This window comes from Artibeus jamaicensis, unplaced genomic scaffold (assembly GCF_021234435.1).
Source record: "Artibeus jamaicensis isolate MK-2021 breed Jamaican fruit bat unplaced genomic scaffold, CSHL_Jam_final contig_867, whole genome shotgun sequence".
NCBI lineage: Eukaryota > Metazoa > Chordata > Mammalia > Chiroptera > Phyllostomidae > Artibeus > Artibeus jamaicensis.
This window is the reverse complement of record NW_026521995.1, coordinates 7,054,879-7,588,124: the sequence shown is the minus strand read 5'-3', so window position 1 is coordinate 7,588,124 and position 533,246 is coordinate 7,054,879. Positions and strand designations below refer to the sequence as shown.

General features: G+C 39.2%; 6 protein-coding genes and 5 pseudogenes across 25 annotated transcripts; 3 read left to right on the top strand and 8 right to left on the bottom strand.

The window, feature by feature from the left end:
* Positions 1 to 14,056: 14,056 nt before the first annotated feature.
* Positions 14,057 to 63,046, bottom strand: ACBD5 (acyl-CoA binding domain containing 5). Of its 4 annotated transcripts, XM_053654733.1 has the most exons (14): positions 62,678 to 63,046; positions 62,339 to 62,504; positions 58,713 to 58,833; positions 56,494 to 56,566; positions 52,214 to 52,328; positions 52,082 to 52,114; positions 43,897 to 44,031; positions 42,371 to 42,574; positions 41,030 to 41,136; positions 35,453 to 35,720; positions 32,490 to 32,689; positions 25,464 to 25,508; positions 25,045 to 25,154; positions 15,837 to 15,936 (listed from the first exon to the last, which is right to left on the bottom strand). In XM_053654733.1, exons 1-14 carry the CDS (start codon positions 62,690 to 62,692, stop codon positions 15,924 to 15,926), a joined length of 1,605 nt encoding a protein of 534 aa, XP_053510708.1. In that variant the 5' UTR covers positions 62,693 to 63,046; the 3' UTR covers positions 15,837 to 15,923. The 4 variants fall into 4 exon arrangements, with proteins under 4 accessions (XP_053510707.1, XP_053510708.1, XP_053510705.1 ...); XM_053654730.1 differs by lacking the exon at positions 52,082 to 52,114 and having other exon boundaries at positions 62,678 to 63,044; XM_053654731.1 differs by lacking the exons at positions 25,464 to 25,508; positions 52,082 to 52,114 and having other exon boundaries at positions 62,678 to 63,044.
* LOC119050157 (G-rich sequence factor 1-like) lies at positions 46,596 to 49,779 on the bottom strand (annotated as a pseudogene).
* A 24,722-nt stretch (positions 63,047 to 87,768) lies between the features above and the next one.
* Positions 87,769 to 209,884, top strand: ABI1 (abl interactor 1). 10 transcript variants are annotated; one of them, XM_037146332.2, is made up of 12 exons: positions 87,769 to 88,046; positions 138,932 to 139,099; positions 173,340 to 173,516; positions 187,702 to 187,716; positions 188,411 to 188,511; positions 190,155 to 190,295; positions 192,971 to 193,071; positions 193,977 to 194,057; positions 198,127 to 198,303; positions 201,540 to 201,626; positions 205,136 to 205,321; positions 208,258 to 209,884. In XM_037146332.2, the coding sequence occupies exons 1-12, from the start codon at positions 87,930 to 87,932 to the stop codon at positions 208,431 to 208,433; spliced, it is 1,527 nt and encodes a 508-aa protein (XP_037002227.2). In that variant the 5' UTR covers positions 87,769 to 87,929; the 3' UTR covers positions 208,434 to 209,884. The 10 variants fall into 10 exon arrangements, with proteins under 10 accessions (XP_037002227.2, XP_053510760.1, XP_037002220.2 ...); XM_053654786.1 differs by lacking the exon at positions 87,769 to 88,046 and adding an exon at positions 88,589 to 88,658; XM_053654785.1 differs by lacking the exon at positions 187,702 to 187,716.
* On the bottom strand, positions 105,475 to 105,844 carry LOC128625790 (60S ribosomal protein L31-like; annotated as a pseudogene).
* On the bottom strand, positions 132,908 to 133,358 carry LOC128628614 (probable ribosome biogenesis protein RLP24; annotated as a pseudogene).
* Positions 209,885 to 209,918: 34 nt separating the features above from the next.
* Positions 209,919 to 250,161, bottom strand: PDSS1 (decaprenyl diphosphate synthase subunit 1). 2 transcript variants are annotated; one of them, XM_037146334.2, is made up of 11 exons: positions 249,989 to 250,161; positions 244,326 to 244,390; positions 243,736 to 243,856; positions 241,108 to 241,238; positions 235,190 to 235,331; positions 232,340 to 232,451; positions 232,140 to 232,249; positions 221,652 to 221,732; positions 221,444 to 221,557; positions 215,979 to 216,059; positions 209,919 to 210,586 (listed from the first exon to the last, which is right to left on the bottom strand). In XM_037146334.2, the coding sequence occupies exons 1-11, from the start codon at positions 250,115 to 250,117 to the stop codon at positions 210,446 to 210,448; spliced, it is 1,227 nt and encodes a 408-aa protein (XP_037002229.2). In that variant the 5' UTR covers positions 250,118 to 250,161; the 3' UTR covers positions 209,919 to 210,445. The 2 variants fall into 2 exon arrangements, with proteins under 2 accessions (XP_037002229.2, XP_037002230.2); XM_037146335.2 differs by lacking the exon at positions 249,989 to 250,161 and adding an exon at positions 249,892 to 249,976.
* Positions 250,162 to 250,216: 55 nt separating this feature from the next.
* Positions 250,217 to 334,972, top strand: LOC119050158 (protein adenylyltransferase SelO-like). Of its 6 annotated transcripts, XR_008389614.1 has the most exons (24): positions 250,217 to 250,863; positions 256,333 to 256,451; positions 257,057 to 257,185; positions 262,749 to 262,813; positions 262,895 to 262,951; positions 263,037 to 263,135; positions 263,312 to 263,379; positions 267,028 to 267,115; positions 281,521 to 281,590; positions 282,366 to 282,438; positions 285,169 to 285,252; positions 285,924 to 286,053; positions 292,253 to 292,297; positions 292,632 to 292,713; positions 292,814 to 292,906; positions 296,013 to 296,092; positions 297,354 to 297,397; positions 298,807 to 298,886; positions 318,952 to 319,197; positions 320,171 to 320,305; positions 320,905 to 321,035; positions 323,352 to 323,463; positions 331,840 to 331,968; positions 334,648 to 334,972. XR_008389614.1 is itself a non-coding variant. In XM_053654784.1 (19 exons), exons 1-19 carry the CDS (start codon positions 250,617 to 250,619, stop codon positions 309,771 to 309,773), a joined length of 1,695 nt encoding a protein of 564 aa, XP_053510759.1. In that variant the 5' UTR covers positions 250,217 to 250,616; the 3' UTR covers positions 309,774 to 313,976. The 6 variants fall into 6 exon arrangements, 4 of the variants coding, with proteins under 4 accessions (XP_053510759.1, XP_037002213.2, XP_037002214.2 ...); XR_008389615.1 differs by lacking the exons at positions 320,171 to 320,305; positions 320,905 to 321,035; positions 323,352 to 323,463; positions 331,840 to 331,968; positions 334,648 to 334,972 and adding an exon at positions 309,732 to 313,909 and having other exon boundaries at positions 318,952 to 319,040; XM_053654784.1 differs by lacking the exons at positions 318,952 to 319,197; positions 320,171 to 320,305; positions 320,905 to 321,035; ... (1 more) ...; positions 331,840 to 331,968; positions 334,648 to 334,972 and adding an exon at positions 309,732 to 313,976.
* APBB1IP (amyloid beta precursor protein binding family B member 1 interacting protein) lies at positions 304,793 to 395,196 on the bottom strand. Its single transcript, XM_053654783.1, has 14 exons — positions 395,112 to 395,196; positions 354,431 to 354,502; positions 353,311 to 353,398; positions 351,440 to 351,732; positions 348,186 to 348,263; positions 342,207 to 342,366; positions 338,985 to 339,106; positions 329,150 to 329,236; positions 326,575 to 326,718; positions 323,024 to 323,134; positions 315,005 to 315,103; positions 313,971 to 314,085; positions 308,604 to 308,707; positions 304,793 to 305,626 (listed from the first exon to the last, which is right to left on the bottom strand). The coding sequence occupies exons 2-14, from the start codon at positions 354,500 to 354,502 to the stop codon at positions 305,120 to 305,122; spliced, it is 1,980 nt and encodes a 659-aa protein (XP_053510758.1). The 5' UTR covers positions 395,112 to 395,196; the 3' UTR covers positions 304,793 to 305,119.
* On the bottom strand, positions 381,508 to 383,542 carry LOC119050163 (60S ribosomal protein L23a-like; annotated as a pseudogene).
* Positions 395,197 to 455,972: 60,776 nt separating the features above from the next.
* Positions 455,973 to 532,370, bottom strand: GAD2 (glutamate decarboxylase 2). Of its 2 annotated transcripts, XM_037146323.2 has the most exons (16): positions 532,241 to 532,370; positions 531,461 to 531,520; positions 531,125 to 531,274; positions 529,908 to 530,141; positions 525,275 to 525,365; positions 524,616 to 524,728; positions 520,554 to 520,669; positions 507,275 to 507,354; positions 486,820 to 486,874; positions 485,287 to 485,403; positions 483,079 to 483,143; positions 477,384 to 477,462; positions 474,514 to 474,663; positions 468,522 to 468,629; positions 467,882 to 467,971; positions 455,973 to 458,984 (listed from the first exon to the last, which is right to left on the bottom strand). In XM_037146323.2, the coding sequence occupies exons 1-16, from the start codon at positions 532,314 to 532,316 to the stop codon at positions 458,811 to 458,813; spliced, it is 1,758 nt and encodes a 585-aa protein (XP_037002218.2). In that variant the 5' UTR covers positions 532,317 to 532,370; the 3' UTR covers positions 455,973 to 458,810. The 2 variants fall into 2 exon arrangements, with proteins under 2 accessions (XP_037002218.2, XP_037002219.2); XM_037146324.2 differs by lacking the exon at positions 531,125 to 531,274.
* On the top strand, positions 490,316 to 492,135 carry LOC119050160 (fidgetin-like protein 1; annotated as a pseudogene).
* Positions 532,371 to 533,246: the final 876 nt, after the last annotated feature.

Here is a 533,246-nt window from a genome sequence, read left to right as displayed (position 1 = left end):
TAATTATGCTATATAATTGAATCCAAGGTTTAATATTTTTACTGAGCTTGTTTTAGTAATAAGTACTTCAATTTAATGTTCCTTATAGTCACTTCTTCTAATAAAGTATTTTAAATAAGTTATTAAAACTTTGTTTAATATATATTAAATCTTTCCCTAAGGTAAAAACATAGGATAATTTATTGTTCTTATATGGCATATGTATATTTTTTATCCTCACCCAAGGACACTTTTCTTCATTTTGCTTTTTTAGAGAGAGAAACATTAATGCGAGAGAAGCTTTGCTTGGTTGCCTTCAAACACACCCAGACTGGGGATCAGGAATTGTACATGTCTGAACTGGGGGGTCGCTCTCATTTGTACCCGGACTGGAGATGAACCTGCAACCTAGATGTGCTCCCACCAGGAATCAAACCCACAACCCTTCAGTTACTGGATGATGCTCTAACCACTGAACCACACCGGCCAGGGTTCTTTTATAATATTTTTAAGTAGTAGGAAGAATAGTGGCTGTGGGATCAAGCACAAAAAGTCTAAGCTACTGCTCTACCCCATAAAAATTTAAAATAACAATAGGATTTAAAAATAAATAACATGGATCAAATCATTTCCTTATTAGAATTGCCCAAGATCCCAGTACTATCAAGTACTTGAAACATTACTGAATAATTGGGAAAACGTACAGGGACCCTATTCCCAAGGCAAGTGCCCACGCCATTCAGTGGAAGTTTGCAGTCACAGACCTAGCATGTGCAGCCATTGTCACCTGGAACTGTGCATGCTACAGTGGTGTTTACAGGGAACAAGTGATTGATTATCTAAACTTAAACCCTTAATACACCTGTCAAGGTGTGGGTTCAGAAACTGGTTAAGGAAAAACCTGAGGCTTCCAGTCAACGTGGCTGAGTGGGTGACCTCAGTACTTTCATACTCCCAAACTACATCAAAATTAACAACTAAACTAAACAACCATCATTGAGAACACCTGAAGTCTAACTAAACAGAGGTCATAACTAAGGATATCCAGAAGCCACATCTGAGACTGGTAGGAGGAATAGGCAAATCACACACCCACATGTAGCAGTTAAAAACAGGAAGGGAGCCCTAGCCAGTGTGGCTCAGTTGGTTGGAGCACTGTTCCATATACTGAACAGTCACGGGTTCAATTCCCGGTCTGATCACATGGCTGGGTTGTAGGTCTGGTCCCCAGTCAGGGTGCCTACAAGAGGCAACCAACTGATGGATGTTTCTCTCACATCAATGTTTCTCTCTCTCTCTCTCCCTTCCTGCCTTTCTATAAAACAATGAAGGAATGCCCTTGGGTGAGAGAAAAAAGGGATATTTCTGCTGCAGATGTTCATGATGAGCCTCCCAGTCTCATCTCCATACTAGGATCTCCATGGCAGAGCCTCGGTGCCAAGAAGTCCCTATAACTTCTGGCTGTGGAAACCAGTAGACATTGTGGCTCAGTGAGATGGAGGGTGCCTGGAGAGCCAGGAATTCCTCTGAAAGGGACCGTGCATGGACTTACTCAGACTCACCTGAGCTCTAGCCCTGGGGCAAAAGCTTGAAAGGCTGCAGGGACATATGGGAGGAACTAAACTGTCTGGCTTCAAGGCGAGGGCTCCAGGTGCAGCTTTCTCCCAGACAAGTGCTGGCAGAGGCCACTGTTCCTTTGTGAGCTCTACCCCTGACAGTCCCAGAGCCATTTCTGAGTCTCCGTCTACCTAGCTAACGCTGTTTGTCCTGCCTTGGTGATTCCCTAATCCAACCCCATGTGTGGATTACTCAAGGTGATTCCAGTGGCATTTCCATACAAACTGCCTGTCTTGGCTCATGCTCAGACTCTTACTCAAAGGTACACAAACCCCAGACAAGCAACAACTGGCCTCAGCCCTGTACCTATTGCTAAACAGCCCCAAGCCTAGAATTAACGGCAGTTAGCCTTGGTTCGCAGCTTGGCTCTCCCAGACACCTCTGAGCCTAGACCAAGTGGCAGCAATCTGTAGCTCACTTTGTAGCTCAGGTCATTTGACCCAGACAGGGCACAGGCAGTGGTTGACCTTGGTCTATACCTCCTAGGAAGCCCCTGAGCCCGAGTGTGCCCAGAGGACAGCTTCAGATTACACCAGAATGCCACCTAACCTCCTCAACTAGCAACATATTCAAAGGGCTAACTCAGCTGGCACCAGAGCCCTGCTGAAGTGAGTCCTGGTCTATGGGGTGCAAAGGTCTGTTGGTTGCTGCATAGCAACTCTTCCACTGTAACCACCACAGGTCCTTGCAGACAAATTTCCTGTGAGTCAGTGCCTTCCAATGGTGTGCTAACAGAAATCAAGGCTCAACTACAACAGATGGGTACACACAGTGCGCAAAGAAGGGGTGCACCTGGGGTGCCCCACACAGGTGACCAGGGAGGCTGCTCCACTCAGGTGACCAGGGAGGCTCCATAGGACACCTACTGCATAAGGCCACTCTACTAAGCCTGGGAGATGTAGCAGCTTTACTGACTACATAGAAAAAAACACAGGGAGGCAGTTAAAATGGGGAGTCAAACATGTTCCAAATGAAAGAAAAGGACTAATCTCCAGAAAAAGAACTAAACAAAATAGACTTAATTTACCCGATGCAGAGTTAAAAACACTGGTTATAAGGATACTCAATGAACTTAGAGGAAGAATAGATGAACTCAATGAGAACTTCAAGAAAGAGGAAACAAAAATGGAGATTTTTTAAAAAGCCAGTCAGAAATGAAGAATATAATAACCAAAATGAAGAATGCACTAGAAGGAATCAACACATTGGATGGAGCACAGGATCAAACTGATGATTTGGAAGACATGGTAGAATAAAACTCCCAACCAGAATAGCAAAAGGAAAAAAGCATCCAAAAACAATGAAGACAGTTTAAGGGGCCTCTGGGATGACATCAAACATACCAACATTTGCATCATATAAGTGTTGGAAGAAAAAGAGAACAAAGATTGAAAATTTGGGAGCAATAAATGAAGGAAAGTTCCCCAACTTGGTGAAAGTCATAGACACACAAGTTCAGAAAGTGCAGAGAATCCCAAACAAGATCAACCCAAAGAGGCCCACAGCAAGACACATTGTAATTAAAATGCCAAAGGTTAAAGACAAAGAGAATCTTAAAAGCAGCGAGAGAAAATCAGTTGGTTACCTACAAAGAGCTCCTATAATACTGTCAGCTGATTTATCAATAGAAACTTTGCAGGCCAGACAGGTTTGGCAAAAAATACTCAATGTGATGAAAACCAAGAACCTACAAACAAGATTACTTAACTCAGCAAGGCTATCTTTTAGAATCAAAGGACAGATAAACAGCTTCCCAGATAAAGAAAAGCTAAAGGAGTTCATCACCACCAATCTAGTACTACAAGAAATGTTAAAGGGTATTTTTTGTTTTTTCTTTAATGATTTTATTTATTTATTTCTAGAGGGGAAGGAAGGAAGAAAGAGGGAACATTGATCCACACCTCCACTAAATGTTCAACAAATAAAAATAAACATGTTTGAAGAGGTACCTTGGTGTACTTTTGTCAGAATTAAGATTCATGCATAGCAAACACAAAAGGTTAAGTGATCACTATTTGAATCCTAAGTACCCTGCTAATTAGAGTATTTGTCTTAATTTTGGATTTGAGAAATTGTCACTATATAAAACCTTGCCATTATTCTCCAATCCATCTTGAAGTACATTCAGGCATAATCACTTTGCCAGAAAGGACCACCTTAATCTTAGCCAAATACAAACATACTTAGAGTCCAAAAGTTTGTGCAAACATACAATGTTTGCACCAAGTCTCATTTTAATTAATACCAAGCCAGTTCGGATGTGTCATTATTATACCTGTGGGCAGGGTGATTTTTGAAGGAAGGAAATTGAATAGTAAGCTATTCAATTCGCCCTGAACCAGCCAACCTGAATTCAAGATGTATTTTTGAGATAGAATCGATGGGATGAGGTGGGTGAGAGAATGGGAAGAACCAAGTTTGACACCTAGTCTCTGAGTTGAGCAGCTGGGTCAATTTTGCTACACCCTGTAATGGAGTGAGGGACAGGATTGGTTAACACATTAAGTCTGACACATCTGCAAGACATCCAAATAATTCAAGAAACCAGTTAGACTTCTAGGTAAAAAATGGTAGATTGAATAAATGCAGGCTTCTTTCTTGAAACATGGCTAAAAAGGACAGAGTTGTTTTTTGTTGTTGTTGTTTTGCTTTTCTGGGTAGAGTTTGTGTGTGTGTGTTTAAAGCATACATCAACATGGAGGTTTTATATGTCTAGAAATTTTCTTACATTCTTCCCACAAAAAGTGGAGTTGAATTCCCTTTCTCTGGATTACGGGCCACCTTAGTAACTTGTTTGTAATGAAGAAAGTGGTGAAAGTGGCCCTGCATGGATTCCAAGGCTAGGTTAGAAAGGGCAACATAGCTTCTGCTGGGCTCTCTCTTTGGGACACGCACCTTGGGAGTCTGAGCTAAAGACACGCTGCTGAAAACAGTTTATTTATATATGGAAAAGCACATATAAATAGAAATATCTCCCTGGCTGGTGTCACTCAATGGATTGAGTGCTGCCCTGCAAACTGAAAGGTCACAGGTTGAATTCCTGGTCAGGACACATGCCTGGGTTGTGAGACTGGCTCCCAGTTGGGTGTGCAAGAGGCAATCCACCAATGTTTCTCTCACACATTGATGTTTATCTCCCTCCCTCCCTCCGCCCTCCCCACCGCTCTAAAAACAAATAAACAAAATATTTTTTTAAAATACCCACAGAACCCCGGTTGCATTGGCCTCCAGTTGTTTGCATCTTCACAGAAGCAACTGCCAAATGAGTGAGTACACACTCATGATTCTAGCCCCAATCCTGAGTCAACTCAAATAATGTGGAGCCCTGCCGTGCCCTGTGCAAATAAATTCTGGACCCACACGATCCATGAGCACGATAAATGGCTATTTATGCCACTGACTTTTGGGGTAATTTGTTATCTAGCCACAGTAACTGAAACACACAGAAGTACAAAGAGAATAGGAAAGGACACAGCAAAATAAATGGATGAGTTAGTAAAAAACGTGGGAAACAATTCTCAATGAGTCTGGAGAGAACCAAATGTCAATCCAACGTACCCTACAAAATACCTCAAAAAGGCTCAGTCAGGAGTGGGTACCAGGAACATCTCAAAGTAAGAATGAAAGCAAATAGTTATAATTACAGGCATATGGCCCTGGCTGGGTAGCTTGATTGGAATGTCATCATGATACACCAAGGTTACAGGTTCAGTCGCACGTATAAAAATCAACTAATGAATGCATAAATAAGTAGAACAACACATCAATGTTTTTGTTTCTCTTTCTTCCTCCCTCTCTCTAAAAATCAATGAAAATTAAAAATAGTTACAGACAAACCTCAGAGAAATTGTGGGTTCATTTCCAGACTATTGCAATGAAGCAAGTATCACAATAAAGCAAGTCACATAAATGTTTTGGTTTTCCAGTACATATAGAAGTTATGTTTACACTATATGCAGACACCTGAATTAAAAAATAGTATGTACTAAAAAATGCTAACCGTCTTTTGAGCCTGTTGGGAAAATGGCACAAATACACCTTCTTGATGCAGGGCTGCCACAAACCTTCAGTTTGAAAAAACTGCAGTATCTGCAAAGCACAATAATGCAATACAATAAAATGAGCTATGCCTGTGGTTGAATTCCATTTAAGAAGCAGGTCCCTAGATCTCCCCAACTACACACACCCTCCGACTGTCCCTCCCGACTCTTGCCAAATACAGGTTTTCTCTGTCTGGGGTAAAGTGGGAACGCTGAGCACACCTGGTGGTGGGAAGATTCTGCAGATCTTCCCTTTGCCCCTCCAGACCACCTCCCCACTTCTGCAGCCTGCTGTGTCCTCGGAAGCTGACCTGTGTCGACTACCAACAGACTCCCCTGTACTCTGGCTTCCAGTTTCACTTGGCTACTGAAGAGTATCACCAAGAGACCCAAGGGAAGAAAGAGGGTGGTTAGAAATACTGATTCCCATACTTTCCTCCCTGTGAGTCTTGGTAGGCTGCCTGCCTCCCTTGACCAAAGGTGTCAGCTCCCAAAGGGAGACCCTTTCCATGAGTCCCAGCCTGTCTCTGGCATATGACGATGGTCCTTCCCCTCATCACTGGAAATCTACGGGGTGGGAACAGAAACCTACTGCTACTGCCTCTCTAGGCATTTATTATAGGTACTGTGGGTAACTGTCACCCCCAAATTCATATAGGGAAGTCCTAACCTCCCCCCAGTAACTCAGAACATTTTTGGAGACAAGGTCCTTAAAGAGGTAAATAAATTAAATAAGGCCACAGGGTGGGCCCTAATCCAATACCACTGGTGTCCTTATGAGAAAAGGAAATTAGGACACAGAGAGGTGCAGAGAGACGACCACGTGAAGCTGGGGAGAAGGTGGCCACGAAGAAGCCAAGCAGAGAGGTCTAAAAGAAGTCAACCCTGTTGCTCTGGCCAGTGTGGCTCGGTCGGTGGGGCATCATCTCACAGAGCAAGGGGGAACTGGTTTGGTTCCCAGTGGGAGCACTTGTCTGGGAGGCAGGTCCAGTCCCTGTTTGGGGTGCATGCGGGAAGCAGCCCATCACTGTTTCTCTGCCTCTCTTTCTCCCTCCCTTGTCTTCTCTCTAAAAATAAATAAATAAATACATATATAGATTTTTTCATTCAACCCTGTCAATGTTTTGATCTTGGACTTCGGGTCTCTAGAACTGTGGTAAAATAATTTTTGTTGTTTAAGCTGCCCAGTTTATGGTACCCTGCCATGGCGGCCCGAGCAAACTAATGAAGTACTAAACTGTTCTTTGTGGTTTCCTTCCACCCTGCTCATTCCTTCATTAACAGGCACTTTATTAACCTCTGCAACATATCCAAATGAGTTGGCCATTTCAGTCTGACTGATAAGGTAACAGCATTAAAATGGCCTTAAGTGAATGAATGTACACTGAATGCTAAGACTCCCAGTCGTTTAACTGCTATCCCTCAGTCAGCTCTAAGAATGCTAACAGCAAGGATTTAATCCTCCAAGACTCGCAGAGCATTTTCTGAGGAATTTAACCATCCAAGAGTTCTTTAAACATATCCAAAGATGTGACATGGAAGGCTCATGTAGAAAGCCCTTCGCTGAAGCTTACCACTCCTAAACCCCACACGGAGCCTGCCAGCAGCTTTAGTCCGTCACTGGTAAATATGAGCAGACGGTCAAGGATTACTGGACACTGAGGAAAGTCTCTAGGAATATATGGACCAAAACAATCTGAGGAAAAAAGCACCTTGAGGGAAACAAAGTCTATGCACCAGAAAACAAACAAACAAACAAAAAACCACACACCAAACAAAAGAACAAAATAAAACCTTAAAAGTATTATATCGTTCATATATCCAGAAAGAAAAGATATTGCATATAGTATAGCGTGGTACAGTACAGTCAAGAATAGAATATTCAGGAAATGTTTAAAAAATTCTTAAAAATATGATAGAACTGAGAACTATATATAAAGGTTTGAAGTCAAAAAACCTCCCACAAAATAGAATAAATGTCTGAGATAGAAAATAGGAGAGAAAAGATAAATTTCAACGCGTTCAGGTTCAACACCAAGTAATAGGAGCTTCAGACAGAAGGCACAGAGAAATGGAAAAGAAATTATTAATAAAATCACAAAGAACATGTTCAGCACTGAAGGAAATAAATTTGCACACTGAAAGAGCCAAACGTCAGCACAAAAAGAGAACCACACAGGGCTAGATGGGATTGTAGTTCCCAGTCCACTCCACACCCTTTGTCATGTAACAGTGCAGTGTTCCCACTAGAGTAGCTGCTACAAACTTTCTGTTCCATTGATCTTGGACCGGTCATCTAACCTTTGGTCAATGGAAGGTCAGTAGACACCATGCGTGCTGGATTCACGTAGGAAGAGGAGACACGTGGAGCAGAGCTGTACTTAAGTCACAGCCTACAGCTTTGACAAAGCTGAGCCCAGCAGAGGAGCAGCCTACCCAGGGATCCAGGAGCAAGGAAAAAGTGCCAGTAAACCATTGGGTTTTAAGGTCATTTGCAGCAAATATTTTCCTATACTTACACTGAAATTTTAGACACTGGGGCAAAGAGAGGATCCTATAAGCATCCAATGAGGAAGAAAAAAAGACTGGTGCGAAATAATAGGAATATGTACATATTTATATATATACATATATATATATGTATATTATTGTAGGAATATACATATGTGTATATTCCTATGTATATATTCCTATTTCACACCAGTGAAATAATAGGAATACACACACACACACACACACACACACACACACACACACACACGTCTCCAGTTCCTGCTACAGAGCTCCTAAAATTCCTAATTTCCTAAGTGATAAAGAACATTCAGGACATCTTTTGGTCTAATATTTGGTCTTTGGTTCCAGTTACTGATACAAGGCTCCTAGATCCCTTGAAATTTCCTAGGTGATAGCAATGTCCTTTGTTCTAAGGTGGTGACTCTGGGTGAGCTCCTGGATGGGGCCAGTCACCAGAAAGACCAAGCCACGATTAGAAGCTTGGAATTTTCAGCCCCACTCCTCCATTCTCCAGAAAGGAGAGAGACTGGAAATGGAGTTTATGTCTGATCATGCCTACATGACGAAGCCTCCATAAAAATCCCAATCATACAGAGTGTGAAGAGCCTCCAAGCTGGTAAACATGTGGAGGTGCTGGCAGAGTGGTGCACACGCTGGGCCTGGAAGCTCCGCACCCCTTCCCACATGCCTGGCCCTACACAGCTCTTCCATCTGAGTGTTCTGTGTCCTTTATCATATATTTTTTAATATTTTATTTATTTATTTTTCGAGAGAGGGGAAGGGAAGGAGAAAGAGTAGGAGAGAAATATCAATGTATGGTTGCCTCTCATGCATCCCCTGCTGGGAACTGGCCTGCAACCCAGGCATGTGCCCTGACTGGGAATTGAACCGCGATACTCTGGTTCGCAGGCCCGCGCTCAATCCACTGAGCTACGCCAGCCAGGGCTATCATATTTTTTATAGTAGCCTGGTAAGCAGCAAGTGTTCCTGAGACTCCTGAGCCACTCTAGCAAATTAATGCAACTCAAGGAGAGCATTGTGGGAACCTCCAATTTGTAGACAGTTGGGGAAAAGCACAGGTGAGAATCCGGACTTGTAATTGGTATCTGAAGTTAGGTAGGAGGGTGGGACTGAGCCCTTAACCTGCGGGGTCTGATCCCTACCTAGCTCAGTGCCAGAATTTATTTAAACTCTTGAACACCCAGTTGATGTCACAGAATTGCTTACTGGTGTGAGGAAAAATCCACACAGCTGGTGTCTGAAGTGTTGTGAGTATGAGTAGTGTGAGAATACAGGGAAAACACAGGAGGAAGATTTGAGTTTTTCCTACACAATTGGTTTTTAGAAAGAAGCGTTCTTAACAGTTACAACTGCAAACAAAAAGCCAACAGAACAACATTCTCAAACTTCTGGAAGAAAAAATAAAGACATTTTTACACATGCAAAGTCCTTAAAGACTTCCCTCCTGTGCACCCTTACTCAAAAAGACACTGGAAACAACAATAAAAAGCTGTGCAGGAAAGGGAAATGATCAAAGGTTAATAACTTGCTCAGCTGTGAAGTCTTTGCATGGCCTCAACAACGTGGACCCCGAGTACAGATCTAACCATAATTATAATACAAATGTGTTAGGAGACCTTTCTCCATGGCTCTCTTAGGTTTCTGCACATCCTGAGTGAGGCACTGGCTGCTCTTCATTCTGGGCCATCTTTTCAAGGATGCTTATATAGTGAACAGCCTTGGAAGACAGAAATGGTATCTCCTTTTGCATAAATCCAGGATACTTACTAGTATGATATAGATAAGGTTTCTCTCTGGAGTAAAATTTAGTCTTGCTAATTTCCCACCGTACGAGATTCAGGTTCCTAAAGTCAAGGTCCCTCTCCTGGAAGGTATGTGCAGGTGTCATCTGGCTTCTTGGCATCACCCTGTGGGAACTGGGTATGGGAACACCAGTAAAGATGCTGATACCCTAGCTATCAATGTTGTTATGTGGAACAACTCTCCTTCCTTCTACTGGCCTCCATACACCTGTGGCAGGCAAACTTCTTAGCTTGAATGCAGCATAAAATCTTAGACCCTCCACAGTTTTTGACAAACTGCCTTTCAAAGGCGGGGACATGAACAGGATACACATGAGTAGTGACTGTCAAAGAAGGAAAAAGAACTACATCTTCAATTTTGGCAGAGAGAAGGTAAATAGATAATGCCTAAGACAGAAAGATCAAAAGTAGCAGTTCAAACATACTCATTTTATTTGAGCCCTGGAGGCAAGTAACAGAATAGTTAGCCAAAAGTGATCAAAGTAGTTGCCTCTGGGGAGGAAAAATGTGGCAAAGTCCTTGAGGAAAGGGAGAATACCCAGAGGATGAGTGGAAGAGACAGGCTCTTCTTTAAAAAAAAAAAAAAATCCTGTACTTTGCACCAACACTGCCAGTGTCTACCTCTGCAAAAGGGATTTAGATTTTCATGTCTTCTTGCTCTGCTTCTGTAAAAGCACTGACAGTGAAATAGCTGAAATTATTATTATTACCATCACAATAGCTATCAGTCACACAGTACTTACTACATCCGGAGCACTGCTCTCTGTATTTTAGATGTATTAACCCTATGACATATTATTCAAATTTTACAGATGGGGAAACTTAAACAAAAAGGGACTTTCCCTTGATAGCACAGAATTCGAACCTAGACAGTCTGGCTCCAGAGCCTGTACTCAGTCCTGAGAATCAAGAGCTACTTACACTACTCAGGACTCTGGTAACAAGTGTCAGAAACCTAACCCAAACTACCTTAAAAAAACAGAAATTTCTTGTGTTGGCTTGTACTCAAGTTGGTTAGAGCATCGTCCCATACACCATGGTTAGATCTATGGTCAGGGCACATACAAGAAACAACCAATGAATGTACAAATAAGCATAACAACTAATCAATGTCTCTCTCTCCCCACCTTCCTCTTTCCAAAAATCAATTAAAAAAATAGAACTTTCTTAACCCACCTAAACAAACTGTATAAAGAAAAAAATACAGAAAGGGGTAATGATTCAGAGTTAAATGAATTAAGGCACTTGAACTCACTGTTTCTGACTTGTCTAAGTTCCTAGGTCTAGATGTTGGCCTTATTAGCTAAGGTTCCTCCAAGTGGCAGGATATATGGCCTTAGAACCTCTAGGGTAATCAACTAACAGGCTATAATTCAAAAAGAAAGACCGCGACAATGAGATACCACTACACACCTATAGAATGGCTAAAATCCAGAACACTGGCACCACCAAATGCTGACAAAGATGTGGAACAACAGGAACTCTCGTTCACTACTGGTGGGAAAACAAAATGGAATAGCCACTTTGGAAGACTGTTTCTTACAAAACTAAAAATAACTTTAGTTTTGTTACTATATGGGTCCTGCAATCATGCTCTTTGCCATTTACCCGAATGAGCTGAAAAAGTATGACCTCAGAAAAATCTACACATGGACATTTATAACAGCTTTATTCATAATTGCTAAAATTCGGAAGCAACCAAGATATCTTTCAATAGGTGATCTTTCACTATACAATGAAACATTAGTCAGTGCTAAAGGAAATGAGCTGTTTAACTCTGAAGTCAGCATATTATAGAGCATGGGCCAAATCTGGCCCCCTGCTTGTTTTGTAAATAAAGTTTTACTAAAACACAAGCATAAAAAAACATAAAAAGAAATTAGCTATAAAGCCATGAAATTACAAGGAGAAACCTTAAATGCATATTGCCAAGTGAAAGGAGCCAATCTGGAATACCTTAAATAAAAATGGAAATTTCTGTATGAAAGGGGTCTGTATGGCTATACTCTATATGATTCCAACTACGTAACATTTTTGGAAAAGGAAATGCTCGCTCTCAGCTCCATGAAATGAATTCAGACAAAAACTCTGCCTCACTGATGGTCGCATGCTCAGCCCAAGAGCCATCCTTGTGGTTAGTCAGAGCGGGACACGCACTGGCCAGGTCTGGGTCACATGCCCATTACTGGGCCTTGGGGCAGGGCAGGAATGGGCACAGCGGGGTGTTCCATTTAGCTCCATGTAGTTCCATTCCTCCCCAGAATCACCTGACTGGAGTAGGGGAGGAAAAGCTCTCCAAGGGGAGGAAGGAACAGAAAAGAGCAGTGCTCTCATCAGAAGCAGGAGAAAGGGGTGCTAGGCAGAAAAAAAACCAAACACAAAAACCCAATAGCTACACCCTCACCTATATTATGTATAAGTTTAACAGATTTTTTGTCTTTAAGAAGGGAAAGGAAATTTTCATTTTCCAGTTTATAAAATGTGGTACAGCTGGGAAAAAGGATTAATGGAGAGAAACTCAGTGAGAAAACAAGGGTTGAGAAGCAGGGGGAAAAGACCAAGAAAGAAGAGAACAAGGGGGCATTAAAAGCCAAAAAATGTGGTCTTTCCTACCATGTATGGGCAAAATTAAATTTATACATTTTATTATTTATTTTTAATTTGTTTTTTATCCTCACTGGAGAACATTTTTACATTGCTTTCATAGAGGAAGGGAGTGAAACACTGATGTGAGAGAGAAGCACTGATCAGTTGCCTCTCATATGCACCCAGACCAGGATCGAACCTGCGATCTTTCGTTATGGGATCATGCTCCCATTTTTTGGTTATGGGACAATGCTCCAACCGACTGAGCTACATCGGTCAGGGCCATTCTTTTTTTTTGGGGGGGGGGTTATTTACTTGTTTTTAGAGAGAGGGGGAGGGGAGAGAGAGGGAGAAACTTCAATATGCAGTTGCCTCTCACGTGCCACTCATCTGGGACCCAGCCCACAACCCAAGCATGTGCCCTGACCAGGAATCAAACCAGTGACTCCTTGGTTCACAGGCCAGTACTCAATCCACTGAGCCACACCAGCCAGGGTACTATTCTTAATTAAATTTTTTTTAAGTTATTGATAGAAAGAGAAACATTGATTTTAGAGAGGAAGGAAGAGGGCGAGAGAAACATCAATTATTGTTCCATTTATTTATGCATTCATTGGTTGCTTCTTTCATGTGCCCTGGCCAGAGATTGAACTCGCAACCTTGGCATATCGGGGCACTGTAACCAGCTGAGCTCTCCAGCTAGGACCTAATTTTATTCTTTAAATAATATTTTTATAGAGAAAGACATAGCCAGTGAGATGGGAGGAGGGTCCTGTGTGAGACTTCCAAGAAGTTACAGTTCCCTGATAAGGATCTTTGCGCCTGCCTGGAATGTAAACCTTAGACCTAGCATACAGCAGCCATCTAGCAAGACTGAAGACAAAAGCCACATACTAAAGAAGGTAGAACAGAAAGACAGAAGGAATCCCACGGCATTGCGGAAGCACCTTACCAGCCCTACATGTCCTACCTCCAGGCTCCTTGGATATGAGAAAAAATACAAACCTTACTTGGTCAAACCACACAGTTAGTTTTCTATTACATGTAGCAGAATACTAATATCTTAAATGATGCAAATAACTAACATCACTTTTATCACTATATATACAAGTTATATATCTGTATTAAAAACACAAACCCTCTCACCATTTCCCACCTAGGAATACCTGTATGTATCTAAGACATCTGAGTAAGGAGGCACTGAATGGCTGTGGGAAGCTGTCTATTTGATATAAGAACTGAAACCGATTTTTTGACTGGCTCGGTAACATTCTCAACTAAATGACTGAGTTAATCTTTATCCCAATTTCTGATTTCTATAAAATTACATGCAATAGCATGGCTTTATTTTGAGAGTATGATTCCTTTCTATGAATTTCTACTATGCTCATTTAATCATTATACATATAATCAGTGCACTTCTAACAGTAACAAATCATAAAACCATATCATCTTCATTAACCTTTAATTTTTAATTTAGGTTTACAATAAAGAAATCGAAAAGAAATATAGATCATTAAAAAAAATACCATAGTTGTCAATTTAAAATTTTAAATGAGGTTCATGTTAAACAAAGCCAAAACACTATATATCCTATAATTACATCTTTAATTGTATATACAAGAACTGTGTGCAAAGTGCTTTTCAAACTATAAAATAAGACTTTGGAATAGGATACAAATAGTTCACCTTTAGAGTTAGTAAGCGCCAACTGCTCATAACAAATCACCACTGCTTCCATTCTTCTTTTTCTTTTTTATTTAACTGCTTACATTCTTAATTTGCATTTTATTCCTTCATATACTAAGAGAAAAGCCACCCTTTTCTGATATTAATTTTTGATATTTTAAGCTGACAATCTAATTTTTTTAAATAATCCCTGATCCACAGGTCTAAACTCTATTTTTTTCCTAAATGGAGGAGTTTTTAAAAACCAATTTCAGTACATCCCCCTAGACAGACACATTTTAATCAAGATGGGATTTAAAAATGAAAAAGATCAAGTTACATGAAAGAAAAAATGTAGAAAAAAGAGTCTTGGGAAAAGCAAAATGTTTCTTAACTTTTTTCTTCAGGCAAATGAAGAACCATCTCCATATAAGAGATGGATCACTCTCTCTGTTGTGGCAAACACTCCGAACACGTGATGCTAAACCAAATGTCACACAAACCCAAAATGCTTAAAACATTCGTTACTAAATCTTTGAACCAGAGATATCTTTAAAGTACAAAGTACACCTAAATGAGCAGGTACACAGGAAAAATAATTCCAAACAAAGCCTTCAAGGATCTAAATTACAGTTTTCCTTTTAGTTTAAACGTGAGAGGTGTGGGAAAGAAACTTAAATTTACATTAGTTGGGTATGCCTTATTCAAAAGGAAGCACATATCCTGCTAGCTTGCAAATCCTTTTAATATCCCCGTGAAATAGGTATCTCGCAAATATTATACCCCAAAGGGAAGTCTGAGGCACTAAGAGGTTAGGAGTCCAGTCTGTGTAGTTCGCCAGTTGCAGAAAAGTAATTTTCATGTGTGTCCTTTTTGACCTTTGTAAAAACAGTGTAAGTTTTTCATTTTGTATTTCAAAGCACCCGATGAAGCAGAAACAAGATATCCTCAGTTAAAGACAAATGATTACAAAGGGGTAAATGTATAGGATTGAATAAAAATCTTATTAATGATCTGCAGGCTCAGAACAAACTTTCAAACCTACTTTAAGCCCATTCTTCATCTTTTTCATCAGCAGGTTATATGTCTAGTCTGAATCATTCGTAAAAACTAAGCCTCAGATATACGGCTCTAGTTTATAATAATATTGCTTGAATGCTAAAGTCAGAGCTGTGAACACCCAACAAAGATTATAGATATCTTCCACTCCCAGGCATGTTAACTTAAGTGACTAAGGAATGCAGTCAATTTAACTTCACTTGAAATTCACTCCTATTTTGCATTCTTTCTCCTATTTAATTTACAAAATGAAAAATGCCCAGTTATAAATCTGATCTCATTATCACAACTGTACCTAAGCAGCTTATTTTTCTCTATGGGAGAAAATCAGGTAAACGTGTTACCAAACAATAATTAATAATTTAATGTCCTTCAAGTTCCAGGGTAGGAGGAATCTATGTACGCTACCTACAACCTAGTTGAGATTGATTATTCAAGTATCAGTAATATTAGTCCTTAAAATGTTATCATTTGTGTAGTGCAAAATACATATGTATATATGTACACAAAACAAACTACTGGACAACAAAAAGAAACGTAATCATCACAAACTAGGATTTTCCTGTGAGCTCCACAATCCATTTCATTCCAAGGTCATCCAAGCCCAGTGGTCTTCTGGAGTAAAATGCCATTTTCTTCAGTTCAGTTTTCTTTAAAAAGAAAGCAAAAACCAATCACCTATGAATAAAAATGCAACCTCATTGTGAAATATACCCCATGCCATAGAACTGTCTAACATAATCATAACATTCAAATTCAAAATAATGCCGTGAAATTACAAATGATCCCTATGAAATCATGTCACTTATAGCTTTATAGGAAAGATCTATCTAATGCTGGTGCTGACATTATCAAAACAGTTTTCACTAAGTCTTGTAAATATACATTCTTCCTCTCATAGCTTCTAAATTCTCATCCTTTTCTAGTTGGCTATTATTACACAATTCAGATTTTTTAGAACTATTTCATAATTTTATCAGAATGGAAAAACTATGAAACAAAAAATCTTTTATTAAGAAACAAGAAATCTTAATAAAACTACAAAATGTTGATAGATGTATAATTTGGACTTTTAAAAACAATTTTATTTATATTTTAGAGAAAGGGGAAGGGAGAGAGAAAGACGGGGAGAGAAACATCAATGTGTGAGAGAAACATGGATTGGCTGCCTCTTGCATGCCTCTAGCTGGGGACGTGGACCACAACCCTGGCATGTGTGCCAACCAGAAATGGAAACAGTAGCCTTTCAGTTTGCAGTCTGGTGCTCAGCCCACTAAGCCACACCAGCCAGGTATGGACTATTCATTTAATCAACATATTTTATGTATCTGATAGTTTCCAGACACTGTGCATGTACTGAGGTTTTAAACATAAATAAGGCAGGCTCTCAGTCCTGAAAAGACCTCTTGGTTTAGTTGAGGGGGATGAGGAGACATAAAAACCAACAATTCAGATACGTATACAGTGACGGTTTTAATGATAGCAGAGTGAATGAGCTATCAGAGAAGGGAGGGCTTGTTAGCACAAGACACAATAATCACATGTGATCTGAGTTCTGGGAAAAGTTTCCCCAGCTGTAAAATTATACCCTCACCAGCCATGAAGATGCCCAAATGGTTGAAACTGCCTCAGTGCAGATTTATTCCTCTCTTCTTTGTAACTACTCTTGTGCAACCCCTTTTGCAGCAGTGCTATTTTAAATAATGGGGTCATTCTTTATGCTGTATAGAAATCTTCTCAGGTACACCTCCTTGGCAGGAGTGACATTTTAAATAAACAGGTCAATTTTCATGTAACTAATGGCTTATACCAGGGGTGTCAAACTCATTTTCACCTGGGGCCACATCAGCCTCACAGTTGCCTAAAAAGGGCCAGATGTAATTTTAGGACTGTATAGATGTAACTACTCCTTTAACAGTTAAACAAGAGCTTGGTGCTGCCTCTAGGAAGAAACAAGGTGCCAGGGTGGATAAAACGCGGTGGAGGGCCAGATTCGTCTGGCAAGCCTTGTGTTTGCCACGTGTGGTTTACACCATATGATCTCACTTATATGCGAAATCTAATGAACAAAATAAACTGACAAACCAGATAAAAACAGAGGCATGGACATGTGGAACACACTGACAGCTGTCAGAGGGGAATGGAAGAGGGGCTGGATGAAAGAAGGTGAAGGGGTTAGCAAAGAACAGGTATGCAGGACCCACAGACACGGACCACAGGGTGGTGGTCTGAACAGAGGCTGGGTGGAGGTGGGAAAGCGGGGTAAAATGGGGGCATCTGTAATAGTATCAACAATAAAAAAAAGTTAAAAAAAGAAAGGAAAACAGGCCCCTGGAGGAATAAAACTGCAGGTGGTTCTAACCGCCTGAGTGAGGTTTTAACAGGATGTTACTAGAAGGTGCCTTGAACAGTAAGCAAAATTTATCAAGAACCCATGTGATGCAGATAACTACGCAAAGTCCTTTACAGATTTATACAACTTGGGTCTATGAACACTAATCTTCTACATTATTCCCTCAAAACAGGGAACCACTGGGTTGGCCAAAAAGCTTGTTTGGTATTTTCCATAAGAAAGCTCTAGTAGTGCTCAGTTGTCTTTAACTTAATTTGGAAAAAATTATTACATTGTATTGTGACACTGTCATGTCATCATGCATTTAAAAAAACGTATCAAAATTGGTTAATTTTTTGTAGACATTTTAATATTGAAGATGGAGGAAGACACCCAACATTTTCAGCAAAGTATGCTTTATCGTTATAAGAAAGGTAAAAACATGCCCTGGCTGGTGTAGCTCAATGGAGTGAGCTCGGGCCTGCAAACTGGACAATTGCAGTTCGATTCCTAGTCGGGGCACATGCCTGGGTTGCAGGCCAGTTCCCAGTGGGGGACACACGAGAGGCAAGCACACATTGATATTTCTCTCCCTCTCTCCTTCCCTTCCCCTCTAAAGATAAATAAATAAAATTTAAAAAAAAAAGGAAGGTAAAAACGCAACTGAAATGCAAAAAAGATTGTGCAGTATATGGAGAAGGTGCTGTAACTAACTGAACGTGTCAAAACTGAACGTGTCAAAACTGACTTGTGAAGTTTAGATTTCTCAATGGATGATGCTCCGTCAGGCAGACCAGCTGAAGTTGACAGTGATCAAATCAAAACCTTAACTGAAAACAATCGAAGTTACATCATGTGGGGAGATAGCTGACATACTCAAAATATCCAAATCAATAAAGTTAATGGTGAAAATGAAAAATGTGTCCTTTTTTTCCTAAGATTTTATTTATTTATCTTTAGAGGGGAAGGGAAGGAGAGAAGGAGAGAAATATCAATGTACGGTTGTCTCTCGTGGGTCCCCCACTGGGAACTGGCCTGCAACCCAGGCATGTGCGCTGACCGGGAATCAAACCGCAGTCCTCTGGTTCACAGGTCTGTGCTCAATACACTGACCTACACCAGCCAGGAAAAAATGTGTCTTTTATTTTACAGAAAAAAACATATGGACTTTTTGGCCAACCCAACAGAATATAAATAAATCACTATCACTATTTTCAGAACTTTAGAATGTTTTTCAGCCTCTTAATAAGATCTGTGTCTTAAAATTAAGAACAAACTGACAGTGATCAGGGGGGAGATGGGAGGGGATAATGGGGGGAAAGGGTGAAGTGTTTTCAGGAACAACCATAAAGGACACAATGACAAAAACAAGCAGGGGGAGGGATCAGCGGACGGAGGTGGACATGGTTGGGGGAGGGGGAGGGGTGGAGGCAAGAGGCAGAAAACTGTACTTAAACAATAATAAAAATTTTTTTAATTACTAAATGGACAGGTGAATGAATGAATAAATCATTAAGTCATAAAAAATACAAATAAGATCTGTCTCTCCTTTAAAAAAATTAACTCACAAAATATAGGGTATGTTGTGATAAGGAAATAAAAATTACAGAAAACAACAAATAAGGGAATAGGAATACAATTCTGCCTTTGCCCTAGTCTGCTGAACTCTATACTCTGGCTGTACTGCTGAAATTCTTTCCCGTCCTCAAAAGTGTGGGCCTGCCTTTTTTAGGCCAGTACCATCTACTCCAGGCTCCATTTGAAGTATGTTTCTCCTCAGATCATCCCCTCCAATTTTTAATGATTATCTCTCTACTAAAAGCTCAGTATTTCCAAGGAAACGGTATGACAGCAAATTTATTAATCTAGGCAGACTGGTAAAGAAAGTAATCAGAAAAAGTAATACATTAAGAGTAGCCTTTTAACCCTGGCTGGGTAGCCCATTTGGTTAGAGCGTCATCCTGATCCACCAAGGTTGCAGGTTCGATCCCTGGTCAGAGCACATACAAGAATCAACCAATGAACACATAAATAAGTGGAACAACAAATCGATGTTTCTGTTTCTCTCTTTCTCCCCTCCCTTCCTCCCTGTCTTTAAAATCATTTTTTTAAAAAAGAGAGTTGTCTTTTGACTTTTACAGGTCTGTTTTCAATATTTAACTCATGGATAATTTTAATAGTAGTACCATAAGGTTAGGTAACTGGGGAGAGGTGGCGGTGTAGGAGACTCTTCAGGGCCTATTTTTGAACAGCTCTGCAGGTGTTGTTCTTCAGATCACATACAGAAAGAATTTTTTAATCCACTGCAGAGTGATGTGAGAAATCTTTTACTTTTAAATTTACATTCTTCTATATTAAAAAAAATCAAGCAATGGACCTTAAGTATTACTTTTAATGTTGAAAAAGTTTTTTAAAGCTTACCACAAATAGCCACTTAGTTACATATGTATAAGACTATCTCAGTGTGTCTGTTTGGGTCAAGATGCATACTTATTAGATGAAATGAAAGCTTTTCCATGTCATGGCACTTCAGTTTGCCATCCTGCCCAGAGTGGGCATTCAACCGTGTCCTCAGCATGTATTTACTGAAAGCCTACTACCTGCCACTCACTGCACTAGGGGATGATGTCCAGGAGTCTCTACTGTGAGTAGGGCAAATTCTCTCCTGCCCATACATTTCCCATCCTCACTGAACTTCTAGCTCTTTCGCTACATCTCTAACAGACCTATCTCCTCTAAACTATACACGCTGTTCTCTAACCTTCTTCCTTTAACACTAGATTCAAAACTGTTAAACCCTGACAGGTTAAATCCTGCCTAAATCCCTTCAAAGCCAAACTTATCTCCAAGTCAAATATAGCTCCTCTCTCTAACCCCAGTTAATCTGTTACATATATAAGCAAACAATAAATAAAAACACTATGTCTCATCCAAATGTAGTTGTGCATTGCTAGTAACGTGCAATTTGAAAGAACTATACACCTAACATACACTGGAAAACTTGATAATGATGCAATAATAAAAAATTAAAAACAGGAGAGAATTTCTTCATTCAGAGACATCTATAAACAATGGAAAGATACTTAGGAGAAATGGTATATATTTCTATTAGTAAGGAACAGTTAAAAAATAATAATTTTAGGCCCTGACCAGTGTGGCTCAGTTGGTTGGATGGGGGTGTGTATGGGATGCAGGGATGACTGTTTTTCTTTCACATCAATGTTTCTCTCCCTCTCCTTCTCCCTTGCTTCCCCCTCACTGTAAAAATAATAGAATATTTTAAAAAATATAAATAAACGGCACTTCCGCCAAGATGGAGTTGTAAGTGGAAGCACTGCACCTTCTCGCACAACTAAGTTTAAAAACAACAAAGTTTTAGCAACAAAAACACAGCCAAAGCACAGAAAATTGAACTATACAGAAGTCTGACAACAACGAACCCTTCACCCAAACTGGTAAGAGGGGCAGAGCCAGCAGCAGAGCGGGGTCGGGCAGGAAAGATCCACCGAACCAACCCGGGCATGCCGCCCAGGTGCGCCAGCAGCCGTGGGCGGATCCCAGGTGTGGAGAAGCAGGCGGACCCACTGAGGGCTCATCACAGTCACACATTCGAGTGCAGATAAACCGGTGAAGGAGCGAGCAGTGAGACGGACAGCGCAGGCCCCAACAGCAGGAAGCGGCAGAGGGGACCCCCATTGCCCCTCTCTGACCCCACCCCCACATACAGCATCACAACCCAGCGACCTGGGTGGCCCCACCCTGGTGAACGACTAAGGCTCCGCTCCTCATACCTAACAGGCACAAACAGATCAAAACATGGCTCGACAACAACTCAGAGCCCCAGAGCCCATAAATCTAAGCAATGAAGAAATAGCCAAATTTTCAGATGCATAGTTCAAAACACTGGTGATCAGGATGCTCACAGAACTGGTTGATTTTAGTCACAAATTAGAGGAACATATGAAGGCTAAACTAATTAAAATGAATGGAAATACACGGGAAACCAATAGTAATATAAAAGAAACTGGGACTGCAATCAAAGGAGTGGACCAGAAGGAAGAAAAAAATGACCAAACAGAAAAGGATGAAGAAACAAGAATTCAAAAAAATGAGGAGAGGCTTAGGAACCTTCAGGACATCTTTAAATGTTCCAACATCCGAATTATAGGGGTACCAGAAGGGGAAGAGGAAGAGCAACAAGTAGAAAACTTATTTGAACAAATAATAAAGGAGAACTTCCCCAATCTAGCAAAGGAAATAGACTTCCAGGAAATCCAGGAAGCTCAGAGAGTCCCAAAGAAGTTGGACCCAAGAAGGAACACACCAAGGCACATCATAATTACATTTGCCAAGATTAATATGAAGGAGAGAATCCTTGAAGCAGCAAGACATAAGGGGACAGTCACTTACAAAGGAATTCCCATCAGACTGTCAGCAGATTTCTCAAAAGAGACCCTACAGGCAAGAAGGGGCTGGAAAGAAGTATTCCAAGTCATGAAATCCAAAGACCTACAACCAAGATTACTCTGTCCAGCAAAACTTTCATTTAGAATGGAAGGGCAGATAAAGTGCTTCTCAGATAAGATCAAATTCAAGGAGTTCATCATCACCAAGCCCTTATTATATGAAATGTTAAAGGGACTTATCGAAGAAAAAGAAGATAAAGATGAACGGTGAAAGGACAGTAAACTCACAGTTATTAACAACCACACCTAAAACAAAAGCAAACTAAAAGGACAGCTAGATCAGGAGCAGAACCATAGAAATGAAGATCACATGGAGGGTTAGCAACAGGGGAGTGGGAGGAGAAGGGGGGAGAAGGTACAGAAAATAAGTAGCATAGACGGTAGGTAGAAAATAGTTAGGGGGAGGGCAAGAATAGTATGGGAAATATAGAATCTAAAGAACTTGAGACACGTGGTCATAAACTACAGGGGGGGAATGGTGGGGGAGGGGGTATGCAAGGTGGAGGGGAATGAAGGGGGGGAATAGAACAACGGTAATGGCATAATCAATAAAATATATTTAAAAATATATAAATAAATGAATAATTTTAGAATAATTGCTGGTGACTGCTAAAGCAAAGTATACTTTGTCTTTTCAGTCTTTTCTTTCTTAATCTTCACCCAAGTATATACCTTTTATTATTATTATTATTATTAGTAGTAGTAGTAGTAGTAGTAGTATTGATTTTAGAGAGAAAGGAAGGGGAAGAGACAGAAAGAGAAAAACAATGATGTGAGAGAAACATTGATCGGTTGCCTCCTACACACACTCTGACCAGGGATCAAACCCACAACCTAAGTATGTGCCCTGACTGGGAACCGAACCTGCAACCTTTTGGTTACGCAATGACACTACAACCGAGTCATCTGGCCAGGGCTGTTTATTTAGTCTTTAATAAAGTGACTAGATGCTTCAACCTTAGGCATAAATTGTTAACCAAAGTTAAGCTTTAGGTTTTGTTGTATGCCCATTTCTCTACCCTCCAATTCCCCACTTTCTACATAAGACACATAAAAGGGAACTTTAATATGCATTGCAAAATATATAAACACCTGGTGATAGTGCCACTGTTCCCTGCAGCTTAAATTACTACAAGTTACATTTACTACGGGTTGAAAAAAGGCCTGGTTCTTTTTTCTTCCTGTTATCAGGGACATCACAATTTAAAATGCTGTACAGCACGAAGCCTAACCATTGTAGGAGAAATGTGAAATGTGCGAAAAAAGAAAAGAAAGAATTTAAAATAGGGTCTATACCTTAACAGCTGAAATGACACATGCACAAGAGGACTAGGAAGGGAGGAAATAATATTGAGAAAGCAAATTATGCTTCTGAAACCCTACTAAAATTTTTTTAAGTGAGCAGGTATATTCTAACACATGAATACATCAGAAACTTATTCAGTCCACTTATAAACATAAAGCAGAAAACAAGGAAGACTAAAACAATTCACCCAATGCCACAAGCATTTCAGTCTCTCTACTATGAACTATTCTAACTGGAGCATTAGCACTACTGTGCTGATAATCCCTTCTACATCAGAGAAGAGCAAGTGTTTGGTTTTTGCTTTGTTATCAAATGTAATAATTAGAATCTTGGGTTCTTTGGTAGCAGAACAACAAACCTGGTTATTTAAACCTGAACAAATTTAAAAACGTGTTTTTACTACACATAGTTAAGAGGGCACTTAAAAAACCTTACTATCAAATACCCTATTTCTTTCCCCCATCTGTTGTCACTTAATGGGAAATGGTACAAAGTACAAAAACACCATCAGTGAGGCTGTCCATCAGGGAGGTAAACAACTGTCTATGGGCCCATCCATGTAAAGTAATTCAGTTTATATAGTGCCCAAAAAAGTGCTTTAAAGATTTTCTTAAACCCAAAGAGTTTTGGCTTCAGGCATTCTTAACCTAGACAATCTCAGAGCACTTGCAAGAATTGCATTCTATTATTCTCAGACTTATTTGAGTTACCTCCTAGTATCCCAATTGAAATTTCTGGCACCCAAATAAGAATAATCCCTATTTCTAGAGATAGTCAATGACCAGGCTGAACATTTTCTGAAATGTCGATGTCTATAGGGACGTTAGACAGCACACACACATTATTTATTTATTTATTTAACCTAGCCTCTGTCCTTTTTTTAAAAAGATTGAACATATTCACTTTTAGAGAGAAAGGGAAGAGAGGGAGAAAAACATCAATGTGTGAGATACATCAATCGGTTGCCTCTCGCACGCCCCCTACTGGGGGCCTGGCCCACAACCCAGGCATGTGCCCTGACCAGGAATCACACAAGCAAGTCTGGTTCGCAGGCTGGCACTCAACCCACTCAGCCACACCAGCCAGGGCATAGCCATTATCCTTTTCATTAGCAAAGGGCCTAAAATAAACATCAGACTTTAAGAACATTGTTTCCTCATGAACTATAAAACTAAGCCTATAATAATTTTCTTATTGTTGCTTACATCAAAGGTGTACAAATCCACCAGATGCGCTCAAGAAAAAAAGTTTTAAGTCTAACAAAAAATTAGACACCCACCAGATATCATTTCCAAGGTAATTTCAGCCTTGGTATCAGTACAGAATATTCAGCATGACAATATATCTATGAAATTGACCTATCCTTTTTTAAAAGATGTTATATATTCATTAATTTTTTAAAGGGAGGGGGAGGGAGGAAGAAAGAGAGGAAGAAAAATATTGATAGGTTGCATCTGCATGCACCACGACCAGGAACCAAACCTCCAACCCAGGCATGTGTCCTGATGGGGAATCCAACTGGCAACCTTTTGCTTTGTGGGATGACACCCAAGCCACTCTGGTTAGGGCCAGACCTATCCTTTTAACTGCAGCTGAAAGCTCTGTCTATTGTAAGAATTTATACACCACTTGAATTATAAAACTATAGTATTACCTTCTCCTTCTTTGATAATATAAATACACCAACCACTGGGCAATAAAAGGCCATATGATAGCAAAGGTTAATGCACCAGGAGACATCTCGAAGGGCCACCAAGATGATTTCTAAGAAAATAAAGTAGACTAGTCACTAATCTATTACATATTGTATGCATAAACTTAAAAACAATTCATAATTTAAAAATATATAATTAATAAATCAATCTGTTAGAGAGAAGATCTGCATTTCAGAGCACAATTTAATAAACAGACTTTCAGGAGTACTTCAGACTTACATAAACACAAATATCCATCCTTTTAAGTTCAAAGTTCCAAAGGGTAGAATTCATTTGGAATTCTTTAAGGGTCTCATATAATCTAAACTGATTCTAACTTTTGAAACCATGGTACTTAGATTTAAAAAAGATTTCTTACCTGTGAGGAAGGCTGACTACTAGTCTGTAATGTTGATGATTTTGCCTATAAGTACAAATGAAAGTGATTTAGCTTTGATGAATGAAAAAAAATACAGTAATTTTTCAATTTTCTATCTTAAAAGCAAAACTGAAATATTAGTTTATTCTTTTTCTGTTAATTATGTTTTATCCATATGGATGAAATGACAAGGTTCCTAAAATTACTAGCCAAATAAATACCTTTGACATTTTATATTTTATAGTTCAAATATTAGAAAATTATCAAAATAAAACTTCAAATGTACTTAAACCATTACTTCTTTTACATTCTTATTAAATTACCTAATCAACTGTTCTCATTAATTTTTTAAAAAATGCTATTTATTGAGAGGTAAATAAAACTTTAGGGGGGAAGAGTGAGAGAGAGACACCGATTTATTCTTCCACTTATTTATGCATTCATTGGGTGTTTCTTGTATGTGCCCTGACTGGACAGGGAACCCACAACCTTGGCGTATTGGAGCTATACTCTAACCAATTAAGCTACTACTGGCCAGGGCTCTCATTGATTCTCTAATTTCCATACAAACTACCAATTTACAAACACACTTCAGAACTACAGTCTTCTTTATTAGGAAAAATTATAGAGATTATATAAATAATATCCAAAGATCTGTTTTGGAAATCCATAAGTTATAGCAGAAGAGGTATTTCTTTTTAAATATTTTATTTATTTATTTTTAGAGAGTGGGAAGAAGAGAGAAAGAGAGGGAGAGAAACATCAACGTATGGTTGCCTCTCGAGGGCCCACTACCAGGCACCTGGCCTGCAACCCAGGTATGTGCCCTGAATGGGAGTTGAACTGGTGACCCTTTGGTTCGCAGCCCAGCACTCAGTCCACTGAGCCACACCAGCCAGGGCAGAAGAGGTATTTATTGATAGATATGAGAAATAAAGTATTTATGTTGCAGGTTTTGATTTTTTCCCCAGTATTTAGGTATAACTGACAGGTAAAATTGCACATATTTAAAATATACAACTTGAAGATTTGATATATGCATACATTATGAAATGATTACCATAATCAAGTTAATTAAGACCTCATATAGTTACCTTTGAGGAAAGAGTATTATAGGTTTCTTAATGAGAAGTATATACTAAGGAGAAAATTTTGAAACTAATTTAGGAAACTGAGCTCATCCCAAACACATTTCCTTATGCTAGATGTCAGCAATTCATTATTCCAGTTTCTACATTTATTATAGCTCCAGAGAAATGGTGTGAGGATTAGTGAGCTCATTCAATGATTAATTCCATAAATATTTACTGAGCATCCATTATGTACCAGTCACTATTCTACGCAAAGAACAAAAATGACAAAAACCACTGCCCTGATGAAGCTTATACTGTAATGAAAGGCTATAGATAGTAATAAACAAATCAGTAAAATACATGTCAGGTAGTGATAAATGCCATAAAGAAAAATAAAACAGGAAGGGGAGATGAGACATGTTGGAGGTTGGAAAGCTTAGAAGCAAGAGTGGCCAGGAAGGCTTTGCTGACAATTGTAAGCTAGTGGCTAACTTCCCTACAGAGAGAACAGCAAGCGCAAAGATCTGGGGTGGGAGGGAGCCTGCTGGCAAGTGTGTGTGGCCCAGTATGACTATACCTTAGAGGCAAAACTAATTTCCTTGGAATATTGCATTAATCCTTCAGACCATTCAGGTATTAAGGAAATTACAGTTACAGTAAACTCAAGTTGCAAGTGCAGAAAGAATCTAGACAAGGTAAGTATTTTTATGATGTTACTTATAATGGTACCTTGCATGCATAATAATATCTAACAAGAGATTTACCTTAATGGCACTTCCCCAGACTTAATGAAATAAAGGGTATATTTACAAAATTGGGCTCCCAGGAATCTGATGACTTATCTGAGGTTCCATTATTCACTGTGATTCAGAAACTTGAGGTGAACAAATCCCAATGTAATGACACAACTACTCTTCATTAAAGCAGCAACTACTAACACCTACTACAATAAAATCATAACTAATAAATGCAACTACAAGGTCTGTCCAGAAAGTATCCAGCTGGATACTGTGAAAAATAGGCACATTTATTGAAGAAGATACAAGAAACATTGTAGATAGGACAATGATGCCTCAGTCCCCTTCAAAGTAGGAACCTTGGGACCTCACACAGTTCTCCATTCTATCTTCTTGAATCTCATCAACAGTGTGAAATCTCTTCCCTTTTTAAGGTGATTCTACTTTTGGGAAAAGCCAGATGTCACAGAGCACCAAATCTGGGTTGTAGGGGAGCTGAGTCACCAGGGTGATTTGATGTTTCAACAAAAAATTCTGCACAAGACATGATGCATGAGCAGGCACATTGTCAAGATAAAGCTGCGAATCGCCAGTTTGCCCATAGCTGCAGCCATTTTCATCATATTGCATAGAAATATGCAAAAAAATACATTGAGGTGGTACTCCTCATAAATCGTTTGGGCTGAAGGAGTGTACTTGTGATGGACAACACCTTCCCAATCAAAAAACACTGTTAACATGGTCTTCATCTTGCTGTGACTTTGTCATGTCTTCTTTGGGGGTAGACAACCAGGTGACTTCCATTGGGAGAACTGGGCCTTCGTTCCCGGATCCTAGCTGTACACCCACAATTCATAATCTCTGGTTATAACCTTCTTGAGAATATCTGGTTCATTAGCAGCAGTTTGAATTGAGTCATTAACAACTGTAACATGATGTTCCTTCTGCTCTAGTAGCAGAAGTCACAGAATGAATTTTACCACAACACGTTTATGCCAAGATCCTGCATCAAAATCTTGGACACAGTAGTTGTAGAATCTGTAGATCAGCTTCTAGTTCTCACACTGTCAGTTGTCAATCTTTGTTGATTGCAGCTCATACACATTCAACATTCTCAGGTGGTCTGCTTGTTGCAGACCTTCCAGAGCATGGATCACTTCCATCAGATTCTGAACCACCTTTGAAGAATTTGTGCCACACCATTATTTATGCTGCACTCATATCATCCTGGAAAGCTTTTTTTTTCATCCTGGAAAGCTTTCTGAATCATCCAAATAGTTTCTGCAGAGGAGTGTTCAACCTTAAAGCAAAATCTGATGCAGATTTGTTGCTCTATTAGTGCAATCATTTTGAATGCGACAGCCACACAGGACACATGTTCACTCAACAGCATCTACTGCCCCCATCGACTAGTACAGGGAAGTTGTCATTGTTCACACATGCGTATTCCAGTCCACTCTCCTTGGCTGCCAGGTTACACAGATGTTGCACAAATCATTCTCTTTATATCAACATGGGCTGGACTTTTTCCAGACAGACCTCTGCTTATAAATAATTTTTTTTCTAAGTAATAAATGGTCTGGAAAGGCAAATTAAGATTCCCAAAGACACTTGTTTACACTTAAGAAGTAACCAAAAATACTTATATAATTAGCATTATGATTTTTGGCTTTATTGATATTTATTCATATATGCTGTTAAAGAAAAAATTCAATGACACTTGTAAGACTTTATTCAAGGGAGCAGGGTCTATTGCTATAAATATAGGGACCACTGCAGTGGGGGAGAAAGATTAAATTCAAGTTTCAATGTAGCAGGGACAAGTGGGAATTTATATTCAAAAAGTAGGGTGGTAATCAACAGATGGAAAATTACTCAGAGGAAACATCAGGGGTAAGGGAGATTCTAGCTAAACCAACCTAACAGGATTCTTGCTAAAGACAAGCCAAGGTGATCTCATCACCTGGGTGATGTTTGGAAGATAAAGAACCTGTTCAGATACTGAAGGCAAGCAGTTCTGGTTAAACTGACTAAGCAGGGTTCTTGCAAAAACAATTTTACAAGGAACAAGTGAATAAATGGGCCTAAGAGATGGTTCTCGGGCCTGACTAAAGTTTGGTCAAGCAACAAATCTTTGTTAATATCAACGAGCTTCTATGTAGCTTTCAAATATTTAGAAATTCTACTAGTATTCTATTGGTAGATTAAAATAAAGATTACTAAATTTTCTGGAAAATCATTTTGAAGAGAAAAATATCTCATATAATAGTAGCCATTACAAAGAAAATATGAAGACAAAGAATTATTTGTTAGGTCCTCCCTAAGGCTGTGAACCTCCTGAGGGAAGAAACCCTGCTGTTTTACCAGCATTGCTGTCATCACCCCTTCAGGTATGTTTCAGGCACTGTACTAAACACTCTATTTTATCCTCTGAACAAGCTTACGAGGTAGGCATTAATATTTTCTTTTTACAGATAAGAAAAATGAAGTACAGAGAGGTTAAATAACCCAACCCAACATCACAGTGGAGAGCTAAAATTTGAACTTAGGTAGTTTTCTTTAAGGTCAACCACACCGTGCTCTCTCTCTTTCCACTTTTGTGTCTGTTACCTAGACAAGTATCTGATCTGTGGCTATTCAACAAATATTTATTGAGTGAATGAATCTACGGAACTATTTTACAAAATAGTAATATAGTTCAGACAGCTTACTGTGTGCAAAATACGTTGCATAAGAATCAGGAACTGACTTACAGACCTGGCTCTGCCTCTAATTAACATGTGCTCCTGTACTGCAGCTTCTTCATCTGCTGGACCAAAATACTAGAACTGAAACAAGTTTTCTTCAGTTCTATAATTTACTGCTATACTATCATCAATTGATTTTTTACTTATGCAAACCAATTATGCAAATTTTATTCACACACACGAACTATGCAAACTTTAAGGGAAAAGTCCTTAGTGTGTCAGAATCTTTTTAAATTTCGTTTTTTGTAAGACAAGAGTGGAAAAAAATCTCCTAAAAAAAGACCAAAAGAATTTTTAGGAGAATTTAAAAGCCACTGAAGACATTAAATACATATAAAATATTATTTTTTTAAATCACAGATGAAGAAAATACAGACTATCATAACAACGATGTTCAATAAATTAACCAGTGAGGTTGCCCACATGGGTTAGCTTTTTGCTTCCTTTAACAATTCTGTTTTAATATAGGGATAGTTTGATGGGATCATGGGCCTAAACTTCTCAAGGTAATAAGCAATAGCAGAATCTTTTTATTAATGAAAGATGCAAATAGAATGGTTTGATATCAACAATCTACAGCTACCTGGACAAACAAGATGATGTCATTTGTTTAAGGCACTACTCTTAACCTCTTTGTCATTATAGAATCTTGCTGAGAATCTGCAGATGGCAAAGAACCCTCTCTTTTCAAAAATGCAAAACCATACAGAAATTTGCATATTATTTTAGGGTCTTCAAAGCCTCACAAATGACTAGAGATTCCTAATCTGAATGATCAGAAAATGTACTTGAGAGTCACTGAAATAAATATAATTGAGAAGCCTTGTGATAATCTGAATAAGTTAGGTAAAAGGTAAGATATTCACAAAGGTTGTTTGGAGAGCATACAGTATTAGTTTCTTTACATAAATCTATATTTAATGTGTTCATCTTGTAATGGAAGTACATCTTCTCTGATTAACTCCTATAAGTTCTTCTTAACATCTGGTAGAGCAAGATACTTTGATGCTGCACCATGTTTAAAGCTAGGTGAGACATCATAGCTGCCTCCCTCTCCAACCAACGTTACTCAATGAAGAACAATTCAGGGGACAAATGGGACACATCGCTTAGTAGCTACTTGAAAGCTCTGCAGCTGAGTCGAGGGATTATCACAGCCCAATCAAAACTGTGAAACAAGCCCTTGCTGGTGTAGCTCAGTGGACTGAGCATGGGCTGTAAACCAAAGGGTCACCAGTTCAATTCCCAGTCAGGGCACATGCCTGGGCCCGCAAAGGGGGCCATGTGAGAGGCAATCACACATTGATGGTTCTCTCCTCTTTCTCCCTCCCTTCCCCCGCCTCTTAAAACAAATAAATAAAATTTAAAACAAAAAACTAACAAACAAAACTGTGAACCAAGGTGAATTGTCCCTTCCTATGAATCCTTTTCCTTTTGTTTTAGTACCTCCTCCATACTCAGCTGCCTAGCTTTTGTTCAGTACAACAGCATTATGCCATAGCAGAAAGGGCACTGCCCTAGAATATAGTACATCTGGGTTCTGCCTGAGTTTCTTCAACTGTCTACTTGTACTGCCTTTTTAAAGATTTAATGCCTTTAACATTCCAGGGTCAAATAATAGCAAAGGTCAAACTATAACTCCACACTACTCTTTAGCTTCAAAGTTTTGATCCTAAAACTAATTTACACTCAAGGATCAGTAACTTAACACATTAACTCTACAGCATTTTAAAAAGAAGTCAAGATAAAAAACAATGTTTACTACAAAAGAATGACTCTTTGTTTGTTTTGCTTTATTTTTTTAATATATTTTATTGATTATGCCATTACAGTTCTATTTCCCCCCTTCATTCCCCTCCACCCTGCACACCCCTTCCCCCACCATTCCCCGCGTTTAGTTTATAACCACGTGTCTCAAGTTCTTTAGATTCTATATTTCCCCTACTATTCTTGCCCTCCCCCCTATTTTCTACCTACCGTTTATGCTTATTTTCTGTACCTTCTCCCCCCTTCTCCTCCTCCCATTCCTCTGTAGCTAACCCTCCATGTAATCTTCATTTCTATGTTTCCACTCCTGATCTAGCTGTCCTCTTCGTTTGCTTTTGTTTTAGGTGTGGTTCTTAATAACTGTGAGTTTGCTGTCCTTTCACTGTTATGATGAACTCTAGGGCACTGGATATCTTTATTAGTTCCTTAAATTAAACTATTTGAGAGGTCTTATTCTTCTAATATCAAGCAACCTACTCCTTCCTCCAAAATGGAACAGCTAATTTTACACTAAATATTTTCTGTTCTTTTAACTGGAATTTAGCATCCGGGTCACTCTTGAGTAATATTTTGAAAAATAGGTCCTATTAATTTTTTTAAAAACAATTAAAATACATTGGTTTCTGTAAATCTGATCAATACAGATTATACACTATTTTAAAGGATCAACAAGTAGAGGATAAGACAAATTCGGAAGCTTACCTGTGAAGCCGTCAGTGTTTCCAGTTTATGAAGTCTCTGCAGGACATTCTGCATGTCCTCCTGCAGTCGCATGAGCACGAGAGCAATCTGCTCATTGAGGCTGCCTCTTGCCCCTCTGTCTGAACCCCAGCGTTCCCCATCACCTCCACTTCCCACTTGCCGACCCTTGGTTCCTTCGCTCAACTGTTGCGTCCTATGCCCTAATTTAAGAGAGCAAAATAAGTTAGTTGTAAATTATTTCTATAAAAGTAGAAATGGTGTGTTTTATTCATTTTCATTTTTTTTTGCAATCTAAATCTCCACAATGGAGTAGAAGCAATCAGGAACTACACAAAATAAATTATTGAGATCAAAGAGTATATATGTACACTTCTATTCCTATGATATATTCTTGGATTTTTTCCTAAGGTTTTATAATGTACTTAACATACTATTACATGACTAAATATGTATAATTCACAAATAATATTCAGTGTGCATTCTCAAAAATTCTTTACTAAAAGGTAACAAGATTGAAAAAATTTGAAGACTTTCTTTAGAGTATTAAAATCTACACTATCCCTCTGGCTGGTGTGGCTCAGTGAATTGAGTGCTGGCCTGCAAACCAAAGGTTTGCCAGTTTAATTCCCAATCAGGGCACATGGCTACATTGCAGGCAGGGTCCCCAGTGGGGGCATGCGAGAGGCAACCACATATTGATGTTTTCCTCCCTCCCTTCTCCTCTCTCTAAAAATAAATAAAATCTTTAAAAAATAAAATCCATACTAAATAGCTTTCTTTTCTTATTTTAAATCTTCCTGTTACTTTTGTAAGCCTTCCAAATAGTTTTAAAAATGTTTTCCTTATAGACATATTGAAATCTCATTACTTTTAAATTTTGTTGTATATCCATCCATTCTTTTTTTACACATAAATTATACATGATTTTGTATCCTACTTTTAAAAAGTACTATAAACATTGACCTTGTTTAATTGTACTTGAACAATTAAAATAAATTTAAAAAACAAATTAAAAAATATTTATCTACACCACTAAATTTTATTTCAAAAACAATGAAGTGGCTGCATAAATTCCTTAGTAAGACATGAAGCAATTTACTCAATTACTTTATCCACTTGTTGATAGTTAGGATAATTCCAAATGTTTGTGATTACATACAACATTGAAATGGATGTCACTGTATACAAATTCTTATGCAAATTTCTGCTGATTTCTTTAGGATCAACAGATCCGAAGAAGAATTACTGGGTCAAAAGGTTAACAACTTTGTGGAAGTTTTTCATGAGGGTTGCCAAGTTATTTTTCTTTTTGTTTTTAAGATTTTATTTATTTTTATACAGAGGGTAAGGGAAGGAGAAAGAGAGGGAAACATCAATGTGTGGTTGCTTCTCGTGTACCCCCTACTGGGGACCTGGCCTGCAACCCAGGCATGTGCCCTGACTGGGAATCGAACCAGCAATCCTTTGGTTTGCAGGCCGGTGCTCAACCCACTGAGCCACACCAGCCAAGGTGCCAAGTTATTTTTCAAAAAGGCTGACACAGTTCTATCTGCAGTATATAAAAGGTTCTACCTCTTTACTGTATGGATGCAGAAATGAAATATTTTAAGTTTTTACATTTGCTAATGTAATGGGTAATTTGTGTTTGTTTTGTTCTAAACCATAAACAGAAAATTACCTACCTCATTGCCCTGCAGCATCCTGGAACCCTATAACAGCAGCATTCCCAAAGCCATGTGTTCATTTATTTTATGGATTTTTTCAACCACATCCATAGATAATCCTTTAACTTTTTATGACCTCATGAAGTTAAACAGGGATTTTCTTTTTGGGGGGGGATATTTCTATATATTGAGAAATGATCACCATAGTAAGTCTAGTTAACATCTGTCACCAGACACAGATTTTTTTTCTTATGATAGAACTTTTAGGACCTATTGTCTTTAGTAACTCTCAAATATACAGTAAAATATCATTAACTGTAGCCACAGTGTTGTACATTACATCTCCATGACTACTTATTTTATAATTACGAGTTTGTACTTTTTGAGTACCTTCACCTATTTCACTCACCTCAAGACCCCTGCCTCTTTCTGCCTGTGGGAACCACCAATCTGTTCCCTGTATTTTTTTTTTTAGATTCTACATCAGTGAGATCATATGGCATTTGTCTTTCCATTAATTCTTTTTTTTACAATATCTATTCATTTCTTACTACAATTATAAATTATTTACTTTTCTTCCCCACTCAACTTCTATTACTTCATCACATTACTACTCTTAATGTTTACCTTTGAATTGTTAAATGTTCTTTTATCTCTATTACATAATTTTTCAACTTTAAATAATGTCTTTTGACCTAAGTGGGAAAATGTGAAAAAAAGCAAAAAAAGTTCTAACTTTTACCAAAAGTAAGTAAAGTAAGCATCAGCACAGTTGGAGCAACTGGTAAGTGATTGTTCAAGACAGTAATAAAATACAAAGTTGGCTACTTCAAAAAAATTGCATAAAATATGTAAAAATAGAAATGTTTTCCCCTACTCCTTTTGAGAACATACTATTATGACCTGTAGAATCAGAAAAGATAACTAGACATAAAGAAAAATGGTCAGACGTTACATACAGAGAATTTTTACACTCCCTTCGTAGACTGACAGTTTTAGTGGCTCTCCTATCTAGAACTTCCCATTTCACTAATTAGTTTATAAAGACAGTCAACAAAAACAAAAAAGAGCCCTGACCGGCGTGGCTCAGTTGGTTGGGCATTCTCCTGCACGTGAAAGGTCACCTGGGTCAATTCCCAGTTGGGCCACATGCCTGGGTTGTGAGTTCCATCCCCAGATTGGGGAGTACGAGAGGCAACCTATTGATGTTTCTCTCTCACATCAATGTTTCTCTCCCTCTTTCTCCCTCCCTTTCCCTCTCTAAAAACAATAAATAAAAATCTTAAAAGTAATACATACCTCTCCCTCTTCTGACATTAGATAATTCCTCACTTTCCGCACTGCGTTTCTCACGGTGCGGCGCTCCACTGTTACTTCTGCCATCTTCTCCTCCATGTTTCACTTCCCCTTTTCCTTCGACCGCTACCATCCGCATCTCCCCAATGTTGCCATTTCCAGGAGAACTTTGAACATCTCCAGGAAAACCAGGATTTTCCAAGGGCTTATTGGGATCGCCACCCAAGTAATATTGACATGATCCACTGTTTGATGTAAAGCTATCTAAAGACTATAAATGTAAAACGGGTAGTTAAAAGCTATAAACACAAATTATACACCACAAAGTTTTCTTGCTAATAGATTTATTACTGTTTTTATAAAATGTTTTTTCATGTTATTATAAATATTATTTTTCAAAAAATTTTTCTTCAACTCATATTCTGCCTCCTATATGTAGGGGGGAAATGAGACACAAATGAACTGTCCATGAGCCAAGAATTGAGATGTTATGCCAGTGAATTGTTCTCATGGGTCATTCATCCATCCAAGAAACATTTAAATGTGCTACTTTTATCCTAGTTACTATGTTAAACTCTAAAGATAAATATGAAAAAAGAAAAAGTATCTGTATGCCAGAGGCTTCTAGTTTTAGCAAAGGACAGAAAATTATTACAACACAGTTTGGTAAGTGTTATGAAAAGAATGTACATAGCCCTGGCTGGTGTAGCTCAGTGGATTGAGCGCGGGCCTCCGAACCAGACAATCGCAGTTCGATTCCCAGTCAGGGCACATGCCTGGGTTGCAGGCCGGTTCCCAGCAGGGGACGCACGAAAGGCAACCATACATTGATGTTTCTCTCCCCCTCTCTCCTTCCCTTCTCCTCTAATGATAAATAAATAAAATCTTAAAAAAAAAAAAAAGGATGTACAAAGGGTACTATAGGAGCTCACAGGTGAAGTGTCTAATTCATATTGGAGTTGGGTAGAGGCTTGGTCAAGACAGCCTTCCTGGAAGAAATGATATGAACTAAACTTGAAGAATAGATTATTATAAGCCAATTCAAAGACATGGTAATGATGACAGCACATACCAATAAAGTAGTAGTGAGATAGAGGATGATTTGAGAACTTTTGAGATTATACAGTCTATAGGACTTGAAGACTGAATGTTTAGAGTAATGAAAATGACTAGATGATTTTGTGATACTCATCAAGATAGAAAATAATAAGATAAGGTGGTTTCAGTGGACAAACAGAGAAAATGGTAGTGTTATAAATAAGAAAAAAGTTGAGGTTCCTAGGCAAGATGTCTAATAGAGCAGCCAGAATTCAGGAGAGATATAGGTTGGAGATATCACTTTGAGTCATTAGCATGTAAATGATAGTTGAAACCAAGGTAGTAATAATTAGGGATAGATACCAAATTTAAGGGGTCAAACAAGAGGAAGAGAAACTCACAGAGGAAAGCTAAGGGGAGGGAGGGAGGGAAGAGAAGGAAAGAGAAGAAAGATAGAAAAACCATTAAAAATAGTGTAATGGAAGCCAAGGAAATAAATATTTTGAAGGAGAGAGTGGCAATGTTGTTTAATGATACTTAAGTGAGATAGGAAATCCTTTGATCCGTTCGAATGAGCAACAAAGGCATGTTGGCAAGTATCTGAAGTGAATCAAGACTATGAATGAACATGACCAAAAGAAAGGTTGGCCATAAAGGGATGGAGGGCATCAGATGGTTTAGAAAGTATTTTGTTTTAAAGATGGAAGGAATATGAATAGCTTGAGAAGAAAGCACCAGAAGAGGGACAATAGCTGGGAACAGCCTAGAGGGTGTAAAAAATGAACATCTCCAAAGAGGTGGGAGTAAATAAGATACACATTAGAGAAACTGGCTTTAGATGGGAAGAAGGTCTTCCATTGAGGTGGGAAGAAAGGTAGCAAGGTCTGAATGGGTATAGCTTACAGTAAGTCAAAGAAGTAAGTGTCCAGGTGTAATGTTGAAGGAGTAACAACCTAACAGTGTCTATCTTCTCTGTGAAAGAGTAAACGAAATTATTTGATGAAAGGAAGGAAAGGTGAAATAGGACTAACAAGTATCAATCCCCTACTCACATCACCTATTCTGGTAGGACTCTAGCTTCTTATGCTTTAGATGCTACTCAAAGTGTAGCATCACCAGCAGCATCAGCACCAACTGAAAGCTACTTAGAAATGGAAATGCAAGGGTTCTACCCCAGACCTACCAAATGACAAACTGTGGGGTTCAGGCCCCAAAATCTGTGCTATAAGAAGCTCCCCATTAAAGTTTGAGAAGGAGAATAGATAGATAGATAAGGAGAATGTATAAAACAAAGGGGAAGAAAAAAATACCTAAAGTGTTTCTCTCTCTTATCCTTTTACCTTAGACTTCTAACTCACCTGTGTACTGCTATGTACTGCTATGCTGGTTTGAAAATGATATCAGAAATATATGTATGTATATATAAAACACTTCATATCTCCAAGTCTTTACTTCATTTTCAGAACAGTACTTCCAAACTATTATCTGTTCCATTGAGTGGTTATTCTAGAACATGGTTTGCTTTCAGCTTCTGCAAAGCACTAAATACTAATAATTTGATCTTTCAAAATCTCAACCTTTTAGGAAGGAATCAGTAAGTTACTTAATTTATTTAAACAGGACCGAGAAAATAAAAACTGTGAAATAAAAAAACTGACTTTCTCTTCAGCAATATTTTGTTTAGTGAGATGAGGCCCTTGAAAGCATGAGCCTGTCTATCGCCTCAGAAATTTAGTAAAACCACTGGGATACATACAGTGCTTTCAGACCATGAGCCCTCTGGAAAGGGCAGAAACCAAGAAAATATTACATAAAACAAGGTCAAACCATTACTGTATTCAAAAACCACTACCAAGATCCTGAAAATAAAATTATAAAAATAATTTATTACAGATTATCTATCATAAAAAATTATAGATAAATATAGTATTATTTCAGATTGAGCTTAGATTAACAACAGATCAGGCACTAAAACAAGATTTTAATTACACTAGCAGATTGGCTAATACCTCAATGGATAAAGAGCAGTTGAAGCTTGAGGAAAAAATAAATAATGACTCTTTAGAACATATTATTCTATAAGTCATAAGAAAGTACAGCAAAAGGAACTCATTATGAAGTGATAACTGACTTACAGAGCAATAATAATTATGGTGCAACTGTATATAGAACATAATTAAATTCAACATGCTCATGGAAGAAGGAAAAATAAGTAAGAAAAAAACATTACAGAGGCAACATAAGTTAGAAAATACAAGAGAAGGATAAAGAAATATTCCACAGCTCTGGCTGGTGTGGCTCAATGGATTGAGCACTGGCCTGCGAATACAAAAGAGTTGCTGGTTCGATTCCCAGTCAGGGCACATGCCTGGGTTGCAGGCCAGATCCCCAGTAGGGGGGGCTCAAGAGAGGCAACCACACATTGATGTTTCTTTCCCTCTCTTTCTCCCTCCTTTCCCCTCTCTAAAAATAAATAAATAAAATCTTTCAATTAAAAAAAAGAAATATTCCAAAGAAAACTATAATGCTCATTTTTAAACTTTTTATCAAGGAAAATCTCAAACCAACTAGAGCACCAATCACTGTTTCAACAATCACCACTGCAGGGACACTCTTGCTTTATTTCGCCCATGATCCGATGCCTATCCCCAGTGATTTATCCTGGAACAAATCCTAAACATCACATCATCAGCCTAAACACTTTATTGCAACAAGATAAGTATATCAAGAAGTTTAAAAGTATCACCCTGGCTGGTATGGCTCAGTGGACTGAGCGCTGGCCTGCGAACCAAACGGTCGCTGGTTTCATTCCCAGTCAGGGCATGTGCCTGGGTTGTGGGCCAGGTCCTCAGTGGGGGGTCGTGTGAGAGGCAAGCACACATTGATGTTTCTCTCCCTCTTTTTCTCCCTGCCTTCCCCTCTCTGAAAATAAATAAATAAAATCTTAAAAAAAAAAAGAACTATCCCTTAAAAACAAAATTTAAAGCATCATTTACTCTGTGTGTGTATTTCAGATAGGGAACATGCTTAACTGTTAAATTCAAGAGGAAATTATAAAAATTTTTAAAGTAGTTTTATAAGCAGAGATAAATGAAAAAAGGAAAATGTTCGAATCATAATCAGCAAACAATAAATGAATGTGATATCTGTTCTCCACAAAAAGAACTTGGACAAACCTCTTGATTCTCAAGGACTCCAAAACTAATCATAGAGATTAAATATAGTTTAGAAAAACCCACCTGGAAAATTTGCAGGTGACAACCTATAATTAACCTAGACTTAGGATGGGTAATGTGGTGGGGCTGTAGTCTATCTAAGCCAATTTCCTTAAAGAAGGACATCTGAATTGGGGTTTACAGGATGTACAGGAGTTAACTCCGAGTATGGGGCAATGAATGGTCAATTACATTCCAGCAAAATGAATGCAAAGATGCTGGTGTTGGAGGAGAGGAGGGGAAAGGACTTGACATATTAGAGGAGCAGAGAGAAGGCCAAGGTGGGTATGAGCAAAGCCCAAACAAGAGAGTGGTGTGAACAGAGGCCCAAAAGGTAAATAGGAACCAGCTCAGGCCCCATGACAAACTTTAGTCCATCAGCTGATGTTCAGAGAAAATAGGAGCAAACCTACAATCTAGTAGTCAGATATTTACTGAGATTAATCTCAAACTGTCCTTTTTCACCCACTTTCCCCAATCAAATCTTTTTAAAAGGAAATCTGAATTTATCACTACATTTTTCACTAATTTGAGCTCATTCTAAATTTGGACTTCTTACCATTATTCTGTGCTAGCTATTTGTGTTCGACCTTAGTGAAAAAGTATTTTGTTCCTGTGTTTTTAAATTTCAAAAAGCTAAGAATTAAATGTAGTTGCATTAGGAAGATTTTTTAGAAAGGAAAACAGGAAAAGAAAAAGTTAAAATCATTGCTGCAGGAAGGCAAAAAATAAATAATTTTCTATAAGACACACTGAACTGTGTTAGAACAAGGGTAGGGAATAGTGGGGGAAGGATTTAAAACCACCAAACAAAAATACAGCTGTCAAAACCACCCTAGCCATTATCAGAAAAAGTGGTCAAAGAGGAAAATTCATGTACTTTTAACATTTTTTTAAATGTTAGTTTCCAATACTGAATCTTAATTAACTAAAATTTTAAAAAGTATTTCAACTCAAAATTTCAGTTGAACATATTAAAGTCAAGGTGAAAAACAGATCTTTTTGACAATTATTCAATTTCCTTAAAATGTTAATCAATATTTTAAACATAGGGACTAACATTAAGGAATTTACACTCTGCCTCTCCATCCCATCTCTCTCAGAATATTGACAAATATTATGAATTTTAATATTTAAATTTTGACTATCAGGAATTAAATATACTTTCTAATTCATAATTAATTTAAAATACAAGTATTTAAACATTTTAAAGATATGTTTTCAAAGTGATGAACAGCATGTACATCTGGTATTAATATGTTATGTATCAAATTCTGATATACCACTCTGAAAACTTACCAATTTTTAAGAAATATATAATTTTTACCTCTTCTTGTCCAAGTTGCTCCATAGAATCACAGTAAACTTCACTATCTGAATCACTTGTCAAGTGCTGAATTCCTGAAATATCTTCAACATGATCATCATTTGTATCTAAACGTGAATAAATGCCCAGGTAGAATAATTATTCTCTAGCTGAAGAAAAAATGCATTTATTCTGTTTTCAAAATTTATTAGTTATATATTATTTTCATACTAAGAGAAAAATTTGATTTACCAAGCCACACCTTTTTCTTTTAATTTACCAAAACTTTAAATTTAGTTGATAATTTTTACTTGAAAAGATATCAAAGTATTTTATTGTGGAACTATTGAAAGACACTGTCCAGATCAAACCTTACAGAACTCAGTAACTTTTAAGAGGAAACTGAATAGCATCTAGGAAGTCTAAATTTTGAGGCAACTATTACGAGTTTGGTTGTAACCCTTAGAAAGTATGTTTCTTGGTTTCTTGGTTGAATTGCAATAATGTTAATAATTCACCGCATACATATTACATATTCACCCCTAGGGCCCTAAGATACAAAAAGAGTATAACCTACCCTGATGATTAGAGAACAAAGGTATCATAGAATCGGGGATTTAAGTTTTAAAAAATCAGGAATAAAAATTGAAATTTCAAAAAAAATTTTTAAATGACATTTTGAAACAATTAAAAAATCTCATTAGCCCCGGCTGGTGTAGTTCAGTGGAATGAGCGCAGGCCTGCGAACCACACAATCGGGGTTCGATTCCCAGTCAGGGCACATGCCTGGGTTGCAGGCCGGTTCCCTGCAGGCCAGTTCCCAGCAGGGGATGCACGAAAGGCAACCATACATTGATTTTTCTCTCCCTCTCTCCTTCCCTTCCCCTCTAAAGATAAATAAATAAAATCTTTAAAAAAAAAAATCTCATTAAAAACATAAATGCCCTGGCCCTAATTCACTGTCTTTCAATGCTATTAAAGCCTTATAAAATTAATAAATCCTTAGATACTACTGAAGAAAAGATTTAAAACTCCACATTGATCCTAATAATCTGAAATTATTAAAAGAATATCTTATTTAAAAAAAAAAGAATATCTTATTCAGCCCTGGCTCTGTGGACTGAGTGCTGGCCTGAGAACCAAAGGGTTATAGGTTCGATTCCCAGTCAGGGTACATGCCAGGGTTGCTGGCCAAGTCAGGTCCCCAGTAGGGGGTGCACGAGAGGCAACCAAACATTGATGTTTCTCTCCCTCTTTCTCCCTCCCTTACTCTCTGTCTAAAATAAATAAATAAAATCTTTTTTTAAAGAATGTTTTATTCATAGGAAAGAGGCTGGAAAAATAATTATTCTGGGAGAATACCTTGGTGAATGCAGACAGCAGGTTTTCCAGTTTGCTCCAAGTTTTGATGTACAGGTACGCCTTCCTCAGTGCTTGTGCCACTCAGGGAAGACCTGGCATGGACAGCATTCTGCACATTCTGAACAACGCTGTCTTTATCACAGCCCTTATTGACAATGACTTCCAAATTCTTATGCTCTGTGGATTTCTTCATCATTTTCTTATCTTTTATGTGAAAATGGAGAGCCATAAAAGTTCTCATTAGATCAACCTTTGTATATAGTCTCATATCAAGTAGTCATTTCTTCAACCTACCATAATCACTTTGAAGGGTTTCCTACTTGAATCAGAGATCCAACCCTACTTGGATGGGGTGCTCCTAAAAAAAGGGTGTTTTATATACTGAGTTTCACACAAACTGTGTTGTTTCAAAACTGCTTTAGTTCTCTGTGAGTTTTCTAGACCCCCTTTAAAAGATAAGCTCTCAAGGTCTTCACACTCTCTCAGCATAGGCAAAATGCTCTATTAGACACGGCAGAACAAAAAGGTATATATACTCAATAAAAAAAATCCTTCAAAGAAGGCATTGTCATACCTTAATGAAACAGAAAGGCATAATTAGGTTGTGCAGCTTGTTCTAGGACCTTTCTGCCTCCCCTTTCTAAAACAGTCTCCCCTCGTCCATCAGTAGATGAATGCATGAAACAACTATGGGACATTTACACAATGGAATACTACTCAGTCATAAAAAAGAAGAAAATATTACCCTTTGCAACAGCATGGATGGACCTGGAGAACATTATAATAACTGAAATAAGCCAGTCAGAAAAAGACAAATAGCATACAATGCTACCCATATGTGTACTTTAACGAACTGGACTAACAAGCAAAATAGAAACAGACTCATAGATAGAGAGCAGGCTGATGGTTCTGGGGAGGGGGTCAAGAGGGTGGAGAGATCAAGCAAAAATGGAAAAGGACTCATGGACATGGGCAACAATGTAGTGATTACAGGGGGGAGGGGTGTATAAGGTGGATAAATGGTAATGGGGAAAAATACAATAAAAAGTAAAAATAAATAAATAAAACAGTCTTCCCAAGAATCACTGGTACTCTTACTGATAAGGACGCCCTAATGCAGGCCCCCCAATTCCAATGTTCCCTCTTCATTAGAACTTCTGCATATGTCCTGTTCTCTGGGTTCCACTCTATCCTTGACGAGAGATTGGTTGCCCTCTATCTTGGTAACATATGCATATTCATATTGGAAATAACATATTAGATGAATATGTTCTTAATGCAGCATTTCAGGCATTACATTTGGAAGAGCCACATATTCTTGCTAGCCTTCAGTGGACTTGTATTACATCTATGCATAAGGAAGGCTTTCCCTAATTCTGTAGGCCTTTTGGTCCACAACAAACCTGGTTACAGGGTCAACAATCCACATCCTACCACTCCCATACAAGGTCAAATTAGCCCAAACATTTCCATATCCTTTTATCTTGTTTAATTGTAAAATTATTATCCCATCATCCATAGGTTACCATTATCACTTCGTTCTGCTCCTTTCACTTCTTCTTGGGCCTCTTCTTCCTCAGACTCAGCTCCACTATCACTGCTTTCAGCTTTACCATTAACAGTTTTGGCATTTGGAGGAGAAGTTAGAACATTACCAAGATCTAAAATATGAAAACAAGCATTTAATCTCTAATGATATAATATACAATAACACTGTTATTTACAAGTAACTAATAAAATAATTTTGAAGTAAACAGATACTGATATATAATTATAATATTCTTTTCTTTGGTTATAAATAATAAACCAATCTTAAAACCTTTCTGAAAAGGCAAAGGATAAATTATTTTTAAGTTAACATCAATCAAAATAGTACAGCTATAGCCCTGACTGGTGTGGCTCAGTGGAATGAGTGTTGGCCTAGGAACCAAAAGGCTACAGGTCTGATTCCCAGTCAGGGCACATGCCTGGGTTGCGGGCCAGGTCCCCAGTAGGGAGCGTGTAAGAGGCAACTACACATTGATGTTTCTCTCCCTCTCTTTCTCCCTCCCTTCCCTTTCTCTAAAAATACATAAACAAAATCATAACAAAAAAGTTTTGAAAGAAATTCTAGTTTAAAAAAATAGTAAAGCTACAGATGAATGATCTTTACACATGGTAAGAGACAGCTGCTATATGCAAACACACTGAAAACATAAATATATTCTTTTTCACCTTAACAACAATCATATCAATATTATAGTTGGATTACATTAAAAATTTTTTCATTTTATTACCTTTGGGACTTCAGGTGCACAACTTATTTCTTTTCTTTTGCACAATTCATTATGTCTTTATAAACAAGCTTTTCAAAAAAAAGTATCAGTTAATGTGATCAATCATTTAAAAAGGCAAATTTTATGCCCTAGCTGGTATAGCTCAGTGGATTGAGTGCGGGCCTGCAAACCAAAGGATCACAGTTCAACTCCCAGCCAGGGCACATGCCTGGGTTGCAGGCCAGTTCCCAGCAGGGGACATATGAGAGGCAACCATACATTGATATTTCTCTCCCTTTCTCCTTCCCTTCCCTTCTAAAGATAAATAAATAAATAAGATCTTTTAATTAAAAAAATAAAAATAAAAAGGCAAATTTTAACTGATGTCACTCCAATAAATTTAATTAAAAATAAAATAAATAAAAAGTCAGATGGTCCTATTGCCCAAAGTCACATCTTGAAAGTAAACACCAGAGCTTCTCAAATGCTAATATGCATAGTAATCACTCAAGATCTAGCTAAAAGGCAGATTCTGAGTCAGTAAGTGTGGGCTGATATAAGATTTTGTATGTGATGCCAATGCTGTTGGTTACTGGACCTCATTCTAAGATACAGGGAATTACATTCCCATCAACTCTTTAACACACTAAAGACCTCTTAAGTGGTTACTGACAAAAACAGCAGTCTTCTTCCACAAACTGTTGGGCTTTATTTTCACTTATACAAATGCACTTTGGATGCTTCCCTGCATCACAAAAAACATTAAATTTCAAAATCTCCACACATCTTAATAGTCAGACCTATATTCCTTTCCCTTTTTAATTTTTATTGAATTTATCAGGGGACATCGATTAATAAAATTGTATTTCAAGTGTACAATTATATACATCTGTATATACATCATCTGTATATTGTATTGTGTGTTCACCACCCAAAGTCAAATCTCCTTCTGTCATCACTTATCCCTCCCTCCTTTACCCTCTTCTAACCTCCCCCACCCTCCTTCCCTCTGGTAGTCACCCTACCATTACGTGTCTATGACCTGTTGTTCGCTTAATCTGGTTACATGTTTCACCCAGGCCCCCTCCTTAACAATTGACAATCTGTTCTCTGTATCTATGTATCTGTTTACCTTTTGTTTGCTTATTTTGTTCACTAGGTTCCACATACAAGTGAATCATATGGTATTTGTCTTTCTCTGACTGGCTTATTTGAGTTAGCATAATACTCTCCAGGTCCATCCATGCTACTGCAAAAGTAAGATTTCCTCCTTTTTTTACAGCCAAGTAGTACTCCACTGTGTAAATGTACCACTGTTTTTTTTTATCCACTCATATATTGATGGGCACTTGGACTACTTCCAAATCATGGCATGTAAATAACACTGGTATAAATATAGGTGTTCATATGTTCTTTCAAACCAGTGTTTCCAAGTTCTTCTGATATATTCCCAGAAGTAGAATCGCTGGGTCCAGACCTATTCCTTTTTTTCTTTTTATAATAAGCTAAACTGTTATATTAACATTAAAGCTAAGGGTACTACCACAACATGACAAAAGTACAGCCTTATCCATAAACCCTTCACACATATACGTTAAATGCTATTTTTATTTAAGCAAGGTATCCCTACTTGTTCTAAAATATGGGATATGCTATTTCACTGAAAAAGCAAATGGGGGGATTTATAATTTTTTCCTATCTAGAGCTGATTTAAATTCCAGTGAGGACATTGATTTATATATTTTCCTATTTAGAGCTGGTTTAAATTTCAGTGAGGACATTAATGTCCTTACCAGTAGGGACTGTTTTGATATGTCACGTTAGTTTTAAGACTAACACTCTTAATGTTCACCCAAAATCAAAACAGGTGTAGGGAGGATGTACTCAGACAACTTTTAAGTTGAGACTAGAATTCCCTCCTAAAGCATACAGGTACTAATGGTAAATGCCAGTAGCACAGGCTTAAAAAGGCAAAACATTTCTAAAGATATGATACCGACAAATAGCTGTCATGTACACTCACTAAGCTGTGGTATTTAATTTTTGTTTTGAATCTTTTTTTAAAGTCCTACCTGTGGGGGGGGATCCGCCCACAGGCCTCCTCTCACCCCACTGTCAAAGATGAGAATAAGTCTACCAAGACATGACCTACTAGGGGAGGAAAGGTGGCTGATCTCTCAAAGGAGAAGGGCCAAGAGCCTTTTCCTCAATGGGCTTTTATGGGGTTCATTTTACATAGGAATACAGGTAAAGCTCATTAATCATTGTCAGGCAGTAAGAATCAAACAATAGATAGTATACAAAGAACTATGAGGACTTATTCTGAGTCAGGGTCTGTTAGCTAAGGGGCTACAAAACTTTGAGAAAGAAGCTCATTTCCTGCTCAGACTCTTATCATTTGATTGAGAGCATTCCTAGCAAAGCAGGTTTCACAGGATTTTATGTATTCTTTCTTAGGCCTGATCACCCCAGGGAACTCGCCCTTTCCAGCACAGGGCTGCACCACCCTCTGTCATTGTTTCAGACTTAAGTCAGGCAGGGGAACTAAGGCAGCCAAGAAATTAGGAGACTTCTTGCAGACAGAATCAGGACTCAAGCTATGTCAAAGCCAAGGGGTGAGGGTCCATCACCCCTTTTTTCTATAGTCCCCTAAGTCCTTCCCTGGGGGCCCCCATGATTGAGCCTGTCTTAGGTCATCCCTCCCTTGAGGAATCTTACCCATCACCGACTAACTGATCATGCACTGGGTCCAGGCAGGATGAAGTAAAAGGGGCTGAGGCAGCACCCCTGCCAGGGATATAAGCTTTGTCTCCTCAGTGGCTTATGGTTCAAAGGTCACCCACTCAGCCTTAGCCATGGGCAAGTTGGGGGGGGGGGCGGTTTACAGCTTCTGAAACCAGAGGGGCAGTTCATAATACCTACTCCTAAGTCATCAAATATACCTAAAATTATAACTACTCTCCAAGCCATAATGGTTCAAAGGTCTGAAATCTTTCCTTGCTTTTGGGTATGTTTAGTTAAAAGAAATCAGTATTTTATTGCATAGAAAGTTTTAGATCAGAGCTCTCAAACAAATCATTTTCAAAATGGGAGAAAAATTTTAAAGGACAGTGCTGAATGAAAACATGCAGTCCTAACATTGGATAACATATTCTCTATGAAAAAAAATTATTTAATCATAAAATAAAGACCATATTTTTAAATCAGATCCTATTCTAAACAAGTTTAAGCCAAATATAAATTTATAGTTTATTTAACCCCAAACTTAATCTTTCCTTTTACTTTCTAAGCAGTCCACTATGGAATTTTTTTCTTGTAAGCAATTAACCTCAAACCCCAAAATCCTTTCTCTAGCAATTGCTGCTAAAAAACTGGAACTTTATATCCCATTTCCAAGAAACATATGCAGATGAAATGCTTCTTGCTTCATCCTTATTATCTGGAGTCCCTGGAAGTCTTATTTCCCCTTTGGACATGAATTCAGGAACAATTCAATATACTGATGGTAACTTGGAACTGACCCTTGAGCATAGCTGCAACTGCATCTTTATGGCATCAAAGTGCACATCAGCTGTTCCAGTTGCCTTCCTACTAGGACTATATTCCAGGGTAACTCTAATAGGCTGGAGTGGAGCAAAGAAGTTTACATGTCCTGGACACTGGCTTGGAAGAGCAATCTTCTCATGTGAACAAAATGTAGTGAAGATATAATTCCAAAATCAACAACTCTGCAAGCTTTTCTGACATCTTCTTAGGCAATTCTATTTCCTCACTTTCAAAAACGGTAATGTGTCAAAAACCCTCATTTACTTCATGTTCTTCAAAGACCTCTTATGGCTCAGTTATAAACTTGGCATTAGGAGACACCATTTTCTTTTCCTTTTGAGAACCAACATGTGTTCAAACTTCATTCCTTCTGCTCAGCAATATCTCTTCTTTTACCAACCAAAATATCAGTTACCAATTTCTTCCCTGTGTTTCAGTAGGGCTTGGTTGCCCATTTATGGTTCTTCAAACTTCAAATAGAGTTCTCCTGCTTTTCTTTTCCCTCTCTAGTCCATCACAAAGGTAGTATCTACTATATTCAGTCCTGCAAAGAAATCTACAACATTTTTCTCATTGCAACTATAAGGAAGTCCTCTCAAACAAACTCCACGATCATTTATCACAGGTAAAGATTTGAATTAAGGTCGCATTAAGGCATCCACATCTTTATTGTTTATCTCATATACTTCCACATACTGTTGCCCCATGTACAAGCAATGCTTTTCTAAGGCTTTCTGAACATCCCGCTGACTTTATTCCAATTAAGGCATCACTTTTTGGTTTCCCATCTCTACTTAAGAAGAAGTGAATTTCATTCTCACCATTTGCAGATTCTGCAGTCTGAAAAAAAGCTAAGCACATCTTTCTGCAGTGCATGGTAATCGTTGAACTCAAATAAGATGAACATCATCCACTTCCTCTACTAACTTGGATGGAGCCAGTTCATGCTCAGGAAGAGGTGGAAGATCTTCCACAAAGAACAAAAACACCCCCCAATCACTGAATCTTCAACGAAACTAAGTAAGTAACAGGGAAGCCCCCAAAACTAGTCATCAAATGGATGAACGTCAAAAACTACTTGACAACAGCAAAAAAGAGCATCACAACAGTCCTGTGATGAGAGTTGTAGAAAGCACAGAGAATTACTGAGTGTTACTTCACATCCAAAAATTACTTAATGCAACACACCATATTCACAGACTAAAGGACAAAACCTACATGATTACTGCAACAGAAGCAGAAAAGGCATTTGACAAAATCTACCACTGTCATGATAATAATGCTGGAGAAATTAATATAAGAGAATTTCCTCAATCTGACAAACAAAATAAAGAAAACTCACAACTAGCATCTATACTTAACATAAAAAGACTGAATTTTGTGCTCCCAAGATAAGAAATAAGACAGAGATATCTGCTTTTGCCATCTCTTTTTAATATTGTACTAGAAGTTCTAGCCAGAGCAGTAATGCAAGAAAAAAAACAGAGAGCTTTCAGACTGGAAAGAAACAAGTAAAATAACCTCTTTTTGCAGATGACATTCTCTTCTATTTAGAAAGTCCTAAGAAATCTACAGAAACTATTAGAACTAGTAAACAGTTTGGTGATGTTGCAGGATACAAGGTCAATACATAAAAATCAATTGTATGTCTATAAGCTAACAATAAACAACCCAAAATAAAACTAGAAAACAATTCAAACTACAAAAGCCCCCAAAAGAATAAAATACTTAAGAACACATTAGACAAAAAAGGTACAAGAATTATACACTGCAAATGACAAAACAGTGTTGCAAGGAATTAAAGATCTAAACAAATGAACTAGAAGGCAATAATGTTGATATGACAGTAATTCCCCAAATGAGCTATAATTCACTGCAATTCCTACCAAAATCCCAGCAGGCACTTTTGCCAAGAATTGGCAAAGTGATTCTAGAATTCATATGAAATGCAAGGGATCAAGAATAGTCTAAACAATCTTTAAAAAGAACAATGTTGGACAGCCCATACCTCCTACTTTCAAAGCTTACTATGTGTGTATATTCTGAAAAAGCCCATGTGAAAAAGACACAGCTACTCTACTGGGTCTAAGTGGCTATTTTGAACAATTTGCTTTGTTTAAAAAAAAAAAGTAAACATTGCAAACTGTCCTGAAATGTGGCAATATTTTATAAAATTGCGAACACCTATCAAATACCCATACCCTTTGGTCCAGCAATTAGTTTTAATATTATTTCTTATGATACTCTTCCACGTATTAAAATGACATTTGCACATGGTCAATTTCAGTAGCATTTGTTGAAGATCAGAAGAGGAAACAATCTAAATGTACATTAGAATGGTACAGATTAAATAAATACATTATGCTACATGTCCATGTCCCTTACTACCCTTGGATTCAGGTATGATTCAAAATCCAGAATGTTCTAATTTTGCAAAGGTCATATACTATATATGCTGTAGGCATATACAGAGTCTAGGCAGCTCTGGCTAAAACAAAAATTTATAATATTTTTCAGCAAAACATATAAATACATAGGATAAAGACTTAAAATACCTTTGTGTCATTCTAGGTCAGGGTTTGCCCTTCAATTAGTTGCCCCTCAACATGTCAGGGTAAGTTTTACTGTCAAATAAGTTATTAAAAAAACCAAATTTTGGTTTATCAAGTGTTTTGAATTTTTAATTATACCTAAGCATTTGTAAACCTGAATCTTTTTTTTAAATTATTATTATTCACATTCCCTTGCTTTTATAATTGGTTGTTTAAACATCTGCCTCTGGTCAGTAGGCTGGACACTACTAAAGCAGGTCTAGACTTATGCCCCTTTGCATCCTAAAAACATACTTTAAACAGAGAAGTATGAATACTTCATACAGCATTCTTTCTGAAGTGAACAAGTATGTTAAGGAAGACTATCTGGTAACATCTGACTCCTCTAGGCAAATCAGATGTGCAAGGTACGGTGCAGAATTATGCCCAGTCAGCAATCACAGTAGTGATGGCAGACACGAACTGCAGACCTTATGGCAGGACAGAATGATTACTGCTCAGAAACACTGTAATTTCCATCAATTAGCAAAAGATGCCTTAAAATAGCGATAACAAGAAAAAAGGGAGGATACCATATATATTACTATATGTATAGTTTTTCACTTAAAATGTTCACTCTCATGTTCATTTCACTCTGCTTTCTAAAAAAAATTTAAAGAGCAAATGTTTAAAGTTAATACCAACAAATCTACATATTACTCAACTCCTGCTAGTATGTAAAAGATACACCTTTCAATTCTTCAGAGAACAAAAAAAGAATTCTAAAAAGAAAAACCAAACTAAGTGAATTTACTTTTGTTTTAGATTGCTAAGCTACAGTTAAACCATATTGTAAACATAGCACTTTAAAATTACTAAAGCCCTGGCAGGGTGGGTCAGTTGGTTGGAGCGTTGTCCTGTACACCAAAAGGTTGTGGGTTCGATACCAGGTCAGGGCACATATGGGAGGCAACCGGATGTTCCTCTCTTATATCGATATGGATGTCTTTCTCTCTCTCTCCCCCTTCCTCTCTCTCTAAAAATCAATAAACATATCCTCCAGTGAGGATTAAAAAAAAATAATAATATTAGCTAGAAAATAATTTCAGTCATGGCATTGTTGATAAAATGCAAAAGCAAATTAGAAAATATAATCCACCAAAATAAAACTGTAATTTTGTTATAATTTTATACATGCTAAGTGAACCACTTATCATGTATCAATAACTTAAGGGTTTATAATATTTTAGAACTTTATGTAATACATTTGCTTGAATTAAAACTCTTGAGTGACAAGCTTGTAAGTTACATAAATTTGTGTACAATTTTTTGGTATATAAATTTTAAACACAATTTTAAATGGATTTCATTATTCCTACCTTCTAAGTATTTAGAGATTTTCTCCAGTCGGACTGGCATGTGAGAGTAAAAAAAAAAATTAAGACATATAACTATTAATGTAAGTGTAATGTATAAGTTGCTGAGTTAAAAACAAGGTAAAATAGTCCCACCTGAAGTTAAATCCGAACTTCTGCCACTCTTTTTGTCCTCTACAATTTCATAAAATGGTCCTATGACATGGAGCAATTCTTCAACTTTTTCTGTCATTGGCATGGTTTCAAGAATCTGAAGTCAAAAGAAACAAATATTGTGAAATCACAAACTATTAATCTGATTTAAATTACTATAAAATCATATAACATTTACAATTTATGTATTGATAAATGAGATGTGAGGTTCCTTTACAGACTCCCAAAGTATTTGTATTAATACATACTTAACACATATAACCTCCTAGAAAAGTTTCAAGTATATCAAAGATTCAAAGTGTCCCCATTTTAAAAACTATTTCACAACCTGGCTGGTGTAGCTCAGTGGATTGAGCGCAGGCCTGCGAAGCATACGATCACGGTTCAATTCCCAGTCAGGGCACATGCCTGGGTTGCAGGCCAGTTCCCCGCAGGGGACAGTTTCCAGCAGGGGACGCACCAGAAGCAACCATACATTGATGTTTCTCTCCCTCTCTCCTTCCCTTCCCCTCTAAAGAAAAATGAATAAAATCTTAAAAAAAAAAACCTATTTCACATAAGTTTCATGTAAAACTTTGCACAATGATCTATGAAATGTGCATTCAAAACAAAGGGCACTAGGCCATGGCCAGGTAGCTCAGTTGGTTAGAGCATTCTCCCGATACGCCAAGGTTGTGGGTTCAATTTTTAGTCGGGGCACATACAAGAATCAACCAATGAATGCATAAATAAGTGGAACAACAAGTGGGTCTCTCTCCCTCTCTCTCTATCTAACCAATAAATAAAAATAAAATAAAAGACAACCTAAGAGTACCAATGTTAAATAAAATAAAAAACTGTTGGGGTAGTATAAAATTGTTTGTTCTTTAATTATGGTATCGTTTCTAAAAGTAGGAAATAATAAGCACTTTCAGACATCTTTATAACTGTGGGCCAATATATAATCATCAAATTAAAAGAGCAAGGTATATTAACTGAAAAGGATTCAAATAAATAGCCATCGATTGGTAACTGATATCAAAGCAATATTCCAAAAGAGAAGCTATAAATTGCTTCAAGTGAAAAGGTATGTATGTACAGGAAAAAAAACACAGTATACATAAGTTTCAGTACCATCTGCAGTTTTCGGCATCAACTAGGGGTACTTGAACATACACTGAACTCTCTCTAAGCTCAAAAGACATAACACACATTATTCAAGTATTGGCTGATTTTCTGGAAATCCCCCTATGATAGCCTGTAAAATTGTACAGAAAACAGAATTTTATATTTCCCTTTGACTATAAATCAAAATCAACTATGTATAGAAACATGGATTATTCATGCCAAACTACATTATTCTATCCTTCAAAGCTAAAATTCTATTACATTATTTTAAAATAATTTTTTATTCCAGCAACTTTTTTGGTGATATTTCACTGAACAGTTTAAAATTATGAAAAGCAATTTTCTATAAATTATCTATTACAACATATAAATAAAATTAATAAGGTTCCTTAAAATCCTAAACACGAAGGCATGCAATGAGATGTATACTAAAAGAATAATTCTAAAGAGCAACAGGTCAGCCCTGCCTGGTGTAGCTCAGTGGATTGAGCATGGGCCTGCAAAGCAAAAGGTTGCTGGTTCGATTCCCAGTCTAGGGCACATGCCTGGGTTGTGGGCCTGGTCCCCAGTAGGGAGCCTCTGAGAGGCAATCATACATTGATGTTTCTCTCCCTGTCTTTCTCCTTCCCTTCCCCTCTCTCTAAAAATAAATAAATAAAATCTTTAAATAAAGATAAAAAACAAAAAAACTTAAAAAAATTTTTAAAGAGCAACAGTTCAGTGATTTGTGCACTATATTTAAGAATATAATTCAACAATTGCTTCAGTTAGTAAATTATTGTCAGTTTTTGTTATAAGGGGACGGTCACCTACAAAGGAGTTCCCATCAGACTGTCGGCTGATTTCTCAAAAGAGACCTTACAAGCAAGAAGGGGCTGGAAAGAAGTATTCCAAGTCATGAAATGCAAAGACCTATATCAAAGATTGCTCTATCCAGCAAAACTTTCATTTAGAATGGAAGGGCAGATAAAACGCTTCTCAGATAAGGTCAAGTTCAAGGAGTTCATCATCACCAAGCCCTTATTATATGAAATGTTAAAGGGACTTATCTAAGGAAAAGAAGATTAAAAAATATGAACAGTGGAAGGACAACAAACTCACAGTTATTAACAACCACACCTAAAACAAAAGCAAACTAAGTAGAAAGCTAGATCAGGAGTGGAAACAGAAATGAAGATCTCATGGAGGGTTAGCAACAGGGGAGTGGGAGAAGGAGAAGGGGGGAGAAGGTACAGAGAATAAGTTGCACAGACGATGGAGAGAAAATAGACAGGGGGAGGGCAAGAGTAGTATGGGAAATGTAGAAGCTAAAGAACTTATGACACATGGACATGAACTAAAGGGGAGAAATGTGGGGGTAGGGAGTGTGCAGGGTAGAGGGGAATGAAGGGGAAATGGGACAACTGTAGTGGCATAATCAATAAAATATATTAAAAAAATAAAAAATAAAAAGTCTCTAATTCAATTATGAAACCTTTGGTGTGATGTACTACCCTACACAATTATTTGAAAGGATGTATTTTATCTACTGATGTTCACAAAGCTAAACTCTGAAAATAACTGAAAACACTAATCAGATTTTCAATCTGCATTATTTAATATTTTAGTTGATCTATAAATTTTCCTACAAAATGTATTATATTCACAGTATGAAATGAAAATCTTAAAGTCTCAGTAAAAATATATAGTATATTCTTTTTTTTTTCATTTGAAAGAGACAGAGAGAAACATCAACTTGCTGTTCACCCACTCATACATTCATTGGTTGATTCTTGTATGTGCTCTGACTAGACTGCACCCGAAACCTTGGTGTATTGAGACAGTGATCTAAGCAGCTGAGCTACCTGGCCAGAGAAGTTGGTGTCTTCTTTTAATTAAAGAAGCAGTTGCAGAAATCTATAGGCACAGTGGAAGCATTTTAAGACAGCTAAAAGGCAGAAGTACAGTTTTAATCTTTCTTGGGGAAAAAAAAGTGGAACACATTGTTTCACCCCTACTCCCACTTTAATGGTTATACTATGTATTAATAAAACTCAGTATGAAAAATGAGTACATTTTACCTAATGTGTCAATTCAGCTTTACATTACTGAGGTGTGTCCTAAAAATTATAATGATATTTAAGGTAAAAAGGAATAGTTATCAAACCAAAAAGGCTGTAGATTTTCTTTCTCTGCTTCTGAAAGGCTCCTTTGTTGTTGTGTTACTGATATAGTTAACAGCCAAAAGAACCAAACTCCGCCCTGTTCTAAACAAAGTCAACTAAAAATATTGTGAGAATGTAACAAAGGGCACAATTTTGAGCAATGTATATGTGATTACACAAAATAAAAACTATTTTGAATCTACTAAATTGAAATTACTACACAGATTAATACTGTCAAAACACACAGCAAAAAAACTATTCTTTTTATAATTTTATGTTCAAAGACAATTTACTTAAGATGATAAACAGACCTAGATTTCACATCTTCTCATCCATCTCCAACATAAAAATGGTCCTTTATAAAATGGCACTAAGTCTATCTTTTAAGTCTGTGATTTCTTCATACCTCTGCTCCTCTAAACAATGCCCTGAACAGACTTAAAAGAGCTAGTTAATAAGGGATGCACTTTTTAGTTATTACCAGAGAAACTAAAAGCATCTTTATTCTGTTTCTAGGATCTTTACATGGACAGAAAAATGCTTGTTACTGAGGAATAGGGATGGTAATATCTCAATTTATGAGTCAAAAGGTGTGTGAGACCATCGCTGGCAGTCTTGTTAACTAGTTCTCCTAAATAAAAAAATTCCAAAGCAGAATGCTTTCAAGATAGTCCAGGTACTTTTTAGATTCCTGAGTAAGGAATGTCAATATTTTGAAATTTCATATTTATACACTTTCTGTAAAAGTGAACTTATACGGAAAGACAGGTAAGAGGGAAAAAAAGAACAAAATGTCATGTCATCCCAATATTAATAAGGAAAAATACTTACCTTAAGATGATCTCTGATGACAGATAAAGCCCTAATAAATTCAATAATCTAGATTCTATCTTTTAGTATATTACAATCTCCTCGTTCCTTAAAACAAAGCAACTAATTTGCCTAATAACCAAATTAAATTAGAGTCATTCTGAATATTTTTAATTTTCTTCTATAAATTATTTTTCTTACCTTTTTCATTTCTTCAACATATGCAATCATGGCTTCCTCTTTGGTCATATCACCCAGGGAACTCCAAGCTTCCCTAGAAATGAAAATATCCACATAACAACAGATACCTAATTTTCTTTTTAAAAATAATTTATATTTTTCTATTACATTGATGTATAATACTTTATTAGTTTCAGGTGTACAACCTAGTGATTAGACATGTATGTAACTCACAAAGTGATTATCCTGATAAGTCTAGTACCCATCTGACACCACACATAGTTATTACAATTGACTATGTTCTCTATGCTGCACTTTACAACCCCACAACTATTTTGTAACCACCAATTTAAAAGACACCTGTTTTTTTTTCCCTGGCTGCTGTGGCTCAGTTAGTTGGAGCATCTTCCTCTAAGTGGAAGGTTGCGGGTAAAAATCTCAGTCAGGGCAGATCCCTGGGTTGCAGGCCAGGCCCCGGGCTGGAGGTGTGGGAGATACAACCAAAGTTTCTCTCACAAATAGATGTTTCTCTTCCTCTTTTTGTCCCTCCCTTCTCCTCTCTCTAAAAAAATATAATAAATAAAATTCTTAAAAGCAATGAAGAAATCTCCTTGGGTGAGGATTAATAATAAAATAAAATAAAATAAATAGAAGACACCTGAGCCCTGGCTGGTGTGGCTCAGAAGACTGAGTGCTGGCCTGTGAACCAAAGGGTTCGCTGGTTCGATTCCCAGTCAGGGCACATGCCTCAGTTGCAGGCCAGGTCCCTGGAGGGGGATGCAGTGAGAGGCAATGATACATTGATGTTTCTCTCCCTCTCTTTAAAAAAGAAAAAAAGAAACACCTGATTTTCGAGTGCTCAGAATACAATTTATAGTTGATCGTATAGGACCATAAATTTTAAATGAGCTCTAACATTTAAAGCCATATTATACTTCCAAAGGATGTCTTTAAATGTACCACCTTAAACAAAAAAAGGCACAGAAAATAAACTGTCAATTAAAAAATATTTTAAATTAATAAGTATATCAGCCCCTATAGACTATGGATATAGATATTACATAGACTATAAACTATTCATAAATATTTGCTAAGAACTCTTTAAAGGTTTTCATATCATTAAAAAGAACAATGACAGAAATAAGTATTTTAGAAGCCTCTACGTGAACTGTCACAGCTGTGTTTTCAACAATCAGAAGTTTTGTTTACAATTGTCCATTAATTTAGATAAGAATTTAACTTACACATTTGAAAGATGGAAACCATTTCTTACTTCTAAAAAAATAAAAGCATAAGGAACAGGAAAATTTTAAACCCCTAGATAATGAGAACAGCCCTTTAAAACTTTTGCCTAAAATGAAAATCATTCTTTTTATGTTTTTTTTCCCAAAAGCAGTTTAACTCCACCAAAGATCAATTCTGAGGGAAAATGGTAAATAAATAATTTTTCTTACAGCAGATTAGGTAACATGTTGCTATTATACTTAACCTATTATTTTAAGACTATTCATGAAGCTCTCATAGAAAAGTAGATAATTAAGAATCCTCAAAAGAGTTTAAGGACTTCCAATTCAGGGAGAAGAAACTTAGCCACAAAAATGTGGGTGCTTCACTAATTAGCATACTCTATTCATGTAGAACAGTCTAGTCAGACATTTTGTTAGATGTTTGTCATGTCCTCCAGAGTATTAAAAACATCAGTCAATTGGAAAAATGGCAAAGGTATCCCTAGATATATTATGATTCTTTTGAGTATATTAAAAATCAAATTTTTATTCAGGTGTAGTAGGACAGGAGTGATGGCTTAAATAAAATGTTAGAATGACAGCACCTGAGTCATGTTCCTAGCTACTTTTTATCTTAAAATCTCAAAGCAAACAATGCCACTTGACAAGCAAAAGTCATTCCTTTTCATGTCAGGTCAAAGAGGCAGCCGAGTTTGTTTTGTTCCTCTGACTTTGTTTGGGACTTGGTCTTGGGCAAAATAAAAAAAGAAAAACTCCATAAAAAGAAAGACTTAATGAAAATGCTTGATTATGTCTGATGCAACTACCCCTTGTGTTTTTTGCTTTCCTCTCTTCCCTAAGACTTTCCTATTTGTGTGAAAGTGGGTTAAGACCACATGGAGGATAAAAATTGTATCCTGTACTTAGAACACTTTATGAATAGGAAAATATATAACCACATAAATAACAATCATTACAATAAAATTTCCTTCACACTTTTCTACATAGAATTACCATTTGTATCTTCCTATAGGATCCCAGAATGCAGGTCTTGATAGTTTACAGGGTCCTTCAGTTGCCTGCTTATAGAAGCTGTAGAACTTGAGCATCATTTCATTTGTTGGCTGGAATGAACCTTTTGGAAACAAATATTAAATAAAGATGGCTTGAAGAATACAATTGATACTCTAAGTCTGCAAAGTCGCTCATCTATACAAACTGTGATTTTTAATATTTCATTAATAGTTCAAATAATGATTTATTTCTATCCTACAGAAACAAATGTTATGGCTCTGTTAGTTGCTTTACTCTTTCAATTTAAAAAAGAAACTCTGAGATTTTACACTTCAAAAACAAAGCCTAACACAATTCAATAAATAAAAAAAAGAACAAACATGCCATAGGTGTAACCAAAATAACTGGCAAATGTCATTTAAAAACACAAATATTAAAATACATAATAACTGTATTATGCAACTGTAATAAGGTATTTTTTATCCAAAGATTGTAACAAACCAAAAATGACTAGCATAAATGAAAAAGTTGTATGTATACTTTGTTTAATAAAATTGCAACAGTAAGAAATTCAACTCCAAAAGAAAGAAAGAAAGGAAAGAAAAGAGAAATTTAACTCCTCTTGGCCAAATTTCAATTTTTCAATGGCTAAGGAACTTTGGCTAAAGCCAACCAGAGAGTACTGTGGTTGAAAAAGAATTAATCCAAGATAAAATAGATTTCTCACTCCCTACCTCTGTAATTTTGGACCCATTAATTTCTTTAAAAATCAGCTTTCATATATGTTTCTTAATATTTATAACCTCTATGTTTAAAATTTTCAAATTGTATAAACAAGTGCAATACTCAATAACAGGGCAAAATTGGACTATATTTTATAAGTACTTGACTAAGTAAATATGAAACCCTTATAGCATATAATAGTTTATAACTATGGCCCATAAAAATTATATTATAGGAAAAATATAAATATAGAATGAGAAAATTTTCATGATCTACTATAAAATAAGAAAGAATGAGCAGTTTAAAAACAATCTATGCAGTACAATCCATTTTTGCAAAGCAAGTATTTATATACATAAAAAGTATAGTAGAAGAAAACACATTAAATACTTAAAAAATCTTTCTATATAGTAGGCATACATATTATTTTATTTTCCTTTTCCCTTGTTTTAAAAATATTTACTTTCAGCCCTGGCCAGGTGGCTCAGTTGCCTGGAGCATCACCCTGTGCACCAAAAGGATGTGGGTTCAATTCCAGTCAGGGCACATGCCTAGGTTGTGCATTCAAACACTGACGGGGTGTCTACGGAATGCAAGTGATTGATATTTCTCTCTCCCTTCTCTCTCTAAAACCAATAAATATATCCTTGGGTGACAATTTTTTAAAATTTTACTTTCAGTGTATATTACTTTTACACCAATAATTATAAAAATAAAAACTGTAAAATGTATTTTTAAAACTTTATATATTACATAATAAACAGAAAACATGTAGTAATCAAAAGCTAGTAGTATATAAACATGAAAACTACAGCTTAGACAAGACAAGAGTGAGTGTTTCAGGTTTGGCCAAGAATAAATAATTAATTCCAAAACCACACTAATAAATATCCATATAACATATGCTCATTTAGGAGTATCTATTAGATATACTATTTCAATGATATAGTCCTTCTTTATATAGAAAGGGAAAAAATGAAAATACTACAGTTAAGTATGGTTACCTATTTAAGTAACACAAATCTAAATTTAAAACATCTAAAGCCTCATTTCATAATATTTTCATGAAGTTAATACAAAATTTGAAAGTCTATTAGTTAAGGTGGATGATATATGCTTTAGAATAGATTAGAGCAAAAATGAAAACATATATTGAAATGTAGTCTTATTAAGACACTGGATTAAAGTATAATCTCTGTCCTCAAAGTGCTCATACATAATAAATTTGATATATGGGCTTAAAATTTTTATCTAAGAATTTAAATTTCTGAAAGCCAAGAGAATATCAAACATAGATGCTACAGGATTCATTATAACCTCAGGCCTTAAATACAGATTAAGCAAAAACGGAAAAAAAAAACCCCTCCAAGATCTCACTCTTTACAAAACAGTTCTGGGCATACTAAACAGCTTAAATGTAAAGTAAAAATATTACTAATTCATTATAACAATACTTCTGCCTCAATGTCAATTTAGTTTCAGGGAATAACAGTGTTCTGAACATTGTCCAACACAGGTGCCACTTGGCAGGGCATCCTCACTTTGCAATACTGGACAGTGTTATGTAATAGAAACTTTATTTACAGTTGCATGGTTTCTTAAAAAGTGATATGTAGTTTTAAAAAAAGATGAAAAAGAAAGTAAAAAACAAAAATAGTAAGTGATAATGTAATGTCAACATAGGTAGTAAGTACACTAGAGACATCAAGTCTAGCTTCATCAATTTTCAAAAATATATAAAACATGTAGTTTAGTAGAAAGGATAAAGGTACGACTTCCACAAAACTCTTAAGAATCATGCGTTTCTAATAACTCTTTTAACTGTGCGTTTTAAAAACTGAACACCAAATAAATTCCTATATTTCTTTACATTTTATTTACTCTTATCTTTCAATCCCATGTCCTCCTCCAATTCTATGTTTGAAGATTACAAAGAGAATACTATTTTGTGTATGTTTCCAATTTTTTGAATCTATGCCTAATTTTTATTAGTATTGAATATTCAATATGTAGCCAAATGATTAAAATAGAGAACATAATATTAAATACTACAGTTATACACTAATGTTGTATTCAGTTAGTATCACACTCTGGCACAATAATAGTACTTAAAAGCATCATTTAAAATACAGGCTTAGTTTTTCATACATTGTAGGAGGATATGAAGTGAAAAATAAAAATCCCCCTCTCCAAGCTTCTCCACAGGAAAAAAAAATTGAATAATGGTCGTAAACTTCCCAACATTGGTCAAAGACATAAAATTATAAATTCAAAAAGTACTGCAAACCCCAAAGAGAATAGATATGAAGAAAACCATATTTAGTCACATCCTAGTCAAACTGCAGAAAATCAAAGGTAAAGAGAAAAATCTTAAGTAACTACAGAAATTATACAAAAGAACAACTCAAATGACTTTCCTGCTAGGTGTAATATTAGTATAAAAAAGAGAAACTAGTACAATAGCAAAATCAGTAGTAAATATATACACTTATTAAAATAAATCGCTTTTAAAATAAATGTAGTCGATCTTTCTTTTCTCTCCCTTCATATCAAAAGTTTTTACGAGGCTTAAATAACACATTTTTTGAGTATGCAGCACCAGGCATCCCCATGCCAGTTGTTTTTTAACGCACCCCAAACCGCAGTCATTAAGAAACAAGACTTTGGTTTTCAACAACATAAAGTACTTAAAATCTGGATAACATATTTGTCTCAGGCTTGAAAGATCAGCAGGGAATTAAACCACATTCGATGCCTCGCTTTAGTTACACTCCCTTTAGACGCAGAAAAGAAGTAGGTTAAATAAGCAAGAGTAGAAGAAGAAGGTTAAAGGATATAAAGGTTCTTAAAGTGGGGCCTTAGGCCTCTGCAGGTTTCTTCAACGGGAGCCCCAGGGCACGTACCGTTTTTTGGCAAACTCTGGATCACCTTCACCGCCGCCTCAAACCTGGTTTCATGCACGGATCTCTTGTCCGCCATCTCCAGCCGCCAACGCCAGTCTCGGTCCCAAGGTCTGTTGACTGGAATCAGGAAGCAGCAACACCAGCTTTCCCAAGAGCCTGAATGAAACTAGAACACGGAGCGCAGCCGCGGATCAACATGCCCAAAGGGAGGAGGCCCAGGAGCGCAACTGGTCAGTCCCCCTGCCCTATCCAGGCCACTGAGACCTGGGTGGCCCGGCTCCTTCCTCCTCCCGGGGGCGTGACCAAGCCGGGAAGCCGGCCCGCGAAGACAGAACTCACCGACAGGAAGACCATCTCTAGCAATCGGCGCTGGGGCTCCGGCCACCGGTGGTCGCGAAGCCGTTCTCCCACCCGCTGAATCCTTGCAGAGCAGACACACCTCCCATCGCGGCCGGGTCTCTCTGTCCCTCCTGAACTCCCTGCAGCCCCGCCCCAGAACCACCCGAGGACCCACTCGCTGCCCGTGCCGCCGCTGCGCAGCAAACTCCACCCACCCGCCTGGCGGCCGAGGAGTTAACAAAAACTACGAGGCGGTGTCCTGAGAAGGGCCAGAGAAGGGGGAAAAGAAGAGATGGACGCGCGGAGGACCCGGTGCTCAAGACTGGACCGCTGTGTCCGCACCAGCGCAACGCGCTTGGGACGCGGGTTGCTTCCCCGGGGCCCAAAGCAGCGCGCGTCGATACCGCCGGCAAAAAAAAAAAAAAAAAAAAAAAGGGGGGGTACTCTGGTCACCAGCGCCTGCCCTCTGTTACGTTAAGGTTAGAGAAAGGTGATGGGACATAAGCAAAGGGCTTTAGATTGGTAGAGGATTGATGGGAACCTTAAACCTGCCATTTAAGTTCTGCGACCTAGGCTAAGTTAACAGCCTTTCCATTGACAATCTTTAGACCACCCCAAGGGTAGATGAAAGGACTTAGGTACGCTGGATGGTGTTTCACAGTGTTTGGTTCGCAAGACTTCGATACCTTTAGCCGCTCGAGACAAAGACACCCAAGCAACAACCAAAGGAAGGAGAGGGGAGGTCTCTCGCTACTAGTCTGGCCGGGGAAGGAAGGCACCTTACCCTGCACCACCTCTAACTCCGAGTCGCTGAGAGCGGAGCCCAGCTCAGCTCCATCCCCATGTAATAGGCGACAGGGAGTGGAGGAGGGGCGAATGAGGAATCTGTATGATCGCCTATTCTATGAAGGGGTACCCTGAACTTTCATCTTTTCAGCACAAAGTCCGGCTTCTTAAGGCCTCTAGGAGCGCCCCCAGGCCTACTGTGGGGTAACTGATGTGGATCGTGGGGTTGGAATCCTGCGGTTCTGAAACCCTAGAATCGCTAGGTCATTTTTGTCAGTTCTGGTTGGGTTAGGAGGGTAACTAATACAAATCTAGGCACAGACTATAATTATTCTTCTCTCAGAGCCGCAGTGCCGGCTTTTACCTCGGTATTGCCCCTCAAGGCCTGTCCTGTACTGTCCCTGATGCCCACCCTTTGCTCTGCCCCCGAGGACTTGTGGGAAATGTAGTCCCTCCGACTAGGCGTTTCCGGACACCTCCTGCGGGCGCTCCTACCACCTGATCCAGTTGGGTTTGGTCCCGGTTGCCCCAGAGCAGTAGTGGCGGAAATCCCTCCTTTTTACTTCGCCCCAGTCAATGCAAATTCGAAGTACTACATCTGCTTCAGCCAGGTGGACACGTAGTGTTGTCTGTTAAGGGGTGTCTTGGAGTGGCCGGGCTTGAGTCAGAAATTTGGGTTCTAATTTCTTGCTTTCTAACTTTGAGATTAAGTATAACAGAGTGCCGTCGGATAGTAACTATGGCTTACTTAGTGCAGGGTATTTGCCAAGCGAGTAAGACAAACAAATGAGTAAGACAAACAAATGAGAAAACAGATTATGTTAGCTGGTTTGCCAAAGGCCCTACAAATTAGTAGTAGAACTAGGAGCCAATCAACTTTCCCACCATAAAAAAAAAAATATATATATATATATATTTTTTTTTTTTTTTAATCTTGGACTTTAAACAGAACACCAGAGCGTGACTAATTTAAATTTTTCTAATTTACTCCAACTAGGAAGACTGTGTTTAATATCTACTGCTTCTTCTACTCTTTCCTTTTTCTTATACATTGTTATCATTTCCAATCTACTCGGTCATGCATACTTTTAAAAGGGCTTGGGTATTTATTTCTAACCTAGGTGTTCATTTTGACTTTATTAAGCTTCTGTAATAAGCTGACTTACAGTATGTTGGTCTTAAGGTAATAATGAATAAGAATTTCCAGCTGATGATTTCTGTTGAATTTCCATTTGCTGGTAGTATGAATGTCCAGTCAAGGAGATTAGCATTAGAAGAAAGAAAATTGAGGTTATTCATGTTTACCATTAGGTATTTAAAAAGCAGCTCTTTTCATATAACTGTGCTGTTTTAGATGTGGTAACTTCTGCTAAAATGTAATGGTGAATATGGATTGAATCATAACCCAAAGTGACTTTCAAATATGAGCTAAAATATATGGAGTCCTAGCCAGTGTGGCTCGGTAGTTTGGCTATTGTTCTGTGAACCAAAAGGTAACTGGTTGGATTCCTGGATAGGGCACAAGTCTGGATTGCAGGTTGGTTCCCTGGGTTGGGTGCAAAGAAGGCAACCAATCTGTTTCTCTCTCACATCATGTTTCTCTTCCTCCCTCCCTTCCCCCTCTCATAAAAAAAAATTAAAAATATAGGGGCCCTGGCTGGTGTGGCTCAATGGATTGAGCACCAGCCTGCAAACAAAAGGGTCACCAGTTTGATTCCCAGTCAGGGCACATGCTTGGGTTGCAGGTAGGCCCCCAGAGGAGGGGCACTGGAGAGGCAACTGCACATGGATGTTGCATCTCGCATCATGTTTCTCTCCTGCTCTTCCTCCCCCCTTTCCTTCCCTAAAAATAAATAAATAAAATCTAAAAAAAGAAAAAAAAATATATGGAACACAGAAAAAGTAAAATAAAGAGGCATTTAATAAAATAAAGTATGTGGGATACTAATGTCTTTCCGTACTTTCAGTACATTGCCTAATATGAAGCATTTTTATTGAGATATAATTGACATATACCATTATATTAGTTTCAGGCATACAGCATAATGATTCAATATTTGTACATACTGCAAGATGATCACCACAATTAGTAATGCATTTTTACTAAGAATAGGCCCACTTCTTACACATGACCATAAGAAAGGTAAAATAGGCCCCGGCTGGTGTGGCTTAGTGGTTTGAGTGCTGACCTGGGAACCAAAGGGTTGGGGGCATTTGAGAGGCAACCACACACTGATGTTTCTCTCCCTCTCTTCCTCCCTTCTCTCTCTAAAAATAAAATAAATAAAATCTTCAAAAAAAAAAAAAAAGAAAGGTAAAATAGGATATTTACAAGGCTTAAGAAATACAATGGGATAAATTGGAGTCTTTATCCAATTGGAGACTCTTTAAGAAGGAGTCTTTCAGGTGCTCTTTCTTTATAAACATTTAAAAAATCCTGCTATGTCCTGGGTGATGTAATTGACACCGAGCGTACAAAACCTCTCAGGGAACTCACAAGTGTGGCAAATAGATGTGTAATATAATAATTACAATATAATGCAAATTTGTTAAAACTGAAGGATATAAAAAGTGCTATAATGTGTGTACCAAAAGACAACTACAAAAATGCTCATAACAGTCCTGACAGGGGTGGCTCAGTTGATTGGGTAATGTCCTGCAAAGCGAATTGTCACCGTTTTGATACCTGGTCAGGGCACATGCCTGGTTTCAGGTTTGTCCCAGGTCCAGGCACATACCAGAGGCAACCAATTGATATTTCTCTCTCACATTGATGTTTTTCTCTCTCTCGCTTTTTTCCCTCTCTCTAAAAACAAATAAAATCATTTTTAAAAATGGCCTTTGTATACTACACCCTCCACTTCAGTTCACATAGAGGTTTCCCATTAAACAAATAAAATAAAATACCACACCATATATAATAAGCAACAAGTTTGTTCAGGTGATGGGATGATAGATATGAAGAAACACAGGACAAGATATTGGATAAAAAACTGGCTAAAGGTTTTATATGCTATGCAAAGGAGTTTGTACTTTGTTCATAAATCTATAGATTATATATTTTTGTATCACCTACAATATGATCTGGAAAGCAGAACCACTCACTGTGAATCCCATAAGAGATATGGTATAAGAGATTAATTATAGGGATTAGACTTCATATATTTTAGAGAGCTTATAAAGAGTCCTCTAAGAGGCTATTGACTCTGTGTGGAGGGGAGCCTAAAATTGCTATAGGTCAGCATGACTTATACTTGGAACTGGTACGAAATAAAGAGGAGTAAACACAAACTGAAACCCCTAAAGGCAAACTAGAACTAATGAGGACAAATTGAATCCTACCTTATCTCACCCTCTCCAAGCTCAATGACGTGCATAACCTTCAGAACAAAATGGTACCATTCTCCCTGGAGATGAACTCATGCCTGACCTAAGACTCAGAGAAGCTCTGGGTCAAGTTGATACTCTGTCTGGTATCATTCACAGCTGCTTCACTTTTTCTTCCAAATCTCACATTAATTCTTATGGCCAAGCCTAAAGTAGAACAATACAGGGAAGAGAATTCTGGGAGATACAACTCTAGCTTCTCTAACAATGGTGACCTAATACAATTTACCACTTTTACTGTAATTGTTGTTTTCAGAGTGGCCAAAGTTTATTCCAAGAATATATACCAAAGTAAACATTTAAAAATCTACTAACATAGATAAAAAAAGAAAATGAAACAAAAAAACCTTGGCAGTTATTCGGAAATACAACCTGTTATGAACTGAATGTTGGTGTTCTCAAAATTCTTAGGTTGAAGCCTTAACCTTCAATATGACTGTACATGGACACCTACGGTAAAGGTAAAATGAAGCCATAAGGGTTGGACCCTAATTTAGTAGGGTTGGTACCTTTTTAAGAAGAGCTCTTTCTCTTAACTATGTGAGGGCACAGCAAGAAGGCAGTGATCCGCCAGCCAAATAGAGAGCTGTTGCCAGAATCGTCTGCCTAGAAAAATAACATTGGAATAAATATAAGAAAAATATAAATATATAATAAATATTAAACATATATTGGAATTAATATAAGAGTTCAAGAAGGTGAATAAGATAAGCATATAAAACCTGTACTTTTCTATTAGAATATAGAAATAAAAATAGCAAGCCCAGGTAGATTAAAGACTTAAACAGAAAAAGTGAAACTGCAAGCTTTTATCTTTTGTTTTCTTATTTTTTTAATTCATTTTATTATTATTTTTAATCCTCACCTAAGGATATACTCATTGATCTTTTAGACAGAGAGAGGAAAGGAGAGAGAGGAACACCGATTTGAGAGAGAAACATAAATCGATGTTTCCCTGTATGCGTCCTACTGAGGATCGGTTCCACAACTGAGGTACCACGCTGTGGTGTGTGGGACGATGCTCCAGCCAACTTTGCTGGGCTCTTTGCTTTCTTTTAAAACTACAAACAATTAGACGATAAGAAAGTCTTAGTTAATACAAGACAAAAAATATGACTAAGGTATTGGCATCAGGAAATAAAAAATAATATTCATTATTTGTAGATGTTATCCACATAGAAAATTTAGAACCCACAATTATCACAACTAAGAAAGGGTTCAATGGCTTGTCAAACATTAGATCAGTCAATAGTGATGTTTTAAAGTATAAATAATAAATTAGATAATGTAATCAGAAAATCATATTTACCTTAGCAAAAATTCCATTAGAAACCAATAAAAGACATATAATACCTTAAAGGAGAAAAACCATAAAATTTATATCAATGTGCATAAAAGACCTGAATAAATGGACAAATGATAGTTATATCCACAATATAAAGACAAAAATTCTTTCCAAATTATTCCATAAATACAATATAGCTCCAATTGTAATTCTCACAGGACTCTGAGGAACTTTATATACTAACTCTAAAAAACCTTGCAGAAAGGCCCAGAACAGGCAAGATGAATCCAAAAAGAACGTGAAGGAAAGTTATAATTAGGGTGGGCTAACTGCTCTCAACATCTAGCAGAGGTTTAGCACAATAACATTTATCTTTAACGCATGTCACAGGGCAATACTAGTTGGTGGAAGAAGAACAAGGCGGGGTGGGGGGGCAACAGCCGGTAAACTCTGTTCCATTTAGTCATCCAGGAATGCAGGAGTGGATCCATCGTTCTGTAGGGCCTCAGAGTCTTCCATTGGATCCACTGCATCCAGCCATTAGAAGGGGTTAGAGAGAAGGCATCGAAAATGTCAAAGGATATTTTTAGGAGTCAGATCTGGAAGTGGCAAATACCACTTTCCACCAACATTTCATTAGTCCTGCTTAACTTCAAGCAACACTGAAAAATTTTAGTCTAAATGTGTAGAGGAGAAAAAAAAACTGGACTTGGTGAGTAAATAGCAATCTCTACCACAAAGAACTGGTCCTGAAAAATAGTACACTTAACAATCAGTAGTAATTAGACATTGACGAAGGAAAAACTATTTAGTGGGACCAATTGGAGAACCCAGAGATAGGCAGGCATTAAAAATCAGTGGAGAATTTGCCCTGACCGGTGTAGCTCAGTGGATTGAGCATGGGCCTGTGAACCGGAAAATCATGGTTCAATTCCCAGCCAGGGCACATGCCTGGATTGCAGGCCAGGTCCCAGCAGGGGATGCAGGAGAGGCAACCATACATTGACATTTCTCTTCCTCTCTCCTTCCCTTTCTCTCTAAAGATAAATAAATAAATAATCTTAAAAAAATTAGTGGAGAATTAATGCCCACTCACTATGTTGTACTCCTGGAATTGCTATAATATTCTATGTCAACTATAATTTTAAAATGAATTTAAAAAATTGTGGAGAAAGGATGAAATGTATAATGAATAGTCAATGTAAAAATGCATTTTTAAAATCAGAAGAAAAAGCCCTGGCTGGTGTAGCTCAGTGGATTGAGTGCCAGCCTGTGAACAGAAAAGTCACCAGTTTGATGCTCAGTCAGGGCACATGCCTGGGCTGCAGACCAGGTCCCTAGTTGGGGACACACAAGTAACAAATACACACTGATGTTTCTCTCCCTCTTTCTCCCTTCCTTCCCTGTTCTCTAAAAATAAATAAAATCTTTTTGAAAATCAGAAGAAATATATAGCTACTGTATTGCACCACTCCTGAGGGTACCATTCATGTTATCATCCATATGAATTGGTGTCCCCTGAAGCTGTGCAGCACAAGGATCTTGTTCATGGTTGCATGTTAAGGAGAGATTCACTTAACAAACCCCAAGAATTGAATCGCAAAAAGAAAATATGGGTACATGTCCTAGCTTAGGCTGCAATAACTACATACCGTGGACTGAGTAGCTTAAACAACAGACATTTATTTCTCAGAATTCTAGAGTCTGGGAAGGCCAAGCCCAGGGCGCCAGCATGGTGGGGTTTTCGGTGAAGGCACTGTCCACAGCTTGCCGGTGGCTGCCTTTTTGCTGTATCCTCACATATCCTTTTCCTCTGTGTGATGCATGTTCATTGTCTTCGCCTTCATCTTTTTATAAGGGCACACTAATTCCATCATGACCTAATCTATTTTATTTATTTATTTATTTATTTATTTATTTATTTATTTATTTATTTATTTAATCCTCACCTGAGGATATTGAATTTAGAGAGAAGTGAGGTGAGAGAAACATTGATATGAAAGAGAAACATTGATGTGAAAGAGAAACATCAATTGGTTGCCTTTCATAGAGCCAAGACCAGGGATTGAACCCATTATCCAGGTACGTGCTCTCACCAGTAATTGAACCTGCAATCTTTTGGTGCATGGGACAATGCTCCAACCAACTAAGCCGCTTGGCCAGCACCCTCTAGACCTAACCCAATTACCTCCCAAAGAGGTTAGGTAGCTGCTAATGTCCTAAGAACTGAAATTGACCAACATTAGCTTCGCTTTTTCATTACATCTTTTCCAGGAAGTTGCCAGTAGACTGGAGTTCCAAGATAGTTGCATCAGGCAGATTCTGCCAGTGCAATTGTTGTCTAGGTTGGGAAATAGATTCCTACTGTGCCATCTCCCCAGGACTCTCTCCTGAACACTCACTTTTCAACACTCACTATTGTGCTAGATAGTTTATGATTAATCTCATTTATTATTTTCAAGACAAGAATTTCTATAATTGCACAGTATAGGGAACCGATCCACTTGGTGTGGCAAATGTAGCCCAGCCCTATCGAAAAACTGTCAGTCATGTGTCAGCAACACAGAAAGCCAAATCCACCAATGGGCTTTCCCGTGGAAACCAGGCCTGCATTGAGGCTTGTTCTTGCTAAAACTCCCTCACCCTGGATTGAAGCAGAAAATGCTTACTGCATATATTTTAAAAATATATTTTACTGATTATGCCATTACAGTTGTCCCATTTCCCCCCCTTCATTCCCCTCTACCCTGCACACCCCCTCCCACCCACATCCCCCCCTTTACTTCATGGCCATGTGTCCTAAGGTCTTTAGCTTTTACATTTCCCACACTGCTCTTGCCCTCTCCCTATTTTCTCCCCACCGTCTAAGCTACTTATTCTCTGTACCTTCTCCCCCCTTCTCCTTCTCCCACTCCCCTGTTGCTAACCTTCCATGTGACCTCAATTTCTGTGGCTCCACTCCTGTTTTAGGTGTCCACTTAGTTTGCTTTTGTTTTAGGTGTGGTTGTTAATAACTGTCAGTTTGCTGTCTTTTTACTGTACATGTTTTTTATCTCCTTTTTCCTAGGTAAGTCTCTTTAACATTTCATATGATAAGGGCTTGGTGATGATGAACTCCTTTAACTTGACCTTATCTGAGAAGCACTTTATCTGCCCTTCCATTCTAAATGGAAGCTTTGCTGGATAGAGCAATCTTACATGTAGGTCCTTGCATTTCATGACTTGGAATACTTCTTTCCAGCCCCTTCTTGCCTATAAGGACTCTTTTGAGATATCACCTGACAGTTTCATGGGAACTCCTTTGTAGGTGACTGTCCCCTTATTTCTTGCTGCTTCCAGAATTTTCTCCTTTATTTTAATCTTGTCTAATGTAATTATGATGTGCCTTGGTATGTTCATCTTTGGGTCCAACTTGTTGGGGACTCTCTGAGCTTCCTGGACTTCCTGGAAGTCTATTTCCTTTGCCAGATTGGGGAAGTTCTCCTTTATTATTTGTTCAAATAAATTTTCCACTTGTTGCTCTTCCTCTCCCCCTTTCAGTACCCCTATAATTTGGATGTTGGAACGTTTAAAGATGTCCTGGAGGATCGTAAGCCTCTCCTCATTTTTTTGAATTCTTGTTTCTTCATTTTTTTTTCTGTTTGGTTGTTTTCTTCCTTCTGGTCCACTCCCTTGATTTGAGTCCCAGTTTCTTTCCCATCATTATTGGTTCCCTGAGCATTTTCCTTCATTTCACTTCGTGTAGCCTTCATTTTTTCATCTAATTTGAGACCAAAATCAACCAGTTCTGTGAGCATCCTGATCACCAGTGTTTTGAACTGTACATCTGATAGGTTGGCTATCTCTTAGTGACTTAAAAGTATTGGCTCTGGGGCTTTGATTTGTTCTTCTGATTGAGCTATTTTTGGTCAGGTTGCACCTGTTCTGTATGAGTGGCGGAGCCTTAGGTGTTCATTAGGGTGGTTCAACCCTCTTCGCTGGGTTGTGATGCTGTATGTGGGGGCGGGATCAGAGAGGGAGCAATGGCGCTTGTTCTACGCTCTCTTGAATTTCAGTCCCCTCTGCCACTTCCCACAAGCTGGCACCATTTCAATCAGTGCTTTTAGGCTTTATTTCCCATCGCTGGGGCCCTGGGTTGCGCAGTCTGTCTTGCTGCCCATTTTTGACTAGTTTATCTGCGGGCGAAAGTGTGTCCATGGTCAACCTCATGCCGAATGCTGCCTGCACTCCCAGGTCTGCCTGCCACTGCCTTTTCCTGCTGTGATCCCCTCTCCACTGGCCGCCAACTCCGCCCCTCTTATGGTCTGGTTAAATGATTATCAGACTTCCGTACAGTTGAATTTTGTCTGTTCTGGTTGTGTTTTTGTTTCTAAGTCTTTGTTGTCCTTAATTTTGGTTGTGCGAGGAGGCACAATATTTCCACCTATGCCTCCATCTTGCCTGGAAGTTACTGTATATCTTTAAAGTAATTTCCTGAAGTCTGTGCTAATTCTCCCAAAGACAGAGTGTAACCAGACCAATCACTCTTATTGTTCCCTTACATTTACAACATTTTTCCTTGTTAATCTGTAAGAATTAATCAGTAACATCCTTTCCTTTGTTATCTGTAAAAAGTAGTCACCTAAAGCAAACCTGAGCATAATGAATGAGAACCTTCTTTGATATATGCTATTAGAAAGCCAATAAAAGCCTGTCCAGGCAAGGGTCGAGGTGTTCTCTCTCTCTCAGAGAGTGGCTGTGACGTCCTTTTTTCTCCACAGGACTTCTGTCGTCCATGTGAATTTGTTTGTTGCATCCACACCACCGTGGACACTGCTGGCTGGAGTCCACAACAGCCCAGCATCTCATATCTGGTGTATAGTCAAGCCTAGATATAAAACTAATGATGGGAGTTGCTTCCAGAGCAGTGGAGTAGAGACCTTCAAAGACCTGCTCCTCCATAAAAACATCAAGAACACTGACAAAAATTGCAAATAATCACTTTTCCCCCAAACTCTGGAAATTAATCAAAGACTTTCACCAATCGAGAAGCATTGATTCAAGAAAAACAACTGAATCTCAGTTAGAATAGCAATATTTGTGGGTTTTTAAAAAAAGATTTTATTTATTTTTATTTTTAGACAGAGGGGAAGGGAGGGAGAAAGAGAGACAGAAACATCAGTGTGTGGTTGCCTCTCATGTGGCCCCCACTGGGGACCTGGCCCACAACCCAGGCATGTGCCCTGGCTGGGAATCGAACTGGTGACCCTTTGGTTCACAGGCTGTGCTCAATCCACTGAGCTACACCAGCCAGGACAATTTGCAGTAATTTTAACTTACCCTATTTTCATTCCTCTTTCCTTTTCTCTGAAGGGGGAACTCAAGAATTAAAGGTTTTAGCTTCATTGCTTATCAGGCTTTTGGCTAAAGATCAAGTGAAGATTTTAGCTTCAGTCATAGTTAATAGGCTTAAGTGATTAATACAGGCATAAAGCTGTTGTTTCAGAAACTGAAACATATGACCACATGACTCCAGGGGCTCCACAAGCAATTCAACCTTGTTCTCTAGGGGTCAGCAAGCAATGGAAGTGGTATCTGAGCCATTGTGTTCCAAGGAGGGGACCCCAGTGACACAGATAAATAATTGATCAACAGATAAAAAAGTAGTACTAGGAAAATTGCCCCAGACTGCAATTCTTATCCAATTTACCATTTTCCCAAAACCATTCCCCACCCTTTCTTCTTATAAAAAGGATTGGCTCCAGATGAGAGGTGAAGATGATTTCTGAGTGTATGCAACCTGCCATCTTCTTAGATTGCTGGCATCTGAATAAAGAGTCCACAAAGATTTAATCCTTGTCTCTACTTATTGGTTCTGGTAGTGACAGGCAGCATAAATGCCAACTTTTCTAATTTCAGCTCTAAAGTAAGCCTTGAAAAGAAACTGCTTGGAAATCATGGAAAGCTTTGAAAAAAAAAACTGCTTGGCTATGAAAAGCAATATCTTAGCACCCACTCGAAGGGACAGAACAGTTTCAGAGTGCCAAAACAAGTCCCATCTCTAAAGAATATCATTATTTGACCTTGCTGGAAACTCCCTGGAAAAGCCCTATTTTTAAGACTTTTCTTTTTTTTTTCTAAATTAAATTTATTGGGGTGACCTAAGTCACCCCAATAAACTATATAAGTTTCAGGGGTACAATTCTTTTTTTCTTTTATTAATTTTAGAGCAAGGGGAAGAGAGGGAGAAACATTGATATGAGAGAGAAACATCTATTGGTTGCCTTTTGCATGTACCCCAACTGGGGTCCAAAATTGCAACCCAGACACATGCCCTGACCAGGAATAGAACCCATGACCTTCTGGTTTGCAAGATAACAACCAATCAACTGAACCACACATGCCAGGGCAGGTGTATGATTCTATAATACATCGTCAGTATATTATAGTGTATGCACACCAGCTAAGTCTAGTCTCCTTTCATCACCGTACAGGGTAGGGCAAAAGTAGGTTTACAGTTGTTCATGTGGGTAATAATACAATAAATAATAATACAAGAATAAAAATTATTTTACATGCTCACAACTGTAAACCTACTTTTGTCCTACACCAAGGCTGTCAAACTTATCTTCACTGGGGGACACATCAGCTCACAGTTGCCTTCAAAGGGCCAAATGTAAATTTAGGACGGTATAAATGCAACTACTCCTTAATTAGGGGCCAGGAGCTCTACATCTGGCCCTTTGAAGGCAACCATGAGGCTGATGTGACCCCTGGTGAAAATGAGTTTGACACCCCTGTCCTACACTATGTGTATATTGATCCCCTTTACCCTTTCCATCTTCCCCCATGATACAGATAGATCTGACCAGATCACTGGGGAGGAGTGAGAGAGGGCCCTTAGGAGGAGGTTGCCTGAGGCAGTGGGAAATAAGCTAGTGCTGCACATTACAGATCTTCCTACCTTGGGCAGAGACTCAGAGGGTGGGAGAAGGGGTGTGCAAATCTGCGCATCTATGACGAGATTGGCTGAGAAACTGGATGCCTCCAGAGCCCAGCCAAAAGATTTAAACCGAAGGAGGACAGAGACTTGCTCTCTTGCTCTTTCCTCTGGGATGCCTGGATGATTGTGCTGTAGCCTCCTGCATTTGCCAAAGGACAGCATTTTTAAATGAGAGGAGGACTAGTCTGGCGAGGCAGAGAGTGGCAGGGTTATTTTTCTGTGGGCGTTCTAGAGGGGATGGTCTCTGAGACAGAAGCCTGCATTTATTCCAAAATTGTGTAGCTTTTGTATGTTAGGTAGTTTCAGTTTGTGAAATAATCTTATAGAAATACGATAATTAAAAAATAATGGGGGAATGATAGGGAGACTCAAGAGTTAAAGATTTTAGGCTTCGCTGCTAGGCTTAAGTGACTAATGAATGTGGAAAGCTGTTATTCCAAAATTGGGTAGTTTTTGAATAAAGACTCCTTTCCTTTTTCGCCAAACATCTGCCTCTGGAATTTTACTTAGAAGGTGGAGGCAAGCAGCAGGGCCCCACTCCATGTTCAGTAATACCCCACCCCCCTTTTCCCTTGGGTAAGCATCATACTGTTGTTTGGAGTTTGTTTGTTTCTGACTTGACTCAGAACTCACTTAGTGTCAATTGTCTTATCCTCAGGGCATTTATCAAACCAATCAGTTATAACTGTTTACCATTATAGCGGCTGTGGTGGCAATAACTGTTGGGGCAAGTAAAAACCTAAATCAAAAACCTAAAAGGAAAATCTGGAGAATGAGATGTCCAAAGAGAGCTTTGAAAGCAGCAACATATTTTTGGAAATCTGGAAGGCCTCACATGTATGCAGCTTTGTGCACATGCCCAGGAGACACTGAGACGTCCCTATTGCCTTACCTCTGGCTGCACTGAAGGCCAAGGCAGAGCCGTAAACTGCCTGTTAGAGAATTGGTGGGATGCCCCGGCACACACACAGCTTCAGCAAAGGGTAGGATAGTCCTTGACTGAAAGAATAAAGGAATAAAGGAATCTCTGTCCTATTATTTGCTGACTGTTAAAGTAACTTGGTAGGTATTTAGTGGTTACACATGACAAAGAACACAGATATCACAGAAATAGCACAGAAAAGCTCTTATACTAATAAATAAACGAAAAGAGACAAAAACCAGCAGCAGTAAACCCTGGGGAGGATAGGGAGAAATCTGATTTCCAGAGTTGCCACTTGTGTTAATTAAAATGTCCTGTTTCCAACAACAACAACAAAATAATGAGACTTGCAAATAACCAGGAAAGTGTGGATCATATTAAGAAAAAAGAATCATCAATAGAAACTGTCCCAGGGGAAGTCCAGACATTGGACTTGTGGGATTTTATCCCCTATTTAAGCCTTAGCCAGATGCTGAGTAACCTGCACACTTAGACGTGGTAGACCTGGACAGTACCCAGTCCATACGTGTATGTACTGCAAAAATATTCCCAGTTGTAGTGGACACCTGCCACTATTGTTTTCTTTGATTATCTACTCTTTCTGGAAATTTTCCACACCAATCTCAAGGTGGTTCAAGCATTTATGCTAGTGTTGTTTGTACATGTCTCCACTACCATGCCATGCTTGGGAAGAAGAGCCAATTCAAGTTGGACTGATGAGATTTTCTCTTTAAAGAATATGAATTTGAAGTTGAGAGATTTCGGACTCAGCATCTTGAGTGATGAAGATGAAAAACTTGGGAGTCAAATTTGCCATGCTCTCTCTACCATTTAGAGAGGGTAGCCAAACAAACAAACAAACAAACAAACAAGCAAAACGATCCAAACTTTTTCGGCAAAGGAACAAGACACTAAAAGAGAATATTGCCTTGGTTTCTGCTGGCCTAACAGATGATTTGTGCTAGTACTTTTTTAGGACTCAATGCATTTGTTTCAGAGATCTATAAGTAAGCCTGAGTTATCATAATATAGTCCTCTTTTTCTTCTTTTCCTCATTTTTCTTGTTTTCTTATGTATCTTGATTTATTTTCTGTAACTCCTAATAAAAGAAATACTAACTTTACATAGATTGTCATTTGTCTTTAGAACTTTTAAATATTATTTTGTTCAGTTGTATTAGTCAGGAAAAGAGAAATTACTGTAGAATTTGCCAACAGTAAGAGGGTTATAAAACTGTTAGAAGGCTTGGAGGGACACAGTTCAGGGATGGGCCATCTCGCACCCTCAGTTTATCACCAGGTGGAAAGAATGAGATACTTGTTATTGCTGGCAAGGCCAACAGCTCCAGAGACCGGTCTGATTATCACAGACACCTACAGCGTCCTACTGAAGTTGAGAAAGGGAAGTGGACAAGGATGTGTTGATTCAGCAGCTTTCAAAATTAACAAGTGATTAATTCATTCAAACCATAGTGGAAATATTGCAGTTTATGAAAAAGAGAAAAAATACATGTGGTTTCACTTAAAGGCTATATTTTTCCCCGAGGACTACAGGCACCTTGCATTTTTAGCCATTGCTAATTTTAAATAAATTAATGATAATAGTTTGCTCTACACAAAAATAACTCTGGCGTTCTGTGTTGGTTTGGCTTAATGTGTATAAGAAAGAATTTTTCCTCCTGTGTTAAATGAATAACGATCAGACCTGCCTGAAAACTGGCCTGTGGGTCTAGCCTGCTATCCAAATATCATGACCCTCCACCATCGATTATGGTGGAGAGTCAAAATTTAAAGGAGAGTTCATGATTTATTTTGTCCCCTTAACTCCTGTTGTCTTATGTGGAGCTTGCTAAACTGTTCAACAGAGTGTTCTATTAACCCTCCCCTTTTTCCCCCTGGGAATTCTTGGATGGTATTGAGTCTGAGGCTCATTAAGTATATAGCATCACTCCTTGTTTCAGATGACAAAATAAACAATTGTGTGCCAAGACAGTCTAAATTATGATTTTTTGCTGGCACATATCTTAAGCCCTCTGAAGTAAGGTGTTTATGATAGTCAGCAATCTTCTTTCAAAGTGAAACACATGAGATCTCAGTTTCTACCCATGCATATGTGCCGGGTTTGCACTTACAAACTTTTTTATGACCAAATTGATTAGCTTAACGAGACATCCATGAAATGAATGTACAAGGTCTGATTTTCAGCTTGAGCCCAAGGAGTACATCATTAAGTTTTATAGAAACACTGATATTAGTCTGTTGGGATTTCTTTGAAAGGCATTTCATTATAATTTATTTGAACAAAACCTATACGAAAATACTAAGTCAATAAACAGCATAAGAGTACACAATGATGGAGAAAAGTTGGACTCTGAAATGTTAGTATGGTGCTCATAATTTAATTTACCTGCAATTCTTTATTTTGGGAAGGGTTATCTTTTTTTTTTAATACTTAATCAAGGACTTGCTTATTCATTTTAGAGAAGAGGGAAGGGAGGTGGAGTGGGGAAGAGAGAGAGAGAGAGAGAGAGATAGCAATGCAAGAGAGAAACATTGGTTGCCTCTCCTGCACGTGCAGACTGGGGACTGAACCCGCAACCTAGACATGTACCCTGACCAGAATCAACCTGTGACTTTTCGGTTTACAGGACAATGCTCCAAGCAACTGAGCCACATGGGTCTTGGTAAGGGGGTATTATCTTTTTAAATGCTTTCTTGTTCATCATGAGTTTGTGGTTGTAAAAAAAACCCCTCAACACTCCATTTCTTAAAAAATATAATATAATTCACATATATCATTATATTAGTTTTTTCAGGTTTACAACATAATGATTGCAATTCTTAATGTTACCTTGTGACCATTTGGTCATCTTTATTACTTGGAAAATCATGTTATCTCCTGTCTTTTGGCATTGTATTTTTTTTTCATTATATGTCAAAGGACACAGAAATACATGTTTTTTTTTTTCACATCAAAGGAATTTTCTAGAGCCTGTAGTTTTTTGGTGTTAACTTCAGTTAGATATAATTAACTTATATCTAAGTTAATATAATTAAATATATTATTTTATTAATATAAATCCATTATATAATATAAATGGGTTTATATTAACTGAAGTTAATATAATTATCAGTTAGATATAACTAACTTATATCTAAGATATATCCAACTTCAGTTAGATATAACTTCAGTTAGTTACAATTAAAACCTACAGATTTTGAACGTGCAATTCCAAGAGCTTTGACAAACGTATCTAATCATGTAATTCCCACTACAATCATGATATATAACATTTCCATTACCATTAAAAGTTTACTTATATAGGCCCCGGTTTAGTAGATCATTTAGTTAGATCATTGTCCTGATACTCCAAGGTTGTGGGTTTGATCCCTGGTCAGGACACATAGAAGAATTGACCAGTGGATGCATAGATAAGTGGAACAACAAGGCAATATTTCTGTCTCCGTCTAAAATCAATACATAAAAGTTTACTTCTGTCTCTTTGGAAGTCACACCCTGATTCCCATTCTGGCCTCTGGCAAAGTCTGATCTGATTTCTATCACTTTAGTTTTGCCTTTTCTAAAATGTTATATAAATGGAATCATACAGAATACATATTTTTGTGTGTCTGTCTTCTTTCACTATGCATAATGCTTTTATGATCCATTCTTGTTTGTTGTATGTGCCTTCATTTTGTTCCTTTTTAGTGCTCAGTAATATTCCATTGTGTGGGTATATTATAATTAGCTTATCCACATGGACATATGGTTCTCTTCAGGTTTTGGATGTTTGAGAGAATTGTTTTTAAGTCTTCCATATGTTTTAATTTTTCTTGAGTTAATATCCAGGAGTGAAATTATAAAAACTGAAGATTGGTACTTTTTCCCTTTAAAAGAAACGATATATCTGTCCTCTAAAGTGGCCTTACCATTTTGCATTTCCACCAGTGCTGTATGAGAGTTGCAGTTGCTCCACATTATTGACAGCATTAGTATTATCAATCTTTTAAATTTTAGTTTAGTGGTATCTTATTGAGGTTTAAATTTCTATTTACTTAATGACTAATGTAATTGAGCTTTTTTGTGTGTTTATTGGTCATTTTATATTTTCTTTGGTGAAGCGTCTGTTCAAATTTTTTGGTCTTTTTTGAAAATGGATTTATTTATCATCCTATCATAGAGTTGTAAGAGTTCTTTACATACTATAGATACAACTTCCATATTAGAAAAAACTTTTGCAAATATCTTTGGTTTGCATCTTCATTTTTAAAAATTATGTCTTTTGAGGAGCAAATGTTTTTAATTTTTCCAATGATTTTATTTATTTATTTTTAGAGAGAGGGAAAGGGAGGGAGAAAGAGAGGGAGAGAAATATCAATGTGCAAGAGAAATGTAGATAGGCTGCCTCTTGCATGCCCCGAACTGGGGATTCAGCTTGCAACCCAGGAAAGTGATCTGAGCAGACATCAAACTAGTGACCTTCTCACTTGCAGGACAAGGTCCAGGCCACTGAGCCACACCAGTCAGGGCTAATTTTTGGAATATAATTTATCATTTTTATTTCATTTTTCATGTTTTAATGTACTTTTAAAATATATTTTTTATTTTATTGATTATGCCATTACATTTGTTCTATTTCCCCCCTTCATTCCCCTCCACCCTGCACACCCCTCCTCCACCATTCCCCCCTTTAGTTCATGAACATGTGTCTCAAGTTCTTTAGATCTATATTTCCCCTACTATTCTTACCCTCCCCCCTATCTATTTTCTATCTGCTGTCTATGCTACTTATTTTCTGTACCTTCTCCCCCCTTCTCCTTCTCCCACTCCCCTGTTGCTAACCCTCCATGAGATCTTCATTTCTATGGTTCACTCCTGATCTAGCTGTCCTCTTAATTTGCTTTTGTTTTAGGTGTGGTTGTTAATAACTGTGAGTTTGCTATCCTTTCACTGTTCATCTTTTTTATCTTCTTTTCTTAGGTAAGTCCCTTTAACATTTCATATAATAAGGGCTTGGTGATGATGAACTTCTTGAATTTGATCTTATCTGAGAAGCACTTTAACTGTCCTTCCGTTTTAAATGGAAGTTTTGCTGGATAGAGCAATCTTGGTTGTAGGTCTTTGGTTTTCATGACTTGGAATACTTCTTTCCGGCCCCTTCTTGCTTGTAAGGTCTCTTTTGAGAAATCTGCTGACAGTCTGATGGGAACTCCTCTGTAGGTGACTGTCCCCTTATCTCTTGCTGCTTCTAGGATTCTCTCCTTCATTTGAATCTTGGCTAATGTAATGATGATGTGCCTTGGTGTGTTCCTTCTTGGGTCCACCTTCCCTGGGACTCTGTGCTTCCTGGATTTCCTGGAAGTCTATTACCTTTGCCAGATTGGGGAAGTTCTCCTTTATTATTTGTTCAAGTAAGTTTTCCACTCGTGGGTGTTCCTCTTCCACTTCTGGTACCCCTATAATTCGGATGTTGGAACGTTTAAAGATGTCCTGGAGGTTCCTAAGTCTCTCCTCATTTTTTTGAATTCTTGTTTCTTCATCCTTTTCTGTTTGGTCACTTTTATCCTCCTTCTGGTCCACTCCTTTGATTTGAGTCCCAGTTTCCTTTCCGTTACTACTGGGTTCCTGTGTATTTCCCTTCATTTCAATTAGTTTAGCTTCCATATGTTCCTCTAATTTGTGACCAAAATCAACCAGTTCTGTGAGCATCCTGATCACCAGTGTATTGAACTGTGCATCTGAAAGTTTGGCTATCTCTTCATCGCTTAGATTTATGGGCTCTGGGGCTCTGAGTTGTTGTTGAGCCATGTTTTGATCTGTTTGTGCCGGTTAGGTGTGAGGAGCGGAGTCTTAGTTGTTCACCAGGGTGGGGCCATCCAGTTCCCTGGGTTGTGATGCTGTATGTGGGGGCGGGGTCAGAGAGAGAGCGGTGGCAGTCCTCTCTGCTCACCCGGTCCACCTTACGACTTGCCCCTGCCTGTTTATCTGCATGCAAATGCGAGACCTCAGACAGCCAGCCGCACTGCGCCTTTCCGTAGCTACCCAGCACCTGGGATCCATGCCCTGGCTGCTTGCCCGCTGCCTGGGTCAGGGGATCGTTTTTGCCCGACCCACTTTGCTGCTGGCTTCGCCCCTCTCACCAGTTTAGCTAAGCGGTCCATTATTTTCGGACTTGTATTGTTCAATTTTCTGTGGTTTGGTTGTGTTTATTGTTGTTAAAACTTTATTGTTTTTAGATTTGTTTGTGCGAGGAAGCAAAGTGTTTCCACCTATGCCTCCATCTTGGGAAAGTTCTCCCCTCATGTTTTAATGTACTTTTTAGTTTTTACTTACTCCAAGTGCACTAGGATTTTTATCTTAAGTTTTATTATAGAAATGTTATTGTGTTATCTCTTTTATTTAGGTCTGTGACCCATTTCAATCTCGAATTAAAATAACTTCTAGAAAATATTTTGAAATTCACATCACTGCACAAATAAGGAACATTAACTAGTACACAAATTTGTCCGTACTCACTTCCTCCAAATCAATTAAACCGAAGGAGGTACAGGTAGAATTGCTATTTATTATTCAACTGAGTTCCTTCTGGAAGTATGAAAATTTCTTAGTGTTCAGTATTGTAATTTAGGTAATGTTCTCATTTTCATTTTTAATATTGGTTATTTGTGCATTTGTTAATTTTATTGTTCAAAAAATTTACATAAACTTTTCTTTGCGTTTTGGTCTCTGGCAGGAGTGTGTGAAAATCTTCCATTTGTGAAAAAAATAAAGAAAATACGCCCTGGCTGGTGTAGCTCAGTGGATTGAGGGCGGGTATCGCGGTTCGATTTCCAGTCAGGGCACATGCCTGGGTTGCAGGCCAGTTCCCAGCAGGGGACACACAAGAGGCAACCATACATTGATATTTCTCTCCCTCTCTTTCCCTTCCTCTCTAAAGATAAATAAAATTTAAAAAAAAAAAAGAAAAAATCTTCCATTTATGATTGTTGCTATGTCAATTTTTCTTTGTAACTGTTTGATTTATGTATTGGCTGGCTGTGATTTCCTGTTTATCCTTTGTAATGTCTTTTTGGCCTTGACATAATTACTTTGACATTATTATTGCTATAATAGTGTTGATCATAAACCAATAGCCAGATATTTTTCTAGCAAAATGGGTTTATTTGGGAGCAACAAAGAATTGCAATTTGGAAAAGGTGATCTAATGGTGAACCACGTTCAAGTCCCCAGAAACAAAGGAGCTGAAAGTTTTTTAGAGAAGAGGAAATTAGGAGAGCTATTATAAACAGAGTTCTTGTTCTGTTCTGCAATCCACTTAGACCTTGACCTTCTTGCCTCCTGACTTCATATTAAATGAGGTTTTTGTCTATTAATATTTACAGCAGTTTTCTTTAGATTGATATTTGCTTGGTAAGTATTTTCCCATCCCTTTATTTTAATAAGGTTTTGTTTTATAGGTGTCTCTTGTAAGCATAGCTGGATGTTTTCCTTTTAAAATACCATATGAAGCCCTGGCTAGTGTAGCTCGGTGGATAGAGTTCTTACTGGCCTTCAAACCAAAGGGTCACTGGTTCGCTTCCTACTCAGGGCATATTCCTGGCCTGCAGGCTGGGTGCCTGGGTGGGGACATGCGAGAGGCAACCACACATAGATGTTTCTCTCCCTCCTTATCCCACTCTCTAAAAATAAATAAATAAATAAATAAATAAATAAATAAATAAATAAATAAAACAAAAAAAACATATGAGGAATCTCAGATATGTATTTTACTTGAAAAAATTATTTTATTAAGTCATAGGTAATCAAATTCACCAATGCATTTCACTTTTATTTTCTTTTATTCCACACTTTGCTTCTGCTTTAATAAAAAAGATTATATTTATTTATGTTTAGAGAGAGGGAAAGGGAAGGAGAAAGAGAGGGAGGGGAACACAGATGTGTGAGAGAAATATCAATCAGTTGGCTCTTGCATGCCCCCAGCTGGATACCTGGCCTGCGTGGGACCCAGGAATGGAACTGATGACCCTTCAGTATGTGGGAGGACACATAACACGCTGTGACACCAGTTAGGGCTGTGCTTTAAATTTTTAAAACTTAATTGTTATTATAATTTTTAAAGATTTTATTTATTTATTTTTAGAGAGCAGGGAAGGGAGAAAGAGAGGGAGAGAATTATTGTGTGGTTTGCCTCTTGTGTGCCCCCTGCTGGAGACCTGGCACACAATCCAGGCATGTGTCCTGACTGGGAATGGAAGGAGCAATCCTGTGGTTTGCAGGCTGGCACTCAATCTACTCATCCACACCAGCCAGGGCAGGGCTCTGCTTTTTTTAATTGAAGGTTTCTGGGTGGTAAACTTTCCTCTATGTCTGAACTATAGGTATATCATCCTTGGAATGACATTTATCTGGGTTAAATTCTAGGCTGAGAGAGTTATTTTCCCTCAACGCTCTCAGGATATAAGTTCCTAATCTTTTGGTGTTTATGGTTGTTGTTTACAGCTCTATTAATTGTCATCCTTTTGTAGAAAAATCTGTTTGTTCTCTCTGGTAGTTTTTATGATTTTTTTTCATTCTAGCTTTGATAGTCTAATAACCAGTTATTTTATTAATTCATTTAAATTTACTTTGATGTTTAACTATACTGAACTTTGCATTTAGATGTTTTTATCTTTCACTAAATAAAGACTCACTGAATCATATTAATTTTATTGCAGGATTTTACTGACTTTGTTTCATTGTTTTTTGACATCTATTGTAGAGGAAATGGTCGACTTGGTATTTTTTCCATCGAAGATAACATGTTTTTTCTTTTTAATAGAAGTTTCCTTCATTTTTATCTTTAAAGTTCAACATATTTGCCAATATGTGTAAGTTTTGTTCTTGATTCTTTTGTTGATTTTTTCCTCCTTATAAATGAGGCTTTAAAAAAGATTATTTTTTCTTTACTCATTTTTAAATCAAAGTATAACACACATATGGTAAATTGTGTAAAGCAAGTGATGATTTTTAATTTATATATGCACACCTACAACCACTGACCAGATAGAGTATTCCTACAGCATAAATGTCTAATCACTATTTTTACATATGGAGTTATTATCATATGTCAACTGTAATTGAATAAAATATTATTTTTTAATGATTTTATTTATTTATTTTCAGAGAGAGGAAGGGAGGGAGAAAGAGAGGAAGAGAAACATCGATGTGCCAGAGAAAAATCAATCAGTTGCCTCTCACATGTCTCCAACTGGGGACCTGGCCCATAACCCAGGTGTGTGCCCTGACTGGGAATTGAACCAGCAATCTTTTGGTTCACAGGCCAGTGCTCAATCCACTGAGTCACACCAGCCAGGGCAAAAAATAATAAAAAAAAAGATATTCCTCATGCCCCTGAAGATTTCCTGATGTTGCTTCCCAATGTATTCATTACAACATTTGACTACTACTCTGAATTTTTGTCATCGTTGATTACTTATGCGCTTTTTTGAACTTCATAGAAATGGAATCAATTATATTGTATGTACTCTTTTATGTCTGCCTAATTTTAGTTAATAAAACAGCCTTCACCCATGAAAGTGCATCTAGCAGTGGATTTACTCATGTTGTTGCACATATCAATAGTTTATTACTTTTGTTGCCATGTAATAGTCTATCATATAAATATACTACTATTTACTTATCCTTTCTGTAGTTGATAGGCTTTTGGGTTTCCATTTTTTGACTATAATGAACAAAGATGCTATGAGCATTTTTGTACATACCCTTTTGTGGATATATACATACATAGGTGTGAATTGCTGCCTTAAGGATGTATGTATTTAGCTTTAATAGGTGTTGCCAAACCAAATAGGTACTTCCAAAGTGATTAAGCCCTTTTATACTTGTATACTCGCACATGCACCACACTGTGTGTGTGTATGCTAGATGCAGTACATTCTTGTCAGTGCTAGATGTTGTTGGTCTTTTTTGGGGTGTGGTGTGAAGTGTCTGACTTCTTTCACTTAGTAAAATGCATTTGTGACTCACCCATGACTTTGTGTTTACATATAGTTCATTATGTTTGATTGCTGAATAGTACTCTATTGTTTGGATGTACCAGTTTGTTTATCAAGTTGTAGGGCATATTAGTTGTTCCCAGCTTTTAGTGATTATGAATAAAGTTATTATAAACATTCATATAATGCTTTTTAAATGAACATAGATGTAAATTTTTATTTCTCTCGGTAAACATTTAGGAGTAGGATATTAGGTTTTATATTAGGTATATGTTCGGCTTTGTTTTCCAGAAACTTAAACTGTTTTCCAGTTGGCTGTAGCAGTTTGTAGCCAGTAATGCATTTGAGTCAGTTACTTTACATTTTCACTAGCCCTTGCTGTGGTAGGGATTTTTAATTTTAGGTATTCTAATGGGGCGTGCAGTGTAGTCTTTTTAATTTTACACTGCATCCTTAGAATGTACTGTTATTTGCATTTCCTTGATGACTAATGAGTGCCTTTTCATATATTTATTGGCTTCTTGTGAAGTGCAATTGTCTTCTTTTGTCCATTTTTTAATTGGACTGTCTATCTTTTTATTGACTTGGAGGAATTTCTTTTAAAATATATATTCTGGAATGAGTCCTCTGTCAAGTGTACCCATTGTGGCTTATCTTTTTACTTTCTTAATAGTGTCTTTTAATGAACAGAGGGCTTTAATTTTAGTGGTGGCTATAGCAAGTTGGCTAATGGACTTCCAAAGATGTCCATGTGCTAATTCCTGGAAACTGTGAGTATATTACCTTACATGGCAAAAAGGACGTTGCAAATGTAGTCAAGTTAAGGATCTTGAGATGGGGAAATTATTCTGGATTATCTAGGTGAAACCTATGCATTCATGGGGTCCTTATAGTAGGAACGGATGGTGGTCAGAGTCAGAGAGAAAGCAACTTGATGACAGAAACAGAGTCAGAGAATTTTGAAGATGGCTCTGCTAATGTCTTGAAGATGGAAGGGGCCATGAACCAAGGAATGCATGTAGGCTCTACAAGCTGAAGATGGCAAGGAAATGCATTCTCCTCAGAGGCTCCAGAAGCAACAATGCCCTCTTGACACCTTAATTTTACCCAAATGAGCTTTGTGATCTCCAGATATATAAGATAAAAATTTAGTTTTGTCGCTAAATTTGTTACAGTGATAGCAAAAAATGGCTTATCTTTCATTTTTTACAATAAAAATCAATTTATCAATTTTCCCGTTTTTTTGTTAGTACTTATTGTATCCTAGTTAAAAAACTTTTGCCTACCCCAAGCTCGTGAAATTACTGTATGTTTTCTTGCATAAGCTTATTACTTTACCTCTTATATTTAGACCTATGATAGATCCTGATTACATTTTGGAGTACGATGTGAAGTAAGTTCCACGTTCAAAGTTCTGCCAGGTTTCACAGCCTCCTCAGGAACGGTTTTATTCCCTGGAATCGTCCCGTGGTTCCTTTTCTAGAGTTTCTAGGAAACAACGTACTTAAACCACACCCCCGGTCCACCTTTTATTACGCTCCGCTTGGGTTTGTCATTGGAGGCTCTCTAGACGCATGCGCTGTTGACCGGAAGCAGGCATGTGAGAAACTACAATTCCCAGAAGACCATGCCAAAGGGGGGAAAAAAAATCTTGTGGTGGGGGAGGAGAGAAATGGATTGAAGGCTCGCGAGAGAACGAGGTTGGGGCGCCTGCGCGAAGTGGGTGGAGGGGGGTGCAGAGAGTGAGAAGGAAGAGAAGGAGGTGCCGTCCCACAATACCAGGCGGGAGGGCGGGTAGGCGGTTTGTATCCGGGCTGTGAGGTGCTCGGAACCTCCGCGGACCTTGCAGCTTCTGTGTCTTTAACGCGAGAGGAAGCGATGCGGAGGGGTGGAAAATGGCAGAGCTGCAGATGTTACTAGAGGAGGAGATCCCGTCTGGCAAGAGGGCGCTGATAGAGAGTTACCAGAACCTGACCCGGGTGGCGGACTACTGTGAAAACAACTACATACAGGTGAGGAGCAAGGCGCGCGGGTGGGCGCTGGGCCGACGACCCGCCGCTGGCCACCCGAGTGACCAGCCCACTGGGCGGGGTGGGGAACTGCCTTAACCTCAGCGGCCGCCACAGTCCCAACCAGGGACAGAGCAAGTGGCCAGGCTCAGGGAGTCGAGCTGCGTTACAGGAAGTGGCTGTGGTGGTTGAAACCGATAGAAGGGGAGAGAGAAAATGGGCGAGGGAGTCGCAGCCCGGAATCCCCCTGCGGGCTCGGCGCCTCGTGCCCCGCTGCCCCTCAGCCTGCAGTTCGCTGGGCTTCTGTCCGGAGACTCAGTTGCTTCTCGGTTCGGAGAGGGGTCTAGGACCGAAGAGAGAGGGGAGAGGAAAGGGCAGGGACGAGGCATAGGGAGAAGCAGCAGAAGAGAGAGGAAAAGCGGGGCGTGTGTCGGGGGAGGATGGGGTGGGGGCGATTATGTCAGTTCAACCCAGAGGGTGTGTCTTTTATTTATTTATTTAAAAAATTTGTCATGAGTCACATTACACAGACCTCCCCAAGGCAGAGGAGGAAGCGAGTGGGGAGTGAGGAAAGGCGTCTCGGAGAAGTTAATCTCAAAATTCCTTTAATTGAAGGTTTGTTATATCTGCCTGCCGGTCCGTTTTCAAGTCGGGTTTTTTCCCCTTATCATCATTTTCACTTCCGTCGCACCTAAATGTATGTCTAGAGGTTGTTAGGACTATCGTCGTTATAAAACTCAAATGATTTAACTACTTTAAAAATCTTATTAAAGACTTTAAAAATGTCTTTAATACTCTCTTTCCCCAAGTTCTTAAACTGTTGGTTTCATAAGTAACTTAAAATACAATGGTGTGCTCGCCGGTTGCTTATTTTCTGAAGGTTCTCTCTTTGCCACTTAAGTGGATGCATAGAATTTGATTTCAGATTGATTAGCGATCATGTAGTCTTAGAACCATAACTAAAATATGTTCTTGTAGATTTACTAGAAAAATTTTGGCAGATAATTGTTTTTATTTTAATGATCGAAAGTGAGTTACAGTGTGGTAGTTTGTAGATCTTTGCGTAAACCGGCAGTTTGCAGAAGCAAAAAAAGTAGCAGAGTCCCTTTTATCAATATAAAGGCACCAGAAATTTGCTTGATGGTGATAAGGCATGACTATGTTTTGAAAGACTAGGGTTATTGCAATTCAGAACTAAAAGTATTTACAGAAAGCCTCCCATGTGATTATCATTTTTAAGAACCAATAGTTTCTGGGTTGGCAAATGCTTTTCCTCCTTATTTTTAGAAGGCGAGTCTGTTTTCAGAATATTTTGAATATTTCTCAATTTCCATATTAGTAACATTGTATCTTCAGTAGCACTACTAGGAATTTATCTCATGAATTTTTTCAAGCTTTTACTTTAGGAATTTTACTGATAAACTTGTTGAATGCCTGCCACATCTACTGTATTTCTTGTTTTTACAAACTTAATGTTTAGCCTTTTAAAAATACTCTTAAGTCCAGTAGAAGTGTGGTCGTAGTTTTGAAATAGAAAAGTGACCTTATAGTTTATTGATACTACAAATATACAAGTTTTATTCAACTTCCTGAAGGTTTTAAGGGTTTTGAAGATCAAAAAGATTGATTGCAGAAAGTTAAATTGCCTCCATTCCAGAAGTCATTTCTTTATAGAAATCAGCACTTAAGTACTTAACAAAGGGTGGCTTCTTTTTGTTTTGCATGTTGGAAAACCTGACAAATAATATGGTGTGGTAACTACTAAGTATTGGCAAATGCAAACATGTTTTAACCTGTCTGGTGACTATGTCCTTTTCAGGTAATTGTCTGCTATGAGGCTTCTCACTCACTCACTCACTCACTCACTCACTCACTCACTCATCTTTTTCCTTTTCCTTTCCTGCTATCATCCTGTAACTTTGAAGCACTTTTAGACTTATGGGTAATATCCCCAAATAAGTCATGATAATCCTCATGTAGTCTCTTACTTTTAAACATGTTAGTACCATTAGTACTGTGGTGCCAAGAGCCACTATTGGTGGCTCCATTTTTTTTTGGTGGTCCTAAACTTGACACCAGTCAGGTATTCTGATTTTAGTGGGGTAAAAATATGTTTGTCTTAGTAGCCTTTTATCTGTCTATCTATCTATCTATCTATCTTGATTGATTGATTGATTGATTGATTGTAGTAAGAGAGAGGGAGGGAGAGACAGAGAAAGAGACACATCGATTTGTTCCACTTATCCACACATTCATTGGTTGATTCTTGTATTTGTTCTGACTGGAGATGGAACCCACAGCCTTGGTATATGGGGATGAATCTCCAAACTGAGCTACCTGGTCACGTATCATAGAAGCAGCTTTTAAACTTTTGGACTGTATGATGCACTAGGTGCCTTCCTGAGGCTCAGACAGGCTTAGATGATGATGAAGGCTTTGTGGAAGTTGTGGTAGCTGACTTTGTGATGTGTTGGGCTGCTAACCATGATGCAATGAATAGGGAACCAAGAATGCTAGAAGTACCCATTTGAATGTCTTTTGAGATCTTTCTGTATCCCTTCTATGCCCCTTACTGGGTTATAATCAACACTTTACATAAATATGTCTCCTCTTAGGGAAAAGAGGAGACATATTTTTCAGAGTATAAGACGCACCCCCCCCCCATAATGGTTGTTAACGCTGCTGTTGAGTTCTGTTTACATTCATGTTGGTGAAATATTATGTTCTTTATATTATTAAATATTTTACATTTTTTGTTTGAAAGTTTTTTTCCTATTTTCCTCTAAAACCTAGGTGCATCTTATGGTCCAAAAAATATGGTAGTTGTGTTTTTTATACGCAAGGCGAGTTAAGTTACTGCATGGGTGATTTTTATCCTGAGACTTCAGTTTTCATTTTGTTTGTTTTCCTACAGTTTGGAAGTACAGTCCTGTTAGGCTAAGGTGTTGACAAGTTGACACGTTCTTTTGGCTGTAATGCAGTTGAGTCCTTAAGTACTTCATTAGCTCTTTGGGTCCTTTTGAGTTTAATTATCAAATTGTATTATTAGTCCTAGCTGGGTGGTTCAGTTGGTTGCAGCATTGTCCCACACACTGAAAGGTTGCTGGTTCTATCCCATTTGGGGCACACACATAGGTTGCAGGTTTGATCCCCAGTTGGTGCATGTGTGGGGAGGCAATCAATCAATGTTATGGATGTTTCTCTCACATCAGTGTTTCTGACTCTGTCCTGTTTTCTCTAAAATCAGTAAACACATCCTTGGGTGAGGATTTAAAAATATTAAAACTGTATCGATGGCAAAACTCCAAAAAGTATACTTTCTTAAACATGACAAGATTTTTGAAATTGTTATGAGGAAATAATATTTAAAATAGAAAGTGCTTTTTATATAAAGAAAAATCTTTACCTTTTTTTATCTTTTGGTTGATTTGACCAGTTTGAATTTTTTTTTAGTAGTTTATGTCAAGGACAGTTGCTATTTAACTTGAACACACTCGTTCATCTAGCCAGTTCTCTTTGCTCTATTTTAGGGTCCACAGTGCCTTTATCATGGGAACTATTTTGGGGAGTAGGAAGCGAGCAAAGCTAAAAGGAGTAGAAACTGCTTAAGAAAGATTTCTGTGCAAATTGCTAGGTTGGGTAAGGACAGAAAAGTCTTCCATATAGCTAAACTTTTTAATTTAATTAAAAAATTTGGCCTGGCATTTCCCCAATAGGAGCTTTATTTGGGTTAACAAGTATATTCTTGTTATACCGTATAAAGGGGATCTCATAAGTGGGTTAGTTTATTTAGCTTGTTTTCTTCCTCCTGTGATGCTAACTTATGCTCATTTGCTGATTATGCCCATTAATCCTGGAGGACAGGTAATTTTTGTGTAGGAGCACTTTGGGATAGGTAAAAGCTAACATTTCTGGTACTGTACAGTTTATGCCAGTTTATAAATGAAATCAGTTATCATGTTCATTCATTCATCTGTTTATTTATCATGAGCAATTAAAGGTTCAGAGACATTAAATACCCTTAAAGTTCTGTATCTCATGAGAGGATAATGCTTGGAATCAAATCCAGATTTTCTGATTCTATATTCTAAGTTCTATTTAATGAATACTGAGTAGGGTGCTTACTGTAGGATAGGGGATAAAGAAAGATAGTGTGAAGAGGGGAATAGGGAAGAGAAGAGGGTGATACATAGTAATTGCTTATGTGGATTGAGCATATGCTTTGTTACAGTCTCTGCAGGTCGATTTGTATCAGCATTACTCCTTATAAAAACTCTCCATGATAAGCAATATTCTCTTCAGATCAGTAAGTTAGGATTCAAAAAAGTTAAATGAGTTTTGTTTGATCATATACTTAGCAATTAGCAGTCAGGATTTCTGCCCAGCTTGGACATGCACCACCAGTTCCATGCTGTGCTCTTCCTGTCATACTGTCTAGCTGTGAATTTATCTAGAACTCAGACTAGTTTAGAGATGTCATGGAATAAGTAGACTCTTTTTTAAAAAAAGATTTTATTCATTTATTTTTAGACAGAGGTAAAGGGATGTAGAAAGAGTGGGAGAGAAAATACAATGCATAGTTGCCTCTCATGTGCCTCCTACTGGGGACCTGGCCTGCAACCCAGGCATGTGCCCTAGACTGGGATTTGAACTGGCAACCCTATGATTCACAGGCTGGCACTCAACCACTGAGCCACTCCAGCCAGGATGGAATAAGTAGATTCTTGTTGAGCATGCCTGGGAACCTAACTATTTTACCATTTTTTCTTCTAAGTTCCAAGTTGCAAATATAAAAACCAATGTTTGTTATTTGGGGATGATAGCTTTGGCACTTGAAGTGTTGAATTATAGGAGTCATAGGCTAGTTTTTCACTGAACTCAGAGCTTTTTCCTTTTGTGCATCATTGCCTGCTTTTTTTAAAATTCTGATTCACCTTTGCAATTGTGGTAAGAAAACTTATAATAGAATTAGTAGAAGTTAAAACAATGTTTTGAAACATTTTGATTTTTACACAAACCAGATTCAGCTAAAGATAGTCAGAATGATAGAGGAGATTAGGACCGATTGGAAATGGTAGAATTTTTATACTTGCACTTTGAAGTGAGGAAAAGAGTGGCTAGTAAAATTAGACATACAGGTTGGAAATCTAATGAATTAAACATGGTTTTAGTAATATGCAGCATGGTGACTATAGTTAATTATACTGTACTGTATATTTGAAAGTTGCTAAGAAAGTGGATATTAAAGGTTCTTACTATAAGAAAAAAATTGTAGCTGTTGTGATGGATGTTGACTAGAGTTATTGTGATCGTTTGCAGTATATATGCATATGAAATCATTATGTTGTATACCTGAAACACCTGGGAATATTAGTATGCCAATACAAAAATGAAACAAGACAGGATTTTGGATACTTTTATGGAAATCCTCAGGTTAGTTGTTAGGTTGACCAGTAGTCACAACCTGCTTATTAATGCTGCTGTCAAGCAGTCAGGATCTGACCTTGAATATTGGGTCTTAAGAATATTATGTCAACTACTAATAATACTCTCAAGAATATAGGATATTCTTTGGGGCTGTATGTCATTTGAAGTTTGTATTAAAGTTAATTAAAAGAGAATTTGTATTAAAACGATTTTTCTTTTGTAACTTTAATACTTATAAGAGCTTTACATGTAGTACTTTGATCTAGTCCTGGTATGTTTAGAGCCTCAGTTTTAGCAAGTTTGTGTCATTTGGAGAGGTTCTTTTTAGAAAATTGTTGAAATAATCTCTTAGTGTAAGGACACTTTTCTAGTTCTTGTGTGTTTCTGTTTTCTCAAGTTGATTATGACAACTGAGGAATGCTAATATTCCTTGTAGTGGGAAAGAAGTATTTGGACAGTTGGCCATTTAGAATAACCTATTTATCTTGGGTGAAATTATGTTAAAGGAATTAGATACTTGTGAGTGAACAGACAAGAACATATGAGCTAGAAAGGAAGAGTGTTAATATTGGCAGCAGATGTTGAATCAAACAGCAGATTATGTAGGTGTAATTCTGTAAGAATAGTGCTGATATGAAAAGTAATGTAAAAATTATTAAATGCTAATTTGGCATTTAAAAGTTTGAATTTGGGGAGCTGTATGTGTTTCTAATGTTTGTGTTGATTTTAATTTTTATTGATGTTATAGTTTGATTTTAAAAGGAGTAATAATCAAAACCTAAAAGTACAAACTTTATAGACCTTAATATTTAATAAGACACTATACTGAAAAACAAGGGAAAAGATTTTTGCCCTGGCCAGTGTGGCTTAGTTGGTTGAACCACCCATGGAGTGGAAGGTCATGATTCGATTCCCTGTCAGGCTGCGTGCCTGGGTTGTGGCCTGGTACCAAATGATGTTTCTCTCCCTTCCTTTCTAAGGGATTTTCAAAAAAGTAAAGCATTGAGAAGAAGAGAAACTTGCAAAATGGCAATTACTGGATTTTGTTTTTAAATGTATGGGTGTTTTTTAATTTTTATTTTTTTAATCCTTACCATAAGACATGTTTATTGATTTTGGAGAGAGTGGGAGGCAGGGATTGAGAGAGGAAGAGAAACATTGATTGAAGAGAAACATTGATCTGTACCCTGACCCACCGGGGACTAAACCCCCGACCTAGGCATGTGCCCTGACTGGGCACATGGTGACCTTTTGGCTTATAGGATGATGCTCCAACTAACTTTGAGTCACACTGGCCAGTGAATTTTCTTCTTAAAAGAAATAGCTGATCTGATTATTTTAACATCAAACATTAATTGCTTAGAAAGGAGACTTGAAGTGTTTAGTATTACCACTCTGTCAACCCAATTAATTACAGTTGACCTTGGCTCTGCTAACTTTATCCATTCACAAATGAAATTTTCTCAGAAATAGTTGGTAGTGAACTAATGCTTGTGAAGAAAACCTGAAAGCAAAACAAAATATCCTAAGGAAAATAATGTGTATTTGTTAGCAAGTAGATTCTAATTTTGATATGCATCATAGTGTAGCAAGTTCAGCAGATGTTTGTGGAATTGATTTATGTTGATTAAAGAATATTGGTAGGACCATCTCAAGTGTAGCTGAAGTACAAGGAAACTGATTTTAAGTCTTTATTTTACTAATGACTAGCATAGTAGTTAATAATTCATCATAGAAAATTCCAAACATATTCAGAAATGGAGAGGATAATGAACCCCTGTATTTTTTTAAAATTGTGTCTTGTTTTCCCCTTTTGCCTCCTCTCTACCCAGTAACCCCTAATCCCCCAGGCAGTTCTCCCCACCATTGTTCATGTCCATGGGTCATGAGTATTAGTCTTTTGGCTACTCCATTTCCTATACTGTACTTTACATTTCGATGGCTATTCTTTAACTCCCTATTTGTACTTCTTAATCCCCTCACCGCTTCACCCATTCCTCTACAACTCCCTCTCATTAGGCAACCATCAAAATGCTCTCTATATCCGTGATTCTGTTTCTGTTCTTGTTTGCTTAGTTTTTTTTTTAGATTGAATTGTTGACTTTGTATTTTTTGCCATTTTATTGTTCATAGTGTTGATCATCTTATTCTTAAATAAGTTCCTTTAACATTTCATATAAAGATGGTTTGGTGATGATGAACTCCTTTAGTTTTTTCTTGTCTGGGAAGCTCTTATCTGCTCTTCAATTCTAAACTATAGCTTTACTGGGTAGAGCATTCTTGGCTCTAGGTCTCTGCTCTTCATGACTTTGAATATTTCTAGCCTGCAAAGTTTCTTTTGAGAAATCAGCTGTCTTACAGGAACTCCCCTGTAGGTAACTACTCTTCTCTTGCTGCTTTTTAAGATTCTCTCTGTCTTCAACCTTTGGCATTTTAATTATGAGTATCTTTGAGTGGGCCTCTTGTGTCCATCTTGTTTGGGACTCTCTGTGCTTCCTGGACTTGCATGTCTACTTCCTTCACCAAATTGGAAAGTTTTCTAATTCATTGTTACCCCTGTGATGGAAATGTTGAACCCCTTTAAGTTGTCCAGAGGTTTTTATGCTATCCTCATTTTTTTGGATTCTTTTTTTCTTCTTGTTCTGCATGTTTTTTTGCTTTCTTATGTTCCATATTACTGATTTGATTCTGAGCTTCACCCACTCTACTGTTGTTTCACTGGAAATTGCTTTGTATTTCAATCAGTGTATCCTTTGTTTCTGATTCTTTTTCTGGAGTTGTGATTTGTTCTTTCATTTGGGCCGTGTTTCTTTGTTTCTTGTTTTGGTAGGCTCCCTGTGTTTGTTTCTATGTATTAGGTAGAGCTACTTTGACTCCATGTCTTGGTAGTGTGGTCTAATATAGTAGGTGTCTTGTAGGGTCCAGTGGCATAGCCTCCCCTGTCACCCAAGCTGGATACTCAAGGTGGGCCATTCATGTGGGCTGAGAACACCCTCCTCTTGTAGTTGAGCCTTGGTTGCTATTGGCAGATTAATGGGAGGGAGTTACCCAGGCCGGTCAGCTGCAAGGATTGGCAGTGACCACTTACTACTAGTCTGTTCCTTCCTAAAGGATCAGTTGCGCAGGGACAGGGTAGTGGTGGTCCAGCATGGTCTGTAACTGTTCACTGTGTGTGCATTTCCCAGGTGGTGCAGGCCAAGATCAGCCCCCACCTGTGTTTTGCCCAGGACCACCCTGCCTGAGCTATAAAGGTATCTGAGATGGCTGCCTTTTGTGCTGGGCTTGGAGATTCCCAGGTGAAGCCAAGCTGTGAATTTAAGTTGGCTGCTGCTAGTACAAGGCCTGGGATTCACTGAGGCCAGCTGTTGCTTGTTTGAGAGGATTTAGGATGTTGTGAAAAATGAGTCAAGGCTAGTCATTCATATGAAAAAGCAGCTTAGGTGGGCTTGTAAATTGGGTGGGTGGAGTCTCGGGATCTCCTGTGAGGGATCAAACAGTGTTACCCAGATTGATGGAGTCTCAGATATGGCGCTGTCTTGCTGGCTCAGTGTGCGGAGGGTTTAGCAAAGAGATAATGGCCTCTCATTGCCTTGATGTGAGATTCTTCATTTTCTCCCTGTGTACCTTTGGTGCCTTTCAAACTGTTGCCCCAGTGCTGGAGATCAGAGGGAGTGAGTCTGGGTTTGTGAGTTCATGTGTGGGTTCTTGAAGAGGAACTGCTTGGGGCTCAAGTTTCTTTCACCAATTCAATCCCTGCTAATTTTTGCAGCCAGAAGTTGTGGGGACTTACATTCTTGGCACTGGAACTGTGCCGGAGGGCCTGGTATGGGTGTGGGACTTCTCACTCCTGAGATATGCCTCCTGAGTTTCTGTTCAGCACGTGTGGGTGAGGGACCAGCCCATTCTGTGTCTGTGTCCCTCCTACCAATCTGGGTGAATGTGATTTCATTAGTCCTGTAGTTGTCGGACTAACATTCAGCTTGATTTCTGATACTTTTAAGTGATGGCTCTATGTTTTAGTTGTAATTTTGATATGGTTGTGAGAAGAGGCCAGCCATGTCTGCTTATGCTTCCATCTTGACCGGAAGCGGAACCCCCATTTATTTATCACCCAGTTTTAACAATTATTTACTTATAGCCTATCTCCTTTCATCAGTATTTCTTTTCTGTCTCCCTACCATTATTTTAAAGCTCATCTTTGACATACCATTGCATCCATAAATATTTTAGTACATATCTCTAAAAGATGGAGGCTTATTAAACCTACTGCATAACTTCTATATGTGGGGGGAAAAGATAATGAATTTTATCATAATTGTGGCCAAAAAGAATAGAAAGCTTTAAAGCACTTAATGTATTTTCATCATTAAAAAAAATTATTGATTTGAGAGAGAAAGACAGAGAAACAGAGAAAAAGAAAGAGAAAGGGAAACATTGACCTGTTGTTCCATTGTATTTATGCATTCATTGATTGCTTCTTGTATGTGACCTTAACTGGGATTGAACCCATAACCTTGGTATCTTAGAATGATGTGCTGACCAACTAAGTTGCCTGGCCAGGGCTAAACAGTCAATATATTTTTAATTTACTGCTAACATTGTTAGTGATTCCTGCCGCTGCCACAGGTTGATTAGAATATAGCTGTATTGTTTGCTTTATGATGACTTAAAAATTTGAATTACAATTTATCTAATATAAAACCTACCATTTTAGAGAGTACAGTTCAGTATTATTTAATATATTCACAGTGTTGCGTGACCACCACATTGGTCTAATTCCAAAACATTTTTATCACTCCTCTAAAAAAAAAAACCCATCCATTACTCATTTCACTTCCATCCCTGTCCCCTAGCACCCGAAATCCACCATTTGCTTTCTGTCTCTATGAATTTATCTGTTCTCTGTTTCATGTAAATGGAATCGTAGACTATGTGGCCTTTTTGTCTGGCTTTTTTCACTTATATTAAGCATATTCTACTGTATGTATGTACCACAATTTATCCATTCATTTGTTGATGGTTCTGGTGGGTTTCTGTCTTTTTAGCTATTGCGAATAGTACTGTGTAAATGTTCATGTACTGTGTTTGAGTGCCTGTTTTCAGTTCTTTTGCGTATGCACAGCTAGGACTGGTTCATAATGGAATTCTGTTGTGACGAATATAATTATCTGTTGCTGTACTGCAGTGTAATGAGTGAATTCCAGACATAGACTCAGGTTTTTGTATGAATTGATAGAAATTAAGGTGTGGAGCTTAATTTTTTGCTTTATATGTAAATGTAATGTGCCCCCTGATTACCAGAGTAATATAAAATATGGTAATTGAATAAGTATTAAACTTTTTAGAAGCATATATAGCTTAGTGCAAGTTTCTTGTAATATCACTACTACCTACAGCATATGAAGAATGTGTCTCAATTTTATGCTGTATAGTTAGTAAACTCATATTGTTTATACTAAGGCAGAAAGTATTTTAGTCATAGTGTATTGTATTTATTTTTATTTTATTTTTTAAGATTTTATTTATTTTTAGAGAGGGGGAAGGAAGGGGGACAGAGAAGGAGAGAAACATTGATTGGTTGCTTTTTTTATGCTCCTGAGTGGAGATTGAACCCGCAAGTCAGGCATGTGCCCTGACTGGGAGTTGAACCCACAATTTTTAGCTTTGTAGGACGATGCCCAGCTGAGTCAAACCCGTGAGGGCAGTCACAGTGTATTTTAAAAACTAAAAACAAACAAACACCCTAACAGTTTAGTGAGATTATCTAATAACCCAATCAAATTTGAATTATATCATTTAGAGGTTAAGTGAAACACACTATACAAGATGTGGAAGTTGGTATCTTAACTGCTTTGTGTGTGTGTGTGTGTGTGTGTGTTTTAGTTGTCGTTCAAGTATAGTTCAAAATCTCCATTTTCCTACCACCACTTCCTCCCCAGCCCATGCCTACCCCCTACCTTCAATCCTTCCCCCCTACAATCAGTTCTCCCCCCCTCCTTTGGCTTTGCTCAACTGGTTTTTATTTCAGCTTTAACTATTATTTATTTTCAATATATTTTATTGACTATGCTATTACAGTTATCCCATAATCCTCCTTTTATTCTCCTCTGACCTGCACACCCACGCCACCCACATTCCACCCCTTTAGTTCATGTGCATGTGTTGTACCTATAAATTCTTTGGCCTCTCCATTTCCTATATTATTATTAACCTCCCCTTGTCTACTTTGTACCTACCAGTTATGCTTCCTCTTCCCTATACCTTTCCTCCCTTCTTTCTTCTCCCCTTCCCTGCTGATAACCCTTTGTGTGGTCTCCATTTCTGTGATTCTGTTCCTGTTCTAGTTGTATGTGTAGTTTTTGTTTACTTTTCCAGGTTCAGTCATTGATAGTTGTGAGCTTGTTGTTATTTTATTGTTCATAGTTTTGATCATCTTCTTTTTCTTGGATAAGTCCCTTTAACATTTCATGTAATAAGGGCTTGGTGATGATGAACTGCTCTTCCATTCTAAAGTATAGCTTTGCTGGATAGAGTAATCTTGGATGTAGGTCCTTGTCTTTCATGACTTTGAATACTTCTTTCTAGCCCCTTCTTGACTGCAAGATTTCTTTTGAGGAATCAGCTGATAGTCTTATGGACATTCCTTTGTAGGTAACTTTCTCCCTTCCTCTTGCTGCTTTTAGGATTCTCTCTTTATATTTAATCTTGGGTAACTTAATGATGATGTGCCTTGGTGTGTTCCTCTTTGGGTCCAACTTCTTTGGGACTCTGAGCTTCCTAGACTTCCTGGAAGTCTATTCCCTTTGCCAGATTGGGGAAGTTTTTCTTCATTATTTTTTCAAATAAGTTTTCAATTTTTTGCCATTGTTCTCCTTCTGGCACCCCTACGATTCAGATATAGGAATGTTTCAGGTTGTCCTAGAGGTTCCTGAGTCTCTTTTCACTTTTTTGAATTCTTGTTCCTCAATTTTGTGCTGGTTGGGTGTTTATTTTTTCCTTTTGTTCCAAATTGTTGGTTTGAGTCCTGGTTTCCTTCCCTTGACTGTTGGTTCCCTGAATATTTTGCTTTATTTCAATTTTGGGTATCTTTCATTTGTTTTTTCATTTTTTAACCAAGTTCAGTCAGTTCTGTGAGCTTTTTGATTACCAGGGGTTTACATTCTCCATCAGATACATTGGCTGTCTCTTCCTCATCACTTAGCTCTCTTTTTGGAGTTTTGCTCTGTTCTTTCATTTGGCCCACATTTCTTTGTCTCTGCTCATGGTTAAGTTGTAAAGGGGTGGGACCTTAGGTATTCACCAGGGTAGGGTAACGCTCTTTGCTGTGTTGTGGTGCTGTCTGTGGGGAGGGGTCAGAGAGGGAACAATGCAGCTTGCTTGCTTGGCTCTAGCCTCACTGACCAGCAAACTCTAGTGTGAGAAAGAGTTTCTCCCACTGTGGCAATCACCCCTATAGTCCACAGTCAGCTCTGAGTCTCAGCGTCTTCTTCAGCCAGCCCTGACTGCTTGGTCTGCCGCCTTGCTGAGGTTTTTGTCAGCTGGCCCCGCCTGGTGGTCCGCTGCCTTGTGGTGCGTTATTGGTCTGGTTGTTCTGGTTGACTTTTTCTTTAATTCCATGGTTGTTGGAGTTCTATGCACTTTGGTTTTTCTGGCACTTCTGGTTGTGCTAGGAAGGGAAGGGTTTCTATCTATGCCTCCATCTTGGCCATAACTTGCCACGTCCTGAAATTTTTTAAAAGTATTCCAGTAGATTGTAGTACATGGGTGGGAGGATATCAAGAGTACTGTTTTTTTATATTCATTGAAAATTTTGTGTTTGATCTCAGACATGCTGAACACTAAATTCAAGGTTTGGTATGAAAAAGATTTATAAAATATCTCATTGATAATTGTTTATATTAATTGCATTTGAGATAATACTTTGGATATATTAGGTTAAATAAAAATATTATTAGAGTTTAAAATCAAAGGGTACTATAGTGACATGTTGAGTAGGAGATAATGATTAGACAACCAAACAGATAGGCCAGATAGTCGTTCTGCAGTTTAGGGAAGAATCAAAGTTGGAAATCAATGTTTAGGAGTCATCACAGAGTAGATTAGTACTGTCTAATAGAAATATGTGAGGCACATATGTAATTTAAAAATTTCCCAATAGATTAAGAAAGTATGAAGACACAGTTTGAAATTAATTTTAATAATGTAATGTATTTAAACCAGTGCATTCAAAGTATAATTACTTCAATAAGTAATCAGCATAAATAATTAGTGGACTGTTTTACATTTTTTTTTGTACCTACTCTTTGGACTCTGATGTATATTTTATTTTATCATTGACTTACTTTCAGTGATTTTTATTTATTTTTAGAGAGTGGGGGAAAGGGTGGGAGAAAAAGGGAGAGAAACATCAATGTGTGGTTGCCTCTCACATGCCCTCCACTGGGGACCTGGCCTGCAAACCAGGCATGTGCCCCGACTGGGAATTGAACCAGTGACCCTTTTGTTTGCAGGCCCGGTGCTCAATCCATTGAGCCACGATGTTGTAGACTGCTTTACCTGATTTTAGGAATTGTATCTCTACCCCTTGTGGCTACTGGAGAGAGATGACCTTTGGAATGCCAGACACAGGAGACAAAGCCTGTCTCTGGTAGCAAACACTGCCTCAGTTCCTCTCCCTGCCCCCAGAACTTGGTCAGAAGTCAATGACGGGTAAGACCCCTCACAGCGGGGGGCAACCTAAGCCAGACTCGATCACTTGGGAGGCCTTCATGGAAGGACTGGGGGGGGGCTGTAATAAGGAGCAGTGGACTCTTGCGTGCCCCCCCCCTTTGTCAAAGCCTGAGTCCCCATGTTCTCTGGGAGAAGCACTTCCTGACTCTAATCCCCCTAAGCCTGAATACCTGTTGGGGAGAAGTGCAGCTCCTTGCCTTGCTAGAGCGTGTCCTGGGGAGCAATCTGGCATCACAAAGACTTGTTGATTAACCTGTGAAATCTGCTCTGCTAAGAGTGCTTTCATTCATATGATAAGGGTCCAAGAGGAAATGAGTTTGTCTCCCAAAGTTTCTGCAACTCTCTTCCTGACAGACACTGACTTAGATCTCTTTGTAATGTTATCTACTGTTTGATCCTTGTCGCCCTGTATTCCTGTGTATTACAACCCAATAAAAGGCTATGGAAGAGGGTGCTCAGGGCCTTTTTCTCCTTGGAGAAACTGGCCGCTGCTGGCCTTTGTCTCCCCTGAGAAACTGGCCACAGCTAACTCCTCCATCCCCAAACAGATCTCAGCATGTCTTGGCTATATTTACTCATTCACGTGTGTCGGTGGCACTGGGGGGACTCTCGAAGTAGTCGCCCCCACATCATACCAGCCAGGGCATATTTTATACTTATAGTACATCTCAGTTGGTTTGGGGATAGTAAAGAACTGGGAGGATTAATGGATGAAAAGTTCCGTGATAACAAAGGATAGTAGGAAATTAGGTAGTAAAGTAAGTCAACTACAGAGATAGAAGGTGGCATTTTGAGATTTTTGAAATCTAGATTTTTGGAAATGGTGTAATTCTATGGCAATTTTGACTGGTAAAAAAAAGTGGAAAGCAATTCTTTAAGTTCAGGGGGTGAATTGACTGAAGGGCAAAAGTTTTGGGTGAATTAGGTGAGTGAATGTTGACATCATTAAGAATAATGAATGGTAGGAATAGTGAACTAGTACGTTAGATGTGAGAGTCCTTGGAGAAGGAGGGAATGGTAAAGATATTGGTTGATGACAGTAATAAGGAGGTTACATTTGTTGAGACCTCTTCCCTGTCCCACCAGGTCAGTTTATACCATGTTAAAGGCTCCCATAGAATCCTGTATATTTCCTCTGTAACACTCACTGCACCTGTTTGACATGTGATGCTGGTCTCTAAGAAAGCAGGTCTAGTTTGGTCTTGTTTATTCCTGTATCTCCAGTGCCTTCCTGTGTCTGGTACATAAAGCTCTCAAAAGTTATAGAGACTGGAAACTTGATTCTCTGTTCCTCATTGTGTGTGTGTATATATACCCATGCACATACATACATATATATTATATATATATATTTTTTTAGAGAGAAGAAAGTGGGGAGAGAAACATTTGTTTTCCACCTATTTATGTATTCATTGGTTGTTTCTTTGTATGTCCTGATGGGGATTGAACCCACAACCTTGGTGTATTGGAATGACACTGTAATCCTCTGAGCCTACCTGGCCAGGGCCTCGTTCTGTATTTTAACCAGCCTTTAATTCTCTTTTATCGTCTATAGAAGGACACGTTTTAACTAGATTATGTCCAAAGTGACAATTATGATAGTTTTTAGTGGAGTTTGTTTCTGCTCTAAAACTTCTGTTTTTATTAGTTCTTCAGTTTCCTCTAAAAAATGTTTTTGCTTTACTTGTATATATTCCTTTCATTTTGTTGTTAGCAAATGTTACGTGTAAATGTTTACTTTTTTTGTAATTAAGACATCAAGACATTGAATAAATAGGTGTAGGAAATGATTTAATTCAAATTGTTATGAATTATGATTCCTCCTAAATATTCTTAAAATCTTTATATTAAAATCAGTTTTTCTAAGTGTACTGAAGAGACAAGATATAGGCGAGGGTGTGTGAAAATAGACTATCTGTGTCTTTATCCCTTGAGTAATTTTCTATAATACAGCTTAGCGGGACTGAAGCTTATGATCTCAGTATTCTTTTTGTTTGCTTAAAAAGTATTGATGCCAGAGAGCTTTTCTTTATGTAGTTTATATCTATCAGTATTAACTGTCAAAAATTAAAATGGAGGCCCTGGCTGGTGTGGCTCAGTGGATTGAGTGGGGGCCTGCGAACCACGTGATTGCCGTCTGATTCCCAGTCAGGGCACATGCCTGGGTTGCAGGCCAGTTCCCGGGAGGGAACTCTAGAGGCAACCACACATTGATGTTTCTCTCCTTCTCTCCTTCCCTTCCTCTCTAAAGATAAATAAATAAAATCTTAAAAAAAAATTAAAATTGAGAAGTTTAAAATATTAATTCATTTAAAATAACATGTAATGTTTTAGCATAAATAATACATTTTTTTTAAGAAATACCACAGTTTTCCATAACAAAAAAAAGTTTAATGAGAGTGGCATTGTTTTACATTATTAAAAATTTCTTTAGTGACTGGCTTATAGTAGAAATCTAGATTATCGTATCTACTTCTGCATTCAGTATTTTGTGACAATTTTTATTTTGGATGAAGTATATGAAAACTAGCTTCATCCAGTTATGTATTTGGAAAGAAAAGAGTATTTTTATAACCTGTGGATTAAATTGTGGATAATTTCTTTGATACTATCTCAAAACTCAGCAGATAGTAGTTTCTTAAAGATTAGGTGCAATGAAACTATCATTGAACATTTTATACTCCAGTATATTAAAAGTTTTTGCATAGGTCGTTCAGAAAATATTCGTTGACTGAGTGATGCAGTTCTTCTGAATGTTGGCACATTTTCTTATATGATAGACAAAGAATCACATTTGTTCACATCACCACAGACGTTATGAGGTGAATCTTTAAGTATTGAAAAGCTTCCAAGCTCACATTGATGGATACCAGTTTCCTAAAATCTAATTTTTTTGAAAGCTCTAATTTTACTCTTGGCAACAAATATTTCCAGTTATTTTCTTTGGAGTGATAGGTTCACTTCATTCATTTTTAGGAACGTGTCTGCCAAATACCCAATCTGAATAATCATAGTTTGTCAATTGTTGTTTGAAGTAACAATGAAGTCGTTTTTTTGAAGTTCCATGGTGAAGTGGCTTATTTAGCTTGCAGATAAATTGCACAAATGCTTTTTCCTAAAGACAGCCATTGTACTTTGAATGCAACTACAGTACTTGATATGGACTTCCTCTTTAGTCACACAGAATATTAAAAGTCATCCTAAGGGTCAAGATTTAATAAAATTAAGAATATTATTTTTCAGCAGTGTTATAACTTTATTTGACGATCAGCACTTAGTCCTCGTCCACATTAACTGTTTGTATATTTCTGAAAGTGGTGATAGGTACATAGGTGATATATGTATAGAGCATGTTTGGTGAATCTTCATCTTCATTATGTTTATTGGACAACTGCACCTGGTAATGGTATGCGACATTCTTTATTCCTTAGGCCCAGGCAACGTTGAGTGTGGTATCAGTGTGTACATCTGGAGTTTCCGTCTTCTTCATGGCAGATTTCTGGATCTGTTTGAGTGACTGAGTGGCATGCTTCTTGAAACCCACTCTGTGGATGCGCCTGTGAATGTTGATAGTGTTTGCTCTGGTCGCTACTCATTGATGGCAGAACTGCCCTCTTCTTACCACCCTTCTTTTTGGGAGCCATCGTGCTGGGCCCAAATTGGAAAGCTCATTAAGAACATTTTTAAGTGAAGCTGGCTTTTTCCCGTGAATGGTTGGCAGTAAAGAACACAATGACTGCTAGTATAGTTGGTGATACTCCCTTGATTTATGCTAGTAATTTAGTCAACTTGGCTTTTGAATCATCAGTGCAAATGTCAACACAGTAAAGAAGGCAAGTGCAAGACGAAATATAGTAGAAAAATTAAAAGAAGTCAATCTATTTTTACAGATGCAAAGAACATTTCAAGAAAACTTAGAACAGTTAACATAGTATGATATGCTTCAATAAGAAGTTAGTTGGAGCCCCAAAATAAAAATCTGGAATCTAAACTCTTCAAAATGAAAACTTCTGGAGATTGTAGTAAAATAGAATTGGAAAATCTAAGCAACTCCACTTAGAGGAATTAGAAGGTAGAAAGTCATTGGTAAATAAACTAAAAAGACTAATGTGAGGCTAGCAGAGGTCAGCACTGAACTTCTCCTGCAGAAATAGCAGAACATGTCTTCAGTCAGCATTCTTCATACAAGACCAGAACTGGAGAGATACCTTGAGTAGGAAATCTTAATAGTTTTATGCTCAGTAGAAATTTGGCTCCATGACAAAACTTGATGATTCCTATCTCAAGGCCACGAACTCAAATATCAGTGTGGAGACTTATTTAATCAGATGTTGCTGACTCAATTCAAATACTGTAGAACTTATCCTATAGCATCAGTTGGTCAGTCAAATTCTTACCAAAATCTGCTTTTGAAAATGTCATGAGAATATGCATAGATTTTGCACAGAAAAATACATAATCTGAAACAAATTTATTTAATGGACTGTTTATGTAACATTTTAATTGTTTACCACTAAACACATGACGTAAAATTTTTATTAAAGGAAAATATTTTTAGATAAATAAAAAAAAAGATGGCAAATAGCTGGTATTATTATGAAAATAGTTTGACTTTTGGACCTCCTGAAGGGAACTTAGGGATCTTCAGCATTCTTAAGGACATACTTAGAGAAACTTTGGTATGATTGGTTTAGTAGACTTAGTGCCTTCCTTTTGTGGTACTAATAGGAGTTTGAATTCCAAATACGATTTTATAGCAGTATGCATCTCTGGCTAAAGTAGCTTGAGTAGTACCTCATAAAAATTTTAAGTTCCTTGTGTAAGTCTTTTCTTAGCATAGCACATACCATATTAATTGTTTTTAACAATATTCTGGGTCTTTATATTGCTCTGTATATTTCACCTCTTAGTAGCTCTAATTTTGAAATATATGTTTTCTCCAAATTCCACCCATGCCAAAATTTTATAATTTGACTAAATTTATTTGGTTAATGGGAAGTTGTACGAATTATATAAATTTGTGAAGTAGTGTGAAATACGAATTTTAAAGTGGTGTAGAAATTATTTAACTTATTTCTAATTTGAGTATGTTCCAAATTTGATTTGAAGAAATCTTACAGGACCTGAAGTTGGAACCATAGAAGTTCCATCAGAAATGCTCAGTAAAAGGAAATATGTATAATAATATGTAACGTACTTCACAATATGACAATGTATTAGATTGTCATATTGTAAATGAGCAGACAGAGGCCTGTTCACCTGGTGCCTTGGTGTATAACTCAACAATTAGTATTGGAAGAAAAAATTTTATTTACAATACTCTAACCTTGAGGGTGCTGAGAGTACTTATGTTTGGAGACCTGTTCTTCCCTGAGACCCAGCACTTCCCTTGCTCCCCAAAAGGCTGAAAGTGAAAGTCAAGCCCAGTAGTTCCCTATATGCTTATCTGTGCTTAAGCTGGCTGTGCAAACAGTTGTGCAGTAGCTCTCTCTTTCAGGATCTAGTGTGTGTTGTTATCAGCTTCCATGTAATAGTCCAGGAAAGCATGTCCCGTGGTTCACTGGATCATGGTGAAGTCCAGGAAAGGAACAAATCCTGAGAGAGTGGCCTTTCCATATGTCCTGTGTCCTAAGAGTGAGCATTTTTCAAGATAGTCCTTGATGGCTTCTGAGTCATCTAGAGCATGTACAACCAGAGCAGTAGCATGCTGCTCTTTCCCTTACTATACCAGGCTGCATGGCTGAATTCTGATTATACATACTCTGCCTACCTGCTACATCATGGCTCCTTCTCCTCCACTCACTCCACCTGCATGGCTCCTGTCTCACTACTGATAGCATGGCTGAATTTCTCCATCTTGCAGACCACCTTTTTAACTAGACCAGCACAGCTGCTACCTACTCTCTCAGCCCTCATGGCAGATCAGCCTCTCCCTCTCTGCCTAGTTGCTACATCATGGCTCTCCATAGCAGATTAGCCTCCTTTTGCCCACCTTAAGTTTAAATCCTGACCGGGAGCTTCCTATATGACTGCCTATGTGTCTTCTCCCACAGTGAGCTTCATTTGCCAGTTTCCCATATCCTTTACATTCTTTGGCTGCCACCTTTAGTCAGGGCAAGCTTAGCTCAGTGATGCAGGGGGAATGCCTTCCTGCCTTAGGCCTCTGCCTCTCAAGCAGGCCCTAGGAGTCACCATATATTCTGAAAGTCCTGTATACAACCTTTGCCCCTGGGTGGTAGCACAGTTATTATCTAGCTACCAGCTTGCCACTTTTATGAGAAGTATCCTAACTGCCATTCGGTCTGCTCTCCGGAGCCCCCAACCTAAGGCTATGAGGGTTTCCTAGGGATCTCTCTCTCTCTCTGTACCCCATTTCATTTTGTTCAGTTATTCAGCATCTTTTTACTGCCTATTATGTGCCAGATTGTGTTTTGTGAATCAGATATAATCTCTGCTTCCCTCACTAATGGTAAAGATCGCATACTAGAATACATTTTATCTAGGGAAGTACATGTTTTTTATGGAACAGACCCGGAGTGGGGGACAAGATACTGTTACCAGTGGGCCCCACCTCCTGAGGTACCCCTGTACTTTTTGTCCTGGCCCCTGCCAGGGCATTGGAGTCATGGCTCTCAATACCAGAGTTTTGTGAAAAGGAAAGGAACTATCTATTTAAAAGTTATACAGACAGAGAGAGTAACGACTTAATGCCTTTGTTAAAATCCCAAAGTCCCTTAAAACCCCCACAAACACACTTAGTTCTTCCTTTCCCCGCTTTGTCCAGTCAGGTACCATATCTTAGGGAAAAAAAAATAGAAGTCTGTGGTTCAGCTAGTCCCCAGTTCTCCCCAGTAATCCTTGGTTGGCAGGACTCTTGGGATTCCTAGCACCATTGGCTGTGTTGCCACGATTTCTGCGTCGTACCTTCTTGTGGCCCACCAGCAAGAGTCCTTTCACTCCTTTCCTTCCCTGCAAGGTCTTGCATTGCCACGTCCCTAATCCTGCATTGTCTCTCCTTCTTCCTAAGCTGTATAGCAAAGGGAGCCCCCAAACCGCATGGTTCCAACCCATGGCTGCATCGCCTGGGTTTAAACCCCAGGGCAAATCTTCCTCTGAAATCCCATTTCTGCAGTTGGCTGTGCCTGCTTGCATTCCTGTGTTTTTTCCAGCCTTTCTAAGTCCAGGCAGGTGTGGCCCTGTGGCATGGAGCCAACCATCTCCAAGCTTTCATGCAGGTGTTGTGACCAGATGGAGTTGCCTCCCAGTTATGTCATGGGTGGAAGTCACTCCCGTCTCCCTGGCTCAAAGCATGGTCACAGCTACTTAACATATTTATGAAACTAACCAGCTGTTGTAAATAATGTTAAATAACCATTTTTATATATTAGGAAGCTGGCCCAGCTGCTAACATGCAAAATAACTCTCAGTGGCCCTGCTCCATGTGTCCCATAGCCCAGTTCAAACTTGTGGAGGTGAGGACATCCATATATTTTTAATATTTCCTGTATACCCAGAGTTCTAGACCCTGTTACAAATCCCTCTTTGGGGGCGGGGGGCTCTGGCCGCACCCAGTTACATATTGACATAGGGTATATATCAGGTGCCTCCAGTTAGATTGGTGTGTCAAAGAACTGAGGGGGACCAAAGTTTAGCCACCCCAAAACATGTCTTGTGATACTGATTTTAAGCTGGTTATTAAGAAAGAGCAAACTCAGAAAGAAACTTTTGACCCTCTCCTTTTACCTGCCTAAAGGAATTCAGATAGAAAAACCTGCTTAATGGAAAGGACCATCATCACCTTAGCATCATAATATGAACTAAATTTGACAGGGAGATGTCTAGCAAAGCCTGTTTGTTGAACTTCTTTCTGTGTCCCATTGTTTCTGAGTGGCCCAGCAAGAATTTGTTCACCCTTTCTCATCTATCTGTAAATTACCTGCTTTCCTTTTGAAATCCCAGGCCCCTGCCTCCTCCTTCTTTGTCCAAAATGGTATATAAACCTCAACTGTCCAATGTGTCTTTGAATCTCATTTTTATGGAACTCCTGCATGTAAATCCATAATAAATTTGGACATATTCTCTTATTAATTTGCCTCATATTAATTTGATTAGCAGCTCAGCTAGAAAAACTTAGAAGGTAGAAAGAAAATTATTTTTTGCCTCCCTATAGAAGTGGGAGTTGAGATCTGAAGGGTGAATATATGTTAACCAAGACATTTCAGAGAAAGGAAAAACAGTGTCCTTAGCGGAGGGAACAGGAACATTATGTGTGTAGGCCCAAAGGTGAGTAAAAGCACAGTGATTTTAAACAAGTTAATAGACCTCTGTGCATTAGAGCATAGTCAACAAAGAGGGGATAGTCATTTGTGAGGAGTCAGGTGGGGACCAGATCAAAAAAGACTTTATAGCTGATAAGGATATTGACCTTTTTTTCTGAGGCTGATAAGAAGACATTGAAAATTTTAAGCAGTGGGTTACATTATCATTTTTACTTTCTGAGAAGATTATTCCTGTTTAGAGGGGAGAACAGATTGGAAGTGGGTTTCACAATGCATTGGAGGGAGCTCCAGAAGAGATTGGGCGGAAGCCAGCCTAGATGTGATAGTAGGAAATGGTGAATTATCTAACATCTCTGGTGCCTGGAGTCATTATGGCCTAGGCTGTTGGCTACCTGTTTTTATTTTCTTTTTAAAAATATTTTATTTATTTATCTTTAGAGGGGAAGGGAAGGAGAGAGGGAGAGAAATATCAGTGTATGGTTGCCTTTCGTGCGTCCCCTGCTGGGAACTGGCCTGCAACCAAGGCATGTGCCCTGACTGGGATTCGAACCGTGATTGTCTGGTTCGCAGGCCCACCCTCAATCCACTGAGCTACACCAGCCAGGGCCCTGTTTTTTTCTAGAAAGAAGTATTTGAGGCTATATGGATGAGTTGGAAGTAATTCAACAAGTAGTTTTTTCATAGTCAACAATTAGCTATTAATTGCCTGTTGAAAGTTTGTAGTGTCATGATGTCTGTGTTATATGTAATATAATAGTTATATATACAGCATTGAGTGATAGATTGGAAAGCCTTAAATTTAGGGAAGAGAAAATTAGTATATAGTACTTATATTTAAATGAGGAAATGTTCTGTATAGTAGGAAATAATTGTCATTTTTGAAAGATTTTTAATTTTAGTTTTGGCAATCAGTACCATTTTGCTTATGGAAAGGAGAAAAGAGTCAAGCATAATTTTTTTTAAGCATGTAGGTAGTTAATACACTCCTATAAAAGATTCAGTAGTACCTTTATCTTAAGAGCAAATCCTATGATTCCCTCCTTTCTTCTCTCTATATTCCTACTCATACCTTCCCCAAAACTGTTTTTAAGTTTCTTTCGTATCCTTTCACTTTTTGCACCAAGGATAAAGTGCTTTAGGAAGATTCACCTGGCATTGTGGCAGGATGGATTTGTGAAGGGACAAAGTGACCAGTTAGAGGACTGTTATATCTGTCCAGATATAAAGAGTATTTCTGGAATTGATATAGGTATAGTTAAGATTGAAAACTGAAGGAAGAGATGCAAGTGAGAATGACTTCACCAAGTAAGCCTTGGTGAAGGAAATAAGGGTAGATAGAGAAAGGAAGAATTTATAGATGACTTATTTAACTTGTAGCTCTTCTCCTCCAACATAAAGCTAATACGTCCACAGGAGGTAATTTGTAGTCTAAAAAGTGAATCTAGAGACCCTTTCTTTTTCAGCCTTTTTTAGTACACAGTTGGTTCTGACACTTTCTACTCCTCCACAATTGAATTGATTGGCAGAACAGTGGGTTGGAAAATAGGAAGGAGCCTTGATTGTTACTTGACTGTGGGTGAAGTGGGGAGAGGGAGGAAAGGAAAGGGGACACCAAGGTCTCTGACTATATACTATTGGGGCATGAGATTGAGGCGCAGTTTTCTCCTTCTGATATTTCATTTTGGTGTCCCGTTATAACTTACTATGTTATGGGCCTTGACATATTTAGACACTTAGAATCTTTTTATAAATACTTTCAAAATATAGGTGACTTATATGTGGATTGAGAACTGTCTCTTTTGAGAAGGAACTTCTAGAGAAAATTCTGAGGAACAGTGCTCTGTTTGGGGTTTTCAGGGAAGGCTTCTCATAGAGTGAATTTAGCTGAGTCATGAGTTTAAAGAGTTAAGAGGAAGGGGGGCTTGGGAGGGAAGGGTAATAGGTAGTAGGAACAGCATGTGTACTAAGGCATGTTTGAGAGAACTACAAGAAGTTTGCTTTTGATAATGTCAGATGCAAGAGAGGGTAGTGGAGATGAGGTCTCATTGAAAAAGACATGGTGGGGCAAAAGGAGGTTTACAGTTTTTATGGAAAATAATAATAATACAAGAGTAAACTATGTTTTTTGCATACTCACAACTGTAAACCTCCTTTTGCCCCACCCACCCTGTGCACCCAAACTGCTTTATTAAACTGTGAAAAACCAGTTCAGTGTTTCCCACGTTTGAAAACAGAAAAACCATGATTTAAATTTAACATTGGTAAGGTGAAATTGTACTTTTGCTATGTCATAATATGTATTCTGTTCTTTTGTCTAGATGTATTTGGCATAATCAACAGAGACCATTGAGTAAGTGGGTAAATACAGGGGAAGTGAATTAGAGGCCTGAATAAATCACTTTTGTATGAAGTGTCATAACTTGGGGACCATTTGCATTAGTAGATTTATTATTAATATTTATTAATAGCTTGTGAAATGTAGAGCCACTCGTCTCAAATTCAGTTGTGCATTTCTTTTACTCATCCTTATTCTCCATCCTCTTAAAAAAAAGGAGGGGGAGGCAGCATGGTAACCTCTATATGAAAATCCTGCCATTACTAGGGTTTTTATTTTGTTATGTTTTGTTTCTGAGTGAAAAAGTGGGGTTTTGTGAGAAGAGTAAATCATATCTTTACATCACTGAGAATAATTGGATTAAAAGATTCCTTTTATAGTCAGACAGAAGTCTTAGAAAAAAGTTGGCTTCCACCAAGATGTTTTAAGTTCATGGCTACTATAAATTATATAATTAACTTTTTTTTTTAAAAATCTTTGTGCATTCATGGAGATCAGAGCGAAATTCATGGCTTCAGTTTATTACATAGTACTCTTATTTTTGTGAAAGACTGTATATTAATGTCTTGCCTTTATTTTTTACAGTGGATATCATGATTTTTATCTTGTGTGTTTTGTTTTATTGTATATACTTTTATACTGATACAGTAATAGCTAAATGGCCCTACACTAGACCAATGTAATTGTAATATTTTTAGGGGGGAAGTGAGGGTTAGGTATGGTTCAGGGCTCTGGAATTTTCTCTTAATGCTCACCAGGGGGACACATTGTGTTTGGAATCACTGTTTGAAACATGAGTGGGCAGATGTTTTAAGCAAAGGACCAGATAATACCTATTTTAGGCTTTGCAGTCCATATGGTCTGTCACAATGACTTAGCTCTGACATTGTAGTCAGGAAGCTGTACATTTTTTATTAGTTTAGCTTTGTAATATAGTTCAAAATCAGGAAGTGTGATGTATTCACATTTGTTCTTCCCCAAAATTGCTTTGCCTATTTGGCATCTTTGTGGTTCCATGCAAAATTTAGGATTTTTTTTCCTATCTGAAGAATGCCATTGGAATTTTGATAGGTATTGCACTGTCTATTGATGGCTTTGGGTAATATGGACATTTAAACAATATTAATTTTTTAATCTATTAACATGGGATAGCTTTCCATTTATTTGTGTTTTAAATTTCTTTCACCAACGTCTAATAATACTTTTCACAGCATAGATTTATTTACCTAGATATATTCTTATATACTTTATTGTTTCTGATGCTATTGTATGGTTTAAATACAAATACAGTATTAAAATTGTATTTTATTACTTTTGATGTACTTTATTTGTATGCCATTAACAGGATTTTAAAAACAATTTCAGATACTTCATTGTTAGTGTGTAGAAATGCAACTGATTTCTGTGTGCTGATTTTGTATCTTACAAGTTTACTGAGTTCTCTCATTCTAACATTTTTTTGGTGGAGTCTTTAGAATTTTATATATAGACCATCTGATCTGCAAAGAGACTGTTTTACTGCTTGCTTTCTGATTTGGATGCTTTTTATTTAATTTTCCTGCATAATTGCTCTGACTAGAACTTCCCAGTACTCCGTAGAATAGGGGTGGTTAGAATGTGCACTCTTGTCTTATTCCCATTCTTAGGGGAGAAGCTTTCAACTTTTCACCTTAGAGCATGTTGTTAGTGTGATAGATAGATGATCTTTATTATGTTGAAGTACATTTCTTTTATACCCAGTTTGTTGACAGTTTTTTCATGAAAGGATGTTGAATTTTGTCAAATGCTTTCTCTGCATTCTATTGAGACGATGATATGATTTTTATATTTAATTCTATTAAAGTGTACCATCACAATCATTGATTTGTGTGTGTTGAACCATCATCATTGCATCCCAGGAATAAAATCCTACTTGATTATGATGTATGATTTTTTAAATTGATATTTTTTTAAGCAAGAGAGAGGAGAGAGAGAGAGAGATTTGTTTTCCCACTTATTACTGCATTCATTGGTTGCTGCTTATTTGTGCCCTGACTCGAGATTGAACCTGCAGTGTTGGTGAATGAGGACAATGCTCTGACCAACTGAGCTACCCAGCCAGGGCCAAGCTTTTATTGTGCTGTTGAATTCAGTTTACTAATATGTTGTGAAATGTTGTATGTATATTGCATGTATGTCTATAGTTTTCTGGTACTTCTTATTTGGCTTTGGTATAAGGATAATGCTGGCCTTGTGAAATAAGTTTGGCAATGTTTCTCCCAGTTGAGTCTGAGAAAGGTTTGCATTAATTCTTCTTTCAATGTTTGGTAGAATTCACCAGGTAAACCGTCTTGTAATGACTTTTTTTCCTTGGGACATTACTGATTACTGATTTGATCTCCTTATTATTGGTGTGTTCAGATTTTCTAGTTCTTCATGATTCAGGCTTGGTAGGTTGTATGTTTCTAGGAATTTTATTGATTTCTTGTAGGTTTCCAGTTTTCCTCCTGTTATTGATATCTAGTTTTATACTATTATGGTCAGAAAAGATCCTTGGTATGATTTTTTAAAATTTATTTTTCAGTTACAGTTTACATTCAGTATTACTCTGTATTAGTGTCAGGGGTACAGCAAAGTGGTTATAAAATCATGTGCTTTGTAGATTGGTCTCCCCACTGCTTCAGTTATCCAGCTGGCCCTATATTTATCTTGATATTATTGACTATATTTTCTATTATGTAATCCTTTTCTCCGTGGCTATTCTGTAACTACCAATTTGTATTGCTTAATCCCTTCCCCCATTTTTTAAAATCCTCACCTGAGAACATGCATATGGGTTTTAAAGAGAGTGGAAGGGAGGGAGAAAGAAAGGGAGAGAAACACTGATATGAGAGAAGTATCAATTGGTTGCTTCTTGCATGTGCCCTGACAGAGGACTAAACCTGCAAACCTAGGCATGTACCTGACCCAGAATTGAACCTTTGATTTTTTGGTTTACCGGGTGATGCTCCAATCAACTGAGCCACACCGGCCAGGGCTGCCTTCACCTTTTTCATCCAGTTCCCCCAACTCCCCTCCCCTCTGACAACTGTGAGTCTTGTTCTCTATATTTGAGTCTTTTTCTATTTTTCTTTTTTTTTTTTTCCATTTTGTTCATTAGAGTCCAGATATAAGTGAAATCATATGGTATTTGTCTTTCTCTGTCTTATTCTTTGGTATAATTTCAGTATTACACAGGATGGAGCAAAAGTAGGTTTACAGTTTGTATGGAAAAATAATACAATAGTTACTAAAGAATAATACCAGAATAAACTCTGTAACATAGGATTTGTCCTGGAGAATGATCTGTGTGTGCTTGAGAGGAATGTGTTGCTAGTTGGAATATATTTATCTTTCCTTTTCAGCGAAAAGAACCCCTTTCAGCATTTCCCATAATGAGGGTCTAATGGTGACAAACGTCCTCAGTTTTTCTTTCTTGGAAAAGTCTTTACCTTTTCTTCTTCCTTCCCTCCCTCCCTTCCTCAGAGAAACAAAGACATTGATTTGTTGTTTCACTTATTTATGTATTCATTGGTTGATTCTTGTATGTGCCCTGACCAGGGATCAATGCTCTAACCAACAGAACTACCTGGCTAGAGCCTTTATTCTTCATTTCTGGAAAACTTTGCAGGATAAAGTATTCCTGTCTGGCAGTTTTTTCTTTCAGCAGTTTGAGTATATCCTGCCACTCTCTGAGCAGTAAGGTTTCTGCTGAGAAATCTGTTGATAGCCTTATGAGGATTCCCTTGTAGGTGACAAGTTTCTCTTGTCTTGCTATTTTTTAAGATTCTCTTTTTGTCTTTGAATTTTGACAGTTTCCTTATAATGTGACTTGGAGACCATTGCTTTGACTTTAATGTGTTTGAGAACCTGTGGGCTTCGTGAACTTGGATGTCCTACTTTCATCCCAGATTTGGGAAGTTCTCTGCTATTATTTTTTAAAATAAACTTTTTGTTCTCTTCTCCCTCTCCTTTTGTGGGATTCTAATAATTAACACATTTTCTTTTTATGATGTCCCAAAATCATATTGGCTTTTTTCCTACTGTTTTTAATTTTCATTTTTATTGTTCAATTACAGTTGTTCCCATTTTTCTTCCATTACTGTCCCCCGCCCTACCTACCGCCCTCTCACATATCACATTCAGTCCTCCCTTCCTCCCTGTTGTCTTTGTCCATGTGTTTTTTCATACTTTTTCTTTGTTCTTCTGTAACTGGGTAATTTCAAAGTTCCTATTTTATGCTTCAGATTCCTTCATCTGTTGATATGTGCTGCTGTTGATGGTCTCTGTTGAATTCTTTATTTCATTCATTTCTGTTTAATTATTTATTATGATTTTGTCTGTATTGTTTTTATTGGTTTCATTGTTATCTTTCTCTTTCCTTGTAGTTCATCAAGCTTCCTTGAAACAGCTATTGGAATTGTTTATTGGGTTGGTTTTTTTGTGCGTGCTTAAATCTGGTGGTTTTATTTTTTTTAAGTATATTTGATTGATCATACTGTTATAGTTGTCCCATTGTTTTTTTCTCCCCTTTGTCCCCCTCCACCCTGTACCTGCATTTTGTCCAGGATTTACCCTGTTTAGTTCATGTCCATGGGTTGTACATACACTTTCGTTGGCTTCCTCATTTCCTATACTTGTTTTAACCTCCCCCTGTCAATTTTGTACCTACCAATTATACTTATTCCCTGTACCTCCCCCCCCCATTCTTCCGCCTCCCTGCTGATTACCCTTCATGTGATCTCCATTTCTGTGATTCTTTTCCTGTTCTAGTTGTTTGCGTAGTTTTTGTTTTTTTAGGTTCACTTGTTGATAATTGTGAGTGAGTTTGTTGTCATTTTACTGTTCATAGTTTTTTTATCTTCTTTTTCTTAGATAAGTCCCTTTACCATTTCATGTAATAAGGGCTTGGTGATGATGAACTCCTTTAACTTGACCTTGTCTGAGAAGCACTTTATCTGCCCTTCCATTCTAAATGATAGCTTTGCTGGATAGAGTAATCTCGGGGGTAGGTCCTTGCCTTTCATGACTTGGAATACTTCTTTCTAGCCCCTCTTGCTTGTAAGGCTTCTTTTGAGAAATGAAGTGATAGTCTTATGGGAACTCCTTTGCAGGCATCTGTCTCCTTTTCTCTTCTCCTTATCTTTCATCTTGGGTAATATAATTATGATTTGCTTTGGTATTTGCTTCCTTGGGTCCAAATTCTTTGGGACTGTCTGAGCTTCCTGGACTTCCTGAAAGTCTGTTTCCTTTGCCAGATTGGGGAAATTCTCCTTATTTTTTCAAATAAGTTTTCAATTTCTTGTTCTTCCTCTTCTCCTTTTGGCACCTCTATGATCTGGATATGGGAACATTTAAAGTTCTCCCAGAGGTTCTTAAGCCTCTCCTCATTTTTTTGAATTCTTATTTCTTCATTCTGTTCCAGCTGAATGTTTATTTCTTCCTTTTGTTCCAAATCATTGGTTTGTGTCTGATTTCCTTCCCTTAATTGTTGGTTCCCTGTATATTTTTATTTCACTTTGTATAGCCATCACTTCTTCCTTTATTTCATGACCATACTCAATCATTTCTCTGAGCATCCTGATTACTAGTTTTTTGAACTCTGCATCTGATAGGTTGGCTCTCTCCTCATCGCTTAGTTCTTTTCCTGGAGTTTTGATTTGTTCTTTCATATGGGCCATATTTCTTTGGATGCACCTGTTAACGTTGTAAGGGGCAGAGCCGTAGGTATTGGCTGGGGCAGGGCAACCCACTTCACCGTATTGCAGTGCTCTATGTTGGGGAGGGGTCAGAGACCAGTGTCACTTGCTTTGCTTTCACTCCACTTTCAGTCACTTCACCCACTACCCACATGCAAATTGTGGAATTGTGCCATCAAGGTTCTGTTCTGATTTCCAGGTGCGTGGGCTCCTTGTGTACATTCTAGGACCCCGTGGGCCCCTCCAGTGGACACTCCTGCTGTGGAAACCACCTCAAGTTTTTACAGCCACAGGTTTTTGAGGCTTTATTTTTCTGTACTGGAACCCTGTGTTGTGTGGTCTGTCTCACTTCCCTATTGTACTTCCCGGTTCATCTGCACATGAATGTGGGACCGCTTGGTTCACCAACTACTGCCTTGCTGCATGTCCTCTCTGTCCCAGCTGCCCATCTCTGCCCCTCCTACCAATCTAGATGAATGTTTTTTTCTTTAACTCCTTGGTTGTTGAACTTCCATACAGTCTGGTTTTCTGGCAGTTCTGATTGGTTTTTGTTTTTAAACTGGTTATTATCCTTCTTTTGTTTGTGCAAGGAAGCAAAGCATATCTACCCATGCCTCCAAGTTGGCCAGAAGTCCCTATTGCGTGAATTGAAGAATTCCCATGCCTTTGGGTGTTGGTTATTGGAAAATTATTGTGAGCCTTTGATGGTTTTTATGTTTCCTTGAATTTTCATGTTACTTTTATTCTGTGTTGCTGTCTTTCACATTCAGGTAGTAGTTACTTCCTTCAGTTCCTTATTGATTGAGTTCATGTGAGAAATAGCTTCTGTAAGCTCTGCTAGGGATTTAGAAACTTTTTCAGGTCTTATGAACATATGCCTGTTCCATATGTTTCTTTTCTTGCTCCTCCTTGTGGCAGAATTCTTAAGTTTGTGTGTCTTTTCTCTATCTGCAAAGCACCGGGCTGGTTGCTAACAGCCTCCTCTTTGCTTTCCCAAGGGTGGGCCTTACAATCCCAAGTTTGTGGTCTCTCTCAGGCCTGCAGATTTAGGCCGATTTCCATGCATGCTCACTGGCCTTTTGCAAAAAGCTCACTCATCCTAGGAGCCAGCCCTGAAGTTGGGATGTGTGTGGGTCAGGTATGTGAAGCACTGGCAGTGCCTGTGGGCCAGTTTGGGGGAATCTCCAGGCAGAACGTGCCTAGCAGCTTGTGGCCCAGGCTTTTTAATGAAGTTTTTGACCTACTTAGTAAGATCCACAACCTTTTGATATGTTCATTTGGAGGTTTAAGTGCAGGTAGGTCTCTTAGCTGCTCACTACTTGGTATTTCTGGATGGGGCAAGAGAGAAATAGGCTTCTTTGGCAGTGTGTCACAAAGCTGGGGGAGTGAGGCACTCCCTCACACACTCTCACATTACCTCTGGGAGATATTATAGTCTGAGAAGAGCTTTCTTGGCACTGAGCTGTGCTGTCTTGTAGGAGGGATAAACATGATTAAAATCAAAATGTTATCTTATCCTTTCCAGTCCATAGTAGCTTAGATTTTTTTGCTCCAGTGGTGGGTTGGAACTTACCCACTAGACTCCTGGACTTCCCCAAAGGTTCTCTTGTCTGTGGGTGATTATCTAAATTAGTGTTCTATGGGAGCTCCTGGACTATAGCTGCAAGGGACTGGAGCCATTTCATGGGCCACTTCAGGATCCACATGTAGGACCAATGTCAGTATGTCTATCACCTAATATACAAGTGAGTGAGAGTCCTCCCAGATCCCTTAGTATTTGGTGCTGGTGTCATAAGCAAAGCCAAATGAGGCTGTAGCTGAGTCCTCTGGTGTGGAGCTGGTTCAGACTTTGTAGCCAAAGAGTACTGTTGAGTCAGTGCCTGGGTGCAGGCCTGTCTCTGTAAAACAGCTCTTCTTGATTTTGGACTCCACCAAGGTTTCGAAACCCCACAGGTCCCACAGAGGCACTTGTGTCTGTGGATGGATGCCACATTGTTGTTGAAGGTGGATTCGATGAAGGGTGTCTTTGGCAATCTTGCTGACGTTACCTTTTCATATAAACTTCAGAATCATTTTGCTGATATTTACAAAATAACTTGGTGGGATTTTTATTGGGATTACATTGAATTATAGATCAATTTGGGAAGAAGTAACATCTTGGCAATAGGGAGTCTTTCTATCCATAACCATGGAATATCTCTCCTTTCATTTAATTGTTTATTTTGTTCATCAGAGTTTTGTGGTACTCCTTGTATAGGTTTTGTGTATATTTTGTTGGTTTTCTTTTTAATGCTTTTATATACCTTTAATTGGTATTGGATTTCTTCTTGGTTGAATTATTGGTTTGGATTCTGTATATAATAATTTATAAATAAAATATTTTCCTTTTTTGTCTCTTCCTATGTTATAACTGATGTGTACGAAGAGAATATTTATTTGTTTATATGTCAGCTTTTTATTTGAAATAGGTATGAGAATGACTATATATTGGATTATTTTTAGAATAGCTGTAATTTAATAATTTAGTTGATTTCAGTAAAGATGTCACAATTCATTTTCATACTTTTATTATTCTTTTACTTTCATGTAACAGGTTAAGAAATTAGGGTAAATGTAGTTTGTCAGATAGTATCATACTAGTTCTGATTTTTGGTTTTGAAAATATGGCTAATAAATCTCAGAACGGAGACAAACAAGACTAATTCTGTAAGACTGTATTGTAAGCTGGTCTAAATGAGAAAATAGTGGTAGGACAAAGTACTTTCGTTGGTATTTATAGGACCCCCCTTTTTTAAAAGCAGAAGTACTTTGTTTTTAAATCAGTTAATTAAGGGTGGGCTGATTGTGATGATATTAACAACCACCTTACCTAGCAGTTTGTGAAATTATGCATTATACTACATTCTCTTAAATTAATTTCCTTGCAAAGTCACATCTATTTCGGTATGGATAAAAGGTATAAATTTGTTACTTTGATGAGGAATACTGTAGAAAAGTGTTAAATGTTTCATTTTTTAAAAAAATATTTTATTTCTTATTAGAGGAAGGGAGGGAGAGAAAACATTAGTGTGTGGTTGCCTCTTGTGTGTCCCAAACTGGGGACCTCGCTCTCAACCCAGGCATGTGCCCTGACTGGGAATTGAACTGGCGACCCTTTGGTTGGCAGGGCAGTGCTCAATCCAGGGCTAAATGTTTAGTTTTTGTTTCATTTATAGAACCCATGCATAGAGCATTAATTGTTTTATAGATCAAAAACATTCTCAGCTCTCCTGAGAAAGCTTTCTCTAGTCTCTCTTCCTTCCAGTTAATTAAAATTCATGTGGTACACATAACAAACCTTACTAAACGCTTACCTACCATATGTTTCCTAGTTTCCTTGCAACAATTTACCACATTCAGGAGCCCAAATCCCCCTTTCCTTTGGTCACTTCTCTCCAATTTGTTACCCTTGGTTAAGATGGTATAGAAACCTCAAAGTATAATCACCTTTTTGAGTTACTCAAGTTTTCCCACATATATATGTGTTGCATTCATAAATAAAACTTTTTTCATCCTGTTAAAAAACGTTTATGTGGTACAGAAATTAGTTAATGAATGATGACTTGGAGTGGTAAAGTATTATCTTAGAGAATATACTTTAGAAATTCCACTCTGACACATTATAACTATACCTTGCTCAAATTTAGGATTATAGACGGGGATGCAGTGTGGCATAGTGGAATATCGTGGCCTTTGGAGACACAATGGCCCTATTGTGTTTCTCAGCCATGTTACTTTGGGCAAGTTACTTAACCTCACCAAATTTTTTTTCCTTAGTGTCAAAGTGGGAATATTTAACATAAAGATGCCTTTCTTGTGTGTGGTAGAGAGCACATACTAAAACAGATTCCTGTCTCCACTCTTGCCTCCTCTGTATTTTTCCAGTCCATTTCATAAAACTGCAGCTGAAGTGATCTTTCTGGAGCCAAAAACCAGCCATTCCTCTTCTTCCTGAAAATCATTCAGTGGCCCAGGAAGTCCAGATTCCTTAAGGGCTTATCAAATTTCTCTAATCTTGTGGTCTGTTTCCCCTTTGGGCCTGCTGACTACTTAAGCTTGTTCACCTCCAAAGCTAATGTTCATTTCATTATGCTTTGAACCCTGTCTTTTGCTCTTTGTCCTTTACTTTCCTTACCCCCAAGCTGCTTTTGTTCTTTAGAACATTATGTGAAATAAAATTTGTGTTGCTTGAGTGCATATGATAAGATTAAGAGCATTGTAAAGATCATTGGACTAGAATTCAGATCTGAGTTCTAGTCCTAGCTTCTTCATTTACTAGTTTGGGTATCCTTGGGCAAATTAGTATGCCTGAGCTTGACACCTTTATCTGTGAAACCAAGATGTTTGCTTAGTTTTCTATGTGAATGTGTTTTGAAAACTAAGTAGTTATGCATACTGTTAAAAAATATTACTGTCGCCCTGGCTGGTGTAGCTCAGTGGATTGAGCACGGGCCTGTGAACCAGAGGATCACGGTTCGATTCCCAGTCAGGGCACATGCCTGGGTTGCTGGCAGGTTCCCTGCAGGCCAGTTCCCTGCAGGGGATACACTAGAGGCAACCATACATTGATGTTTCTCTCCCTTTCTCCTTCCCCTCTAAAGATAGACAGATAAATAAATAAATAAATGAATGAATAAATAAATAAATAAAATCTTTAAAAAGAAATATATTACTATCAAGATTTTATTTTGGGTATTTGTAAGAAGGCTGTATTAATGTTTGAGAAGAAAGATTAAGCTGTGGTTTGAATTATGTGTCCCCCATTTATATGTTGAGACCCTAACCTTCCATGTGACTGTATTGGAGATAGGGCCTTTCAGGAGGTGATTAAGGGGTAAATGAGGTCTAGGGTAGATTCCAGGTCCCTTAGAACTGATGTCCTTATAAAAGAGGGATCATAGATTAGTTGGTCTCTCTTTACAATGTGAGGAGGATACAGGAAGGTGTTCATGTGCAAGCCAGAAAGTGAACTCTCATAAGACACAACCCCAATCTTGAATTTTCTAGCCTGTAGAACTGTAAGAAAATAATTTTCTGTTATTTAAAACTTTATGATATTTTATTATGAACAGACTAATACAGATCGAAATATAATTGCCATGTGGGAAAGGCAAACTAGACTGATTTCTCAGATGACATTTTAAGGAGTAACACAGTCAGCTGTAAATTAGTAACTAGTTTAGAAAAAAAATAGCCTTTGTAATTTACAAGTTATTCCATGACTAGGGAGTATAACTATAAATTGTTACTTCTAAGTTTAATGAAGACTTTTTTTTGAGACTTATTTTCCCTCTTCCCCATGTAAAATTAAACTATTTAGGGTACATTTTTGGTTATAGGTAATAAAAATCAATTAGGTTTAAATACTAGAGAACATCATTTTATATTACCAGACATTTCAAGGTAAGATTGTCTTAAGGTTGGCTAATTCTTTAGCTCAGTGTCATCAGGATTCAAGTTCTGTTTTCCTCTTCATATTTGAAGTGTGATAGTAAGGTATCATTAGCTTATTCTTAGTCTTTTGGTGTCTGCAAGTTGATTGTAGTTACATGTTTACTTGAAAATGTCACAGAATGAAAGCACAGAATGATTATAATAAATGAAAATCATTATTATAATCTAACTGCTAATGTGCTGATGTATCTGGTGAGTCAGTTTGTATAGGTATTTATATCAAACAAAATTAGGACACACTATATATACAGATACATATTCTCTTTTCCTGTTAAGATTATATCGATAGAATTTGTGTAGTTAAAATAATCATTTTTCTGATTATTGAAGTAATCATTGAAAAAATTAGATATACAAAAATACAAATAATATTAAATCACCCATATTTTACTACAGATAACTGCTAATATATTCATAAATTTTCTACTTTGTCTTTGTGTTCATATGCACAATTATTAGAAAGTACACAATCATTTTATAACCTGCTTTTATTATCGAATATTTTTAAAGTATAGTATGTTATTACAGTCTCAGTTTCTCTCCCTCTGCCACACTCCACCTGGTATCCACTTCTCTCCAGCAGTATCACCCCTCCTACTGGTACCTCTCTTCCCTCCAGGAATTCCGCTGTTAGTTCATGCCCATGGGTTGTGCATGTAAGTTCTTTGGCTTCTCCATTTCCTATAATATTCTTAATACCCCCCTATTTTTATCTACCAATTATGCTTTTTAATACTTGCACCTTTTCCTCCATTTCTCCCTTCCCCTCCCAGCCAATATTCCTCCAAATGATCTCCATACCTATGATTCTGTTCCAGTTCTGGTTGTTTGCTTTTTTTTGGTTTGTTTTAGTTGTTGATACTTTTGTGTTGCTTTTTTATGTTCATAGTTTTTATTTTCTTCTTTTTGTTAAATAAATCCCTTTAACATTTTATGTAATAATGGCTTGGTAATGATGAACTCTTTTAGCTTTACCTTGTCTGGGAAGCACTTTATCGGTCCTTCTAGGTGATAGATTTGCTATATAGGGTAATCTAGGTTGTAGGTCCTTGTTTTTCATCACTTTGAATACTTCTTGCTAGTTCCTTTTTGCCTGCAAAATTTCTTTTGAGAAATCAGCTGATAGTCTTATGGGAACTCCTTTGTAGGTAACTGTCTGCCTTTCTTTTGCTGCTTTTAAGATTCTCTCTTTATCTTTAAACTTTGGCACTTTAATTATAATGTACCTTGGTGTGCCCCTTTTTTGGGGTCCCACTTGTTTGAGAATCTCTATGCTTCTTGGAGTTCTATGTTTATTTCCCTCACCAAATTATGGAAGTTTTTGTTCATTATTTTTTCAAATAAGATTTTAGTTTCTTGTTCTTCCTTTTCTACTTCTGGCATCCCTATGATTCAGGTGTTGGCATGTTTGGAGATGTTCCAGTGTCTATACTGTTCTTGTTTTATTCTGAATTCTTGTTTCTTCTTTCTGTACTGGTTGAATGATTCTTTCTTAATGTTCCAGATTATTGGCTTGAATCCCAGTTTCCTTCCCTATACTGTTGGTTCTCTGTATACTTTTCTTTATTTCACTTAGCATAACCTTCATCATTTCTTTCTTTTGTGTTGTTGCTGTACTAAATGAGTTCTTTGAGCATTCCGATCACCAGTGTTTTGAACTCTGCATCTGGTAGATTGATTATCTCCATTCCATTTAGTTCTTTTTCTGGGGTTTTGTTCTGTACTTTCATTTGGACCATATTTCTTTGTCTTCTCAATTTGGCAGTCTCCCTGTGTTTGTTTCTGTGTATTAGAGCTGCTTTGACTCCCTATTAAAGGCACCTGTAAATTGTGTAGGGTGGAGTCTTGGGTAAGACTCCCCACCAGGGTGGGGCAACACATTTCATTGCTTTGTAGCTGTGTGCCTCTGTGTGAGGGGAGGGCATGGAGAGATGACTGTGCTCCTGGGTGTTTGCCTGGCACTTGCCCCATTTCCAGTCACTTCACCCACTTCCTGTGTGTGACTGGAGCCCCTTTAGCTTTTGTCCTGGTGTTGAATCCCAGAGTGGGTGGGTTTATGTACATTTTAAGATGATGCCCTTTAAGTGGTGTTTCCTGAAAATCAGGCTGTTTTTTCTGCTGCCCTAAACCCCACTGGTTTTTACAGCCAGAAGTTATGTGGATTTATCTTCCGGTGCTAGAACCTTCGGCTATGCTGTCTGGCCTGGGGCTGGGAATGCTTGCTCCCAAAGTATCTCTTCTGATTTTTTAAAAAAGATTTTATTTATTTATTTTTAGAGAGAGGGCAAGGGCGGGAGAAAGAGAGGGAGAGAAACATCCATGTGTGGTTGCCTCTTGAGTGAGCACCCTCCATTGGGGACCTTGCCCGCAACCCAGGATTGTGCCCTAGACTGGGAATTGAACTGGTAACCCTTTCATTTGCCAGGTCTCCCTTTTGAATTTTATGCACCACATGTGAATGTGGGATTGTCTGTACCCATTCTGCTGCCACCTCCTCTCCACACCACTCTGTGTCTCCGTGCCTCTCCACCTTGTCTCTGTGACTCCACCCCTCCTACCCATCGTGATGAACGTGACTTCTTTAGATCCTTGGCAGTTGGACTGCCATACAGTTTGATTTTCTGACAGTTTTGGGTGTTACTTGTTTTGAGGCTTAGTTGTAACTCTTTTTGTTGTTGCATGAAGAGGTGAAGCATATCTGTCTATGCCTCCATCTTGACTGAGAGTTACTGAATATTTTATGTACCTTTTTTTGTGGCTCATACTCTTATTTGCTTCTTCACTCTCATCCTACACCTGTGGCCTTATGAGGAGTTCCAGTTGAATGAGGCAGGAAAAACTTAGTCCTTGTTAGTTCTGCATCATATGCTGGTATCATCAAATTTTTTTGGCACCTTCTAGTAAAATTAAGAAAGCAACAGCATCAGCCCTGGCTGGTGTGGCTTAGTGGATTGAGTACTGGCTTATAAGCCAAAAGGTTGCTGATTCAATTCCTGGTCAGGACACATGCTTGGTTTGTGGGCCTAGTCCCCTGGATGGGGGCTGATGGAAGAGTCTCTCACACATTAGTGTTTCTTTCCCTTTCTTCTCCCCCACTTCCCCTCTCTCTAAAAATAAATAAATAAATAAAACCTAAAAATATTTTAAAAAAAGCACCAGCATCAAAATGTGCAACATTGGTGTCAGCAGCTTGGAAGACAATCGTGGAAATAATTGTGGGGGCTTTTTTATAAAATATCCTTACCTGAAGGTCTATTTATTGATTTCAGAGAGAGAGAGAAAGGTGGGTAAGGGAGAGAAGAGAGAGACTCATTGATGTGAAATATTTGGCATATACCTGCGACCTAGGTATGTGCCTGACAGGGAATGGAACCCACATCCTTGTGGTATTCATTGTGATGCCTCAACCCGCTGAGCCACCTGCCTAGGACTCGTGATTAAATCTTTATTGGTATGACTTGATTGGTATACCAGCCCCCACTGTGTTATTCAGGCCTTGACTCACCATTTCTATCTGATGCCTCAGAGACTCCATTAGGCCTGGAAGTGGCATCCATTTCTGCTATCGCCCCCTTAACAATACTTAGTTATATGACCAAGCAGTTAGGGAAGCAGGGAAATAAAGTGTAATTTTATGTTCTGGAGGAAGGGAGAATACATTTTAATGCAAAGCTAACAGTCTGTCCTCCTCTTATGTAAGACAAAACAAAAGTGTGCAGTTTGCAGCAAGTACACTGAAAACAAGAAAACAGGTGAAACTCTAGAATACAACGGATGACTGAAAATTACCCAGTCTCACTTAAGATTGAACTGTCACGTTTGGTAAGCAATCTAAGAATAGGTGGTTGTTCCATAGCCTCATAAAGAGCATCTGCAAAAAACCCTTCATTTGATGTTTTAATGATAAAAGATTAAATGTATTTCCTCTAATGTAAGGAACAACTACTTCTGTTCAACATTGTACTGAAGTTTCTAGCCTGTGCAGTAGAGCAAGGTAAAGAAACAAGGCATTACAGATTAGAAAGAAAGAAGTAAAATTGTCTTTATTTAAAAACAACATAACTTTTTAGGGAAGACTGCTGTATTTGATTTAGCTATTGATTGTCTCTGTAGACTATCCAAAGGAATCTTACAGAAAAGCGACTATAGTTAGTGAGTTTAGCAGTGTTGTAGAATTGAGAGGTCAGTGTTCAAAAGTCAGTTCTGTATGCTTACAGTGAATAATTGGCAGTTGAAATGATAGAAACAATCCCCTTATGATACAATGAAAAAGTATGAAATATACAGGTATAAACTTTATGAAGCATATGTAACCAGCATGTGGAATTTAAAAACTTTGCTAAGGAAATTTAAAGAAGACCTGAATAATAGGAGAGAGTTATTGGGTTCATGGATTGGAACAGTTAACATCGTTAAGATGCAAGTTTTCCCCAAGTTGATGATGTATAAATTTAATAAAGTCTCAGTCAAAATTTCATCAGGCTCTTTTGTGGAAATTAACAAGCTGATTCTAAAATTTATATGAAAGTTCAAAAGACTTTGAATATCCAAAACAATCTTGAAAAAGAAAAAAACATTTGGGGAACTTGTAGTACCTGATTTAAAAACTTACAAAAGTTATAGTAGTCAATACAGTATAGTACTAGATGAGGCTCAAGAGATGTATCAATAGCTTTGACAAACGTGACTCAGTGAGTTGGGTGCCGTCCTATGAACTGAAGTATCACTGGCGGATTCTGGTCAGGGCACGTGCCTAGATGGCAGGCCAGGTCCCCTGGTTGGGGTTGTGCTAGAGGTGAACTGATCAATGCTTTTCTTTTTCCCTTCCCCCCTTTCCTTCCCTTTCCCTTTTTCTAAAAATAAAGTAAAACTTAAAAAATAGTAAAAAAGGGGGGGCCTATACCAATAGAACCCAAAGGTGTGTAGAAGTACCCCCCATACTCGTGCAATCAATTGATTGTTGAGTAAAGTGTCAAGATAATTCATTGAAGAAAAGAAAATACATATGATGGAGGAATAATTGTATATCTATATGCAATGAAAGAATTTGACCATTATCCTAACTCATACCATGTGTGATAAATTAATATAAAACACATCATCAATGTTAATGCAAGAACAAAAATTATAAAACTTCTAGAAGAAAACATGAGAGAAAAATTTTAGTGGCCTTGATTACTAAGTTTGGCAAATATTTAAAAAAATAAGACATAAAAATTATTAAATATAAAATAAAAATTGATAAATTAGACTTCATCTATAGAAAAACATTTTATTTTCAAAGACTTTGAAAATCATGAAATGACAAGCTACAGACTGTGAAATATTTGCAAGTCTATTGGACAAGAGACTTGTATAAGGAACTCAGTAAGAAGGCAAACAGCGTAGTTAAAAAATGGGTGGAAGATTTGAACACTTTATCAAAGAAGAATTGGATGGTACATAAGTCCTTTAAAAGAGGCTCAATATCATGATTTGATGGGGAAACGGAAATGAAAACCACAATGAGATATCACTGTATACTTACTAGAATGGTTAAAATTAAAACGACTGACCATACCAAGTGTTGCCAAGGATGTGGAGAAAGTAGAACTTGCCTACATCGCTGGTGGGAATGCCACATGGTACCACTACTTTGGAAAATAGTTTGGCAGTTTCTTACAATGTTAAACATACAGTACTTAACATGAATGTAGCAGTTCCACTCCAAGATACTTAACCTAGGTATTGCCCAAGAGAATTGAAAACATATTCCTACACAGACTTAGACTAAACATGTTCATAGCAACATTATTCATGAGTTATTCATGAAATATTTGGGTAGTCCCAAATTGGAAGCAACCCAAATATTTATTAGCTAGTAAGTGGATAAGCAAATTGTGGTAAAACCATACAGTGGAATACCACTTAGCAATAAGGATGAATTTCAAGAGCAATATGAAGTAAAAGAAGCCAGACACAGGAGACTATATACTTTTGATTCAATTTATAGGACACTCTAGAAAAGGCAAAACTGTAGTGTAGAAAGGTAATCAGTGGTTTTCCAGGGTCAAGAGAATGGGGAGGGAGTTGACTCTTAAGGACATGAGGTAAAACTTCTTTATCATGATTCTGCTGGTGGTTACACTACTGTATACATTTGTTAAAACACATTGAGTTGCATACTTAAATTTTCTTTTTAAGTATTAAGTATAGGTTTTTCTTTAAATATATCTTCTACTTGAGTAGTACATGTGGGTGAAGTTATTTTCTCCCAAGTAATTGATACTTCATACCTTTTTTAATACCTTGAAGTAATAAATATGTACGCATTTACTATAGATATGATTTTATGTACAAATAATGTGTAAATATTCTACCCATAATTTTAATTTTGCAAAACAGCTTTTTAAAAGAAAAGCACATCGTAGATTTTAAAAGGCTTTGTATTCCTCTGCCTCTAAATTATTGTTGAGCTTGTTTTACTAGGAATCTCATGTTAGAATTTTCTCAAAAGTGGGTATTCTAGAGCAAAGTGCCATTTCAGAAACAGACCACTCAACTCTCACCTCCAATGTCCATTGCCTATCCAAGCAGTTAAACTAGGTCAAAATAGTTTAGACTTCAATATATGAGGCCATTATGTTCTTCTAAGATATAAATAAACTAAAACCCGAAATACTGAAATCAAAAGATATTAGTACTTGAGGCTAATTATCATACAGATTGTTGTATCCTTCTTTCTTTTTTTTTAATTTTTATTTTATTGATTATGCCATTACAGTTGTTCTATTTCCCGCCCTTCATTCCCCTTCACCCTGCACCCCCCACCCCTGCCATTCCCCTCCTTTAGTTTATGACAACGTGTCTCAAGTTCTTTAGATTTTATATTTCCCATACTATTCTTGCCCTCCCCCTATCTATTTTCTACCTACCATATATGCTACTTATTTTCTGTACCTTTTCCCCCCTTCTCCTCCTCCCACTCCCCTGTTGCTAACCCTCCATGAGATCTTCATTTCTATGGTTCTGCTCCTGATTTAGCTGTCCTCTTTGTTTGCTTGTGTTTTAGGTGTGGTTGTTAATAACTGTGAGTTTGCTGTCCTTTCACTGTTCATATTTTCTACTTTTTCTTAGATAAGTCCCTTTAACATTTCATATAATAAAGGCTTGGTGATGATGAACTCCTTGAATTTGATCTTATCTGAGAAGCACTTTATCTGCCCTTCCATTCTAAATGAAAGTTTTGCTGGATAGAGCAATCTTGGTTGTAGGTCTTTGGATTTCATGACTTGGAATACCTCTTTCCAGCCCCTTCTTGCCTGTAAGGTCTCTTTTGGGAAATCAGCTTACAGTCTGATGGGAGCTCCTTTGTAGGTGACTGTCCTCTTATGTCTTGCTGCTTCTAGGATTCTCTCCTTCATTTTAATCTTGTCTAATGTAATGATGATGTGCCTTGGTGTGCTTCTTCTTGGGTCCAACTTCTTTGGGACTCTCTGAGCTTCCTGGATTTCCTGGAAGTTTATTTCCTTTGCCAGATTGGGGAAATTCTCCTTTATTATTTGTTCACATAAGTTTTCCACTGGTGGCTGTTCCTTTCCCCTTTCTGGTACCCCTATAATTTGGATGTTGGAGTGTTTAAAGATGTCCTGGAGGTTCCTAAGACTCTCCTCATTTTTTTGAATTCTTGCTTCTTCATTCTTTTCTGTTTGGCCATTATTTGCTTTCTTCTGGTCCACTCCATTGATTTGAGTCCCAGTTTCCTTTTCATCCCTATGTGTTTCCTGTGCAATTCCCTTCATTTCAATTAGTTTAGCCTTCAAATGTTCCTCTAATTTGTGACTAAAATCAACTATTTCTGTGAGCATCCTGATCACCAGTGTTTGAACTGTGCATCTGAAAGTTTTGCTATTTCTTCATTGCCTTAGAGTTATGGGCTCTGGGGCTTTGAGATCTTCTTGAGCCATTTTTGGTCTGTTCCCAACTGTTAAGTATGAAGAGCGGAGCCTTAGGGGTGGGGCGTTGTGACGCTGTATGTGGGGGCGGGGTCAGAGCTGGGAAATGGCAGTCCTCTCTGCTCCCTCCTGTCGCTGGGACCCGCTCGGTCCTGTCTCACTGCCCACTCCCTCGCCAGTCTATCTGCGCAGGAATGTGCCAACACAGTCAACCCACCACCCTGCGCTGTCTCCGGATCCGCCAGTTGCTCACTGGGTAGCTCACTGGGTCCACCCTTTGCAACCCCACGCGTGGGATCCGTGCGCCTAAGTCCGTCTGACCAAGTTTTCCTGTGCAACCCTGCTCGGCCAGCTGCTGGTTTCCCCCCTCTAACGGTCAGGCTGAAGCATTCATTGTTATCAGACTTTCGAAAAGTTCAATTTTCTGTGTTCTGGCTGTGATTTCTGTTGCTAATATTTTGTTGTCTCTAAACTTGGTTGTGTGAGAAAGCAAGGCGTCTCCATGTATGCTTCCATCTTGGCGGAAGTCTCTCCTTCTTTCTATAACGTCAATAAAGGGGATATTTTTACTGCAAAGAAAAAATTTTTATATCACTAGCCATAAATTTTTGCCGTTAGTTATCACAGAAGTGCTTCCTAGTGTCATAATCCACGTGGCATAATCATTTTATGTCCACAATTTGCTTCTGTATTTACAGAATTTTCATGAGTACATCTATTAGTGAAGATTTAATTTCATTAATGTACTAGGTGGTAAGATACCACCTAGTATCTGTAATATCTGATGTTTTGTAGACAGCAATATAGAAGAGATATATTTTTAGTCACCTTTCTACTTGAGTCACTTTATGTAAAAAATAAATCAATAACTTAGACGTTCTAAGTCTCTAAAGCAGATTTTCCAGTGCACTCGTAGAAATGGGTAGACAGTAAGATCGTCAGAAACAACTTACATGTCTATATCCTCTTGTAATTTCTGTACTATTTTTGCCTTCCAGCTGCTTCTCTTAGCATGCAAAAATGGCCTGGATGAGATAAATGTTTTGCTTGACTTCTCTGATGTCCTGAGCTTTCTGTAGTTCTTTATTTTTCTCCAACCTGTTCATTATAAATTTAGTTTGATGTTTCTGTTTGATCTCTTTGACTCTTCATTGTATCAGCTCATCAACCATTTCATTCCCTACCTTTCACTGGTATTTGACAAGTTCATTTCTGCGTTTCTCAAATTCAGATGAATCATCCAATGTTAGCTGCTTTACAGAATGCTTTACTCCACCTGACCTTGCAAGGATTGTGTTTCTTTGTGAAGTTTTTATGACACTTGGATTTACAAAACTGGAACACCTTACATTCATGGACAAACATACAATGGCTGGGTAAATGGGCCCCAAACACTTCATGATACATTGAACTTACATGGAAACCCATCACCCACCCAAACACACCAAGCTTGAAAGGAAGCCATACTTAAATTTCTTGTATTTTATATATTTCATACTTTAATAAAGCTGCCTTCTCCCTTCCCGAAATGAGGTGGTCCTTAGCCTCCTCCAAAACTGGCCAGTGACTTTTAGTTTTTATTTTTTTAATATTGTTACAGATTATGTATCATTCTATTATAATTATCCTCATTGATGTTTGCATTGTCCCATCATTGGCCTATATAGCAGCTTATTGCAGTTATTTACTGAGTCCTTTTGACCTGATCCTAGAGTAGTCCTTGTTCCTTCCACATTCTTTGTGATATACATGTTCCATGTGTATTTTGTACATCTTTTGTCTTAGACTTGTAGCCATCTAGGAGTCTGGATTCATTAGTTTGGACAGTAATATGACAGATTACAATTTGAATAATTAGGAGTACTGCATAGCTGCTAGGCAGTCATTGTTTTTAGATCTCTTATTTCCTCTTTCCCTCTCTGGCTTTACTAAGGTATAATTGACAAAACTATAAGATATTTAAAGTCTACATCATGATAATTTGATGTAAGCATACATTGTAAAAGGATTTGTCCCATTTAGTTAACACATTCGTCACCTCACATATTTATCTTTCCTTTTTTGGTGAAAATATTTAAGTTTTACTCTCTCGGCAAATTTCAGTTATATAATACAATGTTATCAGCTATAGTCACCACGTTTTGTACATTTAGGCCTTTTTGTTGGACAGAACTAGTATATTGATTATGATATGAAAAAATACAAATTGGGTTCAAACTGATGCTTTCAGTTTAAATCCAGAACTACAGTTTTTTTTATTAACTTTGTCTTACATCAGAATTTCTTTTGAACCATGCCAAAAATCCCAGTTCTCAATGACAAAACATAATGAATGACTTCCTTTATCCCATACTACACAAACAACAGTCTCAGGATAAAAATTCCAAAACTACCATCAGGAGTACAGTGATTGAAAACAGTTTCGGGTTTTTTTTTCCTCTCTTTCAATTATTATTATTTAAAAAATTTTTAAAAGATTTTATTTATTTATATTTAGAGGGGAAGGGAAGGAGAGAGGGAGAGAAATATCAATGTATGGTTGCCTCTCATGTGTCCTCTGATGGGAACTGGCCTGCAACCCAGGCATGTGCCCTGAATGGGAATCGAACCGCTCCTTTGATTCCCAGGCCTGCACTCAATCCACTGAGCTACACCAGCCAGGGCTCTTTCAATTATTTTTGTCCTAAGGATTAAATCCCATTATGAGTGTACAATCAAATTCCTGTGCTTTGAAGTCACTTTTAGAATGTTTCCTCTCTGGTTAAGCCACCAATTGGATGCATAGTTAGGCTTGTTGATTAATTATATATTTAATTTTGGGGAATTACTTTTCAAATTTTTATTTTGTTTCATAATTGTATAAATTATTTACACAGTTCTGAAACAAATCTACTAAACAAGTAATGCTTAAAGAATTTTATCCATGTTCCTTCCAACTTAAGCCCTCACTCTTATATAATTAAAAATGGAAGTAGTAGTGTATTCTTTTTTCTCGAAGAATATAAGCATATATTTTTCTGTCTGTCCCCCTTTCCAGTTAAATAGTTAGCATTCTGTAAACATCTTTTTTCATCTTGTTTTTTCACCTTAGCAATATTCTGCAGATCATGATATAGTGGTAATAATGATATTTCTCACCATTATTTAGTATAGTAGTCCCCCTTATCCATGGGAGAAACGCTTCAAACCCCCAGTGGATACCTGAAACTGGGGATAGTACTGAACCATATAAGCACTATATTTTTTCTGTACTACATTTATACCTATGATAAAGCTTATAAATTAGTTATAGTAAGATACTAATAATAATTAATAAAATAGAACAATTTAACAATACAGTGTAATAATAGTTATGGCAATATGATCTCTGTTCATGTCTTCCACCCACAAATTTAATGCCTTTTCTATCTTAACTAAGTACTTACCATGTACTGTGGCCATAAATTTTGCAGTTTGAGGTGCTATAGCAAAACTAACATGAATTTCTTTATCCTTCTTGACAGTTTTATAGATAGAAAAAAAATCATTCTTACCATAGATCTTAGCAGCCTTAGCATAGAAATTTTTTTTCTTACTAGGTCAATAACTTTCTACCTTTTCACTTAAAGGAAGCATTTTATGGCTTCTCTTTGGCATATCTGAATTGCCAGCATCACTATTGTGCTTTGGGTCCATTAGTAAGTAAAATAAGGGTTACTTGAACACAAGCAGTGCTTGTGAACTGTTAGATCTCTATTCTATTTCTCTCCCCATTGATTCTTGGCCTTTCTCCATTTTTATTTTATTTTTTTAAAACAAATCTTTATTTAAAAATATTTTATTTATTTATCTTTAGAGGGGAAGGGAAGGAGAGATGGAGAGAAATATCAGTGTATGGTTGCCTCTCATGCGTCCTCCGCTGGGAATTGGCCTGCAACCCAGGCATGTGCCCTGACTGAGAATGGAACCCCAAATCCTTTGGTTTGCAGGCCGGCACTGAATCCACTGACCTATACCAGCCAGGGCTCACTTTTAGATTATTAATGATATTTACCCTTTGTGATATAAGTTGCTGCTTCTCCGACCCTCATAGTTTATTACTTGTCTTTGAACTTCACTTTGAGCTTTGCTTTTTTTAAAAAATTTTAAAAATATAGTTTATTGATTATGCCATTACAGTTGTCCTATTTCCTCCCTCCATTCCCCTCCACCCTGCACACCTCCTCCCCCACCATTCCCCCCTTTTGTTTATGTCCACGTGTCTCAAGTTCTTTAGATTCTATATTTCCCATACTATTTTTTGCTCTTCTCCCTATTTTCTACCTACCTTGTATGCTACTTATTTTCTGTACCTTATCCCCCCTTCTCCTCCCACTCCCCTGTTGCTAACCCTCCATGTGATCTTCATTTCTATGGTTCTGCTCCTGATCTAGCTGTCCTCTTTGTTTGCTTGTGTTTTAGGTGTGGTTGTTAATAACTTTGAGTTTACTGTTCATATTTTTTATCTTCTTTTTCTTCGATAAGTCCCTTTAACATTTCATATAATAAGGGCTTGGTGATGATGAACTCCTTGAATTTGATCTTATCTGAGAAGCACTTTATCTGCCCTTCCATTCTAAATGAAAGTTTTGCTGGACAGAGTAATCTTGGTTGTAGGTCTTTGGGTTTCATGACTTGGAATACTTCTTTCCAGCCCCTTCTTGCCTGTAAGGTCTCTTTTGAGAAATCAGCTTACAGTCTGATGGGAGCTCCTTTGTAGGTGACTGTCCTCTTATGTCTTGCTGCTTCTAGGATTCTCTCCTTCATTTTAATCTTGGCTAATGCAATTATGATGTGCCTTGGTGTGTTCCTTCTTGGGTCCAACTTCTTTGGGACTCTCTGAGCTTCCTGGAAGTCTATTTCCCTTGCCAGATTGGGGAAGTTCTCCTTTATTATTTGTTCAAGTAAGTTTTCCACTTGTCGCTCTTCTTCTTCCCCCTTTGGTACCCCTATAATTCAGATATTGGAATGTTTAAAGATGTCCTGAGGGTTCCTAAGCCTCTTCTCATTTTTTTGAATTCTTGTTTCTTCATCCTTTTCTGTTTGGCCATTTTCTTCTTCCTTCTGGTCCACTCCCTTGATTTGAGTCCCAGTTTCCTTTCCATTACTATTGGTGTCCTGTATATTTCCCTTCATTTCAATAGCTTAGCCTTTATGTGTTCCTCTAATTTGTGAGTAAAATCAACCAGTTTTGTGAGCATCCTGATCACCAGTGTTTTGAACTGTGCATCTGATAGGTTGTCTATTTCTTGGTCACTTAGAGTTATTGGCTCTGGAGCTTTGAGTTCTTCTTGAGCCATAATGATTTGGTATGTTCGCGCCTGTTAGCTATAAGGGGCAGAGCTGTAGGTGTTCACCATGGCAGGGCAACTCAGTCACTAGGTTGTGATGCTGTATTTGGGGGCGGGGTCAAAGAGGGCAAAGGCGGACCCCTCTGCTGTGTCCCACCACTGGGGCGTGCACTGTCCACCTCACCGCTCGCTCCTTCGCCTGGTTTATCTGCTCGGGAATGTGTGACTGTGGTCAGCCTGCCGCCTTGTGCCCTCACCAGGTCTGCCCATCACAACCCCACACCTGGGGTCTGCCAACCGCAGTCCAAGCGTCTGGGTCGGTCTGGCTGAGTTTTCCTGCACAACCCCGCTCTGCCAATCGCTGGCTCTGCCCCTCTTACCGGTCTGGCTGAACGGTTCGTTGTTGTTGGACTTCCATTTTGTTCAATTTTCTGTGTTTTGGTTGTGTTTTTTTTTTTACTAAGCTTTGCTTTGAACTTTGCTCACCACCTTACTCTGAGTTAGGTATAGGAGTTTGGGAAGAATGGGTGAGTAGAGGATTGGGTCGTAAGATTAACAGTAGTTTTTGTGGAGATGAGACTCTTGATCATAATGGATAGCAGGAAGGTAGGATTTCTGATGGTAATTAATGTAAACAGGAATAAAAGGTAGAATGAATTTAGACTGTATCATTGTTAGTGGGTGTTAGGATTTTTTTTAACATTAGGTAAGTAGAACCTTGGGATGTAATCAGATGATGAGTCAAAGTTAGTTCAAGAAAAGAATGAAAGGGAAGCAAAATAGAGAAGTTTTAGTACTTACAGGTTCTGGAGGAGGTATACAGTATTCCTTGAGGATATACACATGGGGAGGTTAGTGCAGAGTAAGCACAGAGTGTCAGCAGCAGGACCTGGGGCAAATGCCTTCAGTTAGGCTCTGTGAGTGGAGTGCTTTGGGGTTCCTAGGCTAAGGCTGGACTGGTCAGTTCAAACCAAAAAGAGCAGGTTTTTGATAATCTCCGGTGGTGATGGGGTCTTATCTAAGGGGAACTAAAGGGGAGGCAAAAGAGACTATTTATCACAAAGGGCCTGGAGGGGAGAGTCATATCAAGAACATGTTTATTTATTGCACTAGTTGGAAGCTTCAAGACAGTGTTGAATGAGTAGTGAAAGTGGACATTTTTGTCTAGATCCCATTTTAGTGGAAAGCATTCAGTCTTTAACTCTTGAGGGCTCTTATCTAGGTATGTGCTTGCTGGAGGAGCTAGGGTCAGTTCAAGAGCCCTGCAGGCCCGTTAGACACAGAAAATAGTTACCAAGGCAGCAATATTATGAACTCGTTAGGCTAAAATCTCAACAGTGTTTTGGCAGCTTGGGCTACCATCAGGTCCTAAAGATGTAATGCAAGAAATTGATGATTATGGGGCTTTAAGCAACTTGGCACCAAGTATTACAGTGTGCCTCTGATGTCAGTTGCTTGGTGGCTTCTTTAGTGGACCTCAGGGGATGGCTACTCAGGAGGAAGTCGTTCACATCTGGCTGATAGGGATTTCTGCCATAGCTTTGCAGGTTCATGAGACTGTCAGATTGGTCTGATAAATTTTCTGATTGAGTTTGGTTTTTCTATAGAATAGGTGTTTAATTAATGTTAACTTAATTAAGTATTGGTTGTTTTTTTTATTTCAGGCTACAGACAAGAGAAAAGCTTTAGAAGAGACCAAAGCCTACACAACCCAGTCCCTAGCTAGTGTTGCTTATCAAATAAATGCATTGGCCAACAATGTACTCCAATTGCTGGACATCCAAGCCTCTCAGCTTCGGAGAATGGAATCTTCCATCAATCACATCTCCCAGGTAACAGCTTGTAAACAGCTTTAAATTCACATTTAAGCAACTGGCAGCATTTGTCAAAGGAGTAGATAGCCTGGATATATGGATTCCTTATTCATCTTCTTACTGATTGACTATAGTTATTACTACTTGCAGCTTTAGCTTTGAGTTCAGTATAAGCCTACATTTTAACCATTTTTAAATAAGTGTATAGGTTAGGGGCATTAATTATAGTCACATTGTTGTGCAGCCATCACCACTTACTCTGTTCCTCCTTTAAGACTTGCTTGAAGTAAAATAAGTTGCATACTTAATTGTATGCATATAGTTTTGTAAAATTTGATACGTACATTATCTATGACCATCAATACCTTCCAGATGATAAACATCCTCCCAAAATTTCCTCATACTCCTGCCCTGGAACCCGCAAACCAGAGGGTCACCAGTTCGATTCCCATTCAGGGTACATGCCTGGGTTGTGGTCCAGGTCCTTGGTACAGGGTGTAGAGGCAATCGATTGATCAAATTAATTGATGTTTCTCACATAGGTATTTCTCCCCCCCTCTCCCTCCCTTCCTCTCTCTCTAAAAATAAATAAAATCTTAAAAGAATAAAAACAAAAAAATAAAAATAAAGATTTTATTTATTTACTTTTAGAGAGAGAGAAAGGAAGGAGAGAGGGAGAGGAACATCATTATGTGGTTGCCTCTCACACGCCCCCCTGCCTGTGACCCAGCCTACAACCCAGGCATGTGCCCTCACTGGGAATTGAATCCACAGAGCTTTGGTTTGCAGGTTGGCACTCAGTCCACTGAGCCACACCAGCCAGGGCTAAATAAAACCTTAAAAAAATTTTTTTTCTTATACTCCTTTGTTATCTCTCTTTTCCATTCCCTGTTCTCAGGTTTTCTGTCACTATGGAATAGTTTATATTTTCAAAAATCTTATATGAATGGTATATACTATTTTTTGTCTGGCTACTTTTTTTTTCTTTTTCTTTTTTTAAAACATGATTGGGCAAGGTTTTTTTGAGAAATGCAAAGATAGATTTTTCTAATAGTGAACAGCCAGTGTAATTCACTTACTGACATTGTTATCATTTTTTGTTCTGGCTACTTTCAATCAGCATAGTTATTTTGAGATTTATCCATGTGGTATGTAAAAATGGCTCACTCCTTTTTATTGCTGAAAACTGTTCTGTTCCACATTTTTGTTTATCCACACGTTGATGGACATCTGGATTGTTTTCAGGTTTTGTCTATTATAAATGAAACTGAACATTTGTATAATGGTCTTTTGTTTTTATTTCTCTTGTGTAAATTAAGTACCATTGAATGAAATGGCTGTAGATGTCTGTTTAACATTATAACCAAATTTATAGCCAAATTGTTTTCCAAAATAATTGTATGATTTTACTTCCCCACCTGCAATAATGAGAGTTCTAGTTGCTTCACATTCTCACCAGCACTTGCAGTGGTCAGTTTTAATTTTAGCCATTTTAATAGGTGTGTGGTAATGTCTTACTGTGGTTTTAATTTCCCTTCCCTACTGATTAATGATGTTGAACACTTTTCATAAAGTGGCTTCACTTTAGATTTCAGTATTTAAGCCTTGCATATCTTTGTCAGATTTATCCCAAAGTATATGCATTTTTTCAACGTCTTTCTACACCTTTATTCATGTGCCCAGAAACTAACACATGTAGGATTTATTTCATATAAGAACAGAATCATATACTTTAATTTACAATTTGATTTTTCCATGGAAAAGTACATATGTGCATCCCATCAGAACAAGACATAGCTCATACACATACTTTTATTTATTTATTTTATTGTCATTCAATTACAGTTTTCCCCCTGTTGCTGTCCCCTGTCTTGTCCAACCCCCACTCCCAAAGAGATTCCCAGTCCACTGTCCTTGTCCATGGGTCCTTTGTTCATGTTCCTTGACTTGACCCTTCTTTCCCCCATTATTCTCCTGTTCCCACCCTTCTGGTCACTCTCAGTTTGTTCTTTATTTCCGTATCTCTTCCTTTTTTGCTTATTTTTTGTTTTGTTGATTAGGTTCCACATACAGGTGAGATCACATGTTATTTGTCTTTCACTGTGTGGCGTATTTTCACTTAGCATAATACTCTCCAGTTTCATCCATGCTGTCATGAAGGGTAGGAGTTCTTTCTTCTTTTTTTCTGCTGCATAGTATGCCATTGTGTAAATGTATCAGTTTTTTGATCCAGTCATTCATTGATGGGCACGTAAGGTGTTTCCAGCATTTAGCTATTGTAAGTGTATGCATTTTTTTATATTATTTTTATAATCTCAGCTTGATTATTGCATGTTTAAATGTACAGAAATACAATTGATGTTGATATACTTTGTGTCCTTGTTAAAGTCATTAATAGTTGTAGTTACTGTGTAGACTCATTGGATTTTATATTGTACATAGAAGATCATGTTTATAAAAAATGTTTCACTTCTTTCCCTTTCTATTTTTCTTGCATTTTCTTTTTATTTTTTGCCTTACTGAGCTAGTTTGAAGCTTCAAGACAATGTTGAATGTGAGTAGTGAAAGTGGACATCTTTGTCTTGTTCCTATTGTAGTGGAAAGCTTTCAATCTTTTACTATGATTATAGTCTATATAGATTTTTTAGAAATATGCTTCAGGCAGAAGTTGCTTTCTAGTGCTAGTTTGCTGAGTTTTTATCAGATATGGGTAATGGGTTTTGTCATATACTTTCTGTGTTTGTTGAAATAATCATGTATATATTTTTTGGTCTGTTAATATGGTAAATTACGTTTTTTTTTAAATGTTAACTGGCTTTGCTTTCCTGGGGCAAACTCTGCTTGGTTGTGATGTGTTATCCACTTCATAGATTGTTAGTCTTACTTTGCTAGTTTTGTTAATAACTTTTGCTTCTATGTTCCAGAGAGTTACTGGTCTATAGTTTTCTTGTAATGCCTGGTTTTAGTGTCAGTGTAAATCTGGTCTTATAGAATATATCGGACAGTATTTCTTCATCTTCAATTTTGTGGGAAAGTGTGTGTGGAATTGGTATTTGTTCTTTAAATATTTGACGGAATTCACCAGTGAAGCCATCTGGAGCTAGAGTATTCTTGGTAGGGAGGTTTTTAACTATATATTTAATTACTTCTGTAGATACAGAGCTATTCTATTTATCTGTTTCCTGTTGAGTGAGCTGTGTGTTCTTCCAGGATTATTTGGCCATTTCACTGAAGTTATATTTATTTGCATAAAGCTGTTAATAACATTCTCTTACTATTTTAATAACTATAGAAGCTGTAGCGATATCACATGACTAATTTTTGATCTTGGTAAGTGGTGTCTTCTCTCTCTTTAACTGACCAGTATGGTTAGTTTGTCTAAAAAAACCTCTCAGCTTCTGGTTTCATTAATCTTCTGTGTTGTTTTCTGTTTTCTATTGTGTTGATTTTCATTCTGCTCTTAATTATTTCTTTTTGTTTCCTTATGTCAAGATTAATTTACTCTTTTAAAAAATATTTATTTATTTTTAGAGAGAGGGGAAGTGAAGGAGAAAGAGTGGGAGAGAAACATCAATGAGTGGTTGCCTCTCATGTGTCTCTTACTGGAGACCTGGCCTGCAACCCAGGCATGTGCCTTGACTGGGAATCAAACTGCGACCCTTTGGTTCGCAGCCCGCGCTCAATCCACTGAGCTACACCAGCCAGGGCCTAAATCTAATAATTTTTTTTTACCTCATCCTTGTTGCTTATATTTGTAGCACATAACAAATTTGTCATGTTTACTTACTTAGTGCCTGTACCTTCTCTTAGAGGTAAATTTAGTGATGACCGGAACCTCATCTATTTTGTGCATTATTGTATCCCTATCTCATGAGGTGTGGCAAGGACTAGATCCTTAAATCTTTGAATTATCATTGTAGTACTTTTGAAAATCTGATCTATTTGAAATCCTTTGCAAATAGGACAGAGGTATCAGTGTTGTTTTGAGGAAGTTCCCCATTTCAAAGCACAATGAATATATCCTAGTGTAAATTTTGAATTACCAGTAATTTGGTTCAGAATCTTAAATAGATAACTTAATGTGGTCGTTAACAACAGTATTTTGCTTGCCTCATCCCTGAAAAAGTCTGAATGTGGAGAAATTTTTAAAAAGTCTGAAGTGGTTAGAACTTATGTATTGCAAATGTTTGCATTCTCTGTACTCTCACTCTGGCATGCAGTTCTTGTGAAATGACCAGGCAAGAGTTATTCAATCAAGAAATAAGAAAATTGACTTAAAACGCATATTAAAAAATACCCCAAAACGTCTGTGTTCATTAGTTTTATTAAAAAGCCACACCCACTTCTATCAGGTGATGTATCAATCCTTGAAGTTTGCCTTCAGGATAAAGGCTACATTGTTAGCATGGTGTTGATGCAAGGATGATCTTGTCTCACCTCGCCTCTCTCACTTCATTCCTTTGCCTTTCTTGCTTCATATTCTGTGGTTCAAACATCCTAATGCACTTACTGTTCTAGAAGTGTACCTATAGTGGCTGGTTGCCTTGCTTATTAGAATGTCTGTCTACCCTATTTCCTTTGCCTGGCTAACTTCTGCTCATTCTTTAGGCTTCAGCTTAACTGTTCCTGCTCATGAAGACCTTTTCCTTGGTCCCAGAAGGTCAGGTTTAATCTTTCCTAGTACTTCTGTGCGTACTTCTACATGACAGACAACTTATCTTTGACCTTCCTGATGTACTGTCGCCTCCCTGGCCTTTACTCTGGGGGGCTTACCTCTATGGATTGTGTCAATGGGCATCTTTGACTTCTGGCTTCAGATTGAGTGCAGCCAGTGTGGAACATAGGCAGATCAGAAGTGGTGAGGAAGGTAAGCTAAGAATATTTATTTCCCTGGCTTCTTTCCTTGGGTTGGCTATGTCCCAAGACAAGTTACTACTCCCCTCAAGGTGGCCTTCTCTATGTGACTTTCCCTTCCAAATTCCCATAGTCTCTTATGCCCCCATTTTATTTGGGATTTGAAGGTACTGCTCTTGCTGCTAACACTAGTTCCTGTACCTTCCATTGTGCTCTGGTACCTCTCACCATTCCCTTGGGTTTAGTTCCTTTTATACAAATAAGATTTTTTTATCTGTTCAATTCAAATATTTTATCAGTTTCTGAGTAGAAGTCTAATATTGACCCTCCATATATTATTTCTGATATTGCTTTCTCTTTACTCAGTAGCTGTCTGTTTTTGCCTTTGTACTCGCATAAGTAAATAGGAGGCTCAGTTGAAGTTCTAAAGCACCCTTTAGGCAGGGCAGTGTTGCTTTTGTTTATATTTTATATGGAGATTCTGTGTAAGAGTTGACTTGAAATTAGGGTTGAATAACAAAAAAGGCTTGCAAATCAGTGACTGCAAGGGAAGAAATCTTAAAACCTTTTAAATGGCATTTATGGCTCTTTAAAGGCCTGATGTCTACCTTTATTTTTAGTTACATCCCTTAACTGTTAACCCTTTTGGACTTTTAAATTCCAGGATTTAATAAATGCTGTCTGCCATGGCAGTGCCTTGGCATATATTCTTTTTTTTTTTTTTTTTAAGAGAGGGAGAGAAACGTCAGTGTGTGGTTGCCTCTTACACCCTCCTAACTGGGGACTTGACCCGCACCCAGGCATGTGCCCTGTCTGGGAATTGAACTGGCAGCCCTGTGGTTTTCAGGCTGGCACTCAGTCCACTGAGCCACACCAGCCATGGCCTTATAGGCATGTCTCACCTAGCTAACTCTCCCATTCATGCTTGAGGTCTTAAGCATAAATTGTACTTATGAACAGTTTTTCCCTAATGCCCCCTTTTGTCCTGTGTCTCATTTGTATACATATTATTAGGGTTCTTTATCAACTGTTTTTACAACATCCTATACTTTTGCTTCATAGCATTTATTATTATATTTATATAGTTATTTGTCCTATCATTCAATATCTGACTTCCATAGGTGTGTGTTGTGATTATGGCTATATTCCCAGTACCTAGCATGTACACATCCATTTATTCAAAATATAAGAAGGAAGAATGTTGGGGTGGAAGGTCAAGAAGCTCTTTAGAGGACTGCAATTCAGAGAATTTAGGGCCCTTCAAATTTATCACTATTTAATTTGAATGGGGCCATCCTTTTTTAATTTAAATTCATGAAAAAAATCTATATATCCTCTTTTTAGAGAAATTTTATTTAGTCGTGTTCTTCCCTAGAACATTTATTACTAAATACTTCTGAATCAGGAAACATAAAAATAAGTCCTGTTCTTATTTTTGTGACTCAGTAATAAAGATGACTTAAAACATTTGGGGGGGCAATTTTAAACTTAAAGAAAAGTTGCAAGTACAGGACACAGAACTTTTTGTTCTGTTTGAAGCATTTGAGAATAACTTGCTGTTATGATGCCTCATTATCCCTGAATACTTTGGTGTGTATTTTCTAGACACAAGTACATTCTACTGCATAAGCATAGTACAGTCATCAAAATCAGGTAATTACCCCTGGCCAGTGTGGCTCAGATGGTTGGAGCATTGTCTCATAACTAAAGGGTTGTGGTTTTGATTTCTGGTAGGGCACATGCAGAGGTTGTGTGTTCCTCCCCTATTCAGGGTGCATACAAGAAGGCGACTGATCAATGTTTACCTCATATTGATATTTCTCTCTCGCTCGCTCTCCCTGTTCCTCCCTCCCTCTCTTCCTCCTTCTCTCATTTCCTCCCTTCCTCTCTGTATTCCTCTCTCTCTTTATCAGGGGTGTCCAACCTTATGGCCACACTGGAAGAAAAGTTGTCTTGGGCCACACATTAAGTAAACAAACAGTGAACACTGATGAGCAAAAAAAAAAAAAAAATGTTTTAAGTAGTAAATTTATGATTTTGTGTTGGGCCATATTCATAGCTATCCTGGGCTGCATGGGACCCATGGGCCATGGCCGTGGGTTGAACATCCTTGCAAAGCAATGAAAAAATGTCCTCTGGTGAGGATTAAAAAAAATCAGGTAATTAACATTGATACCATCTAATCCTCAAACTTTTAAAAAATGTAACAGTTTTTCCAAAAAGTCTTATATAGGAAAAGGATTCAGTGCAGAGGCATTTCGTTACCGTGTCTCCTTAGCTTTCTTCAATCTGCAACAGATTCTCAGTTTTTCCCTGATTTTACCTTGATACTTTTGTAAATTATAGGCCAGTTAATTTGTAGAATGTCTATCAGTGTTGGTATGTTTATTGTTTCCTCATGAGGCAATAATAGATTACTATTTAAAAGCCATCCCATTGTCTTCATTTTTTTGAAAAAACCTTGTCTGTTGTTTACATTTTAAATCTTTTTCTAAGTGTTTTTAGTTTTGGGGATTGTATATTCATAATAATCTCTAAATAAAGATAGAAGAAATCTGTAAAGACACTTCCATGTATTTCAATATCCCTAAAAGTACTTCGTAAAAGACCAGTAAAATTTATTGTCATAGGAATTTTTATTTCAACTAATCAGAAGTAATGGATTTTGCTGTATTTTGTTATTTAGATTATTAATGATTTAAAAACTCTTTGGTTTGGATTACAAGTGGTACTTGAGAAGTATAAATAAATAAGTGACATATTTAAGTATATTTAATTAAGTGACATAAATAATGACATAAATAAGTATATTTAATTATGGCAGATCTTATTTCCAAAATAATCTGCTTGGTTAAAAACAAATTGTATACATTTTTAGCTCTCAGTTTTATCTGTGAAATAATTTGAAAATCCAAATGAAGGAAGTTAGAATCACTTTTCTAAGCTTGTTTTTAGATGTTTTCTTCCCTTTGAATTGGTTCTTTTCCAGCCACCTGCAGTATTATATGTTCACTTGCATGAGTTCATTTTTTCTGTAACCGCACCCCTCCACTCCCCAACCCCAAGCTTGACATGTAAGTAGCTTCTTTAATACTTTTGGTTTGTTCTTTTTGAAGAGCAAAGTGTAAATTACTAAACCTTCAGTGAGTATTTGTATTCATTCAAAAATATTTAAAATAAGATACAGCATTATATGCTACATATTAATATATAGAGTATATTGTTTCCATTTTTTTACTTTCAACTTTTTTCGGTTTTTAAAGATTTGTGTCTTCTAGGCATAACTGGATTAAAAAAAACTGTGCTATTTCTATACCATTTAATTGGTATAGTTCCTGCATTTACTCTTAATGTAGTTATTGGTATATTTGGATTCAAATGAACCACCAGTATATTGTACCTTTTGTCATGTTCTATCTTTCTTCTCTTTTCTTTTTTCTGATTAACTTTGTTTTGAATTAACATTCTTGGAGGCCTTATTATGTGTATGTATGCTGCTTCTTACTTAATGGTGCATTGTTTCCTTATTTGTTTATAAATTTTGATTGTAAACTCGTCTTAAGATCTCATCTTTGAGATCTCTGTGCAGCCTAAATAGAATACCATTAATAAGATGAACTGAAGATATTAATATATCCCCAGACAGTTTTGTTTTGCCAGGTTACGTATAATACTAGGGATGACCTTCAGTCTAGGAGTACTTAGAACTTTGAACCTGAAAACTTCACGTAAACATCTTAACTTTCTAGGACAGGTGCTGCTTCTCCCTCTATCCCTGTGTGTCTGTGTATGCATGTATGTATATATATGGATGTATTAGTTTCCTATAGCTACTATAACAAATCACCACAAATTTAGTGGCTGAAAAACCACAACTTTATTAGCTTATGGTTCTGAAGGCCAGAAGTCTGAAGTGGGTTTCCCTGAGCCAAAATTAAGGTGTACGCAGGGCTGTGTTCTAGAGGCCTCCTACATTTTTTGGCTGGTGACCTCTTTCTCCATCCCCAAGCCAGAAATAACATCACTCTGATCAGCACTAATTGCTGCCTTCTTTCTCTTATAAAGACCCTTATGATTACATAAGCCCACCTCAATAATCTCAAATAATCCGTCCATCTCAAGATCTTCAATCACCTGCATGTGAGTTCTGCCTTCCCACTTTCAGCAAGCTGAGGCTTTATATTTTGTTCCCATTTGGTATAGAAGCCCAAGCCTCTAGAGAGTAGCTTCTTTTATGTTTTGTGCCCTGGGTTTTAGTTTTCTTTCTACTTTCTCTAAATTTTCTTTAATATTCGATTATAAATTTTAAAAAGATGGCTGTCATAGTCTACCAGGCATGTTTAGGTAGTTTGCAGTGAGACAGTTTCCAGGTTATCTAATCTACCATATTGCCCCACTTGGCATTCCTTACATTAGCAGAGTGCTAATGAGTTTTAGTAAGACATAAACTCTGACACTTTTTTCTCTTATACTTTAAAATGCTTTAATTAGTTTATTACATCATATTTTATTGATTATGCTATTAAAATTGTCCCAGTTTTCCCTCTTTGCCCCTCCTCACCCAGAACCACCCACTACTTCAGGCAGTGCTCATACTGTCATTCATGTTCATGGGTCTTGCCTATAAGTTCTTTGGCTACTCAATTTCCTATTCTGTACTTTACATCCCCGTGGTTTATCTGTAACTACTTATTTGTAGTTCTTAATCCCCTCACCTCTTAATCCACTTCCTCAAACCCCCCTCCCATCTGGTAACCATCAAAATGCTGTCCATATCCATGATTCTGTCTCCGTTCTTCTTGTTTCAATAGTTTTTTAAATTGAGTTGTTGATAGGTATGTATTTATTGTTCATAGTTTTGATCTTCTTTTTCTTAAATAAGTCCCTTTAACATTTCATATAGTAATGGTTTTGTGATGACGAGCTCCTTTAGTTTTTTTTCTTGTCCAGGAAGCTCTTTACCTGCCTTTCAATTCCAGATGATAGCTTTGCTGGGAAGAGCAGTCTTGGCTGTGGGTCCCTGCTTTTCATGACTTTGGATATTTCTTGCTAATCCCTTCTAGCCTGCAGTTTCTTTTGAGAAATCAGTTGACAGTCTTATAAAAACTGTAGCTCACTAACTTCTTTTCTCTTACTGCTTTTAAGATTCTGTCTTTGTCTTTAACCTTTGACATTTTAATTATGATGTGACTTGGTGTGGGCCACTTTATGTCCATCTTGTTAGGGACTCTCTGTGCCACCTGGACTGGTATGTTGTTCCCTTAACAAAATTAGGGAAATTTTCTTTTTATTATTTTTCAAACAGATTTCCTGTTTCTTGCCTTTTCTTTTCTTCTGGCACCGTAAGATGTGAATGTTTGAGTGTTTGAAGTTGTCCCAGAGGCTCCTTATACTGTCCTTGGGGTTTTTCTTTTCTTTTCTTTTTTTTTTTTTTTCCATTCTTTCTTTTCTTGTTGTTCTGGATGGTTTTTTGCTTTTTTACGTTCCAAATTAGTGATTTTATTCTTGGCTTCATCCACTTTACTGTTGACTCTCTACTTGTTTTTTATTTTAATTAGTGAGTCCTTCATTTCTAACTGAATCTCTTTTATGCTCTTGAGGTCCTCACTAAATTCCTTGAGTATCCTTATAACCAGTGTTTTGAACTCTGCATCTGAGAGATTGCTTATCTTCATTTTGTTTAGCTCTTTTTCTGGAGTTTTGTTTTCTTCTTTCCTTTGTGTCATATTTCTTTGGCAGCTGCTCTTTGTTTCTCTGTATAAGGTAAAGCTGCTATGACTCCCTGTCTTGGTAGCATGATCTAATGTAGCAGGTATCATGTAGGGTCCAATAGCACAGCCTCCTCATCCCCCAAGCTGGGTATTGAGGTGTGCCCTCTGTGTAGACTGTGTATACCCTCCTTTTGTAATTGAGCCTTGATGCTGTTGGCAGGTGAATGGGAAGAATTTACCCAGGCAGTCAGCTGAAAGGACTGGATGGGACCACTGACCACCAACCTCCACCCTCTGTGGAGGATGAGCTGTGTGGGGGCAGAGTGGGGGTGCTCTGATGTGGTCTGTAGCTGTCCATTGGTTGCTCAGGTTTTGAGGTTTCCCAGGTGGTGCAGGCTATGGTCAGCTCTCACCAGTGTCCTGCCCAGGGCCACCCTACCTGAGTTACGGAGCAGTCTGAGATGGCTGCTACTTGTGCTGGGCTTGGCTTGAAGGTTCTCAGGTAAACCAAGCTGTGAACCCTCTGCTGCTAGTGCTGGGCCTGGGGCAACTTAGTAAGTGGCTCAGGGTCTGGGGTCTGGGGGTTTGCTGAGGTTGGCTGTTGCTTGTTTGAGAGGATTTGGGAAAGTCTGAAGCTTGAGCTGAGACAAGCATTCATATGGAAAAGACACTGTTAATAGTTTGGGTGGGTGGGTCTGTGAGTGGTTGAGGTGGAGCTTCAGGGAATCACCAGGGCTGGGCAAACAATGTTAGCCAGGTTGATGGAGTTTCAGGTATGGCACCTGCCTGCTGGCTCTGTTGGAGGGTTCAGAAAAGGAACAGTGGCCTCTGCACACTGTTCTGTTTGGGAGACAGGTGTCTCCCAGCTCTCACCCTGATGCCAGACACCTTAGTTCCTCCCTGTATGCCACTGGTGCCTTTCAAGCTGTTACCCTGGTGCTGGAGCTCAGAGGTAATGAATCAGAGTAAACTTGTGGGCAGGTGCTTTTAAGAGGAAAGGTTTGGGAACCAAGCAGTTTCTTCCACTGACTTAGTACCTGCTGGTTTTTGTAGCCAGAAGTTATGGGGCCTTATCTATGTAGCACTGGAACCCACGGTTGGGGGACCTGGTGTGGATTTGGGACCCCTTCCTCTTGAGATAGCCCTCCCAAAAGTTTATCCACCACATGTGAGTGTGGAACCAGCTCTTCCCTGCCAGTCTGCACGAATGTGGTTTCTTTAATTTCATAGATGTCAGACTTCCATTCAGTTTAATTTCTGATGGTTCTTAGTCGCTGATGGTTCTGTAGCTGTAATTTTTATTTGGTTGTGAGAGGAGACTAGTCATGTTTACCTACACCTTCATCTTGACTGGAAGTCCTCTAAAATGCTTTTTATTTAGCTTCAGTTAAAAAACAAATCTCAAGGAATCTCATTTTTGAAAAATCTTGTCAGTTAACTGTGATTAAAATCTTTTTCTCTATTTGAACACTCTCATTTACTTTTTTCTTTTCTTTTTAAAAATTTTATTGATTATGCCATTACCGTTGTTCTATTCCCCCCTTCATTCCCCTCCACCCTGCACACCCCTCCCCCACCATTCCCCCCTTTAGATTATGACAACGTGTCTCAAGTTCTTTAGATTCTATATTTCCCATACTATTCTTGCCTCCCCTATCTATATTCTACCTACTATCTCTGCTACTTATTTACTGTACCTTCTCCCCCCTTTTCCTCCTCCCACTCCCCTGTTGCTAACCCTCCATATGATCTTCATTTCTGTGGTTCTGCTCCTGATCTAGCTGTCCTTTTAGTTTGCTTTTGTTTTAGGTGTGGTTGTTAATAACTGTGAGTTTGCTGTCCTTTCACTGTTCATCTTTATCTTCTTTTTCTTCAATAAGTCCCTTTAACATTTCATATAATAAGGGCTTGGGGATGATGAACTCCTTGAATTTGATCTTATCTGAGAAGCACTTTATCTGCCCTTCCATTCTAAATGAAAGTTTTGCTGGACAGAGTAATCTTGGTTGTAGGTCTTTGGATTTCATGACTTGGAATACTTCTTTCCAGCCCCTTCTTGCCTGTAGGGTCTCTTTTGAGAAATCTGCTGACAGTCTGGTGGGAATTCCTTTGTAGGTGACTGTCCTCTTATGTCTTGCTGCTTCTAGGATTCTCTCCTTCATTTTAATCTTGGCAAATGTAATGATGATGTGCCTTGGTGTGTTCCTTCTTGGGTCCAACTTCTTTGGGACTCTCTGAGCTTCCTGGATTTCCTGGAAGTTTATTGCCTTTACCAGATTATCAAAAAATCTTTTTTCTGTAATCTGACCTAGCCTGTTTGGTTTACCTTGATTCTGCTATTCATCCAGACAAAGAATCTCTTACCACATCCTGCCTACCTTCTTTATTGTCTGGTCAGGTGGTTCTCTTTCAGAGAACCTCCAAGCCAAGCCCAGCACTAGTAGCAGCCATCTCAGACTGCTCCATAACTTAGGTAGGGTGGCCCTGGGCAGGACACTGGTGAGAGCTGACCATAGCCTGCACCACCTGGGAAACCTCAAAACCTGAGCAACCAATGGACAGCTACAGACCACATCAGAGCACCCCCACTCTGCCCCCACACAGCTCATCCTCCACATAGGGTGGAGGTTGGTGGTCAGTGGTCCCAGCCAGTCCTTTTACCTGACTGGCCTGGGTAAATTTTAAACAGAAATTAAAAGGAAATTTTAATTTCTGTTTAAAATTTTTATTTTCTGTTTTTCTTATTGTCTTATTTGAGCTCAAGGCATGTAGATATTATTCTGTACCCAGATGTTATCATTGAGCATCATTTTATAATTTCCTTCCTTCCTTTGATAATATGTGAATGTTGTTAAAAGCCAGTCAGATACTACCTAAGGGGTTATAATGAAAAGCCAAGTTCTGTATCATCCCTTTTTGTAATGGGTCTTTCTCTGTAGAGCACTTACATAGTGAGTACTGTATAGTAGGCATTTCATACATGTGAATACCTGTGAATTAATTCATCCTCAGACAACCCCATTTTACAGATAAAGAAACTAATCCACCAAGAGGTTATGGGACTTGTCAGGATCATACAGCTGTTAAATGACATTATTTGAATCAGGCCATCTGGTTTAGAATCTGCATATCAGAATGCTGTACTGCCCTTACTTTTAGACTAAAATAATTTTTCCTCAGATCTTTAAAGACAATAGTCATTTCTTCTGGCTTCCAGTATTGTCATTGTGATGTCTGACGTATGTCTCTGATTCTTGATCCTTTATGTGCAACTTGTCTTTTTGTGCCTAAAGACCTTTGGAATTTTCTTGAGGGGCAGTATTTTGGAACTTCACAGGGATATAAACTTGTTACTGGTCTTTTAAAAGTACATTGTTTGGCCCTTTCAATCTAGTTTTATACTACTGTAGTTTTGGCATATAGTGTTATTTGTTTGATAATTTATTTTTCACTGTATTCTGTTTTTTCTAGATGTTTTATTCAGATATTAGACCTCTAATATTTTAATGTTGTTTACCTTCTTAGTTTATATCTCTTTGGGAGACTTACTAAGTTTTCTTGTTCCTACTTTTCAGAAGCTGAATTCTTATTTATTGATCATTTATCTTTCATTATTCTGCATATGTTTTTTAAAAAAAATTCTCTAGTCTCTGCAAAATCTATTTTTAAAGGTTTTTATTTTCTATTTTGTTTTAGATGCCCCCTCTTCATGTTGTTATGAATTGTTGCCTCAGATAATTTAGTGATCCCAAATTTTTAATAGGTAGGAGTCTTTATTTTGCCATTTTATTTCTATAGTGGAGAATGTTCTGATTTCTTTCATGAGAACTGTGTTTATGAGGGCATTTTGAGAACATGGTGAGTGGAAGGACTGGGAGGGAACGACACTGTTTAGTATCTGCACAATAATTCTGCAACTTTTAATTCTGTTCTTCATTTTTTTAAAAAGGCAGTTTTATTGCAGTAAGTTCACAGACCATATAATTCACTGACTTAAAGTGTACAATTCAGTGGCTTTTTGTATATTCACAGTTATGCATCTGCCACCATTATCAAGTTTAAAATGTTATCATTACCCCAAAAAGAAACCTCATATATGCCTTTGCTCTTAATCCTCAATCCTTACATCCTTTCTCCACCCTGCCCTAAGCAACTAGTAATCAACTTTTTGCCTCTGGATATTGTCTGTTCTGGATATTTTTTATATTAATGCAGTATATGGCCCTTTGTGATGGTTTTTGTCACTTAGAATGGTGTTTTCAAGTTCATCCATCATTTAGAATGCAGCAGTATTTACACCTTTATTGACATTATCTTTTCTATGGATATATCACATTTTACTTCTCTGTTTATCAGTTAATAGACATTTGTGTTGTCTCCACTTTTTAGCTATTATCAGTAATGATGCTATGAACGTTTGTGTGCAGGTTTCTGTGTGGACATATATTTTCAGTTATATACTTAGGATCACATGGTGGCTCAGTGTTTAACCACTGAAGGAACTGCGCATTGTTTTCCCAAGGAGCTGCACCATTTTGCACTTCCACCCTCGGTCTCTGAGGGTATCAGTTTCTCCACAGCCTTGCAAACTTACTTACTTAATTCCCTCCCTCCCTCCCTCCCTCCCTCCCTCCCTCCCTCCCTCCCTCCCTCCCTCCCTCCCAATCAATAAATGAATGAAATGTATTCCATTCATTTATTGATTCTTTTTCTCACTTCTGTAGTCTGTAGAACCTGTCACTTCCAAATTCTGAACCTTTTAAGAAAGGATTTTTTTTTTTGCTTTAAAAAATTTTATTTAAATACAGTTTACAGTACTGTATTAGCTTCAGATGTACAATCTAGTGATTTGACATTCATATCCCTTACAAAATGATAGTCACAGTAAATCTAGTAATAATATGTCATCATGTAAAGTTACTACACAGGTTTCTTTTTTTTTTTTTTTTTTTTAATTTTTTTATTGATTATGCCATTACATTTGCTCTATTCCCCCCTCCCCTCCCCCCCCACCCGCATACCCCCTCCCCCACCATTTCCCCCCTTTAGTTCATGAACATGTGTCTCAAATTCTTTAGACTCTGTATTTCCCCTACTATTCTTACCCTCCCCCCTATCTATTTTCTATCTACTGTTTGTACTACTTATTTTCTGTACCTTCTCCCCCCTTCCCCTCCTCCCACTCCCCTGTTGCTAACCCTCCATGTGGTCTTCATTTCTATGGTTCTGCTCCTGATCTAGCTATCCTCTTAGTTTGCTTTTGTTTTAGGTGTGGTTCTTAATAACTGTGAGTTTGCTGTCCTTTCACTGTTCATCTTTTTTATCTTCTTTTTCTTAGGTAAGTCCCTTTAACATTTCATATAGTAAGGGCTTGGTGATGATGAACTCCTTGAATTTGGTCTTATCTGAGAAGCACTTTATCTGTCCTTCCATTCTAAATGAAAGTTTTGCTGGATAGAGCAATCTTGGATGTAGGTCTTTGGATTTCATGATTTGGAATACCTCTGTCCAGCCCCTTCTTGCCTGTAAGGTCTCTTTTGAGAAATCAGCTGACAGTCTGATGGGAACTCCTTTGTAGGTGACTGTCCCCTTAGCTCTTGCTGCTTCTAGGATTCTCTCCTTCATTTTAATCTTGGCTAATGTAATGATGATGTGCCTTGGTGTGTTCCTTCTTGGGTCCAACTTCTTTGGGACTCTCTGAGCTTCCTGGATTTCTCGGAAGTCTATTTCCTTTGCCATCTTGGGGAAATTCTCCTTTATTATTTGTTCAAATAATTTTTCAACTGGTGGTTGTGCCTTTCCCCCTTCTGGTACCCCTATAATTCGGATGTTGGAACGTTTAAAGATGTCCTGGAGGTTCCTAATCTTCTCCTCATTTTTCTGAATTCTTATTTCTTCATTCCTTTCTGTTTTATCATTTTTTTCTTCTGTCTGGTCCTCTCCCTTGATGTGAGTCCCAATTTTCTTTCCAATACTATTGGTATCTTTTGTATCAGCATTCATTTCAATTAATTTAGCTTCCATATGTTTCTCTAATTTGTGACTAAAATCCACCAGCTCTGTAAGGATCTTTATAACCAGTGTTTTGAACTGCGCATCTGAAAGACTGGCTATTTCTTCATCACTTAGGTCTATCGGTTCTGGGGCTCTGAGTTGTTCTAGAGCCATTTTTGGTTTATTCGTGCTGTTAAGTGAGCGGAGCGAAGCCTTAGTTGTTTACCAGGAGGGGCGACCCAGGTCGCTGGTTTGTGACGCTGTGTGTGGGGGCGGGGTCAGAGAGGGAGCGATGGCGTTCCTCTCCGCTAGCCCAGAGCATCCAGTCACTCACACAAACGCCTCGGGCTTGCTTATCCGATCCTAATTTTGCGAGCCTGCTGCACCGCGCGCGGGTTTCCCTTCTCACTGGTTTCTCCGCACGTAAATGCGCGCGACCGACTGACCCACCGCGCCTCTTCCCTGTGCGCTCCGCAGCCAGCTCGCTGGCGATCAGCCCTCGGTTGCCTGCGCGCACCGCGCACCGCCCCGGGAATTTTTTCTTGCTAACCTGCTCCGCTTCTGGTCTCGCTCCTTGTGCCGTTCCAGCCGAGTATCTAGTTGTCCTTTGGACTCCGTATTGTTGATTTTCCGTGTGGCTTGGTTGTGACTGCTGTTAAAAATAGTTGTTCTTAGATTTGGTTGTGCACAGAGGCGAGGTGGACCCTCCACCTACTTCTCCATCTTGGCGGAAGTCCTCCCACAGGTTTCTTAATTATATTCCCTGTGCTGTACATTACATCTCCATGATTTATTTACTTTATAACTACAAGTTTGTACTTCTTAATCCCCTTCACCTATTTTGTCCCCATCCACACCCCATATTTTTATTTCAGGATAAATTGTCTGACAGTCCGCAGGGTTCTAGCTTCTCTTCTGGTTAGTTAATATCCCCAAATGTGGTCATTACTTGTAAGAAGAATTATAGGACCAAAACATACTCCTCTGATAAATGTGAAAGAAATGAGGCTCAGAAAGGGCTGCTTTTGAGTACAGTCCAAATCCTTTCAAAGTGTTGGATCTGACTTATTGACAACATTGATTTCCACTCCTTGTTTCATATTAATATAGTTATGACATCTTAAATGAATTAAGTAACAATTCTTAATTTCTGAGATTGCTTATATGAGTTGTATTTATTATTGGCTATAAGCTTTAACTGGCTTATTATCATACAGTAAACTCAGACTTAAACACTTGAATATTGACTGGGTAACAGAATAATATAATAAAAATATGATAACATAATAAAAGCTACTGTTTTTTCTCTGCATGCAAGGCACTGTTTAAAAATATTTTTTGTATATAAACTTAATTTTCATAATAACGATGTGGGGTTGATATAAATTTTTCTTTTAAAATCTCATCTGTATGGTAAGAAAAGTGAGGGCATAGAATGGTTAAGTAACTTGCCCAAGGTCTCCCAGCTGGCAAATGGTAGTCTTTGAAATCTCTGCAGTCTGGTTCCTGAGCCTGTGCTCTTAATCATTAGAGTATGATGCCTGACATTTTGACCGAATTTTAAATACATTATCTTTTTAGAAAGGGAGAGATACTCGTAAAATATTAAAGCCAAAGTTAATTCTTAGAAAGGAGTAGTAGGTTGGGAAATAAGTACAACTTATGACCTGATACTTACAAGATAAATTGGGATTTTACGTTCTCTTAAAAGTTTATATTTGCCTTAGAACCAATTTGGATTAAAGAAATGATTATTATCATTAAATTGAGCATGTTTTTTTTTTGAGATTGATGTATAGTTATCATGTGGAGTGTTCTATAGTATGTCTTACATTCTTTTTTGCATATTTCATATTTTATTCAACTATGTATTATATCTAATTTTACTATGGTTTTCATTTAAAACAAAATGATTTTTAGTTTAAAAAACAATGCACTGATCACATTTTATAACCTTTTTCATTTTATAACATTATACAGGTATTTTTAATATACATTTTTGTGTTCAGGATGATGGCAAATAAGATTAATGTACAGTACATGAGGAAGGAAAATGTTTTAGGCTTATTTATTTATTTATTTATAAAATTTTCACTCAAAGACACGCTTACTGATTTTGAGGGGAAAGGAGGGAGAAAGAGAGAGGGAGAGAAACATTGATGCCAGAGAGAATACCTATCAGTTCTCTCTCATTTGTCCCCCTACTGGGGACTGAGCCTGCATCCTAGCCATGTTCCTTCACCAGGGATCTAATCCATGACCTTTTGGTTTACATGAGACACTCCAACCAACTGAGCCATGCTGGACAGAGCATTTTGAGCATATTTAGAAGCAATAGCAATGTGTGTAGAAAACAAGAAAAATGGAATAAAAAATTTCAAAGTAGTACAAAATAGGTCTACGGTTTGTAACAAAAATGTCTTTGCATAGTTCCTCCCAATGCCCCATTAATGACTAAGGTAAGACAGTGGTTTTAGAAAATAATGCTTCAAAATGCTACATAGGATTACTACTGTTTGCATAGTTTGATCAGAGTAACTGCATTCTGAGTCGAACAAAACCTAGAGGAAATATACCAAACAACTCGAAAATAATTTGTTTAAAATTCATTGCACATTTTACTCAGTTGTTTGAAAAGTAAAGTATATTTACAAAATATTTCTTAGTCAAATTATGAAGTGAATGTGTATGTCTAAGTAACACGTCTTGATACAGACCGTTCAAGGACACAACACACAAGTGATTTTTTTAAAAAGGTTTTTTAAGCCCTGGTCAGATAGTTCAGTTGGTTAGAGTGTTGTCCACTATGCCAAGGCTGTGGATTTGATCCCTGGTCAGGGCATGTACAAGAAACAACCAATAAATGCATATATTGGATATATAAATGGAACAACAAATTAATGTTTCTCTCATGTCAATCAATAAAAAATACTTATAAAAAGATTTTTAGTGCTCCTTCACAAGGAAGTAAATGTGATCTACTCAGATGGATTTATAAAATGTTACACAAAATGGGAGCACATTCCACACCTGGAGCTTGTGTGCCAGCCCTTGAACTTAAGGAAAATGCTTGCATAGTGACCAGTGCTTAATGACCGGTGCTCTGATCCTCAGGTTGGGGAGCAAGGGCCATTTTATAGGCCCCCTGGAGTACTACTTATTTAGCTGTAAGGCACCCAGTAGAAGTCTTGCAGGACTCCACTGTGAGGTTAAATGCCAGTTGCTAAAGCACCAAGCATACCCTTCCATCTACTCTCAGCAAGACTTGACTCACTTACTGGTACTGATGTCTTCAACTGGTATCATGAATTACCAAGGATCCAGAAAGCCACCAGCTCCTTTTGAAGTGAACCTGAAGGGTGGAAAGGCACTATTTCATAATATTTCACTACCTTACATCGTGCGATGACCTGACTCAGCACAGCATCTGTTGTAAATGTCAAAGCTAACCTCAGCATGTTACAGTTATTCTGAACCAAGAAATTTGAGAGTTGGAATGTTAAGAACAGCTTGTAAAGATATGCAAGAACTCTATAGAGTGCTTTGGTCAACATAGCCCATGTATTTCTCTGATGCCCAGTACTTTTCAAACTCTCCCAAGTAAGAAGTGTTACCAAGCCACCATATCTCTGGCAATTACTAGACCAGTTTTAAATCTCAGTATCAGAATTCTACATGCTGTTTTTTTTTTTCAGTGTTTACCACTAAACTGTTGTGCATGGTGTTTTTCAACTTTCACTGAGTCAAGTGTGTTCATTGTCTGACTTACTGGAGATAATGAAGACTTTTATGCTAACTGAATTAAAATTTTTATTTGTTCTGAATAGTTCACTTCTTACAATGTACAAATTCTTCATCTGTTTATCTTTTAACATGTTTTATAACACAGGTAGTACAAGTGTATCTTATATTGTTAAGCAAGAAAAGGCAGAAAAATGCCATTGGGTGTTACTAAAAAAAAATTGAGTATGGGCCAAAGTATTAGTGACAGATCTAGTTTTTCCCTGGATTAAATATTTCAGAATAATTCTGATGCAAGTGTTTTATGTTTTCCACCAGAGTCTTATTTTGAAGCTCATCTTTTCTAAATAGAACTATTTTATAGTGTGTATATAGGTCATTCTGAATCAAGTTAACTTCACAGTTGATTGGGACCTTGTTTCAAGCTTATTGAACAAAGCTCTGTAACTCAGAATTTTGGGCATAGGGCCATTTCCAGAGCCTGGTCCAAATAAGCAGTAACAGACAAAGATTGTCTCATTCTTGGCTGAAGGCTTTCTCTGTTTGGCTTGTCTTAGGACTCTTACACTTTTTCTACCCGTTTTATACTCCTCTCCTTTTTCTATTTAGGGCTGAGCGTTTAAATTTTTATTCTGTAGTTATTCTTTCAGCAAACATTTATTGTGCTTTTTAACTTGTTTATAAGGTTCTTTGTTTGAAACCTATACTTCTCTCTACTGGCAGAGGTAGTTGTGAGGTTAGTCAGCCTTGCAATGTGATGTTATAGAAAATATGTGTATTATTAAGTAGTTTTGCTATGTCGTACTTCTTTACTGCCTGCCTTTCTGTCTTTTGATAATAGGATTTTTTTGAGGATCTTTAGAAGAAGAATGTTTTTGTTTTTCCTCTAACTGGTAAGAGAAAGGAAAGGTTAATTAAAATTGTATTTCTGTACAATAGTTTTAAATAATCATATCTTAAAAGATAACTTTAAAATCTTGTGTATTATGAAATTTAACTTTTTATTTTAACATTTGCTTTAAAAATACTTTTCTTTCTGAATAGAATCACTTGGAATATTTTAGTCATTTCTTCAGAAACTTTGCTTTCCACAGAATTTGTTTCATCTATTCAATTCCTAATCTCATATCATAAAGGGCTGCTTGGTCCTTAAGAAAATATGAAATTTGGTTTTTCAATTTCCTTTGCCTTTCTTTAATAACTCTTAAGAGTAGAGTTCACTTTATTTTTATTCATGCTATTTTAAATTTTTTTCTAGTCTCTGAGCAGGTGGTGTATTTTCAGGCCTCTGTGGCTCTGTTTATGCTGTTCCCTTTGCTTGACTTTTTCTCTGCCCCTTTTCTTCCTTTCCTCTTTTTGGCGTGCCAAATATGTGTGGCTAAAAGTGAGGTTTCTTTTTGGTTGGAGTCTTTTGATGTTGCTTCATGGGGATTAATTATTTTTTTCCTCTGTGCTTTGTACTTCATGTGCAATTGAGGACCTTTGAAAATTATCTTACACTTAATACATTCAAAAGAATAAATATAATGTATGTTATAAAATTTGTAATAATAAAACAAACATCTGTGAATCTGCCACCAAAGTTAACTAGAAAATGATCAATTCCATACCCTCAAGGGAGTGTTTTATTCCCTTCCCCTTTTAAAAAGTTTTATCCAAATATAACCAAAGACACTGAAATGCAGAACAGGCTGACAGGGACCAGAGGGGAGAGAGGAGAGAACTTCAGGGGAAAAGGGGAAGGATTCACAGGAACAAGTATAAAGGACACATGGACCACAACTAAGGTGGGATGGTGGAAATGGGAGGGAGATGAAGAGCACTAGTGGGGGGGTGGGCTGGGATGGGAGTAAAAGACAGAAAACTGTACTTGAACAATAATTAAATAAATTTTTAAAAGTCTATCTCATATATGGGTATCCCGAAATAATTATTGTTTAATCTTGTTTGTATTTGGGTTTAATAAAAATAGATTCGTGCTGAATATAGTCTGGCATGGTTTACTTTTTTTTATTCAACATTATGTAAGATTTATCTATATTTCATACATAGTTCATTCATAGTAGTTCACTTTTTCTCATTAATGTGTAATATTTCAGTTATGAACATGTCACTTACTTGCATTTACATTTAATGGTTCTAAAATTGTTTTTTCCCCTATGGTATTAGGTAGGGGTCCATTTTCAGAGTGGCAAACTAGTCACCCTTTTTAGATAATGCATTTCTTCCCGATGTGCCATCATTGTAAGATATCAAGTTTGTTTGAGGTCTCTCTTCTGTTGAATTTGTTCCATTTATTTAACCCGTGTAAGAACCCTACTGTCTTATTTATTATAGCTTTATAATAAATGTCAGTGGGCAAGACCTCCGCCCCTTTCTAATTTCTTTTTTATCCATATCTAGGCCATTCTTTCCCCTTTGCCCTTCCATGTATGTTTTGAAACTATGAAAAATCCTGCTGAAGTTTTTATTGGGAAGCATTGTAGATCATTTTGAGAACATTTGACATCAGATACTACATTGGATGGGAGTGGGGTCATGAGTAGCTGGGGGTATGTTTGTACCTAGCTTTGAAGACCACATAATTATTTTTTCTCAGGTTAATCTTTCAAACTCCGATTTCATTGTTTCCTTATTTCTTTATTTATAATTGGATGGGGATAGAGTCTACTATTTTATTTTTGATTATCTTATGTTCCCTGTTTTCGTTATTCTTGTTCACAACTCTTTTGTGAACAAGATATTATTTGTACTTGTTATATTGAATCCTTCAAAAACAGTTTTTTAGGTTTGTTATACTAGCTTTGGATTCTGCCTCGTATATTATCCAAATTCAAAGGCCTTATTTGTTCTGCATTAGGTTACTGCAATTATATTTTGTTACCAGCCCATGCAGTACAATTCCTTTTATTTGCTAAAATTGCAATGCAAAATATTAGTTAACAATAAAAAATTACTTAAAAATATGAATACTTCATTAAAAGATTATGAACACTGCATAATTTCAAAATTGGACAAAAAGTTGTTAAACTACTGATTTCATTGTTTTTTGATGTTTGGGCACTAAACAGAAACACTGTCCTATATTAAACTTAGTTCTTAGCCCTGGCTGGTGTAGCTCAGTGGATTGAACGCAGGCCTGGGAACCAAACAACCATAGTTCGATTCCCAGTCAGGGCACATTCCTGGGTTGCAGGCCAGTTCCCAGCAGGGGACACACAAGAAGCAACCATACATTCATATTTTTCTCCCTCTTTCCTTCCCTTCCCCTCCCCTCCCCTCTAAAGATAAATAAATAAAATCTTTTTTAAAAAAACTTAGTTCTTGGATTTTGTGAGCATTGAATTATGTATAAGGTCTTCAGGAATACACTCATGTCTAAAAGGTGATCCCCCTTAACATGTTCATTCTACCCACACTTCCAAATTCATCTCATATACATTCTTTTTTTACTTTATTACTCTACTTCTGGTACTGGTGAATCTTCAGGCATAATCTTCATGTATCAGATTTTGTTCTTGATTTTCTGTCTTTAGTTTGTCCTACTGACATCCACATCTATAATATCTGCTTTCTTCTTTCAAGTGAATTTTAGCCTTTATGTCATATTTACTTAGGATTTACTGAGTTTCAAGCTTTCAGAACCTTACTGCTTATTAGATTGGCTTTGAGGAGTCATCCAAAATGCTATTATTGCTAGTGGCAAAACTGGAGATTTAAACATAATCCACATTTATTGTCTTTCTTTTTTAATTTATTTTTTTAAAAATATATTTTATTGATTATGCTATTACAGATGTCCCATTCCCCCCTTCACTCCATTCCACCCTGTACACCCCCTCCCCCTTTAGTTTATGTCTGTGTGTCATAAGTTCTTTAGCTTCTACATTTCCCATGCTATTCTTACCCTCCCCCTGTCTATATTCTACCTACCATCTATGCTACTTATTCTCTGTACCTTTTCCCCCTCTCTCCTTCTCCTGTTTCCAACCCTCCATGTGATCTCCTTTTTTATGGTTTTGTTCCTGTTCTAGTTGTTTACTTAGTTTGCTTTTGTTTTAGGTGTGGTTGTTAGTAACTGTGAGTTTGCTGTATTTTTAATGTTCATCTTTTTTATCTTCTTTTTCTTCGATAAGTCCCTTTAACATTTCATATAATAAGGGCTTGGTGATGATGAACTCCTTGAATTTGATCTTATCTGAGAAGCACTTTATCCGCCCTTCCATTCTAAATGAAAGCTTTGCTGGATAGAGCAATCTTGGATGTAGGTCTTTGGATTTCATGACTTGGAATACTTCTTTCCAGCCCCTTCTTGCCTGTAAGGTCTCTTTTGAGAAATCAGCTGACAGTCTGATGGGAAGTCTTTTGTAGGTGACTGTCCCCTTATCTCTTGCTGCTTCTAGAATTCTCTCCATTTTAATCTTGGGTGATGTAATGATGATGTGCCTTGGTGTGTTCCTCCTTGGGTCCAACTTGTTTGGGACTCTGAACTTCTTGGACTTCCTGGAAGTCTAGTTTCCTTTGCCAGATTGGGAAAGTTCCCCCTTATTATTTGTTCAAATAAGTTTTCCACTTGTTGCTCTTCCTCTTCTGGTACCTATATAATTCGGATGTTGGAACATTTAAAGATGTCCTGGAGGTTCCTAAGCCTCTCCTCTTTTTTTTTTTTTTGAATGCTTGTTCCTTCATTCTTTTCTGATTTGATGTTTCGTTCTTCCTTCTGGTCCACTTCATTGATTTGAGTTCCAGTTTCCTTCCCATCACTATTGGTTCCCTGTGCATTTACCTTCATTTCATTTAGTGTAGCCTTTATTTTTTCTAAGTCGAGACCAAATTCAACCAATTATGTGAGCATCCTGATCACCAGCTTTTTGAACTGTGCATCTGATAGGTTGGCTGTCTCTTGGTCGCTTAAAAGTATTGGCTGTGGGGCTTCAATCTGTTCTTCCATTTGAGCCTTTTTTTTTTTTTTTTTTTTTTGGAGGGTGGTCTGGTGATGCCCGTTACATAGTGAGGGGCAGAGCCTTATGTTTTCACCAGGATGGGGCAACCCAGTTGCTGGGTTGTGCTGCTGTATGTGGGGGCAGCTTCAGAGAGGGAACAGTGGTGCTTGCTCTGTTCTCCCTTGGATTTTAGTCCCTTCTGCTGCTTCCCACAAGCAAATTGGGCCATTCTGGTGCTGGTTCCCTGGGTGGATGGACTTGCGTACGTTCTAGGACCCTGTGGGTCTCTCCAGTGAACTCTCCTGTGAGGCTGGGAGTTTGTCCTGGCGTGTTAACCTCCACAAGTGTTTTCAATTGGTGCTTTTAGGCTTTATTTCCCGTCGCTGGGGCCCTGGGTTGCATGGTCTGTCTCACTGCCTATTCTTGTCTGGTTTATCTGCACGTGAATGTGTGACAGTGGTTAGTCAACCGCCTTGCTTGCCTCACTGGGTCTGCTCATTGCCTCCCTGTGCCTGGGATCTGCTAGCCACGACCTGCATGCCCGGGTCCACCAGCCATCACTGTTTCCTGCCACAACCCCTCTCCCCTGCCTGTCGACTCTGCCCCTCTTACCAGTCTGGATGAATTGTTGTCGGACTTTCGTACAGTTCATTTTTCTGTCAGTTCTGGTTGTTTTTTTTGTTTCTATATTTTGTCCTTAATTTTGGTTGTGGGAAGAGGCACACTGTGTCTGCCTACGCCTCCATCTTGCCCTAATTTTATTTTTTAAAATAAAAATTATATCAATTTCATGTGTACTCTATCCTGATTTGATGTAAATTACATAGTGAAATAACTAGTCAAGCTAATTAACATATCTTCTTACATAGTTATCTTTTTTCTAGTGATAAGACCACGTGAAACTTATTCTCTTAGCAAATCTGCTGTGTTCAATATAGTATTAACCATCATACTGTACGTTAGATCTCTAGACTTGACTTTGTCGCCTTTGTCCAACATCTTTCCATTTGTCCCACCCCCTGATTCTGGTAACCACCTTCTACTCTACTTCTGTGTGTTCAAACTTTTTTAGATTTTCCTTGTCCCACACCTCTCCACCGCTGGTAACCATCTTTCACTCTTGTCCTGTGTGTTCTAGTTCTTTAAATTCTATGTATAAGGGAGATCATGCAGATTTTTTTCTGTGTCTGGCTTCGTTCACTTACTGTAATGTCCTCCAAGTTCTACATTTATTATATTTGTTTTTTTAAAAAATATCTTCACCCAAGGACATGTTTACTGATTTTTGTAGAGTGGGAGTTTAGGAGGTGGGGGGGTGGGAAGACACACACACACACACAAGCGTCAGTGTGAGAGAGCAGTATAGATTGGTATGTGGCTTGACCAGGGATCAAACCCTCAACCTACATATGTACCCAGACCAGGGATTTGCAACCTTTTGGTGTTTGGGATTGTTAGCCTGTAAAGTTCGGCTGCTTGTACTGTGATATATAACCTGAAGATTTGTGTTGAAGGAAAAAGATTTTTATTAACAGGGTTCCATTTTGGAGGAGTCTGACAGCACTTCTACTCCGAGCCCTTTTCTCTCATGAGACCTAGAACTTCTCTTGCTTCCTAAAAGATTAAAAGCCAAAATCACACCTATAAGTTTCCATTTTCTTGTCTGTCCTTTTGGAACTTAAGCTGGCCCTTACTGGAATGTGCACTCATAGATTTCAGAGTTGCCATCTTTTTGCAGGAGCTCTCTCTTTCAAGATCTGAGGTGCGTTTCTCTCAATCTCCATGTGCCCTGCTGCACTGGATCATAGTGTCCCAGAGGCTGGAGCCTGGTGAGGCATGCATCCCAGCCAGGGACCCTGCCTCCAGCACCAGGCTTCCAACCATGCGGGGCCTAAGCCCCTGATGGGCCTGGCATCTGCTGGACCCATGAGTGCACCTGTCCACGTGCAGAGTGAGGGATAGAGACCCAAAGCCGAGAGAGTGAGCTTTTCTCCACCTTATGTTTTAAAACTCTTCTCACTCCGGAAGCCAGTGGGAGTGTCCAGGTTACCAACCAGTGAAGGCTCTTGTTGGCCGTATTTGCCTTTGCCCCAACTACTGCCAAGTAAGAGGCTATCTCCTCTTGTAGCTTCTCCCTCTTGGGAAGGCACACTGCCTGGTTGTCAGGGTAACGCATACTGGCTCATTTACAGTTGATAGCTGCCTTTGTTATGCAGTCTGCTTTAAGCACTGTGCCTTCAGTTTAGTTGGCTCCTCCCTATTGGAGAAGGCAGGGTGCTTTTAATTTGCAGTCTTGGCAGCTCTTCTTGCCCCTCTTTCTTGGCAGGAGGGAAAGAGGCCTCAGTACTGTTTTAGGGGGGATCCCCTGCTTTCCAGGGATCTTAGGTTTGACCTGTCCCAGTATAGAATGATTCCCCAACCAGCTGAGCCACATGGTCATGACCACATTGATTTTTTTTCTTTCTTTTTTAAAGTCATTGTTTTAAAACTGTATTTATTTTTTAGAGAGAGAGAAAGGAGGGAGAAAGAAGAAGAGAAAGAGCAGTTGCTGCCTCTTGTATCCGCTGACTAGTGCTGAACTCACAGCGTAGGCATGTGCCCTGATTGGGAATCAAACTGGTAACCTTTCAACTTTGTGGGAAGATACTCAACCAATTGAGCCACACCAGTCAGGGCAGCATTCATTATATTTGTAATGCACGGTGTGATGTGTCCATGTTTTTGTTTTAACATTGAGAAAGATTTTACCTTAATAGTGGGTTGGAGATCAGATAGTTTGAAATAAGATTCAGACTTGGTTAATATTTTTATACTTTAGTATCAAGCAATATTATGGGTTTTAATAGTATCCTATCCCCATTTTTTAAAAGTAAAACAAAATCTTAGTTGAAAAGCTTGTATAAAACCTTACGACTAGTAAGTGAAAGTGCCTAGGTTTTCTGATATCGCGTGTGTGTGTGTGTGTGTGTGTGTGTGTGTGTGTGTGTGTGTAACCAGTGGTTTTCTTTCAGCTGTGCTTTGTAGGTCCAGGGGTTGCTACAGGGTAATCACTTGGGCCTTCTAGTCCGTCTCACTGGTAATTCTTAAATTCTATTTCCAGTACATTAGAATTGAAAATTAATTTTCTTTATATTAAACTGCTTCTTTTGCAATTTAAAGATGAAGAAGAAAGTGTGAAAGGGAATTGAAGTATGTGAAGGAATTGTCTCCCTGAGAACATTAACTTTGTCTTGGTGAACATATGCATACTATGGTTATACAAATGTTCCAAGCTTGTTCCCCTCCTCCTACCTGCTTTATTCATACTCTGCCATATAGAGAGTTGTGCATTGCCGGATGGATTGTGATTTGGACTTTCATGATTCCTAATTGGGAGACTGGAGAGGGAGTACACTCAGAGAAAAATTTTCAAGTAATTTGAGATAGTGCCCTGAATAGTTCTGCAATGTGTGAGGGAAGTAGAAAGGGTGAAAAAAGGTGACTTTTAAGGATAATTGTGGACACAGTGATAGATGAGAAGAATATGGAACAAACTTCAGCCATTTTGAGTTTCTTTTACTGTGAAGACTGAGAACCATGTGGGATGTTCTTTTAAATGGATTTAAGCAGTTGAGATGTCTAAATTGTTTTCATTTTGTTTTCTCAAGTATACTGTTTTTTTAAAAAATTAAATTTATTGGGGTAACATTGTCACAGGTAGACACAGGTAACCAGGTTCTTGGTGATTGTGGACAAAGAATTGAACCAAACACAATTTATAGCAGAAAGAGAGAGAGCAGATTTATTAAGCGAGTACACTCCACAGAACATGGGAGCAGGCCTACTCCAGGCAGAGATTGACCTCTGGGGCTGGAGGGATTCTATTCTTACAGGGTGGATCATTCCTGGCTAGTTTTGGTGGGCTTTCATTACATATGTACAAGTAGTTATATTACTTTAAAGCTGCTGTTTATGTGGTCTCCCATGATTTTCCTTGATTGGCCACCAGAGAAGGAGGTCACACAGTGTTAATTTATTATAACAACATTATAATGAAGCAGGGGTCATGTACCATTTTCTGCACAGGTGCATTCATGAGTCACCATGATTCAGCACTTTTCCAGAAATTGGGGACAACTGATCTTAGAACAGGGTCTGTGTCCTGTATGGATGTCCTTTATCTTAGCCCTGGGGCACCTCCTGAGTTTCTTCCTTCCTATCTCTTGCTTCAACATCAGTTAAAAAGATTATATGAGTTTCAAGTGTATAATTCCAGGATATTTTATGTCCATCTAGCATTGTTTCCACAATCGAAAGTCAAATCTTCTTTCATCACCATATATATGACCCCTTTTAACCATTACTATCCTCTGGTAACTACCATACTGTTTTCTGTGCCTGTGAGTTTTTGTTTGTTTTTCCTATTTGTTTGTTTTTGTTTTCAGTTTTATATCACACATATGAGTAAAATCATATGGTTCTTAATTTTTCTTAAAGAAAAATTTAAGGCTGACTTCACTTACAATTTTATTCTCAGCGTTCATCCATGTTGTCACAAATGACAGTATTTCATCTTTTATGCTTGAGTAGTATTCCATTGTATGTATGGATCACATCTTTACCTGATCATCTGTTGAAGGACACTGCTGTTGTTTTCATGTCTTGGGCTCTGTGAATAATGCTGCAGTGAACGTAGGGGTGCATATACTTTTGAACTGTTTTTCTAGAGATCACCATGGTTACACAATGATGATCAGGTTGAAAGAGCCTAGACTGGGTGCAGATGGATCAATTAGACTGCTGTTGCAATAACCAGGTTGAGCGATTATAGTAAACTGACTGGAATTAAAGTAATGGAAGTAGAAGGAAACAGATTTTATTATGTATGTATGTATTTTCTTTTTTTAAGAGGTATAATAATAGACATATAACATGCGTTAGTTACAGGTGTACAACATAATGATTTAATATTTGCATATATTGTGAAGTGATCACCACAATAAGTCTAGTTAACATCTGTTCCATATATAATTATAAAATTTCTTGTGATGAGAACTTTTAAAATTTACCCTCTTAGCACCTTTCAAATATGCCATATGGTGTTATTGAATTAATAATTGCTCTGTTGTACATTATATCCTCATAATTTACTTATTTTATAACGAAGTTTTTGCCTTTTGACTCCCTTAACCCCTTTCAACCAGCCCTTCCTTTCTGGCAACCACCAACCTGTTCTCTCTGTTTATGAGCTTATTTTTGTCCTTGTTGTTATTTGGTTTTTTTTAGGTTCTGCATATAAGTAATATCACACAGTATTTGTCTTTCTGTCTGACTTACTTCGCTTAGCATAATGCCCTCAATGTCCATATATGTGGTGTTACACATGGCAAGATTTTTTTTTATGGCTGAATACTATTCCATTGTATGTGTTTCTTCATCCATTCATCTTTTGATGGACAGTTAGGTTGTTTCCATATCTTGGCTGTTGTAAATAGTGCTTCAGTGAACATGGGGGGGGGTGCGTATATATTTTTTTGAATTAGGTTTTATTTTTTTTTCTGATAAATACCCAGAGGTGCGTATCTTACAGAGCCGTAAAATACTGAGATCCTCCCCTCCCTAGAGTGATCTAATATACTCAGGTTTGCTTGGTCCTTTATTCCCTTTGGAGACTGGGGGAGCGCCACCAAACCCCCATTCATCTTTCTCTTAAAAGCAGCTAGGTTGGGATGTAGGGAGGGGTTGGGAGAGAGCTGTTCTACACCAATAAACAAGGTACATTGACTTCCATGTTAAGTGGCCCAGTGCTGATCAACCAAATAAACCCATGTTGTTTTTGGTCTACCTAAAGTCTTGTATTCTGCAGCAAGGTCATTATTACTGACATCATCCATTTTTGTTTGGGGACACCTTTATTCAACATCTACAGCCACATTGCTTTCTGATGCAGCCATGGGTTTGTACATTTTGGCTGACTTGGGCTTGATTGCAGTGGTATAATTATTTTTAGGAATATACCTAACTTGGCTATTTGTTGCTGTATTGTCAGAGTGCCATTTCTTAAATTCTTACTTGATTTCAACATAAGGATTTAGGGTAGCTTTCTAAGGCAGACAGGGCTGATAGCAAGAATTATCTAGATTTCTTTGGGTGAGTTTCTCATTCTTCAGTGAATTACCTTCATCATCGTGGTCAACCCACTTCAGTATACCGAATTTGTCTCAGAAATTTCTGCAAGGGGGCCACAGTTCTTCTATAGTAGACAAGACCCACTGCCAGAAAATACTGATGCCTTTTACTCATTCAGTGGATTGAATATTGACAAGATAGACTGAAGGAGGGGCTGAGCAATAAGATAGACAGCTCTTGCCTTTCTCTTTAACAAGCCTATGTGCCCTACCCCAAATCTCCCAAACTAGCCCAAATTCTAAAGATTCTTATGATTCTGATCACAGCGGCTGCACTTTTCCTCCGTTCACAGCCAGTGTAGACATGGTTCTTTGTAGGGGAAAGAAGTTTATGTGCTCTGTTCTCTCTCTACCAGACAAATCTTAGTACTAGTTGCTCACAGGGTAGACCTGAGCAACTACAGAGACTTGACAGTGAGTGGGGCATTATTCAGACTGGGGTCTTTGAACCTACTTACTGGTCCTCGGCCTGAAACTACCCCCTCTGTTCAGCCTCATTATAGGTAATAAAATGGAGGACCATTTATTCATTGCTTGGTTGACCATATAGGTTGGTGAACACATTGACTTACAGTTCCCATGGACTTCTCTCAGTTTCTGTTAACTAGTTTCTCATTCTTTTTCTCTGTCAGATTTCATCCTCATTGTCAAAACTGTCAAAAATTGTGAAGGGTTTGAGATTTCACCCTTCCTACAAACTCACCAGTTAGCCTGCCACAATGTCATGGATACTATTGGGACTATCTCATGGGATACACATAAGACTCTTGGACTTCATTATTTGTGGCAGTAGCAGTAATCAGAGTGTCAGCATTTATGCCAGTTAACCAGACCCAATTTTTATAGAATTCTGCAAAGAGAGCTGAGTGATGCTACACTCTGGATTGGATGTATTAAAAGAAAGTAACTCCTAGCTCTGGGGACCAGATCTTTTGTAACAGGGCAGTAGGCCTTTCTTACCTTTGCCCTGGAGGATAACATTCTCTTTATTATACTGGACAAGAAATAAACCTGCATTTTTCTTTCCCGGGTGACACTGTATGTTCTAAGACTGTTTGTATGTAAATATCCAGAGTAAAACGAATCAAGCATCTTCTTTTGCAAGATGTGCAAAAGTGCTAAATACCCAAGGAGAGTTGTCCTTCTGTATCTTGTTTTGGAGTTGGGAAAATATTTTTGATTACAGGTTCTTTCCCAATTAGTTTTTAAAATTCTGATGAAATAGAATCTTAACTGAGCATTAGTATTGAAACTTTTTTCTTTCCTGACACTACCCTTTACCCCCTTTCCTCAGTTCAGTTCACATCCTTGCTCTTTTTCACCTAGACTACCATCATTGCCTAGCTGGTCTCCCTGGCTTGTTCTGTCTATCCTTGACGCCCGTGCCAGAGGATAGACAGGTCTGATTATGTCATTCAATTTAAATTTGTTATTGGTTCCCCATTACTATTAGGGCACAGTTTAAATTGTTGAGCAGTTTTGTAATTGCATCTTGTGTGCTAACTACTGTCATGTTCTTAAATGTTATCAGGTAAATTAAAAAAAATTTTAAGCCATAAAAGCTAGTATTAGGTAGGCTGTGTGACCTGTGCTCTTATCTTTTCTCTTATACTGTTTGTTGTCTGTGACAAGCAGGTCTTTCTTCCTTGAATTATTTCCATATTTGCCTTTTCTATTCATTCTTAAAAACCTACCTCCTCTATAGCCCTGGCTGGTGTGGCTCAGTGGATTTAGGACCAGCCTCCCAGCCAAAGGGTTGATGGTTCCAGTCCTAGCCTAGGGCACACGTCTGGGTTGTGGGCCAGGTCCTTAGTAGGGGGCATGCGAGAGCAACCACACCTTGATATTTAACTCCCTTCCCCCCCTTCCCTTTCTCTTCTGTTTATAAATAAATAAGTAAGTAAGTAAGTAAATAAATAAATCTTTAAAAAAGAAATAAAAACCTCTACCCACTCTATAAAGTCTTTATGTGAACCCATCTCAGTCTAGTTTGGTATCTTGCTCTGAACACCTTTAATTTCTAATAACTGTGCGTGGGTCACTATTGCACTTAATCTCATTGTGTTCTAATTATTGATTTTTTATTTTCTGGTCTGCATTCTCAATCCATAAAGTGTAAGCTACTTAGAGCGTGATCCCCCGCCCTTCCCACAAATACCAAATCTTTAGGGGAAAAAATTGCTTTGGGATCAAATATATTAATTTAGTTTCTACTTTAAAAATTATTTATTTATTTATTTTTAAAATAAAGATTTTATTTATTTATTTTTAGAGATGAAAGGAAGGAGAGAGGGAGAGAAATATCAATGTATGGTTGCCTCTCGTGAGTCCCCTGCTGGGAACTGACCTGCAACCCAGGCATGTGCCCTGACTGGGAATCGAACCGCGTTCGGGTGGTTCGCAGGCCCACGCTCAATCCACTGAGGTACACCAGCCAGGGCAAAAAATATTTATTTTTTAGAGAGGGGAAGGGAGGGAGAAAGAGGGGGAGAGAAACATCAACGTGTGGTTGCCTCTCATGTGCCCATTACTGGGGACTTGGTCCACAATCCAGGCATGTGCCCTAACTGGGAGTTGAACCAGTGACCCTTTGGTTCGCAGGCCAGCGCTCAACCACTGAGCCCCACCAGCCAGGGCTAGTTTCTACTTTTAATTACTCTTAAGATATTCCCTGTTTTGAGACTTGAGGATATTGATTTGCTTAATTTTGAAAGGAAAGATATAGTATTCACTGGAAAATAGACATGCAGTACAGTCACATGGTCAAATCTATATATAATCCATTGTATATGGACATCATTATTTACTATGCCTGATAATTTCTTACATTGTTTATATTAAAATATAGACGGTGGACATTCATAAAGAGAAAGTGGCTCGAAGAGAGATTGGTATTTTGACAACAAACAAGAATACATCAAGAACTCACAAGATAATAGCACCTGCAAATATGGAGCGACCTGTAAGGTATATTCGGAAACCTATTGACTATACAGTTTTGGATGATGTGGGCCACGGTGTCAAGGTAAGCATTCTTATGTTACATTAACCTAACATAACTTACTTATCTAGTAAATATTTTGGGTAGCAAAATGCTTATAAAGATAATTTCTTCAAGAATTAATATGTTTTATTGGCTACTAACTAGCATTACAGTTTTCACAGAACATTTATGTAATCTGTATTATACCAAACTTGGGGCAGAAATTTACCTGTTGAATAGGCTATATTTAGGAAGCTATTAAAACTTGAAATGATTATTCAGTAATTGAACCATTTGAATCCTAGGCTAACATTGCAGTGTGAATACCATGTCTTGCTTTCACTACTGAATAAATATTTAAAAATAAAAAATTTACATGCTTTTCAGAACTGGCTTAGAATATAATGTATAAATACTTTAAACTTTTATTTCTAAATATGTGTATATATTAGTGTGTCTGTGTGGATGTAATTCTAGTAACCTAGAAGAAATAAAATTTATGCAGTTTTCTTCTGTGTACTACCCCTTATCTCCTCTGCCTCAATAAGCTTGTAGGAAGGGGATTATTCGCTGCTTATGCCCATTTCCTAGCGTGGCAGAATTAACTGCTCATGAAAGATACTTAGAGCCTGTCACTGTTTTTGTGTTTATGGAAGCATTGGGAAAGTCATGAATTCTTTAGTCAACTCTGCTCAGGATAAACAACTTCTGAAATTTGACAGTACCTTTCCTGGAGGACCAATTTGTGATTTTATTCCTGGTCTTCAGAATATTTATAATCGTTTTTAGGAGTCAGCTAGAATCTTGAAGCTTTTCTTAGCTGTTTGATCTGACTAGTGCTATTGCTGGATCTGTTGCATTCTGAGTTGTCTAGGGTTCTTGGTCAAGAAGCCTTCATTCTACCCTTCTCTGACAATTAGACTCTCCCCTTTGCTGTCATGCTTAGGAATTGTATGTAAAGTTGTATGTAAAGCAAGTGTTGAGGAGGGTGTTTGTTTCTTGTGCTTTTACCCAGGGATGTGGCGAGGGTTATGTAAGAGCTTAAATTCAAACTTAATTTATTTTAGACTATATTGATCTATAGGATTTGGATTATGAGAATGTAGAATAACTTTTTTTGTATTATGTGCCTTTGGATTAAAAATGATGTATATACCTTGCACATGTGTATGTGTATATATGCTCACCTACTCATTTACTTATTCATTCATTTGTTCTTACTATTTCCTCTTTTGCCTACTCTTGATTTTTTTTTCTGCCAGAGAAATACACGCTCATGAAAAAACTTCTGTCACTATCTCACCAGTGAATATCCTTTACTGTCTTTTCACTTCTAACTGTACATAGTACTTATCAGAGTGTAAAAAGAAAACTCATTTCACAATGAAATTTTGGGTGAGAATGCTCAATTATTTCATCATATATGTATAAATGGGAAGTGTAATTGTTACCAAACAGCACTTGGCATCCTGCAGCTGGCTGTCACACTCTAGACAAAAATTCCAGAGGCAAAGGTTTAGTGCTAAAGGAAAGGAGTCTTTATTCACAAAAGCAGTCACTTAAGCCTATCAAGTCACAGCTTTGACCACTTAAACCTATCAGTTAAGGCTAAACTCTAACACCTGGGTTCTCCTATCATTCTACTTGTTTGTTTTTATCTTCTATTCGGTTAGTTTATAAAGAAACAATATAGGATACAAAAGCTGCACAATTTTGGAACAGTGGCAGGCTTCTGCCTCAGAGGTCTTTCCCTCTAGAACACTCAGTGAAGAATAATACTGCCACCCTCTACCAGGCCATCCTGACCCTGCAGTGGGCCGAGTTCCTTCCCATTCAAAATACCATCCACTGGGAAATTCTATCACCTAGGCATCCTCAAGGAAAGGAGCCGAGGGCCAGAGGCAGCCAGTCCCATCCTAGACTGTTTACCATTGCCTCAGCAAAAAACTCCTACAGCCCCTCCCTATATCTCCCCAGTGATCTGCTCAGATCTCTGTCGTAAACACAACATGATATACTGAAAATATGCAGATGTGAGTTTTGGCGGTCTACTTTTTGTAAAATAGATAGTTTAGGCTCAGCATATTTTTAAAGTTTGAAAAATTGTTGTAAAAATATAATCACTAAATTTACCATTTAAGCATTTTAAGTGTACAGTTCTGTGGCATTAAGTACATTCACATTGTTATTCAGGCTGTTTTAATATGTATTTTTTGCTTTTTAAAATTATAGTTGTCATACCATATTTTACTAGTTTCAGGTGTATACCCAAATGACCAAACCTTATATAACTCAATAAATCTTGTATCCATTTGATACAATACATAGTTATTACAATATTATAGACTGTATTCCTTATGCTGTACTTTATATCTTCATGGTTATTCTGTGACTATCAGTTTGTACTTCTTAACCCCTTCACCTTTTTCACCCATCCCCCCAATCCTCTTTTGTATCTGTTGGGCAACCATCAAAATGTTCTTTGTATCTGTGAGTCTCTTTCTGTTCTTCTTGTTCATTAATTTTGTTTTTTTTAATTTAATTGTTGATATATATTTATTGCCATTTTATAGTTCATATTTTTTAATATGTTTTCTTCTTCTTTTACTTAAAGAAGACCCTTTAACATTTCATGTAATACTGGTTTGGTAATGGTGAACTTCTTTAGTTCACCAATGGCTTTTTTTTTGTCTTGGAAGCTCCTTATATGTCCTTAAATTTCTTACCTTTATCACTTTAAATATTTTTTGCTAGTGCCTTCAGGCTTGCAAAGTTTCTGTTGAGAAGTCAGATGAGTGTTATGGGAGTTCCCTTGTAGGAAACTAACTGCTTTCTCTTCTTTTAAGATTGTCTTTAACTTTTGGCATTTTAACTATGATGTGTTTTGGTTTGTGCCTCTTTGGGTTTATCTTGTTTGGGACTCTCTGCCCTTCTTGGACTTGTATGTTGTATTTCCTTCACCAGATTAGGGAGGTATTCTGTCACTTTCTCAAGTGGATTTTTAATTTCTTGCTTGTTCTCTTCTCCTTCTGGCACCCCCATGGTGGGAATGTTGGTATTTTTGGAGTTGTCCAAAAAGTTCCTTACACTATTCTCATTTTTTTTTTTTTGATTCTTTTTCTTGTTGTTTTGACTGGGTGTTTTTTGCTTCTTTATATTCCAAATTAATGTTTTGATCCTTGGCTTCATCTATTCTGTTGATTCCCTGTAAGTTTTTTCTTTTCAGTTATTGTATCCTTCATATCTGACTGATTCTTTTTTTGTGGTTTTCATGCCTTTTTTTAAATAAAGATTTTATTTATCTATCTTTAGAGGGGAAAGGAAGGAGAGAGGGAGAGAAGTATCAATGTATGTTTGCCTCAAATGTGTCCCCCTGCTGGGAACTGGCCTGCAACCCAGGCATGTGCCCTGACTGGAAATCAAACCATGGTTGTTTGGTTCCCAGGCTCTCGCTCAATCCACTGAGCTACACCAGCCAGGGCTCATGCCCTTTTTTTATGCTGATGAGGTTCTAATTTTGTCTACTTTTTCCTTAAGTTCATTGAACATACTTCGAACCAGTGTTTTGAACTCTGCATCTGGTAGATTGCTTGTCCCCATTTAGTTCTCTTTCTAAACTTTTGTTCTGTTCTTTTATTTGGGGCATGTTTCTTTGTCTCCTTATTTTTTGGCATCCTCCCTGTGTTTGTTCTTATGTATTAGGTAGAGCTGCTACACCTCTCTATCTTGGTAGAGTGGCTGAATGTAGTAGTTGTTCTGTAGGGTCCAGTGTTACAGCCTCCCTGTTTACCTGAGCAGGGCATTTTAGGTATGCCTCTTGTGTGGGCTGTGTACACCTTCCTCTTGCAGTTGAGCCTTGATTGCTGTTGGCATGTCAGTGGGAGGGATTTCTTTTTTTCTTAATGCATTATACTTTCTTTTTTTAAAGAAAATTTTATTTATTTATTTTAGACATATGGAGAGAGAGGGAGAGAAATAAATATCAATATGTGGTTGCTACACGTGTTCCCTCTACTGGGAACCTGGCATGCAACCCAGGCATGTGTCGTAGACTGGAAATTGAACTGGCAACCCTTTGGTTCGTAGGCTGGCATTCAGTCAACTGATTCATACCAGTCGGGGTGGTGGGAGGGATTTCTAACATCCCAGGTAGATCAGCTGTAGACTGGCTGCTACCACCATGGAGGATCAGCTATGCAGGGACCAAAAGCACAGAGCAGGACTTACTTCACTGGGGCTCTGGTTCCCGCTGAGTCTGCCCCTTGAGTGTGTTGCTTGTGGAGCTGGTAGGGTGGTTTGAACGTGGTCTGAAACTTTCCATTGGGTATGTTGGTTCCGGGGCCTCTTGGTAGGTATAGGCCAATGTTAGTCACCACTCACATTCTACCCAGAGCCACCTGGTCTGAGCTACAAAGCATTCTGCTGGTGGCCGCTACTTGTCCTGGTGTTGGAGGTGCCCAAGAGAGGTCAGTCTGTTAACCAAGAACAGCTGCTGCTATCATGGGGCTGGGGCCACTTAGAGATGAGGGTCACACTGAAGCCAGATGATACTTATTTTGGGAATGTAGGAAAGTCTTAAGCATGAGCCAAGAAGGACCATTTGTATGGAAAAGCCACTGGAAATAGCTTGGGTGGGCTAGCAAGTTGGGTTGGGCGGGGTCTTGGAATCACCAGGGCAGGGCTAACAGTGTTAGGCTGATGGTGTCTCAGATATGGCACCCCTCTGCCAGTTCTGTGTGGGAGAGGGCTCAGAAAAGGAACAGTGGCATCTGCCAGCATTTCTGTCTGGGAGAACCAGCTCTTGGCGCTGATGCCAGACAATTCAGTTCCTCCCCGTGTGGCCCTGGTGCCTTTCAAGCTGCTGCCCGAGTGCTGGAGCTCAGAGGGAGTGAGTCTGAGTGTGCCTGTGTGGGCCCTTTAAGAGGAGCGCCTCAGAACCAGCAGTGCTCTGTCTCAGCTACAGTCTCCACTGTTTTTTTTTTTTTTTTTTTTTTTTACGGCCAGAAGGCTGACAGAAGGACTTCTCTTCCTGGCACTGGAACCCTGAGTTTGGGTGCCTTATGTGGGGGTGCAACCCCTTACTCCTCTGGTAGGACCTCCGCAACCAAGATATTCCTCCTGGTTTTTAAAAGCCACATGTGGTGTGGGACCAGCCTATTCTGTGTCTCTGCTCTGCCTACCAGTTTGTATGTGGCTTCTGTTTTATATTCTTAGTTGTAGGACTTCCATTCAAGAGGTTCTGAATGATGGTTGTTCTGTAGTGGAGTTGGAATTTTGATGTTGTGGGAGGATGCCAGTACTACATTTACCTATGCTGCCGTCTTGATTGGAAGCCTTAGAATTTATTGTCGACTGGGTTAGGAGGATGGGTGCTCTGTCAGAATAGTGTATCTTAGAAGCTGTTATGTGGTGTATTTGTCCATATTTTGTTTGTGTGTTATACTACTGCAAATACAATAATTTGCCTCAATAGTCTCATTGCTGCTTCATTTCTCCTGCTTTCTGACTTTTTATAAAAGATTATTGCTGGCTTAATTGAATAGTATATCTTCAAGGATAATAATGTTAGTCAAGTTTAATTTATAAATCCAGGTGTGAAATATGGCTAGGTAGAATTCCACACAAAAATGAGCAATATCATTCTAAACAAAAATTAAAGAATATCAAAGTTCTCATAGTTTTTAGAAATAGTATAGCTAAGAAAAAGTACTTGTATATTCTTGTTTTGGATGATATCTTTAATACTATCTTTTATCATTACCTGAAAAATGGGGGATATATATTTAGAACACATTATGGGAAGATCTTGAAACCCTAAAAATTTAAGTTTGTTTAAAAAAATTAAGTTTCTACAACTTGACTTTTTAAAAGTAGTATAGTACTAGTAGTTATGCCTTAGAATTGTACATATTATTTCATATTGTTCATACATGTACATATGTTCATATTATTTCATATGTATATATATTTTAAGATGTAGACTAGCCATGTTTCATTGAATAGCCTTTAAGATCAAAGTAGCTTGTTTTCAGTTTTGAATTTTGGACAGAGCAGTTCAGAAAAAAACTTAGAACTAAACTTATAACTTCCTGCAGGTGTGGCCTGCTCAGATTTGGATTTATAAATTATGAACAAGAGGGTTTCTGGACTCTTTATTCCATAGTAAAAATCTGGCTAAGCTGTTACTGTGCATATTGATTTTGTTCTTAGATGCTGAGGTGTTAGGTCTTTTTCTGAATTTGAAGCAACTGTTATTTTTATTTTAATATTTGCAGTTTACCATATTTTAAAATATAGTATTGTTCAAATAATGAATACTCATACTTGGGTACTTTTATCCATTAGTCTAAGGTTTTGTTCACTTATGTGTTAAAGTAAACTTACATGTGATGTGTTATGTTTTTTATTTATTTTTATTGTTGACACTATTTTAGATGTCTTCATCCCCATCCCCTAGCTTTTGCCCATCTCCACCCTGCCCCCGGCTCCCTTTTCTTATGGCCATGACCATGATGTTGTCTGTGTCTGTGGGTTATGCATGTATGTTCTTTGGCTAGTCCTTTCACCTTCTTTCATCGAGCCTCTCTCCCCCAACACTCCTTCCCTCTTCCAGCTGTCAGTCTGTTCCATGTATCCATGCCTGTTTCTATTTTGTTCATAAGTTTAAATTGTTCATTAGATTCCACATACAAGTGAGATCATTTGGTATTTGTCTCTCTCTGACTGGCTTGTTTCGCTATTGCAAAAGGTACAAATTCCTTCTTTTTTTAAATGGCTGTGTAATATTCTGTTGTGGAATGTACTACAGCTTTTTTATCCACTCATCTACTGATGTGTACTTGGACTATTTTTAGATTTTGGCTATTGTAAATAATGCTGCTATGAACATATGGCTTCATATTTTTTAATCAGGTGAATAATTAGCAAATATGTTATTCCATACAGTAGCTTTTTAAAAAAATTTCGTTGACATTTCTTTTCCTGAGCACAGGCTTTTTAGTTTGATGTGGTCCCATTTGTATATATATTTTTTGTTTCACATGTCCTAGGAAACAAATTGGAAAAAATAATGTTATTAGTGATGCCTGAGATTTTAATTACTTGTGTTTTCTTACATGATTTTTTGTGGTTTATGACCTACATTTAAGTCTTTTATCCAGTGTATTTTTCTGGATGGTAGAAGTTGATGGTCTAGTTTCTTTTTTTTTTTTTGCATGTACTTGTCCAATTTTTCCAACACCATTTATTGAAGAGACTACCTAAAGACTCCATTGTACTGTCTTGCCTCCTTTGTCAAATGTTAATCGACCATATAGGTATAGGTTGATTTCTGGGTTCTTTGTTCTGTTCCTTTGATCTATATGCCTGTTCTTTTATCAGGACCAAGCTGTTTTGATTATAATGGCATTGTAGCATAGTTTGATATCAGGTGTTGTGATACCTTCAACTTTCTCAAGATTGCTGAGGTTCTTTGGGATGTTATTTGGTTTCATATAAATTTGTGGATATTTGTTCTAGATCTGTGAAATAATGCCATTGCTATTTTAGTAGGGATTGCATTGAATCTATATATGTCCTTTGATAGTGTAGATATTTTTATATTAGTTATTCCAATTCATAAACACGGTATATGCTTCCAGAAAGTGGAAGCTTATATCTTATAAGCTTGTATCTTGTTCAATTTTTTGAGTTTCTGTAGTTTTCTGAGTACAGGTGTTTTACCTCCTTGGTTAAATTTATTCGTAGGTACCTTATTTTTTTGTTGCGATGGTAAGTGGGATTGTTTACTTAGCCTTTCTTTCTGATAGTTCATTATTGATGTGTAAAAATGGTTTTATTTTTTGAGTATTGACTTTGTATCCTTCTGCTTTGCCATTTCATTTATTAGGTCTAAGTAGGTTTTTTGTGGTCTTTAGGTTTTTTTATGTATAGTATCATTTCATTTGCAAATAATGAGTTTTACTTCCTTCTGATTTCTATGCCTTTTATTTCTTCTTTTTGTATGATTGCTGTGGCTAAGACTTTTAGTACTAAGTTTAATAGGAGTGGTAAAAGTGGACATTTCTGTCTTGTCCTGATCTTAAGGGAAATACTTTTAATATTTGCTCATTGAGTTTGACATTGATTGTGGATTTGTCATATATGGCCTTTATTATGTTGAGGTATGTTCCTCTGTTCCCACTTTGCTGAGAGTTTATAGCATAAAGGGGGGGGGTTGGAGTTTATCAAATGTATTTTCATCATCTGTTGATAGGATCATGTGATTTTTGGTTTTCATTTTGTTTATGTGATATAGATCATGTTATTAATTTGTGGATTTGGTACCAATATTGCATCCATGGAATAAATCCCACTTGATTATGGTATGTGATTTTTTAAATGTATTGCTGCACTTGGTTTGCTAACATTTGAGGATTTTAGCACCTAAGTTCATTAGTAGTCTTAGCCTATACTTTTCTCTTTTTGTTGTGTCTTTATCTGGTTTTGGAATTAGGATAATGCTGGCCTCATCAAATAAGCTTGGAAGTTTTCCTTCAATTGAAAAATTTTGAAATTGAGAGGGAGAGGTATTAGTTTTTCTCTGAATGTTTGGTAAAATTCACCTGTGAAGCAATGCAGTCCAAGACTTATGTACTGGGAGTTTTTTGATTACTGCTTCAATTATAGTAGTTATCGTCTGTTTAGATTCTCTGATTCTTCCTGATTCAGTTTTGGAACACGGTGTGTTTCTAGAAATTTATCTGTTTTTTCCAGATAGTCCAATTTGTTGGCATATACTTGTTTATAATATTCTCTTATAATTCTTTATATTTGCTATTAGTTGTTAATTACCTTTTTTTTTTTTCTCCTTGATGAGTCTGGTTAAATATTTATTGGTCTTGTTTATCTTTTCTAAGAACCGGCTTTTGGGTGCATTTATTTTTTTTCTTCTATTTTTCTGCTCTATTTTGTATTTCCGCTTTGATCTTTATTATTTCCTTCCTTCTGCCCACTTTGGGCTTGCTATGTATTTTTTCCTTTCTTTTTAAAATTTTTTATTTAAAAAATTTTTTTATTTTTATTTTATTGATTATGCCATTACATTTGTTCTATTCCCCCCTTCATTCCCCTCCACCGTGCATCTCCCCACCCCCACCATTACCCCCTTTAGTTTATGACCATGTGTCTCAAGTTCTTTAGATTCTATATTTCTCATAGTATTCTTGCCCCGCCCCTATTTTCTACCTACCATCTATGCTACTTATTTTCTGTACCTTCTCCCCCCTTCTCCTTCTCCCACTCTCCTGTTGCTAACCCTCCATGAGATCTTCATTTCTGTGTTTCCGCTTCTGATCTAGCTGTCCTCTTTGTTTGCTTTTGTTTTAGGTGTGGTTGTTAATAACTGTGAGTTTGCTGCCCTTTCACTGTTCATCTTTTTTATCTTCTTTTTCTTAGGTAAGTCCCTTTAACATTTCATATAATAAGGGCTTGGTGATGATGAACTCCTTGAACTTGATCTTATCTGAGAAGCGTTTTATCTGCCCTTCCATTCTAAATGAAAGTTTTGCTGGACAGAGTAATCTTGGTTGTAGGTCTTTGGATTTCATGACTTGGAATACTTCTTTCCAGCCCCTTCTTGCCTGTAAGGTCTCTTTTGAGAAATCAGCTGACAGTCTGATGGGAACTCCTTTGTAGGTGACTGTCCCCTTATCTCTTGCTGCTTCTAGGATTCTCTCCTTCATTTTAGTCTTGGCTAATGTAATTATGATGTGCCTTGGTGTGTTCCTTCTTGGGTTCAACTTCTTTGGGACTCTCTGAGTTTCCTGGATTTCCTGGAAGTCTATTTTCTTTGTCAGAATGGGGAAGTACTCCTTTATTATTTGTTCAAATAAGTTTTGCACTGGTGGCTGTTCCTTTCCCCCTTCTGGTACCCCTATAATTCGGATGTTGGAGCGTTTAAAAATGTCCTGGAGGTTCCTAAGTCTCTCCTCATTTTTTTGAATTCTTGCTTCTTCATATTTTCTTGTTTGGTCATTTTTTCCTTCCTTCTGGTTCACTGTCTTGATTTGAGTCCCAGTTTCCTGTTCATCACTATTGGTTTCCTGTGCAATTCCCTTCATTTCAATTAGTTTAGCCTTCATATGTTCCTCTAATTTGTGACTGAAATCAACCAGTTCTATGAGCATCCTGATCACCAGTGTTTTGAACTGTGCATCTGAAAGTTTTGCTATTTCTTCATTGCTTAGAGTTATGGGCTCTGGGGCTTTGAGATCTTCTTGAGCCATTTTTAGTCTGTTCGCACCCGTTAAGTCTGAGGAGCAGAGCCTTAGGGGTGGGGTGGGGCCACCAGGGCCGGGTTGCTGGGTTGTGATGCTGTATGTGGGGGCGGGGTCAGAGGGGGGAAATGGTGTCCCCCTCTCCTACTTCCTGCCACTGGGTGAGGAACGGAGCCTTAGGTTTTCACCAGGGCAGGGCCACTCAGGTCACTGAGTTGTGACGCTGTATGTGGGGCGGAGTCAGAGTGGGGAAATGGCAGCCTCCCTCTGCTGCCTCCTGCTGCTGGGTCCTACTCGGTCTGGTCTCACTGCCCACTCCCTCGCCAGTCTATCTGCACAGGAATGTGCCACCACAGTCAACCTGCTGCCTTGCATCCTTGCTGGGTCTGCCGGTCACTCCTGTTCCCTGGGTCGCTCACTGGGTCTGCTCTTTGCAACCCCACGCCTGGGTTCTGCGCATGAGTCTGTCTGACTGAGTTTTCCTGTGCAACCCCGCTCCGCCAGCTGCTGGCTTTGCCCCTCTTACCAGTCAGGCTGAACAATTCATTGTTATCAGACTTCTGAAAAGTTCAATTTTCTGTGTTCTGGCTGTGTTTTCTGTTGCTAATATTTTGTTGTCTCTAAACTTGGTTGTGTGAGCAAGCAAGGCGTCTCCACCTATGCCTCCATCTTGGCGGAAGTCTTCCTTTTTTTTTAAAAAAAAAACCAGGTCATTTAGTTGTAGATTTGGATTATTTATTTGAGATTTTTCTCTTTTTCTGAGGTCGACCTGTAATGCTATGGATTTCCCTCTTGCTGTTACTGCATAGGCACTCACTGGGAGTAGGTCTGCCTCAGACCAGCCTTAGTGTGTGGTTCTTTATTTTGTGTAGGAAAGATTTACAACATGAGTCCAGGTAATTTTGAGAAAATGTTTGTTTAATATACATGTCTCAGTTTTCCCATTCTACTTGCCCAGGAATTTACCTGGCTTTTTACTATCCTGTTTCATTAGGACTTCTTTCACTGTGTCCCATAGATTTGTGCTGGTGTGTCTCATTATCATTTGTTTCAAGGTAACTTGATTTCTTTGTTAAACCCCATTGTTTAGTAACATGTTATTCAGCCTCTATGACTTTGTGTCTTTTTAAGTTATTTTTCTTGTGGTTGATTTGTAGTTTCATCCTATTATAGCCAGAGAAGATAGCTTGATATGTTTTTACTCTTCTTAAATTTATTGAGTTTTACTTTGTGTCCTAACATGTGGTTTGTCCGAGAACATGATCCATGTGCACTTGAAAAGAATGTGTAGTTTGCTGCCTTGGGGTGAATTTCTCAAAAAATATCATTTAAATTCATTTGACCTAGTTTGTCATTTAGGGCCACTGTTTTCTTGTTGATTTTCTGCCTGGTAGATCTATCCATTGATGTCAATGGATGGTAAAATCCCCTACTATGACTGTGTTACTGTCAGTCTTTTTTTTTATGCCCATCAAGATTTGCTTTACATACTTAGATATCCCTATATAGGCTGCATAAATGTTTACCAGAATTACATCCTCTTGCTGGATTGTCCTGTTAGTCATTATGTGCTATCTTTTTTGTCTTTACTATTGTCAGTTATAAGTCTTTGTACCTCAGATCTTTTTTCATTTTCATGGAATATTTTTTTCCATCCTTTTACTTATAGTGTATGTGTATCTTTATTTCTGAGGTGGTTCTCTTGTAGATAGCATATATATGTGGGTCTTGCTTTCTTTTCCATTCAGCTACCATATGTCTTTTTTTTTTTTTTTTTTTTTTTAATTTTCACCCAAGGACATGTTTACAGATTTTAGAGAGAGGGGAAGGGAGGGAGACAGAGAAAGAGAAACATTGGTGTAAGAGAAACATCGATGTGACAGAAACATGTATCAGTTGTATCCGGACTGGGTTCTGAACTCGCAACCTAGGCATGTGCCTTGACCTGGAATTGAGCCCATGACCTTGTGGAGCCCATGACCCTCCAACCAATAGCAACACTGGCCAGGGTTACCTACCCTATGTCTTTTGATAGAAGCAGTCTAGCCATTTACATTAAAGTGATCATTGATAGGTGTACTTACTGCCATTTTATTCTTTTAACTGTACCTCTTTTTTGTTGTTTTTTTCTGTTTTGTTGTTCTTCTTCCACTTCTTATAAAGCAGTCATTGTAATATTTCTTGTAATACCTGTTTGTTCTAACAGACTCTTTTATCTTTTTCTTATCTGGGAAGCTCTTTCTTTCCTTGGGTAAAGTAGTCTTGGTTGTAGGTCCTTGCTTTTTACCACTTTGAATATTTTATGCCAATCTCTTCTGGCCTGAAATATTCCGGTTGAGAAATCAGCTTAATAGTCTTATGGGAGCTCCCTTGCAGGAAGCTGCTTTTAAGATTCTTTATCTTTAATTTTTGCCATTTTTTGTTATGATGTGTCTTTGTGTGGGCCTCTGCGGGTTAATCTTGTTAGGTTATCTATGCTTCCTGGTCTTATTGGACTTTTTCTTCATCGGGTTAGGGGAGTTTTCATTATTTCTTCTATTTAGGTTCTCAATTTTCTTCTTTTGGTACCCCTATGATGTGGATATTTATACCCTTCATGTTTTCCCAAGATTCCTTAAACTTTCCTCATTAAAATTTTTTTTTCTTTTTGGTGCTCTGATTGGGTGGGTTTTTTTTCTACTTTGTCTTCCAGTCGCTGATTTGATCCTCTGCTTCATCCACCCTACTTTTTATTCCTTTCAGTGTATTCTTTTTATTTAATTATATTTTTTCTATTATCATTTACCTTCCAGTATATTTTTGATGTTAGATATGGTATTCTTCATATTCCACTAGTTTTTTTACCCATGGTTTCTATGTCCTTTTTCGTGCTCTTTTAGTTCTAAATTCCTTAAGCATTCTTATAACCATTACTTTGAAATCCATATCTGAGAAATTGTTTGCCTCCATCTCATTTAGCTCTTTTTCTGGAGATTTCTCCTGTTCTTTCATTTGAGGCTTGTTTCTTTGTCTTCTGATTTTGGTTGCCTCTTTGTGTTTGTTTTTATGTATTAGATAAATCTGCAATGACTCCCAGTGTTTGTGAGGTGGCCTCATGTAGTAGGTATCCTGTGGGACCCAGTGGTGTAGTCTCCCTGATCTCCTAAGCTGGGTAGTGTAGGAATGTCCCTTGTGTGGGTTATTTGGGGCCTCCTGTTTAATTGAGCCTTGATTGCTCTTGTCTGTCCATGGGTGGGATTGATTCTCAGGCTGGCTGACAGTGAGGCTCAAGTCCAACCATGGTGTGTGAGCTGCAGTGCAGATGCAGTTTCTTTGTGGCTTCTTCTGTAAATCCTTGGTAATAAGACTCCTCTTTAGCTAGTCTTAGGTGGTTATTCTGGTGATTGTAAATGTAAGATCCACCTACTTTACCACCGCCTTTAAAGTCCCCACTTAATACTTTTTAAGAAAAATCTTTTCTGAATTTTCTAGGATAATTCCTACCCTTTCATCAAATTTTTATCTCCTATCACCTGATTGTTCAAAGAATCACTTCCTTAATTGTATGATGATATAGTGTAGACTCAAACTGGATTTTGCTTTCCCATTTCCACTCTACCTGTTCTAATTCCTAATTTGATGGGAAGGCTTTTATCAGCATTTGTTTTTAAATCAAAGTTTATCATCTGTGATTCAGTTGGATTAGTTCCATAGGTAACTACAGAATAAAGAAATGATTGGGCCTGCGTGAGATTGGCATAAATAAATGGTTATTTCTTTATGAATATATTGTTTTGAAAAATATGATACATGTGAATATTTCCCAGTCGATTATGGATATCATTTTCTTTACAAAATATTTGGAGTAATATCTAAGTAAAAGCTTATTAACATGAATTGAGTAACTGTAAATATAAACCTGTCCTATTAGATATAAGGTATTTAGAATTAATTTCTACTTTCCCCCCCTTTTTTTTTTTGCCAACGTAAAGTGGCTAAAAGCCAAGGTAAGAGATACTACTTATCATTTGATCCACAGTTTTACCTCTATGTTGATAGAGGCTGCAGAACCACTAAAATTTGAAACTCTTCTTATGTCTGTCTGCTTTTTCCCCATAGGATTTATATAGATTAAATATACTCAAACTCAGTACAAATCAGCTACATTTAGCTTGGATGTGTTAATATATCAAAGATATATTGACATCTGCATTTATATAGGAACATTAATTTTGCTAACATTTATTGCTTTGCTTATTTTCTGATAGTTGCCTTGCTTTTATCGACTTACAGTTAGGAGGGTTCCCAGATGTCACATATGACTTTGTTACTAGGATAAAGATATTTTTCAGGTTAATATTTTAGCAAGTTGACATTGAGATCTGGAGTTTATATTCATGTACACAATTCAAAAATTTTGGGAAACTTACTGTTTGGATAGAGATACATTTTATCTCAGTGAACATTTAATAATAAAATAATATGTAAAACCTGTATTTTGTCATAAACTAGAATGAATTAGAAAAGCCAAGTGCAAAAGGATTCTTAACTTTTAAAATGTAGAAGCAAAGTCTGTTGTAAACACTGTCTGGGAATCCTTACTTCACTTCCTGATATTAAAAAAACAATAATACATGGTGTCAAAACACAAGAGAACAATTTGGTATAAAAATAAAAGCTGTTTTTTTGTGTGCATTTTAGCATGGGAATAATCAGCCTGCAAGAACTGGCACACTGTCAAGAACAAATCCTCCTACTCAGAAACCACCAAGTCCTCCCATGTCAGGCCGGGGAACATTGGGGTAAGCATTCAAGTACATTTTACAAGAAAATTCATATGCTAAAGGAAGAGATGTTTCTGTGTTTAGGTAAATGTATGGATTCTTGCTATGGCACCTACTCAGTATGAAACTAGCTTTTATAGTTCATTTTGTTTCTTTTTTTTTCTTTTCTTTTTTAACAGAATCTGAAATGCATCTACTTGTTTTTCAGTATTCTCTATAGGAGTCTGTACTAGACATTCTTTGTGTAGGTAGAAAAGAGCACTATTTATCTTTTAATTCATTAAAAAATACAAAATTATTTATTTCAACTGAAATTACCAGTGTATTCTGTGGTGCTTTCACATGTATTTACAATATTTATATTGGAGAACTTTGAGTAAGTGGTCTGTTTTGTGTAGTTTGGCTTGGTAACCTGCAACTTTTCTGTTTCCCCTAATACATTCTATCTAAGACTTAGGGGTTCTTTACCTAGAATACTTCTAACTGTGCTTGTGCTTATAATCTTAGGGCCCTTCATACTTGAGTAGCTTTGTGGGAAGGCCAGTTGGAGAAGCAAGAAAGATAACAGTTGGCTTCTTCCTTCTCAGTTCTGAAAGCAATAAAAATACTGAATAATTGGCAAGCCATTTCTGAAAGATTGTTCACCTTAACATAGGAATAATATATTAGAGCTTTTTCTAGTGGAGGGCTGGGGATTCATTATTTTATAGTAATAGGGATCAACAGTAAACTTTTTTTATACACTTAATTTTTCTCTTTTTTAAAAAAGATTTTATTTATCTTTAGAGGGGAAAGGGAGAGAGGGAGAGAAATATTAATGTATGGTTGCGTCTCGTGTGTCCCCTGCTGGGAACTGGCCTGCAACCCAGGCATGTGCCCTGACTGGGTTTCTTTTCATTTTATAAGCCCCTTGCCCCTGTAAAAACATATGAAAGTATTAAATATAAAAATTAAAATCATTTATTGAGAAATTAAGCATTACATCTAGGATCATTGAGCATTACATCTAGGATCAGCATGTATTGTACTTGCCCGTTGTCCATATATTTCCATATTGAGGCAGCAGGAAATTGCAGAGGAGATATTTAGTTTCCCTAATGGATAATAGGACAGTGGCTTGTGGGTGACTGAGCTGGGAGTTTGATATTACTGAGTATTTCAAAAATTATAACCATTAATTTTAGAAATAGGGTTAGAACTTTATTTTTGAAAATTATTTCTTCATTTTCAGAGAGAGGGGAAGGGAGGGAGAAGGAGTTGGAGAGAAGCATCAATGTGTGAGAGAAACTTTGCTCTGTTGTCTCTTGAACGTCCCTAACTGGGGACCTGGCCTGCAGTCCAGGCATGTGCCCTTACCAGGAATCGAACCAGTAATCTTTTGATTCTCAGGGTGGCGCTTAATCCACTGAGCCATACTAGTCAGGACAGAAATAGGGTAGAACTTTTAAATTACCTTTTCTATACTTTTCCTCAGAAAAGGTAACAAATTTTAGTATTTGCATAAAGTAAGAAAATTCATGTACTCCATCTAAGAATAGTTGTAAACTTTATATTATTCTTTTTAAACTTGTAGTTGGTTACAAAGGGACAATCACAAATTTGGGGCGGCAATGCCATTTTATCTTTCTTATTCATTATTCCTTTCTCTAATGCTTCTTTAGACGGAATACTCCTTACAAAACCCTGGAACCTGTTAAACCCCCAACAGTTCCTAATGACTACATGACAAGTCCTGCTAGACTTGGAAGTCAGCATAGCCCAGGCAGGACAGCTTCTTTAAATCAGAGACCAAGGACACACAGGTAATCATTCAAGTTGAGTCTTTGAACATTTGAGAGTGGGGTTACTAACTGTACACAGACTATACTGTTGCTAAGTAAAGTACTGTAATGTTCACGCAGTGTGTAAAAGTTGGGGTAATAATATTGCATATGTTTCTGTTAAAGTTTCTGATTTTTAGATTTTTAAATATAACTTATACTATAAGCAGATGGCTACTGTTTCTTCCTTTTGTCAGAGGCAGAGATGTATATTTGGATATAGGCTCAAGAATGTTTTTTGAGACAGTCTTTAAAGATCAAGGTAACTACTCTTAAAAATTTTTGGATAAGATGTTAAATATCAGAAATTATACAACATGATTTAAATTTTTAAGAGGTTGAAAGAAAGAAGACCTAGCTTAGATCTGAGGAAGAATTAATTAAAGAGATTTGATATACTCTAGAATATATTATTGTATAAATTGTCTTTAGAAGTTCTAGAAATCAGTTACCCGGTAGATTTTTAGAAACTTGGTGGTGGAACATAACATACATTTAGAAAAGTATACACTTTATTAAGTACATGACTTAATGGACTAATACCAATGGAACACACTCATATAACCGTTACCCAGGTCAGAAAATGAAACATTACCATCACACCCGTAAGTCTCCCTCAGGCCCTTTCCCAATTGTTACCTGTATCCTCTTCCCACAATAGTAGCCACTCCATTTTGGGGTCTGTTTATGAAATTATACAAATTTATTGTATAATTTAATTTGTTTTTCTTCAATTGTACCTCACTTAATAAATTGAGTAAGAACCTCTCCTTACCTTGACTTTTGGGTTGGTATATTAGAGTTGGAACTGAGCAGAATTATTTTTGGGGTTTCAACTAAATAGGGTATCAGGCTCTTAGATGCTATGTAGTTCGTATTTGTTGTTGTTGCTGCTGTTAGTAATTAAATTCTTATATTGATATCTACAGTTCTGTGAGGACCAAATGGTCTTTTTTTTAATGTTTGTTACTGAATTACTGCATTAAAGCATGATTTTTCTCTTTAGTTTAATTATATGCATTGACTAATTATTAAGAGTTGTTTAATTAGATACTAGGGATATACCAGTAAGATACAGTTCTTTTTTTCAGAAGCTCATTTTGTTAGAACACAGATCAACAAACTTGTATAAAGGGCTACATTGTCAATATTTTAAGGTTTGTGGGCCATGTGGTCTGTGTCGCAATTGTTCAGTTTCCCATCATAGCATAAATGCAGCTACCGACAATAACTAAATGAATGAGTAATTTTTTTAAGGTTTTATTTATTTACTTAGAGTGGAAGGAAGGGAGAAAGATAAAGAGAGAAAGATCAATATGCAAGAGATACATCAATTGGTTGCCTCTTGCACTCCCCCTACTGGGGAACCTGGCCCACAACCCCTGGGAATTGAACCTGCGACCTTTTGGTTTGCAGGCTGTTGCTGAGCCACACCAGCGAGGGCTAATTGAATAATATTTTATTTATGGTAGTGAAATTTGACTTTTATATAATTTTAATTTGTCATAAAATATTATTCCTCTTGATTTTTTCAACTACTTAAAAATCCAAAAAATATTCTTAGCTTATAGGTCATAAAAAAGCAGATCATGAGTCAGATTTCTCTTGTGCTATAATTTGCCAATGCCCAAGTTAGAGAAAAGCCAGTAATTGTAGAAGAGGATAATAAGTACAGAAATATTCATGTCTGTTATGTATTGGTGGCACAAAGCAAGAGCACCTGTCTTGAAGGAGTTAAGGGAGGCCTGTACACTGAAGCTATTTTTTGGAATGTAAACAGCTTTCTCTATTTCTTTCATTAACATATGGCAATGTAATTATAGAATGATCACATTGGAGAAAAAATTTTATCTAGGCAGTGCAAGTCTTTGCTCTGTTGTGTTTTTTCTGATCCTGTTAAGCGAATAATACTGATTTTAGCATATATATGAAAACTAAGGCTATACATGCACACATGTACATTTACATAGATGTACAACATGTACACATTACTTACTAAGCACAACTGTATAGTGTGAGGTCTTATACCTAAGGGATAGGAAATCCATAGTAATTCAAATAGTAGGGGATTAAAGTTTAACAGTAATGAGTGACTATTCTAGAATGCCTTGCACTGAAACTTCACTACTGCTTTTTTGTTATTATTTTGCTCATTTTCCAGAAAATTTCCTGTTTTATCACCAGCCTTTGAGATGAGTGGAGGTTTTTATACCAATTCCAGACTAAAACTGGTTACCTCGTATTTAACTTTTATACCATCTTGTCCATTTTCTTTTGTTTTTTAATGTCTTATGTTCCCATTCTCAGCTGTAAGCTCCATGACAACATGGCTCTTGTCTGCCTTATTCACTGCTGTTCATAGCAGGTTTTAAATAAATCATTATTTCTTAGGTTATTAAGGTTATTCATTTCTTAATAGGGTAATCTCTTCTGATAGTTCTGGGTGTTATGTTAAGATTTATTGGTTTCGAATAGATGTGTAGAATGAGAAACACAGAACCACCTCAAGTATTAGGATTAAAATTTGCATTTAACAGTTTTAAAAATTTCTTTGTATATATATCATTAAAGGGAATGGTTAGTGGTTTTGAGTTGATTAATTTTTTTGGATAAATCACTAGAATTGCTTTTCAAACATTTTTTTCTTTTCTTTGCAGTGGAAGTAGTGGGGGAAGTGGAAGTCGAGAAAATAGTGGAAGCAGCAGTATTGGCATTCCCATTGCCGTGCCTACACCTTCACCACCCACTATTGGACCAGGTATATTATTTATCAGTCTATTTTAATATGCGGTAGTATTTATGAGTTTGATTATGGAAGCCTGAAATAATTTAGCTATTAAATAAAATTACTTATTAAATTTATGTGATTGTTGCTAGAACACAAACACCAACACCAAATTTAAAAACATTTTCAGGTTGGTATTCACATAGTCTGTTTATTTTTTAAACCAGCTATTTCTCCTTACAGATGAAACATTGAATAGCTTTATCAAGTAACCTTTTGGCCATTTTGCTTTAGAAATATTTGTCTTGGGCATAGTCAAGAATTATGTTTATTATTTTAAGAGCAAACTAATATTGTTGATACTGCAACTAAAGAATTAGTGTCTATAAGGTGAATTATGTATTACTGAGTTCTGATGTTACCTTGTAGGCTAGTATCTCAACTTGTGTTAGTTTGTTCTGTGACTTTACTATATTTATGTACGATATTCAATACTTATTTCAGTAAAATACCATGAGTATTAAATGGGGTTATAAAGGGAAAGTCCTTTTACATATTAGATTATATAAAAATTTAAGAAATCATTGTAGAGCATTAAATGAGTCCCTCGATTCTTCGTAAATGAAATGAAGACTTTGTAGTGTTAAAAACAAGAATGACAATCAGTACTGATAGGGAATGGTTTAACTTCTCAAGGATGTTGTTGAAAAGAGAAAAAGCTACTCACAAAAACAGGCATATTTCATAGTCAATGTAGATGTGAATTCAGTGACCTCTTTACCTAGTAAAATTCTTATGTATTTGAACATGCTTTACATATGGCTGTCTCTTTCTCTTTTTTTTTTTCCTTCTTTCCAAAACATTGTACTTTCTTACTGTTTCAGAATGTTTAGTTCTCTTTCTTGCACTCTGACCTGAATTATAAACTATTTTATTAGAAAACATTTCTGTCCCTCCTCCTTCTGGAGCTCCACCAGCACCACCTCTTCCACCACTTCTCCCAGGGAACACTGTGATAGGTGAGATTGCATAACCATTGGAGTGATTTAACTTACTTTGCATAATTTATAATAAACTCCTCTGTTAGACTGCTAGCTTTTATAGTTATTAGGTTGTCAGCGATAATACAAAGTGTTAAATCTAATTTACACTAATTTCTTCTGGTGAAAGGCCTCTGAAGTTACACAGAAAACAAATACAACTTTTTCTGTAATATGAAATGTTTCTGTGCTTAATTTGTGACCAATTTAATGTGATTTGTATTTGTTTAGATTTTTCTAGGAAAATTATAGCAGTGATTGTTCAAAAAATTTTTTTAATTAGTAACCTTTTTAAAAAATGAAAGTTGATTTGGAACTCCCTGGTATATACAACAGTCAAAGTATTAGAGTGGAGGTGGGGGACAGGAGGGGAAACATGGAAAGGACAGTGATGTGTGGTGTGGGGTGCTTTGAGGCTTTCCTGTGGGTCACAATTTGAAAAACTGATATAGCCCAGTACTTAGGGCATCTGAAGATGCGTTGAAACATATTTTTCAGTAAAATACATTTAAATTTTACCCAAGTTGAGGGTGACTTAATTGAGCATATAAGGAATTCCAAATACAGACCAAATACAGACTCCATATAAAAAAAAACCATTCCGCCTAGAAATATACAATATCAATAACTGAATAGAAATGGATAATGAGTTGTTTCAAATAATGAGAGCTGGGTTTCATTAGTGTGAAATAAAGCCATCTTACGACATTAGCAACATCTTTTCATAACATTTTCACTTATACTCAAAGGAAAAGGGGAAAAGGAGGTAGTTAAAAGACCCTAATAATAGAAATTGTTGACAGAGTGCCTGTGTGAAAAAAAATTCCCTCAACCTAATTGATAATCAGGAAAATGGAAATTAAAACCAAAATAACATACTATTTTTCACCCAACAAATAGTTAAAAATAAAGAAGTCTCCTAGTACCAGATGTTGTTGATGGTGGTGTAGTAACAAGAAAGTACAGTATTTTGCCATGTATAATGCCACATTTTTGGCCCAATTTTTGAGGGAAAAATAAGGATGCAAATTATATGTGGGTATAATGAGTGTATACCAGGGGTATAATAGTGGCTATTATCTGTGTATAATGCCCACTAAAACATTGATGTGTATTATACATGGCAGAATAAGGTACATACTGGTTGGAGTTTATTAGTTGATATACTCACTTTGGAAATAATTTGTTAGCTAGTCAAGTTGAATGGGTTTCTACCTTAGATGTATCCATTTCATTTCTAGATATTTATTCTAGAGTACTGGTTCTGAAAATATGGTTATGGGACTTCTAAGGGTTGCCAGTATCCTTTCATGGAGTTTCTGAGGTTTATTTGCCTTTTTCATTCTCATCCTTGTACTGTAGAATTTTCCAGAGGCTGTATGATATATGATGAAATCATTGCTTTGACAGCTAATGGAATGTATATTTGAGTATTTGTGTGTTTTAAAGCTATATCAGTTTTAATTTCTATTACTTATTATTATAACCTACCTCAACAAAAGCTTTTAGACATTCTTTAATTTTAAAGAGTGAACCTTAAGAACATTATGTTTAAAAGTGACCTAGAGCAGTAGCCTTTAGAATATGATCCCCCCCTCACCCAGAACAAGATTGTCACCATGGTAGAGAAAATAGTTAGAAATGTGAATTCTCAGGTCCCATTCTAGACTTAGTCAGAAACTCTTGAGGACTGGAGCCCAGCAGTCTGTATTACCACCACCTCTCCAGGGGAAGTTCTGATCAACACTGAAGTCTGAGAACTACTGTTCTAGAAAAGGTCGTATTTAGGAACATTCAGAGTAGTAGTATTAATAATAGCAAAATTCTGGATGTAACTGAAATGTCTGATAGTAGAATGGATAAATTGTGATATGTTTATATGTAAATATAGCAACAAAAGTGAATGATATATTGATGTGCTTATGAACATGGATGAATCTTAAAAAAGTAATAGCAAAAGAAATAGGAAGCTAACAGAACATAATAATTTTATCATAAATATTTATAAATTTGCAAATCTCTGTATTTAAGATTATATATCTGTAATTTTTTTTAAAAAGCTATATATAGTAAAGAAAGAATGTTTAACACTTACCTTTTAGAGTTTGGGATCCAGAAAGGGACTTACAGGAAACTTCAGTGATACTGGTAGTATTTTATCTCTTGCAGCAGGAAATTTATCTTATTTTTTAAAAATTATATATATTTACATAAATTATATGCAGTCATTACATATCATTGTATATTAGCATATAACCATATGCATACATGTATATGTATAATATATAATATATAAAATATATATCGATTATATATCCTTCGGTATTATTTATTTTATAAAATATTAAAACAAATTCTAAAATAGACATAACTTGGAACTTCTGAATAGTTAATTTTGGATTTTAAATCACCAAGAAGAATAATTTGGATTTTATATACTTTTTATACAGGCCAGAGAAATATATAAAAGTCATTTTAGAGAGATTTGTATTTAAAATGGTTATAGGGTTACTTTAGCTTTTTAGAAAACCTAGCTGTCCAAAGTTATTCATGAAAACTTTTGAATAGACTATTATTTTTAAAATGTCTTTTTATTTAGAAAGTAAGCATGTGGATGATTCAAATAGTGACTGCCTATGGCTCGGGAGCTCCAAAATGTTAACTATTAGCACTTCTTTTAATGAACAACCTCTGCTGTACGGTTTTATCTAACAACTTTTATGACCTCTAGGGGAGGTTAAATCAGACAACTTGAATGAAAATAAACTAGGATGCTGTCTTGTTACTGAGTCATGGTTACATGTTTGAATTGGGCATAGATGATATTATTAATCCCAAAGTAACCTTTGGAAAGTATAATTAACTTTAGAGGCTTTGAACTTTATTAACCTTTTTAGTATTAAATTTCCAAAATGTTGATGAAGATGACATTGAATAAAATTTTGTGTTATTAATACTTTAGACAGTGTAGGTATGCATGATAATTTTTTTAAAAGATTGCTTTGAGTATAGTATGGAAAGAAAGCCTTAAGGTATGGAGAAAGAGAATGGATTTTTTCCCACGAAGCTACCTTAAAATGTCCATATTTTACAGAATCTAAAATTTTTTCCAGTTTTGTTAGTACAGAAATTTAAGTGATACGGAAAAGTATATGTTATTCTTAAAGCTTGCAGATACACAAGAAGTCTGACATTATATGTAAGAGCTTTGAAACTAGAAGTTGTACTTAAAAATGATTCTACTATTATATGTATTGATAACTGCTAATACAGTAAACATTCAAATAAATATAGTACAATATATGGAAAATATGTTTAGATGTTTAAAATTTATCATTTAACCTGGATTTGGCTGGATAGTTTTTTTTTTTAATTCTCACCCTAAGATATGTTCATTGATTTGTAGAGAGAGAGGGAGAAAGAGAGAGAAACATCAATTGGTTGCCTCCTGTATGTGCTCTGAGGATTGAGCCTGCAACCTAGGTATATTCCCTGACTGGGAATTGAACCTGCAACCTTTTGGTGTGTGGGACGGTGCCCCAACCAACTGAGCCACCTGGCCAGGGCTGGATAGATTCTTATATTGTGCTTCTGAAGATTTGGCAGTGGAAAGGAAGAAGTTTGTAAACCAGATATTAATATATTCACATTTAAAAACTGATGCTTTTCACTTCAGACTATCTTTCGGAACTTATTTTGTTGGAGAGACATAATTTACGTATCAAAGCTATGTATTCTAAAGTGATACAGAAAAATTTATATATAATACTAGCAAAGTACTTGGGATTTTGTTAAAATTAAAAGTCTTGAGAAGGTTATTTTTGCAGATTTCCACACAGTATCTGTTTTTCCTTCTGTTTGTAATTTCAGAGATAGAGATATTTGTATTTTTCTCTTTGTATTCTTTGCTTTTCTCTTTATTTTGTGCTGTGGGCTTTAAAAATAATAAATATTTCTGACTGAGAGTCCCCCTCTCTTCGTTCTCCTGTCAGAGGTGATATACTGTGCTCAAATTCTTTGTTGGTTGCCTTTGACTAATGCTTTTCAGCGGCTCCGGGCTCAGCTCCTGGTTCCCAGTATGGCACAATGACCAGGCAGATTTCTCGGCACAACTCTACCACTTCCTCGACATCTTCTGGTGGATACAGACGAACTCCCTCTGTGACTGCTCAGTTTTCCGCTCAGCCTCATGTTAATGGAGGTCCACTTTATTCTCAGAATTCAAGTAAGCTTGTGCTTTGCAGGCATACAGCATCAGTGGAGCTCCTTTTGAAGGAAATTATTTGAAACTTATTTTTGCCAGTGATAGACAACAATTGAAACCATGCTATTTGATATCTATTTTTGCTTTAAGAAGTTGTTTCTTGAATCATACTGTATTAAAAATAATTGCTTATCACTTTCAGGTAATTTAAGTTTAGTGTACTTACTAAAATTTAATACTTTAAATAAGATATTTTTTATTCTAAATAGAACTAGAAAAGAAAAAACACTGAAATTAATTAAACTGAATTAATTTTTATTGGCATGTTTGAGGCTGTTCAATAACAGTAAAATTTTAAGCACCTTTGAATGTTTTTCTTTAAAGTAACATAAAATTGCTGGCTATCACTTTTTAAGCTTGTTAACCTATACTGAAATGAGTTCAGAATCATTAAAAAAGTTAGTGTTGTTTGCTTATTCTGTCTCTGAATAATTATAACAGTGGGGAGAATTTTTTAAAATTTCTTCTTGTTCACCTCAAATTGCACATCTCAACACTAACTGCAACTGATGTTTAAAAGCTATTAAGACTAGAAAAATAGTTTGGGCATATAATGTTTGGAAATTTGAATTGCTTGTGGTAGTCATTAATTTCACCTTCCATATCAAGATGCTTAACCCAAAAAGGAACAACAGATAAACAGATCTGAAATGAGTTCATTTTCCAGTGTTTGTTACTGGCTTACAGGGTGATCACTGGGACTAGACTGAAACACACTTTCCTCACAGAGCTTTTGTGCCTACTTTCTAGAGATGCATGTTTTATTAGTTGACTTTAAAAACACTGAATAAAATTGGTAGTTACAAAATAGTCATGGTGATATAAAATAGTACAGAATAGGGAATATAGTCAGTAATATTGTAATAACTGTACATGGTGTCAGATGGTTACTAGATTTATCGGGGTGACCACTTCGTAAGTTATCGTGGGGTTGTAAACCTAAAACTAATATAATACCATATTCATATGTTAATTGTAATTTAAAAATAAAGCATTAAAAGAAAGAAAAACCCTGAATACTCGATGTTTACGTAAGAAGTTGGTTTAAGTTCTTTTTTATTTATAATACATGTTCTGGACATGTATTTTAAAGCACAGCGATGGGAAAGATTTTTTTTTTGTTTAAATTCTAGAGTTAAAGATTAATTGTATTGTGGCAAAAAAGAAAAACCTTCTAAGGCTTGAAAACCACTTTAGCAGAAATGTTAGAATTCACAAATAATCCCCCAAATTATACAACCTTTTTCTAGACTAAAATGGTTCATCCAAACAGACTTTACCAGGTAGGATCTTACCTTACATTTTTCCTGGTCTCCTTTGGTAGTGAAAAGTAGCTAGGGTCATACTGTTCCACAGATTATCTGCTTATTAGTTTTATGAACTTTTTTCATATTATGCTACATTTTTAGACCCCATCTTTATGTTTATTTTTTTCTTTTCTTCACTTGGACATTTAATTTACTCTGCAAATAAGATTTTTGGTGACTCTTCACCTAATCCATGATTGTGTAATTATATTTGAACAGTACTTGGGTGGGTTGATTATTGACAGACAAGACATTTTCATTACTGAATGTCTCTTTTGGATATTGTAAAGCAAGTTTAGTTTCAAGATTTTCAAACATACTATTATATGTTGTCAAATTAATTGCCTTCAATCTGAGTTACTGTTGGTGTTGTAATAGTATGTAAATGTTTTTAGTGTTTTGATGTGCATATTTCCTTTTCTGTCTAAATGTGGTGGTGATAAAGATGAGTATCTTTACAGCAAAGCTTTACTTTTTCTTTACTTACTAACCAGCATGGCTAGTTACTAAGTGGTGTTTCTAGAAAAATTTTTTCATGTTTGTGGGAGATTTTTAAAATGAAAAACTGTAGCATTTTAAAAAGCTGTCTATATACAAAGTATCAGAATGAACAAAGACCAGTGTCATAGTGAAGTGAATGCTGTTTTTAGACATACAATGAATTAATTCCTTTAAATTATTGAGTCTTTGAACACTGAACCTCTAAATTTTTATGCTTACCCACAAAATTTTAAAATTAGATTAATTGAAGCAATCCTTCAATTACACCAATCTTGGGAACCAATAAATTGTTTCTCCATCAGTTTAGTGTTGTTAACATTGTGTGATTACTAGTAAACTGGATTTTGCGATCCATTCCCAATTGACTCTATTGAGCAATCTTTGGCAGTTACTGTCTTGTTAAAATGAACAGAGTGGTAAGCATATATATTTACTTTTAGTTTATTAACAGTTTTTCAATACATTTTCTGCACATGTGAGCATTTGATATTTCTTATAAATAATGTCCTCTACACAAAGAAGTTGAAATATGTTTCTAGCTACTCAGTGGTAGAAATTACTTAAATGCAAGTAATTACATATTTTAAACTATTGTTAAATCAGGTTTCCTTTATCAGAACAGTGATAAAAAGAAAGAAGGTAACTTTTGAGATACCTTACTCCCTAAAACTCACAAACACCTAACATGATATGTGGAGCGCTCCTATTTCCTAGTAAATTTAGGAGTGCTGTCTTTAAAATTCTCAATTTAAAGAGTAATAATAACCTTGTTTTATGAACAAGGGTTTTTTCCTGGAAAGCTGTGTGTGTAAATTTTTATGTATGTGTGTTTGTGTATATATGTAAGGTAAGAACTGTTCTTAAAGGAAACCTGTGAGAATGTAGTTATTTATATGGAACAATAGCTACTGCATAACATATTTGTTTTATCAGTATTTATTTGGGTTCTAACTTATAACATTACCCTAATGGTAGACCACCCTGTTAGGTTATAGAAATATGGTAAAGATACGGTATCCTAGAAACCTCTATCAGTATTTCACTGTTAACTATTTTTGTAAGCCTTAGAATTTGAAATTTTCATTGCATGAAAGTCAATGTGAGGGTAAATTGAAATCTTCCCCAATCAATAAAACATTAGGATTAAATTATTATTTTTTTTAATAAAATTAACCAACTGGCTAATAAGCACAACTAGCTGTAGATTTTCTTATGTGTAATGAACTTGAAGGTTCTGCAGGTTTTTGTTTTGTTTTTGTTTTGTTTCATTTGCAGACTGTTCTTTGCATACTTATGTTTGTGGTCCTTGTAACTGACTTCTGCTTTTTGTTTGTTTCCTTTTCTTTCCTTTATCTGTTTTACTTCCCCATACTCTGTTGTTGCTATCAGTTTCTATTGCTCCACCTCCTCCCCCTATGCCTCAGTTGACTCCACAGATACCTCTCACAGGCTTCGTGGCCAGGGTGCAGGAAAACAGTAAGTTTGGAAAAACTTAGCTATCAAAGGGTAGAGGCTCTCTCCTTATAGCATGCATGGCTGATGAGTCATCGTTTTCCTTACTCTTGTTGAGAAGCTAATCTTACCTTGAAAACAGGTGCAGATATGTTATTGAAACTGAAGAGCACGGTCTTCAGTTTTTTCTCTTGTGCATGATTACTGACCTATATAAATTTCAAAACTGCAACTTTAGGTATTTACATGATCTAAAACGTGAAATCTGATCTTTGCAGACTCTTACGGAAAGGATAATCGAACACAAAAATTTAAGTTGTATGGTAAATACTAGCTTTCAATAATTATTAGGGGTATTAGAAAGAAAACATTTTGTGTTTAGTTTTCCCCAAATTCATCAAGCTATAGATTGTTACACTGTGAGATTAATTTTATTATATAATTGGGACAGGTTTTCTTTTTTTTTTTCTTTAGTTGCAAGAAGTTTTTTGAAAAAGCTTTGTAGCCTCAGATTTGGATGCATGAATAATTTTTTAATCTACATAAAGATTCATTGTTAAAATAAGAATGAACCTCCAAGAATAAATAAATTATATCACGTTCTCTATCCATATAAGTGATGGTCATTATAGAGCCCTCTTCTTGTTTTGGCTAGCTACATGCAGGTGCATGCAAATCTGTCATCTTTTTAAGGACTTCTGTGAAGGAAAATCAGAGAGTTTTGAAAGTTATTTTAAATATACAAATTTAATTAGGATACAGAGTTTATATTGTTAACTGATTACTTTGAGGTTCTGGAAGATGTGTATTCCTAGTTACATGATCATAGCGAATGTTAATTTGGCAAAATGAAGAATACTACAATTTATTATTTGGGACCACACCACGCAAATAAATCTCAGAATGGTTTGAACAAATATGTAACCCACCTGATCAACCAATCTTTCAGGAGAATACATTGTAGCAAATTCTATTCAGCTTTCGCTGACCTTGTGTTGCATGACCTATTTCCTCCATTCTTCCAGTTAAATATTTGTTAATTTAGTATTACATGTTGTCTTTTGGGGAGTAATACACATGGTCTAAGACAAAGTACCTACCTGAAAGAAATATATAATTTAATGGACTTTTTATAGAACACTGTAGTTTCAAAATATTAAAGTTTCTGAGTGTAAACCAACCTAATTTGTTTGAAAGCTCTGTGTTTAAACATACAAAAATAAGTGAATCTTATTTTTAAAACTAAGTGAATAAGGGTAAATTGTTGGTCTTTAAGTCTGTAAGAGTTTAAAACCTAAACCAGTTAAACCTTTTGAACTACCTTACAGCCAGGAATTTTTAGAAACTGTTTAAAAATAATCATTTAGTTGGTCCAGAGCTTATTGACAAGCTCTTTGGTAAATTTAAATAGAAATTCAAGAGTTAAATGTACATGAAGACATGCCTGGTTTTTGCTAACGAGGTGCACGGTGCTAGTTTAGTTCCTTTCACCAAACATAAACTTGAGCCAGTCAGTTATTCTTTCTGTGCTGCAGAATGTCCAGTTTTATTTGCCATCTGTTTTCTTTGAAAGCATGTTAGGAAGGATGGTGAGAAACTTCAGTATCATCAATGTCTTAAATGTTATATAAAGTACAAATTATTTTGTGTTCTCTTAAATATTTAGTTGCTTAACTATTGAGTTCCACCAATTCAAAGTTGGTGATAATGAATGCATGTAACAGTTAACATACTAATAAGTATATTTCAGTTGAAGATATGTTTAGGGTTGATATCTGAAAGCATTTTTGAACTAACACAGGATGCTAGGTAAAGTATTATGCATAGATAATTGGATTGACCAGACTCCTGCCCCTGTGTATATATAGTTTGAAGATAAGCCATGTAGATTCACAGTAGTTGGACATAAAGATAATTGAGTGAAAACATTAAACTAGTAAGTTATGCATAAATCAAGCGTAAATGCAATTGAGGGATTTAAGGCAAACCATAATGTACACATTAATCTAAATTAAGAACATAAGCTGTGGCTCTTTGATGTCAGCATGGATTTGTACCCATTTTCTTCTCCTCTCAATAATAATGGAAAGCTTTTAAGGTTATTAATGGGCAAAAATAAAATAGACCCAAACATTTAATAGAAGAATAATTTTTAAACCTATCAGAATGAACATTATCACACAGGACTTGTTTTCTAATAGCCTTTGCGTTCTTCAGCAGGATAAAATAGAAATTCACAGAATTGAAGTGGAAACAGGGCCATCATCTGCAGATGTTTTAAATCTTGATCCCTTGGTTATATTCTCAGCACATTATTCCAAATAGGGTAGAGTAAACTTCAAAACCTGTATTACACGACAGATAATGACTGCTTCTTTTGGTCATATACAAAAGGCCTTAGAAATTGGCATTTGAGTTAGTATATTCGTATTCTAAACTTATTCCCTGAAGATACATGTAATTCCCATATTAATTTGTATCAGACACTTTTGTGTGTCTTTAAGAATTAATTGTGTTCCAGTTTTGAATTGCTTAATGTTGGGAGCATTTGTTGCCTGGTGTCATAATAGTTCAGTGAACCGAGTTCTAGCCATTTACACTTTTGATTATTTAAATCACACACAGACACATACCATAACCATCTAGAATTGAAGTATGAGTTGTTTTTATTTTTGCATGATATAAGTTACTTTATGTGTATTTGTTTGTTTTAATTACCTTACCACAATACTTTATTTTTAAAATCTTTGTTGTGGACATATTCTCAGAATGGATCTTTAGGCTATAGTCTTGCCCTCATGTTGTGCTTATATTTTACTAGCAATAAGACAAAAATCTTAACCTGCTATATCTGCATTATAAATGTTGATTATGAATACAACCATTTTTTAAAATACTCATTGAGATTTTCTACTAGTTTGGAATTTTAATTTTAATTTTCTCATAAAATTTACATAGAAGAATAGAAAACCTATATGTAGAAGCAGACCTAATACCAACTTTTCTTTTTTTCTCCATTAAAACAAATAAAATTAAATATCTACCCTCTGGACACTTATTTCTGGGGAACTAAAGATTTTAAAAACTAAAATCAAGAACGTGAATGTATACAATGAATGGTTATCAAACTCTTAGTGCAATGTTATAATATTTATTGTCATCCAAATAAGAAAAGTGATATAAGGCTTATTTAAGGAGCTAGGCTAACTAAAGAGTAACATTTATCCTGACCTGAGTCTTGGAATAAGGAAACCTCTTTACTGCTATAATTCTTATAAAAAGAGATACTGTCTCCTAACCTCCTGCATTTGTTAATTTGTAGTACTTCCTAATGCTTTCATTTTTTAGCTCATTTTATTATAGGAAATTATTTTTAAGAGTAATGGAAGCTTTAACACACCAAGCTTTTATTTCTAATCATTGCATGTTTTATTATAGTGCATGCTGTATATTAATTAGAGCTTTCTTAAATTATTTTATGAATTTCCATTTACTCTAGTTCCTGATTCAAATTAATTATTTGATTTTTTCAGTTGCTGATAGTCCAACTCCACCACCACCACCTCCACCAGATGACATTCCCATCTTTGATGACTCTCCACCTCCGCCACCACCCCCTCCTGTGGATTATGAAGATGAGGAGGCTGCAGTAGTTCAGTATAATGATCCGTATGCAGATGGGGATCCTGCTTGGGCCCCCAAGAATTATATTGAGAAAGGTAAGGTACAATTATCTTTGAATTAGGGTAAAGGAAAATAACCTAATTACAGGATTTAGAGCTATAAAGAACATCTAATCTAGTGTTTCTCAACCTTTTGAATGATTTTACCAGTCAAGATGGTTTAGTTAAACCTTGTTTCCTATACATTTTCAGTATAAAGAGAGGATTCTTAATATTCTAAATGAAAAGTATAATGTTAGATAAGCTTTTTCAGATGAGAGTGCTTCTAGCTGGATTTGCAGACAGTGCTTCTGTCTGCATTTTATAAATGAAACAACTAAGACACAAAAAAGGAGCGAAATGATTTACTCATCATGTAATTAGTAAAGATTTAAAACAGGATTTCTAAGCTCTTATAATAAAATAGAAACCTTTCATAGCTAAATATTTTAAAATCTATGGGGATTATCATGAGAAAAAGTCTCACTTAAGGTTTTCAGTTAGTTGATCATATAACAAAAGAGAAAGTAATCATTAGATTTTTATTTTATGAAGTTACATATATGTATAATTCTGACATCCAAATATACCTAACTTGCCTGACAATCATGATAATTATTTATTAAGAAATAGTGGGTGGGAAACAAATCCTGTTTTTAGAGCGTTTGCCTTTTTTCATACAGTTATGTGCTATTTAAAAGTCTGTATTTGTGTAGAGTTCTGAAAGATGCTTATAATTTAGGTGATCACATTTGATTGCATTTGAAATGTATTCCCTTTCATTGGCTGTATTGGATTAACTGACCTTAAGCAAGTAGCAGTAACCCTTGAGACTTACCCTGTTCTCTCCTGCCCTAGTTTTGAATACGTAACTAAAAGTAAATATGTTGTTTTCCTTTTTTGTATTTTTAAACAGTAAATATTCTGTATGTTGTTTGGGAAGTCATTAATATTGTACTTTACATTTAGATTCTCATGTACATTCAAATACACATATGTTGTGGTTATTATGAGGATGATAAACTTGAGTAGTCTCTTATTCTGATTACAGTTGGTAACTCAGGATGAATAAAAAATATCTTCACAGTTTGAAATGATGAGTCTTAAAATGAGGGGTCATCACATTTTTTGAGGGGGAGAACAGCCAGATAAATACTTTAAAATTTTCGAGATATAATGGACATAACATATTAGTCTCAGGTGTACAACCTAATGGTTCAGTATTTGTGTATATTGCAAAATGAAATGTTTAAAACTTTGCCAGCCACGTAGTGTCTTTTCATCACTGCTCCACGCCACTGTTAATAGCACAAAATCAGCCATAGACAGTAATGAAAAAGTGGATGTGGCTGTATTACAATAAAACTTTATTTACAAAAGCAGTGACTTAGATTTGGCCATGGGCCATTGTTTGCAGACCCCTATTCTAAACCAAAAACTTATATTTAGTAGTTTTCTAACGAGGCACATGGTTTCTACTATTCTTACTCATATACATCTATGAATCCTGGACAGGAAAATGGATATCAAATTGTTAATGGTCAGATGCTCAACAGTAAGAGTTACTGAGAGAATATGTGCATTGGGGGAGGGGAGGTTTCATTTACAAAGGGGACTTGGAAAACTGAAACATTATTAATTGAGCTTGGTATGTTTACCAGCTTCTGTGTAAGTGGAAACAAGAATAAGAGGAAGTAAAATTTTTATTCTGCTGAAAGACTTTGAGGATGTCAGGCCTTTGTCACCATTAGTTTAAAAGTCTGTAACACTCAAAATTAATTCATTGTGACTGAATACAAAGAAATTATGTTATCAAAGTTAAACCAGAAATAACAAGTATCAACTGACAAATTAATAATTAGTAGTTGACTTATTATTGTATTATTTTCCTTACTATGTCTAGCAATCAGTTCTCTTGTTTTTTTAGACAAAAATAATAGCAGGATAATAATTTAATATTATTTATTTATGTTTTAGGATTTTTTAAGATGACTTTACATGTCGTCGAGCTTGTAATCACAATACTATGATCCTGCCGCTGCAGCGTTAAAATGGGAGTGGGCTTGTTGAGTTTACTTAATACAGCATTTTATATAAAGGGGGGAAAAGACTGCCTATTTTAATTTAGCAAATGATTTTACTAAATTCTAGCAAATTTAATTTACTAAATGCTATCAATTAATATTTTAGGTCTCTTCTTATTATAATTCCCTAGTTCCAAATAATTATGGGGAATAGCTATCTTTCATAGGGGAAAAGTTCCAGAACATCTTAAATGTCTTAAGAACTCTGTTGAAAGAAAAACTACATGAAGCAAATCAATGAAATAAATCCGTATCACATACCATTTCCATTTACTAGAAAATTACATATAATTTCACAATTCTTATGCTACAAAGGCAGGATGAAGGGATAAATTCATGAACTAGTAGTTTAGAAAACTAGTAATTTTTCAGTGTCTTTCTACAACACTGCAAAGAGTATTTTAAACTCTGATTATAATCAGGTACTACAGAATTGTAAATAGTTAAATCTTAGTTATTTCTCCTGTTGACCTTCAAAGTATGTAAATATTTTATAACATAATTTTAAATGTAACCCCATATTACATGAATATTTTTCTTGGGTGAGTAGATGATGTTTATCTCCAGATATGTGTATTTTCAAATTAGATAGCTGGTTTACTGATTGGCCATGCAGCTTTGCTCAATAGTTATTTTGAAAAATGATGTTCTGCACATGGTGGCACTTAAGATATTTGGACAAAATAATTGAACTATCTAATAAATCCTAAAATTCAGAGATCTTCCCTAAATAGATTGGTAGAGCACTATTGATTTCTCTAGTTTACCTGGTGATGTTAAGAGTTAAGATTATTCATAAAAATAGTTGGTTTTGTTATACTATAGATTTAATTGTCATTACATTTTAAAATTCAATTAAATGTTAGATACAGTGCACTCACTTGTTATTTCAAATCTTTTTCTCCATAGTTGTGGCAATATATGATTATACAAAAGATAAGGATGATGAGCTATCATTCATGGAGGGTGCAATCATTTATGTAATAAAGAAGAATGATGATGGCTGGTATGAAGGAGTCTGCAACCGAGTGACTGGTCTGTTTCCTGGGAACTATGTTGAATCAATCATGCACTATACTGATTAATTTTTTTTTTTGCTTTTAAAGTAGATACTTATTAATACTCAGTTATAACGTGGGACTGTTAAATGGTTAACAAGATTGTTTTAAAATGTGCCCATATTTTCAGAACATGCTGTTTTATTGGTATAATTGAATGTCTACCTGTAAGCATAAATCTTTTGAGGCAGTTTGTGTATTGCTAAACAGCAATTTATACAAGATGCTGTCCACAACTGATTATGCTTATATATTTACTTACACAATGTTAACTTTATGACCAGCTTAAATATTCTGGGGATGTGGGGTATATATAATATTTAACAAATCGTGATTCAGATTGTACCATTACATGTTTCAGTGCAGCATGGTTACTAATGCTATGTCAGACTAATATTAAAATCAGAAACTTAAATGCTGGTGCTGGTCATACATTTTGTTTAGACTTCCTCATTTTTGAAATATAACTATATTTGTTCAAAGCATGCATACAAATTTCTGTATTGAAATATACTTTAAAAATCCAAGATGCTTCCAATTTGTGTAATATTTTCTTGGGAGTACTTGTACTTAGATATCTTGAAATGAATTGAGTCCCTAAGGTTTCCATGTGAAACAAAACAAACAAAAAATGGGTTACCTGTAATGTCATTTGTACCTGAGTTTTCTAATGAGTGAATTTGCATTATAAATTTTTTCCATTCATAAATACATAAGTGAACCAAAGGTTTTTGTCCTTTCTTTCATTGATTTACTTTTAAGAAAAATTAATAAAAGATACTGATTTATTGCAGAATTATGGTTCTATTTTCTCAATATATAAACTTGGAAAAAATTTTAGCCTTAACCTGTTCCAACATCAAATGTGATTTTTGCAGATTTAAAATCTGAGGTTATGTACAAGTAAATCTACTTTTAATTGCTTTTCTAAAGTAACTTTTCAGAACTAAGAAAATGTGTAACAGTCTACACATTCTGTAGGTAAAATTCTTAAGGATTGCTGTTATCAGTTTTCCAGTGGACTGCTGTTCAGTGAAGGGAAATTATAAGTATCTTTTACATACTTGCAGAAGCAGATGCAATTGGTTTTTGAATAGGCACTATTTAATCCATTCCTGGCACTAGCAACATAAAATTTTTAAAAATTAATTGGGGAAAAGGTGGGTCATATATTAACCAGTGAACAGCGATATACATGACCAACAGATTTGTATTGTCTTAATTGGAATGCAACACATGCACTTTCTGTCTCGTCTTAATATCAGGGAGGTTTAGAGGGATATTTTCTTTTGTGTATAAATCTGTATTGCTTAGGATATTAGAGCACTCAACTGTGGGTTTCTGTGTATTGAGCAATTGTTTGGATTTCAAATTACAGTTATGTACTGGGTGTTACAGACTTACAACAATATAGTAAATGGTAAGATTAGTGCACAACATTTGTTTCTGAGAATTAAAGACCATTGCTATCAAATCAATGTGACTGCTGCATATGCATTTTGCCTTGTTAATTTTAAACATGATTTCGTATCATTAGTGATCAGCTAAGCTACTGTTTTCATTTTTTTTCAGTTTTGTATATAACTCATCTAAATTTTATGTACAGTCTTTTATAATAAACCATTCTCCTATATGAAGTTTTGGATATGGTTAAAATCTAATTCTGTCTAAAATGTAGACTTCACAGTTCTTTCACATTTACTCCTATGGTAAAACAAGATGAACGGTTTGAATTTTAACGTTGATTATTTATTTGTGTAATGGCTTTACATGTGAATATTAACAGTGTAAACAATATCACATATAACCATCAAGATACTTCAATTAGAATTCACAGGACTAGAATGACAGTTTGAAATGATTTAATTATTTTAAAACTTTTCTGAAAAAAACTAACAATAAAAAGAAATGCCCATCATTAAGGTTGAAATGATTTTTAAAAATGATTTTTGGTTATCTGCACACAAAGCAAAGTATATTCCACAAAATTCTTTAGGCACAGTCTGGTAAAATAGCTGCCAGAAATAATAGAAAGCCTGTCATTTATCTCTTGTGAGTACAGTTTCTGAGAGTTGTATGAGGGCATCTCTTTCTGGGGATGGTCGAAGTTTACTGATCTCTCTTATTGCTTCGTGGCAGTACCGCTGGGCGAGGTAGGTCGTCTGTTGCACACCATCACTCTATGAGATACAGAAAAAAACAGAACAGATGCATTTTACCTACTGGATCAACTCTTAAATTCATTACAATGAATTAAAACCTATTTTTGAGGTTAGATTAGTTAATAGCCAAACTGTTTCTAAAGTTTTCTCTTCAACTCATGGTTCTAGCTTGCTCGGCCTACTTCTTTTAGGCCCTTTTTTTTCAAACTAAAACAAATTTTTACTCTATTAGCATGGAAAGCAACTAACTTATTCATATTGAGTACATATCTATTTTTTATTGCTGTTGAAGGACTTTTCTGCCCCCCACCCCTCTGCACCACCCCAGCGATCCCCACCTCCCTCCCGTTTCCACCCCTCTCATTACTGTCCATGTGTCCTTTATAATTGTTCCTGTAAGTAGCAATGTATTTTTGATTAAAAAATTTTAAGGTTCTATGCACATAAAAATATGTATATAATAACTTTCCCCTTTTTATTTAATTTATTGGTGTGACACTTGTTTACAAAATTATATGGGTTTTAGGTGCACAATTTCACAACATACCGTCTATACACTGTATTGTGTGTTCACCACCCCAAGTCAGATCTCCTTCCATATGCAATAAATTTTTAAATGAGAAATATCTAAAGTGAAAGTTTTAAAAAGAACATATCCATATTTAAAATGTACAGAAGAGCCGATGATGAAAATCAAGTTCTCTTTTTCCAAAGGCACCACCTTTTTTACACATTGGTATTTTATTTCTTAGTTACCAATTTTAGTTACTATCTATTGCCTTCCTCCTATGATCCAAATTTGAATATACAGGGTAGGGCAGAAGTAGATTTACAGTTGTGAGTATGCCAGTTTATTCTTCTGCTATTAATTATCATATTTTTCCCATATGAACAACTGGAAACCTTCTTTTGCACTGCCCTCTATTACCACCTTTAGGTCTTCTATTGATTACATTTCCCATCATGTAGCATCACCTTCTGACCTTGAGTAGATGAGGAAACCAGTGCTTCTATTTTGTTTTAAAAAATATATTGTATTGATTATGCTATTATAGTTATCCCATTTTTTTCTCCTTTATTCCTCTCCACCCTGTACCCCACTCCCACCAGCATTCCCCCACCTTAGTTCATGTCCATGGGTTGTACATTTAAGTTCTTTGGCTTATCCATTTCTCATATGATTCCTTACCTTCCCTGGTCTGTTTTGTACCTACCATTTATGCTTCTTATTCCCTGTACCTTTTTCTACTCTCTCCCATGTCCCTCTCCTCGCTGATAACCTTGCATGTGATCTCTATTTCTGTGAATCTGTTCCTCCTGTTCCAGTTGTTTGCTTAGTTCATTTTTAGGTTCAGTGCTTGATAGTTGTGAGTTGTGGTCATTTTACTATACATATTTTTAATCTTTTTCTTAGACAAATCCCTTTAACATTTCATATAATAAGGGCTTGGTGATGATGAATTCTTTTAACTTGACCTTATCTGGGAATCACTTTATCTGCCCTTGTATTCTAAAGGACAGCTTTGCTGGATAGAGTAATCTTGGGTATAGGTCCCTGTCTTTCATGACTTTGAATACTTCTTTCCAGCCCCTTCTTGCCTGCAAGATTTCTTTTGAGAAATCAGCTTATAGTCTTATGGGAACTCGTTTGTAGGTAACTGTCTCCTTTTTCTCTTGCTTCTTTTAAGATTCTCTCCTTATCTTTCATATTGGGTAATGTAATTATGATGTGCCTTGGTGTTTGCTTCCTTGGGTCCAACTTCTTTGGGACTCTGAGCTTCCTGGAATTATATTTCCTTTATAGATTAGGGAAGTTCTGAATTTTTTCAGTAAGTTTTCCATTTCTTGCTCTTGTTCTCCTTCTGGTACCCCTATGATTTGGATGTTGGAATGTTTGAAGTTGTCCTGGAGGTTCCTAAACCTCTCTTCATTTTTTGAATTCTTGTTTCTTCATTCTGTTCCAGTTTAATGTTTATTTCTTCCTTCTGCTCCAAACCATTGATTTGAGTCTCAGTTTCCTTTTCTTCACTATTGGTTCCCTGTATATTTTCCTTTATTTCACTTTTCATAGCCTTTACTTCTTCCTTTATTTTGCAACCATACTCAACCATTTCTGTAGCATTCTGATTACCAGTGTTTTGAACTGTGCATCTGATAGGTTGGCTGTCTCTTCATCGCTTAGCTATATTTTTTCTGGAGCTTTGATCTGGTCTTTCATTTGGGACATCTTTTTTTGGTCTCAGTGCATCTGTTACCTAGTAAGGGGCAGAGCCTTAGGTATTTCCCAAGGTGAGACAACCCACATGCTGTGTTGTGGCACTGTATGGTGGGGGTTTCTGGGAAGGAACAGTGCACTTGCTCGGCTCTTGGTCGGCTTTCAGTCACTTCCTCTGCTACCCACAAGCAAATTGGGCCCTTCTGGTGCTGATTCCCAGGTGGGTGGGTTTGTATACATTTTAGGACCCTGTGGCTCTCTCCAACAGACACTTGTCTCTTCAACCCCCACAGGTTTTTTTCAGTCAGAGGTTTTGAGGCTTTATTTCCCCACACTGGAACCCTGGGTTGCACAGTATATATTGCTTCCCAGTTGTTCCTCTCAGTTTATCCGCAGGCAAATGTGGAACTGCCCAGTCTGCCAGCTACCACCTAGCCAAGAGTGCTCTCCAGCCCAGCTGCCCATCTCTGGCCCTCCTACCAGTCTGGATGAATGTTTCTTTTCTAACTCCTTGGTTGTTGGGGTTTCCTGGCCGTTCTGCTTATTTTTTGTCTGTAAATTTATTGTTGTCCTTCATTTGTGTGAAGAGGCAAAGTGTATCTACCTACATCTCCATCTTGGCTGGAAGTCTCTCTCTGCTTTGAACTGTGCATAACACTATAGTCAGGTTTGCGTTTGAGTCTGTAACCGTGTTTTTATGTTGGTTCTTTCTAAAAGCTGAACACTAATAAAGTATCATTTCCCATAATGTAAAAATGTTTACTATATGATCAAGTCAATAACTTTATTTCCTTCTCCATAATTCCAAGTTCACGATGCTTCTGTCATTATTCCGTGTTAGGAGTAGAGTATTCCTAACGTTATGAAAGGCCTCTGATTTTCTATATTCTACCAACTAACACAAAATAGGACGTGTTTTAGTTTGCTGTGCCTTACTGTTCTACATTCTATTTCTGAATGTAAATGCCTCCTTTTCTTCCTTTTTGGAAAAGGTGCTCCTGATTCCTAACATTTCTAATGGCTTAATCATTCCATTTGTTACTTGTTTTTAGCTCTTTTACAAATGTCACTGCAGGATGAGTTTTTTATTGAATTCTTGGTTTCAGTACCTACATCTTCCTCCTTGTTGGGGTTTACATTCTTTTGCTGAAATCGCAAATAATTTATTCAGAAAATGTGTATTGGAAGCCAACATTTTGGTCTTTAAGTGTGATAGTGACTTTTGCTTTCAGAGTCATTGGACTGGATATAGAATTATAGGTTTGAAATGTTTCCTCATCATTTGGAGGCCCTTGCTCGCTGCCTTCTGGTTTTGTTACATGATTTTACTGATGGTCTTAGGAGCTTTTTCTCATTATCTTCCCTTGCTGTTTACATTTTGGAAGATTTTCTCAATTCCATGTTCCAACTCTTAGGAGTTAGTTTTCCAGTCATTTGAAATTTGAGTTTGTTCCTTTTCATTGTTTAAGGGTAATATCCTGTTCTTGTTTTTTGAGTGCAGTTATTTTTGAATCCCCCTAATTATAGTTTTCCTCTTTATTTGTTCATCTTTTTATTCAGCAAACTTTAATCAACTATTTAATAGTCCTACTAAATAAATCCTACTTGTCCATTCATATTTAATGAGGAAATAGGGATTAGGAGGCTCTGTGGGCGGAAAGGGAGCTAGAACTGAGGTCTATGGAGAATTTGTTTAGTGCTATTTGTTGGTTTTTTTTTCCTTAAGTGCATTTATGTCTAGGCTTGCCGGACTTTAGTGTTTTGCATAAGAGCTACAATTAATTTCTCCCTTCAGTCCCACTTTTCTCTTTAGCCTTCAGTCTGTACTATTACTTCTGAAGCCAAAACCTCTCCCAGCATAGCAACTTACCAGCTAACGGGCCCCCTCTCATACTGAGTTTTTTTCTACCTGAGGACATGCATTATTGATTTTAGAGGAAGGGGGCAATGGGGCGGGGTGGGGAGAGAAACATTAATCGGCTGCCCCCTGTACATGCCCCGACGAGGAATGGAACCCACAGTGTTTCGGCACACAGGGCCAAGCTCCAACCACCCGAGCCACCCACCCGGCCAGGGCTTATGTTAAGGTTTTTACTGGTACTCCCAAACGGCCTTCCAAAAAGGTGGTGACCCATAGCAAGTTATGATGCTTAACAGTATACAGAGTTTAAAAAGAACTGTATCCTTGGAGGGCTTTTGCTTTTTAGAAATCTTTAAAAATCTGAAAAGTATTTGGAATTCTCTCAAGCAGTGGACTAACTATAAATCTCAGACCATATTTACTTATAAAAATTGTTTGCTCCATCTCATTAACTATATCGATTGGTTTCAAGTGACTTTAGACTGGGATATCCTTAAAAACAGCTCATTCTCAAAAGATACCAAAACTGAAAACATACCAAAAAATCTGGCTTCAACAGAAAAGCTCTGAGGATACATGGCAAAATATTTGAACTAAGCTTATAGCTCCGAAGGTTAAATAGTTTAGTTTGCCTACGTTGGTTTAATTTTTAAAGGTTTTTTACTCCTCACCTAAAAATATGTTTACTGATTTTAGAAGGAGAAACATCTGTGTGAGAGAGAAGCATCGATAAGTTGCCTCCCGTACATGCTCCAGATGGGGATTGAACGTGCAACCTAGGCACATGCCCTGACTGGAAACTGAACCTGTGGCCTTTCTGGTATTGGGACAACACTCCAACCAACTCAGCTGCCTGGCCAGGGCATAACATTTCTGTAGTTAGACCTTTATGGCACTTAGGATGGAGTAGGAAAAGACCAATTTTGAATACCTTGGTGTTCTAGTCTATCCATGCAGCAAGGGTGAGGGCTTGGACCAGGGCGGAGGCAAGTCTGTGTGACTTGGGAGCATCGTCGTGCTGTACTGATGGATGTGGGAAGACTGGTTCCAAACCTGTGAGGCTCAACCCTGACTGCATGTTAGAATCACTTGGGTAGCTTTCAAAATATGTTAATGTCTAATTCCTACCCAAGGCCAATGAAGCTAGAATTATTAGAAAAAATTGTAGAAGAAAAATGAATTATACAAGTTTTTCCTTTTTAGTTTTTGTCAAATCAAGAAGTGACTAAACTTGGTCTCGTAGCTAGAATTTAATGTTACTGTTATTTGGGTAAAAAAAACACTTTTCCACATTGTACCTGCTGTTGCCTTTTTTCTTTTTAAAATAATCTTACCTGTAGTACATACTGTCGAGCTCTGTCCACATCTCCTGGCAAACTGAACCGTCTCATTATCATAGCATTCATTTCTGGGAACTAACCACAAAGAAAGAAGATCTGTTTATTGCTCCCGGCAGAATCAAGTGGTCTGGTATTAGTTTGTAACAACGGGGGGGAAGGTGATCACAAGATGCAGGGGAGCAGTAAATTATGGCAATGAAAAGGAACAGAACTAAGACATCCATTTTCCATGCCCGGGGACTGGGCTGGCGCAGTGTTCGTAACGATGTTCTGTTCTATCGTTGGTCCAATATTGAGTAGGAAAGAGAAGGAATAAGGTACATCTGTAAAGTCTCCTCACTTTTTTAATGGTTCTTGAAGTTTGAATTGCACCAGTCACCACAGACTTGTTGGGCCTTCCCCCCAAGTCTTTAATTCAGTGGGGGTGGGCCTGAGGTTACGTTGCTAACAAGTTTCCAGATGATGCTGATTCTGGTGGTGTCTCCTGTCATTTTGAGAACCACTGGCTGAGGATGAGGGTGGCAATTAGGAATTCTACTTTTAGTACTAAATTGAGTGACTTAAAAGCTATTGAGGTTTCTGAGCAGCAGGCACTATAAGCAGGGCTCTGCCTTAGCAGCTCCTGGAGTGGACTGGATTAAAGCAGTGGTATCCAATACTGAGTGTACACTGGAACCCCTCAGTGGGGGGTTATAACAGAGTCATTTGGATCTGCTCCCAAAGACTGATTATGTTGGCTTGGGGTTTGGCACCAACGTCAGGATTTAAAAACTTCCTACATGTTTTATTGTGCAGCCAAGGTTGAAAACCATTGAATTAGAGGAGAGAGGTAGAAACACTGGTTAGGTTACTGCAGTAAATTATAAAGAAGAACACAGTTAAACTGATGGTAATAAGAGGAAAAAACAGAATAGGCACAAAAGGCACTGAGGGGACAAATCTGTTCTATGATACTTAGCAACAATGTAGGGGAATTGTTGCAACTGCCAGAATTAGGAAACCAGGACACCAAGTCACTTGTTTTCTAGATGTGAGCTCCAGTGTTGGTGCTCCTTGATCTCTCGGTTCAGAGCCGCCTCATCTGTGTCATGGAGGAGCTGAACTACAGGACTTCAAATCCGGTAGCTCCACCAGCACAAGGTAAGATGATGTGTTTGGGTTTGGACACGTCAATGCTTACAGCAGTTGCCAGCTTTTCCCTGGCGGCGAGCCTGATGGGTGAAATGAGTTGTTACCCTGCAACCCCCACCACGGCATTAGTAATCCCAGAACTAAAAATAGGACACACAGACAGACCTCAACCAGATGATGGCAGATGAAGAATTAAGAATGTTCCTTTCAGAGCAAAGTATGTGTCAGAACATGCTCATAATACTTAAAAGAGCCAGCAACTGGTTAGTTCTTAATGAAAACCAGTAATATGCTTTAGTTACTGGTGTTTTAAGAATCAAATAACTTAAGGTTTACAGAAAACAAATCAGGGAAGCTCAAATCAGTCAATGTTGGTGAAAAAAAATTAACCACAAAATTTAACAGTGGGTAAAAGGCACTGGTCTTAGTTTATTAATACCACATCCTAAGACTGGATTTCTAAAAGGTTGTATCCTCTAAGCTGATGTGACAATGTCCTGGGCATCGGTGCCATCATCTCGTTTACAGCTATGAGCTTTTTCTGCAGTACCGAGTGTGGTAAAATGTGCAGATTGGATGGGTTTTTTTTTATTCCTTTTACTATAAAAAGCATTGCGAAAGCAGAATTTGAAAAAAATTTGCATTGAGTCTGAATATCTCCATCCTTTGAAGCATGTACAGTGTTCAGCTTTACTATGCAAACAGCAGACTCTTCCCCTCAACACTCCTCTGTCCAGTCCCTTCATGTGTATGTAGAGAAGAAATGGGAAACATAACAGGAAGGACAGTCGCCTTCCTACAGATTTTGTAAGAAGTAAGTTTCTCAGTCTCTATTTTTAAGAGTAGGAAAATCAGCTATGGATGAATCAGATTCTGCCTCTGTGAAACCTAAACTATACCATAAACTAAACTCTAAGGTGATCAGTACATTGGAATGAGCTTAAACAAAACTTGAGTAACTCCTAAGTCACAATACCAGAAGCCTGTGCAGCTGGTGCAGGGGCTGGTGATGTTGATGGCATTTGGAAGTACAGCTACAGGCTGGCATTTAGCTCTGGTTGACTTAGCAAATAAAGACAAGAACCAGAAGGAAGGAAAAGATCTCTTAAAGGATATTTGAGAATGCACTAATGTAGTTTCTCTCTCTCTCTCTCTCTCTCTCTCTCTCTCTCACACACACACACACACAACACTTCCATTCTGTTTCTGAAGATTTCAAAATCCGAGATCTATATTCTTGTTAAAGTTTAACATGAAGTTTTTGTTCTTAAAGAAAACATGTACAAGTATATGGAAGGACGTTGTCATCACTGGGACCTCTCTAAAAATGCCACAACTTTTCTTAAACACTCTGTACCAGCTGTTGTCAAGAAACCCCTTCAGAGATGTCAAAAACAGTGAATTCCAGAGAGGAAGTTTCTATCAAGTTGCTAGGTCCAACAAATGCGAAGTTCTTAATGCTATGTCAACAAGGAAAAGCTGTTCCCCAAGGCTGATTTTCTTGGTCCAGTGAGACTTGGTGTTCACAAATGGAAAAGTTCAAGACATGGGTTTTTCTAATCTGCAAACAAAGCCCACCTGCCTATGGAAAAAGAGTATAGACGCCTTATGACTAAGCCCTCCACTAAACGGGTAGGTTAATCACAAATAACGAAAGCTGACATGGAGCCACTTTGGTGAGTGTCATCTGTGCTTTTTGAGTGCCAGCAGACCAGTCCCTCCTCTGGGAAGACCTACTGGGGACCAGACAAGCTCCTCAGGTACTAGGTTTTCTAGCGGTGGTAGTAATACTACATTGTATACTAAAATGAGTACTGGTCTTAGAAGACTTGGAGTGTGTAATTGCTTGCTGTGCCATTTACCATGTGTTAAATTTTGGCCAACTTTGAGAATTGCTTTCTTATTTGTAGAATGGACATTATACCTTCAACGAAAAAGGATTTGTGAGACTAGAGATAATGTATAAAGAATCCTTTGCAAACTATGAAAACAATGCATTTTCATTACATGGAGATACTGCACATTCTATGTTATTGTTGGAACTTGTTTTACCCTAAACAAATTTCTGGCCTTTTTTGACAGTGTTATCCTCAGAGCCTACACTTGATGTTTTGTTTGAGAACAAGTTATGAATACATATTTGACTAACTTTTGGCCCATGTGTCACGAGAAAGAATAATCAGTCTACTTAGCAAACAGGTCCTGTCCAGAGTCACTTCCTGCTCTGCGTCCTCATTCTGTGTTCCCTTTTCTAAGGCTTCAATGCGTCTTTCAGCTCCTTCTCCCATTGCCTAATGGGCAGATGGGAACAGTGCTGTCTGGTGAGGGTGAGTGTGCGCCTCGTGACGCTGGGTTTCCCCAGTAAAACACACAGAAGATGTGGGTTGGGGCACTGTAAGCTTTGTTCCTTCTCCTTGTTCCCTTTAAAATAGTATTTTTCAATTTTTTGCAGATTACTGACAAATTGATAATGTAGGAATGGTCCAGTTGCCAATGGACTTTGTCCTACTATATCTGAAGGCACAATTAGCCATTACTCTTCTCTGCAGAAGAAAGCTAATTTATTCCTTTTGAAATATGTTCATAGTGAAACACAATTAGAAGGGACATCGTTCTCAGTTACCTTAAGGTTTAAGTAGGACTCGGCTGTGAACTTAGTACCATGGAGCTCATGACAATTATTTATTATAACTGAGATTTCTTTTCAGTAGACTGTAAACTTCTTTAGGAAAGGCTTGTTCCTTAGTCATCTTGGTAACCTCAGAGCCTCATCTTTAGTGAGCTGGCAGAACCTCAGGGCTCTCAGTCCATCTTTTGTTCTTTACAGATATTTACTAACCAGGGACTGAGCAGCAGATCAGTTTTTCTTGTATAGATGGTAGCTGATGACCAATCTTTCTAATCTTGGGCGAGCTTTTACATGGCTCACGAATCCTGCTTTTTTGGTGGGTTAATGGTAAATAAAATGTTCCTCACTCATGCTTTAATGTACACAAGGGAATTTTATAAATTTTTGTCAGAACTTGGCATGTGTATTAACATTCTTGAATTCTGGGCTGGCGAGTGACTCAACAGAAGAAAAGACCCATTTATTGCACCTTCACTTCTCACCTAGGCCTCAAAATGCTGAGGATGGAGCCGGGTAATGAGGTCATATGTCTCCACAAAACGCTCCCACATCTCACAGCCCTCAGTCCTCAGCTGACTGCTGTCCACCACTGTGTTGCCCATGGTAACCTGGCCCAGCCCCTGGCCAAGCCAGCATCCTCCTCTGAGAAGAGCTGACCTGGTTATGGCTCTACTAGATAGTGGAAAACAGATGATCTCTCCTTTTTCGGTCAGAAACTGATCAAGAGCAAGGTCACTGGTTTCTCAAATATCCAAATGGAAATAGTTCTATGGAAGACATGATTTATCTTGGTACATTCTGAGGAATAGAGGCAAAATCTCTGAAAGACTAAAAGCTACTAAAATTTTAGACCGAAGAGCTAATTTTTAATTTCATGGCATGATGACGAACATCTTACTGCTTTGCTAAATAATGAATTAAATAGTACTAATACGAAATCTATGAAAAAGATGTCCAAATACCAGCCAATGTCCCACTTACTCCAATGACCCTTGGCACAGCCAAGGCAATGTGGCCGGGTCCCAGAGCCGCTCTGAACCGTCTGCCTTCAGCCGGCGTCTCTGAGGTTCCTGAGCTTTGCACCCATGTGGAGAACACGGAGGCAATTTTACCTGCTTCCTGAATTTGACAGCCCCTCAATCTGGAGAAAGAAGGAACTATGTGGTTCTAGCAGTGCATTCCACTGACTTCTTGACATTTTGAGGCAGTGGCTGAGGCTCTCTGAGAGCGGCAAACAGTTCCATTAAACTTCTAGAACTGGAGAATTTCTCAGAATTTCTTAGCTTGGAGGCCCTTCCTGTGCCTTTTTAAGGGGTTCTGAGGCATACCCAAAGTCCAGTCCTATAATCAAGATGTGGAAACCACCTGGTCAGTGTGCCAAATACATGGAAAAAATGATACTACCTTAAATGCAGGCAGCACTTAATTTTCAATGTATCTCAATGAATACTCAGTTAACCTCACAACAACCCTAGCAGGAAGGTTGTAATCTTCTCAGTATTACAAATAAGAAAACAGATAAAATTTAGAGGTAAGATACCTGGCCCCAAAACCTCAGTCACAGAGTCAGGATCAAATCTAGATCTGAGGTCTCTAACCTGACTGCTCCTTATCTACACCTTCCCATCAGCTGTGCCTGGAAGATAAGGTTCTGCAGGGCTACACAGCAGTGTGTCAGAGGGACTTTTGTAAAACCTACCTGCTGACAAGCAAATAAGACAGGGCCAGTGGCTAATCCGAGCTTCAGATCAGCTGATGTTGGTTTGCCCATCTGGTCAGAACTGGAGGTGAAGTCCAATACATCATCTATGAGCTAATGAAAGGACAAAAGGAATGTTGTAAGCACCACCATCCCAACATCACGGGCACCCTTCCCACTGTACCAACAGGCCATAAAGCAGACCAACCTGAAAAGCTATTCCCACATTTTTTCCATATTGATAGGCAATCTCATGTACCATGGGGTCAGGGCATCCTAGGACAGAAACCTGAAACAGAAAGAGGATTCTCAGATAAGCAGCTAGCACTGCGTGGATGGAATCACATCTGTTCCCTTAAGAGGCAGTGAGGCTAGACTGATTACGTACAACCAGGAGATACTGCTATCGGGAAGCCAAACTTGCACAAGTATAGCAGATCCTTGAACAACGTGGGACCATGGGTGCTGACCCCCAGGCAGTCCAACACACACACACACACACACACACACACACACACACACACACACACACGCTTTAACTCTCCTAAAACTTGACTAATAGTCTACTATTGACCAAAGCCTTACCAATAATGTAAACAGACAACTGACACATATTTTACATGTTATATGTACTATACTGTATTTTTATAATAAAGCTAGAGAAAAGTGGTAAGAAAATCATAAGGAAAATACATTTTCAGTATTTACTGAAAAAAATCTGCATATAAGTGACCTGTACAGTTCAAACCTGTGCTACTCACGGGTCAGCTGTACCTGTGTCTTTAATGAAGGATTTCAGTCTCAGATTGTTTTCTTAAATTCTAAGAAAACTATCTAGTTCCTCCCTTCTTTCACAGGATAAGCCCTTTCCCACTGCTTAGGAAAAACCAAGTTACCCCAGACCAGTTCTGCTGGCTGGCTTTTTGATATGCGAGAGACTCCATTATGTGAAATGCTAGCTTCTAGCAGTTGACAGTTGTCCCAATGCTTTATTTGTTATTTTTCTTGTTGATGTAGCCTTTATTTTAGGGAAAGACATCTACTATAATCATACACACGATGCTGTCATATATGAATTTCCCCATCTGTAGTCCTTTTAATGTTTTTAGTGATTTCACTTACTTTTGAAATGCAGTTATTTCTTTTTTTTGAAATGCAGTTATTTCTTGATATGTCTGTAATAGCCTCAAGCTTCAGACCTATAGTTATTTCATTATCAAAGGATCTCCACTTGTCTTAGTTTCCTCTTTATTTCTTTTTTTCCTTTCCAGTGGGGGAGATATAAGACTTTTAACTAAGTCGTTCTTAAAACTCAAAAAAGTTTTTAAAAAATAAATAAAATAAAGCCAAAAGCTAGCTGGCACTGGCCCCGTGAGTGCAGTCCCTGCTGCTCTGCTAAGGAGGCCCAGACATGTTTTTTAGGAAACAAATGACAGTAACAACCAAAACGGGGAGGGAGAGACTTCTGCCCCAGTGGAGAGGAAGCATCTATATGGATCCTCCCCGAGAAAGCCAGATGGGGCTCTTAAGTCCTCTTTCTGTAACGGGTCACTGATGATAACCCTGTCCCCTGACTTCGGTCCCTCTCTCTGTGGTCCTATTAGAATTAGAATTTGGACCCAAACTGTCTGGCTCCAGAGACTGTTCTCTTCCTTTGTTATGCTGCTTCTCGTGGGCAACAAATGGAAGCTTCATTTTGGAAGGGTTCAAGTAATGTGTCCATGTAAGGGTAGAGCTGTTGAGGTCTGCATTGCCTGCTTGCAGCTCACATATGGTGGCCGACCCACAGCCAAGCTACTTCTTAGTGGGCAGCTTCTGCCTTACAGGCTATGAAGGGACATTTCTGCTCAGATTTTGACTACTGCAGTGTACAGATCACTCCTCATTCCCACTCCCCAACCCAAGTAAGGACTGTCTGGATCTGTTCTATCCAACTAGGAAATCAGAAACAATGTAAAATCAGATAGGAAGTGTGCTGACGTGAAAGGAACGTGGCTTGTTCTTGGCACCAGAGGAGAGATGCTGCATGTCCTTATGGAAGTGGGTGGAATGATCAAGTAAAAAAGTGGAGCTTGGCAAGCTGTGCTGTCGGGGGCAGGCCCACAACCAGGCCACGGTGTGCACATGAGCGTCTTTCCGGGGAGGACCAAACCTCCTGTAAGATTCTCATAAGCCTTGTCTCAAAAAGATTAGGAGGGCCACAGCAATTGATATTTATCAAGCATCTCTGTCTCTGAAGTGTATGTTTGTGCCACTGTAAGTTAGGATATATTCCGATAGATACATATACGTATTGTAGTCTTATTTATAAAAACTGTGGAGATTACTGGAGCTCCACCATTACATAAAAAATATCAAAACAGGTTGTTGTCAAAAACAACTGAAAATATTGGGAGAAAACATATGCAACATAATACCACAGATAAAAAGCTAATATTATTAATATGTGAAGAGCTCTTTAAAACTGAGGTGGGGGAAAGACCAAACACCCATCAGAAAATGTGCAAAAGACATCAACTGACAATTCACAAAAATTAAAGATATAAAAATGGCTCTTAAGCATCTGAAAAGATGTTCGACTTCACCCAGAAAGGAGAGAGATGCAAATTAACACTCCACTGCAATACCACTTCTCATCTGTCATCAGACTGGCAGAAACTGACATCTTACGACACGTTCCCTGTCCCTGAGGCTGACTGACTGGAAGCAGGCAAGAGATTCTCACCAACTGCTGGTAGGAAGGCACAGTGGTGCAACCTTTGTGGAGGGAACTTTTCTCAAAACAACATCTATAAATACCTCGAAATGTACCCTGAAGGTACACCTCTAGCAATACAAAAACACATTTACAGAAGGTCAATCATTGTAGTTGTAATATTTGTAATTGTGAACTACTGGAAACCTTAATGCCTGAGTGGCTGAGTGAATCATGGGAAGTCCACACAATGGGATACGATGTAGCTTTTTGAAAAATGAGGAAGATTCTACAAATCAGCATGGAATCATTTCCACAATATATTGTTAGCTGAAGAAAGCAACGTGAAAAAGCAAAACAGCAAAAAAGTGGTATAACATACTAGTTTTTGTTGCAAGAAAGAAGGGGAAATACATACATGCACCTGCTCATTTGTGTAAAAAGAACCATAAACTGATGAGACTGGTTTCTTACAGGGTGGGTGGAACCGATGGGGAGTGGGAATGGGGTAGAGGGGAGGGGAGGAAGTGCACTTCCAGAGACTTCTGGGGCTATGTTAACGTTTCACACTCAAAACAATGGTAACCTCAAAACCAAAAAAAACCAACCAAACAAACAAAAAAAACCAAAATGGAAAGAATGGGAGGGAACCCTTAACATAGAATAATAAAAGCACTTAACTAAATTTCAAATAATAACCGTACTGAAACAGGGGAGAAAGATAACACTGAACGCAGAATTTTGATTATATTATCATCAGGATAAAGAAACTAAACACTGAACTCTGGCTACTCAGTTTGTTTTCAAAGAAATGCTTAAGCTCCTGTGGTAGATACTAGGGTTGAGTGAAATAACTGTATTGTGGAGCATGGGAGCCAGTTTTCTTAACGTTGGGGAAGGGAGCTGCACTCTGGAAAGACAGAATGCTGGGATAAATCATGCATGAATGCTGAGGTGTCTAATGGCTTTGGAGCAATCACTATGCTACCTTCATGGTTTTGAATAAATGTAGGTGAATATTGAAAAAGGTACACACGTATCCACACACGTGTTATACAGACATGTATTTCCTGCTCTGTCCACTGGGAGTGCTTAGCCCCCAGATCTTAGTTTCTAAGTACAATTTTCCACCAAAAGGCACCAGGGGTTGGAGGAATGATGGGTCCCAGTGCTGGGACAGACAGGATGAGGGAAGCGCTGAAAGGAGGGTAGGGAGATGTTAGCTGGACACAGGAACCAGCTTAAAGGACCTTCCCTGCTGGCTGAGTATGGGACAATTGAGCACTAAAACATACAAATAACAAACTACTATAATCCAAAGAATAAAATAACAATCCAAGAGTCCATATAGGCAAAATGTTCCTCAAGATAAAATACCAACTCAAATGTAAGAATGTGATGTGGAGGAATAATGGAATTATTCCATTAGAATGGGAGGGAACCCACTCATTCCACTCATGGGAGGAAAATATTTGACAGCTAGCCTAGTAATAACTGCCTCAAGGAAGAATTATAAATAGATGCTAAAACCAGAGACTGGGAGTTTGAACTTGAAAGTGAAGAAACATGGCAGGCATCACCCTACTCAAGTGACCAAAGCAGGATAAGTGTTCCAGAATAAAAGGGACTAAAAGATTTATGACAAACAAATGCATCATTAGAATGTGTACTAGACCTTGGACCTAGTTGTTTCCATGTGTTATGACAGTATTAGGAGAACTGGCAAATCTGAATCAGGTCTGTTTGTACATTAGATAACAGTATCATAGCCAAAAAGTAGAGCGTTCTACAGATATGACCACCTAAATATCTGTAGTGGGAAACTGTATCTTTGAAAACAAAATAATAGGAAGACAGCTCACTAACTCCAGGCCACATGCACCCACATACACTCAGGAAGAAAAGGGGGAAAACAAATGCAGAATTACTGTATACAGTTCTTGGTTCAAATCCAATCTCAGCCCCTGTCAGACAGAATAACACTGGACGGGCCACCAGACCTCTCAGGTCTTACTCCCATTAGACTCTCTGGTGAACGAGCTGTGTACTTCACTGGGAAGCCACAGGAGGTATTTGGCATCACTATGTATATAAATAAATAGCCAATCATCTAACATTGCTTCTATTTTAATACCAAGTGTCACAAAACAATCCTAGACAGCCCTCTCTTAGATTTTAATACTATTCCTAATTCCTGGCCAAGACAAAGGTGTAGGTAGATACACTTTGCCTCCTACCACAACCAAAAGAAGGACAACAAATTTAAAAACAAAAAATAACCAGAACTGCCAGAAAATCGAACTGTATGGAAGTCCAACAACCAAGGAGTTAGAAAGAGACATCCAGACTAGCAGGAGGGGCAGAGACTGGCAGCCAGGAAACTGGCTCTTCTCAAAGAGAAGACTCTCATCAAGGCAGTGGCTGGCAAACTGGGTGGTCCCACATCTGCATATGGATAAACTGGGAGTAACAACTAGGGAGCAAGACGGACTACTCAACCTAGGGTTCCAACACGGGGGAACAGCCTCAAAACCTCTGACTGTAAAACCTGTTGGGGTTGAGACAGTGGGAGAAACTCCCAGCCTCACAGGGAACTTTGGTGGAGAGACCCACAGGGTCCTAGAATATTCACAAAACCACCCACCTGGGAATCAGCACCAGAAGGGCCCAATTTGCCTGTGAGTAGTGAGGGAAGTGGCTGAAAGCCAGCTGAGAGCCAAGCAAGTGGCATTGTTCCCTTTCGGACCCCTTCCCCACACATAGCACTACGATGCAGCAACGTGGGTTGCCCCACCCTGGAGAATACCTAAAGCTCTACCCCTCACTATGTAACAGGCATGCCAAAACAACAACAAAAATGGCCCAAGTGAAATAACAGATCAAAGCTCCAGAAAAATAACTAAGTGGTGAAGAGAGAGCCAACCTATCAGATGCACAGTTCAAAACACTAGTAATCAGGATGCTCACAGAAATGGTTGAGTATGGTCGAAAAATAGAAGAAAAAGTAAAGGCTATGCAAAGTGAAATAAAGGAAAACGTACAGGGAACCAACAGTGAAGGGAAGGAAACTGGGACTCAAATCAATGGTTTGAAACAGAAGGAAGAAACAGACATTCAACCAGAAGAGAATGAAGAAACAAGAATTCAGAAAAAATGAGAGTCTTAGGAACCTCTAGGACAACTTTAAGTGTCACAACATCTGAATCATAGGGGTGCTAGAAGAAGAGAAAGAGCAAGAAGTTGAAAACTTATTTGAAAAAATAATGGAGAACTTCCCTAATCTGGCAAAGGAAATAGACTTCCAGGAAGTCCCAGAAGCTCAGAGTCCCAAAGAAGTTGGACCCAAGGAAGCAGATACCAAGGCACATCATAATTACATTACCCAAGATGAAAGATAAGGAGAAAATCTTAAAAGCAGCAAGAGACAAGGAGACAGTTACCTACAAAGGAGTTCTCATTAGACTATCATTAGACTAGCTGATTTCTCAAAAAGCAATCTTTCAGGCAAGAAGGGGCTAGAAAGAAGTATTCCAAGTCATGAAAGGCAGGGACCTACATCCAAGAATACTCTATCCAGCAAAGCTATCCTTTAGAATGGAAGGGCAGATAAAGTGCTTCTCAGATAAGGTCAAGTTAAAGTAGTTCATCGGCACCGAGCCCTTATTATATGAAATGTTAAAGGGACTTATCTAAGAAAAAAAGATGATCATCAAAAGATGATCATTTTACTGTTCATTTTACTATGAACAGTAAAATGACAAGAAACTTACAACTATCAACAACAGACCCTAAAACAACAAAAACAAACTAAGAAAATTAGAACAAGAATAGAATCACAGAAATGGAGATCACAGGGTGTGTTATCAGTAGGGAGCGGGTGGGAGGAGAAAGGAGGAAATGGTACAGGGAATAAAAGGCATGAATAGACAGGTTCAAAACAGAGGTACAAAACAGACAGCGGGAGGTTAAGAATACATGGTAAATGGATAAGCCAAAGAATTTATATGTACGACATGAACTAAGGTGGGAGGAATGCTGGTGGGAGGGAGGGTGGAGGGTTAGAATAAAGGGGAGAAAAATAATGGGACAACTGTAATAGCATAATCAATAAAATTATTTTAAAAAGGTATGAATACTATTTCTAATAAAATACAATGAATGGTTAAAAACAGGATGGCAGAAATGATGTCCTTAGTAGAATGAACTATAAGCTGCTAAATTTCCTTCTATTTTACAACATCATGGAATTTCATTAGATCTTCTGCAATAATCTGATGTTTAAATTCTCTATCCCCTCCTTTTGGCATCTCTGATTTGTCTTGCATGTATTCTTTGGGAGCCCATGTATATTTGCATTTTAAATACCTGGCTACATAAAAATAGCAATTTTGAAAACATAACAACTCTAGAATACTTCTCCCCATAGGCACTTAAATATAGAAACTTTCACCCAAAATTAAGGAGTAAATCCCGTGTAAGTGGGCAGATCCGGGATGATGCCAGCATGCCTCCTAGTGGACAGCACAAGACATTTCATTTTTAATTGGGCCAAGCCATGTTAACATCCATATCCACTGTCTACTTGCTAATCTACTTGCTAATCTGCAAAAAACAAGGTGCTTTTTATAAAACAATACACGTGCTACAGTGTCTTCGACTTCCCAAGCAAAGAACGCTGACCACAATTAAGCCTTTCTTTGATGACTTGGGCTCATCTCCTTGATGCCTTCAAAGGATTCGAGCACGGAGTGCATTACTTCCTGTCCTGGCCCCAAGTGGGGCTGCTGCTATGTGCATTTGGGAGGACGTGTGCTGTGTGTGGACAACGACTCTTTGTGTTTCTAGTTCCAACAGCCTCTCTACCTGGTAGTGCTTCTCACTGTTGCTCCAACTGAGGAGTTTCACTGAATACACTATGATGCCTTATGAGGATGGATCTTGATCCTCACAGAAATTTTGGCCATCAAACAATGGAGCACCTTTATGATGCCCACTTTATTATATTTATTTTTAATCCTTACCCAAGGATACGTTTACTGACTTAAAAGAGAGAGGAAGGGTCAGTCAGAGAGAGAGAGAGAGAAAGACACATCTAACCCACATCCTTTTGGTGTATGAGATGACGCTCCAACCAACAAGGGCATGGCACCCATTTTACTTTAAAATTGTATTTTGTTTATGCTATTACAGTTGTCCCAATTTCCCATGGCCCCTCCCCACTTCCTTAGGCAATCCCCACACTGTTGTCCAAGTCCATGGATCATGTGCACATATATATATGTGTATGTGTGTGTATATATACACTCTACTCCCTATGCTGTACTTTACATCCCCATGATTGTTCTGTAACTTAAAATTTGTACTTCTTAATCCCTTCACTTCTTTTTGCCCAACCTCTGACCCCTCCCGTTGGGCAACCATCAAATGATTCTCTGTATCTATGATTCTGTCTCTGTTCTGCTTGTTTTTTTAGACTCAATTTTTGATGGATATGTATTTATTGCCATTTTATCATTCACCAACTTGATCTTTTAAAGAAGACCCTTTAACACTTCATATAATACTGGTTTGGTGGCGATGAATTCTAGCTTTACCTTGTCTGGGAAGCTCTTTATTTATCCTTAGATTCTAAATAATAGCTTTGCTGGGTACAGTATTGTTGGTTGTAGGTCCTTGCTTTTTATCACTTTGAATATTGCTTCACACTCCCTTCTAGCCTGCAAAATTTTTGAGAAATCAGCTCCGTCTTATGGGAATATTCTGGTAGGTAACTGAATTTTCTCTTGCTGCTTTTAAGATTCTTTTGTATCTAATGTTCAGCATTTTAATTATGTGTCTTAGTGTGGGCCTCTTTGGATTCATCTTGTTTGAAACTCTGTGGTTCCTGGACTTGTATGTCTATTTCCTTCACCAAGCTAGGGAAGTTTTTTGTCATTATTTTTTCAAGTAGGGTTGCAGTTTCTTGCTGTCTTTCCTCATTCCCACACCCCCATGATGCAAAGGTTGGTACTGTTAAAGTTGCCCCAGAGTCTCCTTCCACTATCCTCATTTTTTTGGATTCTTCTTTTCTTTCTGCTGTTGATTGGTTGTTTTGACTTACTTATATTCCAAATTCTGATTTGATTCATCCATTGTACTGTTGATTCACTGTCAATTGTTCTTTATTTCAGTGCTTTACTTTCTGACTTGTCCTTTTTTATGCTGTTGAGGTCTTCACTGTTTATTTAGTGTCCTTATAACCAATGTTTTAAACTCTGCATCTAGTATATTGCTTATCTCCATTTTGTTTATTTTTCTAGAATTGTTTTCTTTTTTCATTTGGGCCATGTTTGTTTGTCTCTTCATTTTGGCTGCCTTCCTGTGTTTTGTTTCTGTGTCAGATAGAGCTGCTCCATCTCCCAGGCTTGGTAGAGTGGCCAATATAGTAGATGCCCTGTGGTGCAGCCTCCTCTATTACCCAAGCTCAGCACTGCAGGTGCACCTACTGCATAGGCTGTGTACATCTTCCTGTGGTAGCTGAGCCTTGATTGCCATTGGTATGTCCAAGGTCAGCCACCACCTGTCTTCTGTCTGGGGTCACAGAGAAAAAGCTACAAAGTAACCTGCAGATGGCTGCTACACGTGCTAGGCTTAGAGGTACCCAGGCAATGCCAAGCTGTGAACCAAGGCTGGCTGCCATGGTGCCCATTTTAAACAGGTCATCCTTTTACTTGGCATTTCAGTGTCTATCAAATTTTAACTGGTCTCTCTTTAAAAAAAAATTTGCAATTTCTTGGAAAAAATAGCCTTTTCAATAAAGACAAAAGTGGCTGAAATTGTGGCCAGCATGTTCTACATAATTCATAGTCCTTAGGGTTTAAATGGGTCTCATTTAGGAAGAAAGTGTCCTCATTCTTTTCTGGTTCACAATTACCCATTTCTTCACACTTTTCCAAATAGAGACACTATGGGCAAGGGATTTTTATTTACCCGAGAGGTGCGAGGAAAAGCTCTTTAACTGTAACTGTGTTAAGAGTGTGTCATGATAGCCCTGGCTGTGTGGCTCAGTTGGTTGGAGCATAACCAAAAAGTTGGGGGTTCGATACCTCATCTGGCACATACAGGAGGCAACCAATCTCCCACACTGATGTTTCTCTTTCCCTTCCTCTCTCTAAAAGCAATGAAAAAAATGTCCTCTGGTGAGGATTAAAGAGTACATTGTGACAGCAATCGACATTTGCCCCTTACAGGTTTTCTTTCTTGTTGCTTTAATTACAGAGGACTATTATTTGCCCAGATTTCATCTGTTACATCTGTTAGGCTGAGACAGGCTATAGGGATAATTTCACGGACAGAACCCTTATTTATGGGGTAGCACAATACCATACATTTTAGTCTACCGATTAAAGATAATGCTGAGTTTTTTAAAAAAAGAAAAGTATGTGGAGAATAGTGGGAAGGCTACGGAGAATGCCGAGGGGAAAAAGTTACGGTTCACAATTTATATCCTGAAGGAAATGGCTTGTCTATATTTCATGTAAAAGATGATGGAAGGAACTGCTGCTCCTACAAAAGGAGACAGCAGTAGGACAATCCAATACTTCAGTTACACATTTTCTCCTGAATAAATATTATATTTAAGAACACAGCACTTCATAACTTTTTAAAGGTAAAAATGCCAGAAAGTGTGTGGGACAACAATCATGAGAAGAATTATTCATAAGTTATCCAATAGGTAACATAGTTTGGAAATTAGATTTAGAAAATTTGAAAGCTTATTTTGAATAAACTCTTGGGGGGAATGATGAAAAGTGAATGTCAGCATAGCAAAAGAACACAGAAATATGAAAACTATAGTAGTGCCCCCCTGTTTGGGGATTAATTCTTTTCTCAATGACCTCTTGGTGTTTTGGTTATTATTTTAAAAGTTCTTTAGTGATTTTTTTTCTAGGAGCATTAGATTCCAAGAAATAGCTGTGAGGCTTTTTTTTTAAAACTTGAAAAAAGACAGAACGTACATACTGCTTTACAACTGTTGGCTATCAGACTGGCGGTCTTCTTAAAGGTCTTTTCAAGGTAGTGTGCAAATCTTTCGTTTTCATTCTCTTTTGATCCAAGCTGAAGAAATTCACCTATAAAGAAGGAAAAGGGTCATTTGAGACACGGTCTTATTGCCTGGCTAACTCTAAATTGGAATAAAAAAAAAGTTAGAATTAACCTACCACGCACCAGATCTTCAATAACCTGGGTTAAAATAGATATAACAGTTGTATTTCCAATTCGTGCTAGAGCTATAGATGCTACCGAAAGAATGAAATCTCCAGCAAGAACAGCCTAGGGAAAAAAAAAAAACTTTTAGAGAAAAGTCTCAGAACAATGATGCCAACAATGAAGTTGACTTGGATGTATTCCCTTCTTTTTGCACAGAAGGATTTTGTAAATCTCAGTAGCAGATTTGGGACACTGTTTGACTTGCACTGGCTCTCAGAGCTTACCCAGCCTAGCTCTCCACTTCAGCGATGGCCCTGGGCCCCACCAAGAGGCAGCTGCCTTCAGTTCAGTTGTGCTGGACCATTCACTCCTCCCTGAAACCATCTTCTTGTGCTTATGCAGTTACGGCTTCTTTTGCCCCCAAAGTCCTTCCCTTACTTCATCTAGTGCTCCTTTGCATAATTAGCTCAGATGCCACCTCCAGGAAGTCCACTCAGGTCCCCTCAGTCTGATTAGATTCCTCTCTTCTCTGGGAGCAGAGCATGAGTCATACAATGCTGTCTGCACACTTTCCCTCAATCAGTTATTTCCTACTGACTGAACTCCTCCAAGGCTCAGACTGGGAATTATCCCAGAGAGGACTTAGCCTGCCCCATTGCAAGGCACACTTCACACTTTTCTCAATGACAACTAAACCAAGGAATCTGGGCAATACTCTCTGCAATATGTTACACTGTCTCTCATTCCTACACACAATCTTTTTCTTTCACTTAACACTACATATTTTTCCAATTTTCTTTAGATTGTGAGTAAATGTCCATACTGTATTTGTAATTAATTATAAAGTAGACACAATTGAATTATATGCTATAATCAAATACATTAACTTGCACACTGAAAGATATGCCTAAGTGTTATGTTACAGAGTAACTAGCTATAAATGCTTAAGTTCATAGAAATTTTAATTCATAGAATTTTTAAAACACATTTTAAGTTTATATTGTGTTGGTTCTCTAGTATCTGAAATTAGTGATGTTCACTATGTTTATTAATCAGCATTTTATAATTATGACCCGTGTACACATAGAGACCCATCCATCTATATTTCATCATTAGTAACAGAGGGCTCAGGTCTCTAAGCTTTTACCTCTTTCCTCTTCTAGCCGTGGGGATCCTAGATGCCGAAAGTTCCAGCAGATGGAATTGAAGCCCCTAGACTGGGGCTGGGTGAAGTGAGGGGTTAAAGGAAGGCGGGCCTGGTGACCCTGGCAGGGTCATGGGGGCTCACAGAGGAGTTCCTATATGAATAGGGTTTTCCTGAAATTGATAGCGTAGTAGCTTTTCTTTTTATTACGGAATTTTAGAGAGAGAGGAAGGGCGGGGGAAAGAGGGGCAGAGAGTGGGAGAGAGAAACACCGATTTGTTGTTCCACTTACTTATGCACTCACTGGTTGTTTCTTGTACGTGCCCTGACAGGGGATCAAATCCACAACCTTGGTGTATGGGGGCAATGCTCTAACCAACCGAGCTACTCAGCCAGCTCTGATATAGTAGTTCTGAGAGGCAGAAAAGGGGAGAAGACTGGCAGGTGGCCCTGTACAGGGCAGGGTAGAGCGGTCTCACACCTCAAAGAGGCAGAGGGCGGTGGGAAAGACATTCTTTTCAACCACACTCAGAAAGAAGCCCCCCAAAGTAGAGGCAGTCACAGAGCGGAGTGGTCAGGGAGAAGACCTTAATTTGTTCTCCTCATCCTGCTCGTCTAAGAGCTCAAATAAGGCTTTAGGACAGGCCCTGACCACAGCTAGCTAGCAAACTGCAAACACATCATAAAGTTACCTATGACTTTTCTAAAACAAAAGTCTACCCTCTCTTTATCAGTGTTCTGAGGAATGGAATTCTGTCACTGCAATACAAAACCTTTTCTGTAAAATTTGAAAAAAAAACCTTACAAGTGAAATGGAAGGACTCAATTACACAACAAAGCCAAGGATATTAAGGCAAAAGTAGCATGTGAAGATAACGATGAACATATATTTCTTCTTTTAATAAGGCCCATTAGAGGACAGCAGGGCCCAGGCATGGTCGACATGTGAGCAAGGGGAAAGTGAGGCGAGGAAAGCTTTGACACGAGTGTTTTGTTTGTGCTGCGGCCTGTGAGGGTGGCACGTGTGCCGGGAGGCAGCTACTCCCAGGAGGCCCGCGCATCTTCACTTTTATTTGTGCAACTGCATCCCATTCTTCAACCGTGATTTAATGTCCTCAAATAAAATGCTCCACTTTGCACACCCTTTTGAAGAAATGCTAATAAAATAATATAGAAATATGCTTTAAAATATACAGTATATGAACCAATCCCAATTATAGAGCCTCTATATCAAAAGGTAAAGTTTTCTTCGTTAAAGAATACCTCTAGTACATATTTTTCAATTTGTTATTTTAAAACTTTTATTTACTTAAGTTTTAAAAAAGTTTTATAACATGCTTACATATTGCAGTCAATACATTGTACTTCTGGGCTCAAATTATTCAGACCCTAACTGAATCTGAATAATTTGAGCCCAGAAGTACAATGTGTGATTCTACATGAAATATAACTTTTGGAAAACTACAGAAATTTTTACCCTTATAATCAAAAGGTATTCTATAGAAAACAGAGAATAACCAGAAATATTATTTATTTTTCTATGGTATTATATCTATCATCAGATATCTGTATAAATATAAGACATGAATACTATTTTGAAAGTTGGAAGACCACATTTGAGGAAGCATAATTTTTTAATGAGACAAAACTGAAAAATAAATGTAATCGAAAGAGAATGTGATTTCATAAGAAAGATAAAACAAAGAAAAAAACATACCTTTTTTTCACCCCAGATTTTATTAACTGTGTGTTTTCCTCTCCGAGAACTCGCATCATCAATAACATCGTCGTGAACCAGACTAGCTGTGTGGATCATTTCTGCAATTAAGGCTACGGTGCGCTGGCTGGCTTGCACGTCTCTAGTTAACAGAAAGTAATGCTTTTTAACAGAGATGCCGCCTACAACCTTCTCGGCAATCATCTTGTGAAAACTGGACAGCGGATCTAGGACAAAGAATTTTATTTCTCTAAGAGAAACCGTAGAAAAATTCTGGCTTCCCTACAGAGACATTTCTATCACTAGGATTACATTTTGTTTTATGCTAAGATTATGTTTTATGGACAACACATTAATTAAGAGATAGAATTTGTATGGTTAACAACAAAAAGAGAAAAACACCAGAGGTATCTGGCCATTAGGCTTCAGAAGCATCTTTCTGTCTTATACTAGTGGTCTTGGTCAGGTGTCAAGTTTGCAATTAGGTTACAATTAAATTCCAGGGGTAGATTGGGAAGACAGATGAGAGGCATTCTAAAAAAGTGTTATTAGAGAACCTGCAGTCACTATGTTCAAAATTTTTCACGCTCTTAACTGTTTAGCAAGAAGACCTCGATAACCAAGAGAGAGTTTTGGTTGAAACTTTCTTCTGATTTATATTTAAACTTTACATTAGAAATTTCTACTTTCATTTCCCAGATTTAAACCAACTACAGGATAAACACTCTCAAGAAGATACGCAGACATTGAGTTTTACAGGTCAAAGGGAATGGCCCCCAGTTCCTTTTTAATCCTCATTATCACCATCATCATCTATGAGGACTTTTAAAAATTGAATTTCAAGAAAATCAAACTGTGGTAGTAGTCCACTGAGTTCTTTGAATCCAGAACATATGCCCGACTCAAACACGTTAACCAAATGCTTCACTTACTTTAATAGCTTACTTTTCAAATATCATTAAGACAACTCTTAAACGGGAGAAAAGTGAGAGGGATACTAAAATATGACTTTTTCTTGAAAAACCTAATGTGAACAGATGTAAAAGATACAAGTGCTCATTCTGATTCCTGAGACCCAGCAGAAAGCAATGAAAAATGAAGTGTAGCTACATTAAAGATGCTGGACTTACCTACAAACACTAAATCAGCATGAAAACATCTCCTGATCTTGCTCTAACCTAAGATTTTAGAACTAAGTCTCAGAACCTTACAATAGCTTTTAGTTCAGAAATCAATTGTATGTAAAGTGCTGCTCATTATTTATTGATATGTTACAATCATAACAATTCTAAGTACTTCTAGATCACAACACATTCTTTCAAGAGGGAAAGAGTAAAGGAAAGAGGGTAGGGACAAGTCTTCATATAAAACCACTCTCTTAAATGACAGAATGGAGGTTGGGGCGGCTTCTACGAGCCTCTTCTGAATCTCTTGGTGAGACCCCCACAGAGGCTATAGTGGGAAGCTTGACCTTCACTATTTTTCAGAAATATTTACTGGGCCCTATCTTATTTGAATTGAATGTACAGGAAAAGAAACAGACTTTTACAGTTGTTTTTTTTTTTTTTTAAATATAAAGGCTGTTTTTTAGAATATTTCTCAGTTGGATTTTGGTCTAATAAAATATATACTTCCTACTGGTTAGTTGTGGAACTTACCTTAAAAAAATTGTTAAAGCCTCTAGCCTGTCTCCTGCATTCCTACACTGGGTACCACTTCCACGACCACAAACTACATCAGCGGATAGGGTTTCCTCACTGAGACACTAGGGGTTTTGTGAAGATACTAAAACAGCAAAAATATCTTTAAATATTTTAAAATTTCACAGACACTGTGAATATATGAAAATGCCATTTTGCATGGCTGAATTCTTGACAGATGAGAAAAAGGTTCTTGCTTAGAATGTCATCTGGCATTGTGATCCAGTCCCTATGCAGAACATTGCAGTTTAGATACTTTATAATTTTATCTAATGGACTTTTCCCCACACAGTTAGGACTTAATGTGTGTCAGCTTGTATCTGAAAAACACTGCCACTGCTTCTCCAGAGCACAGTGGGGCAGATAACCGAAGTCTACAGACGACAGAAAAATCTCACACGATCTTTAAGACGAACTCTCTAAAGTGCCAACTGAGTCGTGCCTTCAAGAAGCTGGGCACCATTTCTACTTCCTGCTGTGAAATAGCCACCACGCCCTCCCAGCTTCCTAGAGAGGTGCTAAGAAAAGCCAGGCACGCGAGACAGCGTGAGAAGAGGGGGCCTTGCATCCTGCAGGCTGGCTGGGTCCTCTGTACATCACACCTGCAAGAGCATGGTGTGATTCACACCCTCAGCACATTTGTCTTTTTTTCACTAGATGTAAAGACAAGGCTTTTATGATGAATAATCTGAAGCGTAGATAAAAAAAGATGTAATAATATAATGACCTGCCTCATACACTTCAGCCAACTTACATGTGATTTAAAAAAATACTTTTTCTCCCTGTTCATACTAATACATAATGTGAAGTCTGAAACAAATTACAAGGAAACTCCCAGTGAGGATAAACTGTCTATAAAAAAACCAAACCGTGACAATATATTACGTGGTTTGGAATAAAGGAGATAAGCAAATGTATTTTAAAAGTTCAAAAATCTCACTTTAACAATGGAGACAGAGAGACTTCTATTCCCAAATCTGGAAGTTATATATGAACAAAGTTCTCATGTGGTATACAGAAGGCTCTATTTCTACTTCAAATGTTCTTCTGTTTATCTCTCCTGACAATTCAAAAAATAAGTGCTTCGCTTTGCTTGTTGGAACTCTGACAAACTCAGTGTTTCTTACATGCCTATCCCTGGTGCACCTCGTTGGAACCAATATTCTTTAAAATGCAGACTGAGTTTCAGACACAGTGAATCAGAACTTCTAATGGTGGGGCTCAGGAATCCGCATTTTTAAAATGCATGCCAGGTGATTCTGATGCACAAAGGTTGGGGAACACGGCTCTGTTTGGTGGGAGCATTCATTTAATTTACTGCAAGTCAAATGGAAGCTTTTCTTAAAAAGGGCTCTGGTACAGGCTCAGCCTTTGCTGGCCTACTGCTGCACCAGCTATAAAGGGTGGGAGAACGGAATGAGAGTCTGTCCTCTCCTAAAGGTGACCTGAAAGTTGGGGACATCAGTTCAGAGGTCTTGTGCTGAGGACCCTCCCAAGTGTCTTCACAGCCCAAGAGCAGAGTGGCTCACCTGCTCTGAGAAACACAATCGTGGTGGGGGGAGACCCTTCTTTCCTCTTATCCTCCGCATCTGTATGAGTTTGGAACTCATCTTTCAAAGGGTGAGTTTGAAAGAATGCGAACAGAACTTCATCAGTTTCGTTCTGAAGAAAACTCATTAAAATGCACACAAGCCCTGCTTGGGTGGCTCACCTGGTTGGAGTGTGTCCCTTACACCAAAAGTTGCAGGTCTGATCCCCATTTGGGGTGCATACAGGAGGCAACCCACCTATGTTTCCCTATCATACTGATCTTTCTTTCTCTTTCTCCCTTCCTTCCTCTGAAATCAACAAATCTAAATTCTTAGGGTGAGAATTAAAAAAAATGCAAATGAAGTCTCTGTCTTTATACAATCCTCAGGACGCGAATCGCATTTCCCTATTGCTTCCTGATAAAAGTCCACATTTTGTTTTCAGTATGCTGAACAATACATCCATACAGACTCAAATAGATTTTACCTTTATATGCAACTGAACAGACTTGTTACGAACTTGGGTCCAACTTGGGTCCCTGAAGTACCGAGGGTGGAACGTGTTCTTCCTCACCTTCTGCTCTGCTCTGCCAAAGCCATACTGTCCTCAGTCTTTCTCAACAAGCAGAACCACACCCGACCCAGATTTTCAGAAGCTCCCCCTCCCCCTTTCTTGCTTTAAGTGGCATGTAACTAACAGCTAGATATTTAGCTCATTAGCCTGATCCAAAGGGTCCTTAGGGAGGGGCCTTAGGAGGGCCCTTATTCTCAAGAACCTGGGTCTTGGAGAGGAACGCAGCTGGGATACTGTACTACTCCCTGCTCTGATAATCGATGGGGAGAACGACACTGCAGCAAAACATTTCCGGAAAGGGCAGTCTTGGACTTATTTTTTGAACTAGCAATGCTTTTTCTGTGCTATAGTCTGCCATGTTTTCTGCGATAAGTTTATACAGGGCAGTAAAGCAAACTGAAAACCCTCTCACCCACTGGGACAACAGCTGACAAGAGTCAGAGTGGTGTGGAACATTTTCCTTTCCGTGTTATGTTTGAGGGCAACCAACTGTATTATGTACCAATCAAAGAAACTTAAAATGTAAACATCCTCCCTAGAGGAGTTGTTCTCAACCAAGGATGACTCTGTTCCCCAGGGGACGTTTGGGGATGTCTGGAGGCCTTTTTGGTTGACATCACCTGGGGGGAAGGGCACTAATGGCATCTAGTGGGTAGAGGGCAGGGTGCCGCTATGTCCCCTGTCAGTGCACACGACAACCCCACCCAGCACAAACAATGGCGTGGCCCAAAATGTCCGTCGTGCCCACACCGAGAAACCCTGCTCTAGACCACATGAATGTACTCAGGTTTGGTTCAGAGGGAGAATTTGTGCTGCTGTGCCTTCTAAGTGGATTGGAAATGAGTATGATAATGGTTAAAAAGTCACTGCCAGAGATTTCACTGCTTGTCCAAACTATACTGGGAGCTCTTTGAAAGTCTCAGGTGATTGGGAGGTGCCCCTAGTGCGGTGCTGTGTTGGACCGAGGAGGGGATGCAGCAGCAGGAAGTAGAGGGGAGCGCACACTCAGAAACATCTGACGCTCACGCTGACAGCATCCTTGAATTTAGTGCCGACAAAGGCATTCCTTACGATGCTATCAACTGACAAAAGGAAATAGAACACAAATGTTCGACACTAGGGAAATGTGTAAGTACGTTATGGTCTACTGGAATTTCCATCAATAGATCACATGATATAAAAATAACTATGAGGACACGCCAGCAACATGGTAAACACTTTAAACAAAGCAGAACTCAAAAATTATTTATAAATGACTTGAGTACAAGAGGGGAGGGGTAGAGGCAATGGCAAAGATAGCTGGCTACATGAGGCAATATGGGTATATCCTCTTTCCTTTTAGGATTTCTTTTAATATTAAACATTGCAGTTGCTTTAGTATTTTAAAATTTTAAATGTATTTGCCCTGGTTAGTGTGGCTCAGTGGACTGAGCACTGGCCTGTGAACCGAAAGGTCACGGTTCGATTCCTAGTCAGGGCACATGCCTGGGTTGCCAGCCAGGTGCCCAGCTGGAAGCACGCAGGATGAAATTGATCGATGTTTCTCTAGCACATCACTGTTTCTCTCCCTCTCTTTCCCTCTCTCTAAAAATAAATAAATAACATCTTTAAAAAAATTTAAATATATTCAAAACTCAAAAATTGAGGGTCCTAGTCAAAATACTTTTTTAATAAAAGATTTCCCTTTGTCACATTTCCTGAAGTCACGGGAAGGCAGGCACTGACGGGTGAGGTGCCCAGAACTATGGCAAAGTATATCACTTTATAACCACTCACCTTTGGACTACCAGGCCCATGTGGAAAAGAACTACATGTGTGCCTACATCCTGGTAGCCTTTACTTTTGAATCAGAAAACTGCATTTGGCTTTTAGACTTCTTTCTACAATGCCTATTTGCAGCTGAAGTTGTTCTTCCATGGACATGAAAAAGGTAGAAAAGGAAGGTGTCCAGACCAGATTCCAGAATGGCCTTAGTGACTCCAAGTCAGAAGCTACTCATCACAAAGTGAATTCTTAGCTAATGCTATCTAAGCACAGACAGGAAGTTATTGGTAGCCTCAGGAAGGAGGACCTGCCAAATATGATATAATAGAGGAGTGAAAGTAAATGACTCACTGGGAGTTATTATGGTGAATGTTACACGCTCGGGCCATTAGCACCACGATAACTGGTCGAAAGGCTTTTCCTTTTCCATCAAAGTAGTATTCAGCCATTTCCTTAAGTTCTATTGGAGATATGAGTAGTTCCTGAAATAAAGTTTCTCTGGGTTAATATGGCATCATAGTTGAATAGAAAAGCAACAAGATTTCCTTTTCAAAACTTGGACTTGATTTCAGTGTATTCATTTTAATTGGGAAAGTCAACACTCAGTTGAAAAAGGTTCCTATGTGGCGTGGTGAAAAACCTGGCTGCCGTATAACTGAGCCGCCCCAGCGGCTCCCAAAAACAGCAGGTCGGGGAGGAAAGCTCGAGGAGGCACAGCTTGGAAGATGGAGGGGAGGGAACAAAGACAGGAGTTTGGGAGCCTGTGAGGCAGGAGGGCAGGCTGTTCTGGGTGGGGAGGCAAAGCTGCACCTGGAGTAGTGGAGTGGGGTGGGTGGCGTTGGTGAGACGCAGCAGGACTAAGCTCATAAAGGAAGTGTAGGACGTGATTTGTCTGATGGCCAGGAGCTTACAAATGAGTTGAGGAGGCAACACTGTTTTATTTAAAAAATAAATATTCAGTGAATAATGCAGTTGTAACTTGAGTACTATACATTGAGTATTACACTGTAAGTTCAAAGTGAGAGCAGTGTGGACTAGAAAGACCCAACATTTCACAGGGGAGATAAGCTTTAATCTGGTATTAAAGGATAAGCAGGGCTTTGATTTGTGAAGAGGATGATCAGCCTTCAGGCACGGAGATGGGTTTTGTTTTACCTGCTATTCAAGGACTTGCTAGAATGAATCAGAGCTGACCCCTTAGCAGTAGGAGCTAAGAATGTACCTTGAGGACCTCCCTAGCAGTGAAGGAGAAAACCATACCTCGGGTCAGTCATTAATTTACTCAATTACCAACTCGGCTGCCAAGCACCGTAGTAAGTGCAGAGGCTATAAAGATAAATGGGACAGCCCTTGCCGATAAGGAGCTCAGAGTCTAGATGGGGAGAAGTAATAAGACAATAAACTGCAATAAAACACAACAGTGTGGCAGGTGCTGTTACCCTAGGCTCACACGGGAGGCACCTCTGGCTCAGGCTGAATGAGGTGGGCAGACAGCAAGGCTGACGGCCACGGAAATGAGGGCGGCCTAACCTAAAGCAGTGCGACTGAAGGCAAGACACAGACCAGGGCATGAGGAGGGGAAAGAGAGGGATGAGTGGAGGGTCCTTCTGGGGCTCCTGGGAAAAATAGGAGAAAAGACAATGAGTAGGAGAGATTCAGAAATGTTAAGTTTGAGGTAGTTACAGCCAGTTAATGGAGCTGCCAGTGGGCAGTCAGGTTGATTGATTTGATTTCCGAGTGATGATTCAATCTGGAACAGAGACATTATTAGAGTGCCATTAAGTATGAAAATGGATAAGCTGAGGACACGGCGGAGGGACCAACAGAACCCCAGGGAATGGCAAAACTAAAGGGGGTGTGGTGGAGGGGACAGAGAGGAACCCAGGACACAGACTGAAGGGTGAAGAATCAGAATAAGGGAAGTACAGGAAGCCACGGGGAGGGTTTCATGGAGTGGTCAACAGTATCCAATGTTAAAAGAAGTAAAGGAAGATAAAACTGAAGTGTCCACTGGGTTTATTAGAAGGGATCATCGAAGACCTAGGCAAAGGCAGGTTCAGAGAAGAGGCTGGAAGAAAGGCACAGTGTGATGGCAGAGTGAATGTGAAGGGGCAAAACAGACGGAGGTGGGGCATTCTGTGACGGAAGGGAAGTGGTGGGACACCGGGCCACGGGACAGTCCTTTAAAAGATGGACATGAACAAACTGGAATACCTAAAAGGTACAGGACAGGGACAGGAAGAGCGAGAGTCAGCAGATAAAGAACAGGCCACTGTGGGCGCAGTTCCAAGGCACTGGGGATGGAGCTTCACTAGTGGTAAAGGGGCCATTCTGGACAGGAAGAGGCATTTACTTCATGTAGACGGGCACTGGTGAGCTTGCCCATGGCAACAGAGCAAGCATGGAGGGGGTTCCACCTCGCGGTGTCCACTTGGCCTATGAAACAGGAAGTGGGGCTGCTGTGGACACAGCCAGGTGGGGTGGAGGCTGGAGGAGGAGGGAACCTCGGAAGGGGAAGGAAGCTGACAGAGGCGTGTACACATTTCTGGGCACCGTTTCAGAATTCTAGTGAGGTTGGGAACCACTGAAGCTTTTGGGGAGAAAAGCATCTGATAAAGAAAGCCCTATCTGGGGCGGTCAGGCACTGACATGCGGGATTAGATAAAGAAGACCAGAGCAGGAGTCACGCAGGCTCCTCTTTCAGTCGTGTGGGGCAGGCGATGCAACTGAAGAGAACACGTTCGCTAACCCACCAGACAGGCAGGTGCTGCTGTACCACTGCTTCAGTTGCCCACCTCTGCGACAACCTCTTTCTGGATGGTAACATGTTTCGTCCTCCATACGGCCCTATTGCTGTTGCTCAAGTTCTGAAATGGGACATTTGTGAGTCAAGTTTTTGTACCTATCAGAAACCTACATTGTGCTTTCATTAATTCTAAAACCTCAGTGTTACTACACAGCATTGTGAAAGCATCTTACCTTTCTAATGTCCTCATACAGGCCTTTCAAGTACCTCCTCCCAAGTGTGAAAGGATCGGTGTATTTCTCACCACTCCAAGTTTTACTACAACAGCATGCGGCCGATGTGGTGTGATGGGGCCTGGGACAAGCACAAATGTACAAAATGTAAACTTGAGTGCTATCATACATTTCTGAAGAATTATATACACACATGCATATACAGACACAAACAGTAGTCAGATGACAGAGCCATACTCGCTGGGAATTAAGCATTAATCCAAAAGGGTCCATATAATTTAGAAAAACACAGAGAATTCTGTTCTTGCTAAATAACCGTAGTTTAAACATTACCAGTTTATTTTTATAACCAGGGACTCAAGAACCACAAAATCCAAAGGAAGACTAAGCCATGTTTATTGTGTTCTGACTTAAGTGTAATTATACCCCCATATTTTGTGAAAAGACAGAGATTGCACAGAGCAGATATGATAGCACTTACTTAAAACAACATATTCAATCTGCTGGACTAGCCCACCTCAATTTAGAATAGACATTTGCTGGCAATATGACTAATAATTGTGGAGTTGCAATACAGCTTAGAAACTTACCGTGATATACTGTACATATTTGAACAGGCAGATGTTAAACTCTTCACAAGATAAAAATAGGGTATCTAGAAAATGAAGGTATTAAAATATTTGTGAGAATATTCATTAAGAACTTATTACACTCGATAAATAAAAACTCCCATAGAAAAGATGGTTACCGGAGGGGAGGAGAGAAGGGGAAATGGGTGAAAAAGGTGAAGGAATCAAGAAGTCGATTGGTTGTTAGACGACAGTCCTGGGCACGGGGAATATAGTCAATAATAGTGCGCTAACTACGTACGGTGCCAGGCGGGCACTGGAAACACCGGGGGGACACTTTGTAACGTACTTTATTGTCTAACCACTGTGCTGTACACCTGAAACTAATGCAAAACAATACTGAATGTAAACTGTGATTGAAAAATAAAATGTATTAAAAAGCAAAAAATAAAAATAAATAAAAACTCCCATAATTCATAATAAATATAATTGTGATCCTTTAGTTGTCTGTTATAGGTAGATTGTAAACTTTAGAAAAATGATAACAAGTTTCTCTTCCTTATTATAAAAGTAATATTTGTCATTATAGAACATGTAAATAAAACAAAAACCATCTATAATCTATCCCAGCCTCCAAACAAAGCTGGTTTCCCTATTTATACCTATCTTTGCATTTCTGAAAGGTAGTTTTAAAACAATTTCCTTCTATTAAACTAAGGTTAGCCAGAGAATAGTAAAGATCAGTGTCTTTCACATTCTTTTAAATTCTTACATTGACTTAAAACTAAGAATAATCAAGATTCCAAAAGCATCAGCCCAGATGATGAAAAGCAAAAAAGATTTCAGTGCTAAAGAGGGAATTTATTCTCTCTTTACTACACAAACAGTGTCTATTGTAAGTTATTGTTCCTAAACTACTTGGAAATGCTACTATTTTATATTTTATTTTATTATTATTTTATTATATTATTATTTTACTTTATTTTATTTATCAGTTTTGGAAATGCTACTTCTTGATATGTAATGGCATACAACCAAACAACAGCAGCACATTCTGATATGAACTTAATCTGAGGTCAAGAACAGAACTTCCAGCAGAGATGGTGATGACAAATGTTAGTTCCAACAATTATTGAGCACTACCATGGTCAGGAATACTGCCAATCTCAAGGAATTCAGGGTCACAGTTATTTCAAAAATTATTAATCTAATGTGGTAATGGCTCTTATTTCAAGAAAGCATTTTGACAAAAGGGTAAATTTAGCACAAGAAAATAAAACTAATTCATTCTATTAGTAATAAATATTACAATGTGCTTTGACACTATTTGACCCTCACAACTACTTGCTTTATATATAAACAGAGAACTTGAAGTTGAGAGGTCAAGTCTGAGAACTGGTATACAGCTGCTCCTCAACTTACGGTGGGGTTATGTCTCAATAAACCCATTGTAAGTTGAAAATATCATAGACTGAAAAGGTAACATTTAATACACCTAACCCTACTGAACACCAGAGCTTAGCATAGCTGGTACTGAATGCATATGACTTTGCACCACTGTAAAATTGAAAAATCTTAAGTTGAGCCATCATAATTCAGGGACATCTATGCAGATGTCTACAACATAGTACAGTCATATGCTGCGTAACATTTTGGTCAATGACGGGCTTCATATCTGATGGTGGTATTATAAAATTATAATGAAGCTGAAAAATTTCTATTGCCTACTCATATTGTAGCACAACACATCACTCACGTTTGTGATGATGGTGGTATAAACAAACCTACTGTACTGTCAGTCACATAAAATATAGCACATAGTAGGCTGTACTTTCTAGGTTTGTGTAATCATACTCTATGATATTCACATGACAATATCACCTAACAGTGCATTTCTAAGAACATGCCCCAGTCATTAAGTGGCACATGCCTGCATATTGAAGGCGAGCAGAGTTTACCAGCCCAAAATATTGCCTCTTTGGGAGAATGAATATTTTTTAGAATCAAAGACTTGAGAGGTGTTGGGAGCTGCCCTGCCTGGTTTCAGAAGCTGTAACCACCCCACTCCCCTCATGGCTAAGGCTGAGGCTGAGTAAAGAGACCTTGGGACCAGAAGCCAATGAGAAGACAAAGCTTATCTCCTTGGCAGGGGTGCCGCCTCTGCCCCCTTTCACTTCACCCTGCTTGGCCCCAGGTGGATGACTGGTTAGCCAATGACAGGTAAGATTCCTCAAAGGAGGGATGACCTAAGACAGGCATGGTTGTGCAGGGGCCCTCAGGGAAGGATTGTGGAGGGTATAGAAAAAGGGGGTGATGGATCCTCACCCCTCAGCTTTGACTTAGCCTGAGTTCTCAAGCGGCTTGTGAGAAGTCTCCTAATCTCTTGGCTGCCTTACTCCCCCTGCCTCCCTTATCCCTTAAGTCTGAAATAATGCCTTAAGCCCGAAACAATGCCGGAGTTGGGTGTAGCCCTGTGCTGGAAAGGGCAGGTTCCCCAGGGCAATCAGGCCTAAGAAAGAATGCATAAAATCCTGTGAAACCTGCTTTGTTAAGAATACCCTCAATTTAAATAAGAGTCCAAGCCTGAAATGAGTTTGTTTCCCCAGTTTTATGGCCCTTTAGCTATCTGACCCTGACTCAGAGAGGAAATATCAGAAGAAAAAAATGTGATTCCCACTAGAAATTTATGTACAGACACACAGATACATTGCAGAAGATAGGCTTTGAAAGCATATAAATCAGGGCACTAAAAATAGTTATTCTGGAGCAATTAGGATTAGGTTTCCTTTGTTTCATTCCTTTTTTGCTTATATTTTCTGATTTTTCTCTAGTGAACAGGTATTGCTTTGGACATATTAAAATGACAATAAGGTTTGACTTTGCCAGGCACGCAAGGCCAAGGAAGATGGTCTGAGTTCTATTCTTTGCACCACAGCATTATATATTCATTAAACCAATAGGCACATTTATGGTGTCCCAGGCAATTACAATAACCCAGGAATAAAATCCTAACCTTCGTTTGATCTTACCATTATATGACACTTAACCTTTTTGTCAGTATTTCATGGGTAATCATTTCATATGAATTCAGTATTCTAATATTTATTCGGTATGAGACCTAATCTTTAACCTGGTATTATTTTTGATAATACCTACTCCTAGAGAGATTGATTTAGAGGGTATGTGTAAAGCTCTGAGCTCAGAGCTTAATACTCTGCATACCTTTAATATAGTATCTATGCGATCAAGCTATATTTCTGCTTTAGGACTATCTTAGGGCAAAGCTTTCCATCGTAGTGTTAGAGATATTCAAAAGAGCATTACGGTAGCCCCTCCTTATCTGTGGGGGATACATCTTGGATACCTGAAACTGTAAATAACAAACCCTATATATGTTATGTTTTTCATATATATATATCTTTACATAAAGGAAACACGTTACAGCTTCTCCTTGGCATATCTGAATTGCCAGCATCACTACTCCTGTATGTTGGGGTCACTACTAAGTGAAATAAGGGTTACTTCAACACAAGCACTGCAATACCATGGCAGTCTCACTGGGAGGTGAGCTCAGCGACTAATGGGTGGGGATACACAGCAGGGATATGCTGCAGGAAGGATTCACTCCAGGTGGGACAAAGCAGGACTGTGCGAGATTTGGTCATACTATTCCAAACAGTGCACAATTTAAAATTTATGAAGCGCTTATTTCTGGACTTTTTTTCTTTTTAGTATTTTTGGACCATGGTTGAGCACAGGTAACTGAAACTGGAACACAAAACTGTGGAAAAGGGGGGACTGGAGCTGAGTCATGCAGTGTGCCAACATTAGCACGAGCCAAAAGCAATTATCCAATTCTGATTTTTTTCCCTGTGATTCCATCACTACTCTCCTGAAAGCCAACCTTGCCTCCTATGAATTTACTTTTTCAAAAAAGAGAAAATGCAGAATAAGAATCAAAAGACATACTGACAAGTTATTTGGCTAGATGTCATGCACACTGGTTTTGCTTGATTACAAGGCTTATTAACACTATCAAAGGAGAAGTTGGGAGAATGTACCTGCATCAGGAAGTAGCAGAGCAGTGTTAGAGAGCTGGAGGTGGTTTTTTTATTGTTGCTTTGTGTCTCCAAGGCTAACCCTATCAGGCCCTGAGAGACCTGAACTAGCCAAAACACAAGCCTGAGGCAGACAGCAGAAGGCTATAGTGTACTACTTTACAGTGAAGGACACCATGGACACACAAACCAGAAACACAAGGCAGTGGCAACCTCAGTGCAGTCCCTCCCATGGTCCCAAAGGTGCATCCTCTCCAAAGCAGCCTATTGCAAAGAAAGTTGCTTGGAGGGCATGGAATTACAAAGAGTCAAAGAAAATAAGTATCCAGTGGCATTACATGAGGGATGCATCCATTCTCCAAATGATATCCTCATCTGTGGTCCTAGAAACTTTTGGAGTCTGGTTAGGATGCTACTTAAATGAATCCCAGCCAAGTCCTGAGGCTCTTTGCCCCTATTCTTTCTCCCTTTACTGTCGAGTCTATCTGCTAGCCCAGCTGCCACTTCAAATGTCCATTTTGGATAAGTTGTGATATGTATCCACTATAGTGCAAAGTAGACACACATGTACTACCTATTTCATATTGGTAAATAATGTTTGATGGGTATATGGGAATTTAAAGTATACCAAATCTGACTGAAACACAAAAACCCTAAATTCAAATAAACTTAAAAAAAAAGTAAGCCTTGAGAATAAGAATTGAACACATACAATTACTATGTGACTAGAGAGTCTGTGAAAAGAACAGTGAATCCATAGACTCTGGGCAGTTACGCTAAAGAGCATGGGCCTAAGGCAGGTTGAGAATCACTACAAAGTGCAGAAAGGACTCATAGTGACATAGAAACATGTCAATTTACAAGGGCTAAACTGACAGAAAAGGGAGAAAAATGAAGTTGGATCCACAGGCATCAGGAGAATCAAAGAACCATTGTCAGTGCTTGAGATTCGGACTCCAATTCAAGAAGTCAAAGGTCAAATGACAGATAACCCTATCTTGGCAAGATAACCCTACTTGCCAACCTCAGGGCTTTTCTCCTTCAAATGCCCTTGCACCCGGCCCAGGTAATCTCTCCCTCCGAAGCAGCTACAAATAGTATCAGCCCCATATCCTCCAGAAGACCTTTACCACCTATCGAGGCCATTAGGGAGACCACCTGGATCCTCTGTATCCCTTGAGGGCTCAGAGCACCTTAGTTCTAAGATCTGATCTTCCGAAACCCGAACCGTGAAACTCTAAAGGAAGGAGCTGCAGACGGTCCCCAGTCTTGACTTTATCCGTACCCCATTAGACAATCTGACCACTCGTCCTCCGTTCCCCCGAGACTTGGCTCCTCACGCCGCCCTTCCCAATTCCCAAAATATCCCTGGTCCCCAGAACCCCGTTCTGCAATTCCGCGTGGGACGCCCCTGCTTTAGGTAGACTGACGCTGGGCGCCCACCCCTCCGCGCCCCACCTGGCGGCTGGAATCCATCCCGGCACCAGCCAGCCCGGGGGCCCATCCCAGCACCGCCCGGCGACCCCTACCCGGCACAGGTGCCGCTCGCGCCCATTCATTCCTCCGCGCGGCTGTCATTGCGCTGTGACCTCTGCGCCCGCCTCGACGCCCGCTTCCCGGCCTCACCTGCGCGCGGGCAGAGGCGGTGGAGCGCTGCCCGCATGGCCCCGTGTGACTGGGGGAGCCGGGCCCGGGGCTCCGCGTCGCGGGCCTCCAAGAGTAGCCGCGCCGCCACCGCCACCAGCACGAGGTCATGGTGCAAGTCTGAAAGCCGCGGCGGGCGGCAGCCCCGCCCAGGGACTGAAGGCCCTCCTCCGGGACCCGGAGCCGGAAACCTGTCACAGGAAGAGCTTCTGTCCCGCCCGGTGCGCCTCTTTTCGTTCCTTCCCCAGGGGTTGGGCCGCCAGCGCTCTCCAGCGGCGGCCACGCGGGACCTGGGCACCATTCTGCGCCTGGGCACCAGTCTGCGCGGGAGTCGGCGAGGACCTCCGGGCTGTCGGCGCAAGTTGTGGACCTAGGGGTGCGCGGCGGCGGCTGGGCCCTTCCTCCGCTAGCGGTATTCTGGCCGGGGAGAAAGTAGCCGTGACTTTCCACTTGGCGAGCCGTCTCTCCCGATTCCTCCCTGTGGTTCTCCGGGAGCCAGTAACTCCAACAGGGCAAAATGTACCCTCGGGTGACCGGCTGTTAGAAAGAAGTGCCACAGTGCGCCAGACTTCCACTCAACGACTTCTGTCCTACATATTTAGGCAGAAATATGACTCAAAGCATTGGGTTCCCGTTTTGTTGCTTAACCCAGAGGGTACACATTCCACGGCTGCTTCTCTTGTGTGTGACCTACCAACCTGTTATCTGCTCCTTATTACAACTTTGCTCTGAAGGAAGTGCCAGCCTTTTGCACCTTTTCAGTAACAAGTCAAACCAGGAGCAGGGCTATTGTGAAGCTGAAGCTAGATTAGCCTCGTCTCTCGACTTTTGGACCCTCTCCTCTGAAAACCTTATAGGTATATGGTGGCATAATTGGCTGTCTTGCGCACATCTGGATGTGTGAGTCCCATGCGTGGGTGTACTGACCTGTGGGAGATTGTTTAATATTTAGTAACATTGAACCTACTTGTAGCCAGCCCAGGGGTTACTGGAGATTGTACAGGATTAGTACCCGATGTGAGTTAGAAAGACCTTTCCTTAATTCTAAAGCCAGATCTCTTCCCATGAGAGGGCGTATTTATAACACATCCGTGATAGAATTAATCATTCCACACATGCATACAAACACAGAGCCAATGAGAGAAAGTGTAAGCTTTAGGGAAAAAACTTATTCTGTCCTCAAAAAATTCGCTATGAGGAAATAGGCCAGCAAAAAGGCAACTGCAATTCTCTGATTTTTAAAAAAATATTTATTTATTTTTAGAGAGGGTAAGGGAGGTAGGGGAGAGATACATCAATGTGTAGTTGCCTCTCGCCTGCCCTCTACTGGGGACCTGGCCCTGCAACCCAGGCATGTGCCCTGACTGGGAATAGAACCTGCGATCCTTTGGTTTGCAGGCTGGCACTCAATCCACTGAGCCATGACAGCCAGGGCTGGGGATTTTTGTTTTTGTTTTTCTGTTCTTGTAAACCAAACTTTTTGCATCAGAGTGTAAGTATCTATGTAGGTGAGCACCTGTCATGTTTATCTTGAAACTTGTTTTTTACTGAGTAAAAGTATAGAACAAAGAAATTTCTTAATCTAATTTTACGAGTCCCTGACCCCACAAACTTGGATATTATGTGGAAAAAAAAACAAAAACAAAACTCAAGTGCTTTACAAATGAAGTTTATTAATACACACCTCTCTGGCTTATCTTGATAAAGCTTTATGTATTAAGAAATACTCAACAGGTAGAATTTGCAAAGTAGAGTGTAGCGGTTAACACTTCTACTTGCAACTACTTGCAATTTTATTACTTGGATACTATCATTTGTCCCTTTTTACAGATCAGGAAGCTGAGATAGAGGAATTAAGTGTCTTGCCCAAGCTCACATAGTTGGCAGATACAACACAATTCTATCAGGTCATTTTTATTTAGAAATTGTTTCCCCAGATTAAATCAAAATACCTGGTTCTTAAAAAGATGTGATATGGCAGGCTAAATAGTGAGGGCAGATAAAATTCATGGAGGCTTCTAACATGGTATGGCTAAACTGATGCACAATAACCCATCAGTAGGACGTGGAGAATACCAGCTAATAGTGCTTGCCCCAGTAGACGAAGCATGAATCTAGGAAGTTAAAAAACAGTCTGAGCTGTGTAAGTAACTGCCCAACAACTCCCTTTGCACAGGCTCACGATGGCCTTTTCGACTGCACATATGCAAACGAAACAACCAGTACTGACTGATAAAAATGGAATAAGTGTAATTGAAAGCATTTTCGAAATCGTTATTTTGGTGTCAAGGACTTGCCTACACTTTAAGACATTTTCTTTCCTTGATGATACTGTTCAAAACATTATGGTAGGACCAGGTTTTACAGATTGTATACATAATACTATATACTTAACCATGTCTTGGTTAATAGTCCTGCATAAAGGCATCTCATCCTGAGGTTATGAGAAATGAGTAATGAATTATCAAGGTAACTGTGAAGAACATTTATTAAGACGAGGTTCAAACATAATTGCACTGAAAGGTTAGCAGTTTGGGGAGATTTCATATTCTTAGGAGAAAGAGTTCTAAAGAACTTTGGAATTACTGGTTTCTCTGAGATGGTAAATTAAAGGGTTAATGTACATTTAGAATTTTTGCTGGTGATTAGTGTAAGACTGATTAATTGGTTAAACCATAACAAGGGTGAGGGTTGGGTCCTCTGAAGCAGTTAGCCTTTTTTGTTCCTTGGCTAGTGCTAATAAGGTAGCCAGTGATCAGCTACCTTGCCAAAATGTGAATCACTACAAAATCGTAAGTATTAATGGAAATTATATACTGCCTATGCTCTACCAAGGTGTTAGAGCATCACTGAAGAAAGAAAATATGTTAATTAAATAATGGTTTATTTCCACACAGAAGCTGTCCTAAAAGAGAAGAAAATATACTGTTGGGTCTTCTAATCATATCATCGGGTTTTCTGTGGTGGATACTAAAATCTGTTTTTGCTGACCACTTTTTTTATGATGCTGCCTTATTCACCATGTTCTTAGGGGAACTAAAAGGGTTAAAGGTGGTCCACATTTGCTTGTTTTTATACTAACATGAGGAAGATACAAGATTACTCTTATTTCTGTTATAATTGACTTTCAGTTCACTGTGGCTTCAGTGGGATGAGTTGTTCTAAATAGCTGAGCAAATCGTCCTCATCTCACCTTTCTCTACTAATTCAAAAGATAATTTTTATTATATAGGGAATGCTTACATTACTTTGGGCAGTTTCTGTACCTTTTGTTGAGTTCTATTAATCTTTGCCTTTATTTTTGGAGTGACAGTATTTTTAGCTGTTGTATTCTTATAATTTTCAGTGTGGTAAGGAAATTCCCATTTATCCTATTTTAAAGAGTCTTTATTTTTCCAGATTTATACTATAAGTTTATATGTTTCTTCAAAAAAATTCTGCTAGGAGACTTCCGCCAAGATGGAGGCATAGGTGGAGACGCTGTGCTTTCTCGCACAACCAAGTTTAGAGACAACAAAATATTAGCAACAGAAACAGCCAGAACACAGAAAATTGAACTTTTCAGAAGTCTGATAACAACAAATTCTTCAGCCTGACCAGTAAGAGGGGTGGAGCGGGGTTGCGCAGGAAAACTCAGTCAGACGGACTCAGGCCTGGGAATCCCAGGCTTGGGGTTGCAATGGGCGGGCCCAGTGAGTGATCCAGTGAGTGACCCAGTGAGCAATCTGTGGACCCAGCGAGGGCGCAGGGCAATAGGTTGACTGTGGTCCCGCATTCGTGCGCAGATAGACCAGCAAGGGAGTGGGTGGTGAGATAGGACCTAGCGGGCCCCAGTGGCAATAGGCAGCAGAGGGGGCCGCCATTTCCCCGCTCTGACCCTGCCCCCACATACAGCATCACAAGCCTGTGACCTGGGTGGCCCTGCCCTGGTGAACACCTAGGACTCTGCCCCTCATACTTAACAGGCGTGAACAGACCAAAAATGGCTCAAGAAGATCTCAAAGCCCCAGAGCCCATAAATCTAAGCAATGAAGAAATAGCAAAACTTTCAGATGCACAGGCCAAAACACTGGTGATCAGGATGCTCACAGAACTGGTTGATTTGAGTCACAAATTAGAGGAACATATGAAGGCTAAACTAATTGAAATGAATGGAAATGCACAGGAAACCAATAGTGATGGAAAGGAAACTGGGACTCAAACCAAGGGAGTGAACCAGAAGGAAGAAAAAAATGGCCAAACGAAAATATGAAGAAACAAGAATTCAAAAAAATGAGGAGAGACTTAGGAGCCTCCAGGACATCTTTAAATGATCCAACATCCGAATTATGGGGGTACCAGAAGGGGAAGAGGAACAGCCACGAGTGGAAAACTTATTTGAACAAATAATAAAGGAGAATTTCCCCAATCTGGCAAAGGCAATAGACTTCCAGGAAATCCAGGAAGCTCAGAGAGTCCCAAAGAAGTTGGACCCAAGAAGGAACACACCAAGGCACATCATAATTACATTAGCCAAGATTAAAATGAAGGAGAGAATCCTAGAAGCAGCAAGAGATAAGGGGACAGTCACCTACAAAGGAGTTCCCATCAGACTATCAGCTGATTTCTCAAAAGAGACCTTACAGGCAAGAAGGGGCTGGAAAGAGGTATTCCAAGTCATGAAATCCAAAGACCTACAACCAAGATTACTCTATCTAGCAAAACTTTCATTATAATGGAAGGACAGATAAAGTGCTTCTCAGATAAGATCAAATTCAAGGAGTTTATCATCACCAAACTCTTATTATATGAAATGTTAAAGGGACTTATCTAAAGAAAGAAGATAAAAAATATGAACAGTGAAAGGACAGCAAACTCACATTTACTAATAACCACACCTAAAACAAAAGCAAACTAAAAGGACAGCTAGATCAGGAGTGGAAACAGAAATGAAGATCTCATGGAGGGTTAGCAACAGGGGAGTGGGATGAGGAGAAGAAGGGGGGAGAAGGTATAGAAAATAAGTAGCATAGACAGTAGGTAGAAAATAGATGGGGGGGGCAAGAATAGTAGGGGAAATATAGAATCTAAAGAACTTGAGACACATGGTCATGGACTAAAGAGGAGGAATGGGGGGTTGGGGGTGCAGGGTGGAGGGGAATGAAGGGGGGAATAGAACAAGTCTAATGGCATAGTCAATAAAATTAAATTTAAAAAATAAATACTAGGTTTTTGATTGGATTTCCATTATGCTTATTAAATAATTTGATGACACTGTCATCTTGACAACATGGTATCATCTATTCAGTGACATAAGCTTTTGTGTCCTTTTGTCCTGTAGTTTTAGTAATACATATATCTTTTCTTTTTTTAAATTGCTTTAGATTAGGAAAAGCAATTAACCTTAGGTTTTAAGAATTGTACTTAAAAGTAAATACGTTCTGTGGATCTAAAGCATGTTCAAGCTCTCTTTTTTTTTCTCTACATTAAAAAAAAAATTTCTCACCTGAGGTATATGTTTCAAGAGAAGGGAGGGAGGAGAAAGAGAAAGAGAGGGAGAGAAAGAAACATTTATGTGACAGAGAAACATCCATCAGTTGCCTCCCTTATGTGCCCCAACCTGGGATTGAACCCAAAACCTGGGTATGTGCCCCGACCAGAGTCCAATTCCACAACCTTTCAGCGTATGGGGCAATGCTCCAACCAACTGAGCAACCCAGCTGGTGCCCTCTACAGCTTTTTAAATCAAGTGCATGTACTTTAGTGCCTGGACTTTATGAACAATACTTTATCTCCTTAGATGCAATTTTTAGAGGCTGTGGCAAATGTTTTGGAGTTTCTGGTGGAATTGGAAGTTTCTTTGTACTTTTAGTAAAACATCTATGTATATATTTGTTTCCTTCAGTTATGATTTTTCTGAAAGGCAGGAAGAATGTGATTAAGTGCCTAATATGTTTTGGTTGGATTCCACTGAATTGGCTAGTACTAATTCTAATAATTCTATTACTGTAATGTGGCTCATCTCCATTTTATTTATATATTTTTATTTATAACTATGCTGTACATCTTATTGATCTGCCATGCACGAAAACCTTTGAAGACAGGTATGTGTCTTGTTTTAAAGTTTTACATCTCCCATCTTGGACAGTTCCATGCCTGTACTACATGAATATTCCGTAGATATGTTTGCAAATGACCAACTAGACCACAATAACAAAGTGTGAAGAAAATGGTGTTTTAAGTTGATTTTCATAAAGAACCATAGCATTTCTAAAGAATATTAATGCTGTAAATGCAACAAATGAGAACATTAAGAAGGTTGTGTTTTTGCTTTTTGTTTTTATCAGCTGTGTTGCCAATTGATCCTGCTAAAGAAAATTATGTTCGTAAAGTGAAAAATTGTATTTTTTCGATTGCCTTGCCTACTCCTTTTAAATCAAGAGTACATCTTGTAGCAGTTTCAAAGGTTAGGCTTTATTTTTCTTTATAACACAAATACTTAACTGACTATAACTTTTGGCTAAAAAGATATCAATATTCTTTTCAGAGTTAAATTGTTAGTCTGTTGATAAGTGACTATCTTTGTGCTCAAAATTCAGCCACTTGGAGAATGTCATTCTTAGAAACCACTTTTTGATACTTATTCCTAGAGCCCAGTTCTCAGGTTCATCTTAAAGTTATCTTACAAGGAAGGGGTAAATGAGGTAAGTTCTTAGAAATGGACTCCAATAACAAATTCTAAATTGTTTTTTCATGGTATAAATGAATTTGGGCTAAAAATAGGACATTTACGTGTTCTATCTCCTTTAAAGAATATGTGTAGGAAAAATATTCTTTATGCATCACAAGAAATACATAAAAGTTTTAGAATCATCTAATAGAAATAATTTTCCCAAATAACAAATAATCATAGAACATATGGTACCTCTCTTATGAAAAAGTATTACTGTATTTCTGGAAGAGGTTTATTTTTTTAATTTTTTCTTTCTTACATTAAGTCTCTTTTCTCAAAAACTCTTAAAGATTACTTAAGTTTAAGTTTGTAAGGAAGTGTTTTTTTTCCTGCCTCAGGAAGTTTTAGAAGACATTTTGGACCTTGATTTGTCTGTCTCAGAAACAGAGGATTTTATCCAGCTTGTAAGTGGTGAAAAGATAGTATTTGGATCCATCCCACTGGCTCACAGATATGGTGGCCACCAGGTAAGAGTAGCGTCAGATGCGTTGCTTCACTTATGAAACATAAACAGATGGTGGAAATGTAGTCTTATTAGAGAAGATATTTTGCCTTAATCTCTCCAATATTAGAGTACTGAGACTTCAGCAAAATGTTTCTATCATTCCACAGGCCAGTGCTCAACCCACTGAGCCACATCAGCCAGTGCTCTTCAACGAAACGTTTCTGGAGATTTAGGCAAAATCAAGTAGCACATGAGTTAATGTAAAAACTTCAGAAGGACAAATAGATTATAATTTTGCCAGGATAGCTGTAGTGCAAAGTTTTAGAACTACTAGAAATTAAGTCAGGATTAGTGGGGGGTGTTATATATGCCGAAGCAATTAAAAAGCACCTTCTGGAAATAAAGCAAGGTGTTGAAGCAAGTTCAGGTGTGGAATGTGACTAAAGAGAGAGAGAGAGAGAAGGAACACAGGGCTAATTGTTGCAATTCCAGCGACTTTTCTGAGAGCTAGAGAAGATTATTAGCACTGGCTGTTTGGGGACTGGTTTGGTCAGGAATAGTTTTTAGGACAAAATAGCCAAGTATAATAAGGTTGGAGTAACGATTAAATTAAGAAATATGTGCAAAGTGCTTTCATGATAGCTGTTACAATGATTAGTATCGTAGCCCTGGTTGTTGTGGAAGTTAACTCCTTTCAGATTTTTATTGCTTCCATTTTTCCATTTCCTAAGAAGCAAAAGTAACAGACGCTAAGAAGCTAAACTAACATAAACTACGAAGCAAAGTGACAAGACCATTCGAATTGCAAAGGACTCTGTCAGTCACCGAGGACGAATGTGAACCTCAGTGTCTTGATCTGTCATATGCAAGGGCTGCGCAGGGTCGTTCCAGCAGCTGTGAGAAGTACTGTGGGAAAGAAATCTGCTTAATTTTATTTGCCACACCATTTTCCAAACACTTTTTACTGTAGAGATGTGTGATTGTTTTGTTCTTAAGAAATAACTATCAACATTTTGCTGAACTACATTTCTCAGTTTAGAAACTTCTGGGTTTTTTTTTCTAGCTCCTAAATACAGGATTCCATGGTTTAAACAGCCCTTCCCATATAGGGTGAATTTATCAATTAGCATTTTATACCAGTACTCATATGTGCTGTTAAAGGACAAATGCAAACCTTAAGTCCTGCAGAGTTTTGTTAAGAAATTCTTGTTTTTTTAAATAGATTAAATCTTTGTTGTATTTTTTCCAATTACCTTTTTGTCCCCTTGGGCCTCCCTCTCCCCAGCATTTCCACACTGTTGTCCATGTCCATGAGTCCTTTTTCCTTTTTGCTCAATCCCTCCACCCACTGCCCTCCCCTGCCCTCCACTAGCTGTCATCTTGCTCCCCATCTGTGAGTTGTCCACATCTTCCTGCTTAGTTTACTTTGTTCATTAGATTCCACATATGAGTGAAATCATATGGTATTTGTTTTTCTTTGGCTGGGTTATTTTACTTAGTGTAATGTTTGTTCTTCAGATTTAGCCATACTGTCGCAAAAGGTAAAATTTTCTTCTTTTTTTACCTCCAAGTAGTATTCCATTGTGTAAATGTCCCATAGTTGTTTTATCCACTTATCTACTGATGGACACTTGGGCTGTTTCCATACTTAGTGATTGTAAATAATGCTGCAGTGAACATAGGGGAGCTTATGTTTTTTTAAATCAGTGTTTTAGGTTCCTTCAAATATATTCCCAGAAGTGGGATCACTAGGTCAGTAGGCAGATCCATTTTTAATTTTTGGAGATATCTCCATACTGCTTTCCACAGTGGCTGCACCAGTCTGCATTCCCACCAACAGTGCACTAAGGTTCCCTTTTCTCCACATCCTCAACAGCACTTGTTGTTTGTTGGTTTATTGATAATAGCCATTCTGACAGGTGTGAGATGGAATCTCACTGTGGTTTTAATTTGCATTTCTCTGATGAGCAACATTGAGCATCTTCTCATGTTTATTGGCCAAATGTATGTCCTTTTTGGAGAAGTGTCTTTTCAGGTTCTTTCTCATGTTTTAATTGGGTTTTGGGGGTTTTTTGGTGTTGAGTTTTGTAAGTACTTTGCAAATTTTGGATATTAACTCTTTATCAGATGTATCAAAAAATATGTTTTCCCATTTCATAAGTTGCCTTTTTATTTTGTTGATGATTTCCTTAGTTGTGCAAAAACTTTTTTAGTCTTATGTAGTCCCATTTGTTTATTTTTTGTTTGTTTGTTTCCCTTGCCTGGGGAAATATATCCAATAAAAAATTGCTACAAGCAATGTCTGAGATTTTGCTGCCTATGTTTTCTTCTAGGATTTATGGTTTCAGGTCTAACATTTAAGTCTTTTATCCATTTTGAATTTATTCTTATGTGTGGTGTAAGAAGGTGGTCTAGTTTTATTTTTCTGCACTTATCTCTCCAGTTTTCTTAACACCATTTATCAAATAAACTATCTTTAGCCCATTGTAGGTGCTTGCTTCCTCTGTCGAATATTAATTGACTGTGAAGGTGTGGGTTTATTTCTGGGCTCTCTTTTCTGTCCCATTGATCTATATGTCTGTTTTTATACCAGTACCAGGCTGTTTTGGATACTATGACCTTATAGTACAGTTTGATATTAGGTAGCATGATTCCCCCAACTTTGTTTTTTTTTCTCAAGATTGCTATTGCTATGTGGGGCCTTTTGTGGTTCCATATAAATTTTTGAAATATTTGTTCTAGTTCTGTGAAATGTTACATTGGAATCTTGATTGGAATTGTGTTGAATCTATAGATTGCTTTGGGTGGTCTGGACATTTTAATGCTGTTAATTCTTCCTACACACGAACACGGTGTATGCTTCCACCTTTTTTGCTTCTTCAATTACTTTTTTCGGTGTCTTATAATTTTCTGAGTAAGGTCTTTGACATCCTTGGTTAGTTTATTCCAAGGTATTTTATTCTTTTTGAAGTAATTGTGAATGGAATTGTTTTTTTGATTTCCCCTTCTGTTAGTTTGTTATTGGCATGTAAAAATGCAATTGACTTCTGGACATCAATTTTATATTCTACTACTTTGCTGAATTTATTTATCAGTTCTAGTAGTTTCTTGGTGGAATCTTGAGTATTCTATGTTCAGTATCATGTCATCTGTGAATAAAGACAGTTTTACTATTTCCTTTCCAATTTGAATGCCTTTTATTTCTTCTTCTTGTCTGATTGCTGTGGCTAGGACTTCCAGCACTACATTGGATAAGAAAGGTGAATGTGGACATCCCTGTCTTGTTCCTGATCTTAAGGATAATGCTTGTAGTTTTTGCCCATTGACTATGATGCTGGCAGTGGGTTTGACCTTTATTGTGTTTAGGTATGTTCCCTCTATTCCCACTCTGCTGAGAGTTTTTAATCATAAATTGGTGCTAGATTTTATCAAATGATTTTTCTTCATCTATTGATACAATCATGAGGTTATTGTCCTTCATTTTGTTTATGTGTTGAATCATATTTATTAATTTGTGAACATTGTACTTGGGATAAATCCCATTATATCATGATATATGATCTTTTTGATACATTGCTATATTTGGCTTGCTAATATTTTGTTGAGGATTTTAGCATCTGTGTTCATCAGAGATATTGGCCTATAATTTTCTTTCTTTGTAGTTTCTTTATCTTGTTTTGGAATTAGGATAATTCTGGTCTCAAAAATGGGTTTGGGAGTCTTCCCTTGAATTTAATGAAATAGTTTGAGAAGCAGAGGTGTAGTTCTTTTTGGATGTTTGATAAAATTCCCTTGTGAATCTACCCAGTGTAGGGCTTTTGTTTGTTGGGAGTTTTTTGATTACTGCTTCAATTTCACTAGGTGTAATTTGTCTGTTCAGATTCTCTGAGTCTTCCCGATTTAGTTTTGGAAGACTGTATGCTTTAGGAATTTATCCTTTCATCCAGATTGTCCAGTTTGTTGGCATATAGTTGTTCATAATATTTTCTTGTAGTCCTTTGTATTTCTTTGGTGTCAGTTGTTATTTCTCCTCTTTCTTATTTTATTTATTTGAGTCCATTCTCTTTTTTTCTTGATGAGTCTGGTTAAAGTTTTGTTAATCTTGTTTATATTTGCAAAGATCCAGCTCTTGGATTCATTGATTTTTTTAGACTCATTTATTTCCACTCCGATCTTTATTATTTCCTTCCTTCTACTCACTTTGGGCTTTGCTTGTTTTTCTTTTTCAAGTTCCTCTAAGTGTAAAGTCTGATTGTTTATTTGAGATTTTTCTTGTTTTTTCGAGATAGGACTGTAATGCTATCAATTTTCCTCTTAGGATTACTTTCCCTATGTCCCACATTTTCCTCATTTTCATTTGTATCAAGGTATCTTTTGATTTCTTCCTTGATCTTACTGATTATCCACTCATTGTTTAATAACTTGTTATTTAGCTACCATGTCTTTGCATGTTTTTCAGTGTTCTTCTTGTGATTGACTTCTAGTTTCATAGTGTTGTGGTCAGAGAAGATGCTTGATATGATTTCAGTCTTTTAAAATTTACTGAGACTTGTTTTGTGTCCTAACATGTGGTCTATCTTAGGAAACATTCCATGTACCCTTGAAAAATATGTATATTCTGCATTGAAGTGAAGTGCTCTGAAGATACCAAATAAGTCCATTGTTCCACAGCTGTTTCTAGAACTCCTTTTAAATGCTAGGAGCTATCATGGTGAATGAGACCTGTTCCCTTCACTCAAATTGCTGATACTTTGGGGGGAGTGGATAGATAAGTAAGCAAATTCTTATAACATCAGCTGTGATAGGAGTAAGTGTAGGAGTTAAGGGAATTGATAGGACCTCTCTCCTAGTCCCAGAAGTTTAGAGAAAACTTTCTGGTGGACACACCATCTATATGGAGGATGGAATGACATGTAACTTAACAAATAATTGTTGGCAATATTATTAATTACCATATTTTGAGCACTTGAAAATGTCAAACATGGTACAAAGCATTTTGCATATATGTATCAGCATTCATTCTTACAACAATCTGGCAAAGGTTATTCCATTTTACAGAAATGAGAGATCAGTCTCAGCAGAATAAGTAACCCAAACAAATTTCTGAAGCTAGTAAGTGCCGTAGCACAAACGGGAATTGAACAAGCACAAATTTTAATGGAAAAGTTTGGAAACAGTTAACTATACAAGTTCAAAAGTGATTTTTGGGGGGCACAGGTGTGTTCCCGATTTAATATTGCATATGTATAATAAGGGAAATACTGGAAATTTTTCTACTAATAAATTGTCCTTAATTCATATTCTGGAATTAAATAGATCACTTTTAGTTTTCTACACCTAACAAACTTGAGCTCAGCTATAAGAAGAAATTAATTTATGTCTTAAATGTATATTTTTAAAATGAATTTCACTTATGTTTTATTGATTGAATTTTATTTTCACCTTTATTGGAGTTTCTGATTATTATAATTCCCAAAATGCAATACCCCATTCTCAATTTTGATGAAAGAACCTTGGCTATAAAGTTACTATAAAAGCTAATAAGGATTAATAAACACGACTAATTTTTCCTTTTTCCCTTCTAGTTTGGGATATGGGCAGATCAGCTTGGGGATGGAAGAGCCCACCTTATTGGAGTTTACATGAATAGGTACCACATGTTTTCTTGTAGAATAGCTTTTCTGCTAAATGTTAACATGAATCTCCTAATACTTAGGTTTTTTTTTTTAAGGCACGGTGAGAAGTGGGAGCTTCAATTAAAAGGCTCAGGAAAGACCCCATATTCCCGGTATAGTTTTTTGTTTGTTTACTTATTTTAATTAAAATTGATACCGTCTTTACCATTGAAAATCTTTTCATCTTATTTTTCCTAGAAATGGCGATGGCAGAGCTGTGCTTCGCTCCTCGGTGAGAGAGTTTTTGTGCAGTGAGGCGATGCACTATCTTGGAATTCCAAGCAGCAGAGCTGCCAGGTAGCTCCTCCTCCCTTGAAGCTCCCTTTCAGGACTGGATCCTATTATCTCCAGAATCGTGTCAGTAAATTGATCAGATAAGTTTCTGCTTGCAGTTTCTAATAGTTTTAGGTGTTTCTGAGAGTTTGCTTGCAGTTAAAATGTAACTTTAATTGTTCGATTCTCTTCTATTCCAGTCTGGTTGTGAGTGATGATGAAGTATGGAGAGACCAATTCTACAATGGAAACATTGTGAGAGAACGAGGTAATAACCATTTTTAGATTTTATATAAAGTTAGGCTAAGTACATACTTTTAAAAAATTGTTTATTTATTGACTTTAGAGAGAGAGGAAGTGGGGGACAGAGAGAGAGACATTGATTTGTAATTCCACTTATTTATGCATTCATTGGTTGATTCTTCTATGTGCCCCAACTGGGGATTGAACCCACAACCTTGGTGTATCAGGACAACACACTCTGACCAACTGAGCTACACAGCCAGGTCCTAAATTCTTTTTTATTTTTATTTCTTACTGTTTTATTGAATTTATTGGTGTGATATTGGTTAATACAATTCTATAGGTTTCATGTTTACAATTCTGTAATACATCATCTGTATATTGTATTATGTGTTCATCACCCCAAGTCAAGTCTCCCTCCATCACCATTTATCCCCCTTTACCCTCCTCTACCTCCCCCAACCTCTCTTTCCCTCTGGTAGTCACCATACTGTCGTGTGTGTCTTTGAGGTTTTTTTCACTTAGTCCTTTCACCTTTTTCACCCGGACCCGCAAGCCTCCTCTCTTCTGTTCTGTTCTCTATCAGTAAATCTGTCTGTCTTTATTAGTTTATTTTGTTCATTGGATCATATGGTACTTTTCTCTCTATGGACTGGCTTATTTTACTCAGCATAATGCTGTCCAGGTCCATCCATGCTATATCGCATCAGGTAAGATTTCTCTATTTTTTATGGCCAGAAGTATTTCACTGTGTAAATGTACCACAGCTCTTTTTATCCACTCGTCTACTGATGGGCACCTGGGCTACGTCCGCATCTAGGTCACGGTGAATAGTGCTGCAGGGAAAACAGGGACACAAAACTAAGTTCTTAAAGAACAACAGATATAATGGGACATCTTTTTGGTCTTCTTAACAAATGACCTCTGGTTCTTCCAGCTATTTCAGTGTTATGATACTATCATAAATTCCCTTCCTCACATCCTTACATTACTAATTCATCTATTTCAAACAGCAAACATCTGGGAAGTGAACGAAAGTTGTTGATGGACAGTTGACAAAATGTTAACAAAGCCAGTACGCAGAAGTTCACGCACCTTCCTCCCAGGAGAGCGCAGTGACCTTTCTTCAGAGCCTGGTTGTTCTTACTTCAAGTTTACTTCCAATAAGTTCAATTAACTTTTTCCTCAGCCTGTAGTAGGTTAGAAATAAAACAAACCTAGAAAGGGAATGAGAAAGTGTACTGTAGAACAGCAAAAAGGGAGAGAGGGAGAAATTCGGCTCTAAGTCTCTGGGGAAGTAGGGGACCTGAAAATCGATAAGAAACATATGAAACTGCTTAGAAAAGCAGAGCTATCAAGCACTGCTGACAACTAACATGCTTAATTGGATCACTGTTTCACAGGGCAGCATTTTTACTGAGGGTCATAGCGATTCACCAGAGGGCTTTTTCATGTTCTTATACTTAGTGCATAGTATGTTTGGATAAGATTTTCATAAAAAACAATCTATTTCTAAAGTTTTCATGCTTAAAGGAAATAAGGGTTTTTTTTTTTTTTTCCCCTGGCATCTCTCTTTGCTCTTAATTTCATCTGGGTAACATGGATCTATTGTACACAAGCCTATAACAACCATTTAGGTCTTTTTGTTTTTGGTGGTTGGAAGTGAGAGTCTAACCATGGACTGTTCATGTGATGGATCCAACACTACTTGTTCTGTGGCTGTAACTTATATATATTGTTAATCTGAATTCCAAACCAGAATCAAATGCCCCCAAGTGTTTCTCCTTTTGAAGGCATTACTATAGTTTTCACATCTAAACATTCACATACATACAGGTATTTCAGTTGTGCTTTTATCCTGATACCTGCCCAGCAGCCCAGTGGTACAGTGAGAAAAGTACTGGACAGACAAAAAGAATATGTGAAACCTAAGGTTGGTTCTGTGGGAAGTGACTTGTGACTTGGGCAAGTCACATTTCGTCCCTGTTTCTCCATCTAAAATGAGACGGTTGGATTACGTGATACCTTTTGTGTCTTTCATTGCTAACATTCAGTGATTTCATGGCTATGCATTAAGTAAACATTAGAATAACTTATTGAGCTCTTTTGTTTTTTTCTAAGTGACTGCATGTTTATTGCTCAAAGAGCCACATCAAAGTAAATGTCTTGGTTAATATTGTGAATTAATCCTGATTATATGGTAATTCAGTTAACCAAGAAAATACTAATTGGCTCTTTTCTGGGCCTTCCATTGTATTCAACTCTAGGGAGTCCAGGAATAAATAGTAAGTATATATCATTGTCCTGATCTCAAGAAATTCAGTCTTCACTTCCGGTCAAGATGGAGGAGTAGGTAAACACACCTCTCCTCCCTGCACAACTATAGCAAAAATACAGCTACATACAAATCAAACATCACCCAGAATTTTCAGGAAATCGAGCTGTGTGGACATTCAACAACCAAGGATTTAAAGAAGCCACATTCATCCAGACAAGTAGGAGGGTCAGAAACTGCATCCTCTTTAATGGCCTGCAACAGACTCAGGACTCGCACAGACCCATACCTGCTGGGATTCAGGGCAACACCTGGAAGGGCACCAGTGGCATATGGGGAGAAAGTGAAGTGTGAGTGGGGAGACAGCTTCTCCCAGGCAAAGCTGCGGAGGCCAGGCAGTGGCATTGTTCTTCCCCACACAGAGCAACAGAGCTGTGACATGGGTTGCCCTGCTCTGGTGACTGTCTAAGAATAGGAAAGAATTCAGTGTGGGGAGAAGAGGCAGTGGGGCCTGTGGAGCAGGGGAGACTAGCACAAAGGCCCAGAGGCAGCAGGGAGTCTGTTGAAGAGAGTGGGAGCACTTGGAATAGACTGCATCTTCAGATCAAATGCATGTAAATACAGCATTCCTTATAGAAAAGAAACACAAATGCTGTTTATTAATTGTTACTATTGTCTATAATCAAACAGAAGGCTAGCAATAGAAGGCAACAAACACAAAATGCATAGATTCACTTTATTTCTCCAGTATATTCATAAGTTAGAACATATGTAAACATTTAGTAACTGAAGTTAATTTTCAGTTAGTTGCACACATGAAAGGTACTTGCAGGGACTATGCCATAGAGACAATTCCTAATTCACTGATTCAGGAAGAGGTACAGGGAAAAGGCCACAGTTGAGGAGACAGTGGGACTGCGATGTTCCGAGCCTCCTGATGGAACTGAGCAGCCTTTAGCTGGGTCGGAGCCTCTTATGTTTCTGAGAGTGTTGTGGTTCCTAACATTCTAACACGCCGGCTTAGAGAAATAGAGAAAATTCCTTGATCCTTTCAAGGGTATAAAGTAGTTATATTTTCCAGTAAATTCAGATACTGAATTCTTTTTTATTAATTTTATTTTAAGAAAAGCATACTAGGCCCTGGCCAGGTGACTCAGTTGGTTGGAGTGTCATCTTACAGGCCAGAAGATTGCAGATTTGACCCCTGGTCAGGTTCATACGGAGGCAACTGACTGATGTTTCTCTCTTACATTGTTTTTTTCCTCTCTCCCTTCCTCTCTCTGTAAAATCAGTAAAAACATATCCTCAAATAAGGATTAAAAGAGGAAGAAGGAAAGCATTTTAGGCTGTTTCCACAGTTTGAAATACTTTGTGCTGAAATAAATATTTCTTTTGCAGGTGCAGTAGTACTGCGTGTTGCAAAATCATGGTTTAGAATCGGATCATTAGAAATTTTGGCTCATTATGGTGAACTGGATTTACTAAGGTTAGAAAATGACATTTTTTTAAATGGTACAGGACAATTGAAAAATATTTATGTGCTGGGAAGCTAAAATATTCTTGGTTTTCTTATAAGTAAAACCCAAAATTTAAATTAATAAATACTTTAAACACTTGTTATATGTCTAACATCATGTGAGTTTTCTAAGAGGAAAAAGAGAAGTATAGGGTCCAGCAAAGAATTTATTGTCTAGTACGCGGCCCAGCTGCGGCTGAGGGCCTCTGTACCGCTCAGGGACCTGGTTGGAAGTGACTCAGGCTCCATGTTTCTGCACCTGGAGTGGTCCGGCCTCTTTGCCGCTCAGGGACCTTGTTGGAAGTGACTCGGGCTCCCCGTTTCTGCACCTGGAGTGGTCCGGCCTCTGTACCACTCAGGGACCCGGTTGGAAGTGACTCGGGCTCCCCGTTTCTGCACCTGGAGTGGTCCGGCCTCTGTACCGCTCAGGGACCCGGTTGGAAGTGACTCGGGCTCCCCGTTTCTGCACCTGGAGTGGTCCGGCCTCTGTACCACTCAGGGACCCGGTTGGAAGTGACTCGGGCTCCCCGTTTCTGCACCTGGACTGGTCCAAAGCTCTCCTTCCAGTGTCTGGGATTCCCAGCCTGTGTCCTTTGCCTCCCGTCTCTTCTTTCCTGGACTCTAGTTCTCACGTGTGTTATGCCTGTTTCACACTGGGTTTACCCAGATGTGAAAGTCACTCCCATCAACAGGATGCAAAAACAAACACACACTAGACTAAATTTACACAAAGCAGGTAGAAACAGAGTGCATCTTACTGAAGATTTCCGAGGGAAGAGACAGAAAGGTTTGCTTCAAAAGAGCAAATGCAACACGTTCTTCCCTTTGTGTCCTGCCGTCCCGCCCCCACCATCCTCTGCTGCCCTGGTGCCTGAGGTGTCTGCACTCACGAAATGCCACCCTCTTCAAGCCAGTTTAGTGGGGTATTTCTTCAAACAAAAACATTTCTTCCTTTTAGAAGGATACTGCTTCCATTTGTTAAGCTAACACAGCCATTAGAAATATATGTATAAACAAAAAATTACCTTAAACAAACTAGAGTCATTTGGAATATCGATCCTATATTGTAGTTACCAGTTTAGTAAATCCAGATTCCTAATCTGTGAGAATACAGGGATTAAGGAAATGAAAGAAATGAATGACCAGAGTAGATAAGTTATTACATTTGACATGACAATTCTCTGAGTCTTTTTTAATGTAACTTATTTACTTTTAATATACTTTATTTTTCAATTACAGTTGGTGTACAATATTATATTTGTTTCAGGTAGTTAACCTAGTAATTAGACATTTATATAACTTATAAAGTGATCACCCCAACAAATCTAGTACCCACCAAGCATCATACATAGCTATTGCAATATTATCCCATGTTCCTATGCTGTATTTGCATTCCCATGGCTATACTGCAGCTACCAATTTGTACTTCTTAATCCCCTCACCTTTATCAACCATCCTCCTAACTCCTCTCTCATCTGGCAACCATGAAAATGTCTGTATCTGTGAGTCTGGTTCTGGTCTGCTTGTTTGCTTATTTTGTTTCTTAGATTTCACACATAAGAGAAATCATATGGCATTTGTCTTTCTCTGTCTGACTTATTTCAGGCAACACAATATGCTCTAGGTCCATCCATGTTGTTGAAGATGGAAAGATTTTGTTCTTTTTTATTGCTGAGCCATATTTTGTTGTATATATGCACCATTTCTTCTTTATCCATTCATCTACTGATGAACACTAAATTGCTTCCATATCTTGGTTATTGTAAATAATGCTGCAATGAACATATGGATGTATGCATATGTCTTTTTGATTTAGTATTTTGGGTTTCTTCAGGTAAATTCCCAGACATGGAATTGCTGGGTTCTTCATTGTCTCTTGTTATGGCCTTTGTTTTAATGTCTATTTTGTCTGGTATAACTATTGCTAACACAGCTTTTCTTTTTTTCATTTCCTTTTTCATGAAATGTCTTTTTCTATTTCTTTACTTCCAGTCTGTGTGTATTTTTTAATGTATTTTATTGATTATTCCATTACAGTTGTTCTATTTCCCCCTTCATTCCCCTCCACCCTCACACCCCCTCCCCCACCATTTCCCCCTTTTAGTTTATGACCATGTGTCTCAAGTTCCTTAGATTCTATATTTCCCCTACTATTCTTGCCCTCCCCCCTATTTTCTACCTACCATCTATGCTACTTATTTTCTGTACCTTCTCCCCCCTTCTCCTTCTCCCACTCCCCTGTTGCTAATCCTCCATGTGATCTTCATTTCTATGGTTCTGCTCCTGATCTAGCTGTCCTCTTAGTTTGCTTTTGTTTTAGGTGTGGTTGTTAATAACTGTGAGTTTGCTGTCCTTTCACTGTTCATCTTTTTTATCTTCTTTTTCTTAGGTAAGTCCCTTTCACATTTCATATAATAAGGGCTTGGTGATGATGAGCTCCTTGAATTTGATTTTATCTGAGAAGCACTTTATCTGCCCTTTCATTCTAAATGAAAGCTTTGCTGGATAGATCAATCTTGGATGTAGGTCTTTGGATTTCATGGCTTGGAATACTTCTTTCCAGCCCCTTCTTGCCTGTAAGGTCTCTTGAGAAATCAGCTGACAGACTGATGGGAACTCCTTTGTAGGTGACTGTCCCCTTATCTCTTGCTGCTTCTAGGATTCTCTCCTTCATTTAATCTTGGCTAATGTAATGATGATGTGCCTTGGTGTGTTCCTTCTTGGGTCCAACTTCTTTGGGACTCTCTGAGCTTCCTGGACTTCCTGGAAATCTATTTCCTTTGCCAGAATGGGGAAGTTCTCTTTTATTATTTGTTCAAATAAGTTTTCCACTTGTGGCTGTTCCTCTTCCCCTTCTGGTACCCCTATAATTCGGATGTTGGAATGTTTAAAGATGTCCTGAAGGTTCTTAAGCCTCTCCTCATTTTTTTGAATTCTCGTTTCTTCATCCTTTTCTGTTTGGTCATTTTTTTTCCTCCTTCTTGTCCACTCCTTTGATTTGAGTCCCAGTTTCCTTCCCATTACTATTGGTTTCCTGTGCATTTCCCTTCATTTCAATTAGTTTAGCCTTCATATGTTCCTCTAATTTGTGACTAAAATCCACCAGTTTTGTGAGCATCCTGATCACCAGTGTTTTGAACTGTGCATCTGAAAGTTTGGCTATTTCTTTTTTTTTTTTTTTTTTTTTTATTTTTTTATTTTTTTTATTTAGTTACTTTTCAAGTACATTTTTTTTTTCCCTCCCCCCCCCCCCGCCCGGTCTCCCCCCTCCCTCCCATTCCCCCCCCCCCCAGTCCTCAACTCTGTGTCTTTCATACTTGTTCCTCAAAATCCCTCCCCCCTTTTTCCCCTCAAGTTCCCTTCCCTCTCCCCTCTGGTCGCTGCCCACTTGTTCTCTATTTCAGCGTCTTTGTTTTTATTCTGTTTGCTTGTTTGTTTTATTCTTTAGCTTCCTGTCAAAGGTGAGATCATATGGTATTTGTCCTTCAATGCCTGGCCTATTTCACTCAGCATAATGCTTTCCAGTTCCATCCATGTTGTTGCAAAAGGTAGTAGCTCCTTCTTTCTCTCTGCTGCATAAAATTCCATGGTGTATATGTACCACAATTTTTGGATCCATTCATTTACTGATGGGCACCTAGGTTGCTTCCAACTCTTGGCTATTGTAAATTGTGCTGCTATGAACATTGTGGTGCATAGGTTCTTTGAAATTGATGTTTTAGGATTCTTGGGGTATAATCCTAGCAGTGGAATTGCTGGGTCAAAAGGCAGGTCAATTTTTATTTTTCTGAGAAAATTCCATACTGTTTTCCATAATGGTTGTACCAGTCTACAATCCCACCAACAGTGAACTAAGGACCCCTTTTCCCCACAACCTCTCCAACATTTGTTGTTTGTTGCTTTGTTTATGATAGCCATCCTGACTGGTGTAAAGTGGTATCTCATTGTGGTTTTAATTTGCATCTCTCTGATAGCTAACGATATTGAGCATCTCTTCATGTGTCTCTGAATGTTCTGTATGTCCTCCTTGGAGAAGTGTTTGTTCAAGTCCTTTTCCCATTTTTTAATTGGGTTGGGTGTCTTCTTAGAGTGGAGTCGTGTAAGTTCTTTGTATATTTTGGAGATTAAACCTTTGTCTGAGGTATCATTGGCAAATATGTTTTCCCATACAGTTGGTTGTCTTTTTAATTTAATACTGTTTTCTTTAGCCATGCAGAAGCTTTTTATTTTGATGAGATCCCATTTGTTTATTCTTTCCTTTATATTCCTTGCTCTAGGGCACATATCCATAAAAATGTTGCTGCGTGGAATATCTGAGATTTTCTTGCCAATGTTCTCCTCTAGGACTTTAATGGTGTCATGGCTTATATTTAAGTCTTTTATCCACCTTGAATTTATTTTGGTGTATGGTGTAAGTTGGTGCTCAAGTTTCATTTTTTTGCACGTAGCTGTCCAGTTCTCCCAACACCATTTGCTGAAGAGGCTATCTTTACTCCATTTTATGTTACTGCCCCCTTTGTCGAATATTAATTGACTGTAGAGGGTTGGGTTGATTTCTGGGCTCTCTGTTCTGTTCCATTGGTCTATGTGCCTGTTTTTATGCCAGTACCAGGCTGTTTTGATTACAGTGGCCTTGTAATACAGTTTGATATCAGGTATTGTGATCCCTCCTACTTTGTTCTTCTTTCTCAAAAGAGCAGCTGCTATTCGGGCTCGTTTATGATTCCATATAAATTTTTGAAGTGTTTGTTCTATGTCTGTGAAATACGCCATTGGTACTTTAATAGGTATTGCATTGAATCTGTATATTGCTTTGGGTAGTATGGACATTTTGATGATGTTAATTCTTCCAATCCATGAACAAGGTATATGTTTCCATTTGTTTGTGTCTTCCTTGATTTCTTTCTTCAGTGCTGTGTAGTTTTCTGCATACAGGTCTTTTACCTCTTTGGTTAGGTTTATTCCCAGATATTTTATTTTTCTTTTTGCTATATCGAATGGGATTTTTTCCTTGATTTCCGCTTCTGCTGATTCATTGTTTGTATACAAAAATGCCTTTGATTTCTGGATATTGACTTTGTATCCTGCTGTTTTGCCAAACTCATTAATTAGTTTGAGCAGTTTTTGGGTAGAGTCTATAGGATTTTCCATGTACACTATCTTGTCATCTGCAAACAGTGACAATTTTGTTTCCTCCTTTCCTATTTGGATGCCTTTTATTTCCTTTTCTTGCCTGATCGCTGTGGCCAAAACTTCTAATACTATATTGAATAGGAGTGGTGAAAGTGGACATCCTTGTCTTGTTCCTGATCTTAGTGGAAAAGCTTTTAGTTTTTGTCCATTGAGTATGATATTGGCTGTAGGTTTCTCATAAATGGCCTTTATTATATTGAGGAATGTTCCCTCTATTCCCATTTTGCTGAGTGTTTTTATCATAAATGGGTGTTGTACCTTATCGAAAGCTTTTTCTGCGTCTATTGATATGATCATGTGGTTTTTGTCTTTGCTTTTGTTTATGTGATGAATTACATTTACTGTTTTGCGAATGTTGAACCATCCTTGCATCCCTGGGATGAATCCCACTTGGTCAGGGTGTATAATCTTTTGGATATATTGTTGGATGCGATTTGCTAATATTTTGTTGAGGATTTTAGCGTCTATGTTCATCAGCGATATTGGCCTGTAGTTTTCTTTCTTTGTTGTATCTCTATCTGGTTTTGGAATTAGGATGATGCTGGCTTCATAAAAGGAGTTAGGGGAGTTTTCCATCCTTTTGGATTTTTTGGAATAGTCTGTGAAGAATGGGGGTTAGGTCTTCTTTAAATGCTTTGTAGAATTCTCCTGTGAATCCATCTGGTCCAGGGCTTTTGTGTGATGGGAGTTTTTTGATTACTGCTTCAATTTCTTTTGCTGTTATTGGTCTATTCAGGTGTTCTACTTCTTTTTCATTGAGTTTTGGGAGATTATATTTTTCTAGAAATGTGTCCATTTCCCCTAGGTTCTCAAATTTCTTGGCATACAGTTCTTCATAGTAATTTCTTACAATCCTCTCTATTTCTGTGGTATCAGTTGTAATCTCTCCTCTTTCATTTCTGATTGTGTTTATTTGTGTCCGTTCCCTTCTTTTCTTGATGAGCCTACTTAAAGGCTTGTCTATTTTGTTTATTTTTTCAAAGAACCAACTCCTGGATTCATTGATCTTTAGAATTGTACTTTTAGTCTCTATGTCATTTAGTTCTGCTCTGATCTTAGTTATTTCCTTCCTTCTACTTGCTTTGGGCTGTTTTTGTTGTTGTTCCTCGAGTTCTTGCAGGCGTAGAGTAAGTTCATTTGTTTGAAATGTTTCTGTTTTCTTAAGGTAGGCCTGTATTGCTATAAACTTCCCTCTCAGGACTGCCTTGGCTGTATCCCATAAGTTTTGGGTTGTTGTGAGATCATTTTCATTTGTTTCCAGAAACTTTTTGATTTCTTCCCTAATTTCATTCTTGACCCATTCATTGTTTAATAGCATACTGTTCAGTCTCCATGATTTTGGGTGTTTTGGGTTTTTTCCTTTGGGGTTGGTTTCCAGTTTCAGTCCCTTATGGTCAGAGAAAATGCTTGGTATGATTTCAATATTCTTGAATTTGTTGAGGCTTGTTTTGTGCCCTATCATGTGATCTATCTTTGAGAATGTCCCATGTGCATTTGAAAAGAATGTGTATTTAGCTTCTTTGGGGTGAAGAGCTCTGTATATATCAGTTAGGTCCATTTCATCAAGGGTGTTGTTTAATGCCACAATGTCTTTGTTGATATTTTGTTTGGAAGATCTGTCCATTTTTGATAGTGGGGTGTTAAAATCCCCCACTATAATTGTGTTGCTGTCTATATCTTTCTTGAATTCCTCTAAGATTTTCCTTATATATTTTGGTGCTCCTATGTTGGGTGCATATATATTTATGATGTTAATGTCTTCTTGGTGGATTTTTCCCTTGAGTATTATGAAGTGACCTTCTGGGTCACTCTTAATGGCTCTTTTTTTGAAGTCTATTTTGTCTGATATGAGAATTGCTACCCCGGCTTTTTTTTCTTGTCCGTTTGCTTGGAAAATTTGTTTCCAGCCTTTGATTTTTAGTCTGTGATGGTCTTTTGTCCTGAGGTGGGTCTCTTGTAGGCAGCATATGTGTGGATCATACTTTCTTATCCATGACGCTATTCTGTGTCTTTTGATTGGAGCATTTAATCCATTTACATTTAAGGTTATTATTGATAGGTACTTATTCATTGCCATTTTTGTATCTGTGCTCCTCTCTGTCTGTCTCTTTTCCTTCCTTTCCTTAGAGCAGACCTTTTAGTATTTCTTGTAGAACTGGCTTGGTGGCAGCAAATTCTTTTAGACTTCTTTTGTCTTGGAAGCTCTTTATTTGGCCTTCTATCTTGATTGAGAGCCTTGCTGGGTAAAGTAGCCTTGGTTGTAGGCCTCTGGTTCTCATTACTTGGAATATTTCTTGCCAATCTCTTCTTGCTTGGAGTGTTTCCATTGAGAAGTCAGTGGCTAACCTTATTGGGATGCCCTTGTATGTTATTTCTTTTTTCTCCCTTGCTGCCTTTAAGATTCTCTCTTTGTCTTGGAAGTTTGCCATTTTAATGATGATGTGTCTTGAAGTGGGCCTCTTTGGGTTCCTCTTGAATGGGACTCTGTGAGATTCCTGGATTTGTGTGACTTTTTCTTTTGTCAAATTAGGGAAATTTTCTCTCTTTACTCTTTCAAATATGTTTTCTATCCCTTGTTCTTCTTCTTCTCCTTCTGGTATTCCTATTATTCGGATATTATTACGTTTCATATTGTCTTGCATTTCTCTTAATCTCTCTTCATTCTTTCTGAGCCTCTTTTCCCTTTCCTGTTCTTTCTGTGAGATGCTTTCTACTTTGTCCTCCAATTCACTAATCCGATCTTCTGTTTCATCCACCCTATTTTTAATGCTTTCCACTGTGTTTTTTAATTCAGAAATTGTATTCTTCATTTCCTCTTGGCCCTTGCTAATAATTTCCATTTCCTTTTTCATGTTGATATAGTTCACAGTGAGATCATTGTAACTTCCCTGTAGTTTCTGGTAGCTGATTGTGAGCTCTTTGAACTTCCTGACCACCAGTGCTTTGAATTCAGTATCTGATAGTTGACTTGCCTCTGTTTCATCTAACATTCTTTCTGAGGATTCCTCCTTTCCTTTCATTTGGGGATTGTTTCTTTGTCTTCCCATTGTTTGTGAGACTCTTCTTGTTAGCCTCAGCTTCTTAGATTAATCTGTTTTGACACCCTGGGTTTATGGTATGAACTTGTGGTGGAATGCCTGTGAATTTCAATGGTGCAGCCTCTTTTGGTTATCCTGTTGTTCTCTGCTTCCACCTACTCAAATATGCAGCAACTTGTGGCTTCTCTCCTACAACAATGTGCAATTTGTCTCTCTGATTCTACTATTGGGAGGCCTCTTCTATGGGTCCAGCTCTGGTCTTTTTATATTTTCAAGTTGATTGTGACTCTTGTGGGTAAAAGAAATGATAAGGAAAGAAATAAAAGGAAGAGAGAAAAAATGGTAGGGGAATGGAATAAATAGCAGTAAGTTTAGAAAGAAAAGAAAAAGAAATAAAACAGAAAATCCGGGAAAAGAGGACAAAAGTATGGAAAGATGAAACAGTAATAAAGTTTAAAAGAAATAACAGATTACTTTAAAAAAAGCAAAAAGATAAAGAAAAGGAATGGAGAGGGGAGAAAGGTAAATAAAAAAAGAAAGACTAAAAATAAAATAAAGAAAAAAAAAAGCACCAAAATAATCTCTCAAACACAGCCTCAGAAAAAGGAATGTCTCTTGTTGGCTTCAAACTAGCCAAACCGGTTGTAGCAGGATCTCCCTGTGTGCTGGGATGCCGGCGCAAGTGCGCGCATCAGCCGGGCTACCAGCTTGGGGTGTGGGCGCCTGTGCACCCGCCGCGCGCACTGGCCAGGCTACCGGATTGGGGTGTGGGTGCCTGCGCACTTGCCGGGCACACTCCCGGGCTGTCCGGGACTGTGCAACCAGCGCCTCCCGGGACCGCGCCGGGCCCGGGCACTTCCCGGGTCCGCGCCGGTCCGCGCCGGCCCGGGCACGGGTCCGCGCCGGTCTGCGCCGGTCCCGCGCACTTCCCGGGACCGCGCCGGCCCTAGCACTTCCCGACCCTAGTGGCGTCAGCCTAGAGTTCTCTGCGCCCCCGCTCGCGCGGGAAACCGTCTGGCGCTTCTAGGACCAGTAGCCCCGGCTCAAAGAACCCTGCGCCAGTGCGCGCCAGAGACCAGCTATGGGTGCAAGCAGGAAACCGTCAGGGAGCGTCCTTGTCCTGCGGCGCCTCTCCTGACTCTCTGTGCCCGCGAACTCGTCCTTCTGGGACTGGCGCAACCGGCAGCGGGCTTCCCGGTCCCCTGGTGTTGGCTCAGAGGCCTCCGCTTCCAACAGACCTTCTGGGACCCGGAGTAACCGGCAGGGCGCTTCCCATTCGTGTGGCTAGTCCCCAAAAGCCTCCACTTTCCCCTTGGCTCCCTGCAAGGTCGGATAGGAAACAAGCCAATCTGCCTTGGCAAGAGAACACCTCAGTCCACTTTCAATAAAACAAAACAAAACTTTCCGGACATCCTGTCTCTCATTCCTGCTCAGTCCCCAACCAAACCCGTGAGGCTAATGCGTCTCTGGATTCCTCCCAGGCTTGCAATCCCAGAGTCTGCAGTTAAACCGGGCTCTATGTCTTTGTACCCCTCCCCAAAAATGCAAGCCGGCAAGCAAACGGGTCTCTGCCTGGTGTTATCCAGTTTTGCTTATACAGGATGAAGGGGGAGCTGCTGGCCCACGCTGGTGGCCACTGGAGCCGCTGGGTGCCCAAGCACCTGTGGTAGACCTCTCTGGTGTTGGTCTCAGACCGATGGTTCTGGACCCCGGCTGTAGATGCAGCACCCGGGCCACCTGGCCTGGGGCGCCAGCTCCCGCCGCTTCTTTGTCTTTACTCTGGACCCCAAAGCCCCACTGACCTGCCGCTTTCTGGTGTTTCAGCGTCCAACAGAGTCTCTGTTCTTTCACCTTCACAAATGCTGGATAACTGATGGATTAGTGCGCTGCTTTTCTATAGATCTGCCATGATTTTCACCCACGAGTGCGGGAGCCAGAATCCGCTCCCTCTTACTCCGACGCCATCTTCCAAGACTCTCCGGCTATTTCTTCATTGCTTAGATTTATTGGCTCTGGGACTCTGAGTTGTACTTGAGCCATGTTTTGATCTGTTCCTGCATCTTATGTAGGAGGAGCGGAGCCTCAGATGTTCACCAGGGCGGGGCCACCCAGGTCGCTGGTTTGTGACGCTGTATGTGGGGGCGGGGTCAGAGAGGGACAATGGCGGTCCCCTCTGCTGCTTCCCGCCAGTGGGGTCTGCACCGTCCGTCTCACTGCTTGCTCCTTCACCAGTTTATCTTTGCAGGAATGTGTGACCACGGTCAGCCCTCAGTGGGTCTGCCCGCTCCTCCACACCTGGGATCCACCCACACTGCTGGTGCTCCTGGGTCTCACGCCCAGGTGGGTCTGGTGGATCTTTCCTGCCTGACCCCGCTCTGCTGCTGGTTCTGCTGCTGGCTCTGCCACTCTTACCAGTTTGGCTGAAGGGTTTGTTGTTGTCAGACTTCTGTGTAGTTCAATTTTCTGTGGTTTGGCTGCATTTTTGTTGCTAAAATTTTGTTGTTTTTAAACTTGGTTGTATGAGAAGGTACAGTGTGTCCACCTACGCCTCCATCTTGGTGGAAGTCCTCGTATTTTTTGATCTGAAGTGAGTCTTTTATAGATAGCATGTATAAGGGTCTTGTTTTCTTATCCATTCAGCCATGCTATGTTTTTTGATTGAAGCATTTAATCTGTTTGCATTTAAAGTAATTGTTAGATATGTATTTATTGCCACTTTATTACTCATAATTTTGATTTTTTTCCTTCTTCTTAAAGAAGACCCTTTAACATTTCTTGTAATACTGGTTTGGTGGTGTTGAACTTCATTAGCTTTCTCCTGTCTGGAAATCTGTCCTTGGATTCTAAATGATAGCGTTGCTAGGTAGAGTAATTATGGTTGTAGTTCCTTCCTTTGTCACTTTGAATTTCTTGCCAGTCCCTTCTGGCCTACAAAGTTTCTGTTGATAAATCAGCTAACGGTCTTATGGGAGCTCCCTGTAGGTAATCACCTGCTTTTCTCTCACCGCTTTTAAGATTCTCTCTTTGTGTTTAACTTTTAGACTTTTAATTATGATAGAGTCTTGGTGTATGCCCCTTTGACTTCATCTTCTTTGGGACTCTCTGTGCTTCCTGGACTTGTATGTTTATTTCCTTTGCTAGGAAAGGGATACAAGATATACAAGGAAAGGGATGTTTTCTGTCATTTTTTCAAATGGGTTTTCAGTTCTTTGCTATGTCTCTTCTCCTTCCAGCACCGTGATGTGAAAGCTGTCCCAGGGCTCCTTAAACTATTCTGTCCTTATTTTTGGATATATATTGTTTTCTTTTTTGCTGTTCTGATTGTTTTCTGCTACCTTCTCTTCCAAATCACTGATTTGATTTTCTGCTTCATCTTTTCTATTGTTGATTCCCTGTAATATATTCTTTATTTCAGTTATAATATTCTTCATTTCTGACTCTTTTTTATGTTTCCTATCTCTTTGTTGAAGTTCTCACTAAATTCATGTACTCTTTCCCTAAGTTCATTGAGTATCCTTATAACCAGTATTTTAAACCTTGCATCTGGTAGGTTGCTTGTCTTCATTTTATTTCGTTCTTTCTCTGGAGTTTTGTTCTGTTCTGTCACTTGGGTCTTGTTTCTTTGTCTCCTCATTTTGATTGTTTCCCTGTGTTTGTTTCTATGTATTAGGTAGAGCTGCTATGTCTCCCAGTCTTGGTAGAGTGACCTTATGTAGTAGGTGCCCTGTTGGACCTTGTGTTGCAGTCTTCCTGGTCACTTGAGCTGGGCATTCCAGGTGCACCTCACTGTGTGGGCTGTGTGAATTCTCTTGTTGCAGGTGAGCCTTTGTTGCTGTTAGTACATTAATGGGAGGGATTTACACCCAGGCAAGTTGGCTGTCAGGACTTTGAGTAACAGCCAACTATAGTCGGCTGGTGTTTCTGTGCAGGGACTGACCTCACAGTGGAGGTGTTTCTGTGCAGGGACTAACCTCACAGTGTAGAACTTGCTTCAGTAGTGCTGTGGTGCCCACAGGGTCTGCCCATTCAGGGTGTCTCTTATAGAGGTGGTTGGGTGATGCTCTGGCATGTTCTCCATGGGATGTGCTGTCTCAGGGACCTCCCAGGAAGTTTAAGCTAAGATGAGCCACTATCTTTGCCCTGCCCAGGGCCACAGAACATAAGCTACAGAGTGGACTGTGGGTGGCTGCTAGTTATGCTGGGCTTAGAAATGCCTGGGAGCAGCCAAACTTTGCACTGAGACCAGCTGCTGCTAGTCCCGGGCCTGGCACTGAGTAAGAGGTGTGGGGCATATCTTAGGTCAGATGGCTGAGGCCAGATGCTTTTTGTTTGGCGTTTGTGAACCTTTGAAAGATTTTAGGAAAGGCTACAGCATGAACCAGGATAGGCTGTTTGTATGGAAAAGCCACTGGAAACGGCCTGGGTGTGCCTGAAATTTGGGTGGGACAGGGTCTCAGGGTAGGGTGAATAGTGTTAGCAAGGCTGATGGAGACTCAGATATAGTGCCTGCCTGCTGGCTCTGTTGGGGGCAGTGGGAGCTCAGCAAAGGAACAATGACCTCTGTTAGCACTTCTGTCTGGGAGAAAGCTGCCCTTCCAGCTCTTCCCTCAAAGCCAGACAATTCAGTTCCATCTTGTATGTCTCTGGTGCCTTTCAAGTGCTGCCCCAGTGCTGAGTGAATAAGTCCAAGTAAGTCAGTGCATGGGCCCTTTAGTGCAAGTGAGTAATGCCTGGGACTCCAGAAGCCCTCAGTCTCACGTGGCCTCAATCTCTGCAAGTTTTCACAGCTGGAAGTTTGGGGACTTCTCTTCACGGCACTGGAAACTTGGGCTTGCGGGACACAGTGTGGGTCTGGAACCCCTCTCTCCTCAGTGGGGACCTTGGCACCTGAGATAGCCCTCCTGATTTTTAAGCGCCATACATGCATGAAGGAGCAACACATTCCTCATCTCTACCTCTCCTACCAGGACTTCTGTTCAGCTAGATTTCAGGCAGTTCTGAATGATGGGTTGTTCTGTTGTAATTTCGATGTGGCTGTGGGAGGTTCTGAGTACTGCATTTACCTAGACCACCTTTTTACCAGAAGCATCTCTGTGTCTTACTTTAGCAAATGTTGGCTGAGTACATGGCTGTCTCGGCTCGTTGAGGGAGTTGTCTACTCTTACTGGGCATTTTTTTCTAACTTCCCATTTGTTTTTTGGGTCACTTCTGTTTGGTTTCACCATGTCACTGAAATTGTTCCATCTGGTGGTCCTGCTTCAGTTATATGTCACTTCTCTCTCTGACATTGATTTATATTGGTAACCTCTTCATCCTTAAAGTACCTCCACCGGCTAACATGACTGTATATACCTTTTTGTTCCCTAAATGCCTGAAACAATTCTTGACACACCAGCACTTATTCAAGTTATTAAATTGTTAAGTTATCCAAAAATGCCTATGTACAATTCTAATCCACTCCTGTTGTTTTGCTTGGGTTTTAATAATTCTCAAATCATATCTACAATCTCCAGTTTTTCATTTGGATCCTCTTATGCAATGCAATAACAAAAGTATTTAGGTGACTAGAACAGTCAATTAAAATTGGGAATAAAAAACATAATACCTACATAAGTTATTTTAACTTTAAATATTGGCCAGATTTTTCTCATCTCATTTATAAAACTTGTGTGACCTTCACACATAGTCATTCCCTCCTCTCTTGTTTTATACTTTTTATATACCTCTATTATTGCATGTATTGTGCTGTAATGTCATTATCTTTAATGTGTTCTTTTTACCTAATCAAGTATGTGCTTTGAGGGCTGTGTCTGAGCCTTGTCATCCTTCTTCCTCGCACTTGCACAGGGCGTGGCACACAGTAGGTGCAGTAGGTGCTCCACAGATGTTTATTGAACTAATGCGAATTTATGACATAATAAGATGGAATCGAATATGCCCTTAGAAACACATTTCCAGTTTTGATTGGTATTGAGGAAATATTTTTCCAGTGCTGTTTTGTACATTCTTATTTTAATGTAAAAACTTTTAAGTGTGAATCTGATGAGTTCATGAATGGCAAGGGTGGATTTAGATGGTTGGATATTTGATACTGGATATTGGATATTTTGAGGAACACTGATGCTGTCTCCTTTTAATCTCCAGGACATTATTAGATTTCATCATACGGGAACACTTCCCCTCAGTAGATGTCAAAGAACCTAATAGATATGTGGTAAGTTTTTAAGGAGGGAGGGTAGTACTCTGTTTTCTCTCATTGGCCTGCCAACATTAGTGGTTATAACTTAGGACTTTAAGAAACTACATTTAGGAAATGAAATGTAGAGCACCATGAACATTTTATTAGAGGAAAGTAAAATGAACCACTTCATACACAAGGCATAGATAAGAAAGTTGTCTCGTTTGAAGGTTATCTAGAAAAAAAGAACAGTTGCTACTGCATCCTGACTGTATACATTGTTTTTTTGAGCAGTATTTATAAGTTGGTCACATGTATTCTTTTCTCATCTGTCAGATACATAGATATTTCTATAGTTGTAGTTCTAAAACAAACATAGTACATAATAGGAAAATATGATTTCTATTCTAGTTGTGATTTTTTTATCTTCATAACCAGTTTTCATTCTTTTAACAGAGAAGAGAATCCCATTGTTTTTATTGGTGATTCATTTCAAAGTTTAGCAACTCACTTTGCTTACTTCCCTGTGCTGAATTCCCTGTGCTAAATTTAACTTCCCTGTGCTGAATTCTGATACCTTTTCTTTTTCTTATTGGACACAGAGAAAGTTTGGTCATATTACTGTGTCTGAGCCTTTTATATATTGTTTCTGGGTGAATAACTTTATGTTCTTCTATATATAATTTCTATTCCTTCAGTCATCTGTTGGCCCACCTTTGAATTCTTTCTGTGTTCTCCTTGTGACTTACCAGAAGATCCTAAAAGAGTATACATTACTGAAAATCTGAAAATTTTTTAAATTTTATTTTAGAGATTTTTTTCCATTGTGGTATCCAAGACGGCACAACTTATTGCCTTGTGGATGTCTGTTGGTTTTGCTCACGGTGAGTTATCTATTGGTGTTTCACTCTTCTAATGAGAAAGTAGAATTAATCTGTTGAGGCGGAAGATTTCTTTCTTTTTTTTTTTTAAATTTTATTTAGTTATTTTTCAAGTACAGTTTTTTGTCTATTTTTCCCATCCCAGCCTCCCCCGCCCCTTGCTCCCCACCTCCCTCCCATTTCCACCCCCCCCTTAGTTCTCGTCCCTGTGTCCTTCCTATTTGTTCCTCCAAATCCCTCCCCCTTTTTCCCCTTAACTTCCCTTCCTTCTCCCCTCTGGTCATTATCCCCTTGTTCTCTATTTCAGTGCCTTTGTTTTTTTTTTTTTCTGCTTGCTTGTTTGTTTTGTTGTTTAGCTTCCTGTTAAAGGTGAGATCATATGGTATTTGTCTTTCAGCACCTGGCCTATTTCACTCAGCATAATGCTTTCCAGTTCCATCCATGTTGTTGCAAAGGGTAGTTGCTCCTTCTTTCTCTCTGCAGCATAGAATTCCATTATGTATATGTACCACAATTTTTGGATCCATTCATTTACTGATGGGCACCTAGGTTGCTTCCAACTCTTGGCTATTGTAAATTGTGCTGCTATGAACATTGTGGTGCACAGGTTCTTTGATATTGATGTTTTAGGATTCTTAGGATATAATCCCAGCAGTGGAATTGCTGGGTCAAAAGGCAGGTCGATTTTTATTTTTCTGAGAAAATTCCATACTGTTTTCCATAATGGTTGTACCAGTCTGCAATCCCACCAACAGTGAACTAAGGACCCCTTTTCCCCACACCCTCTCCAACATTTGTTGTTTGTTGCTTTGTTTATGATAGCCATCCTGACTGGTGTAAAGTGGTATCTCATTGTGGTTTTAATTTGCATCTCTCTGATAGCTAACAATATTGAGCATCTCTTCATGTGTCTCTGAATGTTCTGTATGTCCTCCTTGGAGAAGTGTCTGTGCAAGTCCTTTTCCCATTTTTTAATTGGGTTGGGTGTCTTCTTAGAGTGGAGTCGTGTAAGTTCTTTGTATATTTTGGAGATTAAACCTTTGTCTGAGGTATCATTGGCAAATATGTTTTCCCATACAGTTGGTTGTCTTGCTAATTTAATACTGTTTTCTTTAGCCATGCAGAAGCTTTTTATTTTGATGAGATCCCATTTGTTTATTCTTTCCTTTACATTCCTTACTCTAGGGGACATATCAGTAAAGAAGTTGCTGCGTGAAATATCTGAGATTTTCTTGCCAATGTTCACCTCTAGGACTTTAATGGTGTCACGGCTTACATTTAAGTCTTTTATCCACCTTGAATTTATTTTGGTGTATGGTGTAAGTCTGTGCTCAAGTTTCATTTTTTTTGCACGTAGCTGTCCAGTTCTCCCAACACCATTTGTTGAAGAGGCTATCTTTACTCCATTTTATGTTACTGCCCCCAGATTTCTTTTTTTATATATTTCAAACTATTCCTGCCAATGAGCTTCTTAACATTTATAATATATGAATTTATTTTTAGCAACAGAGAAACAATTTTCTCATGTTTAAAATGGTTTTGAATTGAACAGCATACACAAAATAGAAAAAGGATATCCTGTGGGTATAAATTTAGATCTCTTTAAAGGTATTTTTAAAATCTTAATTATGAAAGCATTACGTGCTTCTGTTAAAGAATTTAAAATATACAGAAGTGATTTGAGTTCCATTCTCCAGGATAATCATTATTAACCATTTCATATCAAGTTTTCTAGACTTAATTTGGTGATATTCATATGTCTCCTATAAAAATAGCAGGGCTGGCTTTTGTATGCTTGAAGCCATTCACTACTGTGTGGGGCTGCATTGGAAGGAATATCTGCCTCAACTAGGAACAACTGAAAAGCAAGTTCTGTATGTACCACAGTCTCTAGATAAATGCCAAAGGGGGATTCCACATTGCAAAACTCCTTGAAATCTGCCTTAATTACCACATACTCTTCTGTATCTCACTTGGGGTTGGGTGGGAACAGGGTAGGTGTTTCGAAGTTTTTGCTGTTATGAACCGTGCTGCGGTGACCACCGTGCAACTACATCTCTCTGTTCTCAAAGGTGAGTTTTTGAGGATGAACTCCTAAAAGTGGAGTGGCTGGGTTAGTGTTTCTACATTTAGCATTTTGATAAACAGGGTCATCATGCTCTGAAAAACATTGAAACTCTCTAACTGAATATCATGCCACCGTGCCCACATAGCCTGTGTTAGGCTGGGGTAGTCACGGCTTCCTCCTACCCCACACTCTGCCGCACCCTTGATCCCCTCACCTAAGAGGTCACTTTTACCCCCACCCCTCCCCACTGCCAGTGCTCTGCAACTCAAGACTGTCATGGAGTACACACCATATTTTCCCCTTTTCTGAGCCTTTGAGAGTTTTATTCCTTTACTAGTCTCAATTCTATTCCAAATAACATTTTTTAAACAAGTGTTAGAAATTGAGGATAAATAAGAGAAAGTTTCATTTCTTGGTCCTTTTGTTCCCGAAGTATTTGAAATCTTTGGGAAGGGGGAATATAAAACAAAAAGCTAAATTTAATTTTAAAATACAAATATTAAGCTATTTGTCTTCATCAGTTAAACTTTTGATCGATAATCTCATTTTGTTTTGTTTCCAAAACAACTGTGTTCCATGATCTTTCCTATTCTGAATAATTTTGTACAATTAAAATATACTTTATTATTTTATTATCATGTTTTTGAAATTTTTAAAAATTTCAGGTGTTTGTAATACTGATAACTTCAGTTTGTTATCCATTACAATCGACTATGGTCCATTTGGTTTTATGGAGGCCTATAACCCAGGTGTGTATGATTTATGTGTATGTATTTAAATGTGCCTTGTTTTACAGGTTTATTTTAGACAAACTTATAGATAATACAGTGATGGGGTAGTACAAGAATTGGGATTATTTATAGAATGGTCACTTTCTGTGGTACTCAATCTTCCAGGTGCCATAGGGGTACGATGATGAATTCTTTGTGATGGCTTTTCTTAGGGAATTACATATTAGAGAAGATGACATGAAGGATGGCAGGGAATACACTGTGAGACTTGGGCCTGATGTCTGGCATCCGACCCTAATGGCTATATGCCCTTGGACAAGTTTCTTAACCTCTCACTTATTAACCTGCAAAGTGCAGGTAACAGTAATATAATACTTAAGACTAGAAGGGTCAGAGCAGACTTTGTGGACGACGTGCTGCTTTGGAGTTTGACCTGCATATGCGATAACCTGGAAGTTCTTGTAGGTTAGCAGTGCATTCATTTATTAGGAAAATACTCATATTGTAAAATATTTTCATGTGCATTGGCATTAACTACTTATATTACTTTTGAGTGAAATGTTTAATATCAGAAAGATTTTATCTAATAAACATAAATTTATTAAGTTTAAACACAAACTTAAAAGTGAAGAAAAAAGCTATTCACTATAATTATCCTCATTGTATAAGGATCGTATTTTTTTAAACAGATTTTGTACCTAACACATCTGATGATGAAAGAAGATATAAAATAGGAAACCAGGCCAATATTGGGATGTTTAATTTAAATAAGTTGTTACAAGCTATAAACCCATTACTGGATCCTGGGCAAAAGCAGCTGTGAGTAAATCCTAAATATACCAATGTATTTGTATGATGATCGGTTTTTGAAAAGCAAGAAAATGACATTTTATTTTTTATTTTATTCTTCTACGGAAACAAGGGGTTTAATACAGGCTTCAAGCTTACATAGGTGTATGACAGGCTGGGAGGGGAGGGTTTGGAAGGGAGGCACCAGGAATCAGAGGAACTGCCCTAAGCATTTGCACTTAAAGTGTGGGCACTGTTGACAAGTTGGAGCTTCCTGAGAAACCTTGAGAATCCCTGCATATCTATTTGCTACGGTGGGTCTGAAGATTGTCACGGGGCAAGGTCTTTGGAAGTCACATCCTCAGCAGACCTGATGCCAAGCACCTAACTTGTGCCCAGATTGGTCAGCAGGGCCAGTAGTCTCAGAAGCCTGAGCTGGCTGTGGAGTGGGGGGATTGAGGAAAAGCTGGAGTCCAGCAGGCACCTTAGCATCTTTGTTTCTGGCTACCCTGAGCGGCAGAGTATTGGCCTCCATTTCTCTCTGCTTCCCGAGTTCATTTAGCTGGCAAACATAATCCTGAAAGAATGTAGGGAAAGGAGTTTCTGTGAAATTCTCAAATCTGGCGGGAGCCATGGTACAGTCCAGGAAAGCCACTTGGTCCCGGATTTATTCATAGATCTTCTTAGCTGCTTTATCTTATGGAGAAAGGCTATTTTGGAAGTTAAAGCATTCTTTTGGTCAGGATACATTGTACAAAAATTTTTTTCGATTCATGCTCTTTGTTAAACAAAAACATTATCTAAGTCTAAAATATGTTGTGATTTTTTTTGTATCTTTTTTCGAAAGAAAAGGAAATGCAAAAACCCGAAGCCAAAGACGGAAACTTTGAGTTTACCACTAACTACCGTGTTACCTTTTCAGCAAATGGAATTGTTTTTTGCTATTGAGGGAGGAGAGCAAACTGGGTGGGTGGTTGCAACTCTTGACCCTAAGCGAATCCCTTCCTCAGCTGGGCTTCAGGTCTCAGTCTCACAGCTGTGCCGTAGGCTGTCAGTGGTGTGGACTCTGCTGCCTCCCCCAGTCTAGAATCTGCCCTCAGGCCCAAAACCAGCACCTCAACTTTCCTTTGGGAATTCATCTCACCTTTTTCCTGTCCAATCATTTCTAAAGGGCTGACCCCACATCTAGTTAGTCCTGTCCTCTGGGTGCTGTGATGGGTTCAAGGATGAGAATGTGACTAAGCCTGGCCAAAGGAATTAAAAAATTTTTTTGTTTATCTTTAGAGGGGAAGGGAAGGAGAGAGGGAGAGAAATACCAATGTATGGTTGCCTCTCGTGCATCCCCTGCTGGAAACTGGCCTGCAACCCAGGCATGTGCCCTGACTGGGAATTGAACCTCGATTCTTTGGTTCACAGGCCTGCGCTCAATCCACTGAGCTACACCAGACAGGACCAGGCCAAAAGAATTTTTGGATATTTTTATCTTTATTTGTTTTTTTATATAATGTTTTATATTAGTTTCTCATGCACAGAATAGTGGTTATACAATCATATGCCTTACAAAATGTTCCCCCTGATATTTTCAGTATCCAACTGTCATTTTTAAGCTGTGACTTTTCATGGAACCCAAGGAAAGGAGAACCGCTGCCCCGCAGAGTGGTTGGTGAGGGGGTGGCAGCCCGGAGTTGCCAGAGGTGCATGATGCAGGCAGAGAGGCGGTGCCTGTGACTGGCATCACCCAAAGGCACTTAGCAGGGTTGGAGAAGGACCACATCCCACTGCGAGAGTGTGAGAACCTGGCTCTGCCGGGTCCAAACGCCTCTTAAACTTGCTTCTTGCAAGTATTAATTTATTTTTACAATTTTAAAAAGTATTAATTTATTTTACTTCAGTAAGTGTGTCTAGTTTCTAGCAATCAAAAGAGTCCCAGCTGACACATCGGAATCAAGAATCTGAGACTCTCTCCAGTATGGTGTTCTTACTGGGAGGGGAAAAGTGGCATTTTAAAAACCAGCCTATTGAGACTTTTGTTCAAGATGGAGGCATAGATAAACATGGCTTGCCTCCTTGCACAACCACAGGAAAATTACAACTAGACTATAAAATAAATATCATGCAGAATCATCGGAAAATTGAGCTGTGTGGAAGTCTGACAACCAAGGAAATAAAGAAGTCACATTCATCCAGACAGGTAGGAGGGTTGGAGATGTACAGATGCAGAACGGGTGCTTGTACACCCATGTGTGCTGGATAAAAACTGGGAGGGATGCTTTGGGAGCAAGGGATTCTAGCTCCACGCCAGACCACCCAGCCCAGGGTTACACACCCAGAAGGTAAGCCCACATAACTTCTTGCAGTAAACCAGTAGGGGTTGCGGCAGCAGAAGAAACTGTAGGATTCTCAGGAGTCTCCTCTTAAAAGGCTGTTAACAGACTTTGGACTTAAACATACTCACTCCCTTTGGGATCCAGCACAGGGGCAGCAGCTAGAAAGGCACAGTGTGGGCATATGGGGAGAAATGGGGAGTGTCTGAAATCAGGACAAGTGCTGGAGGACAGTTTTCTTGCGGACAAAACCCCAGAGACCAGGCAGCAACATTGTCCCCTTTCTGAGCCCTCCCCTACTCAGAGCCACAGAGTAGTGACACCATATCTGAGACTCCATCAACCTGGTTCACATGGGTTGCCCCACCCTGGCCATTACCTAAGGCTCCCCCCATCCAGCTTACTGGTGCACTTTTCCCCTATAAACCATGATACCATGAGGGAGTCAAAGCAGCTCTACCTAATATATAGGAGCAAACACAGGGAAGCTGCCAAAATGAGACAAAGAAATATGACCCAAATGAAATAACAGAATAAAACTCCAGAAAAAGAAACAAAATGGAGATAAGCAACCTATCAGATGCAGAGTTCAAAACACTGGTTATTAGGATGCTTAAGGAACCCATTTGGTACTTCAACAGCATAAAAAAGACCCAGGAAGAAATGAAGGTTATACTAAGTGAAAAAAATGTACAGGGAACCAGTAGTAGAATGAAAGAAGCCGAGAACCAAATTGATGATTGGAACATAAGGAAGAAAAAAACATTCAGTCAGAACACCAAGAATCAAAAAAAACAAAGATAGGTTAAGGAGCCTCTGGTACAACTGCTGGAAGGAGAAGAGTAAGCAAGAAATTGAAAACTTATTTGAAAAAAGTAATGAAAGAAAATCTTCCTAATTTGGTGAAGGAAATAGACATATAAGTCCAGGAAGCACAGAGAGTCTCAAACAAGAGGGACACAAAGAGGACCACACCAAGACACATCGCAATTAAAAAGCCAAAGATTAAAGATAAAGAGAATCAAGAGCAGCAAGAGAAAAGCAGATATTACTTAAAAAGAAATTCCGTAAGATTGTCAGCTGATTTCTTAAAAGAAACTTTGCAGGCTAGGAGGGAGTGGCAAGAAGTATTCAAAGTGATGAAAAGTAAGGACCTGCATCCTAGATTACTCTCTCCAGCAAAGCTATCATTTAGAATGGAAGGGCAGATAAAGTGCTTCCCAGACAAGATAAAGCTAAAGGAGTTCATCATCACCAAGCCATTATTCTATAAAATTTCAAGGGGTCTTACGATAAAGAAGAGCAAAACTATTAACAATTAAAATGGTAATACATTCGCAAGTATCAACAACTGAATAAAAAAAAACTAAACTAAGCAAACATAAGCAAACAATCAGAACAGAAACAGAATCATAGATGTAGAGATTATTTGGAGGATTATCCGTTGGAATGTGGAAGGGGGAGAATGGGAAAAAAGGTGCAGAGATTAAGAAGTACAAGTTGGTAGGTACAGAATAAGGAGGGGGATGTTAAGAACAGTATAGGAAATGGAAAAGCCAAAGAACTTATGTAAATGACTTAGACACATGTACTTATATCCATAGTCATGGACATGAACTAAGGGGGAGGATTGTCAGAGAGAATGAGGGCTACTGGAAGGAGGGGGGCAAATGGGGAAAAACCGGAACAATTGTAACAGCAAAATCAATAAAATATGTTTTAAAAACCCAGGTTATTATTTAGCCTTTAATAATGACAGCATTTCAAACTACAGGTATTTCTCTATCATAGTTTTGGCTTTTCTCATAGTTAAGAGGATAAGTTGTTATACTATTTATTGTTTTTTAGATGTAAAATTTCTGTTTATTTCTTCTTTGATCCAAGTGTTATGTACCACTGTTTATTCATTGCTAAATTGTTGGACTTACTATATCCATTGTTTTGTGTAAAGAATGTGGTAAAGTCTCCTACTGAAAGTGCCTGAAGGTTTCTCTTTGGTGGAGCTGTGCTCTACTCAGGAGGGAGGGCCCGAGGCCTGGCTCTGACTTGCGTTTTCCAGGACCCAGGCCCTGGGCCTGGGATTGTGTTAAGACTTCTGTCGATCTAACCACTGGACATTGAACTTCTTGAAGGCAGGGACCACGTTTTATTCATTCCTGTGTCCATTATATTTTCCAGGAGATAAAAAAACCTATTTCTCTTCACACTTTCCTTTCTCCCCCCAAATCTAAAATTTACCGTTTCCAGTACAAGATCCCAAATGGAAGACAAGGCATATAGTGACTTTATTAATCCCATGTAGCAAATAAAACATCATTACAATTAAGATTAAAAAGTTCTATGTCCCCTATATGGTTTTCTTAATTAATTTAAAACTATATTGATGATACAGTCACGTAGTTCAAAATCAAAGTCATATAAAATGATGTTCATTAAGCAGTCTTCATCCCACCCTTTCTCCATTAATTTTTTTCTCCCTTTTACCCTGTAGAGTTCATTCATTCATTCAACAAAGATTTATTGAGGTACTTGGTATGTGCCAGACACTGTTCTTAGTGCTAAGGGGATAACAGTGATTGAGACAGCACAATAAGTGTGACTTCTTAGTGCTTACTTCTGGTCAGAGACCAGAATAAGGTATATAGCTTACTCTTTTAATAAACAAGTTATATAACATAGAAGGGGATAAGTACTCTGGAGAAAAATAAAGCACTGGGTAGGGAATGCAGGGAGGGAGAGAAGGAGGGCGTGTAGTTTTAAAAGGATGGTCAGCAAAGAACTTGAGCAAACACTTGAAGGAGTCACAGGAGCCGATATCCGGGGGAAGAGAACTACAGGCAAGTGGGTAGCCTGTGCAAAGGCCCTGAGGTGGGAGTGTGTGGGGGGCGTTTAAGGAAAGGCCAGATGGTTGCAGCAGAATGAGCAAGGGGAAGTATTGTAGGAGATGAGGTCAGGAAGGTAAAAGGAATGTGTTGAGTTTGTACAATTGACTATGAATTTAAGACAGTTAAGAAATAAAAACTTCATTGTTCAAAGATGGGTTTGTGGTTAAAAATGCTTTAATTCTTATATTTATATAAAATATCTCACTGTTCATACTTACAGGCAAGTAAAATATTATTTTGTTGTGTGAGCTATATATAATACATTATATTGGGTCTAAGATGATGTTTAAAATACACCCAAAAGTTATATAACTTTCTGGTATATTAACATTTATCTTATAAGCTAATTATATATAGTGATGTTTCAGGAATGACCTGATATGATTTGCACTGTATCCAAACCTTTGAGACAGTAAAGTTGTGTTGATAGTGTTTTCTAAGATATGATACATAATTAAATCATTAAACCAGAATCAGTAGCACATACTCTAATAATTTTTTTAATTTTTAGAAAAATTTTATTGTATTTTTTCTATTACCACTTAAACTCCTTATGCCCCCCCTCACCCCTATAGTCACCACACTGTTGTCCTTGTCCATGAGTCCCTTTTCATTTCTGCCCCATCCCTCCACCCCCAGAGCTGTCATCCTGCTCTCTACCTATGTCTGTAGTTCAGTTTGTTCATTAGATTCCACACATATGTTAAATCATATGGTATTTGTCTTTCTTTGACTGGCTTATTTCACTCAGCATAATGTTCTGGAGGTCCATCCGTACTATTACAAAGGGTAAAATTTTCTTTGTTTTTATGGCTGAGTAATATGGATTGAGCACGGGCGTACAGATCAAAGGATTGCAGTTCGATTCCCAGTCAGGGCACATGCCTGGGTTGCTGGCCAGTTCCCTGCAGGGGACACATGAGAGGCAACCATACATTGATATTTCTCTCCCTTTCTCCTTCCCTTCCCCTCTAAAGATAAAATCAAGGTTTAACTCTTCTTCCTTTTTTCTTCCCATAGCGCTGCTCAGATTCTTGAGGGGTATCCTGTTCTTTATTATAGAAGGTTAGTTCTTTTTAAAAAAAAATTAAAAATTTAAAAAAGATTTTATTTTATTTATTTTTATAGAGAAGGGGAGGGAGGGAGGGAAACATCAGTGTGTGGATGCCTCTCTTGTGCTTCCAGCTGGGACCTGGTCCAAAACCCAGGCATGTGCCCTGACCCGGAAGTGAACCAGTGACCCTTTGGTTCGTAGGCTGGCACTCAGTCCACTGAGCCACACTAGCCAGGGCAGGTTTGTTCTTTTTGAATACAGATGTTAAAGCGTCCTGGTGGGTTTGAGGACAGTTCTTAAAATAGTGAGAATTTTAATGACAAATGTTGACATTTCTTTTCTTAGATTTAGAGAATTGTTCAAAGCCAAATTGGGATTACTTGGAGAAACAAAGGGTGATGATGATTTAATTGCATTGCTCTTACACGTGAGTTTATCATTTTACCTTTTTTTCTGATTAACATTTGAATTACTAATCAGTATCTTCTCAAAGAACTGAGGTTGATAAATATACTTATTTCCATTAGCTTATGGAAGAGACAGAAGCTGATTTTACGATGACATTTCGACAGCTCAGTGAGATTACTCAAAGCCAGTTACAGGAGCTCAGCATTCCTCAGGTATTAGTTTGTAGCATTTGGCTTTTTTCTTAATTTCACTTTCTTTTTATAATAGGTTTGTTGAGGTATAATTTATATACCATAAAGTTTCACTCACCTTCAATATATAATTTAGTGATTTTTAAGTAATTTACAGATTTGTACAGTTATCACAATTCAGTTCTGGAACAATTCCATCATGCTAGGTCCTCTGTGCCCTTTTGAGTCCATCTCTATTTTTGCTCCCAGCCCCAAGCAACTAGTAATTTATTTTCTATCTCTCAAGGTTTGCACTTTCTAGACATTTCCTATAAGCTGGAATTGCACGACATGTGGTCTTTTGCATCTGGCCTCTTCACTTAGCACATTTTGAGGTCCGTTCACACTGTGACCTGCATCAGCAGTGCTTTCCTCTGTGTTTCTGAGCGGTGCTCCTTCCTGCGGCTGCACCACGCTTTGCCGACCCTTCACCAGTCGATGGACGTTGGGTCATTTCCACGTCTTGGCTGTTGTGAGCAAATACTGACTCTGAACATGTATAGACAAGTTTTTGTGTGAACATGTGTTTCATTTTTCTTGTGTATATTCTAGGAGTGGAACTGCTGGATGGTTTAGTAAATTTATGTTTAATTTTTTAAGAAGCCACCAAACTATTTCCAAAGTGCCTGCACTTAATTCACTTTTGAGGATATGTGTTGCGTTTTTATTTTATTTATAATATAATGACTATATTACATATGGACTAATATGGGTATTGGCAGTAGAGTTCTACTTATAGATTTTTAGAAATACAGATCTATTTTTAAGGTCTCATTCTTCTGTATTGCAGTGATTGTTTTTATCCCATTGTGATTAATACCTAGCCTTATTTTTTTCAATGAAGAACATTATCTTTCATAATATTCTCTATATAATGTCATTTTTTCAGTTTTTAACAAATTCAAATTTATTTATACACTCATTCAAGTATTGAGGACTCACAGTTATTGACAGCTTATTCTGGGACAGGAATTATAGTAAATGCTTCACAAAATAATGAAAATTTATTATTGATATAACAATTATAGGTAACATTTATTGAGTTCTTATTACATTCGAGGCACCATTGTAAGATTTTATATGTATAATCTGTCGCATTACATATGCGGTAGATAATACTGTGATCTCTCTTTTACTGATAAAGAAACTAAGGCACAGAGAGTTTACTTAACTAGCAGCAGGTCACACAGCTAGTGAAAGTCTGGCTGGACTCAAACACAGGCAGCTTTCTCCAGAGTTCGTGCTCCTGGTTCCTTAGCTCTGCTGCATCTTTCTTGTGTAAGAAAAGGATGGAGCCCTTCTTCTCTCAGTCCCTTGATCTGGTCAGTCACCAAATGAAAGGTAGCCTGGGCTACGTCATAAGGCCGGGAAAGAGAGTCCGGCGGAATATGTCCATAGGTTTTCCAGTCATTTTCACTGTGCTTAGGAGGCGGGGTGCTGTAGTGACTGGAGAGAGAGGCCCTGGAAGCAGATTGGGTGCTTCAGATCTGGTTCCCCCAAGACAGGCCGTGTGAGCCTGTACAGGTTACCTGCTTTCTCTAACCCTCCCTTGTTTCATAGGTGAGACGGGGTTAATGGTAATACCTATCTCATGTGTGCTCAGTAATTGTTAACTGTCAGAACAGATTCCAGACTTCTGTGTTTGCAGCGTGATCTCCTCCTGGGGTGTGAAAGAAGGGTGCCATTGTCGAAACTGCACTACCAAGAGGCTTCAGCTCTTACCACTTATTTACAATTATTTTCACAAAAATAGCTGTTAATGTAGGAAATGATAATTAAACTAATGTTCTTTGAAAAAGATGCATAACAAGTGATTCTGTAAAGGTGGTGTGGATCACACTAATTAAAAGAAAAATTATTTTTCTCATGGGCACGGATAGCCTTAAATTATATTTCTAGTAGTTATTTGAAAAAAAAATCTCTACCTATACAGTAGGAAATATGGAAGAACATTAGCCAGTAAGAATCTTGGATGTAATTGACAAAATTAATGATTCATTCATCTATCAACATTATTTAATTAGTGGTAATCACTATCATTTAATGTGTAAAAAACTGAAAGTAATGTTAAAATGACTTTTTCAAGTTTTTGACAGATATTAATACTTAAATTACTAAGCATTTTAAGTACTTAATTATTTAACATTTATTTGGAATATTTAATTGAGATCATTATACCTTAATTATTTCAGTACTAAATTTCTGTGCCTTTTCAATATGAAACCTTTACAACCCCCTGACTAGTAGGTGGAGTTAATTGCTTATTCTTTTGTGTTCCCTTATTCTTTTATATTTCTATAATATATATTTTATAAATATGCGTATTTCTAAAATGACATTGAATATTTTTACCCTTAAATATACACTTTCCTTAAATTCAGGGACCATGTCTTATTTTTATATCCTTCTCTCCTAATAAAGTGCCTAACAGTAGTTGACCTTGCATAAATATTTATTTAATGAATAGATAATGAAATAAAAGTTACTTGCAAATTAAGTTTTTGAAAGTAAATTACTTTAAGGGAGTTCCCTATTTACTTATTTTTGTAAAGACTTTATTTATTTACTTTTAGAGAGAGAGAGAAGGAGGGAGAAAGAAAGGGAGAGAAACAGCAGTGTATGAGAGATACATGGATCGTGTTGCCTCTCGTACGCCCCCAGCTGGGCACCTGGCCACAACCCAGGCATGTGCCCTGACTGGGAATCAAACCAGCAACCTTTTGGTTTGCAGGCCGACGCTCAATACACTGAGCCACACCAGGCAGGGCAGTTCCCTATTTAAAGGAGGACTTTTGGTTATACAAGTATTCATGTGTATGTAATCTCTATTGATAAGAACTGTGTATATATTTTTATTTCTCTTAAATCATTCCATTACATGGATTTCCATGAATTAGAATTTAGAGTTGAATGTTATATAAAGAAAAGGGAAATATTATTCCTTTTTAGTATTACTTCTACTCAAAATAGTAAACTTTAAAAAATCTGGATACGAATTATTAAAGAATATAATTGAAAGGAACATGGAGTTAAAACAAACTGAACAAATATTACTAGACTAAGCACTGTATTACTGTATTTCATTTAGCAATTCTGGGCACTGAAGATGATTTCAAAGCATAAACTCTTTCCTGTCTGGGTGTCTCAGTACCTCTTGAGACTGAAGAGGTAAGTTAATCTAATAATTTACGAAAAAGCTTGTGATGTGTTACTTTAACATAGTCAGTTCATCAGATCCCTTCCTTCCTTTCTGTTCTCCCATTTCCTTTTACTCCCACATACTTTGCACTAGGTGAGGTGTCTTAGTAACCGCTCACCCATGGAGAGGGCACCTGTCTGTCCACCTCGACTCTCCAACAACACAGTTCCCCTGTCTCTCAAGCTCTGAAGCTGGAGAAGGGTTCCTCGGGCTTTCTTACAATGTTTACTTACTGGTTCATGTTATACAACTTAAGAAGTGACTTTGTTTGATAACCTAAAATGAATTAGAAGCAACAAACATGACAGAGTAAAGGAACGGTAAAATAGAGGGCGCTGAAGAGAGAGACAGAAAAACCGCAGGACACACAGGAGCAAACACCCCTTCACAGTTTAGCGGCCACTGAGGGCTCTTTATAGAGATGACTCTGAGTAATCAAAGAAAAGTCGAAATATTTTCAGAAGACTAAGTTTAAGATAAGGAAATTTATGTCATTTTTATAAATTTATTTCTTAAATTTCTATTTACTGAGAGAGGGAGACATTGTTTTTTATAAATTCATTTCTTAAAATTTTTATAAATTTATTTCTTAAATTTTTATTTATTGAGAGAGGGAGAGAGACATCGATTAGTTGTTCCACTGATTTACGCATTCATGTGTCGGTTCTGACTGGGAATCAAATCCCCAACCTTTGTGTGTTGGGACGATGCTCTAACAAACTGAGCTGCCTGAGCAGAGCCTTGACTATTTTTGACAAAAATATTTTTTGATTTGTACAAATAAAAGAAGGTTTGGTATTATCTAAAATAACTAAACAAGGTAGTATTTTACATATTATTTGATCGACTCAGTATTTTCTTATTTTTAAAGACTTTATTTATTTCTAGAGATGGGGAGGGCAGGAGAAGAGAGAGAGAGAAACACTGATGTGTGGTTGCCTCTTGTGTGAGCCCCCGACCGGGGACCTGGCCAACCACCCGGCACGTGCCCTCGACCAGCAATCAAACCAGCGACCCTTTCATTCGCAGGCGGTCATCATTCAGTCCACTGAGCAATACCAGCCAGGGCTCACCTTGGCATTTTCTGTATTCCTTTCAGACACTGATTCACTGTGATTTCAAAGTGTTTTTTGTTAATATTTGTCTTGTGAAATAATTCCTACCCTTTTGAAAAAATATATAATTTGGGGAGTCAGGAGATGATTTTGTCTTTTGTTTATTCATTTTTAGTAATATGAATGATTCAGATTCCAAAAGAAGAGAAAGAATGACAAGTGAGTGATCATTTTGATTTTATTTAACTTTGAATAATCACATAAAAGCAACATTTTTGAAAACCAGAAGTAACTACTTGAGGGAACTGAGTTGTTTTTTTTTAAATTAAATTAATTTAAAAGTTAAAAAAATTAAAGACTGGTGACCAAGATGTAGGTGTAGGTAGATACCTTTTGTCTCCCTCCACAACTAAAAGAAGGACAACAAACTTAAAAACAAAAAACAACCAGAACTGCAAGGAAAATTTTTTTAAACTAGAAGAATTCTAGATGGATAAATTTTCCTTGAGGTGAAGTGTCACCTATGAGCTTTTCTAATTTTACTTTTTTATACATTTACTTCTAGTCTTTTATTTTTTTGTATGTATTGATTAGAAGAACATGTGATATAATTTTAGATCTCATTTTCACTAAAATAATTTTAGATCTTATTTTCACTAAAAATAAATTAAGCAGTTTTTCTTGCTGCTTCATTCTTTATAATGTAACATTTTTACTGGCTGCATAATAATACTTTCTTGAAAGGATATATTGTGTTTTACTTTACCATTTCCCTATTATTAAGTATTTAAGTTGTTTCTAGTTTTCCTTAATAATATGAACAGTATTTTTAATGTTTGAGTTTGTTCCTATAGACTCTATTTTCAGATAATTAGAATGACTGAGTTTTTATATTTTTAGATTATCTCTCATATTTTGTCAGATCTTTAAAACCAACTTGAAGTGCAATTTGTTCCTTTCATTCAAATAGCTCAGACAACTGTGGTTGAGAATCACAAAACGGTGATTTCTGGAGGCTTCTAGAATTTCTCTTATGCCACCCAGCTGATGTTTTGGAAAAGTCTCATCTCAAATAAAGACACAATTCCTGGAATTTTTCTAAATGTGCTATTGTTACAATACTTTTCAATATAAAGAAATGCATGGTTACTATAAAAATATAAATGTAGAAAGGGTTTTGTCTGTAGGTAAGCTTTCTCATATGCTCTTGGCCACGTCAGCATTAAGCAGTGCTGCTGAGTCAGACCTTAGTTCTGTGAGTGAAGATGGTAAAAGCAGCAACTTTCCCCTCTCCACTTAGAAGAAAGGGCCTAGTTGAGATGAATTCACTACTTTCTCCATGTTTTATAAAAGGCTTAGCGGACTGATCATAGTGAAAAAGACAAACTGGTGATGAAATATGGAAAAGAAAAACAACATTGCTCATGTGCTCAGTTTCTTCTGTTCCGTAAGGCAGTAAATACTGCACATCGTTTACAGACAGTCGGCATGGACCGCTGCTGCCTATTGCTTCTCACTTGAGCATCCAGCAAAGTTCTTGAAGATTTCTAATTTCAGCTGTGATTTCACGCAGCCTCTGCTGACCTGTAATTTATAGTTTCAGTGGGTGCTTTTCCCTCTTGTTTAAGCTGCCAACCCTAGATACGTGCTGAAGAACTGGATGGCGGAGTCTGCAGTGCAGAAAGCAGAGAGCAATGACTTTTCAGAGGTACGGTGGTTGGCTTTTCTGCATTTATTTTTATTGGTTTTAAATATGTCACATTTTAAACACACTGATTTTGTTTGCAGACATGCAAAATTAGACCACTGCTAGCACCAGCTTTGGAATTTTCATTGCCTGGTTTCATATTTATTTTATTTTTAAATTATTTATTTATTTAAAAATATTTTATTTATTTTTAGAGGGGAAGGGAAGGAGAGAGGGAAAGAAATATCAATGTATGGTTGCTTCTGGTGCATCCCCTGCTGGGAACTGGCCTGTAACCCAGACATGTGCCCTGACGGGGAATGCCTGGTCTCATATTTATTTTACTTAGGGATATGCACATATATTGTAAAAGTAACAAAATGAATAAAGATGACAAACATCAACTTCTAACAGTGGCAACTGCAAGAAGGAAATTTGAGTCAGGGAAGGATACTTGGTTCCAACTATATCGGAAGTATTTTATTTCTGAAGCTGAATGGAGGCTACACAGAAGTTCATTATGTAATTCTGCATACCTTCCTCTATGCCTCAGTATCACAGTTAATTGTTTGAAAATGCATTGCATATAATCTGGTTTTTGGGTTGGAGTGGCCCGGGCACTCATGCGGTCCCTCGTCTGTCCCGCACTGGAGCAGGCAGTGTTGACTGGCACAGCCCTTTGACTCCCGAAACTGGCTGCAGCCTCAGAAGCACGCTCATCAAATGGGGAGTCACTACTTAGGCCGTCAGAGTTGGCGTGAGAGAGAGACTTGGCTATTTCTCATTTGGGACGTGCAGTCATTTTTTTATTTCAGTAGTTTTCTTAGCCTGACAACTCTAGGTTCGCATTTTAGAACATAAAATATTCTTACGTGTAATCTTTTTATGGTGTTCAGGAAAAACAGAGAAGGGAGATGACTGAGCATTTATTTTTAGGTAAAGCTGTCTAAGCTGAGGAAACTTAACGTCGCTTAATAAGTCGTTCTGTTGGCTTGTTTCTCCTTTCTCCCCCTCCCTTTTGTTTCTTCCCTCTTTTCTTCCCTTCCTCAAAGCTGTACTTGAGTAATGATGCAGTGTCCACTGTGTGGGGAGGTGTCTTCCTATACTCAAATAAATATTCAGAATCACCAGACTATTACAGGCTGCTCTCAGCCCCATTCTACTCAGAAAGATACAGGTTGACACCTGGCTCATAAGAAGGGCAATGTCAGGTTCCTCGCTGGCAGGAGTTCTTGCAGCAGTTCGCAGCAGCAGGACGCATACGTGAAAGCTCAGGTCCCTGGAGATGAGAGCCACCCTGGGAAGATGCAGGGGCAGCCCTGGTTTAAACGCTTAATGTTCCAAATCTTGGCAGTTGCAAATAATGCTACAGTGAACATAGTGGTGCATATATTCTTTCAAATTAGTATTTTGGGTTTCTTTGGATATACTCCTAGAAGTGGAATCACTGGGTCAAATGGCAGTTCTATTTTTAATTTTTTGAGGTCAGTGGCTGCACCAATGTGCATTCCCAACAGTGCATGAGGGCACACTGGTAGCCAAGATTGGGAAGCAGCCCGAGTGCCCATCAATAGATGAGTGGATAAAACTAAGGTGCATTTACACAATGGACTACTGCTCAGCTGTAAAAAAGGAAACCTCACCTTTTGCAACAGCATACATAGATGGACCTGGAGATTATTATGCTAAGTGAAACAAAACAGTGAGAGAAAGACAAATGCTATATGATCTCACTTACATGTGGATTCTAATGAACAAAATAAACAAAATAGAAACAGACTCATAGATATAGAGAACAGACTGACTGCTTTCAGAGGGATTGGGGAGCTGGGTGAAAAAGGTGAAGGAATTAACCAAAAAAAAAAAAAAAATCCCTCACAGACACAGATAACAGCATGGTGATTACCAGAGGGAGAGAGAGCAGGTAGGGGGAGGTAGAGAAGGGTAAAGGGCGATAAACAGACATGGAAGGAGACTTGACTTGGAGTGGTGGACTCACGATACAAGATACAAATGATGTGTTATAAAATTGTACATTTGAAACCTATATAATTTTATGAACCAGTGTCACCCCAGTAGATTCAATAAAATTTTAAAAATAAAAAAGGTTTATGTTACACAGAGACCAGTATCTCTTGGAATAAGGCCATCAGTATAGTTCCCAATATTCTTATTAGAGACCTGCCTCAAGAGTCACCACGTAAAGAAAGCCCTAAGCAATTCTGTCAGATATTTACAGTTTTCGAAGCCCAGACGCTATTTTTCAGTCAGAAGCAGTGTTGTATGGTGACGCAGTCGACATACCACGTCATCAGGTTACCAGGCAGCACACCTGGAACGTTAACTAAGGGTTACATTCTCATGCAGGAAAGGGAGAAGATTTGGTTAAGCCTTTTACACAAAACCGTTCGCATACGCAACTTGTGTTTACCTTCTTGCTTCAAATGTTTCTTGAGAATCCACTCTATGTGAGGCACTGTGGAGAAGTATAAAAACTGATTCAGGGAGCTTTTAAACTGCTGGGTCTAAAACTGACTTTAAACTTTAATTAAAGATTCTTTACAGAAAGTACCTGGGGAGAAGTTAGGAGGGGCTCGAAAATTGATGATGATGCAGTGTTTCTATTTAAAATATTAGTATATAGTAATATACTCTATTTGAGTTCTTGGCTTTACTTTCTTACTTTAGATAATCATCCACCTTTTTCTATCAGAACTAGGCATTTTCTTAGTAATATCTAAGGAAGTAATAAAACCATGGGAAAATATTTGAGATCTGGTTGACATATAACACTATATTAGTTTCAGGCATGCAACATGATTCAGTACTTGTACATATTGCAAAATGATCAGCACAATAAGTCTGGTTAGTATCTATCACCATACATGGTTATAAAATCGTTATTTTCCCTTGGGTTGAGGACTTTATGATTTATTCTCTTAGCAACTTTCAAATATGCAGTGCAGTGTTATTAACTGCAGTCAGTATGCTGCACCTCACATCCCCATGACTTAATTATTTTATAACTGGGTGAAAGTACACATTTTGATCCTAGAATTATTGTTTCAAGAGATATGTTCTTTGATGCTTCAGTTTATCACCACAGGGCAAAATTACAAATGAGGGCACAGCATAAGTTGGAATCCATGCCCTTGATTTAGAAAGATTGCAAATTATTGACATTGTTTTATTTTTGTAGATGTTTTGGAAAATTACAATCCTCATACTGCTGTGAATTTTAATATCAGGGCGTAGATGTAGCCTTCGTGACACTGTACACACTCACTCTCCCATGGTAGCACAAAACTAGTACTTGAAGAACTTTCTGTGGAACAGTAGGAATTTTAAGTAACAACTATAGTTGAAGTATTAATAAAATATAAAGTGCTTAAGCATTTTCAAAAAAATCTAAAACTCAGCTTATTGTTTTAGAAATGTAGAAAATTAATAAGTGTCCGAGGAAGGAACTCTGTATTTATCTACTTAAATTATTTACCAGGTCCGTCTTCTTCAGCAAGTTCTCCGGCGCCCTTTCCAGAAGCACCCCGCAGCTGAGAGAGCAGGCTACTCCTCACCTACACCCTCTTGGGCTAGAGATCTCAGAGTTAGCTGCTCATCTTAATTTGGAAAAAATAAATTAAAGAATACTTCTATCATTGAATTCAACACAGAATAATCAATTTGATAAATTCTTAATGACCATCTACATTTTGGTGACAATTCTGAATTTCATAATAATGATTCTATAAAAAAAATTCTCAACCAAATAAACTGAACCTGTTCTTCGAAACATCTTTGTGATAATTTTTATGCTAATTAATAACTTTAATGGAACGATAAGAGTTTTTTGGTAAGCTGTGAGTTATTCTCAACAAGTAAAAAATTTTGATAATGTTTTATAATGAATTTGTAAGTATTCATCTAATACTTATTATGTGCCCAGTACTTTGGAGCACATCTAATGAGTATACTAGCTTAATTGTACTCTTAGAGCTGGGTTTTTTTTGGGGGGGGGTCTATAATACTACTTCTCAAACCTTTACCAAAGTCAAGAGCATAGTTTAATGAACCTCGTTTACCTTTTATTCAGCCAGCTTATTAATTATCAGTGCATGACCAATCTTGCTACGTCTAGACCACTACACACTTCTTAATGTTCCTAGTATTTTAAAGAAATTTGCAGACATCATTTCATTTAATTTACAATATTTCTGTATGCATCTCCAAACATTACTGATTTAAAGTACATACACACTATGTCATTATCACCTTAAGAGAATCAACTCCCTAATGCATGAAATCAAATAGCCAGTTTTCAGTTTTTTTTCCTATTGTTTTATAGCATCACCATCATTATTATTTTATAGTTGCTTATTTGAATTCGGATCCCAATAAAGATTGTCCATTATAATTAGATGATAAATCTTTTAAGTTTCTTTTGATACCTGCCTTTGAGCCACTTACATCTTTTTTTCTTGTAATTTTTTGTTTTCTTTGGGTTGCAGAAACCAGATAGTTCATCCTCTAGTGTTTCCCGGTCTGCATTTTGCTGATTGCATTTCTGTGGTCTTGTTTAACATGTTGCTGCATCCCCTGTATTTCTGTCAATCTAGAGCCTGATTCAGATGCAGATCTGATTTCTTTGCTGGAAATACTTGCCATCAGGATACAAGTGCTGTGAACGTCCCCCAGGTCTCTGTGTGTAATCTCACTGGTCACTGACACTCATCACCTTGGCCCACCGGTTCAGTGAGGCTGCAATTGATTACAGTCTAATCGTATCACTCATTTGTCAGGACCCTTCTAAAAAAGAAACCTTCCTGTTATTTATTATTTGGTCATCCTGACATATAGAAAGGCAGACTTGTGAGTGGGCTTCCAAGCATGGTCTAAAGACAAGCAGTGGTCTTGTTTATGTTAGTGTCAGTACGAACTCTTGAATTTAAGTGTATTTTATGTCTTATACCATTGCATTTATTATCCTTACTGACTAACAAAGTGTCCTGCATTTGGCCAGTGAGGTTTTATTCATATTGGCTCCTTCTGACACAATCCTAGAAGTCTTTGGTAACTACCTTGTTTTCTGGTGTGGTAAGATGTTCCAGGTTCATCCTGTATATTTCTTACCTTAGCCCTGGAATTAATTACTAGCAAAGTGAAAAAAGAAGTATACTTGATGTGCTAAAAAAGGAAAGAAAATGGAATCATATAAAATGCTCACTTAAAACCGCAAAAGGCAGAGAAAGAGTGGAAGATGAATACAGGAACAAAGAACAAGGGCAACTGGTACAACACAGTCACAAGGACGGTGCCTGACCGTACCAGCCATCACCTTAGACATCGAGGGTCTAAACACAGCAATTAAAAGACAGAAATTATCAGAGGGGATCAAACCCAGTAATTTTTATAGTTTTCCCCTGTAAAGGAAGGGTGTGTTGTAGAGAGAAGTTGGGAGACCCGGCTGCGATCCAGCTCTGTAGGATCTCGGTTAAGCATGTCCGCAGGCTTATTTCTTTTCTAAGTTAGGAACAAGCTTGAAGTGACTGTTTTGGGGTCCTCGTTGACGCCCATGGCAACCACATCTCCCCCTTTCCCTTCCCGGTGCCCAGGCCCTGTGCTCTGAGTGCTCTTGATCCGGGTGATGGGCCCCAGGATCTCCTTGGTCAAGTTCCAGCTACAAATGATGTGACGAATGACCTACTCCTGCTGGGGCCAAAGAGGCTCACTTTTGGAAACATTTTCCTCTTTGATTTTTCTGAGAATTCTGAAAGTCATGAAGATGAAGGTGAAAAATAGATGGAAAATCAATAAGACTTTAGAAGGTGCAGGATTTTGAAAGCTGTTTTCAAAATATCAAGTATATTATAAAAAGTTAATATTGCCCTAGGTTTATACAGCTATTTCTAGAAATGCCATCTTCAGGAAGAAAAATTTTAAACTTTTATTAATTCGATGCTTCTGAACATCATAAAATAAATGAACATAAAATATCATTTTGGTTAGCTTGGAAGGTGAGAGAAATTCCGTGGATGTGCACATCACAGCAAAAGTATGTACTTTAGACAGATACTGTAAATTCCGTGTTAGCTTAATGGTTATAAATGTACTTGAGCAACAGTGAAACGTTTTACATTTCTAGTCTGCACACTTTATATTTTATCTGAAATGCCCAACACATCACGAAAATAAAGTAGCAGAAATGCACTCGAGGGTAGGAACGATGGCACCTATCACACAGACATCGGACGTTTCCCTTAGGACACGTCGCCTCTTTTCTTCTGCAGAGCTTTCATCAGATCCGACATGAAATCCTGCTCCGCGCCTGCTCCCGCGCCGGGTGGTCCCGGGTTCTCCTGCCTCTTTGGGGGAATCGGAGGCCTTTTGGCAACAACGCGGGGTGGCCTCTCGGATTCGGATTCGGGGGCGAGGGTGGGTGGGGGTGGAGGAGGGGGCGGTAATGACCCTGCATCCCCAGCAAACAAAGGGGGAGGAGGAGGCACGAAGTCTGGTGGCCCTTCGTTAAAATCCGGGGGTGGTGGTGGCAGCTCTTCGTCTCCCATGGGTGGGGGCGGCGGGGGCGGTGGCAGAAAGTCATCGGGTGGGGCTGGAAAGCCCATGCCCTTGGCCTTGGGGGGTATCACTGGGCTGCCACTGCTGTCTGAGGACCGTCGCACGGGAGGGGGCGGTGGCAGGCTGGACTTCGGAGGGTGATGGGCCCTGGGCGGGCCTGCGTCCTGGTTAGCAGGGACTGGCTTCTTGTCCTTCAACAACAAAGCAACAACAGCATTAGTCTTGGCACACAGCCCCCGTGGGATGACATTTCCGTTAACGTGTGAGTTCTAGGCAGTGTAGCTCCGCCGGGAGCCCTGAGACTGCAAGGCTCTTCCTGAGCTTATCTTTGTTCCGGGGCCGGAGAACCACTCAAAAGGCCTTCAACACTAATACACGGAGCACTGGTCTACCATGTGTCCTCTAAACGGAAGACAGCCCTATTCAAGCAGTTGCATATTATGTTTAGACTGTGTGTGTATCGCCTCAGAATCTCTGTTACCTTTAACAGAGCTTTAGTGGGATAGAGTTTAGCTAGTGGAAATGTTGCTTGAGGAACTCAAAATGGAAGTGAACTGGCTCTCCTGGAATTCCCACGTAGCCCTGGTTCCCAAGGAAAGCCCCCGGAGCGACAGGCATATCCAACAACATTTCTCTTGGTTTGTGTTGAGCTGGCTGTGAAACTTAGTTGTCAAGAGCAGGTGTCTGCTTGCGCTGGTACCACACCCTCACTGGCAGAGAGGTGGTTAAGGAGCGTCCCCAAACCCTCCCCAAATCTCAAATGCCTTACTGTGATTAGCACCAAGAAGGTGGAAGGGAAAAAGAAAACCAGAGTGGTTTTCTCTGGGCTACAGGCAACCTTTGTGCAAGCCACAGCGTAAGGGCCGTCTGTCCTGCCTGAGTGCCTCCCTGCTTGCACGGGGAGCAAAGGTGCTTTTCCCCAGCACCTCTGGTGGCTCCTGGGGGAGGCCCACAATGCGCTGTGTGCTCTCTGACAAAACAGCTTCAGGGGAGGTGGTGGGTGGGTGGAACAGTCGTGAGGATTGGCCATTTCTTAGCTATACGAAAGCCAGCTGGCTAGTTGTAATCATCTATGTCTCAAGGTTATGATGAGATCAAATGAGATAAATGTAAGTGGTTCCAAAGAGGAAAAGCTTGTGTTACTGGTAGAAAACAGAAAACCAAACTTGGCCAAAGGTCAACAAAAGTGTAGTTCTTCTGCCAACAGTAGAATAGATCATAATAAATTATATTTATATAATGCAAATTCCCGGCAGCCGAATTGAATCCCTCTTTTTTACTGAAAGTTATTATTGAAACTTACATTTTATGAGGTTTCCATTTTATTTTTCTTTGCCTAATAACTTCTTCCCACTAAAGATTCCATTTAGAAGATTTTTTTCCTCTATGAAAGTGCCTTATGATAAAGTTTCTATTTTATTTAGTTTATTTGCTTAACATATGCTAATTTACTGGTGATATATTTAAAAAAATTTTGTGAACAGGCAGTTGGGGAATAGGTATTCACACATAGTTAAATGATTTCTATTCTGGAATCCTTTTGATCGCTCTCAGCATTTTAAAATGTGTGTCTTCATCTGGCATCACAGAAATCATGAAAATAATAAAGCATGATGAGAGTGCCAGAAACACAAATTTTTTTCAAAATCATTTTTTTCTTTTATTGATTTGAGGAGAGGGGAAGGGAGGGAGAAAGACAAGGAGAGAAACACTGATGTGAGAGAGAAACATCGACTGAACCTGCAACCCAGGTACAGGCTCTGATGGGGAATTGAACCAGCGACATTTCTATCTGCAGGATGACACCCACCGGACTGAGCCACACCAACCAGGGCAGAAACACAACTGTTAATAGTTTACGGTGGTTTCCAAAAATTATAAGACATTCAACAAATATAAGACTTAGCTGTTTCCACCACTGGCTGATGGACGAAATGAAAGATGGAAATGAAGTGAAAAATTTCCGAAGGTACAATTATTTAAGGTTGTTTTGAACCACACATGGAAAATATTCAAGGAAACTTGTGGAGTAAACTGAAATGTTACCAATTGGGTTAGTAACTAAATTATAGCTATTAGTTTCAGGTGGTGTGGCCCAGTAGATTGAGTGCGGCCTGCAAACCAAAGGGTCACCGGTTCCATTCCCAGTCAGGGCTCATGCCTAGGTTGTGGGCCAGGTACCCAGTAGGGGGTGTGAGAGAGGCAACCAATCTGTTTCTCTCCCTCTCTTTACCCCTCCTTTCCCCTCTCTCTCAAAATAAATAACATCTTAAAAAAATAAATTATAGCTTTTAGCTATAGATTTTATTTTATTTTTTTAAATTTATTTATTTTTCGAGAGAGGGGAAGGGAAGGAGAAAGAGTCGGAGAGAAATATCAATGTATGGTTGCCTCTTATGCATCCCCTGCTGGGAACTAGCCTGCAACCCAGGCATGTGCCCTGACTGGGAATCGAACCACGATCCTCTGGTTCACAGGCCCGTGCTCAATCCACTGAGCTACACCAGCCAGGGCTTTTAGCTATAGATCTGAGATAGATTTAAGTGAATCTTCATTAATCTCTTCTACCAAGAAAGGAGTTACAGAGAATGTTATACCAATTTAGCTATGATTTTAAAATGTGTTTTCTTCTCCATCACCCTAAAGATGTATGGAGAACATGAACAGAAAATATAAAATGCACATTTGATAGTGGAATCCTTTTAGCAGTGGTCCTCTAATCTGGTTCTGTGGCTCAGTGAGCATTTACTGTAGGGCTTCTGACTAACTGTTGCTCTGATTTGTTTAAAAAAAAGATAAGTAGAGATCCCAAGGGCTTCAAACTCAGAGCCACTTTCAGAGTGCTAAACCCACTTGACCAAACCAATGAAATCACTCCAGTCCAACACAATCAATGAAGCTAAATTGTAAATAGTTACCAATCTTCAGAATTAAACATCTTACATTTTCCCAAAGTGGTGTGATAACAGTTGGTTTTAACTTTCCATTCTAGCCTGTGTAATTTTAAGAAGATAAAAGCAATGACCTAAATGAAGTAAGAGTGACTGAGTTGCTGGAACCGTGCTTGCCCTTTTTACAAGAGCAGTTACTAGAGCGCTGCTAACGGTTTAGCACATGGGTTTGCAGGTGAGAGTCTGATAGGGCTGCGTCGGTTACCGTCTGGCCTACCTTAGTGGTGTCCACGTGTCCCTGGGCTTCTTGGAGGACAGCGCTCACGTGGTGTGCGGCCTGGGGAATCTGACCGTTGGCCTGGGCGGGGCCTGTTTTAAGTCCTGAGAGGGAGGAAGAGAGACAAGAAGTGGGGACACTTCAACATTCTTGGAAGTTCATCAGAGAATACAAAGCAGTTTCTCCAGTGCAAAAGGAACGGACTCCTGGGCACAGTATGGTTAACTGGGGGCTTTATGAAAAATTTGAGACTTGTTATGTCCGGACTTTGTGAGGTTCAGCAAATGGTTCAGGAAAGTGGATGCTTTATACAGGCTACATACGAAATCTGGATTAACTGAGGGGTTAGAGAATAGTATGATTTGTTCTCAAACAGTTTTTGGTCATTGGAGGGTAAACCTTGAAACCTCTTTAAAAAATTCCTGTTGTTGAAATACATTTGGTTTCATACCCTGCTGTGTACAGGAACAACTAACGTTATCCTCAGCACAAACTACTTTGGGCACAAAAATAGTAGAGAGATTTGAGCAAAATGTGCAACTTTCACCAAAATGCAGTCCCTGTCCCCCTCTGCTATTCTTAACCCACAAGGTTTGTGAAGGGCCGATCCCAGCACTCAACCTGGCAAATCAGAAGGTGGCATCATCTTGGGTAAAGCCAGATGGCTTAGGAATGGGCATGAAACAGAGCCCTTCCCGGGGCCTTTTCAGAGATAGGAATCTTTGAACTAAGATTTTTGCTGTGTGAAAAACTAAGCCTGGAGAGTCAGTGGCAGTCCTTGCCACCTCATGGGGACAGTGCCTACGAAAGAAACAAGGTCTTGATGAAATCCTGTAGTGCCCTTGGATCCTGTAGTGCCCTTGGATTTCCCTGACCTTGGACTTGCCAGTTTTGTGTGTTAATAAATCTCTCCCCCTCATTTTTTTGTTGCCTAAACTATATTGACTTAGATATCTGTTATTTGCTTTATAGAGTCCTGATTAAAAATAGTTGCTAAAGTCATTTAATAAGTACTAAAAAAGCCTCCACAGCTGTTGCCTAATATGGAAAAAGACTGTCATTTATCAAGAATCAATTACTTGTTGTTAAGCACTCTGGGTGTAGAACAATGCCTCTGTGTTTTTCCAGTTAGGTGACCAGAGCAAAAACATGTGGATCCCATGCAGTTGATGCCTCCCAGCCAGTGACCTTGCTGGTGCCCGTGGTATGTTTCTCCAGGGCTCTGGCTCAACTGTGTAAGGAAGAGGGGACCAGAAAAGAGGAAGGGGAGGAGGTAGGCAGAAAGGGATTCCCGATTCCCAGAGAAAAGGAGCCAGCTAAAGCTGGGGAGGCATCAGACAGAAGGTACCCGCGCTTACTGCCTCCAGTCCACTCGAGTGATTCCACAGCATGTTCTCCCCAGATGTGGCTAGTGCCAGCCCTCAGCCTCGGTCCTTGTTCTGAGCTACCCTCCGTGGTTCTGAGGCCCAGGGGATCACTTGCCTGTGAGGGAAGCCCACTCTGCAGGCCAGTGACTGAGGGAGGCAGTTGTTGGGTAAAGAGGGGGGTTCCCTGACTAGTGCTCCAAACAGGGTGAGGTTCAAGTAAGTGCAGTCAGCTAGTGAGTCCTCTGACCCTTGGGAACATTTTTAAAACACTATTCTTGAAGTTCACCTTCACAGCTTTTCGTGGGAGGAGGGGGTGTTGGAAGGAGCACATAGTTGATTTGTACTAGGCCCTTTGGATTGACATGAGTCCCTAAAACATTCTCTGAGGGCCCTACTGATTTTGTGTGATGAGTTGAGGTGAAGAAAGAGGCTTCGATAACAGTGTTTGGCAAGAACTGAACTTTAAAAGACGGTGTCATTTCAAACAGGTCTTTGGTGCTGAGATGCAATCACGGTCATCATGTGTGCATATGTGTGTGTCTACTGAGAAGAATGAACTTCACCTTCTATTTGAAAGTGGCTTTACTTCCTTCTAAACTCATCTTCAGTTTCTTCCATGCTGGTCAGTAATGTAGAACTTAAAGCCCTATACAGCCAGCATTGATGGCAATCAATTGTAAGAATAAGCTAGAAAATTTAAATTCTAAGAATAAGAGAAAGTTTAAATTGAGGACTTTTTCCTGTTTAGATGCTCACAGAAGCATTGTATTAATAAGCAGGATGGCTCCCAGTATGGTTTATTTTTGAAATCTCAGCTATATTCTCGGATTCTATAGCAGCACCGACATGGGTCAATTTACCATCAACTAAAGGATATTCCATTGTGTACAAGATCCACCTTTTAAATCAATGGAAATCTCATCTGAGTGATACAATCATATTCTTCAGAAATTGGTTTTAAGAAATCATCTAGAAGGAACGGAACTACCATCAGTGTGCGTTTAGTATTAGTGACAACAACTACGTTAGTTTACTTAATCTTCAGAGACACTCTATAAGGGATACATCATTTGTGGTCCCAGCCATCTTCGAATTCCAGCTGAGCATTTATTACCTGCAAGGCATTGCACTCGGTGCTGGGGAAACCACTATGTACAGTACATAATGGTCTCTGACCTCATGATTTCCATCAGAATCTAAGTGAATAATCAATCACAAAGGACAATTTGAGACCTGAGGAATGTAGGGATATAGCGTCTGTAAAATCTCTGAACAAGGCTGGTGCTGGGGGCTTTGCAGAACTGGGAAAAAGCAAATGGTACATGTGGTATGAACAGGAAGAGAAGAGTGGAGAAAGAGGTGAGAGAGATGGCAAACCCATATTATGCAGCTAAAGATTTTAGACTTTATCTCAGAGCTGCCTTTGTTAGGAGGTAAGAGTGGCCTCGGCCAGGATGGGTGCGCATGCAGCAAGTTGTTGGGTTTCGTGGTGGGAAGTAAAAAGAGGCCTCTTTTGATGGTTCCATTTTCTCTGATGAGAGTAAAGGAGTTGCAGGTTGGAAGTGTGAGGAGTGTGAAGAACATGTAAAACATTTAGGGAAACTAGAAGATTTTGTTGACCGGAGCATGTCTCTTCAACGTCACTGACATTTGGGACTAGAAAATTCTTTGTGTGTGAGTTGTCTTAGGCCTTGTAGGACAGGCAGCATCCCTGCCCTCCACCCATTAGATGACACTAGCATCCCCCAAGAGTGGTAGCCGAAATGTCCTCAGACATTGCCAATGTTCTCTGGGGGTCAGAGCCCAGAGAAACCGCCTAGAGAAGCATAGTAAGATGGGCAGGCAGTGTTAGCGCCCATTTGTGGCTGATGTCCACAAGTCTGTGGTGGACTCAGTGTCTATCGCATGCGGAGCCCTCTAGGAGGAAAGGCTGTCTCAGGCCCTGTCCCCACCCAGAGACGTCTTGCTCCTCCTGCCCCCGTGTTCTCACCCTCTGCATTTACTAGGTTAACAGTGGGCAGCAACTCTGTGGGTCAAAGACAGCCATTTTCTCTCCTCCTTTCTTCATCCCATCCACCTTCGTTGCTCGCTTCTCTTCTTCCTCTTTTTCTTTAAATGACTGGTGTTGCAGTGCCTCCGACTTACTGAGACTTAGGGAGGAGGGACGTCCATTCCAGGCTTTGAGTTTAAACCACAAGCCCTAGTTCATTCTTCCAGAGAACCTTGAGTGAGGAATTACGTTCACTAGCCCAGCTAATCAAAATGCAGAATTCTACTTTTGTGTTCCCGGAGCATGTAACTCTTTTTCGTGGGAACTTGCCTAGGAGGGACGCCTGTAGTTGGACACGGGACCTGCGGGGCCTATCCTAACAGCATCTCCTAACATCCCAGATACCCCGTGACCGCTGACATAAGCCCACAGTGGGCAGACCTAAGGCCCTGGCAGGGAGACTACTCCACCTCCATCCCAAGCAGGACTTGGGTGCAAGTCAAAAGTGGAATAAATTCAACTCTGAGAGAACCACCCGGTGCTGGCATCAGACTCTGCAGGTTTGAGGGCTCGGCTTCCACAAGGGCTCAGACTCACAGTCACACGAACTTCTGACCAGCTCTCTACAAGTTCAGGGGTTCCCTCAGGTCAGTCGTTCACTAGCAGGACTCATGGCACTCAGGAAAGTGCGCATTTACAATCACAGTTTCATTATAAAGAATACACTCAGGGCAAGGCCTGGGAGGGTCCGACAGGGAGCCCCCAGGCCCTCACCCTGCGGAGTCAGGGCCCAGCCCCTCCCGCCACATCAGTACGTCCGCCAACCAGGAAGCGCCCCCCAGTGTCAGTGTCTGGAGTTTCCAGTGGGGCTTCATCACATCTGCACAACTGACTTAATCACTGGCCACGTGACCAAGGTCAATAAAGCCCATCCTGGCTCCCAGTCAACCTTTTATTTACTAACTCTCCACCTAGTCACTGTATTGCAGGCTTGTGAACCCAGGAGCACAATGTGGAACACACAGAAATGGTTTTTGTCCTTTGGAGACTTAGAGTCTGGTGGAGAATGTAGGCAATGAACAAACTGATGAATACCTAAAATTACTAATTATGACAAAGGCTCTGCAGAAAACAATTTGGCCAAACACTTCCAGGACATGCAACGTGCACGGAATAGCCAGACTGGACACATGTGATAAAAGTATCTTCACAGTCAAGTCGACCTCACAGCAGCTTCCACAATTTCAAGCTCGTTTTACCCTCTGAAGCAGCAAAGACTGTACATAAATGCTGGCCTTCGCTGTGACCACCCTTTAACACTGGGAACGATGACCAGACTCTTCTGCCAAAAAAGGTTGGTTCCAGTGTTTTCCACCATTATTTGTCATAAAGATAAATGTGTTAGGATTACAACTCAGCCACGGAGGAGATACTAGATCTAGTCTCTCCCAGCTTCGGTTTTCTCACTGGTGGCGTGGGGGGAATAATGGATACTGTGCAGGGCTGTTGTAAGAACCAGAAACCATGCAACGTGGCACATAGTACCTACTTCATCCCTCAGTGTCCTGTTCTCCTTAGAAATACAAATGAGTAGCTGTCACACTACTTCTAAAATGTGACGTCCAGGATTGGGTACAAGGCTCTAGCCATGACGTCAATGGGACAAAACATCAGGGAATGATTTTGTCCTTGGTGTCGGCAGTGTGCCAGGGAGTGACAAAGCTTTGGACAAATACAACATTTATACTCTGGTGAGACACTCCTACCAGCTAAACTGGTGGCCAGCATCTTATCTACAAGCATATCGTGAAAAAGGGTCAAAGTTTGCTAAAAGTCACTTATAAAGACATGGATGCAAGTGTATACATCTGTAGATCTTGAGCCTGACCGTCAGAAGGGAAATGTATTCTGCCCTGTCTACGGAGTTCTGCTCGCATAGAACACATTGGGTAAGTTTGAACATGAGCTTGGAGCTTGAACCAGTGTCAGGATTTCTGCTCTGCGTGGTACCTGTAGAAGGCGGAGCTGGGGTGGCTGCGTTGACAGTGCCCAGGGTTGTCCACCGCGAGGCCAGCCCGGCCCTGGCCACGGCCCGCTGGTAGTTATCATACAGAGTCTTTCCATACTAGGGAGAAAACACAAGAGAGGCAAGAAGAAAGTCATCTGTTTTTCCTGGATTCTGCACTCAACTGCAATAGACATGTTGAGAGGAAAAAAAGTACTTCCTGCTCCTCTTTTTACTCTTGTTCTGAGTTGTTTTTTAAATGCAGTTGACCTTGAACAATATAGGTTTGAATTGTGTGGATCTACTTATATACGGATTTTTTTGTGTTTTTTCTTCCTTATGATTTTCTTAATACCAGTTTTTTGTCTAGCTTTATTGTAAGAATACAGTATATAATGCTTATAACATATAAAACATGTGTTAATTGGCTGCTTATGTTATTGGTAATTTCAGTCCATAGGTAGGCTGTTGGTAAGGTTTCTGGGGAGACAGAATTTATATTCAAGATTTCTGACTGTGCCTGGTTGGCGCTTCTAGCCCCTGGGTTGTTTAAGGGTCAGTGGTATCAGTATTTCAATAACAAATCCACAGATGGCTTCTTCATGTGTTAAATAATTTTCCAGATTAGCAGAGACAGTTCATACTTTTACCTAGACATTAAAGGAGAGCTTTAGCCATGTAATTCTGGTTCCATATATCTTTATATAATTCTACTCCTCGTGCATGTAATCACACCTCATGTTTCTTAATTACACACGACATTTGCAGTGCTCTCCACAAGTTATTAAATATCTGGAGAGTCTCATGTGAAAGTAAATCCTTGATTCTCAGGTCACTGGAGTGTTTCTATCCCTCTTACCTACTTAAATAACCCAACAGGCAAATAAACAAGATAATGTCGGTGGCATCAACCCACTAATGTCACTGGCCTGTGAACTATGAGTCAAGTGTTTCACAGGAACACAAAGACTGGACCCAGGCAGGAAGCCAGTCGGCAAACTCAGATGCAGGAGAAGCTGGAGTCCACACACTCGCTCACCTTTGCGATCCTTATCCCCGTAACCCACTGGCTTAGCGCTCTTCTGTCGTCGCAGCAGAGGTACTTGATGTACTGGGACTCCTTCTGAATTTGGGGGTGCTGGAAAAAGTTATTTCGGAGACCCTTAGTGAACTGTCCATTAGTGCCTCTCAGAAAGATTTTTTAGAACTTTGAATTTATTGGTGTGACATTGGTTAATAAAATTACAAAGGTTTCAGGTGTATAATTCTATAACATTTCGAAAAAATGTTAAAACTTTGACAATGTATCTGATTTCCTGAGATGGTGGCAAAAATTATTGGGAGTGATTTTAGGATTAGGAAAAGAGATAATTTCAAAATGGACTAAGTTTGGAAAGGATCGAAGAAATCTGGGGCTTCTTCCTATATTATCAATAATAATTCCCATTTCTGCTTTTTCAACTTTTGCAAACTTTCACATCTGTTGCGTTCTGATCCCCATAAGAAATCTGAGCCATTTCTCCAGATGGCTCAGATTGGGGAATTTACCTGATGTAATTCTTATGTCACAAAATTAGTAGTGTTTTTGTGACTCCCAGTCCATCCTGGGTGATTTCTGCTACCAGGAATTATCCTTCCTTAACTGTCATCTCCTACCCAAATGGGCCATTTTGGCCTGGAGAAGGAACAATTCTGTCCAGTCTCAAGTGGCCCTGACTTTGGGTGTTGCACCAGGAATCATCCAGGCTTCCTTGGAGCTCACGGTCAGTGAGAACAGTGATGTGGGCAGACACGAAGGGAAAGAGAGACACAGGTCCCTGGTTCTACATGAATCCTTGCTGTCTTTGTCATTTCTGTTTTATGTCTTTGATGGCCTGTGTGCTCCATGAGGGTGGGAATCACGTCGCATTCACTGCCGAGGACCCTAGAGCTTAACACTTGGCCTGGTATGTGGTCGTTATTCCAGTCCAGAGGTGGAAGTCATTGTTAAAAGAAACAAGGAAGTGCAAGAATTCCTGTTCAGCCAGAAGTCTTATAGCCATAGGCAAGGTGTGGGCAACCAAAGCTAGGTTCTAAGATGTATGCTGTGTGCATTTTCCTGGGGCACTGTAGTTTTTCATTTAGCTTTGTGATGTAGAAAATAATGTTTGTGCACAACCACTTTGTGTGTGTGTGTGCACACGCATGCTACCACTTTTTGCTTCCTCCTCCAGCTCTCAGAGGAGTTCATTAATCCTGCTATCGGGTAAGCATGGAATTGCTGGTGGTGCTGCAGGTGAGATGGGATGCCAGAGAACCGGAAGCCACCTCCCGTGGGCAGGAAGCGGGCAAAGCTGCCCGCTTCTCCCCTCAGGGTATTGCGCAGACCTCCCCACTTCACTTTTGCTTTTGGCTTAATCACTGACTTTCCGGGAAATGGCTATTTTCAAAGTTGACCTAAGCCAAGGGCATTGTGCCTTGAACTTCAGTTTGAATCTGAGAGGCAGCATTCGCACTGGTCACCTTGCTGGTTTACCTAATGATGCAGCAGCGAGAGTCAGTGAGTTGCTGTCTGCGCCCAGAACGGACAAGACCCACAGGGACTCCGTGAGATTGATGAGAGGTCAGTAGTTTTTGGTTTTACCAATGAGAAAACTGAGGCTCAGAGAAGTTACTGTGTATTTTACTCCATGGTCCTCTAGAACCTTGGGATCTCTTGTCCCACCCCCTGGAATTTATGCATTTATATCAAGCTCTTAAGCCAAAATTCCAGACTCTAAAGACACCTCAGAAATATTCAGAAATTGTAAAGAATTCCTGCTTTAGGCCTTTGAGCCATTTGAAAAAAAGTCTAACCTTATACTTTTAGCTTTATATAAATGGGTCGCTTTATGGACATCCCTCGGCCCTTAGAATTTGTGTCAGCGTCACTGGAAGAACATTGAATTTCTATTTATTTAGGTACAACAGGTCCCCTCAAGAGCTCAAAGTTAGGCTCCCTAATGTTGCCTGTAGTTTTCCATTCTGGCCGGCAGATGGCAGCAAACACCTTTGAATGGGTTTTGAATGTGTAACAACTTGGGGTTCAATGCTCCCTCATTAAACTGAACAGTAGATTTTATTTGTATAAATGTTACTCCAAATAAGCATCCTCTTTGGAGTTCCTTAAAATTGAAACTGTCGCTCAACTCAGATAATGTGGCCCAATAGAAAAAAAGGATTTGTTAACACTAATTAATCAGGTCAGTCATATTGATGAAAAATACACTAAGCTGAGGATTTATTCCCTGAATGGATTGTGACATTCCACCAATGCCTTAAGTACTCTCTTCAACCACAAAACTCACAAAACCAAACCAAAGCCTTCTTTCCGCACCAGAAACACAATTCCCCAACTTACAACAACCTTCTTGTTCTGTCATATAAGAGGGGTGAACGCGGACCTTTTCAGCAATGGAATATTTATAATGGTTCTTAGGAAGCAGCGCTTTTTTTTTTTCCTGAGAAGGTAAAAAACTTGACATTGTTCCCTTGGCCTTGCTATCTTAAAAGTCTGGGGTTTTTCTTTCTTTCTCGGGTGCCTGTCCCGGGAGAGCCAGGTCCCAGGAGCAGACTGCAACCGGCCTGTGCTCCCAGCGAACCGCACAAGGCTATGGCCTGTGTAGAGGTGTCCACTTAACCAGCACCATAAACACTCTCATCCAAGTAGGTGACATGCAGCCCTTCCCTTAAACATATGGCTTTGGAGCCTAAAACAGAGGCAAGGCCTCTTGACCTTTAATTCTGACAGTGGCTCCTGCAATGATGAGGAGGTGGGTGTACTGATCTTGCTTCATTTTCTCCAACATTTGTGGGGCGAGTCTCGCTGATTGCCTTAGACCACATGTGTACTACGAACATATACAGCAGAATTCAGCATCAGATGAGCTTGAAGGCCTCTTGCAATCCTCAGATTTAATGGTTCTAAGATGAACTACCGTGGGCGCCAGGCTCCTTCCCAGGTACCAGGGCATCTTAAAGCAAGTCCCTGTGCTGGTCCTCCAGTCACATCTGGGAACCGGGCCAAGGGGATGCTGCCTGACCAAGCCTCTTGTTGAAAAGACATTTGCAAAGCGGTTTAAGGGGAAAAAAACCCTGCTGGTTCAGTACCACTTGGCAGACTCTTCTGCAATCGGGTTGATTGTTCCTGACCAGAAAAAGAGAGAAGCTCAGAGCAGAACCCGGAGGTGGGGCAACTGCAGAATGTTACTGTTAAAAGGGAACTTCCAGGCCCCTAAACTTACAAATGAGGAAACCGAGGGCAGGGAGGGTAAACTACACGTCCACGTCCAAGGAGAGAGGCAGAGCCTGAACTAGAACTGAGGCCCCACACATTCAACACATACCTCTGGGTCCTGGGAAGTATGCCAGCCCCTGAGTAAATACGGATGATGAGTAAGAGAGGCTTACTCATAAGTAGGAAGGGGCCCCCGGGGTTGTTGCTGGGTGGGGGGATACATGTAAACAAATATATGATTACTTAATGACATGGTAAATTTCATAGTGTAAGTTTGAAAGTGACGGCAGAGAAAGGCTCTTTGGAAGAAGTGATGGAATGTTACAATGCGTCTGAGGAACACCTAGAAAGTCTGTGTGGCTAAGGCCTGTTAATGAGCTCAACAGAAGTCAGAGTCCAGGGCCTTGTGTCGAACTTGCCTCTGGACTTGACCTCTAAGCAGTGGGTCCAGCAGACACGTTAAAACAGCAGAGTAATACAGATGGAGCTGCTGGCTCTGTGGAAGGTGGACTGGAGTGAGGAGCAAGAACAGACAAAGAAAAGAGGCTGGATGAGAGAGGTCTCTGACGGAAAATCAGAACTTGATGATGGATTGGACGAGAGAGAAAAGAGAAGAGGCTTCAGGGTTGATTTCTCTATTTCTAGCTCGGAGGAGTAGGTGGGTATTATGGGTTTAATTGTGTTCCCTCCAAAGATATGCTGAAGCCTGAAATAGAATCTTTGTTGATTAGTGTCCTTGCAGGAAGAGCAAAAGCACAGACACGGACAGAAGAGGGCCAGGCGATGCTAGGGGCTGAGAGCAGTGCGGCGCCGCTGTGGCCCAGGAATGCCAGGAAAGGCTGCAAACTGTCAGAAGCTGGGAGGCAGCCACTGCACGGATTTTTCCCTCAGGGCCCTTCAGAAGGAACCAGCCCTGCTAGGGTCTGGATTTTGAACTTCTGGCTGCCTGAACTGTGAGAGAATACATTTCTGTTTTTGTAAGTCACCCAGTTTGTTGTACTTGGTTACAGCAGGCACCAGACACTAATCTAGTGGGTGATGGTACCCTTGGTCTTGAGAGGCCCTGCGGGATGGAGTGGGTGAGGGGAGGTTACAGTCACAGGGCCAGGACTGAAATTCCAGTCCTGGTAGAGCCCTCGGTGGCCTGTCGTGACCTGTGAGCTCATACGGAACAAAAACCTTCTGGGCTGGATGTACTAGTAGGCATGTGTCCATCATGCAGTCTCCTAACATGCCTCTCCATAGTATGAATTCCTTTTGAAAGGTGTGTATGTATTCTTTGTATTTTGTAAATCTGCTTATACTAATGAAATATTCACATATCAAGAATTTTTCAAAATTTGTATTTTTTTCTTTTTTTGGAGAGAGAGGAACGGGTTTTTTTTTTTTGCTAGTGGACAGAAAGGGAAATAAGTGACCAACATGTTCATAAACAAATTAAGTTCTCCAAACCATAATAGAGCCTTATACTCAGCAACTTAATAAAAATTCTCAATATTTTGGGAAGGAAATGATAAACATGCAAATGCGCAAGATAAGCAGTGTGTCTGCTCATGAAGAGATTGGCTTGGAGACAGAACTGCTCATTGTCCTGAGAAAAAAGAAAATAGGTGTCCTGCTGGGGTCCCCTGGCCTTTGTTGGCTCCTCCACCCACGGTGCCTGCTGGCTTCTCCTCTCTGAGCTTCTCCCTCGGTGGGGAGGCCCCAACTCTCTCCTGAAGACACGGGCCTTGGATAGTTCCAGTCCAGCGTCCTGGGTCCCGGCATTGCCATTCATTCTCAGTGACACCCAGGACAACCTGTGTCCCAGTCTTACAAGTCAGCTCAAGCTATGACTCTAGGACCCAGTCCCAAGTGTGTGAGTCAGCACCAGAGACTGACCCCGTTCACTGTGTCTAAAGTCCCTTTTTAGGGACTTCAGTGTCTGGAGTCTCGTCTTTCTCTTGCCAGACATCCCTGCTCCAGCCTCTGGCCCCAGCCCTGGGGTTGGGGCCCCTGCTCCTTCTGACAACTTTCTTCCAGTTTGTCCACTTGGAAGGCTATTTCATCATCAGCTGACCGTCACCGCAGTGCTGATGTTCACAGGTAGGAGACTTTCTAATGCTCTGAGTGCAGAAGCTGACTGTGCTGAGGAAGAATGAAGAATCCTGGGCCCCACCCACAAAACGTTCTGATTCGGTGGGTCGAGGGCCCTGGCACCTGTATTTCTAACAGGCCTCCCCTGACTGCGATTCAGCCAGTTTGCTGACTGGCATTTCGAAATGGCTCTTCCTATCATAGGCTCTTTCCAGACCCTTCTCCCTGCTTGAGAGATGTGAGCAGAGTTTCAGGGATAAAAGTGCCTGGAAATGAGGCCTCCAACTGGGTAGTTTCTCGAGGTCCCGAGATTCCAAACGAGAGCTGTGGCGTCAGATAGGAACATCAGAGATAGGTTCAAAGGCATGAGCAGTGGGGCGCAGTGAGTAAGAGAAGATACTCCGTGCCTAGTAAACGGAGTGTGCGAGAGTGGCGGCCTCTGAGCCAGCACCTGGCTTCTCATTCTGGCTCAGGCTTCTCATCTGTGAACTCTCACCTCACAAGGTTGATAGAAGGATTAAATGCGTTAACCTAGTACAGTCTTAAAACATGCATTCTAGATGCTATATAAGTGTTTGCCATGATTCTCATTACCCTTTTTATGTCAGGAACAGGAAAGGAGGTGCAGGAACCTGAAGTCCGTGGGGCTTCTCTTCACCTTGTCTTCCTTATGACCCCCGATCCCAGCCGGCCCCCACCTCAGAGGGCCTGTTCTCGTTCCTGGGATGGTCCCCTCCAGGTAATTGTTGTTCACTATTTTACTCGCATCTTTTGGTCTAAGGTCAGTCCCTCAGAGAGTCATTCGGTGACCACCTCATCCACAGAATTGCTGGCCCCCGTCCTGGCACATCCACCCCCTACCCTGCTTCACACCCACAGCTTCATTGAGGACCCGGGATAATGCACCCTGACATCACATTACTTTTTTTTTCTTATTGCCTTTTCCCTGTCACTGAAAGTAACCTCCATGAGGTCACGGGTTAGCATGTATCTGGTTCCCTTCTGTATTCCCAGCACATGGGGCAGTGCTTAATAGGTAGCTGGCACTGGAAAAAGAATGAATGAATGAATGAATCTTGCTCTCTCTCGTCCCCCAGTCCCTTTGCAGCCATTGTCCTGGGACCACTCTGTCCAGGGCAGGCTTCTCAGCTGCCCACTGCTGACGTGTACGGGCAGCCACTCCTTCTTTGTGGGGTTGCCTTGCACACCGCAGGGTAATTTGGCAGAGTCATTTGGCCTCTGCTTATCAGATGTAAGCAGTAACAGCCCCGCCCTGGTCGTGACAAACAAAAATGTCTCTAGATGTTGCTAAAGGTCGCCTGGGGGTCAGAATGGCCCTGGTAGAGAAATTCTGAGGGGTGTCAGGCTGATTCAGCTAGTACAGTGGTGATGGTCGTTATTATCTGTATTGAAAGTTGGATGCCGAGTAATGACAAAGAGGACTATGAATGTCTCATTGAAAACTGCACGTTATCCTGGGGCCTCAATGAAGCCAATCACTTCAACCAATTATTTGGTGATGATAATGATGATAACGAATAATAAATAGGAGTAAATGTGCAGGGAAAGGTCACTTAGAAGTCAAAATTATTAAATAAGATTTAGGCCAATGATTGTATTTGACTAAAAAAAAAACCCCAAAACTATCCAGAAAGAAGTTTTTCCCCTGTTTTTTAAAATATTTTCTCTATTTTTCTAGGAAATCTTGTCAATTTCCTAATTTCTAAACACTTCTTACAATGGAGTAGAAGTCCAATAAATAAAGAACTGAAAATTGTATTCAGCATTATCAAAGTTGTTTGAGTGTTGTACATGAAATTTGTTTAAAACGTGGAGCTTTCATTTTCATAAGTGATGAAGAAGCCCAGGCAGATTCATTTTATTTTTTTTTCTTTTTCTTTTTTTAATTGTAATTATTAGGGTGACATTGGTTAATAAAGTTATATAGGTTTCAGGTGTACGATTCCATGACGCATCATCTGTATTTTGTATTGTGTTTTCAACACCCGGAGTCAAGTCCCCTTCCATCACCACTTTTCCCCCTTCTACCAGCAGCGCCCACTCCCTTCCCCTCTGGTAATCACCTTGCTGTCAGACATATTCACTGTAAAGCTTTAGATTCAACAAATAATCCAAACTGTTTTATGGTACATTTATGCAATGGAATTCTATGCAGCAGAAAGAAAGAAGGAGGAGCTCCTACCCTTTGCAACAGCATGGATGGAACTGGAAAGCATTATGCTGAGTGAAATAGGCCAGGTGTTGAAAGACAAATACCATATGATCTCATCTTTAACAGGAAGCCAAACAACAAAACAAACAAGCAAGCAGAATATAACCAAAGACACTGAAATAGAGAACAGGCTGACAGGGACCAGAGGGAAGAGGGGAGGGAATTTCAGGGGAAAAGGAGAAGGATTCACAGGAACAAGTATAAAGGACACATGGACAACAACTAAGGGGGGTGAGAATGGGAGGGAGGTGGGGAGCACTGGTGGGGTGGGCTGGGATGGGAGTAAAAGACAGAAAACTGTACTTGAACAATAATTAAATTAAAAAAAAATAATCCAAACTGGTAGAAAAGTTTCCTCATCTCCTATTTTGGCTTAAAATAAAAAGCTTACTATATTATACTTGAGATTAACTATATAACATTTAACATTTTTTCCTTAAAAGGAAATATTAACTAAAATTGCTTACAGCTATAAAGAACTTCTCACACCATACCTTTAGAACAAAGCAGTAGTCAGTGGGTGCTTTGTACTTCATTTTACACTGAATCCCATAGTAAATGTTGACATTTTCAAACTGTATAAAGCATGCCAGGTCTCTAGATGTCTGAAAGAGAAAAAAAAATAACCTCAACACAGCTGACAGTTAATAGTTTCTCCAAAGTTGTTCTTGAGGGTACGACCAAGGATGACATTTCAGTAGAAAAATAATGAATTTTATGCAATTTATTGAAGCATCTACCATGTTTAGTTTTCCAAAAGCCAAGCCAGTGTCTTAAGAGGTGAAAGAATTCACCCAAGATAAAAAACCCCGCATGTCACAGGCTGGGAAGTGGCGTGAACATTCCGCTCCGTTCTGGTACCTGCACGTGGACTCCCAGGCTCAGAGCTAATTGGCTGACTTTGAGACATCGTTGTTGATACAGTCAAGACAAGGTGAGCGCCACCTCTTAAATAGTGAAACATTTCCTCCCGAGATTGATAAAATCCATCAGAAATTTCATTCTGACTTTTGCCACTCTAAGTCAGTGATGGATTTCATGACTGAACATTAAGAAAAAGATGTCCCCTTCAGGAGGAACAATGAGAGGTAAATCTGATGTTCAGTAAATTAGCACACACGTCATGCATTTATTTCTTCAGGAGGAAGAAAGGTTCCTTTCAGCTTTCTCTGTGAGGGCTGATGGTGTTGCTATGGAAACAGAAACCTCTCCTCCATGTATAACATGCATTGTGAAGACTGCAACCTCTAATCTACATATTTGGTTACACTTCAATTAGAAATTTGTTCTCCCCCCATCGCATTGCATAACTCTCTACCTAGTTAGTGAACAAAGAGTGAAGGGCAGAATTGCTTCATCTTAGCACACAATTATTTCTTTATTTATGGTTGTTCGATTTTTTTGTATGATGTTTTCTTCTGGATTTTCAAAGTTTTAACTTTTTAATTAGAAAAGTAAAATATATTAATCATTATTTAAAGAACAATTCACATATACATATATAATAAAGTGATAATCTTCCTTTTTCACTGTTTTTTCTAATTCCATTCTTTCCTCCATGAGTACTATTGTTAATAGTTCAGTAGTGCCCTTCCAAATGGTTTTGGGGAAGCATTTATATACATATGTGTATACATACCCACATACACACATACATACTTACACATATACAATTTAAAAATATGAATGAGTCTTTACTATAAATACTGTTTCATACCAATTTACATTCTAACCTCCGTGCCAGAGTGCCCATTTTTCTAATCCACTCCTGCTGAAATTTGGATGTTATCAATATTGTTAATTTTATCAATCTCATGGGAGGAAATATTTCACTATTGAATTTACATTTCCCTGATTTTAATGAGATAGAGAAACTTTAAAAATATTTGGTGGCTACTATATTTGTTTTTTGTCAATTCTCATTAAATAAGCTTTGCTGGGCTTTTTTAAGAGCATGTTTATCCTTTTCTCATTAATTTGCTGAAGTCTTTCTGTTTTATGGATATTTGTACTTGGTTGTACCAGCTGCTGTCTGGCTCTATAGCATGCCTTCAATTTCCTGTTTGGATCTGTGGCCACGAGAGAAAAACAACTTCATACAGTCAAATCTGTCAATTTTCTCCTTATAATTTTGAGCTATTTTAATCTTGATTAAGAAGTCTTCCCCACCCCCACATTATGAAAGTATTAATTTATATTTTCTAAGATTTTTATGTTCCCCTTCTTAAGTATGTTTCATCTAGAATTTCATCTGGAACCTGGTGTAAAAGACAGGGAACTATTTTTTCAAGTGGACATACGTTTCCGTCAATGCTATTGGTTGAAACCAGATTCTCTCCGCACTGCTGTAAAATACTTTCTTCAGTTCCCTTACATCACATGGCTCTCTGTTCATCTGCCATGTTTGTCTCCACCTCTCCTGCTCTCATCTAATGTGTTTTGGAGGAGGAGTTCTACTTCGGAGTTCTTTGTAATTTGGGGGCTGTGATCTTTCTGGTTAATTTTAGAATCTGTCACTTCAAGTCAAAAGAATACAATTGAAAATTTTCTTGGGATTGATTATATAGAAAATTGGGGGGAAGAATTAATATCTTTTCATCTAGTAACACATTACATTTCCATTTATTCAGTTATTTCACTTCCTTTATTAAATTTTATATTTTATGCCATATAAATCTTCAACATTTCTTGTTGATTATTAGGTATTTTGTATTTTTTTCCTATTATTCATAGAACCTTTTGCATTATATTTTAATTAGCATATTGTTTGTGTAAATGAGAAGAATTTGTTATTTGGTAAATTATTTGGTCCTAACAGTGTTTCAGTTGAGTGTCTTATATTGTGAATTAAGAGAATTTTTACCTCTTTCTTTCCAATAATTATATTTCTTAATCTTTTTCTTGACTTTCTGGTTAATTCCTCCATTCTAGTGTTAACAGCCATGAGAGAAATTACCCTTGTCCTATTCCAGTGCAAACACTTCTAATTTTATCACTAAGTGTGCTGTTTGTGGTAGATTTATTTGGGTCTCATTTATATGTAAATGCCAAAGCTATAACATTTCTAAAATAAAACAAATTATTCGAGGGCCCACTGTTATGTCCCCAGCCTGGGACTGGGCTGGAGGTGCCATAGGTGGAACAGTATTAGCTCCAAGGTTGAGACTAGTAGCAGTAGCTGCCCTGGGCCGAGCATCACCCAGAAGGCCTCCCCTGTGTCCCCATAGCAGAGTCTTCAAACAGGTTCTGGGAGCAGACCTGGATATTCGGCATGGCTTCATCAGCATGGGACTGTGGGTTGAGCCTGTTAGAAGAGGCTGCAATCTGTAAATACCCCATTTGGTGTGCAGTGAAGGCAACATATCTCGGCCTACCCCAGATATACGTGAGATTCTAAAGTTTTAAAAAGGTAAACAAAAGATAGAAATGCCCTGAGCCTCAAAGAAAGGTCTTTGAAAAAGCTAATGGTCAGAATGAGAGTTAAAGTTATCTCTAAGAACTTATTGTTTGCTTATAGATTTGAGGCACTAACCCTAAACTACCAAGTAGAAGTTAAATGATGTCTAAAGTCCTTTGCTAAATTCGATGAGAAAGTGCAGATAGTAACCTTAGAGAACAGCTTACCTGTTCAAAGGACACGGTCTAAGATCTAACTGAAGATCTATCAAGACTTCTCCTACCTTTGTGATTCCAATTATGGAAGTTTTGCTATAATGACTACTGAACAAAAGCATAAATACAGGGGGGAAAGTCCTTAGGAATAAAAACATAAAGTAACAAATTAATCTCTAGAAAAATGCTTTGGCCATAACTTTTGAAACCTGACATAAAAATAGATAAAATTCTTCAACTTCAAGAGAGAGCTATGGGAAAAATTACAGAAGGATTTCTGGAAACTCTGTCCCAACAGAGAATGTATTTGTATAAAATTGTAACAATATCATTCTCACAACAAAAAGACTCTACTTAAACTGCCACCTGAGGACTTCTTTAGTTTCACTTTCATGAAAGTTTTTTTTTTTTGCTAGTATTTTTTCTTTCTGACCTTAGTCTTCCCTTTAGGTACGTAATAAATTCCAGAAGCTCGTAAGAGAAAATAGCGCCTTTTCCAGGATTTTTTTCCATCCTCCTTCAAATAAAGGGCTCCTTCAAGCTCTGGCACAATGACGGATGTTCCGCAGAAACTTTCCTGAAATTGAGATTTTAATTATATGAACACATAAAAGATAAAACACATTTTGCTCACCTTTAAACAAACTGGCAAACTAGACTTTAAGCTAGAGCTCATTTTTGTCTACAGTCTGATTGAAAGCATAAGTTTTTTGTTGCATGCTGTTTGTCTAAAGAAAGAGAGAATCCTTGGTGCCTCAGAGTCCTGGCTCCTGAGGTAGACTTCAAGGCTTCCTGACCACCTGAGGCAAGGCTCTCGACCTCGGTTTCCTTACCTGCAAAAATGGAGTAATAATAGCCCCACCTGCATGAGGGAGTGTGTGAGTATGATTTCGGCGTATTGTTAGAATAAGTATTAAAGGCTATTACTGTTATAAGTTGGTAAGTAAAAAAATTATTACTTTTCCTGTAAGCAAAAGATTACTATTTCATTGCTAAGGAATCGAAATATGTAATTCGGTAGTAAAATATGTATAAGTTAGCAACTTTTCATGGGATGGCTTTCCTATCAAAGGAAGCAATCATTAACACTGGTATCTGAAAGGATGGTACAGAAATGTAGATTTTCAGATGTCGAAACTTGCATAGATTTATAAATCTTTAAAAAAAATTTAAACATTATATTTATTCATTCTCAGAGAGAGGGGGAGAGAGAGGGAAAGAAACATCAATCAGTTGCCTCTCACACACCCCCAACTGGGGACCTGCCCTGCAACCCAGGCATGTGCCCTGACTGGGATTGAACTGGCGACTTTTTGGTTTGTGGGACGACACCTAATCCACGGAGCCACGCCAGTCAGGGCAGATTTATAATTTTTAGTACATTTCTTTTAAAAGGCAAGGTAGTAAAATTTCATATCATTCCATCTTCCAGTTCAAATGCTCAAAACTTGTTTTTTGCTTTCTATTTTATAGCTCTCAATCTGCTTTCATTGAGTCTCATAAAGGTAGAATAACTTTTACTTTTGCATCCTTCGAGTTCATTTATATGTAGTGGAACTGGGATACATTTTTTTGTTGTTGTTGTTAACATTTCCCCCAGTTTTCTCCAGATGTAGCTAGTATTGCATGTCTTGTCAATATCTCTTAAATCTAATCAGACTTTTTGGCCAAATTAGAAAGCTGGATAGTGCTGATTTTTCATACCACGACAAGCGTTTAAACCACTGCTGCAGCCCTGTGACAAGAACTCTTCGGGCAACTGTGTGAATGAAGGCGTGATCAGTCCCTGCCTTTCAGCAGCTGATGCGCAGGCACTGCAGACGGTGGCTGTGTGGGACCGCCCACAGCCCTCCCAGCCTGTCAGTCTCCTCACTGCCTGGTACTCGGGCTCAGGACCTGAATCTCCTTGCCGCTGGGGACACCCGGTGCCTTATTCTCCTCAGCTCAACCTGGAGTCTGTTGGGCAAATGCAGAAAGAATGTCCCCGTTTCCACTGTTGGGTCTCCCTGGGAAATGTCCACTGTGATCCTGGTCCCAGGACGCAGACTTGTAACGTGTTTTCAGGACCTTGGGCGTGGCAGCAAGGCTCTGGCGCCTGACGCCTTGGTACAGAGCTGGAGGGCCTGGAGGGAGTAGAAACATGTGCGGGAACCTGGGAAGGACCCTGGTGAGTGGGGGCTGGCACCCTGCAGCGTCTGCGAATTGACTTTGAGTGGGAATGCGGGCCCAGGCAGCACAGGTCTCCTGTTTTATCAGGAGAAACCCCACATCTACTGACTTGGAAAAAGGTCGTGAAGGGCAAAGAAAACCTGCCTGGGGCTCCACTGTGCCTGCCCAGCGGTGACCGAGGTCTGGCAGCCTCCTGTGTTACATACTGACACTGGTAGCGTAGCTGCGGTGTGAAACTCATCAGGAGTTTCAAAACATCACCCACTCAGTGAACTTCTGGAAGACAGCCCTACGGTGATAGCCACAGACATCTGGACAGTGACTGACACGCTCAGCTTCCACCACCCCCTGGATCTCTGTAATAATTCAGGAAGATTCCAGAAACCACGGTTCTTGGACAGTAACACAGGGACGTCACAGGCGTAGCCAGCCTCGTCTCAGGTCTCTGCTTCCCACTGCACCTGGCTGCTGGGGGAGCGCCTGAGGCTTCACTGCACAGCAGAGCTGGAAATCCTGACATCTGACTTGTGTGGGGCGCTTCAGAAATGAACCGTAATGAATGTTAGGAGATGAATTTTATGCAGATTCATAAACCTTTTAGTCAAGAATTACAAATCCAACTTCATGAAGAGTGAAATATATTGTCTACCACCATACCTTTAAACGGCTGACTCAGAAGACCAATTTAATTATCTAAATAGCTGTACTTCAGTAATAATGTGATTTTAAAACCCAAGTTAAAATTTCAGTGTGTCTCAGAACCACCCATTGTTCTAAGATGCAAACAACTTAAAAATAGCGTCCTCCTCTTTTCTTCTATTCTGCAAAGTTAAACTTACCTCAAGTAAGCATTCCTTGTTCTTAGCATTCATTTTCTCATTTATGTCCTTGCTTTCTTTTTTTCCTTTGTTATCCAAGTAAAAATTCTAAATAAAATATTAAAAGATCGATTCGTTAGTCCCCATCACCATGCCGGCCTGCCGGGAAGTCACCATCTCCCTGGAGAGAGAAGAGGTACCTGTAGGAACAGCTGGGAACCACCCCGTGTGCTATCTGTGACCAAGTGCCTAACCAGGGCATCCTGAGTGCTGCCTAGGGCACAACCAGGCAGAAGTAACACGGCTTCTTCCTCCCATAGTGCACCATCAACAAGGAAACAAACATCAGACTGAAAGCACTAGCAAAGATGACACGGCATCATTTGACTATTAAATTCCATGGCCTAGAACACGAGGCAAATGCTGGACTCCTGGAGGCCCTACTGCACTGGGAAGAGCTGGGGGCCGGGGTGAAGCTGGAGCCTGTGTCCCACAGCCAGGAGGGAACCCATTCTGGCTGGAGATGCCACGTAGGAGTCTGCGGCCTGTACAGTAGGGGTTCTGCTTATTAAGAGAAGCTTGAAGTCTGGATTTTTATGCATGTTGGCAAATAATTTTAATTTTAACAAACTGTGGGTCAAGCACAACACAGACTGTGAGGCGTGGCAATTCTTCAGGACAGACAGAAGTAGAAAGGGCATTTCCCGAGAGGGACCCAGCCTAACCAGGCAGCAAAGGCCAAGGTTACAGGCACTCAAAGGTGGGCGTGTGCTCTCTAAGCAGAGTTTGTATAAATCTAAGTATCATATTTCGTCAGTTCTGAATATCAATGAGGTGGCTGAAACTAAATGTTACATGCAAATGTTTTAAAAAAACTGTGAGCATCCCAGGGTTAAATTTTACATCACTTTTACAGTTGCAGTATCAATGTTCCCAGTGATTATGTCATAGTTGAGGATTTTGAAGTCAAAATGTAGGGCTGTGTAAAATGAAAAATGTGAGAAAACTAGAACACATATCTGTGGAGAAGAGTGAAGAAATTAAGGGCCCTCCTGAATATCGACACGAATGTGTATTTGCACCATTGGAAGGTTTTTCTGTGTGGGACCCCTGGACCACACCGATGCTCTGGAAAACTCGTGGTGCTGAGGTCCCAACACACCGAACTGAAACCTCTGGGTCAGGGCCCGGAATTCTGCATTCCAGCATTCTTTCTGGATGATTGTTATTCATATTTGAGAACGTGTATACTGGACAGAGAGTTAGGAAGCAAACTGCAGGCAACCAAAATTTGCAGAATTAAGATATCTCCTAAAAATAGAATATATAAAAATGGTGACTTGCTAACTTAAACAGAGAGAAAAAGTCAAGTACAATTCCTTTGATAATTCTTACTGAATTATTTTTTAATGGGTGTTTAAGACTTTTAACTTTTACTTGTTATTTGGAAGGATAGTATATTGTGAATTAATATAGGGTGATTTCATATAGGGTTCAGATACTTTTTTTTCCTTTGTTTTCATCCACAGACATTTTTTTCATTGCTTTTAGAGAGAGGGGGAAGGAGAGAGGAAGGGAGTGAGCAAAACATCGATGTGAGAAAGAAGCATTGATTGGTTGCCTCCCATAAGCGCCCATACTGGGGACTAAATGCACCCAGATCCGGGATTAAACTCACAACCTAGGTATGTGCCCTGACTGGGAATCAAACCTGCAATCTTTCAGTTATGGGATGACCCTCCAACCAACTGAGCCATACTGGCCAGGGCTCAGAAACTATTTTAACTTTCCGAGTTTGGCCTGAAGACTATGCCTAGCCATAATAGATAACACATAATGCCTGCCAGAACTCTACTCTAAGGCCTTACAGGTACACTTTCATTTCATCCATTCAAGAACCTCACAACATAGGTATAATTGCTATTTCATAGATCAGGACACAGAAGGATTAAGCAATTTACCCAAGGCCAGTCAGTGCCAGAGCTTTGAGTTTTTCATAATTCTCCTCAGCCCTAAATTAATTCCACAGGAGAGAACCCAGCACTACAGTGTGGATGTACTTAATGCCACTGAGCACACTTAAAAATGGTTACAATGGTAAATGCTATGCTATGTGTATCTTTGCCACAGTAAAAAAAATGAGATGACCTAGTCCTAAGAGAGACTGCAGAGGGGACCTCTAGCAAGCACAGCTTGCTGGGGAGTCTGGAAACATGAATCACGATGAGCGGAAAGATGGCAAGGGGACACCAGGAAGATTCCGCGGCACATGCTTTTCATCCTCATCCTGGAAAAGGAGAGTATGTGTCACTCTCCTTGGGGACCGGTGAGGGTCCTTCTCAGCTGTGAAGGGCCCCATTTTATGAGTCAGGATCTGCAGCCGTGCCTTTCTCTGAGACCCCTCTCTTTCTGAACTTCTGAATAACTGCTTTCCCCTTCAGAGTGACGGTGCTGCACTGTGTGTTTGTTCCAATGAAAATGCAGGAACACAAAGTAAATCTGAGCTGAAAGGACCGATTGCCCTTCGGCCAGAGCTCCTGTCTGTCATGTGGTCAGCCAGCTCACTGTGAGCTGCTCCGTAGCGAGCAGCAGAACTCGGAAGTTAATTTATCTGTGGCAAAAGAAACCGTGGGCAATCTGAGTTGAGTAATAAGAGAAGCTTAAAATGGGAAATGAGACTTTCAGTCACAGCTTGATCCTTTTTCTTATAGCTTCTGAAAATGCAAGATTTGGGACAGCTGGGTAGGAAAAAACAGCAAATACACGACTTATTTAAATACCACCTTCTTGGAATAAAGAGTGAATCAAGCCAATAGTTACCAGTCCAAGAATAAATATTTGTGAGTATCCTTTACATGAAAACATCTCTGTTCTTAAGAAGCTTTCTATCATATTGAGAAGGTAAACATTTAAATAGACAGTAGCTAGTTGGACAGATGACTATATACTGGGTGGGGAAAAAGTTAGCTTTACAGTTGTGAGTATGCCAAACAGTTTATCCCTGTGTTTTTATTGATTTATTATTGTATTATTTATTATTATTAACCTACTTTTGCCCCCACCCCCGTATGTATTTATAGATGGGGGAGCTACAGGAGGTACTCCGTAAATTCAAAATGAGCCAAGTTCTGTAGGTTTTCAGAGAGGAAGAAATCACTGTGGGCCAAGATGATCGAGAAAGACTTCACAGGGGAGGTCAACATCTGAACTAGATCCTGAAAGATGTTCAACATTCAGATAGGAAAAAGGGAATAAGGAGAGCATCTGAGGCAGGAAGGAAAGCATGTATGAAGGCCCAGAAGTGGTTCAATATTGGGTATCTTTGGACCACCAGTGAACAGCTGGCCTGGCTAGAGCTGGGGGTTAACATAGCACACCTGAAGAAGACCAGACCACCACACCTGATTCTTCTCTTCCTCCCTGGGATAGAACGCACCTGCGGCCTGTGTTCAGGTGACTATGCAGTCTTCCCCCTAGAATGGGAAGTGCTTATTTCCTTGTCCCACTCACACTGGGTTCGGCCCTGTGGCTTGCTTTGGCCAGCAGCATGGGGGTGGTGGTTGGGGGGACAGTGCATACAGCGCATCAACTGTGAGCAAGAATTTGAGAGGCAGTGGTATGTTTCCACTCAATCTCCTGACCTCTTGCCATTCACTATGAGAAGACTGTGTCACAAGTGGCTGCTGGGCTGAGAACAGTAAGGGGGATGTGGAGCTACCTGAATCTGACTCATAATCTGGAGCCAAGGACGGCTGACCTGCAGACACAGGAGTGAGGAAATGTCTGCTGCTATAAGCACTGGGATCCCGAGGTTATTTTATACAACAGTCTAATCCACACGCCCACTCTAGCTGGTAAAAGGACCTATCCACCGAAGCCAAGGGCAGACTTTCCTTTAAAACAATAGCCCATCCTGGGGACCACAGATGTGATCACTACATGACTTTTCCTCCAGCTGGGCCTGGTCCTGGGAGGTAAAGATGAACCCTGGAGGGAGGGGGAGGTTGGAAAGGAATGGGGGAGAGACACCATGAGGTAAGGTTCTCACCCAAAGGTGGCACCCTTCTACACCTGAGGGGAAGAATGAAGCTGCGTTTCTCATTTCTCTCTTGGCTCCTCACTCAAGCAGCCAATGGTAAACCACAACCACCACTGAATTTCAGTTAAGAAACGGACCCAGTGAAGGAATGGAAATTGCCAAAAATATCAATAGTAATTATTGTCAGAGTGTGGGATTATGGATGATGCAAATTTCCTCTCTCATTTTCCAACTTTTTAAAAACAATAAATTGATATTACTTTAAAATATATTTTATTTATTTATTTTTAGAGAGAGGGGACAGGAAGGAGATAGAGAAGGAGAGAAACATCAATGTGTGGTTGCCTCTCATGTGTCCCCCACTGGGGACTTGGCCTGCAATCCAGGCATGTATCCTGACTGGGAATCGAACCAGTCACCCTTTGCTTCACAGGCCCATGCTCAATCCACTGAGCTATACCAGCCAGGGCTGATACTACTTTTGAAGCCAGAAAAATAAAAGATGTTATTAAAAGAAATAAAAAGTTATACATTAAGTAAGCAACCTTATATTAGTCAACTTAACCAATACCTTCTCTGAAAAACAGATTCTTCTAGCTTCTAGCAAGAAGAATGACTAACGTGAATACTGAGTCCCTTTCCTGCTCCACGCACAGTCTTTAGAACTCTTCTGGTTTCAGGCAACCTCACTGGTCTTTGCATAGTAGGACTACATGCAGCACAACTAGGAAAGCAAAACCCCTTAGGTGACAGGAGACTTCCATTTGAACACCCGGCTCTTACTTGGGAGGACCTGTGACTACTGTCGACCAGGAGGAACTTTCCTGATGACAACCAGATTGAGAAATGGAGCTGCTTCTTGAATAACATCGCTTTCTATTAGGATAGTGAGAGTCTACTGCCCCAACACGCTTTACCCAACTGGGGCCGCGCCGCCTGGGTAAGAGGGGCCCCTGTTTTAATACCTCGCTTTAGAGGGTCTCTGTTCTGACCCTCAGCCAGCTACTCCCTCTTGCTGTGAACCTAAAACTGCTCTAAAATATAAAACATATTTTATTTATTTTTTTTAAACATATTTTAAAAACCCTTATTTATGTACTTTTTAAATGGATACTGGTGGGAATCAAATTGCCATAGGACTGTGGCTAGTTTCATTGGATAGCTTTTAAAATGTCAAAATTTATAATAAGCTGCACATTGCCTTATTTGCATTTATTTAAACTTGTGTTGCTTGGAAGTGCAGAGTGAGGAGTTTCTTGGTTTGGCGGACTAACACTGGACATCCAAAGGGATATCCAACCCCCAAAGCAGCAGCCAATGATGTGTATCTGTGGAGAATGTCACACAGAAAGTGAAATAAGATCCAGGGATCCATCAGATGCAGAGAATGTGGATAAAGAATAATGTATAAGAAAAGAACTAAAAGATTGGTGCTTTAAAAAAAATCCTCACTGGAGGACATTTTTTCATTGCTTTTTAGAGAGAGACACGGGGAGAGTGAGATCAATGTGAGGGAGAAGCACCGGCTGGATGCCTGGACTGCGTCTGGACTGGGGATCGTGCACCCCAACCCGGGATTCTATGAGCCTGACTGTGGACCAAGCCCGCAACCCAGGCATGTGCTCCAACTGGAAACTGAACTCACAGCCCTTTGGTTGTGGGACGATGCTCCAACCAGCTGAGCCACACTGGCCAGGGCAGGATTGGTGGTTTTTGATGCTCGATGAAATGTGGAGTCCAAAGGAATATCTTTGTTTGTATTTGGATATGTGGCTAATGTTGTATAGCTTTTGATTAGTGTACTTATCTTTATGAATACAACTATACATACATTGCTTCATTTAAAAAAACCATATTGTATTTAGGTATCCACTAATTTTTATATAAAGAAATTATTTTTTTTCTCAAAAAAATTGTGTTGAAGAATTGTGTATGTCAACATACAAATGTGTGAGGTAGTCCATAGTTTTTCAAACTTCTGGGGGGTATCAGCGCAGGAGTTTGAGGTCTGTTCATAGAAGCAGCCCCCACCTGAAGTCTCTATGTGGGAAGAGACGAGTGAGCAGCATCTCAGGGTCCACAGATTTGCAGAACTGGTTTCTTCCCACGAATTTATTATAGATGACTGAATTTCGGAGGGGAGCAAAGCACTTTACTCCTCATAACTTCACAGGGTAGCAAGCAGTTCATATGCTGGATTTGCCCTGCATGGAGGGAAGTGCGGCAGTAACACCGCCGTCCAAACGGAGAAGCTGAGTTCCGGTGTTGTCAGACAGCAGGCCGAGGCCCCGCAGTCGGCGGGCGACACCTGAGACCCGGGTGAGCAATGTGACTTTTCCACTCATCGTGGAAATGGTGCCTCGTGTGTGTGCCCGCCTCGGCTCATCTCTGACGTCCACAAATCTGAACTGACTTGTGTCTGAGTGTAGAGCCCAAAGCCTCTTTGTATTCATTTTACTGTCTCCTCATCAGACCTATGCCTGAGGTAAGTAATTTGTAAAAGACTTCTCTTAAATATTAAAGATCCAGTATTGCAATTTTAAACATGAAATTTTATATAGTTTTGTGGAATTTAGTAATTTTCCAGAGAACAGATACTCTGGGCCTGGTAAGTACTTTCTCAGTCAAGCTGTGAATGCGAATCCATTTTTCATACAGCAAACAGGCTATGGGTAGGCTAAGAACACTGACCTTGGCATTGTGAGTGCAGATGTCAAGGACAAAGTTAGAATTGGATCTCTCAAGCACTTGAGGGACCTACGTATGCAGACCTATGAGGATATGCACCCTTGTTCCCTTAAGGGCACAGAGGATGTAAAGCAAGGTGACTGGTGACAGCACAGGGTTCTGCAGGAACAGTGGCCTGGGCCATGCCTTTGCATGTACTTTTATACAGAGAGTAGAATAATAATTTGGCAGATGGCAGGAAATCCAATGAATAGTACCTTTGAGTACTACTGGTGGCTTCAGAATGTTCCATCATATCATAGCCTTCTGCAGATACTGCTCACTGATCATCTCTATGTCTAAGTCATTTTTCTGCGAGAACAAAGCCCTAATCCTACAGAAAAAAAACATATCCACAGAGGCACACAGAGTGGGGCTGAGGGCCAACCTTAGACGCTGCCTGTTGGCAGGTGCTGATTGCAGAACAATCTTGCATAATCCAGGATGAGTGAAGAGGAAAGGCCAACATGTTTATGACAGAATCTTGCAGTGCCTTATGGGAAATAGCATGTGAATGACTTTACAGACAACATATCTATACAACTAATGAACTTCAGGATTCAGAAGAAAATTGTAGGACATTTTTATCTTCTGAAGATGGAGGTAGGGTAGACAGGAGAGAGTTTCTGAAGGAAGTTTCTCATGCTAACAAACCTGGAAAACGTCCACAGTCTGCCCTCTCACCTTAAGGACAGCGCGCTGAAGTATCATCCATGCAGAGTACTCGTCAGAAGACAGACTATTTAACCAAACAACGAAGAAATAGAGACACTTAAAATCAGTCTCTTCAATTTTGGTCTTCACGTTTGATTGTAAATTAGGAGAATCTACTCACTTAGTTTTAAGTAAGTAGATTATTATCCAGAAGAATTCAGGAAGATTTTGGTCTGACCCTATCATGCGGCAGATTGCAGTTAGACCAATGCTCCACAAAAATAGCTAAAAAAGTTGGGGGAAAATCTCTCTGAAGGCTTTGGAGAGCCACAGAAGCAACCAGGACTCAAAGGGCCAAGGTCCAAGAGAGAAAAAAAGTGGAAAGAGGTGTCTGGACCTTCTTGGAGCCCTGTTGCCCCTCAGGGCATCTGTAGGTTCTTCACTGGCAATAGGAAAGTTCAACTTAAAACCACAGGAGACCACCACATACCCACAAAAAACAGCCCAAAACAAAAACCAAACCAAACCAAACCTGACAACACCAAGGGCCGACCAGCATCTGGAGCACCAGGAATTCTCATACAATGCTAGTGGGAGGGCAAGTCACAGGGTCACTTTGGAAAACAGCTTGGCACCATTTCCTAAAGCTAAATGTATGCCTAAGCTGTGATTTGGCAATTGCACTCATACGTCTACATGCAAGAGAAAGTCTACATATATTCAACAAAGACACATGCAATAATGTTCCCAACAGCATTATTTGTTAAAGCCTCAAACTGGAAACAAATCAAATGTTCATCAATAATACAATGAATAAACATATTTTGGTACAGTCACACAATGGAATACTAAACTTCAGGAAAAAAGAATAAATTTCTACTACATGCAACAACACAAATGAAAGTTGGATAAAAAAAGCTAAACACAAATGACACTATGACATTTTATATAAAATTTAAAAAGAGGGTAAGAGATGATAGAGGTCAGAATGGTGATTACCTTTGTAATGGGGTTAATGGCTGGGAAGGGGCAGGGAGGCTATAGGAGCAGCATTAATGCTCTACATCTGATATGGGTGGTAACTGAGTGGGGTGCTTAGTTGGTACAGATTCACAGGCATAGTTATGTTTTGTGCATTAATTCAGTAGACACTGCAGCAGGTGCAGCTGTCCTCTAATACCTGTTCTCCTCTTCCTCTTCTCATTTAACAGTACTATAGTCACGTTATACAACTCCTGGGCCCTGTCCTTACAGACTCGGTGTGGAGGAGCTGTGCAAGTGGCAGCTCCGAAAGTAGCTTCCCATTTTAGCGGTGCGTGTAGTTGTTCAGATAGAGGCCACATTGCTCAGCTTTCCTTGTAGCTCAAGGTCAACATGAAACTAAGTTCTGGTCAGTGGCGTATGAACAAAGTGAAAGGGTCATTTGCAGGTCTTTCCACTAAGAAGTCTGGTTGTGCACTCCCCTCCCACGGACCGGAGAGTGGCCAGGTGGACCCACAGATGAAAGCCACTTGTTGAGGATGGCAGAACCATCCTACTAGTTGTCCAGTCTGGACTGGTGTGTGAGAAAGAAATGAGCATCTACCTTAGATGGCTCCCTAACAAAGTTAGGCTTTAAAGCATGGGATTCAAGGTAGCTGTGGTTTGAAAACTTCGTACTTTGATTGTTCGATATTTGTCACAAACAAGTGTTTATTGCTCTGTTGTAAGTCTGCCACCATACAACCCAGAGAAGATTCTAGAGAAAAGCACAGTGTAAGGAAAAGTGCATTTTCTCAAGAGGAACCTGCTCTGGAGAATCCTTTAATTGTGACTCTAGTAAATGAGACTTGTATTTTTAGCTTATAAAATATAAAGGTGTCTGACATTCTTTGACTTTCCTAAAAAGACTTGACCTTCACGTATCACAGTTGGCTGGAGGCCACAGTGGGAAGGCCTCCATTTCTGTGACACCCTTGGATACATTAACTTGAAGGAAGTTTTCAAATATGGAGAACAATGCTTTTTATTATGTAGAGTGTAAAATAAAGCACAGGAAGTTGTGCCTTTTCCAGGAGCTCTTTTTGTGGTCTCAGAGTCAATAAGTACCAAATATAAACAACAAAGAACATCAAAATATGAAGTGCTAATGACTCAGAGTGCATCAAAGGAGACTGGATTAATGGAGCCAAAGAGAAATATGGACCCAAAAGAAGGATTAGTCAAGAGGTTGATATGCTTTGGGTTGTGAATCAAAAGAAACAAAACGGGTTCTTTTCTTTCTGGATGTTTCAAGGGGCTCTTAGCTTACATATGGCCTAAGAGCTGAGTGAGTATTTCTTTGAAAGGAAGACACTTGTGACATTTTGTGAGCTCATGAATGACGTGGCTAGTCCACAGGTGGCGTTAAAAACCCTCCATACTTTATATGGCTTAACAGTATCCAAGTTATCTCACCTGGGGGTTTTTAAATACAGCATATTTTTCCTCTTTCTTCAAAAATACCACTTTGTTTTCTGTGTCTCTTGTCCAGTCTGATAAGACCTCAACAACATTTTCATGGTCTTCAAAAAACCTTTCTGATGAAACAAGAAAAACAAGCCACTTTGAGTTAAGCCCAGTGCCTTCTACTTCACGCAGGTTTTCAGAAACTCCTCATTCTCACACAATGTCACACTGTAACATTCCCGTAATATTTATTCTTCAGTGTCAGATCTTCAACTTATTTTCCATAAAAAAAACATGGCAGATGGACCTACACTACAGTGATAATGGTCGGCCATGGCATTTTTCTCCTATTGGTATTTTTTACTGTAAATAGTTCCAGGGAAAGGTAAACACCTTATCTGTATGGAAGGCAATTAGGCAATAATTGGTTTAAACAAATATGAATGAAATTGTGATAAGCACTCTAAAACATCACTCCTTAAACTCTAATAACAGTATATGAATATTGGAACCAAAGCTAAACATAAAGGAAGGCTTTCATGTTTCTGTTTGACTCAGAGTTGAAGAAAACTTCACCTGTTTCTTTCAGTATAGGCCATTTCCTCCCCCCAAAAATTTTCACCGAAACTTCTGAAACAGGCAATCCTACATTCCACCTAGCTCTCCCGGGAGACAATTGTTCTGTGAGTGGTATTAAGAATGAACAATAATAGTATTTCTTCCATTGTTCCTTTCTTTTTTAAAAATATATTTTATTGATTATGCTATTACCGTTGTCCCATTTTTCCCCCCTCATTCCCCTCCACCCTGTGTAACCCCTCCCACCTACATTCCCCCCCTGTACTTCATGTCCATGTGTCATAAGTTCTTTAGCTTCTACATTTCCCATACTATTCTTACCCTCCCCCTGGCTATTTTCTACCTACCATCTATGTTACTTATTCTCTGCACCTTTTCTGCCTCTCTCCTCCTCCCACTCCCCTGTTGCTAACCCTCCATGTGATCTCCATTTCTGTGGTTCTGTTCCTGTTCTAGTTGTTTGCTTAGTTTGCTTTTGTTTTAGGTGTGGTGGTTAATAATTGTGAGTTTGCTGTTTTTTTACTGTTCATGCTTTTTATCTTGTTTTTCTTAGATAAGTCCCTTTAACATTTGATATAACAAGGGCTTGCTGATGATAAACTCTTTGAACTTGACCTTATCTGAGAAGCACTTTATCTGCCCTTCCATTCTAAATGAAAGCTTTGCTGGATAGAGCAATCTTGGATGTAGGTTCTTGCCTTTCATGACTTGGAATACTTCTTTCCAGCCCCTTCTTGCCTGTAAGGTCTCTTTTGAGAAATCAGCTGACAGTCTGATGGGAACTCCTCTGTAGGTGACTGTCCCCTTATCTCTTTCTTGCTGCTTCTAGAATTCTCTCCTTCATTTTAATCTTGGCTAATATGATTATGATGTGCCTTGGTGTGTTCCTTCTTGTGTCCAACTTCTTTGGGACTCTCTGAGTTTCCTGGATTTCCTGGAAGTCTATTTCCTTTGCCAGATTGGAGAAATTACCCTTTATTATTTGTTCAAATAAGTTTTTCACTTGTGGCTGTTCCTCTTCCCCTTCTGGTACCCATATAATTTGGATGTTGGAACATTTAAAGATGTCCTGAAGGTTCCTAAGCCTCTCCTCCTTTTTTTGAATTCTTGTTTCTTCATTCTTTTCTGTTTGGTCATTTTTTTCCTCCTTCTGGTCCACTCCACTGATTTGAGTCCCAGTTTTCTTCCCATCGCTACTGGTTCCTTGTGCATTTTCCTTCATTTCCCTTAGTGTAGCCTTCATTTTTTTCATCTAATTTGTGACCAAAATCAACCAGTTCTGTGAGCATCCTGATCACCAGTGCTTTGAACTGTGCATCTGATAGGTTGGCTATCTCTTTGTCGCTTAAAAGTATTGGCTCTGGGGCTTCAATCTGTTCTTCTGTTTGAGCCATTTTTTTCTGGCGGGGGGGGGGGTCTGGTTGTGCCTGTTACATAGTGAGGGGTGGAGCCTCAGGTGTTCACCAGGGCGGGGCAACACACTTGCTGGGTTGTGATGCTGTATGTGGGGGCGGGGTCAGAGAGGAAACAATGGCACTTGCTCTACTCTTTCTCAGATTTCAGTCTTTTATGCTGCTTCCCACAAGCAAATTGGGACCTTCTGGTGCTGGTTCCTGAGTGGGTGGGCTTGTGTATGTTCTAGGACCCTGTGGGTCTCTCCAGTGAAATCTCCTGTGAGGCTTGGAGTCTCTCCCTGTGCCTCAACCCCCACAAGTCTTTTCAATCAGTGCTTTTAGGCTTTATTTCCCATCGATGGGGCCTTGGGTTGAGCAGCCTGTCTCGCTCCCCATTTTTGTGTGATTTATCTGAGTGCGGATATGTGACTGCAGTCAGCCAGTTGCCTTGCCTGCTTCACTGGGTCTGCTTGTTGTCACTCTGAGCCTGGGGTCTGCCAGCAGCCACCTGCACGCCAGGGTCCACCAGCCACTGCTTTTTTCTGCCGCGACCCCTCTCCGCTGGCCGCCGACTCCTCCCCTCTTACAGGTCTGGATGAATGGTTGTCGGACTTCCGTACAGTTCAATTTTCTGTCAGTTCTGGTTTTTTTGTTTCTAAATTTTTGTTGTCATTAATTTTGTTTGTATGAGGAGTCACAGTATGTCTGCCTACGCCTCCATCTTGGCTGGAAGTCCTGCTTTTTTCTTTTCTTTCTTTCTTTTTTCTAGATCAATTTCTATCAACAGTACTCTGCTCATTGGGGCAGAGCCTCTTGAACTAGACGAAGTATCAGACGTTAGGCAGGCGGGAGGGAGAAAGGGGAAATGGACACTGATGTGGGGCAGAGTTACGTACAGTTTAAAAAAGCAAATTCTCAAGAGACATTAGTTGACAGATACCCAGGCCCTCCCACCATCTGCTCAGCTTACTAAGCATGCAGTAAGAAGTATCATCCTGTCACTTTCTTTCCCTGAGGAACCACTAGAGAAATGACAACAGTAATGTGTGCATTCCCCAAGGTCTAGCCACCTGCTCTGATCCGAGTCTCTTCCCCACAAAGAGATGAAGAGGCAGAACTGAATCTGACAGAAGGGAAGTGATGTATGGGAAGTCTTGATGGCCTTGAACCAAATTCTTGTGAATAATAGACCAAAACCCATAATAAAGCAAACCCACAGGTTTTTGGAGTACAGCCAATAGCTGGGGATGGGACTTACCAATTTGTAGTTCTGGGTATATTTCATAAAGACACCAGTCTATATTGCAGTCACAATGGGTTTTCTCAAAAAGATTGTCTAGAACATCTCGGGCCAACTGCCGCTCATCCAGCATCAGCGACTTCGTGCTGTTATCATTCATGTGCACCTTGACAACCAGCTGGGGACAAAGCCACAGAGCAACCACTAAATTTCAGCGACTGAAGAAGGCCACCTTCTTAAGATTTCAAAGTTGCTATTATTTCTGCTCATTTAGGTAAGACTATGTCCCACCAATGAATTCAGTGTGAACTCGCACTCTGAGCACTTGTTTAAGGGGCTAGGAATACAGAGGTGGAGAAACCAACTTACAAAAAAGAGAAACATACAATAGACAAAGCCCTTGCCCAGGCTTCAGAGGTTTTGCATTCTGGTGAGGGAGGCAGAGGACAAACAGAATCAAAGAGGTGCCAACATCCTGTTTTCCTGACATCTGTCTGTTACTTACTCAGGTTCATCCTGGAGGCCAGAGGCGCTTTGTGACTGAAAGCCACAGCTGTATCTTTGTAATAAATTCTTCTCTTTTGCTTAGCTGGAGTTAGGTCCCTTTTCATGCAACCCAAGAGTTTTAAGACACAGGAAAGACTAAGTTGGTTAGCCTATGATTCTTTGAAGATAGGGAGTGCACAGCGATGAGACATCACCACGGAGCCTTGCTGGGAGCCAGGCTGTACCATAGCAGAACGCAGGTGAGATTAGAGGTACATTAAGTGAAATAAGGTAGTCTGAGAAAGAAGCCATTATCGAAGAATGCAGGCAAAATTAGTGATCTAACTGACTTTTGGCACTGAGTTCACAGTCAGATTGGTAGTTATTCCGAATCTAGAGCGTTTGGTGGGAGCAGCATTTATTCATCTCCAATAAAGACATAGGATTTCTTGGATTTTCCCCAGACAACTCATAAAGTTATTTAAATTTCTGATCCTCAGGGGAGACCCTGATTCTGATGCATTACAACAAAATTAGATGATGAAGTAATGCAGCTAGAGTTTGGGTTTTCTTTGACATATGTGTATTTTTAATTACAGTAGTTTGCTATTTACGAGTGCTGCAGGTGGTTTATAATGGTGGTGAATATCCAGTCTTCAAAAGCAACAGTGGAAATGTGCCTGCTAAACTGATCCTACCTAATTAAGTGGGAATTAGTCTAGTTAGCCCCCAGCGAAGTCAGGGTCTGTCTTTGAAGGCTGCCAGTGGGGGAAGGGGGTGCTCCCATCCTCCTTCCAGACAGCCACTGCCCGACTTCCTGTCTGCGGTGCCCGGAACTACTCCCCACGCAACCAGCAGAGAAACCCTGGAAACAAGACCATTAACCAGAACCATCTGATACTCTTGCTTCAATTTCTACTCTAATTTGAAAAGAGAAGTATGAAATGGCTAAGGACAAGTTCTGCCTCTTCTGTTTGCCCACAGTTGGTCATGTGATTTACAAATGAGACATATCATTGTCTAGAACATGATCAGATGGACTGAGAAGACAGGCCAAACAACGGGTAACATTTTTCCTCCCCCAAACTTTGGGTAATATCTGGAGCAGCTGGGAAACTGCCCCTGAGGTCCCGCTTCCACCTAATCTGATTGTTAGAACTTGATACTGTTAACAGAGAGAAGGCGGAGTTCCTGTGGCTTGTTATGCAGAGTTGCTGACAGCAACCAAAGGTGTGGGTGGTGATAAAATCTGGGTTAGGCTCCAGCAAGGACCACAAATTGAAGCTTCCTGCAGTGCCTCGTGTTCTCTAGAGTCAAAATGTAGAAATCGGGGCAGTAAAAGTGCAGTGTCCGCTCCTGGGGCCAAATTCAGGCTTGCCCGAGAACACTCTACGCCCCTCCCACCCCCTGCTGAGAAAAACTGCAGGATAGTTGCTTTTTTTCCTGTTTGTTTTTTGATGTATTTAAAATGATAGCTCCAATGTCTAAGATACATTCATCTGACCTGAGAATTGAGGACTGAGAGTTGCATGGAAAAACAAATATTCTTCAAATAGCAGTCTTTACCAGGGTTATTTTCTCTAGAAGGCATATCTGCTGCTCTCTGCTAAGAATTATTGTTATAAAGCAGCAATTTTCAACCTTGTTTTTTTTTTAATCTCAGGGCACACATAAACTAATTACTAAAATTTTGCAGCACACCAAAAAAAATATATATTTTTTGCTGATCTGGCAAAAATTTATAGGTATAATTTTGATTCATTCACACAGGATGGTGACTATTATGTTGACTGTTGTCATCTTTTTATTTGACAGTGTAAGGGAAGAGATGTCAGTGCCCCGACTAAACAGTCGGGTACTGCGTGTTGTAAAAGTTCTTGCCATTTACTGGTTGAAAATAACTACTATAGAATAGTTCTAGGAAACTTGTCCTAGGAAACACTGCCAATATTAGGTTTTAGAAGAGTAACTTGTCATGATGGCAAAATTAATGATGTTTGACCACATTTCATTCTTACTTAGGAATTCTTAAGGAAATAAAACATGTTGGTTGTTTCTTTTGTTTTTATGTGGAGAAAAACCCCACATAATTTGACCTAGATGAAAGGTGTATTTTTTGCAGAAATTGCAAATAAAATTGAATCCACATGTAGTTATGAATGTCCAGAATTGCAAAACTTAGAAAATAAGAAAATCAAGAAGGCTGGTGACTTTCAGCGAGAAGGAACCATATTTATTACTTCACAGCCTCTATCACATTTGCAAGTTGACGAGTATCTGCATCAACACGGAACATGCTAATGCTAACTCGCAGTTATGTGATTCAACAAGAGAAGCACTTGTCACATATACACTATGTGACATCGGGTAAAACGATTCAAGAATAAAAAAGCTCCCTTTTTCTAATCCATTACAGCAGCGATTTTCAACTGGTGTTTAAAACCTGCAAAACCTGACTATTTTGTCAGGTGCGCTGACCTCTTTTCCTTTAGATTGTCAAGTAAAAAAATGGTAACAGCCAACACAGCAATAGCCATCCTGTGTGACTGAATCAAAATTTTTTGTCAGGAAAAAAATATAGTTTTGGTGTGCTGCAGAATTTTAGTTATTAGTTAAAGTGTACCACAAGGTTGAATATCACTGCATTACAGGAAAGATGTAATAGTTTTTTATAATGTCTTCTTGTTCTTTTGTAAGCTATTAAATACAAGAATACCTTGGCTCTGAATCATTTGCCATATTTTTCTTCTATAATAAAATTTACAGATGGAATTGTTCTCCTGAGATACAGAACTTTAAAACAAACAAACAAACAAACAAACAAACAAACATAATTAGTGCCTGAATCTGATGGGGCTTCCAGTTCTCAAAGCTTTGTCCTACAAGATGAGTCTATAATTCATGGTCCAGAAAGATGTCAACACCTACAGAATACTGGGGGCCAAGGGCCCCTTTCATGTAATTTGTTTTCCCTCCTGTAAAGGCACAGTGTAGATTATGTGTGAGTACATATTCATCACTTTATTATTGTATGAGTATGTCACTTTATTTTCTTAATGTTCTACGGCACACAAAGGCTTCTGTTTTAAGACAAACATTTAGAGCTTCAGAAATCAGCACAGATATAACACCTGGCTTTTAAATTTTCCTTTCTCATTGTTCAGACTGACTTTTCTGTTTTACATCTTCTTTGTTGAATCAGGGCAAGTTGTGATTTATGTTTGCTGTTACAATTCACCTCAACTAGATTCTGGCCATGGTCCCTCCTTTCTCATGCACGGCAGGAAACAGCTGCTCCCTCCTCCTTGTTTTAACCTCCAGCTGAAGCAAACAGACTGAATATGTTAGTGGTTCTCCGTTTTTCATCTAAGAATCAACTTCTCTTTTCATTTCCCCTCTGAAAATATATCCAACGTAGCTCTCATTTTATAAACAATCAGAGGTTCGCTTGGGCTTCTTCCTGCTTTATTTTCTTTTTGGCATTTACCTCCTCCACTAGAATTCACCTCTCCACAAGCAGGGACCTCACCTGACTTGCTCACCTCTTTGTCTCCCTTTGTCTCACCTCTTTGTCTCCCTTTGTCTCCCTACACCTGTTCCAGGAGGTGGGGATGCATCAGTGAGGAAAACACAGCCTTTCTGGAGGAGCGTCTATGGGGGTAAGGAGGAGTTGTAGGTAGGCACAAATATGATAAAGACAGGCAGATAGTGTGTTGCAAGGTGACAAGTACTGAGGGGAAAAAGGACATTGGGAAGGGCAGGAAGTTTTGGGAAGTGTGTGATGTCAGCTAGGAAAGGCCTCACTGGGCAGGCCTAGAGCAGGGACACAGAAGAGCCACTGGAACCTGGGGGACAGCTTTCTAGGCAGCTAGGCCAGGTGTAGTTAGAATATTTCAGGAGCAGCTGTGAGAGCAGACAGCTAGAAGGGGGTGAGTGAGGGAGAGAGTGGTAGGAGAGAGACAGCAGTCAGGTCAGAGGGGGCTTTAGGCCATTGTGAGTTATGCCACTGGAGACTTTGGAGTAAGATGAGAGGACGGGAACTGGGGACACGAGGGAAGGCTGGTCTTAAAGTAACAGGAAAGATTACGGACTCTATGTCTCAGGTGCAAGCAGGCGGTCAGTAAGTGCAATGGGCAGGAACAAACAGCATTAGGTGAGAGAATGTGGACGAGGAGAGAGTTGTTGGAGCCTTTAAGAGAGGACAAGGTAGAAATCGTTTCCTAGGTTATTAGGTGAGTGACTGGACTGGCAATGCTCAGGCAGCACTGAGGGCCCAGGCTGAGGAGGAGAGCTGGAGAGCTGAATGGGACCAGGGTGTCACAGAGTAAGTACAAGGGGAGGAAGGGCCAGGCAGCCAAAGATACAGAATTTCAATTACTGATCATGGGATTTTTTAAAAAAGATTTTATTTTTAGAGCGAGGGGAAGGGAGGGAGAAAGGAAAAGAAACATAGCTCTGTTTCCTCCTGTACTCCCCCAACTGGGGACCTGACCCACAAACCAGCCGCACCAGCCAAGGCCTGATCACAGAATTTATTCACATTTAGAGAACAGGGAAGAATAACGGTAAGGAAGTTCATGCATGTTTGGAGTGAATGGAACCGGGCTGATCTGGAAAGTCCTAGATGAACCTTGAAAGTCTGGATTCAGGGATATTTTATGGAATATTTGTTGAATATCAGTCAACCTGTATCAAACACCTTTATTTAAAGGACTATGAACATAAAGTCTAAGGCTTTATATCAAAAGAATGATTCACCCAATTATAAATGAAAAACTCTTAATGAGTCCCAGAAATAGTATATGCTTCACAGGTTGAAATAAGACAAAGACTGTTTCACCTTTCTTTTAATTAATCAATGAACTATTATTAACTTTAATTAGGTATATGCTTCTACTAAAGTTAAATACAGGTGTTTCTGTTATAGTATAGTATAGTTCTGAAAAACCTACGTTCTCCAAAAACGCATGAGAAAATTACAGGCTTATTAGCAAAATAGGTTGGGGCAGGTCTCTCAAACCTATATGAGTTTGAAACCAGAGTACTAGCCAATCAACATGTGCTCCACGAAAAGATAACTTGGACTTCCAGGGCGGGCAGTGAGGCTGGAGGCTGCCTCCAGGAATATGCCAAAGGCATGAAAGCAATCATGGAGATGGAAGCAGGGCCAATGGAAGCTGTGTTCTGACCCAATTAAGGCAGGCCCGGAAGGGACACCACCTGCTGTTAGCTAACAGCAGAGCTGGAGCAGAGGGCTCCCTGAGTGTCAGGGAGCCCCGGGTATAGATACTTGAAAACTTCCACATTTATACTAGCATAAGTCTCTTATTTATCAATTACAAATGCACTAACTGGTAGCATAGAAGGACTGTTTATCTAATTTATTTTTGTCCTTAAATTTAAAACATTACAATTATTTGGAAAGCATCATTGAAATTTTATTATTTAATAATTAAATATAGTAAAATGTCATTGATTTAATTTCCCCATGCAAAAATGATTCATATTTACCTTCTTGACCTTGGCCTCTTTCAGTTTTTCCAATGCCAGCTTAATTTTATCAGCCTTTGCCTGGGCTTCTTCTTCTTCCTGTAAAATGGCAGGGTGTTCAACACAGTCCATTAAGAATACCAGCCAGTAAGTACCTGTGGCATCACTAGTGTCTTAGTCACTTTATGTTAGCAAGGGCTGTATTGTAGGGCACCAAATTTCACATGACTGATTTTCAGAATTCAATGACCATAACAGAAACTTCCAGCCCAGAAATATAGGAGGCCGTCATCATCCTTTATATTTAGAAATAGCACCTTCAATGATGAAATGATGACACTAACAGAACTTCACATATTTGATCCACAAAAATCTCTGCTTCGCTCAAAACTGGGCTCCAACTTGAGGGATCTACCAGAGGATCTCAGAGGTTTGAGAACTTCCAGAAATTATATGTGGGTTTTTTACATTTTAAATTTTATGTTATTTATTTTTAGATGGAGGGGAAGGGAGGGAGAAAGAGAGGGAAAGAAACATCAATGTGTGGTTGCCTCTCATATATGCCTCCTACCAGGGACCTGGCCCGCAACCCGGGCAAGTGCCCTGACCGGAAATCCAACTGGTGACCCTTTGACTCGCACTCAATCTACTCAGCCACACCAGTCAGGGTTATATGTATTTTTTTGCTTGTTTTTTTTTTTTTTTACCATTTTAAGTGCACAAGTTCAATGCATTAAATACATTCACATTGTTGTGTAGCCATCACCATCTCCAGCACTCTCTTCACACGAGGTACTTAGAGTAGTTAAATTCATAGAGACAGAAAGTAGAATAGTAGTTGCTAGGGGCTTCAGGAAAGCAGGGAATAGGAAGTTGTCATTTAATAAGTATAGAGTTTTGGTTTTGCAAGTTGAAATTATATGCATGGTGTTAGATCAATATGCACTTTTCTGGGATTCCTAGTTTTCATTAGATTTCTAAAGGAGTCCTTATTTTCCCCAAAGTTAAGACTTGGACTCAAACTTCAACAAAAAACTTCAGCAAAAAACACTGACAACCACACATGAGCAGGCAGAAAAGAGAATTAAATATTTTATAAGCCCCAAACGCTTTGATTTTTGCAAGTTAATATTCCTGAGATTTTTGCAAGTTATTATTCCTTAATAATCCTGAGACTAGAATTATTAAGGCTCCCCCACATATATTTATAATGATGAGGAAATGAGCTGTTCTGGTTACATTCTAATTCTTCTAATATCTTCTCACACCAGTGGTTCTTAAATTTTTTTGAGCTATGAACCCTTTTTAGGAATACATGTATGTTGCAAGAGATGAAGCTCAGAAAGCTTCACACATGCATTTAACTTTGCATGTACTTCCATGGAACCATGGCTGCCTTGACATCTTCGCGAACCCTCTAGGAAGGGCCTCTGCCTGTTAGGATGGCTATTGCCAAAAACATTAGTGATAACAAGTGTTGGTGAGGATATGGAGAAAAGGGGGACCCTTGTGTACTGTTGGTGGGAGGGGAATTACTGCAGCCACTATAAAAACAGTATAGAGGTTTCTTAAAAAATTAAAAATAAAACTACCACATGATCCAGCTATTTCACTTCTGGATATATATCCAAAGGAGATAAAATCACTGTTTTGAAGTGATCTGCACTTTCATGTTCATCGCAGCATTAGTCACAAGAGCCAAAAACTTGGGAACAACCTAAGTGTTCACTGATGGCTGAATAAATAAAGAAAACATGTATATATTTATAAAAAATAAGTGTATATACATACACACACAATAGAATATTATTTAGCCATAAGGAAGAAGAAAGTCCTGGCACTTATAACCATATGGATAAACTCTGAGGACATTATATGAAGTGAAATAAATCAGACAGAGGAAGATAAATACTGTACGGTCTCCCTTATATGTGGAATCTAAAAAGCTGAACTCACAGACACAGAGAGTAGCATGGTAGCTGCCAGGGAGTAGGGGATGAAGGAGACAGGGAGTGTTGGTCAAAGGGCACCAACTTCTACTTAGAAGGTAGATGAGTTTGGGGGCTCTGACGTCCAGCGTAGTGGCTGGAGTAAAATATACTGTATTACATACTTGAAAGTTGCTAAAAGAGTAAATGGAAATGTTCTCACCACATATACTCAAAAAAGGTGACGATGTGGAGTGATAGAGGTATTAACTAACCTCAATGTGGTAATCATTTCACAATGCATATATGTACCAAATCATCACGTTGTAGACCTTAACCTTATAGAATGTCACTCATAGCTCAATAAAATGGAAACAAAGAGCCTCTGCCTACATGGATCACTGATTTTTCATTGATTTCCTAGAATAAATATATAATCAAGCAATGAATATGATTTTAATATTCATTCATTCAAAAGGCACTGCAGGAACTTCTAGGGTCCCTAGGACCGTATTTATGAAATACCAACCATAGTTACCCAGCTCAACAAGTGTGGAGGCCACCAGAAATGGAGTGAAATTCTCACTCTAAAATATTCATAAAGTGGCTCACTCTAAGAAAAAATCTTAAAAGTTATTTTTTTTACTTTTATGAGAGACATGCTATAAGTCGATGTCCCAAATAATGTCCATATCAACTTTCTAGTTGTTTTCTCAGTGTGTGCAAATGTATGACTATTAAGCCCTGACTACCTGCCTACCCCATAGCACTTCTCCACCTACAACATTACAAGTGATTTGTAGATGTATCTTTGCCCTATTGAACAGGGCTGACCAGTTCAGCAAAAGTCCATTTAGTTCATTTTAGAAACATGTAAGAAATGCCTTCTATACTTCATGTGCTCAGCTTGCATCAGGGACTCAGAAATGTATAAATCAGTTCCATAGTTCATACCATGTTAATAAAACATTAACCTCCAAAGTTGACTATTATCAGGAAATACTGCATATAAATATAGATTTTAGCTAGACTATAGGGATTCCTTATTGTGGCCTTAATAGGTTCTTTATATACACCTATGAGTCTTTTGTTTTAATATATAATCATTATATTTTTTCCATTACCATTTAGTCCCCTTACACTTTCCTCCTCCCAGCAATCACCACCCTGTCTTATTTATTTTCGGAGGACTCTACCTTTGCAATGAATATACTTTGTATCCTTGTTTCTTAGAATCTCAGAGCTTTTGGAGCACAAATTTATGAACATAACTCTCACTCTGAAGAAGGCTGAAGATGATGGGTAAAGAGGTCAAGGGTCCTGCCATCTCTGGCCCCACGCACATACCTGAGAGAGAGGTTCAGGAGGTGGCGGTGGTGGAGGAAGGTCTAACACAGGATCCTCTGGTGGAGGTGGTAAATCACCCTCACACTGGCTCACACTGATTGCAGCAGCGTTTGCTCCATAACCAACAGAGGCTGCACCACTGGAATTTGCTATGTCCAGAGGTGCTGAATGCTGCTGGCTCTGAGAAGACTCTTTCTGTGCCTGGATTGTCCTCTGCTCAGCTTCACTTATATCTGCTACAAGCTCTGCCATGAGAGCATCTAAATCTTGGTCTTCCAGTGCATTTAAGGATTCTGGTAGAGAAAAATCACATTAATAATCAAAACAAAGACTTGTGCCTGGAAAAACTGACAAAAAGGTCACTTTAAGAGTAATTTGAGTACTGGTTGCCATGGGGATGGGGAAATAGGGAGAGGCTGGTAAAAGGGTACAAACTTTCAGTTAAAAGTGAATGAGGTCTGAGGATCTAATGGTGCTCATGGGTGACGACACTGTAGGGTAGAACTAAAACTTGCAGGCAAAGTAGAACTTAACTCTTCTTATAAAAAATAGAAAAGAATACATATATTGGTGTGGAGTGTGGAGAGGCAAATCCTCATTGCTCATATGTAGACGTATATGCTATCTCTTAATGTCATAATTTTACAAAAGTGTATTGCTTTTCTGAAACTTCATGAATGTTACCCCTGCAAAAGTGATTCATAGTTTGCCTTCTTTCATTCAGTGTTATGATGGAAGTGGTAGATAACGATAATACATTTATATGGCAAGTAATAGAAAAGAGGATAGAAAAAAAGAAAATTGAAAGAGGTGTATTATAATTTGTTGAGATACTGGCATTGGCACCTATGCATTTATTGAAAAATTACTGAAAAAAAAAGCAGAAACAAAGAAACCCAGTGAGTGTCAGGAATAAAACTTGGAACTCTGGATTTCTACAATTGCATTTTTGTATTACTTTGTTTTCCATTCTTTTGGTAGGGACTGCCAGTCTTTGGAAAATCTTTTTCAAGCGTTGCAATGAATTCTCATTCATTTGGAAGGGATTACTTCAAGATTCATTGTAATTTGAATAGCACATGGGCTAAAGATTTCCTTTGCATTAAATAAGAAGAGAGGTTTTTTTAAAAAAAAAATCTCATTCAAGAAGAGGAAGGGAGAGAGAGAGAGAGAGAGAGAAAGAGAGGGAGATGAGAGATGAGAAAAAAACATCAATCAGTTGCCTGCTGTTTGCATCCTGACTGGGGATCAAACCTGCAACCTAGGTATGTGCTCTGGCTTAGAATTGAACCTGCATCCTTTTGGTGTATGGGACAACATTCCAACCAACTGAGCCACCAGGTCAAGAAGAGATATTTTTATTAATAAAAATAACGTGTTGATCTCAGGGAGAATAAAAAATGTCAAATAGAGCAATATATCATATTATATATTAGTTATACATAGAAACTAAAATATATTTTAATTATATTTGGAACATCCACTCATATATATCAATCATTATGAAATGAACAGTTCAACATTATCCTTGAAGAAATATTTGTTTATTAATATTTTCTTAGTCTACTGTACCCCATTACTCTAAAAGCTCAGAAATAAGAAATTCTCTTTACTTCTTAAAAAACACAAGATGGTTTTGAGACTACACAAATGCAAGACAGTGTTCCTCTTCATTACGAGCGACATTATCTTCTTGCACTCTCATTTCAATCCAGATACAAAAAAATGCAATCTTAAATCCAGGGCTATAAAAATTATACTTATCATAATGTTTAGGTTCTTTAGATTTTGTTTTCAAATTGTAGTTTTACACTGATTTTAGTCATTGTAATGATTTTAAATTACTTTAGGAAAGAAATTTCAATACTTACCATTTAAATCCTTAAAACCCACACTGTAGTTAAATTCAGCTCTGGGAGGTTTGGGGTCCGAAGGAGGAAGCATGTCGACTCCTAAACTCTGTGGAAACAGATCCCCGCCCCCCACAGTTAGTCACAACACCAACACTTTTGCAGTAATTTAGCCATTAAGTCAAAAGTCATTTACTCCTTACATAGTTTTTCTCTCAATTTAGAAATGACATTCCTATTTGAAAATGTTTTATGTGATTTTTTTCCCTACAAAAGAATACAACTTAAAAATGATTCTAGAAAGTACATCTTGAAATGAAACAGGTCAGCTAATAATGATGAGAATGAGAAAATTATTACAAACAACAGAAAAAGTTTCCTGTAATGATGCATTTGTGACATCTACACTACACAGTATTCTTTACAAACATGCACAATCCTGCATTTGTTTTGTAGAAAAGCTTAAGATCCTTACCTGATTGAGGAATGCTGGGTTATTTGTATTTCAGCACTTGATGCAGGAAGTGAGGAGCTAACATCTATGAGGACACTACAAGCCACACTAGCAACCTGGGTCAGGGGTTCTCAAGTCCACAGCCTCTGGGCCCCACTCAGCCTGCCAGCGACTGACCTCTGAGTTAACCTGGTCTTTCTCAGACCTGCAGCCTAGGGTGGCTGTCATGCTACCTTGAGGGAATGAAGGTCTTACAGTGTAAAGAGGCCACTGAAACTCCCTTTTCGCCCTTTAAAATTTAGCATTTCCTCAAAAAGTGGCCAAGAATATTTACTGAAGATCATGCAGTTTTCTTATCTAGCCTTCCTATAGGGGTAACTACATGAGAAATTGTTCAGTGAGGTGGCTGTGGGAGGACTTCCCTTGGGAAGGTTGCTCTGTTGGCTAAATCATGGTGAGCATGAGAACGGCCATGACCGGATGTGTGCGTGACCAGCATAGTCAGTTAACTGAACCTGGGCGTAATCAGGAGGAGAGCTCCATTCTTTTCCCCAGCACTGCTGCAGGAACATCAGCAATATATAATATTGTCAATGCCTAGTTTTTAAAAGACAGCTCTTTTCACATCAAAATTAAAATTGGTAGCCCCATGTTTTTTTAATTTGAAAGTTAGAAAGGGGGGTTTACCTGGGTCAAGAGATCCATCTCTCCCAGCAGATTGCTGAACATTTGGTCTATATCATCATTTGACTCACCCATCTGAAAAAGAAAGAATCCCAGATGTAAACAGTCCAATAAAAGCCTGACCTCTGGAGACCTGTAGCACCCCTTATTCTTTCTCCAAGTGTCCCATCCACAGAGAAGGCAAGAAGAGAAGGCCTATGGAGAGGAAGGTTCATTTCACTCTGAAATTCCATGATGGATTCATCTCCAATTTGCTTGGTCCAAGATTGAACCAAACCCTGGGAAATGGCCTCAGAGTGACAATTAGACTTTGTTGCTGCAGACTAAAATGGTCTCTTTGGGGCCAAATGTGCAAAGTGGACATTGTTCAAGAATTCACCTCGCTGAAGGACAACCTTATTAGAAGAGGAGAAAGCTTCATGTAGGTGGTTATGAAGGAGAGAGACATGGAACTTCACCTCCACTTATAAATTCAAACTGACACATGTCAGGACCTGGTAAGTGTCTCTACCAAATGATTCTCTGAAATAGCAGCTTTTGGTGCATTTATTTGGAAGTAGTGGAATGATAAACACTTAGGACTAAAATGGTGACACAATCAAGTGATGAGACAGAAATACATCATGCTGTGTCCCACAGAAGAACCTTTCTTCACCTAGGACAAGGGAAGCGGTTGCTGTAGGGAAGTGCTTCCATACAGTGTTTCCAAACACCTGTGAGGTGCAGCTGGTTGCATCCTGCCTGACATTTTCTGTGAGGCTGGATTAGGAGACTAAAAGACATGATTACTAGGCGTCCTTCAAATACTAATTAGTAGTATGCTTTTTAGCAAAGGGAATTAACTACAATACTTCACCTGTAAGATGAGGAGTTTGTTGGAGATAATTTCTAAGGGTCCAAAATGCTCTAAAACATTAGAAGATTAATGCTAATTACAGTTCAAGCTAATAAGTCTAGTAAGAGTAGAGAATCAGCATGTAATATTTAAGTGTGCGTATCGGTGTGTTTGTGTTTTAATCATTTCATATATTAAATATATACAAAACTAGAGAAAATAATATCATGATCTTCATGTACCCAATATCCAGATTTAACAACGATCAACACACAGCTGATCTTTTAAATTTAATCATTGTATCTGTATCTTCTCCTAATAATTATTTTGAGACAAATATTATTTTTCCATAAATATTTCAGTATGTAGCTCAAAAGGGCCTTCCTTCCTCTCCTTCTTTTTCTTTTTTCTTTCTTTCCTTTCTTTCTCTCTTTCTTTCTCTCTCTCTCTCCTCTATTCCTCCCTCCTTCCCTTTCTCTCTCTCTCTCTCTCTCTTTCTTTTTACCATAACCATACTATCATCCCTATGATGATTGTTAATTTTCCAGAACACCCTATCTGGCTTCCAGTGGAGGAGGCACCCTGCAGGAACATGGGTGACTACAAAACTAGCCTGGCCAGAAAAGGGCCAGGAAAAGGACTCTAGTTAAAATGCAAGAGGCCTATGATACCATGTCATAAGTACATTCCTAAGGAGCAGACACACCTGAAAGAATCAGGTGTGCATACACATAGGACAGGGAGGAATCCAAGGAAGTCATTCAACAAATGCTCAGGGTCCTATCACACAAGGTAGGCAGGTGAGCACCCAGGTATGAAAGTAACAGCAAGGCAGAAACTGCCAGCGTGAGTCTACGTGAGGAGGTCTAAGGGGTCAGCGAGGACTCGCACAAAGCGTCAGTGAAGAAACACAGAAGCTGTTCATGCTTTTTTTTATGTGGATTGTTGGGCTTGGGGTTTATTGCAGTCAGAAGAAGGAAAAAGAACTGCAGGTGTGGAGGGGAGTCAAAGCTGGATTCATTCCCAGGCGTTTTATCCCCTCCCAGGTGCTTAGAAAATATCTGTATCATACCCTCCTTTCTTCAAATTACCTACACAGTGGAGGAAAGAAAGTATATCAGTAAACAAAGTACCCAGGGCTTCATAAACAATCTGCTCAAGAAATGATTATGGTATTCCATTCATTGTTTTAATAAGAGGAAATTAACAGAATAAACAATAAAATTTCAGAACAACCCATTTATTTTCATTAAAATATTATGTAGCACAGCAATGGCACAAAAATAGATGAATCCTTCAGATGAATTATTAGTAAGAGGTAAAGTTGACAGTTTTCGTGTTAATATTTAAATTTTTAAAAAGAGGTTATTTATTTATTTTTAGAGAAAGAAGGGAGGGAGAGAAACATAAATGTGTGGTTGCCTCTCACGTGTCCCCTACTGCAACTCAGGCATGTGCCCTGACTGGGAATTGAAAAGGTGACCCTTTGGTTTGCAAGCCTGCACTCAATCCACTGAGCTACAACCAGGGCACATTAAAAAAATTTTAATAACAGCAAAGTAATCCAGTCAAAGTGGAAAAAACAGATTCATGTTTTGACCTAAAAACTGCCAGCCAATCTTACAATAAACTCACAGGAACCAAAGACAATGCTAGTAAGAAGAATCCTGCTATTGATGTTTCATCTTATATCAGTAAATTTGGAAAAGCACTAAAATGATGAAGAATAGAGTCTGAAAGGAATCATGATATCCATGACTCAGAAAGACCCACTGAGCCCAAAGACTGTGGTTCTCAGCCTGTGCATGCCTCTGACACAGAACGGGTTAAGGATGTGTCAGAATGAGTCATGCATCTAGGATGGAAATAACGCAAAACAGTACATTCTCATAACTTCTGCTGAAACTCTTCCTAGATTCATCTGTAAAAATCTTTCCCCCTGCCCTTTCATTCCTTTACCCCAGAATCTGTTGACATGAAAACACTAAAAGCAGCCAGCATCAAATATGTACTGTAAATTGAGTCATCAGTGAGTCTGCTACTGAATGAACCACAACTTAAAGTAGTTGCTTCCCTGGTGAAAATAACAATACACTCATTTGAGCTAAGGGGTATTAATAACATATATTCATAAATTTGTATTAATGTAAATATAATCATTTTACCAACTTATCATTTTACAAAACTTACAAACTTTCTTGCCCTGCAAGAAAACCTTCTTTTTTGGAATGAACAGAACAAAGGCACACAAACATTCATAATGTACATGCACATGCACAAGCATGAGAAAATAGAGATGTGTCTATTTGTATATGTGGTATTCTCCAAAGTCAAAATCGAAATGAAAGTGAGAGAGCAAGAGAGAGAACACCCAGCCGCGAGGGCTGGAAGTGTTATTCGGGTTAACGGCAGGGTGGAGCAGCCTTGGTGAAGTAACAGATTGCAAAACAAGCAATGTGCACATCATGTTCGGCGGAATTAACATCTTTTTGTGAGTATGTCATTTCTGAGTTTCTTTTGTGTCCGGGGAAGAACAACAAACTGTTGAGTAAAGGAAAAAACTAGAATAGTACTTTATCAGGTAGATTTGTCGGGTGTTTTTTTGGAAGGGTGGTAAGAATTGTATAGGGGAGAGGCTGAAATCCTGCTTAAGATTCCCTGAATTTCCAAGGGAATTTCCCCAATGCTGAATACTTCCCTAAGGCTCAAATTTCTAAGTCTCAGTTTTTATCCTCAGATAGTTTCTCTTTTCCATGTATATAAATTTCATATATAAACTTCATATATACACATTTAAAAATCTCTCCCTAGCAAAAAATGATATGTATGTTAGATGGTGGGTGTGTAAGCTAAACCTGTTGTGATCATTTCACAATACATGCATGTATCATATTATGTTGTATGCAAACTTATACTGTTAATTGTATCTCAATAAAGCTGGAAAAATCTATTCTAAGTACTCTGATACACATGAGCAACAGCATATTTTTTATGTCTATGGCGAAGTAACCTCCTGTATGTAATTCAGTTTGGCTGCAGGTGCCACTGCCATTTGGGTTAGAAATTTCAGAATTTTAGACCTAGATCAGGATGGCACCGATTCAATATGTAATAGGCATTTTCATTACTATTTGCCCTCTGGTGCATTCCCCTCCCATGTGCCCTAATTTGGCTAATTGTCATTATTTACTTATTGGTCCAATTAGAAACCTTGGCATAATCCTTGACTCCTCCCATTTACTCATCCCTCATCAGCTCCTCCAGCCTCCGGCCTCCAGCCTCCCAGATGCCCCCCCCTCAAGCCTCACCACCATCATGGGAAACGGAAATACAAATGTGAAGGTGTCATCCTCCTGTTTAAAAACCTTCCATGACTGATCAAGATGAAGCAGAAAGAGTTTAGGTCTTAGCATATCTTTCAAGTCCTTCATAACTGACCACAACCTACTTTTCAGGATTCAATTCATGCCATTCATAGTCCCTGACGCTGTCTGAACAGGCTTCAACAAACTCTCTTTGTCTTTGTATATGCTATCCCATTGAAATAACATCCTCTTCTGTCTACGTCTCCCTCATAAAATTCTATTTATCATTCAACATCCAGTTCTTGTGTCAGTACTTCAACAGTGTCTTCAAAATCAGTAGAGAGATTTGTCAGCTATTGCCTCTGGGAACCATATCAATAAATCTGGGTCCCAGCAACAACATTGATAACAAATTTAACCCCTCTAGGCTTGTTCCCTTGTCTATAACATGATGAGAATCATATACAATTTACAGGATTGTCATGACATTTAAACAAAATATCATATGGACCTTGGTGTTTATATACTCAACAATAGCATTTACCAGACTGAATCATGCTCTTTTTGTTGTCATGTTAGAATCTCTTTCCAGACTGGGAGCTGTTATTTAGTAAGATCAGATCTTGTTCATCTTTGTGTTAGAAAATGCTAAGTAACCTCGGAAACTAATAGGAAAAAAGTGAGCTAGAGTTCAGGCCTCACGCTGCATAGAGAGCTAGCACCCCACCTCGCGCGCCCCGGCCGTGGACCCTGCCGCGGACCCTGCTGCACCGCACTCGGAGGCCTGACACTGCGTTCCAGGGCCGGACAGTCCCTGCAAGTCTCCAAACTCCATGTTTCCTGTAACTATCAGAGCAGTCAGACAGAAAGTCTGTTTCTAAGCTGCTATCTAGGTTTATGAACTTCACTCACTTTTTGCAGTGCTCTCCAAGTAAGTAAATACTGATATTTACACAAATACATTTTGTTGGTAAATACAAGATTTCACTGAAGCTCATATGTATTTAGCCTTGAATCAGTTTTCAAACCCAAAATATTTTGAACAAAATCTAATAGCTACCTGGCTTGAGTGACATTATCAATGACTTTCCTTCTTAGCTGATTCAATCTAAAGTCAGTTATTATTTCAAGTAGTCGGTTCATTAACCATTATTTAATATATAAAAACAATTATGTCTTCTACCTTAACTATTCCTTTATTCATATCATTTATCTAATTAATTCCAACCCCATAAACATAGATTTATATATTAGTTTAGAACAGCTTCATGATACAGCAATATATCAGGTTATCTTTGTCAGTTTAATATATAATTTATAATATGCATTTTGGTATTTACTTAGATTTTTATGTCTCTTCCTTGTATTGGGCTCAAATTAGAGAATAAATTATGTGAGGCCTATCTGGAAAAAGTCCAGCCATTGTTAATATAAAAAGAAAGGTTTGAGCAACATCAACGTAACCAGGCAGTCAAGGAGAGTGGACTGGAATACGCATGTATGAACAATGATGACTTCACTGTACTAGTCAGTGGGTGCAGTAGACACTGTTGAGTGAGCATGTGTACTGTGTGGCCATTGCATTCAAAGTGACTGAGTGAGTACAGCAACGAATCTACACCAGATTTTGTGTTAAGCTTGAACATTCCTACATGGAACCTATTCAGAAGGCTGCAGCTATGAACAACTGGTGATTGGCAGCTTTATCATGACAACAGTGCTCATGCATCACATCTCATGAAGGATTTTTGGTGAAACATCAAATCACCCAGGTGACTAAGCCCCCTTACAGCTCAGATTTTGTGCCCTGTGACTTCTGGCTTCTCCTCAAACTAAAATCACCTTTGAAAGGGAAGAGATTTCAGACCATTGATGAAACTCAGGAAAATATGATGGGCAGCTGATGGAGACTGGGAGAATTGTGTGAGGTCACCAGGTGCCTACTCCGAAGGGGACTGAGGCATCATTGTCCTAAGTACATTGTTTCTTGTATCTTGTATCTTCTTCAAGAAATGTCTCTATTTTTCTCATTGCATGGCTGGATACCTGCTGGACAGACCTTGTATGTGCCTGTGTGTGTATTTGCTGATACCAGATTTTTAAAAAATGTGGTTAGATTTATTTATTTTATTTTTAATGTAACTGCAGTTTCCAAATTCTCTTGAAGGTGTATATTTGATTACAGTTAGAATGTTGGGAAAACACGTTATTTATTTTCAAAGATTTATTTATTTATTTATTTATTTATTTATTTATTTATTTCTAGAGGGAGGTGAAAGGAGGGAAGAGAGGGAGAGAAACATTGATGTGAAAGGGAAACATTCATTTGTTGCCTCTTGAACATGCCATGACTGGAGATTGAACCCACAACTCACTCATGTGCCCTGACTGGGAATTGAACTGGTGACCTTTTGATTTGTAGGCCAGCATCCAACCAACTAAATCACACTGGTCAGGGCAACAGATTATTTACTAATATATATATTTTTTATTTATTATTTTTTTTGTTTTTTTTAAATTTACTTTTTTTATTGATTATGCCGTTACAGTTGTTCTATTCCCCCCTTCATTCCCCTCCACCCTACCCCCCATCCCCACCATTACCCCCCTTTAGTTTATGACCATGTGTCTCAAGTCCTTTAGATTCTAATTTTCCCATACTATTCTTGCCCCCCCATCTCTTTTCTATCTACTGTCTATGCTACTTATTTTCTGTACCTTCTCCCCCCTTCTCCTCCTCCCACTCCCCTGTTGCTAACCCTTCTTGATATCTTCATTTCTATGTTTCCACTCCTGATCTAGCTGTCCTTTTAGTTTGCTTTTGTTTTAGGTGTGATTGTTAGTAACTGTGAGTTTGCTGTCCTTTCACTGTTCATGTTTTTTTAACTTCTTTTTCTTAGATAAGTCCCTTTAACATTTCATATAATAAGGGCTTGGTGATGATGAACTCTTTGAACTTGACCTTATCTGAGAAGCACTTTATCTGCCCTTCCATTCTAAATGAAAGCTTTGCTGTATAGAGCAATGTTGGGTGCAGGTCCTTGCCTTTCATGACTTGGAATACTTCTTTCCAGCCCCTTCTTGCCTGTAGGGTCTCTTTTGAGAAATCAGCTGACAGTCTGATGGGAACTCCTTTGTAGGTAACTGTCTCCTTTCTTCTTGATGCTTCTAGAATTCTCTCCTTCATTTTAATCTTGGCTAATGTAATGATGATGTGCCTTGGTGTGTTCCTCCTTGGGTCCAACTTGTTTGGGACTCTGTGAGCTTCCTGGACTTCCCGGAAGTCTATTTCCTTTGCCAGATTGGGGAAGTTCTCCTTTATTATTTGTTCAAATAAGTTTTCCACTTGTTGCTCTTCCTCTTCCTTTTCTAGTACCCCCTATAATTCGGATGTTGGAACGTTTAAAGATGTCCTAGAGGTTTCTAGGCCTCTCCTCATGTTTTTGAATTCTCGTTTCTTCCTTCTTTTCTGTTTGGTTGCCTCTTTCTTCTTTTTGGTCCACTCCATTGATTTGAGTCCTAGTTTTCTTCCCATCACTATTGTATTCCTGTGCATTTTCCTTCATTTCCCTTAGTGTAGCCTTCATTTTTTCATCTAATTTCAACCATTTCATCAACTTCAACCAATTCTGTGAGCATCCTGATCACCAGTGCTTTGAACTGTGCATCTGATAGGTTGTCTATCTCTTGGTCACTTAAAAGTATTGGTTCTGGGGCTTCGATCTGTTCTTCTGTTTGAGCCATTTTTTTTTTTTTGGTCTGGTTGAGCCCGTTACGTATGAGGGGTGGAGCCTTAGGTGTTCACCAGGGTGGGGCCACCAAGTTGCTGGGTTGTGGTGCTGTATGTAGGGGCAGGGGGCAGAGAGGGAACAATGGCGCTTGCTCTGCTCTCAGACGAATCTCAGTCACCTCCACTGCTTCCCCCAAACAAATTGGGCCTTTCTGAAGCTGATTCCTGGTGGGTAGGCTTGTGTACATTCTATGACCCTGTGGGTCTCTCCAATGAAATCTCCTGTGAGGCTGGGTGTCTCTCCCTGTGCCTCAACCCCACAGGTGTTTTCAATTGGTGTTTTGAGGCTTTATTTCCCGGTGCTGGGACTCTGGGTTGCAAGGTCTGTCTTGCTCTCCTGTTTGCGTTTTATATGCTCACAAATGTAGGACCGCCCAACCCTCTGGCTACCTTGTGCACAGTGCCTGGCTTATCAATCCGCTGCCTTGCTGGGTCTGCCCATTGCCATCTCGCGCCCAGGGTCTGCCAGGCCCCATATTGCATGCCTGGGGTGCCTTGCTCACCCTGGTGCCACTGCTTTTTGTGTCTTGATCCCTCTCCGCTCGGCAGCCCAACTTTTCCCTTCCTACCCATATGGATGAACGTGTCTATCTTTTAACTCCTTGGTTGTCCAACTTCCACACAGTTCAATTTTCTGTCAGTTCTGGTTGTTATTTTGTTTTTAAATTGTTGTTGTCCTTATTTTGGCTGTGAGAGGAGGGACAGTGTGTCCACCTATGCCTCCATCTTGGCTGGAAGTCAGTATTGCCTATGTTTTCTTCTAGGATTTTTATGGATTTGAGTTTTACGTTTAGTTCCTTAATCCATTTTGAGTTTATTCTTGTGTATAATGTAAGAAGGTAGTCTAGTTTCATTTTATTTGCATGTATCTGCCTAATTTTCCCAAAACCATTTATTGAACCATGTACTGATATTTAAATTTGTTTAAATTTAAATAATATTAAAAATGAACACACAGATGAACATGTTTAAATACTGCTCTCTTATATATGTTACATTTCCTTGTTATAAGCTACATTTTGAACATAATATTAGATTAAGGGTTTATTTAATGCCTATAAAACTGAAAGATTTATTCATAAACATAAAAGTTTCTATATTAAATAAAATAGGTAATAATAAACTTGTAAGAATTTTCCATAGAACAAAATACAATTAAGAAGACTGCTTTTCATACAGATTTTATAAAGTGCATCTAACAACTTCATAAAATCAAAAGGTTAATATTTTTCTGTCATTATTATCAATTCTTCATTATACAGAAATGATAGATTCAGTGGCAGCCAGCATCAATGCTATAAAGAGCTTCATGTTATTCCAAGTTTTATAAGGAGTTTGTTTGTTAAAAGTCTGCTTTCTTGTGGTGCCCAACTAGGATGTTATGAACTCATGGCAGTCTAATTGGCATCGTTATAAAGCTCATTTTTCAGCTGTGCTTTTATGCATAATCTTTACTTGGATTGAGGTATTGAGTGAGAATTAAAAACAAGAATACTTTTTAGTAAGAAATTTAAAGGACACAACATGAAAATTATAAAAATGACTTTCTGAGACAAGTACCATATGATTATACTTATGTGTGGAATTTAATGAACAAAATAAACTAACATACAGAACAGAAACAGGCTCACTGATACAGAGAACAGACTGACAGCTGTTACAGGGGAGGGGTGTCGGGAGGCTGAGTGAGAAAGGAGAAGGGATTACACACACACACATACACACAACACACAAAACCTACCTCATAGACACAGACGACAGTATGGTGATTACCAGAGGGAAGGGGGTGGGGGTAGGTAGAAGAGAGTAAAGGGGGAATAAGTGCTGATGGAATGAGATTAGACTTGGGGTGGTGAACACACAGTACAATATACAGATGATGTATTATAGAATCGTACACTTGAAACCTATATAATTCTATTAACCAATGTCACCCCAATACATATAATAAAAATTTAAAAAAAGAAAATACTGGTAAAATATTTAAAGAATGATTTTCTGATCAATAAAATGACCATTCAGTTAAGTTCAGACATGTTAGAATTGATCTTCAAAATTCTAGCAGAACAGTTGCTACCTATCTACCAAGGAGAAAGGAGCCTTCTGTTGCTTCTGAGAATGGCTGTAGGTTGAGAGAGAGCTCTTCCCATTTCCTCTCTCTGCCTGATAAGAAAAATAATAACTCACTATTGGGTGTTCTCACTCTGTGCCAGGTCCTGTCCTTGTGCTTTACATGGATTTTTGATTAAATCTATTTTTACCACCACCCAAGATAGGACAATTTTATTTCCCTAATCTTACAGATGAGGAAACTAAGGTACCCAGAGATTAAGGAACTTGCTTCAAGTTATGCAATTTAAGTCAGTCAGCAAATATTTATTGATCCCAGATACTATTTTAGGCCTAAACAAAGTTCTGGAAGATTTTTTTCTGTGGGTTTTCCCCAACTGTATTTTTCTTCAACAGTGTGCCAAGGATGAACTATCTAAGAGACCTTATCTACATACCATATGCCTTTCCATGTTAAAAAGTATTAAATCAAAATGTTTGCATTGTTGCACTGAGATTGTTCATTTCTTCACCCTATATCCTATCATGTATTTCTTAGTGCAGGTGAACAGTGTTTAGAGCCCATAGCTAGATTGCCAGAGCTAAACTATAGCTAGAAGGAGATAAAAGGTGTACAATCTGGGACTCTGTTGGTATCAATTTGCTTTCGAATTTTTATTTTTTTAAATTAAAAAATAGTCATGTTTACTTTTCCAAGGAGAAAAATCAGTTCACATAGTACAACTACAGATACAAAAGAAGAGAAAAATTTTAAAAATTTATTCATGATAGGAGTCATACATAGTATGAACTATGTTGTGCAGAATCCAGATGATGACAAATGCTGGTGGAAACTATGAAGTGGCAAGAGTACAGTATGATTGGAAAACACTGGCAATATTGGATTTCACCCGATTCCTTCTGTGTAGTTTTTTTTCAAAATGCAGTGAAGGCACTTATCAAGAGGAAGTGGTTCACAGAACAGCACAGCACATGGTTAAATGTTCTTGCAATGTTTTGGGGGAGGGGGAACCTAAGCCTCTGTGTAACATAAAACAGGAAACAGAAGCATCTCTGAACTTACACAAAATATCAAATCATACTCAACAAAGAACTAGGATGAAGAAATCTCTTGCATCAACTTAACTGGCTTGGTTTGGTACACCTGAGACAAGTGAAAATGTTAAGAAACAGACCAACAAAGAATTTATTAAATTAATAGGATAATCCCTATGGTCACACAAACAATTCAGACCAACACAACTGTTGCAAAGGAAATTCATGGGGACACCACAGATGTGTATGTGTACGGTAATGCAAAAAGGACGGCCCGAACAATAGGGTTCTTTGTTAAGCAATATTGTGATGCAAAAGTTAGATGTAAAAACATTTTAAAATAAAAAAGTAATCATAAAATAACATGATTTATTTCAATAATTTAAAAACCGCTAAGGGGCTGCTTTGAAAAGCCTTAGGATTTTTCACTGTGTAGAAATGGTCACATATACACACAGGACTTGAAATGGGTTCCATATTTTTTAAAGTATAATTTTATTTTTAAGTTCACTTATTTCCCAATTGCTTTGCTTTCGAAAGAATGCAGGGTGCAGTGGGGCAGAGGAACACACTCTGCTAAGTCAAACTCTGGGGTAGGTGAAAAGTGACATGGCTGTAAAAGACTCAAAAATGTTCGACAGGACTAAGTAAACAGCATGTGACATAAGGGACACAGACATCAGCTCGTGTGATCACAATACTCTCACTTTCATCTCTCCAGATGGCTTTTCCATATCTCTGGGAGACAAGTTGTAGACTAGTTACATTTGGATATACAAGGTTGAGAAAGATGAGATTTTGAGTTCCCTTTTTATTTTTTTGAGCAACTACATCAGCAATTGGGAAATGCTTTTGTATTTAGGATCTACTATGACATGAAACTGGAGTGACAATGTAATTTAGGGTTTTCTGAAGAGATGAAAAGAGAAAATATTATTCACTTATTTATAAATAAAAACTGTAGACATTAATTTTCATACATAAACACTTTTTCTGACTCGCCTCTATAGTCTCTTGAGTTTACCCCGCTGTGGCTGAATATTTGTGTCTCCACCCACCTCAAATTCCTAATTGAAACCCCAATCGTCTACATGATAGTATTTGCAGACGGAGACTTTGGGGGTTCATTAGGTCATGAGGGTGGAGCCCTACTATTGGGATTAGTGCCCTTGTGTTAGAAGAGACATGAGACAACTTGATCTGCTCTCTCTTCCCACCATGTGAACACAGAAGAAGACAGCCTTCTGCAAACCGGGTGGTGCTTGCCAGACCCAGGATCTGCCTGAGCCTGGATCTTGGACTCTTTACAGATTCCAGAACCATGAGAAATACATATTTGTTGTTTATAACATCGAATCTATGGTATTTATAACTAAGACATTGCCCCATTGGACTTTTGTTTCCACCATGCCACCAAACTGTGTCAAGATTACCAATGACCTTCATGTTGCTAATTCAATGGTTTATTCTTAGCATCTTAAACAGCATTTAACATCATGCATAGATCCCTCTGTACTGGAAATACTTTGTTCATTTGGCTTCCATGAAAGCTTTCTCTCCTGCTTTTCCTCCTAACAGAAGCCAACTGACTTTGAAGCGTCAGGGCTCCTCACTTATAGGCCTCTTCTAAGACTGCTTTTCTTCTCTGGCACCCAGCAGCAGCCTGGAACACTGTTCTCCTACCAGGAGATAAACCTGGCAGGGGTCCCGGGGCTTGGAGTGAGGCTGGTGGGCTAGTACCACCTCCATTACACCTGGAGTCCAGCAAAGGCTGGATCCATAGTAGACCTCACAGACTGTGGACCCCATCTTTTGCTCCAGGGAGAAGATCTGAAGGAGACACTGGTGTGCTCTGCTCCTTGCATGGGGTCACCTTGACCCAGGCTTCATTCTAGCCACCTTATATCACCCTCAGGACCAGCCTAGCTATTGGGAGAGAGCAGGAACTGAAGGTTGTGTGGTCCTGGCTGAGCCACACCAGCTACTTTCTGGGCCACGGGGAGCCATGGGGTGTCATGCCACATCTAGTAGGAGTAGATGCTCCAGCTCCTGAGGTCTTGCTCCTGGCAAGGAGCTCAGTGTAAGAAACCGCAGAGGAAGTCACAGATGAAGCCTTATCAGAAAGAGCTGTGACACTCAAGTCAACTATTTCTTTAAAAAATATTTTATTTATTTATTTTTTTCAAGAGAAGGAAGGGAGAAAGAGAGGGAGAGAAAGGTCCATGTGTGAGAAAGACATTGATTGGTTGCTTCTCGCAGACTCTCAACTGGCCAGCCTGGCCCACAACCCAGGCATGTGCCCTGAACTAGGAATCGAACTGTTGACCTTTGGGTTCACAGGCCAATCCACAGTGCTCAATCCACTGAGCCACACCAGCCAGGGCTGAAGTCGACTATTTCTGAACTATCAATTATAAAATTAATTTTGAGCGCTGTGCCAGAGGAAAAACTAAATTATGTTCTTTTTTCATAGGAAATTGTATTTCAAATTCATCCTAATACGGAGAGTTGATGAAAGAATATGCAGCCAAAAATGTGGAAGAAAACATATCAGGCAGGTTCCTTGTCATCTTCCTGATCTGCCAGTTTTCCTCCCGGGCTCCATCTATATTTCCTCCCTAGGCGATCTCAAGCTTTAAATACCACACGTATGCTGCCAGCTCTAAGAGTGCATCCCTAACCCAACTTCTCACTTCACACATTCAGCTGTTACTTAGCACCACTCTGCTCCTGCCTCTCTGATTTTATCTCCTTTAACTCTGCTCACCTGGGCTTCCCAGCTGTGCCTTAACACTGTCAGCATGCACTTGCACGTGGTTTTCTCTTTGTCTGAAACACCTGTTCCCCACTTCCCCAGACGGCTTGCTCTCTCACTGCCTTCAGGTCTTTGCTTATATGTTCTCTTATTACTGAGGCCTTCCCTGACCTATTTCAAAATCAGCTCTTTCCCACAACCCGTTTTCCCTGTTTATATTCTATCGTCACTTAACAACTTAGACCGTAAGCCCCACAGACAGGAGTTTGACAGTTTTGTTTACTGCTGGATTCCCAGAAAGTAGAGCAATGTAGATAGATGATAGACACTGAGTGGATGGATGAATAAAAAACATAAAATGCAATATAGTCACCTAAACTTCCCAAGGCCAGGGGACAACTTTGTATTCCAAGTGCTGAGCATGGTGTCTGCCTTGGTCATGGAAGACCTTCAAAAGTATTTGAGTACTTTTGTATTTCAAATAAATGGATGCATTAGCAGAGAACCAGAGGAGAAATGAAGAGAGAAAAAAACAAATTTTAAAAAAGAAAATGATTCTACAACCTCTGCAGTGTAGGGTGACAAGAATAAACATGGATGGTGACACCAATGGGTGAAAGACAGCTGGGGAAAGATGTTCACTCAAAGTCTCACCCCCACTCTGCTGAGTCAGGGTCCCGGGTAGCTGACAGATGAGAGGGTTGAATACAACCCAAAATGGTCAACAGAGCTCAGAGGTGAACAGTATATGACGCAGAATAACATACCTTCCTTTCAAAGGGAATATCTTTAAATGGAAAAACCCAGCAAGCACACTTTAACCAGGATCAAACATGGAATCATCACCGATGAGACATTCTGACATCATGTGCCCCTGATGCGACAGACCAGGGACCTGGCATCACCTCTGTGCCACCGCTGCCAACATGTGCGGCCTGAGCCTGGCTAGTAAAGAGGGATCAACGTGGAAATTCCAAAGTGAGGAAAGTGAACAAAATAACAGGTCCAGATTCTTTTTTAAAAAAAAAGACATTTTGGGGATAATTTGGAAAATTTGACTATAGACTGTAAATCAGAAAAAATATATTAAATTAATTAAACTTCCTGAGTGTGATCATTGTATTTTGGTTGTAAAAGAGAACGCCTGTTCTTAACAGATAAGTGGTGAAAAAGTAGAGCAAATGTGATAAAATATAAATAGTAAATCTGGGTGAAGGCAATATTAGAGTCCATTGAGCTATTCTGACTTTTGTTGTTGTTGAAGTTCTGAAATCTCAAAATGAAAACTTGAGGGGTGAAAAAACAGTCTTTTGAGTCGGACAGACCTGAGTTTAAAAAAGCAAAGCAAAACAAAAAAGAAAGAGGAAGAAGGGAGAATGAAAAGTAAAGGCAGGCAAAGACAACATAAAAAAACTCATCCTGTGCACTGCTGATATGTTATCTCATCTAATTCTCATAAAAACCATGTAAGGTTCACATCTAGGCATGACCTTGAGATCCACCCTTGTCAAAGAAGAGAAAAGCATATGCCTGGGTCTGGACATCTTATTTGACAAACAAGTTGAAATGGAAATTTTCTGGTAATCATAAGATTTTGATTGCTGATTTTTAAAAAAATTGGTTTTCTCTCTCCTCCCAGACTCTGAGCTGAAAGTAGGAAAGGATAAAGAGAAGGAGGCTGAAACACTTTGGCTTTAATTTTTCATTTTGTTTTGGCAGTGAAGACCAGTGTGTTCTGGTGCAAGAAGATTTCCCTGTATGACTGCTAAAATTCTTAAATATCCAAGCATGGGGATATTAGTGTCAAATGGCTTTTTAACTTCTGTGAATGCAAGGAGCATATCTACTAAAGATTCTAAAGAATTAACAGTCACGATCTTGGCCATCACTGGAGTAATGAGAACAAGGCATGTCCACTGAGGCTTGGGAATTGGCACTAGGTAGAACACATAATCCAGGTTTTGCTCAGAAAGCATAGTCACCCAGGAGCTGAGTGTACCACAATATGCAGCCACTGAAGTGCTGGATGTACTTTAATACTCCTCCAGACTGATGGTTTGTTTTGAATTGGCTCTAATTGCAGAATAAATCTATAGGCTACTGCAGAACATCAGAAAACCTTGAAATCAAAAGGGACACAAAAGCAACATATTTCTTCAATTCAAAGACATATTTTTAAATTTTAATGCTTCTGAAATCATGATTCATCTAGTAGAATATGAAATTTGGCTACCACCAACAGATCAGGTTTGATGTACTTTTTAATGGCCAAGCTGAGTAGAGCAGAAAAGGTGTGTGTATTCATGTAATTGTCATTTGAGTTACCCGTATTGGTAGTAATACACACAGGTCAACTTAACTGAACTTGGACCCCAAGTCATCATTTAAAAAACTTTCAATAAGATTTACAATGATGTAGCACTGAAATACAAAGTTACTGCCTGAAGAAGACTGCTATTCACAGACCAGGACACAGTTCACAGCACCAGAAACTGCCAAAGCTCTGATGGTAATTTTCAAAGTCAAAAGTAAATGGTAGGGCACATTCGTGCATCGTGAAAAATTATCATTTAGATATCAAATGCCTACCTATCAAACACTTTTAACTGGAATTCAGGAGAAGTTTTTTAATTTCCATCAGTACTTAAGGCAATAAAGAAAAATAAGTCTTTCTTATTTTTCAAAACAAACAGGAAATATATAGAAAGTTCATAACTTTATTTGATAAGCCTAACAATTATTTTGCAAACTCCAAAGGCTTTAAGGAACAAGACTCTGTCAAGTGTCCTGAAATGCTCTGCACATCCCAGATTCTTAGTCTGGAGTCTTTAGATTTTCAGTTTGAAGAAGCGAAGACTCACATTTCATTTGTAACACTAACATGAAGTGACATATAGCTCCACAAAACTGCACACTACATCCTAAAATGTTTCTGAACATTGAACGCAGCATCCCCATTCAAAAAAAATGTTAATGTATTAACCAATGAAATATGATAACAATGTTGAATGTTCTAAAGATGAGAATTGAAAATTGACCTTTGCCTTCGACCACACAGAAGTCACTGGTTATCTCTGGAGGAACTCAGAGTGGCAGCCAAATAGACTCCTTCAGAAGTGAGTGGGAGACGGAGATAAGAACACAGCTACATTTCTGAGAAGGTGGGGTCTGTGTATATTGTAAAATGCTTCTCTCTCTATCATTTGGAATTATTCCAAAGTCATTTTCATGGCTCTAAGCATCTTTAATGCAGATGCATTGCACCACCATTTAATCAGTTTTCTATTACTGGAAATTTATAGTTTGCTTTTCCTTTCAAGACATAATGGTATGAACCAGATATTTTCATCTGCAGAAAAAAACATATGTGGTGTGGCTTAAGGATAAAGCTGGAAATATCAACCAATTTTTGCCTTTCTGTGGGCTGAAGCACTTTCTGTTTCTGATCTTGGTCAATGTTCTGCACCTGGCACCAAAACCCCCAAGGACTGGGTGAAGATCACAGTCAAGTGTGATAATGACTGCATTAGTGAGCTCAAGCAGTGTGAGTCCATTTATTTCTCTGCATTTGCAAGTAGTTACAGCCCTATCTGTGACTGTGTGTCCAGTATCTATGACGGTGAACCATGCCATGCCAAAAATTTATGTAAAAAAACTTGAGGTATGTTTAAAAATTATCGGTGGCAACCCAGGTTTAATTCTTTGCCTATTTCTTTTAGTAAGTTTTCCCTCTTCTCCCTCAAATATGCTACTGACAATACTTTTCACTCTCATACATTAAAGCATGAAAGGAGTTGAATTTTTACTCCCCCACATTCAGGATGATTCACCTCCTAAAGTGAAACAAAAACATCTATATTTTGCTCCAAAATTATCTTCTGTAAATAGCTGAGCTGCATGTGGTGGGGTTCGATTTTGTGTGCATTTCCCTCGTGGCACGTGGGTCCACCTCGGTGAGCCTCGGGCTGGGGGACCACTGAGCTGCACAGAATAGACGAGATCCTCCCACAAGGACACAAACAGAGTAGAACAGAGTCTAGTGCCATTTGTTGGCTCTGTAACCCTGGACAAATTACTTTACCTCTCTGTTTTCCTCCTCTCATGTTTGAAAAAGTGTGATAATAAGCTTACTCATGGGGTCAAAGTGAGAACTCTAGAAATTAATATGTGCAAAATGCACAGAACAGGGTCTGGCCTAGATCACAGAGCTCAGTAAGTATGGTTCTGAATATCCTGAAGCATTTGAAACTGCAGCCATTTTTCTAGCCGCCGGCAAGCCTGGGAATCGCATGTGCAAGGACACAGGCTGAAGGCAGACAGTCTCACCATGGTTTCGAAGAGGAGAGCGATGGTGCTTACGGCATGCCACAGTATGGGAGTCAGCAGTCTCCTGTCCTGGATCCACCCTCTCACCCCACCCTCTTTCCCACCAGGAAAAGCACCTGGCTTGGATGCAGGCATGTTCTTGGTTGTATTTGGTAGGGTGGAGAGGTCATGAATTTAAAGAAAGGGGAGAGAATTTAAAGAAATAGACTGTATTTTTAGAGACCCCGAAGAAATGAAGAATGCAGGTTTGTTTTGTGGGTAACGCTGGAACCACCCAGAATAGCTGCTACATCCAAGCTAACTGCGCAGCAATCAAACGAGGAAGACAGAGCTGCCACCTCAGGAAAGGTGAATGTGAAGGCACAACAGGAACAACATGTAACCCGCAGGGAGAGCATCAGCGCTGGAGCTGGGAGTCACAGGTGGTACAGTGGGAATGCATGCAGTCCTTGGCACAGGACAGTCGTGTCTGAGGGTTCATGTGAGGCATACTCAGGACTCCAGGAGTGAGCCAGGGACGGCTCTGAGCTGGGGCTGCACACACACCTTTGAGGGTGGCTAGGTAATAACTGGATTTCCCAATCGTTCCCTTAGGTTGGCATAAGCTAGAGAAATGGGTGACACACAAACATACACATAACGATCATTTGTTTATTTTCAACCTAATCTTATTAGCATACACAGTGATAGTTTTTTACCATGACGTTTCACTTGTGAATTCATTCATTCATTAGCCCAAGAAGCATTTATGGGATGCAAATTCTCTACCAGACTCTGTGGTAACTGCTAGAATCCATACCTTGCATATTGGTTAAAGGAATGAAGGTGGCATTCTAAAGAGGACGACTGACATGAAAATAATATTCCAAAGCAATAATATGAGAGACATAAATAAAATAATAGGGGGTCAGAGAAGAGAGACAATTTCTTTCCTGGGTGACTTGTTACTTTCGGCAGCCTGAGAAGACAGTGGATGGACAGCAGGAAGGAGCAAGAGCATGCACTCGATTTCTGAAAGATCTGGGTTCAGCTCTGCGCTTACTGTGGTGTGGTGCTGGGAAACTTACCTGGCCTTAACAGCTTCAGTTTCTTAGTCTATAACGTGGGAATATTTTGCTGGGGTTTAGTAAGGATTAAATACGACACTGCGTGAAAACGGCTTACCAAATGTCTGATACGTGTGAAATGCTCAGTAAGTGGTAACAGTGGTTGTATTGTCTTGTTCGTGTTTTGACAGTTCTTGTATCTCAAAAGAAGGCTAAAGCTAACCTCTGGATTTGGTTCTGTGTTTCTGCTGCAGCAGTGTGGGGTCCTCAGACTGGCAGCAGCAGCATCTTTGTAATGCAAATTACTGAGGCCCCTTCCAAAGTGACTGAATCAGAAACTTCGGGGGTGGGGACCAGCAACTTGTGTTTTAACAGGCCTTTCATGTGATTCTATTGTTTGAGAACCAGTGCTGCATAAGTAGATGGCAAAGTCCAAATAAATAAATAAGTAAGGCCCTACAAGGCAGAAAGTGGAGGGATTATGAGAACCAAAACCTGTAGCCCAGATAAAAATGGATTGTGATGGGCACAAGGAAAGAAGGTACTTGCCATACCTTCTATTATCTCAATGTTAAAAATGCATTAGAAAGTATTATATTTTTTATCATTTAAGGGAACAGAATGAAAAATAACCTGGTGTTTACCCTTAGATATTGAGGAATCAAACTCATTTTTACCATTAATGTTCCTGCTCTGGGCACTGCATAACCTCTTGAAGCAAATATTTACGCAATTCCTGAAGGATTATGAAGCACTTCCTTTCCTTATTTATTACAAAAAGCATATCCACAGCATAATGATAATGATGATAATTATTGGCCTTCAATTCTTTCACACTGTTCCCATTGAAACATGCAGTCTATGTACCCTCCCTTGAATCTGAATAAGCTGTGACTTCTTTGATGGGAGGCATTATGATGGAAGTGACACTGTATAGCTTTGGAGGGTAGGCCACCCCCCAGGCCTCTCAGAACTTCCTTCAGACATTCCTTCTAAGCCTGGTGGCAACACTGTGACAAGCCTGAGCCACCTCGATGGGCCACAGGAGGCCCTCCAGTCGCCAGTCCCCACCCAGCCCAGCAGCCAGGCAGGTGAGTGAAAAATCTCTCCAGAAGAGCCTACTCTCTGGCTGTGTGGGTCACCCCCAGCGGTTCAATCTTCCCAAGCTGAGATCACAGACATTGTGGAGCTGAGACAGCTCACCCTGTTGTAGCCTGTTGGACTCCCGGATGCAAGATCCCTGACCATGATAAAAGTGCCCATTTTACGGCACTAAATTTGGTGTGGTTTGTTATGCAGCAGGTGGAGAAGTGCAACAGATCATCACAATAAGTACCATTTGTAAAACCTTCCACGTGTTGAGCACTAATGCCATGCTTCAAGTGTTGCACCTCTCATCCTTTCAACTGCTCTGCAAAATAGTATGTGTCATCCCCATTTGCAAGTGAAGAAGCTGAGTCTCTAAGACAAGTATGATTCATGCAAGGGCACACATCTGGTAAGTGACAAGTTAGTGTCAAAATTCCGTGTATAAAAAAAAGCCCAGATGTCAGTTGTTGGCCACCTAAAGATGAGAAGAAGGAGATGGCAAAAACTAAAAATTAATGACAAGATTACAGTATTTTTTTCATTTAAAAAGGTTAATGCTTTTTCTATGGAGAATTTAAACCTTGTATCTACTTAGCAGAGTTAAAATAATTAATTAATTAATCACAATTAGTTATATCATTATAATATATAATATACAATAAAGTCAGCATTAATAGTTTGATTTTATTTCTTTGGCCACAATTGTGAGATGTTTCTCACGAAAATTAGAGAAATTTGTGTCCCTGATAAGGCCAACTAGGTAAAAATTAACTTGTCTTCAGAGCATCACTAATAGCCAGCTTAGTAAAGATCTGAGCACATTTATGAAGCAAAAAAGGGTGCTTATCAGTTCTGTGGACTCCAATAATATTAAATGGCTCTACATGAATTTTTCCTATTTCTTTGTGAAGGATATTTACACAATTATCCTGTGGGTATTATTTTTATACATGGCAAATGGGAGCATTTTAACTTAATTATATATATATTTTTCTAAACAGCCTACATATGATTACAACCAGCTACAATGACTGCATTTTAAACTTCTTGCAGCTATGAGAAAGCACAAGCATAGAATGGAAATAATGTACTTGAAAGCACAAAGTGCTCCAGAGTCCTCTGTTAGTAATATTTAGTCACCTGAACCAATTCTTTGTTTATTCATGTATTGAGAACATAAAAATAATGAATAAGGAACTTGGAATTACCCTTGATCATCATTCAAATGGTACTTGTTGGGGCCCTGCTCTTTCATCAAAACACATATTTGGTGTGAACGTGATAACTAGATGAGTCAAATCTGAGTTCAAGGCTAACAACTGCATGCCCTTGAGCAACTTACTCAATCTTGTGGAGCTTCAGCATTTTCATCTGTAAAGTGGGGATAAGAAAACCTTACTCATAAAAATTTTGTGAGGACTGAATTAGCATAGTCAGACCCTGGTGCATCAATGGGGACATAGTGGTGCCTGCATGTAGGTATGTTTAACATACAGTGAAAACCTCTGATTCCAAATGGTAGTTAGTGCACTCTCTTAAAATTCCAGTGAAATGACTCTACTATAACAGTCTGGAAAGCAAAGAAGGATGGCATTACTACACAAAAATTTTGAGAAAGTTCTGGAAGATGTTAAGGAGAAGGGACTCTGTAGACGGAAAAATTAGAGCTAAGGAAACAGTCTAATATGGGCCTACAGAGGGGCTGCTAAAGATTTAATCAAGAAAAATAGCCAAGGTCAGGCTCAGCAAGGATGAGAATATGGAGACACCCAATTGGAGGAGGGATTATTGAAAAGACTGACTGCTATGGGCCATTTGACTCTCTGTCACAAGGAGCAATGAAATGCCACAATTGTCCCTAGTCTAAAATCAGCAAGAACTCTTGCCTTAAATAATGTGGCCAATGTTTCATTGGTTCCTATGGTGGGTCTTGAGCTCCCCAAACAAGTAGTGCCTGGAAATTTTGGACCTCAACAGGCAGACCCCAAACTAACCAGCCAACTATCCAATCAATCAATTAATCAAAAGGGAGTGGGAAGAGGAACCTCCACTCTAAGAACTCTCACGCGCTCCACCTCCAGCACAAAGCTTTGCTGGTTTCAGCAAATAGCACTTAAGTAGGGCTGAAACTTACATATCTGATTATTATCCAAACTCTAGGGGAAAGCTGCCTATTAAGTCCCACACTCATCTACAGAATGCTACAGTTAGCCTCCTAGTCAACAAAGAGGCTTGCCACAGCTGCCAAGTAAATGCCACATTACTGTATTATTCTAATCCTTCAACTAAAATTATGAATTAGTAACCAAGGGTTATGAAATACTTAAGGGAATTTGAGGGAAAACAAGAGAATGGGAATATCAAGACTCAGAACCAGAATACTGACACCTGAGAAAAAAAGAGTTGATGAAATAGAAAAGGGGTTTTTAAGAAATTTCAACTCATGACTTCAGATAAATTTAAGATGACATAATGAGAATAGGTTGCTATTAAAAATCAATCAGAAATTAAGAAAACAACATCACTCATAAATATCAAAGGCAGCCCAGAACTAGTAGAAGGAAGGAAATAACCAAGATCAGAGCAGAATTAAATGACATAGAGACTAAAAGCACAATTCTAAGGATCAATGAATCCAGGAGCTGGTTCTTTGAAAAGACAAACAAAATTGACAAGCCTTTAAGCAGGCTCATTAAGAAAGAAAAAGAGAGAGGACCCAAATAAACACAATTAGAATGAAAGAAGAGAGATTACAACTGATACCTCAGAAATACAAAGGATTGCAAGAAATTACTATGAAGAACTATATGCCAAGGAATTTAAAAACCTAGGTGAAATGGACAGATTTCTAGAAAAACATAATCTTCCAAAACTCAATGAAGAAGAAGCAGAAAGCCTGAACAGACCAATAACAGCTGATGAAATTGAAACAGTAATCAAAAAGCTTCCGACACACCAAAGCCCTGAACCAGATGGTTTCACAGGAGAATTTTACAAAGCACTCAAGGGAGAGCTAACGCCTATTCTTCACAGACTATTCCAAAATTTTCAAGAAGACAGAAGACTCCCAAACTCTTTTTATGAAGCCAGCATCATCCTAATACCAAAACCAGATAAAGACATAACAAAGAAAGAAAACTTCAGGCCAATATCACTGATGAACATAGAGGCTAAAATCCTCTACAAAATATTGGCAAACCACATCCAGCAATACATTAAAAAGATCATACACCATGATCAAGTGGGATTCATCCCAGGGATGCAAGGATGGTTCAATATTTGCAAATCAATATACATAATACACCAAATAAACAAAACAAAAGACAAAAATTACATGATCATATCCAGAGATGTGGCAAAAGCATTTGATAAGGTACAGCACCCATTTATGATAAAAAAACACTTAGCAAAGTGGGAATAGAGTGAGCATTCCTCAACATAATAAAGGCCACATATGAGAGACCTACAGCCAACATCATACTCAATGGGCAAAAAGTTAGAGCTTTCCCACTAAGATCAGGAACAAGACAAGGATGCCCACTTTCACTACTCCTATTCAACATAGTCCTGGAAGTCCTAGCCACAGCAATCAGACAAGGAAAAGAAATAAAAGGCATCCAAATTGGAAAGGAGGAAGTAAAACTGTCATTGTTTGCAGATGTCATGACATAGAAAATCCAATAAACTCAACCAAAAAACTATTCAACCTAATAAATGAATTTGGAAAAACAGCAGGATGCAAAGTCAATACTCAGAAAGCAAAGGCATTTTTGTACACCAACAATAAAATATCAGAAACAAAATTCAGGAAAAAAACCCATATGATATAACAAGAAAAATAAAATACCTAGGAATAAACCTAACCAAGGAGGTAAAAGATCTAAAAAAGATCTCAAATTTATAGTCTATGGCAGGGCTTGGCAAACTTTTTCTATAAAGGTCCAGATAGTAAGCATTTTAGGGTCAAAGGGCTTCTGTCACAGCTGCTGCGGTCCACTGCTGTAGGGGAATAACTGCTACAGAGAAATATGTAAACAAGAATGGCTAGTATCAATAAAACTTTATTTATGAAAGCACCATAGTGGATTGGGCACATTGGCAATAGGGAAAAGACAAAATTAGCATAATATGTGGGCGATACAATTGTCTACATAGAACATTTAAGAGAATGAAATCTAGAATTAATAAGATGGCTGATGTAAGGTAAATGTGGATATTCAAACAATGATATTTCTATACATCCAGCAATAAATATTAGAAAACAACATGGCAAAAAGATCAAATTTACAACAGCAACAAAAGGTGTGAAAAATATAAAAAACATTAGTGAGCAATTTTCCAGCTCTAGGTAGAAATGACTATCTGGTGTAAAGATAGATCTGAACGAGGGGAGAGACTACCGTGCTACTAGAAAGAAATGTTCAGTTTGGTGAAGATGCCACTTTCTCTCTAAACGGATACAAAACTTTTCACAATTCCAGTTAAACCCCCAAATGGATAAAATAACCAAACAAAGAAAAGCTGACAAACTGATTCTAAAACTTCATCTGAGGAAAATATGTTATTTTTAACCAATAACAAAAATGTATTTTAAAGAAAAAATATTTTGGAACTTTACAGTTTGTACAGATAAACGAGTGGAAAAGAACAGAGATTTCAGAAATCAAATTTACTATATGAATATTTGGCAGTTAATAATCAGTAGAAAAATAATATATTAATATTATTTAATATATGATGTCAAGACAACTGGCTATTCTTTGGAAAAAATGAAATCAGATCCCCATCATACACAAAATAATAAAAATAATTCAAGTTGGATTAAGAACCTAAGTGTACAGTAAAACTGTAAGAATAGTAGAAGAAAAAACTTTTTCTTTCTTCCCTCCCTCCCTTTCCTTCTTTATAATTTTGTGGTAGATACCACTAACCAGCTTTTTGACCCCTCTCTCAAGTTTCTTTTATGATATGTTCTCTTAATACGGATGCTGAAAATCTAGAAATAACATTTCCCACACTCCCTTGCAGTTAGGCTTTTTCCTGTAATCCATTCAAGGAGACAGTGATGGGAGACCTATGAGCAATGTGAGGTGAGAGCTACACGTGGAGAAACAGAATCTTCTGGGGGCAGCTGTGCTGTCCCTGTTAGACTGAGGAGTGGGAGCTGGCTGGAACAGTCCTGAAGGCATGGTTGGGCGTTTCTCCTGGCTGTGTTATTCCTGTTAACGTCAGACCCAACTCTCTGATCTTCCCAGTGTTGTAGGCAGCCATACACCTGATCATAAACTCCTTCCTGATTAATTTAGATTCTGTTTTCTCATTTTTTAAAATTGAGGTGTACTTGACATATAACATTATATTAGTTTCAGGTGTACACTATGATGTACAATATTTATAAATAATGCTAAATGATTACCACAATAAATCTAGTTAACATCAGTCACAATACACAATTAGCACTTTTCTTTCATTGTGATGAGAACTTAAAATCTACGGACCCTTTTTTCTGATCATGACAAGTAGTGAGTTTTCCAAGCATGGCCTAAAATCCGGGAGATTTAAAAGACCCTCCTTTATATTCATTTGTTCATCAATAAATATTTATTAAGTATCTAAATATCATGGAAAGGTTCTTTCTCTTTTGCTCACTAATTCCACCTTTGGGAATTTAATTCAAGGGAATTTATAAACTGTGAAAGAACTCCATTTGCCTGCAGATGAAATTGCAGCATTACCGGAAATTATTAATTTTTAAAAATCCTCACCCAAGGATATGCTTATGAATTTTAAAGACAGAGGAAAGGGGTGGGGAGAGTGATGAGCGGTGAGAGGGAAACATCGATCAATTGTAAGCTTTTGGTGCTTCGGTGCACGGGATAATGCTCCAACCAGCTGAGCCACTTGGCCAGAGCAAGAAATTAAAAACAATCTAAATATCCAACAAATGTGGGAAGAGTTAATTACTGTATGTGCACAATAGTTTTCTTGTTACCATTAAAAATGATGGCTATGCAGGCTATAATAACACATACAATAATAGGATAAAAATAATTTATACTGTAATATTATAACAATACAAGAAAGCAAGAGTCACAATTGGCTTCAAGTCCATAGAAGTGACTTAAAAGGCATGTAAGCAAAACCAGGTATACATATATTTTGTATATATATTTTAAAATAGAGATAATTGACATCTAACATTGTGTATGTTGAAGGTGTACAGTGTGTTGATTTGATACATTTATACATTATATTATAAATACCAGCACAATGCTAGCTAACACCTCTATCATGACAAATAATTTTCATTTCATTCTTTTTTGTGGTGAGTACAAGTTAAGATGTTGTCTCTTAGAAACTTTGAAGTTTACAAACTAGTATTACCAACTATAGTCATTTTGCTATGGATTAGGGCTGTAGGACTTATGTATCTATTAGTTGTAAGTTTGTCCCTTAAACAACATCTCCCTAATTCCCCCACCCTGCAGCTCATGGCAACTGCTATTGTACTCTGTTTTAAGGAGTTCTTTTTAAAAAGATTCTAAATATAAGTGACATCATACAGTATTTGTCCTTCTCTGTCTGACTTATATAACTTTGCATAAAGCCCTCAAGGTCCATCCATGTTGTTGCAAATAAAAGGATTTCCTTCTTTCTCATAATTATATAATATTCCACTGCATGTACGTGTGTATGTATATATATACACAACTATATATACACATATATACATGATTATATATACATAATTGCATATTTTTTTACAGTGTAAAATTTTTATATTTAGAATTAGCCAGCTGGTCCTGGCCAGTTGTCTCATTTGGTTGGGCATCATCTTGTAAACCGAAGGGTTACAGGTTCCACTCCAGGTCAGGGCACATGCCTGGGTTGTGGGTTTGGTCCCCAGTCTGGGCATATGCAGGAGACACCTGATTGATGTTTCTCCCTCCTTTCTCCCCTCTCTAAAATTAATAAAAGAAAAAAATTAAAAAAGAAGAAAGAATTAGCCAGCTAGATTCAGTTTAGATGGTTCCAATTTTGTTGGCAACATCCAAAGCATCAAAGGCAAGAACCAATTGAAAATATGCCTTCTTCTCTTCATCAGGCCTGATCAGAGTGTTGACCTGGACCATGTCAATGTCACAGAGCCTCTTCACAGCCTGTCTGATGTGGTGCTTGGTGGCCTCGGCATCCACATTGCACACAAGTGTACCAGTGTCTTCCATCTTCATGGCTGACTCAGTAGTCAGGGGAAACTGGGTGATGGCATAGTATGAAGCTCGTTTCTCCTGGGGACTCTCTTCTGAGAATATCTGGGCTGCCTTCAGAGCTGCAATGTGTTCAGCTGTCAGAAGGTGGGTGACATGCAGATCTTTTCTTTATGGATGTGGACACATTTCAGAACCGCTTTCTTTGCCTTCCAAAGCCTTTGCTTTGGCTTTGTGTGCTTTTTTTTAAAAATGGGGATAAGGTCTTCCTTCTTTGCTTTTGGTGCCATCTCCACGAAAAACCACATCTTCTTTATCCATATATCCATTGACAGACACTTAGGTGTTTCCATGTCCTGGCTATTGCAAATAATGTTGCCATGAACAAGGGAACATAGATTTCTCTTTGAGATCCTTTCATTCCTTTTGAATATATACCCAGAAGCTGAATTGCTGCATCATATGGTAGCTCTATTTTTAATTTTTGGAAGAACTTCCATGCTGTTTTCCATAGTGGCTGAACTGATTTAAATTCTCACCAACAGTGCACGAGGACTCCTTTTCTCGGTTACCTTGTCAACACTTGTTATCTCTTATCATCTTGATGAAAACTTTCTGATAGGAATGAAGTGAGATATGATCGTGGTTTTGATTTGCATTTCCTGTGTGATTAGTGATGCTGAGTGCCTTTTCATGTATCAGTTGGCCACTTGGATGTCTAATTTGGAAAAATGTGTATTTGGATCCTCTGTGCATTTTTTAATCAAAGTGCTTTTTGTTAGTGAGTGGAGTAAATTCTTTATATATTTTAGATACTAACTCTATATCTGATATATGATTTGCAAATATTTTCTCCCATTCCACCGGTTGCCTTTTTTATTAAGTTCTACTGTGAGGGCTTTTCAACAAGAGGGGAAAAGAGGCTCTTCTCCACTCAGTTGTGACTTTACTCTCCAAAGCATTGTTGGGGATCAAGTTGAAATGGAGGAGAATTTGAAGTGGAAAGTGCATTGGAATAGTTCCTGTGTTTCTTGCCTAGACTCTGCCAAGTTCTTAGTGAAAGGAAAATGCAAACTAAAATGTATCCTTTGTGTGTTATTTCTGATTGACCAATTTTATTGTAAAATTGTAAAAAAAAGCCAATTTTATAGTAAAATTGGTAATTTATTTGCTTCTTTTTTTTTGTTATTATGCCCAGTAACTTTCCAGGGAGAGTTTTTTTAATCATCAGCTAATTATTATTATTATTATTTTAAAAGATTTTATTTATTTATTTTTAGAGAGAGGGGAAAGGAGGGAGATGGAGAAGAAGAGAAACATTGATGTGAGAAACATGATTGGTTGCCTCTTGCACAAGCCCCAATTGGGGACTGAACCTGCAACCTAGGCATGTGTCCTGACCAGCAACTGAACAGGTGACCTTTTGCCCTGTGGAACGATGCCCAACCAACTGAGCCACAGTGGTCAGGGCTAGTTATTCTCTTTATTTTTCTTGAGGCAACTACTGCAATTAAGAATTTATCATTATTTGTGTTGGTTCAGAACTAATTCATCATTAAACTTTACAGCCAAGAATATATTCTTTTATTTCTGCAAATTATTTTGAAAATTAAATCAATGTTTTATAAAAGTAATACTGAAACTTTGATTTACAAAATCATGACCTTAGCAATGGTAGCACACTTCCTCTTTATATTGCATTGACTAATGGGGAAGAAAAAATAAGAATATTATATAAGATTTGAGTCAAAATTAGGCTTACCTCATAAGCTATTTGTTACAAACTTGTCATGTACAGGAAAATCTCAATAAATTCCCTAAAAGAGAAACTGTATAGGCTACATCCTCTAACCAAAGTATAATAAAAATATAAATTGATAATAAAAGATTAAATAAATTAAAAAAACCCTTAAGGGTAAAGCATTTTCCTAACAATTTAGGGATCAGAGAAGAGAATCTCAAAAGAAGAATTTCAAATGATCTAAAAAATAACCACAATGAAAGCTGCATGCACACATGCATAATTTAACCAGGGTTAAACTCAGAGCAAATTTTTGGGAAATAATAAGAAACTTCTACAATGACAATAGTTAAAACAGAACAGTAACAGTGTAGGAATAAAATTAATAATAATGTCACATAGAATGTGGATATATATTCAAGAACATCGAAGAATTTGGTCTTTAATAATCTTAACAATCTAACACATAAGATGAAATACAGTCTTAATTTTTTTGGTTAGCACATTATAAAATCTTGGTCTTGTACCTACTTTACCACTTATTTCTGGAGTAAAGGTGGCTGAAAATTTGCCATTTCTTAAAAACGACTTAGTCATTTCAGCTGTGATCCAGATTATCTCTGGGGTAGATAGATCCTCCCCGATTTCTATTACCCTTATTCCTGTTATCTAGTCTCTGAAGACATTGAATGAAGCAGAAGCATCTTACTTATTTATGGCTCCATCTCCCTCTTCACTTTAAGCCCTGCATCAGACTTCCCGTGATCTGCAGGGCATTGCCAAAGGTGGTCCCATGAGAGGTTCAACTGTGACATGACCCCATTCCAGCTTCCCCTTCTCTGCTCCATCCCCAGTTCCCCTGGATTGCCAACATAGGCTGTTGTGCAGCAGGATCCAAGCCAGAGGTTATCGTGGGGACAGAGGAGAAAGTCAGCACAGAAGGACCTGGGTGAAAATCAGATCCTGGGGAAGGAGTGGAACAAACAGTACTGTGACGTGACGCCTGAACTTGGCGTTGGGGCAGAGGACACTGGAGTCAAATAAAAGAGCTACCAGAATTGCAAAATTGAAATAGAAGCCCCACTTTAGGAAGTGGGAAAGCAGATGAGACAAAGGCAAAAACAGGGCAGAAGAAGAAACTCCATGAGGGTAGGCTAACTTAATAGCTGTGGGTGTTTGTGATGACCAGACTCAGCCTTGATTCTAAAGAGAGCCGTGGAGACACAACCAGCCCTCTCTCCAGATAACAACCTCTCTCCTGCCCTGAACCAGCCTACATTCATCTTGACCTATAGCTTGATTAGCTCCCCTCAGTTATCCTTCTCAGGAACTCCAGAGCACTCGTTAACTTGGTTCCTGAAGTCTCCAATCTGATCAGCCAGTGTGTCATGGTAATTCAGCTTTTCTAATGAATTTAAACTTGTACCATTCTTTCCATATTTACCTCCCTAGTCCAGCTCTTCCACAGGTCTTACCAGGACTCTGCCTTCTGCTTACTATTTATTCCCATACTTCTAGTCTTTCCCTCTTAAATGCAGCATCTATAATGCCACCAGTTTTCTTTCTAAAACCCAGTTCTGTTCTTATATATTCAAACAGCAAAACTTTGCAGTGGTTCTCTACTGTCTGTGGAATATCATCTAAACCCTTTAATGCACATGGCTTTTAAATTCTTCCACAGCCCAAGCCAATCACCCTCCCCAAGTTCATCTTTTAGACATAACCTTGACCTCCCCATAAAACTTACTCTGCTGTCATAACTACAGTTTTCTTTATAATCCCCTGGCAGAACAAATGCTCTCACTTAATCTACTGAAGCTAGAGCACAGAGTATTTCTAATGCACCTTTTCATCTTCCCAGTGATTAGAGCATCACCTTGAACACAGGTCCTGTGCTCCATATTTTTTTAAAAAATAGCTTTATTAAGATATGACTCACATAACATACAGTTCACCCATTGAAAGTGTGTAATTCAATATTTTTTAGTATGTTCATGGGGTTGTGCAACCATTACCACAATAGAATTCTAGAATATTTTCTTCTCCCCCTAAAAGAAACCCCATACTATTTAAGCAGTCACTTGCTATTCACCCCACCCCTCCTCAGGACTAACAAACTAACACTCTACTTTCTCTTTATATAAATTTGCCTGTTCTGGACAGTTCTGATAAATGAAATCATACAGTATGTGGGGGTTTTGTAGCTGACTTCTTTCACATAGCATAATGTTTTCTTTTTTATTTTACATAATCATCATTATATTTTTCCCATTACCATTCAGTCCCCTTACACCCCGTACCCCCAGCAAGTTCTCCCACACTAACGTGCATCAGCAGGCCATTTCTTTCTACTGCTGAGTACTCCACTGAACCGAAGCATCACGTCTGACTATGCATTCATCCGATGGTGGACACGAGTTGCTTCCACATTTCAGCTGGTAGGAATTATGCTGCTATAAATATTTGTGTACAAGATTTTGCACATATATGTTTTCATTTCTCTTAGAGTTCCTAGGTGGGGAACTGCTGGGCTATATGGTAACTTTATATTTAGCTTTTGAATAACTGCGAGACTTTTTCCAAAGCTATGGGATGATTTTTACACTCTACCAGCAGTATGTGAGGGTTCAAATTTCTCCACCGCCTCATCCATATCTGTGTCTTTAATTTTGATGATAGGCATCCCAGTGAGCGTGAGGTTCTCACCTTGGTTTTGATTTGCATTTCTTTTATGCCTGTTCATGTTGAATATCTTTTCATGTGCTTATTGGTCATATCCATGTCTTTTTCAGAGAAAAGTCTACTCAGATCCTTTTCCAAGAGTTAAAAGGGATTATATATTATATCTTATATAATTATATATTTTTATGTCTTTAAAATATATTATTATGTTGTTGTTACAATAGAGTTCTTTCAATATTCTGGATACAAGTCCCTTATCAGATACATGCTTTGAAAATTAAATACTTTCTCCCATTCTGTGAACTGTTTTTAGTCTTCATACATTCTCGATGGCATTGTTTGTAGCGCAGAAGTTTTAAAGTTGAGTATAATCTAATTTATCTATTTCTTTTCTCTTTTTTGATTGTGTATTTTGTATTATATCCAAGGAACTACTGTTTCATTCAAAGTCATAAAGATCTACTCCTATCCCTTCTTCTAACAGTTTTGTAATTTTAGCTTTTACATTTAGGTCCATGATCCATTTTGAGTTACTTTTGTGTAGTGTGAGTCATTATTTTTTAATGGGTGCTATTGAGAGCAGAGTTTTTTTTACTTAAAGAACCCCCACTTGCAATGCACATTCCATCAGAATATACTCACTTCATCATTTGCAAAAAATTACATATTAGGAACCAGGGACTCTGGTAAAAATAAAAAGAAACTGTAGCAGCAAGTACTGAACTACTGTATCCAGGAGCAATCATGGATTTTGGGTTCATTTATGATTGCTTCCTGCAAAGAACTGACTCCACCAAAAGTAGTTTAGATCCACAGAAAGATTATTGATTAACCTGGCAGGAAAATTAATCCTTGGCTTAAAACACACAGACACCAAAAACCCAAAACAAAACAAAATTTAAAAAAAACCCTAACTTCAAGAACTACCCCCTGAGGCCTTTTCCAAGAGTGATCAGGGTCTGTTTTGTATCCCCTGGTCACCTCATCATCAAAGTGATAGACACAGGTGTGGATGAGGCTGTGGAGAAATTTACACCTAAACTTTCTTAGTGCTCAGCATAATGTCATGGTTAGCCCTGGAAGTCAATTTATGCTAGCTCATATTAATATGTATTAGCATCTACTTTAGAATTTTTAATTCTATTGTATTTTAATTTTATTGTATTGTAATTTTATATGTTATCAAACTCAGGCTCAGAAAAGTTACCATATTTTTCGGACTATAAGTCCGAAATACTTTCCCCCACCAAATTTGGGAGGAATAATGGTTGTTCATGATGTTGTTGAGATCTGTTTACATTTACATTGGTATAAAATATTATGTTATTTATGTTATTAAATATTTTACCACATTTTTTGCTTCAAAAATTTTTTTTTCCTATTTTCCTCTAAAACCTAGGTGCGTCTTATGGTCTGGAAAATATGGTAAATAATCTGTGTGAGCTCATGCCAGTGGTGGACTGGACTGTGTCCAGGTCTAACCCAAAAGCCAGTGCCGCACTGAGTTCTGAAAATGTGGATTGTGGTTATGAAGAGGTGGAAAGTGGCAGCTGCTTTGCTCACACTGTTGTTACAGTGCTGGTGTGTCCAGGTCTAATATACATGGTTCTGTCTGTCTTCCACATCACACTGTGAGTTCAGGCATGGAATCTTGTATTTTCACCCAACTGTGTGACACATGTAGTGTACTCAGCAAATATACTTAGCTGCTGAGTGATCTTGGCCAAGTTAGTCAACCTCTCTGTTGGTTTCACTTCCTCAGTGGTGAAATGGTAATGAAAATAGTCTCTAACTCAGAAGAATGACATGGTGTCTATAAAGTGCTTAGTAGTGGCTGGCACATTAAAAAGTGGTATTAGTGTTACTAATCTCAGATATTATACTCAGCATCACTATTATTTTTACTACTATATTACTTCTCTAAAATACCAGTGGAGACAAATGTCAGTCACTTATTCACACACCCCCACACACACACACACATTCCCAAGTCCGCACCTGGGTAATTACTTGCATTTCTGTGTACGTGGACAGCAGGTTGGACTGCCATTTTCTTGCAGGCCAGGCACATTTATTACAGACTAAGCCAAGTGGGAAGGACATCCATAAGGAGTGTTTCTAGGACAGAGATTCGTAACCATTCTGAACAAGAGAGGGATGGCATCAGAGTGTCCCCGAGACTTTTCAGACCATACCCACGGCCCCTCCGGCTTCATATTCCAAATCTGATCATTACCTGCTTCCCCCAGAAGAGAGGTGCATTTATGTAGTTCGGAACCACAGCAAAGAGCGTTGCTATTGATGGGGGTGTGTTATTCTTCTTAACTAGCAGGTGAAAAAAAATGTTGGCAACCACTGTTGCCTAGAGCAAGAAGAGATCACAGTCTGCAGGATGTGGGTTTATGACTTATACTCCACCATTTATTTCTCTTCTTTTTCAGTCCCTATTATTATTAGGTGGAACCCAACAATTAGGGAGAGGGGAGAAAGAATTAACAGAAAAGTAAGCAATGACAACTTGAGGTTGTTTATTTCTGTTGCTAGAAGGCCAATAAAGCATTCTGGGTGTAGGTTTAAACACAAATTAACATTGGGCTCCAGCAATGGGCCCCATACTCATAGAAAATGCTGTTCCCTTCAACTTCATTCATAATTCATCTAATACCCCCCACTAAGCTGAAGAGTCAATATGCAGTCAGGACACAACATTTGTAGCATTATCAAGAGCTGCGTCCTTTAGTTAGATAGCCATGTTTAGCCGTTGAGTGCTTGAATTGTGGCTAGTCCAAACTGAGATGTGTTGTGAGTGTAAAACACAGTGGGTTTGGAGGACTTAGTCCACAGGTGGTAAACGCAAGGTCCTCGGGCCAAATCTGGCCCTCCACCTTGTTTTATCCCGCCCAGCACCTTGTTTCTACCTGGCAGTAGCACTGAGCTCTCACTTAACTGTAAAGGAGTAGTTACATTTACACAGTCCTAAAATTACATTTGGCCCTCTGAAGGCAACCGCGAGGCTGATGTGGCCCCTGGTGAAAATGAGTTTGATACCCCTGCCTTAGTCCAAAAAAAAGGGGAGAAAGGAATACAAGAGGTCATCAGTAATTTTAATATGATTTTGATTATATTAACTTTAACATTAAATTTGATGTAATTTACTATAATCAATGGCCATTTAAAATAAGATATTAAATAAGGTTTATTACTAAATTTGAAGTCACTCGTTTCTTTTTACTGTGTCTAATGTGGCTTCTTGAAAATTTAAAGTTATCTGTCATATTGCTATTGGAGAGTGCTGGTCTAGAATTCTACACTTCTGTTACTACAAGTGCCTGAGCATCGGACTGAAAGCTGACTGGGGTGAGCATACCATATGAATGTAATCTGAGTATTACTCCCCAGATGTTAAATCAGAATTTCCCATATCCTTTCCCTTGTGCTTTGTGCTCCAATACCGCTAAACTATTTTACACATGTGGTATCTAGGATAGCCTTCTTCCACTGGGCCACCTCGGAATATCTTTATCTTTCAAAGCGCCTCTTGGTCGCCCCCATACAACGCCTTCCCTATAACCACTCTCTTCACCACATTATTTCTGTACCTATCACTGCACACGACACAGTGTAATGTGTTCCTTTCCAGGCTTGTCTCTCCCACTAGATGACAATTCCATCATTCCAGGTGTTCAGGCCAGACGCTTTGACTCCTTATTCCTCACACTTTCTGCCAGAAAATCCTGTTGGAACCAAAATACATGCCAATTCCCAAAGCTTCCTGATAGGCTCCTTGCTCTCATCCTTGCTCCTTTCAGTTTATTCTCCAGCAGTCAGAGTAAGCCTTTTAAATGTCAGACAGATCAGGTTTACTCCTCTTCCCCGAATCCTGTGATGGCCCCTCAATTTCACTCGGAGTAAAAGCTAAAGGTTTTTAAATGGCCCACAAGACCCTATTTGATCTGCCATCTCTTCACCCTCTTCTTACCTCTGCTCCAGACACATCTTCTGTTACTCTCTCCCTGTTCACTTACCTCTAGCCACAAGGGCCTTTATTCCTTGAGTATACCAGGTATCCCCCTTGCTTACAGCCTTGGCACTGGCTGTTCCCTATGCTTGGAACACTGTTCCCTCAGATAGCCTCTTAACTCTTTTAAAACTTTACTCAAATTTTATCTTCTCAACGAGGCCAAGCCTTGCCAACCTCTATAATACTGTAACTTTTCCTTGCTCAACTTTGTCTTTTTTTAATCCTCGGCCTAAGATATACTTGTTGATTTCTTTTTTTAGAAAGAGAAGAAGAGAGAAAGAGGTGGGGGGAGGAGGAGGAGGCAGTGGAGGCGGAGGAGGAGGGGGGAGAGAGAGAGAGAGAGAGAGAAATATTGATTTGAGAGAGAAACATTGATTGGTTGCCCTCTATGTTCACCCTGACTGGGGATCAAAACTGCAAATTCTTGGTAACGGGATGATGTTTCAACCAGCTGAGCCACCGGGCTTCTCATGAAGTATATAAATGTCTAATCAATATATTGTACACCTGAAACTAATATAGTACCTTTCACTGACTAATATCTGTATTATTTAGTCATTATGGTTATTGATTATCGCCTGTGTCTCCTTACCAGAATAGAATCTCCATAAATGCAGAGATCTTTGTCTCTTCTGTTCATCAACATGGCACAAGCACCTAGAATTGTACTTGGCGAATATCTTTGAAGTGATTAAATTGTATTTAAAATAGATACAATTGTAATTGTATCTAAGTAAAAAGTAAAAATCAGTAGTTCCTAAATTGCATATTCTTTATTACACTTAAAAGTTACAGTTAACTACCAATCAATCTTGGTCATTTCATGAATGTCTGAGACGCTATTGAACTAAGTATTTCCGTGGTAGGTAGAGACTCTACTAACTTCAGTTTCCCAAGGACCAATGTCCTCTAATTTCCAGTTTGAAATCTTTGCAAATACGTGTATGTACTTTCGGAATGCTTTTGATAAACAGGCACATTCAGCCTAATGATTATGTCTCAAGAAAACCATCTTACTGAGGAGTCTGTGCTATGAGATCAAATCAGAAAGATCTCCAGCAGAATTAGAAAAATATATTACTCTCACTGCATCATTGATTTAATCAAATTTGCAAGGTATCAAGATGGATTAGAATACAATAAAAATAAAAGCCACATTATTGCTGTCAAAGAAGATTTTTTTCAAAAGACACATATGAAGATAATAACTTCACAATTGATTATACTATCTTGTCTTCCCACTAAGGAGAACCTAATAAATTAAAACTAACAAGGCAAGTTCTTTGCCTTCCTTTAGCCTTCTTCTCGGACCCCAGTGTGATGATGGAAGGGTCTGATACGTGCTGTCTCAGCAAAGATGCTGGTCACATGTAGGACTGTGGCTGCCCAGTGATGTCTCCCCGATAGACTGAGGAAAGGCCCGTGTTTTTTCACCTTTTAAGCCCGTGTCCCTGGTACACTACGTCCACATCTAGCATCAGACGTCCTAGGTTCAAAGGTCAACTGTGCTCCAACACTCCATGTTATCTTCTTAACCTCTCTTTGCTTTCGTAGGCTCAGTGATGAAAGTGGGAGCACAAGAATAGTATAAGCCCAGGATGTGAAGATGAATGAAATAACACATCTAAATTAGTTAGCACAGGGTCTGGTATAGAATGTAAGTTACAATTATTATTCACAATTACCATTTGGTGATAAAGAGGAAACTGAGTTGACAAAGAAGAAAGAAAATAGCTCTTACAAGTCTTAGTGATTCAAGGGCATAGTCAATGCTGATGAAATATTTGGGAACTGAGTCATGAATTCTTCAATGTACTGAATTCAGTGTACTGAATGTACTAGAAGGTGCGTTCCTTCAAAGTGATGGGACACTTCTGCCTGCTCATGCTCAGGGTCAGTACCAACAGGGTCAGCTGGGCTTGTGGTATTTTGATGGTACAGCCCAGAGGTGGAACTGACCTAGTATCTGTACATCACGCAAATGCTTTGGGAGTCCTGTCTATGGTGCCAGGAATTTGGCTAGGCAATAAGGACGCAGTGGGGGCAGGTCACATCCTCTAGTCCCTAGAAGCTGTCCTCAGGCCCTGACTTGTCACATCTCATGCACAATCTAGCTTCTTAAACTGTTTGTAGGTCGTTAAACACTATACCTTAGTGCTGCTATTCTTTCTTCTCAACAAAAGTTTGTTACTTTTCCAAATACATAGTAGTTTGCTCTAAAAGTCATGTTTCTCATAATAATTATAATCATAGGCGTAACAAATATATATGACATATATAACATATAAACAAATATATAAACATATAAAACATATAAAAATTACTATATAACCAGTGTACCAATGCCTTAAATTCTGGCATTTATCATGTACTCAAATCTATAATAAATGCTTAAAGTTCAAGTTACTACTTGCCAGTTAGGATGACAAGATTATTATAAAATATATACATATCTTCACACTAAAATATTAATTATGTTCAGAAGATTGTTGTATTTTGAGGCAAGAATTGCTAAGATCATTCTATTGTCTATAAAATAAACTCATGAGCTTCTATAAAATTGATTTTGGTGTGATAGACTATAAAGTGAAAATCTTATAAGATTTGTGGAATCACTAAAAGGTGTTAGGTATAAAATAATTAAAATAAAATGGAGGAGGATTAGAAGTAAATGAAAATAATGATGCCTTTTGAAAGTAGGATAGTTTAAGGAAATTTAAAGTACATATTAAAAACATTCATGGACACAAATGAATTTTTTAATAGCTCATTCAAAGAATAATATGAAAATATCTAGACCTTTTTATTTACAAGTGAAAAAAGACAAAAGCGGGTAAATAGTATGCATTCCTAGGATATAAAAATATAAAAATTCCATAGAACTACATCATTTAGAAAGTATTATGGTTAAGATTTAAACTAACTAAATCATAAAGCAACCCATATTATAGTTATATGTCTTGAGAAATAACAATTGAAGAATTTTGAAGTCTAATATTGACCTGCCCAAACTCGGGCACATCAACTCAGTTTTTAACATATATCGGCCAAAAATTGACTCTTTTTTTGAGAAACAAAAGCATTGATATTTCAAAATCTAACAAAATTTGTTACTATTATCATTTTCTCCATTCTTTTTGGTTGATGACTAGCAATTCTAACTTCGTTGGCATTTTAGACAGGACAAATTCAAAGCATTATAGCAATTTCTTAATTGCTATTTTAATGACAGATATCATGTAGTCCGATAATCTCACTATACTGGTAAAATGTCTCAGGTACGGAAAGGTTAGAACAACTTAATCAAGGTCATCCTTGTTCTAGTTAAAGGCAGACATGAACCCAAGTCTCCCAAATACCCAGAAAAGACACAAATAACAATACTCTGAAAATAATTAAGTACTGAAAGTCTTAAGATGACGTTAAATTTCTTAGACTTTTCATGACACGTTGAGCAGACGGGAAACACTATCTGAAAAACATGACATAGTTCTTAGTGGACCATCTGTGAAGTCTGCCAGGCAGCCTTACTGTCTGACTGCCCATGAGCCATTCCAGCATTTCAATGAAGCCAGGGGGAAATTGCCACTGGAGGTTTACGCAATGGGACAAAAGCTCTCGCTCTGAAATTTCCGCTCGAAGGCCTAGCATTTCAAATCGCTAGTAGCTAGCACCCTTGCCTTTGTTCAAACCACATTATACCACCAGAAACAATATCCTGGGCAGTAATAAACTCATGTGCCTTTTCCCTCTCTGTTACTTTCCTCTGTTACTCCATTTCTCTTTCTCTAATCGTCACGTTAAACATTCTTTTTGACTTGCTTTGCTGCGAATGGCTAGGAAACAGAACATTTAGCCTTCCACATGTGTGAGTAATAAAAAAAGAACACTTTCCTAGAAGGAGAGTAAGAGGTACAATGGGCAGGGTTTTCAGTGGGAACCCCGCGCTGAAGTCCTGCGGGACGCAAGACATCCTACTTGTCTCCTTCACGCTCTAAAACCACACTCTGGACACTCAGTTCCAAGCCAAGTTCCAAGAATTCTGCCTGATGTCCAGATTTTTCTCCTATCTTATTTTAAAGATTTCGTACTTATTTATTTTTAGAGAGAGGGGGGAGGGAGAAGGAGAGAGAGAAACACCGATGTGCGGTTGCCTTTTCTGCGCCTCCCACCCGGGAACTGGCCTGCAAACCAGGCATGTGCCCTGACTGGGAATCCAATCGGCGAACTTTCGGTTCATTGGCTGGCGCTCAATCCAGTGAGCCACAACAGCAAGGGCTTTTCTATTTTATTTAAAAATGATAGGACAATAATTCGGCGGAAACGTTATTTTTAAAAAGAAGAAACAGTTGCCTGAAACTTTTAAAGGAAGGAAACTCAAATTCCCACACTACTTGCACTTAATCCACAGTGCCCTGAAATGCCCCAGGAATTCCGCCTGAGTTGGTCAGGCTCCTCGACTTGGCTGACAGACGACAGCTCTTACCGGTTCCAGGTTAAACTTGTAGCAATTTTCTGGGCAGGAAATCAGTCAAGCTGATGAAATCCAGCTCGGGGAAGGCGAACCCCAACCCCAAACCTCGCGGAGCTGGGTCAAGAGAGGCCATCACCTCTTGAGTGGGGACCCCAGAAGTCGGGGTCTAAGCGGGAATGGGGGTGTGCGTTCACACGAGAGCGCTGGGTCGAGCCTGGGACCCCACGGGCGTGACACATGATGCGGTGACAGCCCCGAGGGTCCCAGGTGCAGCTCCCAAGCTCCCAGGCCTGCCCGCACAGCTTACCTCGACGGCCGAGCTGCACTTCACCAGGGCGCAGGCAGGGTACTGGTCGGCGGGGCACCGGCTGGGAAGGGGACGCTTTGCACTTGGCTGTACTCGACTCGCTGCCTCGGGGAGGAAGTGGTGTCAGCCCTGCCCTTCCCCCCCGCGGCGCGCAGACATGGGGCGCTTGCGGCGCTGCTTAGCACTGAAGTGCAAAGGGGGCGCCTGGTTGGAGACACACACGAGAAACATAGATGGAGAACAACTGCGAAAAATCTGGCCTGCTCTGTCCTACGCATTGGGTTTGTACCTCATTTCCTCTCACTAGCCCCCTCTACACTACAACTTTAAGAAACAATTTTTTTTCTTTTAATTCTGGGAAACGTTGTGCCTTGTCTCATCCCTCCCTTAAATGCGCCTCGCCCCCTTCTCTCAGGAGCGTCCCCTGGCGAGTCGACTCTACTTTGTTGCTTCGACATATTTATTAGTGGCTAAGGGATTTGGAGCCAAATGACGGTTCCACAAAAGCCGAGCAGCGATTTCCTTCAAAACTGCTTACTCCAAGTGCTTACTCCAACCCTTTCTGTGATTCCTCTTTTGAGCCTGTTGTGCAAGGGCTCTTCCCAGTATCGCTGCAGCCAGCCCGCAGGTGGCAGCGCGGGAGTGGGGAGGGAAACGCCCCCGAGCGGTCTGCCAGTGCCTCGGTGGGAACGCACCGCTGGCTGCTCGGGGTTCTGCTGCTCCCGCGGGAGCCGGGGAGTGGGTGGAGAGATTGGGGCAGGGGTGGGGACAGTGCGCTCAGCAGGGGCCTCTTATCAACGGTTGGATTGGCAACCCTCCCACCCCCAAAGCTTAACCACACTCTGAGGGCGAGGCTGTGGCCTCACACATTGCTGGTGGAAATCCAAACTGGTGATGCTATGAGCCCTGGGGTTGGGGGTGATATTCAGCAATAGTTATTTATTTTACTTTACATAGTCAATTACCCTTTGACCCAGAGACTGCACTTCTAAGAATGTATTACAAAGATTCAGTGATGAAAAGAAGTAATGCATACTTGCCAGGCTGTACTATTTGTAACAACAAGGACTGATTGGAAATAACTTCTGACTGTTGGGAGAGCAGTCTCCTGGGAGAAAGGGGGAGATCTGAAAATACGGAAGTTAAAATCAGTTACAATTTGTAAAGGGGGTTGGTTGAACCTCCTCTTTCCTTGTACAGCTGCCTTCAAATGTTTCTATATGGGGAGGTGGTGGAGACATAAAGATATACATTAGACAGATAAATTAGGTAATTTCAGTTATTTATTTAGTGAGAACCTATTAAACACCTACCCTTCTATAAACAATGAAGATAAATAGTGAAGAAAATAATCCCTTCCTTCTCTCAGGGATGGTACATCCTACTTGGGAGAAAACAGAATACAACAAATATTTAACAGGTTGTGTGTTCAGAACAGGGGCCACATACTAAACCTGACCATCTCAGAGTCGGCCTGAATGGTGGCCTTACACACTCAGGGACCTACAGCACTCAAAACCTCCTAACTACAAGCCAGAGTCAGGACAGGTGGTCCTGCCCTGGGCTGAGGCCTTTCCTGACAAAGGTCAATCTTTCCCTTAACTGAGTCTGTCTCTTGTGTTTGTGCCTCCAGGATAACTTACCTTTGGTATGCTGGAATAATCGTGCCCAGATTCCTCAGGGCACAATGCCCACCAGAACACAGAGACCGCAGAACGCTGCCTCGTTACCCGGTCCCCCTGCATACCACCTCTGCGTGCTGTAAATGTTAACTATCCTGTACCCACCAGTGTAACAGAACTGTTCGTCTCTTCATTTTATTTTTTTATCCAGTCTCAGAGATTCCCCCTCTTTTTTTCTCCTGACCCCCTAATCTGTCACCAGTGAATTTCTTGTGACCCTCCCTTGTGCCTTTGATTGCAATGTATACAATAATGTGTAAAACTGCCATTCTCTGGAGCATTTTCTCAATCTGTTGAGATTTTGCTTCCCAGCAATTGTTAGGTTGGCTCAAATAAACTCAGAAATTTTCTGCAGGTTTGTATGTTTCTTATATAGACACATGTAAGTATTTTGAGGCAAATGAGAAGGTGAGGGACAGTGATGGCAGTGGGATATTAATTAGAGCCAGGAAGGAAGATCTACCTGGTGACACCTGAGCCAGAGCTAGATGCACGAGAGGTTAATTCATGTGGATTTTGGGATGAGAATATTCCAGGTGGAAGAAATAGTATATTCAAGTTCCTGAGCTAGGGGGCACTTGAGATTTTGGAAAAACAGCAGGGAAGGGAGTATTCTGGCTATGGATGACACTGCTGTGAGTAGTGGGAGGCGCTGGGGGGTCTGAACAGAATCAGTGCTATGTAGGCCATCACGTCATGCAGTGGAGTGACTTTTATGAGAAAGGACAGGGTCTGGGTCAGGGAACACCTCTTTTCAAAACAGTGAAAAGGGCAGCCAACAAGAGACTTGGAAAAGCATTCAAGAGAAGGAAGAGCAACAAAAAGGCTTGAGATAGGAATGTAGAAGGTTAGCAAGAAGGCCTGTGTGACTGGAATATAGCAAAATAATAGGGCGGTGGTAGAGGATGGTGACAGAGAGGTGACAGGGATCAGATCAAGCAGGGCCTTGGGGCCAGCCTTGAGAATTTTGGGTTTTATTTTCATTGCAATGGGGAGCTATTAGAAGGTTTTTAGCAATGAGTGCCTGATTTGATTTCAGCTACATGCCATCACATTGGTTGGTGATTGGAAAATTTATTGGGGCAAGGGAAAAAGCAGTGGGATATCACTGAGTAGGCTGTTAGATATAGTCCGGGTGAAAGGCGATGGTAGCTTTAAGTCGGACTCTTACAGTGGGGATGGTGAGGAGAGTTTGGTTTCAAGACAGAGTTTCAGAGCAGAGCCAACAGTGTTTGCTGATGAACTAGAGCACGGATGGGGGAACGGCAGAGGGATTAGGAATTTAATGTAAACCAGCGGGACTGGAGATCTGGGAACTGTGAGGCAAAGCTAGATGGAGAAAGGTCAGTAGGGACAAACCCTAGAGGACAATGAGGACCATGTCAAGGATTGTTGTCTCATCCTAAAAGCGATGAGTGTGTTAATAATATTTCAAGCTGTCAGGTGGTGGGATTTATGTTCTAGAAAAACTGTAATGTAACGCAAACTTTTGCCATAGTTTGGGAAATTGGCCAAGTGAGGAGAGGAATGGGTGCAGGAAGGCTTCCGAGCTAGGCTGGGTAAGGGATTATGTTAGGTTGGACTAGGTTGGTGGCAGTAGAATGGAAAGAAATAGATGAACCTGAGAGATATTTAGAAGGTGGTGACAGGAGATTGTGTTGGCTGGATATGGGCAGAGTGAAGAAGAGGAAGAAGTCAAAAATGACTCCTAAGAGTCCGGTTTGGATAATTGTGGTTGGTGCTGCTGTTCATTGAGACGAGAAATCCTGGGAGAGGACTATTTGGGGAGGGAAAGATAATGAGCTTTCTTTTGAGCAAGTTGAGTTTGATAAGCCTTTGCGACATCCAGTTGGAGACTCAAGTAGAGAGCTGTGTATAAAGAACCTGGTGCTCAGAGGAGAGTGTGGTTTAGAGCCGGAGACAGACAGTTTGAGTAATCTACCTATAAGTGGCCAAGCTGGTCATTGATGAGGTTGCTTAGAGAAGAGTGGGATGAGGAAACCGTTTAAGTCTAAGTTTCAGCAATGCCATCATTAAAGAGGAAGATGAGTCTGCACAGGAGACAGGAAGAGCTCTGCACAGATAGGAGGTGAGCTTGGAGAAGGTAGTGTTATGGAAGTCACGAGAATGGGAAAGAGTGGGGGGAGATGTTGAAAGGGAAAATGAAGACTGAGGCCTGCCCACTGACTTTAACAATGTTAATTACCCATTTCAGTATAGGGGCTGGAGGCCAGACTGGGCTGAAGAGTAAACGGGTTGTAAAGAAACGGACACAGTAAACAAAATAACCGTCTTTGAGTAGTTTGCCTGTGCAGAGGAGGTGAGGGATAGGGAGGCAGCAAGTGGGACCTGTGCAACTGAGGCAGATTTTATTTATTTAAAAACGTGGTTTCCAAATAGGAAGAATCCAGATGAGAGTGAGGGGTCGAATATTAAAGAAAAAGTAGAGTTAATTAATGGTGAACAGTTCTTGAAAATGAGGAAATGTTTATAATGTCCAAAGCACAAAATAATGAGTGGGTCCTTAAATAACAGAAATGACACCTCTTCAACTTTATCAGAAAGTAAGTCAGTATTTTAGAGTAAGTAAGGATTTTCTTCTTTTTGAGAGCTGTGAAATAAGGAAGTTCTAATCTAAAGCTTCTATTTTCTTTGTAAAGTAAAAAGAGAAGTAGGGACACCAGCTGAGAGTGAAGTAGGAGATAGGCAGGTCGTAGATTAGGGGAGCTGGAGAAAGTTTGACAAGGTCATTACAGAGAACGGGAGAGTATCTTGATTAAAAAATGTAATAGTTTTTTCAGGCAGCCTGAGGCTCTGTTTGAAATTGGTGATTATGGTGGAAGCAATTGCTTGGTTGTGTGACTCTCCTCCAGGGCTATGTTGCCTAGGTTTGGAGAACAGTTAACCATGATGGAAGGGGTCAAACTAGCCAGCTGGGAAGATGGGTTGTTGTGGTCAGAAGACAGGCAGCAATTTTGCTTCCCGAGGTAGCAAGATCGTAGGCTCTGACACTACTCAGGGTGTGACCATAGGACTAGGCAGCTGAGGTGACCAAGGAAAGGAGAGGCCAAGGGGTTGTGCGTACTGCTAGGTGCTTGTGTAAGTCATCCAGGATTAGGGTGGCCACATGACTTTTGTTCAGACTGGAAGAATTTGAGAGTAGCAAAATGCTAACTGATTAGGAAATAGGTGTAATTCATGATTCTTTCAGACAAACTGACGACAAAATTTAAGGCCATCTTAAAAGAAGACTGGGACTCATACCTCGGGGTTTTAAAATGAGAGAGTTTTTCTTAGGTAAATGAGAAGTTTTCTTTTCATTTTCCTTGAAATGAGAATACCCAGAAGTGGAATAGCTCGATGATTTGGTAGTTCTATTTTAATTTTTTGAGGAAGCACTATATTATTTTCTATAGCGTTTGCACCAATTCACATTCCCAGCAACAGTGTACAAGTGTTCCCGTTTAACCACATCCTCACTAACACTTGTTACATCTTGTTTTTTTGGTAGTAGCCATTCTAATAGGTGTGCAGGTTACCTCATTGTTTTGGTTTACACTTCCTCACAGATTAGTGACGTTGAGCATCTTTTCACGTACCTGTTGGCCTTCTGTATCTGTCTTTGGAAAAATGTCTATTCACATCCTCTACCCATTTTTACACTGAAAAAAAATTTTTTTGCTATTGAGCTGTATGAGTTCTTTATATATTTTGGATATTAACCTTTTTTCAGATACGGTCAAATCTTGGTTCTTGAACGTCTTGGTTCTCGAACAGTTTGGTTCTTGACCAAGTTGTTTATGGAAACAGGTGTGGCAATTGTCTAGCAAAACTTCCAGTCTTGATTCTCTACCTGACAAGCCTTTCATGCTGATACCTGTATGATCAGTCACGTCTCTCAGGCAACAAACAAAAGGAGATTCGGTTTTTGAACAAATCACTTCTTGAACAGTTTTCTGGAACAAATTAAGTTCAAGAGCCGAGGTTCCACTGTATATATGATTTACCAATATTTTCTTGTATTTAGTAGGTCACCTTTTCATTTTGTTGATAGTTCCCTTTGCTGTGTAGAAAGCCACTTACCGATGTCGTGCCACTTACTGATTTTTGCTTTTGTTACTTTTGCTTTTTGTTGTCTGATTAAAAAAATCATCACCATGACCTATGTTAAGGAGCTTATAGCTATGTTTTCTTCTGGGAGTTTTATGGTTTCACGTCTATGTTTAAGTCATTTATCCAATTTGAATTACTTTTTATGTATGATGTAAGATGATGGCCCAGTTTTATTCTTTCACTTGTAGCTGTCTGTTTTTCCCCAAACCATTTATTGAAGAGCCTGTCTTTTTCCCATTGTATATTCTGGTCCCTTTGTCATAAATTGAATGTTGTAAAACCATACATGTGTGGGTTTACCTCTGGGTTTCTATTCTGTTCCATTGATATATGTGTCTGTTTTTATGCCAGTTCCTTACTCTTTTTGCTTGCTAAGGCTTTATAAAATAGCTTGAAATCGGGGACAGTGATACCTCCTGAGAAAAGTTTTTGCTTTTTTATTTTTTAAAGATGAGCCACTAATGGTCTGCAAGTAGCAATGAGGAGCATGGAGAAGAGAAAACTCACCTTCTGAACTCCACCTTCATGGAGTGTGAAAGAATAACACAACTTTCTCTTTGAGAAAATTGCAATGGAAATGGAATCCTCAGTTGGAGCCCCAGGATAGAGGAACACTCCAGAAATAGCTTCAAGATAACGGGAGTGGCAGTGAAAGAGCTTAGGAGGCGGCAAAGACGATGGTGGAATAAATCACAGGCCAGGAAGAACACAGTATCATGGATGATGGTGTGGGAGACAGCTCCCCAGGTGGCTCCCGTTTTATAAAGGGACTTAGAAGCAGTCTTCCTGGAATATATATGCAGATGGTAGCTAGTGTCTAGAGAATGTGGGCTATGGGACTATAGAAGAACTTGGCTTAAATTGAGTTTGGTTTTGTCTTACTACTTCGCTCTTTGGCATGTCTACCAAGTCCAATGTATATTTTGGCTAAAGAGCACTTTACCTTCTGGCAAGAGACCTGGGTTGATCTGTATCAAGAATCCTGTAGCAGTCTTATGGGAGAGGTTATTTTTTCTTTCATTTAGTATTTTATAGAGTTTTGTTCAATTACTTTATGTAATTGTCCTTAATTTTAGGGAATATTTGTTTCTGATTTAAATGTATCACTTTAATGCCATCTGTAGCAGACTGTATTTTCCAAAGACAGTGGCTATCATCTCTCCTTTCCCCATCTTTCCACCTTTCCAAGAGGTGGGATCTGGGCAGGCTCTGTGACTGCTTTGACCAACTGAAGAGAGCAGAAGTGGTGGTGGGCTTAGCACTTATCTGTCTCTTGCAGCCCTGAACAGTCATCCAGCAGACTAATTCTGCGGGGAACAAGGCCACGTGGAGGAGCAGTAAGGCATCAGGCATGGGTGAAGATGACGTCTTGGACACCCAGCCACACCAGGGCTTGCAGACTCCAGCCCCAGCTCTTATCCAAATGCAGCTTCAGGAGGCACCCAGCTGAGCCAAATCAGCCCACAGAGTCTGTAGAGGTAGTGATAAATAGCTGTGTTCAGCCTCAAAGTTTTCAGTTGTTCACAGCAATAGATATTCAAGACACTATCTTGGGTACTTCTACTTCTCGTTTTTCTGTCCTTTTAAAGCTTCTGTGCTCTAATTTATAAACTGGCAATACAAAGTAACTCCTCTCATGATTTCTATTTTAATCATATGTAATTAATATACTATTATTAGTTGTATGTTTTATGTATAGTATATGTCTTCTTGCCTGCCAACAAAATTCTCCCTCTGCCTGACCCTTCACCCTCTACTTGTCCCTGGCCTTTGTTCTCAGCCATCCCCTTCCTGCCCACACACACCCCAGTGATAGTCAGTAGGAGGCAGAAAAGTCCTGGGTGGAAGAATAAGAACAGGAGGAGGAGGCAGGAAAGAAAAGAGCCCAGGAAGGCTTGGGAGATGATTTTTAATGGTGAGATGGGAGCAAAGCAAGGAGGAAGATGTTTTGGGGACACTGCAGGATATGACAGTCAGGGAGTAAGAAGATGGAGAGGAAGGGGGGGTTTAAGAACTGTGTGCTTTGTTAAAATTAAACTTGGCTGATGGTTTCTTTACATTGACTCTGTGCAGAGGTTATGCCCATGGGAGCCCAGCGTTAGGTTACTTAATAAGCATTAACATCTGTGAAATGCTAAGACACATATACACATCAGTATCTCCCCAGGCATGTGTCTGTAAAGCAGTTATGTTGCTACCTGATATCACTGACTAAAACTACAAAATAAACAGGGATTGTTTAATTTTCAAGGGACAAAATCCATTCAGACTGGCTCAGGCCATATGAAGTACTTGGAGAGAAGCTGTGATGGCTCAGTGAAGTCGGAGAGGAAGCACCGCTGGGCCTCTTGAGGGCCCTACACGCAGAATGAGAGGACCACCAGGTAGTCTCTCCATCTCTCTTTTTCTTTTCTTTTTTTCAAAATTTTAAATTGTGGTAAAATGCACACGAATAAAATCGACCATCTTAGTCGTTTTTAAGTGTACAGTGCAGTGCTATTAAATATGTTTATAATGTTGTATGCCATCTCCACCACCTGTCTCCAGAACTCTTTTCATCTTGTAAGACTGAAACTGTATACCCATTGAACACGCCCCTCCGTTCCCTCCTCCCCCAGGCCCCGGCAGCCATCATCTGCTTTCTGTATATATGATTTTGACTGAGTATCTCAAATAAATAGAATTATACAGTATTTGTCTTTTTGAAAACAGCTTTTCTTTTTCACTTGGCATTATAGCCTTAAGTTTCATCTGGATGTAGCTTAAGTCAGAATTTCCTTCCTTTTAAAGACAGAACAGTATTTCATTGCACATACACGTTTTACTGATGTATTCTTTTTGTCAAGGGACTCATGGGTTGCTTCTATGTTTTAGCTATTGTGAATAATGCCTTGGATATGGGTGAAACATCTCTTGAAGTTTGTGCTTTCAATTCTTTTGGGTATAAGCCCAGAAAAGAATTGCTGGATCATATGGTGATTCTACTTTTTTTTTTAAAGATTTAATTTATTTATCTTTAGAGAGGAAGGAAATGAGAGAAGGAGAGAAATATCATTGTATGGTTGCCTCTCGTGAGTCCCCTGCTGGGAACTGGCCTGCAACCCAGGCATGTGCCCTGACTGGGAATTGAACCGCGATTGTGTGGTTCGCAGGCCCGTGCTCAATCCACTGAGCTACACCAGCCAGGGCATGGTGATTCTACTTTTAATTTTTTAAGGAACTGCCATATTGTTTTACTCAGTAGTTGTACCATTTTACATTCCCATCAATAGTGTACAAGGGGTCCAATTTTTCCACATCTTCACCAACACTTGTTATTTTCTGTTTTTCTTTTTTTCATATTAGTTACCTTAATGGGTAGGCAGTGGGTATCTTATTGGGGTTTTGATTGCATTTTTCTGATTTAGTGGCATTGAACATCATTTCACGTGCTTATTGGACATTTGTGTATCTTCTGCGGAGAAATGTTTATTGAAATCCTTTGCTCATTTTTAAAGTGGGTTTATTTGGTTTTCTTACTATTGAATTTTAGAAGTTCTCTATATATCCTGGGTGTCAAACCCTTAACAGATACATGATTTGAAAATATTTTCTTCTGTTCTGAGGGTTGCCATTTTACTCTGTGGATATTATTACTCAATGCACAAAATTTAAACATTTTCCTGAAGTCCAATATATCTTTTTTTTTCTTTGGGTGCCTGTGCCTTTGGTGTCCCAGCTAAGAAATCATTGCTAAATCCAATGTTGTGAAGCTTTTGCCATATAGTGTCTTCTAAAATTTCATAACTTTAAGTCTTACATTTAAGTCTTTGATATGTTTTGAGTTAATTTTTGTAGAAGACTATCCTTTCCCCAGTTGAATGGTGTTTGCACCCTTGTTCAAAATCACTTGACCATATTTGTGAGAGTTTATTTCCGTGCTCTCTATTTTATTCCATTGATTTTTATATTTGTCTTTATGCCAGTAACATACTTTTTTGATTACTGTAGCTTGGTAGTAAGTTTTGAAATCAGGAAGTATAGGTCTTTCACCTTTGTCCCTCTTTTTTGAGATTGTTTTGGCTATTCAGGGTCCCTTGGATTCCATATGAACTTTAGGTTGTGGTTTTCTAGTTCTGCAAAAACATCATCGGGATTTTGATAGGTATTATGTTGTAATGTAGATTGCTTTGGGTAATATTGATATTCTAAGAATATTAAGTCTTCTAATCCATGAACATGGGATGTGTTTCCATTAACTTATTTCTTCTTTAATTTCTTTAGAAAAAATTTATTTATTTATTTGTAGAGAGAGGGGAAGGGAGAGGGAAAGAGAGGGAGAGAAACATCAATTAGACACCTCTCATATGTGCCCCAACCAGAGACTGAACCCCACAACCCAGGACATGTGCCCTGATGGGGAACTGAACTTTCACTTTGACCTTTCACCTTGCAGTATGATGCCCAACCAACTGAGACACAGCAGTCAGGCCTCTTCTTTACTTTCTTTAAGCAATGCTTTGAAGTTTTCTTTGTATAAATCTTTGACCTCCTTGGTTAAATTAATTTTTAAATACTTTATTCTTTTTGATGCTATTGTAAATGGAATTGTTTTCCTAACGTTCTTTTCAGATTGTTCATTGTTAGTGTAAAAAATACAACTGATTTTTGCTTATTGACGTTGTTTCTTGCTACTTTGCTGAATTCACTTATTATTTCTAACTTTTTTGGTGAGGAATCATTAGGGTTTTCTACATATAAGATTATATAATCTGCAAACAGTCATAATTTTATTTCTTCCTTTCCAGTTTGGGCGATTTTTTTTCTTTTCCTTGCTTAGTGTTCTGGCTAGAACTGCTAGTACTATGTTGAACAAAAGTGGTGAGAGTGTGCACCCTTGTCTTCTTTTTTTTTATGTGTTTTTTCTTTTCTTTTTTTATTTAATTATTGTTCAAGTACAGTTTTCTGTCTTTTACTCCCATCCTATCCCACTGCCACCCTTGTCTTCTTCTTGATCTGAGAGGAAAAGCTTTCAGTTTTTAACTGAGATGTTTGCTGTTTTCAGTGGGTTTTTAATATGTTGTTTTTACTATATTGAGATAGTTTTATTTTATTCATAATTTCTTGAGAGTTTTATCATGATAGGATATTGAACTTTTTTCAACTGTCTTTTCTGTATCAATTGAGATGATTATTTGATATTTTTCCCCTTCATCCTGTTACTGTGGTTCTTTACATTGATTGATTTTTATATGTTGGATAACCCTTGCACTCCAGGAATAAATTCCTGCTTGGTCATGGTGTTTAATCCTTTTAATGTGTTGCTGAGGTTAGTTTGTAGTATTTTGTTGTGTATTTCATCTCTTTTTGTGCTGACATAATTTATATCAATATTCACTGCCCAACTGTTCCTTCCTTCCTTCCTTCCAACTAACTTTCTTTTCTCTATGCGAAACTCGACCACGGCCTTGGATCAGATCCCCTGGACTCCAGACTCCAAGATGGAGATTTCTGTGCAGAAAGTTCATTGAGAATGACCTCAGGAATGATGCCCAAAAAGGAGTGAAGGGTAAAAGATTGGGAAGACGTTTCACTATGGTGTATAAGAGCTGCAGGAAAGGGAGGCAGGGCTTTTGACCTTCCCATATTGACCAGCCATTGGATGCTTGCTGTCCCCGGAAAGGAGGGCATACCTTTAGAAAAAATAGCTCCCTTTGACCAAGGGCAGTGCTTGGAGAGGGATTCAACTATGAGCAGTTAGCAGCTATCACCCCTGCAGAGGGCACATTGGGCCTTGGGCATTCACTTTAGCTGCCCAGTTCACACTGACCTCATGTCCCATCTCAAACACCAATTGGGACTGAAGAGTGTCCCTATGTTATACTCCCAAATTCCTAGAAGTCAGATTCTGATTGACTGTATTTAATTAGGTATTTTTCTTCTGTTCTGAATAGCTTTGGCTCTGGAAGTGAGGTCATGGGGCATATTATATCCCGGATATTAACTAATATATTTGCTAATTTCAAATTAGCAAAATAATTATAATTTGTATTTTATTATAAATGCAAATTAGTAAAGAGTTGGTAACAGGACACTAATGCAGATTTTATTTGACTAACATTTTTGTTAAAGAACAGTTTTAATTTTGTTGAAACCGTGGCAAACATTCATATGAATATGACTGCAAAAGTCAGAATGTTTGGGCATGTAAGGATGTGTGGGTGATGGGTGGGTGGAAGGGTCAGATAAAAATTGAAAAAAAAGCCCAACATTTATTTGGAAGACAGACTGAATAGTTTCCTCTTAACAGCATTTTTGTTTACCCTTTTCCGGCATATCATATAAATGAAATCATACAGTATTGGCTTCTCAGATTGGCTTTATCCACTTATCAATACACACTTAAGATTTATCCATATCTTTGCATGGCTTCATAGCTCTTTCTTTTTTTTCATCACTGCATAGTATTCTAGGATAGATATACTGAAGTTTGTTTATCCATTCACCAAAGAAATCTTGATTGTTCCCAGCTTTTTGGCAATTATGGATAATTCATATATAGGATTTTGTGTGGACATAAATATTCACATCAGCTTGGTAAATTCCTAGGAACATGATTGCTGGATTATATACAACTATGTTTGGCTTTTCATGAATCTGGCGAAACTGCCAAAATGCCCTCCAAAGTTACCATGCCATTTTGTATACTGATCAACAATAAATGAGAATTCCTGGTCTCTGCATCCTCACCAGCAATTGGTTTTGTCAGTGTTTTGGACTTCAGCCCATTCTAATAGGTAGAAAGTGGTATCTCTTTGTCATTTTTATTTGCGTTTCCCCAATGAAAAGTGATATTGAGTATCTCTTAATATGCTTATTTATTATATGTATGTCTCATTTTGGTGAGGTGTACATTCAGATCTTTTGCCTATATTTATTTGGTTTTGTTGTATTATTGTTGTAACAGCTCTTTATTTATTTTGAGAACAGTAAATTTACCATATTCAATTTCTGCTCACTCAGTATTATTAACCCTAGCAAGGCCTGAAAAACCTCTTTTTCCACCCTGATTTTTTTTTCACACAATGGTGGCCAATGGTAGCTACTATTCATCAGCTTTTGTGTGAAAGACCAAATTTGGTGTAAGGTGGTTTAGGGCTATCAATGTAAAATGTGTGCAAATGCAAGTTATAAAGTCAATACTTACTATATTTTTTCTATTAAAACAGGTCACATGTTTCATCCAGTGTGATTCTCTGCTTTGGAAGACCCAGGGGAGTCATAAAAATACTGATGTTTTAGCCAGAATCTTAAAATAATTGTTGATAATAAAACTTCTGTACCAACTAAAATAAAACTCTAATTCAAAAAGATATATTCACTCCTATGTCCACTGCAGCATTATTTACAAGAATAATGACAGGAAGCAATCTAAGTGTTCATCGATAGATAAATGGATAAAAAAGAATGTGTGTGATTGTGTGTGTGCGCGCGCGCGCGCGACACACAAAATGGGATATCTCTCCGGCACGAATGAAACCTTGCCATATGCAACAACGTGGATAGACTTAGAGGGTATTATGCTGAGTGAAATAAGTCAGAGAAAGACAAATGCTGAATCACTTCACTTATATGGGGAATCTACAAAACTAAGCAAATGAACAAACAAAATAGACACATAGGTACAGAAAACAAACTGTAGTTCCCAGTTTGTTTGGGTGGTGGAGGGGATGGGTAAAAGGAGAAGGGGATTAAGAGGTACAAACTTATAACATAAATAAGTCATAGGGATGCAATGTACAATATAAGGAATATAGTCAATAATTTTACTTATTAAGTCCCAGTTTCCTTTTCATCGCTATTGGTTTCCTGTACAATTCCATTCATTTCAATTAGTTTAGCCTTCATATGTTCCTCTAATTTGTGGCTATAATCAACCAGTTCTATGAGGATCCTGATCACCAGTGTTTTAAACTGTGCGTCTGAGAGTTTTGCTATTTCTTCATCGCTTAGATTTATAGGCTCTGGGGCTTTGAGTTCTTCTTGAGCCATTTTTGGTCTGTTTGCGCCCGTTAAGTATGAGGAGCAGGGCCCTGGACTCCCAGGTCGCTGGGTTGTGACGCTGTATGTGGGGGTGTGGTCAGAGCGGGGAAATGGCGGCCCCCTCTGCTGTTTCACCCCGCAGGGTGAGGAGCAGAGCCTTAGGTGGTTCACCAGGGCCGGGCCACTCAGAGTCGCTGGGTTATGACGCTGCATGTGGAGGTGGGGTCAGAGCGGGGAAATGGCGGTGCCCTCTGCTGCTGCTTGCCATGGGGACCCGCTGGGACCCAGTCCAATCGTCCGCACCCTCACTTGTCTATCCGTGCATGAATGCGCGACCACAGTCAACCGGCAGCCCTGCTCCCTCGCTGTTTCCTGGCGGTCGCTGGGTCTCTCACTAGGTCCAACCCTGCACCTGGATTCCGCGCCTGAGTCCGTCTGGCCGAGTTTTCCTGTGCTACCCCACTCCACCAGCTGCTGGTTTCACCCCTTACCGGTCAGGCTGAAGAATTTGTTGTTAACAGACTTCCGAAAAGTTCAATTTTCTGTGTTCTGGCTATGTTTTCTGCTGCTAATATTTAGTTGTCTCTAAACTTGGTTGTGTGAGAAGGCACGGCGTCTCCATCTATGCCTCCATCTTGGCGGAAGTCCTTTTTTTCTTAATTTTAATTTTTATTGATTTGAGAGAGAGAGGAAGGGAGAGAAAGAAACATTAATTTGTTGTTCCACTTATTTATGCATTCATTGGTTGATTCTTGTATGTGCCCTCAATGGCAATTGAAAATGCAATGTTGGTATATTAGGGTGATGAGCTTCTCTACCGTGGCAGTAATCAGCTGAGCTTCCCTGCCAGAACAGTAACTCTATCATTAATTTCCTGAGGAGCCTCCATACTGTTTTCCATAGTGGCTGTACCAGTTTACATTCCCAGCAGCAGTGAATGAGGGTTTCCTTTTCTTCACAACTTCAACAACACTCGTTATTACTTGTGTTGTTGATAATAGCCATTCTCACAGGTGTTAAGTTGTATCCCATTGTAGTTTTGATTTGCATTTTCCTAATAGCTTGTGAATTTGAGCATGTTTCCACATATCTGTTGACCATTTGTATGAGTTCTAGGGAGAAGTGTCTGCTCAGGTCCTCTGCCCATTTTTAATTGTAGTTTTTGTTTGGTGTTAAGTTGTATCAGTTCTTTTTATATTTTGGATGTTAACCCCTTGTTGGAGCTGTTATTTGCAAATATCTTCTCCCATTCAGTTGTCTGCCTTTGTTCTGTTGATGGTTTATTTTGCTGTGCAGAAGATTTTTAGTTTGATATAGTCCCACCTGTTTATTTTTACCTTTACTTCCCTTGTCTTTGGGGTCAAATTCAAAAAAATCTTCTTTAATACCAAGGTCTATAAGTTCAGTACTTATGTTTTATTCTATGTAATTTATTGTTTTAGATCTTATATTTAGGTTGTTGTTCCATTTTGCTTTAATTTTTGTACCTGGGAAAAAAGTATAGTCTACTTTCATGCTTTTGCATGTGGTTTTCCAATTTTCTCAGCACCATTTACTGAAGAGGCTCTATTTTCTCCATTGTATATTTTTGGCTCCTTTGTCAAAAATATTTGCCCATACATGTAGTTTTATTTCTGGGTTCACAATTTCAGTTCATTGGTTGATGTGTGTGTGTTTCTGCCAATACCATGCTGTTTTGATTATTGTAGCTCTGTAGTGTAATTTGAAGTCAGGTAGTGTGATACCTCTGGTGTCCTTTTTTCTTAGACTTGCTTTGGCTATTTGGGTTTTTTTGTGGTCCCATGAAATTTTGATGACTTTTTTGTTCTATTTATTAGAAAAAATGACATTGGGGTTTTGGTAGGGATTGCATTAAATTAGCACATTGCTTTGAGTAATATGGACACTTTAACTATGTTGATCCTTCCAATTCATGAACATGAAATATCTTTGCATTTCATTTTCTTTTTAAACCTCTTTTAATAATGTTTTATAGATTTCAACACATAGGTCCTTCACATCCTTTAAGTTTATTTTCTTACATATTTTATTCTTTTTGTTGCAATTGAAAAGGAATGTTTTATTCTATTTCTTTTTCCAAAATTTCACTCTTAGTATATAGGAATGCAGGGGATTTATGTACATTGATTTTGTATCTTGCAACTTTCCTGTGTCTGTTTATTGTTTCTAGTAGGTTTTTTTTTCTTTTGGTAGAGTCTTTAGGGTTTTCTATATATAGAATCACATCAAAAATAACCTGCAAAAATAACTGCAAAAAGTGACACTTCTTCATTCCCAGTTTGGATGCCTTTTATTTCTTTCTCTTACTTTATTGCTCTGGCTAAGATTTCCAAAACTGTGTTGAGTAAGAGTGATGAGAATGAACATCCTTGTCTTTTTCCTAATTTTAGAAGAAAAGCTTTCAGTTTTTTACCACTGAGTATGGTATTAGCTGAAGATTTGTCATATATGGCCTTTATTATGTTGAGACACTTTCCTTCTATACCCATTTTATTGAGTACTTTAACCATAAATGAATGTTGTATCTTATCAAATGCTTTTTCTCTGCATCTATTGATAAAATCATATGATTTTATCCTTTGTTTTGCTAATGTGCTCTATTACATTGATCAGTTTGTAAATGTTGAACCATCCTTGTGCCCTTGAATTGAACCCCTCTTGATTGTGATGTATTATTTTTTAATGTATTGTTGTATTCAATTTGTTAGTATTTTGTTTAGGACTTTTGCTTCTGGATTCATTAGAGATATTAGTCTATAGTTTTCTTTTTTGGTGCTGTCCTTGCCAGGTATTGGTATAGGGTTATGTTGGCCTCATACAATGTGTTAGTAAGTATTGCCTCTTCTTCAATTTTTTGGAAGAGTTTGAGAAGTATAGGTATCAAATATTTGAATGTTTGGTAGAATTCACTAGTGAAGCCATCTGGTCCTGGACTTTTATTTTTTGGGAGAATTTCCAATTCTTCATAATTCAATTTAGGAAAGTTATATATTTCTGGGAACTTATCCATTTCTTCTAGGTTATTAAATTTGGTGGCATATGGTCACAGTATTCTAGTATGATCCTTTGTATATCTGTGATGTCTGTGGTAATTTCTCCTTTTTCATTTTTAATTTGGTTTATATGAGTCTTTTCTCTTTTTTCCTTAGTGAGTCTAATCAAGAGTTTGTAAATTTTATAATCTTTTCAAAGAAGCAGCTCTTTGTTGGATTCACTTTTTTGTGTAATCTTTTTGTTCTCTATTCCATCCAGTTCTGCTCTAATTTTTATTTCCTTTCTTCTGTTGACTTTGGGTTGCTTTTGTTCTTCTTTTTCTAGTTCCTTAAGATGTAATGTTTGGTTACTCTGGATTTCTCACTTCTTGAGGTAGGCCTGCGGTGATATAAACTTCCCTCATATTACTGCTTTTGTTGCAATCCACAAGTTTTGATGTTGTATTGTCATTCTCATTTGTCTCTACGTATCTTTTGATCTCAACTTTTATTCCTTCTATTAACCAATTATACTTTAGTAGTGTATTGCTTAGTCTCCACATATTAATGGTTTTCTTTACTTCCTTTTTGCAGTGGATTTCTAATTTCAAAGCATTGTGGTCAGAGAATATGCTTAATATGACTTCAATCACATTGATTAATTTTCATGTTACACCATTTTTGCATCCCAAGAATAAACCCCACTTGATCATGATGTATGATCCCTTTAATATGCTGTTGAATTCAGTTTGTTAACATTTTGTTGAGGATTTTTGCATCTATGTTCATCATAAATATTAACCTATAAACATCTTTTTCTTATACTGGTCTTCTTTGGCTTTGGTATGAGGGTAATTACGGCCTCGTAAAATAAGTTGGGGAGGGTTACCTCATTTCCAATCTTTCATAGAGTTTCAAAAGAATTACATTGATTCTTTTTACTCATGAAGCCATCTGACCATGGTGTTTTCCTTTTGGAGAGATTTATACTTTTAGGAATTTACCCATGTGTTCTAGGTTGTCCAATTTGTGGATGTATAATTATTTATTATAGTTCTTATGATTCTTTATATTTTTGTGGTATCAGTTGCAATGTCTTCTTTTTCATTGACAATTTTATTTGAGTCCTTCTTCTTAATCTGGTAAGTCTAGCTAAAGGTTGATTATTTTTTCTTTTTGAAAAAAAGCAATTCTTAGTTTTATTGAAGTTAGGTTATTTATTTGAGTTTTTTTCTTAATGTAGTAGACACAGGGGTGTCCAACCTGTGGCCTGTGGGCCACATGCAGCTCAGGATGACTATGAATGTAGCCCAACACAAAATCATACATTTACTTAAAATATTATGAGATTTTTTTGGTGATTATGTGTCGCAATGTATTTAATGTGTGACCCAAGACAATTCTTCTTCCAGTGTGTTCCAGAGATGCAAAAGGTTTGGATATCCTTGATAGAGCTTTATTGCTATAAACTTCTTTCTTGGAAATGTTTTTTTCTGCATCCCATAGGTTTTGGTATAGTATGTTTCCATTTTCATTGTCTCAAGATATATTTTGCTTTCCCTTTTGATTTCTTCTTTTATTGATATTCAGGAGTATGTTGCTTAATTTCCACATAGTTAATGAGTTTTCCAATTTTTTTCCTGTTACTAATTTCTAGGATGAAATTATGGTCAGAAAAGATACTTGGTATAATTAAGTCCCTTTGGAAAGGGAAGACTTTCACTTATGGATGGGGTGGTGCTGGGGGGTACTGTGACTCTCGGTGTAGTTGTGTGAGTCACCAAGTGCAGGGTCACATGGTAGCACCAGTTCCAGGGGGTGTGGCAGCCAGTTGGGCTCCATGGCAGTGAGGGCTGTGAGCACCGTGAGCACTGTGTGGGGAGCAGAAGTAGGTCCACAAAGGCTGTAGGAGTAGTTGGAGTCCTCAGCAGTGCCTCCAGCTCCAGTGACTAAGTACTGCACAAGCAGTGGCAGCGGCTGGAGCTGGTAGTGTGCACATGCTTGGCTGAGGGGGCCAATTGCAGGTGCCTTTGGGGTGAAAGCCAGTGAAATCTACAAGGGCTCTGTGGAGGCCGCATTGGCTTTGGTTTCTTCAGTTGTGAAAGCAGCTGAGTTTGTCAACAGAACAGGTTGCTGGGAAACCACAATTACTGCTGCTGTGGGCTGCCGTTGGTAAACATTGCTTTTCTCTCTTGCTCCCAGCCTTCTCTGTATACCACCAGTTTTGCTGGTCTCAGGGTGGGGTGGAACTGAAGTGAAACCTTGGTGTGGTACCCAGAAAGGCTGGGGAGAGGGTCATGTCACTCTCTTCCTGTGAGGGGAACATTTTCTAACTGGGAGTTTCCTCCTGGTGCTCAGCGATGGCAGCGTGGGGGCTGAGATGACACAGGCCAATGAAGCTGTCTTCCTTCCCTTCTGGTGCGGCCATTCTCAGGTTTTTCATTTCACTGTGTTACTGAAGTTTCCTAAGTGAACTCCAGAGCTCTCCCAGAGCTGTTTTTGCTTGTGGATAATTGTATGATTGCCGACCTTCACTGGGGACAAAGGCTAGGGTCCCCTCCTCCACCATCTTAGGTACATCACTCTCCCTGATAGACACTAAAATATATGTAATATATATAGTCACACACTGCTTGACTATGGGGATATGTTCTGAGAAATGCATTGTTAGGCAATTTCACAGCTGTGTGAAATCAGAGTGTACTTACACTAACCTCAATGGTATAACTTCTTACACACTAAGCTATAAGGTCTTAGCCTATTGCTCCTAGGTTATAAGCCTGCACAACATGTTGCTGCACAAAACAATACAAAATAAATCAAGCACAAGAGAAAATGATGCAATCAAGGGATGTGGTAAACACAAAATGTATGAGGCTGCTGCCAGCATAATGAGGCATAACATTTTTTAATAAATAGAACAGTGTACTCTAAAATGACAACAAAAGTATTGTATAGTAAATATATATAAGCCAGTAACATAGTCATTTATTATTATTATCAAGTATTATGTATGTACTGTGCATAATTTTATGTGCTATTCTTCTATACGGCTGGCAGCATAGTAGGTTTACACCAGCCTCACCACAAACATGTGAGTAATGCATTGTGCTACAGTATTACCAAGGCTATGACATCACTAGGTGATAGGAATTTTCAGCTCCAATATCATCTTATAGGACCACCACTGCATATGTGGTGTGTTGTTCACTGAACCATTGTTATGAGGGGCAAGACTGCACACAAACATACACATTTTTATATACATGGAAATAACACAACAACAACAAAACCACACACAGCTAAATACAAAAAGAGTAAAGATTTATACTATATACAGAAAAGGTAAAGATTTAATATTAGAAAACAATGAACAACTGGACTAAAATTTTGGAGAGCAAATTTTGGGATAGGGAAATCCTCCAAACCAAAAAACCTAGTAATCAGAAAGACAGATATGTCTTTCTACATATATATTTTTGAAGTTCATGGCAAAAATATACACTAAACAAAAAGGTAGATTGGAAAATTTATTTCCAATGGATATAGCAGACAAAACTATTAATATCTATAATAATAATTTCTTCAAATTAATTAGAAAAAGAAAATATGTAAGGAAAGAAAGGGCAAAAGCAATTCATAGAAGACATTTAAATGACCAGTAAACATAAGAAAGGATACTTGCACTTGCTAGAAGTCAAGTTGGTGAACGTGAACAAGGAATTTAACTTCGGTATGAGAGTAATGCTCGTATTTGTATGATGTCAGAATGGAAGCTTTAAGGATGGTGATTTGTCATCCCAAATGTTACTATATAATTTCTTTGATCATCTCAGTGCAGGATAAATCAATTCATGAAATGATTTGTAGAAAACATAGGTACAGAGGTCCTCAAGTAGAGTTTTTATTTTTTAAAAAATCTGTGTGAGATAATGAGATTTTTATTAAGAAAGTATTTAGCAAGATCCCATATTACCTTTTCTCCTTCTCTAAAGGGCTTATTTAAAACCATAAAATTAGTTTAGCCCTTAGGCCCACTTAGTTATTGATTTTTCTGTAGAATTGATTAGTAAGTGTAGCTAACAGTTATTCTATATCTCTAGGCATTAGGTAAAATTTCTCACTCTTTTTTCTGAACTTGTGTGATTTCTTCTGGGCAGAATTGTCTGAATGTTAGCAGTCAAATATCCAGGCATGTAGTTACACAAATGAATTTTTTGACTGTGAGTAGAAAAAGGGAAGGGGTATTAGTATATTATGGTTATCATATTAAATCAGTCTTCTTAATTTATCTCCCTAAATCTCTTGTGAGCTGTTTGTTTTTGGCATCTACTAGCCTTGTTTGTTTTCCCCTTCCTCCCTTCCTTCCTTCCTCCCTCCCTCCCTCCCTCCCTCCCTCCCTCCCTCCTTCCTTCCTTCCTTCCTTCCTTCCTTCCTTTTTATTTTATAAACAAGCCTTGATTTCTAAGTACAAACAAAGTCTGTTTTTAATCAGATTGGTCACTCTCTGGAGCAGAGTGTTAAGTGAAAACACACACACACACACACACACACACACGCATCCCACCCAGTCACAGGCACACAAATAAACACATTAAAAAGTTATGACCCCTCCCTGGCTGGGTGGCTCAGTGTTTGCAGCATCATCCCATGCACCGAAAAGACTGTGGGTTGGATTCCTGGTTAGGGTGCACCCAGGAGACAACCAACTGATGTTTTTCTCTCATGTTGTTTCTCTCTCTCTCTCTCTTTCTCTCCTTTCCTCTCTCTGTTAAACCAATAAACATGCTGGTGAGGGTTAAAAAAGAGTTATGGTCCAACAAATCCTTTCTCCCTAAAGGCCATGATTAACTGCCAATTAGCATTTTCTGCATAATGATATTCTCTCTTATGGTTAATTTAATTCTGTGGCTAAATTTGGGTAACCACAGGCTGTGTGGCATTGTGTTTTGAGCTATGGTTGTGTGTGAGATGAATAAACCTTGTAGAATTTTTTTAAACTTGTATTTATTTATTTTTAGAGAGAGGAGAAGGGAGGTAGAAAGAGAAGGAGAGGAATATTGATATGAGAGAGAAACAGATTGGTCGCCTCTGGTACACGCCCTGACCAAGGACAGATGTGAAACCCAGGCATGTGCCCGGACAGGGATTGGAACCTCTTACTTTGCAGAGCAATGGCCAATCAACTGAGCCACCCCAGCCAGGGCTAACCCTCGGAGTTGTTATATCAAGTCCTACTACTTTCGATTTTCAGGAGCATCTATTAAATTTTGATGTTATAAATAAAATCTTAAGTAATTTCACTTTTTTGTTTATGCAGGTAAGTGAGGAGCCTAAGAGTTCATGTTGATGCATAGGTAGAATATTTGGGAGACTTCGCCTTTCTTTAAGGAAAAAGTGTCTGATATAAGAAGTCATTATTAAAATTGCTATTTTAAATTCAGCACATAGCCTCCTCACAGTGCTTAAGCTGGAATGAAAAACAACAAGCAGTTATGTGGACTCATCATTGTTCCCTCCCATGACAGGAGAAAACGAAGTCCCATCGGAGGACACGCTACCTCTGGGGATCACAAAGGGACAAGAAAAATTCATAGGATGCTAAAAAGCTAGCACACGGGCATTGCTGGTTTGCAGCAGAATTTACAGAACAACAGCAAGTATAGATGAGCCATCTCCACAAGTCAGAATCTCTGCAGAAGGCTGATGCGGGAGTGATTGGCTGAGGGAAGCTCCACTGACTGTGACCTCCGTGAAAGTGAGGAGTTGCACAGTTTTTCAGAGAACATCACAGTGTGAGAAATGAACTCCATCCCAGCTTATTTTTTCCCATGTCTGAATGTTCTGCAAACATGGATCAGTTCTTTTAGGTGAAATATTGTAATTATTAATTTAAAAATACCCTTGTAGGGCAGTGGTCTGAATTCCCTAAAGTTGTTACAATAATTATGAAATTTCTTTTGAGGGAGGGGAAGGAAGGGAGAAAGAGAAAGAGAAATATTGATTCGTTGCCTCTCACAGGTGCCCTGACCCAGGAACAAAACCCCCAACCCAGGTGTGTGCCCTGACTGGAATCCAACTGGTGATGTTTCACTTTATGGGATGACGCCCCACCAACTGAGCCACATTGGTCAGGATGAAATAATTATGACTTTTAGGTTCAGTTTTACTTGGGTAAGTATAAATATGTCAACGTAAAATATTTCAAAGTAATTCTTAAATGTACATAATGAGCAACCTGAAAAATTTTATTTGCCAAAAAATATACTGCGAAAAATAGTGTAACCTAGATAACCTTTTATGTGTGGATTTGCAAACAGAATATATCTAAACAGAATTTCCAGTTTTAAAGTTTCTTTATCTTTTCGTAGTTTAAAAAGAAGAGTAGATAATTTCCTCAGAACGAGAGGACCAAAACATTATATAAAATGTCATCTCTGTTTCTGTGAGTCACAATATGATTATTATACTTTTGAAGATAGAGGTGGGTGCACTGATTCCCCAAATATGTGTGTCGCAAGGACAAAATGTCTGTGCACCTCAATCATCAACAGGTGCAGTGTCTGTTTCTCCTAACAGTGTAAGAGAGGGTAAGAACAGGCTCAGATTTGATCACTCCAGGCTTTTTTTCCGTACACATTTTCCATATATTCCATGAAATATATATATTTCATGGAATATACACACACAAATACTCTGTGTGTATATATATTCCATATACATATACATATATACATACACACACACACACACACACACATATATATATATATATACTCTCAGAAACTCAAGTACACAGGCTGTTAATTCTTGTTCACCTGTATATGAATTAGCAGATTTCTAACTTTTGGAAGGAAATTTTAGTTCCCAATTGCCTTCTTTTCATCTCTTAGCATTTTTTGGGGTGAATTCCTCAATATCTGCCTGTGAGTTCTTAGGAAGCACAGTGATATTTTAATAGTTACCAAGACAGGATGTAATTTAGAAGGTAAATTGCATGCCAAGAAATTAAGGCATTTGAAAGCCCAAATGACCTGAGTTAGACAGTTTGGGTTTCCTGGCTGCTTTCTTTAATTAATACAAGTAACTGACCCCACTCAAGAAAAGTTAGCAGTAGGTCTTTGATTAAACAGGAACTCCCTCATGGTTGATGGCAAGAATTCATTATGAGGGTTAATTTTTAAATTTTTTCCTGGGGCAGAGAACGTTCTTCGGTGATAGAAAAGAGGAGTGAAAGAGCTGGGTCCCAGAGCACTTCCCTTTGTGGGATGAGCTCACTGAGCCCATGGAAAAGTTCACAAAAAGCCTCTGCTTTTTCATCATTCCTCTCCAACATAAGTTCCGGGAAGAAAGAGTATGATTCAGGGCGGACAATTGCAAATGTGAGTGAGGAGTGTATTTTGATTAGAAATGAAGAGACTGAGGGAGGGCTTGGTTACTATCTTTATGAGAATTTTTAATGAGGTTAGAAAAGTTGTTGGTTAGAGGTAGAAACCTGAAAATGTCGGTGTAGACTGACTGATGCCTTGAGGTTCCTGTAGCACTGGTCCCATTTATCAGCAATGACCTGGGAGTTACTTTACTGTGTGCACGTCCTTGCTGGGACTGGACAGCTGTTATCAGTTAAGCCTGTTGCCTGATCAGGTGGGCTGTCTCTGTAGTTGTGGGAATCCTGCCTGAACTTGGAAGTGTATTTAGTCTGAATTATGATATATTAAGGAGAGTTCATTGGAATTTATAGTATGGTTAGCTTACAAACCAATTTTTGCCTAAAAAATAATATAGGTGTTTTTGGTTCAGAAATTTTTTTTCTCCCCCTCCCACCCTTCCACCCTCCCTTTGGGCTAGTCATCTTCTGGATTATAGCTTTAGAATCTTTTGGTTAAAAAAAAAAAAAACCTAACAAAGTGAAAAAGAGTGAAGATAGTTTGAGGGACTTCTGGGACACCAGTCCCTGGAAGGACTGGTGAAGGACAAAAGAGAGAGAAAGAAAGGGTCAAACAGCTTAGTTAAAAAAAATGGCTAAAAACTTTTCTAACTTGGGTAAAGAAACATATCAGATTTGGGAAACCCAAATTGTACCAAAAAGATAAATCTGAAGAGACCCACACTGAGATAATTTAATTATAATTAAATTGTCAGAAGTTAAAGACAAGGAGAAAAAACTTAAGAGCAGCAAGAGAAAAATCAACCTATTATGTAGAAGGGATCCCTACCAGAATACGAGTGGATTTTTCAACAGGCACCTTGGAAGGACAGAAGGGAATGGAATGGAACGTATTCAAAGTTCTGAAAGAAAAAACCTGCCAATCAAAAATTCTCTTCTTAGGAATGTTGTCCTTAAGAATTGAAGGAGAGAGAAAGAGTTGTCCAGATAAAAGCTAAAGGAGTTCATCACCACTAGACCAGTCTTACAAGAAATGTTAAAGGGATGTCTTTAGGCTGAAATAAAATGGAACACTGCTTATTTCATTGAAAATCATTTAAAATTGTACATGTTATGAAGATTACTTCTTTTCTATATAGGTGGCTTCAGGTGTCTGGGCATTGCTGAGAAAGATGCCTTTCTGGATTATGTTTTAGCAGCTATTTTTGCAGTTAAAAGTGCAAGAAAGTCAGGTTTGTCAGGCACACGAAGGAGCTTCTCCTGCCTGCTCTGCAGTCAGTGACATGGCTTATACCAAGCAGGAACCAGCTTGCCAACACCTCGCCTGTGGACGTTGAGTTACCCTGAGCCAAGTCTGCTACTCAAAGCTACCCTGGGCTAAATCTCCAAATTACAGGAGCGAAGAGCACCCTGTGTCATCACACCCGCTGAGAACAGCAGACTGTTATTTCGGCAACATGGGTTACTGTGGATGACCTCAATTTTGTTGTCAAACATAACTGTAGAAACATTTGCCACCTGTCCTTAAAGTTAAATAGCAGTGAGGAGGAGTCTGAGCTCGGTGGAGTTTGCATGGTGCAGCGCGGTGAGGACCGTTCCCGGAGTCTGGTGTTAGCAGTGGGGCCCCAGAGGAGCCTGCCACACCCTTGAATCATGCCTCAGGAGTACCAATCAGTTTTGCAACCAAAGCAAACATTTTCATATTTATAATCTTTACACACTGGTCAGCTTGTTTTAATTGTCTAATGAAGAGGGTGGTGGCTGTGTTGCACAGATGTTAACAGTTAAACAAAGTTAACTGAAGTTAACTATTGTACATTTCAAATGAACTCAGTGTCTGACTCACACTAGAAGAGCTTATCCCATGACAGGAAGGCTGTTATCTTCACATTTGTTTTCTATGGGTCCGACTGGTGTCTTCAAAGGGTTTCCCTGATCTCTTACATAATCAAGACTGGTACAAAGGTGGGACTGATAATCATGTGCCAAATGTGGTGTAAGGTACTCAGACACATCACTGTCTCTGGAGCAGCCAGGGTCCAGGCTCGACTCTGATGAATTCTAAAATTCTCTCTTCTGCTCAGTGCTATGCTTGGCATTTTGGAGATAGCTCTTGTGCCAGTATATTCAGCTCCATCTGGATCGCATCAGCAATTCCTACTGCTCTTTCAGTCACTGTTTCCAAGACAGGATTGCCTGCTCGAGCTATTGGGAACAAATTGTGTTTCAAACTACATAAATCCAATGAGAAACAGACACAGCTGGTTTCTTCTGGGTAGTTTGTTTAGAAGTGCTTTAGATTAAGGGCATTGCCAATGCTATCTTTGATCTAAAGCTATTCCTTACATGTAATGTACTTTAAATTACTTTAAATCAGTTGGTTCATGTTGACACACAACCAGCCACAATTGCTCAGCAAATTTTCCTCAGATGTCTGAGGAAAGCCATTTGGGCTGCTGTGTCTGTTCTTTCTGTGAGGTTCACAAGGGCCCCCTGATCTCTGTTTATCCTGAAACATGTGTGGAAGGATCTATCAGGAAGGTGGTAACAGCACATCTCTTTTGTGGATTGCCTTCTAGCTTCCCTGGAGAGTAGATAAACCTGATTGACAGCTCTTGGATTGTTCAGAAAGAGCACCATCTAGTGTTTACTTGTTGCGAAACCAATGTTTTAAAAAACTGCCTGGGGTAGTCAACACACAATACAGCGTACAGATGATGTGTTGTATAATCGTGCACCTGAAACCTGTACAATTTTGTTAACCAGTGTGACCCCAATAAATTCATTTTTAAAAAGGTAAAAAAAAATAAAAGGATTGTGCTTTTGAAATATATTTAAGTTTTGAGCTGGCTTTGTACCATAAAAATGAATAACCATTCTCTTTGTAAAAAATATTTTATTTATTTATTTTTAGAGAGAGGGGAAGGGAGGGAGACAGAGGGAGAGAAACATCAATGTGTGGTTGCCTCTCATGCGCTCCCTACTGGGGAGCTGACCTGGCCCACAACCCAGGTATGTGCCCTGACTGGGAATTGAACTAGTGACCCTTTGGTTCACAGGCCAGTAGTCCATCTACTGAGCCATACCAGTCAGGGCCATTCTCTTCTTAATATATGCAGAACTTAGTATTCTTTATAGTCTTTTTTCTTGTGGATTGGAGTTAGAATTGGATTAGATATAAACTAAAATTTTATCTAGTAATTGCAGTAAATTCAGGACTTTCTTATATTAGTTAGAAAACAAAGCAAATTGCTAAGTTAATGCCACAGACATTTTGCTGATCTAATGGTTATGATTGCCATGGTTTTGTCTTTCTATTGAAAGACAAAAACCTGCCCTATGAAATGGCACTTTTAAAAAAAAATATTGTATTGATTATGCCATTACAGTTGTTCTATTTCCCCCTTCATTCCCCTCCACCCTGCACACCCCTCCCCCACCATTCCCCCCCTTTAGTTTATTACCATGTGTCTCAAGTTCTTTAGATTCTATATTTCCCATAGTATTCTTGCCCCCCTATCTATTTTCTACCTATCGTCTATGCTACTTATTTTCTGTAACTTCTCCCCCCTTCTCCTTCTCCCACCTCCCTGTTGCTAACCCTCCACATGATCTTAATTTCTATGGTTCTACTCCTGATCTAGCTGTCCTCTTAGTTTGCCTTTGTTTTAGGTGTGGTTCTTAATAACTATGAGTTTGCTGTCCTTTCACTGTTCATCTTTTTTATCTTCTTTTTCTTAGACAAGTCCCTTTAACAGTTCATATAATAAGGGCTTGGTGATGATGAACTCTTGAATTTGATCTTATCTGAGAAGCACTTTATCTGCTCTTCCATTCTAAATGAAAGCTTTGCTGGATAGAGCAAGCTTGGAAGTAGGTACTTGCCTTTCATGACTTGGAATACTTCTTTCCAGCCCCTTTTTGCCTGTAAGGTCTCTTTTGAGAAATCTGCTGACAGTCTGATGAGAACTCCTTTGTAGGTGACTATCCCCTTATGTCTTGCTGCTTCTAGGATTCTCTCCTTCATTTGAATCTTGGCTAATATAATTATGATGTGCCTTGGTGTGTTTCTTCTTGGGTCCAACTTCTTTGGGACTCTCTGAGCTTCCTGGATTTCCTGGAAGTCTATTTCCTTTGCCAGATTGGGGAAGTTCTCCTTTATTATTTGTTCAAATAAGTTTTCCACTCGTGGCTGTTCCTCTTCCCCTCTGGTACCCCTACAATTCAGATGTTGAAACGTTTAAAGATGTCCTGGAGGTTCCTAAGCCTCTCCTCCTTTTTTTGAATTCTTGTTTCTTCATATTTTTCTGTTTGGTCATTTTTTTCCTCTTTCTGGTCCATTCCTTTGATTTGAGTCCCAGTTTCCTTTCCATTACTATTGGTTTCCTGTGCATTTCCATTCATTTCAATTTGTTTAGCCTTCATATATTCCTCTAATTTGTGACTATAATCAACCAGTTCTGTGAGCATCTTGATAACCAGTGTTTTGAACTGTGCATCTGTTTTGCTATTTCTTCATTGCTTAGATTTATTGGCTCTGGGGCTCTGAGTTGTTCTTGAGCCATGTTTTGATCTGTTCGTTCCTGTTATGTGTGAGGAGCGGAGATTTAGGTGTTTACCAGGGAGGGGCCACCCAGGTCGCTGGTTTGTGGTGCTGTATGTGGGGGCGGGGGCGGAGAGGGACAATGGCGGTCCTCTCTGCTGCTTTTTGCCACTGGGGACTGCGTGGTCCGTGGTTCGTCTCACCGCTCGCTCCTTCACCGGTTATCTGTGCTCGATTGTGTGACCAGGATCAGCCCTCAGTGGGTCCGCCCACTACTCCACACCTGGGATCCACCCACAGCTGCTGGTGAGCCTTGGTTGTGTGCCGGGTTGGTCCGTTGGATCTTTCCTGCCCGACCCTGCTCTGCTGCTGGCTCTGCCCCTCTTACCGGTTTGGCTGAAGGGTTTGTTGTTGTCAGACTTCTGTATAGTTCAATTTTCTGTGGTTTAGCTGTGTTTTTGTTGCTAAAACTTTGTTGTTTTTAAACTTGGTTGTGCGAGAAGGTGTAGTGCTTCCACCTACGCCCCCATCATGGTGGAAGTTCTGCTGTTTTTACAAATTATTAAGAAATCAGTAAGGGTGGGAGAGACAAAGTATGGAGAAAGTTCATTTCCATATTTCCCATGTACAGGATCAGATGGTTTGCACAATGAAGGTAACTTTGTTACTGATGACTTTTGTAGTTGTTAGGGCCATTCCTGTTGGCACCTGCAGAAGCTGACTTGTCTACTGTTGTGTTGATACTGAGGAGATCAGCACACTGCCTCTTTTCTAGCCTCTAACTCAGCTAGTGAACAAAGAATGGTAGACTTCATGTCCAGAGAATAATAAAAGGAGCGTTATGTGACAGATGGAAATACCTGCATTTAGTACCAAAACCAAGCTAAAAATTCTTCATTGTTTCAGCTGTGAATCACCCAAATCTCAATACAACTCAGTGACACTGGGCCGCATAACTTGCACATATAAGAGGCTGTGAAATATAGTTTGAAATGGAGTGGAAGGGCTGATAAGACAGTGTCTATGAGCCAGTGATTCTTAAGCCTGCTGCAGATGATGTGCTTAGTTCTGTGTGTGGCTTATTTTCAGGCATATTAAGTGGAAATGTGCCTGCCAGTCACATTGGACATCAACTAGCAGTGAAGGAGCACATTCAATCTGTGAACATTAAAGTCAGTGAAATTATAAATTTTTTAAAATATTGAAGATTGGAATATAGGATATGGCTGAATTAGTCTACCCTTAAGTAATTTTTATTCAAAAGCTTTGCCATTCTCTTTTATTGGTTAAATTCTGGTATGCAAATATTTCTTAGTGCTTTTAATGCAATATTTCCTATTATTTAATTCTGTAAAACCTAGTTTTCAATTAAGTGGTTTTTCAATTGAGTATATTTCAATATCCCTATTCTTTTAGTACTGGGAGGCATCTGTTATGGGTACAGACTATAACTGTTTATACATTAAATTATTTGTTGCAACATCAGGGATGCTAAGTTATGCATGTTCTGCATTTAAGTGAGCTTGACTGCTATACATAAGAATTAAAGTTACTCAAAGAATACACAATTTTTTTCCCTGAGGTTTATGGTTCTTTTAAGCACACTTTAGTAGTGGACTTGTGTCTTAGCTTGGTCTGCCATAATAAACTATCAAAGACTGAGTGGCTTGAACCACAGAAATTTATTTTCTTACATTTCTGGAGGCTGGAAGTTGAAGATCAAGGTCTGGCTGATTTGGTTTCTGGTGAATGTCTGCTTCTGGTCTTCTTGCTATGTTATCACATGTCCTTTCTTCAGTGAATGTACATAGAGGGGATGGGGAGTTTGGGGGGTAGGTCGTGGGGGAGACAGCTCTCTGGCGTCTCTACTTATAAGGACACTAGTCCTATAAGATTAAGGATACACTGTTATGACCTCACTTAACCTTAATTATTTCCTTAAAGGCCCTGTCTCCAAATATAATCTCACTGGAGGTTAGGGCTTCAACCTATGAGTTTGTGGGGGACACAGACAGAAGGCAAGCTATGCTTTATGGCAGCTGGATGGAGCTTTCACATAGTTGGGAGAATTGACCTATGAGACATTGTCATAACTGATATTTGACTGACAAGCATAGGCATACTGCAGATTAATGAGAAGCTGCTTTCATTTTTTTAAGTCAATTACACCTAATGGAGTAATAGTAATACTATCTTTTCATTGTGTGACAGTTAAAATAAATTTTACCTCTGTTTGGCTATCTCAAAACTTGTGCCCTTTTCTTACCAGCCCTTATCTTATAAAGTAAAGTGTTCCATGTCTACAGATGTAATGGAGCCAAAAGAAGTAGTGTATTGGGATTCCGCTGCCTCTTGATTCTGGGCTATTGTGTTACTATTAAGTGGGCATTATAACCATGAGCAGCAATGGAATAATTAGGAAGGATCATCAAGAGCAAAGATGTGTCATTAGAGCTGGGGCTAAGGTCATCCATACCCTTGTGTTTTCAGTTACTATGTACAGATGTGAAAGTTGTACAGGGAAGAAGGCTGTTCAGGAAAAAATTGATTAGTTTGAAATACCGTGTTGGAGCAGAGCTCTACGGACACCCTGGACTGCTAGAAAGTTGAGGAAGTGGGTTCCAGAGCAAATTAAGCCTAACACACTGTTGAGGGCAAAAATTAAAAAACTGAATCTGTTCCATTTCAGGCACAGTATACTAAGTCAGTGTTCTTTGGAAAAGACAATAATGTTGGGAAAAACAGAGGACAGCAGAAAAAAATGGAAGACCAAATGTGAGATGGATTGACTCCATCAAAGAAGCCATAGGCATGAGTCTGCAGGGGCTGAGGAAGGCTGCTAAGGACAGGACACTGTGGACATCACTCATAGGGTTGCCAGGAAGTGGAGCAGACCGAATGGCATGTGACACACACATAACCACAAGGCCACATCACTCAACATACAACCAGTACTGAACCTCTACCTAGTGAAATTTAAGAAAAAATTTAAAAAGAAATATGTTCAAGGGAATGGGTAGTAGAGGGAGGCCTAATATATGGTGACAGCAGATGGTTTGACTGTGAGTGGTGAGAACACAGTGCAATATACAGAACTAGTATCATAGAAATGTGCACTTGAAACCTATATGATCCTATTGGCCAAGGTCGCTCTAATAAAGGTAATTAAAGATAACATTCCGCATCCAGAAATCCACCCTATGGAACTAATAATATAGGTGTGCAAAGGTACATGCACAAGAAATCCACTGGAGTGTTATTTGTACCAGCAAAAAATAGAAGCAACTGCATGTTAGGGGTGAGTTACACACTCCTAAGCAGTAGTTTAAGTGAAGAACTAAGCAGTAGTTTAAAATGGTTTTATATATATATATTTGAAAAAATACATGACTTAGGAGAAAAGTAATTAATGAATCAATGCATATTGTATTATGTAGAGCCACTTTTGTGAGAATATATATTTTAGATGTCAATGATGATTATCACCATGTGAAAGCTTTAAAAAATTTTGAATATCTGTATTTTCTAATGTTTCTATAATAAATATGTACTTTTTATGTATATAATGAAAAACAAAGGTGAACAAGAAAAAAAGAAATATATTCAAGAAACCACCCTGAGAGCTGTAGCTTGTGTGCAACTTAAATGGTAGTATTCAAGTCAACTCTAGTTAGGCTGCATTTCTGCAGGGCCATCTGGAGCTCAGCCTCAGAGCCTGGGCAGTGTGGGGTTAATGGCAGGGCACAGTGTTGCAGCAGGGGATTCACATCAGGACTTACCAGCAGTTATCTGTGAAGCCGGAAGTGGCAAATGCACTTTAAAAAGCATGAAGTCAGCAGGTGCCAGAGCAAATGCTGGCCACTGGGTATGAATGCGGGCTTCTGACATGATTTAGGGCAGCTTTAAGGAAGTGGGGAGATAAAAATAAATTAGAGAAGAACTAATTGAGGTCCATCCATGTCATGACCATGCCTGCCCTGGCTGGCCATCTACAGACCTGGCTGTACTAGTTGATGACAGTGCAGTGCCACTTCCTTGGTTTCCATTGAAGAGTACTTACTTGGTCAGAGAACAGTTCCCTTTGTCCATTTCCTCTTGTTTCATAGTCTAGTGCTTTCATTTTCCCTGCAGTTTGAAGACCATCATAACATTATAGTTACATATGATAAGAAGCAGTTGCTGAAGAGATATATTTCTTACAAATGCACAAAGCATCTAATTTATATTTTGTGCTGAGTTGGGCACATGTTTTTTGTATGTACTTAAAATGACAGTTAATTAAAATTTGAAAGTAAGCTCACATAAAGTTGTAGTTGTTTCATTTTAATAATAGTGGTTCAGCCGTTTTAGAATTTCCCTTTATAGTTTTCTTCCCATAATTGTTTACTACAGATTTTAACACTTTAATACTGTGTTAAATTTACAAAAGTGAATTTAGATAACACTGCAATGATAGTTTAACTCACTTAAGGTTATAAAAATAATTGAACTCTATTTTAGTGTGGTATTAGTATGACTAATTTAAAAAGTTCATAAATGAACAAGCAGAGCAAAGAAACTCATAGACACAGATAACAGTATGGTGGTTTGGGTGGTTTCCCAGATGGGAATGGGGGTTAAGAGAGGATGAAGAGGGTAAAGGGACTAGACTTTGACTGGTGAGCACACAGTGCAATATACAGATGATGTACTATTGGTTTGTATGCTTACAACTTATATAATATTATAACCAATGTTACTCCAGTACAACTAATAAAAAAAATGTTCACTATATTCAATTGCATTAAAAGAAGGCAAATTTTGGCCCAGTAAACATCCAATTAGGAGACTTAACCCATGGTTAAGTGAGGGCCCATTTCTGAGTCACAGACCTCTCATGTATCCTCTCATGGCAGAAGGGGCAAGGGAGCTCTTGAACAAGAGTCTGTTATTGAACAAGGTCACTAGTCTCATTCATGAGGGCTCTGCCACCTATTAATATTATCATAATTTGCATTAGGATTTCAACATATGAAATTTTGGGGAAACAAATATTCAAATTTTAGCAATTATTAACTGGGAAAAAAGTAGGCATTACTAAAAGAGGTAAACCAAAATTGCAAATAATACAACAGCAGCAAAGGTAAGGAATAGCTGTCACCTCTAGGGTTAAGAGAGAGAATCTAAAAAAGGAACAGATTTGTAACAAGGCTTCTCCCACCCTGAGATTGACCTCCAGACCTCCTTGGAGAAGGTACAGCCATCGCCTTCCAGATGCCAGTGAGGTTTCTGCAGTGCCTCAGACTAGAGCTCACCCAAACCTGTTGGCCTGGGGTTAGTGAGAAGGAAATTGCCTGGACAGGGTGCCAGTTATACTTGCTGATAGGTGAGCACTAGTGGGTCTTTCACATGCCACTGGAAGAAAAGGACACCAGAATCAGGAAGAGAGGTCCTTTCCTCTTGCGTGCCCTCTGCAGAGAAGACTCACCGTCTGCCAGCAGGCAAAAAGAAAAAAAGTTTGCAAGGTCTAGCTCCACCATCACAAAGCATACTGTGGAGGGTGCATTCCCCAGCAAGGCCCCACTTTACACGCTAGGATGGCTCTCAATGCCAAAAAGATGTCAAAGCACAAGTGTTGGTGAAGGTGTGGGACAACTGGAACTCTTATCAAGCACTCTTGATAGAAATGGAACATGGTGCAGCTGCTTTGGAACAATCTGGCAGTTTCTCAGAGGTTAAACAGAGTTATCAAATGATCTGGCAGAGTATACCCAAAAGAAATGAAAACCTGTCCATACAGTTATACACAAACATTCATAGCAATATTCATAAAAGTGGAAACAACCCACAGCCCATCAATTGATAAAAAGATAAATAAAAGGTGGCTTATCTGTAAAATGGAATTTTATTGGGCAATAAAAAATGACCTACTGATACATGGCATAACAAGGATGAAAGTGGAAAACATTATATGAAAGGAAAGAATTCAGTCACAAAAGATCAAATATTATATGATTCCATTTAGTTTTTTATTCATTTTTAAAAAGATTTTATTTATCTTTAGAGGGTTAGGGAAGCAGAGAGGGAGAGAAACATCAATGTATGGTTGCTTCTCATGTGTCCCCTGCAATCCAGGCATGTCCCCTGCAACCCAGGCATGTTCTCTGACTGGGAATCAAACCACGATCCTTTGGTTCGCAGGCCCGTGCTCAATCCACTGAGCTACACCAGCCAGGGCATGATTCCATTTATATAAACTGTCCAGAACAGGCAAACTATAGAGACAGACAGTATATTAACCATTGACTGAGGCAGGCAGGATGGAGGATTGGGAGGCAATAGCTAAAGAGTATGGGGTTTGCTTTTGGGAGATGAAAATATCCTGAAATTGGACTTCCACCAAGATAGAGGCGTAGGTGGAAGCACTGTGCCTTCTCACACAGCCAAGTTTAAAAACAACAAAGTTTTAGCAACAAAAACACAGCCAAACCACAGAAAATTGAACTACATGGAAGTCTGACAACAATGAAGCCTTCAGCCAAACTGGTAAGAGGGGCAGAGCCAGCAGCAGAGCAGGGTCGGGCAGGAAAGATCCACTGGACCCACCCAGGTGCACAACCCAGGTGCACTGGCAGCCGTAGGTGGATCCCAAGTGTGGAGTAGCAGGTAGGCCCACTGAGGGTGCAAGGCGTTGGACCCATGAGGGCTGATCCTGGTCACACATTCGTGTGCAGATAAACCGGTGAAGGAGCGAGCAGTGAGACAGACTGTGCAGGCCCCAGTGGCGGAAAGTGGCAGAGGGGACTGTCATTGTCCCTCTCTGACCCTGCCCTCACATACAGCCTGACAAACCAGCAACCTGGGTCACCCTGCCCTGGTGAACACCTCCTTGTATGTAACAGGCATGAACGGATCAAAACATGGCTCAAGAACAACTCAGAGCCCCAGAGTCGATAAATCTAAGCAATGAAGAAATAGCCAAACTTTCAGATGCACAGTTCAAAACACTGGTGATCAGGATGCTCACAGAACTGGTTGATTATAGTCACAAATTAGAGGAACATATGAAGGCTAAACTAATTGAAATAAAGGGAAATGCACAGGAAACCAATAGTAATGGAAAGGAAACTGGGACTCAAATCAAAGGAGTGGATCAGAAAGAGGAAAAAAATGACCAAACAGAAAAAGATGAAGAAACAAGAATTCAAAAAAAGGAGGAGAGGCTTAGGAACCTCCAGGACATCTTTAAACGTTTCAACATCCGAATTATAGGGGTACCAGAAGGGGAAGAAGAACAGCCATGAGTGGAAAACTTATTTGAACAAATAATAAAAGAGAACTTCCCCAATCTGGCAAAGGAAATAGACTTCCAGGAAGTCCAGGAAGCTCAGAGAGTCCCAAAGAAGTTGGACCCAAGAAGGAACACACCAAGGCACATCATAATTATATTAGTCAAGATTCAAATGAAGGAGAGAATCCTAGAAGCAGCAAGAGATAATGGGACAGTCACCTACAAAGGAGTTCCCATCAGACTGTCAGCAGATTTCTCAAAAGAGACCTTACAGGAAAAAAGGGGCTGGAAAGAATTATTCCAAGTCATGAAAGGCAAGGACCTACATCCAAGATTGCTCTATCCAGCAAAGCTTTCATTTAGAATGGAAGGACAGATAAAGTGCTTCTCAGATAAGATCAAATTGAAGGAGTTCATCATCACCAAGCCCTTATTATATGAAATGTTAAAGGGACTTACCTAAGGAAAAGAAGATAAAAAAGATGAACAGTGAAAGGACAGCAAACTCACAGTTACTAAGAACCACACCTAAAACAAAAGCAAACTAAGAGGACAGCTGATCAGGAGCAGAACCATAGAAATGAAGATCACATGGAGGGTTAGCAACAGGAGAGTGGGAGAAGGAGAAGGGGGGAGAAGTTACAGAAAATAAGTAGCGTAGATGGTAGGTAGAAAATAGAGAGGGGGAGAGCAAGAATAGTATGGGAAATATAGAATCTAAAGAACTTGAGGCACGTGGTCATAAACTAAAGGGGGGGAATGGTGGGGGAGAGGATGTGCAGGGTGGAGGGGAATGAAGGGGGGAAATAGAACAACCTGTAATGTCATAATCAATAAAATATATTTTAAAAAATTTAAAAAAAGAGAAAATATCCTGAAATTGCTTGTGGTGATGATTGCACAACTGTGTGAATATTTGAAAAATTATTGAATTATTCTCTTTAAGTGGGTGAATTTCATAGTATGTGAATTATATCTCAATAAAATGTTACATTTTTAAAGAAATTAAGAAATGGTGTATTTGGAACTGGGAGGCAATAAATTGATAACTGGCAAATTCTCAAAAGACTTTGAACAAAAATATAGGCATTCTACTGTGTTAAATTTCAAAGCATTTTTTACAGGAAGCTGATAAAAATATCCAAAGGCTGGAGAGGTTAGGTGAGTCACTCAGACTGTGGTTTTCTTGACTTCCAGTCTATTGTTTGTTGTACAAGATAATATTATTTCAAGAGAGTCTTTGGAAAAGGATTCTAACAACTCCTGTCTTTCCCAGAGAGTAATGCTTTCTGAGAAATGTGTAGCAGAACTTTTCTTTGGCTTAAAGGTGTTAGAGGAGCAACATATCAAACTATTTCTTAAGGAGAAAAATAAAGGTTTGGGTATGAAGATGGTTTCAAATACAGCTGTGAAAAATAGCTGAATGAAAAGATTCTTACTGGAATACAGGTAGCATTTTGAATTAAATTGCCAAGTTTTTGAGTTTTTATAAGTACAAGAGAAAAAATATTTAAAAAAATATATTTTGTTATCTTATTATAGTTGTCCTATTTTTCCCCTTCACTCTCCTCCACTCTGCATGCCCCCCCCATGTCCCCCCCACTTTAGTTCATGTCTGTGTGTCATAAGTTCTTTAGCTTCATTTTTTATACTATTCTTACTCTCCCCCTGGCTATTTTCTACCTGCTGTCTATGCTGCTTATTCTCTGTACCTTCCCCCTGCCTCCTCCTCCCACTCCATGTGATCTCCATTTCTGTGGCTCTAACTCTCCATGTGATCTCCATTTCTAACCCTCAATGTGATCTCCATTTCTATGGTTCTGTTCCTGATCAGCTGTCCTCTTAGTTTGCTTTTGTTTTAGGTGTGGTTCTTAGTAACTGTGAGTTTGCTGTCCTTTCACTGTTCATCTTTTTTATCTTCTTTTCCTTAGGTAAGTCCCTTTAACATTTCATATAATAAGGGCTTGGTGATGATGAACTCCTTCAATTTGATCTTATCTGAGAAGCACTTTATCTGTCCTTCCATTCTAAATGAAAGCTTTGCTGGATAGCGCAATCTTGGATGTAGGTCTTTGGATTTCATGACTTGGAATACTTCTTTCTAGCCCCTTCGTTCCTGGAAGGTCTCTTTTGAGAAATCTGCTGACAGTCTGATGGGAACTCCTTTGTAGGTGACTGTCCCCTTATCTCTTGCTGCTTCTAGGATTCTCTCCTTTATTTTAATCTTGGCTAATATAATTATGATGTGCCTTGGTGTGTTCCTTCTTGGGTCCAACTTCTTTGGGACTCTCTGAGCTTCCTGGACTTCCTGGAAGTCTATTTCCTTTGCCAGAATGAGGAAGTTCTCCTTTATTATTTGTTCAAATAAGGTTTCCACTTTTGACTGTTCCTTTTCCCCTCTGGTACCCCTTTAATTCAGATGTTGGAGCATTTAAGGATGCCCTGGAGGTTCCTAAGCCTCTCCTCATTTTTTTGAATCCTTTTTTTTCATATTGTTCTGTTTGGTCATTTTTTTCCTTCCTTCTGGTCTGCTTCCTTGATTTGAGTCCCAGTTTCCTTTCCATCACTATTGATTTCCTGTGCATTTCCCTTCATTTCAATTAGTTTATCCTTCATATGTTCCTCTAATTTGTGGCTAAAATCAACCAGTTCTGTGAGTATCCTGATCACCAGTGTTTTGAATTGTGCCTCTGATAGGTTGGCAATTTCTTGATTGCTTAGATTTATTGGCTCTGGGGCTCTGAGTTCTTCTTGAGCCATGTTTTGATCTGTTCGGACTGTTACGTTTGAGGAGAGGCGCCTTAGGTGTTCACCAGGGCGGGGCCACCCAGGTTGCTAGTTTGTGATGCTGTATGTGGGGACAGGGTCAGAGAGGGAGCAATGGCGGTCCTCACTGTGTGTGCCCTTCTCCCCCACCTGTTTATCTGCACACAAATGTGAGACCCTGGTCAGCCAGCTGCCCTGCACCTTCCCTGGGTCCGCCAGTCTCTACTCCATACCTGGGATCCATGCCCTTGGCTGCCTGTGCACCACCCGGGTCAGGGATTTTCTTTGCTGGACCTGCTCCGCTGCTGGCTCTGTCCCTCTCACTGGTTTAGCTGGTTCGTTGTTTTTGGACTCTGTATTGTTCGATTTTCTGTAGCTTGACTACGTTTATTGTTGTTAAAACTTTATTGTTTTTGGATTTGGTTGTGTGAGGAGGCAAAGTGTTTCCACCTACGTCTCCATATTGGCAGAAGTCCCTCGAAAATCTCATATATATAATAAAGGAGACTGCGAACCAGGGAGTGACTTCTGGTCTTCTTGAACTGTGAGAAATACAGAACTTTTCATCATGCTGACTTGCAATGAAACTCTTTTAGTCAAGTTTCTGAATATTACTGGAAGCATAATGCTGATTATATTGAAATGAACAGAAATAGCATATCATTCACATGCAAATATACAACTTAATTTCAAATGAGTTTTTCTAAATAGTGGTATTTTTGATACATTCTAAAAATGTTTCTATTTATAAAAAGGTCACATCCTTTCAAAAAAGGAAGGTACATTTTAATGAGAGAGTCGCATAATTTGCAGAGCTCCTTTGGTGAGTATAGAAATGGAATATTAGAAATCTGTGCATGTCTACTTTCATATTTTACCCTTGAGAAAATTAAAACAATGCACAGTTCCTAAACAACAATTAGTATTACCATCTGTTACTACAGGCATATAGTCAAAACTGTGCTTTTGGCTTCCTGACTTTTAAAAACATTTTCTTCTAAACCCATGGTTCTTTTTGGAAAAAGCTTGAGCCTTCTGTGGTGCTGCACTAGAAAGAAAATTTTTATTTAAAATGTTTTCACAAGTGATCTGGATAAAGGAAAACAAGAACATGTGTATCAGAATCACATATAATATTGAGCTGGTTGATATTGAAAACTTAGTTGTACTGATACTTTGTAATAGTAGAACGAAATTTAAATAAAAAGTGAGAAATTAGAAAAATAGTCACAAAAATGACAGAATTTTGGGTAAAGAAGTTAATTACTTCTTTGATGTCCATACCTCCTTCTCTGTGAGCCTGAAGGCCCCCATAGCCATGAGAAGGCCTCTTACCTCCTATGTGACATTGACCTTGTCCACACAGCTGATTGAATGGAAGTTGGCCACTTTCCAGGGCTCCCTGGAAGGAGGGCAGTCAGGCTTCTGCCGCCATCATCAGTCGTGTATCCCCTAGAGGGGATATTGGGGTTCAGGAGCTTGCACTGAATCTCTTTGTGGTGTATCTTGGCCGTACTCTGTGTCCTGTCCATGCAGAAGCTTTGGGTTTACCTGACTCCAGTCTGTTTCTAAACTATGACAATCTGAACCAACGGTAGACATTTGTCAAAATGGTATCAGCTTTGTTCATCTTTTTATTGTTGTTTTGTTCTGGTTTTCTAAAAGCTATGCTTTTAAGAAGTACTGGTATCCAAAGTTTTCCTTAGTGGATTCTTTCAACTGTTCAAGAAATAGATAATTCTGAGGCCTTTAGAGCTATACTAGAACAGAGAAAAAGAAAGCCCTTTTTAAAAACAAAACCAGTTTTGCCAAAAACATTTTGCACTAAGAAGAAAATTACAGGCTAGCCTCACAGGTGAATATTTATGCAAAAATCCTAAATAAAAAGCAAATAAAATCTAGCAATATGCTAAAAAAAGTACACAATACCCAATGGAATTTATTCTAAAACATTAATACAGGCTTATTATTAGGATATTTATTAACATAATTTACCATATGAACAGGTCAAAAGATATAAAGATGTAATCATGTTGATAGGTATAAAAGAAGCGTTTGATAAAAATTTAACATCCATGCTTTTTTACTTAAGATTTTATTTATTTATTTTTAGGGAAAGGAAGGGAGAAAGAAGGAGAGAAACATCAATGTGTCATTGCCTCCCACACATCCCCTGACCAGGGACCTGGCCCACAACCCAGGCATGTGTCCTGACTGGGAATCAAACTGGCAACCCTATGGTTCTCAGGCCAGTGCACAATCCACTGAGCCACAACAGCAAGGGCCATACTTGACTTTAAAAAAATCATTGTAGATAGGAATAAATAAATACTTCTTTAATATGATTAAAATTCATCTGTTAAACCAGAATTTAGGAATATACTTATGGCAAAACACTGGAAGCATTCATATTAGATTCACAAATAAGGGGTTTTCAGGTACTACTATAAAGGACACATGAACAAAACCAAGGGGGAGGGTGGAAGCAAGGGAGGGAGTGGGGTTTTGCTGGGGTCGGGGGGAGTGTTGGGAGAAAAATGCAGACAACTGTAATTGAACAGCAATAAAATAATTAAAAAAAGGAAGATGGATATCAGGAAAAAAAAAGAATCACAAATAAGAATAGGTTGTCACTATCTCTATTATTACTTGACCTTGATGTAAGGTTGTTAATAGTTTTCTTATATAAGCAATAATCAGTTAGGAAATAGAATGGACAAACCAAATCTTGACACGATAAAGATGTTTTCAAATATTTCTACAGAGGGATTTAAAAGAAGACAAATAAACAGAAAAGCATATCTTACTCATGGATAAGAGGATATCTTATGCTTATCAAGTCTTCCCAAATCAATGTTATATTCACTACGATCTTTATGTAAAACTAGACTAAGATTTTGGGAAATTATGAAGCAATTGAGGGTAATAGCTAAGAAATTGTCTATCTAGGGACTACCTAGGATCAAATCTTGACTTTTCTACTTAATATCTTTGTGAACTTGGTAAATTACTGAGCTTTTCTATGCTTTATGTTTCACTTGTAAAACACATAACAGTATCAGCACATAATAAGCATTCAACAAATCTTTGCTGTTGGCATTATGAAGTCACCTGAATTAATACAGTAGGGTACTAATACTGGAATAAATGGACTAATCAGTGGAAAGAAATAGAAAATACAGAAATAAATGCAAGAAGTAATGAGATTTTATGTATAAATAAATATAGAATTTCAAATCAGTGAAAAGGGTGAATTAGTAAGTAATGTTGGGACAACTGGTAAGTCATTAAAAAGGAGATTCTTGTATTACTTTCTAAATACAATATAAAGCAGAAAAAATTTTAGATGAAACAAAAATTTAAATACAATAAATAAAATCACAGTAGTGATAAAGGAAAACATGCAAACATTGTTTTTACAATGTTGGGAGTATGGAAGGTCTTTATGAATGGGTATAAAACCAGAATTCATAAAGAAAATGTTAATAAATTTGCTTCTGTAAAAATCAAAACTTTATTGCCAAAAGAAAACCAACAATCAAAACTAAAATAAAAGCAAAACTAAAAACTTTCCTCTACCCATTAAAAAATAAACTAACAAAAGCCAGTAAAAAGAGTCACTAAGTTTCTATGCCTGAAAAACACAGAATTAATTTTTGCTCTAGGGTAGAAAGTGTAGAGAAAGAGATGTGAGCATAGAAAGATAGGGCTCACTGCTGAGGCTGCCTCGCTGTTTTTGCACCTCACTGAGTACTCAGCTGGGCAGCCTCCCTCTCCCCACCCTTTCCTGCCACTTCCTCTGCTCCCCTGCCTCCTCCCCTACCTTTTCCCCTCCCTCCCTCCCTCTGGCAGAAATAAATTTTGCTCATGAACTTCTGTGGAATTGTTTGGTCATGCTCAAACAGCACCTGACATATAGTAAATATTCAATAAATGTCAGCCATAACAGAGATAATAATGATTTTTAAAATTAATTTATCTCTTATGTTACTTTGTCTCCTTCAGATACCCATGTCCTCAGTGTTTCACCTCCTTTCCTGAATGACTTTGCCAAAGACTTTTCTTAAGCAATGCAATTGCTATCCTGAGAATTGCAATGCCAGGGTTAACAAAAAAATATGGAAGAGAGATATATATGTTATAAATTATATATGTATATACACTCATACACACACATTCACACAAATACAAATATGTCTGGAAATATAGCCCTGTACATGTATGTATTTCTCAAATTTTGCCCTGTATATGTTTGCCTTTATGTCAATGATATATAAATACAGAAACACACCCCATGTGCCTATAAATATGTTTAAATATAGGTATACATACAACTTTTATTCTATATATTCATAAATCTGTATATCTATAGTGCTATGCATTTGCACATGTATAGAAAACACCCATGTGGTAGAGCCAAATCTCCTCACACAGATTCTCTAGGATTTGTTAAAGGGCTTCCAGCATCTGTTTTTACCTTTCTGTATTGAGTGGACTTTCCTCATGTTTTATTATTTTTGCAAAGACCTGGACTTAAAAATGGAATAGAGTGTTTGGAAGCACTGTAAAGGATAAAATAAAGACAGAAAATATACCCAGGTTTTAAATTTTCAACTAAATATTTGAAGTCATTTTATCGTGATCATATTCTAAATGACTGCAGGATGGTTTCTTGAATCTTGGGCTCTTTACTTAATGGGGAGAAAAGGCAGCAAAGAACCAACGGGCTGAGAAGGGGCCAGTGACCCTCTTTCCTCAGCATCCTGAGCCCTGCAGTGGGATTTCATGCCACATGGACAAACATGCAGCCAGCTCCTTCCTCCCGTGGGGGCCCATCCTGGCTTGTAGTGACCTGACTCCTTCCCTGTTCTTACTATTTCTTACCATCATATTGGGGGGTGTGCAGAAATGGGAAGAACGATTATATAGAGTCCAATATATTAGTAATTCATTTATTAATTAACTCACTGACTCTATTCATTCACTCACTCACTCATTTTTTCTCTCTCACTCTCTCTCCCCCTCCCTCCACCCAACCTTATGTGTGTGTGTGCATTTTTCCTAATTGTAAATTACTGTTAGATGTTTTTATAGTAGAATCTCACAGAAGCAATGGGTACCCATTACAGGCTTGAACACTAGAGAGTAATATAATGCTTCATATATGCCATTTAGAGATTACAAATCATTTTACTTTTTGTCTTTTTATTGAATTTATTGGGGTGACATTGATTAATAAAACTATATAGGCTTTGACCGGTGTGGCTCAGTTGGTTGGTCGATTCCCAGTCACGGCACATGCTTGGCTGGTGGGTTCATTTCTCTGTTGCAATGCTTATGGGAAGCAACCCATCAATGTTTCTCTTTCACATCAATGCTTCTCTCCCCCTCTATCTCCCTCCATATCTCTCTAAAGATAAATAAATACAATCTTTTAAAAATATATAAAATAAAATTATATAAGTTTCAGGTTTTACAATTCTATAATAATTTTTTTCTGTATACTGTAGTGTGTGTTCACCACCCAAGTCAAGTCTCCTTCCATCGCCATTTATCCTCCGTCAACCTTCCTCCACCTCTCCTCACCCTCTTTCCCTCTGTCCCTCTGGTAATCATTATACTGTTGTTAGTGTCTATGTGTTGGGATTTTTTTTTTATTGCTTAATCCCCTCACATTTTTTAATCAGCCCCACAACCTCTCCCCCTCTGACAGCTGTCAGTCTGTTCTCTATCTATGAATCTGTTTCTATTTTATTTGTAAGTTTATTTTGTTCATTAGAAGTTCTACACATGAGTGAAAGTATATGGTACTTTTCTTTCTCTGACTGGCTTATTTCACTTAGCCAGTCCATCCATGCTATCACAAAGGATAAGACTGCCTTCTTTTTATGGCTGAGTAACATTCTATTGTATAAATGTACTGCATAGCTTTTTTATCCACTCATCTACTGATGGTCACTTGGTTTGCTTCCAAATATTAGCTATTGTGAATACCACTGCAATGAATATAGGGGTGCATATATTCTTTTGAATTAGTGTTTCAGGTTTCTTCAGATATAGTCTGCTTCAGAAGAAAACTTACTGGGTCATAAGGCAGTTCCATTTTTAATTTTTTGAGATAACTTCATTTTGTTTTCCACAGCAGCTGTATCAGTCTGCATTCCGACCAACAGTGCATGAGGGTTCCCTTTTCCTCACATCCTCCCCAGCACTTGTTTGTTGATTTATTGATGATAGCCATTCTGACAGGTGTGAGGTGATATCCCATTGGGGTTTAATTTGTGTTTCTCTGATGATTAGTGATGTTGAGCATCTTTCCATATGTCTGTTGGCCATCTGTGTGTCCTCTTTGGAGAAGTGTCTATTCAGGTCCTTTACCCATTTTTAATTAGGTTGTTTGTTTTTTGGCATTGAGCTTTATACACTTTGGATATTAATCCCTTATCAGATGTATCAATGATGAACATGTTCTTCCATTTAGTAGGTTGTCTTTTGATTTTGTTGGTGGTTTCCTTCACTTTGCAAAAACTTTTTTGCAAAAACAAATTGATATACATCCATTTGTTTATTTATTTATTTTTTTGCTTTCCTTTCCAGAGGAGATATATCAGGAAAAATTATGGCTATGAGAAATGTCTGAGATTTTACCACCTATGTTTTCTTCTAGGATTTTATGGTTTTGAGCCTTACATTTAAGTCTTTTATAACTTTTGAGATTATGCTTGCATATGGTATAAAAAGGCGATCTAGTTTCATTTCTTTTGCGTGTATCTGTCCAATTTTTCCACACCATTTATTGAATAGACCCTCTTTATCTCATTGTATGTTTTTGCCTCCTTTGTCAAATATTCATTTTATTTTTTAAAGGAAACGTTAATTATAATTTACCAGTGTCAGTGATAGCATTCATCAGTATGCTGACAATATGTCTCAGAATACAGTTTCTCTTGATTTAACTGTGCTCAGTTCCACTCTCTGCTTGTGAAAGAAAATTGAGGGGTCTAATTATATATGAAGAATAGATAAATGGCAAGAGAAAAGATTTGCCTTCCAAGAACCACAATAGAGAATTAGAAATGGAAGATGAGAAAATGGCAAGAATACCACATAATTATTTTCTGCATGTCCTTAGAAATTGAGGTTAAGGAGTGCACAAGCCAGAACTTCATGATGATGACAGAGATTGCAAGAACTTATGTTTATTGTGGGAAGACCACATGCTCTGAAAATAAAAATATCAATGTATTCCTTGTGTCCTGCATTGTGAAAGGAGTAGAAAAAAATAAAAATAAAGATCTATATAATATAGTTTTCCTTAGAATAATCCATTCTTTTTAAGTGAACATTTGAGGTTAATATTGCAAATGCAGATACTGTCTGAATTAAAAGGTACATGTCAAATAGGGGAAAACAATATGAATTCATTGAGAAAGATATTGCTACTGCCTGGCACTACCATTTTAATAGGTTGTAACTATGGAGGTCATAATATGATACTAGATTCTAGAGCACATTCTCTGAGATAATAATATTGGTACTAGTTTTTGAGCATCAGATATTCGCTAGCCATAAGCCATAAAGATGCTGATGAAACACTTATGGTGAAGGTGGAGGTATGTGTATACACAGCTTACCTCCTTTCACAACCACAGTAAAAAATACAACTAGACTACAAAGAAATATCACCTAGAATCATCAGAAAATTGACCTGTATGGAAATCTGACAACCAAGTTATTAGTGAAGTCACTTTCATTCAGATGAGTAGGAGGTGCAGAAATGTGGAGACATGACGAGAGGTGCAAAGACATGGAGACGTGGAGTAGGTGGTCCCACACCCCCATGTGGTGGATAAAAATTGGGAGGGATGCTGTGGGAGCAAGGGATCCCAGCCTCATACCAGACCATGTAGCCCAAGATTGCAGTGCTGGGAAGATAAGTCCCCATAACTTCTGGCTGTAAAAACCAGTGGGGATTGGGGCAGTGGGAGAAACTGCAGCATTCTCAGGAGTCTCCTCTTAAAGGGTCTTCAACAGACTTAGGATTTATACAGACTCACTCCTTCTGGGCTTACACACCTGGGCAGCAGCTGGAAGGGCAATAGTGGTGTACAAGGAGGAATGGAAGTGTTGGGCATCGGGGTGAGTGCTTGGGAACAGATTTCTCCCAGATAAAACTTTAGAGGCAAGGCAGCAGCATTGTCCCCTTTCTGAGCCCACCCCACACAGACACACAGTAGCCACGTCATAGATGAGATTCCATCAACTTGGTTCACTTGGGTTGTCCTGCCCTGGCGATTATGTAAGGCTCTGACCTGGTGCGCTTTTCTACAATAGGCCACACTACTAAGACAGGGAGTCAAAGAAGCTCTGCCTAATACATAGAAACAAACACAGACAGGCTGCCAAAATGAGGAGACAAAGAAATATGGCCTAAATGAAAAACAGGTCAAAACTCCAGAAAAAAGAATTAAACAAAATAGAGATACACAATATATCAGATGTAGAGCTCAAAACATTGGCTATTAGGATACTCAAGGAACTCATTGGGTGCTTCAGCATAAAAAAGATCCAGGCAGAAATGAAGGTTATACTAAGTGAAACAAATGAAAATTTATAGGGAATCAACAGTGGAGTGGATGAAGCTGATAATTAAATCAATGATTTGGAACATAAGGAAGAAAAAAAAAAACATTCAGTCAGACCAGCAAGAAGAAAAAAGAACTGAAAAAAAAAAAAAAGGATAGGGTAAGGAGCCTCTGGGACAACTTCAAACATACCAATGTTCAAGTCATAGTGGTGTCAGAAGGAGAAGATAAAGAGAGAGAAATTGGAAACTTATTTGAAACAATAGTGAAAGGAAACTTTCCTAATTTGGTGAAGGAAGTAGACATGCAAGTCCAGGAAGCACAGAGAGTCCCAAACAAGGTGGACACAAAGAGAACCACACCAAGACACATCATAATTAAAATGCCAAAGGTTAAAGATAAAAAAGAATCTTAAAATGAGCAAGAGAAGTTAGTTACCTAGAGAGGAGTTCCCAGAAGACTGTCAGCTGATTTCTCAAAAGAAACTTTGCAGGTTAGAAGTAACTGGCAAGAAGTATTAAAACTGATGAAAACCAAGGACCTACAACATAGATTACTCTATCCAACAAAGCTATCATTTAGATGGAAAGGCAGATAAAGTGCCTCCCAGGCAAGGTAGAGCTAAAGGAGTTCATCATCACCAAGCCATTGTTGTATGAAATGGTAAAGGGACTTATTTAAGAAAAAGATCAAAACTAGGAACAATTAAAAAAAGCAATAAATTCACAACTATCAACAATTAAATCTAAAAATCAAACTAAGCAAACAAGTTGAAAAGAAACAGAATCATAGATATGGAGATATAGATATGAAGTTACCCAACTGGTAACTATCATTTGGATAGTTACCAGCTGGGAGGAGGAAGGGGGAGAACAGGGGAAAGGTGCAGGGATTCAGAAGGACAAATTGAGTGGCCAAGATGGAAGCATAGGTAGATACACTGTACCTCCTCATACAACCAAAAGAAGGACAAAAACAAATTTAAAAACAAAAACACAACCAGAACTGCCAGAAAGTTGAACTGTATGGATTCCGACAACCATGGAGTTAAAGAAGAAATATTCATCCAGACCAGTAGGAGTGGCAGAGATGAGCAGGTAGGTAGAGAGGACTCAGGGCAAGGCAGCAGCTGGTGGACCAGGCAGGCAGGTGGCAGCTGGCAGAGTGGGTAGTCAGTCCTACATTTGTGTGTGGGTAAACTGGGAGGGTAAACTGGGAAGAACAACTGGGAAGTGAGACAAACTGCACAGCCCAGGGTTCCAGCATGGGGAAATAAAGCCTCAATACCTCTGACTGTAAAAACCTGTGGGGGTTGAGGTGGTGGAAGAAACTCCCAGCCTCACAGGAGAGTTTCCTGGAGAGACCCACAGGGTTCTAGAAAGTTCACAAACCCACCCACTAGGAACTAGCACCAGAAGGGCTCAATTTGCTTGGGGTTAGCCGAGGCAGTGACTGAAAGCTGGCAGAGAGCTGAACAAGTGGTATTGTTCCCTCTTGGACACCTCCCCCAAATACAGAACCACGATGCAGCAACACAGATTACCCCACCCTGATGAATACCTAAGGCTCTACCCTTTATTATGTAATAGGTGCATTGAGACCAAAACAAAACAAAACAAAAGGCCCAAATGAAAGAACAGATCAAAGCTCCAGAAAAAATACAAGTTAGTGAAGAAGGGATAGCCAACCTGTCAGCTGCACAGTTCAAAACACTGGTAATCAGGATGCTCACAGAAATGATTGAGTACAGTTGCAAAATAGAAGAAAGAATAAAAAGGCTATGAAAAGTTAAATAAAGGAAATTGTATGGGGAGCCAATAGTAACGGGAAGGAAACCAGGACTCAGATAAATGGTTTAGACCAGAAGAAAGAAATAAACATTAAACCAGAAGACAATGAAGAAACAAGAATTCAAAAACATGAGGAGAGGCTTAGGAACCTGTGGGACAACTTTAAATGATCCAACATCCAAATCATAGGCATGCCAGAAGGGGAAGAAGAAGAGCAAGAGATTGAAAACTTATTTGAAAAAATAATGGAGGAGAACTTCCCCAATCTGGAAAAGCAAATAAAATTCCAGGAAGTCCAGGAGGTTCCAAAAAGGTTGGACCCAAGGAAGCACACACCAAGGCACACCATAATTATATTACCCAAGATGAAAGATAAGGAGAGAATCTTAAAATCAGCAAGAGAAAAGGAGACAGTTACCTACAAAGGAGTTCCCATAAAATTATAATATGATTTCTCAAAAGAAACCTTGCAGGCAAGAAGGGGCTAGAAAGAAGTATTCCAAGTCATGAAAGGCAAGGACCTACATCCAAGATGACTCTATCCAGCAGAGCTATCATTTAGAATGAAAGGGCAGATATAGTGCTTCCCAGATAAGGACAAATTAAAGGAGTTCATCATCACCAAGCCTTTATTATGTGAAAAGTTAAAGGGACTTATCTAAGAAAAAGATCAAAACCATGAACAGTAAAATGACAACAAACTCACAATTATGAACAACTGAATGTAAACAAACAAAACAAAAACAAAAACAAAAATGAACGAAGCAAACAACAGAATCACAGAACAGAAACAGAATCACAGAAATGAAGATCACATGGAGGGTGATCAGTGGGGAAGGGGTGGGGAAAATAGGGGAGAATGTACAGGAAATAAGTAGCATAAATGGTAGGTAGAAAATGGACAGGGGGAGATTAAGAGTAGTATAGGAAATGTAGAAGCCAAAGAATTTATGTATATGACCCATGGGCATGAACTAAGTGGAGGAATTGCCAGAAACAATAGGGAAGGCACTGGGTGGAGGAGGGTAAAGGAGGAAAAATTGGGACAACTGTGATAACATAATCAATAAAATATGGTGATGAAAAAGTCAACTTTAGGTGACTTCATCTCACATTGAAGAGTGAGTGTTTGTGGGACTTTTGGGAGTACTGCATGTGGATAAGCTGATTAAGATGTAGAGGAAAGGATAAGGGGTGAAAAGTATTGGGTCAGACATTTAGGGGTGCAGTTCAATGTTGGGTTCATGCATCTTCCTGAAATTTCTACTGGTTTTATGTGCAGTTGATGTATTTCATAGTTTTTCACTTTATGTTACACTGTTGTTCACTTGGGTGAAGTAAGTTCACTGGGATGGGCTGAGTGATTCAAATCCAGCTTTACCAATGTAGTTTATCCTCTCCTTTATATTTTCTTAAAAATTGTGGCCATGAATTCCAGGTGAAGCATTTTTATGTAAAGTATTGGTAGCCATGTGAGAGGCTCCATGGAATAATGAAATTATAATTGGAATTTTAAAAGCCCTGGTGAGAGTTTTCTATTAAAAAAAGATGATGGTTTTCTTAAATTTCTTACTATATTCTGAAAAAAAGCTAATGAGACTATTTAAAATTTTTGGATAAGGTTTTAGGGAGATGTCATAGGTTTCTGTGTGGGAGTGAGACAAATATAATTTTAGACAACACAAGTCTCAGGTTACAAATGATAATTAGAATGTTTTAGGAGTATCTCTAATATTTGCGGTTTGCTTCACACACAGTAATCCTGCTTTCTCAATGTAAGTCCTTTGCGGTGTGTCTTTCATACCCACATGTTGGGAAAAATTAGGTTTTAGGTTTTGCTTCAGTCAACATGTACTGTAGTTTCCTCATGCTTCTGAATCCATCTAGAGTCTAAGAAGCCAGATTTAGCAAAACTGAGTTCACGGCAGGGCAGAAGTGGGCAGGGATGAAGGAGAAGGCAGGGAGAGGGTCAGAAAGGCAATGAGTCTTTGCAGATTGCTTTGCACATGGGTACAGCTGATAGGCTTGTTCACTAAACTGGGATGGTCATAAACTGGGACACTTATGGAGATATAGATTCCTGACTGAGATTTTTCTTGGAAGGCAGGAAAGAATTCTAAGTAAATGGCTTCTGAAAAATTTGTGAGGAATTTCTGTTGAGCAAGGAAAGGCTTGGAGCAGGTATCCTGGGTCCTCTTTTCCTTTTCTGGAAAGTTACTTCTCATTCCAGTGTTAAGTGATCCAACCTTGGAGCTATACATCTTTTATTCCTTTTTCCTTTTTGTGCCTGTTTGGAACTTGATAAAATATGATGTAGCAGTGAAGGCAGCTGGCAACTGTTGGCTATAGTTGGGAATATGCATTAATCAGGTAAGACAGCAATTAGAGAAAAAAATCACATGAATATTATTTCAGAACCATTAAAATTCAGAATGTGTCAAGTTTGCCTAAGTGAACAATAGAAGCTATTTAGGGCAAAATAATATGTTTAAAGATTGAAAGAAATCTAAGACAGAGATAGCAAACTTGAGAGAATGGTTGCTGAAACTGCGCCAAATACATTTTTGTGCAAAGAAACCTGGGCCACCTGGTGTCTGAGATAGTAACTGTGCAAGGCAAGGAAATTCAGGGCGACAGCTAAGGTATTTTAAGCATTCCCAGGCTTTCCCAGATGAAAGTGTAGCAAACGCAGGTCAAGGCCCTCTCTCAGGGGAGTTTTCTGTCAGATATTTCTATCAAAACTTTGCCCAAGTTATATCTCCAAGTATTGGATTCTAGAATCAGAGTGTTATGTTTAGTTTCAGCAAAGATTTTGACATATTCTAAAATACTTTTTTTTCATATATGAGTTGCCTGTAAGGTGAAATATATTTTAATATAAATTTTGAGTGTAATCAAGCCCCATTTAATCTAGAATGATTGAGAAGTATGATTTTCAGTTAACTGAGTTTCTATAAAGGCACAGTAAGTATTGACACATTTTATTAAAGGCAATAAAGTGAATTTGCTACCAATGCTTTGTTTTGTTTAATATGTGTATTAAAGATGGCTTCATCTTCTTTTAATAATTCGTAAACATTTAGGGAACCAGTTGTGCTACAGGTCATTTTTACTAACAATAATTTACAGCAGCAAATAAAATTGCTGGCCCTTGTGAGTTCCTGCATGATTCTATTCTGTACAAATAGTGGTTCTTTAACATTAGTTGGTTATTCTTATTTCTTTCAATTACTCAAAATATTTATTGAGCACATACTACATGTCAGGCACAGTGGCAGGTGTGGGTACACAAATATGAACAGAGCAGAATCACTGGCCTCAAGGAGCTCACAGCTTGGGAGGGAAAACATCTTAAAAAAGAAATGAGCCCTGGCTGGTGTAGCTCAGTGGGTTGAGCCCAGGCCTGCAAACCAAAGGTTCCCAGTTTGATTTCCAGTCAGGGCACATGCCTGGGTTGCAGGCCAGTTCCCAGGAGGGGATGCATGAGAGGCAACCATACATTGATAGTTCTCTCCTTCTCTCCTTCCCTTCCCCTCTAAAAATAAATAAATAAATAAAAATTTAAAAACTATATAAAAATGCATTGCTTGCAAGTTTTGGTGATTACAGCTATCCACAGCTTGGCAAGGAACAGAGCTAGCAAAAAGGGGAGGCCATTTAGTCTCCTTCCTCCCATGAAACCAAAGGTCTAATTCACAAAGTTTGACGAATAAATTCAAGGCAAAATGGTTTCATGCTAGGTTTCCTTCTCTGGACTTCTGCCTTTGCTAAGATGACCTGAGTATTTTTTATTTGTTGCCAGATCATGATGTTTAAAATATATTATCTAATAATATATTATATGATGTTTAAAATATATTATCTAATAATTTTGCTGTTTTCAGTGAGACAGTAGGTATAAGAATTTAGGCCACCATGTTACTTTCAGGTTTTATATCTTTATTTCCTTACCTCTAGTTTTCTCCATTCTATTTTCTTGGAACTCTTGGCTTGAACCCATAATTCTTTTGAATTTTCACTTGCCTTTTCCTTCTCTTTGTCTATTGTTTATTATTCTTAGAAATCTCAGATTTGTTGTATCTGTTGATTTGTTTTCAGCAAACATAATTATTTCCATATTGGTTAGTTTTTATTTTATAAATACATTATAGTCTTGGCTCTTTCTGGCCAAGGGGTGACAATAAGTTGTTTAGTTTCGTTAAAGGCCAGGTTGTTAGCTTTAGTGAGTTACTAGGTAGATACATATGGCACAGTGAGTGTTAAGGTCACCCATGCAGCTGTTTTGATGGCACACCCTCCATTAAGTACTCTGATAGCTGACTCTTCTTGCATCCTCTGCCCACGTACCTGTCAAAGTGGAGTTTAGACTTTTTCAGATCCTGCCTGGACACCTGGCTGTCTACTCTGCTGTAGCTTCTCCCAAGCCACTTTTGGGGCTGCTGCTTTCTTTGTACTGTTTCAGTCTCTCTGCTCTCTCTCTCTTAGAAATATTTAAATTCTGGTCCATTAATGATATTCTTTTTTTTTTTTTAGGACTATTGTGAATTAATTCTTCATTTTTTCTCTTCTTTCAATGGCATTTGGCTAAGATAGAGCAGAGTATTTTTGGCTAAAATACACATGTTCATTCTGCTCTCTGTGCTATAACTTGAATAAAAAAGATCTTTTCCATTTTTAAAAAGAATTTATATTATTTCCCCCTTGTCTTCTTCAGATCTCTCCTTTAATTGATAAAGGGAGTGTGGTGGTTGTTGAATATATAGGGCCCAGGAGTGTCCAACCGTTGGACATCTCTGGGCCATGCTAGAAGAAGAGTTGTCTTGGGCCACATTAAATACACAAAAACTGATGACCAAAAAGGTTTTAAGGCTTGCAATTTTGTGTTGGGCATCATTCATAGCCGTCCTGGGCCACATGAGGCCTGTGGGCCAGGGGTTGGACATGCCTGATTAGGCCATAAGCTGAAGAGTTTCGAGAGGGGAACATGCGGATTACAGAGGAAAAGTCATTCTGTGCAGATTGAAGGCTCTGAGAACAGTGGACCGTGGCATGCCTGCATCTGCCATCACTTGCTAGTCTGAAATTCTGCTGTCTATCCTGGACTGTCGTTTTAATCTCCCACCTGGTACCGCTAGTCTGGACCCTCTCCAATCATTGCTTCACATTTTAAATAGTTCTCCTTCTAAATGCAAATCTGCTAACCTACTCTCCTTTCTTTTAAGACAAAGACACTACTAGATATGCTCTTCTAGGCCCTACAGGGCCTGGCCTTTGCTTCTCTCTCCAGCCTCACCTTGTCACAGTCTCTTCCTTTCTCTCTAAACACTTAGGAGGTCTGGCAGCCAGGGACTGGTTCCTCTTCTAGGTACTGGAGAGCAAGCAGTGAATGACCCATGCAGGGGTATTGCACTCTAGTAGATAGAGACCAACAAAGACCAAACTGAGGCATGGACAGGTGCAACAGACTGACAGACCTCAGAGGGGTGGGGGGCCGGTAGGGAGGACTGGAAGAGATTACCCAGAGAACATATATGAGTATATGGATAGCCCATGGACACAAACAACAATGTGATGAAGGCAGGGTTGGGGGCAGGGGCTGAGTGGAGGGGCTACATGGGGGACATCTGTAATAGTTAACAAAACAGAAAGAAGAAAAGTGTCTCTTGCTAATCATGCTCCTCTCCCTAACTGGGAGCTCACATGCACGCTCTCCTCTCCCTGGGACACCAGCCTTTCCCGTTTCACTCAGGCTGCTCTTCATCCTTCGGATCTCAGCTCATAAATTAATTTCTTGGGGATGTCTTCATCACAGGTTCTCATTACATTAGGTACTGTTGCTTTCTGTAGTTGCAATTTTACATTTATTTGTTTTATTGTCTTCTCTCACTTAGATGTATCTGTGTGACAACAGGCACCTTGCCTGTTTTTCATTCCCATTATATCTCCAGGGCCAGACCTCATGGGTGCTGAATAAATATTTGCCAGCAGATGGACAACTGAGTGAATGAACAGCATTGCCACTGTGTGTGTGTGTGCGTGCACATGCACATTAAGTAACCAGTGGTGTCCGTCAGGAAGCTGTCGACCCTGCAGGGCTCTCCAGCCACACTTCTTCCCCTGACCTCTGTCCCTGATATACAGAGTGGGCCCTGGGGGCCATATCTGTCCTACATGTTTCCATCGTCTTAGATGTGGTTGTTTTTTATTTTATCTTCTTAAATCCTCATCCAAGGGCATTTTCATCACTTTTAGAGAGAGGAAGGGAGGGAGAGAGAAACACTGATGCAAGAGAGAAGCATTGACCAGCTGCTTCCCACATGCACCTGGACTAGGGATCATCTGTGCCTGGACTTAGGATCGAACCCGCGACCTAGGCATGTGCCCTAACCAGGAATCAAATGTGCAGTCCTTCTATTACGGGACAACACTCCAACCAACTGAGCCACTTCAGCCAGGGCTGGACACGGTCACTTTGATTAGGACAAACACTTGACTCGAATCTCACCCAGTCAGATTCTTCCTTAAGAATAAGAACTGAAGACAGACCCCGGGAATTTGGAACTGAGTCTGGTCATTAATGGCAGGATTCTAGGGGGAGCAAGCATGAGCTCTTGCGGCTATAGTCACTGGGTACCATGATCACTGCCCTTCCTAAGTCCTGCGTGTTCCTGAGGTTCCTTGGACTCCATGAGGATTTCTGGTATTGTATATTTTTTTCCTAAGCTGGTTCAAATTGGATTTTATTACTTGCAACCAAAAACAGTACATGAAGGGTAACTGCCACAACAACATTCCCAGTTAGAAATTAGGGTCAAAACTGAGATGAGTGGCTGTAGTGATAGAGAGGAAGCAATGGATCTGAAGAAGTAGAACTGATATTGGTGGAATTTGGCTACAACTAGGTACGGTCCAATGTAGTTCTGTCTGCAATGGGAATAGATGATTTCTAATACACTCTGTGGGAGAGAAACTCAGGGGGTAGTGCATGTGCTTAAACATTTAATTGCTTCCAGATCTAATAGGTTTAATGACATGAAAACTATTTCACTAGTTATTTACTTCCTTGGAGCACAGTAATTTGGTAAGGTTTTCTTTTGCCCTATTAAGTGTGTCTGAACATTTCTTAAGCTTATGACTCTTAAGGATGACTGATCCCATGGCTACTTCTACCTCCATACTTGTTCGAAAGTCATTGCCCTCACAAACATGGTTTCCATGGAACCCAGATTTTCCACAGGAAACTTCCCTTTGTGGGGTACTCTGTAGAGGACCAGGGTTCCAGCCTTTAATCCGGGTTGGAGTGGAGGTGCTACAAGTCCCCTGCACTAGCCTGGGGGCTCTGCTCTGGCCCCTGGAGCTTTACCTAGAAATCTTCCACCCCAAATAAATGCATATTTGTCTCCCACCCTCCAGACCATTTGTCATAGACACTTCCAGATCAATGAGTATTTTTGTTTTGATTTTTTTCATGCGTGTTAGCCAACAATGTGTACTTAGTTGTCTTTATGGCCAGAGCACATGATGAGTGTTGTGCAGGGCTCTCCCAAATGTGTGTGGGGTTGTGAGAGCATCTTTAACATGGGAGTTATATGTATATATATTTTATGGACCCCATTTCTGAGCCAAACTATGTGTTATTTGACTTCAATTGGGCATGGCTCAAATCTTTTCATTTCTTTCATCTCCATTTTTCTCAGAGGAATACTTGATTGGTCACAGGGAAGCTGAGATAATCATGGTTCCTGTGTCAGGCAAAACCTTGTGTTCATAGCTGGCAGGGACGCATGTGTGCTCCTTTTGAGGGTTCTGGGAGAGCAGGGAGAGCAGCTTCCTCCAGTCTGTGTGAGAGGTGAGTGAAGGCAGAATGTGCTTCTTCCCAGGAGCCCGTGTCATGGTGTGCGATGCAGGGCATGCGGCTGTGCAGATCCTGTTCACCGCATGCTCAGGCCTTCCATGGCCCCCACCAGTCATCTCTGTAGCAAAGGCAGCTGCAGTGGCATCTGGCAACCCGGGGCCTCTGTCTCAGGTGGTGACTGCTCACAAGCTAATAGGTGATTATTTAGTCTGCCCCTTGTGGGGCCCAGTCTTAATAGAATCTAATCAAGTCCTTGTAAACGAGTTTACTAGAACGAAACCTGCTCCCTGCGTGCTCAGGCCCATGACTCTTTCTGCAAAGGTTCATGGTCTCAGTTGATGTTTTATTTAAGCAAAGAAACCAAAAAACAACCCCCCCGTAGTTGATACAAAAAGCTGCCCAGGGTAGCAATTGCATTCTTAGTGAGGATGTTGATCTGGGTGACTCCCCAGTAGCCGTCCATCAGGAGGTGATGCTAATGCCAGGAAGGCAGGGTGGGCGCAGGCCAGAGCTGGGGGGACAGGGGACAGTCACTGGCAGCTTCCACGGCCAAGGGCCTTGCAGGGTTTTCTCACTGAACCCTTACAGTCCTCTGCAATGAGTACCGCTAACCCAATTTTGCAGATGAGGGAAAGACATTCAGAATGTATGGAGAGAAGAGACAATACACTATCAAATAAGTAGTTTTGTCATTAGTCGGGGAATCATTTAAGGGCTTCTGAAATTTTGCAATAGCTGCCTCAGGTTGAAGGTGAGTATTCGGGAGAAGAATTAGGCCAGGCCTTTGCCCGTTCCTCCCTTCCTCGGTCCCATGTCGGATTTCACTGAACATTGCTAGAACTCTTATAACCCAATGGTGCCACTGGGTTGTGGTCCTTCATGCATTGAATCTATTCCTAGACTAAATCAGCTCTTATAGTAAGTTATTATAGTTCATTATGACAGGAGCAGAGAGAATCACTCAGTGTCAGAATTTAATTTGCCACCCAGGGCTAACTATACTTAGTTAACTCTCAATAGATCTTTTACCTGAAATTCTACCCGCCCTTTTAAAAAAGTGAAGTGAGCAGATGCTTTGTTTTTGCCACTTTAAAAAGAAGGAAGCTCTTTCTTTACCTCTTGGATGCTAAGTAAGAATTGGAACCATCTGCTTATTCCTGAATGAACATAAACCAGCCTGGGCTCAGCCAGCTGCGGAGACACGCAATGGTTTCTACCTCTGGAATGTTTCGATGGCACACAGGGAATGTATGCGACCTTATGTGGCAATTTAAATAAAAATTAATGCTAAAGAAAACTCCTGTTCTTCAGTCTCTTGATCTCCACAATAATAAAACAAACATATAAGGAAATAAAGAGAAGGCAAAAGATTCAGCAGCAAGATTTCCACTTGACTGCCTAAAATCTGAATTCAGAGACTCTTCGAGTGTCTCCTTTTCTCAAGTTTGTATAATTGAATTTTCTTGAATTTACAAAGTTACCATGTTTAAATAAATTGAAATTCCTCTCGAAAGTCCTTTTCTTGCCAACTGTAACAAGCATTTAATTACTTTTGCTCAGCCAGAAGCCTCAGCTCCGACACTTTAATAGAGACCACAAACATTTTTCCCAGAAGTGGAGAAGCATCTGTGCAGCAATGGGGGTGAGTAGTCTGTCTGTGTTATCTGGGTACGCGCTGCAAGGTTGGGACAAACGGCAGCAGATGCTGGGAAGGGATGACCTTCAATGTAGAACTTTTAGTGCTTCTTTGCTGCTTGCTTTTTGAGGTGTTGGGGACTCTTCAGTAGCTTGGGGGAGACCGCATCACTCATCTTTCTCATGGTGTGCCCCCAGTGGTTCAGTCTCACTGTATAAATGGAAGCTGTAAGCCTTAGTTAAGTGACTGTATTAGCAATTTCAATGATGCCAGAGCTGATGTCCCCGTGTCATTTCACTCTGACTCTGGTGGCTGCCTGTCTGAGGCCAGGGCATGCCCTGGAGAAGGACAGAACTAGTACCAGGAAATTCATCCCAATGAAAATAGCTCTTCCCCTTGCTCTTCGTTGTCACTCAGTTCTCCTGCCCAGCCCTTCTGAGTCTCTTCCCATTCTCTACTGAGAAGCTTAGGCTGAGGCTGTGACTGACACTGCCTCAGCCACCAGCCTGCTGTCCTCAGGCATAAGTCATAAAACAGCTTTCTAAGATGCTGCTGTCACATGCTTTGTGTGTCCAGGACAATTTTCTCTAGAGGACTTCAGGAGAATGGAGGGCTTGCATCTTAGGCCTGGTTCTTACACACAGCAGCACAGAATAAAAATCAAATTAACACATAGTGAACATTCACTATGTTACAGGCATTGGGTTTTCTTCTCATGTGAATCTTCACTATCACCCTTATGGTAAGTACTACTTTTGTCCTCACTTAACAGATGAGTGAACTGAGATTCAGAGAGGTTAAGTGATTTGCTGAGGGTCACAGAGAGAATAAATGGCAGACCTGGCACCTGAGGCCAGGCTGTCTGACTCCAGCAACTCTCCTAGTGGCTGCCTCACTGGAAGAATGGAAATGTGATCACACGGATCCTGCCTCTCCTGGCAGGCGCCCAGGGGCTTCCAGGCTGCCAGAACCCAGTCCGTTAGGATGTGTCCTCTCCGTGACATGATAGCACTTACAAGAACTCATACCATATACTAAACCTGATTTGTCTTTATTTGGCCATGGAAGTCCCTGGCAAGACATATCAGAACATACTCCACCAATTAAATTCCCAGGGCATTCTATCTGTTAACTCGCTTGTGCCTCAATGGCCCATGTGCATACAGTGTTGTATCTTTTAAACTTTTAAAAAATTTATTGATTTAGAGAGAAAGAATGTATGGGGATAGGGGACGGTGGAGAGAAACTAATTTGTTGTTCCACTTATATATGCATTCGTTGGCTGATTATTTTATGTACCCTGGCTGGGGCCGATGCTCTAACAAACAGCTGCCTGGCCAGGACCCGTGTTGTGTTGTGTGCCTGAACTGGACATGCCCCAGCTGCCCTGGAAGGTGGGTAGGGCCTCCACGGGTTTCTTGGCCACAGGCCATGGGCTAGGGGGTTTGCTCTAAAATTGAGAATCAGGGATGTGAGAACACTAATTGAATATTTGACTTCACTATTGCAATATTACTATTATAGTTTCAGTTGTGATAATGGTATTGAGGTCTTTTTTAGGAATCCTTTCTTTTATAGATTCATATAAAACTAACTTGGTGTTGCCCCGACTGGTGTGGCTCACTGGGTTGGGTGTTGTCCTGTGAACTGAAAGGTCACTGGTTTGATTCCTGGTCAGGGCACATGCCTGGGTTGTGGGCCAGGTCCCTGGTTGGGGGATGTGAGAGGCAACTGATGGCTGTTTCTCTCCCTCTCTTTCTCTCTCCCTTCCTCTCTTTCTAAAAATAAACAAAATCTTAAAAAAAATAATTTGGTGTTGGGAAGAATATAAAATGGGGGGATGGGTGAAATAGCATTCAGGCTCTGAATCAGCAAATGTTGAAGTTGGATGAAGCCTTCATGGGAATTTATTATACTGTTTTCTCCACTTGTATATGTACACAAATTTTTCCATAATTAAACCTTTTTTTAATTTTAATGATTGGAACTGATTGAAGAAGTCAGAGTGGTAAGCAACGTCCTTCAGAATCTATGGTAGGGGCGACTGCACAAGGAAGAGCTCTTTTCCCAACAAAGACCCTTAGACACACTGGGCTCTGTGGGCAAGTGAAGGGCCTTTTATTCAGGCAATTCATTAAAAGTCAGTGCCACAACATGGCAAGGTCAGAAATAACTATACAAAGCCTGAGACATATCCACATTTACACATTTATTTGGGTTTTGAGAGACAACACAGATAAAATACATTGATCATACACAAGTTTATATTTGGTAAGAAGAACAGGTTGCCACATGTTTATATTTTTCATTTTTTTCTGTCTTTAGTAATGGAATAATGTTGGGGAGGTGGTGATGTCTTTCAGAAACGCCGATTGGGAACAGTATTTTGGCACACGGAACTAATAAATACGCAGTGTTTGCACTTAGCATTGGAGAACAGGAGAGCACGTGCACGCTCATCCCCACGGGGAGGGTCCGCGGTTCCTTGCCCTGCACCGTATTTACACCTGTGCTTCCTTTGCCAATATTCTGAGTATTCGTACCTACTCCAAACCCCAGTAGGGACAATACCTGCAATTTTGGCAGTCGGTGACATTTCATCATTGGTTTCTTCTGTTCTCAGAGACAAAGTAGCGATCACTTTGCATTTCGTGAAATCACACAATTCTCGAAGGAGATTCGTCAGTGGGGACCTTAGCCAAGGGCATGTTCTGTATTAGAGCTGGTGCAGAGGGCACACAGTTTAGCAGAGAGGGGGAGAGAGGGGTTACAGCAACAGATGCGAATGTAGTTCTCAGAATATCAGTACAGCTACCACACGGAAAAGGACATTGATAATATATTGTACAAGCTTTTACAGCAACACGTTAATTTGCAACACTGTACAGTTCAGATCTAAAGCACACAACCATGATCTGAGGTGACAAGACAATACTATCAATACAATAAAGGCAACACAGCTACACACACAACTGATTTCCCTTTCTTTCCTCACAGCCTTGCGACTGTACATGGAGTTGATACCATTTACATGTCTCAGATTAAGACATACCACACCTTTTTTCAAGTATTTTAAAATAATAAACACAATATTGCTATATAAATGAAAATGATCATGTCAATTCTGATTAAAGCTACAACCAAACTTTTCTAAAACTTGTAAAGGATGGTCCCACAAAGGCCCAAAGCCTTTGACATTGGGAATTTTGGCTAATGTTCAAAATAATCTCCCTCCCTCAGTCTCTCCCTCCTGAGTGGATTACAGACCTACTTTAAAGAATGTTTATTAAACTATTGGGACCTATTAGGATTTTATTTACCACCTTCCCTGGCCTATGGTTGGTAGGAATTTCACTGCACATGGTTGAGCAAGGCTCCCAGCAAACTTGGTGAAGGACCTGGAAGGAGCAAGGGGTGGGGAAAACAGTCTGCTAGTAAAAATGATCTCTGGTCCACACAGAAAGGGGAACTGCTTCTGTAACTGTGTCTGCAGCCCCTCCTACTAGTGCTCAGCATCTGAGAATCAGCAGCCCCACAAATATCTGTGGGAGCTCTTGTTAGCTCATGTCTCTCCCTCAGGCTTGCAGGGGTAGAGGATGCTTTAAAAATATTATTTTGAACTCTAAGGATATTATTATCTCTGCATACTCTGGTCACTTTGGGTTTTAATGGAAGATAGAGAAAAGAAGGTCTTAAGATGCTGTCTCAAAATCCTGGGTGAGGAGTGCTTTTTGTGAGAAAAAATAACCAGCCACGGAGTAGAAATCAATTGTTTGGGATCGCAATGATGGGAAGTCTAGCAGGGGAGCCGGGAAGAATGGGAGGACATGGGACTAAGCAATTACCCAGGTGGTAAATGACTCCTTCCTGGACAGTGGCAGTCTCATACCATTATTCTCACACAGAGACCTCCTCTCCCAAGGCTGACTTTAATTTTCTGGGCTCACCACATTCTGGAGTGTGCGTTGTTTCTCTTTGCTTGGGCTGATTAGATTTTATTTTTATTTTCTCTAATTAATCCAAATGACCTAATAAAAGAATACTCTTTGGGAAGATGCCTCAAAAACTAGCATCAAACTTCGGTTCAAAACAGGCTGAACTGGAAAGTAGAATAGAGAGGATTACCCTAACCTAGTCTAAGGTGAAGCTTGGCTCATCATGCTTACTGAGCAGGTCTGCAAAGGGTCGACTGGTGGAAAATATTTTCAAATGGGAAGAGTATCTTACTGTTGGTCTGATCAATTGTATTAAGGAGCTTAAGCTATTCTTTTGAGTTTCTTCTCTAATACGGACTTTAGAGATGTCATAAGCCATTACATGAATAGAAAGAAGGCATCATACCTTTTGACGAATATTGTGGGCCTATGTTTTAAAATAACTTTTCTAAGTGTTTTATTGTGCTTCCATTAAAGGAAAAAGGGGAAAAAAACCAAACAAACAAACCTGGCTTAGTTTTTATATCTGCCCCTGCAGTTTGTATAACCCATATAAAATAAAAATCTATATGTTACAAAATAGGATTTCTTTTTAATATATATATTTTCCTTTTGTAAAATTATATGTATTTAAATACATTTGAAATGTTGCTATAGGTAAATTAGAAATTTTTTTCTAATACTATGAAAAAGGCAAGAATTTTTATTGTCAACATACATTTTATATTTACTTTGTCCTTTTCATTGTACCCCAAAGAACCTGATGATTCGGGGGGGCAATTTGGCTCTATTCAATCCTACTACTCTGAAGTGAAAATAAAATTTGATTTGCATACTATATTAAAAGTAAGGGAAGTATTTATAACAATTTTAAGCTTTTCCTTACTGATTAAACACAGCCTTTGTCACTAATTACTAGAGAGGTATTCTAAACTTCAGAAATAATTTTTAAAAGGAGCGATGTTTTTTTGTTTTTTGTTTTTGATTTTTAATCTGCACTCTACTTTGACACCACAATATAGAAATAGATTTACTTTGGAACAGACTACAAATACATTCACACAGTTTGTGACAACTTAATTGTCTACCTAGAGAATTGAAACAGCTTAGTGAGCTAGTTTATTATAAATCTTGTCCAAGGCGTTCTATTTCTTCAATCAGGAAGTCAATGTCTTGGTGAGTTGCTGCGGGATTAGAAATGACCATGCGGAAGAAATTGACCTTGTCTCCCAAGGGCTGGTAGCTGACCATTGTGGTCCCATACTCCATCATTCTGGCTTTAATCACTGGAGCCACCTGTGGGAGAGACCAGAACAATATGGTGACTTTTCTCTTGGGAATACTCCCCTTGCTCAAAGAGCCCACTATGAAATAGCATTTTTAGTTTTTAACTAAACAATTAGAATAATATTTGTTTCTCCTTAAAAAAATGGCATCTGGGTTTTCTTGGGATTAGAGGACTAGAGTAGTTCAATACATCTATGATCTGAAACATGGTAAGAGGAATTATAAATGGTAGGGTATCAAGTGCCTACCACCTTTTTCTTGACTTTTTGGTTGGTGTTTTGGGAGAATGAGAAGAATCTGGTGTTGGTCTAAGGCTAATAGTTTAGCAATACAACATTTGGGGGAGGGTATGTTTTCCCCCTCAGTAAATGTAGAAACATTGGAGATAAAACCTTGTTCAGAGAATTGTTACTAGGAGGTAAGCCTCAATACTAAGTGATATATGAAAATAAGCAGACTTTTGATACCTTAAAGTAATTTTTTCCTTGAGACCCTAAAACTTTCTAGTTCCATTTTATTCTTCTTTTGTATTATCTCAGTTTATAAGGTATTTTGAAATATGTTCCTTAATAATAATGAGGAATCAGCTAGGCAAAAAGCTGAACCCATGAGGACTTAACACTCCAGAAATGGATCATAGACGAGCTTCTACCATGTCTGCCAGGCTAATGACTACAGCACCCACAGTCCTTTACAGTGTATGAAGTTAAAGTCAAACTCTTTTGCTCAGCACAAAGGTCTTTGTCACCCAGCTCTGAGGACTCATCTTCCAGTGCTCACCAATGTAAACCTTCAACTTTGACAAGAGCTATCTATTTAATGCTCCTTCAATAGACCACATATATTTTTATCTCATCACACTTGTTCTCTTTGCTTAGAATCATTTTTCTTTGAGGTTCATGTTTAACATGCAGCCCAAGACTCCACCACAGTCCTTCAGGTGCTGTGAATCCCTTCCTGATCCCTCCAGTCCACAAGCATCCTCTCTCTTGTAAGTCATAAATACATGATTCTTACCCACAGTTTGTGGTTATATTCTAATTGCTGATTGTTCCCTTACTTGTGAGAAAATATATTTTGTCTCCGTACTTGAACCTCAAGGTCCTGGAGGACAGGCAAGTGTCTATCACTTCTTTTGTTTCCTGGTGTTTCTGGGTGCCTACTGAGGGGTCCCTGAGTCCTTATTGATATATAGTCCTTATTGATATATTTAAATTATGTCTAACTGTACTATGGTCTTTCCAGTGATAGTTTATCATTGGAGTCTGCAGATATAGCATTTGATCTTTTAAGTTCATTGATACAATTATGTAAACAGGAATGGTAGATGTTAGGAACACTTTGGACTCATTTTGGATACACAAAGTCAACAACTCTTCAAAATGGGGACCATGCCTTGTATCACAACTGAATCCATCTGAAATGAAGGATAGTGAAATTCAAGTGCAATGCTGTCATGAACATAGCACTTTTCAATACCAACACATAAATAATCATTGGTTTACGGTGAGGTTTTTCGTCTTCAAAGTACTCAGTGCACAAAATCAATGTGGTTCCCATCAGGCCCAGTGATTTGTTAGAAACCATGGGCTTGTTTCTAAAAGCAAAAAATAATTTTCCTTTCATCTTTTAAATTCTTCTAGCTGGATTAATAATCAAATTTAATGAACACAGATGAACAGGAGAAAACGTCCAAATTTATTTTACATGTGTACACTAGGGGTTGCCACAAGAATGAGACCCAATCACAGACTGGGCAGTTAGGAGCTTATATGCCATCTTGAGCTAAGGAGAAGAGGAGGTAGGTTGTAGTTTGGAATTTCAAAGGGTGAGAAGACAACTCGCACGGAGAAGGAAAAGCAGAAGTTTGATAAATAAATTCTTTAACAATAGGACACAGAGAAGACTTTGATTGAAGTGACCTTGCTAGGTTCCTCCCTGTCTATCACACTTAGTTTATATTAAACTATAGTTATCTGTGTTGATATCTCTCTTCCTGTAGCAGGTTCTCTATCTAAATTCCTTTAGGCAGGTAAAGGAGGATGGTCAAAAGTTCTTTCTGAACCTTTTTTTCTTCATAACCAGCTTAAAATAACTAATGTCTAAAAAGGCATATTTTGGGGTGCCAAACTCTGCTATCCTTCATTACCAAAGACAAAACAATTATATAACTATCCCTTAGTTTTACCTGTGCAACAAATTATACTTGTATTTTAGAAATGATAAGACAATGACTATGTTTTACTCAGTAAATTAAAACTGGATTTAGTTTTAATCAGCAATACAAGAAAAACATACTGGAATGTGGGCAGTTGACGTTTTGTTGTACACTTGAAACCTGTATAGTTTTGTGAACCAATGTTACCTCAAGAAATTCAATGAAAAAAAAGAAAAAACCATATATGGATGGCACTAATTATTAAGAACCTCTAACTTTTAAATTATTTTTAGTTATTAAGCACCTCTACCTTTTCATATAAATGCAAATCAAAGGTCAAAAGATGAATGGTAAGAGCCATCCTCCCAGACAGACTTTGGCATAAAGTAAGATTGACTCTCATCAGTTCCTGAAGCTAGCAGGGTTGGCAGAAATCACAGCTGTCTAAATGCATATGACTTTCAATTATTTCCAGAAAATGCTGAAGAACTAAAATTAGCAGGCACATGGAACATCTACTTCATTACATAATCACTAATTGCAAGTTAAGTAGGAAAAGAAAGATCTGACTATTCTGGTGAATATATAGAGTTTTCACTTATGTTTAAAATTTCTTTGAGGGGTATGTGACATTTTTGGGTTTGCTGAACAAAGAAAGTCATTTAAGAAAGAGATGAATGGATCAAAAAAGCTATGGTACATTTACACAATGAATTTCTACGCAGCAGAAAGAAAAAAGGAGCTCCTACTGTTTGCGACAGCATGGATGGAGCTGGAGAGCATTGTGCTGAGTGAAATAAGCCAGGTGGTAAAAGACAAATACCATATGATCTCACCTTTAACTGGAACCTAATCAACAAATAAACAAGCAAGCAAAATATAACCAAAGACATTGAAGTTGGGAGCAGGCTGACAGTAACCAGAGGGAAGAGGGGAGGGGATAATGGGGGGGAAAGGGTGAAGGGTTTACAGGAACAACTATGAAGGACACATGGAAAACAAGGGGAGGTTGGAAACACGGCAGGGAGATGGGGATGGTTGGGGTGGTGGGGAGGGATGGGGGAAAGGTAGAAAACTGGATTTGAACAACAATAAAATTCAAAGGTATATAATTAAAAGAAAGAAAGAAGGAAATAAAGAAAGAAAGAGAAAAAGAGAAAGAAACAAAGAAAGTGAGAGAGAAAGAAAGGAAAGAAAGAAAGAAAAAAAGAAAGAAAGACAGAAAAAGAAAGAGGCTGCATGTTGAAGAATTCACTAAGGGCCTAATCAGGCAGAGCTCTTCCGAGCTGCCTTGAACGTTTCAGGATATCATTTTCTCCCTTGGGCCATTAACTCTTTCAGTCCTTTAAAAAACAATACCCAGGGGACTCCTTCAGAATTTTAACCCACATGTTTCTTCCTCCAAAGAAAGCTCAGATTAAAGTGTCATGAAATATTCTCACAAGCTATCACAGAAATTACAAATGCATATTTGTATGCATTTGTGCATTACAAAATCTTTTTGTTTTAAAATCTTGGAAGCATGAGTAAAACTTTGAAAAATGAAGTAGCAGAATAACTATATGTAAGACATTCTATAATGTTAAAATCTCACAAATTAAATTCCCCATTACATTTAATAACATAGTCACATCAAATATGAGGCCAAAATACTTCCTTACAAATTTACTTCTAAATCCATAATTGAAAACTGTGAAAGTCCACCAATCAGTATAAGACTATAAAAGCTAATGAAAGAGATGCAGATAATGATCAAATATAATGAAAATTAAAATAAAGAAGATGAGGATGAAAAGGAACAGGAAACACAAGAGGTGATCAATATATTGCCTTTGGATCCTTATCTGAGAACTGCCTGCAAACGGAGTCTACCTGCTGTCCCTTGCCTTTGTCTAAGGCATGCAGTTATGTCCCCATAGCACCCCAGGCCCTCATGTCCTTGCTGACTCACTGACAATGTGCCACCTGCACAGTCATACTCAAGACTGGGCCAAAGAAAGTGCACCAACCAAATTCTCCTCTTTACCTCCCTTGTGAAGCTGTCACTATGCCTGTTTTAGTCATAACCAGTTGTTACCTAGATATCTATGCCCAAGCCAGCCTGTGGACTGAGAAAACACCCCTGATTCACTAGTAGGTTTCCTACAAGTTGTTTCCTTTCCTTATTCTGGAAGATGCAAGTAGCACTTTAGTACAACATTTTTTAAAATATATTTTATCGATTATGCCATTACAGTTCTATTTCCCCCCTTCATTCCCCTCCACCCCCACACCCTTCCCCCACCATTCCCCCCTTTAGTTTATGACCACATGTTTCAAGTTCTTTAGATTCTATATTTCCCACACTATTCTTGCCCCCCCATCTATTCTCTACCTACTGTCTATGCTACTTATTTTCTGTATCTTCTCCCCCCTTCTCTTCCTCCCACTTCCCTGTTGCTAACACTCCATGTGATCTTCATTTCTATGGTTCACTCCTGATCTAGCTGTCCTCTTAGTTTGCTTTTGTTTTAGGTGTGGTTCTTAGTAACTGTGAGTTTGCTGTCCTTTAACATTTCATATAATAAGGGCTTGGTGATGATGAACTCCTTGAATTTGATCTTATCTGAGAATCACTTTATCTGTCCTTCCATTCTAAATGAAAACTTTGCTGGTTAGATCAATCTTGGATGTAGGTCTTTGGATTTCATGACTTGGAATACTTCTTTCCAGCCCCTTCTTGCCTGTAAGGTCTCTTTTGAGAAATCAGCTGACAGTCTGATGGGAACTCCTTTGTAGGTGACTGTCCCCTTATCTCTTGCTGCTTCTAGGATTCTCTCCTTCATCTTAATCTTGGCTAATGTAATGATGATGTGCCTTGGTGTGTTCCTTCTTGGGTCCAACTTCTTTGGGACTCTCTGAGCTTCCTGGATTTCCTGGAAGTCTATTTCCTTTGCCAGAATGGGGAAGTTCTCCTTTATTATTTGTTCAAATAAGTTTTCCACTCATGGCTGTTCCTCTTCCCCTTCTGGTACCCCTATAATTCAGATGTTGAAACGATTAAAGATGTCCTGGAGGTTCCTAAGCCTCTCCTCATTTTTTTGAATTCTTGTTTCTTCATCCTTTTCTGTTTGGTCATTTTTTTCCTCCTTCTGGTCCACTCCTTTGATTTGAGTCCCAGTTTCCTTTCTATTAATATTGGTTTCATGTGCATTTCCCTTCATTGCAATTAGTTTAGCCTTCATATGTTCCTCTAATTTGTGACTATAATCAACCAGTTCTGTGAGCATCCTGATCACCAGTGTTTTGAACTGTGCATCTGAAAGTTTGGCAATTTCTTGATTGCTTAGATTTATCAGCTCTGGGGCTCTGAGTTGTTCTTGAGCCATGTTTTGATCTGTTCGTGCCTGTTATGTATGAGGAGGTGTTCACCAGGGCAGGACCACCCAGGTCGCTGGTTTGTGGTGCTATATGTGGGGGCAGGGTCAGAGAGGGACAATGGTGGTCCCTTCTGCCACTTTCCACCACAGGGCCCTGCACAGTCTGTCTCACTGCTTCGCTCCTTCACCAGTTTGTCTGCACTTGAATGTATGACTGTGGTCAGCCCTCAGTGGGTCCACTGCCTTGCGCCCTCCATGGGTCTGCCCGCTACTCCACACCTGGGATCCACCTACGGCTGCCTGTGTGCCTGAGTTGCGTGCCCAGGTGGGTCCAGTGGATCTTTCCTGCCCAACCCTGCTCTGCTGCTGGCTCTGCCCCTCTTACCAGTTTGGCTGAAGGCTTCGTTGTTGTCAAGACGTCTGTGTAGTTCAATTTTCTGTGGTTTGGCTGTGTTTTTGTTGCTAAAACTTTATTTTTAAACTTGGTTGTGTGAGAAGGCACAGTGCTTCCACCTACGTCTCCATCTTGGTGGAAGTCCTAGTACAACATTTTTGAGTGTTTACTGAATAATAAGCCAAGTAACTTAACTTAATTCTCTTATTTGCCAGACACCATACAGAAGACTTCACATTTCTTCCCGTTTTGGGTCTATATCACCACTGACCAAGAGAACTTCATGTAATGATAGAGATGTTCTCTATCTGAAACACCTGAGATCATAACCACCCACTAGTCACAAACTGAGCACTTGATATGTGGCTAGTGTGATTAAAGAAGTGAATTTCTGGTTGAATTTAATTGCAATTGATTTAAATTCAAATAGTTACATGTGGCTATTACTACCATATTGGACAGGACAGATGATTTATTTCACTTCATCTCCTTTTCTTCTGGGATTGTGTGTGTGTGTGTGTGTGTGTGCGCGCGCAGATTTTACTAGTTCCTGGATGTTATAGTTTAAGGGCTTCATACTTAATAAAAATCTTTTTCTGGAACTCTGAAAAATCATTGACATAAACAAAACTTAACCTTGATATTTCATGTGGTTCTATTTTGATTTCTAATTTTGAATTGTTAAATACTCTCTAAAACAGTCAGGAAAATGAAGCCACAGGAGATGAAGAAATTAAGAGAATTCATTTTGCAATCCCCAGAGACTTTCAAGTTTGATTTACTAACAGTATGGAAATGATTTACTAATATTCTAATGGTTGTCCCCAAGAAATACTCTTCATCCTCACCACAGTTTATGTGGCTTGCTAAAATCTAAGAGGTATTTGAAGAGAGCTCTGTTGACCTGGAAGAATTCTGAGTTAACTTTTGCTCAGAATGATGAAAAACCCTTCCTGTTTTGTACACCCATCTTGCCCCTCCCTCAGCCCAGCAACAAGTCCAATTAACAAATCGAATCAGCCAAACTACTTGTGCCTTCTCTGGTCAGAGAATTAAAGAAGTGAAAGCCAATAAAAAGGAAATATCTAACTTGTGAGTAGCTTGTTAAATAAAATTAGTTATTGTTAAGATAATATATTTACAGAGAAGCCACCATAGAAGTTCCAGAAGAAAAAATTTTTCTTCTTAGACATTAGGCCCCCCACCATTTTTTTTTGCCAGAGCCTATCATTTTCTCTGGTATGAAACTCCTACGTTCACTCCCACGCTCACTCCCTTATGCCCTTAGGCTTGATTTCTGGTTTGAACCAACGTCTCTAAAACTGCAAACATAACCACAACCCTTCCACTCCACTCCCATTGGTCACTGGCTCTCTGCCTGGGTTTCACCTACAGAACTTTCAAAACTATCCCCAAGCCCATTCAAAACAAATTGGAAGAAAATCTTGATGTAAGACCTCGTCACCAGTATTTTTAATAAAGCTTTGTGACAATTCTGATATATAGCCAGAGATGTGAACCAATGCTCTAATTAGGAGGCTTAATTTAAGGACCTCAACTATGTGTAAAAAACATCCTATCTAGGTCCTGTGGGCAGATGTTAACATTTGTAAGCTTTTCTGAGGTTTAAAACCCCACAAAAGATTCTGTTATTCATTTGACATGAAAGATCAGTGAGGCAGCCCTGGCTTCTTAGCAATGGGGGAGAGGGCCTTCCCTGCTCTGGGAGTAACTGCAGGAGGTCTCCTTTTTTGTGGAAAATGGAAAACCAATAAACCAAGCAACCAATCAACCAGCCAGTCAACCAAGTGATTAGCTAAACAGCCAATAGCCAACTTTTTTAGATCTAAATACACATGATCATCCCTAGTTTCTCATTCCTCCAACCCTTGGAGGATGGGCCTGTGCACTTCCCTTCAAGGCTCTTTGGCAGACACAATAGACCAAATTTCACGTGTGTGTAATGAAGGGAACAGGAGAGGATAAAAGAAAGAGGGTCTTACTGGCCACAGTAGAATTTACAGCGTTAGCTCTCAGGCCCTGGGGTCAGACTTGGGTGTGATTTGGGGAAAGTGACTTTTGCTCTCTGTGCTTCAGGCTTCCCAACAGTGGAAAAGAGAGAAAAACAGTGTTTTCCAAAGTAGGTGGCTGTGAGAATTCAGTGATGTAATGGTCCATCAAAGTGGAGCCACAGACATACCACACACTGAACAGCAGTGATTATTATTACTGCTCCCTGCTCTGTTACATTCTGCGAGTCACCACAGCTCTAAAGACCCCATAGCACAGCCTTGACTTTGGCATCTCAAGAGGATCAGCAGCAGCTTTATTTTCTAATTATTTCTGGTACCTGAAGTCTCTTCCATGCTTGTAACTGAGCACCAGTTTCACTTGGCAGGTCAGTCAATGCCAGCAAGAGTTCTTGCTGTGTGGTGAATGCCAATACATGTTATCACCTAATTGCTTATTGTAAAATGTCATAAACTCGCTCTCAGAAAACAGACGCAAGTACAGTTTTTAAAAGTCTGGGTATACCAGCTTTGTATGTCCTGGCTCTGCAGTAGTCCTCAGAGGGGAGTTGGTCATGCACCAAGATGCAGGGTGGAGGGGAATGAAGGGGGAAAATAGAACTGTAATGGCATAATCAATAAAATATATATATATATTTTTAAATATTTTATTTATTTATCTTTAGAGGGGAAGGGAAGGAGAGAGGGAGAGAAACATCAATGTATGGTTGCCTTTCGTGGATCCCCTGCTGGGAACTGGTCTGCAACCCAGGCATGTGCCCTGACTGGGAATCGAACCTCAATTGTATGGTTCACAGGCCCGCGCTCAATCCACTGAGCTACACCAGCCAGGGCCAATAAAATATATTTTTTAAAAAAGGATGATTTTCTCCTAAAGACCTGCTGCTACGTTATAAAGATGATATACATGTGAAAGGCCCAATGTACCCACCGATGTCCATAAGAGAAAAGCTTGTACCATTTACCTTAGAGAGGCGGTTCATTCTCTCTTCCTTGTCTTCCAGGACACGCAGACTTGGAGGGATGTACCAGAAGCAGACGTTTGTATGCTGAGGCTACAAAGAGGAAAGATTCACGCTCAGCCTAACATGGCACTTTTGAAAATTCTAAGGACATTTCTTTTTTTCTTTAAAAATTTTTTTTAAAATTTATCTTTAGAGGGGAAGGGAAGGAGAGAGGGAGAGAAATATCAATGTATGGTTGCCTCTAATGCATCCCCTGCTGGGAACTGGCCTGAAATCCAGGCATGTGCCCTGATTGGGAATAAAACCGTGATCCTTTGGTTCGCAGGCCCGAGCTCAATCCACTGAGCTACACCAGCCAGGGCCCAAGGACATTTCTAATCTATTTATTTTGTAGCTTCTGAATACGATTCCTACTTTTTAATCTGTAATCGCCTTTGAAGTGGCTGACATTCACAACATTACACTGTTATTTTCTGTGAGTTTGATTTTTACTCCAGCTCAGATTAGCTGCCGTATCACCCTGGCTTCTCATCTGTCATGATCCACTTACCTGGACATACATTATTGACATAAAAAAATAGTGGGGATCAGAATGGCAACTGACTAAACACTTCGGGATGGTAGAAATCAGAAGACATACCTTTCCATCATATACCATTTCATATCCTTCTCGGTTTTTTATGATATTGTATAAATACTCTGCCAGCTCCAAACACTTGTCAATATGTGCTTCAAACCCAGTTGTTCCCTAAGTAAGAGAAGAAGAAAGAGTGTCGGGCAGGCTGAGAAGAGTGGGGGAGCATCCAGGCTGAGATTCGGGGCGAGTGATCCCTCGAGACAGATGGTCTTCCTGCCACTTCTGTCTCGGCTCTGCTCCAGCGCTTCCCTAACATAAGACAGTGTTTCTAGAAGCTTCTCTGTCAATTCTTTCTCCTTTAATGCTCTCCCCCTCAGGTGTTTTTGTTCTCTTTCATGTCTGTCATTATAGCTCTCCACAGAGATTCCTTTTCTTCTCAAAGCCTCCACTCCCCAGGCAATTATTTTGATTACTCAAGGGGAAAATTTGCCTCAGCCATTTATAGGGGTAATTATGGAAGTCATTAATGACAGGAGGGCTGGGCTATTCTCTTCCTGAGGATAAGAGGCATCAGCAGGGACCAACCCCCCACCCTGCCACGGGAGGCCTGCTTAGCCCCTTGCCCATCATGTAAATGTGTCATTTCCAGACTCTACTTTTGTTCACCAAATATACCCCCATCATTAAACAAACAGGATAGGTCTCAGTGAATAGTTGTTCAACACACGAATGAGTGAATCTTAAGGGGCACACAATTGCTTTGTTAGCCTGTCACTCTGCAAAGCTCATTAGATTTTTCCTCTGGGGATAAAAGATGGCTTCGTGTGTAATGGGTGAACATTATCACAGAGGTCTTTGAGCTTCCGGCTCTAGAAGCCGAGGGTCTGGACTTATGAAAAACAACACAATAGCTTTGGACTGGAACTGCTTAACTGATGTCAGGCCACACTAGCAAATTCTTTCCTTCAGTATTTGTGGCATGCTAATGGAAAGCTAAGAAAAACAGCTGAGGCTCATTCCAGGAGGTCTCAGACCTGGCCTACCAGTGACTAATCCAACATGGAAACTAGAGCAAACGATTGTAATGGAGACAGATGAGTTCAGTTTCCTGATTACACACAGCCTAGTCGTCCTCGTCCTGGCAAAAAGGCAGATCCAGCACAGCCAGTGATGTTCAATATCAGATACATATTTAAGAACAAGCTGCATTAAAAAAATCTCATAGATTTGAAAATTTTTCTTTGGAGATTGCTGCCTTAGTTGATTGCTTCAAGAAGGCTCACTAGTTCCTGATGAGCCCAAGGAAGGACCGGGCTGACACCCGAGTGCTCGTGCCAGCACCTTTGCTATGAGCTCCACAAGGCTGTGGGTGCCAAAGAAATTAGGATTGGTTTGAACTGACCTGGAGGTTTGGGTTCACCTGGGATGGACCCTAGGTAGGGGGGAGAGAGGTTAATTATTCTCCAAACTGGATCCTTTGGACTAGGCTGGAGCTGAATTTAAACTTGCACATAGCTGATCCAGGATAAGAGCAGGACCAGTATGACTCTGACCCTATCCAGCATATGACCTTGGCTAATCTCTCTGGTCACATGGAAATAATGGTGCCTGCATGATCTCCCACACAGACACAGAAAGGTAAAATGAGTGCTCAGAAAATGAGTTTGATTGTATTGCAAAGGGAATGGGATCACCACACACCAGAGTGGGAGTGATCTGGCTTTTGCCTGCACCACTAGTCCAGGACTTCATGGTGCAGATGAGCAGGAGGAGTTGATGGCTAAACAGATATAAAGGGAGTGACAGAGGAAACTCTAGGGAGCCCTAAGATGCTTGGGGCCCTCTCCTTTCATGGTGATATTTATGGAAATAAGTTCTATATTTCATTTTCAAGGTTTTGAATCTTTATTTAGGACACTGTCTAAAAATTACTCATTCATCAAACTATTGTTGAGTAGCTATCATGTGCCACACGGCTCATATTGTGAGAATGACTAAGGCACATAAAACTTTGTCAGGCATCACATAATGGTGACCTGAGTCACTGAAGGATGCTGGGGACTCAGACGGGTACTCCTAAATGAAAGGCTGGATCCCAGCAAAAGGACTATGCTGAGGGTGCTTCAGGGAAAGGTGATTTGATTTTCTCGCTCATTGCCCACGCTTAGGATTGGTTTCGACAGACCTGGCTGAAATACATACTCCATGAGGGCACAGATTTGTGGCCCTTCTGTTCATTGTTGTATCACACCAGCAGTGCTAGGCACATACTAGATGCTCAATGTATATTTTCTGAGTAAATGAATGAATGAATGGCAATATAACTATTAATGCCTGGGGCAGTGTTTTGACAAAGTACTTTCTGAAGAACCATCTGTATCAGAAACAGGTTAATTGTGTTAAAAATGTAGATTCTCAGGCCTGCCCCAGGCTCCTGAATCAACATTTCAGGAAGGTGAACTCGGTTTGTGTTATCTTCTTCAGCGATTTCACAGTCTCCCACATTCAGCCATGGCCTTAGTGTGGTCTGGGGGCCTGATATCTTAGTGCTGTTCATGGTTCTCTGGTTCTTAAAACCCTTCTTTAATTCTCTTGGACCTCAGAGCTGCTGTTTCCGAAATAATGACTGAATCTTTTGCTGCTAGCCCCATTTTTGCTGCTGTCATCTGGACAACAGCTCCCTAATTACACTCCTTTCACCTAGACTTTTCACTAGGCTCGGAACCTTAGGCACTTTTGCTTCTGCTAGACCTTCTTCTGGGAGTAGATATCCTATTATTCTACCTATCATTTTCAAGACCCATCTCGAAGGTCATCTCTCAATAAATCATTCTTGACTCGCAAAGTAGGCAACAGCTCTCCATCCTTCAACTTCTCAAGGTGTGTCTGTGTTTCTCTTGTGACCATTTATATTCTGTCTCATGAGAGGGTTATCTGTGCATTTATCTTATCCTATCCAGAAAACTGTAGTTTCTTATTCCATTCAGCACCAGGCACAATAACAGCTGTTCAATATTGACTTATTAAAATAGATTTATATTTTAAAGAGAAAGTGAACATTCAGTCATTTAGCAAAGGATACCATTAGTCATCAATGTCCCATTAATAGTTTTCTCCTGTTATTGTTTTGTCCCCAGCCATTTGCCAGCCCCTCTATTACCTCTGTTTAGATTAGGGAAGCCAATTGCAGAAAACTAAAAGGAAAGATACAAACACAGAGATTTACTGTGAAAATTCATTAGTTACATATTAAGCCTTTCCTGCAGGCCTAAAAAATGGGGACTAATTTTAAAGATTTTTTTCTACTACCAAGCTTTTGCCACTGAAGAAATCTGTCAAGATAGAAAATAATCATCAAGTGCTAGTAAAATGCAGGCAAAATGAAAGTTCTACTCAATAATTTGAGGACAGGAACAGTGTCTTAGCTAATAACAAGATTACTTATCATCACACAATCTAGAACGCCTCTCAGTATCCTGTATTAGCAGGCTCATTTTTTAAAAATAAATTTGCTCTAATCAAGTTATCTTGGACTTAATATGATGGCTGTCATCAGTGCATTTAGCTTCTTTAGTAATTAACAGATTAAGGAGTAGTAATCTATCCTTAGGCTAATATCTTTCATGTGGTTTATTTGAGGAGAAAATGTGGATTCACTTGAATATTGCACTCTCCAGGCTTGTCTGATAACAGATGATTTACTAATTATTGATTTTTTTTAGGTTGTTTTCTCATTCTTGAGAGCAAGAGGGCATTTTAAACGGAGCATCATGGCTCATTCTTTCTTGGTTCTTCTTGGGAGAGGTGACCACTCCTTCCCTGGCTGGCGTTGCTAAGTAGATTTTAATGTGAGAAGGTAATTATCCTCATTTTGGATCCACAGTGTAGGACTATACGTATTACTTTAATATTATCATTTCACTTTGCAAAAAAAATGCACCTTTAAGTTGAAAGCCAAATAAGAGTTTTTGCTCTTTTGGTGTTTAGATACTTAAGGTTTTGCTCAAGGAATGAAAAGAATATGTGTCCCTAAGTTGTGTGGCTGCTGTGACTGTTCTGTCTCTCTGTTTATCCCCACTCCTGGTGCCTTCATCTCAGCACTTTAGAAACTGGATCCTTTGCCTTTATTTCAAGCTTCATGTGTTCCTGCTGTTTAATTCACACCTGGAGTCTTCCACGTTATTTCTCTAAGAACCAAATGGCTGCACCATGCTGGTGAGGAGGCTTCAGATGGAGAAGGAGCAGCAGGAACTGATGAAGCATGAGAAAAACATTTTTGTGTAAACATGGCTAATGATCATCACCTTAATAAAAAACACCACAGGGAAAGGAGACAAAAAGGATGGTACTGGACAACATTTAGAGATCAAACTTCCCCCAACTTACTAGCTGATATTTTGTAATTCCCACCAATTAATGAAATGAAAAGCCCTCTCCTTTTAAATAGCTTGAGAGTGCACCAATAATTCATATTCTTGATTCATTTATTTATCATCTCTAGTGAAAGTATCATTGCCAACCACGTAAATCTCATCTTGAATGACAGGAATCAGGTATATGCACTTGTCCGGCTTTCAACTTTCAAAACAGGAAGAGGTCCCCTGCCCAGCTCAAGGGGTAGGAGCTGACCCACATACAACCTTTATGTGGCAACAATTTACCTGGGGCCTCATGCCAGGTAGCAGCCCAATACTTAGCAACACTTACAGACAACTCAGCTGGTGTAAATAGTATTATGGAGGCTTGTCTGAAGAACATGAAGTCCAGTCATCCCTGCAGGCCACCTGACAATTATTTCTGTATAAAACTTCTTTCCATTTATTCTGCCTTTTTCCCAGGATGGCTTTAAAGAAGAGCCCATAAAATCATTGTGGACTATATTGTTTGACTTTCAAGCCCCCATTTTTTCTTATTGGCCACCACCTCTCTAAACTGCTTAAGGCAATTCTGTCTACTCTGAAAAAGTTTATGAACAACAGCATGTGGGATTCAGAGTTGTGGATATGGTTCATAATTCTTTACACAGACCCGAGGAGGGGCCCATGCTGGGGTCTCATTCTGGCATGTCCCACCCTTGCTGACCAGGTGATGGGCCTGTTCCATGGGGTTGAATCTGTCACATGTTTGTGTTGGCTACTTAAAAAGCTTCCAGCCACATTGGTGGGAACTTCCCCCCACATGTAGGACCTCAGGGCATGACATCAGCTTTCCAATCATCCCCCTTTCCTTTCACTTTGTCATGCTTTCCTCTTTTGGCATGGACAGGATGCTTTCCTCTTTTGGCAGTTGGGTTTTTCTAGCATGTCCTCTGGCTCTGGTCTTGCCTCCAGTGGAAGATAAGTGAAACCAGGTGGGGAGTCACCAATTTGTGACATTTACGTTTGGAATCTGGTCAAGACGAAAAATAAAATTTGGGGCCTTTCTCGCCCACTTACACTTAAACATACACTTATGCTCCTTGAAGGCTACAGTTAGGTCTAGTCAGCACTGCACACCATTAGTTACAGAGTTTGTGTTTCAGAGAGAGGAGTGATCATCACAGTTCAATTCTGAGGTCAGAAGAGAAACTGTACAAAGGGGATCACTAGGTACTTGTGTAGTTTTTCTAACTGGAGGTGACCTGTTACCCCTTTGAAATGTCAAAAATAAGCTATCATGAAGGGTTTTCTGCTTTTCTTTTTTGTTCTTTAAACATATGCTTTTAGTTTACATATGTTTGGAGGAAAAAAACATCAGTGGGTAAACAGCAAGAGTTGGGAGACAAAAACAACAGCCAAACACTTCTTAAATACCAGATGTTCTGCTGTACAAAGCAACATGGATTTGTTTTCTAGATGAATGAACATTCAGTGCAAGTTGGCTTAAAAGAAAAAAAATACAATGGGTTTTATTTTACTCTTGCCCATTGTAGAATGCGGATATGTAGATACAGGATTAAAGAAACAATCTCTGGCTAGTAATTTCCTGATTCGGAAATCAATTATTAACATGTCATATGCTCACCAGACAGAGTTTGTGTTTTTCGTTGACTTTCAGCTGACCTACACGTGCTCACCTTTGCTCTCCACATCAGCCACAACTTAAAGACGTCGACGTGGCGTCCACACTGCAAGGCCTTGTCTCCAGTGTCGTAGGACAGGTCGTAGTGTTTATCTTGCTGGAAGAGGTAGGAGGCGTGCATCTGGTTGCAGCTCTGCATCAACCCCTAGAAGAGAAGAGAAAATGTAGGAACTGTGTTGACTTTCTCAGATATTCTATTAAATTTACATTGGGATGGAAATTATTAAGAAAAAATAAAAGAGACATTGAATATTCTAGAGAAAGAAAACAGTAAGAATCAAATGAAAAAAAAAACATGGGACCAATATCTGGACAAGATGGACTGTGATAAGTCCACTCTGGAGGATGAATGGCTCAGGGTCAGATGTTCCAGGGTTTGACCGGAGAAGGCGTTCGTAAAAAAAATAATCTCAATCAGAGTGTAACGTTCATTCTTTGGAAGAGTGTTTTGATGTTCTGGTTTTGTTGCAATTACAATATTTTAGAAACTCTTTGGTTCTGTAAAATATTATTAGTGCAAGTCTTCTAGGGTTTCATTCGTATTTACTTCAAGTACTTTATCATTTAACTGTTAAGGTTGAGTTCTCTTTGGAAATCATAGCTTTTAAGATAGTTCATTGCTCTCATTTTTATATGCTGAAATCTAAAAAAATAAACACATTGCTCCTCTGAGATGTCTTAAATAACCAATATTTCAAATGTCGTGTTTCTCTCTTAGTGCTTAGAGGACCTGTACTGCATTTTCACACCCAGTTTGCTTATGGAAGTGGCAGTGGACAGTGTCATTGTCGATCACCTTTAATGCTCCATAAGAGAAGCTCACCATGGAAAATGAGTGGCAAAGTGACTGAACTTGTCTGAAGGACAGTGAATGAGCCATGCTCTCTGACTAAAACAGCGCCATCAGTCTCCTTCTCCAAAACCCCACCACACGGTAATCTGTCATGAACCACAGGAATCCTTTGGCTCTTGCATTATCTACAGCATAATTGTGATTTTACAGAAGCTCCAGCATTTTTTTCTCTTGTGACTCTTTGTGACTCATGACCAGAGAAGAAAAGACTAAAATGTGACCATTTAGTTGAAGTTAGAAGTGAGAACCTTTTGAAAAGAATCGTCCAAACAAAAAGAAAATGCAATGCAGCTAAGATTTTAACTAGGGCTCAGTCTTGCAGTTTAGGCTTCATATTCAGTGGAATTCATCATTATTTTCTGAGACTAAAGGAAGTTACACAATCTAATTGAAACAGAAATAGAAAGACATAGAATTTGAAAAAGAAACTTCACTTGACCAATAAAGTAAAAAATTGCCACAGGTGCTTCTATTTTGTTTCATGGTCACAGAAACTTGGCACCAACCTTGCCCAGCCCAGCAAACCCCTAAATAGGTGCCCTCAGTCCTAAGGCAGCCACCCCATCCTGGAACAGTGGACAGACCAGACCAGCTTCTACCAGGAGAGGAAAAGCCACTCAAAGCATGTGACTTCTAAAAGGTTGGAGAGCACCAGGCTCATTGTGCAAAAGGATAAATAAAAGAGATGTTGTTTTTCACATAAAGGTCTTGGGACAATAATAACATGATGGTTCTGGACCATTAAAAAGTTACAACCATTATGTCCCAAACCATGTCAAACACATACATGGATAGGCGCTGTGCTGTAAAATAGTTGCTGTACAAGAGATCCCCACTGCCAAATAAACATAGGAAATTCTATATCATAAATGCCTTCTTTTCAGATATTTGCAATATGTATCAGCATATTAAAGGCTCTGATATGCCCAGAAATAATTAAACTTATTTTAACTATTTAATCCAATGTATCACAAGCTTTTTTAAAACTGAGAATTCTTTTACCAAAGAATACTAAATACAAGACATAGAATATGTAATATAAGATATGGAATGCCATTATTCCTTGGTTCCCAATAAGGGAAATGCCATCAGAGCATTGTAAGTTTGGAAGGAAATCTGGAACTATTAATCTATTCCTTCCCAATGAGGGGGCCTGTTTTGTTCTCTTACTAACATTTGATTGTTCAGTCTTTATTCAGTTACCTCCACTGATGAGTAATTTATTTGTACATAAAGCATTTGTTACTTTTGGGGCAATTTAATTTATAGAAAAGTGTCCCTTTTAATGTCCCCAATTCAGACCTAAAGTTATGGTGTATTCTAATTTTGCCATTACATCTGTGCCACCCAGTGTTACTAACCCAGTTCCCTGAAGCTTCAAGAAAAAAAAAAGAAATTTCTTCCACTTAAGAGTCATTCTGTAAGGGCTACTTACAGAATGGGCTATTGTCTCGGCTCACCCTTCCTTCCTGCCTCCCTCCCTCTTCTCTTCCTTTCTAGATAAACATCCTCAGTTCTTTTAACCACCTTTTGTACATGCTTACCAAGTGTTCTCCACTGTGTAAGCTCTAGTTTGATGGGGTCCCATATACTATTTGGTACCCACATAAGCAAATCATGCCAGGTGTGTTTAACCAGATGACATAGAAGACCACCACCTCCTTCATTATGAAACTCCACTCCTTCATCCCATTAATGGTTTGTGAATAGTAATTCTCTCTTGACCCATTGTTGAGCCCACAGATGACAACCTAATGTCTTGTGCTTTTTCACAGGTAGAACAACTTGGCCATGTGTGAAACATGACTGTCTTGTCTAGTCAAATTGTAACCAGACTACATTAGGACATAACAGCAGGACCTTACCATTATCTTCATGAACAATTTCCCCTTTCTAGATACAGCTCTCTGGTCCGGCCTGTAAAATCATCCAGTATTCTAATTCCATCAGTACATACCTTTACTCTATCAAACCCCACAAGTGGACTGGGCCACCAGTCAGGAAAGACGTACCTCTTCCCTAACCAGGAGAGCAGAGCACTGCAAAGGGACGCCCATCATCTTGTGTGGATTCCATGTCACAGAGTTGGCCCTAAGGGAAACAAATCATGGTAAGAGGTAGCACCCGTGTCAAGGCAGATTACTCAGGCCCCGTGCACGAGGAATAAACTTCAGGGTTCTTGGCGCTGTTTGTCAGACTCCAGGAGGACAGTAAATTTGCAAAACAACAACTGGATCTAGAACCTTTCTCTTTTCCATGGAGGTATTCATTTGGCTTTCAAGGTGGTCTGAGAGACCTTTCCAATGGCCAGGATCACCGAGTCCAGGGCCCCGCTTTGGGCCACCAAGGAGCAGGGTGCCAGGCAAGTGGAGGAGTTGCCCTTGTGTGTCTCCATTGTTCCTGCTTCTGACACAGTCGTGGCCTGGAGCTCGAAGCCATGGGTCATTCAACTGCTTAATTTTATTCTTTCCCCAACCGTGTTTCTTCTTCCTCTGATTCAAGTGACTACCAAATTTCTCAAATGCGTAATTTCACGGTAGCTTCTAGCGCATCCCTGCTTCCATTTCTTCTCAAATCCAGAGTTATCCTTCTAGACCACAGGTGAGATACACTATGGCTCCCATAGCAGTTTTCAATAGATTTGGTTCCAACCCACTAGAGACATACTCTTCCATCATAATTAGTTTTTCTCAGCTCAGGGGTATACACTATCTGAAAAGTCTAAACCATAGACTTTTCAGAATCAGATTCTGATTCAGATTTCTTTAATAATAACAATAGTTATTATAATTATTATTTTAATCTAGATATAGCAATCATGTCTTAATTGACTTTTGGATTCCATTTCCTCCTCCACCCAGCTCCACAGTTATCTCCTAGCTCTGTATCTCAGTTATCTCCTCTCCTCTCCTCTTTCTAAATTGCTGACAACTCCTTTTGTCTTCAGCCTAAAGTCAAACTACAGGCTATGGCTATGATGCCCACACAGGTAAGCCCCAGGCAATGTGTTCTATCTTGTGTCCTATGACTTTCTTGTACCTATTTCTATCACACACACCAGACTATTTTTGTCCTCATAAAATTCTATGCTCATGCTCCTAGGTCTCTTACTGTGATTTCTTCTTTCTGGAAGTCATTGCCCTTTGCCTCACATGGCTAAATCTTACTTATTCTTTAAGGCCCAGATCAAGTCTTAATTTTGCAGCTTTCTTGGATTTCATTCAACTTTTCTTCCCCACTCTGGCCGTACTGCTCCAATCCCCTCCTCCAGTTCCCAGGGAAAGCGGCTGTTCCGGGGAGTCCCCACTGTTCATGTTACATGCTTTTCAGGCTGGTGAGTCCCTGTGCACATCTCCTGAGAAACTGAATGTGACCTTGGTATAAATAGATTCACAGGAGGAAGAAATAACAGTACCAACCATGGCGGCTGCTGTGGGTTGCTTGCTCCTCTGGCTGAACAACAGACTTGGGATCTCCCTGCTTCCAGCACCAAAGTACAAAAAGCTTGGGGAGAAATGAGAAGCTGGGAAATATCTCATTCATTCATCTCTTTGGTGAATAGGAGGCTTAGCAAGAACTCTTGCTGGCCTGAGATCTTGTCTGGATTAATGAATAGTCCAACTCTTCTCTGCACTGAAATTGAGGCAAGAAGCATAGGCAGTTCGTGGCCAGATGGATACTACCTCTGGAAAGAGGACTAAATGACTTCATGACCAGAATCAAGAAACCTGGGTTCTAAGCAGTAGGTAATAGTGGCTAAGGGAGGCAAGCTCAGGAGCCAGACAGCCTGTGTTTGCGCCTGTTCTACCACACTCTAGCTGTGTGATCTTGAGCAAGTTACTCTCTGCCTAGATTTCCTTGTCTGTCAATAGAACAAGAGTGAATGGTTTGGGTCTTAGTAAAAGTGCTTATAACTGTGTCTGACACACCATAAGGTTGGCTTTTCCTATTAATTTCAACTCTATCATTTATGAGCATCATGACACTGGGTATGTATTATAGAATATTCTGTAATATTCTACAGCTGCACACCTAATCCCGAGGAAGCTCAGCTGTGTCGGTAATGACTCCTACAGAGAAGAAAACAGCTCTTCTACATTTCTCTGACTGGAGAAGAGGCCAACGTGTCTTTTTAGACTAGAAGTGCCCAGGTCCATGGCTACCTGTCACTGGCCTGCCTCTGCCTCAGAGGGGCTGCCTCAGAAGGAGGCAGAAACCTTCACAGAGTGATTCAATGACACAGGCTTCACTTACAGAGAAATGTGGGCAATTTATAAAAGACAGCCTCAGGTTTACTTCTAAATGTTTTGCCATGGGATCCAGACACGTGGTGTCTGCGATTTTCTACAATTCAGAGAGAACTGAGTCCCCTAGGGCTATTTTCAGACATAGCCTTGTAACCTCATTTGCACCTCAAACTCAGCAGACCCTGAAGAACTCATTCACTCGCCCCTCCTCATCCTTCCAGACCTTGTCTTTCTCCTCTTGTCTTCTGTGCATCAGTTCCTTGTACCATCTTCCTCCCATGCATCCAGCACCCAAAACCTGTGCTGTTTTGGTTTCATCCTCTTCGTCCCTGTCCCCTGACAGCATCTTTTGCAGTTGTTTGCCCTCCTGGGTCCATCTGCTCTTCTCCCTTCCTGCCTTCAGCTTCTCTCACCTCCGCTGCTTCCTGCACTGGATATTTTCCTAACAGCTCTGGTCAGTCTCTGGCTTCCATCTCCTCTTGCATCCAGAGTTATCTTTCCAAAGCACAGGTGGAACACACTATGGCTGCTACAGTGGGCTTTTCCAGCTTTCTCCCCCAGCCCAAGAAACATAATGCTTTCCATGTGTGGAATAAGTGACTCACAAGGTGGTGATTCTCAGCTCACAGCCAAGCTGACATGGCTCTGGGAGCAGGCCCTCCAATGGGGCACATTGGGCAGGACCTGTGGACACTCCACCAGCTTCCCAAGCACTGCCATGACTCCATCTCAGTCTCCAAAAAACTCGTCTGAACGTTCTCCAAGGCCCCGTTCAAACCTGTGTGTGCCTGCTCATCACCTTGACGTCCTTCCACTTCTGCCTGCTAAAGCACCAATGCCCACCCCTAGGAGGAGTCATTCCCTCCTCGGTGCCCTCCAAACAGCTCACTTGTCTGTCCCTTGGGCCTTTACTTCCCCTGCCTTGACTTTTAATCCATTGTTGGTCATCAGTCTTCCTTGTTAGATTCTCAGCCCCTTGAAGACAGGCTTCCTATCATATCCATCTCTGTGCCTTCACTGAGCCTGGTGCTGAGGCCTGCAGCTGGCACAGGTCCTGCAACTGCCGACTCGAATTGCAGAACCCATGGCTCTCAGAGTGGGAGGGCAGTCATTGGTGGTGGGGAAGACACTGTGCAGGAACCTTTAGCTGGGCTAGAAAGCCTGGTTGAGTGGGCCACAGTGGTGGGCTATGGTAGGTGCGCAGCAGCGTGCTGCGGGAGGGTTACAGGAGGCAGTTCCCAGTGCACAGAAACAGACTGCAGGGCATCAGGGCTCCCGGCATGCCCTCTCAGTGACCCCGCCTCTAGACATTTGGACAGTGCTATTGAGGAAGGAAGTGGCTTTCTGAAAATTCGGTTGGTTCTCTAAGGGTACGCCAGGCAGAACTCTGGGAGCTTGTGGTATTTCGTTATGAGGACAGCACTCTGGGATCCCTGTGACCACTGGGGAACCTCTGGATTTGGAGACAACATTCAACTATGGATTTCCTGCACTTTAGCATGAGTCCTAATGCTTAGGAAAACATATCCCAAGTGAGGCCAATTTCTTTCCTAAGTTCGTGCTCATGCACATTATGCGCAGAGGTTTCCATGGGCCCTACAGCCTTATTCACCTAAGGAAGTGGGCCTTTTGCTGATAAGTCAGCAAGTTGGATACTTTCGGGTAAATGGATGGCTAAGGGGGTTCTGCTCAAAACAGAACACCATCAGTTCCTCTTTTTAGGACTTCATAGCTGGCTGTTCCTTTTAGTAGAGTTAGTTATAACGCAGTTCCAAGGACTGTGGCAATTACAGAGGACTCTCTGTTCCATGAGAAGTGTTCTAAGCTTTGCTCTCAAGTAACTGTCTTTACTGCAAAGGTGTGTGGGTGTGCATTTCTCCAAGGCTCAGGGGAGGTAATTTAGCAGCTTTCAAGTAATTGTCAGCGTAGGGTGCTGCGTGGCTGTCAGCACTTGGAGTCCCAGGTAGCATAAAGGTAGAATAACAGATGCTCACTTGTTGTGCCATTGAAAAAAGAAACTCAAAGAGAAGGTACCATGCACAGGACACCTCTGTTGAAAGCACACAGAGTTAATTCCTGTCCTGGTCATCTAAATGGGCACCTTCTACATCATTCACTTTGTTCCTTGTCTCTTCATTCAGTTCATTGCCTCCTCCTGAAGCATCAGCTCTCCTGTGGACCTTCATGACAAAAAAAGCCAGGCCTGTGAGAATCTCTGAAGGACCAGAAGCAGAGACTAGAACTGGCTCAGTGTGGGAAGGGGGCAGGCCTGTCCTCATCCGCTCCCACTGCACAGGTCCCAGCAGTCAGAGCAAGGGCAGCTGGCTCAGGGACAGCAACCTGGCTGGCAGGGCCCTTAGCTGGTCTATCTCTTGTCTTGTGGCCCTCTTTTCACTGGTTAGGCAGGGAGCCCCTGACTCTGCCTCAGTAACCTCACCCCCTCCTTCCCACACTCAGTGATTATCCGGGTGTGAGCAGGCCTGGGCGTCATGCAGCATACCCTGTGTATTCTCTGGCCTGGCCGCTCTGCATGACCAGTGCTGACAGATGCTCCCAAGTGCCATCAGCCTCTCTCCCCATCCTGGAATGGAAACTGTGCCAAGCTGTCTAGGAGCAGAGCCAGTGGGAAACTTCCCCTGGGCAGCATCTGGCTCCTTGGCAGGGCGTGCTGCGAACCTGGCAGCCTCGGATGAATTAAGGCCTTCTCAGTGACCTGGAGTGTGAGAGCTCACAAAAAGCAGTTGACCTGTCACGTCATGATGGGAAAACAGTGAACTCTGAGCTCCAGCGCCCGAGGCTGGTGTAGCATTCTGTAATTTTTTCCTTTTTCTGTTGGATCTGAATATGCTTTACACTAATCAAATATTATTTCTTTTGTGTTTTACAGTTTTTCTCAATGATTTACTGCTTAGTTTCTGAATAGAGGGTGCTCTGCAGCATCAGAGTTACATCAGAAAAAAATTACCGTGGTAATAAAGGCATGTTCCACTTTTAAGTAAAGTAACCATATTAAACCCAAACCCAACATAAATTACAAAGTGTTTGTTCGCTTTGCTAAATTATTTACTGGTTTCTTTAAAGCAGCGGATATCATCCTTTATGGAACCCAGAAGCTATAGGTCTTCTCCCTAGAAAACCATGAGTGCCCGCAGGTGTAAAGGATTTCAGTGGTTGGTCCAGAGATCCCAGGTTACTCCTCGTTGTGCTGGTGAACCACGGGCCCCAGGTAGGAATCTCTGTGTTTGAGAGATGTTCCACTGGGATCATATGACACAGGCTTCGATTTCTTTTCTTATTACACATAATATTCACATGTGTATGACCACCCACAGCAAGGCACATGAGCACTGCACAGAATTGGCTCACCTGTATACCAACAGTTCTTGAAAACTGGGTGCTTTTCACATTTAGTTTCCACATTTCACACTTCACACTTTGTGAACAAGAAAAAAGTGTGTACCTCTCCACGCCACTCAGTTTCCACTTGTGTTTCCGGGACATCAGCAATCCCCCACCCCAAGCAGCCTGAAAAAGATCATACAAGGAGAAAGGTAGAGGTTTCTCATTGCCTGGATTTCTACAGTTTGGTGTCTTTCAGAACAGTGAGAAAGAGTCTGCTTGACCCCAGGCAACTCAGGAGGTTGGTCACTTTTGTCTAGCACTAGATTTTCAAAGTTTAAATGGGGGGGCGACTACTGTTCTGAAGTCTCAGACTTCGTCTGCGTCTATGTGGTGGAAGGAACCAGACTGGAGCTGCGTCTCCTCGGTCTGCATGAGAAAGAGCCAGGTTCTCCCCACAGCCCATCGTAGGCCAAGTGAAGCTCATTACCTCAGAAGGAGAAACTCTGTAATCGCCACAGTTTAGGGTCAAGGACATGGGCCGGGGACTCTTTAAACATCTTCCCAGGTGCAAGGGAAACTCTTTTGACAAGTTTGGATGATTCCAGATGGAGGAAGCAACTTTATAACCCAATTTTACTTCTGTGTAATTTTGGATAAGCTAAGCTCTCTGTCAAATAAATGAATAACAACAGAAAAGGAAGCAGGAAGGATTTATATTAGTCAATTAGTTGAGCAATTAGAATATGTCCCTTAAAAATTCGTTCTCAAGTTTTAAGATTTGAGTTGGTATAGTCATCTTTAAAAACAGATGTCAAGGAGGAGACTTGTCAAATATATTAACATTCTTTGTGGATGTTAATAAAATACTCCTGGGATTATTTTAAAGGGGAAAAAACTGTTAGGGTATGATTGCTTTTTTCCCCTTTGTTGTAATTTTGGTTCTTTTACAGTTTCAAAAATTACCCAGTTTTCCAGGTGTATAATATTTAAGATTTTTTTCTGGCTTAATTACAGAATATATAAACATTAAAGAGAATAAAAATAAGTGGTAAGCTTGATATGTCTCAGAGAAAGCTAACACACTTGGTTGCTCCCAGCTCTATTGCGATTACAGATCCTGGGGGAGAGACTGCGGCATTGGCTGGCTTAGGATACACAGACGCTGCTGCTGGTGAATCTGCCGGGGCAGCCTCTTCCTGAACCTGCTAGCAGGGCTTGACAGGCTCCCCAGTTCCAAGACCAGGTCACCGAACAACCCCAGTCGGTCAACCTTTGCTCAGTGTTTTTGTGCGTAAAACGACGAATCTCTGGTAAAAGTCACGTTGTGAATCAGAAGAAAAAGAAGGTTGGTAATGGCTAGGTAGATGTCTCTGAAATAATGGAAATTTAACCAGCTCAGCCTGTGGACATTTTCTCCTAAAGAAAGGGGAATTCATCTGCTCTGAATACTTATCATAGAGCCAAAAGGATCAAAAGCCAGTGCTACTCACCAACGCTCTCGAATTAGAATGTAAGCCAACTTATGCTTCCTTCACTGAGAAAGCCTTGCAATCAGAAAGGTGGCTGTATGCCCCAGATGTTGTGCTTCATGATAATTTGGTACAACACCTTATCTCGCTGTGGATCATTGACATTTTGCATATGGCAGCTAATCTTTGAGCTGTACTTTGAAAAATTCTGGCCTAAATTGAAATACCTACAATCTGTCCTAAAAATGGATAGTTTTTCATTTGAAAATATTTTTCCTGGCACACTCCTTTTTTTTTCAATGTGACTAAGTCTGGAGTCAAAACCTTTGCATACAGTTTATCTTCTTAGCAGACCAACCTAAGAAATGAGAAATTTGGTGGTAGGTGTTTCTTAGCAAATTGTCAAGTGTGCTTCCCATTCAGTATATATATATAAATATCTGACTTGAGTTGGGGTTTTTACCCTTTGGGTTTCCTGTATAAATGCAACTCCTATTTACCCTTTTGGTCATTCTTGCAGGGCAGTAAGCTCTCTATGTGTGTGACTGTGTGTATGTACATAGGACATTATAGCTCAATGAATTGAGAACTAAGTGCTCAGCTTGGGTACTGGTCAAAGAAATAAGAATGTCAGGAACATTAAGGCATTATCAGCCTGAGACTGCTTACAGTGAATGCTGTATACTATGTGAGTTGTGTGCTATTTTGTTTTTGCACTCTTTAAAAGCTGAAACATCACCATTTGAAAATAAGCTCCTAAAGTAAAAGAGAGAGTGCGAGACACACATTTTATTCCGCAAGCCCCAGGTGAAAAATGTGCAAGGAAAGGTTAGTGGTAGGCCCTAGGTGATACTTACATCCACGTGCATCCAGATCTTATACTTCTTGCAAATGTCGGAGACAGCTAAGAGGGGATCGAACGCTCCATACACGGTGGTCCCAGCCGTGGCGCTCACAAGGAAAGGAACGAATCCCTATGCAAATGAGAAAGCCCCAGGTATGTAAAACAGGGGTTCAAGCATTCTTTGACATCGCTGACTAAAACAGCGAACATTCTTCCCCATCACGCACATGTGCATGTGGGGAGCCATCAGAAGGATAATTGGAACTTGAAGCCTGGTAGGAATGATATTCACACTCCAGGATCTGAGTTCTCCAGGCCATTCTGGTGGACCTGCAGTTGCTCTCTGAGAAGACTGGTTCTCAGAAGAGGCTACACTGGACCCAGAGGTAAATAAGCTTTGTAATACCCACAGGTCATTTATATATTCCAAGGAGATTTTCTGGCCTCCCCAGCCCCTTTTGCTGACTTTCTAGTCTTCCTTCTTCATAACAGGCCCTCTGAACCTAATAAATAAGCAGAAAAGAGAACAAAGAGAAGGAACTCCAGCCTATTACTCCTATTTGGAAAATCCTCAGTAACGTGTTTGGAGTCTTAAAGAAGAGGATACACAGGAGCTAAACAATAGCCATGGCTTTTATGCATCTTAGTAGTTCTCTGTCTGGCCCTGGCTCAGTGAAAGTGATTGAAATAATATGTGGCTGCTGAAAGGAGGCTGAAGAATGACGTGGGCATTCTTGATTGAATGAACATGTTTCTCTCCATGATGTAACATGACGTTACAGAGGCAGTCTGCAGGTGGCAGCAAAGTTTAATCTGTGGTTCATGTTACAAGAAGCAGTTCTAGTACAAGAACAAGGGACTTTGTATGCCAATTTGTGTGAGGGAAATGGTCATATTAAAAAAATTATTCCTGAGTTCATAATAATTAGATGCACATCTTATAGCATTGAACTAGGAACTGTATATTATATTCAGTAAAAGTTAAACTAAGAGACTTTTAAAAGTGAGCTCTCTGGCTTACGAACCATCCCTGTAAATGACTTTGTGGGAATCTCTAGCACGTCTTCAGAACTTGTTACTTCTAAAAGGAGTTCTAAATTGCTCCTGAAAAATAAGATATTGGGAGAGCCAGTCATATCGGTATGTGTCCAGGCAGGGAAAATGATTCCTTTTAAGTAACGCCATATCGGTAACTCACACACCACATTAGCATTTTGGTATTTTTCACTTGTGAAAATGATCTTTCAAACGTATCTGTTTAATTTCAAACCTCATCACATAAGAAGAAAAATGCTTTGGAAATTCTTACAACATTATTGTGTGTGTTATTTATTCAGCAACTTAGACCTTTCTAAAGCAGAACCTACAACTCAGAGACAGAGAATGACTGGGTATGAGAAAATTCCATATTCTCATTAAAGCTGGAGGTTTAGGCTGGGGTCTTCTTTTTAAAACTAAAACCAAAGTCCGTTCTTCACTGGGTAGGAATACAAATCTGTACCCTTTGCTTGTCATGGGCAGCATAAAGCTGCCTGCAAAAACTTACTTTTTGTTTGACTTCAAGGATCCTTCTTTCAAGATCAGATGGGATCATTTTTCCCCTGAAAGGAAAAGTAAATATATTATAGATTTGACTTGAATAATGTACTTTTTTTGTCTTTGATGAGTGGCCACATGAGAGTAAAAGTCCAACCCTGAACCACTGGTAATAATGGTCAGTTTAAACAACTCCTTGCCTCTTTTCAGGAAAAAATGCATTTCCTCCCCAAATGATGCAGGGCTGTAATTTCTGGCAGGTCCGGGGGGCTCCTGACCACAGTGCACTGTCAGAACAGCCATGGGTCCCTCCACTCTGTACAGACCCTGCTTTTTAGGTCGTCCGGCTATCAAAGGAGGTGTCCCAGAACAGTTGGACTATAAAGCAGACATTAGGCCTGAAGGCACTGAGAACCACTGACTGATGTGAAGCTGTTTTCCAAAGAAAGGCAGTTAAAGTACAGTTACTAGGCCAAGGTAATGGACAAGTTAGCAATGATTAGTTAGTGAGGGTGCTAGGGAACAAAGGGCATTAAATGTACAATTTGGACCGTCCACCCTTGAAGAAACTTCTGTGTGATGGGGACAGAAGGATGGACAGAGGAAATGCAAAGAGAGGGTGGTGGAGAGGGCATCTCACTCCCTAAATTTCTCTCTTCACAGCTCGGCCTGAGAGTAACCCTCAAAGTAGTGATTTTCACCTCTCTTAGAGTAGGCTCTGCTAAAACACCTTGTCCCAGAGGCTGCTATGCACAGAATGTTCACATTTCAGAGGAAATTCAGACATTTATCTTTTATATAAAGTCCTAAGCACATTAAAATCACTATAGTAATTTCCTAATATGTAGAAATTGGGAGACAAAATTCCTAGAAATTGGTTCCAAATCTCAAATTTTACTAGTCTACCCAAACTAGTCACCTGTACCTTGGAGAGTTTGAGGTGGACTAGCTTGAGGGTTGCTATTGGCTCATCTAATCACATCTGGATGTTAAGTGTGGGGCAGTACGGTGTCACAGATCAGGGTATGTTGAAATTGAAAGAGGCTCGAGACCTGATTCTAATTTAATCAGCTCATATTTCAAATGAGTAAACAGACCAAGAGAGGTGAAGTGACTACCCAAGGTCAAAAGCTCATGAAAGGCTGATTGTAACTAGAAATAAAATGCCAAGTTTCCAGGACAAACTCAAAGGGCCAACATATAGGAAACCTATTTGGAATAATTGGAGTCTTTTAGGATAAGATAAATCCTTTGAGATAATGTCTGGCTTTCATGAATCAGAGGTGTCAGTCAAGCCTTCCAGAAAAGCAGTAATGAACATCTAGTCAGTTCCATTTCCATAGCTGTGAGCTGTGGGGCAGGCTTGTCCAACACTCTACTCCCCCGTAAATAAGGGGGATATATTTCAAGAGCCCTAGTAGGTAGTACAAACCCTCTATATATACTATGATTTTTACTACATCTGCATACCTATGGGAGAGTTTAATTTGTAAGTTAGGCACAATAAGAGATAAACAAGTAATAATAAAATAGAACCATGAAGCAATATACCATACATAAAAATTAAGCGAATGTGGTCTCTTTCTCTGAAAACATCTTATTCTTCTGTACTCACTTTTTTCACTTAAAGGAAGCACTTTATAGCTGCCTTTTGGCATCTGCCTTACACTTTGGGGCCATTATTAAGTTAAGTAAGGGTGACTTGAACATCAGTACTATGATACTGTGATGGTCAGTCTGATAACTGAGATGGCTACTAAGGACTAACGGGTAGGGAGCGTCTGCAGCATGAAGATGCGGATCAAAGAGATGATTTATGTTTCTGGTGGGATGAAGCAGGACATCATGGGATTTCATCACGCCACTCAGCAGAACAGTGCACAATTTAACTTATGGGTTAAACTTCTGGAATTTTCCATTTAACATTTCGAATCATGGTTGACTGTGGATAAGAGGGACCACTGTAATCCATTCCACATGTTTGCTTCCTGCACAGTGGCAGGTGGTGGGCGTGGCTGTTGACAGAGCAGGACTGGTCCTGCAGAGGCACTCTGCCTTCCACGCCCATCTTCGTTTTGTCCATGCAGGAACCCAGAGCCCGGTGCACTCAGGTGGCAGATCACCATTCGTGGGAGGTGTGTGACTAGAAGGCAAAAGTTTAACCCAAGGATGATATTAATATGTTCACTCTCCCTCACTCTATAAGGAGTATGGGGGCCTTGGGAAACAAAACTTTTTATCTTTTCCTTTATCGTATAATTGGCTGAATTACTGTAGAACAATAGTTCTTGAAATGTAGGGTGCATAGAAAACACCAGTCTACATCTTTAAAATGCAGATTTGTTGGCTCTGCTTTTAGGGATTTTGATTCAGTAGGTCAGTTATAGGACCTGGAATTAATTTATCCCACAAGAATTTACTGAGCACTTACTATGTGCTAAGCACTGTTAGGAGTGCTGGGGTACCAGGGTAAAACAGTCCAGTTTCTACTCTCCAGGACTTACATGCAATCAAGGGAGATAATAACATGGTTCATAGACAGGCACGCATAGGAATTTGCATTTCTAATAAGCACCCAGGGTGACTTGGAAGTGAGTAGTCCTAGCTCCAAGAAATATTGCTTTATAAATGAAGTTTTAACCTGGTATGCATTTAAACAATTGTATAACATACTAAGTAAACCAAGTAAGCCAAATACTTTTCATGTTACCCATGGCTTTGAGCCACAAGCAGAAGGAGCTCCAGATGTGGCACTGTGTGTCCCTTGCCTGCCTGTGTGCTGAGGGGTGTGCACACTGGGTGACAGCCAGCAGGCTATTCTGAGGATTAGGGGCTGCCTCGCCAGTCCTGGCCTTTCCAGAGAAGCATCTCTTGCTGCAGGGCAGCTTTGGATGGCAGCTGTTGCATCCTCTGGTCTGTTCTAAAAAAATTTCCATAGCAAAGAGTTATCTTTAACATTTACACATCCGGCCTTCAGGCTCAAAATGAAGTCGTGACTGATGCTTTGTAACGCTCCTCTCTGTTAGTTGTCAGTGTGTAAGAAGGGACTGCCATTCAAGTGACGACTCTTGAACCAGAATGCTGCTTTGAATGTTCCTGTTTTGAATTAAAATTCCTGATTAGCAATAGCTTTTCAAAAGTCACATGATGCTATAGGGTCAAATAACTTCATAAAGTTGCCTCTGCAAAATCCCACAATGCCAGCTAGAACTGCTAACAGATCCTTCTCTTTATGGGAAGGGCAAAAACCATGGATTACATTGTGTGAGGACTTTGGACCCAGATTCATGGCTACCTTACCTGGCTCTGAAGGAGAAAACTAACTTCTATACCAAAAGGAGAATATTACTGGAGAGTGTGACCTCTAGGCAGGCGTCTCAATGGTCAGGTATGGGGTGCTTGAGTCATCGGTGACTGGTGACCTGTGCTCACTGGCCCTGCTGAAGCTGTAGTAATTCTGCCAGGCTTTCCTAAACGAGTAGAGCGTGGCTGTTCACAAAGACACGATGCGGGCTGGCAAAAAGTTCAAAGATTTCCTGTTGGCACCTGCTAGGACATCAGTTGTAATCCATGAAGAGGCCATTGTCTTTGTGATGGTTTTGAGGAGAGTGATCCATTGAACAATCCAGTTTATGGTACAGCTAAGACCCAAATCATCCCAGAGAGCAGTCCTTTGAAGGGCCCGTGCAATGCCCAGCCACCTGTGGTGACAAACACCCCAAGGGCATGTCCCACATTCTCAACACCTTCTGGTGAATTAGCCACTACAAAATTCCAGCCACACCCTTGTAATTGTCAGAAGGGAAGGTAACAGGCTCCAAAAGCCAGCTTAGGACTGACTGTGTTTGTTCTCATCCAGTTGGTCTTGTACCCTCGGGAAAGGAAAGCTTTTGTGGTTTTGGCACCACTGAGGCACTTTCCACCATGATCCTGAACCAGGCTGTTAGGAAAACAGATGATAACGGCGACAGGGAGGACAGCAGCCTGGCCACTTTTAAAACTGCAAAGGAGCGATTACGGAGAGTGGATCAGCACTCCGTGCATCAGGGTCTTCACATGTGGTGTGAAAAAGCCTTTGGGAGCCAGTCGATCATGAGGAATATTTGGGAAGTTTGTTCCTCCTATACCTAAGCAAGATGGGCAGAGGGATCTGAATAGGGGATGCAGTGTAAGCCTGACAGCACGGGACACACAAAACCAGCACATCCAGTTGAGTGTCTGAAGAGCTTGGAGCCGAATATGATTGAACTGATTATGAATAGATTATGGACCCTGAGCCCCTCATGAACTGGGAAGATGTTGCAAAGGTAGAGTTTTCCAAAGCTACAATAAAGGAGATAGTTGTGTGGCCCATGATGACACTAGATACCTTCACTGGTTTATGAGAACCCCAGAAAGGAATTCTGCTCTTTGGTCTTCCTGGGACTGGAAAAACACTGATTGGCAATTGCGTTGCTAGTCAGCAGGGGAAAGGGATGGGAGGGGGACCTTTCCAGTATCTCTGCCTCCCCCTTAACTTCTAAGTGGGTAGGTGAGGGGGAGAAAATGGTCCGTGCATCGTTATTTGCTGTTGCAGGATGTCAGCAGCCATCTGTGATACTTATTGATGAAAATGATTCTCTGTTATCTCAGTGGAGTCGGGAGATGGAGAGCATGAGTCTTCCAGGAGGATAAAAACTGTTTCTAGTTCAGTTAGTTGGAACAGCCTTGTCTTCTGAAGATCGTGTGCTTGTGGTGGGAGCAAACAATTGCTCTTAGGAAATCATGAGGCTGCCAGAAGAGGCTGGTGAAAAGGTTCTGCATTCCCCTCCCAGAAGTCATGCGGGAGAAACAAGGTAATTAATTGATCTGATTCCAGGGTGCAGGGCTGTCTCTGTGAGGAGGAAACTGAGCTGGTTGCGCAGCGATTGGAAGGGTTCTCCGGGGCCGACGTGACACAGCTGTGCAGAGAGGTCCCCCTTGGTCCCATTCACAGTTCACAGATTGCCAGTGTGGCCACAGTAACACCAGATCAAGTTCTACTGACAGCTGGCATTGATTTTGAAAATGATTTTATTTTATTTTATTTTGTCTCAAAACCCCTTTATATTCTTTTCTTAAAAATTTAATCTTTATTGTATTTTTTTATATTACCTATTAGTCCCCTTGTACCCCCTCCCCCAGCAACCACTGCACTATTGTCCATGTCTCTGTGTCCTTTTTCCCCTTTGCTCAATCCCCCCACCCACCACTTGGCCACTAGCTGTCAGCTGGGGGACCCAGTGTGTCTCCAAAGGGTATAGAGCTTTACGAAAACTGGAACAAGAATTTTGATTGTGGAAAGTAAATAGGGCAGTTAAAAATAAAAGATGGCATTTTTGTAGTAGTCTTATCCATTCTTTAGCTTAGGAAACTGGGGATTTATTAATTGTACTCAGTGTATATTCTGAATCCAATACCTCAGATAAAATAGATAGTGATAGCTAAGATTTTACAGTTGATTGACAGCCTGTATTAATAGAAACTTGATTTTTCTTCCATCAGTTGTTACCTGATGTGTACACCTATTCATATAAAACAAAAAGAAACTTTTTTCTGTTGTTTCTAACAGGTCTTCTTCAAGATGTGTAATGAGATGAATAGTGAGTTCAAGTGGAAAGTGAATCGTATTTGTGTGTAAGGATGTATGATTCATGTAGAAAGGGTTTCTTCCGAAGACCATGTGATTCTTAGTGCTGGCTCTAGTAGGGTGTACCTTAGAGACAGAGCTCAGCTTCCTGTTGTTTAAAGATTTGAGAGCTCACCAAAGCTGGAGTGAAAGTGCCAGTTTTCACTTGGTCTGGTTGGTAACCTGATAAAGTCTTTTCCCCTACCAGGGTGAATTAATAAAATATGTTCAAAAATTTAAAAAGAAGAAAAAGAAAAATCGATTTTTACCAAAGGATGCAAAAAAGGTTTGGATAAACGGAAAGCTACATCATGTTTTTGGTGAGAAAACAATGTAGTAACTACATACAATTAATCTCTGAACACAATTCCAACATGATCCCTTGCGGGAGTTGTGGGAAGATGGGAACCTGGGGAAATAATTCTGAAGTGCAACTAACTGAAAAGCAGAAATAAGGATATTCAGTGTTTTTAAAAGTAGCACAAAACACAAGGTTAGGCAGGGGACATATTTCTCTCTACCACAGTGTAGAACACATTGTAAAACTATAGTGTGATTAAAAAGTGTGCTAAGAAAGCCAAATAGGGAAATAAGTGGAACAAAGCTAAAGACTAGGAACAGGCCTGATATGAATTTAGTATATGCAGATCAGTGATTAAAGTATTTTTTTAACTTTCACATGGCATTGGAACGTGTGGCAAGAGATAAATTAGAAAAATTACATATCTCTCAAACACCATAGATCAAAATAAATTTCAATTAGATCAATTATTAAGATAACAATATAAAGGCTCTATAGGAAAGATTAATGTTAACATGTACTAAGGATGGGAATACTTTCTATAGAAGTTACTAAAGGTGGGAAATGATTAATGATAGCTCTGACTACCAAAAAATAGAATATTTAATTTTATCTATGGTATTTTTATAAATACCATAGATGAAATTAAAAAGCAAATGATACATTTTAGAAAACATTTATAGCATATATGATAAAATAAGACTTCCTTTTTTCATTTATAAATAACTGATAAGCATCAAATGCTTGACTTTGCTAATTATCAAAAGTGCAAATGAGAGCAATAATAATCATAACTAATAATAAAAAGTTCCATGTGCCAAGTTCATACAGGTCACTTAAGGTTTTACTCCCTAGGTTTAGTGAGGACATGGCAAGAAGTCACCCCTGTGTACTCCTTGGGGAGAATACAAATTGATAGGTTCTTTTTTGAAGGGCAATATGCTAGCAAGAATCATAACTCTTAAAATGGGCATAGTCATCGGCTCAGAAATTCTATTTCTAGAAAATTATCCTAGGGAAATATTATAAAATATACCTAAATATTTAGCCACAATGATGGTTATATTAGCATTTTTAAATAGCAAAACTTAAAGTAACTTAAATATCGGACAATGGGTTTGTTAAATTACTTAATAGGTAACAATAATAAGTTGTAAACAATAGACTATTAAATGTAATTGAGAATTATATTGGAGAATTTCTAATGAAACAAAAGTTGCTCATATTTTAATTATGTAAACAACAAATTCTAATCAGTAAATGTGTTTAAATTATATTTATATATATGTATATATGGAATTGTATGCAATTCTAAAATATTATAAGAGATTTTATCTGCATTCTTCCATTATTTTCTTTTTTAATTTTTATTTTAATTGTTGTCCAAGTACAGTTTTCTGCCCTTTACCCCCATCCCAGCCCACCCCCAGCCCTTCCCACCTCCCTCTCATTTCCACCCCCCTTGTTATTGTCTATGTGTCCTTTATACTTGTTTCTGCCCTCCATTATTTTTCTTTAATGATTATGTGCTACTTCTGAAAAAAATAATGTTCTTTTTCTTTTTTTAAAAGAAGGGATTATCCCTCACTTAACAACATATATAAAAATTAACTTATAATGAATCGAGACTTAAGTGTAAGAGACATAACTGTAAAGCTCTTAGAAGACACACCTGGAACTAGTAATACAAAATAATACTGAATGCAAACTAATTGAAAAAATTTTAATTAAAAAAAAACCTCTTAGAAGAAAGCATAGCACTAAAGCTTCATGACATTGGATTTTGCAATGAATATTTTCATGGATATGGGCCCAAAGGCACAAGCAACAAAAGAAAAAAACAGACAAATTGAACCTCATGAAAATTAAAAAGTTTGTGCATCAAACAACACTACAGTAGAGTAAAAAGGCAACCTACATAATGGGAGGAGATATTTATAAGTCATATATATGATAAAGGATTAATATCCATAGTATATAGAGAACTCCTTAAACTCAACAACATACAAACAACCCAATTAAAAGTGGTTGGTTGAATGAACCTAAGAGGCATATATAGAACATTCCATCCAATAGCAGCATGATACACATTCTTTTCAAGTGCACGTGGACATTTTCCAGAATAGAGCATATATTAGGCCACAAAACAAGCCCTAACAAGTTTTATAAAATTAAAGTCATGTCAAGTATCTTTTCTAGTCATAGTGGTATGACATCCATAATAGGAGAAAAATTGGAAAAGTCATAAATATGTGGAAATTGAACCAACACACTCCTGAACAACCAGTGGATCAAAGAAATCAAAAGAGAAATCAAATGTATCTTCAGAGAAATTAAAATGAAACACAGCATGCCAAAACTTGCAGCATGCAGCAGAGCAATTCTAAGAGGGAAGTTTATAGTGATAAACACCTACATTAAGAAGAAAATAAAGATTTCAAATGGTGTAACTTTATGTCTCAAGGAACTAGAAAAAGAAGAAAAAACAAAGCCCCAAATTAGCGTAAAAAAGAAAATAATAAAGAATAAATAAATGACACTAGAAATAATAAAGCAGAAACAAATAAGATGATAGTGGCAATAGAAAAAATGAGTAAAACTGAGAGTTGGTTTAAAAAAATAAACAAAATTGACAAACCTTTAGCTAGACTGACCAAGAAAAAAAGAGGATTCAAATAAATAAAATTATAAATGAAAAAGAATGCATCATAAAATACCACAGAAATGCAAAGGGTCCTAAGGGACTACCATAAAAAAATTACATACCAACAAACTGGACCATGTAGAAGAGGTTCCTCGAAACCTACAACCTACCAAGACTGCATCATGAAGATATAGAATTTCTGAACAAAGCAATAATGAGTAAGAGATTTAAGAAGTAGTCAACAACCTTCAACAAAGAAAAGCTCAGAATGGTTTCAAAGGTAAGTAAATTCCACCAAACATTTAAAGAAGAATAAAGGCCAATACTTCTCAGGTTCTTCAAGCAATTGAAGAAGAAACACATCCTGACTCACTTTATGAGGCTGCTAGTATTACCCTCTCATACTTAAGCCAGAACACTACAAGAAAAGAAAATTATAGGCCAATGTCACTGATGAACATAAGTCCTCAACTAAATACTAGCAAATTGAATTTAACAGTACATAAAAGGATCACACACCACTATCATGTTGGACTTATTTCTTGGATGAGAGAGTTTTAAAAACTCTAACTAACTGGGTGTAGTAGAAACATACCTTCACATAATAAAGGCCATGTATGACAAGCCCTCAACTGACAAACATACTCAATAGTGAAAAGATGAAAACTTCTCTACAAAAGAAACAAGAACAAGGCAAAATTGTCCACTTTCACCACTTCTAGTCAAGATAGAATTTTAAGTCCTAGCCAGAGCATTTAGACTAGAAAAAGAAAAATATGATATCAAAATGAGAAAAGAAGGTTACACTGTTTATGGTCACAGATGAGACAATCTAGAAAATCCCCAAGACTTTAACAAAAAACTATTGGAAATAATAAAGTTGAATAAAGTTGCAGGATACAAAATCAAGACATAGAAATCAAGCCCACTGACAATAACATCAAAGAGAATAAAATACTTAGAAAGAAAGGTGGTGAAAGATCTGTACATTGAAAACTACAAGATATCAATGAAAGAAGACACAGATAAAGGGAAAGATGCCCTATGTTCATGGATTGAACAATTTATATTGTTAACATGTCCATACTATTTACCCAAGACAACTTACAGATTCAATGCAAACCCTATCAAAATACCTCCTCCCCCCAATTTGTAGGTAACCATGAAATAATCCAAGTAGCCAAAAACAATCTTGGTAAAGAAGAACAAAGTTCTACACATTGTGCTTCCTGATTTCAAACTGTGTTGTGAAGTTATAGTAATCAAAACAGTATGATACTATAAAAACAAATATAGACCAATTGAACAGGAAGAAGAGCCCAAAAGTAAACTCATGCACATGCAGTCAGCTAATCTTTGACAAAAATACCAAGGATACACCATGGGAAGAGGATCACTTCTCTAATAAATGGTGTTGAAAAAACTGAACAGCCACATGCAGAAGAATGAAACTGGACCACTATCTTGCACCATAAACAAAAATTAACACAAAATAGATAGACTTCAATCAATGTAAGAATGAAAACCATAATGCCCCCCAAAGTAAACATAGGGCCATTTGTTTTGGTCTAGGGGGTGAGCTCTTTACAATCAGTGTTGGTGATAATTTTTATTTGGGGTGTGACAGCGCAGCAAAGGCAACAAAATCAAAATAAACAAACGATACTATATCAAACTTAAAAGCTTCTTGACAGCAAAACAATCAATCAGCAAAATGAAAAGGCAGCCTACGGAGTGGGAGAAAATACTTGTAAACCACATATCTGGCAATGGTTTACTCTCTAAAATATGCAAAAAACTCCTATAGTTCAATAGCAAAAACTAAATAACCTAGTTTAAAAGTTGGCAAAGAACTTGAATAGACAATTTTTCAAAGAAGGCATACAAGTGATTAACAGGTGTACAAAAAGGTGCTCACCATTACTAATCAGGGAAATGCAAATCAAAGACATAGTGAGGCATTCACATCTATTAGAATGGCTATTATAAAAAAGACAAGCCATAAGTGTTGGCAAGGGTGTGGAGAAAAGGGAACCCTTGTATATATGCTCTTGGTGAGGATTTAAATTGGTTCAGTCATTTATGAAAAACAGTGTGGAGGTTCCTCAAAAATGAAAAATAAAACTATTGTATGATGCAAGAATCCCACTCCTTGGTATATATCCAAAGAAAATGAATCGGTATCTTGAAGAGACAGCTGTAGTCCCATGTTCATTGCAGCATTATTATTTATAATAGCCAAGACAAGGAAACAACCTCAATGTCTATTGATGGAGGAACAGGTTAAGAAAATTTGGTGTGTATGTGCAATGGAATATTATAAGAAAGAAGGAAATCTTGCCATTTGTGACAACATGGATTAACCTGGAAAACATTTTGCTAAGTGAAATAAGTCAGAGAGAGAAAGACAAATACTGTTTGAATTCATTTATATATGGAATCTAGAAAGGTTGAACTCAGAAGCAGAAAGTACAATGGTGATGGCCAGAAGCTATTGGATGGAGAAAATGGGGAGATGTTAGTCAAAGAATATAAACTTTTAGTTAAATGATGAGTGAGTTTTGGGGATCTAATGTGCAGCATGGCGACTATAGTTAATAATGCTGTTTTGTGTATTTGAAATTTGATGAGAGACTAGATCTTAAGTATCCTCTCTTCATTCACACAAATGATAACTCTGTGAGGGGACAGACATGATAATTAGCCTGATTGTGGTCATCATTTTACAGTGTATACATATATCATCTCACCTCATTATACACCTTAAATATATTCACTTTTTATTTGTCAATTATAGCTCAAAGTTGGAAAAGTATTTCTTCAAAAAAGTAAAAATAAATAGGTGAAAATAATTCTTAAAAATGGGAAAAGGACTTTAGTAGACATTTCTCCAAAAAAGATGTACAAATGGGCAAAAAGCATGTGAAATGTTTCTCAACATCATTAATCACTAGGGAAATGCAAATGAAAACCACAATGAAATACCACCTTAAACCATTAGAATGGCTACTATAAAACAAATAAAATAAAAAATAACCATTGTTGGCAAAGATGTAAAGAAATTAGAATGCTTGTACACTGCTGGTAGAAATATAAAATAGAAAATAGTGTCAGCTCCTCAAAAACATTAAAAAAAAATGACTACCCTGGCCAGGCAGCTAAGTTGGTTAGAGTGTTGTCTTAATATACCAAGGAAGCAGCCAATGAGTAACAAATCAATGTTTCTCTCTCTCTCCCTCTAAAATCAATAAATAACAATTAAAAAGATATTGAGAAAATGAATAATGACAGTGAATATCTCTAAAAAAACAGAATGACCACATCATCCAGAAATTTCACTTCTGAATATATAGCCAAAAATTTAAAAGCAGAGCTCAGAGACATTCATGTACCCGTGTTCATAGCAGCATTATTCAAAGTAGCTAAAATGTAGGAGCAACCCAAGCAGTATATACTATTCAGCCTTAAACAGGCTAAAATTGTTTAGCCTTAAAATCATAGGGAATTCTGACATACATGACAATATGGATAAACGTTGAGGACACTAGGCCAAATGAAATAAGTGGATCTGGAAAAGGGTGAGGTAGCTGGAGCAGTCAAATTCATAGACACAGAAAGTAGAATGCTGGTCACAGAGGGCTGGGGAAGGAGAACTGGGGAGATGTTTAATGGGTACAGAGTTTCTGTTTTCCAAGATGAAAAGAGTTTGGTGATGGATAATTACGATGATTGGACAACAATTTGAATATACTGCATATCACTAAACTGTACATTTATAAATGGCCAGGATGGTAAATTTTGTTATGTATATTTACCAAACTTAAAAAAAAGAAGGGGTTCTAAAAAAAAGAGAAGGAGTTCTATTCTGAGTCCAACCCCTGATTCTTCACTTACCAGCTATGTGACCTTGGACATGTCTCAGCAGTGCCACAGGGTTATGAGTCAAATAGGGGGAGGAGAATATACCATACTGTAGGGCTGTTGTATATACAAAAACCCTTCACAAACTATGTCAGTAATAGGTAGATGTAAGGAAATAGACTCTTCTGTGTCTCCAATGAAATAAGTTAACTGGATCAATTTGTAAAGTGCTTAAAACTATGCCTGACACATAAAAAACTAAGCATCAGCTGTCATTCTCATTTTGCACTAAGTTGAGAGAGAGAGAGACATCAACTTGTTGTTCCACTTACTTATGCATTTATTGGTTGATTCTTATATGTGCCCTGATCAGGGATTGAACCTGCAACCATAGTATTTTGGAATGATGCTCTAACCAACTGAGCTACCTGGCCAGGGCTCAGCTATTATTATTCATAATTATTCCTTACATAGAACATAATGAAGTACACACACCATGAACACCTCTGCGTTCTCTGCATCCACACCCACAGGACAGATGACACTGGGAGGCCTGACTGTAGTCCTGTTCAGTAGTAACTGATTCAGGGTCTCTGTGAAGTTTGTCCTATTACAGCGCCCTCAACAGTTCCCTGAGGGCCTGAAAAAGTTAATTACCTTCCCTAATTGACTTCAAACACTGACCACAATTAAGCTAATTTAATAAAAAAGCATGACCCCAGATTATTTATACTTTTAGTTGTATATCGATTGTACAATAAAGTGAGGTACTTAATGACAATGGGGAAATGCACTCTAGCTGTAATTTACAAAGCTAAGTAATATGTGAAAGGAAAAGATTAAAATGTACGTGAAAGTGTAAGTAGTTAATTTTTGTAGTTGGAAAGTATTAATCAAAATAGCTAACAGATTCCTTGTGTTACATGTGTGCTAGGAAGGCCAATGACTCTTCCAGTCTTACATCAACCAGGAATGATATGTCTTCACCAGATTTATTTTCTGTGAAGTTTTATAGCAATTTTAGATTATTAGTAATCTAGATAATTTAAAGAAAACTATGAATGGAGGAGTAAGAAATGGAAAAACAAGAGAGGAGAGAAAATGGGAGAGAAAGCCAGAGAGAATTAATATCTGAAAGTACCTATGAGTCCATATTGATAACAAATAACAGAGAGAGGAAAAGAGAGGAGAGAGCTCTTTCTTACAGTACAATGAAAGGAACTAATAAATGAAGAGGGAATGTGGAATTAGAAAAATCGCTGTTTTGCCACCATCTTAATAATCATTCATGCAAGATTCCTCAGTGGATGCTAAACTACTGAGTGAATGTTTCAGGAGGACACGAATATTTCTGGTCTGAAAGTTCTCCCTCAGAGATACCTACTAACTACAAAGGAGAGAACAGTCCTTTTCCAGTGGAGAAGCCTGGCACACACCACCTTACGCAAATGGCCAAAGCTGACTATCTGATAATGGGACAAACCTCCCGATGAGGCACATGTGAGAAAGACAAGCATCACCTCCCGGGAACTGCTGCTCCAAATGTATCACCTGAATCTAATGAGGAAATACCAGGCAAACCTAACTTCACACAGCATCTACAAAATAAATGGTCTATACCCTTCAAAAATATCAATGTCATGAAAGACAAAGGAAGTCTGAGAAAATGTACCCGATTAAAGCAGATCAAAGAGATACTACAGCTGAATGCAATGTGCTACTCTGGACCGGGAAAAATAGCTCTAAAGGACGTTACTGGGACAATTAATGAAATTTGAATGAAGTGTGTAGTTTAAATAATAGTCTTGTGTCTATTATTTAGACATTTTTTCCAAAGTTCCTGATTTTGCTCATTGTACTGTGATTATGTAAGTGAATATCCTTGTTCTTAGAAAATCCACACTGAACTATTAAGGGGTAAAGAGGGGTGTCTGCAAGGAATACTCTCATGGTTCAGAAAACATGTATCTGTAAGATACATATAACTTACACATGTGTATTGTAATATTCATTACATTCAACATGTATATTGAGTTAGATGGAGAGAAAGAGAATGACACAGCAAACGTGTCCAAGTCTTAACAACCGGTAAATTGGGGTACAGGAAATATGGGAGTTTTTGTTACTAGTCATGCAATTTTTTTTAAGTCTGAAATTATTTACAAAAATACAAAGTAAATTTTTTTAAGGGGAGTGAGTGAATTAATTTCCAGGAACCTTTCCAACTCTAAGGGTTTCTGAATTGAAATTCATCAGCGGATTGTCAACACCGTGTAAGCCCAGGGCCTGGCCCCAGCCTCCGCAGGCCCTCCCTCAACCTTTCCCCCATCACTACTCCTGTTTTCTTTTCCTTTGTTTCCTTCCAATTTTATAACACGCAGTAACTTCTGAGTTCTTGTGACCGCTCAGAGACAAGGGAGTGAAACCTCTGCTATCTATTTTATTCCTTCTTTTTTCATGTAATTCACATTTCATTTCTAGCAGGTCTTTTATCTCAGTAAAATATGCCTTAAGCCCCTCTTCTCAAAAAATGACCAAAAACCATGCTGGACTCAACCTCTTCTCCACTTCTTGTCCTCCTCCTTCCCCTTCACACTTAACCTCTGCAAGCACTGTCCCTGTTTGCTCTCCCTTTCCTGCCTCATCCTTCAACCCAATGCAAACTGCCGCCGTCTGCCATCACCCATCTGTTGAAGCTGCTTTTGCCAAACTCAGCAGCCACTTCCTCATAAACAAAGCCAATGGGCAGTTGCGGGCCCTCACTTCATTGATCGGTAGCATCTGACACATTAACCACTCCTTCTTTCAGAAACACTCATGGTCTCCATGGCCCCAGGTCCCGATTCTCCTCTGACCACTCTTTCTCCATCTCTGTGGCAGCCTGCTCTGCCTCTGCCTCAGTTCTCCCCTAGGCCCACCCCACATGGCTTCCACCGTGCCTCTTCACATCCCCCATTGCCCTCACTGACACCCTCACTAGGATGTCTCATATGCTTTTCAAACTCAACATCTCCAAATCTGAGTTTTTCACTTCACCCATGGCTCCCTACCAGAGAAAATAGCACCACATGGACTTCACTGGCAAGGCAAAAGCCTGGCATTCATCCTGCCTCCTCGCTCACCCTGCATACCAATCAGTTAATAATTCCCATTAATTCCATCACTCCGTGGTGGCTCTACCTTGGGTCAGCTTCCATGTTTCCTCTTCTATTCATCTCATCACAGCCACCAACTTCCAACCTCTAACCCACATTCCACTGGGTGCTTAAAATGATTTTTCTAACATAAAAATATGAAGTTGCTCCCCTCCTTAAAATCCTTCAGTGATGTTCCATGTCTTCAGCCTAAAGGCAAAACAGCTTAACATGGCTAATAAGATTTTTCATGACAAGGGCATTAGGGCCACTTCCCTAAGAAATTATTTTTAGTTCCTTTGGAAAGCCACCTTCTCCCACATCCATGGCTTGGAAGGTACCATCGTCTCCATTTGTATCAAAGTCTGCCTTCTGCACACCAGACTAAGTTTTGTGCACCTGTGACAATGTCCACCGTGTCTACCACTGTGTTCCCAACCAAGGCCACTGCCTACAGCCAAAAAGAAGTAGCTTGCAGGGCTCTCATTCCCATCATATGAGAGCTTCATATTCTTAACATTACCATCCATAGAGTAGAGGTTTTCTCTTTTTAGTTCTGTCTGAACCATTGGGAAACATTTATTTGGTCAGTGACCTAATCCAATTCTGAAATATCACTCAGGTTTCTTCCACAAATACTTTTTTTCCTTTACATCTTGAGACTTTTCTTCTCTATCCTTAGATACACCAATGAATCATTACTTTAGATTCCACTAATTCAAGTGTTGCAAATATTAGACCCAATGACACCTGAAATAGTTCATTAATCCCATTACTGCAAATATTCACCTTTTTGCTGACAAGGAAAGGGAATTCTTAAATTAAAACTTAGGAAACAAAGGAATCATCTAACACATTTTCCTCTTTTGAATTTAATAATTCATTTTTACAAAATAAAATACTCTTTTTAGTTATGATATTTCCTTTAAAATGTAAACCATTGTGAACTGAAGTTTTTCCATTACCTTATCTTATTTTAACTTGTTAGGGTATACATAGTAAAATAAAAATGGTGTTCAATTTTCAACTTGGAGAGAAACTATTCCAAACAAATTATTTACTGCACATTTCTGAGAACCATATTTTAACTGTGAACCATGTTTCACTCTGATGGGTCACCAAACTGAGACCCTATAATTGCTAATTAAGGGACATTATTTCTTGGGATCTTCTTCCACATGTAGCTTTGATCTTGTTGTTAGAAGGTCAGAGATTATTCTCTTCACTAGGACATTTCCTTTAATTGTGAGCTTTCTACTAAGACAACTGTGGGTAGAACAAGATAAAACCCGTCACCCCAGTCACTGACAAACTAATGTGCAGAGTCAGAAAGGGTAACTGCAAGAAGTGAAAGCCTTAGAGAGCACGTCCAGATTCACATTTTACAAAGTCTGGATGAACTTTGTAAAGCACATTAAGAGAAAGAGGAATGAAGGTATGTACTTTGTCAGCCTCAAGTGGTTTTCTGAACTGCACATCTGACTTTCACGAGGACTTGACAATGAAAACAAAAAGGCTGCTGAGAGTGTTTTAACAGATTCTGGCTGGAAGGGTGGCTACAGATGACTGTTCAAGGCTTTCTCCTTGACTCCTGAACCCAAACACTCCAAGTTCACTTAATCCATTAATGCCAGGCTCTCGATCTTAAACTCATGCTGTATGATGGTGTGAGTTATTTGAATTAAAGACTACCTGTATGTAGTCTCTAATTTTCTTTTCCAAAATATTCTCATGCAATGAAATCACCAGGAGTAAATTTATGAAACCCTTTGAAAGGCAATTTGGCCTTAATGCATTACTTAAGAATGTGCATGTAGTTTAAGCTAACAATTATTCTGAGAAATAACCATAAATGGAGAGGCCCCGGGCACATAAGAACACTCACTGAAGAATGTAGAAGTTATTTATAACAGCAACACCAGAACTAGTGGTATAAAAAATAGGGGACTAATATTTTGTGCTTGCTCTGTTCTAGCTGTCATGTTTAGCATTTTACATTTGTCGATGCATTTAATATGCACAACAATGTTATGAAGTAGGTGCCATTACTTTTTCCTTTTTTTAGATAAGGGAATAGCCACAGAGGCATTTGTTTCAGCTCATGCCAGAGCTGAGCTCTATTTAAACAGCCCGGCTCCAGAGCCAGCCCTTCAAAGAACTATCATGTTTTCTGACAGTTACACCTCAAAAATAATGTAGTTAAGTGTGTTGTGTTTGTAATAATGTAGAAAAATATTTATGGTATCATGTCTATTTAGAAAAACAGACATGATCAATGCAAATATTACTAAAAAGTGAGAGACAAAAAAAATAGCCCTGGCTGGTGTAGTTCAGTGGATTGAGCACTGGCTGTGAACCAAAGTGTCACAGGTTCAGTTCCTGGTCGAGGCATATGCTTAGGTTACCGGCCAGGTCCTTGCTGGGGGACATGTGAGAGGCAACCACACATTGATGTTTCTCTCCCTCTCTTTTTCCTTCCCTTCCCCTCTCTCTAAAAAATTAAATAAAATAAAATCTTAAAAAAAAGAAAAAATAAACCTCTATGCTTAAAAACAGATTCAAAGGTTTAGACAACCAATGTACTTAGTACTGATGATCTTTGGGTGATAGAACTATATTTCCCTGTTATTTTCTACTTAAAAAATAAGCTTATATTGCCTTTTTAATGGTAGAAATAATCATTTATTCCTTTTAAAGCTCTCATGTGTCTACTGCTCCCTCTCACATTTCCCCATACCTTTCTCCTCCTTGCTTCACTTTACACATCCAACACAAGATTGTTGTCCTAGTTCTTATTTATCCCACTTTTTATTTATTACTATTTCCCCCCTTTTTCTTTCTTCTTCCTGTGTGCTCCCTCCTCTCTCCCCATCCCACAAGGCCTGTGAGCAGAAGGGGACAAAGGCCGCTGGCTCTGCGGTGGGTGGACGGCAGGTACCCTCTGTCCTCTGTCCTGGTGGCCCTGTCTGTGGTTCCACCCCTGCAGCACTTTGCTTTCCCTTCTTTCTCGCCTTCTTCCAGGCCTGCACTTCTCTCTGGAGCATGAAGCTGCCTCCAGACAGTCAGATGTCCCCAGGCCAGCCTTTTGCTCTCATGAATACCTGGCTAGCAGGCCTGGTGGACTCATCCCCAGGCCATTTCCTTGGTCACAACCTGATCTTCACAGGATCAGAAGCAGCAATACTGGCACAGTAAGGAGTGGAGTCAAGGGTCCTCTCTGTTCTCCCAGGTCGTCTCTCAGCCCATTGGGATTCAACTCAAGGACACCTACGAGTTGAGCTAAGGAGGAAAACTGACTAGATTGGAAACCAGGACCTGTCAGGAAATTCTTCCCTGAAGTGTAGGCTCATTACTTATAACCATTTAACTATAGATTAAGAAAATTATTTGTTTTTTAAACCTTTATTTCCAGTTAGAAATTTGTGTGTGTGCCAGTTTTCTTCTTAAATCTTTCTTCTTAACTATCTGATAGTGAGGAACACTGGTAGCCTTAAAAATATGAGGCAGTTCCTTTTTCAAAATGTGTTCACCTCACTCCAATCTTCTATCATTTCACACCCGTCTTACTATCAGAGTCATGAAGGGTGGTTTCATTCAAGCCCTTCAACAGTAAAAGTGCTTGCAAGTTACCTGGGCTTCAGACACATCAAGCTCAAATGCTATATAGCTACAATGCCCCCCCCCCCGCCACAGAAGGAAAAATAAAACATTACTTTTTTTCCTTATTGTAAAAGAAATATGTGTTCCTTGCAAACAAACAAAATCAGACAATATATACAAGTGTGACCAAGAAAGTGGCAATCTCTTGTAATTTCATCTCCCAGAGGGAGATGTGGTTATTATTCAGTTTGGTTTTTGAGCTTTCAAAATCGCACATGGCCACCCTATCTGCCATGATCTCCCTCCCTTCATCTCTGGTCAGGCCCAGCTCCTGGAGCCCCACAAGCTCATTCCTACATCTGTGGCTTTGCTCATGGCATTCAGTCTTCTCCAATTGCCCCCGTCCAATTCATCTCCAATTTAAAAAATCCAGCCCAGGCCCTTCCTGCTGCATGAAGCCTTTCAAGCCTTAGCAATGTATAGAATATGTACTCGGGGCCACACAATTCAACCATAAAATGTCTCTTCTGATGCTACCCTCTCTCTCTACCTAGAACATACACTCTCATGGCATGGGCATTATGCCTTATCTTTTTCTAGAGCTTAGCAATATGGTGGTCAATCATAAGTGTCTGTGTAATAAATTCATATGAATAAATAAGTGGTCGACTGAGTGGTTTCCTTTAGTGAAAATTTTTACTCAATGTATTTGATTTTTTACAGGTTTCAGACAAATAAGCCAATGATAATTTATGTCAATATCCTGAAAATGCTTTTAAATCTCTCCCACAGCTATTCACAGAGTGCCTATGAGGTATGGGTGTCAGTTAAAACAAGGATTCCCCTCTGGTTCCAGCACAAAGCTGATGACTGGCTGGGGCATTATTTACTCCCTGCTCACTAAAATGTCCCCCCTTTTGTAATTAGGCCATTAAGTTTACACTGTCCATGATGCCTAGAATGATGACATCACAATAAGTCAGTGCTCAAGTTGCTGGTTGCTGCTTAAGTGTCCTCATGCACCGTCTTGGTGCAGAATATTTAGGCTGATTTCACAAAGCCTCTGATTCAGTCAAGGGCAGTGGAAGGCTTCCTGGCATAGTGGGACACCGCCCTGGAACTCCAAGCAAAAGAGTCCCCGTGAAAAAGAAAGTGAGTGGCAGTGGCCAGGATGGAGGCAGGTTTACTGTCCCACAGTCATTGCCCGTTCTGGGACTGAAGGGTATATGTGTGAAATATGCAAACTGCTAACCCACAAGGGTTCATATTCATGCTCACCTCTCATCACATTTAATTAGAATCACGCTGTCTGTTCCAATGCCCAGGGCTGCAGCTCCCTTCTTGAGGGAAAAATGACTCTGTAAAAAGAGATATTTATAATTAGTTGCCTATAAAGTCAAGATCTACTCCCCCAGCTATTATTTTCTTCCATTTCTAATCTGTCCCTCCAAAGCCTGGATTGCTGAGAAAAAAAAAGGCATCTTTTACTCTGGCTTTAAAAAATTATGCTGAAATATACATAACATAAATTTACCATCTTAACCATTTTAAATGCACAGTTCAGTGACCTTATTAAGTTCATTTGTACTGTTGTGCAACCATTTCTACCATTCATCTCCAGAAGTTTTTTCATCTTGCAAAAGTGAAACTTTGTATCCAGGAGACAATAACTCCTCATTCCGCCCCCTCCCCAACCCCTGGTGACCACCATTCTACTTCTTGTCTCTATGAACTTGACTATTCTAGGTACCTGAAGAAGTAGAATCACACACTCTTTGTCTTTTTGTGTCTGACTTATATCACTGAGCATAATGTCCTCAAGGCTCTTCTGTGTTGTAGCATATGTTAGAATTCCCTTCCCTTTCAATGCTGAGTCATGTTCATTGTATGTCTACATCACATTGTGCTTTTCCATTCACCCATCAATGGCCACTTGGGTTGCTTATGCCTTTTGGCCATGTGGATAAGGGCTCTACGAGCATGTGTATACGGATATCCCTTTCAGCCCCACTCTTCACTCTTTGGGGTCTCCTCAGCAGGGAATACTGAGGGAATACACAGGGAATCCTATGGCAGTTCTATTTTTGAGGAACTGTCATATTGTTTCCTGTAGCAGCTGCACCGTTTTCCTCTCCCACCAGCACTGCCCAGCGGTTCCAGTTGTTCTATATCTGTACTTATTTTCTGTTCTGTTTTTGAGAATACTCATTCTGATGGGTGTGCAGTGATACCTCATTATTGATTTGCTTTGTCGTTCCTCAATGATTAGTAACACTGGGAATCTTCTCACATGCTTATTGGCCATTTGTATATCTTGTTTGAAGAAATGTCTATACAAGTCTTTTGCCTATTTTTGAATAGGTTTTTTATTTATTTGTTTACTTGTTGTAGAATTCACTTGGACTTTTAAGTGAAAAATAGGAAGACCTTGGAAATTGTAAAATGATCGGTTGCCCCAACACATAGTAATCGAAGCCAATTTTACATACGAGGCTTGAGAACACATAAGTTGTTTCCATCAGTGTATATGTGGTTCCCAAACATATTTTGCTACCAAGAGATTGCACTCAATTTCTCTCAAGTTCCGTGAGATTGCGTGCACTCAAGTAAGAGGAGAGAATGGCTTTAAATTCAGCACTTTTTGTCCTAGACTTGCTGGAGGGGCTATTTGCTGTGCAGGTGACTGCCCAGCCTGGGGTGGGCTGAGGAAGGAGGCATCGGCTCCTGGCTTGGGCAGAACATGGTGTGGAAAATGCTACACTGAAAAAGCATCACCACATCTTTGTGCTCTTGGTTATTGATTCTGGGTAGGAATCACTGCGCAATTTGGAAAGCTGAGAGAGGCAAACCTAAGCCCAGCTGTATGTACTGCATCTGCCCAGCAGCCTCTTACTATTAACTACAGATCATTAAGCTGTCGGAAAGGGAAGCTGCTGCCTCAATTTACATCTCCAAAGGGCTGCTGACTGGAATTTTAATTTAGGGTACCAGAGTGTACTTTCTCTTTGCCCACTTTTGACTCATCTGAATTCTTAAATATGCAGCATAAGAACTACTAACACACATATTTTTTAGGGGGTGTGTTACATAAGCAAGAGGAAATCACATTTAAAAAGAAGAGCAAATAATGTAAACCAGTAAACAAGGCACAGAATAGAGGTGTTTAAAAAGCCCAGTGTCGCTGGGAAGTAATGAGAAAGGGCCATTAGCCTCATTTTACAACCCCAGAAAGACAAAGTGGACATTAGTTACCAAGATACCTGGGAATGAGGAGAGAAGGCTTAATTGGGTTTGTAAAGATGCATGTCTCCCCCACTTACAGAAGTGCTTCCTCTTGCCTATTTAGCAGATCCATGGGCGACCCCCAGAGAAGGGGAAACAACGCTGTCTCACTGCCAGGAGGGCAGAGAACAGAAGAGACAGCTGCCCCTGCGCAAGCACAAGCTCCTCAAATTAGCCCCTCAGTGAATGAGCTGGCAAGTAAGCACTAAACTGCCAAATGGCAAATTGGGGAAAAGTAAGAGATCTGGTGCACCTGGTCAGTGAGAGGAAGTCGGCTTGTCTGGTCTTTCATGAGAAAGAATAGGGATACTCAAATGAGGAGCAATTAACCAGGATAATTGATCACTGTACCAAATGCTACACACTTGAAGGCAAACACATGCCCAAACAGAAAGCTTAAAGATGGGGAACAAACGTGATATGAGGCATGAAAAAGAAAATTAGGTACCAGACACTGTTTATATTTTCAGGAAAGGGAGCAGGGAAATAGCTAAATGTTGTCCACAAATAGCAAGGGACCCATAAAGAGGAAGGAACTTGAGAGAAAAAGAAAGACTGCCAAATAAGGAAGAAACAATGAAGACAGCTTAACTGGCCCATCTCTCTCTACTGGAGAGACAACATGTGCGGAATCATTTTTAATCCTTGGCACCATGTTTCGTGGAACCACTTGCTGAAGAACCAGAGCACAGCAGTATCCCAGATGCTGAGGAACCTGGAGACCAAGTGTCTAGAGAGAGCAGAGGAAATGAGGTGGCATGCGGCCTGGGTGGCCTTGAGAGCTAAAGGGCAACAGTAGAGGAATAGACTGACTGCTTGGGGCAGCTTCACAAAGTGGAGCCATGAACGAAAATCGGAAGCTGTGAGGATTCAGATGTGTCCCCTAAACCATCAAGACTGTTGTCGTAATCAGTTCATTAATAAAATAGCTTGGGAATGATCTAATGAATGCCCCTCTTGCCTTCTCCACCTGGATTTTGAAAGAATAACAATAGGCGTCCCAAGTAGAATCTAGTGCTTATTCAGAACTGAATCCTATTTTGATTTAAGGGTAATAGATGATAAAACTCACATGGTTTTTTAATTTATACAAATCAAGATTAATTTATCTTTAAAAAAGATATAAGTAATCTAGATAGAGGCTACATGATTCCATTGACATTTAAAACATGTGCAAACAAGTATGGGATTTTATTATTATAAAATAATTATAAGTAAAAAAGTAAGCAGGCTTTATGGGTTGGTGTGGGATTTGATTGTCCAAAGTGAAAATGTGCAAGAACGAGAGCCCATGGGCACGTGCCCCACTGTTTCCTCCAGCCCTGGGGCTGCGGGGTGCAAGGGAACTCCTTCCTTCTTTACTGGGGATGCTAAATCTCATCTGTCTTTAGGAATGGTAAGAGTAAGGAGAATGGTGGAAAGTTATGGGACAAACTACTCAGGGTCTTGACAAGCTGGTTTCTCTTCCTCTATTCCAATTTAGATAAGCAGTTTGGAAAGCTGCATTAATGCTTTCAACCCCTTGTTAGTTACACCCAGATATTTAACCGAGGCTCAGATTTAACTGCCTAGTGGACCACAGGACTTCAGGGAACACGATAATTATTAAGACAGCCCTTAGAACCTAGTTACCTTCACCCCTCCATCCCCTACCTTGTGTCCTGTCTCTCCTCCTCTTGCTCTTTTTTACTGGTAGTATTACTGGCTTGACTGGTCTTCTGTGAGCTTGCTAAACTTGTCCTTGCATCTGGGCCTTAGTATTTGCTGTTTCATTTCTTGGAAAATCCTTCCTCAGGTATGTTCATGGCTCCCTCCCTCATTCAATGTAGGTCTCTGCTATGTATCATCTCCACAGAAACCTTCATGAACATCTTGTGGAATAGTCCATTACCACCCCTTTCTTTTGTCATCATGTGACATTAAATATTTATTAGTTTACCAGCTGTCTTTCCCCTATTAGAACATAAGCTACACAAGGGCAAAACTTTGTTGTGGCATATAATTAATAAATATTTGTTGAATTTGACCATACACTCAGAGAACAAATCCAGGGAAATATCCAATATTTATTGCTATAAATCTCTGACCATAAGTCTCACTGTTGAAAGGTGGCTTTGGTGATTGGGGCCAGATGATGGTGGGCCAAATGGACCCCAATGCCTCTAGTCCAAGGCCCCTTCTAGAGCAAGTCCATAGGTCTTCTTTATGGACCCCAGAAAGCCTGAGATAGGGTCCTTTCTAAGCAGGAAGCAACTATAGGCCCTTCTAAAGAGACCAGCTGCTTGGGGGGGCAAAGAAAGGAGCAACCAGAGACATCAAATAAAGAGAAAAGACACACTAGGTTTGAAATATCAGCTCTTAACTCTTCTGACATTGTATCAAAAGCTTTACCTTTTAAAAAGTTCTGTCAGTTGTCTTTGGACTTGATCCTTTTATGCCAATACCTACCCCCTCTCCTCAGGGGTGGAGCGAATAAAGGGTGTGTGGGAGGACACTAAGCAGAGGCGAATGGACTACACATCATCATACATCGAGGACCCCCAACAAGTAGAGGGGTTGAAACACAACCTATGAATGAATTGGAATCTACTACTTTGACTCCCCGGCTTGTCTTGGACACCCCTCCTCCTCTTAACAAGTGCAGGACCAACAGTTTTACTTGTCCACCAGCTTCTTGCGCCCTTTCCACATACCCATTGGTTTGCCTTACATACATCTTGAGATTTGAGGGAAATGATAACCCCAATTGTCAGAGAGACTAGTAGCTCTTGTTATCATTTCTGTTCATCAGATGGGGTAAAAGAGCTTCCTGTTTCCTAAAACATTTGATTTATAAAGAAGCTCATACTCTGTGAGACCACCTCATTGATTTCTAATTGATGATTTGGAGAGGAGGGGGTCACCCAGCCATGTTTTTAGACACTCTGTGAGTCAGAGGTGATGTGGATGTATACACAAAGCATTTCTGTGAGGATGCTTTCTTATTATTCACATTTAATTCTATAGTTTAAAGTCATCCCACTGTCAGCTTTTCCCCAAAGGATGTGTTAAAATATCTTGGTGTGTCCAATGCTTAAGTTGACAGAAAAAGAGATCCAAGGATATCTGCTGTCAAATACGAACACAGCACTGACCATGTCACAGTGATCACTCAATGGAAAGCAATTATTTCCATGACTTTAGCATCCTGAGAAAAGTGAAATGAAAATGTGCATGGAAAGGGGTCATTTGAAAGCCAGCATGGTCTTAGAATGCACACAAACCCACCAACTCTGGAATCCAACACAAAGGCAGCAGCTGGAAGGTTGCCAGGTGCACATGGGAAAGGGGCGAAGTGACTAGAAACAGGACAGTGCCAGGTGCGCTGCCAGAAACTAGGCAGTGGCATTGTCCCTTCTCAGAGACCACCCCACACAGCCACAAAGCAGTGAAGCAGGTTGCCCCACCCTGGCAATTACCTACGGCTCCACCCCACACAGTTTACAGGTGCCTTTTGTACATAGGCCAGGCTACTAAGACAGGCAGTAAAGCAGCTCTACCTAATACACAGAAACAAACACAGGGAGTCTGCTAAATTGAGGCAAAGAAATATAGCCTAAATGAAAGTATAGAAAAAACCCTAGAAAAAGAACTAAACAAAATGGAGATAGCCAACCCATCAAATTCAGAGTTCAAAACACTAGTTATCAGGGTGCTCAGAGAACTTGTTGAGTACAGCAAAAAAAAATAAATAAATAAAATAAATAAATAAAGGGAGAAATGAAGGCCATACTAAGTGAAATAAAGAATAATCCACAGGAAACCAACAAAGAAGGGAAGGAAGCTGGGATTCACACCAGTGATTTGGAACATAAGGAGAGATAAACATTCAATCAGAACAAAAAGAAGAAACAAGAATTTTAAAAAGTTAGGATAGGCTGAGGAACTTCTGGGACATACCAAACATACCAGCATCTGAAAGCAAAGACCTACATCCAAGGTCACTGGAGCAAAGCTGTCACTTAAAATGGAAGAGCAGATAAAGTGCTTCCCAGGTATGGTAAATCTAAAGGAGTTGGTCACCACCAGCCATTGTTATAGGGAATGTTAAAGGGACTTATTGAAGAAGAAGAAGGAGGAGGAGGAGAAGGAGAAGAAGAAGATCAAAACCATGAAAAAGGCAACAGGTTCAAAACTGTCAACAACTGAATCTGAAAAACAAAAACAAAAAAACTAAGCAAACAACCAGAACAGGAACAGTATCATAGACATGGAGATCATTTGGAGGGTTATCAGTTGGGAGGAGGAAGGTGGAGAATGGGGGAATTACGCAAGGATTAAGAAGCATAATTGGTAGGAGTAAAATAGACGGGAAAATTAAGAATAGCATAGAGAATGGAGAAGCCAAAGAACTTACATGCTTAAACCATGGACATGAACTAATGGAAGAAATTGCTGAAGGGACTGGGGGTACTAAGCAGAGAGGGGCAAATTTGGGAAAAATCTGGGATAACTCTTATAGCATAATCAATAAAATATACTTAAAAAAATAAAGAGGTCATTTGAGACAAATGACCTGAGTTGGACACCTGGGTTTATTTAGGCAAGTTAGCTACCATTTAATCAGCTTCAGTGATGAGTTCCTTTCCCAGCAGAGTTGGAAAGGTAAGTGTAGCTAGCTATGGAATATGAAGTCTGTATGGATCACCTGGCATCCACAGGTGTGTCCCTTCTTATTCTCCTACACTTATACCCACTGAGAAACCATTCTTTTTTTAAAAGATCTTATTTATTTATCTTTAGAGGGAAAGGGAAGGAGAGAGGGAGAGAAACATCAATGTATACTTGCCTCTCATGTGTCCCCCACTGGGAACTGGCCTGCAACTAGGCATGTGCCCTGACTGGGAATCAAACCATGATCCTTTGGTTCAAAAGCCTGTGCTCAATCCACTGAGCTACACCAGCCAGGCCTGAGAAACCATTCTTAAGTCTCCCTAGTTTCCTTAAGCAGAATTTTGAAATCTTCAGCCAAAATTGATGTCAATTCACTTTGTGTCCTAAACTAAAGATATGCCCTATAAAGCCGGGGTCCCCAATCCCCAGGCCACAGCCTACAAACTAAGTTTGTAGTTTGTTGGTGCTGTCTGTGGTCTGTTAGGAATAGCGCCACACAGCAGGGGTTCAGCAGCTCCGCCTCCTGTCTCCTCCCCACCTCCAGTTTGTAGCCACCACTTGTATTAACACTGGAACTGTGCCTCCTGTACCCCACATCTGTGGAAAAATTGTCTTCCATGAAACTGGTCCCTGGTGCCCAAAATGTTGGGGACTGCTGCTATAGAGTAACAGTACAAGTACTAACAGAGTTTCTAAACTCTCTTGAGGCCGTGAATCCTTGAGTCTTGTTCTGGTAATTTAAGAGAGAGGCCATATTCATCTTAAAGCAATGATTTGCCCCCAGGCATGTCACCAAGCATGTCACCTCCCTTCCTGATGCCTCCAATTTGCCTCCTGGGTGGGCTCAACTCTTTCCCGTGTGGGGGTTGGTTATAATTACAATGTTAGCAGCCATTTGTGGAGTACTTACTGAAGGCCTAGCACTGTGCTCTACCCCTTAACATGTGTTGTCTCACTTCATCCTCCAACAGCTATGTGAGCTGGGCATCGTAATTTCCAGTTTATAGACAAGGAAGAAATGATTAGCTACTTTGAGGTCATGTCCTGGGAGGTGGCAGAGCAGGTCCTGCCATCATTTCTAGTCACTTGCAAAGCTTATGGGCTTTATCCACTAATGTAAAGGATAATAAATCTATCTAGTTATTCCTGACTTGGCACTCAGAGCAAGGGAGTCAGGCACCCAATATGGAATGTGATTTCAGGCGCACTGGGAAGGGGCCACCCCCTCCTTGTCCCTCCTTTCTCCCCCAGTACAAGGAGTGCTCCTCAAGAGCAGGCGCTGGGTCTGTTGTGCTCACTGCTGTCTCTCCAGGCCTGCAGCAGACGCTGGCCCATGGCATCACTGAGCAGAGGGAGGGAGTGAGGAAGAAGAGAACATCTCACTGGCCAGTGCCTGGACTTGTGCCTTATTTCCTCATTTCTTTGTCTCCTATTGCATTGGAAATGCCCCCAGGAGAAGCAACACTTAGGTTTTACAGTCATTGTCATGGCTCTCAGGTTCTTTCCTGGAAGTAGGATATGATGGGACTGAGGAGAGGAGAAAGTAACACAGTGGAGATGGGGCCCTGAAGTGAAAAGGAGGCAGAGGAGGGAGTGCTAAAGGTGGGCTGAATTTGGATCACGATTCAGTTACTGAAAGTTCTGTTAGGCTGAACTCTACCTAAGGGAATCTGTCTAATGGGAATCATTATATGGGAGCTGTCTTTTTCTAAGCTGACTGGGTTGCCATTAGATTTTTTTTCATCAAAGACACCTATTTTGGGAATCAAAACCCTTTGAAATAGTGTTGTTATGTGAAAAACATGTTTCCAAAGCAATTATGAAAATCACCTCCCCAGAGAAGTGGGCCCAGTTTGTGAGGGGCCACAGCAGAATGTTGGTGCCTGGTCCCAGGGGATGTGGGCATGAGCTGGGCTGGTTTGTGAAAGTTGAGTGAGTTAGTTATGGTGATTGGCCTGAAAGATCCCAGTGTTTGTCCTGATTATGGAGTACATTTTTCTTAGATGCAATTATGCTGTTTCATTAAAACTATTTCTGGAAGATCTTGTGTCACATGAGGAAATGAGAGGTATTTGAAATTAAACTCATGGTTGGGTTTTTTCAGAGGAGAGAACGAGAGACAGGAGCTGGGATCTGAGCTTCTCTCTAAACCTACATTCATTAAAGAAACTCAGGTATTTTTTGCCAAGTTTTCTATCACTAAAAATTTTTGAAGGCAAGGAGATTCTAACAAAGAAGGTATATTGGACCAGATGATCTTTAAGAGATTTTTCCATTTCTGAGATTTTGTTATTCTATATTTTGGAGGAAAATAATTTTGGAACTCTTCACTAAGAGCTTCTATTCTTTTTCTCATTTCAACTCAGTGAATTATTTATTTCTAATGTTCTTCACAGTAGTGCTATTTGTTTAATTTAGTCCTATTCAAAACTTCAAGAAAACATTTGATTTGAACAAACAAAATTTTAATGTGTTGCCCCACTCATTAGCTAGAGAAAGTTGTAATCTGTTTCGGTGGACAGAAAAGAAATGGGTAGCTTTGGTGAAGTGCAAGAGAGAGAATGATGGGTCATTGAGAAAATAAAAGATGACCCTCCCCTTCCTAAATGTGTGAAGTTTCTGGTTGGGTGCGGAAGACAATGTTTCTCAGTGCTGTTTCCATCTCTGTTGCTTCACACATGTCAAGCTGTTAACTCAGTATTCAGGACAGAAACTTGAGCAGGTCCAATAGATCAGGAAATTACATTAGCACTAGAATACCCAACACGGAGAAATAAGATTTGAGAAAAGGCACTACAAGTGAGTGTATAGTAGTCAGAGTGGTGTTTGGGTCATTCTGTCTAGCAGTTGTAAGAGCAGTACTTGGACCATTCGGAGACTGAAGTTCCAGATCTGACTCTGTCACTAAATGGCCATGACCTTGGGCAAAGCATCTTCCACCTTTGGGGCTTGGTTTCCTTCTTTTTAAAAAAATTTTATTTATTTATTTATTTATCTATTTATCTATTTGTTTATTTATTATTAATTTTTAGAGAGAGGAGAAGGGAGGGAGAAAGAGGGGGAAAGAAACATCAATGTGTGAGAGAAACATTGATCAGTTGCCTCTCGTGTGCACCCAACCAGGGACCTGACCCACAACCTGGGCATCTGCCCTAACTAGAAATCAAACTCGAGACCCTTAGGTTTTCAGAAATGATGCCCAACCCACTGAGCCACATCAGTCAGGGCTGGAACTTGGTTTCTTCATCTATAACACAAAGGTTTTGTTTTGTTTTTTAAGTACTTCATATTTAATGTAAATTTCCTATGTCCCAAGCACTGAGGTAAGAGTTCTTTGAGGCTCTCATCCGATTCCCCCAAAGTTGTGGGCTTTAGATACTCTCAAAGGACATGAAGAGACACAACACTTGCAGCAGACTCTCCCTCTCTTCACTGGGCCCATACAGAAGCCCACCCACCACCCCTTCTCCCTGCAGGTTAAGCGATTCAGAAAAGAAACCTCTATGTAAAGATGGAAGTTGGCCTGGAGAAAAGGCATTTGAGACATGACTCGGTAATTTTCTTTCTTCAGCCTATGGAGATCTATGTCTAGGGCTTGTAGAGACGCAGGGATTAAAAAATTTGAAAGGACTAGGGGAATGTATGGTTTGGTCTGAAGCTTGAAGGAGCTACGCTAAATGACAGATGGAATGGAATAGCCCTGAGGTATGAAGCTCACAAGGAGCTAGACATGGGGACTGAGTTACCTTTTAACCTGGAGCTTCAAGGGCAGCACTTAACATTTAAGGGCACACCTGTCCAGAATCATGTGGATTGAGTGTTCAAGGAGACATAGGAGTGCTTTCAATAAACTCTAAAAACCTGATCCAGCCCAGCCCTGTGAGATAAAAAGGAGGTTTTTGTTTTTTGTTTTATTTTCCAGTGGGTGGAGGTAACAATTTAGAATCACCTTCACATTAAGAAAAAGCTCTTGGTGGAAATTTGATGTGGGGAGATAGAAAATGTTCAATCAGTCTAACTGTTCTGTACAAATCTTTGAGCCTGAATATTTTAATCTGGTTTCTACAGTGAAAGTCAAGGCAGGGAACTCAGTGGTCTGGGAGCCAGAAAATCCATGTTCCTGGCTCTGCCTACATAGCTAACTGTACCCTCTTCATTTTAAAAATACTAACAATCTCTGTTCTGCCTGTTCCACAAGATTGTTGTGAGAATCAAATGAGCTGATGTACATTGGGAGTATTTGGAAATGGTTGAATAGTTATTAGATATAATGATGTATAAGATACATTATACATTAGAAAAGCAGTTTGTTTGTCCAAAATAAGCCTGTGGTTAAAACCAGTTGGTATTTTAGGGCAAGTTTATAATTTAAGTGCTCCTTCATAATTATGTATGTGGATAGAGATCCAGGAAAGAAGAGGGAGAACCAAAGGGTGGTTGTATAACTGAATTACCTTTTCTTTCCCTTAGAAATAAAGAATTAGTCTCCAAGTTTGCAATATGAAGGGAAAAAAAGCAAAATGATTGCTTATAGCAAAATTATTCCCAGGCCACATGACCTGAACTTTCCGGGTAAAGGTTAAGTCAATTTGTGCGAAGCTTGAGCTGCAGAAACTCAAGCAGAAACCACAGAGCACAGGGAGACTTGCTGGTTGACCGACCTCATTTCAGGTCATGCAATCAGCATCGAAGCCGAAAGAAAAAGATACCCAATATGAGATCATCTGGAATTTCTGAGACAGAATACAGCAACACTGGGCTATGTCGGGGTCCAAATCCATTGCAGGGAAACAGTAATTTGAGAGAAATTGTGTCCTGTTTTTCTAGCATTGGAGAAGTTGAGAAATGAAAATTAGCTGACGGGGAAGGTAGTAATTTGAACAATGCCTTCCTCCACAAAGATGTCCTATCCGATCCCTGAAACTTGGGAATATGTTATCTTACATGGCAAAAGGGACCTGATGTGATTAAATTAAGGGTCTTGAGATGGGAAATTATCCTGGGTTATCTGGGTAGACAGACCCAAGTAATCCCAAGGGTCCTTAAGAGGGAAAGAGGGGATAAGAGAGTCAGAGCCAGAGGAGACTTGGTGACATAAACAGAGGTCAGAGAGAGAGACAGATTTGAAGATACTCTGTGCTTTGAAGATGGAAGAAGGCCGTGAACCAAGGAAGGCAGGTGAGCTTTAGAAGATGGAAAAGGCAAGAAAAATGGTTCTCCCCTACCATCTCTGGAAGGAACCTGGCCTGCCTCACTCATGTTAATTTCTGACCTCCAGAACTGTAGGATAATGCAGTCATGTTGTTTTAAACCATAAATTTGTGGTAAACATGACTAAAAATAAGGTGCTAAAGATAATTTGTTAACATAAGTCATTAGTTTCTTTTGATTCCATGGGTACTGCTGTGGTTATGAATTGTATTCACTGGCTTCCAACCTATACTTGCCCCTTGTTTCCTTGTTACACACACACACACACACACACACACACACACACACACACACACCCTCTTAAAACATAAAAAGAAAAGTCCCATAGTAGACCTGAGGCCCACTATGATTTCTTGCTTCTCCTGACTAACCTCTCTTTCAGGAGCTTTTAGTTTCCCTATAGACCCCTCTCCTCCCTCTTTATTTCCTTTCCCCCCACAATCCAAGGGCTTCTTGATCTTTGAGGCAATTGTTTTCCAGCTCCTAAGCTACTTTGAGGCAAGGTTTTAAAGGATCAATTTTAGAAATTAGGCAGCAGCTAATGCTTACCTAGCACCTTCAGAACAGTTTTGTTCATTGTGAGGCCTGTGTGAGGGGATGGTTCTGTACCAAGATGTTATTCACACAGTGGCACTGTGACTTTGAACTTGTGTCTGCTCTACCTTGGTATGTGAGAGAAAGCTGGCTGCCTAGCAGAGCTGTTGGCTCAATTTATGTGAACAGGATGGGCCATGGTTTCAATGCCTCCATGGTAGTAGGGAGAATGGCAATAGCTCTTTGAAGATGGAAGGAATATAAAATGCTATTCCCTGGCATTCAAGAAAGGAGGCCCAAGGTCTCAGCATCCTGCCTGGCCAGCAGTTTGTAGTAGGAAGGAGCCTGTGATTGGCTGAGACAGATCTGGTCCAGAGATCAACTATGACAGATCACTGTGTTCTTTCTCTACAGTGATAAAACCTCTGGTTAAGTCTGCCAAGGGTTAATATTAAATGGTTCAAGACACCGTGAAGGCAGAATATATTATCAGAAGTTTTAAACACAAAGATGGAATCAACAGGGTATTTTGGAGTTTTGAGTCATATAGGCACAGTATGGATAATCCTAATGAGTTCATAATGACTCTGCTTTCTCTCCTCCTACTGTTCTCCCATCATACAACATTATTACTAAAAAATGAACCACAGGAACTGCAGATGAAAACATTCTGCTTTCTCTTTGAGAATCTTCCTGAATTTCAAAGACAAAAGAGTTCACCCCTTTGTATCACTCAGCTGTTCTCTTCCCTGATTCTTTTCCAAGAATTATCTTCTAGAAACAGAACATCCAGGGATATTGCATTTCCAAATAATCATTCCTTTAACTGGGCTTTACAGAATATAACCTTAAACTTGGAAAGAATAGAAACACGTACATGCTCAGATGTGAAGGCAATGAGCCTGGGAACAGCAGCCATTCCTTTCTCCTTGACTTCTGGGAACATCTTAAAACGTGCAATCAGCATGGCATACATGTTAGATATCGCGCCACCTAAAGTACACAGCAACACAGTTACCTTTTCTCATGATTATCAACATCATTCAATATGCAAGCCACATTCCTATTTCCGCTGACCTAGAGCGGAGGCCTTGGACACAGGAGAAGACATTATTGGCTATCCTTGAATTGAATCCTCAGACTCAGGCACTAGCTAAGAGGGTCCAGAGAAGGAGCACTGGGCTCTACCGTAGGGTGGACGTTCCCCCACCACACCGATCTCTGTCACTAAGGGAAACTGCAGTCCATTCTGCTCTTGTTGGGACCTCGTTGAAGTAACTTTTAAGAACTGAGAAAGTGTTGCCTTCCTTCCCAACTTGTGAGTGTGGTCATTCTGTATCATGCCTAGGAAAATTTAACTTATAGCCTCAGGTAGCAGACTTTCTTATCATTTCAGCTCATATAATGCCTTACACTTGAACTGAGATAAATCAGTTGCTGTTAATGAAGTGGACCATTAATCAACAATTCTTACAGGATGAGAACAAATATCCAAGCCTATCTCACCATAGTCATTTGTTAATTTCCCCTAAACAGTTCTTCCCTCTTAAACATATTATGTCATTTTATGAACATATACTCATGAGAGTTAACAAAATCATATTTTATAATTATAGGAAGACATGCAACTAAGGGAATTTTAAGTTCATACTGAATTACTTTTCCTGTGTCATCCTATCATTGTCAAGGATTTCATATAATAAAATGTATATCTAATAAGCAGAGTTTTATTTGATAAGCAAAGATTTTGGAAAGGTTAGCATTTTTGCTATTCAGGAAAAAGACAGACCGTGGTGCATGTAAATGAATATGCTGATATGGAAGTTGTGAGGTCATGAGGTAGAGTGAAGGTACTAGCTCCCTCTCTCACCCAAAGAGGGACATGCACAGGCCCTGTCATTATGTGAGTGCTTTGAGTTCCCTCCTCTTCATGTGGCTGAGGAACATAAGGGCACTGTACCTAGTTGAAGGGCCCACATGGGCATGATCTTTGCCTCATGAGCCCTGGCTCTGACACCAGCAGGCAGCCTGACACAGAATGATCATCAACCAGATCCTGGCTCTGCCATCAGCCAGAATGAGGACGATTCCTACTTCTTCTGGACCCCAGAGACATGGGACAAGCAGAATCTAGGTCAGACCTGCTCTGAGCAGACAGGTCTGAGCTTTTAAAGGAACTTGCCTTCTGGCTATAGTTTCTCAGTCCTGGCACTTAATATTTTGGGGGGCTATCCTGTGCATTGTAGGGTGTCTAGCAGTATCCCTGACCAACAATTGCCCACAGCACTATGCTTTGCCAGAGTGCCAACCAGAAATGTCTCCAGACATTGCCAAATGTCCTCTGGGGGGGGGGAATCTGGGGGCAAAATTCTCCTGTTGAGAACTGCTGCCCTCATTCTTCTCAGACAGGCTGAGGAGAAGAGACCAGAAGACAACAGAGAAGATGTACACAAAGAAAATGCATTTCACAGGACACTTATCCAAGGAGGTTCTGGCCTGCTTTCCCCATCTTTAGGTTGCACCTTAGTCATTCTCTGTCTGAGGGTCCAGCAGACCTTGTGCAGATGAAGAGGCTTCTGGGCCCTGGACAGAGCAGAGCATAGGCAGGAAGATAGAGGCACAAGCTCTGCATGCACTTATTGCCCTTGAATCTTTCAAAGAAAGGGTGCAAAAGCAAGCCCTGAATCCTTCTGAAAAGCCTGTAGATAGGAAAATGTCTTTGACTAAGCCAAGCCTTTTCTCTTTCTGCCTGAGGCTTTCATGACTTGCTGAGCAGTGAGGAGTGCTCAGCTCTCTCTGCCTGTCAGCACAGGTGATGTCACATAAATGGACTTTTTTCTAGATGTCCCAAGGGGCTTTCGATGAAGCACGGAAATTCTGGATGTTATAGATGGAAGTGTAAGGCAAACAGCTGAGCTATGTATTCAGCTACAGAACTAGCCCTTCAGGCTTAGTACCAGGCAATGGGACTTACAGGTCTCAGGCACATAATACATATGATTTCCCCTTATCCCTACCCTTTAAATAATAAGACCCTTTACTCCAGGAACAAGGCTGACTGCTACCTAGAAAGGCATCCAATAGTGATTAAGGATGCTATCAACCCTTCCTGCGTAATGTCTACAGAAAGCAGAGAAGAAACAGGTGGCCAATAGCCTTTCCTTCTGTCCCTTCCCCACTTTGTGATATCTACATTATATTGTAGCATGGCATCGATGACTTCTTCCATTTTGGGCCTTTAGGGTCCAAGGAATGAGCCTCATGATTAAGCTTAAGTCTTGTCTCACCCCATCTCTCCATCATTTCCTGTCACTGATGAGGGTGTCTGGAAGGTGCTTGGTCCCCACCTGGCTTAGCAGAACCGCCAGAGAGGATGATTTCTCTGGGTATACATTTTCTGGGGCAGGTGGGTTCCAAGACCAGCCAGGTAAATTAGGCCTGTCCTAAGCCCCTTTAGTCAAATTTTCAGGGTCCTGAGGAGCAAATTCTCTCCTCCCCCTTGGGAACCATTAAAATGGAGCCGAGGATGTTCCTGGCTCCCTCAGGAACAACTCAATCACACAACAAACCTAATAATAGGAGGAAGAATAAAGGTAGAAGTGATGTTGATTTCTGAACCCTACCTAATTGCTCGTGAAAAACACCCTAAACCTTAAGAGCATCAGTTCCAGGCAATAATGGCAAAGTTCCCTCATTAGGGAATGTTTTTTCCAGACAAAAAACTAAGTACTAAGTTCCTTACAAAATAAAGATGAGCATAAAATTTATCACAGGTGGTGTTCAACAACTGAAAAAGAAAAGGCTAATTTTCCCTACAATTTAACCAACAGGGTTTCCTTCAGCACCTTAAAAATGTGTTATGTCTTTAAAAACATAAAATAAAAGAGCAGATCTGAGCGTGTCAGTAAAGCTGCTTTGTTTAAGGTCTGGCCTTGAATACACTGTGGCTTGTTGATCATGTCTTCTTCCCACCAGTTCTTTATTTTATCTCTCCCTCATCATACCCTTGTCTCTGTAGATTTGCTGAAGAGAGATCACAAAGTGGCCTTTGGCAGGCCTGGCTCGGTGTGTACTGAGCCCTGAGGGAGCACCCACCCCATTACGAGGACCTCCTCCCTGCCACTGATTAGGTGCTGATCTGCACACCAGGTTTCTTTTTCATGGGTCAGTGACTCTCTTTTCCTGCTGCCTGCTGAACTCCTGTTTCTTTTCTGCATTGAACTAAGGTCACAAACACACCTGGGAACCAAGGGCTGGGCTTTATTTCAGTTTGATTCTCTTGGCTGGAAGAGGTGTAAATAATAGAGCTTAGAATGCAGTGGTGGGTGGTGAAAGGCAGGATGAAAGAGATTGAATGGAGTGATAAAGAAGAAAAGGAACTAGAAAATTCTTGAAGAAATCATCACCTTCTCTTTGAGCTCTAACAAACTGTCTCCCGAGGCACTCTCTGCCCTCCTGGAAATTAGTGTAAATCAGCTTCTCTGCTTGTTGCTTGAAAGGGACAAGGTACTTAGGATCTATTAAGTAGATCTGCCTGTCATGCAGTCTCAAACGGAAAATGCTTTATTAAAAGAGGCTGCTATCCTTTTCCTTTCTCTACTTCAGGGAAGAATGTGGAGAGTGAATTCTCTTATTATGAATTTTTTTTTTGTTTCACATGATGCATATGTCTTGTGTGTGGGATCCCAGTAGAAGTACTGGGCAAATATCATCTTTGTTCGTGTGCTTTTTGAACACAAATAACTAGTGTTCAGGCATGGGATAGCTGGTTTGGAGGCATGGGCAATGGTCATATACCTGATGACACTCATTCTTTTGATCAATATACAGCCTATTTAACCTAAACAGAAATAAAGACTAGATATTTAAGATTTCCTAGGTTCATAATAGCACACTGTATACCAGAAGAAACACAAAGAAAAGTTGAAATATCATATACCAGGAGAAAATATCCCATCGCCAGAGCCCCCTGGCCAGCCAATGATTTCTCTCATTTTCTTTAGTGTGACATATTCCAAAAGCACAAATACTGGAGCAATTTCATAGGTGAACCTGAAATACAGTAATTAATGGCCACATTTTATGCATGTAACCCAAAGAAATAATTTATCATTATAATATCTACAGAACCATTTCCTTTCTTAAACCCTACCTTTACAGAAGTTACGATTATATATTAAGCAGAGAGAAAATTGTCTTCTAAAAGGTTTGCTCATTTTTATATATTTGTAAAGTGAATAACTTCAATTATTGACTTAGTCACAAGGGTCATTTATTACATTAAATAAATAAAGAACTATTTAAAAGACAATAAAAGTGTCATTTCTCTTTTCCAATATATATATGTATAATTATTGCCCCAAATGCAAAAAAGTGCCTTTTGTGTTTAAAAACTGTTGTATAGCTTGCATGAGAGTTTTATGAGGACTATATCCTATAAGCTTGAGTGAACAGTGAAGTACATCTGATGTCCATACTAGTCCATCCATTTTAGGTGCTCCTTAATAAAAGAGATTTTCACGTGAGACACAGAATAAAGACTATGCAATCTCACTAATGACTATCCTATATGACACAAAAGCAGATTTAACTACTTACATGTTAGTGTTTGCTGTTGATGTCAGCCAGTCTGCTGCTAATCCAACCATATCCAGTCCAGTGGAGAGTTGATTAAAATATCTGGGATGCCCTGAATAGAATGGAATACCAGAATCAGGACTCCATCCAATGAAAATAAATGCCTCTCAAACACATAATTTCTCTAGCTAAAGAACCTTGAAAGATCCTTCAGTGAGAGTACCTCCATATTCAGAACCCTGACGCGCACGCGTGTGCGCACGCTTGCCCTGAAGGAACATTTCCTCTAACAAAAAGACTATCTGGGATCTTTGGTATTTCTTAAAACACACTCTAAAACTGTCCTTTAAACGTTCCCTATTAAAAATAACAAGTGTGATCTGCAAAGTGGACGCTAGCTTATTTCCTAGCAGTCTTTCGATATATTCGCAAGCCAAAGTGCTGGTGCAACCCAAAGGTCTTCAGAGACAGGCTTTTCTTGTTTACACTCATGCTGCTAAAAATCCGTTCCTGTCGAAGCTGCTCTGGAGTCAGTCATACCACGACATCCACCAGGCATGCCAGCACTTGTAACACTACCAGTGACAAATGGCTCATGATTGCAAAAGACAAGGCAAAAATGAGAAAATAGGACATTCTGTGGCATGGTTTGTCTGGGATTCAAAAGGTGACGATTGTCTAATGCTGGTATGGACAAACCCAATTCTTGCCAATTCTTTTCTGTCCAAATATGTAATTATAAACAACAGAATTCTCTCCAAGGTGCGATGTAAAATGAAGCTGAATACAGTTAATATCACTGTCCTGTCAGCAAGATATATGAAGATATAGTCCATGGACTAATCAGTCCATTAGGAAGACTTATCTAATTAATTTCTGGATTTTTCTAAGACACTCTGAAGGGGTTGGCATCCAAATACTCCCGAGGCTATTATTTTAGATGTGATGGTAAGTATCTTATTAGAATTCCTCTTCCTTGACTTGCCCCAGAAAAGCTTATCTATAAATTAGCAGCAAAAATTTGGGAAGACGAACAATTAGGGAAACAGCATCTGATAAAAAGGCACCTGCCACTTACTGGACACCTGTCTGAAGCCTGGGGATGTGAGTCTCCCAGGCCAGCACGGGCAAAACAAGATAAAGGAAGGCCTGGGGAAAGCTGGGATAAAAGTCAACACCCAGCTTATCTCTAGGACCGAAATGCTCTCTTATCAGCATCCAGCTTGTGGCTAGTCAATTAGATGATGAGAAAAGATAGGAGCTGCAAAAGAAAGGAGCACATTTGAAAGAGATCGGGTTTTGTGCAGCTCTCAACCTGATCTTTGTGCCGTTCCGCCATTGTTTTACCTTCCGTGGTGTAAAAGTGCCCTTTCTATCTTTTTTTCCCTCTTCCAGGCCCTCTGATGCTGACCCTGTCAGTTTGTGCGTCCACAGAAAGTGAAAAAGCCTTCTCTGCTGCCCCTGCTGCCCCTGCCACCGCCTGTCTGGAACAGCCCTGTGCGCCTCTCTGCCTCATTGACTCCCCATTTCATTAGCACTCACAGCTGAAATCATAGCCCTCTTCTCCCTCCTGGTGCCCCTGCATTTCTCTTCCTTAAGCCATTTCCTTAGAGGGAGGAAATTAAGAAGGATTAGCTAATCTATCCATTAATCTACTCTCCCAATTCACATGCATTTTCTCTGTGAATCTGGGGTCCAATGTCACACACTATTTAACTCTATGGAAACTTTGGCATGCAAACCTTTGCATATAATTGAAAGATTCCTAGGCCCCAGTCATGGCCCAGGATGTCAAAAGGCCAGTCCCCCCTGATGACTGCCTTTGGGAAACTGTATAAACAAGTTGGATGTTTCAATGGCTCTTCTCCCTTCTATATGTTTTTTTGACCTTGGTCTCCCATTACACCTGGTCTCCCTCAAGTTTTTCATTTGCTGACAATGATGTGAAAATACAGAGAGATTATTAGACAGGTTGGAACAACATGATCTCTTGATTTCTGCAGAAATATTATTTTGCTGGGTTCACATGACCCCTAGGAGCTGCAGGGGAATCCCGGCAGGGCTCTCTGAGAGAAAGGGTGTGAGAGACCTGCCTCGGAGCTTGCCAGCTGTGCAGACAGCCCTGGCATCCAGCTGCGGCCGCCCCCACCGGACCTCGTGCTGCCTGGGCTGTGAGGCTCTGCGCCAGGAATCCCTTGGCCACTGTAGCCTGAGCAGCCTGGGAGACAGCGAATTCGAAAGGTGAGATTACAGCCCCTCCCAGTTCTGGAACGATCTCTGCAGATTAGCAAATGAGCCCGGAAGGATGCAGAGACTGCTTGTCAATAATCGGCTGGGGAGGGGCCAAAAGTCCTCCAAACTGCTCTGTTCGCACTGGCAACAGGCACCCGGGGAGGGCCTCACTTCACTGACGTTTCAATTCCTTTGTCTGATGGTTTGGTTAAAAGACTCAACACGACATTTAACCCTTCCCTCACCCAACCCCCACCCCCACCCCCAAATCTAAGGACTCCCACCAACGCTAATTATTTCAGGGTTCTCTCATTCTCATTCTAGGCAGTTTTCAGTTCTAAAGATATCTTACAGAGGTAATTTTTAACAAAACATGAAGGCATCATTTAAAAGTATCTCCCCATTGCCCTTCACTCCTCTCTAAGCTTGGAGCCCAAGTGTAAATTAGAAATCAGATGATAAGATACATTTTATAAAAGAATCTCTTGACAAGCATTAAAATGCTTAATGATAGCAGAGTGGTAACTACTTTACAGACCTCAAATAGTACTAGTTGTCAAGATATAACCATAAAAACCTATACACTGGCTCGTGAAAAAATGAAGGTGACTGCTGTTAATTCTTTGAAATGCTATTTGAGGGTAGGGTGGAACACAAGAAGCCTATGTATGTTATGAATAATACTGATATTGAATTACTATCAATATGTCTTGCTTAGAAATCTAACTTAATCAATCTTTTTTTCCTGAACCTTAAATGATATGCATTAGAGCTACACTTGACCAAAAGTTTTACAAGTATTATGGTAAAAATCAACATACTGAGTTGACGTATGTTTTCCTGACACTAAATGGAACAGTGACAGAATTATTTTCACTGACTTGCAGTAGCCATTGTCTTAACTCTTTAAATTGTATTTCAGACACCACCAGCTTTTAAGGATGAAGATATATAACGTTTGTATAGATTCTTTTTGGTTTGATAGCAAAAAAATAGGTAGCATTTTACTATTCACATTTAATACTAGGTGAGGGGAATGGCTCAAACAAAAATGAATTAGAAGGATTGTTCAGGTTTGTACTTACAGATACATGAAAAGCTGGGAGGAAAACAAAACCATCTTTAATGCCTAGTATATATATCATGTTGATTCTCATGAATATACTTGAGAATTATATCTAATAAACCTTCAAAAATCATACTGCACAGATTGAGTTTGATAGAAATCACCAAGCTAAATTCGTTTCCCTATATGCCTAGTTCTAAGCCTATAGTCTCACAGAAGAGGACACTAATAATTCAGTAAATCAATTTCCTAAGGCTTCTTCTATGCATACCCCTCCTCTCCCGTGGTGTAAAGAACGTACAAAGAACACCCCTACCACACACACACACAAAGCTGAAATCACACAGCAAACATTCTTAAAGCATTTGTTGTTGATTAGAATGACACAGATCGAATTTAGCTACAAATCAAACAGCTACACCCTTCTCACAGTCTCCCTTCTCCCCATCCCTGGAAAAGTCAGTCATACTTATTTTTATTATTTTAATGAAGTGTGGTGTCACTGTGTATCAGGATGCTTAGAGACAATGTAGAAAAGAAAGAGGTAATCATGATAGGGGAGACAAAGAGCTGGTTTTGTGTAGACAAACACTTAGAATGCATCCAAATAAATGGTACACCTGGTACTATAGAATAAGTAGAGTATGAAAGAACTATGAAAAAGCAATAAATTTGCCCCTAATGATGTCTGATGTCCCTTGCCCCTTCTTTCTCCTTTATCTTATGTACAGAATGGCAATGAAGCACACATCCTTGTATAATATGGCTGAATTGTTAACGTAGTTTGAATTGCGTTTTCTTTTGTGTAGATTTCTTTAAAAGTAGAGACAACCTGGAGTTCAAAACTGAAGTGTTGGCCATTTGAGACAATGCCAAAATGTTATCCCTCTGGTTCAATAATTACATAGGATGGTTTGTCCAATTTCTGACCACTTCTGTGCCAAGCAAATTAGCAGCACTGCATTAGTATTTGGGCTCTTGTCTGGGTCATGTTTCTTTGAGCGTTCATTTCCCTGGTCCCCCTTTCTCTGCATTTTGCATCGTTTCTACTGGCCTCTGCTGACAAATGGTTGTTTCTACATCAGTGGTTAATCCCCGTGGCCAAATATGTGCAATGTAAAATATGACGATTTATAATTAGATAATGTTTCTGACATTATCAACTTCAGATGCATTATTAACACTAATAGTAAAGGTTGCTTTTGATTCGAATCATTCTAATAATACTTTTAAATGATGAAAATATTTTTTTTTGTAAATTTGACAATATCAGCAACTCCATAAAACAAAATACTTTTTAGAAAAAAATAAAGATCGTGAAAGAAAAAAGCTTTATTATTTCTGATGGGACAATACCTGTTTTAATTGCATATTTTAGAGTTGTTTGGCAATGCGTCAGAATTTCCTCCAAATTTTGTGGTTGGTCTGCCAATTCCCAATTATACTCTTGAAGAAGCTCATTAGGGTAATGAAAATCAATCACTTTGGTTGATCTATCAAAACTTTTCACCACATACTGAAGCAAAATATCCATAACATCCTGCAGAAACGCCAAGGTGGGTCTTTCTCCATCACACGCTGGCAGCAGATCTAAAGAATGGAATCAAAATGCCACATTTTAATTTTACTGCGGAAATACCCAGGCAAGATCTTGATCCGGCAATTTTTTTTTTATGACATGAGCGATTGTATTTTTTTTAAGCTTCTGGAAACACACGGCGTTTTCTTTAAAAGGGAGGCATTTTTTTAAAGATGGAAGGATGAGAGAAATTACGATTTCTCCCTGTACCACACCTAAATTTTTGCATTTTAATTCAAAACTTGTTTGCTTTATTTTTAAAAGTGCGCGTCTTTACTGGGTTCATCCTAAATGTTATTTCTCAGTAAATCCTTCTAAGTGTTTATGGAAATTCTTCGTGTCAGAAATGTTTGAGAAATACCTTTGGGCAAACCAGGCAGAGTGGAACATGCAATGTTAGTTAGGATCTCTGGCCTATTAGGAAAGTCCGCTGTTTCCAAAGCCTGTGAGCGCGCGCGCTTTGTGTGTGTGTGTGTGTGTGTGTGTGTGTGTGTGTGTGGCGCGCGTGCGTTGGGATGACTAGGTGTGTGAACACAGGGAGCAAAAACGCGTGCAGGTCTCACGCGAATAGAATCGTTCTCCAGTGAAATCACCAGCTACAAATTACTCTTGCGATCTAAAGACCTAGAAAGTCTTTGCAATTCTGAACTGGAAGCCGAATCTCCTAGGCCTCAGCGGCGCCAAAGAAGGCAACCCAGATCTCTGCCTGCGCGGGCATTTTTCCCAGGGGCAGCCCCGAGGGCAGCGCTCGGGGAAGAGCCCTGCGGCCCCAGAGCCCCCTTGCAATGTGGGAGCCCAACGCTGGGCAGAGGCTGGGGTCGGGTTTCAGACCTAGGGGACAGGACCTGCGTGTGTCACTTCCCAGCTGAAGATTCTCCAAAGGTCGGCCTCCGCCCTCCGTCCTCCGCCCTCCGCCCTCCGCTCGGTAGCGGTAGGTGTGGAGGGGCGCAGAGCGAGGGGCAGTGGTCCCCCGGGCCCCGCGAGGCGCCTTCACCTGTCGCGTGCAGAAACGCATAGTTGAGGTCCGTTTGGGGACAGCTGCAGGGCTTCTGGTTACAGGCACAGGCGGCCTTCCGGGGGGTGGGCCGCGGGGGCTCGCTCCCGCCGCTCTCCGCCGGCTTCTCGGCGTCTCCGTAGAGCAGGGCTGGGTAAGGACAAGGGGCGCGACCTCGGTCAGTCGCCCGCCGGGCCGGGCTCCCTGGTCCCCGCCCATTTCGGACTCAGCGAACCCGACTCCGCCGCTGGGGAGGCCGAGCCGAGAAGGTGGCTCTGCGCCGCGGGCCGGAGCGTCCAACTCCGTTCGCATCCCTCCCCTGGGCCGAGCACTCACCGCACAGCTTGTTCCCGATGCCGCCGGTGAACTTCTGGGCCACTTGACACCAGGCTCTGGCTGTCAAGAAAGACAAGGAGGAGGTCGGCGAGGCAGCAGAAAAGAGCAGACAGACGGGCGTGCGGAATTTCGTTCTTTGTGAACAACAGCAATAAACCCAGGGTCCCGGGAGGGGCCGCCCAGGGTTAGGCACCGCGGGCAGCAGGTGCGGGAGGTGCGCGGGAGCCCGGAGATCCCGCGCGGCCCTCAGTTCTCTGATTCTTCTACCAGGAGAAGCCCACGCCGCGGCCCCTTGCCGGCCCCTCGTCTTCTAGGTGCCGGTAGGTTCGGGAAGACTCCCTCCCCTTCCTACCTCGCTCGGGCGAGTTTTCCTGTACATCTAGTCGTTCCTTTTCTCCGCAAGCCCTCTATCCAAACTAATAATTCTCTCTCCTTTCCAATGTACTCCTTCCCCATTGTGACTCTGTCTCTCTCCAGGATCTAGACACCAAGATGGTGGCAGTGCCCCAGGCCCACGGAGCAGAGGGTCGAGGAGCCACCTCTGGTGGGAAGCGTAGCCCAGACTTCGGCGGAACGGGCCCCGGAATCTTGGGGCAGCTCCCTAGGGGATGAGGACCTGTGGAGGTCTGGGTCTCTCGGGCCATCAGGGACCTGCCCCGAGAGCAGGGCGAAGCCGCCGAAGTTTTCTGTTGCAGGTGGAAAACCTCCTTCTTCTTCCCTAGCTCCGCAAACCCCCGTCCACCCTCAAAGCTCGCCGGCTGCAGGTCCCGATTCTCCTACCTGTGCCGGGGTTCTCGGGATTCCCGGAGCCATCTTCAGACCCGAAAGACCAAAAGCCGGAACCGGGAGATGCCATTGGCGCTGCGAGACTGGAGCAGATCGCCGCCGAGTGCGAAGTGCCGGGAGCTGCCTTCGGCTGGGTCCTGCGCGCGTGCGTACTCGTGGCGCGAGGACACCACGCGAGCGCGCGGCAGAGGGTGGATGTCACTCAGGGACAGGGAACGTGCGTGTCTGCGTGCGCCCGCGCGCGCGCGCGTGTGTGTGTGTGTGTGTGTGTGTGTTGGAGTTAGGGCTTTGAGACGTGACAACACTCTGAAAGCTGTGGACGTGAAATAGGGAAGGGGGCCGAGGGATCCTCACAGCCAGACGCGAAAGTGCTGAGGGCCCGAGGGGATTTTGCAGGCGACAGAGCCCGATGCGGATGGATGAGGGGGCGGCGGAGGGGACACTGGGAGAGGGAAGGAGCTGAGTGGTGAGAGTGACAGACAGTACGCACGAGCTGGAGTCGGAGTGAGTGGGTGGTAGGTGTGCCGGGAGCTCGCGAAGAGCAGGAGGCAAGAGGGTGCCGGCTTTCCCTCCGGGCCGGATGCGCTGTCCAGGGTGCTAACGTCTCTGATTGAGTGCTGGCCTCAGCGAAGGGTGGACCAGAGAGAAACCTTGGCGAAGGCGGGGAGGGTGGCCGAGAGTAGTCTTTTTGTGCGTGGATTGGCGTATTGTTTGAGATCTGGGTCCCGCTGCGGAGAAGGCGGAGCGATTTCCGTGCCGCCTGTCTTCAGGACGGTGGTGAGGTCGCTGTGACCTCGAAAGCCCGAACGGCTGGGCCGCAATCAAGAGCGGTTCTCCGACTTGGGGAGGGGATGGTGGAGGAGGGACGCCTACGCTCTTAAGGGATCATCTCAGCCCCTTAGCGCCTAATTCCTGTCTATTGAGCCTCATGATCCTCGGCGGCGCACTAGTGGTGCGCTTTCGGGAGCGCAGTCGCCAGACCCACCGTCCAGGTCCTGAC

Excerpts from the sequence above, each read along its gene's own strand:
- ACBD5 (XM_053654733.1), bottom strand. Across the intron at positions 52,329-56,493 it reads ATGTTGAAGAAATGAAAAAG|ATTCTTGAAACCATGCCAAT; the intron begins GTAAGAAAAATA and ends TTTTGACTTCAG. Across the intron at positions 42,575-43,896 it reads AGCAGAACGAAGTGATAATG|ATAAGAAAATGATGAAGAAA; the intron begins GTAACCTATGGA and ends TTCACATAAAAG.
- ABI1 (XM_037146332.2), top strand. The coding sequence starts at position 87,930 with ATGGCAGAGCTGCAGATGTTACTAGAGGAGGAGATCCCGTCTGGCAAG. Across the intron at positions 139,100-173,339 it reads CCATCAATCACATCTCCCAG|ACGGTGGACATTCATAAAGA; the intron begins GTAACAGCTTGT and ends ATTAAAATATAG. Across the intron at positions 193,072-193,976 it reads ACCACCCACTATTGGACCAG|AAAACATTTCTGTCCCTCCT; the intron begins GTATATTATTTA and ends CTATTTTATTAG.
- PDSS1 (XM_037146334.2), bottom strand. The coding sequence starts at position 250,117 with ATGACCTCGTGCTGGTGGCGGTGGCGGCGCGGCTACTCTTGGAGGCCC. Across the intron at positions 232,452-235,189 it reads AAATCTGGGGTGAAAAAAAG|GCTGTTCTTGCTGGAGATTT; the intron begins GTATGTTTTTTT and ends TTTTTTCCCTAG. Across the intron at positions 232,250-232,339 it reads TATTGAAGATCTGGTGCGTG|GTGAATTTCTTCAGCTTGGA; the intron begins GTAGGTTAATTC and ends CCTTCTTTATAG.
- LOC119050158 (XM_037146318.2), top strand. The coding sequence starts at position 250,617 with ATGACTCAAAGCATTGGGTTCCCGTTTTGTTGCTTAACCCAGAGGGTA. Across the intron at positions 256,452-257,056 it reads ATCTTGTAGCAGTTTCAAAG|GAAGTTTTAGAAGACATTTT; the intron begins GTTAGGCTTTAT and ends TTCCTGCCTCAG. Across the intron at positions 263,136-263,311 it reads CCAAGCAGCAGAGCTGCCAG|TCTGGTTGTGAGTGATGATG; the intron begins GTAGCTCCTCCT and ends CTTCTATTCCAG.
- APBB1IP (XM_053654783.1), bottom strand. The coding sequence starts at position 354,502 with ATGGGTGAGTCAAATGATGATATAGACCAAATGTTCAGCAATCTGCTG. Across the intron at positions 323,135-326,574 it reads TACCTAAAGGGAAGACTAAG|ACATCTAGAGACCTGGCATG; the intron begins GTCAGAAAGAAA and ends TTTCTCTTTCAG. Across the intron at positions 315,104-323,023 it reads ACTACTGCTTTGTTCTAAAG|CACCCCCAAATTCAGAAGGA; the intron begins GTATGGTGTGAG and ends AACTTTTTCCAG.
- GAD2 (XM_037146323.2), bottom strand. The coding sequence starts at position 532,316 with ATGGCATCTCCCGGTTCCGGCTTTTGGTCTTTCGGGTCTGAAGATGGC. Across the intron at positions 531,275-531,460 it reads CATCGGGAACAAGCTGTGCG|CCCTGCTCTACGGAGACGCC; the intron begins GTGAGTGCTCGG and ends GTCCTTACCCAG. Across the intron at positions 485,404-486,819 it reads TCCTTGAAGTCAAACAAAAA|GGATTCGTTCCTTTCCTTGT; the intron begins GTAAGTTTTTGC and ends TCATTTGCATAG.